This window comes from Podarcis cretensis (genome assembly GCF_951804945.1).
Source record: "Podarcis cretensis genome assembly, chromosome: 13".
NCBI classification, from domain to species: domain Eukaryota; kingdom Metazoa; phylum Chordata; class Lepidosauria; order Squamata; family Lacertidae; genus Podarcis; species Podarcis cretensis.
In genome coordinates this window covers 16,138,662-16,648,055 of record NC_137182.1, presented here as the reverse complement: position 1 = coordinate 16,648,055, position 509,394 = coordinate 16,138,662, and the positions used below count along the sequence as shown (strand labels likewise).

General features: G+C 45.3%; 7 protein-coding genes and 4 long non-coding RNA genes across 19 annotated transcripts; 5 read left to right on the top strand and 6 right to left on the bottom strand.

Annotated features, from left to right (window-relative positions):
* The first annotated feature begins 4,991 nt into the window (after positions 1-4,991).
* PSMD11 (proteasome 26S subunit, non-ATPase 11) lies at positions 4,992-25,441 on the top strand. Its single transcript, XM_079949836.1, has 14 exons — positions 4,992-5,153; positions 8,550-8,651; positions 9,334-9,458; positions 10,053-10,124; positions 11,078-11,135; positions 12,865-13,059; positions 14,417-14,561; positions 15,100-15,160; positions 15,899-15,961; positions 17,183-17,308; positions 18,905-18,940; positions 21,114-21,165; positions 23,012-23,154; positions 23,262-25,441. The coding sequence occupies exons 1-13, from the start codon at positions 5,063-5,065 to the stop codon at positions 23,152-23,154; spliced, it is 1,269 nt and encodes a 422-aa protein (XP_079805962.1). The 5' UTR covers positions 4,992-5,062; the 3' UTR covers positions 23,262-25,441.
* On the bottom strand, positions 18,950-21,107 carry LOC307201152. The gene is made up of 3 exons (XR_013832591.1): positions 20,968-21,107; positions 20,236-20,709; positions 18,950-19,866 (listed from the first exon to the last, which is right to left on the bottom strand). It is a non-coding gene; the product is annotated as an uncharacterized lncRNA (long non-coding RNA).
* A 10,640-nt stretch (positions 25,442-36,081) lies between the features above and the next one.
* Positions 36,082-149,244, top strand: FMNL1 (formin like 1). Its single transcript, XM_079950199.1, has 27 exons — positions 36,082-37,560; positions 79,587-79,670; positions 87,277-87,360; positions 88,646-88,719; positions 94,260-94,343; positions 97,961-98,098; positions 102,165-102,293; positions 103,452-103,560; positions 104,639-104,715; positions 106,391-106,484; positions 118,827-118,901; positions 121,420-121,530; positions 123,680-123,829; positions 124,506-124,631; positions 126,201-126,426; positions 126,935-127,258; positions 129,594-129,718; positions 129,808-130,013; positions 132,356-132,590; positions 134,646-134,714; positions 135,092-135,172; positions 135,759-135,888; positions 136,587-136,750; positions 137,644-137,745; positions 139,675-139,773; positions 142,176-142,299; positions 146,557-149,244. The coding sequence occupies exons 1-27, from the start codon at positions 37,405-37,407 to the stop codon at positions 146,658-146,660; spliced, it is 3,480 nt and encodes a 1,159-aa protein (XP_079806325.1). The 5' UTR covers positions 36,082-37,404; the 3' UTR covers positions 146,661-149,244.
* Positions 149,245-150,234: 990 nt separating this feature from the next.
* On the bottom strand, positions 150,235-187,785 carry MAP3K14 (mitogen-activated protein kinase kinase kinase 14). Its single transcript, XM_079949416.1, has 16 exons — positions 187,321-187,785; positions 177,587-177,859; positions 176,739-176,808; positions 175,261-175,474; positions 174,026-174,622; positions 170,409-170,546; positions 167,105-167,234; positions 166,027-166,158; positions 164,740-164,844; positions 162,786-162,949; positions 161,377-161,527; positions 159,455-159,763; positions 157,416-157,522; positions 156,370-156,514; positions 155,441-155,541; positions 150,235-153,856 (listed from the first exon to the last, which is right to left on the bottom strand). Exons 2-16 carry the CDS (start codon positions 177,837-177,839, stop codon positions 153,692-153,694), a joined length of 2,781 nt encoding a protein of 926 aa, XP_079805542.1. The 5' UTR covers positions 177,840-177,859; positions 187,321-187,785; the 3' UTR covers positions 150,235-153,691.
* Positions 187,786-193,222: 5,437 nt separating this feature from the next.
* On the top strand, positions 193,223-220,642 carry LOC307201080. Of its 6 annotated transcripts, XR_013832507.1 has the most exons (7): positions 196,459-197,698; positions 198,161-198,725; positions 199,303-200,240; positions 201,793-202,075; positions 215,431-215,541; positions 220,018-220,185; positions 220,361-220,642. It is a non-coding gene; the product is annotated as an uncharacterized lncRNA (long non-coding RNA). The 6 variants fall into 6 exon arrangements; XR_013832504.1 differs by lacking the exons at positions 196,459-197,698; positions 198,161-198,725 and adding an exon at positions 193,223-193,275 and having other exon boundaries at positions 199,745-200,240; XR_013832505.1 differs by lacking the exons at positions 196,459-197,698; positions 198,161-198,725 and adding an exon at positions 194,989-195,537 and having other exon boundaries at positions 199,745-200,240.
* A 3,416-nt stretch (positions 220,643-224,058) lies between these two features.
* On the top strand, positions 224,059-400,907 carry MYO1D (myosin ID). 3 transcript variants are annotated; one of them, XR_013832410.1, is made up of 23 exons: positions 224,067-224,347; positions 258,055-258,263; positions 259,333-259,426; positions 260,713-260,878; positions 263,145-263,198; positions 266,431-266,526; positions 268,074-268,190; positions 273,825-274,028; positions 274,718-274,863; positions 274,952-275,066; positions 276,205-276,375; positions 283,069-283,139; positions 284,869-284,943; positions 285,635-285,767; positions 292,174-292,340; positions 295,402-295,609; positions 313,571-313,794; positions 314,231-314,375; positions 316,332-316,436; positions 327,972-328,085; positions 339,415-339,569; positions 386,930-387,029; positions 398,266-398,378. XR_013832410.1 is itself a non-coding variant. In XM_079949362.1 (22 exons), exons 1-22 carry the CDS (start codon positions 224,253-224,255, stop codon positions 354,041-354,043), a joined length of 2,982 nt encoding a protein of 993 aa, XP_079805488.1. In that variant the 5' UTR covers positions 224,059-224,252; the 3' UTR covers positions 354,044-354,058. The 3 variants fall into 3 exon arrangements, 2 of the variants coding, with proteins under 2 accessions (XP_079805488.1, XP_079805487.1); XM_079949362.1 differs by lacking the exons at positions 386,930-387,029; positions 398,266-398,378 and adding an exon at positions 353,926-354,058 and having other exon boundaries at positions 224,059-224,347; XM_079949361.1 differs by lacking the exon at positions 386,930-387,029 and having other exon boundaries at positions 224,074-224,347; positions 398,266-400,907.
* LOC307201143 lies at positions 394,851-398,630 on the bottom strand. The gene is made up of 3 exons (XR_013832582.1): positions 398,493-398,630; positions 397,388-398,427; positions 394,851-396,941 (listed from the first exon to the last, which is right to left on the bottom strand). It is a non-coding gene; the product is annotated as an uncharacterized lncRNA (long non-coding RNA).
* A 4,157-nt stretch (positions 400,908-405,064) lies between the features above and the next one.
* CDK5R1 (cyclin dependent kinase 5 regulatory subunit 1) lies at positions 405,065-410,962 on the bottom strand. The gene is made up of 2 exons (XM_079949972.1): positions 410,805-410,962; positions 405,065-409,777 (listed from the first exon to the last, which is right to left on the bottom strand). Exon 2 carries the CDS (start codon positions 409,629-409,631, stop codon positions 408,720-408,722), a length of 912 nt encoding a protein of 303 aa, XP_079806098.1. The 5' UTR covers positions 409,632-409,777; positions 410,805-410,962; the 3' UTR covers positions 405,065-408,719.
* A 43,539-nt stretch (positions 410,963-454,501) lies between these two features.
* On the bottom strand, positions 454,502-456,991 carry HEXIM1 (HEXIM P-TEFb complex subunit 1). Of its 2 annotated transcripts, none has more exons than XM_079949926.1 (2): positions 456,725-456,991; positions 454,502-456,545 (listed from the first exon to the last, which is right to left on the bottom strand). In XM_079949926.1, the coding sequence occupies exon 2, from the start codon at positions 456,141-456,143 to the stop codon at positions 455,073-455,075; it is 1,071 nt and encodes a 356-aa protein (XP_079806052.1). In that variant the 5' UTR covers positions 456,144-456,545; positions 456,725-456,991; the 3' UTR covers positions 454,502-455,072. The 2 variants fall into 2 exon arrangements, with proteins under 2 accessions (XP_079806052.1, XP_079806053.1); XM_079949927.1 differs by having other exon boundaries at positions 454,502-456,072.
* A 199-nt stretch (positions 456,992-457,190) lies between these two features.
* On the top strand, positions 457,191-462,946 carry LOC307201087. Its single transcript, XR_013832516.1, has 2 exons — positions 457,191-462,470; positions 462,519-462,946. It is a non-coding gene; the product is annotated as an uncharacterized lncRNA (long non-coding RNA).
* Positions 462,947-463,506: 560 nt separating this feature from the next.
* On the bottom strand, positions 463,507-491,392 carry ACBD4 (acyl-CoA binding domain containing 4). Its single transcript, XM_079949067.1, has 11 exons — positions 491,269-491,392; positions 488,017-488,154; positions 486,081-486,201; positions 481,921-482,005; positions 481,142-481,262; positions 477,299-477,394; positions 474,206-474,300; positions 473,012-473,123; positions 467,191-467,333; positions 464,977-465,030; positions 463,507-464,526 (listed from the first exon to the last, which is right to left on the bottom strand). Exons 2-11 carry the CDS (start codon positions 488,096-488,098, stop codon positions 464,416-464,418), a joined length of 1,020 nt encoding a protein of 339 aa, XP_079805193.1. The 5' UTR covers positions 488,099-488,154; positions 491,269-491,392; the 3' UTR covers positions 463,507-464,415.
* Between the last annotated feature and the right edge of the window lie 18,002 nt (positions 491,393-509,394).

Genomic DNA, 509,394 nt, shown 5'->3' with positions numbered 1-509,394 from the left:
CCTCATCCTCATCCACTGGTCTTCCAGGACCAGGAGAGGTATGAAGTGAGAGGAGCAAAGGGAGGCGCAGACCCTCAAAGTGTTCCTAGTCCCACTGGGCTAGTCACTATCTACCTCACAAGATTGTTGTGAAAATAAAATGGCAGGAGGAGAACCATGTACACTGCCTTCAACTACCACCATAGATTTAATAAAATAAATGATTATTATAAAATACACTGCATAGGTACTATGGAAACAACAAAATATCTATCCTTCACAAACTGTTCTGTCGATCAAAGAGCTTTGATCAAGGTCTGTGTAGTCATTATCTTAGTTTATTATCATGCCTGATTTGTATAAGGGCTCCATTTGCACTATTAATCTATTTTTTTATTAATATATTTATTTGTTTTTACAGAAAAAGAAGACACATAAAAAAAATACAAAACAACAAAAACAATCACCAGTATACATCAAAAAAGAAAAAACAAATTAGAAATAAAAACTCCAATTTTTAAATTCATATTTACAAAACTTTCTTTCTTGACTTCCTCACGCCTCCCTTTTTTGTGTTCCTCTTTGTCCAATCAGATGCAGCAAATCCTTACCCTCTTTCAAAACTTATTTCTAATTATTGTAATCACTTCTATTATGTCTCCAATCTTTCCTCCTTATAATTAAACACCTTTAACATATTGTTTACTTTTGACATAATATAACCTTGTTCTTTCACCCTTTTTCTATTACATTTTTGCGTACTTTTTTAACACTGTATCGCTAATGCCATATTGTTTTTCTATCCAACATCATTTTAACATTCATAAACTTTGCAGTGTTTCTGCAAATAGTTCTTAAACTTCTTCAATCCTCTTCCAACGCTTCTTCTCCCAGGTCTCGGATTCTGCCAGTCATTTCTGCCAATTCCATGTAGTCTATTACTTGCATCTGCCATTCTTCCAAGGTGGGCAAATCTTGTGTCTTCCAGTACTTTGCAATGAGTATTCTTGCTGCTGTTGTCGCATACATAAAAAACGTTCTATCTTTCTTTAACACCAATTGGCCGACTATGCCCAAGAGAAAGGCCTCTGGTTTCTTAGGGAAGGTATATTTAAATACCTTTTTCAGTTCATTATATATCATCTCCCAGAAAGCCTTAATCTTCGGGCACGTCCACCAAAGGTGAAAGAATGTACCCTCAGTTTCTTTGCATTTCCAACATTTATTAGCAGGCAGGTGATAAATTTTAGCAAGCTTGACTGGGGTCATGTACCACCTATAAATCATTTTCATAATATTCTCTCTTAGGGCATTACATGCCGTAAATTTCATACCGGTGGTCCACAACTTTTCCCAGTCCGCAAACAAAATGTTATGACCTATGTCCTGTGCCCATTTAATCATAGCTGATTTAACTGTTTCATCCTGAGTATTCCATTTCAACAGCAAGTTATACATTCTTGAGAGAATCTTAGTTTTAGGTTCTAACAATTCTGTTTCCAATTTCGATTTTTCCACCTGGAAGCCCAATTTTTTGTCCATATTATAGGCCTCTCTTATTTGATAATAATGAAGCCAATCTCGCACTTTGTCTTTTAGTTTCTCAAAACTCTGCAATTTCAATTTATCTCCTTCTTGTTCTAATATCTCCCAATATTTCGGCCATTTGGCCTCCATATTGAGTCTTTTTAGAGCCTTTGCTTCCATGGGTGACAACCACCTTGGGGTCTTATTTTCCAGTGAATCTTTGTACCTTATCCAGACATTAAATAATGCTTTCCTGACAATATGGTGTTTGAAAGCTTTGTGCGCTTTAACCTTGTCGTACCACAAATATGCATGCCATCCAAAAACATTGTTGTTTTAACATTTGCACTATTAATCTAAAGCAGTATTGCACAACTTTAAACAGCCACGGCTCCCCTCAAAACATCCTGGGAACGGCAGTTTGTTAAGGGTGCTGAAGGGGTGCTAGGAAACCTTTTTTTGCCCTTCCAGAACTACATTTCCCAGAGTTATCTAGAGAAAGGGATTGGTTGTTAATAAACCACTCTGAAAATTGTTAGCTTTGCGTAGGGAATAGGGGGTGTTATGTACTGGGTTGAATAGGATCCAAACTGCAGCAGTCTGATTGGCCCTAGAACAATAGGATCCAAAAGGCAGCAGCCTGATTGGTCCTAGAACAATAGGATTCAGAATGCAGCAGTCTGATTGGTCCTAGAACAATGCAGCAGTATGATTGGTTGGCAGGAACTACCCAATCATGCTCCAGATAGAAGTGAATCCACAACCTGATTGGCTTACAGTAGAATTCCGGAATTAGCCAATCATGTGCAGCCCATTGTGTAAATAATGTATATAAAGCAGATACCTTGAGGGGACTTTCATTCATTCCTCCTCACCACTATGAGCTGAATAAAGAGCATGAAATCACTTTGCGACTCTGAGTATATTTCAGGGGGTCTCCTCCTAACAGCTACATCCTTAACAAAGCTCCCAGAATTCTTTAGAGGAAGTCATGACTGTTTAAAGTGGCATAATAATGCTTTAAATGTACGGCGCAGATGAAGCCGAGAAATGAAAAACCCAAGTCTCTTCCCTCAGGCTCGCAATCTCACAATTATTATAGCAGTCTGTTTTCCAGCCGTAACCACTCTTGGAAGTCCGCAGAGGAGGGTGTGAAGGTCAAGGCTTGGTTAGATTGATGACACTAATAATTCTGTGTTCTCTTCCTGTGCTTGATATTAAAGAGTCGGTTTACTGCAGTCTGCAGTGGTCATACTGCAGTATTTGGGATGCTGCTATGAGGCAGCTTGAAAGGGAACTGCTGCATTGTACAGGAAAAAAAAATATTGTTTGTGTACTGAATACGTGTTTGTGTGTTTTAAGGAGCCTATTTGCACAGATCTCTCTTTTTGAGAACAGCTGTGTTTCCCAAGGTCATATGTTCTAAACAAAAAAAATACCGAGAAAGCGGAGCAGTTTTGCAATGTCGTTTAAAGAATGTTCTGGATAATATTAGGCTTTACCGTGGAAGAAAGGGGAAGCATCACCATGGAAACCAGAATTCTAACAGAAGCTGCAAATTCTGCAGTCTCCCCCTGTGGTGTGTCACTTTTAATATGTCATTGTTGGAAATGCAAACTTGGAATAGGCACTAGTATGTATGCCGGGGATTCCAGTAGTTGTAATTGGACTCCCAAGTCCCATCAGCCCCAGCCAGCCTGGCCAATGGGCAGAGATGAAAGGAAGCATATAGGTTGTTTGAATCCCTGCTATATGCTGTGGAATACAATACAGTTCTGTCACTGATAAGTAGTGTGTAACCTAGGAAGAGCTTGGTTCATGGCTCACTGAATAAATCAGCCTAATCAAACCTGGTGCCCTTTAGATGTTATTGACAACTCCCATCATCCCTGACCATTGGTCCTGTTAGCTAGGGATGGTGAGCGATCTAATAGTAATAATAATAATAATAATAATAATAATAATAATGTTATTAGTGTTTATACCCCACTCATGTGGCTAAGCTTCCCCAGCCACTCTTACAACACATTAAAAAATGTAAAACATTAGACATGAAAAACTTCCCTAAACAGCTGCCTTCAGATGTCTTCTTAAAGTAAGACAGTTGTTTATTTCCTTGACATCTGATGGGAGGGCGTTCCAAAGGGTGGGCACCACTACCGAGAAGGCCTTTGCATGGTTCCCTGTAACCTCACTTCTCGCAGTGAGGGAACCACCAGAAGGCCCTCGGAGCTGGACCTCAGTGGAGGACATCAGATTAGGGATGATGTTTGAAACTCATTTAGGTGGTTTAATTCTTAACCCGTGGGTTAATAATATTGACCTACTTACCACCACACTGCTGTAATTACTGAGATAATGCACGGGAAGCGTTTTTTATTATATCTCCTTGCCTCTGTGGGCTGAAGCTTGGATTTACTTTTACGCTGCTAAAAAGGGAATCACAGAATCATAGGATTGTAGAGCTGAAAGGGGTCATGCGGGTCATCTAGCCTAACCCTCAGGAATTCAGGAATCTTTTGCCGAATGTGGGCCCATGAACCTGAGATTAAGAGCCTTGTGCTCTTTCAACTGAGTTATCCAACCACTTTCAGTGAAGCGGAAGAGGAGCGGTCTGTGGGCTGTGGCGTGTCTCACACCACAGCTATGAGCCCACCGACTTTTAAAGCAGGTATCAATCAGTACTTTATTGCAGCCCAAAGACCCACAAAACAATTTGAAAAATAGATACAGTTAAAACATCCAGACAGAAAGATGAAAGAAACCAAGGCAGTCATTTTGTTTTATCTAGGGCATAACGATCTTTGTTTTTTATAGCCTTGGAAAGAAACTTTGCCACCACAGTGTAATATCATTTGACCTGTCTTCCCAAAGATATTTAATATGGGACGCTTCGGAGTTTCCCGGGAAATTTCCCAGTAAGGGTTTGATCAATTGATCCCTTGCTCTTTAAAGCAGGTATGTTTCCATTGAAATGGACAGGATTCCGATTTCATTGCTGAAAAGAGAGCGGCTGGGGCTCAGGTTATACAGTATATTCATGTGATATATACGGGCTGAGGGGGGGGGAGAGGAAGCTGCACTTTGTGCATGCTCAGAGACATTTTTTGCACTTGCTTTGACATTTTTCACCAGGGCTTTATAACAAAAAAAGCCCCCAACATAATCGGAAAAATACATTTTTTACACAATGTTGGACTACAACTCCCATCATTCCTAGTGAGCAGGACGAGCGGTCAGGGATGATGGGAGGTGTAGTCAAACAACGACTGGACCCATTTGGATGAGTAAGCAGCAACCTGCCGCACTCTGCCTCCTCCGGTCTCCTAGCAACCCCGCACTATCGAGTACTACATTTCCCAGCAAGCATCGCTCCGCCGCGGACGCCGCGACCATAGAGCTAGGAAGGATAAAAGAAAGCACTTTCGTATCTCTATGGTTTCGCGGCACGGAAAAGCCCAAGAGAAGGAAGCGGGGCGAGCGGCTTCCGGCGGAAGTGAGGCCCTGTGGTTCCGGCCGGCGTGAGTGAGCGAGTTTGGGCATTTTTTTTTCCAAGATGGCGGCTGCGGCGGGCTTGGAGTTCCAGCGCGCCCAGTCCTTGCTGAGCACCGACCGGGAGGCCTCCATTGGCATCCTGCACTCCATAGGTGAGGAGCCGGAGGGAAGGGAGTGCCGGCCGTCCTCCGCCGGCTGCCGGGGGCTCCGGCGGGCGCGGGAGGCCGGCGGCAGGGGCGGCTGGCGGCCGGAGCCGCTGCTGACTCACCGTGAGCGGCTCTGAAGGGGGAGAAGGCAGCCGGGGCGGGGAGGGGAGTTGGGGAGCGGGGAGGTTTTCGGGGGGAAGGAGGCTTGGCTTTGTGGGAATGGGGGAGTCCGGGCCGCCTCGGAAACCGGCCGAGGGGTCGGCATCGGAAGGGCCTAGGCAAGCGGAGTGGGGAGGACTCCCCTGGCAGGCTCCCCCTTCCCCAGCCCCTCTCCCATCCCCAGCCTCTTCTTTGTCGTGGGAGGCGAGAACACCGGACTCGGGTTATCCTGAGCTGCCAGGTCTCCCTAATCTTTCCCAGCTGCTCGTCAGGTGCATCCCAGATCTCAGCCTAGGGACAAGGCAGCCATCAAACCCTATCCCGCCCCTCCGAAATCTGATTTAAATCAGAGAGGTAGGAATAAGTTGTTGGGAGGAGAGGCGGGGGGGGGGGGGAGAGAGAGAGAGAGAGAGAAGACTGGCACAGACTTCTGAAAGTGGTTTGTCTCGGTGGGTGCTGCCAGTGGAGAGAAGGAACAACAAAATGGAAGTTGGAGAGGGTGGCAACTTGATGGCATGAGATTCCTGGCTGAAGTAAAGGTAGGAGAGGGAGTTTTGGGGTGGGGGGAGTTGGCCCAACAATAAGCTTCCTAGTGGTTTTTACATGGATCCCGTTTCCCATGCTTTTAGCAGCAACAGGATGTGTAGATGCGAACAAGGGAGTGCTTTGTGATGCCGGTTCTAGGAGATCACAGTTCTCCTCCTAGGAGGAGGTCCGGCTAGGTTCCCTTCCCCTCCCCTGCTCAGTCAGACAATCTCCCTGACAGATGTTATTATTTACTAAAAAAAAATTTTTTTTAAAAGAAAGTGGTGAGTTTTGAGGAAGACGTGATGGAGGTTTGCTGTGGAGTAAGAGGTAGGAGAAGAGGGTAGGTCTGAACAAAGGCTGGGGAGATAACTGGGAGCGATGAATCTGAAGAGGGGTTAGTGGTGAAGAGATTTCATGGGAAAGCAGCATGGGTTGTGTAGTGAGGGTGTTGCCAAATCACCTCAGGAGCATGCCTAACCTCTTTCTTCTCGTGAGAGGGTTAATGCTTGATATTTGCTATAAAAGATAGCATTTTGTGTACACACACCCCATATCTGTTTTAGTAGGGGAAGGAGAACAATTTATGTGCAAGTCATCTCTTACCCAGTAACTAGATTTGAAGGTACAGATAGGTAGCCGTGTTGGTCTGCCATAGTCAAAACAAAATAAAAAAATTCCTTCCAGTAGCACCTTAAAGACCAACTAAGTTAGTTCTTGGTATGAGCTTGTGTGCATGCACAGTTCTTCAGATACACTGTATCTTCAGAGTGTATCTGAAGAAGTGTGCATGCACACGAAAGCTCATACCAAGAACTAACTTAGTTGGTCTTTAAGGTGCTACTGGAAGGAATTTTTTTATTTTGTTTAGATTTGAAGGGTGGGAGTGAGGTACAGGGACACAAAATGTGATGGTTTCTGGGTGGCTTTAAAATGGTATTGCTAAAATTTGTGATGGGTAGGTCATTGTAGCTACTAGCCGTAAGGACTACAGTGGTAACTCGGGTTAGAAACGCTTCAGGTTACAGACTCCTCTAACCCAGAAATAATACCTCGGGTTAAGAACTTTGCTTCAGGATGAGAACAGAAATCACGCTTCGACGGCGTGACAGCAGCAAGAGGCCCCATTAGCTAAAGTGGTGCTTCAGGTTAAGAACGGACCTCTGGAACGAATTAAGTACTTAACCCGAGGTACCACTGTATATGCAATTTTTCTAGGTTCAGAGGCAATGTGCCACTGAGTACCAAATGCTGAGATTGACAACAGGAGATTGCTGTTGCCGTCCTGCCTGCTTGTGGGCTTCTCAGAGTCATCTGGGTAGCCACTGAAAGAAACGATGCTAGGCTATGTGGACAATGTTCATATCTAGGAGGGATTTTCTTATGATGTTCTACAATTTGGACTTTGTTCAAATAAGTAATATGGCTTGGGATTTCTAAAGGCATAACTAGGAAGGTGGGTTTTGGGATCAGGAAGTAGTAATCCATTTTACCTACTGTCAGAACAACTGAAGTTCTCATACAGGTTTGCAGTTTGCATGTGTTGATAGCAGCTGAGAGTGGATCATCTTCCTTCAGTGCACTTCACACAAAGAGCAGAGTAGGGAATCAGGGTGAAACAAAGAAGGCTAGCTGCAATACACCCTTTGAAACAAAGCTTCAACTATAAAAAGTTTAGGAAATGGAATGCCCTTAAAATGTGGGTGTTGTGCCAGGGAACATGAGGACCTCTCTGTTTTGGCCTGCCCCTTGCAAACTCTCCTTTCCTCCTTCCCATATTTTAAAATATATTCTTTTCCTTTCTTAGTTCAAGACTTGAGCTACATTTCTGTAGATCATATTAAATGAAAAAAGCCACCAGACACCATTTCTCTTCCTTCCCCAGACAAAATTAGCCTGAGAACAGCACCTGCTTAGAGGAGCTTTACTTGTCTTAAGATTGACAGTAGGAGCAGAACGTGTGTACAGCGAAGGAAAACTTGATATTGCCCCATGCAAATGCACAAAATTATCTAGTCCTGTAGGTTTTGGTGGAATTCACTCTTGGCTGATGGGAACCATTTGTTCCTTGTGGATTGGGAAGAATTAAACTATGAGAGATGCCTCTTTGCCTAGAAATGTAAGTTTTGGCAAGAAGAAAAGTATTTATATGGCTACCTACTAATGGGGGGATTCCTAAGTAGTTCCATTATAATAGTGTGAAGTAGTTCTTCTGTATTGTTGAAGCCAATATTCTATGCTTAAAAGGCGGTTTGTAGTTTTTCATTCCTTAGTTTATATTTTACATATTGGCAGCTGTATACCGCAGGAAATGGTACTGTGCTGGTTTCTCTGAATACCACTATTTTTTGTGCATGTTCTTTCATGCAAGTGCACTAAAACTAGTGATATAACTACTCTTCTTGGTGTGAAGAGACTTGTTTACAGTATCTGGTGACACGCTAGAGAGCGATGAAGATGCTTTTTCACAGCTGTAGCTGTGTCCACATCGCTGCTGTGATTACATTATGCCAAATATGCTGGATGACACAAAACCGAGCTGCCTCATGTTACTGAATTTCTCTACTCTGTGTCACAAACTCCTAATCGTAATCTGAGAGGCAGGTGCTATGGGATCACAAAAAGCTACCTGATGATTGAGCCAAATTATGCCTGAACAATCCTTGATTAGGTACAGAGGCTTGTCTTAACTTCCAAAAACCTTTTCTTTTTTTCCAGTGAAGCGTGATGTCCAGGAGAACGATGAAGAGGCCGTACAAGTCAAAGAGCAGAGCATCCTGGAACTGGGGAGTCTCTTGGCCAAGACGGGGCAGGCGGAAGGTAAATTCTGTTTTAAAGCAGCTGAATAACACCTAACCGTTTTAATCTGTTTTTAATACTGGGTTTTAATGCCCAGCCTTAGGGTGAAAGGTGGTGAATAACGAATAAGAAAAGGAATAAAAGAATATAATGTCACCTTAGAAAAGTTACTGCTCTCTGAACAGTTACTGCTCTAATGTCACATTTGTGAGGTCTGGAAAAGTATCTCAACAAGAGAAGAATGCTAATTTTGGATTTGGTCACTGTAGACCAAACTAGACATGTAGTCATAAGATGGGTCAGTGTACGCTTGTTTTTCTTTACTAAAAAGTAGCTGCTGGGGGTGGGGAAAGGACCTATGGGGAAAGCATTTAAACTCTCCCCCCCCCCCATGGTTGTTATTTAATAAAAGAAACATACCCACACAAATGCTTATCATGCAGTTAGCACCATAGAGAAGATGGAAAACTGTCCTGAAAAAATGCTACAAGGGAGCATACAGGTAATCCACACCCCCAAAAATAATAATACCAAAGAATTGGAGCCAGTTTGTGTGAATGTTCCTCTTCTGTCTGGAATAATTGGCACTAGATTTTAAACTGTGTGGTCATTGCCACTTCAGGAATGAGCCATTATGCTTCTGTTGTGTTATTGTACAGCTTCAGAACCTGAACTGTGCTTCATAACGTTGTTTTTAATGCAGAACTTGGAGGACTTCTGAAGTATGTGCGCCCTTTCTTAAACTCCATCAGCAAGGCGAAGGCAGCTCGCCTGGTTCGGTCTCTGCTAGATCTTTTCCTAGACATGGAGGCAGCAACAGGACAAGAGGTGAGAATTAAAATTCAAGCAAAACTGTAAACGTGGTGTTTGCAGTCGCTTTCAGGTGTTCTGTTATAGCTGATCCTATTCAGAGGAAGGCACACAGAACTTCATACAAAAGACAATCTCTAGACGGTGGCGGTTGTGCTGGAGCAAGTACTGTAAATGTTCTTGTGACATTTGTAAAATGAGGCTAATGAAATAAACAATATTCACCCTATCATGAAAAAGTGGAAATGGGTTTTTTAAAGTATAGAAGATGACAGAAAATATGCTATCTGAACGATAAACTTGGTCATTTGATTGTCCTTTTTACCCATTGTTGTCTTTTTAATTGTATATATTGCTTGTTTTATGTTGCTATGGCCGTTGGCTAATGCAAATAAAGTTTATTTGTCTAAAAAAAGTGGAAATAGGTTTTTTAAAGTATAGAAGATAACAGAAAATATGCTTAAAATCAATACCAAAGGCATATCTAAGGCAGAGAACTATGCATCGGTCAGGAAAAGCTTGTCAAAACAAAAATCTCTTCCGTTGTTTCTAGAAAGTATAGAGCGCCAGAAAAAAGCAATTTGAATGTGGTTTCTTTCTTTTTCTTTTAAGGTTGACCTGTGTCTTGAATGCATTGAATGGGCCAAATCCGAGAAGAGGACATTCCTGCGCCAAGCTCTGGAGGTAAGGTATGCTGTATATCCATGTGAATTGGTACAGCTAAGTTGTGCACACTGGTCTCTCGTTTATTCCCCGGATTTGGAAACCTGCCATACTACCTGACAGGGCACTGAACCCAGACAACTGTTATCTATTCACGTTCCGCTGCGTTGCTTCGCCGGGTTATTGCTGACGCGTTACCAGGTTTCTCAAATGGTGGTTTTGGGTGTGATAGTTCTGTGCCACCTTTATGCAGATTTGCATCTCGGGGAGTTTTCCTCCCCTGTCTGTGATGCAAACAGTCGACATGTGTTCCCCCTTAACACCCACGGTTGTGCTTGCTATATAGGACTGGTAAAAAAGCAGGTATTTTCCCAGCCTTTCAACGCCGTCTGCATTCATTGATTGATTGATTGATTGATTGATTTTATTTTATTTTATTTGGATTTGGGGATGGAAGATGATCTGGATTAGCCACTGCAGAGAAGTTTGTATTTGACTGCAGATACATTTGTAGTTGTGGATTTCTGCTTCTCGGTCTTTCTGCTCTGTGTGGCTTGGAAATAAGCTTCAGTTATATCCTTTGCTCCTTGGCTCATGTTTCTCCCCCGTTGTGCCTCTTCCTATGTTGGGAACAACTTCCCCTTCAAACTTATTACCGCACGACCATGCATTCTCTGCTGTCCGACTTTACTCTGCATTGCCGTGCAATTCCTCTCAGCAAAGGCCTTGCCTCTTCCGTGGTTCACATATATTGCTTTCCGAGTCAGGAATGAGCAGTCTGTGGCACTCCAACTATTGCCACACTCCAGTTCCCATAACCACTAACCACTGGTCATACGGGCTTGGGCTGATGGGAGTTAAATTCCAACAAGTTCTGGAGGGCGGAAAGTTCCTCATACCTGTCTGAAATAAGTATTTCACATTCATAGAGTTAATTTTCATTGAAACGCATCATTTACCTTTCTCTCTCCTAGGCAAGGCTGGTTTCTTTGTACTTTGACACTAAACGGTATCAAGAAGCATTGCAGTTAGGTAAGTAGATTACCAGCTGGGCACTTCTTTGACCCTATTTTGATTTCATACTGGCTAGAAGGAATAGAGCTCCTTAATACAGTCGTACCTCGTTTTGCGGCCAGGATCCGTTTTGGAGCCCCGGCTGCTAGCCGAAAAGGACGCAGGGCAAAGCGCTGCATCTGAGCACGCTCGCAGAGCGGTTTGCGCATGTGCAAAGTGTGATTTTTGCGCTTCTGCGCATGCGTGAGCTGCAAACCCGGAAGTAACACATTCCGGTAATTCTGGGTTTGTTCACCGGAATGACACTAGACAAGGCGGACGTTCGTGGAAGTATTACTGTATTCACTTGCGTCTTATTCTAAACCTGCTTCATAGAAGTGTGTTCATCGCTTTAGCATCATGTATTGACCAGAATGCTTCAGGGAATTCAGTCTTTGGATTCCAATAAAAACTGTCTGGAACCATATATTTTAATATAAAGTTATAAATATAAATACATGTTTAAAGTTAAACATTTCTGTAGCTTAAGAAACTCAAAGATAAATGCAGAAAACAAATAAATTCATGGAGCATATAGCACAGCGGGCAAAACCAAAGAGTCCTCCTGGATCAGGACAAAGGCCAAAATTACTCACCCTAAATGTTATGTGTTCAGTTCACAGTATCAGCTGTTGGATAAATGGCGATACTTTATTTGGCAACTCCTCAAACTACCTTCCCCATCAAGCTTCGATTCACCTGCTTCTTGTTAAAAGTAAAAATTATGAAGGCGCTCCGTTTTCATTTGACATACCCTTGGCCTTGCATACTTTCCTGGAGGCAGCGTTCAAAACTCTTAATGCAAACAATCGCATTTTGCAAGAAGGAATATCCTTACCGCGTTTAGGAGGCCTCATCGCAGTGACCGTGTCTGCCTGGCGGGACTTCAAAGAGTTAGGCCCTCCTCACCTTGATCCGATCCTTTCATTCTGCTTCCCCATCCATGCTTTCGATTCAGTTTTAAAAGCAAGTGAGGTTCTGCCTCTTCTCTCAGTGTCATAGTGACCCTGAGTTATTCTGATTAACTGACTGAGATCTGAACTCTCCACATGCCCAGAGTTGCGTCACTTAACTCTCTTATTAATGGTGGTATGCATATATACTTAATTACAGTGGCTGATTTTCTATGACCTGATTAGGCAGGTAGGGCAGTGTTGTCTCACGTTAGTTGTCAAAGAACACAGGATTCATTTTCATGCTTAATATGTTAGCTTTGTATGTACCTAACTTTTATCTCCTAATAGCGTTATGTTACTTAATCCTATGAGACAGAACGCCCAGTTTGCTTCATAGTGGAACTGGGGATAGAACCTGCCTTCTCCCATCAAAACTGGACACCGTGGGTGGTATTTTACTCACAGTAGACCCACTGAAATGAGTCAGGTCCATTAATTTCAGTGGGTCTACTCTTGAGTCAAACATAGTTGAATATCACCCTGGCTTTCCACAGACCAGTCTCAGTTCAGCTGACCTGATGTGCTAGCAGAAGCTAACGGGGCTTTTGTTCCTCCTGATCAGCTCTTGTATTTTGTCTGGCGAACAGAAAATCTTGCATTGATCAGGAGAACACAGTGCTGAATTCCTTTCCTTGATATCACAAGTTCTGTTGAGTAGCAAAGATAAATTTTAAGTATTTGAGAGTTCAGAGAGGGGGGCTCCAGAAAGGGATTCTCTGAGACATCCGGCTCCACTGTATGACTTTTGTTAGGCTCACAGCTTTTGCGGGAGTTGAAAAAGATGGACGACAAGGCCCTCCTAGTGGAAGTGCAGCTGTTGGAGAGCAAGACCTACCATGCCTTGAGCAACCTGCCAAAAGCAAGAGCAGCGTTAACCTCTGCCCGAACCACAGCCAATGCAATCTATTGCCCACCCAAGCTGCAGGCGGCGCTGGACATGCAGTCAGGTAAGTCATGCAGGCAGCAGTTGTGTCATACATGCTTGCTGTGTTTGGGATTATTATCCTTTGCCTCGTGCAATAAACACTAGCCGTGGTGTGTTGTGCGAAAATGAGATGCTGCCGCTGTGCTCGTTTGATCATGAGTTTGTAGTCTGTCATAGGACAGGCAGTAGAAGGAAAGAAGATAAATGTGGTTAAATAGATCCTACATTGGAACAATCCACCCAGGGAGCTTTAGAGAATCTTCCCCCTAGGAGGTTTTTAAAAGAAGCTTGGTTAGGTTCTTAGGCCATGTGGCTGAGCTAGGTAATCTGCAGGATCGCTTTCAACTCTCACTCTAGAGATTCCATAGTGAAACCCAAAATACAGGCGTGGGGAAGTCTAGCAAAACAAAAACAGATGAGCTCTTGTCTTAATTGCTGTCTTAACTGATGCACATCATGCAAGATGAAGGCAAAACTGGCCAGAGCTTGGTAGATTTTGGAAAAGCCCCTCAGTTCTCCTTTTGTCAGAGTTAAGCTGAAGTAATTAAATGCAGAAGCAATCAGAGCTGTTAGGACCCCACCCCTTTACAAATGTAGCTTCTTTTGATGTACATTCTTAGATGGTCTCTTTTCCCCAGTGCCTGTGTTAGTCCTTTTTTAAAAAAAAATAATCGTTTTTTCAATACAAACAACAACCGCAAAAGACACATACAACAAAAACCGTAATAAATCCATAATAACAATAACACAATATGACAATTCAGATTTGAATACACTGATATACCTATGATTACACCTTTTTAAACAATATTTTCCCACCTCTCTCTCCTCCCCCTACTTCCCTCCACTATCCACCTTATCACTTAAATATTCGTTCCAGATTTCTTCATATTTATCCATTCTTATTTTGCGTCAACATGCAATTCATTCGTATGTAGCTAGTCTGTCCATATTATCAATCCATGTGCTCAATGGAATCTTTTTGCCGCTCTTCCAATTCATCAAAACAAGTTTTTTTGCTTCTAATACTATTTTATATTAGGTGCCTGTGTTAGTCCTTTAATTTTTCATGGCTGTGCCTCTCCCCTCTTACCTTTGGGCAACCGCTAAAACCAGTTCAGTTGCAACCCTTGAAATTATGCATTGGGGAACTGATGCCAATTAGCTTGCATTAGTGCAGAATTTGAGGACTGGCTGAACTGATGCAGCCCTCTTGATAACATTGATTTTCTTTTGTCAGAAAGGGAGGGGCAGGGGAGAAATGACCCTTCGAGACAGTCTCTCCCTATAAGGACCGATAAGTAGGACTTTGCTTCCATCCTTCCCGGCGAAACTGGATGCTCTAACCTGGTCCTTGTGTTTACCTTCCCTTCTAACAGGCATCATTCATGCAGCGGAAGAAAAGGACTGGAAGACGGCATATTCCTATTTTTACGAGGCATTTGAGGGTTACGATTCCATCGACAGCCCCAAAGCTATCACGGCGTTGAAATACATGCTGCTGTGCAAGATCATGCTGAACTTGTATGTGGCCAATTATATCGCAAAAGGAATGCAAATAGCCCCTTGTGTCCCCCCCTTTTTTTCAGCAGTCATTTGGGTCAAGACACATGCTCTGGTATTAGATGAAGCACCGGGATCCTTAACTGGCATAATTCATGAGTGTCAAAGCTTGCAGAAGGGAGACAAGAATGCAGGGGGCAGTGGAAAGAAAGAAAGAAAGAAGGATTAAGGGTCGTAGGAAGGGGTAGAGATAACCAGCATACTAGTCATTGTCTCTCTCAGCTGTAAATCTTGTTCAGGCCTCTTTGGTACATGGAAATGGCACTGCCACAAGAAGGCAGCCTGGATTTCTTAAACCTTCTGTCTTTATGGAGGCCAGGCAGTGCTTCCCTTCATTTGAAGGAAGAAGATCCTTGGGAGGGTGAAAAGGCCACTAGATTCTGAGTTCCCAGTTTTTCTAACTGAATGGATGTATAAGTGCCTTGCTTATAATGAGCTCTGCTAACAGCCAGGGACATGATGAATCAACATCTCTCATTTTATATTCTGTCCTTTTCAGGCCTGAAGATGTGCAGGCCTTGGTGAGCGGGAAGCTTGCATTGCGGTATGCAGGCAGACAGGTACAGAAACGCCGATCTACCTTTTTTGTCCTTGAGTCTTTTGATCCCATCTCCCACCGTTAATATTTCAGTGAATTGGGCTGCCTTGCAGATGGGTCTCTGAAGTAGGGAGCGTTTGGAAGACTTGAGGTGCTGCGCAATTGCATCTTGAGGGTCTCTGCTTCCCAAGCTAGGGTTCTTCTGTCTCGGTCGCTTGTTCTTTACAGCTGTATACAGTGGTGCCCCGCAAGACGAATGCCTCGCAAGACGGAAAACCCGCTAGACGAAAGGGTTTTCCGTTTTGGAGGCGCTTCGCAAAACGAATTTCCCTATGGGCTTGCTTCGCAAGACGAAAATGTCTTGCGAGTTCCTGCGGGTTCCCCCCTTTTTTCTAAGCCGCTAAGCCGCTTATCAGTTGATCCGATAAGCCGCTAAAAGCCGCTAATAGCGCTAATCCGCTAAGCCGTCAATGGGCTTGCTTCACAAGACGAAAAACTGCTAGACGAAGAGAATCGCGGAACGGATTCTTTTCGTCTTGCGAGGCACCACTGTAGTCTGTTTCTTCTGTGATATAGCAGCTGTTTTGCTTTGAGTGAGGATGGAATTAGAACAGATACTTAGCATTCTAGTTGATGTCCTTTCCTGAATTTCCCCCTGACTCCTGGGAAGTATTTTTCTCAAGTGCGAGTGCTGCAAACGCAACCTGCTGTTCACGTGGCCCAGAAAATGCTAACAGTGGCTCCTCTCTCTCCCTCACAGACAGAAGCTCTAAAATGTGTGGCACAGGCTAGTAAGAATAGATCACTGGATGACTTCAAAAAGGTGAGTAGGCACAATGGGGAATAGGCTAATTATTCTTCGACTAGGTGGTTGATTAATAGGCTTAAAAACTGAACTTTCACATGGAGGGGCAGTAGATCTCTGCATACTTGGGGAGAATGAGGGGAAGGGCATTTTCACATCTGACTGGCCACTGTTGGACAAAGAGAGGCTGTGGCCTCATCCAGTCCTGTTCACTCAGCTGTTCCACTGAGTTCAGTTAGTGCCTACTCTCAGGAAAGTGGATGTAGAGTGTTGCAACCTTTCCTGCTTTGTTTCTTGGTTCTTAAAAATAGGAAGAGTGGAAATATCCGGAGTAGTGGTGTTTGTGATGGATTGGATCTTAACATGAGTGGAAATTAGGTTTATTATTATTTAACTAAATTTGTATACAGTGGTACCTCAGTTTTCGAACGTAATGCAGAGGGCAGTCTGCAAATTTCATTGAGAAACACTCAGCAGAAGCTGTTTGACTTCCGAGGCATGCTCAAAAACGGAAGCATTTACTTCTGGGTTTACGGCGTTTGAAAACCGAAACGTTTGGTAACAGAGACATCCGAAAACCGAGGTACCACTATACCACCCTATACCCGTAGATCTCAGGGCGGTTCACAACAGAAAATCACAATATAAAAAACAGAAAATACATAATAAAAACAACCCAATAATCCCTCCTTCCACAACACACTTTAAAAGGGTAACAGATGTAAATCAACTGAAGTCCTAGGAAAATTTTTGCTTGGTGAAAACACTTCTTTTGTGTTAAGAGTTCCAGAGTGGCAACTGCTCCCCGACGTTTCCAGTAACTGGGCTAAGGATGGGTAAAAACATGGGGGGGGGGGGGATGAAGAGCAAGCCGTGTGTTTATTTTATTTCGTTTTAGTCCAAGTTAGATGTGAAGAAACTTGCACAGAGGGTGAATGGTATTCCCAGAGGTCAAGGACTGGAGTTTCAGGCCTCTGCATAGCTTCCACTCTCACCTAAGATTAGTAGACATTTTTTTAAAAAATTGTACATTGCCGAAGCACCTGCAAATATGCACAATTCTTCTTTTCTTGGAACAGGTGCCTTGATTCTATTAAATGCAGCATAAACACAACCCTGTATAATATTAGACACAAATAGTCTCAGAATGATTCCAGGGAGCCTTCACTCCCTTGGCCCTAAGAATGGTTGCAGCCTCGCCCTCTGTGCTCATTGCTGAATTATTCCAATCTTTCACAGGCTCTGAAAGATTATAAAGTGGAACTCAGGGATGACCCCATCATCAACACGCATTTGGGCAAACTCTATGATAACTTATTGGAACAAAACCTGATCCGGGTCATTGAGCCTTTCTCCAGAGTTCAGGTAAGAAGCACTGGAAGAGGTTCCTTTCTCATCTTTTCAGCCTCCATGAGGTTGGCGGTCATCTACTTGGATTTCACAGTTAAATTTTCAAAACAACCATTACCATGCCCAATGCCAAAAGTATTGGCAGAAACAGCAGGCTGTTTTCAAAACCCTGTGTGCAGATCTTTCCTTTGCATTTCTCGAGAGTGTGGTAAAACATTCTCTTACACTATTGGTTAGGCTCTGGAGTAGTATAACTGGAATTGCAGGGGAGAAAAAGAGAGATGGGGGAGCTCTAAGTGGTTTGAGTCATTGATTGACAGTTCCAGGGGTCCTGGATTTCTTCTGCTGCTTCCAAATTCTGCAGTGACATTTGTTATTAAAGGTAATGGTTAAAAGTTGCAGATCCCTACATTTTAAGAATTGATTACTCTGACTAAGCCTGTTTGTATGACTTGTGTAAGATGGTTTGCTGATAAACAGGTTGGGTATCGTATTTTTCGCTCCATAAGACACACTTTTTCCCTCCTAAAAAGTAAGGGGAAATGTGTGCGCGTCTTACGGAGCGAATGCAGGCGGGAGGCTCTGCTCAGCTCTCTCTTTAAAGAGCCGCGTGGAGCATGTGTGCGGCTCTTGGGGGCTTTTCCCTGAGAAGGGAGAAGGGCAGCCCATCGGTCCCTTCTCCCACTTTGCGGAAAAGCCCCCAAGAGCCACACACACGCTCTGTGCGGCTCTTGGGGGCTTTTTCCTGAGGAGGGAGAAGGGGCTGATGTGCTCCTCCGCCTGCAGCCTCCCGTCTGCATTCGCATCTGAGATACATACAGGCTCTGCTCAGCGCTCCCTTTAAAGAGCTGCGCGGAGTGTGTGTGTGGCTCTTGGGGGCTTTTCTGTGAGGTGGGGGAAGGGACTGACGGGCTGCCCTCTGTCCTGTCCCCCACCTCCCGGAAAAGCCAGCAAGAGCCGCTGCCATGCTCTGCTCAGCGTTCCCTTGTAAGGGCTCCCTTTCGTCCCTCATCCCGCTTTGCTGGGAAGCCAGCAGAAGAGGCGCTGCGTAGCTATCGCTCTTGCTCTGCTGGCTTCTCAGCGAAGCGGGGGGAAGGACGGAAGGGTTTAAAGCAAGAAAAGCGAGAGCCGCTTACATGCTCTGTGCAGAATATTTTTTTTCTTGCTTTCCCCCTCTAAAAACTAGGTGAGTCTTATGGAGCGAAAAATACGGTAATTTGAGGGCCATAGAATGGGTTGGAGACCTTGACTGACATTTCTTCATGTTAAGAACTAAATTTTTAATTTTTTAGAAAAGCACTTACTGTGGATGACTGCTGGTCTTTGTACTGGACTTTAGGTTATATCTAGTATTGCATTTTAGAGAAAGTAATGCAGATTTAATCAAGAGGTTACTGGAAATAAATGGATAATGCGAGCGACTTGAACTGTGTGTTAAGTTAAAATGAGTGGAATTGGCTGCTGGCATGAGACTGTCCTAAAAGGTGTCAGAATCTACACAGCTGTTGCATACTGACTGCCTCTTCAGCTAAGTGTAGCAAATGAAAACCATAACACGTGTATTTGTTACTTTCGAATCGTGTTGGCACTCGTTCTCAATTTCTTTTGCAGATTGAACACATATCTAGCCTTATCAAGCTGTCAAAGGTAAGAGCATGGATGCAACAGACTACGTAAGCTTGCATGTACATGAACAGCTCTGAATGTTCCTGTTAGTAGTTAGGAGTTGCTAAAAAGAAGGGGCCTACCTGCTGCCATAAAGTTCAGGGAAGAGAGAGCAGAGCAGGCATTAAACTGCATTTAAACTTTTGTTAAACTTCTGTAATTGGTTGTTTGTGAAACTGACAAAAAATGACAGTATGATGCTATGATCTTCATGTATAATTTCATAGGGAGGAAATAATCCCAAGAGTCTTAAATTTAATAAAGCAAATTTATTCAATCAGTGCTGAGAATGAGACATTTATAAGAAAGTCCTGTCATCTGAGGGTGTCATAAGTTCAACCTATTCTATATATTGTGATGTTCCAGTTGCCAGATTATAATAGATTTATGGCATAATAAGCACCATAATAAAATGGTCATTATTTAACACTTGATAAATTGTCAAACTGCCTGGAAGCCAATAAGCCCCCCTAACACCAGTATTTTCAGCTAAATTGTACAAATACAGTACAGAATCTTAAGAGGAAGTAGAATTAAAATTGAATTGATGGAGAAATAATTTCACAAAGGAAAAGTAAACATCTGTTATCGTATATATGAAGACAATAAAGAAATAAGTGGGGGGAAAGATTAGAAATGTGACAGGCAAAAAAGTGAAAAGAAATATTTATGACAAATTCAGCTTTATTACCATGTGTGTGTTACGCAACTGGTATTTAACCATGCTTAACAAAAATATACCCATAAATTAGTGGAACATGAAGAAAATGTGGGAGAAAGTCACAGATTATGTTGTTGTTTTATGGACATGCAAAAAGATTTGAATGTTTTTTGGAGGGAGATAGTGTATGCAAGAAATAATTGGGTACCTCATACCAAGGAACCCTTGAATAAGATTTTTGGCACATCTTGAAGAACATGTGGGGACCGTGGGTGGCGCTGTGGGATAAACCACAGTGCCTAGGACTTGCTGATCGAAAGGTCGGCGGTTCGAATCCCTGCGCAACAGGGTGAGCTCCCGCCGTTCGGTCCCAGCTCCGGCCCACTTAGTTCGAAAGCACCCCTAAGTGCAAGTAGATAAATAGGGACCGCTTTCTAGTGGGAAGGTAAACGGCGTTTCCGTGTGCTGCGCTGGTGCTGGCTTGCCAGATGCAGCGTCATCACACTGGCCACGTGACCCGGAAGTGTCTTCGGACAGCGCCGGCTCCCAGCCTCTTGAGCGAGATGAGCGCGCAACCCTAGAGTCGGTCACGACTGGCCCTGACGGGCAGGGGTACCTTGAAGAACATGTGAGGTCAGAGCATCATAATTTTAGTCAAAAAAATTAAACTGTTGCCAAACAGTCATAGTGCTAACAGAATGAGAATGGTTTAATAAAATTTGATACCTTGCCACAATGACAGCATTAATTGAAATGGCACATTTAAGGGAAGGAATACAAACAATTTGATAATCTCTCTCCCCCCCCCCCTTCCCTTTATAAAACACATGGAAGAACAACATAAACTTGAATTGTTTAAAACCTTTTTTAATTTCTGTTATAATCAGCAGCTTATATAGAGAGCTTTAAGCCTCAGAAAATATATTTACACATAAATTAACAGTTTTACTATATGGTTTAGATGCATGTCATAAATGTTGTGTATATTAGAATGAAATATGTAATGTCTTTTGCGTCCGTTGTTCAGTTCAGTGCTAAGAGTGTGAGAGAGACTTGGGAGTTTTTTTGTGTGGAGAAAAGAGCAGGAACTCTTGCTGTCACTAGAAGAAGAAGAAGAGTTTGGATTTGATATCCCGCCTTTCACTCCCTTTAAGGAGTCTCAAAGCGGCTAACATTCTCCTTTCCCTTCCTCCCCCACAACAAACACTCTGTGAGGTGAGTGGGGCTGAGAGACTTCAGAAAAGTGTGACTAGCCCAAGGTCACCCAGCAGCTGCATGTGGAGGAGCGGAGACACGAACCTGGTTCCCCAGGATTACGAGACTAACGCTCTTAACCACTACACCACACTGGCACCACACTAGAGCATATGTGAGGCACCTCTAGGTGGTTTATTTCAAGATTACTATCCCAGGAACAGCAAAACTTCAGGCTGGCAAAACCAGCTGGTCCATCGTTGGCTCTAAGAAGCTGATCGTCTCCTGGTTCTCTTTCAGGCCGATGTGGAAAGGAAACTCTCTCAGATGATCCTGGACAAGAAATTCCATGGTAAATCCCCTTCCCTTTGGCAAATGTGAAAGAGTTATGCCCACCACAGTCTTGGGTTGCTTGTCCTGCCTTGCTTCCCCACCTCCAAGAACGTGATGTGTATGAACAAGAGCTTAGATGTGCCAGAGGACAAATGAAAGAGGGGTTGTATTTAGGGTTGAGGGACGCAGGTGGCGCTGTGGGTTAAACCACAGAGCCTAGCACTTGCCGGTCAAGGTTGGCGGTTCGGAAACCCGCGACGGGGTGAGCTCCTGTTGTTCGGTCCCTGCTCCTGCCAACCTAGCAGTTCGAAAACACGTCAGAGTGCAAGTAGATAAATAGGTACCGCTCCGGCAGGAAGGTAAATGGCGTTTCCATGCACTGCTCTGGTTCGCCCGAAACGGCATAGTCATGCTGGCAACATGACCTGGAAGCTGTACACTGGCTCCCTTGGCCAAGAAAGCGAGATGAGCGCCGCAACCCCAGAATCAGTCATGACTAGACCTAATGGTCAGGGTTCCCTTTACCTTTACCTATTTATGGTTACCTGATCTTCCTGGGGACAGTCCCTGGGTTTGCAAATCTGTCCCTGACAAATTCCGTCCCCAGAATGTCCCCAGATTAGCAAATCTGTCCCCGGGAAACGTGGCAGCGGCAGCCTCAGCAGCCCAGAGTCAGCCTGGTAGCACAGTTGGCTCTGGCTGGCTTCAGGAGCTGCTCGCTGCCGCCGCCACTGCCGAGGGGGAACCAGGGACGTCCAGTGGTACAGATCTCCTGCCCCCTTCTTCCTTTGTTTTGACAGATCGGGGGAGGCTCAGGAACCGCAGGCGGGCGGCCGTTGCCCAGGAGGGGCGCAAGGCGCACAGTTTCTCTGCCTGGCAAGGTGCAAAGCCCTTTCACACCCTGTGAAACATAAATGTGCAGAGTTTTTTAAAAACTGGGAAACAGCCGCCCACCTGCGACTCCCAAGCCTCCCCTGATCAGTCAAAACAAAGCGGAAAGGGGGCCAGGAGATCAGGGAAGGCTCGGGAGTCACAGGCGGGCAGTGCGCCATTGCCCAGTTTTTTTAAAACTGCGCATTTATGTTTCACAGGGTGCGAAAGAAGGGCTTTGCACCTTTATACAATATGCATGTGTGCTTGGGCCCAGGGTCTTTTGCCTCACCATCCCCACTACTGACTCCCTGTTGCTACTCAGCTTCAAAAAAAAAAAAAAGTGTCTCCGGATTCATTGAAAAAAATCTGGTAACCATAGTTCTATTAGACCTGAGGAGCTTCACACCTTTGGGGGTTCTTCATTATCCATATCTTAACATGTGCTGGTTGAGGCTGGCACCTTTCGTATCTGGCTTACTGTACTTTTCTGTGTATAAGACAATGTTTTTTTCTGCTGTAAAATGTAAAAAATGGGGGGGGGGGTCGTCTTACATATGGATAGTACAAGGAGGGACGGGCAATTGGTTGCAGCCGCAAGCAGGAGCTTTTATGCAGCAATTTGGTGGCTTAGGATCGGCTGCTGCTGTGGCAATTGTGCGTGCGATTGCTTGCTGCTGGCGGCGTGAGGGCAGTTTTGATTGTCAGCGTATTTCAGTCGTGTGAGTGATTTTCAGCACCCCCCCCCCCAAAATAAGCTCAACAGCTCTGGACAGTCCTCCCCCCCAAAAAAGCTCAACAACTCTTTGCCATCTCCTCCCATTTTCTTAAATTGGAGACCCCAAAAATCGGGGTAGTCTTATACACGGGGGCTTGTTATACACGGAAAAATAAGGCATTTGTGCTGTTTTGTTGGGGAAACGGTCACTTGAGGGGTAGATCAGTTTGCGCCCCGTTACTCGAGAGGCCTAACGGGAGCTTTTCTCTTTTGCCAGGGATCCTCGACCAAGGCGAAGGCGTCCTGATTATTTTTGATGAACCGCCTGTAGACAAAACGTACGAAGCTGCTCTGGAGACCATTCAGAATATGAGTAAAGTAGTGGATTCGTTATACAACAAAGCCAAAAAGCTAACATAGGTGAGGGGCTCTTTACAGTGTGAGCTGTGACAGATTTTGCATCCCCCCGAGAGGGTCGTTCAGTTGAATGACGTGGCTCCATCTATCTTTCTTTCTTTTTCTTGCAGAGTTGGGAACTGTTGGCTGTTGCTTTGGAGAGTTGGTGCGTGAAACCTTTTGGGGGGGTGGGACAAAAGGCTAGAAGACTGGTGGGGTGTTTTTTGTTCCCCACCCCCCCTTTTGCTCTTACTTCTCACTCGGAAAGTTTTAAGACTTCCTCATCTGATCCATCTTGTCTATACGATTGTGTGTTCCAGTTTCCATGTAACCTTTTACCTGCTGAACTTTGTACTGGGATGGGGAAATAATAATGTTTAAAATAATAAAAAAGGAGAGTTTCTTGGGGGTGGGGGGGAAGGGAGCAGCGGCAGTATCCTAAATAAAAGGAGAGAGGCTTATGCTACCTTTAAAAAAAAACAAAAAAACTGCTTCCCATTTTCTTGAGGGCGGCAGAAGGGTGGGCCAAGTCTTTTGACACTGGTAGGAACCCAGCCGCCAAAAGCACCTCCATACATCCACAAAATTCCTACACAGAAGGCATTTTCCATGTACACTGTAGCATAACATGACTGTACACATGTGTACATGCCCTGGGAAGCTGTGGCTGATTGCAGCTTCTCAGCATGCGCATGCACAGCAAAAAAAGAAAAAGCTATCTGTGAGTTTGTGTGTGTGTTTCTCCCACAAACTCTCTTTGTAGTCTTGCATTCCATGTAGGAATTTTGTCATCTGTGAAGTGGCCAGTTAGAAAGCGGGAGTTCCCTTAACCTTGTGTCCCGAATACAGAGATTTCAGGCAGCCAAAGCGAGACCAGTTTGCTAATCCACAACAACAACAACCACAACTGCTGAAATGTCAGCGAAAAGAATTTTAGGCCTCCAGCCACCTTAAAAACTCCCTCTTGAATTCTTAGGCCTTAACAGATAGGAGCCCGCTTGAATACGTTTTCCCACGGTCATAAAAAGAGCGAGAGATGGCCCAAGTCACTTTTGAACGGTGGCTCCGAAGGTTTCCTGGCTCTGTACTGCATGCCGTTTGTCCTTTATTATTGTTGTTTTTTTAAAAAGGCTAGAAATTTACTTGCCTTTTAACTTCACAACAAGATATGCTGTTGGAAAGAACTGAACTTCTGTACGATATTAATATTTTTTTTTAAAAAAACCAACAACTGCAGATTGGTCTTATTTTCAGCTGGCCGTCTTTAGGCCACCCAGAGGCTTTTAAAACTGTTTTCCACCCCTTGAACATCCAAAATGAGACGGATGAGCCGTTCTAGGCAGAGGGCAGGGCTGCACATGACACCAGCCGCGGGGATGCCACCAAAAGCGGCATATTACCCTAGCAGCTCTCCTGCATCCATATATTGAGATCTAGGAGGATTTGCCGCAAGACTCAAGTGTGGTTACTTTGGGTTTCCCCACCACTGCACTCAGTGGTGTGGACTGGGGAAGGGGAGATTGCAATGTGTTGAGCACTCTTAAAACTAGATCAGCAATTGTGGTGGTCCCAGGGCCAAAAGCCTCCTGAAACTTGCCAGCCTGGAAGTAGGGTGTGTGTGTAGAGGAAGCAGTGTCTGTGGCAGTCCACCGTGGGGAATAATTAAAAGAAAGAGATCCTGGCTTGCCACTCTTTATCATCATCTCAAAGTAATCTTCCAGGAAAGCTAGTTACTGACCCTAGACCAGGATCCTTGCCCCTTCAGCATCACTTAACTGACATTTTTGCGGCAGGTCTAAACAGTGTAGTGCCAACGCCACAATTTTGTTCAAGCCCAGGGGAACATGAGGGTGGTGTTCTTGTGTGGAAGAGGCAGGGGGCTATTAACCCTGGCGTTATGTCATTGAACGATGAAGTATATTTAAGGTGTTAACCGGCATCTGAGTAGCGCAACCTTCTGCATCGCCATTTCCTTTCTGTGCTTTCTCACACTTTTTTTCCCTTCCCATTTTGCAAAACTCCCATGCCACAAAATATTTTTTGCATTCGCATGAAATCTCTCTCAACTGGCTGAACCTTCCTCCCCCTCTCCCCCCAATGTTCTCCCTTTATTTTGTCCTTCCTGCACTCTATAATCTTCCTCTCCGTCTCAGCCAGTCCAGATGTTCTGGGGAAGAGATTTTTTTTTTTTTGGTCTTGGGGAGGGTTTTGGCACCATGAATTCAAATGTACAAATGGTTCACGCTAACACACACCAGGTATATCTGATGTTCAGATGGCATACAAATAAAAAAAAAACCTTTTTCAAAAAGACTCGTCTCTTGTCTTCAGCCGCAGAGGAGCAACATAAGACCAACGTCCACAGCATGATGTGACTTTGTTGGCTATCCCCTGTAGCTGGTCTTCCTTACACAGCAGGAAGTCCTCCTTACAACAGTATTCCTTAGTGACAACCTTCTTGCAGTCAGCCGTCATCTCTGTCAAGCTGCTATTGACTCTCGTCCCATGTTCAGACAATGGCCCATAGGGAACTGTTTAGTGGCTGCCTGGGAACAGCAGAGTGGTCTTCTGCATGCACTTTTTTTATCCGGCTCTGCAGTTGAAGCAGCATTAACAGGCAATAGTGCTGGTATAGCAGCTGAGAACATGGTAGGAAGATTCTACTCCTAATCTCATCTGTGCCATAAGCTCACTGTGGGAGCTTTTGGGAACCCCCTGTGCCTCAGCCTTGCACCCCATCAGAATAATAGGGTGGGTATCTTCTTAAGGGTTGGAAAGATGATTGACAGCACGTCTGAAACACTTTACAGTGGAACCTCGGGTTGCGAATGTGATCCGTGCAGGAGGCACGTTTGCAACCCACAGCATTTGCAACCCGCAGCGCTGCGTCTGTGCGGGTTGCGATTCGGCGCTTATGCGCAAAGCGTGATTTAGTGCTTCTGCGCATGTGCAAGCGCCAAAACCCAGAAGTAACCCGTTCCGGTACTTCCTGCTTCGCCGTGGTGCGCAACCCGAAAACGCATAACCCGAGACACCACTGTATATGCTCAAAATGATACCGTACTGAGTGTTTAAAGTGTACACTCCTCTGAAGTCCCAGCTTTCCCTGTTCTTTAAAACACCGATAACAAATCTGCCTTTTCAAATATAAATGCAGAGATGAAGAACATACGGCAGGTTAAACTGTACTGCCGTCATCTTTGCAATTTCTCACACATTTTGATACAGGACAAAATGTCAGTAGGCTTAGCTACCAAGCATCATTCTGTCTTGTTAGTCAGTGGTTGGAATGAAATTCTTTACCTCGTCCAGTTTGCCATTGATTTGACCTTGAACACATGTGGACACGCAGGAGCCCAGTTGGTAGCCATCAGCGCTTTTCCCTCTGCTGTTAAGAATTCTTGGCTATTGGGAGCAAGCCACCGCTGTCCCTTCTGGGTGGCAAATATCGTACAACCCCACACCCCTCTTCCTAACTGCTGCTTACTGGGATTTCTGCACATTGTGATTAAGTAGCAATTTGTTTCTCAGCAGCCAGCATTTGGCAGGGGATTCAAAGATGGTTGCAAAAGTCCATTAAATGCATGCATTGTTTGCATTTCTGTTTCTGTTGTAAATGCAGGAACTAATGGCAAGAATGAAGTATGCATTAGAAGCAAAAGCGGGGGGGGGGGGCGGAACGGCAGGTCTGGTTTCAAGTGTAAGCTCCCTACTCTAACTTTCCTATCCAACATTCTCATGTGCCCTGCTTTTGATCATCAACCATGTCGTAGTGAGTGGGCTTGCATGTTCCTGTGATCCTTGTGAGCAAAGCTGTTGGGAATCTTGTACTCCCAGCAGGGTCACCCAAGGGGGTAAGGTCAAAGGGAAGGAGCTAGACAAAGAATGATCCAAGAAGTCCTCAATGGCAGAACAGGAGGATGATAAGAAGCGGTATGTTACAACGGCTGTGAAGGCAGATGAAGGCTGCAGCAGATAGAAATCTACCGGTTTGTTGTGACAACTGATGCCATCAGAACAGAGCCCTACTGCAAAGACTGTGTTGGTCATTATTCACTGAGCTACACACATAAAACAAATTCACGCACAGGCGTCTTCCAAACCCACTGTGGAAGGACGTGTGGTTCCAGAATTGGCCTCCATAGTCACTTGCGGACTCATTTGATTAATGGGCTAATACTAAAATGAGGCTGCATTTTAACCCATATTTTAATTAACTCTTTTTTTCTTCTTCCTATTGCGTTTTATTGTAATTTTATTGGTGTTACCCACCCTGAGCCTGATTCTGGCCAGGGAGGGCAGGGTATAAATAAAAATGTATTATTATATTTCTTATTGTTAAAACTGTGTTTATGGAAGACAATCTTACTCAGCTACAAGTGATCACAGAAGAAGAAGAAGAATTTGATTCCTTTTCCTGTGATTTTTGGACTCCCCTGCCCGGCTGCTACTGCCTCCGCGCCACCCCACCCCCCAAATTTTGCAACTTAGTTGTGGCACAGATCTGTATCCCAGATTGCATATTCTGCACGAATGCAGGGAAAGTACCAAACATGGCAATGTGTATATATAGGCGAGACTCTATTTACGCAGGGGTTACGATGCGGGGATTGTGCATCAAACCAAAATTGTGTAGTCGAAACACATTGACTGGCAACCAAACACATTGAGGGCAGCCAAATTGGTCAAAGGCCTGGAAACGATGCCTTATGAGGAACGGCTAAGGGAACTAGGCATGTTTAGCCTGGAGAAGAGGAGGTTAAGGGGTGATATGATAGCCATGTTCAAATATATAAAAGGATGTCACATAGAGGAGGGAGAAAGGTTGTTTTCTGCTGCTCCAGAGAAGCGGACACGGAGCAATGGTTCCAAACTACAAGAAAGAAGATTCCACCTAAACATTAGGAAGAACTTCCTGACAGTAAGAGCTGTTTGACAGTGGAATTTGCTGCCAAGGAGTGTGGTGGAGTCTCCTTCTTTGGAGGTCTTTAAGCAGAGGCTTGACAACCATATGTCAGGAGTGCTCTGATGGTGTTTCCTGCTTGGCAGGGGGTTGGACTCGATGGCCCTTGTGGTCTCTTCCAACTCTATGATTCTATGACTGCAATGGTGGGTGGGATTGCCGAAGTTTCTCCCCTTGGGTGCCCGCCCTCTTTCTGCTCCCTTTAAAAAAAAATTAACAATTATTTTACCAAGTGCATAAAGCTGAATGCACACAAGTTAAATGCGCACAAGTTGCAAGTTGCCTGTAATTTATCTTCCTGAAAATCCCTGCTTTAATAAGAAAGTGCTTGAGAGCGCTGCAAGCCATGCTATGAGTGCTAAAGATCAGAGAGCTCCTTAGATAGATAATACTTTATTCGGCTATAAGCCCACAAGGTAAAACAAATCAATAGATAAAAATAGCATTTTACAATCTAAAATATCAACTAAAATATTTCAACGCATAATCTCCATCACACTATTCAGATGTACCGTATTATGGCCTTGAAGATAAAGATGGTGCATAGAGTTTACTAGATTTTTAGTAGTCATGCAGCATTCCATGAAGTCTTTTATATGAAAGAACTGAAATCAGGAATCTGGCAACCTGTAATGTTCTATAAGAGTCAGTGTCCTGGAGTAGATAAGCTAGATGTAATTCAGGTGGTTTAGCAACAATTTCCAGAATGATTGAACTCAGAATCCTTGATCGGGGAACAATGTATAAGGGGCAATTAAACAAGATATGATAAAGGGATTCTATTGATTTGTTGTCACATGCGCATAAAACAGAGGTTTTACCGTTAGAAAATCTATTGCTCAGCACATTTGAGGGGAACACATTAAATCTGGCTCTAACAAATGCGAATCTATGCGACGCAGCCGATAAGGTAGACAGATATCGAGGTATCTGGGACATAGATGTAATGCCCTGATTTATTGGGGAACATGTACCTCCGCCTGTAGTAAGATTTTGTTGCAAATCAACCTCCTCCAATCTTTGTTTGATGACCTTTTTAGCTGTAATTAGATCTAAATTAAGTATATCGGAAGGAGAGATTCCATAAGACAACAGTTTGGAATGGATTTTTGTTGCCCATGGGCTGGTGAATTCGTCTCTCCAAAGGCACTGAATAAGATGGTAATTTGGCAATTTATGCCAGAGGGACAGCCAATAATTAAAGGCATGTCTCCACATCAGAATCTCTAAGGAGGGGGTCTTAAGTTCTAAGCGAATGGCAGAGTTGCTTACACAGGAGGGTAGTTTCAAAAGGCGTCTTAGAAAAAGATTTTGCAATGTCACCAGAGGCATGAGATTTACAAAGGCGCCCCATAAAGGGACCCCATAGGCCATAGTTGCAACCACTTTTGCACTGTAAACTTTTAAGGCGGATGGAACATGCATAGCCCCCTCAGTGAAGAAGCAGCATAATAGAGCGTTGATAAGGGCTTTAACCTTATTTTGTAAATATGTGATATGCGCTTTCCATCCCATATTATACTAGAGAGCTCCTTAGTTTACGGAGGCTCTAGGAGCACTGAAACAGCAAAACGACTAGAGAAAAACTGAAAACGAGTATGATTAAGCGTAGCTTAGGGCCCATTTTGTGTCTAGTCTGTGGTGGCGAAAGAGGGAATGAAAGCTTGCCTTTCCGGCAACATTAAATCTGCTTGGTGCCATCCTTTGGAGCTTTTCCATGTTGTGAAGGATCTGTTCCAGCTTGGCCCTTGGCAATGGAGTCTTTGGAAGTCCGCTGCGACCAATTTGTGACACACTTTGTGTTGGTTTCTGCTCTCTTCACTGTGCAGCGAAGTGCTTGTCACGAGACAGGTGTTTACATTCCACAGTCTGTGCTGTTGGGTTTTCCCACGGGAAAGGAGATTGGATGTGACGTACACTGGTTTCCTGTTTTTCACTGTTCTCACAGTGTTCTCTTCGTGCTTTAGAGGAGAGAGGTTGCTTTCTCTGCTCCGGCAGAGGCAAGATGTTTTTCTGTAATCTACCAGCTTTGAAGTGTAAATAAAGTAATATAGAGTATGTGGCACGTACTCCTCATCATTCCGCTGTGCTTGGGACACTGCAATTTCAACACTTTGCATATAATCACCCTGACTTGGACTCTGGGTTATTTGGTGGCAGTAATGGAAAACAATATGGAGTCTTCTAATCAGATTTTATGGGATATTTTCCAGCCTGATGGCATGGACTGAATTCTTGGAGAAGTGCAAAGGCGTAACTTTCTGTTTGTCCCTCGCCTGTCTTGACTTGTGAAATTGGCTCAGTTGGGCTTAAACGTTAGTGAAGTGGGAAGTGCTTATCCTACGGAGGGTATTGTTCCTACACCCCATCATTGGGGTGGGTTGTAGAATAACTGGATCCCTCTGATTTGAACAACTGTCACCCGGCGCCATGTATCAAATATTTTGTTTTTGGGCAAGGGAAGTGAGCAGGTGGGAGTGAAGATTCTGGATAGAAAACCTTTAGATCCATTCCAGTCTGGGTTCAGGAAACTTTCTTGGTTGCCCTACTACAGGGGTGGCCAAATCCCAAGAGATTGCGATCTACTCACAGAGTTAAAAGCTGGCAGCTTTTTTTGGGGAGAAGGAGCGCAGGGCTTTTTTTAGGGGAGCCAAAGTTGTTTAACTTCTACCTGTTGGATGTGCCTGCCCTAATAGATGTCTTGTACCAGGAGACAAAAAGGGACGCAGGTGGCGCTGTGGGTAAAACCTCAGTGCCTAGGACTTGCCGATTGCATGGTCGGCGGTTCGAATCCCCGCGGCAGGGTGAGCTCCCGTCTTTCGGTCCCAGCTCCTGCCCACCTAGCAGTTCGAAAGCACCCCTAAGTGCAAGTAGATAAATAGGTACCGCGTTATAGCGGGAAGGTAAACGGCGTTTCCGTGTGCTGCGCTGGTGCTGGCTCGCCAGAGCAGCTTTGTCACGCTGGCCACATGACCCGGAAGTGTCTCCGGACAGCACTGGCCCCCGGCCTCTTAAGTGAGATGGGCGCACAACCATAGAGACGGACACGACTGGCCCGTACGGGCAAGGGTACCTTTACCTTTTTACCAGGAGACAGGGACACAGGTGGCGCTGTGGGTTAAACCACAGAGCCTAGGACTTGCTGATCAGAAGGTCGGCGGTTCAAATCCCCATGATGGGGTGAGCTCCTGTTGCTCGGACCCTGCTCCTGCCAACCTAGCAGTTCGAAAGCACATCAAAGTACAAGTAGATAAATAGGTACCGCTCCAGCGGGAAGGTAAACGGTGTTTCCGTGTGCTGCTCTGGTTCGCCAAAAGCGGCTTAGTCATGCTGGCCACATGACCCGGAAGCTGTACACCGGCTCCCTCGGCCAATAAAGCGAGATGAGCGCCGTAACCCCAGAGTTGGCCAAGACAGGACCTAATGGTCAGGGGTCCCTTTACCTTTACATTACCAGGAGACAGTGTGGGAAGTTGGGAATCTCTGTGGGTTGTGCAGGATTTCATCTTGCCCTCTATGCTGATAACAACATCTTAACAAAACTATTCAGAGTTTTGGGCTGCAGAGTCATCCATATGTGGGAGACATGCCACTCTGCTCTCTCTCCTTTATATCTGATCCTTCGACGACAGTGGAAAAACCCTGAACTGCTTTGTGTGTACACACACACACCCCTCACCGCCACCATATCCCAAGGAAAAATTGTAATTGTGGTGTTCTCACTCTGCAGCTTGACTAGTACTATACAAGACAAAACAGTAGAATTATTTTGTAACAAGGGTTTGGCCCTGGAAGCCACAGTTGTGAGAGCCAAAGCCATTCTTCTCTTTTAGCAGCTATAGAAATGCCATCAGTTACGGAATTGCATGTTGCACGGTGATGGGCGAAAAGCATCTTTAATTACCTGGTGTTTCGTTGTTCCAGAAACATACCAAGGAATGAATGTATTTACACTAAAAAAATGAAAATAAACATGTATTGACATCACCTTGCCATCAAAGGTCCGTATAGTTAAAGCTATAAAGAAGGCTGATCGCCGAAGAATTGATGCCTTTGGATTTTGGTGCTGGAGGAGACTCTTGAGAGTCCCATGGACTGCAAGAAGATCCAACCTCTCCATTCTGAAGGAAATCAGCCCTGAGTGCTCACTGGAAGGACAGATCGTGAAGCTGAGGCTCCAATACTTTGGCCTCCTCATGAGAAGAGAAGACTCCCTGGAAAAGACCCTGGTGTTGGGAAAGATGGAGGGCACAAGGAGAAGGGGACGACAGAGGACGAGATGGATGGACAGTGTTCTCGAAGCTACCAGCATGAGTTTGACCAAACTGCGGGAGGCAGTGGAAGACAGGAGTGCCTGGCGTGCTCTGGTCCATGGGGTGACGAAGAGTCGGACACGACTAAACAACTAAACAACAACAAGGTAGCCTGCAATTTTATATCAAATATTGGATTCTTCTACCTGTACAGATTATGCCAATGCACACAGTTCCCATAATTTGCAATTATATTTGCCACAATTCTAGTCCTTGCCCCCCATTTCTCCTGATCAAAGAGCTTCATATAATATTGAAGCCTTATTCTTCTACCTTCCTAACATCAGAAAGTTTTCAGAAGGCATTAAGCTGCTTTCACTTTGGCTCTGTTTCTTAATCATTCCCCAGGGAAGCAACAAACAATGTGTGCTGCTCTAAGTTCCTTTGTGAGATAAAGTGAAATCCCAAGCATTGTCAGTCATCGCTGCTATAAAGGCTAGAAATTTATTAAGTGGGAGCTGCAGTGAAATATTGCCGTGCATTTCTATACTGTACTCTTCTTAAGGGGATCTAGTTAACCTTGAAAAGGAGTCATGGGGTGCTGTTCAGGCTTCACCCATTCCCCATTATACATGCCCCTTCAATACATTTGTTTTTTTTAAAATAATATTCAAATTTTAAAGGTTACAAAGGGAAAAAATAAAAAAGAAAAAAAGAAAAAAAAACAGAAAAATACAAACAATTAAAAAAAACCCAAATCAAACCTTCCCATAACTTATCTTTCATTTGCTTGTTTCCTTGACCTCCTCACACCTCCCTTTTCTGTATTCTAGTTCAGTTAGATACTTCAGCAAATCCTTTCCGTCTTTGCTTTTATCCTAATAGTTTATCTTAATATACTGTAATTTTACATTCTCTTCTTTCACCAATTAACAATCCATTTTTACTTAGTCTTTTATAACATTTCTGCTAAAATCACATAACTTCATTCCAGCATCCTTCTAACATTCCTTAATTTTACAGTGTTTCTGTAACTTTAAATTTCTTCCAATCTTCTTCCACCGACTCTTCTCCCTGGTCTCGGATTCCGCCAGTCATTTCCGCCAGTTCCATGTAGTCCATCACCTTCAATACATTTGGCACCAGCTTGGCTGCAGGAGTACAAGGCGCTATCCAACCGTCTTAGGGACTCCAGTCCGGATTTGTGTGGGGTTTACTCCTTTTCTCCTGAAGATATCCTGCAAGGCAGCGGAGGTTTAGGATCAGAGTCTTCCTTCTCCTAGATGGGCTACCTTCCTGGGTCGATGAGCCCCATCTGCCCCTCACTTTCCTCTGCAAAACATGTGCAGAAACCACCTTCTTGACCGCTGGACCCACAACTGGTCCATTCAATCTGCTGCAGCCTGTCTTTGCATGCAGGGCAAGTATCTTAACTCACTGAGGGTTTTGAGACCCACTGGCTACCCAGTTTAGCCATCCTGCTGAAGCTGTTTTTCTGGGGTGTGGCTGCTGTCGCATGCTGAGTGTAAGGTGGGGACCAAAGGTGGGCAAACTACCCCAAAAGGAGCATGGCGTGTCTCCCACCAGAAGTACTACCCGTCCCCTTACAATCCAGGATTCATCAGAACAGGATCTATCAAAGTACAGTGGACACTCGGGTTGCGAACGTGATCTGCACGGGAAGCACATTCGCAACCCGCAGCGCCGCACCTGCGCGGGTCGCGATTCAGTGCTTCTGCACATGTGCAAAACGTGATTTAGCGCTTCTGCGCATGCACAAGCACTGAAACCCGGAAGTAACCAGTTCCCGTACTTATGGGTTTGGTGTGGTGCGCAACTCGAAATCGCGCAACCCGAGGTATGACTGTAAAATAAACAGGGTTTATTTAATCGTGGCTGGGGAATTTGCAGCTCCCCATGTGGACTCCAGCTCCCATCAGTATCAGAGGCATGGCCTATGTTGATGGGAGTTGTAGTCCGAAAGCAACTGGAGGGCCAGCAAGACTCTGAGCGACCAAACAACCCCTCTCCTCTTGGGGCTTTTGTTCTCTGGGGAACAAGCATTAGTGCAGGGGTTCCAGCTGTTTTTAGACTACAACTCCCATCATCCCTAGCTAGCAAGACCAGTGGTCAAGGATGATGGGAACTGTAGTCCAAGAACAGCTGGAGACCCAAGTTTGGCAGACCACGCGTTAGCATAACAAAGGCAAACTTTAGTGCTTGGAAATTTGTAAGGCTGAGTTGGAAGGGGCACCAAGGGTCATCTAGCCCAACCCCCTGCGATGCAGGAATCTCAGCTCAAGCAACCATGACAGATGGCCATCTAAACTGCTTAAAAACCTCCAAGGAAGGAGAGTCCACAACCTCCGATCTTTTGTTGAACAGAAAGTTTTTTTTCCTGATGCTTAGTCGAAATCTCTTTTCAGAAGAAGACTCCTGTGTGACTCAGTGGTTAAGAGCGGTAGTCTCGTAATCTGGTGAACCGGGTTCGCTTCCCCGCTCCTCCACATGCAGCTGCTGGGTGACCTTGGGCCAGTCACACTTCTTTGAAGTATCTCAGCCCCACTCACCTCACAGAGTGTTTGTTGTGGGGGAGGAAGGGAAAGGAGAATGTTAGCCGCTTTGAGACTCCTTAAAGGGAGTGAAAGGCGGGATATCAAATCCAAACTCTTCTTCTTCAGAAGCTTGTTTCCAGTTTGGTTAAAAAGAGAGAGATCTCTCCCAGCAGCCACGAGAGGGAGCTCGGCTCGCCTGGTGGACTTCAGCAGATGCGCCGGCTGCTCCCGATGCAAATCGGTTTGGCAACACCTCTTAACGTCGCTTCTTCTCCCTTTTCCTGGAAATCAGCCTCCGATCTCGATTCCGTGCCTCTCCCGAGTTCAGGATGGGTGAGGAGGAGCCGGTCAAACGAGGGAGCCTCGTGGTGCATGACCTGGACCCTGAAGGAGTGGGGTGACGATTTGGGGCGGGAAGGGGGTCGCAGGACCAAGGAAGCGACCGCGCATCCTCCACACGTCGGTGCGGCTCTCTATTCCATTCATTGAGAGGTTTTGGGCGACATGCGGCCCTCTCTTCCCCTAAATCCCACGCGATTCCCCACGCACCCACCCACCCGGAAAGAGAACGATTAGAGCTGAAAATTGCATTGCTGCGCCTTCCTCGTTCCCCCCCACCACCACCACCAGGGCTCGATCCTGGCAGAACCCGATTCCGGATCCCTCCCTGTGCCAAACTGTAATATCTAAGTGCTCCTAAGCAACCTAGAAAATCACATCTTGTTGCTGTTTAGTCGTGTCCGACTCTTCGTGACCCCATGGACCAGAGCACCCCAGGCACTCCTGTCTTCCACTGCCTCCCGCACTTTGGTTACACTCATGTTAGTTTCGAGAACACTGTCCAACCATCTCGTCCTCTGTCGTCCCCTTCTCCTTGTGCCCTCCATCTTTCCCAACATCAGGGTCTTTTCCAGGGAGTCTTCTCTTCTCATGAGGTGGCCAAAGTATTGGAGCCCCTCAGCTTCAGGATTTGTCCTTCCAGTGAGCACTCAGGGCTGATTTCCTTCAGAATGGATAGATTTGATCTTCTTGCAGTCCATGGGACTCTCAAGAGTCTCCTCCAGCACCAGAATTCAAAAGCATCCATTCTTGGGCGATCAGCCTTCTTTATGGTCCAGCTCTCACTTCCACACATCACTACTGGGAAAACCATAGCTTTAACTACACCGACCTTTGTTGGCAAGGTGATGACTCCTAGAGTTAGAAGGGGCACCAAGGGTCATCTAGTCCAACCCCCTGCAGTGCAGGAATCTCAGCCCCAGCATCCATGACAGATGACCGCCCATAGATCTAGAAATCGTTTGGGAAATCGAGCCCCCTTTTTTCCCGATGAAGTAGCCATGGCAGCGCGAAACCGAAAGCCGGGGGCTTTGAGACCCAGAAAGCGCTCGCTCCGCCGGCCTGGTGCTCCCAATCCTAAGCCGCCGCCGCTCCTCATTTCTCCAGCAAGCAGGTGACTCTGCTATTTCCTTCGCCTCCCGCGTCGCCCTCCTCGCCTCTTTCCCTCAGGCCATGGCTACTGCAATTGGGCATGGGCGAGCCGCTGCGTTTTCCTCTCCTCCTGCCGCCTCCGCCTCCTCTTTCCGCCCAGCTTTGGCGATCTACTCATCTTCGCTGCCTTTGCAAAAACCGTGCGGTTCTCCTCCTCCTCCTGCAGCTGCTGCTGCTGCCGCTGCCGCCGCCTTTTGCTGGTGCTGCTCTTCGCCAAATTGAGAGAGAGAGAGAGAGAGCTTGCATGCTGGCAGGAGAGCAAGAGGGATTGCACCTCCTGGGTTGCAAAATCCCCCCTCCAAAAAAACCAACGCGCTGCAGCAAAAGTTCCGCCTCGACCTGTGCTCGCGTTCTTGCATTCAAAGGCACCTGCAGCCCGATTTCCTGTGCAGAGAGAGCAACCGCCGCTGCTTTCGGTTCTTCCTCTTTTTCTTTTCTTTTTTTGGGTGGAGGAGAGGGGGAAGTTTAGCAGCAGCGGCGGCGGACTTCTCTGAAGAGCACGCGTGGCAATCGGAGACAAGATGGGGATGCCCTTTTAGGAAACGGGGCTCGCTGCAAATGCACTAGAGGCGAGCTGGGTACCAGCCAGGCGAAGCTGCTTGCCCATCATGGTGGTGGCCCCGGCCCCAGAGGACAGGCGTTGAAAAGTCACCTTGTGCTGGCGACCCCTCCATCACTTCCAGCTGCTTGCTGGAATTAGGCCGCGGCAGGAGCAAAAAAAGAAAAGGGGGGAAAAAGAGAAGCATGGACAACTGACTGTGTTGACCTGATGCATCGGAAGAATCGCACATTCACACGTGTTGGGAGTTCCTGGAGCAAGTCCTCCTCCTCCCCTTTGCCTTCCTCCTCCGATTTGGCAGACGTGGGGAAAGTTGCTGGGGTATTTTTTTGTTTTTTATTCCCCCTGACATTTTTCTCCTCTTCCCCCGGGAGGAAAAAAAATATCCTGGATATTTTAATTTTGTAGTGCTTTAGATTTGTGTGTGTGTGTGTGTAAGAGTACAGTCTGAGGATGGGCAATGCAGCTAGCAGCATGGAGATGTCTCCGGCGAAGGAGATTAAAAGCCAGCCCACGGCCTCGTCACCCCTGCCCCCCAAGCAGCCAGCGCCCCCCAAGCAACCTATGCCCAGCTCTGGGGAACTGGAAGAACGATTCACCCACGTACTGGTAAGTGTCTGTCTGGTCTTCCTCCTCCTCCTCCTCTTCTCTCCCCCCCTCCCATAAACCCATCATGCCTTCATTTCACCCTAAAGACGTTCTCTTAACACACCCCAAAATGGAAAACTAATCTAGCAAGGGGTGCAGTCATACTTGCAATCTGTGTGGTTAAAGAGAGGTTCAAAGATAAATTTCCCCACTCTCTTCAGTGCCTATTGCTGTGAAATGGGAAGGTTTTTCCTCTTCCTTTTCTGTTTTAAAGGGCTGGTATTACTTGGTAAGGAGCCGATAATTCCTGCTCCACCATTATTACTATTACTATTACTATTATTTATTTCCTTTTGCTGAATACTTTGGGGTGCCACGGTTTCTCTGAAGGAAGCAACCTCAGCCTGCAAATTGGAAGTACAAAAGCATTGGTAGAAGGGTCAAAATGAGCACAGCTGGAAATGATTTTAAGTAGATTCACACCTGCCTTGATGGTGGGGATGAATCTCACCCAAGTTAGAGGCATGTGAGGGTGGAGACTGCTTCGGATTCATTCATCTGCAGGTGTCCTTGTGTAGCCCCTCCCAGTCTCCCCAGTGAGTTCAAGTGGTCTTTTCCAGTATTTCCCGAGGCTAGTCTGCAGTCTACAACAGACACCCTAAGGGGGATAAAAAAACTAGGTTCTGCAAACAGCTGGTGCTAAACTGATGTGAAGTAGCCAGAACAGCCTCGGATGTTCCCCCAAACCAATTCCCTCCTCCTCGAAAGCCACTGATGGTTGCAGTGCCCTTAGGGCCTTGCTCTGAGTTGGCTGATTGCAGATTTTTTGGCTCATATAGGATGTTCTCAGACGCCCCTTCCGATGGGACAGAACCACAGGGTTTCAGCAACCGTAGCTGCATCTGTACCTGCAGTTAAGAAACTAGTTTGTGTTTTGTGCATCCTTTCAGGAGCTATGCAGCTATAGGGAGGACGGAGGGTGTGAGATCTGTAAATCTTAGCTTTGGGGACATGTTTGGGAGTTACGCCTCTAGCTGGCCTCCCGCTTTTGCATGCACACTTGTGAAGGCTGACTTCTTTGGGGAGAAGTGGAGCTCGTGTGCCCCGGTGGAATATTTCCTTGCGGGAAGAGGGAGCTGGGTTGTGTGTTAATTCTGGGGTTTCATCCAACCCTCTGAGTTGAGAAACATGTGCACATGGTTGCTTAAAGTTGATTAGTTCCATCTCACCGTTGCCTTGACTGTCTCCTCTCCTCAAAGAGCTCTTACTGTTGCCAAAAGGGTTGGTCTTCTCTCTCTCTCTTGTGCACACACAGAGAGTCAGCAGAGCAGGAGACTCATAATCTTAGGGTTGTGGGTTCAAGCCCCAAGCTGGGCAAAAGATTCCTGCATTTCAGGGGGGTTGGGCTGGATGACCCTCGGGGTCCCACCGACTCTACAGTTCTACGATTCCGTTCTGTGGTTTATAACGCTTTAAGCACATTGGCGGCTGTTACTGTGGAATTGAAGGCAGTGCTGAAAGTCGTTGATTAGCCAAGGGTGTGATCTTGTGTGTGTGTGTTTGAGAACAGGCAGTTTACTGTATATAAAATGTCTTAATAATTTGCACTTTGTAGATAATATTAAATAGTACGGAGGCACTTTGGAAAGATCTGGGGCAGTCAGTGGCCCCCAGAACCTGCCTTTGCAAACAAAGGAGGGGTGTGAGGAGCATAGTTGGGTTGTTTCCAAGCCAGGCACACGCTAGAGACTCGGCATCTATTATTCAACTGCAAGAGGAAGGTCTTTGCAGAGGAAACCCACCAATGTATATCTTCAGTAACCGTCTCCATCTTAGGACCTCCATAGACATAGTTTTGTAACCAAAGATGTTACCGTGGTACCTCGTGTTACAGACACTTCAGGTTAGAGACGCTTCAGGTTACAGACTCCACTAACTCAAAAATAGTACCTCGGGTTAAGAACTTTGCTTCAGGATGAGAACAAAAATTGTGTAGTGGTGGCGGCACAGTGGCAGTGCGAGGCCCCATTAGCTAAAGTGGTGCTTCAGGTTAAGAACAGTTTCAGGTTAAGAACGGGCCTCTGGAACGAATTAAGTTCTTAACCCGAGGTACCACTGTACTCAGTTCTCTTGGTTGGGAATAAGAAGATCTAGACAATAAGTAGCACAAAACCAGGAGGGGGTGGTTTTGAATTGAATCACTCTCTCTTTCTTTGGGTTTAGGGGCAGGGATCAGCAGTGGGTGTCCCTTGAAGCAAATCTAGCTCCCTTGTACAGTGGTACCTTGGTTGTCAAATTTAATCCGTTCCAGGAGTCCATTTGATTCCTGGAACTGTTTAAAACCAAAGCGTGGCTTCCGATTGGCTGCAGGAGCTTCCTGCAGCCAATCGGAAGCCGCGTCGGACGTTCGGCTTCTGAAAAGCGTTCGCAAACCAGAACACTCGCTTCCGGGTTTGAGGCGTTTGGGAGCCGATTTGTTTTGAAGCTAAGACGTTCGGGAATCAAGGTACCACTGGTGTTGACTTTAAGCTGCCAATTCACCAGCAAGGGAATCAGTCATATGACAACTGACCAAAGGACTTGCCAGCATCTTGCTTTTGGGGGGTAGGTGTGTGGAATGGCTTGCCACCCCCCATTCCCTCCTTAAGGCAGCCTTCTCCCAAAACTAAGAGCTGAAGAAAGAGTTCGCAAGCACTGGAGTTTGTAGGAAGATTTCTGCAGCATTCGTGGTGCCTTGCCGACAAAAGCTAGGTGGCATCTCAAGAGCTTGTGGTCAAGAGCATTTGTTTCCAATGCTAATGTTCAGCCCGGATCCTGTGAAGTGATAAGCAAGAGCCTCTTCCACCTGGCACCATCCTGACCACTCCCCAAACATATGGAATTATAGGGGGAAGAGCTTCCAGATCCAAAAGTTGTGACTCCAGGTGGTCTTCTTCAGCTCAGAGCCCCATCAGAACTGCTACAGAATGGACATCTCGTAAGGCTGCAGTCCTAACCCCATTCAGCTGGCAGCAAGCCCCATTGAATTGGAGAGTAATAATAATAATAATTTATTATTCATACCCCGCCCATCTGGCTGGGTTTCCCCAGCCACTCTGGGCGGCTTCTAACAAAGATTAAAAATACATTAAAATGTCACACATTAAAAACTTCCCTAAACAGGGCTGCCTTCAGATGTCTTCTAAAAGTCTGGTAGTTGTTTTTCTCTTTGACATCTGGTGGGAGGGTGTTCCACAGGGAGGGCGCCACTACCGAGAAGGCCCTCTGCCTGGTTCCCTGTAACTTGGCTTCTCGCAGGGAGGGAACCGCCAGAAGGCCCTCAGAGCTGGACCTCAGTGTCCGGGCAGAACGATGGGGGTGGAGACGCTCCTTCAGGTATACTGGACCGAGGCCTTTTAGGGCTTTAAAGGTCAGCACCAACACTTTGAATTGTGCTCGGAAACGTACTGGGAGCCAGTGTAGGTCTTTCAAGGCTACTCCCAGTCACCAGTCTAGCTGCCACATTCTGGATTAGTTGTAGTTTCCGGGTCACATTCAAAGGTAGCCCCACGTAGAGCACATTGCAGTAGTCCAAGCGAGAGATAACTAGAGCATGCACCACTCTGGCGAGACAGTCCACGGGCAGGTAGGGTCTCAGCCTGTGTACCAGATAAACAGCTGCCCTGGACACAGAATTGACCTGCGCCTCCATGGACAGCTGTGAGTCCAAAATGACTGCCAGGCTCCGCACCTGGTTCTTCAGGGGCACAGTTACCCCATTCAGGACCAGGGAGTCCTCCACACCCACCTGCCTTCTGTCCCCCAAAAACAGTACTTCTGTCTTGTCAGGATTCAACCTTCTGTTAGCTGTCATCCATCCGGACTTGCTTCTGAGTAGACATGGGTAGGATTGTGCTGTAAGCAAGGAAGTTATGGAGTTCCTACACGGTCCTGGTTTCCCCTCTGTTTCAGCAGCTTCTTGGTGCCCAGGAGGTACTGTACTGTGTCAACTCAAGCTGTGTTTGGAAAGAGGTCATCTGAGCTACTGTGGCTAACAGTGGCTGGTCTTGCATTTAATTTATGCAGTTCTTTCCCTAAAAACTGTCTGGGTGATAGGACTGCCTTGCAGGGTTGTCCGTCGAACGACTGAGATAATTTATGGGATGCACTTTCAGCATTTGAGGAACAAAAGTCTGCATAAGCGTTGTTGTTGAAATAAGCAGAAAGTGGGGATCATTTTCTGTCCCTCCTACACTCACTTGACATTTCTTATGCCAGGGATGGAAAACATGTGGCCAACAAGATGTTATTGCACTCTTAACTCCCATGAGTCCCACCTGTGGCCAGGGATTCTGGGAAATGTAGTCCAGGGCTGCAGGTTTTGCACCCCTGTCTTATGCCGTGGGTAGCAGAAGAGGCTGAGAATGAACTGCTTCCCCGGCCTTCTGTCCTGTTTGTCTCTGTCCAAGGAGGGATGAGTGAATTGATGTCCTAAGCCGACCCTGACACCTATGTTGGCTTACTCTCCTTTTCCATCAGGGCATTGACGTTTCTGAAAGCCCTGTCTTCCGCTATCAGAGTTTGTGTGAGACAGAAATGAGTCAAACCAATAGATTTTAAAGCTTGAGGCAGGAAATCCCAATAGATTCCTCCCAGTAGACTGTGTAAGCTAATCATCAATTTACTGCCATTTAATGGTACCTTCCCCACCCAAAAAAACCCCAGCAACCCAACTGAGGATGAAATGTGGTGTTTGGTTGGTGTGGCCACACACCCAATTTTCTCTTGACTGTTCTACGGCCCCGAAGTTCGGCCAAGAGAAAATGTGGGCTTGAGTCCATGAAGGGTTCCTCACCATCGATGATCGGGGTGGACCAGAGATAGCCAAGGTTTTTAGGGTTTCGTTTGTTTGCTATCCTTTTGTTGTTGTTTAGTCGTTTAGTTGTGTCCGACTCTTCGTGACCCCATGGACCACAGCACGCCAGGCACTCCTGTCTTCCACTGCCTCCCGCAGTTTGGTCAAACTCATGCTGGTAGCTTCGAGAACACTGTCCAACCATCTCGTCCTCTGTCGTCCCCTTCTCCTTGTGCCCTCCATCTTTCCCAACATCAGGGTCTTTTCCAGGGAGTCTTCTCTTCTCATGAGGTGGCCAAAGTATTGGAGCCTCAGCTTCGGGATCTGTCCTTCCAGTGAGCACTCAGGGCTGATTTCCTTCAGAATGGATCGGTTTTATCTTCTTGCAGTCCATGAGACTCTCAAGAGTCTCCTCCAGTACCATAATTCAAAAGCATCAATTCTTCAGTGATCAGCCTTCTTTATGGTCCAGCTCTCACTTCCATACATCACTACTGGGAAAACCATAGCTTTAACTATACGGACCTTTGTTGGCAAGGTGATGTCTCTGCTTTTTAAGATGCTATCCTACGTGCATTAAAATGCTCCCCCCCTCCTGTCCCCCACATCTTACTGCAGGCATCCCCAAACTTGGCCCTCCAGATGTTTTGGGACTACAATTCCCATCATCCCTGACCACTGGTCATGTTAGGGGTGATGGGAGTTGTTGTCGCAAAACATCTGGAGGGCCGAGTTTGGGGATGCCTGTCTTGCTGTGTAGCAGAATAGGAATTCCCTTCTGTAATTTTCATGACTGTCCCTTCCTCCCCTTTGCTAGGCACAGGGGACTGGTGGGGGCTCAGAATGCCCTTGCCCCATAGAACACACAGGAAGCCCTTGGCCCAGGAGCTACATGGAAATGATTTACATTTTTAAATATATATCAGGAGACTTGGTTTGGTCAGAATCAAGTATACACTTTCACAGTTAACGCTAAATTATTAATATTATTATTAGCCCGTCCATCTGGCTGGGTTTCTCCAGCCACTCTGGGAAGCTCCCAGCAGAATATTAAAAACACAATAAAACATCAAACATTAAAAACTTCCCTAAACAGGGCTGCCTTCAGATGTCTTCTAAAAGTCAGATAGTTGTTTATTTCCTTGACGTCTGATGGGAGGGCGTTCCACAGGACAGGCGCCACTACCAAGAAGGCCCTCTGCCTGGTTCCCTGTAACTTCATTGAGCTGGACCTCAATGTCCGGGCTGAACTATGGGGGTGGAGACGCTCCTTCAGGTATACTGGGCTGAGGTCATTTAAATATACTGCTTCTGGTAAATGAGCCACCATAGCTGTTAGAAGGCCATGAAAATTTGTGCCCTGGGCTTTTTATACTTATCTACCCATGTACTAGATAAGTACTAGATATCTACCCATGTACTGGGACGCGAGTGGTGCTGTGGGTTAAACCACAGAGCCTAGGACTCGCCGATCAGAAGGTCGGCGGTTCGAATCCCTGCGACGGGGTGAGCTCCCGTTGCTCGGTCCCTGCTCCTGCCAACCTAGCTGTTCGAAAGCATGTCAAAGTGCAAGTAGAAAAATAGGTACCGCTCCAGCGGGAAGGTAAACAGCGTTTCCGTGTGCTGCTCTGGTTCGCCAGAAGCGGCTTAGTCATGCTGGCCACATGACCTGGAAGCTGTATGCCGGCTCCCTCAGCCAATAAAGCGAGATGCGCGCCGCAACCCCAGAGTTGGTGGTCAGGGGTCCCTTTACCCATGTACTATCTGAAACCAAAGGGGGACATGGGTTGCCAGATGTGAAATATATTTGCATTATTCTCAGCTCTCCTATCCCACTATTAATCTTGGGTGTGGGGACTTGCTTGGCTTTCAGTTGTCGAGACTCGGCTGCTGAGACCACTATTATTGTACCTTAGCCTCAGGTGTAGAGGAAGATCTTAAATCAATACGTAAGAAAGATAGATAGATAGGTCTTCAGCATTCTCCAAGATCTGCTGCAATTGTTAAGCTGCTGAGGCCTCCTTGAGGTTTTTTATATAAAAAAACTGACAACCCAAAGACTTTGTTGGATCACATGGCTGCTGAGCATGTTCCAAACAACCCAATACTTGTCTGCAATCCAAGTCCTTTTGGGAGAGAAATGCAAAAAGATGAGTCTCACCTCGTTTTCTTCTTCCTTTTTGGCACGTGCTGAGATGAAAAAGCCCTTTTCTCTCTCTGTCTTGGCTGGCTCCAGTGGCTGGGAATCCCAGTCTTGAAGGTCTTGTTTAGAGTTGCCAGCTTCCTTGCTGATCGGAGCCCCATTGTCGCTGCCAAAACTCATCCCGTCTATGCGAGAGAGAAGTGAGCTAGCCAAGTTTAGCCTTTTTTTGTTTTGTGTGCCCATTCATTCTCAGCAAGGCAAGCCACTGATCTTTGTGGCTGCCTGTTGCCCTTCGATTGCGAGTCGTATTACAGTGGTACCTTGGTTTTCGAACGTCTCTGTTGATGAATGTTTTGGTTTTTGGATGCCGTAAATCCGGAAGTAAATGCTTTGGTTTTCGAACGCACCTTGGAAGTTGAACATGCAGCTTCTGCTGAGTGCAGGATCCTGAAGCCTACAGCTAGATGCCAGCTGTTGAGTTTTTGGTTTCCTATATGCAACAGTGGCAGAAAGAATCTTAGTAGCCAAAATTGGGAAAGGAGACTCTGTCCCGACCAAAGTGGACTGGCAGGCATAATTATTAGAATTTTCAGAATTAGCAAAGATAACAGGAAGAATTAGGGATAATAAAGACCAAACGTTTATTAGAGAGTGGGGCATCTACAGAAAATAACTTAAAGAGCATTGTAAAAATGTGAATTCTCTGGCAGGCTTAGAAGGACCCCTGTAGAAACCTAGAAAATCTTATAAAATTAATGATACGGGATATGATTGGAGCGATAACGAAAAGTGTGTTGCATAAAGTAACCCAGGACTCTTGAGGGGGCGACTGGAAGTCATAACAGAAGTCGTGCTCTAACAAATCTATTTACTTTTTGTAATTTATATTATCTTTTGGTTTTTCGTTTGTTGGATGTTTAAAGCAATTTTTAAAAGAAAGAAGAGAGTTTTCGGTTTTCGAATGTTTCAGAGCTCGAATCGTCTTCTGGAATGGATTACGTTCGAAAATGTACTTTGAAACATACTTTGAAAACGTCCCACCGTACTTATATTCTGCTTTATAGCCATGCAAGGCTCCCTCGCCAAAGTTGCCTATGAAATATTTGTGTGGTGCAATTTCGCTCAGGTGTGCTATCGGGAACAGGCGTTGCAAATGGGTACCCAGGATTATTCAGGCGGCATTCCCTGCCTTCATCTTTGGGACTCTTAATTTCAGGGTCATGTGTTGAAGCCCCATGTTGGGTAAAAAGATTCCTCCCAACTCTACAATTCTGTTGTTCTCTGGTAGCACAGCCCCGCTGAGAATCTCTTGAGGCGAGCGAGTGGGACTAAGCATCTGAAACTCAGTTAATGCATGATGAAGTTGAGTCTTCCCTCGCTGATCATATTTATCTCCTGGTGGTGTGCTGTCCTGCTGTTGCTGCCACCAGGTGTTCCTTGTATATATAATTTTTGTTAAATTTTCTGTTTTACAATTTCAAATACTCATTTTACATCCTTAAGATATCAACGGCTTCCCTTCTTTTCTTTCCATGGCTCATTTCACATAAATCCCTGCATATTTTACAAAAACAAAACCATTCAGTATTCCATTATTACATCCATCAAAATTTATTTACACTGTTGAATTTATCTTAATGGTGCCAGGGTTTTCAGCTGCTCTTAATTCCCACAATCCCTGATCATTTGGCTGGGCTGGCTAGGAGTCTAGCAACACTTGGAGGGACACAGGTGCCCCATCTTTGGGCTGTGGCGATGAGCACTCATGGCGTCACAAGAGCTGACCTTCTAAGAGTGAACTTAATTCCTTAATTTCGCTTTCTGGGGAGTCTACTGATGATAACTATGCTATGTTTTTACTCATTGCAGTTTCTGAAAAGCTTTAGGGAAGTCTTGAGCAACTCCAAATATTTGGCAGGTGGGGGAGCAAATTTTGAAGTACGATAATAAACAGTGCGATTTCTTACAAAACACATGCGGATTAAGTGTGTCTTAATCCAGCTCCAAGGGCCTTTTGGCGATTGCTTCACTGTGAGAAGTGAAGCTGTAGGGAACCAGGCAGAGGGCCTTCTCGGTGGTGGCACCAGCCCTGTGGAACATCCATCAGATGTCAAGGAGATGAGTAACTATTTAACCTTTAGAAGACATCTGAAGGCAGCCCTGTATAGGGAAGCCTTTTAATGTGTAATGTTCTGTTATGTTTTTATTTATGTTGGAAGCTTCCCAGAGTGGCTGGGGCAACGCAGTCAGATGGGCAGGGTACAAAAATATTACTATTATTATGATTAGCACTACTACTAGGACTTGCCAATCAGAAGGTTGGCGGTTCGAATCCCCACGACTGGGTGAGCTCCCGTTGCTCGGTCCCTGCTCCTGCCAACCTAGCAGTTCGAAAGCACGTCAAGTGCAAGTAGATAGATAGGTACCGCTCCAGCGGGAAGGTAAACGGCGTTTCCGTGCGCTGCTCTGGTTCGCCAGAAGCAGCTTAGGCTGGCCACATGACCCGGAAGCTGTATGCCGGCTCCCTCGGCCAATAAAGCGAGATGAGTGCTGCAACCCCAGAGTCGGCCACGACTGGACCTAATGGTCAGGGGTCCCTTTACCTTACTACCCCTCTCCTTATGCTAGTTGTAAGAGAGGGGCAAATGAATGGCAGGACACAAGAGCAGTGTTATCCACATTTTCCTCTGCTCTTTCTAGGCACGGTCCACGAATTACAGCTCTGTTTCCGATCACCTTTTCTTTCGCCCCGGAGCTTTTCCTGCAAAAAACCAACTGTTCAAAGCTCGATTGGCGCAAACGTCAATTCACAGAAATCGCAAAGTGACATTTGATGTGATTTAAAGAGCAGCTTCTCATGGGGACAGCTAGGGGCAATGTTCAAGACACAGAGCGTTTCAGCGCAGAGCTCTGCTGCAAAGTTGTGGGGCAGAAAGTGTGGATAAGCCCAGTATTCCCACACATGGATTTGTATCATGTAGGCTCTTTCCCCTAGTTGTCCTGTGGGACCCAACGCCAGGTTTGCTGAAATGGAGCCATCTCTGGTTGCGGAGCTTCCTTGGGGACTTTCCCCGCATGGAGGATAAACCTGGCTTCCATCCATCTTTATCTTTCTTGTGCTGCAACTTAAAAGTTTCCCTCCTTCTTGTAGAGAAATGAAACTGTGACTCAGTCAAGGGCAAAGCCAACAGGAGGCTGGGCTGCGGTAGCCTTAGCCTGCCCATCCCAAAATAGCTTTATATTATTTTTGCTGAGCTTGCATCAGATTATTGTGCAGCCTCTCTCCATTCAGAAAAGAGGAGGGGAATGGTTTGGGTGGAAATGCAGTGCTACCCACAAGATACTAAAAGTGGGGAGGCTCAGAGCCTTGGCGGTCATAAATCTCAGAAGTCTTTAACAGTGCAATATGTGCATGTTTCATTGGAGACAAGTCCTGCTCTGCTCTGTGGTAATTTCTCTCAGGTAAGGGTGGCAGCCCAAACGCTTTATGAAAAGACACTTGTATGCCACTTTTTTTTTGTGAAAAATATCCATGTGATGTACACAACGTTAAAATCGTATGAAAAACATACATTGATAAGATTTCTGTAGCTCCCTTTGGTGGAGTTTGGGGGGCAGTTTACAAAAACAAGGCGAACCTAAGAGATAATAAATCTTATAGAACTGTAGAATTATAGAGTTGGAAAGGGATCCTGATGGACTGTCTAGTCCCTTGGTTCCCAACATGGGGCACATACCCCACAGGGAGGTAATTTGATTTTTAAGGGGGGGGGCAATTTGAGAATGAGTTATTAACAGTTAATGGCCTTTTAGGCTTCCTCCATGTGAAAAGGAGTTCACTTTTTGAATAATAAGAATCATATGTCACATCAGGATTTTAGAGATGCTTAGGTAGCCAAAAAAAGATTGGGAACCGCTGGTCTAGTCCAACTCCCTGCAATGCATGTTAAAATGAGGTGAGGAAAGTTAAAATTAAATTAAAAGCCTAGGAGATTTAAAAAGAAAACAATGTGGACACTAGGTAGGCCTTCTTGGGGACAGTATCCCAGAGACAGGGCGCCTCACCAGAAAAGTTGTGTCTGTGTGTCTGTGTGTGTTTATCTCTGGTTGCTGTTTGTAAACCTAAGCACCAGAAAGCCAGTACAGTGGTACCTCGGGTTACAGACGCTTCAGGTTACAGACTCCACTAACCCAGAAGAACTTTGCTTCAGGATGAGAACAGAAATTGTGCTCCGGTGGCGCGGCAGCAGCAGGAGGCCCCATTAGCTAAAGTGGCGCTTCAGGTTAAGAACAGTTTCAGGTTAAGAACGGACCTCCAGAACGAATTAAGTTCTGGGTTCAGAGGTACCACTGTATAGTTCTTTCAGTGTTGACAAAGCATATTTCCGCTAACTGGCCCCGGCTGACAGCCTGGTAGTTGTATTTTGAACTAAACACAGTTTCTGAGGGGTCTCCAACGACAGCACCACACGCAACACACTACAGCAGTCAATCCTAAAGGTTAGCGGGGCCTAGATAACAGCAGTCAGGCTGCAACTGGTACACTAGTCTAAGAAAGTCACTTCTTGGCACAGAAGCTACCTGGGTCTCCAGCGACAAACGTGGATCTAGGAACCCAACCCTCCAGATGTTTTGGGACTACAACTCCCATTGTCTCTAATTAACAGGACCAGTGGTCAGGAATGATGGGAGTTGTAGTTCCAAAATATCTGGAGGGCCGAGTTTCCCTATGCCTGATCTAGCAGTACAAACTTTGCTTTTTTTTTAGGACAATCCCTTCCAGGACTGGCTGAACATATTTTTCAGTCGATGTTTAACCATGGGGCAGGGAGAGAGATTTCTGCTCACCTCCCCGGCCAAGATTGCAGAGTTAGTAGAGAATGTTAGTAGCCTCGTGTCCCAAAGGAAGAAACTCTTGCACCTCCCATCTCTCTTACATAATCCAAACTCCAGTGGGTCACAAGCACAAGAGAACTGGGGAAAAAGTGACTGCAAAGAACAAACATCTGTGTCACACATGCTTAGGGAAGGTGGAAAAAAGCCAGACTGCCAACTGATCAAAGACTTTTCAGGTATTAATCGTCTGCTCTGAGCCAATTTAGTAACTGATTAAATTTAGATACATAAGGTCGGCGGTTCAAATCCCCGTGACGGGGTGAGCTCCCATTGCTCGGTCCTAGCTCCTGCCAACCTAGCAGTTCAAAAGCACATCAAAGTGCAAGTAGATAAATAGGTACTGCTCCGGCGGGAAGGTAAACAGCGTTTCCATGCGCTGCTCTGGTTCGCCAGAAGCGGCTTAGTCATGCTGGCCACATGACCCGGAAGCTGTACACCGGCTCCCTCGGCCAATAAAACAAGATGAGTGCCGCAACCCCAGAGTCGGCCACGACTGGACCTAACGGTCAGGGGTCCTTTATCCATGTGATCAGAAATGAACACACACACACAGACCCTAGTTTTGGGGAAAATGTGAAAGAACTCACAATTCAATGAACAATCTCTACCTGCTGACCCTCTCTAATGCTGGGTTTTCCAAACTTGGGTCTCTACCATTTTTTTGGACTACAACTCCCATCATCCCTGACCACTGGTCCTGCCAGCTAGGGATGATGGGAGTTGTAGTCCAAAACCAGCTGGCGACTCCACAGTTTGGGAAACCCTGCTCTGGTGCCATTTTCAGAAGTTCAGTTGCTTGTGTTAACCTGCACACACGACACAGTACACAGATGAGCCTGCACAGGAAATGAGCTCGCGCAAGTAGCTTCCGCCTTTCGATAGCTCAGCTCGGCTCTTGCAAAAGCTTGCCCTATTTGCCAAGAATAGCCTTGTTGAAGGAAACGTGGGGGAAGAAATCAGCACTTGAAACTGATCGCTGCCAAAGCAAACTTCAGCATGCTAGAGATTATCCAAATAGTTGTAGCGATTTCTGTTCTCATCCTGAAGCAAAGTTCTTAACCTGAAGCACTATTTCTGGGTTAGCGGAGTATGTAACCTGAAGAGTATGTAACCTGAAGCGTATGTAACCCGAGGTACCACTGTACCAGAGTTTTAGACTTCTAAAATCTAGTAGTTGTTGTTCTCTTTGACATCTGATGGGAGGGCGTTCCACAGGGTGGGTGCCACTACAGAGAAGGCCCTCTGCCCGGTTCCCTGTAACTTGGCTTCTCGCAGTGAGGGAACTGCCAGAAGGCCCTCGGCGCTGGACCTCAGTGTCTGGGCAGAACGATGGAGGTGGAGACGCTCCTTCTCTAAGAAGTAACACCGACCGCACAATAAAGATGGGCCTAGTTCAATACTTCCAAACCAACATCTAGCCACTGAATAATTTACCCACACTTGTAGGCATTTGTTCCAGGATTGTTGAATTCCAGATCCATCCCAGCAAGTCTTTTGTACCTTTAGGAATTGGAAGAGAAGGGGGAATTTCAACAGGGAATTTTCTCATCATCATGGTGATTTAATAATAGCAATAATAATTTATATACATGGGCGGGAGAAACAACCCTGTGGACTTTGCAACCCTGCCTGTTCATCCTGTTACACAAACACCACTATTGTGTATACGATGACTATCCGGCCCCAATAATGATTCCCCAATGCTGGAATTAAAAAAGCAAAATAAGGTGCCTGTCTATGATACCATGGGAGATGGAAAATGTAAATCCTTACCTAACACCGGCTATAGAACTCTTACCTGTTCTTAGTGTTCCCCAAAACTGCTTTCCTCTATGTACCCTCTTATGGAATACATTGGTTCCTATTATAATCAAGCTGCTTCATATATATATATGCCTAGCCACTTTACTATTCTTGGAGTCCGGAAATAAAAAATTGATGTGCTGAATGTTCTCCTCTTAAAACAATATGGGCTCTCATACTGAGGGCTGTGTATTTTGGACTGACAATGGCCTTCTGGCAACCTTATGGCTAGAATTATCCTGTCCCTCTGGGAAAATGTATTGGTTTGAAACCATTTTAACTCTTCTGTCTGTCCTGGAGAGTTTACCAGGGATGCTTTTAAAATGACCCTTTAAATAAAATGTGGGGAACTTCAGGCCTGGGCGGGGTGTGAATGTAGCCATCCAGGTCTCTGGCCCCCTTTACACTGTACCTTAAAAGTGGTATTGTGCCATTTTAAACCGTTGTGGCTCCCCCCCAAATAATTCTGGGAACTGTAGTTTGCCAGCGATGCTGTGAATTGTTAGGAGGCTCCTGTTCCCCTCACAGAACTACGGTTCCCAGCATTCCCCGGGAAGAGGAGTTGGCTCTTAAACCACTCTGGGAATTGTAGCTCTGCAAGGGGAATAGGCGTCTCCGAACAACTACCGGCACTGTTAGACAAACTACACTTCCCAGAATTCCTTGAGGGAAGCCATTGATGGTTTATACAGTGGTACCTTGGGTTACATACGCTTCAGGTTACATACCCTTCAGGTTACACACTCTGCTAACCCAGAAATAGTGCTTCAGGTTAAGAACTTTGCTTCAGGATAAGAATAGAAATCAGGCTCTGGCAGCGCGGCGGCAGCAGGAAGCCCCACTAGCTAAAGTGGTGCTTCAGGTTAAGAACAGTTTCAGGTTAAGAACAGACCTCCAGAACAAATTAAGTTCTTAACCCGAGGTACCACTGTAGTGGTATGATACTGCTTTAAATGTGTAGTGCAGATGGGACATCCCTGTCCGGCTCTCACGACTGTCTTGGTACCACATACTTGCTTACAATCTTCCTCAAGTTTGTTTTCTGGCTGGAATATGTTCCAGCTTGGGATAATGCTTCTTGCTTTCCAGGATAGACGATAGACAGGTGGGTGGGTGTGGAATGAATCTACTGTACAGAGCTAATCTATTGTTACCCTGCACACCCCAATTCCTGCTGAGCTGTGCACGGGATTCCTGGGATCTTGGTGCTCAGCCAGGGTCCGTCCTCCTTTGGAGAATTGAGGACACAGCAGAGACCGCTGTAGCCTTAAGAAACATGATTTATTCACGTATTAACATCTGAGTTTGGATGGAGTCCTGATCTTGTTGTTTAGTCGTTTAGTCATGTCCGACTCTTCGTGACCCCATGGACCAGAGCACGCCAGGCACTCCTGTCTTCCACTTTCTCCTGCAGTTTGGTCAAACTCATGCTGGTAGCTTCGAGAACACTGTCCAACCATCTTGTCCTCTGTCATCCCCTTCTCCTTGTGCCCTCAATCTTTCCCCACATCAGGATCTTTTCCAGGGAGTTTTCTCTTCTCATGAGGTGGCCAAAGTATTGGAGCCTCAGCTTCAGGATCTGTCCTTCCAATGAGCACTCAGGGCTGATTTCCTTCAGAGTGCATAGGTTTGATCTTCTTGTAGTCCATGGGACTCTCAAGAGTCTCATCCAGCACCATAAGCATCAATTCTTCGGCGATCAGCCTTCTTTATGGTCCAGCTCTCACTTCCATACTTCACTACTGGGAAAACCATAGCTTTAACTATAGGTTTAACCATAGCTTTAACTCAGATTAACATCTGAGTTTGGATGGAGTCCTGATCTTACAGCACTGCTAACTCAAGAGGGGCTTGTTCCCCGCATCAGTGCATTACTGGGGTCCAAGGCATCTCTCCCAGCCAGCCAGCCTGCTCTCTGTCTTCGTTCCCCCCCATCCTCTTCCCAGGACACCCACTTTTCCTGTCACCTCACACCCAGTTACCCTGGCCACCTTCCACATCCCCAGCCTCTGTCCACACCTCAGGGCAGGGGTAAGGACAGCTCCCTTGCATTGCCAGTTTCCCTCACTGGCCTATATGGTTTTTTAATGGCCATAGCTAGGCCAGGTCATTTTGCATGGGCTTTGCTGAGGAATTCCTCTGCAGCTTGTATGTTCCCTTCACATCCCAAATAATCAGAATCCTACCATTATTCGAAGAGTCCCTTGAGAGTCCCATGGACTGCAGGGGTGCTGAGTGCTCACTGGAAGGACAGATCCTGAAGCTGAGGCTCCAATACTTTGGCCACCTCATGAGAAGAGAAGACTCCCTGGAAAAGACCCTGATGTTCGGAAAGATGGAGGGCACAAGGAGAAGGGGACGACAGAGGACGAGATGGTTGGACAGTGTTCTCGAAGATACCAGCATGAGTTTGACCAAACTGCAGGAGGCAGTGGAAGACAGGAGTGCCTGGCGTGCTCTGGTCCACGGGGTCACGAAGAGTAGAATGCAACTAAAAAACTAAACAACAAACGTTGCTGTTGTATTGATTTATTGACTGAATGAATTTATATACCGCCCTGTAGCCGGAGGTCTCAGGGCCGTTTGCAGAACAAACTCAAAATATATCACAACATTCAATGGTACCTCGGTTCTTGAGCATCTCAGAAGCCAAGCATTTCGGTTTTTGAACCCCGAAAACCCAGAAGTCTGCTTCCGTTTTCAAACGTGCCTCAGAATTTGAATGGCTTCTGCTGCATTTTTTTTCAATTTTTCCACTTGAACTTACAACCAGCCCTTTGCGCTTCGGTTTTTGAATGTTTCGGAAGTCGAACAGATTACGTTCGAGAACCGAGGTACCACTGTATATAATTCATTAATTCATTTATTAATTTCTAGCGTTTAGGGTGCTCCCCCCAAAAAAACCCCTCTATAAGTATAGAGATATATAGCAATCTATCGCTCCACGCGCTTTCGCCTCTGGACGCTGGAAAGTTGTCCAGAAGGGAATTCGGCCCTCGGCATGAAAAGACTTCCTTGCCCCACGTTAAGCCTTGCTTCCTCAGACGATTGAGCGTGAGGAGGCCAGACCAGTTAGGCTTGCTTAAATTTTGTTGCGTAGATATGTTTTGCGCCCCAGATAAGTCCCTGGAGGGGTAAGCTCAGAAGTGAGCATGCCCACTTATTTTTTAAAAGCAACGAAACTGCGGCTCCCTCTTTCAAAACGTTGCTCGTTTCCTGTTGACGTCTCCTGGCGGTGCAGCCACTTGACATGTACACACCCAAGCTTGTTCTCTTATTTCACTTCTGGGCAGTTTGGAAAGGAAGCGACTTCTCTTTTTGTTGGGTAGGGAGGTGCCAGCGAGGCCCCTCTCTCTGTGGGATGAGTTTCCTCCCTAACCGCTTTGTTTGTTGAGGCTCTTAGATTGCAAATGGCAGCATGAATAATCTCGACAAAGTTCAGAGCTGCCACTGAAGGCTTGCGATCTGCACTGGGCATTGGCAGAGGGGCCAAGTCTTTGGCTGTGCCAACAGCTCTGACCACTGTACCATGCTGCTCCCCCTCGACTCCCTCTTCTTTCCCTTCCATTTAAAATGGAGTTCCTGAAGGGAACGTTCTTTCACATAATAATAATAAATTTTTATTTATACCCCGCCCTTCCTGGTTCAGAAAACCGGGCTCAGGGCAGTTAACAACAAATTTAAAACACTTAACTGATGCAACAAAAACAGCATAAAATACAGTATAAAACGTGAATAACAATAAATTCAGGATTCAAAAATCAATTTGGGGGGGAAATCCATCCAATATACATTTAAAGTACGTTTCCAGCATCGAGTCCCCCGAGCGTCGCTTGTTTGCTTGCCATATTCCCTATTTTCTGGTAGCCGGGTTTTTGCCTCTGAGGGTTGTCTTTGATTTTTAAAAAAACTTTGTTAGCCTGACCTGGTAAATCTGCCGGCTGCCTTCGGGATTTAGCATCCTCCCCTCGGTCTCTAGAAGCAGATGTGTTTTATCTCTCGTTTGTATCCGTGTGTGTGTACAGACACGTCAGGCGTCGTGTGGCGCGCGGCCTTTGCATGTCACACTCTGGCGAGGCTTATTTTGATAACATATTGTTGGACAATTACACCGCCCCCCGGCAAGTAAACCTTTCATCTAAAGAGCAAACGTGCTTGGTTTTTAAATGGGGTTTGGGACAGACTTGTGTGCGGTGGACAAATATAGCTGATGTGCTGGACCACAACATCAGTTTAGGATGGGTTGGAGCAGACTGAGGCAATGGGATAGAACAGTGGTCAGCAAACTTTTTCAGCAGGGGGCCGGTCCACTGTCCCTCAGAACTTGTGGGGGACTGGACTTTATTTTGCTTCAGAGCTTGCACAATATGTACTGTTGACATTGCCTCCTGACACCTCTCGGTTCCCCACTTTTTGTTCTGTAATGGCTCAGCTGCCTTGGTCTTTAGCTTCTCGTTTCATTTATCCTCTCAGGCTGTTATGATACCTAAAAAAACCCCGTCAAAGACTTTGATCTCTAAAGATGCAAAGATTCCTTCCCCACTTTTCTTCCTCCTGATATATTGTGTTTCTGACTCATCCGAATAAATGCCTATTTTACCTTTTGATGTGTGTGTTTTTTAAATAAAAAACAGCAACATTGACAGCTCTGTAGAACGTGTTGCATGGAATACTGTTCCACTATTGAACATTTTGAGGAGGAAAACCAAAAACTTGAATGCTGGAGGTCTTTGTATGAGGTTTTGCATCATTGTAAACTGCTTTGAGGGTGGGTTTGTTTGTTTTTTACAATCAAGCAGTGTGTAAATTTTAATAAATAAAAAACTGTTAACCTCCCTAATAATAATTTTTATTAGTTTTCATTTACAATCCAATAATAGCCTCCTTATAACAATATCAATTTATAATACAATTATTAATACCAAGCGTTCAAATACCGAATTATATAATTTGGATAAAATGGCCCCCTCCGTGCTAGATTTGACGAATTGGTGATTTGCTTTATTTCTGCGTTCCAAAATCTTGCTAATTTCAATTACATTTCAGTCATAATAATAATCCCTTCTACTGCAATATCAATAACTTCTATTCGTGTTGACACATTAAATGATTTATAAAACTACAAGCGAGGGACTCAAACTATATCCTTGTTCAGGGGTCAGCAAACTTTTTCAGCAGGGGGCCGGTCCACTGTCCCTCAGACCTTGTGGGGGGCCGGACTATATTTTGAAGGGGGGGAAATGAACGAATTCCTATGCCCCACAAATAATTCAGAGATGCATTTTAAATTAAAGGACACATTCTACTCATGTAAAAACACAATGATTCCTGGACCGTCTGTAGGTTGGATTTAGAAGGCAATTGGGCCGGATCCGGCCCCCGGGCCTTAGTTTGCCTGCCCATGTCCTTGTTCTTCCTATGTGTGGCAGTTATTCTGTCCATGGTGTTTCTTCCTGTCATTGCAAGATGTTATGTCTTTCCCCCCATTGTTGCTGTTATCCATCATGCCTTGGGCGGAGTTGATATCCCATTCTTGTACCGCAATTTCCCCCATTGCTCCTTCTGCTTTGTCGTTCTGCAACTTTAGCAACAGATGCAAATTTTAATAAATGCGTAACTGTTAAGCAGGATCCCCAATGTTGCAATGGTGGTCCATTTGGGGCCCTACAGCGATATATTGCCTGCCCCCTCCCCTACAAAACCCCACAGGTTATCCAAAAAATGGCCCTGCATGAAGCATGAGGATAACATCAGTTGTTTCCCATAAGTTTTGCAGACAGTTCATAATGACAGAAGAGCAGCCTTTCAGAAGCTTGACAAAATCCTATTTAGTCCAGTAGCCTGTTTTCAACAGGGCTGGGGGGCGGCGGGGAGAAAAAAAATTGATTGGAAAAAATGGGAACCCAGATCACTCCTTACTTAGACTCAAACAGTAACAAACAAAAAAAGATGGTGAGAGACATAGTTGAAATTGCAGCTCTTGGGTACACAGGAAAAGGAGGGAAAAAGCGGAAGTAGAGATTCTGTCCAGGACATGATCAGAACAGGAAGACTGTAGAAAAAATGGAGAAAACAAACCTCTCTCACAGGAAATTTATAGGATACAGAACTCCTTTTGCAGAAATAAAATTTATTAAATGTTTGGATATGAATGGAAGGCAAGAACTCTGTAGCTGGTGATATGGGATTAAGATCAGGACTCAATGTAACTGGATGAATTAAGACATCGGAAGCAGGAAGAAATAAAAACTTTACACCTTGAAACCCAGCGCATTGGAAGTCATGCAGCATGTACATTTGGCTTTCTAATTGATATATACCGTATTTTTCGCTCTATAAGACTCACCAGACCACAAGATGCACCTAGTTTTTGGAGGAGGAAAACAAGAAAAAAAATATTCTGAATCTCAGAAGCCAGAACAGCAAGAGGGATCGTTGCGCAGTGAAAGCAGCAATCCCTCTTACTGTTCTGGCTTCTGGGATGGCTGCACAGCCTGCATTCACTCCATAAGACGCACACACATTTCCCCTTACTATTTAGGAAGGAAAAAGTGAGTCTTATAGAGCAAAAAATACGGTAATTCAATGTGAATTGTAATTTGACACTGATAAAATGTGGATGCCATTGGAATTTAGTAACTTAAAATTAACAAAAAATATTTACAAAAGAATAAAAAGAAAAAATGGGAACCCCCACCCCCCAGATTTGAAAATAAATAAACTGGAGACCTCCCCACCCTACCGGATTTCAGTTGGAAATATAAATTCAAGGTCTTGCTGGGCTAATATTTAGTGATGCGGATGTAAATATTGTATTTGCACACTAGCCTGGTAGCCAAAGACGGCCAGCGATTTAGTGCAGGTGAGTGTGTAAGCTGGCAGAGAAGGGATAGGATTCTTCAGCCATCCTTTGCACCCAGCACAGAGATGCAATTCTCCATCCCTCCTCTGGCGGCACCCAGAATGGCTAGTAACTGTTTTTACTTGTTTATTTTAATTGCCGGCTAATTACCTTCGTGGGCTTATTTGCAAGACTGCCTTAGCCCTCCCGTTAATCTCTAAACGGAATCTGTGTCTTCTCTGCCAGGCATGCTGAGTTAACGGAGGTTGTTCTTAGTAAATGTCGAAGCTGTTTGATCGTTTCCCAGATACGAATATTTACGCTCCTCCTGCCCAGCATGGGTGTTGTAAGCAATGCTCATCCTTTTCAGAGCAGGCCCACTGAATGAGCCCAGCTAAATCAGGGCCATAAATTTCAGTGCCCCTGCTCTGGATATGACTTTTCCTCTTCACCTTTGAAAATAAACTGTAATCAGCATTTCTTTGACATCATTCCAGGCCCTTAATTTCTGTTTGCTGATTTCTGTGGGGGTGTCTCTCTGTGTGTGGAGCTGAACTTAGCAAAGCATAGCAAAGGTGAAAGCTGCAACACTGAAAAGAAGGATGGAAGGTGATAACGTTCTTAGATGACCGTTCTTAGACGAGAGCCCTCTATCCTTGGGAGAAAGACCCACTGAAGTGGACTTTCTTCTTCTTCTTCTTCTTCTTCTTCTTTCTGCAGGTCTCAGGCCAGTTCATGTTAAGTTGTGGGTTCACATGATAAAATCACAATGCAAAAACACAAAATACATAAGCAAAATACAGTGGTACCTTGGTAGTCGAACGGCTTGGCTCCCAAACAAATCGGCTCCCAAACGCAGCAAACCTGGAAGTGAGTGTTCCGGTTTGCGAACTTTTTTTGGAAGCCGAACATCTGATGCGGCTTCCGATTGAGTGCAGGAAGCTCCTGTAGCCAATTGGAAGCCGCACCTTGGTTTTCAAACCATTTCAGGAGTGGAGCATGTTAAGTTGTGGGTGAACATATCAAACGACAGCGATTCTTCAAACAGCTCTTGTTTATTCACAGGCCAAAACTGAACTGAACTGAAGGGTTCAGTCAGCCTGCTTATATAGAGCTCCAGTACAACGTAACTGTAACAATTTTCTAAAACTATCCAATCACTGAACATCACTTTCGTTCCCTTATTTGCATAACTATCTACAGTATCCCCCTGCTGGCCCAGGGTGAGAACTTCAGTACATAACAGAACGGTCTAAATTTGAGAACCAAGGTACCACTGTGAAAATAAAAACAACCCAATAACCCCAACCCAATAACCTCAATAAGAACCCAGTATGTACAGGATTGTGACATTACGCTTTACAAAGAGTCATGGGCGCCGGTCTTAAGAAAGATGCCGTAAGGGGGATATTTTAAAGATGCTGCCCCAATGGATTTCCCCCTGAAAAGCATGCAAAGTATCTGCAGTGTATATGATTATGTGATGTGAGGCCTGATTATAAGAATGAATCAGAAGTGCATGGAGTACTCTGTGTAGTTGTGAATTATTAATTAGTGGGCAGATTCGCACCCGCCGTTTGAGAAAGTATGGAGAAGCGTCAGTGGGAAACTTGGTGTTAAATCAATGAATCAAATGGGCACTTTTTCTGCCTTTTGATTTGCAGTAATGAGTTGCATCCATCCGCCCTGGGTTTCTACAGGAAGCCCTTAAGCTGCACATGAGAGCAATAGACCTCTCCCATCATTGGTTCACAGCAGCTGATGTTCAGAGGTGCCCAGCGTCTCATCCTGATAAGCTCAGCCTCCATTAATTTGTTTAATTTCATTAATTAATTTCTCCCTTTTGGAAGCTGGTAGCTATCTCTGCATCTTGTGAGATGCTTCGATGCAGAAGTTCTTTGCGAGGACGCTGCTCTGGGTGCAGGCAAGGGTTGTTTCCTGGTCGCTGAGGGAATCAAAATGTCCTTGGAATCAAAATGTCAGCCTGTATTTCCCCCTACATTTAATCCAGGCTTGCCCTTTTCACAGAAAATCTGACAAGTTAAAAGATAAAAACTGAAACACCCTGTTGCCAGTGTTTCAGTTACGATTATCTGAACATCCCATTTGTAATGTTAAGCCTCTGTCTGGAAACCTCCTCCTCCTCCTTTGGCGATCCCTCATAACCAGGTAAGATTGTCTTCCATGAACACAGTTTTAACAGTGAGTCCGTAAGTGACTGTGGAGGCGAACGTCCTTCCACAGTGGGGACATAGGTTTCCAGGCAGGAGTGAGGGTTTGCCAAGCGTGCCTTCCTCTTAGCGCATTTCTCCCTTTTGTCCTGAGTTCGAGCGTCTTCAAAGCCCATTACACCTTTGGTAAAGGCTGATCTCCAATTGGAGCGCTCGCAGGCCAGTGTTTCCCAGTTGTCGGTGTTTATACTACATTTTTTGAACCACTTTTGTTGACCACCGGCATGACGCTTTCCATTTTTAAGTTTGGAATAGAGTAGTTGCTTTGGAAGATAGTAATCAGGCATCCGCACAACATGACCACTCCAACGAAGTTGATGTTGAAGTATCATTTCTGATCTTTGCTTCTTCCAGTAAACTGGCATTCGTTTGCCTATCTTCCCAAGTGATGCGTAAAATTTTTCAGAGATACCGTTGATGGAATCTTTTGAGGAGTTGGAGATGGTGTTTATAAGTGGCCCATGTTTCACAAGCATACAGTAAGGTTGGAAGTACAATAGGCATTGAACAACCCATTTGTAATATTAAGCCTCTGTCTGGAAGGCTCCATAGTAGCAAACACCATAGTTTTAACTATGGGCTTTGTGAAGTAACACTACCTTCAGTGCATCCCAAGTCTCCTGTTGCTCAACTTCCTTGCGTTGTCCCGTGTTCTAGCACTACTTACAAGGAGGCACAAAAGCTGCTCTATCTGTGAGTCTTACTTTGCCGGTTAGCTGTGGCACAACTCTTAGTAGGGCTTATGGCTTGAATTTAGAGCTTTATATTTCATTTCAACATCCCCCCTCCTGCCACACTTGTGCTGCTGGAAGTGAACTAAGCCTTAATCTTATGTCCAGACTTGGACTCGTGGTTTGTCTCTCCCCCGCCCCTCAAAAAACCATGAGCAGTAAGCCTGGAATAAACCAAGTGTGGTGTGTTTAAAAAGGTAAAGGGACCCCTGACCATTAGGTCCAGTCGTGGCTGACTCTGGGGTTGCGGCGCTTATCTTGCTTTATTGGCCGAGGGAGCCGGTGTACAGCTTCCGGGTCATGTGGCCAGCGTGACTAAGCCGCTTCTGGTGAACCAGAGCAGCGCACGGAAACACCGTTTACCTTCCCACCGGAGCGGTACCTATTTATCTACTTGCACTTTGACGTGCTTTCGAACTGCTAGGTTGGCAGGAGCAGGGACCGAGCAACGGGAGCTCACCCCGTCGCGGGGATTTGAGCCGCGACCTTCTGATAGGCAAGTCCTAGGCTCAGTGGTTTAACCCACAGCGCCACCCGCGTCCCATGTGGTGTGTTTAGACTGAGACAAATCCCAAGTCCCAAGGTTGGAGATAACCCAGTGGCAAACGTTTCCAAGCACAATTCAAAGTGTTGGTGCTGACCTTTAAAGCCCTAAACGGCCTCAGCCCAATATACCTGAAGGAGCGTCTCCACCCCCATCATTCAGCCCGGACACTTGAGATCCAGCTCTAAGGGCCTTGTGGCACTTCCATCACTGCGAGAAGTGAGGTTACAGGGAACCAGGCAGAGGGCATTCTCAGTAGTGGCGCTCTCCTTGTGGAACGCCCTCCCATCAGATGTCATGGAAACAAATAACTGTCTGATGTTTGGAAGACATCTGAAGGCAGCCCTGTTTAGGGAAGTTTTTAACGTCTGATGTTTTAGTATCTTGGCTGTCAGTGGCACAGCAGCAGAAGTTGGGGTTTAGAGAAGCAGCCATGATTTTACCACTGGGCCCCAGTATGTTTGCTTTTTGCATCGTTTGACCATTCAGTATATCCTTTCTAGAGAGTTTCGGTTCCTGGTTTTAAGTTCCACTGATAAATATACTCTCTAGGAAATGTTGTTACTGCAGGTTGGGCAAGGTGACTCCTGACTTCTGTGATAATGGCGAGATTCCCTAAATATCCTCTCTGCAGAGATGCAGTGCTGCTTGTGATTTCTTGCGATAGCAGGATAAGGGCGTATCAGCAGAGGAAAAGTACTTTGTTGCTGCAGGGAGCAGAAAGGAGACGAAAGCCAGGAGGTGGAAAGATAATGTTTTCTATGGCTGGTTAACTTTAGGCTGGTGATGCCACTGCAACATCTAGATTGCTGACGCCATCAGTAATTCGGGTTGGCTGAAATCTGGGATGGTAGCCAAGAAAATGTCACTTGCAGTTCATCTGAGATCCTGCAGGACTTTGGACATCAGGGCGGGCAAAATCTGGAGGAGGAATTGAGATTCCTTTCAGCTACAGCTCATCAGCCCTGAGCAGTGGGATACCTCCGAGAATTGGTAGGCCAGCACTAATGTTGGAGGCAAGGGATGTGTTAAAACATAAAAAAATAAAAACCCCTGAGGAATTGCACTAGTGAAGCTCTTTTTATCATCCCTTTTCTCACACATTTTCCTGGCGCAGGAAACTCTGGATTTGCTTTAGAATAGATGAAGGCGAGGAATAGGGCTGGGTGAGATTTTCCAAAACTGGTTTGAAGTCCATATCGTGATACCGGTTTCATAATCTTTCACCTGGCAATATATCGCGAATTGTGATGTGTGTAAAGGTTGGGCGCTGTATCGTCCAAAAGAGGTTTCACGTCCCTATCACGATGCTGGTTTCAGAATTTTTTGACCTGGCAATATATCACAAATCATGATGTGTGCCTCTGCATAGCTCCATCCTTATTTTTGACATTGTGATCTAACAGCAGTTTGCTGCATCCTTTACCATTATCCATCTGTTAAGTATCCATAATTATCATTTTAAAAATCTGCATTACAAGTGTCATTGCATCCCTGCCAGTGATCGTTTACAGTGGTCTTTTAAATGAATTACAAATTTCCTCCAGAAATAAACTCAATATTAGTACTCTTATCAGGCCGCTGTGCACACAAACGCCACCGTTGGGGTTTCCTAGTCGCCAGGTTTGATCTGAAGTTGCAGCAGTTTAGCTTGGAATGAGGGGCCCTAATGAAGGGGAAAGCTTTTTCTTTTTTAAAAAATTATTATTATTATTATTATTATTATTATTATTATTTTGCTTTGCTTGATGAGACCTCTTAATAGCTGTTCTGCTGCCCCTCCCCTGTCAATCTATCTCCAATCCCAGGATGCCAGAAACAGTCATGTTCCTCCACTGATCAGCCAGGCGCCATCATGTGCTCCCATCATATTCTGTTAGATTTTGTATCCCTCCAGGGATTCTGTCAGGGATGGCTGGTTCGGAGTCCACTTCCCCTGTGTGGTGTACCTTTGAACTGCGGGCTGTAGCTTCCTGTCCCAGCAAGGCCCTCTTTGAGTTCTTGTGGTGTTCCTGAGCTCCAGCTTATACAGTCACACCTCACGTTACGTCCGCTTCATGTTACGTTCTTTCAGGTTATGTCCCGTGGCAACCCGGAAGTACCAGAAAGGGTTACTTCCCGGTTTTGCCGCAAAATGACGTCACGCGCATGCGCAGAAGCGGCGAATCGCAACCCACGCGTGCGCAGACGCGCCGCTGCGGGTTGCGTTCTTTTCATGTTGCGAACGGGCCTCCGGAACGGATCCCGTTTGCAACCAGAGGTACCACTGTATTTGTGGTTGATCTTTGATCCTGACTTCTGGCTTGCCCTCAAGCCTACCTCCTGGTTTGCCCAGTGGGTCTAACGGACTCCTCTTTGCTGACAGGATGGTCCCATGGGCCCCACTTAGACTGCCGTCTCGTGGCCCAGCCTTGGCAGAGATCTGGCAGCCCTACTGAGAGTAGCTGGGCCCCAGCCCTGGGCCCCTGGATGGTTAAGTCCAGTCTAAGGCGACTATGGGGTTGTGGCGCTCATCTCGCTTTCAGGCCGAGGAAGCTGGCGTTTGTCCACAGGCAGTTTTCTGGATTGTGGGGCCAGCAGGCTAAACAGCTTCTGGCACAACGGGACACCGTGACGGAAACCAGAACGCCTGGAAACGCTGTTTATCTTCCGGCTGCAGTGGTACCTATTTATCTTTTTTTAAAAAAAATAATTTTTTATTAAGTTTTACACAAATATCTCCAATTAACAATACCCAATTAACATATTTTTCTCTTTTGGACTTCCCTCAGCTTCTCTGACAATCATCCGTATTTGAATTTATTATCTACGCATTCCCAAAATTAATATCGCCTTTTAAGATACCTTTACAAACATATTTGCCTTCTTGCAATATTCCTTATTCTTTCACAAAGCTTCCTTAAAACCCACTAGCATTGTTTGCTCATCACATACACTTTTCAAATACTCAGAAAATTTTCCCCAATCGTCAATGAACTTGTGATCTCGTTGATATCTTATTTTTCCAGTTAGTTTATCCAGTTCTGCATAGTCCGTTAACTTCATTCTCCATTCTTCAAGCGTCGCTAGTTCTTCCTGCTTCCATTTTTGGGCCATCAATATTCTCGCTGCAGTAGTTGCATACTGAAAGAGCTTATGATCCTTTCTATTTATTTCATTTCTTGTCATTCCTAAAAGAAAGGCTTCTGGTTTCTTTACAAAATTATATTTCAACATCTTCTTTAACTCACTATATATCATCTCCCAAAACACCCTTACTTTCTTGCATTCCCACCACATGTGAAAAAATGTTCCTTCTTTCTCCTTACATTTCCAACACTTATTACAAGTTTTAAACATTTTTGCTAATTTAACATTTTCCTTTAAGGTGGTGCATGCTGTAAACTTCAGGTTATCATTCCATACTTTAGCCCAGTCTTCAAAATATATATTGTAACCAAAATCTCTGGCCCAGTGAATCATTACCGACTTAACTTCCTCGTCCATCATATACCATTCCAATAACATTTTATACATTTTAGAGATTATCTTACAATCGTTATTCACAATTTCTGTTTGAAATTTTGAGTCTTTTTCTATATGACCCTTCTCTTTCAACTCTTTTTTAAACATATCATTTATCTGATAGTAGTGCAACCAGTCAAATACATATTCTTTTACTTGTTCATATGGCTTCATTTTCCATTTCTTTCCCTCTTTAACCACCAATTCTCCATAAGTGATCCAGTTCCCTCTCATATTAGTTCTCTTAACACTCATAACCTCTAGTGGGGACAACCAGTGTGGAATTCCTGATTCCAATAAATTTTAAAATCTATCCCATAGTTCAATTAACGATCTTCGGAAGATGTGGTTTTCAAAAGCTCTATGACTCTTCTTTTTCTCCAACCATAAGTACGCATGCCACCCAAATCCGGGTCACGTGGCCAGCGTGACGAAGCTGCTCTGGCAAGCCAGCACCAGCACAGCACACGGAAACGCTGTTTACCTTCCCGCTATAACGCGGTACCTATTTATGTACTTGCACTTAGGGGTGCTTTCGAACTGCTAGGTGGGCAGGAGCTGGGACCGAGCAACGGGAGCTCACCCCATCGCGGGGATTCAAACCGCCGACCTTCTGATCAGCAAGCCCAAGAACCTCAGTGGTTAGACCACAATGCCACCCAGCCCTGGACCCTGACGTTCCCAGTTGAAGTCGCAAAGCCCATGACTCACAGATAATTGGGTTTCTCTAGGGCAGCCTTCTCCAACCTTCCAGATGTTTTGGACTACAACTCCCATCATCCCTGACCATTGCTGTGCTGCCTGTGGCTGATGGGATTTGTAGTGCAACAACATCTGGGTGACACCAGGTTGAGGAAGGCTGGTCTAGGGGGTTGTATGAGCTCCCCAAATAGACCAGGCTCATTTATCCCAAGATGGAAGAGATCTTGCCAGGGCTTTCGGGCTCTCGCTGTTAACTAGCTTCAGCCTCCTGTTTCATTTCACCTTGAGCATGTAAACAAACAAGAGATTGAAGCAGGTGAACATCTGAAGGGTTTGCTAAACCAGTGCTGTCTGAGCAAGCCCCTTTCGTTTTGCAATGTTTCTTTATTTTAAGAAACCAGAGATCTCCCCACTCCTGTGATTTCTAAGTGTAGTTTCAAGAGGAGGTAAACAAGTCCGACAGTAGGGAACTGAAGGTCGACAGGGAGAGGCTCAGTCCATTAAGCTCATTGTAAAAACACTTAACAGAAGACTTCAAGTTGGCGAGTGACTTAAATAAGTACCTTTCTGGGGAGAAGGCAGTAGGGGTACTAAAGAGGTTCTTAATGGAGGTGGAGAGAGGCCCAGGGACATTTCAAACAGTAATGTGCAAGGTGTTTTAAATGCAAACCATCGGGGTCAAAACAATAAAAGCAAAAAAAAAAAAAAAAGGTACTTGTGTTCCCTTGCTGCATCAGTTTATTGCAAACCAGCTTTTCAAAATCTGTCAGATCGTCTTGCAACACACGACCCCCACAACTTTTCTGCAGGGAGTTTGGGATTAGGGTGGCTCTGCTGAAAGGGGTCTGTTAACCAGGGCTGCTATTCCATCCAGAAAATCTGTAAAATGGGGATATTGGTGGCAGAATCCAGCCTCCTATGAATATTGCCTGCTGCTGGTGTTGCTTTTTAAAAATTGCAAGTTACTAGTCCTGAAAGATATATTTGAAAGTGTGGAAGGCGATCAAATCTCCTTAGCCAAAAGAGTTTGACTTTCTAGTGGCTGGGGGGAGGGAAAGGACTTTTGGGCTAGCTATATACCTACTTTGAATCTCATTGGCCTTGACAACCCATTCTCTCTCAGGCTCTCCATCTGCAATATAGGGTATAATTATATTTACAAGGTTGTTGTGGTAAGGGCTATGACTAGATAATGCATGTGAAATGCTTTTTGAACACTTGAAAGTGCTATGCAGAGCAGATGCAAGCAGCTTTTATTGCCTTGCTGTTCCACCACGCACAAAGCTCGTTCCAAGCTCTTCCTGCTTGCTGTGCAACAACATGCTATTCTCCCTCCCCCCCCCCCGATTATACCGTATTTTTCGATCTATAGGACGCACTTTTCCCCCTCCAAAAATGAAGGGGAAATGTGTGTGCGTCCTGTGGAGCGAATGCAGGCTTTCGCTGAAGCCTGGAGAGCGAGAGGGGTCGGTGCGCACCGACTCCTCTCACTCTCCAGGCTTCAGGCAGCTATCCGCAAGCCTTCTGAGCGTGGCAGGAGTTCCCGCCGGGCTCCCAAGGCTTGCAGATAGCAGCCTGAAGCCTCCCGCTGTCCTCCCCGGGCTTCAGGCTGCTATCCGCAAGCGTTCGGGCTCCGAAGGCTTGCGGATAGCAGCCTGTTCTGGGGGCTGGGGTCAGGGGAAGCTCGGGCTTCCCCCATCCAGAGCCCCGCAAGCTCTGGGAGCAGCGGCGAGGTTGTGCGCAATCTTGCTGCCACTCCTGGACTTGTTCTGGGGGCTGGGGGCGGGAATAATTTTTTTTCTTTATTTCCCCCCCTAAAAACTAGGTGCGCCCTATTATCCGGTGTGCCCTATGGAGCGAAAAATACGGTATTTGATTAAGTTTCAACATTTTAAAAATACACATTCAGAACACAATTTCGTCCTTTCTCCTGTTTTTGTTGACTTCCCACCCCCTTTTGGCATGGAGTTCTTGTTGTTCCTCCCCTTCTGCCGCACCCCTATCTTGGCATGATATTCCCTTTGCAAGAATGAAAGTCCATTAGCCACAACTCAGGCTGAGACACATGGAGGAGAAGGAAGCCCCAAGGCTGCCTGCAAAACGTTTTCTTTGCAAGAGGGAGAAAGTAAAAAACGAGTGAGGACCCTCCAAAGGCACCAGTTAGCAGCTGCCCCTCACATACTATGTATGGGGGGGGGGGAATGTATTAAAGTTGTTGGGTGCATGGGGAACACTATGCAAGGAACTTTTGACAGCCCACCTGTCAAACATGTAGCATCGTAATGATGTCAAGTGTTGGGTGTTTGGGTTGCCCTGCCCAGCCCACCTGCCAGAGTTGGCCTACAGGGGTGAGGACAGACACAGGTGGCACTGTGGTCTAAACCACTGAGCCTCTTGGGCTTGCTGATCAGAAGGTCGGCGTTTTGAATCCCTGTGACGGGGTGCTCTGTCCCAGCTCCTGCCAACCTAGCAGTTTGAAAGCACACCAGTGCAAGTAGACGAATAGGTACCGCTGCGGCAGGAAGGTAAATGGTTTTCTGTGTGCTCTGGTTTCCGTCACGGTGTCCCGTTGTGCCAGAAGCAGTTTAGCCCTGCTGGCCACATGACCCGGAAAGCTGTCTGTGGACAAATGCCTGCTCCCTCAGCCTGAAAGCGAGATGAGCGCCACAACCCCATAGTCGCCTTTGACTGGACTTCACCATCCAGGGGTCCTTTACCTTTTTAGATAAGGATGTGGCCTGCCGGGCCAAAATGGGTACCTCACTGCTGTCTTACTGTTTGATACCTTCCGAATGCTCTGCTCTTCCATTTGTGTCCCACATTCCCAACCAGCGTATTTTTTTTTGCTAGCTACTGCTAAAGACTTTGTGGAGGTGGCCAGCGGCTGACGGTGGTGATTTTGGCATTCCTGGACTCAAATAGGTTCAAGAAGCCTGAAAGAGCAGAGGTTACACATGTCCTCCTCCTAACTTTCTACTTGCAGTTATGTAAAACATACATAAGGGTTGACTTCAAACAGATATAAGCCTGCGTGGTCCATTCTGCACAAAGTGCCTGGCCTGGCTGTTCCCAGGAAGTGTAATGGTATTAGTAGGTAATATTGTTATATTTATAGTACTGAAAATTGTCTCTTGTGACAGATGGATGACAGCAGCAAACTGAAATGTGGAGTGTCCCCCCACCACATGTTGTTTTATTTGTCATTAGGTTGCTGTTTATTATGTTGCAATGAAATTGTCCATGCGATGGTTGATTGTGAGACGTACTCCTTTTTCCTCTGTTGCAAGCTGCTTTGAGCTTGGTTCTTTTCGTGGAAAGGTAGCGTAGAAATAAAACGACGACGATAGGCTTAAAGTGTGCTGTGGTAACATCTGGGTGATATGTGACATCATCTCTAAACCTCAGGTTACAGACGCTTCAGGTTACAGACTCCACTAACCCAGTAATAGTACCTCGGGTTAAGAACTTTGCTTCAGGATGAGAACAGAAATCGTGCGGCAGCGGGAGGCCCCATTAGCTAAAGTGGTGCTTCAGGTTAAGAACAGTTTCAGGTTAAGAACAGACCTCCAGAACAAATTAAGTTCTTAACCTGAGTTACCACTGTAGTTATGAAAGGACATGAGTGGATTGAGCTTGCTAAACATGACAACGGCTGACCAAATCTTACCTGAGAGAACTGAGTATTTCAGGTGCAACAGGTATTGTGGTGTTGCCATTCGAGGCCGTAGTGGTGTCCCCTCTTATCTTAAGAAGCAGTGGGAAGTGGGGAGGACTGCTATAAAATCCTGAGATCTGGAACACAGGCTTCTGGAGAGAAGAAACCAGATTGCCTCCTCCTCACATATAAACACACTAAATTTGGATCTATTGGAGACTGGGGTGCTCTTTTCCTTTTGACAGAATTTCTGTGGCTGCAGACCACTTGGTTCCTACCCAGGTGCCTCGCCTCCAGGATGGCTCCTCCAGGCAGTGTGGGAACAACATACATTAACTAATGCTAAGGAGGTAGAGGCTGGTCCGTTGGGGCAAGTGGGGCACTGCCCCACCGATCTCAGTCTGCTTCAGCCAGCTTCTGCCCATCCACCTTCTCATTTATAGCCAATCCACCTGTATGTGGGCTTCACCTGTTGTTGGCTCTGACTCCATCTACAGTTTGGCCTCTTTGCCTTCCAGCCTACCTGATCTCAACCAGATGCTGGTGGCGCTGTGGTCTAAACCACTGAGTCTCTTGGGCTTGCCGATCAGAAGTTCAGCAGTTCAAATCCCCACAACGGGGTGAGCTCCCATTTCTCTGTCCCAGCTCCTGCCAACCTAGAAGTTCGAAAGCATGCCTGTGCAAGTAGATAAATAGGTACCACTGTGGCGGGAAGGTAAACGGCATTTTCATGCGCTCTGGTTTCCATCATGGTGTCCTGAAAAGCTATCTGTGGACAAGCGCCGGCTCCCTCGGCCTGAAAGCCAGATGAGCGCTGCAACCCCAGAGTCGACTTTGACCAAACTTAACCTTCCAGGGGTCCTTTTACCTTATCTGGTGTCAAGGGGGACTAGCTGCGAAGGGACCAAAGATGCATCAGAGCATAGCTGTCAACTTTCAGATTTGAAAATAAGGGATCAGCAGCCTCACCTGTCCCAGGGACAGTCTACGGGATATCTAACAATCTGGGATAGCAGCGGAAAGCAGCAGGAAACGGCGCTGGAATAAGGGAATTTCCCGCAAAAAAAGGGAAGGTTGACAGCTATGCATCAGAGAGGTGTTTCAGGTATTATTCTAAAGGTCTACGCCAGTGTTTTCCCAAACATAGGTATCTGGCAGTTTTTGAACTACAATTCCCGTCACCCCTGACTTAGCTAGGGATGATGGGAGTTGTAGTCCAAAAACCCAAGCTTGGGAAACACTGGTTTGCCTCAAAGAGACCCCTGATGGAGTGGGCAATAGATCCTGGGTTGTTTTTTTAAGCTCAGTAGATGTGAGCTGTGTACATGCAGCATTCATCAGGAGGTAATATGAAGAAGTAATACAAACCGATGAAAGCCTGTGTAGCGTTGATGGAGAACTATTGTTAAAGAAAGACAATGAAGGGGAAACCCCTAAAGGGTAATAACATCTCGGTAAGAGATGGCTTCCGGACAGAATTATTGGGAAAAAAGAAACTGTTTCTGAACACACTTCATTTGCCGCTGGTGGATTTGTTTAATAAGGTTCCGCCGGGGCGGGGGATCATGATTTCACCTTCCTGGAAGGAGGCAAATATCAGGGCAGTGATAATACTCCTGCGGAACCATATAACATTTATCCCTTTTTGAAAAAAGAAAACAGGCTGCAAAGAAATTTTCACTCTCCTCGTTAGTTGTCTAAATAAGTTAAGGCACACTACTAAGTCTCCCCAAAGTGGTTTTTTGTTTGGTCTCACAGTGGCCTATTGTGGAAAACCTCTGAAGGATGCTGAGTGGAATCCATGATTGTAGACAAAGGCAGGTGTTCGCTTATTAACACTGCTGTCACTCGATGCTGCAGCAGCTTTTGATCACCTGGAGACAACCATATTCTGAGGAATAATGAATTTTGGCATGGCTGCCCTTCAGGCGATTTATGATGCCCCTTCCACTGACACATCACCCCTTCCACTGACACATCAAACCTAACAACTTAAGATGCAATTGCTTTTGCATAAGCCAAGGGATGAGGCGGGGGCTGTGTCCCATCTCTCCCCCCCCCCTCAGCGCTAACTGTTTTATTGATTGAGCCATTTGTGGGGTCCAAGTGGACTCAGAAGAGCAGAAAACCCCACCTCTCTGTGAATGGCACGGTCCAGTACTGTGCTGCTGTCTGTTGTTCAGGAGATAGCTAGAGTATACGGGGCAGTCTCTCTGGGTTCAGAGCCAATTACAGCAAATCTTTGATGATATCTGTTCCAAGCTCAGTGCTGGAGGTGCTCTCGGACCTCACTGGGTTATAATTATGTCTCATTGGTTAACCCTCAAAATGGGGTGTTCTGAACTCTCCCAAGATTCGAGTCCAAATGATCCACTTCTTTCACAATAAGATGAAAAGAGTGGCCGGAAATTTTGGATAATATTTGTTGGAGTGGGCAAAAGGGCACAGACCGTTCAGTAGACGATCAAGAAAAGAGTCACTGGATTTGCTCTTATACAGTGGTGCCTCGCAAGACGAAATTAATCCGTTCCGCGAGTCTCTTCGTCTAGCGGTTTTTTCGTCTTGCGAAGCAAGCCCATTGACGGCTTAGCGGATTAGCGCTCTTAGCGGCTTAGCGGCTTTTAGCGGCTTAGCGGGTCAGCTGATAAGCGGCTTAGCGGCTTAGAAAAAGGGGGGGAGGGAAAAACCCCCGCAGGAACTCGCAAGACATTTTCGTCTTGCGAAGCAAGCCCATAGGGAAATTCGTTTTGCGAAGCGCCTCCAAAATGGAAAACCCTTTCGTCTAGCGGGTTTTTCGTCTTGCGAGGCGTTCGTCTTGCGGGGCACCACTGTAAGTTCCAATGAGGGGGAAGGGTGTGTCTTGTTCCTCGCCCTCCCCACCCCCTTGTCATACCACTTGGATGAATTTTTGGACAGATCTTCTCTGACAGATACATTTTGGAAGGGGCAGTGTGGCAAGATGGACCGCAGAGACTATCTTCTGTTCCACATACAGTGGTACCTTGGTTCTCAAACTTAATCTGTTCCGGAAGCCCGTTCCAAAACCAAAGTGTTCCAAAAGCAAGGCACGCTTTCCCACAGAAAGTAATACAAAATGGATTCATCCGTTCCAGACTTTTAAAAACAACCCCTCAAACACCAATTTAACATGAATTTTACTATCTAATGACACCATTGATCCATAAAATGAAAGAAATAAACAATGTACTGTACTATAAAATAAATAAGACGGTATTGTAGATGATAAAAATTGAAATTATTTTTTTTTCTTACCTGCACTGATGATAGTCAGTATTTTGATGGGGGGCTTTTATCCATTTCCGCACTCAGACAATCAGTCAATCAATCAATCAATCAATCAGTGGCTGAAGTGGGTTTCACACAGTCAAATTAACTGAAAAAGCATTAAAAACAAAAGCACAAAATAAAGAGAAAAAACAAAAGCACCAAACGTAAACTGTTCCGGAAGTTTGTTTGCCTTCCGAAATGTTTGAAAACCAAGGCGCAGCTTCTGATTGGTGCAGGTGCCCCAGAAACAATAGCTGACGGCTGCATCGGACATTCGGCTTCTGAAAAACGTTCGAAAAATGGAACACTTACTTCCGGGTTCTGGGCGTTTGAGAACCAAGGTGTTTGAAAACCAAGGTACCACTGTATCCCTTTCTTGCTTTTGACCTCAGATTGAGGGGCGGGAAAGAGGCTGAACTCCCATTTTTCATGTCTTGGCTCAATAAGATCTAAGGGAGCCTTGTGCTAGATAATCCTCAATCACAAATTAAAGGAAATAAGAACCTGAAATATGTTGACATCTTTCTGCAAAAGCAGCTTCCACTTCCTAATTTTGTTGATTCAACATGGACCTCATACACTTGGCCACAGTGGGTGAAATCCATCTTTAATCTGAGGATCATATAGGAAAGGAAGAGGTTGTAAAATGGCTCCTATGTTGATTCCTTTATTTTCACCCCATACTTCTCACCTGGTTTCTTGCCCGCCCTGCCGCCGCCCCCCAGTATTTTGCAAAGTATACCTGCTAAACATTTTAATTTAGATACTACGAAACGTCTTCTTTGCTTGCTGCACAAAATGAAAAACATTCTGAAAATTAAATTGTCCCCCACGCCACCCCCAAAAACCACATTCTCTATCTTCGGCTCCTCCTCATTCTTTGCAAGCAATTTTTCATTGACTTTTTCGGTAGCTGGGCTTTCAGACTAGAAGTCGTACAGTTGAAGAAGAAGCAGGTGGTATTTAAAGGGAGCAAGGGAGAGAGAATAGGGCTAGGCACTTTATTATTGTTGTTGTTGTTTCCATTCTTTATAATCACACTTTCATCCAGGGACATCAAATAACTTACAGAAACATCATTCAGTCAAAAATCTAACAATAACATACATCAAAATCACCCTCCTGTTCATTATGCATAACAGTATATACTTTTGTCCCTACTCATTTATCCTAATTTCCCCCTCTTCCTCCCTCCCCTTTAACCCCCCCCCCAAATTGTTCTCTCTTCAAATCTTTAACTATGTGCACAGATTATTCATTCTAATTTGGATGCTTGGGTTGGCTTCCCCCCTGCTATCCAATTCCTATAACTTGTCCATTTATTCAAAATCTTTTGACATTTGTTATTTGTGGAAAGGGTTATGTGCCCCTTCCTTCAGCCCGCTGATTCTCCCCTATAAACGTCCTCTGATCCCACATTCCTGTAACTCTAGCTAATGAAGGTTTGGCAGTGTGTTTTCCAATACCACTTGGTTCTACCTATAAAGGTACAGGACTCCTCTTAAGGATTTGGACTTGTTCCAAGCCTAAATCACTGTTAAAAAACAAAACAAAAACACTACAGAAAGATCGGGGTGAGGCTGCACAACATATTTTTAAGCCCTGAGATTTGAATGACTTTTCCCAGGCGAGCATCAGGAGTCTTCCTGTTGCAACCAGCTAGATAGACAACCTTGTGAAGCTGGTAATAACATGGGCAGCTCTTCTGGTTGCAAGGTAACCTTGAACGCCAGCAGCCCCTTTCAATATGGCAGCTCTTCTGGTTGCCATAGTAACAGGTACGCCAGACGAGGCTCCTGCAGGCTCTCAAAATCTCAAGGCCCCAACAGCCAAGGCCGCTTTTAAATGCTAAAAGGTTAGAAAGAGTTGTTCAAAAGGCTCCACTGCAATAAAAGAGATGTCGTAGGGTCTGCCCGGCAGATTTTAAATTCTTCCTTCAGTTTGGTTGCTTCTGTTATCCATGTGCGCTTAACTGCAGTTAATAACTGCCGTATCCATTTCCTTATTGTGGCTACTGAGGTTTGGGATGAGAAACTTGCAGAACAACCTTAAGCATTTACTCAGAAGTAATCAGCCTTGAGTTCAATACGGCTTACTCTGTAGTAAGCCTGTTAAGGATTTGCAATCATCTCATTTGTCAACTACCGAGATCTGGCTGATCCAAACATAGTTATTTTTGTAATTTAGTAACTTCTTTTAATCAGACCTACAAAAAAAATTAAAGATGAGTATAAAATATACACTCAAAAATAGAATCTGTTAATGCCTATAAATAACAAATATAGATGCATTGATACATTAGATGTTAAGAAATATTGATATTTAGCATCAGCTGAACCCAGGTATTAATGCTGAATTGATTAAAACTTCAGTAGTGAAAAAAGTGTTATCTTCTACAATCATATTTTGTATTTCAGCATAGGAAACAAGAGGTTGCATTCAGCTACCTTTTACTCAGGAGTAGGCCCATTGAAATTAAAGGACATAAATTAGTTATAGTCATTAATTTCATCACGGCTGCTTTGAGTAGCAGTTGGTTGAGTACAACCCAGAATGCTGGACAAGAGGAACCTGCCTGATCCATCAAAATATTTGTGTTCATATCCTTTAATAATGTCAGATTTCACTTAGAAATGCTTCTAGCATGTGTTACCTGCCATACTTTAGATATTTACATCATTTAAAAGCTAAAACTGGGATTTATCTTGCTTAGTTTGCTGGGGAAAAGAGCAAATATCTCTAGGGATATTATTGTGAGGCCTTAGGCATGAACCACCAAGCAACTTGACTTTATCTTAATTCGTAAGCTTCTGAGAACTTGCAAAAGAGCAAAACAAAAAACGATAACTCTCTGCTTTCTGATCTTTCAGCCTAGGTTTCGCAGGAAGAACAACAAATGTCGGATCGTGCAAAGCCGTTTTGCTTTGCTCTTGATGAATCTACTTTTCCTTGAAGTCAGTGCTGTTCAGGCAATCCTAGAGAATAAAAAATAGGCCAGAATAAAAAAAAGTAAAAATGGGAGATCTCCCCTCTCAAAGCAAGTCTGTGTCGTGTGACAAAGGCGAAGGTTCAACCCCTGCGCATGGATGCCGTCACTGGCTGCTGAGTGATCGGAAAATGTTTCCCCAGCTTGGTGTTTCCTCTTTTTTTGGAGGGGGAGGAAAGAAAACTGGTGCATTACAAGTCTCCAGCGCTGTCAGTGAGCCTGTGTACAGCCTTGTCGAGAGATGAGTTCTAACCACTAACCTTTCTGTGGGAGAAGTGGGAAGGCGTTGGGTTGAGCAAGAGCGCTTGCCACTTCCATCACATGGGCGTGCAATTTCCTGGTGCAACTGACATACATACTGATTTCATCCAAACAAGTCGAGGGGCCTGGGAGTTCCCTTTTGTTCCAGTATGTTGTGGCGAAAGGGAAACATTAGCAACCCATGAGTATTTGTGTTGTTAGGGAAGCCTGGCTTTTTGTATCACCCACGTCAGGCATTTCGGTTTTGTACAATGTAGTTGATCTGGGTCATCCCAAGGGAGGGATTTGCTTGTTTTTAGTAAGGTTGCAATATTGCGTCCTGGGTATTTGTTCCCCACTGTACCTTTTTAAAAAAATATATTTTCCATTTTATACATTTCAATAATTTTACAACCATTTCAACATTTCAAAACTCGACTTCCTTCCCCCTCTTTCTGCGGTTCCTGGAATTTATTTTTTATATTTCCTGCATATTCTAAATTAACATAACTTAATCATTTATTCATCTACTTTGAATGTATACTCCTATAAAATTGCAGGTTATTACAATATCCCTGCCAATGTTCTTACCTGTTTACACTTTGTAAATATTCAATAAACCATTTCCATTCTTTTATTAAAAAGTTTGTTTTCTTGATTTCTTATATTTCCAGTAAGTTTCGCCATTTCTGCATATTTGTATCCATTCTTCTTTCATCGGGACTTCTTATTCTTTCTATTTTTGGGCAAATTACGTTCTTGCCGCTGTAGTTGCATACATGAATAAATTTCTATACACTTTGGGTAGCTCTTCCCCTATAATTCCTGAAAGGAAAGCTTCTGGGTGTTTTGTTTTGTTTTTTTACAAATGTTATTTTAACATCTTTTTCAATTCTTTATCTATCATTTCCCAGTAAGCTTTAACTATACTGCAAGACCACCACATATGATAGAAATTACCTTCTTTCTCATTGCATTTCCAATACTTATTTGATTTCGATTTACACATTTTTGCCAATTTACTTGGTGTTAGATACCATTGATATAACATTTTCATTTACAGTCGTAGCTTGGTTCGCGAACGCATTGCAAGTCAAACGTTTTGGCTCCCAAATGCCAGAAACCCGTAAGTGAATGTTCAGATTTGCAAAAGTTCTTTGGAATCCGAGCATCCTTCCGTGGCTTCCGATTGGCTCCAGAAACTTCCTGCAGCCAATCAGAAGCTGCGCCTTGGTTTCCGAATGTTTTGGAAGTCGAACGGACTTTCGGAACGGATTCCATTTGACTTCCGAGGTACCACTGTAGTTTTCTCTTAAACCATAGCATGTTGTGAATTTTATATCTGTATTTCACAATCATTCCTGTGCTTCCATATCTATATTATAAAGGTAAAGGTAAGGGTACCCCTGCCCGTACGGGCCAGTCTTGACAGACTCTGGGGTTGTGCGCCCATCTCACTTAAGAGGCGAGGGGCCAGCGCTGTCCGGAGACACTTCCGGGTCACGTGGCCAGCGTGACATCGCTGCTCTGGCCAGAGCCAGAGCCAGAGCCGCACACGGAAACGCCGTTTACCTTCCCGCTGGTAAGCGGTCCCTATTTATCTACTTGCACCCGGAGGTGCTTTCGAACTGCTAGGTGGGTAGGCGCTGGGACCGAGCAGCGGGAGCGCACCCCGCCGCAGGGATTCGAACCGCCGACCTTTCAATCGGCAAGCCCTAGGCGCTGAGGCTTTAACCCACAGCGCCACCTGCAATGTCTATTGTCTATTGTCACTGAGGATTTTACTTGCTCATCCTTTGTCTCCCATTCCAAGAATATCTTATACATATTAGACAGCACTTTTACGTTTACTTTTACATTACATTACATCCCAACAGGAATTATATCTTATACATTTTAGACAGCACTTTAGCATTTACTTTTACATTACATTCCGACAGGTCTCTCTCCAGTTTTGATGTTTGATCCCCCTGTATCTTTTAATCTGGAAGACCAAGAGATCATGCCATCTTTTTCCCATTTCCCTCCTCACCTGTCATCCTTCTCCCGCACCTGCATTCAGTGATGGCATCCTTTGCCTGCTACAAAAATGTGTCATGCAGTGGAGAATGGCGGTTGTAGTGGGAGAAGCCACAGGTTATTTGCTTTTGAGTTAGTGGTGGATTTTAAACATGCAAGGGAAATCCCTGGGCTGCAGCCTAGTAACTTTAGCATTGAGGGTCTGGTGAATGATAAAAGTAGGGTTTAGAAAAAGTTGTTAGCTGTGGAACGCCCTCCCACCAGATGTCAAAGAGAAAAATAATTACCAAACTTTTAGAAGACATCTGAAGGCAGCCCTGTTCAGGGAAGCTTTTAATGTTTAATAGGTTATTGTATTTTAGGGTTTTGGTGGAAGCCGCCCAGAGTGGCTGGGGAAACCCAGCCAGATGGGCGGGGTATAAAGAATAATTTTTTAAAAAAATTGGGCAGGAGAGAGAGGTGAAGCAGTTTACAATCTCTGGCAAATTTTGGTGTTATATAAATATCTTAAGATGCTACGAGGCCACCCTTTGGGGAAGCAATGTGGCTTTTCCCTGCAGCTTTCAATAGCTTCCCATTTAACGTCTTGTTGTCTTTTTTTCTTCTGACTTGTAGGTAACGTGTTGATTTTCCTGTTCATGCAGAAGGTCCCAAACCTTTAATAGCCATTATTTTGTTGCCTGTGTTCTTTATGGATATAGATATAGATATTTTATTGGAAGAATTTAATTTATATATAAAAAAGTGGTGAAAAGAAAAATCTGAATGAAAATAAAAGAAAAATGCTGACTTACATTTCCATATTTTAGTATAAAAATGTGTATAGTCTTATTATCCTAATACAATTTTTTTTATCAATAACAGAATATATTCTGTATAAAGCCATTCCAACTATCATTATATTTATCCAAATAAAGTCTGTATCTATAAGCAGTCTGTTCATATGTTGCTAATATTGTCATGTTGTCAAGCCATTCATTAAGGGGAATCATTTTTCTATTCTTCCAGTTCATCAGTCTCAGTTTTTTAGCCACCATTAAGGCGCATAGAATCCTTTTTTTTTTTTGCTGTTCGGTCACTTTCCATACAATAGGTATATAGTTCAAAAGAACGTTCACCTTTGAAAATCTTAACTTGTTCTGTTAGCATCTTACTTATATAGTCCTGCTCTCTTTCCCAAAACCTAATAAGTATAGGACATTATAAAAGCATGTGCTTCAAAGAAGCATTATCCATATTATGTATCCAGTGTTCTTTGTGACAATCCCATATTTTAAACTAAAATGAGTTTGTTTGTTTTTTGTTTAAAAGGGATGAGTCCCAGAAAAAATCAGTATAGAAAAGGGGGGGGGGAGGGAGTCTAAATTCTTGGGAATAGATGCATGAGCAAACAATATCCTTCTTTGAGAAAAACACCGATATTGAAGCGTTCTCTATTGCTTTAGAAAGAGGGGAGAAAAGTTAAATAAGTGCCTTGCCTTTGCTTCCATCATCAGCTCTGTTCCGAATTCTCCCTCTTCAGTTGTTATTTGCAGCTTTTATTAAACCTTCAGAGTGGTTAAAAGGTGCATCTTATATACTGACCGCATCTGTAATATAGTCATTTTTTTCTTTCCTTCTTGTCCTTTAGAATTCCATGAACCTGCCGCCAGACAAAATGAAGCTACTGAGCCAGTATGACAACGAAAAGAAATGGGAGTTGATCTGTGACCAGGTAAAAGACCAGAGTGGCCATTCTTTTCTTTTCTTTTCTTTTCTTTTCTTTTCTTTTCTTTTCTTTTCTTTTCTTTTCAAGTACCGTATTTTTCGCCCCATAGGACGCACTTTTTCCCCTCCAAAAATGAAGGGGAAATGTGTATGCATCCTATGGGGCAAATGCAGGCTTTCGCTGAAGCCTGGAGAGCGAGAGGGGTTGGTGCGCACCGACCCCTCTCGCTCTCCAGGCTTCAGGAAGCTATCCGCAAGCCTTGGGAGCCCGGCTGGAGGCTTGGGGCGGCAGCCGCGGCTGGGAGGGGGGAAATAATTTTTTTTTATTCATTCCCCCCCCCCCAAAAAAATGAGGTGCGTCCTATGGGCCGGTGCGCCCTATAGGACGAAAAATACGGTAATTCTACATGTTGCATTGTGAATCGGCCTTAAACGGCCATAGCTCTCAAAGTTGAGGAATAGGAAACGGCACATACCACCATGGTCCAGTTTGTCCCTGCTCTGCGGTTTTCATGACCACCTTAAAATTCTGGCAATAGATTTTGGTTTTTGGTTTTGAAATGATTTTCATTAAATTTTACACAAATTTTCCAACACAACATCTCCAACACAGCGTAACGAATCCTTGGCTACCATGGCCTAGGACTTCCATCAACCCTTCTAATTAATGGTTTTCTAAGTTCCTTTCTAATTATGCACTTTATTGTTTTAAATCCAATCTTACATCAGCTAATCTTAGTACTTCTCACAATAATTTGGATAGTCCTCCTTACAAAACTTCTTGCCCTACAAGCGATGTTAAGTACAGTGGTACCTCGGGTTACAGACGCTTCAGGTTACAGACTCCTCTAACCCAGAAATAGTACCTCAGGTTAAGAACTTTACCTCAGGATGAGAACAGAAATCGCACGGCGGCAGCGGGAGGCCACATTAGCTAAAGTGGCACCTCAGATTAAGAACAGTTTCAGGTTAAAAACGGACCTCCAGAACGAATTAAGTTCTTAATCTGAGGTACCACTGCAATTACAGTTGTCTTTCAAAGACAACATAAATTTCTTCCAGTACTTTAGGAAAGTCTGGTCCTGCTGGTTTCGAATTTTCCCTGTAAGTCTCACCAGCTTGGCGTAGTCCATCAGTTTTATTTGCCACTCTTCTTTTGTTGGCATTTGTTCTTGCTTCCATCTTTGGGCTAATAGTATTCTTGCTGCAGTGCTGGCAATAGATTTTGAGCTCATAATAATGTTATAGGGACTTGGGGGATCGCTGGTGGGTTTCATAAAAACATGCAGGATTTGCCGGCACCACCACAGTGCGTGCAGACGCCACTTCTTTCCAGTTTCCCATACGGTGGTACCTTGGATCTCAAACTTAATCCGTTCCGGAAGTCCGTTCCAAAACCAAAGCATTCCAAAACCAAGGCACGCTTTCCCATAGAAAGTAATGCAAAACGGATCAATCTGTTCCAGACTTTTAAAAACAATCCCTCAAACAGCAATTTAACATGATTTTTACTATCTAACGAGACCATTTATCCATAAAATGAAAGCAATAAACAATGATTGATTGTGTGACTGCAATACAATCAGTAGCTGAACTGGGTTCCGCACAGTGACAAAGGAGCTGCAAAAACAAAAGCGCAAAATAAATAGCAAAAACAGGCAGACCTCAGCGTAACACTCAAAACGGAATTGTGGCACTCAAATCAGAAGCGTAACACTCAAAACAGAGCACGTTCGGCTTCCGAAGAGAGTTTGCAAACTGGAACACTTACTTCCGGGTTTTCAGTGTTTGGGTTCTAAGTTGTTTGAGTACCAAGGCGCTTGAGAACCAAGGTACCACTGTATTAGGTGTTTTTGTTTTTATTAATTAGCACCAAATTAGTCCAGAGGCAGACATGAGTGGTGAGACGCCTGCAGAAGTGCTTACTGCACTTTCGTTCCAGATACGCAAGATTCTTGTCAGGACCAAGTTCAGGGAAAGCTCTTTCTGTCTCTGCCAGAAGCTGGCTGCAAGCAGCTCTAACTGGCATGAGGGAGAGTCAAAGTTGAGCTTTAAATCAGCATTTGATTTGGAGGCAAGTACGTCTGTCTTTTACAGTACAAAGGCAGGAAGAACCAGACTCGCTGCATTGCGGGTAAGGGGGGGTGCATGCCAACTCTTGCATTTAGTATTTTGTTACACACCTAGTTTTAGAGAGATTCTATCATTAAAAACAAAACAAAAACTTTTCATTGAGGTAAGTCAAAGCAAAACGGCAAAAATAGCAGAAGTACAAATACAAAGCAATAAGCAACACAATATATCTGGCAGAGATTTAAATTTGGTAAGTAGAGTACATTGGTACCTCGGTTTTCAAACGTCTCAGAAGTCGAACGTTTCGGTTTTCGAACACCGAAAACCCGGATGTAAATGCTTCCATTTTTGAACGCACCTTGGAAGTTGAACGGCTTCCGCTGAGTGTTTTCTTCTTCAGTTTTCTCTCTTGAATTTGCAGGCCGCCCTTTGCACCTCGGTTTTTGAACGTTTCGGAAGTTGAACGGTCTTCTAGAATGGATTACGTTCGAAAACCGAGGTACCACTGTACTTAAACTCATTAGGAAAGCCAAATTTCACATTATGCCCTGGAGACGGGAGTCTTGTGTGTATGCATTTGTTGTATATATGATAATAATCCGCCAAACAGCAGATAATTTTGGGGGGTCTCCCGAGCCTTTTGGCAACCTGTAATTTATGGGCTATTTTTTCCAGCTAAACTCCACATATTTTTATACCAGAGCAGAAGTCACAAGTCCCATAAGGTTATAGGGAGAGGGGATGTGTTTTGAGAAAGGGGCCAGTTCTCCACAAAGCGCACACACATTTATTTTCTTCCAACGTTGCCTTTGGTCAAATGGGCTTTGTAGTTTTGGGAACCATACAAAAACCTGCCGGAGCTGTTTAACCATGGACAGAAGTGGAGGTGTCTGCACCGCAAGCAGTGATTCCTTCTATCAAACTGCCTTTGCCTCTCCGGGCCAGGAGTAGGCAACCTAAGGCCTGGGGCCGGATGCGGCGCAATCGCCTTCTCAATACGGCCTGTGGACGGTCTGGGAATCAGCGTGTTTTTACATGAGTAGAATGTGTCCTTTTACAGTGGCACCTCGGGTTAAGTGCAGTGGTACCTCAGGTTACATATGCTTCAGGTTACAGACTCCGTTAACCCAGAAATAGTACCTCGGGTTAAGAACTTTGCTTCAGAATGAGAACAGAAATCGTGCTCCGGTAGCGCAGCGGCAGCAGGAGGCCCCATTAGCTAAAGTGGTGCTTCAGGTTAAGAAGGGACCTCCGGAACAAATTAAGTACTTAACCCGAGGTACCACTGTACTTAATTCATTCCGGAGGCCTGTTCTTAACCTGAAACTGTTCTTAACCTGAAGCACCACTTTAGCTAATGGGGCCTCCTGCTGCTGCCATGCCGCCAGAGCACGATTTCTGTTCTCATCCTGAGGTAAAGTTCTTAACCTGAAGCACTATTTCTGGGTTAGCGGAGTCTGTAACCTGAAGCGTATGTAACCCGAGGTACCACTGTATTTAAAATGCATCTCTCGGTTATTTGTGGGGCATAGGAATTCGTTCACAGCCCACCCAAATAAAAACATAGTCCAGCCCACCACAAGGTCTGAGGGACAGTGGATCAGCCTACGGCTGAAAAAGTTTTATGACCCCTGCTCTGGAGAGATGTGCACCCCCAAAAAAATATTCTATCTCGAGCCTAAGAGTTATCCCCTCCTTTTTCTAAAGATCCAGGAACAAGTTGTTCAAAGGCAGGGTCACTTTTCAGCAGGAGCTGCTGGCAGAGAGAGAAAATATGGCACCCGTTCATGCTGTGAAGCTATATATTTCTCGCTTAATAAAGGAACAGGCTTGTGAATGATGCCGAGAAGACAGGGAGAAAAGGGGAGAGGAGTGACTCATGTGAGCTGTGCAGATGTCTGTGTGGGATTCAGCCCTTCACAGATCTGCGAAGACAGCTCTGCCACAGGGGATGTGGCATCTGAAATAGAAACTCCTGGCAATCTCAAGGTGTTTGCTGAGTGAGTGGGCAGCGCGGAAGGAGAAGGCAGCCCTCTCCTCGACTCGCTGCTCAGCGCTCAGGCGAAAACGGGTCACAAGGCCTTGTGTCACCCTTGGGGCCATCCGCTGTGCGTTGTGATTCGCAGCATGCGCCGTTGAGTGATGGTCGAGGAGGGAAAGAGTTGGTCTCTCCGGAATCATGTAGGATGTGGCAGGGAGTGTGGGGAAACGACCAGTTTCCTCCTTGCGGCTGTTTTATTTGCTAAGAAAAAAGTGTTCAACTGTATGTGTGAGTGCGGCTGTGGAGAAACGAGGGGAAGGGAGCGCGAGGGGGCGGTGGTAGGAAATGGGGAGTGCCTGAGGAAGGCAGAAAACAGAGAAGGGGTCCTACCGTGTGGCAAGGTTAGCTTAAGCTGCCTCAGGTGCTATAAAAGTCAATGCGGAGGGAAGCACACAGATCAAATCCACAGGCACAACCTAGTATAAAAGTCAATACAGAGGGAAGCACACAGATCAGATCCACAGGCACAACCTAGTATAAAAGTCAATACAGAGGGAAGCACACAGATCAGATCCACAGGCACAACCTAGTATAAAAATCAATGCGGAGGGAAGCACACATATCAGATCCACAGGCACAACCTAGTATAAAAGTCAATGCGTAGGGAAGCACACAGATCAGATCCACAGGCACGACCTAGTATAAGAGTCAATGTGGAGGGAAGCACACAGATCAGATCCACAGGCACAACCTAGTATAAAAATCAATGCGTAGGGAAGCACACAGATCAGATCTACAGGCACGACCTAGTATAAGAGTCAATGCGTAGGGAAGCATACAGATCAGATCCACAGGAACAACCTAGTATAAAAATCAATGCGTAGGGAAGCACACAGATCAGATCCACAGGAACAACCTAGTATAAAAATCAATGCGTAGGGAAGCATACAGATCAGATCCACAGGAACAACCTAGTATAAAAATCAATGCGGAGGGAAGCACACAGATCAGATCCACAGGAACAACCTAGTATAAAAGTCAATGCGCAGGGAAGCACACAGATCAGATCCACAGGCGCAACCTAGTATAAAAGTCACTGCGGAGGGAAGCACACAGATCAGATCCACAGGCACGACCTGCTAGGATGTTATCCTGCACAAGCCCCATTGAAATGAACAGGAACGGCACAGGAGCACTACCATGTGACTTAAACCCTTCACGGCCTCAGAGTTTCAAAGCTGTCGGGGAAGAAACTGGCATCCATCTTTAATCAGTTTAATCCAACTGTCATTCTACGTTCAGTTACTATTTCCAGGGGCAAGCAAGCTCCAGGCTGCTTAAAATGGCTGCTGTCGCCTTATTAGCTACATGTGTGGAATAGCTCTCCTCCACCTGTCTTTCTGCCCCAAAATCTGTTTGAAATTTCACAAGCCAGAATATACAAAACAAATTTATACAGAGCCTCATGGATTATTTGGTTTGGAGAATACCCCCAAAAGTAAAAAAAGTTGCTTCATAAAAAAAAAATGCTTCTGGCAACTGGTCCTAAAATAATAATACTAAAACGATAATTACTAAAATAATATTTGTTATATTAACAAAAACAGCAACAACTGTCCAGGTTGGCAGCTTCCTGATTAACTGACAGATTTATCCAAGAGCGATTTGTTTGGAATAGCCCTCAGAATTTGTATCTAACAGACTATGTTACTCTGTAAAAACATGGAATGACGGGTATTTTTAGTTTCAAATTTAAAAAAATAAATAAACTTTGTATTCACTTTAAGAGATTTACATAATGCCCACATTCCAGGGCAGTTTACCAAATATATTAAAACCACATATATTAAAAGCAATGATTATTCAAAAATCACCATTAGAAAATCACCACAGTAGAAAATTAACAGAACATTTCACGAAAAGCTAGGATTGAAATCGGCTAATGTTGTGACAAGAAAAATGAGGCTTGAGCAGAGGTCGAAACACAATTAAGCTTGGTGCTTTAAAGTTTGTGCTTTGAGTTGTGGGCATTTGAAGGAATCTCTTGGACATATGGGTTGCCTCTCCAAATTTTATTTTTAATTTTCCCCACCACATGGAGACTGTTTCAGAATAAAGGCTCTGCATGAGAACCTGAGTTGGTATACTTCTCACATAGAGTTGACAGTATGGCTCATCCATACTTCCATTTGTCCTACTTCTCCCACCCCCTGCCCCATGAAGATCTGCTCTTTAGTGCTGAATCAGAACAAACAGCAATTGAGTTTTCAGTGAGTGGATTTCCGTTCGTTCTGATTTAGCGCTAGGGAAGGAGTTTTCCAGAGCAAAGCACTAGGGCAATGGCAAGTGGACTCGTGCTTTCTAGGTGCGAGACATGTGGAAGTGGGGACGAGCCCTAAGTCTCTCATGTTTGTGGGACTTTGTGGGACTTAGAGTGTGGTTAAAAAGTTTAGCCCTGTTCTAAAACTGAGGAAAAAACAAAACACAGCATTGCTTAACTCAATGGTTTAGGGAATAAACAAGGTGAGGAGATCAGCTGATAGTCACAGTACATACGCAGTCCTTCTTGTGCAACACACTGTGTCACAAGGATGGTGGTGCAACACAATTGTTGCAGGGGGAATAGCTGCTAGCGGCTTTCTGCACGGGACTAGAAGCTTTTACCAGGTTGTGGGGAGATGGGATGTGTAGAGTTGTACGTCGTTTCGCAGGAACATGGGTGGCACTGTGGTTTAAACCACTGAGTCTCTTGGGCTTGCCGATCAGAAGGTCAGCGGTTCGAATCCCCGCAACAGGGTGAGCTCCCATTGTTCTGTCCCAGCTCCTGCCAACCTAGCAGTTTGAAAGCATACCAGTGCAAGTAGATAAATAGATACCGCTGTGGCGGGAAGGTAAACGCCGTTTCCATGTGCTCTGGTTTCTGTCACAGTGTCCCATTGCACCAGAAGTGGTTTAGTCCTTCTGGCTGCATGACCTGGAAAGCTGTCTGTGGACAAACGCCTGCTCCCTCGGCCTGAAAGTGAGATGAGCACCACAACCCCATAGTCACCTTTGACTGGACTTAACCATCCAGGGTCCTTTACCTCTTACCTATGTTTGCCTAGCAACTGCAGTACAGTGGTACCTCAGGTTAAGAACTTAATTCGTTCTGGAGGTCTGTTCTTAACCTGAAACTGTTCTTAACCTGAAGCACCACTTTAGCTAATGGGGCCACCTGCTGCCGCCGCACCACTACTGCGTGATTTCTGTTCTCATCCTGAAGCAAAGTTCTTAACCCGAGGTACTATTTCTGGGTTAGTGGAGCCTGTAACCTGAAGGGTCTGTAACCCGAGATACCACTGTATGCTGATGTTTGGGCCCAGAAACTACTGCAGTGTCTCTGCAGGGGTACACCTGATGTTTTGTGTTGTCTCGTCCGCTGGCCCAAATATCTGCCATGTGAATTAGTCCCTCGTTCGTGTTCTCATAGTATGTTTGTGCCTTTAGAGGCAGCTCTGAAATGCCCATCTGCAATTCGATAAAGCCTGCCTTGTTCTCCTTTTTGTGTCTCCTTCCGCAGGAAAGGTTTCAGGTCAAGAACCCACCTTCTGCCTACATCCAGAAACTGAAGAGCTATCTGGACACTGGTGCATTCAGCGGAAAGGTGACTTCAAACTGGACGATGCAACCGTAATCGTATTCTATGCTGTCCCCTGATTTCCTTTCCAGCTTGTCCTCCTACCCAGAGCTATAATAGCCCATCTGGCCGGGTTTCCCCAGCCACTCTGGGCAGCTTCCAACAGAATATTAAAATACAATAGTCTATCAAACATTAAAAGCTCCTCTAAACAGGGCTGCCTTCAGATGTCTTCTAAAAGTCTGGTAGTTTTTCTCTTTGACATCTGGTGGGAGGGCGTTCCACAGGGCGGGCGCCACTACCAAGATGGCCCTCTGCCTGGTTCCCTGTAATTTGGCTTCTTGCACTGAGGGAACCGCCAGAAGGCCCTCAGAGCTGGCCCTCAGTGTCTGGGCAGAACGATGGGGGTGGAGATGCTCCTTCAGGTACACTGGACCGAGGCCGTTTAGGGTTTTAAAGGTCAGCACCAACACTTTGAATTGTGCTCGGAAATGTACTGGGAGCCAGTGTATAATTTCCAGAGCTCCTTGGGAAGAGGATTTGGTTGTTAAAGCACTCCAAGAATTGTAGCTCTGGGAGAGGGGAGTAAGGGTCTCTTGAACACCCTTAACAAACTGCAAGCTCGTGGGGTTCTTTGAAGAGAGAGCCATGGCTGTTTTAAAGTGGTACGATGCTGCTTTAAAGGTGGATGGGACTTGGGAGAAGAGCGAGATTGACCAGCGGATGGGAGCATGTGTGAGCTTGGAGGCCGAACCATGGAGCAGGGCAGATAGACCTCTGCAGCCAGGCCTCCGAGCATCTCTGTGCTCCCTCCTGCTTCCCAGCCTCTCTCTTGAGGGGCGGCTGGATGCAGAGAGCAGTGGGGAAGGGAAGGAATTTAGCGGCAAATCCATGGTAGCAGGAGGGCAAGAGATAGGGAAAAGTAGAGCGTGGGAGAGAGGATAGATGGATCTCTGTATTAATGGGTTGCATGTGAGAAAGGGAATGGATGAGTGGAGCTGTATCCACCACACTACTGCCATGCAACTTCTGAAGAAATTTGGCCCTTGATGGCGGAAGGAGAAGATGGGCCATCCCTTCTTTATTCTGAGGAAACCTAACTGCTTCAATGCACACCTGCCATTCAGAATTTCTTGTGCTGTGCATGTGCATTTCCCACTTAAGCTTGGGTATTTTTGAAGCCTGTTTATTTATTTTATTTTTTAAAAGCAATTTATGAATTGGCTGCATGACGCAAGTAAAAATGTTGGTAATCCACGTCGCTGGTACGGCTACCCGTTAACCTGTTTTTCATTTTGCTTTGTTCACCCAGTTTAAGAGACGGGCTCAAGAGTCCACCCAGATTCTTCGGGAGCTGGAGATATCTTTGAGGACAAACTACATAGGGTTAGTACCGACGACCAACGCTTTTGTTCGTGCAGACCCTAGCTGTGCGCAGTCGCGCCATTTATTTGTTTTGTTGCTTTTAAAATTTATGCCCTTGCTTTTTACCAACAAGGTCTCAAAGTGGCTTACCATGATAAAAAAATATATGCAGTACATACCAAAATAAAACATCAGATAAGCCTAATAAATTTAAAAGCTTGGGAATTTCAAATCAGAAATGTAAACCAAAGAAGCATTTGTGACGCCTCCTAAAACAAAACAGTTTTAACCAAGTGTCTGGAACTCAGCAGGGATGCTGTGTTCCTGACTTCTAGTGGGAAAGAGTTCCGCAGAGTTGGGCCCACAACACTGAATCCACCAGTTTTTGTTGATCAGATTGAGATGTGCAGGGTAAGAGATTCTGGACCTCTGTTATTCAGGGTGTATGTATAACTCTGTGTTCTGAAGCAAGGATTTTATAGTGTTGATTTTCTGTGCCAAAGCGGAGGTGCATTTGGGCTGGGATCGAAAGCACTTCTGATGAGTTCAGGGGCAGCTTCCCTTCTCTTTCCTGCTGACTGCATACGTACCCTCGCAGTGTGTCGGATGCAGCTGCAGGTAACCCCCCATTCGGCAGGTGCTGCTTTGTTCAAGAGGTCGGAGGGACAGCTGGAATGTCCCAGGGCATGCCTGGGAGCCCCCACATTTGGAACCTGCCTTTCCTTTACATCATTATTCTTGATTCAATCCAGCTTCTAGCCTGCCTTGGTGTAGTGGTTAAGAGCGGTGGACTCGTAATCTGGTGAACCGGGGTCGCTTCCCTGCTCCTCCACATGCAGCTGCTGGGTGACCTTGGCTAGTCACACTTCTCCGAAGTCTCTCAGCCCCACTCACCTCACAGAGTGTCTATTGTAGGGGAGGAAGAGAAAGGAGATTGTTAGCAGCTTTGAAACTCCTTACAGTAGTGATAAAGCGGGATATCAAATCCAAACTCCTCCTCCTCTTCTTCTTCTTCTTCTTCTACTACTACTACTACTACTACTAATACTAGCTCAATAAGGCAATGCACAACACAACACAAAGGTTGGTTGGTTGCTGGTTGGTTCAAGCCGACTCAGGGACAGCTGTGGGCAGGATTCCTGAACTGCAGGGGGTTGGACTAGATGACTCTCAGGGTCTATGAGCCCTTACAACCAAAGAGAGGGAAGAATTGCCAGGTCAGGTTTAAGGTTTTTGTACGCTGTGGGTTAAACCACAGAGCCTAGAACTTGCCGATCAGAAGGTCAGTGGTTCGAATCCCCGTGACGGGGTGAGCTCCCGTTGCTCGGTCCCTGCTCCTGCCAACCTAGCAGTTCGAAAGCACGTCAAAGTGCAAGTAGATAAATAGGTACTGCTCCGGTGGGAAGGTAAACGGTGTTTCCGTGTGCTGCTCTGGTTCTCCAGAAGCGGCTTAGTCATGCTGGCCACATGACCCGGAAGCTGTACGCCGGCTCCTTTGGCCAATAAAGTGAGATGAGTGCCGCAACCCCAGAGTCGGTCACGACTGGACCTCATGGTTAGGGGTCCTTTTACTTTACCAGCGCACAACACCCCAATACCTTATCCTGCAGACCCCAAACTGATCATACTGAGGAGCACTACTGGTCTCCTGTGGACAAGATGCATGACTCTATGTCAACAAAAACTCACAGATTCAGTATTGTGGGCCAAACTCTTTCCCACTAGAAGCCAGACAGGCAGCACCCCCATCTTACTGGTAGGCACACTCAAAGCTCATTCCCCACCCCCCTCAAAGAATTCTGGGCACTGTAGTTTTTAAAGCCTCTTTGTGGATCACTGCCTTGTCATGGCGAAGGGGCCTGAATCACTCCAAGAAGCTCTGAGCTATGCTGTGCAGGGCCACCCAAGATGGACAGGTCATAGCCGAGAGTTTAGACTAAATGTGATCCGCCTGAAGAAGGAACTGGCAAACCACTCCAGTATTTTGCCAAGAAAACTCCATGGAGATAAAAAAAAGGAGAAGCTTTGAGAAGAAAGTGAGAATTTCCAAGGGATGCTCTGGTTCATGGGGTCATGGAGAGTCAAAAGCAACTAAGGCTACTGAATAAACAACACGTTTTTGTTTTTATTTTTAAAAGTTTTTTTTATTCAAAATTAAAACAAAACATATTATCCAAAAACATATCATCCTTGTTTCCCCTCCATTTTTCCTCCCTCCCCCCACCCTCCCACACAAAACCCACCCACCCCCACCCCCCGACTTCCCTCAGTTCCAGTCTTTGGTTTCTCTGAGACTGCTGTTTTCTGCATGTTACAAAGTTATATAGACCCTCAAACTGTTTAGCTGATTATTGTCAATAAAAAGTTTGTGAATGTTTAGTCAAAACCTGCCAAGGAGTCAACTAAGACGACTGAACAAACAACACGTTTTTAAAGGGTGGCTAGGAATTGTAACACGGCAAGGGGTAAACTACAACGACCCTAATTTTTTGAGGGCGAGAAAGTGCTATAAAGGTACCGTGTGAACGCAGCCGCCGGTCCCCTCCATCAGGTCGAGAATCGGAAGCACATTAAGAGTTTGTTAATGAGATGCTAAACGTTTAGTTGTTCATGTGAACATAAATGTCGGAGCGGCTTAGGTTGTTTAACGGCCCTGCCTCATTTGTCAGTAACTGAGCTATGCGACCCCTCTCCCTCCAGTCCAGCACCCCCTTTAACTCGAACTACTCAAGCAACCTGGGGGGTAGCAGAGAAGGTGACCCCAGCATGTCGGAGGCAGCAGCCGACACCATTAACGACAGTGATGTATGCCGGCTAATTAACAGCTTAGATGGGGAAGCATTTATCTCTCTGGATTGATTGCCTGCCAAGCAGTCAGAAAATAAAAGGGAACAGTGGGAGCCAGCATGCACAAGTCGTGTCAGCGTTTTGTGACAAAATGTATTATTGGGCCTGATGGAGTACAAAGGAGCAAATTGTATATCAGGAAGGAGTGCCAGTAGGTGCATTGCAGGCCTGTGAAAAGGCTGCCAGGCCATTTCCACGTCTGATGGTTGCATTCATCTATTTATTTTTTGCATTTGTTGCATGTCAGTAATATTCAGGCGCTACCTACATTGGCCAAAATGTACGTCATGATTTTACCTATTTATCTTTTGTTTTCTGTCCCACGTTGAGACCATTTACAAATGACAAATACTAATCTCTTGTTGGGTATTCCTAGCTGCCCATGTGAAAATTCCTAACCCTGGAAGATCTGCGTTGAAATTCCTTCATCAGCCACTGACTTACGATTGGTTACAGTCACTGTGTTGCTGTTGTTTTTAACATGGGGGACACTTGCTGATGAAGCCATTGTCAACATATGCATTGGTACCTTGGAAGTCGAACGGAATCTGTTCCAGAAGTCTGTTCGACTTCCAAAATGCTCAGAAACCAAGCCGCAGCTTCCGATTGGCCGCAGGAAGCTTCTGCAGCCAATCAGAAGCCGTGTTGGACGTTCAGGTTCCAAAGAACGTTTGCAAACCGGAACACTCACTTCTGGGTTTGTGGCGTTCAGGAGCCAAAACGTTCGACTTGCAAGGCATTAAGGATCCAAGGTACGACTGTAATTTGAAGCTCATATGGGTGGATTTGTTTTTGAGTAATCATTTGAACACCTCCAGGTAGAAATGTTATATGTTGAACGCAGCCTTTTCAACTGCATATGCGATTTTTCTGTGGGGATCTGTTTAATTTTCACTTTTGCACGGAGGTGCTTTTGACATCCCTTAATAGAACTTATCCCCAAATCTCCAAACTTTATGTTTGTAACCACTCTAAATGTGCTCCTGTGTGGCTAAATGTCCTGGGGAGAAAATGAATTTTCAGCCACTTTCCCGTGTGCTTGTAAAAATACCAGACAGTAGTACAAAATGAAAAAGCATACCAGTCAGCATGGTCACACACACACACACACACACACACACACACACACACAAAATTATATTTGCATGCCACCATTTCATAGTTCAATCCATGCTCAAAGTGGCTTCCAACCTGGAAAAAAATCACAATTACAACATTTTTTTATGTGTTGTAAGCCACCCAGAGTGGCTAGGGAAACCCAGCCAGATGGCTGGGGTATAAATAATAAAATTCTCATCATTATCATTATCAACATGATAAGGTAAAGGGACCCCTGATTATTAGGTCCAGTCGTGACTGACTCTGGGGTTGTGGCACTCATCTCGTTCTATAGGCCGAGGGAGCCGGCATGACTAAGCTGCTTCTGGCGAACCAGAGCAGCTCACAGAAACAACGTTTACCTTCCCGCCAGAGCGGTACCTATTTATCTATTTGCACTTTGACGTGCTTTCGAACTGCTAGGTTGGCAGGAGCAGGGACCAAGCAACGGGAGGTCGCGGGGGTTTGAACCGCCGACCTTCTGATCGGCAAGCCCTAGGCTCTGTGGTTTAACCCACAGCGCCACCCGCGTCCCTTCAACGTGATAAACGTAGTCATAAATTGGGGTTGGGGTGTTGTTACTGTTGTTGGTGGTGGTTTTGTGTGCTTTTATTTTAGACAATTGTGATTTATGTGGAAATAGGTTGCATATTTTGGTGTTCTATTTATTACGCAAGCCTACTTTTGTTATGTTGCAGTTGTGTATTTTTTTTCCATGTTGTAAGCCACCTTGAGCATACTTTGAACTGTGGAAAGGTAGCGTACAAATAAAATTAAATTATGCATGTATGTATAAACAATAAATAGAGGCATTTCTTACTCACCACAGGCAGATAGCTAAGAGTGCATGCACACTCTGCTTTTAAAGCACATTTGAAGTGTGTTCTTTCCCTCAAAGAATGCTGGGCACTGTAGTTCATTCCTCGCAGAGTTACCATTCCCAGCAATTTTTAAATTGCAGTTCCCAGAATTCTCTGGTGTAATATAGTCCCTACAGAGCACAAAATGAAGGTGAGAATGTTTGGATGCTCTTCTGGCTCACAGATCACTGAAAGGGAGAGAGATTCAAGTGTCTAGATTAACATTCTCAGTGGCCCGCTAGTTAACCCATGTAAAAAAGGAGAGCTTTTGTTATGAGGGAGCAGCCAAGCATGTGAAAATCTTGGTTTTAAAGTGATACGGCCTCCGAATGACTGTAGAGTATGTTTTTCCCCCTGAATGTCTGAATTGACTCTCAGTCTTAGTTCCCATCTGGAAAATGGGATGATAATACAAACCCTATCCGGTGTCTACTCAAAAGAAAGCCTCCCTTAATTGCAACCTTAATAGCAGGATTTGAAGGATTGCAGGAATCGGTGAGAGAAGGAGCCTAGAGCACTTGAGTACATTGAAACGGGCTGTAAAAGGATTAATAATATATTAATCAGCAGTTGTTGTTTTAAAAGATAGAGACGTCTATCTCTGTCTAGAAAGAAGCAGGAGAAAATACCAGCAAGGGATTCTGGAGAAAGATGAGGCAGATCTCAAATGTTGGGGAAAGAGCAGTAGGATACTCTTCCCATGTTTTATTCTAGTGAGAAAAAATTCTGCATTTTCTTCCTCTCCCCCTCCTTTAGCTGGGTCCAGGAATTCCTGAATGAAGAAAACAAAGGACTTGATGTGTTGGTGGACTACCTCGCCTTTGCCCAGTGCTCTGTCACGTAAGTTGCTGCCACAGCTTGGTGGGGAAGTGATGGTTAAGTCAGGATCCTAGTGGGGCCTGCAACAAAACAGTGCAGTGTGGATTGTTCCCACAATTCCATTGTCCCAGAAAACTCGGCTCACTCTGCCTCCACAAATCAACCCATAGTTATATATGTGAGCATGCCCAAACCCCATTGGGATGTTTAGGGGCGTTTTCCTGCCACCCACTCCCCTATTTATTTTTCTCCACGTTTCTGCAAACGTCAATGTTCCCTCAAGCTTGTTGATCATGGGTAGGCAACCTAAGGCCTGGGGGCCAGATCCAGCCCAATCACCTTCTCAATCTGGTCCACAGACGGTCCAGGAATTAGCGTGTTTTTACATGAGTAGAATGTGTCCTTTTATTTAAAATGCATCTCTGGGTTATTTGTGGGGCATAGGAATTCGTTCATCCCCCCCCCAATATAGTCCGGCCCCCCACAAGGTCTGAGGGACAGTGGACCAGCCCTCTGCTGAAAAAGTTTGCTGACCCCTGCTGTTGATTCTTCCCTCTTGTCCATGGCTTTTGACTATATCAGTGGTTCCACTCACAACCTGATCATCGGGAATTGAGGGTGAGGCTGCTATCCCAGGTGAAGCTTCTAGCATTATTGTGAGCCCCAGTCCAGCAGAGAACACCAATCACTGATCCAATAGGGCATGTGTAGGCTGGGATGGAAATTGCTGCTTTTCTACCAAGAGGTTGCACTCATCAGAGTTATGTTTTTGTCCTGGGGCCAGCAGACACCCCCTTGACATACAGTGGGGCCCCGCAAGACGAATGCCTCGCAAGACGGAAAACCCGCTAGACGAAAGGGTTTTCTGTTTTGGAGGTGCTTCGCAAAACAAATTTCCTATGGGCTTGCTTCGCAAGACGAAAATGTCTTGCGAGTTCCTGCGGGTTTTTTCCCTCCCCCCCTTTTTCTAAGCCGCTAAGCCGCTTATTAGCTGATCCGCTAAGCGGCTTATCAGCTGATCCGCCAAGCCCCTAAGCCGCTAATAGCGCTAATCCGCTAAGCCGCTAATGGGCTTGCTTCACAAGACGAAAAAACCGCAAGACGAAGAGACTCGCGGAACGGATTCTTTTCGTCTTGCGAGGCACCACTGTATTGCAAACTGATTTGAAACTCCCCTCAGTTACCAAAGTGGTTTGCTACGTAGCTTAGTGAGACAGGCGTGCTTTTTGAAAAAGTCTTAAACTCCGCTAGGGCCTCGCCGAACTAATTTTCACAATTCTTCGGCTGTAAGCTTTACTTTATATATGGCGTTGGGTGCTAAGCTGTCCTCTTAAAGGGAAAGGAGCTCTGCTCTGTGAAATCTAACCCGTGTTTTCTTCCTTATTCTCTCCTTTCCCCGTGTCTTTGAAATAACCCCTGAGTTTTGGTCAGAGCACCAGTTACGCTTCACTCGTTGATAACTTTATTGAGGAATCATTCCTGAACTGGAAGAGATTTGACGTAACCCAGTCAATAATTCCTTCACGCTCTCCTGTCCTCAAGCGGAACGAGGGACTAACAAACAGCCCTCAGTCTAACAAGAACTCCCTTCCTGAGTCGCTTCTTCTTGGCAAATAGGCTATTCCACAGAGAGGTAGCATTCTGCTCAAATTAAGCATTTATACCTGCTTGTTTTGCATAATTAACTCTGCTTCTGCTAGTCAGGGACAGCAAGCAAACGCCACCTGCACATTTAACAAGTTTTCTGTGTTGCGTGGCTAGTTCCCGCCTCCCCCCAGAAATAAAGACACGAGACACAAGAATTCGAGTTAATGGGTCAAATTAGGCCACAACTTTATTGATTACAGGAATTGAGCAGTATTGGCTTAGGTATTGGTCCTAACAACTAACCGGCTTCAGCCTGCATGCTTGAAGGCCGGTGAGGGTTAACCACCAGTAGGGGGGAGTCCTGCTGAGGTATGTCAACTAGGACCTCCCCCTGGGGTCACTGCGCAGGGGCGTGCCATGGGCCCACACCTCCATAGGCTTAGGACAAGGCCACGCCCCCCGGAATCCTTTACCGGACTACCCTTTGATTTGGGGGAAGGCGATGGCACCTCCTCCCCCTTCATCTGCATAACAATACAACTGTACCCCCACCAATGCCTCATCGCCAATACCATGGAGTTGTGATGGTTTGCTACGAGGTAGGCGAAAACCAAGTGGCTGGTGCCAATCTGCCAATTGGAAAAATTCCTACCAGGCCCCTTGACGGCGACCAACCAAAGTCCATAGCAACGTCAGAGAGCCTAGCCTAACGGGTGGGAGGGGAGGGAAAACCTGGTCAGCTGCTGCGCGGAAAAGAGGGAGACCCTCTGCCGCGCCAGACCTAAGGAAGGTGAGGCCTCGCCCCCTGAGGATTCCCTAGTATCGCGGGGGGCTGAAGCCAGCCCCCACGAGTGTGGGGAGGGGCGTGAAGCCTGCAACCCCATCTCCTCCCTAGCTCGGAAGTGGCTTAACTGTGACTAGCAAAGCTTTCCATTTTAAGAGCGGCCAAAGTCCATGAAGGCAGTTGAATAGAAATCCCATACTCTTTGGGGGAGGGCTGTAGGCTCTGTGGCAAAGCATCCTTCTTGCAGACAAGGTTCAGTTCTCGTCATCTCCGGGTAAGGCTGGGAGATAATAGGGCCAGAAACCCCAGAGGGCAACTGACAGGCAGTTTGGACAGTACTTAGCCAAATGTGCCAATGGGTCTGACTCTGCTTAAGGCAGCTTCCAGTGTTGCTAACTACAGTGGTACCTTGGCTCTCAAACTTAATCGGTTCCAGAAGTCCGTTCCAAAACCAAGGCGCGCTTTCCCATAGAAAGTAGTGCAAAACGGATCAAGCCGTTCCAGACTTTTAAAAACAACCCCTAAAACAGTGATTTATCATGAATTTTACTATCTAACGAGACCATTGATCCATAAAATGAAAGCTGAACTGGGTCACAAAAACAAAACAAAAAAAGAGCTTCAAAAACAAAAACGCAAAATAAATTGCAAAAACAAAAGCGCCACACTTAATCCGTTTGACTTCTGAAATGTTTGAAAACCAAGGCACAGCTTCTGATTGGTGCAGGTGCCCTGGAAACAATAGCCAACAGACACATCAGACATTCAGCTTCCGACAAACGTTCGAAAACTGGAACACTTCCAGGTTTTTGGCATTTGAGAACAAAGGTACAACTGTGTAGTCATAATGGAACTGCATCAGCACCATGGAGAGCAACTTCACTTCCACTCTGTTGGATAGGAAGATAAGAGTTTGAAAGCCAATTCGTGAAACCTGCAGGAAAAGGGAACGGGGGAAGTGCGGAAATTAAATGCTTAAAACTCAGTGCTTCTCAAACGCGGGTCTTCGGCTGTTGTTAGACTACAACCCCCTTCATCCCTGACCACTGGTCCTGCTAGCTAGGGAGGATGGGAGTTGTAGTCCAACAACAGCCGGAGACCCGAGTTCAAGAGACATTGGATAGTTCTAGACCTAGTTCAGTTTGCAGTGCAGACGTGCTCCTAGCGGCAGCCCTGCTTCGATGCCTCGGTTCCAGTGTCACCAGCTTGGCAAATCTCCTTCCGCCCACCTGCTGACGCACACCCGTTTTTATATGTGTGGCTCCAGGTATGATATGGACAGCACTGACAATGGGAGCCCTGGGTCCGACAAGGGGAAGGCCCTGGACAGATCTATGGAGGACCTCAGCAGAAGCAGCAACTCCCCTACGCAGGGCTCCTCCAAAGCGAGGCACCTGACTGTCAGGTAACAGAACGGACACTGGCAAGCTCTTCTTGAACTGCTTCCCCCGTATCTTGGGACACAGATTGTGGCGCCAGGAGAAGAGGCAGTTTCACACTTATTCTCTTGCCCACCTCACTTGAAGCTACGGTTAAGTGAGACGTCTCAAAAGGGAAAGCGCACCAACCCAGCAAACACCAAGTTGGAAACTGCTCTCTCGTTTCACCAATGTGAAGTTTCTTTTTTGGAGAGCATTGTCTGCAAAATGAAAAGTTGAAGGGCGGGGGAGCTGTTTTCATTGCAGCAGCAGATCGGCTGCTCTGCATTTCTTTTCTTCAATTGATATCTCCCCTTTCTCCCATCGTGGGACCTGAGGTAGTGTACCTGCAGGTCCCAAGGTGGTCTCCAATCCAAGCACCAACCAGACCTAGAGCTGCTTAGCTCCAGCAAGGTGGTAGCCCCATGGGTCTTCAGACTATGATATGGACTTGGGCAAAACGTGGCAAAATGAAAGGACTGAGTTTTGAAGAAGGGGTACCTCAGGCAAGCCTGATGGCTTAAGGTAGAGAGGGCTTGCCTATACAAGGGTACTTCCATATTCTCAGCCAGATGTTCAGCTGACATCTGGAAATCTCCATCTAAAAATATTGGAGGTATTTAGCATCCAAATTGCTTCAATTGGGGTGGTGGTGGTGGGGAACGAAAGTTTCCTTCAGTTAAATAAGGAAATAGGGAGAAAAATGAAGAAAAGCTTGCAACTGGTGCTTCAGTTATGTTCTGTTTCCCGTTTCCGCCATAGTTTGGGCTAGTTTAGGAGTTCTTATACAGAGACCCTGGAGCATGAGATTGCAGGTTTCCACAATGTTGAAAAGCCATGTGCCTCCTCAACATGCAAGCAGTTGCGCATGGAAAGAAACCGCTGGTTTGCATGGGTGACACTCCCCACACGCCATATGTTCATGCACATATATTACCAGCCAGGGGCTGAGTTTTAATTTAGTGTCATAAACTGACCAAGCTGTGGGCCTGCAAACACACCCACACCCACCCACCCTCAATGAGCCCAGAATATTAACCCTCAATCCTACAAAGTTTCCACAACCATCAGGCAAGTTAACCGACCACCCAATTTCTAAGCTCTCCCAACCTATTACCATCTTAGAAGTAAACTACCCTAAGAGTAGTTTGATGATTATTGATGAGTAGCCTCGGATGGTTTTTGTGGCCTAACAAATGGCAGGTTCTGGTTTCCTTTTCTTGCTCTTGCATTTTCCTGTCTCTGCCTTTCCTCTTTCCCTCTTTCCCTCTTTCCCCTTGTTCTAACCCCGTGCTTCTTTTGCACGCTCCCCTTGGGACGACGGCTCACGGTAGGTACCCAGCCTAGGGACCCTCAGGGGCAGGGAGGCGGGGAGAGGGGCTCGCTCGGCTTTGCTTGTAGTCTGAGCTTTTTAAGATTGAAAAGATGGACGCCAAGAAAGGCAGGGGCCCACTGAACCATGTGTCGGGAAGGAAGACTTGCTCTGCCCCCTGCCGCCATCCTGGTGTTTTTAAAAAATGAAAAAAGAGGCAAATAATAAATTGAGGCATCAGTTACTATCTCTGCGCTAGCGGTTGTATTTCTTAGGTGTGCACTGAGGGTGCCTGAGTGTTTTCCCCCTGCGTTGGTAAAAGAAGAGGCCGTTTTATTCTACTTCCACTAAAGAGAATAAAACAAAATGGATGCTCTTTTTCTCTGGGGTCAGAAGAGGATGAGGCCTTAGGCCTCAGAGCTCCGTTTGCTAAGTGCAGCAACAAAATGCAAATAGACCTGAGTGAAAGTCAGCCCTTCTGAGTAACAGAAGTCTGTTTTCTGTGGTTTAAGGGCCTTAATGTGAAGCAACTTAGTTTGGGTGGCTCTCAGAACAGCTAGAAATGACTGGCCTAAGGGGGCTGCCGCTGCCCTGCAAGGAAAGGTTTTCCATCCTTGGGCCTGTTTGCTGCCTGACAACCCACAGAGGAAAGAGTTCCTGCCCTGTAGGAAGCAGAGGCTGGGCGGCTTTGAAAAAGGATAAGACAAATGCGTGGAGAGTATCGGTGGCTTCTAGCCACAGTGGATGTGCTCTGTCACCACAGTCAGAGGAAGTAGGCTCCCGAATACCACTTTCTGGAAACAGCAGAAGAGGAGAGTGCTCTTGCGCTCAGGTTTTGCTTGCGGGCTTCCGATAAGCATCTGATTAGCTGCCACTTGAAGAGGATGCTGGACCACATGGGCCATGGGCCTGATCCAGCAGGATCTTCTTAAGTTCCTATGGCTATTTATCGGGAAAGCTCTAGCTACAAATTTTCTACATCGGCAGCCTATTGAGTTAGAAGGCCCCTGAGGTCAAACTCTCTGGCCATAATCTGTGCCATACATTTAAAGCCCCGTTAGACTGCTTTAACAATTTCACAGAATACTGGGAGCTGTGGTTAGTTAAGGGTACGGAGAGTGTTTTAAGAGACCCCCTGTTCCCCTCGCAGAACTACATTCCCCAGAGTTCCCTGGGCAGATGGATTGTTAAACCGCTGCCTATGAATTATAGTTCTGTGGCGGGCAATAGAGAGGCATCCTAACACCTCTCAGCAGCATCCTTAGCCAACTACATTTCCCAGGATTCTTTGGGGGAAGCAATGAAGGTTAAACCGGTACAGTGGAACCCTGGTTCTTGAACGCCTCTGTTGTCGTACGTTTCGGCTCCCGAACGCCGAAAACCCAGAACTAACTGCTCCACTTTCCGGAAGCTGAACATGCAGCTTCTGTTTTGAGTTTCCCTACTGTATTGAGGCTTCTGCTTTCAGTTTTCGGTTTTTGAATGTTTCGGAAGTCGAACGGTCTTCCGGAATGGATTGCGTTCAAAAACCGAGGTTCCACTGTACAGGGTTATTCATAATGAAGTATACAGTTTCAACACACTATAAAAAAAGAATGTAATATATCTTACGTTTCCTGTAACAGAGTTGTAGGGGAATATTTAAAGTTTTTTTTAGAAACAGTCACAGATGTTCTGTGTGTGCACCCTTTGTCACACATACATGTCAAACCGGCAGTCCATTTCTGCCCAAACGTGACTCACCCTATGCGTTGATTTTCCTGGGCTTCGTTGAATGGCGGTGCAAACACTATCAACGACTTCTTCCGATACACATGGTCGTCCAGGACTTCTAAGTTTGTACAAACAGCCCATAGTTTCAATTTTTTAATGCCACTCGTAGATATATTTTCTGCTTGGAGGTGTCCCCCCCCCCCGAATCACGATCACAGTTACAGATTCCGTTTTGCTCAATTCAAGAACACAAAACGCCTTCTCCACTGCAGACGCAGCCATTTTGCCTGACAAGCCACGTGACACACACGCTATTGCCTATGTCGCTTGCCTCAGTAGCGGAACACAAACTTTATGAGTACATCTACCTCACAGTTTGCAGTTGTGGTCCTTGTCGTCGCCTGTTATTGTCTTACAGCATCTGGAAACTATACAGTGGTACCTCTGGATGCGAATGGGATCCGTTCCGGAGCCCCGTTCACATCCTGAAGTGAATGCAACCCGCGTCTGCACATCTGCATGTGTGCGGGTCGCGATTTGCCGCTTCCACGCATGCTCGTGACGTCATTTTGAGCGTCTGCGCATGCGCGAGCGGCGAAACCCGGAAGTAACATGCTTCGTTACTTCTGGGTCGCCGTGGAGCACAACCCGAAAACATTCAACCTGAAGGTACTTCAACCCGAGGTATGACTGTACTTTATTATGAATCACCCTGTATAATAGTGTTTTAAATGCCTAGTGCGGACAGGGCCTCCGATCCTAGGAAACTTCATTTTAGGAACACATCACAGGGAACAATATTCTGTTGGGCAGGTGGGCAGCGACGAGCCACAATTACTTGCTATGTTTGCTGAAACAGGTTGGTGTTTTTCCAGCCACAGCGAAGTCTTCCCCTGTGGTTCCACGAGGGCCACTTTCCCCCCTGAGGTTGGGGGGGGGTGGCAATGGGGGTGGGGGGGAAGCGTCCACCTGAAGCGTCCTATTTTTCCCTCCTGTCCTGCAGGATTGCAATCTTCCACCTCCTTCAGGTGTTGCCATTTGAACCAGCAGATCCAAACATTCTTTCAGCAAGTCCACCCAAGCATCCCCTCCTCCAGCGCCCCCGGGAGCGAGCAGGACTCTAAGCCCAGGCCTCCTCTCAACTCCTACTCACCGCGGTGAGCCTCTCCCCAAACCTAACCAGAAACGTCCCCTGCGAATGCGGCCGGAGGCCATAGGCTCGTCTAGGCCAAGGGCATGTTCTCCCCCCCCCCCTCCTAAGCTTGTGTGTTCATTTTGGCAGGCAGTCTCGGATACCGAACTTTAGGAGCCCTCGAAGCAGGGAGGCCATTTTGTAAAATCCCATTTAAAAAAAAAAAAAAAGCTCTGTAACTGGAATGCATTTTGTAAACACCTGCAGATAGTTGCATGCTTTTATTTTTGTCGGTTGCACAACCACGTTCCGGCATTGTTTGCTTTGCTGTTGTTGTTGCTGCTACTGTTGCTTTTGGCTCTAGTTTTCATTGTTGTGTGCAGGGAATTGGAGCTGTTGTACGGAAGGGGTGGGAAGGGGATGTGGAACAGAGATAGGGGAGGGACCAGGTCAGGCCTCTGAAACCCCCTTGAGACATCGCCACCGCCAGCTTTTTAAAGGTTTAATGTGTGTTTCGGCTTTATTTTCCACATTGAGGTCTAGGAACTTTGAGACTGAGAAACTCAGATCTTCAGGATCTGAAGAGCAACTGCTACTACGTTTGGCACAAGTATCATTATTGCCATTATTATTTTATTACCTGCCCTTCACTCTGAGTTCCCAGGGTGGGCTATGGCAATTTATAACGCACCGTTAAAAAATAACATAAAACAACTTAAAATAACAAAAATAGGATGGGCCCCCAAAAGTTGCCGCATTCCATATTCCGCTGCACCCATAACCATGTTAATAGCTTATCATGGAGTATTATATTTCCTTAGTATTTTAAGCATAATCTGGAGCTCACCTTCCCATGGCCTGCTGAGATCCCTGTGGCCTTTTCACTAAAGACAGTGGTGTCCTGAAAAGCAGACTAGAGAGAGTTTGTTTTTCATTGGGAGTGGCATCTCCTGTTCAGCATTTGAACTCGTGACCCGAGACCCAAAGGGTTCTCATACTGCAATCCTGCTGCCCAGCCTAATCCTCTCCCCTGCCCTCTCCTCAATTTCCTGCTCCTCGGGCCCTTGCTCCCGTGCTTCTCTTTATGCTGTTGGACTTGACTGCCGGGTGATATCCAACATCCTTTCTCATGCAGCTATTTCCTTCCCCCTTTCCTCCCTCCTTCCATTTTTCCCTACCTCAGACTCAATCTGGCACACAGCAGGAAGGCGCTGAGGAACTCGCGCATTGTCAGCCAGAAGGACGATGTCCACGTCTGCATCATGTGCCTCCGTGCCATCATGAATTACCAGGTGACCGCGGGCGATGGGACGTTGGGGAGGTTTGTGCCCACAGAAATGGGTTTTTGCAGATTCTTGAAATGATGCAAAAACCTTTGGACCGGAGATGAAAGTGGGATGAAAATATATATCTGGAGCCATGCTCCCTGCAACTCTCTGCCAAAAAATCCCCAAAGTATGGTGTCCAGCCTATTATGGTGTCCATATAATAATAATAATAATAGGGAGGCGGGTGGCGCTGTGGGTTAAACCACACAGGGCCTAGGACTTGCCGATCAGAAGGTCGGCGGTTCGAATCCCCACGACAGGGTGAGCTCCCGTTGCTCGGTCCCTGCTCCTGCCAACCTAGCAGTTTGAAAGCACGTCCAAGTGCAAGTAGATAAATAGGTACCGCTCTGGCGGGAAGGTAAATGGTGTTTCCGTGCGCTGCTCTGGTTTGCCAGAAGCGGCTTAGTCATGCTGGCCACATGACCCGGAAGCTGTAAGCCAGGTCCCTCGGCCAATAAAGCGAGATGAGCGCCGCAACCCCAGAGTCGGTCACGACTGGACCTAATGGTCAGGGGTCCCTTTACCTTTATAATAATAATAAAATTTATTATTTATACCCTGCCCATCTGCCTGGGTTTCCTCAGCCACTCTGGGCGGCTCCCAACAGAATATTAAAAACATGATAAAACTTCAAACATTAAAAACTTCTCTAAACAGGGCTGCTTTCAGATGTCTTCTAAAAGTCAAATAGTTGTCTATTTCCTTGACATCTGACTGGAGGGCGTTCCACAGGAGGGGTGCCACTACTGAGAAGGCCCTCTGCCTGGTTCCCTGTAACTTCACTTCTCTCGGAGCTGGACCTTAGTGTCCGGGCTGAATGGTGGAGACGCTCCTTCAGGTCCAAACTGAGAACATTTGGAGGTGGGGGGGAGTCACAGGCATGGCCAATGTTCATATGGCAAGGCTCCTGCTTGAGAAAGAATCCAGTCCTTGACCCTCCATGGAATGAGAGGAACCCTCTTCTCCCTCCCTTCAGTCACCATTCCCCAATTTCCTCTAGCTCAACTCGGATTGCTAACATCCTCTCTCACCTTTCCCTTAGTCCGGGTTCAGCCTTGTGATGAACCACCCAGCCTGTGTCAATGAGATCACACTGAGCCTCAACAACAAGAACCCCAGGTAAGGACTCAGAACTCTTTTTCCAGACATGTGTTTCTTCATTTCTGAAAAGAAAGATGCATAGCACTCAGGCCTATCTAGGGGTCGGAGCCTTCCAAACTGGGATGCCCTGTTCTCTAAATCCTAGGTAGGAGGTAGGATGTTTCATAGTGAAGGAATTGGACTCTCTTCACAATTGCTTCACATGTTACAGTACACTGAGTCCCACTGTTTTTTTTATGTTTGGATGCATTTAAAAGGACCCACACACAAAAAGATGGAAGGTATGCTATGGGGAGTTGAGAAAGGGTGTGGACAGCACAATTTTTTCCCATTCAAGAAGAGGATTTTTAAAAAATTGTGAATACCCTAGTACAGGGGTCAGCAAACTTTTTCAGCAGGGGGCCGGTCCACTGTCCCTCAGACCTTGTGGGAGGCCGGACTGTATTTTGAAAAATAATAATGAATGAATTCCTATGCTCCACAAATAACCCAGAGATGCATTTTAAATAAAAGGACACATTCTACTCATGTAAAAACATGCTGATTCCCGGACCGTCTGTGGGCTGGATTTAGAAGGCGATTGGGCCGGCCCCGGCCCCCGGGCCTTAGTTTGCCTACCCATGCCTTAGTATATGGCACTTGACAGTATATGCCTGACCTCAGAAAGTGTGGCCAAATACTCCTCGTTTTTATTAGCACTTATTAATGCCCAAGGGACGCGGGTGGCGCTGTGGGTAAAACCTCAGTGCCTAGGACTTGCCGATCGTATGGTCGGCAGTTCGAATCCCCGCGGCGGGGTGAGCTCCCATCGTTCGGTCCCAGCTCCTGCCCACCTAGCAGTTCGAAAGCACCCCTAAGTGCAAGTAGATAAATAGGTACCGCTTTATAGCGGGAAGGTAAACGGCGTTTCCGTGTGCTGCGCTGGTGCTGGCTCGCCAGAGCAGCTTCGTCACGCTGGCCACGTGACCTAGAAGTGTCTCCGGACAGCGCTGGCTCCCGGCCTCTTAAGTGAGATGAGCGCACAACCCTAGAGTCGGACACGACTGGCCCGTACGGGCAGGGGTACCTTTACCTCTTTATTAATGCCCAGGCTTTGCTTAATGGGGGAGATGCAGTTTGCCGTGTCTGGCTTGTCCCTTATCCCTGCTTTTCCCACCAAAGGAGCCCTGAAAGGCTCAAGAAATGCCCACAAAAAGTAGCATGAGTTCTATTCTCCTACTGTCCGTCCCGCACATTCCCAGTTGTGGTTGCGGCCTGCGGCCTTCCTTGTTCCTTTTTCTATTAACTCTCCTCCCTAGTCAGCTGTTTCTCCTAACCCCCTTGCCATTCACCACCTGCTTTTCTTTATATAGCCCAAAAACATGCCCCCAATCCCATCACTTCCCTCATGTGGATGACAGAGGGAGGGAAAGGTAGCATAGTCCGAAACCTTGTGTAGAAGGCTGGACCCACCCACCAATTTGCCGCAGAAGATGTCCCCACCAAGCAAGTTAATCCAGGAGGCTCAAGCTAGTCAGCCATGCTTCATGTTTCTGGAAATGGCAACCCTTGAACCCATCACCATCCCCACAAGCTGTCTGCCCCCACTTGGGAGTTTCTCTTGAGCCATTTGCATCCATCACACCCTTCGGCCCCTTTTCAGGCACGATGACCCACTTGGGAGTCCTTCATCTCACTGCTTTCCTCTTGGCAGGACTAAAGCTCTTGTCCTGGAGCTGTTGGCTGCTGTCTGCTTGGTCCGAGGGGGACACGACATCATCCTGGCTGCATTTGACAATTTCAAAGAGGTTTGTAAGCTCCGTAACCCTTTCGACGGTGCTGGTTTCTGGCGTGCAACAAGATTGCAAGTCAATCAAATACAGTGGTACCTTGGTTCTCAAACGCCTTGTTACTCAAACAACTTGGAACCCAAACACTGCAAACCCAGAAGTACATAAGTGTTCTGGTTTGCGAACTTTCTTTGGAAGCCAAACATGCTCCATTTTGAGTGTTACGTTTCTGATTCGAGTGCCACACTTCCATTTTGAGTGTTATGCTAGGTCTGTCTGTTTTTGCTATTTACTTTGCGTTTTGGTTTTTGCAGCTCTTTTTTGTTTTGTTTTTGTGAGGAACCCAGTTCAGCTACTGATTGATTGATTGATTGATTGATTGTGTGATGGCAGTACATTGTTTATTGCTTTCATTTTATGGATCAACGGTCTCGTTAGATAGTAAAATTCATGTTAAATTTCTGTTTTAGGGGTTGTTTTTAAAAGTCTGGAACGGATTGATCAGTTTTGCATAACTTTCTGTGGGAAAGCGCACCTTGGTTTTGGAATGCTTTGGTTTTGGAACAAACTTCTGGAACGAATTAAGTTTGAGAACCAAGGTACCACTGTAGCCCAAAGTACATACGTCCACTGGGTTTCTGCACGATTCACTGCTCAGGCTTTTGCCTCGTTCCAGTCGGCCTTTCCCACAGGATAGAAATTCCTGCATTGAGTTTTCATTCTGTGTGATTTGATCATTCAGCCGTTCCCAATGCATAAAGGCAGCCTGCCCTCAGAAGAAGTAGGCCCAGAACAGTGACTCGTGCATGAACAGTGGCGCTTGAGCTCCTCTAAAGGTTGTGGGCAGTTCTTGCTTTTGTTTCTGTAAAGGTAGACCCTTTCAGGCAGAAGTGTTAGTTGTGTTTTCATATTTTGCTCAGGAATAAAGCGTGACTCACTCAGCAGTCAGAAGCTTGGGGAACATGTACGGAATGATGTGGGGCAAACACTGTGTTGTGGGGTGGCTTATCACAGATGGAAACTGGCTCCCCCTGCCCCATTTTATTCTAGATCCCTTTGCTGCTACTGCCTGCAATTTGTACCCAGCCTTCTTCTTCTTCTTTGGCGATCACTCGTAGCCGAGTAAGATTGTCTTCCATGAACACAGTCTTAACAGTGAGTCCGTAAGTGACTGTGGAGGCCAATTCTGGATCCACACCTCCTTCCACGGTGGGGACATAGGTTTCCAGGCGGGAGTTGATCACTGTGAGGGTTTGCAAAGCATGCCTTCCTCTCAGCACGTTTCTCCCTTTCGTCCTGAGTTTGAGCATCTTCAAAGCCATGACAGCTTTGGTAAAGGCTGATCTCCAATTGGAGCGCTTGCAGGCCAGAGTTTCCCAGTTGTCGGTGTCTATACTACATTTTTTTAGATTGAGAGAGTCTTTGAACCTCTTTTGTTGACCACCAGCATTAAGCTTTCCATTCTTAAGTTCAGAATAGAGTACAGTGGTACCTCTGGTTACGTACTTAATTCGTTCCAGAGGTCCGTTCTTAACCTGAAACTGTTCTTAACCTGAAGCATCACTTTAGCTAATGGGGCCTCCTGCTGCTGCTGCGCCACCAGAGCACGATTTCTGTTCTCATCCTGAAGCAAAGTTCTTAACCCAAGGTACTATTTCTGGGTTAACGGAGTCTGTAACCTGAAGCGTATGTAACCCCAGGTACCACTGTAGTTGCTTTGGAAGACGATAATCAGGCATCCGCACAACATTTCATGACCAGCCTTACATGACCTTGAATGCTAAGCACTTGCTTTGTTATAAAGCTGAAATGGTCACATTTTCCATTATTTTTCCATAAGTAAGGAGTGTGGCTTTGAAAGAGAGAGAGTGTGTTTACAATTGCTCAAACTTTGATGGCTGAATTCTCTCACAGTGTTGTAGTCTGTTCTGTATATGCACATTAAGAACGAAAGCGCCTTCTCCTTAGGGTCAAGCTAAATGTGATGTTAAATGTGTGCCGTTTTTAAAAATGCCAACTGCATCAGCTGGGGAGGAGTGATTAATGGCAGCAGAGGAGGTATGGAGAGGGTTTTAACCCATTCTTCTTGCTGTGCCAATGCTTTTTGAAGGTGGTATTTACTTTGAGAGGAAATCCCTTCTTGGTGCCATTGGAGGAATCACAGAATTACAGAGTTGGAGGGGACCACGAGGGTCATCTAGTCCAGCCCCCTGCAGTACAGGAATGTGGGCCTCGAACCCACAACCCAGAGATTTGAGAGTCTTATGCTCTGCCAACTGAACTAATGCAAATTCCACCTTAAGAAAAGGGATTTTCTTCTTCAGGGATAGGGTTAGATCCCCTCTCCTCCATATTTGCTTTGATCCCACTAATAATCAGCAAAAACGCCCCTGCCCCGCCCCCGCGCTGATGCAATTTCCATTAAAAACAGCAAAATCTTGCACTTTAAATGCAAATACGGCGTTTCCTGTAGTTTGGCTCTTAGTGAAGTTTAGTAAAGCCTCTGTAAGTATATTTTTTATTATTACAGTTTTTATTAAATTTCTGTTTTACATTTTAGAATATTCACTTAAACAACCTTAACATATCAATGACTTCCCTTCCTCTCTTTCCATGGTTCATTTTGCACAGCATAAATCCCTGCATATTTTATATAAGCTAAGCCTTTCAGTATTCCATTATAACATCCATTAAAACTTATTTACACCGTTGAATTTATCTTAACGCTGCCCATTAAGCCTTTTGTAAGTTTAGATGAACTAAGTTAATAAGTAGGGAATAGAAGGGAAACTTGCCTCTTTGGTGCTCGTGCTGTTGCTGTAAACTGACACAGGGAGAGCTGACAAAGAGTCTGCTTAGGTTACATGGGATAAAATTTGCCCATGGTGCAGTTTGGCTTGTGCCAAAGCTTTTGGACGGGAGGAAATGGAATCCTAGGTGCCAAACAGACAGGTGCAAGCCTGATCTGTCACTCAGGCATGGTTGGACAAATTGGACCTGTATTGGTGGTTGAAACCTGGGCACAGATTCTCTTTCTGCTTGAATATGTGGGATTATCCTCCATCTCCTCTGCCCTCCTTTCCTCTCCTCTCCTGCATGGCTTAATTGTCTGTAGTTTTTCAGAAATGACTTATGCATCATTACTTCTGCAGTTTTAAGGCCACTAACTCTGATCATTTAGCATTTGGCAAGTCAATTCCACCACTAAGTTTTCTCTCCTGTGAGGTAGTGATACCTGGAGGGTGGGGAGGCGTAGATGTGTTAAGTTTGCCTTGCGGCAAAAACCTGAACGATGGCTACCAAAAATTATTATTGTGGGATAGGCCTTTGTGAGGTAGGTGGGTGGCTCTTCCCCCCGTTTTACAGACTGGAAACGGAGGCTTCGCAATAGCAGGGTGGCCAGGGTTGTGTGCATCATCTGTGGCAGAAAATACAAAATTAAATTAGTCATAAATTAAAGACCAGCTGTTTACCCACTGGATAGCGCTCTTTATGGTGTGTCTGCCCCATATCAAATAGCTCAGAAAAAAGGAGGGACACTTTTGCTTGTACAGTGGTACCTTGGGTTAAGAACTTAATTCGTTCTGGAGGTCCGTTCTTAACCTGAAACTGTTCTTAACCTGAAGCACCACTTTAGCTAATGGGGCCTCCCGCTGCTGCTGTGCGATTTATGTTCTCATCCTGAAGCAAAGTTCTTAACTTGAGGTACTATTTCTGTGTTAGCGGAGTCTGTAACCTGAAGCGTCTGTAACCCGAGGTACCACTGTATATGCAATTCTTTCTCCTTTGTTGATCACTCATAGCCGAGTAAGATTGTCTTCCATGAACACGGTTTTAAAAGTGAGTCCGTAAGTGACAGTGGAAACCAGTTCTGGATCCATACCTCCTTCCACAGTGGGAACATAGGTTTCCACGTGGGAGTTGATCATGGTGAGGGTTTGCCAAGCGTGCCTTCCTCTTAGCACGTTTCTCCCTTTCGTCCTGCGTTTGAGCATCTTCAAAGCCCATGAAACCTTTGGGAAAGGCTGATCTCCAATTGGAGCTCTCGCAGGCCAGTGTTTCCCAGTTGTCAATGTTTGTACTACATTTTTTAAGATTTGCCTTGAGAGAGTCTTTAAACCTCTTTTGTTGACCACTGCCATTACGCTTTCCATTTTTAAGTTCAGAATAGAGTAGTTCCTTTGGAAGACGATCATCAGGCATCCGCACAACATGACCAGTCCAACGAAGTTGATGTTGAAGAATCATTGCTTCGACACTGGCGATCTTTGCTTCTTCCAGTACACTGGCATTAGTTTTCCTGTCTTCCCAAGTGATGTGTAATTCTTTTCAGAGATGCAGATGTCTCTGAAATATGCAATTATGCCTGCCCTAACTTAGTGTACTCCTAAAAGGGAAATTACCCCAGCCTTTCATTGTCCTGCAGCTGTCCATTATTGGAGGGTGTATGAGTGAAATCTTAGCTACAGCTGAAGACGACATCCCCAATATTGCATAGCCAGAAATAGGAGATTGTTTACTCTGGGCTTTTATATCCCAGCACTGATTATACCAGGAGTAGAGAAACTCTGGGTGTGATGAAGTGATTAGGTCCCAACTTCCATATTAAAGACCAACATTGGCCATGCTAGATGGGTGCTGATGGAAGTTCAACCAGGTCTGGAGGGCTACAGTCCGCCACCCCCCCCCCCCCGCCCTGCCCTGATCTACAGACAGACAAATTTTGATGCCCCCCTCTCTCGCCCACACACCTTGCCCTGGCTGTCTTGAGTCCTTCACAGGTCATTGTGTCTCTCCATTCCTCCAGGGTAGAAAGCCCAGAACTCCTTTAATCTCTTTTTTAACAACCTCTGAGCTGCTTGAGCATGTAAATATAAGTAAGTGCAGAGTTGCTCTTGCAGAAGGACAGTCCGTTCAAACATGAAAGAATAGCCTGGCACAAGCTCAGAGAAAATGTGATTGCCTCCACCGCCATCGCGCCAACTTGGTACTTGCTCTCAAGGCATAACTGTTCAGTGTACTGACAATGGATGTTTTGTAAACGCATGTCTGTCAATTTATGTGAGTGCGGAGGACTCTTGAGTCTGCGTGTGTCATTTGCAAGGAAGGATCAACATGTCAAACCCCCCTCTGCTCCATTTTTCTCTGCAGATAAGCTTCATGTATTATTATTATTACGGTATTTATTGAATTTATATACCACCATATACCCGGGGAACTCAGGGCAGTTCATAGAATAAAATCAAGATATAAAACCACAAAATACATAATAAAAAGAAAAACAGCAACCCAATAGCCCACCTCCCCCCCCCAAAAAAAAGCATTTTAAAAGGGCATAGGACATAAATCAGATCAGTCAAAGGCCTAGCTAAAAAGGAACGTTTTTACCTGGTGCCTAAAGGTGTATAATGAAGGCGCCAGGCAAACTTCCCTGGGGAGAGCATTCTATAGATGGGGAGCCACTGCAGAGAAGGCCCCGTTCTCGTGTTGCCACCCTCCGGACCTCTCAAGGAGGAGGCACACGAAGGAGGGCCTCAGAAGATGATCTCAGGGTCTGGGTAGGTTCATATGGAAAGAGGCAGTACTTGAGCTATTGCGGTCCTGAGCTATTTAAGGCTTTATAGGTCAAAACCAGCACTTTGAATTGGGCCCGGAATTCATGTAGTCTCCGAGACCAACTACAGGGGGAAACACTGTTAAAATCTGCTGTAGGAGAATCAGTGGCAGGTGGGGAAAGAATAAGGCACTCTTTCTTGCCCGGTGATATCTACACACACACCCTGAAAATGCTCCCCCACTTCCATATTACAGTTATGCAGTAAACCCAGTCTGGCAACCCCTCGTTTTCATTGTAAGTTGTAGTTCTTCCTGCAGCAATCCATGCTGGAATATCAAATACCTTCTCTGCTGAGCCCTCACATTTGCTTCCCCCTAGAATAGCCTCCCCCAACCTTGGGTTTTCAGATGCTGGATGCTAGACTACAACCCACACCATCTCTAGTCCGCATGGCCAATGGTCAGAGATGATGGGAGTTCTAGTCCCACAGTATCTGGGGACTCGAGGCCGGGAAAGGCAGCCCTAGAGATGTGCAAATCTCTGAAATGGTGACCCAAGACAAATAATGCATGTTCAGGATTCTCCCGGATGTTGAGTCAGCAAGTGCCAGACTTTAAGGCCGGGCAACCCATTGCAGGAAAACCTTTGCTCAGGGCAATTGGCCTCCGAAGATGTCTTTGTACAACATGAAACCTCCTGGAATTCTGGGCAATCTGCCTGGCCCTAAAAGCCTTTGTCCCAGTTCTTCAGAGAAAAGACGTATTAGTCAGCAGAGAGAATATCAGTGCCAAGACCTACATAAACAGGCAAGGGGAACTTAAATCCTGTCAGTTTTTCAAGGAAAAAACCTTGTGTGATCTAATGGGCAGTGCTCCAACTCACTTTTCCGGCAGCCTAACATTTGAGAGGAAATCTCAGAATTCAGGTGGGTTGTCTTGGCCATCCACCAGTGGACCAGCAAAACATCTGAAGGTTTTTTTTATTGCTTTTTATCTTACCAGATGACATCAGGGTTTTTGCCACTGGCACAGTGAGATGTCTCTTTGTTCAAGCTGAATACCCTAAAAGTATCTCTTAGGAAAAAAAGGGAAGAGGGCCATAATTTTCATCACTCCCAGATAGCCTAAGTGTCCCTGCCTCCCCAACTTCATACTTTTAAGGCTTCCAGCAATTTCAGACTTGCTCCTTGGGTCTTCTTCTACATACCTGAAGCTCCAAATGTGCCATCTGATTGCTTGATGCTCTGAAGTCCAAACCCTTCTATACTTTGGTTTTCAAGTTTGACATAGCTGGAATATCTTGGTAAGCTATCTGAAATTAATCTGTTGATCTGATTAAATTCATGATGATGATGATGATAATAATAATAATAATAATAATAATAATAATAATAATAATATATTTATACCCCACCCATCTGGCTGGATTTCCCCAGCCACTCTGGGCAGCTCCTAAAATAATAATATTATTATTATTATTATTATTATTATTATTATTATTAACAACAACAACAACAACAACAACAATAATAACGTGATAAAACATCAAACATTAAAAACTTCCCTATCAGCCTTCAGATGTCTTCTGAAAGTCAGATAGTTGTTTATTTCCTTGACATCTGATGGGAGGGCGTTCCACAGAGCAGGTGCCACTACCGAAAAGGCCCTCTGCCTGGTTCCCTGCAACCCCACTTCCTGCAGGGAGGGAACCGCCAGAAGGCCCTCGGAGCTGGACCTCAGTGTCTGGGCTGAACGATGGCGGTGGAGAAGCTCATTCAGGTATACTGGGCTGAGGCCGTTTAGGGCTTTAAAGGTCAGCACCAACACTTTGAATTGTGCTCGGAAATGTACTGGGAGGCGATGTAGGTCTTTCAGGACTGGTGTTACGTGGTCTCGGCGGCCGCTCCCAGTCACCAGTCTGGCTGCCGCATTCTGGATTAGTTCTGGTTTCTGTGTCACCTTCAAAGGTAGCCCCACGTAGAGCACATTGCAGTGGTCCAAGCGGGAGATAACCAGAGCATGCCCCATTCTGGCGAGAGTGCGTGGGCGGGCAAATCTATGCCTAGTCCACGCAAGTAGCTTACGGCATTCAGGTTTGTAAACAGCGAAAAGAATGGAAACAAAGCCCCAAGCAGCCTGATTAAATTCAACAAACAGCCAAGGCCACTCCCGGGCAGAGATCAGCTGCGTTGCCCAAAGCGCCTTTCTTTTGCAAAGTTTTAAAAACGCATGTGCTTTTAAATGTTGACATTGCTTTGGGACAGTCAGGCAGCCGCCGTGTATCCAGCTTGTGCTTGTAGCAAACTCTAGTAACGCTGCAATTTTATCTTGGGTGAAACAGTCATCCCCGTTGAGGGTTCAGAGTCACAGGTGGGAAGCGAGGGAAACGGAGTCAACAGCCTCTGGGAGAAACCCTCTCCTCTTTCCCCCAGCCCTACTGCCCTCCTCTATATCAAATATCCATCCCTACTCAGAGACCACTGGCTGCATCAGCTGTAACTGGAGGAGTAACAACATCTTGGGCCAAGGGGAGAGCTTTGTATATATAAGCAGGGCTGTGTTAATGTCATACACAATGGCCTGCTTGTAGATTCCCCCCCCCCCCATTCCTCCTTGCTCCCTTACACTAATGTGTGTATCTGCCGAACAAAACCAAGACCGCCCCCCTGCCCCCTCCCCAATGTAATGCAGCCACCCTAGGTAACCGCATTTGGTTGCATTCACCCCTTCCCTGTACCTGAAGTTTCCCTCTGTTTCAGAATGTCGATGGCAAGCTCCTTTTTCTGTTACATACGCTTCAGGTTACATACGCTTCAAGTTACAGACTCCGCTAACCCAGTAATAGTGCTTCAGGTTAAGAACTTTGCTTCAGGATGAGAACAGAAATCATGCTCCGGTGGCATGGCAGCAGCAGGAGGCCCCATTAGCTAAAGTGGTGCTTCAGGTTAAGAACGGTATCAGGTTAAGAACGGACCTCCGGAACGAATTAAGTACGTAACCAGAGGTACCACTGTATTTTATTTTCATTTTTTGAGCAAGTTTTTTTATACATTCACATCCTTTTCAAATTCTGCGCTCCTGGCATAACTTAGAGCCCTCAGACTTAACCCCCACCCCCCAATTTCCAAATTTCCCCCTATTTCTTTGCATCTAAATACATTTTTTCTAGTTCATTTTGTCGCTCTCCCCTCCCCCCAACTAATATTACATTATACGTGTTACAATAATCCTTCTAACGTTTTTAAGTATACACAGTGGTCTTATATTCTGAAAACCTTTTCCACTCTTGATTGAATTTCTTATCGTCTTGGTGCCTGATCCTCACGGTCATCTTTGCCATTTCGGCATAGTCCATCATCTCAGTTATCCACTCTATGTTGGTCAGGGGACTTTTTCTTCCTTCCACTTCTGGGCAAGTGGCATTCGTGCAGTTGTTGTTGCGTACATAAGTAGTCTTTTAAATTCTTTTGGTATTTTGTCTCCTGTTTGTTGTTGTTTAGTCGTTTAGTCGTGTCTGATTCTTCTTTAGTTGTGTCCGACTCTTCATGACCCCATGGACTAGAGCATGCCAGGCACTTCTGTCTTCCACTGCCTCCCGCAGTTTGGTCAAACTCATGCTGGTAGCTTCAAGAACACTATCCAACATCTCGTCCTCTGTCATCCCCTTCTCCTTGTGCCCTCCATCTTTCCCAACATCAGGGTCTTTTCCAGGGAGTCTTCTCTTCTCATGAGGTGGCCAAAGTATTGGAGCCTCAGCTTCAGGATCTGTCCTTCCAGTGAGCACTCAGGGCTGATTTCCTTCAGAATGGATAGGTTTGATCTTCTTGCAGTCCACGGGACTCTCAAGATTCTCCTCCAGCACCATAATTCAAAAGCATCAATTCTTCGGCGATCAGCCTTCTTTATGGTCCAGCTCTCACTTCCATTGGGAATTGTCTCCTGTTAACCCTAGTAAAAAGGCTTCTGGATTTTTTCATAAAAGTTATCTTAAACACTTTTTTTCAGTTCGTTATAGGGCCACTTTCTCCCCCCCCCCCTTTCCTTTTTTTGGGTCTAATGTTCCAGTTGTCATTACGGAATACAGTGGTGCCCCGCAAGACGAACGCCTCGCAAGACGGAAAACCCGCTAGACAAAAGGGTTTTTCGTTTTGGAGGCGCTTCGCAAAACGAATTTCCCTATGGGCTTGCTTCGCAAGACAAAAATGTCTTGTGACTTCCTGCGGAGTTTTTCCCCTTTTCCCCCCCTTTCCTAAGCCCTAAGCCGCTTATCAGCTGATCCGCTGATAAGCCGCTTAACAGCTGATCGCTAAAAGCTGCTAAACCGCTAATAGCGCTAATCCGCTAAGCTGTCAATGGGCTTGCTTCGCAAGACAAAAAACCGCTATACGAAGAGAATCGCGGAATGGATTATTTTCGTCTTTCGAGGCACCACTGTACGTTCATTTAGCGGACGTTGGACTTGGGCCAGGGAGGCTTGGGTTTAAATTCCTCCACTGTGAAGCTCACAGGGTGATCTTGGGCCAGTCACAATCTCTCACCCTAGCCTACACCGCAGGACTGTTGTAAAGACAAAAAGGAATACTAACTCCACGAGTTCCTTGGATGGAATAGAAATGTCATAAAATGCACTTGGAATGAATTCCCAATTATTTTGTTGCTGGGGGCGAGCCAGAGAGATTTTTAAAATGTTCTTTGGGGATCTGGCACTCTCATCCACCATGCTAGACATGGCTTTGAGAGTCACTACTGTACCATTTGCCTATACAGTGGTACCTCTGGATGTGAACGGGATCCATTTCAGAGCCCTGTTCGCATCCTGAAGCGAACGCAACCCGCGTCTGTGTGTGTGTGGGTCGCAATTTGCCGCTTCTGCACATGCGTGTGACATCATTTTGAGCGTCTGCGCGAGCGGCGAAACTCGGAAGTAACGCACTCGGAGCGCAATCCAAAAAGGCTTAACCTGAAGTGACTTGAACCCGAGGTATGACTGTATCTTTGAATGCTATTAACGTGTGAGAGAATGCGGAAGAGAGCAGTCTTTCTGTTTAAAGCAGGTTTGTGGAATCTTCGGCACTCTTAATGGTTTCTTCAAACTACAACTCCCATCATCCCTGTCCATTGGCCGTGCTGGCTGGGGCTGGTGGGAATTGGAGTAACCTGGAAGTGGGTTGCAGCCAGCATAGGTTTCACATTTGTGCCTAAGGCCAAGGTAGATTAGAAGCAGAATAGGCATTCTGGTTATTATGTCTTGAATCGCTTTCATATATCCAGACGGTTGAAATATTTATATCCAGATTTTCCAGTCAGTCGCTCAAGGTGACTCACATTAAAACTGTTAAAACCCTTAAACGATGAAAAACAACAATAAAACCCGCATGTGTTAACTGAGGCATCCGATTTGTTTCCTCCTTCCCTAAGACAAATCACCCAGGGCTGGTTCCCAACAGCTATGCCTGTTAAACTGCCGCAGTTTCCCATCCCTCCCTCCTGAGGGAACCACAGTTAATGCGAAAGGGGGAAAGGATCTTTTACCATTCTCAGCTCCCTCATAAAACTGCTGTTCTCTTGAGGAAGCCATGACAGTGTTGGGACTGGCAGAGGTGAAGCAAGTGTTGGGAAGATAAGCTTGGCAAATACGTGAGCTGGCGAGAAGTCAGGCTGGCCGGCTGAGAAAACGAGAAGCAAATGAGGGGTTGTGCAGTGGCAGTTTTGAGTCTCACACCTGCAATTTTTGCAGGTTGAGTCAACCAGGGCAGAACAAGAGGCTTCATAGGGGCTGGTGGCTCTGTAGTAGCTGCAGCGCCCAGCCATGGGTGGCACAGTTGCCCAAGCATAGCTGAGGGCAGTCTAGAATGCCCCCTTTTCTAGCAAGCTGACCTCTTGGTACCAAGAGTGGGATGATGTTGGATTTCTGTTTATGCCACTGTGCAGTTTTTGGAGTCACAAGACTCTGTTTACATTCCAGACTGTTGGAAGTCTCACGGGAGATGGGAGACGGATGTTGTTGTTACTGGTTTCCTGTTTCTCTGTCTCAGTTGGTTCACTGACTCTCACAGAGAGAGGATGTATATTCTTTTCTGTCTGCGTAGTTAGAAAGAAAACATAGTGATGTAGCTCATATATTTCTCGTCCTTCTGCTGCTGTCTGGATACTCTGCGTAATTGGAACATGCCTGAAGCCTCATCAAAGGCTTAGGTCGTTAATCACCGTTCGGAGGACACGAGAAATAGCTCGGCCGTACGGAGTTCCGGCAGATAACTGGGTCTGGCTACCAGAGTATGTTGGACTCCCTAGGCATCCAGATTGACCAGTTGAAACTGTTATTTGTTAGCCCAAAAATGGAAAACAAGCAAGGTCCCAACCAAAGAAGAGTGGTAACTTAAGTTGACAGAATATGCACAACTTGTATGTTCTTCTTCTCTTATTTTATATGTTAAGTCTACGTTTAGAGAATATTGGAAAATGTTTATTGAATATATGGTAAATAACTGTGTACAGCTTAAAACGCTGGCAGCACGAAGATAAATTCAACAGTGTAAATAAGTTTTGATGGATGCAATAACGGAATACTGAATGGTTTAGTTTATGTAAAATATGCGGGGATTTATGATATGTGAAATGAACCATGGAAAGAGAAGAAGGGAAGTCATTGATATCTTAAGGATGTAAAAATGAAGACATTAAATTGTAAAACAGGAAATTTAATAAAAATTATATATATTTTAAAAAAGAAAGAAGCTTTGTAGTGCCAAGTAAGCCTTTGGCACCAAACCAATCTGACTGCCTTTCTTTTCTTCCCTGCAGGTCTGCGGTGAGAAGAACCGCTTTGAGAAGCTGATGGAATATTTCCGAAATGAAGACTGCAACATTGATTTCATGGTAATGCAAAAGCTGAGAGCAAAGGTCACTGTTTAGCTTCTTGCCTACCAAGGGCTCTCCCTCCCTCCTCAAACATACCATCACAAATACAAAGGCATCAGGGATCTTTGAGGCTGGCGGTGGGGGAAAGCAGCGCTTCCCCCCACCGCCAGCCCCACAAGCTCGGGGGGCAGCAAGAAGGCTTTGCCCTGTTTCCCGACCTGCTCTTGAACGCACCTTGTTTTTGAGGGGGAGAACAAGAAAAAAAAAATTCCCCCCCTCCTATGGTCTGGTGCGTCCTATGGTCCAGTGCGTCCAATAGAGTGAAAAATGCGGTAGATAGTGTTCACATACGCACACACAAACACACACACACAGAGCCTTGCTGCCTTTCGCCTGATTTGCACACATCACTGAAATGTCGATTAAAAACAAAACATTGGCTTATTTTTTTTTTTAGTTTACTTTGGTTTGCCACTCATGGTTTGTTTGGAGGAAGCAAGCCACACTCCCAGATTTGAATGCCACAACAGTGCAGACCATGATATTCCAGTCTGGTATAGGGAATAGAAATGTCCCTATGGTGACAAGATTATTCAGGCAGCATCTCCTGTCCTCAACCTTGCTCCTTCCTTGTTGCTGTCTTTTGAGCTAAAGGGAATGCGGCTGAGCAGCTGGAGCAGCCAAATAAACAGGCCAGACTCTGCCTTTTGCATTGTCCTTTGGGCCCGCTCCACGTTGTTGGCTATCATTGGCGGAGACAGAGAAACAAGGAAATTGGGACATCAGGGCATCGATAAGTTCTGTGAGATAAAACAGAGCAGGATGTGGATAAGGTTGTGTCCAGTTAAGTGCTACTAAGAGTAGACCCACTGAAGTTAATGCACCTAGGTTAGTCCTGTCCATTAATTTCAATGGATCTATTCTGAGTAGGACTATGGATCCAACCCACAGCGACTGTTTGTGGTCGTATCTCAGACATCATCCCTGTTTTGTTGTGAGATGGCAAATATAGTAGTAGTAATAATAATAATAATAATAATAATAATAATAATAATAATAAAGGTAAAAGACCCCTGACAGTTAAGTCCAGTTGCGGACGACTCTGGGGTTGCGGCGCTCATCTCGCTTTACAGGCCGAGGGAGCTGGCGTTTGTCCGCAGACAGTTTTTCTGGGTCATGTGGCCAGCATGACTAAACCGCTTCTGGCGCAATGGGACATCGTGATGGAAACACCGTTTACCTTCCCGCCGGAGCACTACCTATTTATCTGCTTGCACTGTGATGTGCTTTCGAACTGCTAAGTTGGCAGGAGCAGGGACCAAGCAACGGGAGCTCACCCTGTTGCGGGGATTTGAACTGCCGACCTTCTGATCGGCAAGCCCAAGAGGCTCAGTGGTTTAGACCACAGCGCCACCTGTGACCCCAATAATAATAATAAATAATACCCCGCTCACCTGGGTGGGTTTCCCCAGCCACTCTGGGCGGTTCCCAACAAAATTTTTAAAACACGATAAAACATCAATCTTTAAAACTTCCCTAAACAGGGCTGCCTTCAGATGTCTTCTAAAAGTCAGATAGTTGTTTATTTCCTTGACATCTGATAGGAGGGGGTTCCACAGGGCGGGCGCCACTACTGAGAAGGCCCTCTGCCTGGTTCCCTGCAACCTCTTTCCCACAGGGAGGGAACCACCAGAAGGCCCTCAGCGCTGGACCTCAGTGTCCGGGCTGAACGATGGGGGTGGAGACGCTCCTTCAGGTCTAGTGGGCCGAGGTCGTTTAGGGCTTTAAAGGTAGCACCAACACTTTGAATTGTGCTCAGAAACGTACTGGGAGCCATTGTAGGTCTTTCAGAAGAGCTACCCTTTTAAGGCTGTACTTTTGAGATGGTTTGGTTTATTGTTCAAGCTGAGAGCCAAGGGTGGCAGTGCCAAATTTGCTTGAGCATCGCTGTATCAGAGCTGAATATATAAAAAATGAAACGCAACCATGGAAAGTTGAAATCATAGCCTAATCAGCTGAATCATATCAATATAACAAGGAGCTATGAAGAAATTCCATAAAATTATAAAAGCAGGCATTATATACTAATATGCTCTCTATTTATTAAAAAAAAAATCCCAAAAGGCTAAGAGTGTATAATACAGTGGTACCTTGGAAGTCGAACGGAATCCGTTCTGGAAGTCCGTTCGACTTCCAAAACATTCGGAAACCAAGGCACAGTTTCCGATTGGCTGCAGGAAGCTCCTGCAGCCGATCAGAAGCCATGTCAGATGTTCGGGTCCAAAGAACGTTTGCGAACCAGGACACTCACTTCTGGGTTTGTGGTGTTCAGGAGCCAAGGTACGACTGTACTGTAGTTAAAACCAGTATGTATAAACAGACACAGAAATGAATGGAAATGTTACAATGAAACCCTGTTAAGCTCATCGGTGCCAGACTAGTCCTATCCATGAGAACCTAACCTGAAGAAAAGTGTAAAAAGAGGTACCCAGTTCCCAAAGGTAATGTGTTCTCCTTTCCTTCCCAAAAAATCTAGGTTGCTTGCATGCAGTTCATCAATATTGTGGTCCACTCTGTGGAGAACATGAATTTCCGGGTCTTCTTGCAATATGAGTTCACACAGTTGGGACTGGATGATTACCTAGAGGTAAGAGGGATGTAACAAAAGCCTGGTTGTGGGTGGGTGTCTATTGATGGTGATTAATTTAATGCATTTTTTCATTTGCAACCTTCTTAGTGATTCTGAGATGCCTTTCCATCTCTGCGAAGTGGGTTTTCTGAATCGCAAAAGTTTCTGTATACAGTGGTACCTTGGTTTTCGAACGTCATCTGTTCCGGAAGACCGTTGGACTTCAGAAGCTGAAGCATTTACTTACGGAAACATTTACGGAAAACTCAATACGGAAGCTGCATAGCATGTTCAACTTCCGAAAAGCATTTGAAAACTGAAACATTTACTTCCTGGTTTTCGGCGTTCGAAAACCCATTTGTTTGACTTCCAAGACATTTGAAAACCGAGGTACCACTGTACTTGCCTAAATATTTGAGATTCAATTTAACATGTTTGTTTGATTTGCTATATACAGTCAAACCTCAGTTGTCAAACGTAATCCGTTCCAGAAGCCCATTTGGCTTCCAAAATGTTTGACAACCAAGGCGTGGCTTCTGATTGGTTGCAGACGCTTCCTGCACTCAAGCGGAAGCTGTGTTGGACATTTGGCTTCCGAAAAACATTCAGAAACCAGAGCATTTACTTCCAAATTTTTGACTTTCGGGAGCTGAAACGTTCCAAAACGGAGGTGTTTGGGATATGAGGTTTGACTGTACCAAACTAAACTAATAGTAATAATAATGACATGCTAATATTAATTTTACACGCCGTGCTAATATCCCAAAAAGTTTTCTAAGAAACAGAAATAAGAAACAGAAATAGACAGCCTGAGAATGGAATGGCTTCACTTCAGATTAGACCAGGCTCAATTGAGCCTGCAGTCCATTCACCATCATTCAACAAGTTTGAATTAGTACCCTCTGGCCAACACAGTGAAAAAGTCAAAACAGCTCCCTTTTCTGGCAAGGTGTCCTTTTGGCACAGAGAATTAAGATGACTGGGTCTGGCTGCCAACGTCCTCAACTTTGGCAACCCCATCTCAATTTAAGCATTGATTGCCATTTTTATTTCAGATTGGACTGGCGTTGGATTTGTGTCATTTGCTCAATTTGACCTGTATAACTCCCTCCCCTTCGCATATTAATGCGTAGAAAGAATACCTTTCTAAAAATGGGGAGAAAGTATGTGTGACACACACTTTTATGACACATATGAACAGGATTTGGAATTTTTGTTACCTACCTTTTAACGAGGTCTACATCAACGCTATTTCATAGGAGATGTTGTGAGAATTGGAAGCTGCCTTGAAGTGTCATTGATTTAGGGTAGAAACAGATGAAATAGAAAACAACAATTGTAGGATGAGTTAGCCTCCCAAATAATTTAGCCCCAACTTGTGCCAAACCTACAGGTCCCAACTTAAAGAAGAATGGCAACTTAAGTTGACAGAATATGTGCAGCTTGCAAACTTAGCATATGGAATAAGAGAAGAAGAAGAACATACGCTTAAAGAAGATTGGAAAATGTTTATTGAATTTTGGGAAATAATTGTGTACAGTGGGAAACGCTGGCAGCGTTAAGATAAATTCAACAGTGTAAACCAGTTTTGATGGATGCAATAATAGAATACTGAATGGGACAGTTTTTGTAAAAGATGCAGGGATTTATGATACGTAAAATGAACCATGGAAAGAGAAGAAGGGAAGCCATTGATATCTTAAGGATGTAAAATGAGTATTTTAAATTGTAAAACAGAAAATGTAAGAAAAAATTATATACAGTCGTACCTTGGATCCTGAATGCCTTGGTACTCGGACGTTTTTGGCTCCAGAACACTGCAAACCCAGAAGTGATTGTTCCGTTTTGCGAATGTTCTTTGGAACCCAAATGTCCAATGGGGCTTCTGCGGGTTCTGATTGGCTACGGAGCTTCCTGCAACCAATTGGAAGCCGCACTTTGGTTTCCGAACGCTTTGGAAGTCGAACAAACCTCTGGAACAGATTCCAAGGTACGACTGTATATATTTTTAAAAGGTCTGGCTGCACCATTCAGACACACCAATTCTGGTCTTGCCTGAATTCCCTTGTGGCAGTGCTTGAAACAGGCTGCCTTCTTCCTTCTGCATTGCACAGCCAAGCCCATCCGTAGTTTTAAACGCCACACTTTCCCTCTTTCACCTCAACAGAAGCTGCGCTATTCGGAGAGCGACAAGCTGCAGGTGCAAATCCAAGCCTACCTGGACAACATATTTGATGTGGGTGCCCTGCTGGAGGACACTGAAACCAAAAACGCTGTCCTGGAGCACGTGGAGGACTTGCAGGAGGAAGTTGGACAGGTGGGGGGGCTAGCTAAGTTCTCTGGGGTTGATGTACCTAAGTTGCACTGGGGGGGGCAGTGGCGTGGCAAATGAAGAAGACCCTCCCTACTCACTAGGTCACACAAAAATGGGGAAAGGGCTCAGGGCTGCCTCGGTCCCATCCCTTTAATCTGTATGCACAAAATGGATGCGGGTGGCGCTGTGGTCTAAACCACTGAGCCTCTTGGGCTTGCCGATCAGAAGGTTGGCGGTTCGAATCCCCACGACTGAGCTCCCGTTGCTCTGTCCCAGCTCCTGCCAACCTAGCAGTTCGAAAGCACACCAGTGCAAGTAGATTAATAGGTACCACTGTGGCGGGAAGGTAAACGGCGTTTCCATGCGCTCTGGTTTCCATCACAGTGTCCTGTTTCACGAGAAGCGGTTTAGGCCTGCTGGCCACACGACCTGGACAACTGTCTGTGAACAAACGCCAGCTCCCTCGGCCTGAAAGTGAGATGAGCACCACAACCCCAGAGTCGCCTTTGACTGGACTTTTACAACAACACCCCCCGCTAACCTTTTGTTTGAACAAGGGGGACTGTTGGCTATTGGACCCCCTTCTTTAGCATGTTGCTCACTGCCAGCTCCTTCTTTTCCCTTTCACATATCCTGCCCTCCGGCAATTCACTCGCCCATGCATTGTTTCTCTTTGCAGCTGGCAGAGAAACTCCAGGATGCCGAGAATGAATCCATGGCCAAAGTCGCAGAGCTGGAGAAGCAGCTGTGCCAGTCGCGCCGCGAGGTGGAGTCCCTGAGAGCACGCACCACGGGCAATGAGCAGGTATGAGCAGTGAGCTGCAGGAGCCGTGGATTGTTGGAACCGGTTCCCCAAAAGAAATGCTTGGGGCGCCTTGCCAGTTTGAACCAAAGCTTGATCTAGTATTATTAATAATAATAATAATAATAATAATAATAATAATAATAATAATAGAATTTATATACCGCCCTATACCTGGGGATCTCAGGGCGGTTCACAGAATAAAATCAGGATATAAAACCACAAAATACATAATAAAAAGAAAAACAACCACCGCCACAAAAAACACATTTTAAAAGGGCGTAGGATGTCAATCAGATCAACCAAAGGCCTGGTTAAAAAGGAACGTTTTTGCCTGGCGCCTAAAGGTGTATGATGAAGGCGCCAGGTGAATTTCCCTAGGGAGAGCATTCCACAGACGGGGAGCCACTGCAGAGAAGGCCCCATGCTCGTGTTGCCACCCTCTGGACCTCTCAGGGAGGAGGCACATGAAGGAGGGCCTCAGAAGATGATCTCAGGGTCCGGGTAGGTTCATATGGAAAGAGGCAGTCCTTGAGGTATTGCGGTCCGGAGTACAGTATCCTGTTTCGAATAGTGGACAGCTGAAAATTCTGCCAGTCAGTGGGGGCAACACTAACTCAGTGGTGTGACTTGGTGGAAGGTAGGTTCCTATGTTCCTAATTGGAATTAGCTCTTAGGTGAGTGGCAGGCAGCAAGAATCCTATTGTACAGGTGAGGAACCTTTTTTTCTGTTGAGGGCAGCACTCCCTTGGGGGTGAGGTAATTTTGATGGATCTGCGTATTGGTGTTTGGTGAGGCCATTCTCCTTTCTTTACAGCAACCTCCTTCTCTCTCTCTCTCTCTCTCTCTCTCTCTCTCTCTCTCTCTCTTTTTCTTATGGTTGGGGGGGGGGTTTCCCCTCTTGCTTTTTTTATTTGGGGCTAGAGCGGGAGGTGTGCTTTCTCAATAAGCTTTCTAAAAGCTTTTTTAAAGCTTACTGGGAAATGATATATAATGAATTGAAAAATAACGTTTGAAAACAAACAAACCCAGAAGCTTTCCTTTTGGGAATTATAGGGACCGAACTTCCCAAACTGTATAGAAATTTATTCCTGTATGCGACTACAGTGGCAAGAATGTTACTTGCCCCAAAATGGAAAGAAGTCCCAGCGAAAGAAGGAATAGATACAAAAAATTACGGGATATGCATAAATGGCGAAACATACCAGAAATCAAGATAACAAAATGTTTATAAAAGAATGGAAACGGTTTATGGGATATTGACAAACAAACTGTGAACAGATAAGAACATTGGCAGGATTATTGTAATAACCTGCAGCTTTATAAGAGGTGAATAAATGATAAATTTAATATAAATTTATTTTTAGCATTTTCTGCATGTTCCAAATTAAGGAACCGCAGAAAGAGGGGGAAGGAAGTCAAGTTTTGAAATGTTAAAATGATTGTAAAATTTTTCAAATGTATAAAACTGAAAATCATAAATAAAATATTTTTAAAAAGAGAGAGAGAGGTGTGCTTTCTAAGTTTTCTGCCCAGACCTCATGATTTTCAATATTGTCTTTCTTGGAACAGGATAAGACAAGGAGCCCCTCTTTGCTACAAATGCCACAGCCTCAGGGGTCTCTGCAGTACCCTGCCTTAGAGCGCAAACTAGAGGAACTCGAAGACAAGGGGCTAATCCGGATTCTGCGTGGACCTGACGGTGATGTCATCGTTGGCATTGAGGTCATCCCAGTCATTGTGGAAGCCTCAGGAGCCTCTTCAGTTACCATTGATGCACCTTCGTCAACCAGCACAGGTATGTAGAGCAAACAATATGCCCATTTTGTGGCAGAAACAAAAGGTGTTGTCCGATCCCTCTTTTGCTGGGCTCTACCACATCAAATGGGACACGGGTGGCGCTGTGGGTTAAACCACAGAGCCTAGGACTTGCCGATCAGGTCGGCGGTTCGAATCCACATGACGGGGTGAGCTCCCATTGCTCTGTCCCAGCTCCTGCCAACCTAGCAGTTTGAAAGCACACCAGTGCAAGTAGATAAATAGGTACCGCTGTGGTGGGAAGGTAAATGGTGTTTCTGTGCGCTCTGATTTCCGTCACAGTGTCCCATTGTGCCAGAAATGGTTTAGTCATGCTGACCACATGACCCAGAAAGCTATCTGTGAACGAACGCTGGCTCCCTTGGCCTGAAAGCGAGATGAGCGCCACAACCCCATAGTTGCCTTTGACTGAACTTAACCGTCCAGGGGTCCGTTACCTTTTTACCTTTAGCTTAAATAAATAAAGATGTGCTTCTTTTCCTTTCCAGATTTTCCTTCGCCGTCTACATCTCCTGTTCCTCCTCCTGCTCCTGAAATCCCACCAGCCCCGCCCCTGCCTTTCTCCAAGGACAGCAGCTCCCTGGTTCCTTCATCCTGTCAAGAGGAAGTTCCTCCTCTTCCCCCTCCAGCTCCGCCCCTTCCGGGGACCAGTGTCCCTCCCCCTGCCCCGCCCCTTCCTGTAGCAGGAACTACAGCTCCTCCACCACCACCACCGCCACCCCTCCTGCCAGCGGACGGTCCAGTTCCTCCTCCTCCTCCCCCTCCACCGATGGCTGATGGTTCAAATCTCCCAGGAGTGGCAGTAACCCCAGGTGAGCTCAGTCGGTAGAGCGTGAGACCCAGGTCATGGGTTCAAGCCCTACGTTGGGGTAAAGATTCCTGAATTGCCAGGCGTTGTGCTAGATGTCCCTTGTGGTTCCTTCCAATTCTATGAATGTATTGTGAGCCAAAATCAGAAGAATCTTTATTTGCATCAGCCACAAGCCATCCCAATAAAATAAAATAAAATAAAATAAAATAAAACGTACTGAAGATAGAGGTATAAACTTAACTAGAGAAGAGACATTTGGGGGGCTTACGTCTATACTCAAATAATAGATCTTATTCTAACTGCCCCGGCTAAAAAACCTTGCAGTTTTTGTTGTCACTTGATGATCATCTTGATCTGCTAAAGGAAAGGACACAGCAGCACTGGTTGAGCGACCCAGCATGGACAATAAGAATGGGGTAATAACCTCACTCTTCAAATTTTTGTCGAGAGTGCAAGCACATGACTCAATACTGCCATCTCCACAGGGACATAACGGTTTTTCCAGTGGGATTTTTTGAAATCGACCCTCAAGTACAGCCGAAGGCAGTTTCTTCAATCTTGCGAGAGTGAAAGCATATCTCGCATTTGTGAGCCAGTCTTAAGAGGGTATTTCTAAGTGCCTAAATTACACACACATATATGCACCTTTTTGCGATACATTAAATCACTTTGCGTAATTTACAGGGTTATTTAATGCAGAACATATCCGTCAGTTGAATCGTATAAGTTTTGAACCATTAATCGATCTATTCAGTCAGTGTGTGGATAAGCTAATAATTTATTTGTGTTTTTTTATAGTCCCTGATGAACTGGGGAGGGACATGAACAGAATTGGTAGATGTAATGGCTTAAGCACTTAAGCGTAAATGCTTAAGTGTGTGTGTGAGGGTGTGTGTCCTCTATTCCTGTCACATTTTTGTTCCCTGCTGAGCCCCCTTCTGAGTTGCTTCCTCAGAAAACCGCACAGTGTTTTCATCCTTACGAATAAAGTTCGAGATTCTCAATACTTTCCTCACCAAATTTTAGTACCTCAGGAACACTTGGGTCTGGGATCTGGAAAAATCTTGGGTATCTGTAGTCTCCTCAGAACGTGCACTGTGAGTAGAGGCAGCTGTTCTGTATTCTCAGTTCCCTCAGAGCTGCATACATAGAATCACAGAACTGTAGAATTGGAAGGGATCCTGAGGGTCATCTAGTCCAGTGTTTCCCAACCTTGGGCCTCCAGCTGTTTTTGAACTACAATTCCCATCATCCCTGACCACTGGTCTTGCTAGCTAGGGATGATGGGAGTTGTAGTCCAAAAACAGCTGGAGGCCCAAGGTTGGGAAACACTGATCTAGTCCAACCCGCTACAATGGAGGGGGGGAGGGGTTGTTACCCCATTTTGCCCTGACAACAGTTCTGTGCAATGGGTGTATTTCAAGAGACTCTGACTTTCTGCAGCCACTCAAGAAGTTGCCTTGTCTTCAGAGCCCAAGTCTCGACATCAGCTCAGCCATTCTGGTGGGTTCTGTGGGAATGTTGAGGAAAGTAGGAGAGGATATATTGATTAAATATTATCCCTCCTCACTCACGCTAGTGAGCAAGCAGCAGAGCACATTCCCTTGCACATTGCGGCAAGCAAGTTGATGGATTCGTTAGAATCATTTAAATTAAGCAATCCAGTCTGGCTTGTCCAGCCTGGATTGTTCCTGGTAAGTTTCCCCTTTTATTTAAAACAATAATAACACGGCAGTCTTGTTTAAAAGTAAGAGTAAGGTTCACAGTTCACAGCAGTATTCTAAAGGCAGGCTTTATCTTGTGGTTTCAGTTACATTTGTAGAGAAAAGAAGTCTGAACTAGGCATCAGACTTTCTACCTCGTGGCTTCCATCCTCTGTAAGGATGAGCCGTGTGCTGCTGGCTAAGAGCCAGAAGAGAGGAAGATGGCAAAAGAGGAAGATGGCTGCATGGCTAGCCCTTTTATAGGGTCTGCTAGGGTCACGCCCATCTACCTGGTCACACACAGGGGGAGGATGCTTCAGAACAGGTATGACAGGAAGTCCTTCCTGTCTGGGGCAACATTCCCCTGTGTGTCCACTCTAGGAAACAGGAAATGTTGTATTTGACTGTTTCAGTGACGATACATCCCACAGGTCCGGAGGCTGAAGGGGTTCAAGGGTTGGAATTGGTGTCTGTGGTTGCTAGGCAACCACAGGATATAGGTGGACCACACCTGGGGAGTCGTCTTCTCTCTGTTTACAATCTGTCAGAAGGCCCCCAGGCCCCAAAGTAAGGCTGGAAAGGACGAGATCTCTGATTTGGTGGGCTCTGACAGTCTCTGTTGTCCTTTGAAAGCTGTCAAGATCAAGAAGCCAATACAAACAAAATTCCGAATGCCCATCTTCAACTGGGTAGCTCTGAAGCCCAACCAGATCAACGGCACGGTCTTCAACGAACTCAACGACGAGAAGGTCCTTCAGGTACGTCCCGGTTAAGTTCCCTCTTCCCTGCTTCCTGCTTGTTCCCAACCCACACTGTGCTCTCAATTTCTGACTCCCTCTTGCCGCAGGAGCTTGACATGAACGACTTTGAGGAGCAGTTCAAAACCAGAGCTCAAGGCCAGGCCCGGGAGCTTCCTGCCCTGAAGGCAAAGGCTTCCCAGAAGAAAGCCCCCAGCAAAGTGATGCTGATTGAATGTAACCGGGCCAAGAACCTGGCCATCACGCTTCGCAAGGCGGGGCTCAGCATCGACGGCATTTGCAAGGCCATCCAGGTGTGAGTAGCCTACACGCAAGGGACGGGTTGGTTTTTTCCCCTCTCCAATTCCTTTTCCCAGCAGAGTGGGCAGAGGAGGTGAGACTACATGGAGAGAGGATCGAGGCTGTTCCTGATTAAGAGCCCGCTCAGTAAGCAGGAACCCATCTCACTGATAAGGCATGCTTTTGCTGTCCCTAGTCTAGATGAAGCAGCAAGGCAACTATGTGTTCTATGTACGTTCTTAAGAGCAAGGAGAAAGGGCCACAGCAGAGTGGGAGACCATCTGCAGCACATGCAGAAAGTCCCAGCTTCAAATCCTCAGCATCTCTGGGTAGGGCTGGGGAAGACTGTCTAAAAAAACCCTCGAGAGCTGTTGCCGGTCAAGGTAGACCAGTGTTTCCCAAACTTGGGTCTTCAGCTGTTGTTGGACTACAACTCCCACCATCCCTAGCTAGCAGGACCAGGGGTCAGGGATAATGGGAATTGTAGTCAAAAAGAGTTTGGGGAAACCCTGATGTAGACAGATGTGAGCTACATGGATGCTGTGGTCTGACTCTGTATAAGGCAGCTTCCTATGTAGTATTTGCACAAGTGCCACAGAAGCTGTTCAATAGCAGGAGGAAAGGCAAGTTTGGGAAACAGGCAGAGAACTTGTGCAAGATCCGAATACCCCACAATTCGTGACCTGGAAGGGTGACCTGGAAGGGTTTATAGATGACTCCCAGGCAATTAGTTGCCCAGAATGAGAAGCAATTGGGACCAGTAGGGAAAGGTGGGCCTGTTGAATGCTCTAAACCACTGAGCCCTTTGGGCTTGCTGATTAGAAGGTCGGCGGTTCAAATCCCCACAACGGAGTGAGCTCCCATTGTTCTGTCCCAGCTCCTGCCAACCTAGCAGTTTGAAAGCACGCCAGTGCAAGTAGATAAATAGGCACGGGTGTTGCAGGAAGGTAAACGGCATTTCCGTGCGCTCTGGTTTCCGTCACGGTGTTCCGTTGTGCCAGAAGCAGTTTGTCATGCTGGCCACACGACCCGGAAAGCTGTCTGTGGACAAAGGCCAGCTCCCTCAGCCTGAAAGCGAGATGAGTCACCTTTGACTGAACTGTCCAGGGTCCTTTACCTTTACCTTTTTACCTAGGCCTTCTTGGCTGTCTATGATGTCGAAACTCAAAGGAATGAGTGTTGGCCACCAACTTGGGACAGCTTTAGAAGGCAATCAGACAAATCCAGGGAACGTAAAGCTGTCCTGGGCTAATAATAATAATAATAATAATAATAATTTATTATTTATACCCCGCCCATCTGGCTGGGCCTCCCCAGCCACTCTGGGCGGCTTCCATAGAAACCAAAAATACAGTAAAATATCACACGTTAAAAACTTCCCTGAACAGGGCTGCTTTAAGGGCTACTGTATTACCCACTGACATACTTGTGGTGTGTCAGTGGCCTTGAGCTATTTATGACCCTTTGTAAAGAGCTCCTAGCCAACTTGAAGCCGGGCAAGATTGCATCCCTCATTATCATAGTTAAACAATGGGCTTCCCTGCCACAAGATGTGGTAATGAGCAACGATTTAGATGGCTTTAATAGGAGATTAGACAAATCCACAAAGGATATCATTGGCTATTAAGCATGATGATTAGATGCAGCCTCTAGGGTCAGAGGGGTCGGTCAGCATGGCTTCTGATCTTTCCTGGCTCTGCTTTCTGAGATCCTTTTAATTGGAGATACCAGGAACTGAACCTGGGACATAAAAACGCTGGGCTCTGACATTGAACTGTGGCTTTTTCCCCAAGCACTGTAGTATTGACTGAGCAGCTAGGTTCGAATCTATCCACAAATGGCTCCCCTCACAAGGCGAGCTTTTTTTTGTGTGTGTGCTGCTGGAATCCCAGACCCAATTTTCTGTTCTGCCATCATGATAAAGTGGCTCATTTGAGTTCTGTCAATAGCCTTTGCGGTATTGCTTAAATATTAAAAGCTGCCGTTGGTTTCCTCTTTGGGGAATGGAGAACCAGGCAGCTGGTCCAACTTCGTTACCTACAATCAGAGTAAATGGCTGTAAGGAAACACTCCTCCCTTTGCCCCATGTTCTTAAGAAGGCACCGTAGTCCTCAGGGCCAGCACACCCATTGGGCAAGGTGAGGCAACTGCCTCAGGCGGCAAGATCCACAGGGGCAACAGATCTTTATTCCCTCCTTGTTCGTGATGAAGAGCTTCACTCGCCCTTTCTGCCCTGGTGGAGAGGGGAGGTGCCATTTTGTGGTTCACCTCTGGTACCGACATGTCTTGAGCTGGCCCTGGTGGTCTTCTGTTGTTACCCAGCCAATGAATCCAAGCCTTTGCTTTGCTCCCATTCAGATACGACCTGCAGTCCCTCAGCCTTGACTTTCTGGAGTTGTTGATGCGCTTCATCCCCACGGAATATGAGCTGACGGTGATTCGCAAGTACGAGAAGGAGCAGCGGCCGCTGGACGAGCTTTCGGATGAGGACCAGTTCATGATTAAATTCAGCAAGATCCCTCGCCTGGCGGAACGCATGAACATCATGACCTTCCTGGGCAACTTCGGAGACACCGTCCAGCTCCTTCTACCCGTAAGGGAGTGGAATAGGCAGCCAGGGGACAACTAGGGTGGGGGGCAACAGCAGGGACACCTTTGCAGGTGCATTCCGGACAGGTGTGCTGAAAGGACATAAAAGATGATGCAACAAATTGCCGCTTGCCTTTTTGCAACACCTTTCTTTTTGGTATGGTATAGCAAGCCTGTTTTCAAGATGAAAATACAGTTCTTGGGTTGCTTGGCTGCTTAGCTGGGGCAGAAAGCCTGTGTCGGGCTTCGGGGAATTGGCTTCCTTACCCGTGGCCGTAAATAAGCAGATCAAACGATAGGGAATTATTACCAGTTAGTTTCTTTAATAAACACTGCGAAGGACAAAAGAAAGCACCTAACCAGAATGGCAGTGCTCCCAATTAAGGTCACACACTCCTTCCATCCCTATTAATCTACGTCACTCCTACTTCTTGTAATCTGAGCTTGTACCCTCTGTGCTTTTTGTTCTGCCACTTTCTGAGCCCTCCCTGACTTTGGAGAAGGGGGGGGTGAATGCTCTCCAGAAACTGTGAATCTTTTAACCCTCTCTCTTCCAGTGTTTCTCCTTGCTGTTCCCCATCCAGTATTTCCCAGCTTCTGCCTTCTGAACTATGCCCCTCTGCAAACCACTGTTCCAAATCTATACTGTCCTCCTGCTCCTGGGAAGATTCAGGGTCAGGAGGAGGGGATGGCTCCCATTCTTCCTCAGGGCAGCCCTCCTCAGCACGGTCCCTGGCATCTGCTTAGTTGGGGCAAAAAGCCTGGCCACGTGGCTCTCGTTTCTGCTACTTGTGGACTGCGGGCACAGCAAAGCAGTCTGAGCTTGTAACTTGTAACTAGCCTTTATTGGCATGTTAAAACAGCGAAATCCTAAAACCGTACAAAGTCATCCAAATACACTGACAATCCGAACACATACAATATATAAAAGGCTAGATAACCACCAGTGAATCAAACAGGCAACTTTAGATTTAGCTTTAAAATTCTCGGCTAAGTACCCCTGAAACAATCTTGGTAATTTTGGGAGTATCGACCCTCTTAGCTATTCAACACTGCTGGGAGATGGAGGGGAAATTCGGAGGTGTGGGACACCAGAAAGCAGCAACCTAGCAGGACACACCAGTCCAGAGAATGTCTTGAATTTGAGCAGCAGTGCCTTTTTAAATGGCTCTGAAGCCATTCCTGATGCCTGTTAGTGGAGGAGTCGGTGCGTGTTGAATTGGAAGCCTCCCCACTTGTAGAAATGGCTAGTTATGGCACTGCCAGGCATCTGCCTTCTGTCTAACCTAGGCTGTGCCAGTTCTCTGTGTGGAATTCTGCCTCCGTTACTACACAGGGACGAATCTGGCTGATGAATTCTAGGAGTCTTTCAAAAGGGCAAAGGCGCCGACTGTTTGTCTTTGCCAGGGCCGGCCTTTAAAATGAAGCAAAAGGTAGCAGATGCTGGGGTCAGGGTGGGCAGAGCTGCCCTGTACCCCTTAGACTAGCTTACTGCCCTCAAGTGCCATGGAAGATGCTTCATTCAGTACGATTCAACTGCCAGACTGATTGGCTTCTTTGTTTACCTTGCGGGAAGGTGCCGTCTTCAGGTAGCAAAATGTATTGAGCCGGCCCTTACCTTTGCCAAGGCGCTTTGTGGGATCAGCCATGGGATATAACAGGATTGTTATTACCTAGGCCCTAGCAAAGTGGTAACGAACATCACATCACTCAGGGATTTGAAGTGCTCCCCCCCCCCCGGTCTTGTGTTCATAATATAAATGGTTTCTTTTGAGGATATAAAACAGGAAACACTTGTGTAGGGAGGGTGGAAATTAAACTTAAGACATTTCCCTAAGATTTGAGTTTCAGTACACCAATGCGCCTCTTCATTTACCCCCTTCCAAAATCTTAACGTTTGACTCCATAATATTGAATAAATCTGAATTTTCAGACGTTTGGCATCTTCACTTTCCACATTTTGAGTTAGCTCCACTAAAGTGGCTATAGAGCTGGTGCAGGGGAAGGTGTCAGACAAAGCAGGGGAACTGATTATGCCTTCGTTCTTCCCCATCCACAGCAACTCAATTCCATCATCGCTGCTTCGATGTCACTCAAGGCTTCTACCAAACTGCGCCAGATTTTGGAGGTGAGGTTCCTTAAAAATAAGCCCACAAGTCAAACCCAAAGCGTTAAATTGGTGACATCCTAAAATTCTGAGAGCTGAGACACATCCCCACCCTCCGATGGCAAGTATGGACACAAATTATTGGAAAAGGCTGGCTTTTAGAGTGAGGTGCCCTCACAGGAGCTCATCCAATGTGTTTCCATCTGAGTTGCTGCTATGAGAGCGCTCTGTTAATTTCGGAAGCAGGTAAGCCCAGAACAGTGAATCATGCAGATACTCAACGGACAGCCTCCTCTCACGGTGGGCAGTTCCATTTGCATGGAAATGGGATTCGTAGATCCAAACAAGTGTTCCCAGCCGTCTGCGACTGGTTTGGATTGATTGGTTGTCTCTCATAGATTGTCCTGGCGTTTGGGAACTACCTGAATAGCAGCAAGCGGGGAGCGGCCTATGGGTTCCGCTTGCAGAGCCTTGACGCGGTAAGTGACGTGGGTTGGGGAAGCATGGAAGACTTGGCACCCTCTTTGGGGAGCATGTCATTGCAGCAGGGGGTCAGCTTGAGGGCTCGCACTGGCCTTGTGCGAGATTGTAGTGGACCTCTGTGTTTGCCAGAACAGCCCAGAAAACCACTGTGGGGGTGGGATTGGGATTCAATGGCAAATCATTCTCAAACTATGGATCGGTGTTAGCCACAGGTTGGGTGCAAGAAACACTGATCCAGAATGTGGCAGCCAGACTGGTGACTGGGAGTGGCCGCCAAGACCATATAACACCGGTCCTGAAAGACCTGCATTGGCTCCCAGTATGTTTCCGAGCACAATTCAAAGTGTTGGTGCTGACCTTTAAAGCCCTAAACGGCCTCGGCCCAGTATACCTGAAGGCAGCCAATCAGAAACCGTGCTTTGGTTTCTGAACGTTTTGGAAGTCGAACGGACTTCCGGAACAGATTCCATTCGGCTTCCAAGGTACGACTGTACTAGCAAGAGAAATACCAGGTGATTTTTGTGAAATATTGGAGATTGGCTCCCTCACCCAACCCCCATCCTGACCCGTTTCTCTCTGTAGCTCCTGGATATGAAATCCACAGACCGGAAGCAGACGCTGCTTCATTACATCGTGCGGGTGATTCAGGAGAAATACTCCGACCTCACAAACTTCGCCAATGACCTGCACTTCCTGGAAAAAGCAGCAGCAGGTGCTGAGCCAGAGGGTTCTGGGCAAGGGGAGAAATTTACAGCGAAAGATGGGGTGCAGTTTGGCCATGGGAATGTGCCAGAGGGGATAATAATACCCTTAAAAATACATATAGTGGTACCTCAGGTTACATACGCTTTAGGTTACATACACTTCAGGTTACAGACTCCGCTAACCCAGAAATAGTGCTTCAGGTTAAGAACTTTGCTTCAGGATGAGAACAGAAATCGTAAGGAAGGATAACAACAGGAAGATTTAAAGAAGGAACTATTGGAAACTCAAGGCAGTAGAAACAAGATGATTAGAACCCCACTGAACTTGAAGCATGGGAAGCCCCAACAAAAAAATATAATTTTTGGACTATATGATATGTATTTGTATAATTTGGAATACTTAATGTGATTTGATTGGATTGTTAAAATGGAAAATTTAATAAAAATTATTTTTAAAAAAGGAGAGAGAGAGAATAGAAATTGTGGTCCGGCGGCGCAGCAGCAGCGGGAGGCCCCATTAGCTAAAGTGGTGCTTCAGGTTAAGAACAGTTTGAGGTTAAGAACGGACCTCCAGAACGAATTAAGTTCTTAACATGAGGTACTACTGTATTCTGAAGTTCCCCCTAGGTAGAAGTGTTAATTGGAGCCACGGCAGCTCGATTGGGCCAGCTTCACCTCATGCTTCCTTCTCTCTTGGCTCTCGCAGTATCCCTGGACAGTGTGCTCCAAGATGTGCGGGGCCTACAGAAGGGCATGGAGCTCACGCGCAAAGAGTTCATGCGCCAGGATGACAGCGCTGTGCTCAAGGACTTCCTCAAGGCAAACACAGAGGTGATGGAGAAGCTCCAGGCCGATGGCAAAACTGCACAGGTGAGGAGGAGGAGGAGGAGGAAGAGAGGCGGTGCTTAGTTCAGAAGGGGTTGTCGTGGCAACTGTCGTGGCAACTCAAAACATGGGGAGATTTGAGCCTTAAAAAAAAAAATCTCAGTTTTTGGGCAGCGGTATAGGGGTTAGAGGGATGCGGGTGGCGCTGTGGGTTAAACCACAGAGCCTAGGGCTTGCCGATCAGAAGGTCGGTGGTTCGAATCCCCGTGACGGGGTGAGCTCCTGTTGCTCGATCCCTGCTCCTGCCCACCTAGCAGTTCAAAAGCACCTCAAAGTGCAAGTAGATAAATAGGTACTGCTCCGGCGGGAAGGTAAACGGCGTTTCCATGCACTGCTCTGGTTCGCCATAAGCGGCTTAGTTATGCTGGCCGCATGACCCGGAAACTGTACGCTGACTCCCTCAGCCAATAAAGCGAGATGAGCGCCGCAACCCCAGAGTCAGTCATGACTGGACCTAATGGTCAGGGGTCCCTTTGCCTTGACCTTTAAGCTCTCATTGAATTGCCCGAGATTATATATATATATTGCGTTGGCATTTAGCTCCACCTTTTCCCCATTTCCTCTCCACGCCCGTGTGGATATTTGTCTCTGTGTGGATGCATCAAACTCCTTGAAAGCTTATTCCATTGTGTGTGCGTGCACGTTGTTTTTAAGGCGCCGCAAGGCTCTTTGCCATTTTTGCCAATAAAAATGAAGCCAACACACCTTGATGTCAAAGCTGACATCATCCATGGTTTCCCAAAGAGAAGAGGCTCATTGCACAGGGCAGCCGATAAATATAAGAAACGAATTTGAGGCAATGTGTCGCTGCTGACACAGCCGCCGCCCCGAGGTTCAGGGTTGTGACTCTGTGGGGTTTTTTCTTTCTTTCTCTATAGGAAGCCTACGAGTCGACAGTGGAGTATTTCGGGGAAAACCCCAAGACTACCCCTCCAACAATGTTCTTCCCCACCTTTGTGCGCTTCGTCAAGGCATACAAGGTAAGACTCTTGCCTTTAGCTTGGGTGCAGCCTGTTTATTGACTGTGAGCCACATTCCTTGTGTCCCATATTTATTTTCATCGGGAAGATTCTAAATACCAACCAACTTTTGTAAAGATTGCCAACATAATGCAGAGGGGGGACTTTGAATTCTTAAATCATGTTATGTGGATTCTAAGTGTTGAGGATTATTGTAGTAGTTACAGGGTCAATAAAATGTGTTGCAGTGGTAGGCCACACACATGAGGCCATTGTCTTCCAAATAGTTTAGTTTACTGAAATAGTTTAGTTCAGAGAAGTTTTTAATGTTTGATGTTTTATCGTGTTTTTAATATTCTGTTGGGAGCTGCCCAGAGTGGCTGGGGAAACCAGCCAGATGGGCGGGGTATAAATTGTTGTTGTTGTTGTTGTTAAGAATTACTGGATTGACCTAGAGTAGTCGTTCTCAAGCTTCTTTCTCTGGGCCACTCTTTCAAAATAAAAAATTGCTCAGACCACACCGATTTTTTCATTTATAAGAAAAAACAAAGAGCTCCTAGCAGTGGTAGATTTATGACGTAGAACACAACTACTTTATAAATGTAGTAGAATCATAGTATTGTAGAGTTGGAAGGGGCACCGGGGTCATCTAGTCCAACCCCCTTGCAATGCAGGAATATTTGGCCCAATGTGGGGCGAAATACAGTGGTACCTCGGGTTACAGACGCTTCAGGTTACAGATTCCGCTAACCCAGAAATAGTACCTCGGGTTAAGAACTTTACTTCAGGATAAGAACAGAAATCACACGGTGGCGGCACAGCGGTAATGGGAGGCCCCATTAGCTAAAGTGGTACCTCAGGTTAAGAACAGTTTCAGGTTAAGAACGGACCTCCAGAATGAATTAAGTTCTTAACCCGAGGTACTACTGTATGATCATGGGACATCCAGGAAGTATAGAACAATGCAGCTACATAAGAACATAAATCATTCCCAAAAATAAAATTATAAGTGAGCCTCTTGCATATGTACCTTAAGTATGCGTACAAACTCAATGAGAGTTGTGAGCTCAAAGTGTTACTTGATGCTCGCATTTTGAAAAGTTATCTTTCCGTTTTCTGTAATTAAAAATTATATTGATGCTAGACTATACTACACTGAAATGTTAAAATGTTTTATTGTCCTTGAATCTCAATCCACACCAGTGTGGCATGCATACCCTTTGAGAACCACTGAGCTGGAGAAAGGAGAACTTCTCCCTAGTTTTTATATCCCGTTTCCTAGATAGCATTTGATACGAATAACTTTAATAGAAAAAGTGACTAGCTCTTGTTGATGTTGCTACAGGGAGGCAAGGATGGGTAAGGCTCCCCTTGGGGGGAAATTCCCCCCCCCCCTACAAATGAGAACCATTGGTGGCCCCAGTGGGCAGTTGTAGGGCTGGAACGACAACGGCTGAATTAGCAAAAAGGTTTTCTACATCCCCACCTCTCCCCATCTTTATTACAGGTCATGTAATAAAGGACAAAGTTTGACTGTTTCAGATTGTGGAAGCAAAACAGGACCACCCAGAATGGTGGTTCTTGCAGAGGTGAAGGCCTCTCTTAAGTATGCAGAAAGATATCATTAGTTTGTAAACTAAGAAAGAAACAAATATTTTTTGAAAACTCAAGGATCATGGAGCCTCCAGAAACCACAAAATGTTGAGTATCTCTGCTGGGAAAAAGTGAAGCAGTTTCGCCAGCCTGAGACCCAAACAGCTTTTTGTATCCTGGCAATGAGAGCTGGGGGAATGTGTGTGATGAGCTTTAAAACTCTTTTCTCCGGAAAGGTGGACTTGCGAATCTGATAACTCTGTGATGTGACATGTTTGTGAGCCCTGTCACCATCCAGTGATGTACCTGCGATTGCTTAGTGAAGCTTATTTTTCTCTCTCCCTGCCCCGAAACAAGAAAGCGGAAGAAGATATCCAGTTGTGGAAGAAGCAGGAAGCAGCGGCCAAAGTGGAAGAGGTGAACTCCCCCAACCAGGAAGAAAAGGCAGCTCCAAAGGTAGGTGTTAACATGTTGGAACACCTTTCCAAAACCATGTCTCCCTTCATCCTGCTTTTTCTCAAAATGAAAAGAGTTCTGGAATTCCCACCAGACTGTATTCAGCCATTGGATTTTGTGTTGGGGACCAAATCTAAACTCAGCCAAAAACCCTTTCTGCTCGCAGGATTCATATAACTCGTTCTGTTGTCAGAAACAGCTTTTGGCCTTTAGAGGAGGAGAGGCAGGTAAAATATATTTTTTAAAAGAAGCATTAACTTTGCTAGTCAGAGCGCTGGGCAACAGCGGCAGACGTACAAATGTATCCGATTCCCATTTGGCTCCCAAGCTTCTCTGATACGGCATCTTGCTCTTCTGAAGTGCATCCTTGCAACCACAGGTGTGGATTGCAGGAAAAATGTCTAGCTTGTTTGTCGAAAATATGGTAGCTGAGTGACTGGTGCCCATTTGCAGGAGGGAGTCCACCAGGAGCTGGCTCCAGAGCCAACTCCTCTAGGTCTGTCCTCATCCACCTTTTCAAGATCCACAAGGGCAGCACTGAGACGGAGAAGCTGGTAGACAGTACTACTCCCTGGACTGATCGTAAAGTAAAGGTCAAGGACCCCTGGACAGTTAAGTCTAGTCAAAGGCAACTATGGGGTTGCGGCACTCATCTCGCTTTCAGGCCAAGGGAGCCAGCGCTTGTCCACAGACAGCTTTCTGGGTCATGTGGCCAGCATGACTAAACTGCTTCTGGTGCAACGGGACACTGTGATGGAAACCAGAGCCCACGGAAACGCCGTTTACCTTCCTGCCACAGCGGTACCTATTTATCTACTTGCACTGGCGTGCTTTTGAACTGCTAGATTGGCAGGAGCTGGGACAGAGCAACGGGAGCTCACCCTGTTGCGGGGATTCGAACCGCCGACCTTCTGATCGGCAAGCACAAGAGGCTCCGTGGTTTAGACCCCAGGCAGGCAGGCAAATGGGGTCTGGCTTAGGGCAGCCATGAGGTCAGAGGGGCAATACCCCTTTCAGTCCAATGGAGCAGCTTCCACTGTGTAAAGCTGAGAGTGGTGTATGGAGAGACCCACTGACAATCTGTTTTAGAGTGGAGTTATTATTATTTATTGAATTTATATGCTGCCCTTTACCTGGAGGTCTCAGGGCAGTTCACAGAATAAAATCAAGATATAAAACCACAAAATACAGAATTAAAATTTTAAAAATCAACCCGATAGCCCCACCACCACACAAAACACACACACACACACACACACATTTTAAAGGCCATAGGATGTCAATCAGATCAACCAAAGGCCTGGTTAAAAAGGATCGTTTTTGCCTGGCGCCTAAAGGTGTATAGTGAAGGCACCTTGGGGAGAGCATTCCACAGACTGCAAAGAAAGCCCGTTCTTGTGTTGCCACCCTCTGCACCTCTTGAGGAGGAGGCACACAAATAAGGGCCTCAGAAGATGATCTCGGGGTCCGGGCAGGTTCATATGGAAAGAGGCGGTCCTTGAGGTATTGCAGTCCTGAGCCATTTTAAGGGTCAAAACCAGCATTTTGAATTCCCCCCTTCCTCAAAGTGCCCCTTCAGGGAAAAAAACTAGTAAGAATTTTATATCCCATCAGATGTCAAGGGAATGAACAACTATCTGACTTTTAGAAGACATCTGAAGGCAACCCTGTATGGGGAAATTGTTAATGTCTAATGTTTTACCATTTTTTATGTGCTGTAAGCCACCGGGGGGGGGTATAAATAAAAAAATTATATTATTATTATTATTATCATCATCATCATCATTATTATTAATTTTACTGTTTAACGGAGGGTTTGATATATTTTCTGGCTCACGTTTGTTGTAGGGTTTTTTGTACTTTTTAATACCGTTTCACAATTATTTGCAGACTTGTGGCTTTTTTGTTCTCGATTCCTGTGCTACACTAGTTTGCCATGTAGCAATTGCAGTGTGCAATATTACAATAAGAGGACTGGGGGGAAACTTTATGGATGTAATGTTTCCTACAGTTTGCGATAGTATTTCTCAGCGATTTAAATGTGACCAAGCCTTCTGTACTTTGTCACATGAAGCAGGTTTTCCAGGTGACTTATTTTGGCAAGTGTCAAAGTAATAATTTATGGTGTATTGCTGTCAATATTCACTTTGAATTAAAATATATATTGCAGCAAAAATAAAAAAAAATCTGCTGCCTTAAGCCCCTGGGAACAGACTGGGTAAAAAACAATTTACAAAATCGAACAATGGATGGTATTCGGCAGTGACAAGCAGCAAACTGCCCCCCCCCCTATATCTAGTACCTTGGACAGCTGCCTGATGGGTAGGCCGGTCCTGCGAAGAGAAATATCGTCTTCTCTTGGTACTTGCGTAACCACAGCAACCGCTTCTCTCTCTTGGCAGTCTCCCACCCACAAGGCCAAGCGGCAGCAGATGGACCTCATTTCTGAGCTGAAGAAGAAGCAGCTGGTGAAGGAGCCCCTCATTTACGAGGAGAAAGATGGAGCCATTGAGGACATTATTACAGGTGAGGAGGAAGGAGGCCATTTGTTTTACCAGCGGGCTTTGAAGTCTCGGCAGATCCTCCGCGGAGGGCCAGCAATGGGCCGGGCAAAGTGGGAGATGCTTGGAATCGTAGCACCCGAGGGAAGCAACTTCCCGGGGACTTCTGAGGTGTGCAATTTGGGGTGGCTCGGTTGGTAAAGCGTGAAACTCTTAACCTCCGGGTCACTGGTTAAGAGCCCCACATTGGGCAAACAGATTCCTGCATTTGAGGGGCTTGTACTAGAGTGACCCACTCTACAATTCTACAGTGAGGGAGAAAAGTATTTGATCCCCTGCTAAATTTGCCCGTTTGCCCTCTGACAAAGAAATGACCAGTCCATAATTGTAACGGTAGGTTTATTGTAGCTATGAGAGACAGAATAACAACAGGAAAACCCCCATAAACCCAGAAGACGAAAGTCCGAGATTGATGTGCAGCATAATGCGTGAAATAAGTATTTTATCCCTTTGCAAAAGATGACTTAGTACTTGGTGGCAAAACCCTTGCTGGCAATTACAGAGGTCAGACGTTTCTTGTAGGTGGCCACCAGGTTTGTACACATCTCAGGAGGTATTTTGTCCCACTCCTCTTTGCAGATCCTCTCCAAGTCAGTAAGATTTCGAGGCTGATGTGTAGCTACTTGAACCTTCAGCTCCCTCCACAGATTTTCCATGGGATTAAGGTCTGGAGACTGGCTAGGCCACTCCAGGACCTTAATGTGCTTCTTCTTGAGCCACTTCTTTGTTGCAGTGGCTGTGTGTTTTGGGTCATTGTTATGCTGGAATACCCATCCTCAACCCATTTTCAATGCTCTGGGGCTGAGGGAAGGAGGTGCTCACCCAACATTTGACGAAACATGGTCCCGTCTATCGGCCCTTCGATGCGGTGAAGGTGTCCTGTCCCCTTAGCAGAAAACCACCCCCAAGCATAATATTTCCCCCTCCATGTTTGACGGTGGGGATGGTGTTCTTGGGGTCGTAGGCAGCATTCCTCCTCCTCCAAACACGACGAGTTGAGTTGATGCCAAAGAGCTCGATTTTGGTCTCATCTGACCACAACACTTTCACCCAGTTCTCCTCTGGGTCATTCAGGTGTGCATTGGCAAACTGCAGACATGTGCTGTCTTGAGCAAGGGGACCTTGCAGGCTTTGCAAGATCTCAGTCCTTCACAGCATAGTGTGTTACCAACTGGTTTCATGGTGACTATGGTCCCAGCTGGGGGATGCGGGTGGCGCTGTGGGTTAAACCACAGAGCCTAGGGCTTGCCGATCAGAAGGTCGGTGGTTCGAATCCCCACGACGGGGTGAGCTCACGTTGCTCAGTCCCTGCTCCTGCCAATCTAGCAGTTCGAAAGCACATCAAAGTGCAAGTAGATAAAATAGGTACCGCTCCGGCAGGAAGGTAAACAGCGTTTCCGTGTCCTGCTCTGGTTCGCCAGAAGCGGCTTAGTCATGCTGGCCACATGACCTGGAAGCTGTACGCTGGCTCCCTCGGCCAGTACAGCGAGATAAGCACCGCAACCCCAGAATCGGCCATGACTGGACCTAATGGTCAGGGGTCCCTTTACCTTTACCTATGGTCCCAGCTGCCCTGAGATCATTGACAAGTTCCCCCCGTGTAGTTCTGGGCTGCTTCATCACCATTCTCCTGATCATTACAACTCCATGAGATGAGATCTTGCATAGAGCCCCAGACCATATCTGGGTAAGGATGAGAGGCAATCACAGGCTTTACTGCGTGGTCCAAGGGCGCTCTGCTGAGCACACACACACACACACACACACCAGCCCTTATTTGGCTGAGACCACACCATGCCTTTTTTTGGAGCAAACATTTGCCAGTGTACAGTTCTAACCGGCCTGTGTGCCTGGGCTACACATTTAATTTCCATCGTTTCAGATCTGGGCTCTCTGAGCAGTCGGCCATTAGTGGGCATCCTTAATTTTTCTTCTCCCCAACCCACCTGCTTGTTAATCACATTTGTATCCCACCTTTTCTCCAGATTGCTCAAGGCGGTGGGATACACAGTTCTTTTCTCTCCCATTCCCATCCAATTCCCACAGCAAAACCCTGCGAAGTTGGTTAAGCTGAGAGACAAGCGACTTCTGAGGCTTTTCCCCATTTTGCCAATGCCCAGACACACCACACAAACACACATCACCCGCAAAACTAGGTGGAGCTGTAAGGGAGGTTTTCTGCTGCTGTTGCTGCTGCTTTTTGCCTGTTTCATGGAGTCCCACTCACCTGTTGTTATACCCTCCGTAGGCCTTTCTGCTCTTTTTGAAAACCAGCTTGTCTGCTTTTACTAATCGCTGCAGGGCCTGGCACTCTTTCTAAGCGCACTCGTGTCTTTTTTTTCCTGCCCAAAGATTCTCAAAGGGTGCATCTACACCACAGACTTAAACTGGCAGAACAGAACTGCAGGGGTGGAGAGGTTTTGTAGACAGGGCAGAGGGGTAGGGCAGGTTGTCGAACCTCCAACAGAGATTTGTTAGTGCTCTCAATGAACTTCAATTTCCAGGATTATTTAGAGAGAAGCCGTGACAGATACTAACTGCTGTGGAATGCAGAGATGCCGTTTAGAGGCTAGCTGCCTCTTTGTAGAGACCACCTTCTTGGTTGCTTTGGGACTTTTGCTTGCCTGCTTTACTTGCCCTTTGTCTCTCTTCCTCTTCTTAATCTCCTTGCCTTTTCCTCCGGTACTATTCTTTACTTAGCACTGAAGACCGTTCCTTTCACTGCTCGGACGGGCAAGCGCTCTTCTCGCCTCTTCTGCGATGCCAGTTTCAATGAAGAGAGCCCACTGTAGCTTGTGGCTCTAGGTAACGTGCTGCATCAAAGGCACAATGGTGGATTTATGTAGCCGAGGGGTGGGGATCGCGGCAGGTAAAGGTGACACCCTGAAACGACTCCTTCCAGTGCTGGGATGAGCCCTGCAATAGCTGAAGCATCTAGCCAGACATTTGAGTGAATACGTGAGGGAGTTCAAGGTGTGTGTGTGTGTGCGCATACAATTAGTGTTAGGGCTGGGTGATATATGGTTTTCAAGAATGTGATATAACCAGCTAATCACAATAGACTGATATATCACTGTGTCTGAAATGATGAAGCGATGTAGAGGCATTGGCTGGTTTCACGGTTTTTCCTGCACCGTGATTTTTGCCGGCACCTGCCCTTGCGATTCGCTGCCCCCTGCATGAGGCAGGGGATCACTGAGCCAGCAGAGTTAACAGGAGCTGCAGGAATCGAGGGAAGCATTGGCTGGCTTAATGTTTTTCCCCCACATTGTGATTTTTGCATAGCACTCACCCACACGCCGTGATTCACAATGCATTGCCAGGTCAAATTTCTGAAATGCAGTTATCACAATATGGACTTCAGGCTTCTCAGGGCAGTAAACTTTTTAGGTCTGAAAGTGAGGTGTGTCTCCAATTTTAGGTACCATATGTTTCGCTCTATAGGATGCACCCAACCATAGGATGCACCTTGTTTTAGAGGGGGATAACAAGAAAAAAAAAATTCTCCCCCTCTCTGCGCAGCGACCCTTCAGCAAAGCAGCAGGAGAAACGGAGCCCCTTCCATTTCTCCTCCCGCTTGGCTGAAGGGGCGCTGCGCCTTTGCTGAAGGAGCACCTACCCGTCAGCGAAAGGAACGTGAAGCCTCCGGAGTGAAGAGAGGAATTCTCCCTCTGTGCTTCGGAGGCTTCGCGTTGCTATCGGCGAAGCCAAGGAGCCTGCATTTGCTCCATAGGACGCATACACATTTCCCCTTAATTTTTGGTGGGGAAAAAGTGCGTCCTATAGAGCGAAAAATACGGTAAGTAAAAAAAAGGAAGATCACACTGCATACAGTGGGGTGTTTCTTTCCTTTCCCTAGTTTTTGAATGAAAAGCAGCCTTGAAGGCTGCCATCAGGAATGCTCAAATTGGGGCGGTCATTCCTGGATCTTTTTTTCCAGTCGGTGGGAAAAGCAGTTGTGGGGAGCAGGGAAGAAAGCAATTTTGAGAAGACAAATGAGAGGATGGGAAAAGAGTTAAGCAAGTTCGCTCTCCTCCTCTCAGTGGTCGCCTCCGAGGTTGTATTTCAATGTAAAAGTCAGGGGAGGGGAACACACCGCTGCACGTTCTGCATTGCAGAAGTTTTAGCGATAAACCAGCGCAGGGCAAATCGAATAGCCAAGCATGTCTGAATACATGCACCCGAAACAATTAACTAGGCATTTTGTTTTTTCTCGTGGCAGGCCTGCGCAACCAGCCGTATCGGCGAGGGGACACCGGTCGGCACAGCACCAGGAAACGGGCCGTGGGGCAGACGCTGCAGGTGACTGCCGACATCTCGCTGTGACAGCCCCGAATGAGAACAGCAAGCTAGCCAAGCCTTGGTTTGGGGGCGCAAGGCAAGGACTGAGGGGGTTCCTGGCCGACGGGCTTGGACCAAAAGCCCCTCACAACCAAGGAACGACAAAAACTCAGGGCAGGACGATCCCTTTCCTTCTCCTCCTCCGCTTTTAAAGCCATTTGTGGGCTTATGCGCACAACAACCCTGCCAATTCTCCTGCCCACGGGGATCAACGCTGCTTCGTTTTGAACTTCGTTTTCTCGGCCACGTCAGACGGCCCTAAGGTGGAACTATGGCAGGGGCTGCTCTGCCAACTAGGACAGCAGGTGGTTCTGGAAGGCGAGTCCAGCCAATGCAACACCAAGCCAAGAACGAGCACCTTCCACAGCCTGGAATGTTTGCGACTGCAGACTCCCTCTGGAGGGAGGAAGCGGAACCAACAGGGTCTCGATTCCTCCTCCCTGCTAGCTGTTGCCCTCAGCTTGCCCATGTCCCTTTCCCCCGCCTCATCCAGCTGGGCCATTTCAGTCTCCTTTAATCCTCCACTTCCTCCTCCGGCCTGGAGAAGACAGCCAGTGTTCGCAGGCCAGTTTTCTCCCATCTGACATGAACGGTGCTGTTTGATCTGAGCGAGTAGTCGTACGCTTGTAGGAAGGTTACTTGCCCAGGAATGTGTAACCTCAGGATCATTTAAGCCATTGAAGTGGTGCAACGAGGGGGTCCACAAGGACTTTGCCAGGGGGGTGGGGGGCAGCAAGCACCCTGTACAAAACAGCTCCAGCACTTTTTAAACCTCCTTGGACAGGTGCCACGACCGCCTTGGCCTTGTAGGATGCAAACGGCAGGCAGCATTTCAGAGCACTTCAGGTTTATGGTGTAGAGAGGGCGATCAGCCTGTGTAGTTTTCTCCCTTTGCAACATTTCGGCTGGCACAGGCCTGGCTGAGGATGCCTGGGATTGCAGTCTTAAGCCCCTACCAAGGCTGTCGTGGTTATAGATGACCCAGGAGTCTCTGCTGCCCTCCATATTTTCATGAGGGCAACAAGACGAGAGTTTGATCAGTGCACGTAAGCAACCAGAGTTGTCCTTCCTTCCACCAAGGCCCCTCACCACCACTTGAAGTCACTCCCCTCGTGCACGTCGTAAGATGGGAAGTGCCCAGCCGCTAAGGAGGAAAGGAGACTGGGCTCTAAGCAGGAGACGTAAATCTTCCTAAGTATAATGTTTGGTTAAAGTTATGAATATAATTTCGGCTTCTTATTCTAGCACAACGGCCATCCCTAGGAAGCAGTTGCGGTCCGTGGAACAGTCTCTCAGGATTTAAGTATTTGGCACAGGTGGCACTTTGGCATTTTTGAAAACAACACGCTCTGATGCAGAGAAGCTCAGAGGCTTCGTGACAATCAGAACGGGGGAGCGAAGTTGCTTTTCTTTTTCTTGCCACGTGGTGTCGCCATTTCTGCGGGGTTTTCCACCGGTGCTTTTCCCCCAACCTGTGCCCTGGGTTCTAGCCCCCCCCCCAAACTAAAAGTAGAGGTAATTGGGTCAATCAGGTGATACCCGCTATAATTTCCAAGAGCACAAAGGGGTGGTTCCTCTCTCCGCCCACCCCCCCAAGGAATGTAAGCAGCAAATGAATTTGTAGAGGGGGTGGGTAAGATTTCTGCCCCGAGGGTCAGGTTGTCTGAAGGACTCTGCATTGTGGAGCCACTTTGCTTAGGCAGACCAAGGGGTAAGCTCACCTTGCTTTGAAGCAAGGGGGCGATCCTAACAGACCCAGGATGTAACATCTTTCGGCAGCTCTGTTCTCTGTGGGTTCCCAGGGGACAAGGGCACTTGCAAGTTGAGCATCTGCTCTGCCCTTTGTTCTTTACAGTTCATGCCCTTTTCTTATCTGGGGGTGGGGAGGGGAGATTGTGACAACTCCAAAAGAGATATAGCCCATCCCATCCACCCCAGCACAAATCCAGGCCCCCTGGGACAGATTCTGCCTACAGAGGACGTTGGTGGGCAAAGAGCTGCATTCTTACTCTGTTCACCCCAGCATGCAAGCTTTGCAGCAATAAATGCACACAGCAGCAGGTGTCGACCTGCATACCTAACAGCCCCCCTGTTCTGTCTCAGCTGGAAAGGAACAATTTCTTTAAAAGTCATGCAAAAGTCAACACCCTACTCTTCATCTGCTCATCCGGCTTTAGCCTTCGAGCTGCACACCCGCTTAGAAACTCCCGGTTTAGACTTAGGCTAACATTTGCTTTCTCCTGTAACCTTAAAAGCAGATTAAAGAAAAGAAAAGAAAATCAATCATGGCATATACACTCAGAACAGAAAACTTGGACACTGTTTCATCACACACTTTGGGAGGGCGGGGGGGGGGGGTGAGAAGTGGGAGAAGGGGATATTAGGAAAAGAATTGAATGTGCAACCTATTGTTTTTAGAAATGCCTTGAATCATGGAGGGGAGGACCAAAACACCCCTGTATGATTGCTATTTGTATACATTATTTTTATATATGGTTATGTGAATTGCATTTAATCCAAAGCGAGTTAACCATGAGAGCAAATAATAAATGTATTCTGAAGATGCGAACGGTGCCTGTGTTCAAAGAGAGTGCTGGCAGTCTGCTGGAGGGCAAAGAACGTCATAAGGTACACTCCAATTTTTAAGTCCCCCCCCCCCCCCGGCAAGGCTGCCTCTGCTGCAAGGTCCGCTAAGAAATCAATTTGCCCACAGCAGTGGAATGCCCTTGCTTGCACCCCTTGTGATTGCAGATTCTCAGTAGTTTTATCTTGGAAGTTGAATGGCAATCGTTCCAAAGTCCGTTCAACTTCCAAAACGTTCGGAAACCAAAGCATGGCGTCTGATTGGCTGCAGGAAGCTCCTGCAGCCAATCAGAAACCGCGTCAGACGTTTGGGTTCCAAAGAATGTTTGCAAACCAGAACACTCACTTCCCAGTTTGCAGCATTCGGGAGCCAAAATGTTCAGTTTGCAGGGTGTTCGGGATCCAAGGTACAACTGTATCTCCATCCAAAATTCAGGGCAGGGAGCAGTGCAGCGGTGCCTAGATATACACAGTTGGCTGAGGGTATCCAAATTACAATATTTTCTACGGACAGTATTTCAAAAGTGAAATCTCTTTTTGTCACACTGCAACACAACACAATTATACATATACTTATTAGGTGCTAGAGAACGAACAATAGGGGGTGTCTATATCGTGCCCTGTTTTATAGTCTTTCTAATAGAAATCCAGCTAATTAATTTAGCATGCTGGATGGACTCAATGGACATTTTAATTTGGGCGGTGGGTGGGAGGGGAGGAATACACACAGACTTGCACATATATAATCTGTGACTCTGCATGGATAGGTAAGTAAGTGGCAGCAGAACAGCTGCCGTCATGTATCCCACTCCTGTTGAGAAACCTGGTGAAACAACTTGGCATGCGCTGCTTTGGGACATGGGGAATGGCTGGGACACGGGACCCACAAACCTGAAGCATTAAGACCAACCTCACTCCAAACCAAGAATTGCCCAAGATGCACAACACTGTTCAATAAAATAAAACACCACAAAAGTCAGTTGCTGCCCCAAAAGGCATAATTTTGCTTCATTTCCACAACAGCAATACATAACATTAAGTATCACGGTGCTCTGGAACATTAAGAAAAGGCAAAAGAAGGTAACAACAGATTTAGGCCACTGTTAGTATTGCATAGGTCTGGCAACTGGCAGAACTGACTTGAATCCAAAGAAAAGCGGGCATGTGCCCATCTTAAAAACTATTTTGTCCCACTGATGTCAACAATCTGTGAGTGGAACTAACATTCCCTGCACTGGAGTCCTTGGATCTACAAGAACCAGAGTCTAGAGGAGTCTGACTGTGATCATATCCCAGGACTTTCCCCACCCCTTCAAATTGAGGAACCACCCCCCTACACACAAAAAATACTTTTGTCTTTTCAAAATCAAGGGCAAAGACTGCAGAGTCTGGTTCTTGCAGAGCAAAACACAGCTATTCAGCTCGCAGTTCAAACTTCTGAAAACAAAATACAGCACAGCCAGCCAGCCAATCCTATGACAAAAGTGATCGTTTCCCAAAGCAAACTTGCAGAGCAAGTGGAAAGAGTACATATGAAATGAATGAATGAATGAATGAATGAATGCAAGGCAAAGCATCAGTGCTTTCATATTACCCACTCTAGGCTTCCATGGTGCCGACTGTATTGCTGAACTACAGCACTCAGAAGCCCCGGGGCTAGCACTGGAGGATGAAATATTTCCCAAAGTATCTAGAGGGCTGCAAGTTCCCCACCTCTGCTCCAGAAGGTCTTGCAGTAAATGGTATAGACTAGAAGGACCATCGTTGGCTGTAAAGCCACAGGGCTAGTGGAGACCACTAAGTGCACATGAGCTCCAATCTAAATGGGGAGCAAGAACATTTGCTTCTCAAAAAGCAGGTAGATAACCTGTCCTGTCTCCACTGTCTCTTTCAGCAGCTGCATGCAAGAACTGAACAAGGCTTGCAGGATGTAGGTCTAATGTGCTGCAGAGAAGAGCAATGGGACAAAGAGATTATTAAAGGAGCTAGGAGTGTAGGCCTCCCTGGCCCAGTTTCCTTTTCTAAATGGTAAATTCCCTGCCATTTAACTCGGTAGCAACCGAAAACACACTCCTTTTGCCCAGCCTTTTCCCTTCTAAGCTAACGCAGTGCCTCTTCTACACACCAGGTGGCGCCCATACGAGTTCTGTTTTCCTGTAAAAATGACGCCGTAAACCTTGGTTTGCTGATTTTACCGCAGCCTTGATGGCAATTTATGCCTTTGTGTTGGTGCCACACACACCATGACAAAGGCTGGACTGAAATGATGTTGGCCTTTAAAGTGGCTTATTGTAAAATATTTCCTCTTGGCACACGCCTACACCAAGGGAGGTTTGGGAAAAGGAAGCTCTTCTAGGGGAGCAGGTGATTTGGAAAAGGGTGAAGATGCCCTATGATGTCCTTCCTTTTTAAAAACACACCTCTTCTTTTTTTTATACCCTACTTCAGAGAGTTTAGAAAGAGGCAGCTTCCTTGCCTGACAGCAGAATCAACCCAAACGGGATAGAATAACCTTAGCTCTGAAAGAAAAGAAAAAACCAAACCATTTTATGCCACCTGAGAATGGCCAAAGCCATCCCAGAATGGCTGCCTTCCAGTCTCCAATCCCTGCAGTGCCATGGCTGTGGTTGAGATTAGCCAGCCTTCATTTTGTAGGCGGCATTAATATTCCAGACAGGAAGCTCAGCAAGGAAGTGGGTTCAGATTCATAGCGTAGTAAGCTTCAGGCAAGGCTTTGTCATAGCAGGACATCCTTGTACCCAACAAGGAAAGAGGACTCCCCTCCTAATGAAGTTCCTCATCTAGTCACTTTCATTCATTTACCCACATCACTTGGCACAGAATAAAGCCACTCCAAACTCTACAAGATCAACCGTGCCAATATGCACACAGAATTTTTTTATATTAAAAAAATCATATATCTTGTACTGATTTGCTTACTTTATTTCAAGTTTACATTTTGCCTAAAACTCTTCTGCTATAGAGTTTGGATTTCTAAGGCTGCAATCTTATGTACACAATTAGTTCGGCGTAAAGTCCCACTGACTGCAGTGGGCCTATTTCTGAGTAAGCATACATAGCCCTGGCTCTGTTAAGACACATGCAGTTCTCTCTGTTTAGGGCAGAAAAAGAAAAGAAAATGGAACCAAAACCTAAAACGTAAGGAGCTCCACTTGAAATGTCTGTGTCAGTCATCACTAATCACCAATGGGGGTTGTAGCTGAAAACATATCTATGAAGGGATGCATATCAGGCTCCACCATCTGGTGACCCACCAAGCCAAAAAAAATAAATCAAACTTCCTACTTCTTGCTGCCTGTCCAGGGGCTGCCAAAACCTACAAAGCAACTGTTTGGCTACAGTACATGTCTGCCAAGGCTATTGGGATTGGTGGGTTACAAACAATATAGGCCTGAATTATATGAACAAACTGAGACACACTTGAGAGTGATTTCCCATCCTGTCACACATTTCTCCATGAGATGGAAAGCAAGGCTGGTTGTGTTTTGACGCCAAGCACAGAAAACTCCCCTCAAACACCCCAAAAAGGGGCACTGTGGTATATCGGAGAAATTTGATGCCTGGACTTCTGCAAGAATCCCCCCCTGGAAATTTTAAGCTCACCAAAATTTGGCCAAGTAGCGATTCACCAAGCCAAACAGGGCTCAGGCATATTAAGGCCTTTGAGGTTTTTGGCCACACAAGGCAGGCAGCAAGAGCAGGTGCTCTTAGCATCAAAGCACTGGTGGGCTGCCATAGGCACTGGATGTTGCGCAAAACCAAAGCTGGCTGTCCATTGCATAGCTAGGAAAATTGCCATGCAACTGAAATTTAATACAACAAATCTTCCAACAAAGATTTCTGAGCTTTCTCAGAAGGTGCAGCATGCTACCAGTTTCGCTGAGGAAGTTCCCAAGCGAATCAGATATATGTTGCTGACTACATTCCTCCAAGCTGCTCAGGGCAACTTTTTTTGCACAGCAACAAGCGTGCCGCATCGAACGATGATGAGAAAGTGAGCTGGCCAAGGTGACCTGATGTGCTTTGTCTCCAAGGAGGTTCCCCACCTCTAAGCCCATTGCTGGGTTTGGGGAACTTTACTAAGCCCCACTGGGCAAATCAGAACTTCCCATTTTCCTTGGGATTGGTAGAAGGCGGTTGGGTTAAGAAATTGACCGCCTGCTCGCAACCCGGTAGATCACATTCTTCCTAGTTTTCTGGGTCAGTTTCATAAACGCAGACACAATAATTCAGTTTTCTTCTGCCACCCAGCCCATAAACCTGGCTGCACACAAGGGCTGGCAGAGAAGCAGAGAGGAACCAAACCTATAACCTACAACCACCAACAATATTCAGCACTCAGCTATCTGCAGATACCACATCTGGCTCCATGGGGGATATCACAGGAGTGTCGAGGGGAGAGACAATATCCCTTAAGGCTTCTTCTCTAGTTGGCCATGTTTGACCCTCCAGCTCCAGCCACAGCTGCTGTCAGGAGCAAGAGTGCACTGAAGCTCGATGCCCAAATCAGGGACCTCCATGTCGCAGCGGACGGGTTGGCCTTCCTTGGTGAAGAAGCTGAAAGCAGAGGCTGGTATCTGTGAAAGCAGAACACACACACACAAAAAGATAAAGGGGCCCGACTCCACAACAACTGGATCAAATCAACACGTCCAGGTGTCATAAGAAAGCTGCAGAGATAGTGCGCACCCCGGAAATGATCTCTCAGCTTCTGCCTTCTGGAAGAAGGTACAGGGTTATAAAGACTAGGACTAGCCACCTCAGAAACAGTTTCTATCCAAATGCAATTTTGGATTTAAACACAGTGTAAGGTAGTCTCTATGGGAGTATATTGTATTTAATTATGGGGTACCAGAGTTTTTAGGGGGCTAACCAGGCTGGGATAGCAGGCTTGTTGGTTTTTGAATGTCTGATGTAGATTTTTTCAATTTCGTTGTTCTGCATGGGACAATGACAATAAAGATTATCGTATCGTATCGTATCTGCACGTTTATTTCTAGTTGACAGAGGAAGAAACAAAGTCACATCACATGCATTTAAAGGGGGAATGGGCAAAAAATTCATTGCATGTGTATTTCTGGGCCCACAGCAGAGTTCAGTAAGAGCAAAATGGCCATGTTGATTAGTTTTCTGCCTCGAGACAATGGAGTGTGCCTCCAGGGGTGGAGCCAGACCACTGCACTAGGACCTCCCTTGGGCACAAACCCGGGCAGTGTGTATGGAGGTCCTGGGTTGCTGATGACAAGACGCCCCCTCTCAGCCTCGCTGATGAGGTCCAAAGGAAAGCAGAGCAAGATGCCTGGCACCAGCTGGGCTGCAGTTGCTGCTGGAAGGAGGCATACAAAGTGCCATCCAACCATCTTAGGGACTCCACTCTGGATTTGTGCAGGGTTTAATCCTTAGCCTTTTCTTCTCCAGAAGATATCTTGCAAGGCGGAGAAGGATTAAGGTGACATTCCCAAATACCGTGGTACCTTGGTTCTCAAATGCCTTGGTACTCAAATGCCAAAAACCCAGAAGTGTTCTGATTTTTGAACATTTTTTGGAAGCCGAACATCCGATGCAGCTTTTGGCTATTGTTTCCGGGGCACCAGCACCAATCAGAAGCTGCGCCTTGGTTTTCAAACATTTTGGAAGTCAAACGGACTTCCGGAACGGATTAAGTTTGGCGCTTTTGTTTTTCCTATTTATTTTCTGTTTTTGTGGCTTTCTCTGTTAATTTGTTTTTGTGACTGTATGGAACCCAGTTCAGCTACTGATTGACTACGGAAATGGATAAAAGCCCCCCATCCAAACAATGATTATCATCAGCGCAGGTAAGAGAAAAAAAATAATTTTAATTTTTATCACCTACAATACTGTCTTACTCATTTTATAGTGCAGTACATTGATTACTGCTTTCATTTTATGGATCAATAGTCTCGTTAGATAGTAAAATTCATGTTAAATTGCTGTTTTAGGGGTTGTTTTTAGAAGTCTGGAACGGATTAATCCGTTTTGCATTACTTTCTATGGGAAAGCGCGCCTTGGTTTTGGAACATTTTGGTTTTGGAACGGACTTCCGGAACGAATTAAGCTTGAGAACTAAGGTACCACTGTAGCCCCATTTTGCAGTACTTAGCACCTCCAAAAGGAGCGAGGTCCACCAGGGCAGAACTCACCTGGCTGCTGATTCCAATGGCTACATCTCCCACCTTGGCACCACGAAACTCTCGGATGTGGAGACTCTCCCCGCTGAGCAAGCGGATCTCAATTTTCACTCCTGGAAGGCAGAAATAGAGAGCTAAGCATTTACTTGCCACCTGAAGATAACATTCTATACATCTGACAAAGCAGTTTCTGGTCCATTAAAGATCATGCCAAATAAATCTATCAGGACGCTTCCTGGTTGTCGCTATTTTCAGGTGGGATTTGCTCACCTACTGCCAGATTGCACAACTCACTTTCCCAAAAGATCAGACTTCTTTGTGATAAGAGCAATGGCAAAATGCACTGAGAAATGCAAGGTAGCCTTTACAAAAACTTATGGAATATGCAGAAAAGGCAAAGCTTACCGGAAAAATAAGAAACCAAGGTAACAAAAAGAATGGAAATAGTTTATGGAATATTTACAAATAAACTGCAAACAGGTAATAACATTGGCAGGATTATTGTAATGACCTGCAGTTTTTTTATAAGAGTATATATTTAAAGTACATGAATAAATGAGTAAGTTAAGTTCATTTGGAATATGCAGAAAATAAAAAAATATATATTTAAGAAACCTCAGAAAGAGGGAGAAGGAACTGTCAAAATGATTGTAAAATTACTGAAAGGTATAAAATTGAAAATCATAAAAAAAGAAAAATGCAAGGCAGCCAACTACATCCTGGTATTTGATGTAAAACGAATTTTGCTCCCAATTCTAGTGATTATTAGTTTATTAAGAATGATTACACGGTCTTAATTAGCAATTAGTAATTCATGTGCCAATGAAACACACCACAAAATGGAACCGTTTAACATAATAGTGCCTTTGGCAAGCAAATGCAGAAGAAGCCATTTGGCCTCTGGCTTGCTTACTACCGTATGGAGCGAGAACAGAACCTACCATCAAAGTAGGTGGGCATATCTGTATTCCTGCTGAGATGCAGCCAGCTGTTCCAGCTGTTGCTCTGCCCATCTGTTTGGCTGCTCCACGAACCCACTCCAGAACTCATGGTTTCCTTCAGGCTCTGAGATGTTTTCAATGAGTCCTAGAGAAACAGAAAGCGATAGCAAGGTCATTCTTCCGCAGGCACACCAGTTGGCTGCCAGGTCTAGTTTCCAATGCCCCACAGTATGGGGGTCACTTCTTCACTTCAGGTACCCCCCCTCCCAGGCATGTCTAAAGGACTGGAAACCTGGACAAGACATAGAATCTGGCACTTGTCTCACTACCAGAACAGTATGAAGAGAAAAAGAGGCACCTGCTAATATCTATAGGAAGCTCACAAGCAGGACCTAGGAGCCAACAACAACAACAATAATAATAATAATTTATTTGTACCCCAGCCTCTCTGGGCGGCTTCCAACAAAGATTAAAAATACATTAAAATGTACACTAGGAGGAAGTGAAATCTCTGGCACCTGTCCCAATTTCTTTCTGGGCCACACGCTAAAGGTTTTCACAGCTCAGAGGGAGAAGATGCTTCTGGGACCAAATCAGGGAATTGGCACAATGCAAGGAAAAAGGTAAAGGTAAAAGACGGTTAAGTCCAGTCAAATGCGACTATGGGGTGCGGCTCTCATCTCACTTTCAGGCCAAGGGAGCTGGCCTTTGTCCACAGACAGCTTTCCAGGTCATGTGGCCAGCATGGCTAAACCGCTTCTGGTGCAATGGAACACTCTGACTGATACCAGAGTGCATGGAAACGCCATTTACCTTCCCGCCACAGCGGTACCTATTTATCTACTTGCACTGGTGTGCTTTCGAACTGCTAGGTTGACAGGAGCTAGGACAGAGAAACAGGAGTTCACTCCATCACGGGGATTCCAACTGCCGACCTTCTGATCGGCAAGCCCAGGAGGTTCGGTGGTTTAGACCACAGCGCCATCCGCATCCCGGCACAATACAAGCAGCCCATGGCTCCCTCCTGCTTGTCTTCATGTACTTGCCTTCTCACTGGCATCTGACGGGAGAGCACTGTCCAGGCTGAGGCACAACAACATCTGCTCCTGCTCCTCCAGAGAGAAGGGCTGAGACAGGCTGTTTCGAATCAGCTCTGTGGGAAAGGAAACAGACTACAATGAAAATGGAGGCCAAAATATCACCCTGTAACAGCCCCTGGCCCTCAGCAAGTTCCAGATCCCCCCCCCAAGTGTCAAGTGGGGTTGTGCCATGCAGCTCTGCCCCATTTTTCAGAGAACTACATTTGACTGATTTTGGAACACATTTGCCAAGTACTCAATGCAGTTTTAAACAAATCCTGTGCATATTTTTATCACCATTTAACTCCCTAACCTCCCGCTCTCTTCAGCACAGCCTTTCTCATTTCAAATGCTCCATAAAAGCTCCTCCTGCTAATCAGTATCTCGCTCTGTCAGCCCATTTGGTGTTGCCTCATTTATACAGCGCCTCACCAATAAGCTTGCATCGAAAGACCTGAGCAAGGCTCTCAATAAATAAAATCAACGTGTTATAGTGACAACTGGCAGCTCAGAACATGAGCTGCACTGAGCTAGGAATCAAAGTCCAGATATAAGGCCATCTGGAGGGGAAATGGTGGGTGGAGGAAGGGTTCAGCAACCCCTCCCCACACAGCTTCTCTGCTTAAAACTGCAGCTTCATCATGCTGCTTTTCACAGCAGCTTGGCACCACTTATGTTAGGAGACATCGGCCTACAGTCGTAACAGATACCTCAACCTTGAACCAGATGATTCTTATGTGCAATGATTGAGTCCACAAAGTTCAAATCATGGAAAAAATTGCTTGTTTTAAAACAGACCTACATTTGGGACTACAATTCCCATCATCCCTGACCACTGGGTCTTGTTAGCTAGGGATGATGGGAATTGTAGTCCCAAAACATCTGGAGGGCAGGAGTTTGCTTATGCCTGCTTTAAAACAACAGCAGCATATTCTGTTTCCTTCATGGAAGGCTATTCAGTGTTCTTTTTCATATACAGTGGTACCTCGGAAGTCGAACAGAATCCGTTCTGGAAGTCCGTTTGATTTCCAAAACATTCAGAAACCAAAACACAGCTTCTGATTGGCTGCAGGAAGCTCCTGTAGCCAATCAGAAGCCGCGTCGGAAATTTATATTCCAAAGAACATTCGCAAACCGGAACACTCACTTCCGGGTTTGCGGCGTTCGGGAGCCTAAACATTCGACTCACAAGGCGTTCGGGATCCAAGGTACAACTGTATATATTTTAAAAATCATGATAGGATTTATTCTACATGGATTTGAAAGAAGACTCAATACACTGTGAGGCTCCATAAAGGTACAGAGAAAGACAAGAGCAATGATCTCAGCAATATAACAAAGGCGCTGTGGAAATCAGCTATACCAGATGCAAATCATTCTAAACCCAAAATGGCAATGAATGAGTCACAGCAGGTTGGGCTGAACTAAATCAAGAAAGCAAGGGAAATGACATGGGGCATAAAGAGCAGCTGAAGAAGTGCAGATAACACTTCTCCTACCTGAACCATGATGGGGAAGGAACCCTATCCTTCTGAAAAACCCTCGCCCCCGCTTCAATAAAATTTAGCAATGTGCCATTGACAAGATATGGAAAGATTCCCTTTTCAATACCTGCAGTAAGTGAAAGGAGCCCAATTTATCGTTTTAACCTTGAAAATGGAGATATTCAGTGTTCTGATATGGTTTGTTCTTTTAAATCGCTATGTCCCATCTTATCCATTCTTCCTTCTATTCTGCTACAACCACCCGGGCACAAGATACATCGGCGCCGTGCATAGATGTAATTCCATCCCTCCTTTTTATCTTTTAAGCACACAACCCTTCCTTGCCTGGTCCTCCAACCAACCAATAGGAAGCAGGTAGTACTGCCCTATATGTACAACCCTTTAAGTCTGGGGCAGCTGAGCTGCACACAAAGAACTCGCTAGGCAGGAGACTTGAGAGCAAGATGACGAATAAAGGCACATTTCCAGAGAGAAAGACGAGAAGCACAGTTCGGTCATTACCAAACTCCAGCTGCTGAAGCTCAAGTTCAAAGGATGTGGTTCTCCAGTCTGTCAAACTGCCCCTCTTGGCGCTGAGAGGAGGCAGGAAGCAGAGCTGCAGGGAGTCGCACGGCTGCATTAGTTCCTTGCACGTGCTCAGAGGGATGAACTGCGCCTTCTCGGCCAGACCGTGGCGGGGAAGTGGGAGGGTGTGGCCTTCGGGAGGCTCCGGGATTGGCAGCGGTGGGTCTGAGAGACTAGGCTCTGGGGCCAAGTGTAGGCTTCGGGGTTGTCTGTATTCTCCTCTCCAAGGGCTCTTCAGGCCTCCCACTGCAAAGCGAAGGGAAAATGTTAGGTCAGAAGATAGAGAGGGGAGCACTTGCTGGAGGGGAATCACCCAGAAGGTTTCGTTTCTTTTCAGTCCCAGGTGACTGCCCTTAAGTGAAGAAAAAGGATGCATTGATGGGATGATCACTTGAAGCTTTACCCAGCGGCAGGGAGTGTGTGGTGTGTGTGTGTGTGTGTGTGTGTGTGTGTGTGTGTGTGACCTCAAGTCTGAGGGCCAAATGAGGCCCCCAGATTTCTCTGCCTGGCCCCTGGAACTCTCCCCAAGCCACATCCTTCCCTGGTCCTGTTTCACCCCAAAGTGTTTTTTTCCTAGCTGCAATTTGTCCTTGACATCTGGTGGCTCTGGCTTGTCTGGATGGAGGTGTGTGTTTGTGTGTGTGTGTGTGTGTTTAGAAGTTACCCTATGGTAGAAAGGCAAGAATTACACCCACAGCTCTTCCCACCTTTGCCTCTGGCCTCACCTGCCACACACAGTGTGTTAAAGCAAACAGGTTACAAACGCCTGGAATTCCTGTGGCTAAATTATACCTGTTGTAGCTGCCGTACCTGGCCAAAGGCAGTCTTTTTAACCTGCCTCAAAACACCAGCCTTCCCGTTCGCTACACCACCAAAAGCCCAAGTTGTAAAAGTTGCCTGTGACGCATTACGGCAGGAACAGCATTTTGAAAATAAAGGCACACTCCCTGCTGTCTGGCGGGAATGCGCGAAACAAGGGTTGAAGAATTGGGCCCAATATGCTTGACGTGCAGAATACCATCAGCTGTGGAGTCAAAATTTAAGGACAGTCAAAAACCCAAGTGTTATGTGATTGATGGGGGACACCCACCCTCACTCACAGATGATGTCAGCACTTAGGGACTACCTCTCCTGGTATGCCCCATGGAGGACCTGACGGTCTGCAAATAACAACACCCTGAAGATTCTGGGCCTCAGGGATATTAGACTGGCCTCGATCAGAGCCAGGGCCATTTCGGCCATGGACCTGGGCTGGTGGAACATTCTCTCACAAGAGACCAGGGCCCTGCGAGATTTGACCTCCTTCTGCTGGGCCTGCAAGACGGAGCTGTTCCACCAGGCCTTTGTATAAGAACAAGCAGGAAGGAGGTTTCCCAGCCCGCTCAGGGTCCTGATAATATCAGTGGAAACAGTTGGTCCTGGCGAGTATTAACTGCTTTCAATTTTAACCTGAGGATTGTCATTTGTCCAGTTTTAACTTTAATTTATTTGGGATGCTTTTTAATCGATTGATTGCTTGTTTTTATGCATATTGTATTATTTATATGCTAGCCGCTCTGAGCCCGGCTCCGGCAGGGGAGGGTGGGGTACAAATAAAAAATTATTATTATTATTATTATTATTATTATTATTATTATTATTATTATCATCATCATCATCATCATTCTAACTCACAGCACAAGAACCGGATCTGCCTAGCACCAACATCCAAGTAATCCTATTAAAGCCAACGCAGCAAGCATATGGCGGCGGCGGCAGCAAGTAAAGCACATCGTATGCCGCAAGCAGCTTTTTGTTGCCAGCGAGTTGTTGGGCTCTGGTAATCTGCCACTTGTTTAGTAGCTGTAGGAAGTCCTCACCCTTTTCAAGGGCTGCACAGGCTTTCACCCTCAGCTCCGCTGCGGAGGCCCGTTGGGCCGGATCCTTCTCAAGACCCGCCTTGATGAGATGGGCAGTGGATGGGTGGCAGGAGGGTGGGATTTCTCTCAGTGGAGGTGGCTCTTTGGCTATCTGCAATACAGAAAATGCAGGGAAACGTCAGGTGTCAGTAGCGGCAATGTCTACCAGAGGAGAAGGAGGCAGGTCTGTTAGACGGGTCAGGTTATCCACATGATCCTAAAGAGGGTTTTTTTAATAGAAGATGATGTACCATTGGTTTATTACGCCTGAGAAACTATTTGCAATGTACAAATGTATTTCAAATGTTTGCTGGAAGTGCCAAGAACACAAAGGAACATTTTGCCATGCTGTGGTAGCCATGTAAAAAGGCTAAAAAATATTGGATACAAATACATACGCTGACACAGTCAAACCTCGCTTGTCAAATGTAATCCGTTCCAGAAGCTCGTTCGGCTTCCGAAATGTTCGACAGCTGAGGCGCAGCTTCCAATTGGCTGCAGGAGCTTCCTGCACTCAAGTGGAAGCCGCGTCGTACGCTCAGCTTCAGAAAAATGTTCGTAAACCGGAACACTTACTTCCAGGTTTTTCGGGAGCCAAAACATTCCTGAACAGAGGCGTTTGGGAACCGAGGTTTGCCTGTACAGCAGATTTTAAAGGTTAATATTAACTGTAAGCCAGAACTCTTTCTTTTAGGGTTAATGGACACATCTGGAAAAGAACTATGGAAGATTACTCCAATATATTACAATGTACGCTCGGGTTGCGAACGTGATCTGTGCGGGAGGCACGTTCGCAACCCGCAGCGCCGCGTCTGCACACACGTGGGTTGCGATTCGACGCTTCTGCGCATGTGAGACCGCCGAAACCAGGAAGAAACCCGTTCCAGGACTTCCAGGTTTCAGCACACCTGTAACCCGAAAAAACGCAACCTGAAGCGCCTGTAAGCCGAGGTATGACTGTACAGTGGCAGGATTGTTATATGCCCAAAGATAGAAAGATACAGACCTACCCATTATAGAGGAACGGAGGATAAAACTACAGCATCACAGGGAGACTGCAGAGAAGTTGAAGAAACCGGTTGCCATAAGCAGCCCCAGAGGGAAGGTACAGCTGCGCCCTGGAATGCCCTCTTCCTTCCACCACTGATGGACCTGGGAGGTCCTTCAAGGAAAGGCACTGCTCACCTCTCCAAAGTGTTTTTCTTTATTATTTATCCATCAATCCCTCTTCCTCTCCACTACACCCTTTCCTGGATTAGCAGCCGTGCACACCATACCTGAAGATGGAAGGGAGATCGTCCTTCCAAATGCCAATGTGCCCCGACTAAATCAGGCCAGCCCACCTGCACGTCTGCGAAAATGCAACTTACCTTGAGGCACAGAGGGTGGTTGTAGTACTGCGTCCAGGGGTGGCAGCCGTTCAAGAGATGCAGCATCATGCAGCAGCTGCTCCAGACGTCTGCCTTGGAGTCACAGCGCTTCCCCATCACCACTTCGGGGGCCAGGTGGGTCTCTGTGCCAGGAACATAATCCCCTGGAAATGCAATGGAGGAGATCTGCTCTCTAAGGTCTTGTGCAGAAGCAGCCCATGCACAGGCGGTTCTTAAAGGGGAAAGGGTAGCAGTTTGGACCCAAACAAGAGACCTGGGGTAGTGTAGCAGACTTGAAGCTGGACTAAACTCCCTGTTTGTGGAATGCTCTCCCCAGAGAGGCTTGCCTGGTGCTTCATTATCCACCTTTAGACGCCAGGCAAAAACATTCCTCTTTAACCAGGCATCCAATGCCCTTTTAAAATGTATTGGGTTGTTTTTGTTTTGGTTATGGCTATGTGTTTTGTGCTTTTATATTGTGATTTCATCCTGTGAACCGCCCTGAGACCTGCAGGTATAGGGCGGTATATTATTATTATTATTATTATTATTATTATTATTATTATTATGTGACAACAGTGGGTGTAGGACCTGGGCGAAAATCTCTGCTCAGTTATGAAACACTGGGGGCCCTTGGCCAAATCATAATATCTTGGCCTAATCTATCTGGCAGGGATGTTGCAAGGATACAGATGTTTGTGTGTAATCAGGATTGCATGATCTCTTAGATAGATAGATATGTCACTGATATCTTAATAAAATTCTATTTTACAATTTAAAATACTCATTTTACATCTTTAAGATATTAATGACTTCCCTTCTTCTCTTTCCATGGTCCAATTTACATATCATCAATCCCTGTATATTTTACAAAAACTGTACCATTCAGTATTCCATTACTGCATCCATCAAAACATATTTACACTGTTGAATTTATCTTAATGCTGCCAGCATTTTCAGCTGTATACAATTATTTCCCATATATTCAATCAATGTTTTCCAATCTTCTTTAAACGTATGTTCTTCTTGTTCTTATTCTGTATGTTAAATCTGAAAGTTGTGCATATTCTGTCAACTTAAGTTGCCATTCTTCTTTAGTTGGGACCTCACTGGTTTTCCATTTTTGGGGCCAGGATTGCATGATCTCCACCAGCAAGACATAGCTTACTTCCCATGGTAAACACACGGCTGTCAAGAGTGCATGTCTCTCTAAGTTTGTGTTATGCAGCTGTTTTGTGACTGGCAACCCCAGCACTCTCAAAATCTGAAAAGTGCCCATTAGTCCAAAAAGGTTGGTGACCCATAATCTCCTCCGTAGGACCTAGCACTGGATCCCACCCCTACTTTATTGGTTCTCGGCTTTATAATAAGATGGGGCATGGAAGACACTTTGAACATTCAAAACAACAACAACACACAAATGCTAAGCATTATTGCTTTGTTTCATTTTAAGGAAAGCCATTATCTAGCGCTTATGTTCACATGGATATGTTTGAAAGTATACATATGACTGCTCCTGAAATCTCAGAAGCCAGAGGGATGACTGAGCAAGATCATCAGTGCTTGGGAGGTGGGCCTTCAATGCCCTTGCCCTTTTGGGGCTGGCAAAACCAAAATAAAACTCTGCAGAAAAACTCAATTTGCGTAATTTATACAAGCTACGAACCCCTAGGTTTCTTGGCACAGAATATAGACCTCCCTGGGCACAGAAGTTTATCTATTCGGCATGGATTACACAGAACCCCATTAATGCCTAAATATAATGCCAGGGGAAGTAGAGGGGGATGCAGAGGCCAGGTGGTCTCACACAGGACTGGCAGCAGGCAGAGCAGGCACACCTCCATGATTTTTATTACAAGGCAGGCTAAGGGCATTTAAATGAAAACATGCAAAGCAGCCTAAACATAGGCTCGGGGCGTATCATCGACCTTTTGCTGAACTGACCGTAACTCACCCGTCATCAAATGCTTCCCCATGCCATCCGGGTGGAGGTGAGCTGCGTGACCAAAGTCGCAGAGGACAGCGTGGCTTCTGTCGCCGGACAAGAGGATGTTGTCAGCTGGCAAGGAAAAGGTCACAATGATTTGCCTGCCATCGAGATCCAGGCACGTCCCAATAATAATAATAATAATAATAATAATAATATTTTTTATTTATACCCCACCCTCCCCAGCCAAGGCCGGGCTCAGGGCGGCTAACAAGCAATAATAAAAACAAGTTGAATGAATACAACTTAAAAACAAGATTAAAATACAATTAAAATATTGAAACATTAAAATATTAAAACGCAGCCTCATCACAGGAGGAGAAAGGAAAAAGAAAAAAGAAAGAGGGGGAGGGAATCAAGTTGGCTCCAAGCCAAAGGCCAGGCGGAACAACTCTGTCTTACAGGCCCTGTGGAAAGAAATCAGATCCTGTAGGGCCCTGGTCTCATGAGGCAGAGCATTCCACCAGGCCGGAGCCAGTGTTGAAAAGGCCCTGGCTCTGGCTGAAGCCAATCTAACTTCCTTAGGGCCCGGGACCACTAGGGTGTTGCTATTTATGGACCTTGAGGCTCTCCGTGGGGCATACCGGGAGAGGCGGTTCCGTAGGTACGAGGGTCCTAGGACGTGAAGGGCTTTAAAGGTCAAAACCAGCACCTTAAATCTGACCCTGTACTCCACCGGGAGCCAGTGCAGCTGGAAAAGCACTGGGTGAATATGCTCCCATGGCAGAGACTCGCTGCTGCATTCTGCACCCACTGGAGTTTCTGGGACAGCTTCAAGGGCAGCCCCGCGTAGAGCGAATTACAGTAATAAAGCCTGGAGGTGACCGTCGCATGGATCACTGTGGCCAGGTCGGGGCGGGAAAGCTAAGGGGCAAGAAGGATCCAAGCTTTGAGCAACAAGAAGACCCGGTTCTTTTTTCAGATGACAAACCCGTATCTCGTCCGTGCTGCTTTGGAGCAGGAGCAGAAGCTCGCAGGACTGAGTCTTCCTCCGCACGACCTTCCACAGCGGCAGAAACTAATGCTGCTGGAAGAAGGCTAAGCGAGAAATTCTTCTCCTCGACGTGTCGTTTGCGGGGCGGAGAATTCTTATCAACCATGTCAGAAATGGCAAAGCCAGACAGGTAGGCAACCTCAGCGAGAACCGTGTCAAAACCCTGCTCTCCACCTCTCAAGAGCTGCAAGAGAGCCAATCCACTGGGGGGAGGCCAGCTCTCTGCTACCCAGAAGCCACTTCACCAACAAGGTATGTACCTTTCACATCTCCATGGAGAATGCTGTGAGCATGAAGGTACTCCAGGCCTTCCAGCGCTTGGCTTAGATAATCAAGAGCTCGGTCCTCTGGCAGGTAACCGCGTTGCTTCAGGAGCTGACCAAGGGACCCACCTGCAAGGAAGAATTGCTGTTATTTTATTGATTCCCTCTGTATCCCACTTTTTCCTCTAAATAGTGGCACACTGTCGGGCTTCAGGGAATCCAATCCAATCCCCCACAGCAGGCTGGCAGTAATAGACAAGAAGCTCTTACCAAGTCTTTTATTCAATATTCACATAGTAAGGCTTAGAAATGCTCCCTCTAGGAATAATGGTGTTGCTCCGAGTGGAAACCCAGCCCCCATCTCTCTCATTATATGGTGGCTGATCTGCGCCTTCTGCCTCTGAGCTCTCTGCTCTCTGACTTTCAATGCCTTCCGGGTTCTGGGAGAAGAGGGGTCTGGAATGCTTTCTAAAGATACTGAGTCCATCAGCTGTCGCTCCCCACCCGGCTGCTGCTTCCTGCTCCTCTCACATTATTTCCCAGCTTTCCCCCTCATGTGCCTCTGAGTTATGACCTGCCGCAAACCAATGTTGTAAATCTATACTGTCCTCCTCTTCTCTGGAAGGCCAGGATGGGGAGGCAGTTCCCACCATTCCTCCTCTGTCCAGTCCCTGACACGCGCATAGTTATAGCGGAACTCGCCAGATGAAACTTAACCTTGCTTAGCCGCTCTGCTGGTCCCCCAAATTATTTCCATGCCAGGTCTCATTACAGTGGTACCTCGGGTTAAGTACTTCATTCGTTCCGGAGGTCTGTTCTTAACCTGAAACTGTTCTTAACCTGAAGCACCACTTTAGCTAATGGGGCCTCCTGCTGCCGCCGCGCTGCCAGAGCACGATTTCTGTTCTCATCCTGAAGCAAAGTTCTTAACCTGAAGCACTATTTCTGGGTTAGCGGAGTCTGTAACCTGAAGCGTATGTAACCTGAGGTACCACTGTACTTTGCCTATGCAGTAAGCTGCAAATTGCTGCTGCTGCTGCTGCTGCTCACATGGGGCTCCCTTTCTCTTACCTACCTTCCATTAGCTTCATGAAGAGAGTAATCCACAAGCCCTCCTTCACCGCTCCGTATAACGGGAGGACTTTGGCATGCACCCCTCCAGTGCACGCCATCAGCTCCTCTGCACGGAAGTTTTCGACCCGCACCTGGATTGAAGAGAGCAAGATGGCAGGAGCGTTCACTCTATGTTCAGTGGTACCTTGGTTCCAAAAGGGCTTGGTACTCGAACAGATTGGCTCCCAAACATTGCAAACCCAGAAGTGTTATGGTTTGCAAACGTTTTCAGAAGCTGAATGTCCGACGCAGCTTCTGCTTGAGATCAAGAAGCTCCTGCAGCCAGTTGGAAGCCACGCTTTGGTTTTCGAACGGTTTTGGGAGTCGAATGGACTCCTAGAATGGATTACGTTCAAGAACCAAGGTACCACTTTAATTAGAAAACAACGGTTACTACCTCTGGGGGTGGAGAGCTGGAAACAGAAGGCTTACTGAGGCCTAAAAGTGTGTATGTTGTGGGTGGAGATGGCCAACAAGCCGGTTAAGCGAGAGTCAGGTTGGCAGAAGGAAGCAGGCCGCAGGTGACATGGGCCTGAAATGCGGAACTTGAGGAAACAGCTGCCAGAGGAGACCTGGAGACAGGGAAAGGAGGAGCCGAGATGACAGAGGGGTTCATGAAAACCATAAGGCAAAGGTAAAGGTCAAGGTCAAGGTCCCGTGGATAGTTAAGTCCAGTCAAAGGTGACTATGGGGTTGTGGTGCTCATCTCGCTTTCTGGCCGAGGGAACTGGCCTTTGTCCACAGACAGCTTTCCGGGTCATATGGCCAACATGACTAAACCACTTCTAGTGCAACGGGACACCGTGACGGAAGCCAGAGCACACGGAAACGCCATTTACCTTCCCGACGCAGTGGTACCTATTTATCTACTTGCACTGCCGTGCTTTCAAAATGCTAGGTTGGCAGGAGCTGGGACCGAGCAACGGGAGCTCACCCATCGCAGGGATTTGAACTGTCAACCTTCTGATTGTCAAGCCCAAGAGGCTCAGTGGTTTAGACCACAGCACCACCCATGTCCATAAAGAGAGTCCAGGGAAAGAAAGGGCTGTGAGCATTGACCAGGAGAGCGCAGGGTGGCCGTGGCGGTGGAGCTAAAGTCCACTGACTGATGTGCCCCAGCCCACCAGACTGTTGTTGCAGGGATGTAGCAAATAATAAACTCTCCGAGCCACAAAAATGGCAAGCAAAGAGGAATCCACAGGGGAGTCTCGTGGCACATGTTGAGGCAGTATCAGGTTACTTTTTTCCCTTCAACACAAGCATTCAAAATGCAGCCTGGTTTTGTGTGTGTGTGTGTGTGTGTGTGTGTGTGTGTGTGTGTTAAGCAATTGCAGCTAAGGCCAAGAGTAGGGCTAAAGAGAAAGCAGATGGTATATCGTCTGGCCAAGCGCAGAGCTTGCTGAAGATAAGGAGGAAAATATGAGTCACTGGCGTGTTTGGCTGCTGAACGATAGCCGAAGTGGGTTTAGATCAGAACATGAGACTGCGGGGAAAAGGAGGAGGAGAAGGAGAGTTCAGAATGGGGAGGGATATATCTAGTAAGGAGGAGGCACATAATTGGAGACTTCAGCCTACTGGAAGTGCCTCCAAATATAGGCACAGCAGGGAAATACAGCTCTGTCACCCGAGCTCCCTGGCCGGGCTTCTCTGGAGATCGGTGTTAACAGCAGTGATCACGATGTGAAGATGAACGAAGCAGTTCTGTGGCTGGAGCTGAACAGCCTGGGATCTGGAGAGTATCTGCATGGGAGATCACCCGAGAAGCCCGTGCATTGTGGAAAGGACAGGAGACAAATAGGTCGGCTAAGCTACACCAGTATCATATGAGGGCCGTACAATCAAATTGCTGCGAGAATTTCCCTACAAATCGCCACCACTCCCCTCCCTGCAACCCCAATGGGTCAGTGCGTCTGGCTGCTAACCGAAAGGTTGGCAGTTCGAGCCCACCCAGGGACATCTATGGCAGGTTTCCTGCACTGCAGGAGACTGGACTAGGTGGCCCCCGGGCTCCCTTCCAACCCTACAATTCTATGATTCTGTGAACACTGTGCAGGAAAATTACAGCTTCAATCGTCAGATTAAAGAATTCTCTGTTTATATATGTGACGATAGCTGCACAGATGTTACTAGCCCAGAGATGAAAAGAAGATAAAGTCCCTATTGGAGAAGAATGGCAGACTAAGTTGATGGACTGTACCGAAATGGCAAAAATGACTGGAAAAATCAGAAATCAGGAAGACCAAAACTTTAATAAAGAATGGGGGGAACTTATAACTTACCTTGGAGAACACTGTAAACAGTTAAAATCATTAGTGAGATTGCAATAACACTTGTAATGTAATGAGAACTATGGATGGTAGTAAAGGTAAAGGTACCCCTGCCCGTACGGGCCAGTCTTGACAGACTCTGGGGTTGTGCGCCCATCTCACTTAAGAGGCCAGGGGCCAGCGCTGTCCGGAGACACTTCCGGGTCACGTGGCCAGCGTGACATCGCTGCTCTGGCCAGAGCCAGAGCCGCACACAGAAACGCCGTTTACCTTCCCGCTGGTAAGCGGTCCCTATTTATCTACTTGCACCCGGAGGTGCTTTCGAACTGCTAGGTTGGCAGGCGCTGGGACCGAGCAGCGGGAGCGCACCCCGCCGCAGGGATTCGAACCGCCGACCTTTCGATCGGCAAGCCCTAGGCGCTGAGGCTTTAACCCACAGCGCCACCTGCGTCCTTATATGGACGGTATAAAGATATAAAAATTGGGATGATTATTTAAAAAAAGATGCAGCAGAGAAGGTTCAATAATGAGACCCATGGAGGGGATGAGGGAGTCCAGGGATTCATGGGAATCCCAGTCAATGTAAGGTAAGAATGTAAATTTTAATATGCAAAACCAAAAAAGCAAACTTATTGGGGGGGAGGGAGAATTCTCTGCTGCTGCTATTTAGCACTTCTGTCATTTATAATATTGTCTCTGCCACCAGTTGCTCTCAAGAGAAATCAAGGCTATCAGTTTGGACTTTGTGCAAGAGCAACCCTCCCCACATAGCTTGCTACACCCAACACCCACGCACGGCAGGAGATTCCACCGCCCGGTGTCTCCAGGGCAACGCCTTCCGCCTTGACCTTGAGATCAGCCACAAACAAGTTGCAGCAAAGCGACTGCTCCAGCCCCAGCCCTCAGCAGCTCTGGCAGAAAGGGAAGGAGCTTTCAGTTCCCCTTTTGATTTCGCTTTCCCTTGCCTCGGGCAGAACTGGGTTCGGGGCATTTGCATACCTTTTTGGCAGCACACTGAAAGCCCGTCTGCTTGTCCTCCATTTTGTACACTTCACCAAAAGATCCTGTGCCAAGCAAGCCTGGACATTTGGTCCAGTGGACGCCTTCGCGATACTCATAATCCACGGCTTTCAGTTTCTGAGGGATGGCAAGAGCAGTATGATAAGGAACAGGGGTCAAGGAAAGGGGGAAGAACTGCCAACGGCAGTGACAGGAGTACAGGGATATAGGCCCTTCCGAGCCAGCCTGTTTAGCTAAAGTCATTTAACCCAAGAAACTGGCCACACGTCTACAGGTTTTCCCTTTTCCACCAGAAGTTCTGGAGCAGTGGTTCTCAAACTTTTTTTTCCGGGCCACACTTTCAGGATAAAAATTTTCTCGTGCCACACCAACTTTTCCATTGACAAGAAATATATTGGAAAACCAAAAGAAACAACTCCAAGCAGTGCTTGATCTACAGCACAGAACACAGCTACTTTATAATATGATAATGGGACATCTTTTATGCAGCTACCTAAGCCTATGGGTCATTCCAAAAATGTAATTATAAACAAGCCTCTTACATACAGGCTCAGTGAGAGGTTTAAGCTTGCTTTTGCTGGCTAATCTCATTTATGTTAAGTCTTATCTGAGACAAACTCTCATCTCCTCACCAACACAAATAAGCGTTTCTTTTTTTCTGATGAGATGAAAATCCCTGTTCACACCAATATGTTATGGAGAACGGTAAAATAGCCAATGCTCTCGAAGAAAGCTGTGGATACTGTTTCTGGTTGTCCCTGAATCTTCCTGCCACACCTGCCATTCTCTCCTGCCACACCAGCGTGGCGCGTCACACCCTTCTTGAGACTCACTGTCAAACACCCCCCCCCCGCAAAGTGCAATACCTTAAAATCACTCTTGAGGAGCCCTGCTTCCAAAGTATTTTGAGATGTCTGCTATCTGTCCCTAAGCTTGCCCATCGAGTGCAGGAGAAGGATTGTTCCAATGCTGTGTATTCACGCCATGTGATCACTTTGCTTCCCCCGTAGCTCAGCTGGTTGGAGCGTGGTGCTGATAATGCCAAGGTTGCAGGTTTGATCCCCATATGGGACAGCTGCATATTCCTCCCTTGCAGGGGGTTGGACTAGATGATCCTCCGCGTCCCTTCCAACTCTGTTTTTGTTGAACACTGATTTTATATGTATGAAATAAACCAGAGGAGCAAGCCCCCTTTGGGCTGGTTTGTGGAGGATAAATGCACAGAATCTACACTGCTAAAGACCAAAGACCTTCTAGCTCAATCGCTGAAGACATGCCCAGCAGAACCGTACCTTTCAGAAAGCAACACAGGTCTTAAAAAAATGAAGCAGAGACCACACCTTCAACTGGGGGAAATAAATATCCAGCTCCCTTCTAGCTACGAAAAGGATCTTGCTCAAATTGTTTGCAATGACAGATTCCTGCAGTTTATACCACCACCACCCCACACACATGGAAAGATTTCCGAACTTTTATGAGTAACTGTTCCCACTAACTTTCCTTTAAAAATTAAAAGTGTTTTAAAGCACGTAAAGAATACTGCATGACCAGCCAAGACCAAAAGGTCCATCTAGGGCATCACCCTGCCTGTTAGCAAGTGTTATTCAGGCGTACACTGTATTGTTTAAATCCTAAAATTACACAGCTGTGAATTAGACTAATTCTTTTAGAATCTATTTAACCAAGTGGCCATCTCCACATCGTGCATTAATGAATTCTAGAAGCCCACTGTGTGTTCCATGAATACTTCATTTCGTCCATCCCAAATCTAGCACCTACCAATTTCACTGAGCAACTCAGGGGTGCACTGTTATTACTGAGTGCCAAACAAAGTTCTCTCTCCACATCAGTCACAATTCCAAACTCTTGTATCACTCTCTGAATTCAGCTATCTTTTCCCCCCTTTTCTTTTTCAATCTATAAAGCCTCAAATGCTTCGATTTCCCCTCATAGGAAACATTCTCTTGTGTGGGCATACCCAAGTTAGATGGGTCACCCAAAGTGGCAGCTCTTCCCCAATCCTACATCATGTAGACTTTGTGGGTGGATGCAGGACATCAGAACACTTCTGGCCTCTGCCCATGTGATGCTATCTTGCCATGTGTGGTTGATGGTTCTTGCCTGAGTATCTCCCCTGAAGCACGGATTGGGAGAGGGGGTACATATCCAGGATTCCTCCCCAGCCCTTTTCTGCCTTACACACTTCAGTTTTTACTTAATTATCTGTGAGCAATAGGCCATTCCCCCCCCCCCGGCTGATCCCAAAAGACATCCTTCATCCCCATTGTCAAACTTCTGCAGGGGTCCTTCAAGAGTGAGCATCTCGTACTGTTCCCATTGGAGTATTTATCCACTTTTACCCCTAACAAGTAAGATAAGATCACACACATGCAATGATACCCCACAGTCCTTTCCCTCTGCTTTTCTAGACAGCAAACAGTTATTTTCTTCAGAGCTGCCAGAAGAGGCACCTACTCTGACAGCGTTCACACATGAACAAAACAGCTAAAAGGCTGGAGTACTCTTGAAAGCAAAGTCCCCGTCCTCCTCACTTAACTCCTATCTCAGTGAAGAGCTTTAAAATCACATTAAAAAGAAGTCTCGTCTACTGATATATATATATCACATACAGGCAGCCCTGTTCAGGGAAGTTTTTAATGTGTGATTTTAGTGTATTTTTGGTTTCTATGGAAGCGGCCCAGAGTGGCTGCGGAAACCCAGCCAGATGGGCGGGGTACAAATAATATATTATTATTATTATTATTATTATTATTATCAAAACCTCCCTGCGTGTGGCGATCTAGCACGTCAGGACAAAAGGCAGTAGCCTCATTTTTCCCCTCTTAGGCCTGACAGTTTGCCACGCTGGGTTTGTTTCTGTGTTGTCCCCCACACAAGGGAGCCCTCAAGCAAGCAAGCCCTCACTTGCAGCCTCGAGTGATACATTCCAAGGAGGCTGTAACACAAAATATTTCCAAACGTGTATTAGTCCTCCTCAGAGTAGGCCCAATGAAATTAATCAGCCCAAGTTAGTCATGCCCATTAACCCAAATGGGACTACTGTGAGCAGGACCAGTGCTGAATGATGATAATAATAATAATAATAATAATACTACAGTGGTGCTTCTGGTTGCGAACGGGATCCGCTCCGGAGGCCCGTTCGCAACCTGAACAGAACGCAACCCGCGTCTGCGCGTGCGCAGGTCGCCACTTCTGTGCATGATGTCATTTTGCGCATCTGCACATGTGCGAGCAGCGAAATCCGGAAGTAACCCATTCTGTTACTTCCAGGTCGCCACAGGACGCAACCTGAAAAGGCTCAACCTGAAGCAAACGTAACATGAGGTATTAGAATAAAATAATAATAATAAATAATAAATAATAATAATAATAATAATAATAATAATTTATTACTTCTACCCCGCCCATCTGGACAGACCTCCCCAGCCACCCAAATAGCACCCAAACTCTGGTTCTGAAGTTTAAACAAGGCCCCAGGTGATGGGCGGCTCTGGTCCCTTACTTCCCAGAACATGGAATCTACCCTGAGGAAGATGCCATTGTCACCCCTAGCTTCAGCTTTTGCGAAGGCTCACCTCTATAAGCAGCACCCCTTCATTTCCATCCATCCCCTTTGGACTCAATCCACCTCCTTTCCAGGTCTTGGCTAAACAAGCTAGGTTTCTTGGTTCTCCGAGGATTACACTTCCCTTCAAGGCATCCACCAGAAATTCCTCCATGGACAGCTTGTCTGAGATGCTTTCTGCAGGCTGGTGGCTACATTTGGAGAAGCTCCGCTCCAAGCTCAGGCCTGAGAGGCGTTGCTCACCATCCACACAGGAAAGGTCATCCAAGAGATGGGTCCTCAGAGGGTTGAGTTTCAAGGGAGGAAAGAGGTCACTGTAGCCACAGAAATCAAGGGGGAACTTCCGATAAGGGAAGGGGTGTGGAGTCTCTGACTGAGGGGTAAAAATGTCTTGTGTGTGGGCCTTCCAGACATGGCTCAGGCACTGAGCAGGGCTGATCAGCTTGTGTAATTCTAGCTTTCCTCGATTCTTCAGCAAGTCCAACTTGCCAGCAGGTAGGGCTTGTTTGGGTTTCTCCAAGGTGCTGAGATCGCAGCCCAAATCCTTGCATGACTTTGAAAGCCAGGAAGCACTACTGAAGAGGGTGTCGGAGGGCGAGTCATCCTCCTGGAAGAAAAGGGGGAAAGAGTCACGTCAAGCAGGGTATGATTCTCTCAGCAGGGGCCGCTCCCAAAATACAAGCCTCACTGACAGGGCCTGGGGAAGAAATTATTTCAAATGTTTAGGTGCCAGGCCAAAAATGCATTTCAAAATTCTTTGGGGCCAGATTCCGGGTTTCGGAAGGTATCGGCAAACCAGTTGCCTGGGATTTCGCTTGTTCTTACTCCCAAGAAAGTCCTATAGGTAAAGGTAAAGGGACCCCTGACCATTAGGTCCAGTCGTGACCGACTCTGGGGTTGCGGTGCTCATCTCGCTTTATTGGCCGAGAGAGCCGGCGTACAGCTTCCGGGTCATGTGGCCAGCATGACTAAGCCGCTTCTGGCGAAACCAGAGCAGCGCACGGAAACGCCGTTTACCTTCTCACTGCAGCAGTACCTAATTATCTAGTTGCACTGGTGTGCTTTCGAACTGCTAGGTTGGCAGGAGCAGAGACCGAGCAACGGGAGCTCACCCGTCGCAGGGATTCGAACCGCCGACCTTCTGATCGGCAAGCCCTAGGCTCTGTGGTTTAAGCCACAGCGCCACCTGCGTCAAGAAAGTCCTATACCTGGGCATGATTGAAGAAAACATAGAAAAGGCCTTACCTGCACTGGAATTGGCGTGCAGCTCTCCTGCTCTGGGATTCTTGGCTTGTGAGGTGAGGAGGCCGACTCCTTGTGTGTCAGAAGATGGGATCTTTTCTTTCGCCGTTTCTTACGGGACTTGCCACGATGCATGGCTTTCCTGTAGGCTGGGGCGATTTTGCCCTCAGTTGCGTACGCCACATTGTTGGGGATTTGATCGAGGCTACAAGACCGGCTGGCACAGAGAAGGGTATTGCAAAGGTATTTTAGTTTAAAAGTGGCAGCGACGGAACACGGCCTTCTCTAGCTGAATTGAAAACTAAGAAGTATAAAAGGAGAAGTTAGAAGAACCTCTAGATCCTAAGAACAATGAAGCTTCTTGGCCACAAAATGGAATTCCATTTTGCACAATGCCTGGCAATGGATTATACGAGACACTGCATTAACAAACAAACAAAAATAGTGCGACAAACACTAATTTTAATTTATGAGACCTAAGTCCATTTCTTAAAATGTATATTTTGCACGGTCAAAGTACAAAATACATCTCTCTCCTTTACAACAATGTTTTGGGGGTTAAAGGTGTTAGTCTATTGGGAGTGAGGGGGCTGCAATGCTGAAAGAATTGCCCTTATTCTGAATTGGCCTTGTTTGACCTCAGAGGTGTAGTCATGTTTACCATGTGATCTCTGATTGGCTAGGATCATTCTGGGAAGGAGAAGCAGCCCTAAAAAGCAGTGGGAAGGGGCAGTGGGAGTGAGACAGTGGCTTCACAACAGCCATCAACAACTATGGAAAAGCAAAAAAAAATTGATTTTTTGGTAGGAGACATTTTACCCTTTGTACCAATACGCAATTATTTCTTACACACACACACACACACACACACGGATGAGTGTTCAGCTCAACCCCATGTACTTTGTGCTTTTATCAGAACTCGGGTACAAAATAATACACAATAACTTGGATGTTCCCTCACTCTGCAGCTTCCCATCCTTTCTATTACTTAAAGCATTCAAAGTCATTGGCTTAAGCTTCGTTCATACCTCACACTATTCCAAACCACAGTTTAGTGTGTGATTCCCCTGCTGTGCTCAGCTAAGCCATAGCTTGGACTTGGCATGCCATCTGGGAGCAAACCTTGGTTACAGATTGTGATTAGAGAGAGCTGAGCCACAAGGCTAGGTTCAAAGGACACACTAAGCCAAGCCATGGTTAAGTTCAGCACGGTGCAGCAAAAATGACGGCAGGAGCAAAGGAGCCATGTTCTCCATGCAAGCCTGCATAAAACACACCAAGCCATTGTTTGGCTCAGCATCACATGAGAAGTAGGCCTCATATATATTAAACTCCATTGTGAATATTGGGTATTCAAAGCAAATCCTGTTCCTAGGATACAGGGTTAAGATGGAGTAGAAGATGCATTTTAGAATCAAAGTTCCCGCCCCACAATGCAATTGAGATTTGTGGCTCTTTCTGTGTTACAGGGGAGACCTTACCTGAATCGTTTGGTGTCAGCAAGAAAAGGCCTCTCAGAATATGTAGGGCTGAACTCCTGGCTGATCTCACCTGCAGGGGAAAGCAAACAAGGCCAGTACAAGCCAAGGTGAGGCAGGAAATGCCAGAGTCATACCATCTTCTGGAAATCAGCTTTGCTGTAGCGAAGGAGGATGTCAAAACTTAACTCCCAAAAGAGCCACGAGATCACCAAGAGGGACTGTGAGTATTCTGTTTGGGGAGATGTGGGGAGGAATCACAATTCTGGATGAAAAAATATGCAAGCCAGAATCCAAATAACTGAATATTTGGTATCAATGTCCATGGGAGTTTAGGATTTGTGTCTGGCGGGGAGGAACATGCTAACTGCTTCGCAAGCGGCTTCAAAATTTGGAGTGTTTCAGGAGCTGTTTACAATACAGCATAGGACGGCTCAGTGGAAAAAAGGCTCCTGGGCATGGATAAAGTAGCCCTGTTTTAACACTTCAGTTTCTCTTGTGCCTCATAATTGTTGATCTTTCCTATGGTATTCTAACTAAACCGCTTGTATTTCCCAGAATCTGAGCCCCAGAAGAGTTACATCTGTTTGGTTTCTTCTATTTACTACTGCATAAAATGTTATTCTGACATACCAGCTCCTTATACCTCAGCAGTTGGGATCCTCCTGCTATGGCTGGTGAGTGAAGCAACAGCAATCATGGGGTATGTCTGCTGAACAAGTTTCCCATTAGTTGGGCTGATGGGGTTGCAGGTCTGCTAGAGGACTTTGATGCAGAAAGCTACAGCTTCACCCCCAGCCACAATCCAATTTTAGCCCCGCCACCCACTCAGCGTTGCAGCTCCCACTTACATTCTGCCTGGGCAATGATGGAGATGGAGGCTAAGCTCCCTTTCCCACTGTCTTCCTTGGCAGTTCCTTTGGCAATCACGTCGCTCAGAATCTTCCACGGTCCCTGGAACACATTTTTCTCTGGATCCTCTACTTTGCAAACGCTGCTCTTTTTCTCAGTCACCACCTCCTTCGGTCCTTTATCCGTAGGAAGCTCCTTTGGGTGCCCAACGGTAACTGGAGCATCTTGGCAAGCTATTTCCATTACGGCCATCTCCTCCTTTTGCTAGAAGGCTAGAAGATAAATCCCACAAAAAAGAACAAGCCATTAGAACAGATGTCCTCTCTTCATAGAACCATAGTACTAAGGGGTACTTGAGAACATCTAGGGTAACCCCCTAAATGCAGGAATCTCAGCACGTGGTCCAGAATGTGGAGACCACACACTACAGTGGTACCTCAGGTTACATACGCTTCAGGTTACACACTCCGCTAACCCAGAAATAGTGCTTCAGGTTAAGAAATTTGCTTCAGGATAAGAACAGAAATCGTGCTCCAGCAGCACGGCAACCACAGGAGGCCCCATTAGCTAAAGTGGTGCTTCAGGTTAAGAACAGTTTCAGGTTAAGAATGGACCTCTGGAACAAATTAAGTACTTAACCCGAGGTACCACTGTATTGAGTTCTCCTTCCCTCTCACAAACACACTCATGATGTCTGATAACAGGGAGCATTCACTAGCGGGGGAAATATGCAAGGGACACACATGCGGACCACAGACCTCTCTCTCTCGGTAAAGGTAAAGGTACCCCTGCCCGTACGGGCCAGTCTTGACAGACTCTGGGGTTGTGCGCCCATCTCACTTAAGAGGCCAGGGGCCAGCGCTGTCCGGAGACACTTCCGGGTCACGTGGCCAGCGTGACATCGCTGCTCTGGCCAGAGCCAGAGCCAGAGCCAGAGCCGCACACGGAAACGCCGTTTACCTTCCCGCTGGTAAGCGGTCCCTATTTATCTACTTGCACCCGGAGGTGCTTTCGAACTGCTAGGTTGGCAGGCGCTGGGACCGAGCAGCGGGAGCGCACCCCGCCGCAGGGATTCGAACCGCCGACCTTTCGATCGGCAAGCCCTAGGCGCTGAGGCTTTAACCCACAGCGCCACCTGCGTCCCTTCCTCTCTCTCTCACTTGCTCATAATTCACGTGTCCCTCTCAGGCAAACCACACATACACACAGGCCACACATTCCTATCTCCCCCCCCCCCAAACACACACCAGCTATAAATACATATCTCTCCCAAGTCCATCTCTCACATATGATGGGCGCCTGCAGGAAATTGGGGGGGGAGGGGGGATCAGGGGAAGTAAAATGCAGAAAGGGTGGAATGGGCTAATTTTTCACAAAAAAATGAGAAGGATCGTGTCTGTATGTTTTGCCTCATATCTCAGGTTCTAACTACCACTACTACTATTTCATCTTTATTCATATGCCACACATCTGACTGGGTTGCCCCAGCCACTCTGGAAGGCTCCCAACAAAGTATTAAACACACAATAGAACCTCAAACATTAAAAACTTCCCTGCAAATGCTAGGCACTTGCTTAAAAACAAAATGGGGAAACTGAGGGTTATGGTACATGCTGGGGGCAGCAAAGAAGGCTTCCATGGGCACTATGGTGCCCGTGGGCACAGGATTGGCGATTCCTGTTGAACAGGATACTTTGGGCAGTGGATACAAGGCGGCTGTTCCTTCCTGTTCTGGGTGGTGAGAGGGAAGGATAGATAGACACATTCTCCCTTTCCTCCCCCCACCTCCATTTTCCTTGCTGTGTTGCATCACATTAAAATGTTCAGGTCTGGGCTGGTTGCCAGTCCTGACTGAGAGCATTATACTGCTATTTAGCGTGGGCGGGTGGGTAGGGGAAGACTCTGGGGAATAAGAAACCGGGAAAGGCATTCAGGGAAGTGGGGACAGTTCTCCTATAGCATGTGAGGAGGAGCTTTTAAAAATCTCGTGGCACATTCCTCCTCCAAACTTCGCTTTCAGGGCATGCATTTTTAGGGAGGCCAGTTGTCTCCACCCTCCCACCCCCGGTCTTCCATCTTCTCAAATGATGCCCTAATATTCCATGACTCAAATGCTCTCAACCTGACCTTCCATCTCTCTCCCCACCCCCATCCCCTTTCTGTCCTTCAACATTCACTGTTTGAACCAATTTAGACCTATCGACTAAATTGGAAAGCTCACACAGTGTGCCATATGTTTGGTTCCTTTCAGACCCCTCCAGGACCCCTCCCCACAGTGAAAACATGAGAATATAGTGGAGAAATAAAACAAGGATTTTAATGCACCTGCGACTGGGCATCAGTGATGGGTCATCTTCCCTGCAAACAAGGGGGAAAGTGAGGCTTGTCACCAAATCCTGATGGGCATTTTGAGCTATGTCTTGCGCGAAGTGTTTCAGTGCAGAGATAACATTAAGGTTTTTTTATATTCCATATTTGGTAGCTTTCAATGGCATACACCTCTGAGCTTTGGACTAAGCGAGCAGACTCTCTGTGACAGGGAAAGGAACTGTGGGGCACACTGCTCTCTTAGCCACAATCCAACACCCAGCCTCTTGACAACAGAGAATCCTATTCCTGTTTCGCAAGGCTCTTTCATGGCAGGGTGCCGGCCAGTTTTCCGCCTCTCCTTTGAGCTTCACGCTAGCAAAGGGCACTTCCCTGTGCTTCTGATGAGCCAGAAGCAGAATGGGGGAACCTCCGGACACTGCACCGAACTGGAGTGGATCTTGCAAGAGACGGTGTCCTGTCTCCAGCTTGCAAGCCTTGCCCAGGCTGGGCACCCCTGTCTCCCACCACTTCCCAGCACAGGCAGGTTTCCAGACAGGCAGAGGTGGTGTCGGCTGGCTGGGGAAGGTGTGGCAGAGGCTCAATGAAGGGCTGCACAGACACTTTCTCAGTGCTCCTTCCTCCTGACCAGATACACAGTACAGCCTTTTCTCTGTTTTTAGGAACTCTGTCCTCTTTATGCTGTTTTTTTTTTTCTTTTCTTTTAATGCACTTCTGCAAACCTGGGGTTCCCTCAAACAAGGAAGATACCTCTGTTTTTTCACTGGCCCTATTATGGCTACAAAGCTGTTATTGGGGGAGCGGTTTAGTCCCGTATTGTTTATTCTTATTTAAACAGTTTATATATCCCTTAACTCCCATGGTTAATAAATGCTTTATAAAAATGCAATGCAAAAAAAGGAGGAAGTTAAAACTATAAAATCTCTATTAAAATGCCTGATGGATGTTGGGTAGGGAGGGGGGGAGTGTCTGACTCCAACTGGAAGGGAGTTCCATGAAATTGTGCCCTCAATACTAAGCTCACAGCTCCTGGTGGATACAAGCCCTGCATCCAAGCCGTGGGGGACCACCCCAAAAAAATTGGTGATCGGGCAGGGATATAAGAGATTGGGCAGTCCTTGCAGTATCCTGAACCCAAATTGTTAAGGGCCTTGCAAATTAATACAAGCACCTTGAACCTGGCCTGGTAGCATATAGATTTTTGTTGTTGTATGTGCGGTTTTTTTTAGTCTCTATAAAATTTATTTAATTTTCAGATTTTGAAATTTACAAAAATGGTCTTGGATACCATGATGGTCTATGGGATCAAAAGCCACAGAGAAAATGAGAAGCTGAGTCAAACTCCGGCCACAATCATGCCCTTGCCTTTACCTGACCAGCAACGCTTACCCTTCCACAGACTCCTTACGATTATTGTTTCGTAGACCATTTTAAACCTGCCTTTTAACTTCAAAAAATGCCCAAGGAAGTTCACAATATAAATGAAATTAAAAATAAGAGCAGCAGTAAAATAATTTTAATTTTTTTAAAAATCCGCAGATTAGAAACAAATTCAGATTAAAATGATGGGACAAAATGCTCCACACACTGGGGAAAGTATCAAATGCTTGCCAGAAAAAGAAGTCTTCACACCTAGGCACCTTTCCACCTGTGACCAACACCCTTGGCCCTGCTGAACTTGCTGCTTCAAGGTCACAGCTCACCTTGATTGTTCTGGCTTCTTGGCTTTGCACCAAGTGACAGCCTCTGTCTGAGAGCCTGCTTCTGCTGCCATCTCTGTTCCTGTAATGAACGCCCACGGCCCATTTCCCAACACTGATAATGCACTCTGGGCAGGATCTCCTCCCGTGTTCTAGTTGCAAAGCTACCAGGTATGAATGGGGAGCCAGCTCGGCCTTTTTTCCGCTGAAGCTTGCCTCAAGTGTTTCCAAGTCCACTTCGTGCAAGGATTCCCTTCTGTGTTTTGAGAAGGGAGAAGTTAGGCCTCAAAAGTGAAACCAAGTCCTCTGATTGCCATATACAGTAGTTGCAGGGGGAAGCGGTGAGGTCCTCACAAATCACCACTTCATTTTAGTAAGGCCTCAAGCCTCATCTTCCTGAAAGAGAACAGGAAGCAAAGGCCCTCCTTGTTAAAATAATATTTAGCTTCCCTTCCTGAACCTATTCAGGAAGATACAACGAACAATAGGATGCTGTTTCGGGGATGACCTTATCTGCAGCAGGGAAGAAAAGCTGCTTCCTCTCGGCGAGATGCTTTTTACCCAAAATTGAAAGTCATTGTTCCTTGTCCCAAGGTAACCCCTGCCTACCCAAACAAAGAATCCTAAGGTGCCTGAGCTACATATTCATGTGTCAAAAGAAAGAAATGAAACACTTGTGGCACTTTAGAAGTGCTAACAGACTGATGAAGAGGTGGGCAAGCTATCGGTCCATGGTGTGGATAATCTGCCTGATGTCAGCATCCAGATAGAGACAAGGATGGGCAGAAATGCAGACAAAAGTGATCTGGATGAACACATCCAGAATCAGAGATCGGAGAGGTTTCCATTTAAAATGCTAGACAACTGCATCCACACTTCCTGAAAAAATACAGGTGGCGACCATTTTGCTTGCATTCAACTGATGCACGGGTCGTTTTGGAACTGGAAGAGGGCATAACGGGGGGGCGCATAACGGGGCAGGCTTATGCGTGCTCCACCAAATCATTTGAATGCCCAGAATGCTGCCCCTGCACAAATGGGGAGTTGCCTGTACACAAATCAAAGCACAGCCACCCTTCAGCATTTGCGCTTCTTTGAACTTGCAGTTCTCTAACTAATCCTCAGTTATTATTTTTTACAAGACTATGTGTATTAGGGGAAAGTGTGCATTGCAAGGATGCATGTTGTAAAAATGCATTATATCAAGGAAACTGCTTGCAGAAGTGTGTGTGTTTGTGTGTTAGGAGAAATGTACACCAAGATTATGGCGATTTTTTGGTGAGGAGGTTCCTTTTCCAGGTCAAAACTGATGTGCAATTGTAAAGAACAAACCTAAAACTGGAAAAATGATAAAACAGATAAACCAAAACCAACAAATTGATCTATTAACCCTAATTGGATTAAAGGTTGTCCTGTTAAGAAAGAGGTTGCTCCATTTCATTTTTACTTAAATAACAGCAACCATGGTATGTGGGAAAATGGTATGTTAGTCTTTTCTCATCACACCACAGACTCAATGAAAGCTGCCCCTCCCAGAGCTGTTCCTCATCATGGCAACTATTTGATTGCAGGAGAAAACCAAACCACACATTTAACATAGTGTATAGTTTGGCCCTGAGTCTACAAGGACCATGTGCTGCTAGCATCCCATTGCTGCATTATTAATCAAGACATGGAAGCTGAATTTGCAAACCACCAATTCTGGAATACAGTACTGTATGTGCTTCCCAGCCTGTGTTGCATTTTTAATTTTACACATCTCAGACAGAAGCAGGCAGGAAACATCTGGCAAGCAACCACAGCAGCAGCTGTCCATTCATCACCAATGAGGTATTTGAAACTTGTGTGTTGTATCCCCGCCCCCCTTAAGAGAAAATGTTTCATTCCAGAGTACTGTAATACAAACAATTTGTACCTTGTGTCTATCTTGGCAAAACTGCATCTCAAGCATCAGCAATTTAAACACTGAGGATTGCTTTAAGCCAGTCACAGGGTGTTCCAAAAAACTACAATTTCATCTTTAATACACAGTGGACTTGAACCCATGAAACCTTATGCGGCAATAAAAGTCTTTAAGGTGCTGCAAGATTTTTTTGTTGTTTTAACCCTAGGTTTGTAAACAATTGATCACCTGGGTGATCAGGAATTGTCTCCAAGCAACCAAGTGGGGAAGAGTTTGTAAACTGAAAGAGAATTAGTTTGTTTTCATCTTCAAAGAAGATATGTGTCAGCTGGTGACTTATTTACAAGACTAAACCATATTCCAAATTTCTCAAAACACATCCTGTAATGCTAAGGAGAAGCACCAAGCAGACACAGTATATGCTGGATTTTAATATACACAGGAAAGCTTAAACTGCTACTAGTAATATTTTAAGACTATTACATTTACAGTTTTGTTTTTTAAATGCAAATAAGGATTGGCATGTCTTTTCATTGCACAGCACGTTGAGACATATTTGTAGGGGGAAATGCATGGAACTGGAAGCCAAAAGAATATCAACCTGTTAGACTCAGACTGACTGGACATCACACCCACAGGAAGAAAAACAAAGTATAATAAGCCACTGAAACTTCAACCACAAGAGCATAAAAGGAGGCTTCTGGGCCATCCCATCCAGTCCAACATCCTGTTCTCACAGTGGCCAACCAGATGCCCATGGGAAACCCACATGCACAGGAGCACTCTCCCCGCTTGAGGTTTCCAGAAACTGCTATTCAGAAACATCATAACTGCCTCCAACCACAAACCACAGAAACCCTACCTAGCCCTTCTGTGGTCTCTGAAACTCTACCAGACACTATCCAGACCATATTACCACTTCAGCATTAACTTTGATAGAGTTTTGTCCACACTGAACAAAAATGCACTTCTGTCCTTATGCTACAGCAAAGTTATGAAACTCAAAGGTCCGTACATTTTTTTGCTGTCCTTGGTAGCAAAGGCAAGACCTGTTATCGTTAGGATCCATCCCTCGCCATCGGCACAATTTTCTATGCCTGCTTGACGAAAAGCCGCATTATGTTCTATGGGGCTTACACACCTAGGTACCTGTGTACAGGATTGCAGTCCTGACCTCACACTGCACCTCCATGGGATGTCAAGGACAATTCCCCTTCTGCAGCTCTAAACCTTAGGTGCTGGGGGAAGGGATTACAGTGGTACCTCAGTTTAAGAACAGTCCTGTTTAAAAATGATTCAGTTTACGAACTCCGCAAAACCGTAAGTAGTGTCCCAGTTTGAGAACTTTACCTCGATCTAAGAACGGAATCCGAATGGTGGAAGGGCACCAGCGGTGGCAGATTTCATTAGGGAAAGCGAGCCTCAGTTTAAGAATGGTTTTAGTTTAAGAACGGACTTCCAGAATGGATTAAGTTCATAAACGTACCACTGTATTATTAGTAGTAATAGTAACAGCAGTATACCACCCTGTACCTGTAGATCTCAGGGCAGTTCACAACATAAAATCACAATATGAACACAAAATACATGATAAAAATAGAAACAAAAACAACCCAATAATCCACAACACAAAGCAGCCAGTCCCAACTTTCCTCGGTAGGTTGTAGACATAAAGTAAAGCAAGCATCTTTTCTATCACTACGCTGAGCTCTCTGAAGGTCAGTGCAATTGAAGGGGTGATCTCTCTACCCACCCACCCAAGTTTCCAACCTAGAGGGGAATGTTGGGGCTCCCCTTGCCATCGCTGCCTTTGGGCAAAAACTACTGTGGCAAGAATGGCAAACAGAAATGTAAATCCTAGGGAGAGAGATGCATCTACCTCTTCCAGTGACACTCCTCCTCAAACTTACGACCTTTTTTCTTTTTGATAGGTCTTTGGCCCAATTGACAATGCCTGCCTCCCCTGTTTTAGTGGCTGTGTTAACTGCTACACTTTGCCTAATTTTCTTGAATGCATTTATTTTTAATTTTGATTTAATCTATATTAGACATTTCTAAAAGAAACTGAAAGCCAAGGTAAAATGCTTTATAACTATCAGACCTCACATTTCTGGTGTAGAGCCTGGCAGGCTACTAGCTTGCTATTTGAAAGCTACTGTAGACAAGAAGAAGCCTGTTAGTCCTGGATGAAAAGAGCTGCTAAACGAAGGCATATGGGCTATGCTGTTATGTTTGGGCTAAGTAAGTTAAACCGAATGAGGTGTGTGCAGGTATCCTGGGAAAGGGCAAGTAAAGGTTCACAGAAAATAAACTCACATGCTGCTCATCAAGGCTTATTGGGAAGCATAACTTGCTACGTGCTGGAAGGTGCATTCAAGCTTATTTTCCTTTTTCCATCCCATCCTTCCTCCAAGGTTCTCACAGTGGCACACATACACCCCTGCAAGGGAGGTTAGGCTGACAGGCACCCACATGGCCCAGGGTCATCCTTTAGGGCTCTGAAACCAGTCAACCCAAGTCTAAGCCCGCTGCAGTCATTACATATTGCAAGGATAATACCTAGTGGTTTATTTACAAAGCGCTTTGTACACTCCTCTTGAGTGCCCAATAAAGTGCTGTGCAGGGAGAAGAGACCTATCTATCTATACAAAATATGCACACGGGGGAGAGGGGGCAGCAAGTAGCAAAACAGCCTGCCAGCTTTTAATTCTGTCAGCTTCCTCCCAACTTTAATTCTGTTAACTTGGCTGACAGCTCCATCACAGAGCAGGAGACTCTTAAATCTCAGGGCCATGGGTTAGAGTTCCACACTGGGCGAAAAAACTCCTGCCTTGCAGGGGATGAGACTAGACAATCCTCGGGGGTCACTTCCAACTCTATAAATAGTCAATGGTTCTAAATTCTCAACAACACTGGGATATTAGCTCCGCCCAAGGCATGATAGAGAACACCGGGAAAAGATAGACATAATATTTTACAAGGACAGGAAGAAACATCACAGACACACAGGAAGAACAAGGATATAACTTGAATGCTTCACCTGCAGGTTTATAAAACATTTAATGTGTCCATACAAATGGAAGTTGTTAATATTGGAGTTGTTGTATAAGGGACTTCTATGTTGACTGGAGTGTAACTGAAATTAATAAGATTTTGGAATGGAGAAATAAAGTAAATCACCAAACCATCAATTCTAGCATGCAGGGGGGACACCGAAATTATATGATTTGGCATCTGAATGATTGGTACTAGTAATTGTATTCTAATTTGGCATTGCTATAATGAGGCTATTATTGGATTATTGTAACTGAAAACTAATAATTTATTTTTTTTAAAAGATTCTAAATTCTCATCCAGAGACACTTAGGAGGTGGGAACGAGAAACGGCCGCGCTAGACAAGCAATAGGTGCGGCAAATTCGGACTCCGCCCCTGGCGGGGGAATAGCTTGAGAGAGAGCTGCGGTCCTTCCTCAGAGACTACAACTCCCATCAGCCTCGGCCGCCCACCGGCGCTGCTTTCGCACAGGATGGAGGAAAATGAAGTCTGAAGGAAGTTTTGGCTGAGGAGCGCAGAACATATACACACACACATACACGAACATACCCCTCTAAGCCGCGAATAGCGGGACCGGGCTGAGGGCTGAAGAGACCAGGGGCACACCAGCGGGAGAAGAAAATAAGTTTTTTTTGGGGGGGTGAGAAGCAGCACTCCCCCCTCGCGCACACGGGAGAAGCAGCAGCTTCAGGAAGCCCAAACACACCCCTTTAAAAAGCAAGGTGCGGCACAAACCAGAAACCCACCTGTCGCAGGCTTGGGGGGAGAAGACACAAGACCCACAGCAGGCACTTCCGGCCGCCTTCCCCTCCTCAGGCACAGACTGACAGGAAGCTTAAAAGCGGACGCCTCAAGGCGCAGGGGCAGAGCCGGCCACGCCCCGCAATGCCACCTCCGCCCAATCAGACACCGCTATTTCCTCGAAGCCACGCCCACTTTCTCCCACGCTGCTTCGCGCCTTCCCCCCGTCCACCTCCCTGTCTCAGGGGAGGGGGTGTGGGACAAAATGGCTTCAGGGATAAGCCACGCCCAGGCGGCGGGCAAGGCCGGCGGTGACGTCACCCGCGCGGGCGTGTTCCTCCTCCCGCCCCTTTCAAGGCCCTCCAATAACGCTTCCTCCTTTCTTCCTGTCTCTTTCTGATTGGTTCCCGGGAGCTGCCCGTGATTTCCTATAACTACTTTGGCTGCGGGAAAACGCAGTACGGTAGTAAGAAGTGGTGCTGTTTTTCTAAAACAGTGTTTACTTTCATTTTGACTCAAGACAATCACCATTTTATAGTTCAAATCGGGAAGAATACAATAAATGGACAAAAGTATAAATATTCACAAAATGTTTAGGGGGTCTGCGTCCCCCTAGGAAAAAACCCAATAAAATAATAATGGCTTGAGAGCGTTATATCCGGCTGGATCTTTTTCAATAAATTGTTTTCTCGACGGGTGTGACTCGAATTCAGAACGGGAGTGGCAAGATGTTAGTCTTTCCCAGCACACACACACACAAATTACTATGTAAGACAGTAAATCTGTTAAACAAAAATGACAAGCAAGGACTGTATGATGACTTGCACATGTAAGCATATGGTCTCAAACTGACTTTCTCTTATATGCTGCTTTTTGCGACAATGGCGACTGTTACTACTGATCCTAAACTAAATAGTTTAGTTGCCCAGCCCTGCTTCGGATCCTCCACCAACTACCGTCCCTTCCCGAACCCACAGCTCTCAACTGCCTCACCTGCAACATTCAAAGCCTCATCCAGTCTTCACTCACCTCCCGCATTCCACCCTCACTCTTTCCCCTCCCTCCCTCCTTAACGTTCCCTTAATAATTCCAATACAATCGCCTTCGTTACCCTGTTACACTGGTTTTCAACCAGTGAGCCGTGGCACCCTGGGGTGACTTCCAGGAGCGTTCAGGTGAACCCCGAGTGGCTGTCCTTTCATTAACCTGCAGCCCAGATCTTCCTGCTTTCTCTCTCTTTCTCTCCGAGGCACATTGAGGGAGAGCCGGCAGCTTTAACTTGCAGCCCGTTATCTTCCTGCATCTCTTCCCTACCGCCCCCCCCCCGTTTATCTTCTTAAAATATCCACACACACACACACGAAAAAATCCTCCCCAGCTTCAGTAACTAACAGTTCCTCGGTTTTACAAAAAGGGCTTCAGAAATAATTAAGTAGTTTGATGGTGTGTGGGTGTGTTCTGTAAGGAGGAATTTAAAAATAACTCTGAAAGTGGGGTCTTTTATGTTTCTCCTCCTAACCCAAACATCCCTTCCCCCATTTCTTCTCTACCTACCCTGCAGGTAACCCCCATCCCCCTTAACAGTTATCCAGCTTTGTTAGGGTTGCTGTATTTCAAAAAGTAAAAACCTGGACACCCCGAAGTTGTTGAGGTTTGACTTGTCTAAGATCCAGGACAAGGCACCGCCTTTCAGAAATTCCGCCTAAACGTCAATTCCATCTGGGAAATCCCAGTAATGGCAGCCCTAATTGTGGGGACAGGCAGAATGTTGCGGTAAAGGACCATGTCTGCATGTGTGTCCTGTGCTGTGTGTTTGTTGCTTTCCTACCCTGCAGTAAGAAAGCATTTCTGCTGCTGATCTTAATCTTGTTTTGCCCTTTCCACCCCCAGATACACTCTAATTTTGGGAAAGCCTGGGGCTGCTGTATGAAGTATGTCAGCTCAGCCCTTAGCAGTGTGCTCCCACTTTACGCACATGCCCACTGGCTGTTACAAGATAATAATAATAATAATAATAATAATAATAATAATAATAATAATAATACTTTTATTTATACCCCGCCCATCTGACTAGGTTACCCCAGCCACTCTGGGCAGCTAAAGGATGAAGGGGGGCCCTAAGATGCACTATGATCTCAACCTACTACACTTTGACACCCCCCTTTATTCTTTATTATTAATACAGCTGCCTGACAACCCAGCAGCCTGGCCTCTGTTTTCCAGCTGATGTCACAATGGGCAGGTTTGCAAGCGGGCATCATATTGCCCTGAGAGAGGGATGCCTGTCATTCTGATGGTGATACACTTGCCAAGGCAAGTGCTGCCCATCAGTGATAATGAGCAGGAACTGTGAAGGTAAGAGGAGCTCAGATGCCAGGTTCTTGGGCTGGGGAGGGACCCTGTGCATTGGAAATGGAAAACCAGGAGGGTGTTGAGTGTCACAGGATTGCGCCTTGACTTCAAGGGGAATGTTGGGCAGATGGGTTTTGCTCGTGTTCAAGTGCTAAGATTGCCACACAGGTTTTCCCACATATTGGAGGACAGGAAGGGATTCCCCTGAGAACTGTGCCAGGCAAGGAATCTCTGGGCTGGCTTATGAAAACCACACCTGATTGAGCACTGATTGAGTCCATTAAGCTAAGATGTAATGAATTTAAAATAGAGGATTGAGTAATGTGATGAATATTTATGAACACAATGTTAGAGTTTTAAGGTAGCAAGAATGATATCATGCATGTGACTGAAGGAAGTCACATGGGTATTTGGGTAAATGGTGAGTTGGGTATAGGGCTTAGGGTTAGATGTGGGGAATCTGTATGTATATTATAAATGTAATATATAATGTTGAAAATGTACAGCAACTAACATGTAAAATAAATAAATAGAGGGGGGGAGAAAAAAATAAAAAGAAAACCACCCCTGTGCTTCCTAGGCACATGAGCCCAATGGAAATATGTATGAGCCCTAAAAGGACGCTGTGTACACAGTCTATGGTTTTAAGGGAAAGGCCTCTAATGGGCTTTAGCTTGCACAGGGCAGGAGCGTAGTGAGATTTATTTTGTATTATCTGTTTGCACCATCACTGTGTATGAGGCTTTACAAAGAGGCTGCTGTCCTGAGCGGCTTAAAATCTTTAATTTGGCACAGGGAAGCAACAGGGAAAGGTTGAAGGTCTAAGGTTGGCTCCCGTGTCCTGCCAGGGTCTGTGAGTTTAGACTTCTGGGTTCCCTGGCATTTCCCATATATTATCTCTTTCTTTGCTTTTATTTTCCTTTCTGTCTCCTAGGTCATAAGGCATGAAGGTCAGAGAAGCTGCTGTGGTGGCATGGACAAGCTGAGAAAGGGGAGGCCGCCATACTTCAAAGTGGCATTTCGCAGGTGACGGGCACTGTGATATTTGCAGCAGGGAGAGAGTTTTGCTGCTTGGTTCCCTTTCCGAGCTTAGCCCCATTTCACAGCCATCACCAGGAGCCACTCTGTCCCTGTGCAGCTGCCACTCAAGGTTGCTGCAAACACCTGGGTTGGGCCACTGTTTCCTTCTGATTCTCTGCATGGACGTGTTCATAGAGGGTGGGTCTGCAGCAAAGAGCCCCTTAGCAGCAGAGATGCTTTGCTTGCAAAAGATTCAACCCTATGTATGAAGCGTCAGGTAGCAGATTGTGGGAAGGTTTCTACCCAGTGGTGGCTGGTGCCCACTGTGGTTTCCCCATTCACATGTGCAAGCCTTCACTTGAAGTCGCAGTGATATATGAAGCAGCTTGCCTCATCTGAACATCAGCTGCTGTTACAAGTTGAGCGTAACTGGAGAATGGAAGTAGTAGAACCTTTCTACATGAGATCAGAAAGGAAGGGCTCTAGTTCCTTGAGAAGTTAGTCAGCCAGGCTTCTTTTGGAAGTTATGGCATGTTAATTCCATTGGATATCCAATCCCCACATATACCAGGAAGATACTATATCCTGCGTCCTTTGTGGGGCCATGCTTCCAGAGAATGGTCTCAGTCTCCAGCTCCCAAGATGATGGACAAGACAACAACCAAGCCATCCATGCAGTTCTTGGCTGCCATTTCTGGATGCCATCCTCAAAGAAAAATCTTGATCCTCGTGCCTCTTCTCCACTGCCCCTTCTCTGTGTGGGCATGGCTCCTTCTCTGACTTCTGCTGCAACCAGATCTTTGGTCCAGAAGCAGTGGCTCAACTTTTCTCTTCTGAAGACAACAGCGGGGAGCCCAGCCAGGCTAGATAGCTGACCATCTCAAGGCGGAAACATTGGCTTCTGAGTGAAACCGCCCAGGATGTAGCAGAGCCCACCCCATTTGCACAAAACTAGGGAAAGGCCCTGAGTTCAGGTAGGAGGAAATGCTTCCTTCCCATATCCTCCACCATCATGGCCCAGACTGGTGCTAGCATGGCTTGGAGCCAATGTCTCTGTTTGCTTTGCAGCAAGGGAAAGCAGCAGCCTTGCTTTGGGAACCGCTTCTGTTGTCCCATCCTCATCCTGGGAGAGACTGGAGCCCAGAAGAAGGACACCGGACTCAGAGGTACTGGGGCAGGAGGAAGGAGAGTGTCCTTATGAAACACATAAGAAGAGCCTTCTGGATCAGGCCCATGGCCCATCTGCTCCAGTATCCTCCTATCCCCGTGGCCACCCAGATCCATGGGGAAAACCTGTAAGAACCCTCTTTCCAGCCATGACTTCCAGCAACTGCTATTCAAAAGGTTGAAAGGTTGCCCTTTCTGGATCCAAGCACAGCCCTTCCATGTCTGTGAAGGAATCTGCATGGAAAAAGCTTTATGTCTGCACATCTTTCCCGCTGCCCCTTGTCCTCATGGGCATGGTGCCTTCCCATCTGTGGCACTCAGATCTTTGGTGCAGAACTTGGCCCCTGCACCCTTACCAAAAGGACAGCTCCGACGTTGGCACAAAAAAGTACTCCCTTTATAGACATAGCTGTCAACCTTCCCTTTTTTTTGTGGGAAATTCCCTTATTCCAGTGCCGTTTCCCAATGCTATCCCAGATTGTTAGTTATCCCGTAGACTGTCGACGGGACAGGTGAGGCTGCTGATCCCTTATTTTCAAATCTGAAAGTTGACAGCTATGTTTATAGAGGTGCACCGTTGAAATAATATAGGTTTGTGCATGTAATACGTGTATCAGAATGAAACATCAGGAAACCCTTTGCTCTGGAGGAAGATCTCTGTGTGTGGAGAGAAACACTCGCTTGAGTGCTCGTTTCTGGCTGGATTTCCCCTTTGTCTAGTCCTCCCCTTCATCCTATTTGCTGGATCATATTTCTGAGCAAATTTTTTCACACACACACCCTTGTCTGACCCTCCCTCCTCCCAGCTTTTTCATTTCTACTTCATTATTTTTGCATTTCTCTCCTCTCCCCACCGCCTGTCATCTGGGGAAGGGAACAGTGTATAGGGGGTAGCTGGATTCTGCCCCAATTGCCGGGAGGAGTCCACAGAGGCAACGGGGTCTGAGTTTCCCGCCCTTTTCTATTTTTTTAAAAAGGCGGGAAACACCATTTTGTTTCAACAGCTCAGCCATTTTGTGGGATGCCATTTTGTTTCAACAACTTAGCCATTTGGTTCTCCTCCCTCCTGCGTGTGAAACTGGAGGGGCTGTTCAACTGCCTGCTGGGGCGGGGGTCTTCTTATGGAGGCCCCCAATGCTGCCACCCTCTTCCAACTGCTCAATGACCTCTGAAGCTACAGTCTCGGGGAAAGTCGAGAGGCAAAAAACAACAACATGGCGACCAGCGTCATCTCTGCGCTGCTGGCCTTTGCCCAAAGCTTTCCCCATTTCAGAAACACAGTAGCTCGGCTGGAGTCGGCCTAACTCTGGCCAAATCGAAGCGAAGATGATATTATCCTCGAAGACTTGTAGTCTTGAAGGGGAAAAGGTCAGCGTTCGCAGCACAAGGCATGGGGGACCAGGACACAGATTTCTTACATAGTGGGAAGAAACCATTTAAGTGCAAAGAGTGTGGAAAGAGCTTCATACAGAAAGTCTCAGATCTGCTAATATTTTAAATTTAATCCCTGGGTCGTCCCCCCAGTTAAATTTCGATATGTCTCTTTGCTATTGTTTGAAGCAGTATAACCGGTATAGTTTGAAACAGAAATAGCATTTTCGGTGACACATTCATCTCCAGCTGAAAGATTTTCATCCTTCCCCATCAAGCTAATTCTTGTTTCACCTCGTACCATACTTCAACATAGTTATTTGGATTTAGCGATGCATTTTTATTTCTTAACCAAATACCCAAATATTTCACCTCACATACACACACACACCCCGATGCCCGTTTTGTTTTGAAGACCCTCTTTCTTTTGATGTGTCAGATTTTTTAGCCAGGAGAGAACAGGCCTTCTTTGCAGTGGCTCCCTGTCTGTGGAATGCACTCCCCAGGGATGTTTGCCTGGCACCTTCATTATACACCTTTAGGCGCCAGGCAAAAACGTTCCTTTTTAACCAGGCCTTTGGTTGATCCGATTTACATCCTATGCCCTTTTAAAATGTGTTTTTGTTGTTGTTGTTGGGGCGGCTATTGGGTTGTTTTTTATTTTTATTAGGTATTTTGTGGTTTTATATTTTATTCTGCGAACCTCCCTGAGAACCCCAAGTATAGGGTGGTATATAAATTCTAATTCTAATAATAATAATATAAATTTTATTTCTCAGTTTTTCAATTTTTGTGACATACAAACATCCAGTACAAAAAAATCCCCTTTGATTTTTCCCTTCCCACCCCTTTCGTGGTTCCTTCAGTTACACTTTTCTTATTGCATCTCAATAATCCATTTTTTTGTTTACTCCCTCTTTATTTCTTAGTCAATAGTTTTTAAGTTTTAAGGTAGTTTTTAATTTTAATATAATCCTGCAAATGAATTTAATTGTTTACAATAACTTTTCAAAGCTCGCTCCATCTTCCATGTGACAGCCCTGAGATTTTGACTCTCTCTGGTGTCACTGCATCAAACTGATAAATTTTCTTGCATTACCTAAACTAAACAGTTTTAAATGGATTTTGAATAAACGTGCAATTAATTTTTTAAAAAATAAAAAACTCAAACATTTTTTGGAATGCCATTTTCTTCCAACAATTCAGCCATTTTGTTCTAACAACTCAGCCATTTTGTGGAACGCCATTTTGTTCCAACAACTCAGCCATTTTGTGGTATGCCATTTTGTTCCAACAACTCAGCCATTTTGTGGAACGCCATTTTGTTCCAACAACTCAGCCATTTTGTGGAACGCCATTTTGTTCCAACAACTCAGCGTATCTCCGGGAGGCCCCAACAGCTCCTAGAGTGTGGTCGCTGCACGTTTTTTGGGGGGCCATGGGGGATTCTGGAGGAATCACAAACAATAGGACAATTCTTTCCTGACTAGGCCCAACAAAACTGTCACGCAAAGTCGCGAGGGAACTTTCCAAGTTCCCTGAGAGCCCCTCTCGCTCAATCTTCAGGCAGGGGCACGTGGGCAGGTGGATTCAAAAAGTGGGGGACAGGGAAAGAGCATAGCAAGACGGAAACAGCCCGAAGACTGGACTTTGGTAACCATCTTCAGGGGCCCAGGCTGCCTAGTTATAGCTTCCCTCTGCTATTCGGTTGCAAGAGGTGCAGTTGTTGTAAACAAAAATTGCCCTTTTCCCTTATAATAGGTTCCCTATTGGTAGGAGAGAATAACAGAGGCGAGCCAGAGAATATTGAGAAGCAAAGCAGCTAGTAAGCTTGATCTTTATTGATCTGTTGCAACAGGGTGCTCCCCTCGCCCGCAGGAAAGAGGAGGAACCCAGAAAAATGGCATGCAAGGCCTTATAAAGACTTTTGAAATTGCCACCCTGTAGATCAAGACCACCCCCAGAAACATCATACATACATCACAGAAGGGGTGTAACCTAAGACCACCCCTCAGATACATCACACCTTCATCACAGAAAAGGCGGTCTAAAACAGAAATTTGAATATTGTTTTTCTCCTGTTGTTTATCTCCTGTCTGGCAGGTTACTTGATTGGATTGCCTGGGGAGCCTGGCCATTCTTTTGTAGTGATAAATACTTATTTCCTGGGCCAGGTCACAGGCTCACACCCTATTCAAACACAGACATACCCCTAAGACAGGATTTGTGAAGGAAAAGACAATGGGGAGGCTTTCCCACTTTGACCTTGCAGAGAAAACATTTGCTCAGTTTAGGAATCAAAATGGCTTCAGGTCGGTCTTCCTGTGCTGATCTATGTACGTGCGGTTATGAACATTACCATATATCTAAGATCTCAAAAGTGTTGAGACTTGCTGGGACAAAAGTGACTTGCTGGGACAAAGGACCCTCCGCCAACCGCTTGCCATTGTCCCCCCACTTTGCTCTGCAATACTTTGGCACTGACTAACCACAGTCCCCTGGGCCACCTTTGCACTTCTAACAAGATGTGTGGCTATGAGACGGGTCTTTCCCTAAACCCCTTTTATTCCTGATGCCACCACAGATGATATTGATCACGATATTTCACCCTGATGTAGCCCAGTGTAAGGCATACGGATGAAATCTGTTTTTTTTTTAAAAAACAACAACAACCAAGCAATGGTTGCATTACGGCTTGGGTATGACTTGCATCTTGTTTGTTACTTTATTACATGGGTAGGCAGACTAAGGCCCGGATCCTGCCCAATCGCCTTCTCAATCCAGCCCGCAGATGGTCCGGGAATCAGCGTGTTTTTACATGAGTAGAATGTGTCCTTTTATTTAAAATGCATTTCTGGATTATTTGTGGGGCCTGCCTGGTGTTTTTACGTGGGTAGAATGTGTGCTTTTATTTAAAATGCATCTCTGGGTTATTTGTGGAGCCTGCCTGGTGTTTTTACATGAGTAGAATGTGTCCTTTTATTTAAAATGCATTTCTGGATTATTTGTGGGGCCTGCCTGGTGTTTTTACGTGGGTAGAATGTGTGCTTTTATTTAAAATGCATCTCTGGGTTATTTGTGGAGCCTGCCTGGTGTTTTTACAAGAGTAGAATGTGTGTTTTTATTTAAAATGCATCTCTGGGTTATTGTTGGGGCATAGGAATTTGTTCATTTCCACCCCCTTCAAAATATAGTCCGGCCCCCCCACAAGGTCTGAGGGATAGTGGGCTCTGCTGAAAAAAACTGCTGACCCCTGCTATTACAACTACAGCAGTGGGGATTAAACTACTGATCCTAAACCGATCCTAAGGCTGACCCTGCTTCAGATGTAACTACCACCCCCTACCGAACCAATAGCTCTCAACTGACTCCCAACTGCCTCACCGCCAACATTCAAACTCCTTTTCAACATTCAAACCCTTTTTCAAACCCAACTGCCTCATCGCCAACATTCAAACCCCTTTTCCAGTCTTCAACAACATTCCACGCTCCCTCTCCCCTCTCCCTTCCTTATTAATATTCCCTTAATAATTCTAATATAATTACCTTCCCTTTTTAATAAATTTATTTGGTTTTTCAAATTAAAGTTTTACACTCCAACATACATCATAAAAACAAGATTCCAAAGAATATCCTGGACTTGCCCTTCCTCCCCTTGGTGGACCCTATTGTTAGTCATTTCCTCCTGCATCTTTTATAATAATCCAAATCTTTTACTTCTCCATTATATCCAAAATTCACCACTGAACAACAAGTGTTATTCCAATCCTACTAATGATTTTAACTGTTTGCAGTGATTTTTTTAAGATAAATTATAAATTTCCCCCATTCCTTATTAAAATTTTGGTCTTTCTTCCTGATTTCTGATTCTTCCGTTCATTTTTGCCATTTTGGCATAATCCATCGACTTAATCTGCCATTCTTCACTGGTCTGGACTTTATCTTCTTTCTATCTCTGGGCCAATAACATCCGCATAGCCGTGGTCGCATACATAAATAATCTTTTCTGTTCCATTGCGATTTCTTTCTTTTTAAAAAATATTTTTATTGGGTTTTACAATTTTATCATCATCACAATCATTATTTCAACAAAACAAAGTAAAGTGTAGATCCCCAACTGCCCCGCCCCCCGGTGACTTCCCTCAACTTCCTTTTCTGGTTTTTTTTGGCATATTATCTCTCCCTGCTTATTTCTTATTCTTCACAGTTGTTTTTTTTTTTAAATAGTTATTGTTATTCTCTTATCATTTTAACATGGTATTTCTATTTCTATATTTGTTTTTTTGCTCCATTGCAATTTCGGCACCTCTAATGTACAGTAATTACCTTCCTTTCCATATTACATCCATGCAATATTTTACGCACCCTACTCTCTGTAATCATACTGTTAAAAGCCCTTGAGCTTCCCATTCCTGGTTCCTAGGAAACGGAGGCGAGCAAGCTGACTTAAGCTCTTGCCTCCTCCCATTGCATGTCCCTCATCTATGTTCTAAAAAGCACATATTCCACCCCACCCTACCCCCAAGAAATGATGTTAGGAACTGTAGCATGTTAGCGTTAATGGTTAAAAACTGGAGGGCGAGGTGAGAAGAGGTGGCGGAAACCCCACACCTAAATTTACCCTGGGCAGGTTAGAGAATTTCTGCTACCCTTAAAGAGAGATTAAATTTGTTTAACGTTTACTCCATGTCAATTCATTGGTTGAACTGCTGCAGTTGAACGTTTTTATATGTAAGCCCCCTTGCGTTCCATCAGGGGGAAAGGCAGGGTACCAGTAAATACTTAATAATAACTACCATTACTACCCGATTTTCCACACAAAAATACAAAGGGGGATCCTGAACATAAGCATGCAATGAAAGGGAGGTGGAACTAAAACCCTTCCTTTTACCATTCTGAGTGTGACTTGTAAGATCTTGCCTTCTCCAATCACAGGTTCCTCATCTATGTTCTAAAAAGCAGATATTCCCCCCCCCCCAAAAAAAAATGATGTTGGGAACTATAGTTTGTTATGGTTTCTGGGAATTTTAGAGGGAAGCTACAATCCCCAGGATCCTTTGGGAGAAGTCATGTGCTTAAAATGCTCATTGGAGGCACTTTAAATCATAGAATCATAGAACTGTGAAGTTTCTCTTTTTTATAATAATTTTTATTCATTTTCAATTACCATCCAAGAATAGCCTCTTTATAACAATACTAAATTATAATACAATTACTAATACTTTAGGTGGCCCCCACGGGCTAGATTTGATGGTTTGATTATTTTCTTTTTTTTCCTGCGTTCCAAAATCTAATTAATTTCAATTACATTCCAGTCAAAATAATAATCCTTTATACAACAACTGCAATATTAATAACTTTCATTCGTGTTGACACATTAAATGATTTTTAGAACTACAAGTGAGGCACTCAGACTATATCCTTGTTCTTCCTGTGTGTGGCAATTATTCTGTCCTTGATGTTTCTTCCTGTCCTTGTAACATGTTATGTTATGTAAAATGTCAGGGAAGTTTTTAATGTGTGATTTTACTGTATTTTTGGTTTCTGTGGAAGCCGCCCCGAGTGTAATGGGATAAAGGGGCTACTCGTGCATAAGCGTTTAAGCCCTCAAGGCTTTGCAATCAGTTTCTAAACTCTCCCAGTCCGCGGAGCCATGGTGCATGGCTACCTCAATCGCTGGCAGAATTCGTCAGTGGGCGCTTCCGGAATTTACGCCAACATAAGAGTTCCTTAACGGAAACTCTCCTTCTGGATTCTCTGCGTGACAGTTTCCTGCGCGGAGTAGGCGTCCCCAGCGGAGGTCCTGAGACCTCCCCGCTGTTCTCACTGGAAGTATCTTGGAGCCATCTCTCCAACTGAGTTTCTGCAGGAACTCTCCCTCTCCCCCTGCTGGTTCCTTCCTCAGCATCCGAGGGTCTCCTAGTCTCCTTGAGCCCTTCCACCACCTGACTCTCCGATGGCAGTTCCCTGACACCGAGTGGCTGGGGAAACCCAGCCAGACGGGCGGGGTACAAATAATAAATTATTATTATTATTATTATTATTATTATTATTATTATTATTATTTCTACAAAAAGTATATAAGGATTGGAGAATCTTTAAAGAATATTTAGAAAACTATGGAATAAAAGGAAACAGCTTGGCAGAATCAGACTGATCCCTGTATTGCATAAATATAAGTTTGTAGGGAGGTAAAAAGAAATTATATAAGAAATATGTAACTGTGTGGTATAGAGTAATGGATAGACAGAGTACAGTGAGATTAATTGGAAGTCAGTTTTAAATTTCTTTTCCATAAATTTTATAATTGTGTTCAATACCAGGAGTATATATGATGATAATTATATTAATCTTCTTATATCTTATAGTGTGGTAGTTTGTTTGATTTTTCTGTTATTTGTTTGTTTGATTGTATGTTTGTTTACTTGTATGTACATTTGTTTTTCATAAATGTATCTATTTTAAATTAATAAAGATATATTTTTAAAAAGTAAAATGTTATGTCTATCTCTTCCCAAGGGACATCTTTCTAGTCCGACCTCCTACAGTGCAGGAACCTCAACCAAGATCATCCTCTGCTTAAAAACCTCCAGCGAAGGAGAGTCCGCCACCTTCCGAGAGATTCCTTTCCACTGTCAAAGAGTGTAAAAGGAGAATGGGGAGCGTACCTTTCTGCATGAGATCAAGAAAGGAAGCACTCCAGCTCCTCAAGAAGTTGATCAGCCAAGCTTTCTTTGGAAGTTGTGGCCTGTTAATTCCTTTGGGAATCGATTCCTCACATGTGCCAGGAGGAGATCACATCCTGCTTCCTTCACAGGGCCATGTTTCCAGAGAATGGTCTGTGTCTCCAGCTCCCAACCTGATGGGCAAAGGGGCAACCAAGCTATCCGTATGGTTCCTGGTTGCCCTTTTTGGATCCCAGTGCAGCCTAGCAAAGAGCAAAGCTGTTAACACACCTGCGTTTGCTCGGCACACAACCCAAGCGGAAGCGGAACTCAGGGCCTTTCCCCAAAAGGTATGGTGTGTATACAATCTATAGTTTTAAGGGAAAGGCCTCTGGCGGGATTTAGCTTGCACAGGGCAGGAGCATACTGAGATTTATATTGTATTATCTGTTTGCACCATCACTGTGTGCGGCCCTGAAAAAGAGGTTCATGCCCCAAGGGGCTTACAACCTATAATTTGACACGGGGAGGCAACAGGGAAAGGTTGAGGGTCCAAGGTGGTTCCTAAGTCCTGCTGAAAGACATAAGCCAGGGTCTGTGAGTTTAGATTTCAGTGCCTGGTGTGGGTGTGACAGCTGAATGTGCTTCTGATGGGACGTTCTGTCCATGGAGTTCAGTCTGTGGTTTCCCCATTCACATGTGCAACTTCACTTGAAGTTGCAGTCATACAATATATGAAACGGCTTGCCTCATCTGAATTTTATTATTTATTCCCCGTCCATCTGGCTGGGTTTCCCCATCCACTCTGGACAGCTCCCAACAGAACACTAAAATCAGAATAAAACTTTAAACATTAAAAACTTCCCTAAACAGGGCTGCCTTCAGATGTCTTCTAAAAGTCAGATAGTTGTTTGTTTCCTTGACATCTGGTGGGAGGGCGTTCCACAGGGTGGGCACCACTACCAAGAAGGCCCTCTGCCTGGTTCCCTGTAACCTCACAATGAGGGAACCACCAGAAGGCCATTGGAGCTGGACCTCAGTGTCCGGGCTAAACGACGGGGGTGGAGACGCTCCTTCAGGTATACTGGGCCAAGGCCATTTAGGGCTTTAAAGGTCCACACCTACACTTTGAATTAACACATACAATCAGGAACCGCCCTCAGACCTGCAGGTACAAGGCAGTATATAAATTCAAGAAACAACAACAACAATTAGGATAGAAAGGAAAGGGTTAAGGGAGAAAAGCTGCTGGAGGAGGAAGAAGTGAATGTAAAAAGAACAAGTTACAGGTAGGTAACCTGTTGGTCTGCCATAGGTAAAGGTAAAGGACCCCTGACCATTAGGTCCAGTCGTGACCGACTCTGGGGTTGCGGCGCTCATCTCGCTTTATTGGCCGAGGGAGCCGGCGTACAGCTTCCGGGTCATGTGGCCAGCATGACTAAGCAGCTTCTGGCGAACCAGAGCAGTGCACGGAAACGCCGTTTACCTTCCCGTCGGAGCGGTTCCTATTTATCTACTTGCACTTTGATGTGCTTTCGAACTGCTAGGTGGGCAGGAGCAGGGACTGAGCAACAGAAGCTCACCCCATCGCGGGGATTCGAACTGCCGACCTTCTGATTGGCAAGTCCTAGGCTCTGTGGTTTAACCCACAGCGCCACCAAAAAAAATAACAAGTAAGAGGGATGAAAGATTTGCATGGCATAGGGAGGACATGGTACAAGTTGAGCAGAAAAGGAGAATGAAAGAAGAAGAACCTTTCTGCATGAGATCAGAAAGGAGGGACTCTAGTTCCTCAAGAAGCTGGTCAACCAAGCTTCCTTTGGAAGTAATGGCAAGTTAATTCCATTGGGAATCCATTCCTCACATATGCCAAGAGGATACTATATCCTGCTTCCTTCACAGGGCCACGCTTCCGGAGAATGGTCTGCGTCTCCAGCTCCCAGGCTGATGGGCAAGAGTGCAACCAAGGCATCCGTGCAGTTCCTGGTTTCCCTTTCTGGATCCCAGGTCAGCCCTACCAAGGCACTGAAGGAATCCTCATAGAAGCATCTTTGTCCTCGTGCCTCTTCGCCACTTCCCATTGTTTGCGTGGGTATGGCGCCTCCTCAGCCATTTGTTGCATGCCGGACTTTGGGCCAGAACTTGGCTGCTACATCCTTGCTAAAGGAGAGCTCCAGGATAGGAGGTAGGAGAAACTATCCATTGTGTGACCCATAGGAAAGCTTCCCTCCCATGTCCCCCCCCATCATCATGCCCCAGACTGGTGCTAGCATGGCTTGGAGCCAGGTGCCTGCTGATGTCTCTGCTTTGCAGCGAGGGAAAGCAGCAGCCTAGCTTTGGGAACTGCCTCTGTTGTCCTGTCCTCATCCCGGGAGAGACTGGAGCCAGAAGAAGGACAGATGACTGGGGCAGGAGGAAGGAGGGGTCCTTATGAAACACTGCTGGATCAGGCCCATGGCCCATCTGGTCCAGCATCCCCTTCCCTCTGGTTCTTCCCAGATGCCTGCAAGCAGGATTCAAGCACAAAAGCACTCTGCCCGCCTATGGCTTCCAACAACTACTTTGGAGAAGCATAGCTGCCTCTCACTGTGGAGGCAGAGCGCTGCCATCATGGCTAGTAGCCTTTGATAGCTCTCACCTCCACTGAATCGTCTAATCCTCTTTTAAAGCCATCTTATCTGAGATGCTCTTCCGGTACATCTGATTCTCCCATGCTTCATTGTTCCAGCAAGAAGGTGGCAGGCTATTGTGAGGTCAGCAGTGGGATCTTGCCCTCGCACCATACAAAGTTACAGCTGGTTCGTAATTGCATGCACACCATTACCAGATCCAGTGCTTTTCTTTAGAGAAAAAGTTTCCAGTACAGTACTGCGTATCCTTGAGTACCCCCAGAAAAAAGCACCAATTATATCACAACCACCGCATCATACATTGAAAGCCCTCTTCTACCACTTTCAAGGTCTTGACTTTTAAAAGTATCTTTCAAAAAAACACACACCAAAGTCCTTTTTGCTGGGGATAATTCAGACGGAAATTCCCAGGTGTCAAAAAAGGTTGTTTATGTATGCCACTACTGTGGCCTGTGTTTCGTTAGCCCAAAAATGGAAAACAAGTGAGGTCCCAACTAAAGAAGAATGACAACTTAAATTGATGGGATATGCACAGCTTGCAGACTTAACATATAGAATAAGAGAACAAGAAGAGCAAACGTTTAGAGAACATTGGAAAACGTTTATTGAATACATGGGAAATAACTGTGTACACTTAAGAACGTTGGCAGCATTAAGATAAATTCAACAGTGTAAATAAGTTTTGATGGATGTAATAATGGAATATTGAATGGTTTAGTTTTTGTAAAATATGCAGAGATTCATGAAATGCAAAGGAACAAGAGTAGAAAGATAAGCTACATTTACAGGGGCAGCGGTCACAAGGCACTCTCATGACAGCTGCAGAATGGAAGTATTAAGAATGGGAGAACAGCTCATCTGAATCGGACTAAACAGCTTTCTGAATATAAACAGAAGACTACACAGCAGCGTTATGCGTTACTTTCTTAGCCCCACCGGTGTAGGGATAGCAGCACAGGATAAAGCTACAGGACTGCTTCGGGACTCTTCCAGCCCAACCTGCAACAGGGGTACTAGACGACATTGCAGGCTTCTTGTAAAGCACTTTCTCTTTATTGCCCTAACTCCAACATCATAGCTGTCAACTTTCAGATTTGAAAATAAGGTATCAGCAGCCTCGAAAATAAGGAATCAGCAGCCTCACCTGTCCCGGGGACAGTCTACTCTACAGGATATCTAACAATCCAGGATAGCAGTGGGAAGTGGCGCTGGAATAAGGGAATTTCCCGCAAAAAAAGGGAAGGTTGACAGCTATGTCAAACATGCAATACTCAAAGTGAATTACACTGCAGAGCCGTCATACTCCCAGCCGCAACCACTTCAGACTTTCATTATGGGATAATGAACTGCATTTGTATGGAAATCTGCATTTTTTAAAACGTCTAAAAGCAAAACAAGGGTTTCCCTCCCCACACATCAAATGAGTTTCGATTAGAGGAGCACAAACTATTTGCTGCTACCATTTTGTTCGGCGGTATGCATGCCGGCATACATTTACAGGGGCATTAACATCTTGGCTTTCTGCAGATTTCTGGGGGTGGTGTGAATAAGCAAAAATAGCAAAACAGCACACGTTCAGTATAACTTAAAAAATACCGTATTTTTCGCCCCATAGGACGCACTTTTTCCCCTCCAAAAATGAAGGGGAAATGTGTGTGCGTCCTATGGGGCGAATGCAGGCTTTCGCTGAAGCCTGGAGAGCGAGAGGCATCGGTGCGCACTGACCCCTCTCGCTCTCCAGGCTTCAGGAAGCTATCCGCAAGCCTTGCGAGCCCGGCGGGAGTTCCCGCAGGCTCACAAGGCTTGCGGGCAGCAGCCTGCAGCCCCGGTGAGTGTCCGCAAGCCTCGCGCGCCCAGCGGGAGGTCCCGCCGGGCGCGCGAGGCTTAGGGCGGCAGCGTGCCGCCCCAAGCATGGGGAGCCCTCCGGAGGGCTCCCCGTGCTTCGGGCGAGTGTCTGCAAGGCTTGGGGCGGCAGCCGCGGCTGGGGGGGGGGGGAAATATATATTTTTTATTCATTCCCCCCCAAAGAACGAGGTGCGTCCTATGGGCAGGTGCGCCCTATAGGACGAAAAATACGGTAATTATTCAGTTCTCCCTATCCCGAGGATTCAGGATTCCTATTCATAGCTTTCAAAACCAATGAAGCCAATAGATAGCGCAAGTGACTTTCACAATGATGAAAAGCAAATGCATAAAATAATAACAGTAATTGCACGTCTGAAGAAGACAGTAATGTGCAAAAGCTAATGCCGCGGCAGATTTGTGTTAATCTTTTATGTCTCACTTCCAAAGATGCTGCACAGAACTCTTTTTTTATCCACTTCTGAAGAAGAGCAGAATGAGTCATTTACTATAGGGCTCAAGTATGATAGCAATTTAACTATGTGATGCTTTGACTTGTTAAGTGTTACCAGGCAATGGCTGTCCCGATACGATCCGGAAGAGCTCTTGATTTCCTTCCAGTGCTGGCGCAGTCATTTTTAATTCACATGGAACTTTAGCTGCCCTCACCTCATACTAAAAGAATGCTCAGGACCTGATTTTATGTGCCTGAAAAAAAGAGGAGGTGGAGGAAGCGGTTAGCAGCAGATAAAAGTACCAGAGAGCCTGGCATTAATGCACTAAAATAATGCTACAGTGACTGGGCAACCTTCCTCTGTTAGGGAGATTGCATTTAATAGTCTAGGATGGCAAGGGGGATTTTCCTTTAATGGATGCTAATTTGGGAGCTATTGCAGGTATCATTTGTTATGGCCGTGCAAGGGCCTAAGCTCCCATATTTCAGACACATGGTTCATACCGTGCTTTTTTCTGGGGGGGACGCATACCCCTAAACATTCTGTGGATCTAAGTTTGGCCTCATTGAGAGGCAGGATTTCAATATGAGTAGGAAAATGAGAGTACCCCTAAACATTTTTTTTAGGAAAAAGAGCACTGGGTTCATTTATTTAGATATGTGTGCATTTATGAATATTTGTTCTATAATTGAGACCTTTGAATTGTTAGAACAATGTTCACCTGATCCTGGAGGAATAGATCAAAGGAAGGCTCTTCATAAGAGCTGGATCAGGCCAGTGGCCCACCTACAGCAGCATCGTGGTCTCACTCGGTTCTGACTCCCCCTAAAATAAATCTTGGCTAGCCCATGTTCAGAAGCATTATATTATATTATATTATATTATATTATATTATATTATATTAATTATATTAATTATTGCAATAGAAGTGTTTTGTTTAGAATAGCATTTCCTAATCTGTGGGTCACACAGCCTGTGCAAGTGGATCACAGGCTTTAGAAGTAAACCCCAAGAATCAGTCCTTAACTGATATGAACGCCTCTAGTTTTGTTAGCATGATAATACTGTTTTTTTTTTTTTTTTTTGACTTTCAGCATTTTTTTTTTTTTTAATATATTTTATTAAGGGTTTTCTTGTTTTACAGTGTAAGTGTAATGCCTCGTATTTTTTTTTTTCCCCGTGTAACATTTTTACAAATCCATTTCATTTGTTGAGGCATTAGGGGGAGAAGAAAAAAGAAAAGAAAAAAAAAGAAGAAGAAGAAGAAAGGAGGGTGGAAGGAGGGGAGATGGATGGGGGTGGGGTGGGGTAGCGGTGTTTCTATTATGCTTAATGTATGTAGTTTGGTGTCAGCGTGCTTGTGTTGTTCACTTGTGTTCCTTTGGTGGTGAGAGAGGTTGGGGTTGGCCTAGGATGTGATTGTTTGTTTGTGATTGGCTGTGGTGATCTTTGTTTTCGTGTGTGAGTGAGGTGGGTGGGTGTTTTGGATCAAGTTAGCCATATTGATTTGTATGCTGTTGGTGGATTATTGTCATTGTCCTGTTGGGCTGTGTATGTGATAAAGGGGAGCCATACCGGGGTGAAGGTGTCTTCTTCTGTTTGTCCCCGTGTCAGTTTCAGTTTGTTAGTTAATTTTTCTAGTAGGGCTGTTTCCCATACTATTTGGTACCATTGGTCCATGCTTACTCCTGACAGGTCTCTCCAGTGTCTGGTTATGGTGTTTCTGGCTGCTGAAAGTAGGTGGGTTATGAGTTCTTTGTGGAGTAAATGGGCATTGTTGTCTTGGAAGATGTTTAGTAGGGCCAATTCTGGGGTGAAGTCTAATACTTGCTTTGTTATTTTACATATTTCTTGCATGGCTGTTGTCCAGAATAGTTGGATTTTGGGACACTCCCACCACATGTGGAGGTATGTGCCTGTGGAGGTGCACCCTCTCCAGCATTTTGGTGAGGTTCCTGGGTGTATTAGCGCTAGTTTCCTTGGTGTTAGGTACCACCTGTAGGTGAGTTTCAGTGTGAGTTCTTTTCTTTTCGTTGATATGGATTTAAAGGGGGGTTTAGACCACATTCTGGTCCATTGAGTGGGGTTAATCTCATAGCCTATGTCATTCTCCCATTGTTTTTTGATTGCGTCTAGGGGATTTGCGGGATTTTGGAGTAGTATTTTGTATATTGCGGATACCGTCCCTTTACCATTTCCCTTTGTTGTTAGGAGGAGGTTTTCAAAGGTTGTCAGGGGCCTAGTTGCTGCTGATTTTACTGTTGGGTTGTTTAAGAGGGCATGTAGTTGGTGTTGTGTTAACCAGGGCATTTGGGTGTCTTCTAGTTTGTCTTGTATTTCTTGTGTTGACAAGGGTTTGTTATTTTTATAAAAGTCTATTAGGCGATATAAGCCTTTGGTTCGCCAGGCTTTTATCTGGAGGTTTTGTGCTGCATGGTGGAATAATGGGTGGTACGCCAGGGGGATTAGTGGGGATGGGGTTGGGGATAGTTTGCCTATTTGTGTTTTCCATGCTTTGAGCATGGTCTGTGTGTACCTGTTAAGTGTTGTGGGAATTTTCTTTAGTTTGTTTGGGAGGAGTGGGTATGTTGTGGTGCAGGTATTTTCAATTGTGTCCCTCTCTAGGTGTACCCATTGTTTTGTCTCATCTTCTAGTATGTATGGAATTATATGACGTATTTGGTTGGCAATGTAATATGCTTCTATGTTGGGGATTCCCCATCCTCCTTCTGAGGTGGGGAGGTGCAGGTATTTGGGGCTTATTCTTGGTTTTTTATGTGAGAAGATGAAAGAGTGTAGTTTTCTCTGCCAACTGCGGAGTTGGGTTGAGGGGATCCAGATTGGGAGGGTTTGGAATAGGTAGGTTAGTTTTGGGAGTGTGATCATTTTGATCATGGCTATTTTGTCTGAGAGAGTGAAATTCGTGTTATTCCATCTCTTTAGGTCTTTGTTAATTTGCCGCCACAGGGGCTTGTAGTTGTGGAGGTACAATTTGTTGAGGTTTCTGGTTATTTGTACCCCTAGGTATCTGAACTTGGTGTGGCAGAGTTTTATTTTGGTGACCTTCGTGAGCTCTTTTTGGGTGTGAGGAGGGGTGTTGAAGCACATAGCTTCTGACTTTGTAAAATTTACCTGTAGGCCCGACACCATTGCAAATTTGTTGAGTTCTCTGATTAGGGAGGTTGCTGTGCTTATGGGGTCTGGTGTTGTCACCATTAGGTCATCTGCAAAGAGCCCTAATTTGTAGGTTCTGCCTTTTATTTCCACTCCCTTGATGTCTGTGGCTGCTCGGATGCGGATTGCTAAGGGTTCCAGAGCCAGGATAAATAAGAAGGGAGACAGTGGGCATCCTTGTTTCGTGCCTCTTTGGATAGCTATAGTATTAGAATCCATATTGTTAATTCTGCATTTTGCTGAGGCTTGGGAGTATATTTGTTTGAGGATTTGTAGGAAGTTGGGGCCAAATTTCATGTTAGTTAGTACTGCTAATATGTATTTCCACTCTAAGCAATCAAAGGCTTTGAGGATGTCTAGGGACATAATTGTCAGTGGGAGTTTCGTTGCCTTGCTGTGTTCGATCAGGTTCAGTAGTTTCCTGATGGGGTCTGTTATATTGCGGCCAGGGACAAAGCCAGTCTGGTCTGGGGCTATTAACTTGTGTAGGAAGATTTTTAGGCGGTTGGCCAAGATTGATGTGAATATCTTGTAGTCTTGGTTTATTAATGAGATTGGGCGGTATGATTCTACTTTGAGGCTGTCTTTTAGTGGTTTTGGGATGGAGACTATTTTGGAGTGGGTCCAGGTTTTGGGGATGGGGCCCCCTTTTATGATGTCGTTGAATAGGCGGGTCATGTAGGGCATCAAGGGTTCTTTGAATTTCCTATAGAATTCTGCTGTGAAGCCGTCTGGGCCTGGGGCTTTGTGTGGTTTCAGGTTTTTGAGGACCACATCTATTTCCTCTGGGGTGATAGGGCTGTCCATGAATTCCTGTTCCTCATCAGTTAGGGTAGGCATGGTCAGTCCTGCTAGAAATGTTCTGATTTCCTTCTCTGGTGGGTTATGGGAGGTGTATAGGTTGGAGTAGAATTCTGCAAATTCTGAGGTTATTTCTTCAGGGGAGGATGTTATGTTGCCGTCTTTTTTGGTGATGCAGTGTATTCTTGTTTTGAGTGCTTTTTTCCTACATCTATTTGCTAGTAATCTGGAGTTTTTCCCTCCATATTCATAGAAACGTTGTTTAGAATATAGAATGCTGATCATTGTTTTGTTAATTTCTAGGGAGTCTAGTTCTCTCCTTTTTTGTTCTATAAGTTTGAGGAGTTTTTTAGATCCTGTTTGTTTGTAGCGTGTTGAGAGGGCTGTGATGTCTTGTTCTATTTTGCTAATTTTTGAGGAGGTTTGTTTTTTAAGGAATGTTTTCTCTTTTATGCAAGCTCCTCTGGTGACCGCTTTCATTGTGTCCCATAGGAGGGGGGTTGTTATATTGTCTACATCGTTTTCCTTGAAGTAGTTTTGGAGGGTTTTTGTGAGACTCTCTCTAATTTGTTTGTTTGTAGTTAGGATGGGACTGAAGGACCATGATGGGGTGGTTTGTGTTCCTTCTCTTATTTTAACGATGACTTCTACTGGGGCGTGATCTGTGATTTTAATGTTACCGATGTTTGTTGATTCCACTGAGGGGATCAGACCCTGTGTGAGTAGAATGCTGTCCAGTCTGGACACTGTATCATGACGTCCCGATTGGAATGTATGGCTGATGTCTCCCGGGTTTTGCTCACTCCAAATGTCGTAGAGACCCCTGTTTTTTAGCATTTTTAGTAACTTGTAAGAGTTCCTAGTTGTTGGGGGTTTCCTTCGGAGGAAGGTTGCCCATGGGGTTGTAGGGTGGATATCTTTCAGGGATATACCTTTCATATTTAGATTGAGGTCCCCTCCTAGGATTGCTTCCCCTTCAGAGAAGGAGAGGAATTTGTTTAGTGTCTTCTGGAAGAATTCTAATTGTTTCGCGTTTGGGGCATATATGGAGCCAATTGTCAGTTTGATTTTACCATCTAGTGTCCCTTTAGCGAAAATGAATCTGCCTTTTTTGTCCCTGAGGACTGTTGTGGCAGTGAAGTTCAGGTCTCTACTGAGTATTATGGCTACACCGCGAGCTTTCCCTGAGCCTCGTGCAACCCACTGCTGACTGAAGCGGGGGTCGCTCAGGAGTTTGCTGCCTTTGGGTGGGTTGTGTATTTCTTGTAGGAAGGTGATGTGTGGTTTCATGGTGTTTATGTATGAGGTGATGCGTTTTCTTTTGATGGGGTTTCCCAGCCCCCTCACGTTTAATGTAATTGCTTTTAGGTTAGCCATCTTGCTTATCTATTATGTGGGGCGATTCCCTGCCAACCCGTTCGGGTTGTCTTGTGTCTCTCTCTTCGTGTTGTTTAAAGAACCAGTGGGGTTGCGCTGACCTAGGGTGTGGTGGGTGGGGGGCTAATGGGATTAGAGTAAGATTTGGGTTAAAGAGTAGGGGGTAAGTTGTAGAGAGTTTCCTATATGTAGCCATATAGGTGTTTGTTTGGGGTATTTTGGGCCATCTGGCATTTAGCCGGTTGGTCCTAGGTCTCAGCTGGTGTGGAAGGCCGTGTTCAAGGACAGGCCGTCCCCCCTGTTGTTTGCGAGAGGGGGAGATCAGTGAGACAGTGTGAAGTGACTTTGTAACGTCGCTGTCAAGTATAAGGTTCATGAGCAATGTTGCCAATGTTATGAGCAACATTGTTGGTGTGTTGGTGTGTGGGTGTGGGTGCTGGTACGCTCTGGTGCCACCATAGTGCTGGTTGGGTATCAGATTTTAGCCTGATTGTGGGTTGTGTTATTGAGGTTGGAGGAGTTGTTTTTCCTTAGTATGGAGTATGGGAATGTTGAAGGTGTGGGTGGTGGGGAATGTGGTTGAGGTCGTCTGGGCTGGTGTTGGGGTGGGGATTTCTGTGGGGGTGTGGGGCTGGGGGGATGTTGATGGTGTTAAGTAAATCTATGTTTGGGGGGGGGAGAGAGGGGGAATGGGGGGGGAATCACCAGTCCTTCAGTTTGTGGCTTCATTCAGCTGCGGTTGTTGTTGTTGTAGGGTTGTCCATCTGCGATGAATTGGTTTGGTTAATCTTGGTCTGGTTTCTTGTGTCGTATGGCCGGCGGGGTGGTTCTGAGCATGATGCTTGTCTGTATTGGTTTGCGTTGTTGTGCCGCTTCTGTTGTTTCCTTTTCTTCTTCTCTACCGTCGTCCAGTTGTTTGCTGTTGTTTCCTCGTGGTTGGGGCTGTCACTTGGTGGGTTTGTCGGTTGCCATTCCGGTGGGAGGTCCAGTTCAAGGTTCTTTAGTAGTTGTAGGGCCTCAGATATGTTGGTGGCCGTGTGTTGTGTTGTATTAGTTGTTACAATGAGGCGGAAGGGGAAGCCCCATCGGTATTTGATCCCGGCTTGTTGGAGCCGCTGGGTGAATGGGCGCAGGCTTTTCCTCCGGTTTAGGGTATCCTGGGATAGGTCCTGTAGGGCCAGAATGGGGGTTTCTCCATATCGAAGGTTGGTTGAGTTTCTGAGGTTGTTCCATACCTCTTCCTTCTTTTTGTAGCGCGTGAAGCATACAATGATGTCTCTTGGGGGGGCGCTGGGTTTTGGCATGGGTTTTAGGGCTCTGTGAGCCCTCTCCAAGTCATCTGCCTCAAGTTTCAGGCCTGGGATTGTGTTTTTCAGCCAGCGTATAATTAGGTCTGCTGGGCTTTTCTCCTCTGTTTTTTCAGGAAAGTTGCGGAAGCGGATGTTACAGCGTCTATTGCGATCTTCAAGGTCGGCTTGCTTAATTTTCATCTCTCTGTGTTCTGCTTCCATTTGGTTTACCAGTTCGTCCAGTTTCTTGTTCACACGTGCGTTCTCCTCCCGGTATTGCTCTATTATTCTTTCTTGCATTTGGTTCTTGTTCTCTAGAGCTTCCACTTTGGAGGTTAGATTGTTGATTAGTGCCTGCATGGGAGCCATTGTGGCCTTCAGTGTTTCTTCTAATCGTGCTTCTAATCTTGCTTCCATTTCCCTCAGATCTCGTTTCGTTACTGGGTGGTCGTCATCTTGAAGGGGAGTTACGGTATTGGCATTGTTTGCCATCTCCCTGGTTGGTGTCATCTCAGTCTCCCTAATGGTTTTGGTTTGAGGTTGGCTTGGCATCCTCTTGGAGTAGGGCGTGTGGTGGTTAGGAGTTGTGGCAGTGGTGATTCCTGGGTATTGTTGGGTTGCTGGGCTGATCAGGCGTTGCCGGTGGCTTTTACAGAGCGTTTGGATTAGGTGGTCATTTGTGTCACTTCTAGCCTGTGTTTTAAGAACTTGTCTAGAGTTTCTGTGGTTGCCTCAGCGATGCCGCCAAAGCGGGGGGGGGGGGGGAGGTAAGTAGAGATGGGTAGACTAACGGACAGACAGTTCATATAAGGGGGAGGGGTTAGCAGGTAGAGATGCAAGAGATTAGAGGGGTGGGGCCAGGGAAAATATGTGTTTAGGAGGGGGTTGTATATACCCAAAAAGGGTATTGGGGTCCGGTTAAGGTGGAGGTTGGGGTTGGGGGTGCGCTCAGAAACAGAGACAGACAAATAGGCTATATGTAAAGGGTGGAGGGAGAAAAAGGAAGAAGAAGAAAGAAAGAAGAAGGGGGGAGACGGGGGGGGGGAGAGGGGAGATTGGAGTAAAAGAGAAGAGAGAGAGAGAGACAAAAAGAGAGTTGAAAGAGAGAGGAGAGATAGTACAGTAATATCGGCGGTATTAGATTGCCGCAGTAGTTTTAGCTATAGTATGAGGGGGGCAAAGTAGGATATGGTGATATGAGTGTGTGTATGTGTTTCCTTTAGGGGAAGGGGGGGGATGGAGAGAGGGAGGAGGAAGAGAAAAGGAGAGGAGGAGGGGGAAGGGTGGGAAAAGGAGGGAGAAGAAAAGAGAGGGGGAGAGAAGGGAGGGGGAGGGAGGGTGAGCTGTGGCAATGGTATGGGGGGGAGGTCTTATTCTAAAAGAGGGGGTGGGGGGAAAGGGCTCCCCCCTCAAAAACAAGCTGACGAACAGGCTAAAAAGGGGGTGTTGATTTTAAAAGATAAAGGGGATAGAGAACAAAATTGGGGATGGAGAAAGGTGGGATAAAAGGAAAATAAAGGGGGTGAAGGGAGAGAGAGAGGAGAGAAAAAAGGGAGAGAAAAATAAACGGGGGGGGGGAGTATCAATAGCAATAGCAGTGATATGGAGGAAATTTTTGTTTAAAAAGAGAGTGGTGGTCATGGATGGGGGTGAGAGATCCCCCCCTCGAGAACAAGCTAACAAATAGAATAGAAATAGAAATAGAATAGAGGGGGGGGGATTGTGTTTTTTTTTTTTTTAATATATATAAAAAAAGAAACCTATTTCCCCCTAATTATTATTATTATTTTCTGTTTGAAAAAAGTAAGGGTGGCTGCTGCAGCAGTGGCCCCTCTTTTAAAAAGAAAAATGATCAAAGTAGGTATATGGGGGGGGGAATAAAAAAAAAGGGGGGACTTTTTTTTTTTAAAACAAAAAAAAAGGGAGAGGGGGAGGAAGGGGTTAAAGAAGGATATATTTAAAAAAAAAAAGGGGGGGGGAAGAGGGTAGTTTCTTCCTTTCTGCGATCTCCTTTGTCATGCGGTTTTCCTCTGTTTTCCGGAGGGGTAGGTTCCCGTCGGCTCAGCCACGTGTTTTTTCGGAGCCTGTTTTTTCGGAGCCGTGCTCACCTACCTCTCTGGGGGCAGCAGCGGTAAAGTTGGGGCTCTTTTTTCTTTCTTTCCTTTTCTCCTTCTTTCCCCCTTTTCTCTTCTTTTTCTCCCTCTCTGCGTTGGCTGCACTGTCCTCCTGGTTTTGGAGCTCCTCTTAGCTGTTGGGGGGGGGTGGTCGGGTGCCTTTCCGGGTGCCTTTCCAGCTCAATCTCAGTCCTGGGGGGGTGTTTTGGCTCCTTTGATGGATCCCCGGGCACCCCCAATTCCTCTCTGCTGGCAGTGCTGGCGGCAGCAGTCCTGGGAGTCCGGGAGTCGGCCAGACAGAGCCTTTTACTCTGGCTGGCTTCAGGAGCTCTTTTCTGCTGTTGCAGCCGCCATGCTGCCTCGCCGGAAGTCCATGATAATACTGTTTTGACGTTTGTAACTGAACATCAGAAAGACTCAAGCTCTATTATCACAGGGCTGCCATACGTCCCTGTTTCTCCAGGACATGTCCGGGAATCTGACTGTCAAAATGAAGTCCAGGCGGAATTTCACCGAATTGGAAAACCTGGACGCATGGCAACTAGGGCGATGTTCTGAAAAAAACCTCAACTACTTAAATAAATATTTTGTTTATTTGTTATGTTGGATATGTGATTGTAAAACTTTAATTTGAAAGACCAAATAAATAAATTTATATATATACAGTGGTACCTTGGTTTAAGAACAGCTTAGTTTATGAACAACTTGAATTAAGAACGCTGCAAACCCGGAAGTAGGTGTTTTGGTTTGTGAACTTTGTCTTGGAAGCAGAACATGTTCCGCTTCCTGTTGAGTGTGTTCCATTTGTAAATTGAGTCCCCCACTGCTATGGGAAAGCACACCTTGGTTTAAGAACACTTTGGTTTAAGAATGGACTTCTGGAACGGATTAAGTTTGTAAACCAAGGTACCATTGTATATATAAAAAAGAGAAACGTAACTGAATTTGACAATTGAATAAAAACGTTAAGTAAACCCTCCATCATGCATGCTGGGGTGTGCTTCTTGGTTTAATATTTACCCGTTTTAGAATCTTGTAGCTGTAGTATGAATAGCTTAGTTACTTTTTCATTCTGTTTGGAAGGATGTGAGTGAGTGTTGAGGAACAGAGTCCACCTTGCTGATAAGGAACCAATGTTTCCTTCATTGCAGCTATAAAGGAATAAGGGCACAATCACAACAGTGCTGACAAACCAAGATAAGGTTTCAAGAGGGGTTCACTGAAAGTTTAATCCTACGTGCCCTACTTAGAAACAAAATTTCTTTAAAAGCATTCAGACATTAGGAACATTTGAATACAGTCCTTCCTGTTGCCTCTGCAGCGTCATTATTATGTTTTATAATTGTATTATTATTTAGAAGAACCACAGTTTAAGATGTGAAACAAGACAAAACTCCAAAAACAAAGTTCCTAAGCACTAAACTGGGAACCAGCATCTCACAAGTCTATACACATTCCATGTTAGGCACCATCTAGTGGCCTATTTCCATACAAAACTCATGAAACTGCCCTCCTGGCTTATCTAATGCTATTTATGTGAGCGTCCGTCTGATACTGGGGAGTGGGTGGAAGCAGCAGCAACATTTGTAATCTCTGTCTGCATGTATGAAAAAAGCCACAAAGCTTGATTTTGCTCGGGTTTTTCACCCCTAGCAAGCTACAAGTAGTTCATACCACAAACATATATGTCTGCTCAGAAGGAAATTCCATTGGGTTAAATGGAGTTTGCACCCAGATAAACGTTCTAGGTCGGATTATACCCTCAGTCTATAGGATTATAGCACTGAGGTTACACACCGTTAAACTAAGCCCTTACAGGTGTTCCATTAACTTATATTTTATCTTCATCAATTCTCAGGTGATCATGCTTATTTCTGTGCTGCAAAAAGCTTACTGCCTACAGCCCAAGTAACAACTGAAATGACCCAAGGACCCAGAGGTGGCTGAAGAGCTGGAAACCCAGATTAAGGTAGCATTTAAAGCATTCTTGTAAACTTTGGGTCTGTCAAGGAAACTAGACTACAATTCATGCCTAAAGAAGGGGAAATGAGGAAGAACACTGTTGCACTAAAGAAAACACGAAGTACAAGGAAGTTGGGCTATATAGCCTAAAAATGTGGACGAGTAAACCTATAGCTGGGAACTCAGGTGGCGCTGTGGGTTAAACCACAGAGCCTAGGACTTGCTGATCAGAAGGTTGGCGGTTCGAATCCCTGTGATGGGGTGAGCTCCCGTTGCTTGGTCCCTGCTCCTGCCAACCTAGCAGTTTGAAAGCACATCAAAGTGCAAGTAGATAAATAGGTACCGCTCCGGCGGGAAGGTAAACAGCGTTTCTGTGCGCTGCTCTGGTTCGCCAGAAGCGGCTTAGTCATGCTGGCCACATGACCCGAAAGCTGTACGCCGGCTCCCTCGGCCAATAAAGCGAGATGAGTACCGCAACCCCAGAGTCGGCCACGACTGGACCTAATGGTCAGGGGTCCCTTTACCTTTACCTTAAACCTATAGCTAAGGCTTAGCACAGTATTTAATAGAACAAGCTGTCTCCCCCCAACCTTTTCTTTGTAGTGGCTTTGCTTTTTAGCTGTCCAGTATGCAGCGATTTAAGAAATTAAAGCTTCTTCTTTTAGGAAAGCAAGTGGCAAAGTGTCATTAGCTGAGTTTCTAGCATCCTATCAGTTCCAGGTGCAACAAATATAATTCTCACCTCGTTGGTTTAAATTTAAATTTGTAATACGCCATTTGTGGTCCCAATCTACCTGAGCTGATATGAGGATGCTTAATCCGGATCAGCAGTTCTCATTTTCTGCTTCTGAGGGGCAGTTTCCACATTGAGCTTTCCGCTGAACAAACCCTGGGAGTTTGCCATGGAATTGAACGTGCTGAAAAGGATTCAGAGAAATGTTTTAGATAATACAGTGGTACCTCGGGTTAAGTAAGTTCTTAACCTGAAGCACCACTTTAGCTAATGCGGCCTCCTGCTGCCACTGCACCGCCGGACACAATTTCTGTTCTCATCCTGAAGCAAAGTTCTTAACCCGAAGTACTATTTCTGGGTTAGTGGAGTCTGTAACCTGAAGCGTATGTAACCTGAAGCGTATGTAACCCGAGGTACCACTGTATATTAGAACAGCACCACCACTGGATTCAGCCAAAAGGTCATGGGCATAGCCAGGATTTTAGTTGGGGGGGGGGAGAACCTCAATTCACTATGTATTTTTATTGATTATGGGGGGGGGCAGATGCCCTTCCCTGCCCCCTGGCTACGCCCATGCCAAAGGCCCAGTTAATCCACTGTCCTGTTCTCACAGTAGCCAACAAAAACCCTATGAGAAGCCTCTGAAGCAGGAACTGATCTCAACAGAACTCTTCCCAACCATACTCCCCAGCAGCTGACATTCAGGGGCACAATTCAAAGTGCTGGTCATTAGCTATAAAGCCCTAATGCAGCTTAGGCGCAAGCTATCCAAAAGACTGCATTTCTGAAACCTGCCTGGGTTTTGTGATCTTCAGGGGACGGCCCTTCTCCCGGTCCTGCCACCCTTGCAGGGACACTTGGTGGGGACGCGGGAGGGCCTTCTTGGTGATGGCTGCTCCAAGACAAGGGTGGCACTGTGGTCTAAATCACTGAGCTTCTTGAGCTTGCCGATCAGGTCAGCGGTTTGAATCCCTGCGTGGAGTGAGCTCCTGTTGCTCTGCCCCAGCTCCTGCCAACCTGGCAGTTCGAAAGCATGCCAGTGCGGCGGGAAAGTAGATGGCGTTTCCGTGCGCTCTGGTTTCCATCGCGGTGTCCCATTGTGCCAGAAGTGGTTTAGTCATGCTGGCCACATGACCTGGAAAGCTGTCTGCGGACAAACGCCGACTCCCTTGGCCTGAAAGCGAGATGAGCACCACACCCCAGAGTCAATGTTTTAGCTTTTTTTGCTCCAAAACAACTTGGGAACTCCTTCCCTAGAGAAGCTGAACTGGTTCCTGCCCCCCTTGTTGTCTTTCCACAGGCTTTTAAGAACTGACTGTTTTTAACAAAAGTGCTGGTGCCCTGCTGTTTTAGGTGCGATTGTCTGTATGTTTTTAATAGATCTTTCCTACAGAGAGAGAGTTTTAATTCTATTAATGTTTGATTGTTTTTAATTATAGGTGCCCCCATGTTTTTAGCTATTCTTACATTATCTGAAAACCACCTTGAGTCCCTGTCGGGGGGGAAAGGTAGGGTATAATAATAATAATAATAATAATAATAATAATAATAGTACATTGGTTTACTGTCTTTGTGTCAGAGAGCAGAAACTCTGTAAGGAGACATGTGCAGTGCAATAGCTAGGATTAGCATCCAACAACGAGACTGGTGCATCTCACAGCATGTTCTTTTTATGACAGCTATGGGAAGCTGCATTGCATGTTTTCGTTAAGTCCACTTTACTAGTGCATTCTCGTTTATTGTTGTCCCCTTTATTGGGGAAGGTCTCTACTTAACTTGTGCTACTCCTCTCATAACAGAACAATAAAGCAGAACTTTCCAAACTTTGCGTTGTGACACATTAGCATCTTCAACACAGTGTGTAGGCTGGAAAGGGGATAGTTTCACCTCTGCTTTGCTAGTAAAATGGAATTACCGTGTCGCGAAATGTTGCATGTCTAAAAAGCGCGCCACCAGCATGAAAAGTTTGGAAAACTCTGCAATAAAAATTCTTTTTTCTTTTTTAAAAATGCAATTAAATTGCAAATCAAGGGTCCGCCTAGGCTGACATCCTGTCTCATCCTCCATATCCATCCTCAATAGCAAAACCAAAGTAGCTGCTTGAAATATCCCAAAGGCATTGCATTTTTAAAAAAGAAAGAAAAAAGGTTGGAGCATTAGCCTCTCCAACCTGGACTCACTCATGAAACCCATTGAGGAATATGGATAGAAAATTTACAGCATTAAAATTATATGAAAATGATACATCAATGGTACTGTTATAAGAATTCTATGGTCCCAAGTATAAAATAAACGTTCCTAAATGTACAAGGGAAACACATACATAAGTATATAAACCACGTGTCTGAAATAGTACAGGAGAGCAATCCTGAAGTCATTGACTCTCCCAAACCATTCTGACCCTCCCAAATTGACCTCAAATATTTCTTGGCAAGGAGGAAGAAAATGGAAAAGCCTCTTCATTGTCTTTTGCTTACCTGTCTTAAGGACATATTTGTGTATGAATAGGGTGAGCCTGTGGCCTGGATTCAGGAATTAAAGTATTTACCATCACAGAAGAATGGCAGGGCTGCCCAGGTAAAGCAATCAGTGACCACTGTCAGGTATCCTGGCAGACAGGATTTCTGCTGTAGACAGCCTCCTGTGATGTATTTCTGCCATAGCTGTCAACTTACAGCCTTGAAAATAAGGGACCTGCAGCCTCACCTGTTCTAGGCACTCCAGTCTTCCTGTCCTCCTGCAGTCTGGTCAAACTCATGCTGGTAGCTTCGAAAACACTGTCCAATCAACTTTGTAACCAGAGGTTCAACTGAATAGAATCTGAATCACATGCACCACAAGGCCTATGCAGCCTCAACTTAAGATGGCTCCCCGGCCTTGCTTTGCACTGCAAAGTTTGCAGCAGCATGTGCAACAAAATGGCATTCAGCATTCAAAAACCCTCTCAGCTTGCATTAACTAGCCACACACAAGGCATGCAAGCTCCACCCCCCAGTCGTTCTTAGACTTCTTATTGGGTGAACAACACAGCCAAGCAACACAGTTGAAGCCTCCCTCCTCCCTGGCCGGGAGGGAGAGGAGCTGCTTCCTTTGAAATTTAAGGGTACATCATTTAAGGAACATTTAAGGGACATCCATCAATAAGGGACAGCAGCGGGACATGGCGCTGGAATAAGGGACTGTCCCTTCAAATAAGGGACACTTGACAGCTATGATTTCTGCTGTAGACCTGCCTCCTTCTGTGATGTATGTACTGTATGATTTTTTGGGAGTAGTCTTGAGCTACAGAGTTGGCAATTTTAAAAGTCTATATAAGGGCTTGTGCACCATTGTTCTGGGATCCTCCTCTCTCCTGCGTGTGGTGAGTGAGGACCCTGTTGCAACAGTTTAATAAAGATCAGGGTTACCAGCTGCTTTGCTTCTCAATATTCTCTGGTTGGCCTGTTATTTTCTCCTACCGACAGGGAACCCACTTAAGGACTCTATACGGGCTCTTGGATACCCCATAAGGGAAAGGAGCAGTTTTTCTTATAACAGTACCTACCACCAAGTAAACTGGCAAAAATGTATAACTCTAAATCAAATAAGTGTTGGAAATGTAAAGAGAAAGAAGGTGCTTTTTATCATATGTGGTGGTCTTGTAGAAAGGATAAAGCTTACTGGGAATTGATATATAATTAATTGAAAAAGATGTTTAAAACAACGTTTGTAAAAAACAACAACCAGAAACTTTGCTTTTGGGAATTATAGGGACAGAACTATCCAAACTGTACAGAAATTTATTCATGGATGCGACTACAGTGGCTAGAATGTTACTTGCCCTAAAATGAAAAGAAGTCCCAGCGAAAGAATAATGGATTCAAAAACTTTTGGAATATGCAGAAACTGCAAAACTTACCAGAAAAATTAGAAATCAAGGTAACAAACTTTTTATAAGCTTTTTATAAAGTTGGAGTTGTAAAAATGAGATAGGATCTTACTACCATATGTGGTGGACTTGTATGGTTATAAGCGAGTTTTGGAATAACATATGATGAATTTAAGAAATTATTTAAATTTACTTTTAAAAAAAGACTGGATATTTTCCTTCTAGGAATACTGCCAACAGAAATAAAGCAAAATACAAGACCACTGCTTATGTACTCAATTACAGCTGCAAGAATACTGGTAGCAAGAAGCTGGAAATGCGAAACCACACCAAAAGACAGGATGCTATAACTGATATTCTTTTCTTATTGTTAATTGTCTTTTGTTCTTTTTATTTTTATTCTCTTTATTTTTTCTCTTTTTATCTTCGTGTTTAATTTTGTTGTAACCATTTGTAATACATTTGTAAGATGATATTTTAAATCAATAAAGATTATTTTTTTAAAAAGGGATATGCGGAAACTGCAAAACTTACCAGAAAAATTAGAAATCAAGGTAACAAACTTTTTATAAAAGAATGGAAATGGTTTACTGAATATTTACAAACTAAACAGATAAGAACATTGGCAGGATTATTGTAGTAACCTGCAGTTTCATAGGAGTAAATATTTAAAGCAGATTAATAAATGAACAAATTAATTTGGATATGCAGAAAACATGAAAAATAAATTTAAGGAAGTGCAGAAAGAGGGGGAAGGCAGTCAAGCTTTGAAATGTTGTATTATGAAGCCGCAGCCTTTTGCTGGCTAAAAGACTGGCTACTTCTCGAAGACACTGACGTATTGGATTTGGAAGGGTTTAACAATGCTTTTGGTTGGCATGCATATCTATGGTACGATAAGGTTAAGATCAATAAGGTCTTCAAGAACCATATTGTCAGGAAAGCAGTTTTTAATGTCTGGACAAAATACAAAGACTTACTGGAAAACAAAACTCCGAGGTGGCTTTCACCTCTGGAAGCTAAGGCCCGAAAAAGACTCAATATGGAGGCCAAATGGCCAAAATATTGGGAAATATTAGAAAAAGATGGAGACAATTGGAAATTGCAGAGTTTGGAGAAAATGAAGGATAAAGTGCGAGACTGGTTACACTACGCTCAGATTAAAGAAGTTTTTAAAAATGACAAAAAGCTAGGGTTCCAGGTGGAAAAATCGAAGTTGGAAACAGAACTGTTAGAGCCTAAGACTAAGGTACTATCAAGAATGTATAACTTGCTGCTGAAATGGAATACACAAGACGAAATGGTTAAATCGGTTATGATAAAGTGGGCTCAGGATATTGGGCATAATATCATGTTCGAGGACTGGGAAAGGTTGTGGACCACTGGGCTGAACTTCACTGCATGTAATGCTCTGAAGGAAAATGTAATGAAAATGATATATAGATGGTACATGACCCCAGTTAAACTTGCCAAAATATACCATTTGTCTGATAATAAATGTTGGAAATGTAAAGAACATGAAGGAACATTCTTTCACCTCTGGTGGACTTGCCCTAGAGTGAAGGCCTTTTGGGAAATGATATATAATGAGTTGAAAAAGGTATTTAAGTATACCTTCACTAAGAAACCAGAGGCCTTCCTTCTGGGCATTGTCGGCCAGAAGGTGTTAAAGAAGGACCGAACATTTTTTATGTATGCAACAACGGCAGCAAGGATACTCATCGCCAAGAGCTGGAAAACTCAAGATTTACCCACACTGGAAGAGTGGCAGATGCAACTGATGGACTATATGCAATTGGCCGAGATGACTGGCAGAATCCGAGACCTGGGAGAAGAGAGGGTTGAAGAAGATTGGAAGAAATTCAAGATTTATCTACAAAAGTATTGTAATTTGGTTGAAGGCTAAGAAGGATGCTAGATCATAAATAATTGCCTACCATTGAATTAGATTTGAAATTGACGAAAAGTGAGATTGAGGGAAATACAAAATTTGTGGAGAATAGATCAAACTAATTGAACAAAATTTAAGAATATAAACAAGATGATAAATTGCTGGGAAAAATTTATAACGATGTAAGTGGGAGTGGGAGACGTGAGGGAGTCCAAAGAAGTTCTGGAAAATGTGTTATGATTCATGTTATATTGTTTATTATTTTTGCATTTTGTATTTTAAAAAATCTTAATAAATATTTATAAAAAAAAAAAAGAAATGTTCAAATGACTGTAAAATTATGGAAATGTATCAAACTGAAAATCAATTTTTAAAAAAGAAACCCATTGAAGCCACTCTCTGTGGGTTTAGCCTACCTCACAAGATGGTTGTGGAGATAAAAGAGGAAAAGGAAAGAAAAACCACACACCTCGCCTGGAGCGCCTTGAGAGGAAAGGTGGGCTACAAGCGTTCTAAGCTACCCACACCTGGAAGAAGCGGACCATTTGGATCCCTTCCAGTCAGGATTCAGGCCTCATTGTGGGACTGAAACTGCCTTGGTCGCACTGGTCAATGATCTCCAGCGGGCTAGGGACAAAGGTGAGAGCTGTTTCCTAGTTCTGCTGGATCTCTCAGCGGCTTTTGACACCATTGACCATAACGTCCTTCTGGACCGTCTAAAGGGGCTGGGAGCTGGGGGCAATGTCATACAGTGGTTCCCCTCCTTCCTCCTGGGCCATGTTCAGAAAGTGGTGGGGGTGATGAGAGTTCAGACCCCTGGGCTCTCACTTGTGGGGTGCCTCAGGGTTCTGTCCTCTCCCCCATGCTTTTCAACATCTACATGCAGCTGCTGGGAGAGATCATCAGGGGGTTTGGGCTGGGTGTTCATCAGTATGCGGATGATACCCAGCTCTTCCTCTTTTTCAAATCAGAACCAGTGAAGGCGGTGAAGGTCCTGTGTGAGTGTCTGGAGGCAGTTGGAGGTTGGATGGCGGCTAACAGATTGAGGTTGAATCCTGACAGGACAGAAGTACTGTTTTGGGGGGACAGGAGGCGGGCAGGTGTGGAAGACTCCCTGGTCCTGAATGGGGTAACTGTGCCCCTGAGGAACCAGGTGCGCAGCCTGGGAGTCATTCTGGACTCACAGCTGTCCATGGAGACGCAGGTCAATTCTGTGTCCAGGGCAGCTGTTTATCAACTCCATCTGGTACGCAGGCTGAGACCCTACCCGTCTGCGGACTGTCTCGCCAGAGTGGTGCATGCTCTGGTTATCTCCCGCTTGGACTACTGCAATGTGCTCTATGTGGGGCTACCTTTGAAGGTGACCTGGAAACTACAATTAATCCAGAATGCGGCAGCTGGACTGGTGACTGGGAGCAGCTGCCGATACCATATAACACCGGTCTTGAAAGACCTACACTGGCTCCCAGTACGTTTCTGAGCACAATTCAAAGTGTTTGTGCTGACCTTTAAAGCCCTAAACAGCCTCAGTCCAGTATACCTGAAGGAGCGTCTCCACCTCCATCGTTCTGCCCGGACACTGAGGTCCAGCGCCGAGGCCAAGTTACAGGGAACCAGGCAGAGGGCCTTCTCAGTAGTGGCGCCTGCCCTGTGGAACGCCTTCCCACCAGATGTCAAAGAGAAAAATAACTACCAAACTTTTAGAAGACATCTAAAGGCAGCCCTGTTTAGGGAAGTTTTTAATGTTTAATAGGTTATTGTATTTTAGTGTTCTGCTGGAAGCCGCCCAGAGTGGCTGGGGGGACCCAGCCAGATGGGCGGGGTATAAATAATAAATAATAATTATTATTACATCGAGACACGACGTTTGAATGTCACGTCGTATGCAAGCGCGCCCTTCGGAGCGAGCCGCCAGGTGGCCCTGCAAGTAAAGCTTTCATAGAGCGAGAGGAGAGAGGAGCGGCAGGCATCCAAGAGTGGGCGTGGCTTCTCCCCTCCCGCAGCCCCGCCCAACTCGGGCGTGACGCGCGCGCCTCTAGTCTCGAGTGGCCTCTCAGGTGAAGGGGGCGTGGCCTCCTCGAGTCGACTCCCTCGGCCGGTCGGCTACGCTTTTCTGCCCGGCTCCGGCGCGCCCGCCCGCCCGCCCGTCCTTCTTCCTTTCGCCTTCGCCCGCCGTGTGGGCTCTGCCGCTCCGTCCGCCGGGTCCCTTCGCCCCTTCGCAGCGCCATGGCAGAGCAGGAGAGCCTCGAGTTCGGCAAGGCGGACTTCGTGCTGCTCGACGCCGTCTCCATGCCCGAGTTCATGGCCAACCTTCGGCTGAGGTAAAAAGAAAGGAGTGGGGGGAGTGGGCGGGGCGTCGCGGGTCCCTCTCTCTCTCCCGGCGCCCCTCCCCATCGAATTTCCGAGGGAGGGGGGGCAGGAGCAGAGCTCTCTCTGATTGGTGGGTTGAGACGGGAGCGGGGAAACAGGCAGGTGCTAAGGGTCGCGGTTTTTGCGCGGGATTCGAACTCGGCGCTCTCGAGCGGTCCATTAGCAACGAGCGTTTCTCTCGCGCGCGCGTACCTGGAGCTCTTTTTTTACATCCTTGCGAGCCCTCGCTGCCCCGGAAAACCGCCCGGGCGTTGCTGCGGCTCCCCGGTGCGCGTGGGGTGGCTAAAGACCGAGAGCGAAAGAGAGGGCGGGTTGCCTCTGGGCCGAGCTCGTGGGAAGAGGCAAGATTCCGAGCGGATTATTTCCTGGTTGGTTGGCAACTCCGTTTTCCTGGTCGCTGCCTGAAGTGCACCTGGTTGCAAAAGTTTCCTTCTCTGGATAGGCTCTTTTAATCTTATCCTGATAATGATTCTGTGGTTTTTGTTTTTTTAAAATCCAGTCACTTAAATAGGAGCTCCGCAGCATCTTATTGCCAGTTGTGGTCATAAGGAGGGTGTTAGTTTTCATAGAATCATACATCAATGGTTTTGTTAGGTGGATGAGTCGGAGACCATATTCTTTTGGGGGAAGGTAGCTGTGGACCACCTACCTGTGATGGGGTGTGTGGGGAGGTCTGAAGCAAAAAGTGGGTGGAAGAGCTTGTCTGCCTGCCTCTCTTCCCTTAATTTGTTCACCCATGCATTCATTCTCTCCCTTTCCACACTCATTCATTCATTCATTCATTCTCTCTCACACCTGTTCACAGTACCCTTCTCTCACTTTTATTCTTTCCATTCATTACAGTGGTGCCTTGGGGTACATACGCTTCAGTTTACATACGCTTCAGGTTACAGACTCCGCTAACCCAGAAATATTACCTCGGGTTAAGAACTTTGCTTCAGGATGAGAAGAGAAATCGTGCTCTGGCGACGCAGCGGCACCAGGAGGCCCCATTAGCTAAAGTGGTGCTTCAGGTTAAGAACGGACCCCTGGAACGAATTAAGTACTTAACCCGAGGTACCACTGTATTTAGGGCTTGGTAGACCACACTGAAAGTGGTGGAGGACCCTAGGTGACCCTTGAGCTGTAGGTTGCCCCCTTATGCTTTGTATTGTACATGTGTGGTCCTGTTAGGTCAAATCAATGGTCTACCTCGGCTGACATCCTGCCTCATGCCCAATATCCACCCTCAACAGCAAAACCAAAGAAACTGCTTGAAATATCCCAAAGCCATTTCATTTCATTTATCTAAGTATTTTGAACTTTCCCTGACTTTCAGGGTAGATCCCCTCCCAAAGGAGAGCATAGAGAGATTATTATCACCACTATTTCAACGTTCATCAGTAAGCACTGTGATTTGAATGGCATGTTTGTAGTGTTAATCATAGCATTGGTAAGGTGTTGTTAGTCAGGGATCCTGCCATCATCACCGTGCCCACATTCCTAACCCTATGAAATCCAGACCACAAAATGTTTCATAATCAGAGAACAGGTAAATTGCAGAAAAGCTGCTCTTAGGTCAGGCATCCCCAACCTTCGGCCCTCCAGATATTTATGACTACAATTCCCATCACCCCTGACCACTAGTCCTGTTAGCTAGGGATCATGGGAGTTGTAAGCCAAAACAGCTGGAGGGCCGCAGGTTGGGAATGCCTGTATTAGGTATCCCTCTGTCCCCATATTACCCAACCAGGATTGCATAGCAGCCTGTGAAAATAAAACAAAATACCAGCCATTGTTTTGGCAGCTCCAGCAAGTGAACAGAGAGGGAGAGACTGAGTATCTCTTTCTGATCTGTGTTGCTCACAGCAGTTGTGGCCAAAGTCTGAGAGTATTTTGCCATCCTGTCCAGAATCTTCATCCAGCGAAAATGGTAGCTGAGTTGGGTTACCTGGCACATCTTGCTTTTCAGTAATGTAAAATATATGTTTAAAAACTGAACTATAATTGCTTCTTAGAAAAAGCAGAATTGAATACAATAGTTAATTGCTAATTCCCTCCAGGGCTGCCATGTGTTGGCAATATGATCATGAAACACCTGCCCTGCGGCTATTTCATAATCACTATGCCCGGGCAAACAGCTCTTTCAAGGAACAGAATAATGGCTGAAATTCTTGAAGGCAGAACAGGGAAAATAATTTGAAAGGGGGCGGGGGAGAGAATAAGGTAAATTTTTCAGTCTTCTCTCCCCTCACCATCATTCAGAAAGTAGCATTTATGTTTATGATCTTGAGAGTGCTTGTTTGAACCCTTCCATTTATTTGAATGGGACTTATTTTCAAATAAGTATGCTTAGGCTTGCTAAGTGGAGTATCAAAACTTTTTGCAAATATTCTCTTCCTTCATTACAAATAAGTTGCATCTAGCTTTCTTGCAGTGAAACAGGCATCCCCTCTTCTAGATGTTTAGCTCAGTTGCAGCAGCTGGTCAGTGCCTATTTTTGTTGGTTTCGTGGCAAAATGGTATTCCATTTCTCTGGGTGGGTGTGTGGTCTGTGGCTGTAGACACGTCACTATATTTAAACACATTTGGCACATATGAGCATTTCTGGGTTGGCGAAGTTTATATTTCATGAAAACAGACATGCTGATCCTGGACATATCTTTATGGAACTTTGTTCAATTGGTTTCAGTTCAGTTTATTTTTAAGTAAATACGCTTAGCACGTTAGCATAAGCCCTAATTCATCTAGGGATAAATTGTGCAGTTTGGATTGAAAGACATAGCTGATGAACAGGATTTATGGTCTCCTACTGAAGTCTCTCTCCCCTTGTGCGATCTAACATTCTTTCTCCTATACACTGGATTAGTTGTCCTCCTTGTGTTCCAAATCTCTCTTGAAAATCCACTGCTTCCAGAAGTGTTTTCAGGATCACAAGAGTAGTCCTGCCTGTTCTTCCAGAAGCAAGAGAACTATCTAGAGTTGCCTAATGGAAGTTCCTTGAAAATCTGGGCTAGGTCAGTTCCTGGATGGAATAATTTTTGGAAGTCATCATAGACCTAGAAGGAGCCATATAGGAACCTCTCGTTGCCTCAATTAATGGCTCTCCAGACTCTGCTTGAAGATCTTCAGCAAAGGAGAACCCCACCCCAAGTCTTTAATTCCGTTGTCAAAATTGATATTATCGTTAAGGAGATTTTCCTAATGTTGAATCAAAATCTACCCTCCTGTAACTTAAACCCATTAGATCTAGTCCTGCCCTTTGAAGCAGCACGGAGCAAGTCTTTGTTCTTTTCTTTAGTGACAGCTGTTTAGGTAATTGAAGTGTGCTCTCATCTCCCACATCCTACCCCATACATGGCCAAGATAAGCATACCCACTTCTTTTAGTCCAGGATTGGGGAACTTAAAGTATTGCAGATATTTCTGGATCCCATATCCCATCACCCCTGGCCATTGGTCATGCTGACTGAGGTTGATGGGAGTTGGAATTCAACGATATCTAGAGGACCACAGGTTCCTCATTCATAGAATCATAGAACTGTAGAGTTGGAAGGGACCCTGAGGATCATCTAGTCCAACCCCCTGCAATGCAGAAATATGCAGCTGTTCCATACGGGGATTGAACCTTTAACCTTGGCATTATCAGCACCACACTGTAACCAACTGTCCTGCTTTAACTTTTCCTCATAGGGCTTGTTTTCTCTTGCCTTCCTCTGAACCAATACCGGACTATCTATTTCCTCTTTTAAGTGCAACAGCCCAGAACATGGCACAGTACTCTGATGAAGTAAGACTTATGCATAAAATTGAACTATTGCTTTTTGAGTTGAAGTGTATGACTCTCCTGCAGCCTAAAATTTCCCTAGCCTTGTTTGCAGCTGCCTCACACTGTTGACTCATTGGTATCTTGTGATTAGCTACAATCCTGAGATCATTTTCACATGTACTGCTGCCAAGTTGAGCATCTCCCATCCTATATCTGTGCACACACGCCCCTTCCCAGATGCAGAGTTTTGTATCCCACTCAGTTCTTTGTCCTTGCCAAACTAGATAAGGATCCCTTCTGCTCCTTCATCTAAGTCATTAATGAAAATGTTGTTGAAGTATATGGGGCTCGGAGCAAAGCCCTGCTCCACTCTTGAGTACAGTTTTTCAATTAGCTGTTAATCCAGCTGACAGTGTTATTGCCTAGCCTGCATTTAACCAATTTGCTAACCAAAATATGATTAAGGACTTTGTCAGATGATTTGATGAAATCTAGATAAATTACATCCACAGAATTCCCACAATTCACCAAGCTCTACAATTAGAATAAAGAAGAAATGGGAGTTGTCTGATAGAGTGTTCTTCAGTAGAAGCCAGCATAAGATTCTCCCAGCTTCTATTAATGACTACATTGTTATCAAGAATCTTACAAATGGACTCCTTTAAAATCTGTTCTAGGATCTAACTGTGTCAAAGTTAGATTGGACCGTAGTGCATCCAGTCCAACATTCTGCTTCCTGTAGTGGCCGGTCAGATTCATCTGAGAAGCCCATAAGTAAGACATGGTCAATAGCTCTTCCCTATCACTTGCTGGCAACTAGTGGCCTCTCAAACTGGAGGTAGTATATAGTTGTCATGGCTAGCAGCTATTGATAGACTTATTCTCCATGAATTCCTCCAACCTTTTAAAATCCACCTCAGCTAGTGACCTTCTGTGATGGTGAGTTCCATAAATTATACACTCTGTGAAGGAATACTTCCCCCCCATCCTCTCACCTGAATTTCCTGCTGGTCAGCTTCATTGGATGACCTGAGTTCTGGTGGTTTAAGAGAAGTGTGGGGAATCATATCCATTTTCCCCAAAACATGGGTTTAGAGTGTCATCTTGGAGCGCCTTAGATTTCAACATTCTACTTAGCAACAATTTTTTTTGTCTCTAGCCCTATACAACTACATTCCCCCTCCACAATGTAGGACATCCCAGTTTACTCTGTTCATCATCTCTTGATCCTATTCTATAATCAAGTGGTTTTCAAATCTGAAGTTCCTGGAGCAATGACGAGAGGAGCACAAAATTCCAGGGTGGAAGAAGCACTTGAAGCAGGCAGTATCTTCCTTTCCTCTATCCAAGATCTGGGTGAATTGTATGCCCCTTGGCAGAAGCCCCTCATTTCTTCGGGGTAACTGCTGGTTTATTTGTTATTTATTTATTACATTTATATACCACCATTCTCTGCCAAGGATCTCAAGGTGGTCACATGCTTCTCCTCCCCATTTCACCCTCACAACAACCCTGTGAGGTAGGTTAGACTAAGAGATGGTGACTGGTCCAAGGTCACTCAGTGAGTTTCATGGGTGAGTGAGGATTTGAACCCTGCCTTCAGTGCCTTCAGTGAAGAGAGCTGCTGCTTTATTTATTTTTTGAACATATTTTTTGGTTTTTCAATTGATTTACAGCCATCCTTTTCATACACGTCAACACATACAATAAACATTTGAGATCAATCAACATTACACCATCGAACATGTATGCGTAAACAAGAAAAGGAAAATAAAAACTATGTTACTTATCTACTCATTGTGTTTTCACATTGTTTGCACCGGACTTCCTTCCACCTCTTACTTGGGTCCATAGAATTCTATGTTGTATGCCTTCCCAGTTGTATCTAATCTTCTGTTTACCATCTTTTCCACAGTTTCTACTAGTTATCTTTACAAGAGTTATTCTCGCCCAGTCAAGATTTTTAAATCAACGCAGTAATCTTTCAGATTTTTTTTTTAATTACTCCAATTGTTGTTAAATTTTTGGTACTCTTGGTCTCTTAATTGCCCTGTCAGCTTGTCCATCTCTGCGAATTCCACCAGCTTCACTTGCCACTCCCTCTTCGTTGGAATTTGGTCTCGTTTCCAGTTTTGTGCTATCAATACTCTCGCTGCCGTGGTGGCGAACATGAATAATTTCTTCAAATCTTTGGGGATCTCATCCCCAATGATTCCTAAAAGGAAAGCTTCTGGCTTAGAGAGCTGCCGCTTTAGGCTTACATTTTGCTGAGCATGGTTTTAGGGATCTTATACTTTTCCCTAAGTGTTGAGCTTAGTATCCCAATCTAAAGGCCCTTGCAAGATATTTACTCATCTTCATTAAGCACAACCAACCATTCTGGAAATCTTAAATTCTTTAAAGAAGTGCTCGTTTCTTTGGGTTTAGATTCCTACCTTAGGGCTGGTTCACACTTATACGTTCATCACAATAGCTGCAATGTCAAGTGATGACTTGGAGTCACAAGTAGAATTCTCACCTAACTTTTTCTCATCAGTCACAATTTGTCCATGGATGTCAATTTAAATGTTCAATACTATGACTGCAGCATTTGGGGAAACAGAAAATGGTAACCAGGAGCTGCCATGAGTGGCTCTGCTGCTGCCACTGGTTCAATGGAAGCAAAATGTTTTTAAAACAACAGTTGAAAAGTTATTTTTTAAGAACATGTCACTCAGCGTTAATTTCTACCAGAATACTGATTCCCCATGGGCTTCTGGGACAATGTGTTTAAGAACTCTAAATATACCCTGGTAAAGCATATGTGCAATCAAATTAATACTAAAGCAAAAACAAATATTTGGAACTGAATGTTTAAAATTTAAGATTTGGCTATAAATTGTGCTGCAATCACTTCTTTATAAAGGGCACAGAGCATGGGAGTCTAAAACTGCACACTCTAGTGCTTTTATTTTTCTCCATAACTTATTGTAGATGAAAATATTTTCCTTCTGTTTGCATCTAAAAACATTTAGGAAGTAAATGCTAATTTTGATGACCAGCTATATTACTAGTGAGAAAATATATGTGGTGCTGATATCCTTTTAACTTGCCCTTGGAGTGGTAGATGTTAAGCTTTCTGAATGCTGCTTTGTGCTGGTGACGGGAGAGATTTCTGTAGCAGGAAGGGAATTCACATTATTATTATTATTGCCAATGAAAAACCAAACTCACCACAAGAATGTCCCTATATCCCCTTGTAATTCCAAACATATTACTCCTTTTGCAAAAGCATGAGCAAATAAGGCAGGGAGACTTCCTAAAATTGGCCTTCTGGTTAGACAAACAATTTGTGGACTATATGCTAGAAAAAGAAGAGTGTGAAAGCAGGTCTCATTTTACAGGGTAAACCAAACAGACTCGTTTGCGAGTGTGCTGTGCTTACGTTTGTCTCATAACTTCCTGTAACAACCCTGAATAGGAATCTGATCGAAAGGAGGTGGTGTGGAGATCAAAAAGCCCTAGCTTAATTTAGCCACAAATCTTCTATAAACCCCTGTGAAAAAATAATGCCCATTTCCTAGGCTAGTAGTATATCCACTAGACCAATGGTTCCCAATTAGCGAAGTAGATCAGACTCCCTGTTTTTCAAAAGCCAAGCCATGGACCCCCTACTTTTGAAAACTTTGATCTGTATGGTAGTTTTTGTTATGTAAATGGTGCTGTGGACCCTCTGGGGTCCAGGGACCACGACATTAGACCATATGATTGTAACAATAGCTAGTAATGGTTCCTCTACACACCTTGACTGAAATAAAACGCTGCATTTTCCTATCAAAATGAACTTTCTGCATGCACTTGTCATGTATATCCACATTTGCATGTTGGTCAGCTTAGAATTAATGCTACATGATGAGCATTGAAATCAGTAATCAGATGAATGAGCACAAACAATCTAAAGTTGTATCTAGACAAAGATTTGCTGTTTGGGGCCACGATTCTCTGTCAGAATAGATGCAGAGTTTGGGAGTCCTGTCCAACCCTGCTTTTTTTTATAAGCAGGTTCCTGTTGTGTTCGGCAGTGTGATTTATCAGCTTCTGTTCCTTTAGAGACGAGGGGTCTTGCCACATTGACTTCTGCATTTTAAATCTTTGGAATTTACTATATCACTCTATGTGGGCCTATTCTTGAAGGCAACATAGAAACTTCAGAAAATGCCAAATGCCACTGTGAGTTTCCTTATGCTGGTGCTAATCTTTAGAGGCTTTCAGAGGGCCTTTTGGGTAGTGGCGCCCATTCTGTGGAATGTCCTTCCATCAGATGTTAAGGAGATGAGTAATTATATAACATTTAGGAAACATCTGAAGGCAGCCCTGTGTAGGGAAGCTTTTAAAGTTTTTGTGTTTTACTATGTTTTTATATGTGCTGGAAGCTGCCCAGAGTGGCTGGGGCAGCCCAGTCAGATGGGTGGGTTATACCTCTGCAACCAACTCTTCCTCTATCAACCCTATGACAACTTTGGTCATCTAGTTGTATAGCAGCAAAGTAAAACACTGAAAAAGGGGAGCAGGCTAAGTTCTCTCTTGCACAAAAAGAAGAAAATGGTGTGTTTGTATGTTTCCCCTCATATCTTGGATTCTACAAATTCTAGAACCTACTCTTTTTTTAAAGAAATGAAAGCTTAGGTGGGGCGATCCCTCCCTTGCTCTCCTTGTCTGGTGCCGTGAGGTAAGAACTGTTTCAGATAGAAAGAGGGCCTTTACATCAGCTCTCCAACCCCTCATATCTGCAGCACACTATTGGCTTTTAGAAAGTGTTTCAAGTGGTATGTTTTGTTTGGCCTCTCGCATGGTTGGCTAATCTGAATCTCTTCCACATTTTCATATTGCGTTTTAATCTGCTTTCATAACTGTTATAGGCAGTGTTGAGCTTCAGTAAAGCATCTCTCTCCTCCACTCCTTCCCTTTCCCTCAAATTCACTGGCCAAATCTTGACTCCAGTCAAGTAGCGGAGGTTAGACAATCAAATTATTCCTACAGTATCAGAAGCCTATAGTGTTCTGGCATCTATGAGGAGACAGCTCATACTGGGAATTACGTTGACATGACCATTGTGCTTGGGGGCAGAAAATTTACTTCTCTCCCTACCCCGCCAATGATGCCCTGTTTATTATTTACAGGCAGTGACCGTTTTAGGTGCTTCTGATATGTGCGCAAACTTCTCACACATGCACCACGCCAAACCCGGAAGTGATCTGAAAACGTCGCAAAAAGGGGCAAGGACGGAATGGGGTGTTTGCAGCCACAACTCTTTCATACTCTTCTCTCTCTCCCCCCCCCCCAATTTATTTATCATATTGTGGTGGGGTTTGTGGTGCTGCAGAGGAGAATTGACACCTGTCATGTGTCCCCCCCCTCCCTCAATTAATTCCAGGGTTTTAAAGAAGAGTAATAAATTGATGTAGGATCCCCCCCAGCTGATGACAAGCTAAGACGACTACAATAAATAGCAGCCTTGTTTCCAGATAACTTAAGAAATGCCTAACAGGTATTTTAGAATCTATCTAACATGAATGCCTTTTTGAATTATGGTGCTGGAGGAGACTCTTGAGAGTCCCATGGACTGCAAGAAGATCAAACCTCTCCATTCTGAAGGAAATCAGCCCTGAGTGCTCACTGGAAGGACAGATTGTGAAGCTGAGGCTCCAGTACTTTGGCCACCTCATGAGAAGAGAAGACTCCCTGGAGAAGACCCTGATGTTGGGAAAGATGGAGGGCACAAGGAGAAGGGGGCGACAGAGGACGAGATGGTTGGATAGTGTTTTCGAGGTTACCAGCATGAGTCTGACCAAGCTGCGGGGGGCAGTGGAGGACAGGAGTGCCTGGCGTTCTCTGGTCCATGGGGTCACGAAGAGTCGGACACGACTAAACGACTAAACAACAACAACAACATGAATGCCTTGCATGTGAAACTATTTGACTCGCATTCATGTTAGGGATATATTACAAGGCATCCATAGTAACTGTGCCTCATTGGATACCATTATGTTGAGTCATGGATGATTCTCTTCTAGGGGATTTTCTTCCTATCCGAAAGGTAGCATCATCCTTCACTGAGAGGCTTTTTGTGATTGTGACATCCTTGGCATGTAGCAGTATTTGATTGCTGTATGTGTGAAACTGTAGCACTGTATACATTCTCTGTTAATGTACTTCTGCATGCAACCCCTTTGCTCACATTGGTTCCACTATGAAGAAGTGTGCATGCACACGAAAGCTTATACTGTACACAGAACAAATTTAGTTGGTCTTTACGGTGCTACTGGACAATTTTTTAATTTTTTAATTTATTCCGACTGCACCAGACCAACACAGCTACCTACCTGAATCTATGAAATTCTTAAAACAAAAAAATTCCTTCCAGTAGCACCTTAAAGACCAACTAAGTCAGTTCTTGGTATGAGCTTTCGTGTGCATGCACACTTCTTCAGATACCACTTCAGATAACACTTCTTCAGATACTTTGGTATCTGAAGAAGTGTGCATGCACACGAAAGCTCATACCAAGAACTGACTTAGTTGGTCTTTAAGGTGCTACTGGAAGGAATTTTTTTGTTTTGACTATGGCAGACCAACACGGCTACCTATCTGTAACTATGAAATTCTTGTTATGCATGAATCAGAGTCGAAGCTTGTGGAGCTCTGAGCAAAGTTAATGAAGCTGAGATGCAAAAGAAAGAGTTAATGGCACAGAGACTTCCATTCTGCTGGTATGCCGGGTTCACGCCCTTGCTTTGTTTGTCTAGTCTCCCTTGATAACCAATTAGGAGTTTCACACATTCAGGTTACCTTGGATCACTGCCTTGTAAACCTCTCAACAAGAGCATTGATATTCCTGAAACTAAGCCTTGCCTTAAATTTGTGTTGTTTAAACATGTAGGATTTCTATAATGGGCCCCATAATTGGGCACATAGAATAAATGCATTGCTTTATTATTACTGTATAACTTGTTGGCCCCTATGACACTTCAGCTAAGGAGTTTTAAGATAGTAACACAATATAAAAAGAGCCCTGGTTGGGTCAGATCAAGGATTCATTCTGTTTCTAGCAGTTGTCTGCCAAATGACAATGAGAATCTTGTAAGAGGGCATTAAGACAGTAACCATCTCCCATCATAGTTTTACAGTTCTTATTTGTCTTTAGTATAGCCCTAAACTTAGAACATTGTTTCCTTTTTTACAGATTGGGCCCTGAAAGGGACAAAGGAGGACTGGCCGAAAGCCACCCCTGCTAATTCATGGCTATTTCAGTTGCTTTCAGCCTTGAAAAACAGACTACCAATTTCTTTACATGTGCCCCTGGGGTGCCTGCTAATAGAGCCCCATATCCAAAGGGATTTGCTGCTCTTTCTTCCTCAAATCCCAAAGAGACCCACTTACTCTCTTAGTGTATGGAATCAAGTCTGCAACTATACAAGGCAAAGCAGCTAGGTGTTGCTGTCTTCCAAGTTCTTCATACATATCTTGCTTATCTCCTGGCTTTTGCTACTCCTGAGTTAAAATACCTGTGTCATCAAGGAATTATGCATATATAGCTGTAGGAGGGAACTTTTTTTATGAAACCCAGCATGCAGAAAAATGATTTCCCTTCAGTTGTATTGTTGTGTGGAGGGTTCAGAAGTGGCCACGTGAGCAGCTTGTACATCTGAATGGTGACATGGCCAAATCTGAGATAGCTCTTTGCTTACATTTAAACCAGAGGTGGGAAACTTGGGACCTGTGGACTACAGCTCCCATAATCCCTGACCACAGGCCATTCTCACTAATGGAAGATTCAAGCCATCAGGAGGGCCGCAAGTTTCCAGTCCCTCATTTTAAGTCATTCTGTTGATTGAACTGATGAATTAAATAATGACATTTAGTCTAAAATGCTATCCAGTCCCTGTTTCACTGCTACCATAACCTAGAGAGGAAAACTAAACAAGGATGGAATCTATACACATATAAAAAACGCTGTGAAAATGCTTTGTTAGAAAACGTTTTGAAAAATATATTGAATTCGCCATAGCTCACCATCGCCATCTAGTGTCACATTTGTATATTGCACTTTACAACACATTTAAAAAGTTGTATTTACAGCTGTATAGCTGAGTACAAGGTAAAGAAAAACATTTGTTGCTTAATAGTAGGACCTGTTCCTGGTTCCAAAAGAGGTGATGCTTGTCATCCTTATTATCTAACTAATTAATCTGCTTCCTTGACTTCTAATGCTGCTGTTGAACCTTTTACGAGTGGCCTTTGTAAGAGCATGAGTAGTGAAGCATATTGAGTTGGTTGCTACATAACCATAGCATGCAGTTGCTTGCCATGTCACTTTAGACAGATCCTTGTAATAAAGAGTAATAATTAACCTTTGGAGAAGTTAAACAACTTTGAATGGCAATAAATCCTTGTTACAAGTGCATGCATCTTGGGGAAGGTGCTCCTTGGAGCTCATTCAATGGGAGCAGCAAGCTATGGCCCTTTGTTGTTCTTTAAAAGGTCCTGCTATGGCGTGATAGTCCTAAGTATCAGTCTGAAAATTAAATTCCATCCAGGAAATGGCTTTTTAAATGTGTCTGGTTCCCATGAGGTGGGACAAACCGTTGCTACTGGAAGAAGGCTTAGAGGCAGAGTCCATTATTCACCCCACCCACGTATAGCATGAAGATAGTAGAATAAGCTGTTTTTGCATGCTGTGTGCCAATTGTCAGTGCTGGCAGTTGCTGCAGCAACCCCTTGTTTGGATTTTTGTAACTTATTCCTTCCTCCTTTTTACTCCTGGATGTGTCCATTCTCTCTTTGTACAGTACATTTTCTCTAGGGCAGCCTAACTGGTGTTGCCTATGCTCTGATAACCTCTAGGTTAGATTACTGCAATACATTATACATAGGGCTGCTTTTGAGGTTTGGAAACCTCAACTTGTGCAGAATTTGGTGGCTAGATTGCTCACCCGGGCAAGATATTACAATGTTCTGCAGTGGCTGTTGATTAGTTTGTGGACCTAATTCAGACTGCTGGTTCTGACCTATTGTACCTTAAATGACTCAAGATCGCAATACCTCAAGGACCGCCTCTCCATATGAACCTACCCAGACCCTGTGATCATCCTCTGAGGCCCTTCTTTGTGTACCACCTCCATGAGAGGTCAGGAGGGTAGCAACACGAGAACGGGCCTTTTCGGCAGTAGTTCTCCATTTGTGGAATTCTTTCCCTAGGGAGGTTCAGCTGGAAAAAGAGAGCCAGTGTGGTGTAGTGGTTAAGAGCGGTAGACTCATAATCTGGTGAACCGGGTTTGATTCCCTGCTCCTCCACATTCAGCTGCTGGGTGACCTTGGGCCAGTCATACTTCTCTGAAGTCTCTCAGCCTCACTCACCACACAGAGTGTTTGTTGTGGGGGAGGAAGGGAAAGGAGATTGTTAGCCGCTTTGAGACTCCTTCGGGTAGTGATAAAGTGGGATATCAAATCCAAACTCTTACTTGCTCTGCAACTTTTACTAACATTTAGAGGGTATGCTTCTAGGTAGGAGGACATATTTCACCCAATCTACTCTGTGTTTTGGAAAGTGGTTCGTCTGTCCATTTGCTTGTTTGTCCTCTGTGGTTTGGACGCCTCTCAAGATTATCATTGCCAAACTCTGCATGAGGGTTCCTAAGTGGAGGGGGGGGGGCTTTGTTAATGTTTAATGCCATTTGAATCAAAATGCTGGACCAAAATGTGACTTTGGCATAAGTTCATCTGATTTTTCGCATGATGGGTCCAAACTCAAACTACACTATCCATTTATTTAAGAAACCAGAGTAGTCATGATGTCCAGTACCACACTACTGTGACACATTTGCAGTCATATCTTTTGATGTCTGTAAGCATTCTTCTGTTGTCTATTCATATGTATGCAGGACAGGTGGTATAAATAGATTTTTTTAAAGTACATCACATCTGGTTGGCTTTAGCTTCAACATTTGTCTTACATTTCGGTCATGAGCCTAAATGGATGATCGACACTGTCCTTACCATTAAGCCAAACAAGCACAACTCTTGTTTATGCTGGCAAAGAGAACCACAGGCTAAATATGACTTGTTTCACTGGGCAGCATGAAACCCTGTTCTGCCGCATCTGTTAAATAGGAAAACAGGTAGCTCCTGATAAATGATAGGCAAGATAAATATGCATTAAGCGAATTTGTATCTGTAGGGAACTGGTTTCTGATTGAGGTGTGTTCTTTGCAACTTATGTGCAACAGAATAACGTTTGGTATGCAAACACTGAATTCAGCAATGTGCAAAATTTAGCTTTAGCTTGGCACACTTTCTCCTATTACAGGAGTAAATGGGCAGCAATGGGAAAGTATGATCACGAGGGAGGTGTTTGTCAATGATAAAATGTTTGAATTGGTCACAATTGTGACTTTCAGAAATATGCAAATATCCCTGCAGTGCTCACTGAAGTTCAGCTGGGAGTTTTTCCTTACTTTATTTTTTTTTAAAAAAAATCTGGGTTAGTGCCCAAAAATCACTGAAATCGGTTGGCTAGAGAGCTCCAAGTTTGCAGCTATTTTTACTGCTTGCTGTTGGCTGCTTGTTTCCTCCAGAGAACTACAAAGACGATTTGTTCTTTTCAAGTCCTTCTTTATTATGATTATGAATTGTCCAGTGCCAACTGTGAAGGAGGAAATACCGAATAACCCACTGTAGCACTGCAAATGTGCTGTCTGGAACAAAGACTATCCAGCAAATATTTATTGCTGTTTCAGGCTTTGCTGCATGATGATGTGACCTTAATGTTGGTGTTTTCTAGATAAATAAATGTGATTTTTGTTTGTTCGTTAAATCCCTTCTCTAGCAATGGAATGGAAAAAACTCAATGCTTCTCTAATGTTTTTTCTGCCATACCTCGTGGACCACCTCCCCCCATATTAACTGATCCAACCCACACCCGGAGATCATAATCTGAGGCCTTTCTTCATGTGCCTCCTCCATGAGAGGTCTAGAGGGTGGCAACATGAGAACCGGCCTTTTCTGTGATGACTCCCCATTTGTGGAATGCTTTCCCCAGGGACCATTACCTGGCATCTGCGTTGCATGTCTTCAGGCACCAAGCAAAAACATTCCTCTTCTCCAGGCCTTTGGCTAAATCAACAATCTGTGGCCTTTTAAACTATGTGTGGGGGTGTTTACTGTTTTGTTTGCTGTTACGTTATGTATTTTTGTGTTTTCATTCTGTAAACCGTCCTGAGATCCTCAGATGAAGGGCGCTATATACATTTAATATAAAGAATAATATAAAAAATAAGACTATAAGACTATTCTCTCAGTATTCTCATAGTGGAATAATCTCCTGAACTGCAGCTACCTGAAATCCAGGCTGCAAGGCCTGCAAGCTTAGATTCCAGGGAACTATGGTTCATGTAGGATTATGTAGACAGTGGAACTGATGAACCATGGAACTACCTACAGAACATTATTGGCATGGGTAGCTTATTGCAGACAGACATTGTGCCGTTTCCATATACTATGTAAGAATCTGCTTATTACATCATTATTTCTGTTCTTCTTGCCATTCTATCATGTTGGCTGCAAAGGGCATGCTTGGTCTGTGTGTGGAGTATGAAGAAATGAGCAGGGCAAGCATTGCTATATGGATTTGGATTTCTAAACTGTACCTGTTTAGGCAAAATAAGACAGAATCCTTTATCATCAGTCTGAATTTATTGCAACTTGATTTTTTAAGGCAATAGCCACTGCATGCATAAAACTGTAGTGATCTGCAACCAGTATTAAAATTGTTTGCATGTTCTTTTTAGACAGGGTCAGCTGCTGAATCCCGGTAATCCCTAGTGCAAATTAAAGTCACTGGCTTGCAGCTTAAATAAAATATGTGCCCCTGCTTATGAAAGTTGTGAGTGTTCACCATTTCATCAGATCCTGAAAATTACATCAAATGTTCTCCAGTTTAATACTCTTCTTAAAATCTTGAAGCCACTGCCTGAACACTGTAGCACAAGTAAACAAACACCAGTGACCAACAGTGTACAGAAAACCAATTTCTGGTCTGTATGTTTATATACCTGGGGCCTGAGGCACGAGAAAGTAACTTGGCTGAAAGGAAGTGCAAGGGGCGAGGGAGGGGTTGACATGCCCACTCTAAAAATGTCTGGTTTTACCACTACTCAAGTCTTTGGAATGTTTATGAATAAGTCTGTGAGTGAATGGGATTACAAGGCAGAAAGGACACCCTTTTAAGGCCTTTACAAGCTTTGCTTGAACTTCATAATCATATGTATAGTGTAGATGTTTAACACTGTTGTCTACTTAATAAACTAATACCTCTCCTTTTCCCTAGCACAGTTGACGCTCCTGATACTATCCTTGATTTCATGAACATTATTGGTTTATGATCTGTTTCGGTTGCTGTGGCCTGCACGGTTGGCAGGGAATGCAAATTATTGTGGGATTCTGTGCTTATTCGTGCTAAAAGTTTTTTTACATTGTGTGCTTCAAATTTGATTTTATCATTTCAGATCTGGGTTTTTCTTGACCACTTGGGCAATACAATGCCAACATCTCCCATTTTTAAAATCTTTATTCTGCCAGCAAAGGTACTGCATCTAAACATAATATAGAAACTGGCAAACCCTGGACCAGGTCCTGCTCTTTGGGAAGTTTCACTTCACTCCTGCTTTTGCCTTCCAGGAGGCAACTCCCATGGTGTCATCAGAGCTTGTCAGCAGTCCACCTTGAAAAATGGGGAGGAGTTTTGCCTTCCATCCCTACCTCCTCTTTGTGGCCATCTTAATGCCAATTGCTTACTGGAGTCTGTAAACAGGAGTAGATTACTCTACATAATGGTACCAGCTTTCTTAGTTTGGGGGTGATTGAGGAGAAGATTAGCTTTTGCTTGTAAGGTTTGGGACAGGCTGTTGTTGCTGTACTGATTTCAGAGCATTATGGTTGTGTTCACACAACTGCTAAAGAGTCTGGGGGTTGGGAACCTTAGGCTTTCAAGATGTTGTTGGACTAAAGTTTTCATCGTCCACTGTTGGTCATGCTGGCTGGGGCTGATTGGAGTTGGGAGTCCGTTTTGGCTCCCGAACAATCAAAAACTGGAAGTGTTCCGGTTTTTGAACGATTTTTGGAAGCTGAATATCTGGCATGGCTTCTGCAGCTTCTGATTGGCTCCAGGACATTCCTGCAGCCAATCTGAAGCCACACCTTGGTTTTTGAATGGTTCCGGGACGGAACGCATTCTGTTCGAGAATCAATGTACAACTGTATCTAGAGAGCCACACAGTGTTAGAAACTGGGATAGAAAAGCTAGGAGCCAAATGGCTTCTGGGACCTGGGTTGTGCATGCCAAAACAGAATGTATAGTCACCCCGAGGGGTGGGGTGGGGTGGCAGCAACACTTTTTATTCTTTTGATAAGCATGAATTAATACACAATTCACATAAGTGACACATTGTTAATATCACATTTTTAGCAGAAATTGTTAATACATGTTTAATTTTGTGTTTGCAATAAGAATAATGGTACCATACTTGAGTTTTCAAAACACTCTACTCTTTATTGTTCAACTCCTTAACATATTGTCTATCCTTAACATTTACTTCGAGGCTTCAAAACACAATACATTTCAGTAATCCTTGAGTGTCAGCCAGGCGCAAAAAAGGGGCACCCAGACCACAAATGAAGAACTTTTAGGCACGAAATGTGCCTGGCGCCCTGCTAATTTCGAACCCTGGGGCCACCAGTTCCCCATCCCTGCAAGAGAGACTGCTTGCTGTGAGGCAACAAATGTCTGCTATTTCTGGCTATTGACTTTTAAGTCCCACCTGTGGGGAAATGGAAGTACTACCACTCTCTTGCTACATTGGGGAGTTCTGTTTTAAGAACATATAGCTGCTGAAAATAGCATATGGCAAGCAATATTGCCAGGCAGCAGCTCTGTGAACACTGTGGCACTTTTTCTTCTGGATACTGACATCATGAAGCCAATTTGTAGCTAAATATATGAGATTGTTTTCCTTATGTCACAGGGGCCACCTGTAGGCAAGTGCATTGCCCCAAATAGCCATGTGCCATCTTCATGAGGCAAATTTAGCTGCTTTTCCACTGTATATAGTTCAGAGTTGATTACAAGTGTATTTATTTATGTACCAATTATCTTTATCATCATCCTTAAGTCTCTTGAGTGCAAATTAGCCACTTTTAAGTCTGTTTGAAGGATTCTGGGTATTTCAGAAGCTTGAACTCTACTAATAAATTTTTGTAAGGAAGATGACTGCCTTGCCTGTTTTTTTGATCACTGTTCCTGCCATTGTTTCCATCTCCTTTTGTATCTTAAAAAAAGTGTACGATTATGATGGGCCACTTCACCTATTAGTTGTTGACAAGTAATGGTGACTTGTCGGAACTTGCAAGCTAATGTCTCATACCTCTGTGTTTTTCCAGCTGGAGTTGCATCAGTTTTGTTTTGTCATGGAACATACTGTTTTTTCCTGGATATTACCATGGAGGGCTTGTTTTCAGTCAGGGCTTAATCAGAATTTAGCCCTTGCGTGTAGAGTGAGGGCCTCTCAGCATGAGCAGAATATACTCCCTTCAGGTTGAGTAGCAGCAACCAACCCCTTCCCAATCCTGGGTCAGAGGGTTAAGTTCTAAGAAAGCTCGAGTTCCTCCTGTTAGTAATAGAGTACTGTTATGTAGCGTGTAGTGTTTAGTACAATGATTTTTAGCGGTAGGAAGATGAGAGGTTGGACAGTTGTTCCAATATCTTGTTGACATAGGCATGCAAATTACCTTAGACATGCCATCTTACACTTTTCCTGGAATGGAAATAATAACCAAAGATCAAATATAAATTTGCATTGCATCTTTCAAGGTCAAAAATGCTTTGTCCATATGCAGAGAAAGTTACTGTGGTTGTCACAGCTCTTATTAAAATGTATCTTGGTAAAAGGCTAAGTTGCCTTGACTTCCTAATGTGTTTAAGATGGTTATTGGAAAGCATAGATACTCCTTGACTATCGGAAATGGGTCTGGAGAATGGTTTTTCTAGGCCAGAGGGTTTCAGACTTTTTCACCTAAAAGGAAGCCTTTTCACTTTTGTGCTTAAGGACACTTACCATATTTTTCGCTCTATAAGACGCACCAGACCACAAGACGCACCTAGTTTTTGGAGGAGGAAAACAATAAAAAAAATATTCTGAATCTCAGAAGCCAGAAAAGCAAGAGGGATCGCTGCACCGTGAAAGCAGCAATCCTTCTTGCTGTTCTGGCTTCTGTGATAGCTATGCAGCCTGCATTCGCTCCACAAGACTCACACACATCTCCCCTTACTTTTTAGGAGGGAAAAAGTGAGTCTTATAGAGCAGGGGTGTCAAACTCAAATTCATCGGTGGCTGCATCAGCAGTTTGGTCACCCTCAAAGGGTCAGTTGTATCTGTAGGACTATGTGTCCACTCTTTATTATCATAAATTATTGTCACAGCATTCAATTATTACTGTTTTTTGTAATAATGTAAGTAATAACTAGCTCTGAAAGCAGAAACATAGTCAGAATAATGGCAAGTAGATATTCATACATCATATGTACTTACAGTACAGGAGAGAAGAGTTCAGGCAGCCGTTGGATCTGTCACATCACAGGATGGCATGCGCTCAATATAAAAACAAGTGGAGGTTTCCTGAATGCATGTAAAGTGGAGGTTTCCTGTGTAGAACGGCCGGCGTTTGACACCCGTGTTATAGAGCAAAAAATATGGTACTTGTTGCCACAAACCTCCTGCTCAGTGCAGAGCATTCTTTGACATGTTCTTGAACAGCCTTCCTCAATACGTTGCCTTCCAAATGTTAGACTACACTAACCATACTGTCTGGCGTTCCTAGGACTTGCTCATGGCCAATGGTGCTGGTTCTTCAGATCATCTGGAGGGCTCTTAAGCTGAGGAAGGCTGCTCTATGGCACATCATCATACATGCAGGTCACTAGACATTAGACTGCACACACCCATGTGAACTGTGTGTGTGAGCAAACACCCTCCCTATAGCTGTGTGGTGACAGCGATGATGATAAAATATCCATTGATATGCCTCCAATGAATTTAGGGGTTCTCCAGTTTGAAAATGATGGTCGTAGTGCCTTAATATTTTTCCTTGGCTGGGTCCAATATATCAACAGCCATTTATGTCAGTATTGCTCTAACCTTACATCCTCTCAAGTCCCCCAACCTGCTTGCAACCATATCTTTAGCAAGCAAATGTACAGAGTCCTCACACACAGCTGCACATCTCTAGTTCACTGCTTGTAAGGCTTTGTTGACTGGAGTGCTAATCCAACACTGGCATTCGAAGAGGAATAGGATAAGGCATTTCAGACTCCCTCTTAAACTAGCCAGTCAGTGAAGGAAGGCAGGAGGAGGGAGAGCTGCGCCCACATCTTTCCTGAGCTTTTCATACTTAGCATAGCACATTTGGGTGGCTGCTATGCTAAACTGCTGCTAGAAATTTGCCTTTGGCTTCGCTTCCTATGGGACGCAGGTGGCGCTGTGGGTTAAAGCCTCAGCGCCTAGGGCTTGCCGATCGAAAGGTCGGCGGTTCGAATCCCTGCGGCGGGGTGCGCTCCCGCTGCTCGGTCCCAGCGCCTGCCAACCTAGCAGTTCGAAAGCACCTCCGGGTGCAAGTAGATAAATAGGGACCGCTTACCAGCGGGAAGGTAAACGGCGTTTCCGTGTGCGGCTCTGGCTCGCCAGAGCAGCGATGTCACGCTGGCCACGTGACCCGGAAGTGTCTCCGGACAGCGCTGGCCCCTGGCCTCTTAAGTGAGATGGGCACACAACCCCAGAGTCTGTCAAGACTGGCCCGTACGGGCAGGGGTACCTTTACCTTTTTACCTCGCTTCCTATAGGATTCTCTTCTTCCATGGATGTTTGCCTCATCTTCATTGAGGTTTTATATTGCATCTCTTAGCAAGTACTTCTGGGTTTCTCTTGATCAGTGGCTTTCAGAGCTTCAGAGGGAGCTGATTTGCCGCTACCAATCTTCTACATCGTGTGTATAGTATTGGGTGTGTTCTGGATGCCTTCTCCAGGTGATTGCTAGGTGATTGCTAGGACCAAAGGGCCTGGCTGGCACCCTGTACAAGCCCCTAGTTCTCACAAGCAGCAGGTGAGGTGATAATCCTGTGTCTAGACTTGATCACTTCAGACCGAAGGTGAGGTGTTGCATGACTGAATGCCTTTCCATACCAAATAATAATAAATTCCTGCAGAGAGCTAGGTGTCAAGGAGAAGGGTTCTAGCCAAGTTTTCTCCTTGACACGTATATAGTTGTTAAATGGAGCAGCAGTCAGTCAAGTGGGCCCCTCCTGCAGTCTGAAGAGGTCTGTGCGCAGGATTGCCATCTCAAGTGTTATTTGGGAAGGCTGAGTACATGTCCAGGAATATGCCCCAGAACCCTCTATGTACAACATTATGCATATCTTTCATGCTTAGATGTACTGTACAGGAGTTGTCAGCAAGATGAATAGATTTGCATATGAGAGTAGGAAATTAGGAAATTGCTATGAAATGTGTTTCCACAAGGATTCTTTAGGGGATTTCATGCACCCCATAAGTGTATTGGATCACCCGTGTCCACCTGAACTGGTGGTCAGAACATTCATTATAATGTTGGAGGGCAATGCCAAGACTGGTGCCTAACCATTCTTGTGCCTGCTGAGACTTATTGGGTTGGCACCAGAGCACTTTCTCTGTTATGTATTTGTTGTTGCATTTTCTGTGGTGCAGAAATGAAGCACCAGTTCTAGGGAGTTCAGGATGCTTCCATGACAAGCTGCTTACAATAATGTGTTAACATGGAAAATACACTGTAGCGTTGCATTAACATGCAAGGCATGAAATAACTCGCCAACAAAAGAGCAATAATAATGTGCTCAGTCTCTGTTGGGTTACATATTATCTTGCCTTAGAAAGTTTAATTTAATATTTCCCCATTAGTTTGCTACTGGTGATAATAAATGGTCTGTTTAAACCAAAAAATGGGAAGAGGAAACAAAAGGCAATATAGTATACTGTTTTGGTTACACTGGCATCTTCTTGTCCTGAATCAGCTTATGGGACACATCTAGTTCAATTATTTCTGTGCGTTTTATGTTCTTCGGAGAAGGCCTGCTGCCTTTCCTGACTATTTCTAGGACTGGTGAACTAAATCGGTACATTCAAAAGCCCAGGCTCAAACACAATGTTCTATTCAGAAGTTCCCAGTGTTCACAGAGCAGTACCGAGTGCGAGTTTGACAAATGTAGAATATTTTTAAGAGAACAATGAAGCATCTGATGCTGCATTAGCAGCTTGTGGCTAGCTGATGGCAAGAAACAGCTCGGGATATCTATAAGAAATATTGTGTTTCCACTCCTATACTTCAATAGTAGGAAGCAGAGGGGCTAAATTGCGGCAAGACTCAGTGTAAATTAAAGGGGGGGGGGAGGTTTGCAGCTGGGATTAATTGTCACAAAGTATGTCCCTTGTGTGTAATCTTCCATCTCCTATATGGTAGCAATCTAGGCCTGTCCTCTGTGACTCTGGTGGTACCCACTAGTGGTATGTACCATATTTTTCGCTCTATAAGATGCACTTTTTCCCTCCTAAAAAGTAAGGGGAAATGTGTGTGCATCTTATAATAATAATAATAATAATAATAATAATAATTTATTATTTATACCCCGCCCATCTGGCTGGGTTTCCCCAGCCACTCTGGGCGGCTTCCAACAGAGATGAAAAATACACTAAAATATCACATATTAAAAACTTCCCTGAACAGGGCTGCCTTCAGATGTTTTCTGAATGTCAGGTAGTTGTCCATCGCCTTGACATCCGATGGGAGGGCATTCCACAGGGCGGGCGCCACCACCGAGAAGGCCCTCTGCCTGGTTCCCTGCAACTTGGCCTCTCGCAGTGAGGGAACCGCCAGAAGGCCCTTGGAGCTGGACCTCAGTGTCCGGGCAGACCGATGGGGGAGGAGACGCTCCTTCAGATATACTGGACCGAGGCCATTTAGGGCTTTAAAGGTCAGCACCAACACTTTGAATTGTGCTCGGAAACGTACTGGGAGCCAATGTAGGTCTTTCAAGACCGGTGTTATATGGTCTCGGCGGCCGCTCCCAGTCACCAGTCTAGCTGCCGCATTCTGGATTAGTTGTAGTTTCCGGGTCACCTTCAAAGGTAGCCCCACGTAGAGCGCATTGCAGTAGTCCAAGCGGGAGATAACCAGAGCATGTACCACTCTGGCGAGACAGTCTGCAGGCAGATAGGGTCTCAGCCTACGTACCAGATGGAGCTGGTAAACAGCTGCCCTGGATACAGATTTGACTTGTGCCTCCATGGACAGCTGTGAGTCCAAAATGACTCCCAGGCTGCGCACCTGGTCCTTCAGGGGCACAGTTACCCCATTCAGGACCAGGGAATCCTCCACACCTGCCCGCCTCCTGTCCCCCAAAAACAGTACTTCTGTCTTGTCAGGATTCAACTTCAATCTGTTAGCCGCCATCCATCCTCCAACCGCTTCCAGACACTCACACAGGACCTTTACCGCCTTCACTGGTTCTGATTTAAAAGAGAGGTAGAGCTGGGTATCATCTGCATACTGATGAACACCCAGCCCAAACCTCCTGATGATCCCTCCCAGCGGCTGCATGTAGATGTTGAAAAGCATGGGGGAGAGGACAGAACCCTGAGGCACCCCACAAGTGAGAGCCCAGGGGTCTGAACACTCATCCCCCACCACCACTTTCTGAACACGGCCCAGGAGGAAGGAGCGGAACCACTGTATGACAGTGCCCCCAGCTCCCAGCCCCTCAAGACGGTCCAGAAGGATGTCATGGTCGATGGTATCAAACGCCGCTGAGAGATCCAGCAGGACTAGGAAACAGCTCTCACCTTTGTCCCTAGCCCGCTGGAGATCATCAACCAGTGCGACCAAGGCAGTTTCAGTCCCATGATGAGGCCTGAATCCCGACTGGAAGGGATCCAAATGGTCCGCTTCTTCCAGGCGTGCCTGGAGTTGTTCAGCAACCACTCGCTCAATCACCTTGCCCAAGAATGGAAGGTTTGAGACTGGGCGATAATTGGCCATCGTGGCCGCATCTAGAGATGGTTTTTTAAGAAGCGGTTTAATAACCGCCTCTTTCAGCGGGTCTGGGAAGGCTCCCTCACGGAGGGAAGCATTCACCACCCCACGAAGCCCATCGCCCAGTCCTTCCCGGCTAGCTTTTATAAGCCAGGATGGGCAAGGATCCAGGAGACAGGTGGTTGGCTTCACTCGTCCAAGCAGCCTGTCCACATCCTCGGAGGTAACAGATTGGAATTGATCCCACACAACTTGACCAGACAGGACTAGCACTCTCCCGCCCCGGCCCTGCTCCCACGGTGGAGTCTACTTCTTCCCGAATCTGAGCGATTTTATCTGCAAAAAAATTTGCAAAATCATTGCAGGAGAACATGTGGCCCGTACTGGGCCCCGATGTTACAGGTGGTTCCGCTAAATTGTGAACCACCTGAAAGAGTCTCCTGCTGCTGTTTTCTGCAGATGCAATAGAGGCGGTGAAGAAAGTCTTCTTCGCCGTCGCTATCGCCACTTGGTAGGCTCGACGTTGAGCTCTAACCTGTGTCCGGTCAGATTCAGAATGGGTTATCCGCCACCGGCGCTCTAGCCGTCTCAACGATTGTTTCATTGCCCTCAGATCCGTGGAAAACCACGGGGCTCTCCGGGCTCCATGCAATCGGAGAGGGCGCTTCGGAGCCAAACAGTCAATAGCCCTGGTTAACTCCACATTCCAGCGGGCCACCAGGGAATCGGCTGAAAGGCCATCAACATGGGATAAAGCATCCCCTACCACTCTCTGGAAACCATTTGGATCCATTAAGTGGCGGGGGCGGACCATCCGAATCGGTCCCACCTCCCTGCAGAGGGGATGGGTCGCAGAGAAGTCCAGTTGCACCAGGAAGTGGTCTGACCATGGCACTTCTTTCGTTTCACTTTTACTTAGTGTCAGATCACCAACATCCGTAGAGGTAAACACCAGGTCCAAGGCATGTCCGCGGCTATGGGTTGGGCCAGACTTATTCAGGGACAGCCCCATGGAGGCCATGCTTTCCACGAAGTCCCGAGCGGCCCCTTGTAAGGTCGTGTCGGCATGGATGTTAAAATCCCCTAGGACGACCAAGCTAGGTGTCTCCAGGAGAACATCCGCCACGACCTGAAGCAGCTCGGGCAGGGAATCCTTGGTGCAGCGGGGAGGTCAGTACACCAAAAGGAATCCTGTACTGCCCCTATTGCCCAACTTCCAGAACATGCACTCAGAAAACTGGGTCTTCCCAATAGGACGCCTGGTGCAAACTAATGACTTCCTAAAAATCACTGCAACCCCCCCTCCCCGCCCACATGACCTGGGTTGCTGTGCGTAAGAGAAACCTGGTGGACAAGCAGCAGCAAGGACAGGCCCATCTGCTTCATCCAACCAAGTCTTTGTTACACATGCCAGGTCAAGTCCTCCATCCATGATCAAGTCATGGATGGCAGTGGTCTTATGAATCATTGACCTGGCATTGCACAGCAACACTTTCAGGTCATGTGGGTATCCCTTGCTGATTCTAGTATTCATCTGGTCAGGGCCAGACCCGGAGGCAGGGATAGTCCTCAGACAACGACTAAACCTGCCTCCTCTGTAATGACATGGTCTGGTCTTAGCGTAACTCCTCCTCCTACCCGTGATCACTGAGATCGGTTGTCCCAGTGCATTCCCCCCTGTGAAACATATCCCAGCCATTTTGTGGGCTGGGGCCCATTCCCCGGCAGCCCTGACCCCTCCCATTAAGAACAAAATAACCCCTTTAAAAAACAACAAAAAAACAACAACACAAATAAAACAATACAAACAAAAAACAATAAAAATTACAAAAATTACAAAAACATAAAATCAAACACATTCCCAGGCCCAATAAACATCCACCCCACCCCCCACCCCCACATACAAAAAATTCAAAATAAAAATTTTAAAACATTTTAAAAGCACTCTGCACCCCTCCAGCAGTAACAGCAACTGTCCTAGTGAGGCCCGTCAGGCCCTGCCCTGGGCCAGGTGGTAAGTGGCAGGAAGGAGCAGGGCCCCATACACTCACACAGGAGAGTCCTCCTGGGCAGCGGAGTCCAGCAGTCCTTATGAGGCTTCAGGCCCCGCCCCAGGCCAGATGGTGAGTGGCAGGAAGGAGCAGGGCCCTCAGACACTCACATACAGGAGAGTCCTCCTGGGCAGCGGAGTCCAGCAGTCCTTATGAGGCTTCAGGCCCCGCCCCAGGCCAGATGGTGAGTGGCAGGAAGGAGCAGGGCCCTCAGACACTCACATACAGGAGAGTCCTCCTGGGCAGCCGAGTCCAGCAGTCCTTATGAGGCTTCAGGCCCCGCCCCAGGCCAGATGGTGAGTGGCAGGAAGGAGCAGGGCCCTCAGACACTCACATACAGGAGAGTCCTCCTGGGCAGCCGAGTCCAGCAGTCCTTATGAGGCTTCAGGCCCCGCCCCAGGCCAGATGGTGAGTGGCAGGAAGGAGCAGGGCCCTCAGACACTCACATACAGGAGAGTCCTCCTGGGCAGCCGAGTCCAGCAGTCCTTATGAGGCTTCAGGCCCCGCCCCAGGCCAGATGGTGAGTGGCAGGAAGGAGCAGGGCCCTCAGACACTCACATACAGGAGAGTCCTCCTGGGCAGCCGAGTCCAGCAGTCCTTATGAGGCTTCAGGCCCCGCCCCAGGCCAGATGGTGAGTGGCAGGAAGGAGCAGGGCCCTCAGACACTCACATACAGGAGAGTCCTCCTGGGCAGCGGAGTCCAGCAGTCCTTATGAGGCTTCAGGCCCCGCCCCAGGCCAGATGGTGAGTGGCAGGAAGGAGCAGGGCCCTCAGACACTCACATACAGGAGCGAATGCAGGCTGCGTGGCTATCCCAGAAGCCAGAACAGCAAGAGGGATTGCTGTGCAGCGATCCCTCTTGCTGTTCTGGCTTCTGGGATTCAGAATATTTTTTTTCTTGTTTTCCTCCTCCAAAAACTAGGTGCGTCTTATAGAGCGAAAAATGCGGTAGTTCATACACTGCTGTGGTTGCTACAAGTTTAGCTCTTGGTTCATTCATAGTGCAGTGTGAAAGATTCTTGGCTTCACATGCCCTCCATAGTGATGTCTCCAGATAAAAGGGATCACTAAACTGTTACCCTTGTACAACACTTGTTTGTTTCATTAGAACTTAAGCTAAAGAAATTCATGAATGTGCCCAAGGTGAGAGATTTTAGTTGCTTTACCAGGAAGCATTTCTTCAGTACATGGAAATTGGCCAAAGGAGCACATTCCAAATCCCACAGGTAAAATAGTAAGGAAATCAAAACACTTCTCCCCACCCCCTTTGTATTATGTCTAGATTCCTGTCATGAATGAGGATTGGTTTATGACCTTATAATGTAATGTCCTTGTTGTGAAGCTTTTCACCCCACACCTGTTGTTTGGAGTAAAAAGGGTGATTATTTGGGGTTGGAGGCAACTAAAAGAAAAAGTTGGGGAGAAAAGAGGTGAATGAGGTAGTGGTGAAAGAGTTATGTTTCTGCCATATTGGAGGTAAGTAGGGGAAACCAGGCAAATGCTAAGAAATGAGAATGGACAACAACCCAATGAATGTCTACTTGGAAGAAAATCCCATTGAAATCAATGAGACCTACCCCTACATCTACATGAGAGCAAAACTTGTACCTCAGGAGTTGTTTTTTAAAGAATGCAATGCTAATTGGTTAAAGTGCCATTATTCTGAGTCCTAAGATGTTCAGTTTTGATGATAGCCTAATGCACAGCTGCAGGGTTTGGCATAATATGTCAAATTTCCTCAATGCCAATACCACGTCATTAATGTTGACTTTGCTGAAAATTAGTGAAAACACCCCCAACATTCCCAGAAGCATAATCTTTTAGGCACCTTAAAGAACTTCTGCAGCTCAAGCAAGAGCCTGCATTATATGGGGCCTAACTTACTCTTTCCCCCAATTATTAACAAGCTCAGATGTTTGCTAAATAGTGTGGTATTCAGGTGCAGTGTTTCAGAAGGGGCTAAATACTGCAGGTGCATCACCAAATCTTCTTTTACTTGACACTCCTTTGGTTCCTCCTTCTGTAAAGCTGTTACCAATATTTTCATGTGTGTATTTTGTGTGTATGTAACACTTCTGCTTGGATCACATTCTCTGTTAATTTTAGTGAAATGGAATTTGAAGCACGTGTGCTTAGCATTACCCTTTGTTTTGCATTATCCTAAAGGCAAAAAAACTTGTAACTCTTCTTTTCTTTTCTTTTGTCAGGGAGGTCCTTCCAGGTGCCTCCTATTCTATTCTTTTCTCTCTCTGTGTGTGTTCTTTCTTTCTCTGTGTATAGTATAATTACTTGGAGTTAGCTAGTTGGTTGGTTAAAACAAATTAGGCAGGTGGCAATGGTAACAATTTTTTTTTCTTGATTTATTGGCAAAAGGCACCATTGCTGCAGCCTCTGTCTGTTCCAGGAAACCAATCAGTTATCCCTCTGCTGCCTTTTTATTTTCCTTTCTGCCATAATATCTGCAGATAAAACAGGCATCCCAAGCCTGGCTTGCACTCCGCAGCCCTCAAATGTGGAGGAGGAATGCCTCACAGTACCCACTGACGCAAGCAGAAAGAAAAGTGTTCTTACACTCCTGCGTTTAGTGGTTTGGCTTTTATTTGCTTCTCTCCAAGGTCTTTTGCTCCGTAATATGCCGAAATTGCACTATGCAGAAAACAGTTTCCCCTCACAAACTCCATATTCTTGCAGTTTGCCTTTCCCTAAATAGTGGCATGCCCCATTTTTTCTTCTGTATTTCCCAAATCCTTCCACTTTCTTCTTAAACTACTGCAATAACCTTTCAACATGCCTGATTTAGAGAAACAAGTTATTGAGCTCTGTGTGTGTGTGTTCTGGCAGGAGGGCAGGAGGATGAATTTCTGGTCGGGCCAGTAAAAGTCTGACCTTTTGGCAACCCTAGAATTACAAGCCCATCCTGCTCCCCTTCCAGACTTCCTTCAAAGGAGAGCTTGCCCTGTTTAAGAGTTGTGTGTGAGTAAATTGCTTATCCTTGCCCTGCCCTTGCTTCTCAGTCCCATTCAGGAAAGGAGGGGCTCAAAATGCACGCTGAATGGCATTTCCTACTCTGGAATTGGCAGCCCTTAATGCTGAGTTGAAAAGGGCGTAGGACTCTTTGGTTTTCACTTGTAAATCTATTAACATTTATTGCAGGTGTGCATACTTCATAAGCAAGAGCGAAAACGAGATCAATGTCTAGGGAGGATGTATCAAAATGCTTCTGGGATTGTAAAACTCCATTGAAACCTGAACTCTCTGGGCTATAACTAACTAAATGCTTCTCAGAGCAGATCCATTAAAATAAGTGGCCTTAAGTTAGTCAGATCCATCAATTAATTGGGTCTGCTCTGAGTAAGACTTAGTTGGCTACACTCCTTGGTCTTTGGAAGCAAGTCAGTAATGCTGAACTTTCCCACTACTTACAAAGGAAATGCTTTCAGTAAGAAAACATTCCACACTAAATGAAATTTGGGATTCCGCCTCCCTTTACCTGTGTGTTCAGTGGGAAAAGAATTCAAATAGGTTGAGAATTTGTGAAACGGTTAAGGAATATCTCGTGTGAGATTAGCAGAAGGTGCTTGACTGCTGGGATTTATTTATTTTTTTTGCAGCATCTTTATAGCAATCTGGATGTTATGCAGTAGCATGGGCGTAGCCAGGATTTTTGTTGGAGGGTCATGTATTTTATTGGGGGGGGGGCAGAACCTCAGCTATATATTTTTATTGATTTTGTTGACTGCCCCTCCCTGCCCCCCTCCCGGCTACACCCATGTGCAGTAGCACATGAAACTTAAAATACTGTATTTGGAAACCCTGAGCTCATGTAGAAGCCTCTGCTGAGTGGCTGTTTTACGGTACTTTAGAAAACATAGGCAACTCCATATAGCACTGGTATACATCAGCAGCTGAGAAGGGAGCAACCTGTGGTCTTCACTGCACACTTGGTTTGGTCTTCTTTTCTCAAATGGAGCAATGGAAAAGGATTTGTCATATCCTGCTGTGTGTTTTAAGGGCATGGCACTGTGCTTGGGCCAGGATTGTGGTTCAGTCAGCTATCGTCTTTTAGAGTGAGTTAGGAAGTATACTGATCCCACCTAGTGGTGAAGGATCAGTAACAGGCTGCAGAAGATGGGGAGGTGTTGTGTGTGTTTTTTTGAAAGAAAATGTGGGCAGGGAAGAGATGTGAAATATACTCAGAGTCGCAAAGTGATTTCATGCTCTTTATTCAGCTCATGGTGGTGAGGAGGAATGAATGAAAGTCCTCTCAAAGTATCTGCTTTATATACATTATTTACACAATGGGCTGCACATGATTGGCTAATTCCGGAATTCTACTGTAAGCCAATCAGGTTGTGGATTCACTTCTATCTGGAGCATGATTGGGTGGTTCCTGCCAACCAATCATACTGCTGCATTGTTCTAGGACCAATCAGACTGCTGCATTCTGAATCCTATTGTTCTAGGACCAGTCAGACTGCTGCAGTTCGGATCCTATTCGACTCAGTACATAACAAGGTGGCTGCACAGTAAACAATCTGTTAGGTCAGGGGTAGGCAACCTAAGGCCCGAGGGGCCGGATGCGGCCCAATCGCCTTCTCAATCCGGCCCGCGGACAGTCGGGAATCAGCGTGTTTTTACATGAGTAGAATGTGTCCTTTTATTTAAAATGCATCTCTGGGTTATTTATGGGGCCTGCCTGGTGTTTTTACATGAATAGAATGTGTGCTTTTATTTAAAATGCATCTCTGGGTTATTTGTGGGGCATAGAAATTCGTTCATTATTATTTTTTTCAAAATATAGTCCGGACCACCACATGGTCTGAGGGACCGCGGACCGGCCCACGGCTGAAAAAGTTTGCTGACCCCTGACTTAGGTCATCCATAGGGAAGACTCTCACACAGGTGTGCTAGAATCCTTTTGAACCTCAAAAGGAGATTAAAGACGCAGAAGTTTGAACTTAAGAGCCTGCCCTTTATGGTTTCTGTGAAATCACACACATGCAGTCTGGAACATTTAAGACATTTCTAGAGCTTCAGAGAGCATTTTAGTCTCTACCCTCGGGTAGGGAAACTCTGTGCCATGTGACTGACTTGAGAGTGAGAAAAACATCTCTTTTCCTCAGCTCTGGTTTGACAGTGTTGTGAACTGGAAAGAGACAGCAGAAGAAGAAGAGTGCCCTATTGTTGGACCTATTACTTATAAAGCTCAGGGGGAGCTGGCAGATGCTGACAAATGCCTCCACCGCCTACAGAGATATCCTGCTTGAGAAAGCCACAGGTTAAAGGGAAACAGTGTGCCCGAAGTGATCCTGCTCCTCCAGCTCCAGACCTGCCAAGATCACCCCGAGAACCCCAGAGCAGAGGTGGCAGCAGGCCTGAGTGGAAGCCCAGAGCCAAAGTTACAGTGCCCATCTGGCCTTATAAGCTCTCTGGGCTCTGAGCCCTGCTCTTGAGGAAGAAAACCAGAATTCCTCTTCTGCTACAGATCAGGGCCACCATGACATACCAGGAAAGGATAGAGCAGCAGAGCAGAACTTAACAGGGACTTGCCAGCTGCAAAGCAACACATTCTGCTCATTATTATCACATTAGTCCGTGACCCACTTGACCTTTCTGATAAGGCAGAATTGTTGAGTCACATACCAGGGACTGTCCACTTGGCCTTAGCATTATGTTATGAGCTTCTCTTGTGAACTTTGCTCGTTCTGCTGTTGTGTCTCTCTCACACGTTCCTTATCTTTCCTTATGATTTGTACAGTACTCTTTCATTGGTTTCCAAACACATTCCTGACATTTATTATACCTTTCTTATTTAAAAAAGAACTTTGATCACCGTGCCATATTTCGAATGCTCTTACATTTCCCCTCGTTGTTAACAAGAAATATTGTGCTATCATCTCCTTGTGTGTGGCTCACTAGACTTAAAAAAAATGTTGTTGAGCAAAGTTTCCTAGCTTGGAAGCCCACAGCCTTTTGTTCAGGAGTGTCGTATAATCGCATCCTGTCTGCACTGCTTGCACTTTACCAAGTAGGCATGCCACAATACAACCCTTTGACTTGCAGCTTATCTCTGAGAAATTCCCTTAATACCGTTGGATGAGATAGCTGCATCAGGGTCCCTGAAACTGAGAATCTGGTGAGTCACTCCCTTGAATGGATTGTAGAGTTGTGTGAACCATTTTTTTCTGTTTTAGAAAGCCTTCCACACAGCAAATATACACAGTTTAGGTAGTGTGGCTAATTGGAACATGCACTTTGCAGTAGTTTCCCCTTCCCTTCATCCCCCCCCCTTACCTGAAAATAACAAGAGAGACAAACCTGGATAAGAAGAGTTCACTAATATGCTATCTCTGCATTCATCGCTAGGATTGATAGCACTTCCTAACCCCAGGGATTGTATCAGCATGGAGTGTATCTTTGGTACTGAGTCAGTTTATGAGAAAGTTGTTTGAGCCTATGGTTACTGTGGGTTTTATGCTCTCCTTTAAAGCTGCCTTTCTTGTGGCTTTAATGTCAGCTAGGTGTGCAAGTGAGTTATGCACCCTACGCTCTGACTTGCCTTACATCAGAGCTTTCCAAACTTTTCATGTTGGTGACACATTTTTTTAGAAATGCATCATTTTGCGACCCAGTAATTCAGTTTTATTAGCAAAGAGGAGGTGAAACTAAGCCCTTTCCAGCCCCAGGAGCATTTGCGTGACACACCTACACTCTGCAGTTGACACACTAACGTGTCGCAACACAGAGTTTGGAAAGTTCTGCCTTATATTATCCATACACAATGGCAACATTATTCTATAAGCCGATATCCCTTAAATACAAAGTACCTTGGAATTTGTGTTTAGGAAGGATGTGTGTGAGATACTATTTTTTTTGTTAGGCCTACACTGGGAATTTAGACTTGCTTAAGAGTTTTTTCACACAACCTTTTACATTTGTTTTGATGCAAACTGATTTTTCCCAACTAGATTTTTTAATGTTTTTAAAGTGGTCTTGTTTAGTGCTTCAGATGTCACTTTCTGTATCGTATATTAAAGTACAGGCAACTCCCAATTTATACGGAAGTTGCGTTCCAATGCACCACACATTTAAGTGAAATTGCGTATGCAGTGGTCCCTCTGGTTGTGAACAGGATCCGTTCCGGAGGCTCATTTGCAACATGAAAAGCCCACGACCTGAAGCGCCATATCTGCGTAGGTGCGTGGCGTGATTTGGTGCTTCTGCACATGCACGAAGCGTGATTGGTGAAACCCGGAAGTAACCCTTTCCGGTACTTCCAGATTGCCACGGGATGCAACCTGAAAAAACGTAACATGAAGACACTATTGAAAAAGCTTGCAAGCACCCCGTTCTGCTCCCACCATTTCCCATTCCACCCCCTTTTGTGACTTTTTGGGTCACTTCTGGGCTTGGCGTTCGGCATGATGTGAGTGTGCACAGTCACACACATTTTGAGTGTGCATAAATTGTGGGGGGTGGGGGGCAGTTTGCTTGTACTAGCGGCATGTACAGTGCCTATAATCCTTCCTAATGTACTACATATGTTTTCCATACAAGCTTTCAAACGTTATTACCCTTCTGTTAGTCTGTGAAATACTTGGGTCAATTGACTAACGGGTATGATCAAAAGCAGCTGAGGAGATGTGCAGAAGTTCATGTATGCCCTTTGAAGTTAACTCTCTCTGTGCCCTTTGTCTTTGTCTTGCCCTGCCTAGGTTTGAAAAGGGACGGATCTACACTTTTATTGGGGAAGTGGTCGTTTCTGTAAACCCTTACAAGAACTTGAATATCTATGGACGGGACATGATCGAGCAGTACAAAGGACGGGAGCTGTATGAGCGGCCCCCTCATCTCTTTGCTATTGCGGATGCTGCGTACAAAGCCATGAAGAGGCGATCAAAGGATACCTGCATCGTAATATCAGGTGTGTTGCAGGGTACCTGCTACCTCCAACCTGAGTCACATTCTAACAGCCCATTTGAAAGTTGAAGCAAAGGAAGTGAGTCTGGCTGCAATTGTGTTGTTTCTTCTAGTGCAGGGATGCAGCAGTCACCCTGTAGTTGTTGTTGTTTTTTCCTGTTTCCTGTTGTTTCCTGTTTACATGTGCACACACACACACACACGGCACTCAAGTGGCAGCAAAAGTACAATCAGCATTCCTAATTTTGTCCCAAAGGACCCAATTGAAATAATGTCACCCACCCAACACTGCTTTTGGGATTGGTGTTAATGGTTCTAATATGGTTCCATTGGGTCAATCCATGGCAAATTAGGAATACCGCCCGGCTGTTGGCTTGCAGCTTTGCTGAGGCTTGAAGTGTCAACAAAGCTTCAAAAAACATAGGTGAAGCAATTCTACAAATTATGCTTTCAGCAGTGCGCCTTTCCTAACTTTCTCCTTCTCTAACACTCACCCCATCTCCAATATAAAACTTAGAATATAAGGAGCTGTAATCTGTTGAATCAACCTTGGCTTAGGGGCAGACAGTGCTTTTTAAAGAGCTGAACATTGCTTGAGAGCGGTTTTGCTTCCTATGGTTTTCATGTTTCATTTTTTCCACACTGGTCAAAAGGGTTTTGCAGTGCTTTGAGGCAAATCCCGCCCTAAAACCTGTTCACCAGAAGCAAAAGTGGAATGAATTTACATAACACAAGTAAGCAGTTCCTCTTTCTGTCCATCTTCTACTGCCTCGACACAGTATGCAACTTTCTAGAATGCCATACAGAGATCTTGCCCACTTCTGCAGTTGATGTTCTTCAACTAGAAATGCTACAAGTTGAATTTGGGACAGTACATGGTCAACATACGTCCTTAAATTCAGCTTGCATTAAAAACTGACAAACCAGAAATGACTTAAACAGCAAAATACTGTAGTACCGTGTAGAGTGAATGCTGAGAATAAAATGTGTCCTCTTTATAACTACTACACCGTGATGGTTTTGAACTCTTGCGAAAGCTTAGAAAACATTTTTCCCCCTGTCTGTGCCCCCAGGTGAGAGTGGAGCCGGCAAAACTGAAGCAAGCAAATACATCATGCAATACATAGCTGCCATTACTAATCCAAGCCAGAGAGCTGAGGTAGAAAGGTAAGGCGACTATGGTCCTGGGAAGAGGGAACATGTTCGGAATGTAATATGGTACATGGGGCTGTCCTTGAATAATTACCTGGAAGCTTCAACAGCATCTTGCTGCTAAATTGTGTGAAGGATGGGGTGATGCTGATAGCAAAGGACACAATTGCCCCTACCTGGCCCTGTGGTTTCTAAGCACAGCTCCATGTGCTAGTGTTAAAATGGCTTGAGTCCTACATGTCTTCAGTGCTGTTTCTTTCTGTATGTTCCATTACAATCTGTACTGTTTGGTGCTTTGTCCTGGCCTTTGACACCCAATATATGTGCATCAGGGGAGGGACACTGTCTCAGTGGTCTAAACCACTGAGCCTTTTGGGCTTGCTGATCATAAGGTTGGCAGTTTGAATCCATGTGACAGAGTGAACTCCCGTTGCTGTCCCAACTCCTGCCAACCTAGCAGTTTGAAAGCGTATCAGTGTGAGTAGATAGATAGGTATCACTCCGGTGGGAAGGTAAATGCTATTTCTTTGTGCTCTGGCACTTGTCACAGTGTTCTGTGTGCCAGAGGCAGTTTAGTCATGCTGGCCACATGACCCAGAAAAGCTGTCTGAGGACAAATGCTGGCTCCCTTGGCCTGAAAGCGGAGATGAGTGCCGCACCCCAGAGTCAAATTCTACTTGACTTAACTGTCCAGGGGTCCTTTACCTTTACCTTTACGTGCTTTAGGGCTCACCCTATTCTTGTGAGTGTAATGTGTTTTAACTGTTTTAAGTTTTAAATTTAAAATTGTTCTAACCTGCCCTGGGACTAGCTGATGAAGGGCAGGTAATAAATTTAAAAATAAGAAGTAGAATGGATCACCTTTGGGCTCCAAGGATATGTGGTTCATGCCCTAGGTTGCACATTTTCCTTCCATTGAAGGTATGCCTAGGTTCAAGAGTTGCTTTGGAAGTGCAGACTTGGGCCTGGATTTTATTGGGGAAGAGATTGAGCTTTCAATGTGCAATGTTGGAGTTGAACGGACTGGTTTTTTTTATGGGGGTGAGCTTTAGATGCAAACAAAGAATACAGTGTCCAGCAGTGCTGGATTAAGCCACATGCCGGAGGGGAGCTTTATGTTGAGACATCTTTTGGGCTACTTTGCTTGAGCCTTTCATGAGCACAGCTTTTTTAATCCCACAAAATCACTAATGTGGCCATTCCGCTGCTTGCATATAAAATATGTTGATATGCAAACTTAGAAATACATAACGTCTAGACCTGGTTTCCTGTTCCTTTTTGTGCCTGTCTGCTCTCCAAAGGGTGAAGAACATGCTGTTGAAATCCAACTGCGTCCTGGAAGCCTTTGGCAATGCCAAAACCAACCGAAACGACAATTCCAGCCGGTTTGGAAAGTATATGGATATCAACTTTGATTTCAAAGGGGACCCAATAGGTGGGCACATCAATAATTACTTGCTGGAAAAGGTAAGTTTGCCTTGCCAGTAAAAAGCCATCATGATTTTTCGTAGACTTACTTTAGAATGATGAGAAGGATTACCATATTGTATGCATCCGCTAAGGAAAGCTCATGGGATAAGAACATGCCTTACTCCCAGCAGGACAAAAATCAAAAGAGTTGGCTTTAGCATAGTGAGCTTTCCAGAAAATAAAATCACAGCAGATGTCAAATGCCATGGTTTTAAAATAGAAGATCATGCCGCAGTAACAGAACTTTCTATTACATGTTCAGTCATGGGTTGATGAAAACCTCACTTAAAAATGGACTAGATGGTGGGACTGTTTTGCTTTGCGTGACTATGAGAGCTGGCTGGCTTTCATGTGGATTTCTGTGACAGCATCTGGTGTTTTGGGTGTGTGTGGTTTTTTTTTAAGCATCTGCATTTGTTGCCCTCGAGCCTCTTTGCAGAATGAATATAGTCTCAGCCTCTCTCTCTCTCCCTCTCTCTCCATCTCCATCTCAGTCTCAGGGGTTATTCCATATTTGGTACTCATATCCCCATTTGCTCATAGTGACATACTTGGGATAATTTATTTATTACAGTTATATCCCATCTTTCCCCTCCAAGGAACTTAAAGTGGTGTGCACAGTTCTCCTCCTCCTCATTTAATCCTCACAACAACAGTATAGGTTCGGCTGAGAGGCAATGACTGGCCCAGTATCACCCAGAGAGTTTTATGGCTGAGTGGGCATTTGAACCCTGTTTTCTCAGCTCCTAGTCCAACACTCTTAACGACTACATTGCACTCAATCTCAACCATTATAGCTGTGATGGCTTGCAAGGCATTTTAGTGATTTATTTTGGGTTGTTTTTTAAAAAGTGAAGTTGGTTTCTCTCTCAAATTAAAACATGAAGGCATTTCTGCTGGTTTGGTAAGCATCCCATTTTTTAAGGAGTTGGCCCAGTTTGGTTCATTTGGAACAGGCCCTAGACAGTGGCGGAGGAAGGGGGTGCGGTCTGCCCCAGGTGTCATCACTGGGGGTGTGTGTGACAAAATGAGGGTTTTTTTAAAAAAAAAATTGGGCTCACGAAACTTTTTAGGAATGACATGGTGACTTAGGCGCCTGCAGGTTCTGCGCTGCCTGAAACGACAGCATGGGACATGCGTCTGCCTATTGCCTGTCCCTCAGCCGCCCCATAGCTGAGAGGAAGGCAGCGGAGAGGCTGCAAGCATCAGAGAGGCTTGCCCCACCCCCATAAGTGTGGATCGACCTGCCCCATAAGCGTGGATCGCCTCGCCCCCAGCTGCAGGACACAACGCCACACCAGGCACCCGAGCTACGCCGCTGGCCCTAGATACAGTACTTGAGAAGAGTTCTGAAATCTTGGATTACCTAGGAAGAATGGACTAAATTTAATGATTATTTAATTAAATATGTTAAATTAATTGGAAACAGCTTGCAGATACTTAATTGGCTTAGGATTTTATATAAGTTAAGTGATGAATTAATATGTTCAATTTCGAAATGAGAAGATTTGAGGATGTTAAATGTTAAATGTTCAAGTTAAATTTTATAAGAACTATGATTCGGAAAACCGTTAAAAGGATATGCATTGAAATTCAACCAAGGGGAAGCGAGAAAGTGACTTAACAATGTTAATAAGTGAAATTTTTAATAAGGTTATTCTTTACGTTTGTTTGTCTTAGTTTGTTTATAATTTTCTGAAAATCAATAAAAAAAATTGGGGGGAAAAAAGCAATCTTGGATTACCTAAAAATACTAATAGAAATAATACCCTATTTGTCATTGCCATGTCCTCTTTCAGCCAGCTTTTTTGTTGCTCTAAAGTGCTTAATAGTAACTTTTGGGCATTCCATCCCACCTTTAAGTGGCTCAGCAAATAGACCATAGTGGTCCTGTGCCTCTATTGTAAATCCAAAGTGTAACTGCTGCCAATGATCTTACCTAGTTGCTTGTTCAATTGCAGTACTAAAAAAACCGCCGCCACCTCGTATTTGTATTGGGCTTTACAATGTGTGTGGGGGGGGAGACATTGATGGCAACACATCATCAAAAATTTACAAACAGACTCAGTACTTCAAAACAGTATAGACATGTCACTAACTAACTAACTAATGTTATATAGGAGGTTTCCCACTCTGGTGTTCTGGCCTGAGCCCTCTAAAACTTTGCCATGACATCACTGATGCCTTAGTCAAGAGACTTAAACTATGTTGGGTAGCAAAGCCAACTCGTAATCTTTCCCTTGTTTCTCTTGTTTCTCTCTAGTCACGGGTGATTGTGCAGCAGTCAGGAGAGCGCAACTTTCACTCCTTCTACCAGGTGAGCTATAGGCTTGGTATGCTAAGGTGAAATCAGCAGCCAAGTGAGTGAGTGAGTAGAAGAAGAAGAAGAAGAGTTTGGATTTGATATCCCGCCTTTCACTCCCTTTAAGGAGTCTCAAAGCGGCTAACATTCTCCTTTCCCTTCCTCCCCCACAACAAACACTCTGTGAGGTGAGTGGGGCTGAGAGACTTCAAAGAAGTGTGACTGGCCCAAGGTCACCCAGCAGCTGCATGAGGAGGAGCGGAGACACGAACCCGGTTCCCCAGATTACGAGACTACCGCTCTTAACCACTACACCACACTGGCTCTCAAAGCAAAGCACCTCTGAATGAGTGCCTCTGAATTCCCAGGAAAGACTGCTTGATTGCTTTTTGCAGTGTCCCTCATTGTGTGTAAAATTTTCAACAGATGCCACATCCCACTTTGTTCACTAATCCATGCAGGGTATATGCTTGGCTTTGATTTGTCATTTGCTAAATACAGTAACTTACAGATCATCAGCTCCAACCCCTTGCTCTGCTCAAAGGCAGGCTCTTCAAGCCTTACTCATCCAAATCAAATCCTCATTGGGTTTTTTGTTTTTCTTTCTCTTGGAAAGGTTGGTGATGCCGGTTCTAGATACAGATGCAAGCAATTAGAGTAACTGGATTCCTGTCTTGAACTCCTCTGCAGCAGACTATTCCTTTGGGGTAGTCCTTTCCAAAAAGACAACCTAAGTAATTAGCTAGGGTTGGAAAATGCTCTTGTAAGGTTGCCTGCTATAGCTTCCTGCCTTAATGGCAGTACATTGTGTACAACTTTTTTATTGAATAATAATATAATTTATTATTTATACCCCGCCCATCTGGCTGGGTTTCCCCAGCCACTCTGGGCGGCTTTCAACAAAATATTAAAATACAGTAGTCCATCAGACATTAAAAGCTTCCCTAAACAGGGCTGCCTTCAGATGTCTTCTAAAAGTGTGGTAGATATTGTTCTCTTTGACATCTGGTGGGAGGGCGTTCCACAGGGAGGGCGCCACTACCGAGAAGGCCCTCTGCCTGGTTCCCTGTAACTTGGCTTCTCGCAGTGAGGGAACCACCAGAAGGCCCTCAGCGCTGGACCTCAGTGTCCTGGTAGAATGATGGGGGTGGAGACGCTCCTTCAGGTATACTGGACCGAGGCCGTCTAGGACTTTAAAGGTCAGCACCAACACTTTGAATTGTGCTCGGAAATGTACTGGGAGCCAATGTAGGTCTTTCAAGACCGGTGTTATGTGGTCTCAGCGGCCGCTCCCAGTCACCAGTCTAGCTGCCGCATTCTGGATTTGTTGTAGTTTCTGGGTCACCTTTAAAGGTAGTTCCACATAGAGCGCATTGCAGTAGTCCAAGCGAGAGATAACCAGAGCATGCACCACTCTGGTGAGACAGTTCACAGGCAGATAGGGTCTCAACCTGCGTACTAGATGGAGCTGATAAACAGCTGCCCTGGACACAGAATTGACCTGCGCCTCCATGGACAGCTGCAAGTCCAAAATGACTCCCAGGCTGCGCACCTGCTCCTTCAGGGGCACAGTTACCCTATTCAGGACCAGGGAGTCCTCCACCTCCTGTCCCCCCAAAACAGTACTTCTGTCTTGTCAGGATTCAGCCTCAATCTGTTAGCCACCGTCCATCCTCCAGCCGCCTCCAGACACTCTCACAGGACCTTCACCGCCTTCACTGGTTCTGATTTGAAAGAGAGGTAGAGCTGGGTAGGGTGATTCTGTCATAGTTTTGTGCCATCAGATAAAGAACTCCTCACCTTTTTGAGATCTCTTCAGTGTGTTTTGAAAACTGCAGAGAAACCCCTTCCCTCCCTTTCAAATTCCAGCAATAGCTTAGTAAAATTAATTCAGGTGGACTAAATGATCATTATTATTATTTATTAAATTTGTATATTTATTAAATATTTATTAAATTTTCTTCATCCAAAGTTCCCAGGGCAGTTCACAGCAGAAAAATACATAATAAAACAAAAACACATGGACCAAGGTGCCACATTTATAGGGGCAGGCAAGGTGACCTGAGAATGGCCAGCCCTTCTGACCCATAGGGAAATTTTTCTACTCTCAAATATGACAGTGAGCTCTTGCGTGTGAAGCAAAACCCCAGCCAGGCATCCGAGAGGAAATGTAATTGCTCCTCTAGTATTAAGACTGCCCCATCCAAAATCCCAGAGTTGCCAGGTGGAAGATCTTAAAGGGTGGAGCGAATATGTTATTGAACCATATTTACTGAAGTATACACGGCCAGGTTTATAAACCACTGGAAGGCTATACCCCCTGCCTCCCAGAAATAATTTTGTGGAAAAGGGGAGACCAACCTCTTGCCATCCATAGAGTGATTAGTGAAGGAGCAGCTGCTCCATTTCTTGCTTTCTTCTTTCTTCTTTCTTCCTCAGTCCTTGTTCCTTTTGAACCATGTCTCTTCAGATTGTGGGCCTGTGTGCAGGAGCTGTACACAGGCATGGGCAGAAGGAAGACTGGGATCTACAGGTAGTTCTCTGGGTCATTTGCAGTGAATTAACAAGGGTTTCTGACTACTAATAGCTTTAATAATAGAACCAACAAAGGTGGCTTTTCCCACATAAACTGGTATTGAAAACAAATGCCTAAGCTTAGAAGCTGAGGAACTCCTGTCCATCATTTCTAACTATATGTCTTTCGTACCTGGCTTTGGTAGGGGACGTGGATGGCGCTGTGGGTTAAACCACAGAGTCTAGAGCTTGCTGATCAGAAGGTCGGCGGTTCGAATCCCCGCGAAAGGGTGAGCTCCCGTTGCTCGGTCCCTGCTCCTGCCAACCTAGCAGTTTGAAAGCACGTCAGGTACAAGTAGATAAATAGGTACCGCTCCTGCGGGAAGGTAAACAGCGTTTCCGTGCGCTGCTCTGGTTTGCCAGAAGCAGCTTTGTCATGCTGGCCACATGAACCGGAAGCTGTACGCTGGCTCCCTCGGCCAATAAAGCGAGATGAGCACTGCAACCCTAGAGTCGTCCACGACTGGGCCTAATGGTCAGGGATCCCTTTACCTGGCTTTGGTAGGTATATCTTGGGGTTTTAGAAACAGAGAAGGTAGAATCAATGAACCTGCCCACCCCTGCTGTACAGCATTTAGAACTTTTTAAGTACTTTAATTGTGGATAATAACAATAGTATAAAAGCTGAAAAAGAAATTAATTTGGATAAATGACTCTCCGACTTTCTCTTCAGTTACTCCAAGGAGGTTCTGAGCAGCTTCTACGTTCCTTACATCTACATAAGGATTTATCTGCGTACAGCTATATTGGTTCTGGAGTGCAGTTAAAGGTGAGGGTGTTGCCTACTCATGAGGAATCTCTTTTTCTTGGTCCTTTTGAATTGTGGCATGATCAGCCATACTATGGACTCTGCGCAGCTCCAGCTGAATTTATGCATTTATGCCAATTTGGTTATCTGGTTTGGGCATAACGCTAATAGTTTAGCATTATAATGCTAATAATTTAGTATTATTAGAATAAGCCTTGAACACATGTGTTCCTCCAATCCTACTCAAGAAAGCTCACACGGAGGAATTAGAAAACTTCTGCTTTTGCTCAATTTTGGATTGACCACAAACCTGCATAAGCTGCAGTTGTTTTTACCAGTGTTGAATGGAAACAGTCCAATAGATTTAGACGAATCAAAGTGGTCACATTTCCCTCTCTTTCTTCCAATGTAGATCATGCACCAAGGCAGTTTCAGTTCCCAAACCAATCTGAAATTAATCCGGATAATCAGCTTTATTCCAAAGTGTCTATAGAGTTGTCTGACCACCACCCACTTGAGTACCTTGTCCCCAAAATGCAAATATATGAGATTGACCTAGAGTTTAACAGGGTCAAGCAATGGTTTGTTAAAATAGAGTGTCACAACTGCCTCCTTAAAACCACGGGAAGCACTCATTTAAAAGAGAGAAGGGGAGAAAAAAAATGCTGACCATCTATAGTTTGATTTTGCTTTTCTTGGATTATACCAGCATTTTGTGGCTTGAAATTCTCTACATGCCTTGTGTACATCCTTTGGTAAAATAGGCTGAAACAATTGCAATTGGTTACCCATGGCTACTAGCTATGATGGCTATGTTCTGTGTCCACTGTTGGAGGCAATATGTCTCTGGTATTCAGTGGACGCAGAACATACCAAAGGATGTAATAGGAATCACAGGTGTGGAAAATGTTTGTTGCGCTCGGGTCCTGGGCTTCCTACAGTCATCTGGCTGACCACTGTGAGAACAGAATGCTGCACTAGATGGGCCAGAAGGCTTTTTAATGTTATTAACTAAGTGGCCTTTCAGCACAGACTCCGCAGTCATTGTGGCATGTGAAATAGATTATCCGCTATAGGTTATCTACTATACAGTGGTACCTCGGGTTACATATGCTTCAGGTTACATATGCTTCAGGTTACAGACTCCACTAACTCAGAAATAGTACCTCAGGTTAAGAACTTTGCTTCAGATGAGAACAGAAATCACGCGGCAGCAGCAGCGGGAGGCCCCCTAAAGTGGTTCTTCAGGCTAAGAACAGTTTCAGGTTAAGAACAGACCTCCGGAATGAATTAAGTACGTAACCAGAGGTACCACTGTATACTGAAGACATATAGACTTCTACCTGATGATAAATTGACTCTGAGGAAGAGTCATAGCTCAAACCACACAGGACGTTTTCTGTTTTCAGAGTAAATATTGTGCAATATCTCCAGGGTTTTCTTCTTCTTTTCAACTCACCAGTGCAGAAATGTCCGCCATGATTTTTCTTGTCTAATACTGCACCATCTGTGTGCATGCAGTGGTCTTGCATCTGATTAATTTGTTGCTGCTGCTGCTTCTTTTTCAGTGTTCTATTAATGATGGTGCTGACTTCAAAGCTGTCGCTGATGCTATGAAAGTAATTGGATTTGAACCAGAGGAGGTTCAGACAGTATACAAAATTCTAGCTACCATTCTCCATTTGGTGAGTAAGGGGGCGCCATGTACACAGAGATGGATCTCTGGGCTGCTAACATGCTGAGGTGTGTGTGTTGATTTGAGGAATAATCAGGAGAGTGAGAGCGAAAGAGCACACTTTGAGTGGCATTATGACAGAGCTGCAGCTCTGGAAGAGCAGACCACTTGCTTCTCCACAAATTAAATATTTCCTGTCAGTACCAAGCAAATGTAGAGATTGCTACTCTCTCTTGTCCAAATCTCATATTGGATCTGACTGAGGTGATACCCAATGATTAAGGGATATTGCCAGACAGGAGGACATAGCCTGTGTGAAACATGGGTTGTTTCTGGGGGAGCAGATGTATCGAGCTGCTCCAGCTCGCTACCTGGCGGATATCCACTACGTGGAATACCACAGACTATTTACCGCGGCTAGGCTGAATGTTCTTGACTCGGCGGTTCTGAAGGGAAGATATGGAGGAGTCCCATATGACCAGAGATTATGCCATTGTGCGTTGGGTGAGGTAGAATCCACAGAGCACATTTTACTGACCTGTCCCTTCTACAACGATTTAAGACAGTATCTTATAACCTCATACTTACCCCAGCTCAGTCCCCGACAAAGAGGAAAGCAGACAGCATATCTGCTAAATAAGTCTTCTGGGAAAACAACTTTGTCAGTGGCTAAATTCCTTTTCCTGGCACTCAAGTGTCGGAAACGTATAACTGAATGCCTTGATGTGGGTTATCTGTGGGAGGTTTAGTACTGTGGCCCTACCTTATTTATGTATCCCTATGATGTTTTAGTTTATAATTCTGTATTGTGTTTTATTTCTAACTATCGGTCGAATAAAGGAAATTGGATCTGACTGAGGAAAGCTGTTGAATGCTTCTCAAATTTAATTGCCTGGGATGATTAGCACACTTTAGGCTTAGAATCCCTTTACTGGGGAAGGAATAGAATACTCTGTACCAGCATATACTTACTACGTGGGACTTGTCTAGCAGATAAGCCAGCAATCAAGGTTTCATTTTTAAAAGAGTTTATGACAGATGTGTCACTGTTTTGACAGAATGGCAGAAGACCTGACTCCAGCTCTGTTACTTCATACGGAGGTAGAAGTGGAGTTCCTAGAACGCTGGAGGCGAGGGCACAAATTGTTTGTTCTGCCTCCTTTGCATTTGCGTCTTGTAAATTGACTGGAATAGTAGGTTTTGGGGTTGTTGGGTTTTTTTAAGGAGATTGCAGTGGAGTGAAAGAATTGGAGCTTAAGCCTTTTCAGCAACTTGGGAGCTGATTCCTAACAAGGATCTTCATGAAGCTGCCTTTATCTGTAACAGAAAAGAGAAACCCACCAGAAAGAGAGTTAAAAGGACTTCTCATTTGGGATGGTTGAGGCGTCCAATATGCTGGGTTTGGACATCCCATTGCTCCGAAAGACAGGGAACATGTCATAAAGCTCCTCCTTCAGTTTATTCCTTGCCTTTTCAAGGACAGGCTTCTCTCTAACCTTCCCACCTTTCGTTGGATGACTTCAGGATTTCCCCTCTTATCTATCTTTGTTTTACAGTTGTTCCTAGATCTCTGTTTTTTTCTTCCATCATCTTGGTTTTTAAGGTAAAGGTAAAGGGACCCCGACCATTAGGTCCAGTCGTGGCCGACTCTGGGGTTGCGGCGCTCATCTCGCTTTATTGGCCAAGGGAGCCGGTGTACAGCTTCCGGGTCATGTGGCCAGCATGACTAAGCCGCTTCTGGCGAACCAGAGCAGCGCACGGAAACGCCGTTTACCTTCCCGCCGGAGCGGTACCTATTTATCTACTTGCACTTTGATGTGCTTTCAAACTGCTAGGTTGGCAGGAGCATGGACCGAGCAATGGGAGCTCACCCCGTCATTGGGATTCGAACCGCCAACCTTCTGATCGGCAAGTCCTAGGCTCAGTGGTTTAACCCACAGGGCCACCCGTGTCTTGGTTTTTGCTTTTGCTTTAAAAAACCCCTCCTTAAATGTGCTGTGTCTTTTGTCTTTTGCCTCTCCTTCTTTCCCCATGGCTCCGTTTAGAGAAGGCAGGCGAAACCACAAAGGAAACAGTTCAGTGTGAGAGAATAGCTAAATGTAAAAAAATCACAGGTCCCTGAGACTGAGTCTCTAGTCCAGGGGTCAGTAAACTTTTTCAGCAGGGGGCTGGTCCACTATACCTCAGATCTTGTGGGGGGCTGGACTATATTTTTTGGGGCCAGAGATCAACCAGGATCTACCAGGAACACCCCGCGATCTACCAGCTCGCGATCTACCTGTTGGACATGCCTGTATACCCTCAACACTGGGAATTTGTCAAAGCCTGCAGCTCATATCAGGCAGTTCCTTTCCCCAAAAGAAGGAATTACTGAACTCCTGGAGTCACATTCTTTTGTTTCAAATTATTTCAGTCCAGGACTTATTTCCGCATCTCTGTCTCAAGCTTTACCATAGGATGGAACTGGAGCAAGAGCTTAATGATTTAATTTAATTTAAAACAATTTTCCATTTTGTTAAATGGAAGTCACTTAAATTAGGGCCAGCATATGTCCATCCAAACATTACTGGGATTTCCCAGACATTACTGGGATTTCAAAGGTGGAATTGCCATGCAGGGGAAATTTCCCAAAAGCAGCACTTTGTTCTAGATTTAGGCAAGTCAATTGAAAAATCTTCATTTTTTGGCACAACAACTTTGGGGTTTTTCTTAAAAAAAAAAGAAAGAAGCTCGAGAAATTTGGTGTCTTCTTAACAACTTGCTCAACAACATTCGCAGTGTCCTGGTCTTTACTTTCTTTACAACAACCCTACTTGAATACAAAATAAAACAAAATGCAAATAACATTCCATGTTGGGGTGCAAAATTATAAATGTTCAATAATTTGTTTAGTACATTGTGAACTACTGTCAGTGTTTGTCGTTTTTATATCTGTTGTGCAAATATATCCATACATGGAGTCCAGATGATGAAGAACTTCCTTTGTATGCTGTTGACTTTGAAAAGTTGCTTTCTCATATGCTGCTAATGCAGATAAATTTTTTGTACTGTCGGAGGGGGAGAGTGTTCCTTTCACTATTGGAGCACCAATCTCTTTGCCACCAAAATTTGCTTTTTTAGTTCTCAAATGTCCTCAGAACCCCAGGCTTCACAGGTTGCCTGGGAGAACCCTTATGGCAGGGGTGTCCAAACTTTTTTTCAAAGAGGGCCAGATTTGATGATGTGAACATGCATGAGGGCCGACCAAAGTTGTTGACCTTTTTAGGATTTTACACCAAAGTTGTTGACCACGTGGAGGAACTGCCTGTGGCTGGATTAGGCCCCCAAAATGGACTTTGGACATACCTGCGTTATGGATGGAATTCCTTTTCATCTATTTCTGTTTCTATAGTGCAGGGTTTTCCTACCTACCCATGTGTATTTTTACGTACTGCAGCAGCTCCCTTCACCTGCCCATTCTATTCTGCAATGTTATTTTTCTGGCGTGCCACTGGGCTTGACAACCTAAAGTTGTTCTCTTTATTTCTTTTTTCTCTCTGGCTCCACTTGCAGCTGATCCAGTTTTCCTCTTGCCTTCTCTGAAGCTCTTTCCTCCTCCTGTAAGATTTTCCTTTCTTGTCCTTTTGTCTCTTTCAGCCACTGTTCCCTTTCACTTGTAAATTTCCTGGAACCTTCTTCTGACACTCCACTGTCCTGGTGCCTTTTATGGAGCCTCTGTGAGCAGCACCTGGGTAATGCTCCACACCTGCTGCTGTGCCTCCTCTGGCTCACCTGTGTCATTTTTCAAATGAGCCGGAATAATGTGGAAGGCAGCATCAGCTCCTGTGTCCTCCTGACATGCACATATAATCCAATCTCATTGCACCTTAATTAAGTCCCATAGCACTGTGATGTAACTCAATACGATCTCTGGGAGCTTTCCAGTACTGAGTTAATGTGAGTGATGGATGACCTTTGAGTAGAACAGGGGTCAGCAAACTTTTTCAGCAGGGGACCGGTCCACTGTCCCTCAGACCTTGTGGGGGGCCAGACTATATTGGGGGGGGGGGAATGAATGAATTCCTATCCCCCACAAATAACCCAGAGATGCATTTTGAACAAAAGCACACATTCGGCTCATGTAAAAACACCAGGAGGCCCCACAAATAACCCAGAGATGCATTTTAAATAAAAGGACACATTCTACTCATGTAAAAACACGCTGATTCCTGGACCGTCCACGGGCCGGATTGAGAAGGCAATTGGGCCGGATCCGGCCGCTTGGGCCTTAATTTGCCTACCGATGGAGTAGAAGAACTGAGGGCTGCATGCCTGGTATGTTTGCTGCCTTCCTGAGCAATGGGAGGTCTTAACCCAGCATATGGGGTGCCTTGTTCATCCCAAGCAGAAAGAACATTCATGGTGAGTGTCTGGTGCTTCTACCTGGTCTAAGCCACCCCAACCAGCCTACCCAATCTCAAGTCTACTCTTCCAGCGCAAGAAAGTGAAAATAGCACAAAAATGGAGGAGCCTGCCCAGCCCTCTTCCACTCCCTCCATGGAGTTGTTGTGAACAGCTTCTTAAACTGAAGTAGTGGAATTTTCAAGGATCTGATTATTGTGCGAGAGACATCTGTGAGGACAAGGAAGAAAATTAAAATTGCACATATGGGGTACGGCCCCTTGGAAAATCTAAGATGGGCTGTGTGACTTTCTAAACCAGTGTTTCCCAACTTGGGTCTCCAGCTGTTTCTGGACTACAACTCCCACCATCCCTAACTAGCAAGGCCAGAAGTCTGGGATTATGGGAATTGTAGTCCGAAAACAGCTAAATTTGGGGAAGAGAGCTAAGTTTGGGAAACACTCTTCTATTTTTATTTTTATTTTACTTATGATTTTCAGTTTTATACATTTCAATAATTTTACAATCATTTTAACATTTCAAAACCTGACTTCCCCCTCTTTCTGCGGTTCCTTAAATTTATTTTTTTATATTTTCTGCATATTCCAAATTAACTTAATTATCTCATTTATTCATCTACTTTAAATATATACTCTGCAAATATATACGTTTATAAAACTGCAGGTTGTTACAGTAATCCTGCCAATGTTCTTATCTGCTTACAGTTTATTTTTAAATATTCAATAAACCATATTCGATAAACTTATAAAAAGCTTGTTACCTTGATTTCTTATTTTTCTGGTAAGATTCGTTATTTCTGCATATTCTATAAGTTTTTGTATCCATTCTTCTTTCGTCAGGACTTAGCTGCTTCTTTCCATTTTGGGGCAAATAACATTCTTGCCACTGTAGTCGCATAAAAACAACTACTAGACTTTTAGAAGACATCTGAAGGCAGCCCTGTTTAGGGAAGCTTTTAATGTTTAATAGGTTATTGTATTTTAATATTCTGTTGGAAGTCGCCCAGAGTGGCTGGGGAAACCCAGCCAGATGGGTGGGGTATAAATACCGGTAATAAATTATTATTATTATTATTATTATTATTATTATTATTATTATTAATCAGCATAGATTGTCCTTTGTCGCGATTGGGATGCATTAAGGAAATTGCATCTGTCTGAAAGCGTTGCCTGTATCAGAAGTGGCATTTGCTGCCTAGATTCAGGGAGAATGAATGTCCTTATTTTTTCCAATCTTTCCACAGGGCAATTTGAAGTTTTCTGTGGATGGTGACATACCTGTCATTGAAAACAGCAAGTTAGTGTCTGTCATTGCTGACCTGCTATCAACCAAGGCTGACATGGTGGAGAAGGCCCTGCTTTTTCGAACTGTTGCTACTGGCCGGGACATCATTGATAAACAGCATACAGAGCAAGAAGCCACCTATGGCAGAAATGCATTTGCAAAGGTGGATTTTGATACACTCCTGCCAACTTGGAAGTTTACAGTGCTTGTCTTGTTCTGTGTCTTCATACTTTTCACCCATGCAGACATGGCCCCATAAATTGCTAGCCAGCATCTTAAGTTGTTTCCCCACACGTTTCTTTATTAGCCGTTTGCCCATTTCATCTCAAGGTGATTCTTACTTGCCATAGGGGATCAGGTGGGGTTTTTGGGAGACATCTGTTTTGAGTAGTTTTATGCGTTGGGGAGACAGGTTAGTATCCTTGGAGACTTATGGAGCCTAGAGAATGCAGAACTCTCCAGACAATATAACCAGTATACTTTGGGAAAGAGCACCAAGCAATGTCTGAGACAGAGCAACTATTTTTTCCTCAGTGGGAATTGTCCATTGGCCAGGGGTGATGGGTGAGGGGAGAACCCGTAGACTTTACCACAGATAAGAATATTGGTTTAACATGTTTAGCATCTCCAGTGTCTTGCAAATTGACATCACAGTGAAACCTAAAGCAGCTAGAGAGCAAGCTGTAGTTAACCTATGCTAGTTTCCTTAAACCTTGTTAGGATTTTGACAGCTGGTTACATATTCCCCAGTTTCCTATTAGAGTGCTACAGAAATGCATCACAAAGCTGAACACTAACGAAACCTGAGCAGCAGAAACAAAAAATGACCCTAGGTATTCTTTTGGTTTGAAGGCAATATACGAGCGCCTTTTCTGCTGGATTGTGACACACATCAATGACGTGATTGAAGTCAAGGACTACAACAGCACAGTTCATGGGAAAAACACTGTAATCGGGGTCCTTGATATCTATGGCTTTGAGATCTTTGACAATAACAGGTGAGGTGTCTTGAGAAGGTCAGGCATGTCCCTTAAATTGTTTCCAGTTGCAGAATTCATTCATTAATTCAATTTGTGTTTGCTTTAGTTTTGAACAGTTCTGTATCAATTACTGCAATGAGAAACTGCAGCAGCTCTTCATTCAGCTTGTTTTGAAGCAAGAGCAAGAGGAATATCAGCGTGAGGGAATTCCATGGAAGCATGTGAGTAGATAAGCCAGAGCGTTCCAAACTGTGTGTCACGAAACTTTAGGGTGTCAGCTGCACTGTGTAGGTGTGTCGCACAGACACTCCCCATGCTTCTCCCGAGACTGGAAATGGGTTAGTTTAACCTCCGGTTTGCTAGTAAAACTGAATTATTGTGTCATGAAACGATGCCTGTCTAAAAAGTGTGTCACCAACATGAAAAGCTTGGAAAGCTCTGAGATGAGCAGTCGGACAAAACCAACATGGATTCGAAGATGCCAGGTGTTAGCGATTCTACACCAGCAGGTAGCTATTCAAAGCTCAAAAGAGAGGGATTTAGAATGTGAAAGCCCTCCGTCGCCAGCCACGGAGAGTCGAGTACAGACCCATTCCATTCTTCAGGTTTTTAGTGGTGCTTTGAAACTGCAATAAAGCCATAGGGGAGCTGGATAAATGACCTGAAATACCAGTACAGGGGTACCTCTGGTTGTGAACGGGATCCGTTCTGGAGGCCCGTTCACAACATGAAAAGAGCGCAACCCGCAGTGGCCCATCTGTGCACACACAGGTTGTGATTCGCTGCTTCTGCGCATGTGCGTGATGTCATTTTGTGCGTCTGCGCATGTGCGAGTGGCAAAACCTGGAAGTAACCCTTTCTGGTACTTCTGCGACGCTGCGGGACGTAACCTGAAGGAATGTAACATGAAGCAAATGTGACATGAGGTATGACTGCACAGTGGTACCTTGGGTTAAGTACTTAATTTGTTCCGGAGGTCCGTACTTAACCTGAAACTGTTCTTAACCTGAAGCACCACTTTAGTTATTGGGGCTTCTTGCTGCTGCTGCGCCTCCAGAGCACGATTTCTGTTCTCATCCTGAAGCAAAGTTCTTAACCTGAGGTACTATTTCTGGCTTTAGTGGAGTCTGTAACCTGAAGCGTCTGTAACCTGAGGTACCACTGTACTGAAATTGGAAGAAATTTTGACAGAGAGCGCAACCTTTAGAGTGAAGATGCTCTGCCTTCATCTCTGGGTAAACATAAACTGGCACTTGCTCCTCTTGTTTCCCTACAATTGTGTGCTTTCAATAGAGAGAGAAAACATTCCTTCCTCAGTTGGATCGCTGTTGCAAATAACCCTGCTTGAACATTCTGCAGATTGACTACTTCAACAACCAGATCATTATTGACCTAGTGGAGCAACAGCACAAAGGAATCATTGCCATTCTGGATGATGCATGCATGAATGTCGGCAGAGTCACTGATGGGATGTTCTTGGAGGCTCTTAATACCAAACTGGGCAAACATGCTCACTTCTCCAGCAGAAAGGTACTCCTTTGTGTCTTCGCTTGACTAAATCAAGCTGGGGGGGAGGGAGTTTAAAACAAACAAACAACCTATGTCCCACTCTTTCACAGTGAGAATAATGTCCAGGTCTGAACAAAATAGCAAACCAGGTGCAGCTTGCATTGCTTCTGTTTGTCATGAAGAAAAGCAAAGAACAGTGCCTACTCCAGTGATTACACTGCTGGGTGTTGTCATGGACTGGCTGGATGCAAAGGAGATGTGGGAGGCACCAGCCAGGGAACCCCCCCCCCCCCGGGGAAGAGGGCTCAGAACCTGGGGATAGGTGGTGGAATGATGACAACTGGTCAGAGGGAGAAGGAGCAGATGGGGGGGGTCCGAAGCAGAAGAGGTAACAGGGATTAGTAAACGAGAAGAGGCTGTGGCAGAGCACAGTTCAGACTCGGAGGCAGAAACAGAATCCAGGGAGTCTTCCCCTCCTGCTGCAACCAGCTCCCTTGCTCTCTTAGAACACAAATGAAAGAAGCAAAGCAAAGTTGGGTTTTGCGCAGAGTCCTGGTGAGCCCTTCAGCTGTTTCACTGGGGCAAGACCCTCCTAGAAAGGGTTGCCTGAGACCACTAGGCCAGAGCTGTGGTTGGTTTCCTTGAATAGAGAATTAACTTCATTGGCCTCGGTTGATTTATTGGTTTGTTGCTGACCTATTCCTGCTTCCAGCCCTGACAGATGTCCACTTTATCCCCTCATATGGCATTGCCCGTGCACTTTGTAAGTCCCGTCTCAGCTCTAAGGGCCAGACACTGAGATTCTCAGAATGCAAATTCCACCTATGCAGGGTGTGCTTAGAAGAAATACACGGCACACACTGCTTAGGTAATTGACCTGTCTCTCCCCACAAGCTCTGTAGCTGACGCATAAGCATGAGAGAGCACAATTAAGGACATTCATGTGGCATAAGACCTCCAGAGAGTTCTCATCGAGGTGCTAAACCTTCAGACTTCAGATGGGAGTTCCCATAATGGAATAGTCTTTCATGTAAAAAAAAATAAAAATCTTTCCCCAAAATAAATGAAAACTAGGGTTTTGGGGGACAAGGCTAGAGCACTTTTTGGTGTAGTTTCCATTTTTATTTTAAATGGAGGAGGATGCCATTATGTAAGCCCCTCCCTGTGATCTGAAGTGGTACATTCCAGACACAGATTTCCCACCTCGGTGCTTACTGTGCCAAAGTAGCAGCAAATGGGAACTTTACTCCCAGCCAAGGGATGCAGGTGGTGCTGTGGTCTAAACCACTGAGCCTCTTGGGCTTGCCAATCGGAGGGTCGGCAGTTCGAATCCCCGTGACAGGGTGGGCGGCATTTCCATGTACGCTGGCACTCCTCACGGTCCTCCATGCACCAGAAGCGGCTTAGCCATGCTGGCCACTTGACCCAGAAAGCTGTCTGTGGACAAACGCCGGCTCCCTCGGCCTGAAAGCGAGATGAGCGCCGCAACCCCATAGTTGCCTTTGACTGCACTTAACTGCCCAGGGGTCCTTTACAGGTGTTTTTTTTTACCTTAAATGGGAACTTAAGCTAGGTTTGCTTGTTCTATTAATACAGCCATGCTTGTGTTTGTTAACAGAACAAGCAAACCTATGTCTGTATCTCCAATACCAAATTCTGTCCTGAAGACCCATTGCAGGACAGGTAACAGGTTAGGTGTATGATGCTGCTTGAGGATGAAATGTGAAGATGAATGTGACAGGCACTGACCAGACATCTGCTCATTCATCAGAGTTGCCTGTGGGGGAAGGTATAAGTCGATGCAGCAGGGCATCTTGGCCAAAAAGTTCTGCACGGCATCTGTGCGTGCCTTTCCCTTCCCTTCCCTTCAACTGTACTGGGAGGAGGAAAGGGGTGGTAGAAGCAGGTAGCAGAACAAGCTGGAGCAGTTCTGATGGTGGAAGTGATAAGGGAATTTGAGGCCATGTGGGGCCCAGGATTATGGGCATGCATGTGCAGGATGGTGGCTGTTTTAGTCGGCTTGGATGCTGTTTGTAGTTGCCTGAGGTGGACTGAAATAGGTAGAGTTGAGTTGGTGGCTTGTATGGGTACTAGATGAGGAGAGCACTTGGTGGTGGTGTTCTGTAATGGTGGTACCAACTGGAGGAGGGGACCACTTGGTATCTGCAGATCTTGGACTCGAGGGTGAGAGTAGCCTAAAAATGTAAGATCCCATGACCTGAAGTACTGCTGTGCATTGTTAAGTAAGTTTTGACATTGGAAATGTCAGTTTTGCAATGATATCCAGCAGAGGGAGCAGGAGCCTGCTCAATATTGCAGTGAAGAACTGGAGCATGAGTTTGGCAAGGCAATGATGATGTCACTCGCAGCCAATAGAGACCCGGTTTCAATTCATGTGATATTTCCTAAGCAACTAATTTCGCATGACACAGACAGCACCAGCGTTTGATTTATAGTTAAATGACTTCAAAATCCACAGGCAATGACACAAAATAGTGAGCAAGCTTTTTAATTCTCAGAACACAACAGGCTGGGTATTAAGTAAAATGGGAAGCAGGAGGGAGTGGAGAGAAAAAGCTGGCTTGATGTTGAGCCACAAAATCTGCATTTAGTCACAGTCTTAAGGTGGAGTGTAGGAGATTGCAGACTTACAGCACAGTCCTAATCATGTCTAATCAGAAGTAAGTCATTGGATTAAGCGGGGCTTACTCCCAGGTAAATGGGGTTAGGAATGCACCCTTAATTGGATTAGGCTGTGCTACTTGCTGTGGAGATTTCAGGTTGCACCTAGGGCTGATGGGACAAAGCAACAAATAATGGCAAATTCCCTCATTTTTGAAAATACAAAATGCAGCTGCTACCTAGATCTGTCTCCTGCCCTAAATGTAACATGTGGTTGGATGATAGAAAGATGACAAAACAGTGTTAACAGCTTCACCCAATTCTTGCTGGCTTCAAAATCACAGACAGCAGCCTGAATAATTTTAAGCCCAGAACAATGGTGATCCCATATTTTGGCAGTGTGCTTAAAGAAAGACAGCTCACTTGAAATGGGCCTGCAATGTGGAAAGAGAGCCTCTCACCATGCAGAGCAAATATTATTCTTAATATGCATGAATGAATACTATGCTCAAGGTAGTTAACACAATAGAACCATATTTATGTATTTGTTACTGAAATTTGTATCCTGCCCTTCCTCTCCGTAGGGTGCCCAATAAAACACTGAATTAGTTTGTACTGTAAAACACAAACTGGAAGTAAAGTAGGAGGGAGTATCTGTAGCGGTGGCTTTATGTGTTCTTTACAGAGGGTAGAATTTGCAAGATGTCAGACAGTATGGCTGCAACAGAATCAATCCCATAAAGTATAAGCAAACTATTTAGAGGAGAGGTGGTTTTCACAGATAAAAGGCTAGGTATCTGGAATTTCAGCAGAAATCGTGTTGCCGCTTAATGTTATATTCAGTACCATTAGTCTCAAGTCTTCATTAAGCTGAACCTCTTAATTCTGGCACTGCTGAAACTGAATTTCATTTGATACTTGGAGAAGGGGAGTGTGTCCAGAGCTCTCCAAATTCCAAGACAAATCGTCTGTGAAAAGAGACGGCTAGATCAGGAGACATCAGGATCAGCTAGAATCTATGATGAGTGAAACCCCTCCCCCTAACTACTGCCAAAAATTGCCTGCATGCTTTTAGAATACTTTCTGCTACGTTGAGTAATAAGATATTTTACTTTGGGGGCTTCCTTTTATTTTTACACGAAAGCTCAAGTCCTCATGACTTTGTGTGTTCCTCAACCCCTATCCACATGCTTCCTGGTGCAATCACAAACTTGCATTCATAAATGTGTTCTCCAAAACACTCTTATCGCTTCCTTAATATTTCTGGCAGTTTATTATAGTGGAAACCCAGGTTTCTCTGTATCCCGCAAATCAAAACCAATCTGGTACCTTGCTGAAAGCAGCAGCAGTGACCACAAATATTGAGGCAAGTGTTTCTGAAGAGGAAAGGACCATGTGTTTGGAAACCGTGATCTCGGAACATCACATGCTATGCTTCAGTACTCCCCGTGAAGCGTATTGGGTTTTGCGTTGGGGCAGATAAGCTCCGAGGGGCTGCTGTGCCCTACATTCTAGTGTCCTACTTTACAGACAGCAGCACACCAGATACGCAGTCAGCTTGGAGTTTTTGTTTTGTTTTGGTACGGTAAAACCCACGCAGCAGAAGAAAGCATTTTTGCTCTGCGCTAAATAGAAATCTGAGTTACATTACAGGCCTCTTCCCTCTCTTGCCCGATGAAAGGTTCCTGCTAGCTGCACAACTTTCTGCCTTTCTGGCTTGAGTTTTCTCCTTCCTCTCCTCATCCACTCTGGAGAAGATCAAGCCTGCTTCACCCATTATAATTTCCATAAATGAAGCATTTCCGCACAGAGGGACTAGAGCAGGGTTGGAGAACCTGTTGCTCTCCAGGTTTTGTAGACTACAGCTCCCACCTTTCCTGACCATTGGTTATGCTTGCTGCAGCTAATAGATGTCCAACCACATCTGGAGGGCCACAAGTTCCCCATCCCTGAAGCAGAGGGTTCTTGTGATGTGTGAGTAAGGTTGTGAACACATGTCACCCACATAGAGAGCCAGTGTGGTGTAGTGGTTAAGAGCGGTAGTCTCGTAATCTGGGGAACTGGGTTCGCGTCTCCGCTCCTCCACATGCAGCTGCTGGGTGACCTTGGGCTAGTCACACTTCTCTGAAGTCTCTCAGCCCCACTCACCTCACAGAGTGTTTGTTGTGGGGGAGGAAGGGAAAGGAGAATGTTAGCCGCTTTGAGACTCCTTAAAGGGAGTGAAAGGCGGGATATCAAATCCAAACTCCTCCTCTTCTTCTTTTTCTTTTTCTTCTTCTTCTTCTTCTTCTTCTTCTTCTTCTTCTTCTTCTTCTTCTTCTTCTACCAATCTGGTAGTTGATGCATGATAAAGCCATGCCACAGGTTGTGCTAAATGTGCCCTTTTCTGCGTGGAGTTAATCACAAGTATTTTTAAGTGGGAAAACAGCAGGCTGGAATATAAGCTCTGAGCCCTTCCTTTCACCTACTACCTTTCTCTTGAGTTCCCCCTCCCTGGGTGAGTTCTCCCCCATTTTCTGCCAGACTAACTTCTGCTCTTGGAGCTTGGCTAGAAAGAAATGCTGCCGGGAGGGAGGAGGCCGCAGGAGGAAAGTGACAGACAGGTAGAAGGTCGAGCACCCCACTGCACTTGAACTTGGTCCCACACTGTGCCCCTTTATTGCTGTCCGTTGGCGACCCAGGTCATCATCGGAATGCTCTCAGCTGCCTACATAATGTTGGCGGAATGAATCTTCAAGATCAGTTTGGATAAATCTCAGCTGCCTGCTACCATGATGAGAATGTGTCTTTTGTAGTGGGGAAGACATTGGGACACACAAGTCGCTGTCGTGAAAGCACCTAGAGGAACGAAAGAGAGAGAACCAATAGTTAGCATGCTTCTGTCAAAACCCAATCGTCAGAGCTTTCCCCTAATGTGAATGATTTACTAGATAAAGCAAAGGCCGTTTCAGTAAGACTTTTGATCTTGTAATCGCCGCCACCACGATGTGGGTTTTATTTTTGTGTTGGGAAGGCATACTATACGATCCCTTAATATATGGGAAGAGGCACACCTCATTAGATCTCAGGTTCACTCCCCTATATACCATGTTAAAGGACTGCAAGTGCCGTGTTTGGGAGATACCCAGGAGCGCAAATAAACAGTAGTGAGCTAAATGAACCAATGACTCTTAACTTTGTATATAAAACAGGGGCAAATATCCACATGCTTTATTCTTATCTAAGCAACCTTCCTGCCAACCTAGCAGTTTGAAAGCACATCAGAGTGCAAGTAGATAAATAGGTACCGCTCCGGCGGGAAGGTAAACGGCATTTCTATGCGCTGCTCTGGTTCGCCAGAAGCGGCTTAGTCATGCTGGCCACATGACCCGGCTCCCTCGGCCAATAAAACGAGCTGAGCGCCGCAACCCCAGAGTCGGTCACAACTGGACCTAATGGTCAGGGGTCCCTTTACCCTTTACCTTTAAGCAACCTCAACCTTTGGATTGGCTCTTTGGCTTTCCTCACAACTGCAGGACCATTGAAGTCACTGACGCCACTTGGCATTGACATGTGAAATGGAACAGTGTTTGATTTAGTGTGTTTTATGTTCATCTTTCTGGCATATCGCTTTGTGTTTTACAACAAGAAAGACTAAATTCTGGCCCTGTTTTCACATGAGCTAAACTACTTGGTTTTGCTTGACCATGTGAAGATTTCAGTAGCTTCACTTGGTTGCTATATCCTGTGAAAACAGACTTTTTGTAAGTTTCCTATCCGTTCACTTGGTGATGCCCTACAGTTTGCCTATGTATTTGGTTAGATCATCGCACGAAAGAGGAGTGAACAGATGGCAGTGGAGACCCACGGTTCTTCATTCTCTGCAAGTTTCTGTCGTTATAAAGGAACAGTATCACTGAGTCTATAAGAAAAGGTTGCCTTGACTTACAGATTGTCTGTCTATAAATAAATACCTTATATAACAATAGAATTCGGAAAGACATTCCATTGCTAAACCTGTATGTGAAGCAGTAGTTGAGCACACTGAGAAGCAGCTGTGCAAAGCAGTCAGATGCTTCAGCAATATTGACTTCTTAACCATTTGTTTTTAAGCTCTGTGCTATGGACAAAAACCTGGAATTTGACAGAGACTTTCGGATTAAACACTACGCTGGAGACGTTATGTAAGTGTGGTTCCTACACTTGCTTTCTTAGTATCTGTTAACACCTCCTCAGAAACACTTTTGCAGTCGCACACTGCTGCTTCTCCACTCATATCGCACTATAGCCCGAGGTAGCCTTTCTCTTCTTTTGCTTTTTGCAAAGTCTAAGGAAATGTTTGTATATGTTTTGCTTTTCGATAGTTTTTTGGCGCTGCTGCTGTGCTATGCCACTCATAGCTTCCCATGACTGGTCTGTGAGGCGGTCTTGCATTATTCCTCTGCGTAGCCACAAAACCACTATTCAACCTCCCTTGACAAGGGTGTTAAATAAATAAGTTAGTTAGTTAGTTAGGCTGTTTAATTTATCTTATTGTACTTGAACACATGTTTTCCTGGGCACCTTGTTAATTTCTTTCAAACACAAAAGCTAAATCTTTCCATAATCCCAGAAGCCATTTGTTTCACTGTTCTCCCTCAAGAATTTGCTTCTTGGCATATTTAATGTGTTGCTGCATCTGTACAATTTTAATGTAGCAACACACACATGAAAGTGTGGAATTTCTGGAGGAAATGTTAATGTAAGGGAAACATGAATAGAAATGTGGGACGAGAGGAGTGACCAGTGGTTGGGTATGATGGGAGTTAATAGCCCAACAATACTCAAAGGACCACTGGGTTAAAGTGTTTCACCGTATAACCCCAGTAATATTTACAAAAGCCCTGCAAGGCAGGTCAGTGCTATCTCTGTATTGCTGTCTTGAGAGCCCTGTTGAGCTATTTTATAAGATCTACATTTTAAAAATCATAGGCTTGGACGTGGACTGAGGTCAAGATAATGGGTGTGGGTGTGTGGGTATGTGTTTAAGGTTGTCTAGTTAAGTCCACAGCTGAGATGAGATTTGCGCCAGAGTCTTCCCACCTCACTGTTCCTGCCCTTAGGTGTCTCATTCCAATAACTCTCCACTTCAAAATGGATCTTCTTAAATAACACTGTTATGCTGGTGAAGCAAACTTGGTTTTTTCTGATTTCAGATAGGGCAGCAACTACTGTTAATAAATTGGCACGTATTTTTAAACTAGAAAATACGCACAGCTTTGGTTTGGTCTGGTTTTTATGTGTCTGTTTCAAGAAGTTCTGTTTTGTTATTTGGATTATATAGATAACATTTGATAAAAAATACGCATGGCTTTAATTGCTAGCTAAATTCGGCCAATCATATAGTGTCCTTGGTGAGAGGAGAAGAACAAATGTGAGCTTTCACAACTAGTACACCTTCTCTCCAGTAGTCAGTCATCATGTCACTTGTGTATGAAGTATATTTTGTTAGCTTCTGATTTAGCCCACTGGAAGTCTACCAGGGAAGAGAGAACCCCTAGTGCTGTTAATTTTCTGCTTGGTAAAATGTGTGGTGCCACAGTACTGATAACCATGTGTTGTTGAGACTGCTGTGACCCGTTCCAGACACTGTAACTCGTGTCTCTGCAGTAGGAGGCAGCAATCTTTCTGAACACCAAGTTACTGGAAACTGCAGGAGGAGAGGGTGCTCTTTTGCACTTGGGTCCTGTTTGTGGACTTCCCATAGCAATCTGGCTTGCCACTATGAAAACAGGACACTGAAACTACATTGGCTCAGTCCAGCAAGCTCTTCTTATGTACTAAATGCCTCTCCCTTTCAGTGGCCAATTGTTACTTTTGTCACTTGAGGTTCACTGAAATTAATTCTCTCTCTCTTTCTCTCTCATTTACCAGCTACTCAGTCACAGGATTCATAGATAAAAACAAGGATACTTTATTTCAAGATTTCAAGCGCCTGATGTACAACAGGTAAGGAGTCAAGCTTCAGACATGTAAAAGGGTAATACTGGGAAATAAATTCATAACGAATTTTTAAAAATGTTTAAAAGTACTCCCCCCCCAAAAAAAAACAGAGTCCTTTTCGTTGAGGTTAATTCAGATGGAAATTCCCGTGTGTCAAAAAAAAGGTTATTTATGTATGCCACTACTGTGGCCTGTGTTTTTGTTAGCCCCAAAATGGAAAATGAGCGAGGTCCCAACTAAAGAAGAATGGCAACTTAAACTGATGAAATATGTGCAGCTTGTGGACCTAACAGATAGAATAAGACAGCAAGAAGAACATATGTTTAGAGAAGATTGGAAAATGTTTATTGAATGTATTGGGGGGGAAATTGTGTACACTTGAAAGCGTTGGCAGCATTAAGATAAATACAACAGTGTAAACAAGTTTTGATGGATGTAATAATAATGGAATACTAAATGGTTTAGTTTATGTAAAATATGCAGGGATTTATGATATGCAAAATGAACCATGGAAAGAGAAGAAGGGAAGTCATCAACATTTTAAGGTTGCTTAAATGAATAGTTCAAATGGTAAAACAGAAAATTTAATAAAAGTTATACAAAGAAAGGAGTCAAGCTTCAGCTATTTGTATGTCTCTTCACTACAGCTGACCAAATATTACTGACCTTTCTACTCTTTTTTCCCCTGGCTTTGTAGCTCCAATCCCGTACTGAGAAAGATGTGGCCAGAAGGCAAGTTGAGCATCACAGAAGTGACCAAGCGACCACTGACCGCTGCTACCCTTTTCAAGAACTCAATGATTGCTTTAGTGGACAACCTGGCGTCAAAGGTAATAATGGGTTTCGGTTTAAGGCAGGGGTGGGGAACCTTAGACTCAGGGCTAAATGGGACCTCCAGGCACTCTCCATAGGACATACCCCCTCACCAGCCCTGTGCTGCAACTTCCTTGAGTGACTTAGCTGAAATTCTTGCACTGTCATCATGCCTGGATATTGAAACCTCATGACTTTTCGTGTGGCTGGAATGTAGCTTACTGTTCAAAAAAGAGTTACATACTTCTCCTGTGTCCGCTCTTCCCTTTGCCCCAACTCACAATTCACGAGTAGCCTTGGCAAAGTGGCTCTCATGATGGAAAAGGGTCCCAGCACCTGGTCTAATGTCAGTTTTTTTTCATCTACCCTGTTTCCCCAAAAGTAAGACAATCCCCCCAATATAAGACCTACTTCCAGTTTTGCCTCTCGCTGTAATATAAGGCCTCCCCCGAATATAAGGCCTCCCCGATAATAAGGCCACCCTGGAATATAAGGCCCCCGAAACTACCGTAAGACATTGTACAGTATACAGGTAATAAATTTCCTTTTTTTATTTTTTTAGTTCAACAATAAATGTGTACCGTATTCTTCTTCATGGAAAAATAAGACATCCCCATAAAATAAGACCTAGCGCATCTTTGGGAGCAAAAATTAATATAAGACACTGACTTATTTTTGGGGAAACAGGGTATGTAGGATTTCATTATTAAAAATACTAGGCTTCCAAACAACAGCAGCAGCACAGAATTCCTACAGCATGTTCTATGTTCAGAGGGTTAGATAGTGCTTATTGCAACCCTCCTGCCAACACTGAAGAAAGTTGATGATTTTTTTTAAAGATGAGAAAGCAGAGGTTGATAGGCTAGCTGACCCAGGACTTGAACTGGGCTCTGATGTTTTCCAGAGGTATAATTTCTAAAGATGGGTGATGGGTGCAAAGCTTGCCACGAAACCACTCTGATCTGAAAGCATGAACCTTTAGTCTAATACGTGGTAGAATTGGTTAACTGGTCAGTCTGGGGTTTGTATATGACTAGTGGTGTGCTATGATTGGTTGCAGACTTAGCTGGTATTTTTATGTTCCGTTGCTGCATGAGCAGAATGAGAAAGGCGGCAGATTTCATGAGCTCTCTGATGACATTAGTGGCAGTCAAGTGACCTGCAGCCATTCTTTTGCTATCTTAGCTTTACACCAGTAGGGGAGTCAGGACTTGCCCAGGGGTAATGTAGATAGAATCTGCAACAAGCTGGCCATTCCTTCTGATTGCCCCCTCCCTGTGCTTCTGGAGACGCCCATTTCCTCAGTCTTAGGCTGGTTTAGTTACAGCAGCATAGGATTTACATCGACAATGTTAAAGGTAAAGGTAAAGGGACCCCTGACCATTAGGTCCAGTCATGGCCGACTCTGGGGTTGCGGCGCTCATCTCACTTTCTTGGCCGAGGGAGCCGGTGTACAGCTTCCGGGTCATGTGGCCAGCATGACTAAGCCGCTTCTGGCGAACCAGAGCAGCGCACGGAAACGCCGTTTACCTTCCCGCTGGAGCGGTACCTATTTTTATACTTGCACTGTGTGCTTTCGAACTGCTAGGTTGGCAGGAGCAGGGACCGAGCAACAGGAGCTCACCCTGTCGTGGGGATTCGAACCGCCAACCTTCTGATTAGCAAGCCCTAGGCTCAGTGGTTTAGACCACAGCGCCACCCGTGTCCCACACCGACAATGTTACGATGCTGTAAATTTCCTACACGATCATAACCTGGGCTTATGTTGGCATAGAGGACTTAATAGCAATCCAGCCCTTGTCTGGTCAGCATAACTTGAGGACAGAATACTACTAGCAGCCAACTTTATCCCATGCTAGCAAAGATCTTGGCAAAGGGCTCTGTAAGCCACTTGTGCCTTGAACCCCCAGCAAGAATAGCGCCAGAGGGTTCCTCAGAAACAGACAAGCTTCAAAAACAAAGCATGTAAGGAAAAAGCTCTGCTGCTATTCATACAGGATTGGTGCCTGTATCTAAGCTCACATGAGAACGGGTCAGTGCAGCGCCTCTTGAGGTTTATTTCAGTTTATTTCTCCATCCTTTTTTTTTTTTTTACTGACTTGAACCTTCTTTTGCATTATGGGCATTAATCACATGATGGGTAGACAGTGCTCTGTGTGAGGCAAAATTATTGAAGCTTTAAAATCTTAATTTAAAAGGCGAAGCAGTAAAGAGACCCAGGGAGAAGGTACAAACAAAATGCATTAGGAGGTCCCATGGGGGTTTCTTCCTGCAGAGTGTGTAGCAAAGGTTCTGTCTTGATCATTCAAAAGTTTTATGTGCAATCTTTTCCTTAATGAAGAAGGACTGCTGAGTTCTTCAGAGCAGCAACGTGGACATTAAAGTCTGACTCTTTGGCAGCCATTAAGAGCTTTACAGCTGTCAAACCAATATGTTAAATAAATGGGTTATAATGGTTGCATTAAATTTTCTTTTATGAGGGAAGCATAATATTGTGTGCTAAACAGCTGACAAAATGTGCTGTTCAAAAACTGTCCAGTGTTGAATAGCATTAACTTCATTGTTGTCTTTATTTTATTTTTGTAAGATTACATTTGTAATGCACTATATATCTATATCTATACAGTGGTGCCCCGCAAGACGAATGCCTCGCAAGACGAAAAACTCGCTAGACGAAAGGGTTTTCAGTTTTTCGAGGTGCTTCGCAAGACAAATTTCCCTATGGGCTTGCTTCACAAGACGAAAACGTCTTGCGGATTTGCTTCCTTTTTCGTAAAACCGTTAATACCCGGGCAATCCGCGCTCCGCAAGACGAATAAATTGCAAGACGAAGCAACTCGCGGAATGAATTAATTTCGTCTTGTGAGGCACCACTGTATCTGTATCTATATCTATATCATCTATATCTCGCTTCTCCAAAAAAACTTGCTGTGGTTGCTAATATGCTGTCTATATACCAAATTAAGAATGTTGGTGCTTACCTGTAAAGACTTAAACAACTTTGGACTAGCTGAATCCTTCAATAGTATAGACCTAACTGGTCACTAAATATTCAGCCAAGGTACTCCTGGTTGTTTCACAACCAACAGTGATCCATCTTGCAACAACCCAGAGGAGGATCTTTTCTGTTGTGACACCCAGCCTATGGAACAACCCTCCAAGATAATGCAAGTGCCTGCCTGCTTGCTAAGAACTTACCAATTATCCTACTTTTATATCATTTTGCATAAAAATCTTAAAGCAATTCACAATAAAACATTAAAAGTACAACACGAATGTATTAAGGCCAGTGTATTGAGTTTATCTGGACTTGATTGCTGCTGTATTTGTTGCTTTGTTGTAGTTCTAATGTTTCCAAGCACAATTCAAAGTGTTGGTGCTGACCTTTAAAGCCTGTATACCCGAAGGAGCGTCTCCACCCCCATCATTCAGCCCAGACACTGAGATCCAGTGCCGAGGGTCTTCTGGCAGTTCCCTCATTGCGTGAAGTAAGGTTACAGGGAACCAGACAGAGGGCCTTCTCAGTAGTGGCACCCACTCTGTGGAACACCCTCCCTTCAGATGTGTAGGAAACAAGTAGCTATCTTCTCTTTAAAAGACATCTGAAGGCAACCCTGTTCAGGGAAATTTTTAATATTTAACGCTGTATTGTTTTTAATACTTGATTGGGAGCCGCCCAGAGTGGCTGGGGAAACTCAGCCAGATGGGGGGGGGATATAAATAATAATAATAATAATAATAATAATTATTATTATTATTATTATTATTATTTATTTTCTAATGTCTTATTATGAACTGCTTTGAGATTTTTATGAAAGGTGAATAAAAAGTAATTTAAATAAAGAGAAAACTGTTTAATAATAATTTAGAAGCCTGCTGATCTTGTTAATGGTCTCCTCTCGGTACCTCTGATTCTGGCCAAATATTTTTGCTTAGATTCTCCATCTGACCTTCAGACTTTCCCCTTTTCCATTCAAATCAGTGGAGCATGTAATACAGTCAAGAGTCTTCGGTCATGGAGCCATTGGCAGAGTGTCTTATTATTCAGACCATAGAAGAGTCCTGATTCACAAGCTCTTCTGTTGGGTGGGGGGATTACCACCCAGGCCAATTAGTGCTCAGAGACTTATTTAACAATTTGACTGATTACCCTGCAGTTCCTTCCTTAAACTAGAGATTGGGGATGGTGCACAAACTAAATCCCCACCTAAATTGTTGTCAACTACTCCGCGAATATTTGGCCTGTAAATTAGCCTGTTCAATTTTTGGAATAAATGCACTAAATTTTGCTCTGACTCTCCAGGTTCAGGATCTAATGTGTCAGTTATGGCATGCCAATTAACTGCCTGTATAGATCTCAGATTTTTTGTAGCACTTAACCTCAGTCCATTTGTCTGTAGGGATTTGCTTCTTGCCCTATATTCCTTTTGGGTAAGGTGGGCAAATATTCTCCTCCTTTCTAAAATGTCGTTTTGTGACTCACTAACAGTAAGAATGACGAGCCATCCCACTCAGTGGATGAAGGAATAAGACTGCATTAGAATGTTAATAACCAAGATATCAGTAGGTATGTAAAAGCATCCATTTAGGAGCATTTATTAGAAAGGATGAGGGACGCAGGTGGCGCTGTGGGTTAAAGCCTCAGCGCCTAGGGCTTGCCGATCGAAAGGTCGGCGGTTCGAATCCCTGCAGCGGGGTGCGCTCCCGCTGCTCGGTCCCAGCGCCTGCCAACCTAGCAGTTCGAAAGCACCTCCGGGTGCAAGTAGATAAATAGGGACCGCTTACCAGCGGGAAGGTAAACGGCGTTTCCGTGTGCGGCTCTGGCTCTGGCTCTGGCTCTGGCTCTGGCCAGAGCAGCGACGTCACGCTGGCCACGTGACCCGGAAGTGTCTCCGGACAGCGCTGGCCCCTGGCCTCTTAAGTGAGATGGGCGCACAACCCCAGAGTCTGTCAAGACTGGCCCGTACGGGCAGGGGTATCTTTACCTTTACCTTTATTAGAAAGGATATACCCCAAAGCCTTCACTCTACCTTTATTTATTGTTATATCAGGATCAAAAGAATATCTGGGCACCATAAAAGCTAAATGTACTCCCCCCCCCTTCCCTGTCATATTAAGGGGTTTGTATGCTCTCATTTCTTGTCAAGCAGATCTTGTAAGTCAGGAAATAAAAGACAAGAGGTGTTTCCCATGCACCTTTTTAAAAATACTATCTTTGGACTGATTTATGCTCCTGCCATGTGTAATGGAGTGTGGCTGATAAATACTAAATCCTTAGAGTTGCCTCTTGAGGCTTTGGGCTTCTTTCAAAAGATCACCAGGGGTCTTTCCTTAATGTTCCTTTCACTGACAGCTGTAGTGAGTGATGGACCATTGTGAGACTTGGTTTTTTTTAATCTCTGGGGACCCCTCTCGTTTGTTTCTTAATCTCTCATTTGCTGGCCGAACCTGCTCCCTTCTTCTTCCTCCTTGTGGTTCCATTTGTTTCCACTGCAAATGAGCTTTGTCAGTGTACTTAATTCCATCACTTAATAAACCAGGCATCTAGTTGAAATGCATCTTCTCTTAACCTCGGCCAGCATGAAATGTGTAGCATGTCGTTTGTCAAACACTTGCCATAGCAAACCTCTGAATGCTTTTTAAAAAAATAAATAAAAATTGTTGAAGCAACCCTTAATACAATCATTTCCAGGCAATGCTTACTTTTTCATTTGGATAACTTGGCCTTCCCCAAGTTAGCAACTTACAGATGCTGTTGGATTCCAGCACCCATCAGCCCAACTGGCATGGCCAGTGCTCAGGGCTGATGGGAGTTGCAGTCTAAAACACCTGGAGGACATCAGGTTGGGGTAATAATAATATTATAATAATTTTTTATTTATATCCCACCCATCTGGCTGGGTTTCCCCAGCCACTCTGGGCGGCCCCCAACAGAAAATTAAAAGCACAATAAAATGTCAAATGTTAAACATTTCCCTAAACAGATGCCTTCAGATGTCTTCTAAAAGTCTAGTAGTTGTTTTTCTCTTTGACATCTGGTGGAAGGGCGTTCCACAGGGTGGGAGCCACTACCAAGAAGGCCCTCTGCCTGATTCCCTGTAACCTCATTCTCGCAGGGAGGGAACCGCCAGAAGGCCCTCGGAGCTGGACCTCAGTGTCCGGGCTGAACGATGGGGTGGAGACGCTCCTTCAGGTATACTGGGCCGAGGTCATTTAGGGCTTTAAAGGTCAACACCAACACTTTGAATTGTGGTTAGCCCTAACCATGTTTAGGACCAACATGGAGGAAGAGGAGCATGCAATTCTCTGGCTTGTTTTCTTTGCAACGATTATCCGATTTGGAGTATTACATTTGCACTGCCCTGCCCTTGCGCCTTGGCTCTTAGCACTAAAATTGTTGTGTTCCTCACTGCCTCCCACTAGGAACCATACTATGTCCGCTGCATTAAGCCTAATGACAAAAAGTCGCCACAGCTGTTTGATGAGGAGCGTTGCAGGCATCAGGTGGAATACCTTGGACTCCTGGAAAACGTCAGGGTCCGAAGAGCAGGTTTCGCCTATCGTCAAACATATGAGAAATTCCTTCACAGGTAAGGAAAGATAAAACTGACTAGCCTTCAGATGTTTGGGGACCATCTAGAGGCTTGGCAGAAATGACTGAAATGTATCGTGTTGAGTGGTACTGGCTTTATATACCCCCTGCTTTATTTTGGAGAATAAACTAACTTGTATAGGGATTTATTTCTTTCTTTCAAAAAAATTTTACAAAGTAATAATCATAAATAAATAAGAATAAAAATGTGCACCCCACCCCGAGACCATTCCATTGTAACTATCCAACCTCCCAAAATTTCAAAACCTCTTGCGATGGTTTGACCCCTTTCCGTTTTAACAATACAAATTCTACAAACGCCTTCCATATCTCCTCAAAATCATTTCTCCTGCATATTCCCCATCTTACCTTAATAGCACATGTTAATTTATCATTAATAGCTATATCCCACACCTCTTCATACCATTCTTCCATTTTATATTCTGCTTGCCCCTTCCACTTCCTCGCTATAATAACTTGTGCAGCTGTCAATAAATCTGTGAGCAAGTCCTTCACTGCCTTCGAACCTTCCACCCCCATCGTAAATGGATAATAATGCTACCTCTGGACTTTCAGCCAGCTTTAACCCAATGATTTCTGTTATCTCCTTAAACACCCTTTGCCAAAAAAATAGCACACATTTACACATATAGGGATTTCTGTTGGCATTAATGAGAATAGTTTCACCAGGCTAGTTTTGTAGACCTTTAATAGAGGCATGGGGAACCTTTGGCCTTCCAGATGTTGCTGAACATCAACTCATCATCCCATGCCATCTGCCATGCTTGCTGGGGCTGGTGGGAGTTCTAATTCACCAGTATCTAGAGGGCCATTGGTTCCCCACCTTTAACACCTCTGCTTTAAAATATTTTGCATGTAGTTTTGTGGTCATAGCTTTGGTTTCTTAGAGAGCAGCTTGGTATCATCCCTGTAAGATAAATTCGATGTTCAGAAGTTGTGCGGTTCTCCCACTACATCTTTTCTCCCAAGAAATATTTTCCCCATCCGCGGTTAGCAAGCAGAGAGCTGGAACCGAGAGCAAGAGTTTGGCTGTCTGAATATATCAGATATTTACGCCATGGGCTCCCTGTGGCAGAGCAGGAGCTCCTCAGCAGATCTAAATGAAAATGGATGCGCATGCATGCTCCCAAGCGCACACTCCGGTGCAAAGCTATACGCCATTTTCGGCAAAGCACCTTTCTGTATGACTGAATATGTGAGTTGCAGCTTCTTTAATTCCAAAGAGATACCGAGGTCACCTTGGACACTGAATGCTGCTATTTATGCTGGTGATAAGCTGTTAAAGCTTGAGCAAAGAAATTCAGATGGGAGAGCAGGGCTGCCTTGTAGTGTGCTTCTGCTTTAACTTGGGGAGTGGCTGCCGAGACCACATAACACTGGTCCTGAAAGACCTACATTGGCTCCCAGTATGTCTCCGGGCACAATTCAAAGTGTTGGTGCTGACCTTTAAAGCCCTAAATCGTCTCGGCCCAGTATACCTGAAGGAACATCTCCACCCCCCTCATTCAGCCCAGATACTGACGTCCAATTCTGAGGGTCTTCTGGCAGTTCCCTCCCTGCGAGAAGTGAGGTTACAGGGAACCAGGCAGAGGGCCTTCTTGGTAGTGGCGCCCACCCCGTGGAACGCCCTCCCGTCAGATGTCAAGAAAATAAACAACTATCTGCCTTTTAGAAGATATCTGAAGGCAACCCTGTTTAGGGAAGTTTTTAATGGTTGATGTTATATTCTGTTTTTATTCTGTTGGGAGCCGCTCAGAGTGGCTGGGGAAACCCCGCCAGATGGGCGGGGTATAAATAAAAAAAATGATTTTTATTATAGGCAGCCCTTTCCTGTCTTTGGCTAGGATTTTGTAAAGCATTCTTGGGCCATATGGACAACTATACTCAAAGCCAGCTGTGAATTCTCTGTCTTTTGGCTCCAGGAGACAACTGCTGGAAGATATTGTTCTCGAGCAGGCAAGGGCAGAAGATTTGCCAATTGTTGAACCTCTTCTTGCTTTCTGTGCCTGAAAAGGCCTCTGACTTAAACACCAACAATGCCTGTTGACTTGCTAGGCTGGTGAAGGTCCTTGTTCAGTCCCAAGAGTCCTTGGCAGATATGAATAATTCTGCTTGATCCAGACCCCACCCTCTTATCAACTGAGTTACTCTAACCCATTGAGCGTATTTATCTGGAGTTTCATTCTGCAAAACTGGAACATCCTTCAAGCTTGGTAGTCAAATAGGCCATTCAAATGATCTGTCAAACAGTAAGATGACACTCCGTGGAACATAAACCAGTTCAAACCCAGTTCGACTGAAGCCTGCACAGGTCACTGATTCCATTATCTGCATTTGCAATTCCTTTCCATGTGAAGTGGAAAAAGATAAAGTCCCATCGCATTTGTTGAGGTCATGCTGGCGATGCCCTAGGAATAATAATAATAATAATAATAATAATAATAATAATAATAATAATTTTTATTTATACCCCGCCCTCCCCAGCCAAGACCGGGCTCAGGGCGGCTAACAAGCAATAATAAAAACAAATTGAATGAATACAACTTAAAAACAAAATTAAAATACAACATTAAAATATTGAAACCTCATCGCAGGAGGAGAAAGGAAAAGAAAGAGGGGGAGGGAATCAAATTGGCTCCAAGCCAAAGGCCAGGTGGAACAACTTACAGGCCCTGCGGAAAGAAATAAGATCCTGCAGGGCCCTGGTCTCATGAGGCAGAGCGTTCCACCAGGCCGGAGCCAGAGTTGAAAAGGCCCTGGCTCTGGTTGAAGCTAATCTAACTTCCTTAGGGCCCGGGACCACTAGGGTGTTGCTATTTATGGACCTTGAGGCTCTCCTTCAGGCATACCGGGAGAGGCGGTCCCTTGGTACGAAGGTACATACTGGCTCCCAGTATGTTTCTGGGCACAATTCAAAGTGTTGGTGCTGACCTTTAAAGTAAAGTAGCCCTTTACCATGATACTGATGAGTCTGGGAGTGAGCAGAGATGGCAAACACAACTCCCAACAGTGCTTTCTTTTAAAATTCTGGTTTGCAGGTACAAGATAATCCCTGAATTTACTTGGCCAAATCACAAGCTCCCATCGGACAAGGAGGCTGTGAAAAAACTGATTGAGCACTGTGGGTTCCAACACGACGTGGCCTACGGCAAGACCAAGATTTTCATCCGCACGCCTCGGACACTCTTTACATTGGAAGAACTACACGCCAAGATGCTTGTGTGGGTTGTTCTCTTCCTACAGAAGGTGAGAGGCAGTAGCAAAAGCTGCTCTAAAATAACCCAGCTCTAGCCACTGCGGGCTTATTAAAGGTGGCAGTATGGCCTGTGGCAGATTCCCAGTGCACTGTTAGCTTAATCTTTACGCTGAACCTGATTTGCAGGGAAAGGGTTCCAGTTCCATTTTGGAGTCGGCTGTTAATGCAAATCCATTTCCCACGATATGCATTAGAGAAGCAGTTCAAACACTAGCCTCCAAAGTTTTCCAAGGGCTACAAGTCTTGTGTCAGGTAATTACCGTATTTTTCGCTCTATAAGACGTACCAGACCACAAGACGCACCTAGTTTTTGGAGGAGGAAAACAAGAAAAAAAATAATTCTGAATCTCAGAAGCCAGAACAGGAAGAAGGATCGCTGCGCAGTGAAAGCAGCAATCCCTCTTGCTGTTCTGGCTTCTGGGATAGCTGCGCAGCCTGCATTCGCTCCATAAGACGCACACACATTTCCCCTTACTTTTTAGGAGGGAAAAAGTGAGTCTTATAGAGCAAAAAATACGGGAGTTGGTTTGTCGAATTAGCCATCAAAATCCGAATTCAGCACAGGGGAACTGGGCACTTTTAAATAAACTGGGCTAACTAAGAAGACCTGTGCAAACCTGATTTGCAGCAATAAGCAGTTAGTATGTTGTAACTTTAAAACGATTATTGACCTTTGCTTACCTTTAATCCAATTAGAAAGCTGGTTATGGTACAAGAGGAATGGACAAGGCAGGGATGGCATTTTGGAGCAAGACAGAGAGGGACGAGATTGGGCATAAAAGTTCCAGGGCATCCATCTGGGGCCGTATTTTCTAACAGAGGACACCAGAAATGAGGGCTTGAAAAGCGTGTCGTCTCAAACATAAACCGCATCCCTTGTAAATCCAACTTTGTAGCCTTTTTGTGCAAGCCACAACCAAAGATAGGAATAGTAAAAAAGCACACTTGTGATGATTGCTTTTAATAACCCTTTTACGCTGTGATTATAATAAAACACAACGTCGTAAATCTGCTCAGAATAAGGGATAAAATTAACGACATTTCTTGCAGCGGAAGGCCTAGAAACATCAGCACTGGTATGTTCTGTTTTGTGCATAGCAGTACTCACAAAGTATCAACGGTTGTTACTCCAGCTTGCATCTCTGTAGGACAAAGGCAGGACTGATTTCTGTAAATGATCCCTTTTGCTGTTGCTTGTATGACAGCTTTCCCCACTGCTAGAATGTCCCAATGGGTGAGAGAGGGAAATGGTTGCTGCTTTGCAGTAGCTTGCCCCTTTTACTGTTGCTACCAGCAGGAAGTAGGAAATGAATTTTTAATGTAATGCTAGAATATTGATTCATTACAGCGCACATTAAGTAAACAGAAAAGGGGATTTATGGAAGTGTGATGGGCCTTGTGATGCCATAGATTTCTTTGGAGGGACTTGATTTTCTAAAAAAAGAAAGAAAGAAAGAAAGAAAGAAAAGGTAATTAGAGGCCTTACCTGGCTTGAAATGCTTTGGAATTGTTATTACATAATTCCTTAAAGACCTATATAGCTTAGCCTAGTTTTTGCTCCATCATGCTTCTGCTTAGGACTGCTGCTTGTTTTCCAGCAGATGGAGCCCTTGCAGGCTTCCAGTGAAGAAATGAAGATTAAGCTTCAAATAAAAAATAAGACAAAAAAATGAGGCAGTTCAGTTTCTGTGTCACTTTTGTGTGCTTCTTCAGAATGTTTAATAGTTAGCAACTCCCCTTTTTATTTCCCGCTGAACAAGCTTTTGTTCCTCCCCCAATCTGTCTCCGTCTTGCACATTATGTGCAAAACGTGACTGTAGAAAATACTGGAAGAAACTGCTTGCAGTCCTGAGGTGCAATAATTTTTGGGAGATTGTGGAAAATGAGAGAGGGATACAGAATCTTGTTGATGGGATGAAGCACTGCTCTTGGCTCACTGGAGAGTCTGTGGAGGGTTCTGGATTTGCAGTCTTGTGTTGCTGTGGTTGTTGTAATATGCAAGAGAGATAGATGGTGATCATGGCAACCTTGCTTTCTGTCCATCCTTCTCTATCTTTCATATTTTGTGTACTTCACAATACTCTGCTGATGGGGCTAAGCACGTCATAGTTCAGCCTCCCTGCTTAATGGAACTTGGAGGGTTTATTTATTTATTTGCATCTACAGTCAAACCTCTAGGGACATGGGTGGTGCTGTGGGTTAAATCACAGAGTCTAAGCCTTGCTGATCAGAAGGTTGGCGGTTCGAATCCCCGCGGCGGGGTGAGCTCCCGTTGCTCGGTCCCAGCTCCTGCCAACCTAGCAGTTCGACAGCACGTCAAAGTGCAAGTAGATGAATAGGTACCGCTCCGGCGGGAAGGTAAACGGCGTATCTGTGCGCTGCTGTACGCCGGCTCCAATGGCCAATAAAGTGAGATGAGTGCCGCAACCCCAGAGTCGGTCACGACTGGACCTAATGGTCAGGGGTCCCTTTACCTTTACAGTCAAACCTCAGTTCTTGAATGGCTCAGTTTTCAAATGTTTCGGCTCCCGAACGCTGAAAACCCAGAAGTAAATGCTCCAGTTTTCAAACGATTTTCAGAACCCGAATGTCCGATGTGGCTTCCGTTTTGAGTTTCCCTTTTGAATTGAGGCTTCTGCTTTCAGTTTTTGGTTTCCCAAAGTCAAACGGTCTTCCGGAACGGATTACGTTCGAAAACCGAGGTTCCACTGTATAATCTTTCCGCGCCAAGTGTCCAAGGCAGCTAAGAGTAACAATATGCAAATGCAATAGAAAAGCAAATGAAGTAAAATGACAATTAAAAGAACAATAAATAAATGCAAGAGCAGGTTTAAACAGAGAAGCAAAATGAATCCCCCTCAGCGATTTTGAAGGCTTCTACTGTCCAATGAAAAGCCAGCTGAGAAGAGACTAAATAGGCCTGGTTGAGAAGTGAGTTCAAAACGCTGGTGCAGCCACTGAGAAGACCCTTTCCGGTATCCTTGCCAAATGTGTGTTGGTGTGACCCAGAAATCCATTATTTTCTGAGAACCTTAAAACTAGGCAGGTTCTTGCATGAGAAGTCATGTTCCAATGTTGAGGAGAATGCTCTCCTGATGTTTTGGACTACCCCTTTCATCAGCCTGCGCTGTCCTGGGGCGGATGGTAACTCTGGCTCAGCACATGGAGGGCACTACACTGGGGGAAGGTGGACTTAGGGCTTTGAGTATCATCTGAAGTTTCTGAACGCTGTTCTGAAGACTTCTTCACACAGTTAAACTGCGGAACTAGGTCCCACGAGAGGCAGTGATGGCTCCCTTCACAAGAGGTTTGCAGAAATTCATGAAGGATATGGCTATTAGTTTCTGCTAGCCACGATGGCTGTGCTGTGCCCCCATGGTCAGAGGCAGTCACGCTTCTGAATACTACCATATTTTTCGCTCCATAAGACACACTTTTTCCTTCCTAAAAAGCAAGGGGAAATGCCTATGCGTCTTATGGAGCGAATGCATGGTCCCTGGAGCCGAATTGCCCAGGGGTGAAAAGCAGATCATGTAATGGCGCAAAAACGTGGTTACAAAGCACGGATCCACATGGATTCTCAGGATTTTTGCATTGGGCTACCCCAAACTCACCGTCAAGTCACATGTCTGTGGCCACAGCATGAACCACAAAAATCATACAGCCACTGTTTCATTCCAAATATATTTTTTTTCTTGTTTTCCTCCTCTAAAAACTAGTTGCGTCTTATGGTCAGGTGCGCCTTATGGAGCGAAAAATACAGTAGTTGCTTGTCCTTTTATGGGTATTTGAGTTGGTTAGAGTTCAGTCCCCATATGGGACATCTGAATATTTCTGCATTGCAGGGCGTTGGACCAGGTAATCCTCAGGGTTCCTTCAAACTCTGCGCTTCTTTGACTCTATGAAACCACAGGAGGGGAGAGTGTTTTTGCGCTTATATCCTGCTTGTGAGTTAGCTACTGCAAGAACAGAATGCTGGTCTAGATGGGCCAATGACCTGGTCTAGCAGGCTCTTCTTACTATTCGGAGGCAGCCCCAGGTTGAGTGTGCATGTTGTTCTAATCCAAATGAGATGTAGCCGGGGCATTTGTCACCATGGCCAAACCGGACGTTTCAAGGAAGGGGGTACAGATGGTGCCCTGGCCTCAGTTGAGCAACAGCGTATGCTTTCTTTGCCCTTGCCATTCAAAAGTGTCATGAACAATTGGGGTGGGGAAGCTCAGAGGTGGAATTCTCCATCTGCTTCATGTTCCACCAGTTATCTATTTAATAAGTGGTTTGCTTCAAGTAGCTGTATGATACCTCTATGAAAATAAACACAAGCAGTGTTATCTCAGCGTTCCCTCTGAAAAGAGCCGGCAGGACTTAAATAGCAAATGTAATGGTGTCTCTTCAAATCAGGCTTCTAACACCTTCCTCTTCGCCCTGATCATCCTTGGGTTGACTGTTCCTGTAATGCAGACTCAAGCCATTTAGGACGCTGCCAAGCTTTGCTTCTATCAGAAACCATCACACTTAGTTCCCCCTGCCAGCACATCCTTTTATAAAGGCATTAGGTTTGGTTGCATCTGTAAGGTTGAACTGCTAGACTCCATGCAGTTGTGCAAGAAGACAGGCTTATTAATGTTTCAGCCCGGCACACAGGAATGTCCCTTTTGTTGAAAGGGCTGTGTGTCTGCCATCTTTTTCCAGTATTGTGAGCTGACAGTGTTTCCCCCCACCCTCTTCTCTCGTCTATTCCCCCCCCCCTTTGCCTTGAGGCATTTTATTTCCCTAGACATTCCTCTCAGGAGGCTTGTCAATCAAGACCCTGCAGCTGCTGTTGCCATAGCAACATGGCAGCGGTGGTGGAAATAAGTAGATGGGGGAGAAGAGATGAGAACAAAAGCTGCGGCTGACTTGTCATAATTTAATATTTTGCTTTTCTCTGTCCCAACATGCCCTTAAAGCTGTACATACTAGGAATGGGTGAGCTGCCAAAAAAAGAAAAAGAAGAATAGGAGGCTTCCACTATTAACAAAAGACTGCATTTTCATATTAGATTACAGTCCAACAGCTGTAATCAGAGAAGGGCTTCTGCACAGTGACCCACATCAGGGATGATATAAGGGGTTTGCCATTGATTTAGAAGGCATTTCCCTGTCTTGTGTGTTGGGGTTGTGGAAAGAAGTAGAAATGGGAATTGTTCTGTATCTGATTTAACATACCTGACATGCCATTACGTAGGGATCTTCAACCAAAATCCTCCAACGTTTCTGAACACCCATTGCTGCATTGCAAAGGCCATTTATTCCTGCCTTTAGCCCAGTGCTTGGGCCACACATAAACTTGGAAACCAGTATGTTTAACAGGCACCTTCATTGCACACTGAAGTCTGGATATATGAAGAACTCTAGTTTAATGAGTAAACCAAGTTGCATGTGCCCTGCCCCCCGAGTATAGTATCAATTTCACAGAACCACATTTATTCTGTGTGCAGCAATACAATATCCACTTTTCTGACTCAAACTGTGGTGTCCCTAATGCTAATTAAAAATGGAGCAGGGGAACAGGCATTGTCTCTGACTCCATAATTAGTGAGGCACAGTAGGAGAATCAATTGTATCAGTTTCCACTTTGAATATAAAAATGAACCTATTTTTGCAGAATTTTGCCCCTCTCTAAGGGCTCTTTTACCTAATTTTGGATCCCAGCAGCTTAGAGGCAGAATTTTTTTCCTGCTGCAATATCAACAGCAACCTCTGAAGAACAGATCCCATTTGCAACACTCTGGAAGCCATACAGCAAAGCTTGTGCCGGTGTGGAATTTATCTTGCTAGTTTCAGTTTTGGTGCCTGGAGGATCAGCTGTGCTTTGACAGTGTGAAATGTTGTTTGCCTAGCAGCTCAGGCGACTGTGAAGCAGGGTTGGTAGGAGAGGGCACATGTGCGTGTGCTGTAGCAAGCAAGAAAATATTTTTGCAAGGTTCGTACAACCATAACATGTCTCTGTGTTGCACTATTAGCATTTAAATTTCAGAATGAATTACTCAGTTTTGGCGTGGAATTTCTGTGTATCTGTTGGGTTGGGGTTTTAGGATCTGTTGGAGGAAATCTTCAAGGGCTAACACAAATGCTTTTTCCAGTGAAATTGGAGTTGCGAGGAACTTGCTGAGCGGAATCTAAATACAGACATCCTGCCTCTCTTTTCTGCCAATGCCCCTCTGTTGACAAGGACAGTAGATGCTAAAAGAATGTTTTTGATTTGTTTCCTCTGGCCCCATCCTATCTGGCGTTCTGTTCATAGCCAGAGCCTTGTTAATTTTTAATGTGGCTTATTGTTGATCTCTTTAAGGTGCAAATAGTCCTATCATTCTGGTTATCCACACAAAAGCCCCCTATGAGGTAGTCTCTACTAACGCCTTGCAGTGATGGGGGGGTCTAAGCAAAATAGCATAATAATGTTATAAGGGTACCCTTGTGTAATGGTTGTAAGGGGGTTACTTGTGCGTAAGTTGCCTTCAGTTTTGATTAGGTTGCCTAGCCAACCATGCCTTGGCTGACAGCCCACACTCCGTGGCCGGTCAGTCACTTGCAGAATCCGTCAGTGGGCGTATCTTGAACCTCTTCCAGCATAAGAGCTGTTTGACACCAAGTCTCCTCCTACTTTCCCTGCGCGGAACTCGTCTGCGCAAGTAAGGGGAAGGTAGAGGCGTGTCTGCGCTCTCCCCACTAGTCTCGAGTGAAGGGTCTTGGAGACCTCTCTCAGAATCCGTCAGTGGGCGTTTCTTGAACCTCTTCCAGCATAAGAGCTGTTTGATACCAAGTCTCCTCCTACTTTCCCTGCGCGGAACTCGTCTGCGCAAGTAAGGGGAAGGTAGAGGCATGTCTGCGCTCTCCCCACTGGTCTCAGGTGAAGGGTCTTGGAGACCTCTCTCCGAATGCTCCATCTCCCTCCCTTCTCTACCGATGTTACGCTGAATTCCTTCCCCCTGCTGGTCCCCTCTCCTGCATCGCTTTGGAGCCTTGCCTCCTCCCGCTCCGATGTCAGTTCCCTGACACCTTGTCCAACCCCCTTTTATGAAAGGTTCATTCACTTGATTCCCCAACAACTGTGATGGGGAAAGTTGAGGTATAGCAAGAAGTTACCTTGTTGTTGTTGTTTAGTCGTTTAGTCGTGTCTGACTCTTCGTGACCCCATGGACCAGAGCACACCAGGCACTTCTGTCTTCCACTGCCTCCCGCAGTTTAGTCAAACTCATGCTGGTAGCTTCGAGAACACTGTCCAACCATCTCATCCTCTGTTGTCCCATTCTCCTTGTGCCCTCCATCTTTCCCAACATCAGGGTCTTTTCCAGAGAGTCTTCTCTTCTCATGAGGTGGCCAAAGTATTGGAGCCTCAGTTTCAGGATCTGTCCTTCCAGTGAGCACTCGGGGCTGATTTCCTTAAGAATGGATAGGTTTGATCTTCTTGCAGTCCATGGGACTCTCAAGAGTCTCCTCCAACACCATAATTCAAAAGCATCAATTCTTCAGCAATCAGCCTTCTTTATGGTCCAGCTCTCACTTCCATACATCACTACTTGGAAAACCATAGCTTTAGCTACACGGACCTTTGTTGGCAAGGTGTTATTAGATTTATTTCCCATTGTGGATATTGAGCACTGCTGGTGGTAGTGTTATGCTGCAGCATATCTTTCTCCTGAGCCAAACCATCCAGTTTGCGAGGACTAATACAGTAGTTACTAAAAAGGGGGTGGTCTTCTTCCCTCTCCCCTTTCAAAAGTGTGGTTCGTAGGTGATGGTCTTTCAGATGTTAAGTTCTGACATCCTGCACAACACCAAAGACAGGGCATCCTAATTGAAGCACTCCTAACAGATGAACGTCCATTCTTGAAAGGCTTCAGTGAAGATGCCAGCTTTCCTAGGCAGGATCTTTCTTTTTGTTTTCGCTTGGTTTCGGAGTTTGGAAGTTCTCCTAAGTCCAACAACGTTGTTACAGGCATTGCTTACTGACTCATCTTCAGAGCAATTCTTCGAACACTTCTGTGTAGTGCAAGTCCAAGACTTCTGCTGACTTCACAGTAGCTACAGATTTTGAAGTGGGTTCAAGGTCATCATTTCATTAGCACAAGCCCATGCATATTCATTGGGAGTCCGTGACACTGAGCTCAGTGAAACAGTTCCAGGTCAATGTACGTTGGGTTGCAGCCATACTGTTGGATCATGGCATGCCTCGGAAGTTATTTTCATGAAACTCAAGCACATACCGCTTGGCTCCTCGGGGTCAAAACCATGTCGCACTAAATGCATAGTCAAAAACCATGTCAGGGAATTTTAAAAATGTAATAGGAGGCATTAAATTTTCATTGGCACCCACAGGAGCCTTTTATCTCAGGCTTCTTGTGGGTTTGATGAGTGCTTCTCATCAGGATTACAGCTTGGAAAAGGAGGTTTCATCTTCCATCTTCACATGCTGCAGTCCCAATGAAACACTCCCCACGATAAAGTATTAAAACTTTTAAAATCCCCTGACATGGTTCTTAACTCCAAATTACGATCAACGTCTAGAGCCTGATCCTTATTTGGAAGCTTTGGCCATGTACCAGTCTTGTGTGCTTTGGATCCTGTGATTTTTATTTTTTATTGTAGACTGCCTGCCTTTTCCACAGGCTTGTCAAGTTGACAGTACTGTGGGAGGGCCTGGTCCCTTTGCTTGACTCTTCACTGTCACTCCTTGCACAGCACTCATAATTTAGGCTGCAGCGGGGAGTGTTTGCTCTTCGGTTTTTATCAATCTTTTAAATAAGCTGCCTTTTTAATGATGCATTATGGTAGGTGTTAGAATGGAAGCCACTTCAGATCCTGGAAAGCATCTCACTGCTGTCGTTTCCTTGAACTTGTCTCTTTTTTTCTTACCATACTGGGTAGAGTGGAACTCTTGTACTTCTCTCCCACATGCCTCCTCCCTCCTCCCCCCGCCCCACAATTTTACCACCTTCAGAACCATATTTTGAGAAATAATGATGCATGTCACACATTGAAACAGATGGGGCTGTGCTCTTTATTTGCATATTTTAAAGTGAAATGTGTTTGTCATGAATACAGTTCATCCCCCCCCCCACCACCACACACAGAGACAATTTTGGGGAAGGGAAGGAATTGTCCTTTGACAGTCAGTAAAAGAGAAGTTAAAAACAAACGTGATTCCTAATGTGGGGAGAGTTGGTTCGGAATTCTCACCTTAGGGCTGGGGGGTTCTGAGACTCGCATCTGGAGGCCTCACCTTATAGCCCAATCAAGCCCCAAGTTTGATTCAGCAGATAGCCAAATTCTATGAGCAGACTAAATTATAAAGCCAGAATGCAAACTCTGTTAAATGAACAGTGACAGCCTGTTCAGCACCTACCGTCGTAGCAGATTTATTAAAATGTGCTACCTATGCTAAATAAGAAGCTGTGTTCTAATGGCATAGCAGTGAAGGGTCAAAGGGAATAGATTCAACAGAAAGTAGGAAATATGACCTCTGAAGGCCTTTCCAAAAAAAACCCAGTGTATATGTTGGGGATAATATCCGGGTAAATATTAAAGAAGCACTAGTACTGGACAAGAGCTAAATGTATGGTAACCATGTTCCTGTACTGGAATGGGAGGGAATAATTTCCACTACACTTTAAGTTGGGGAGGGGGAAGAGATGCAGTAGTTGTATTTCTGTGGGAGAGAGGGTCTTAAAGGTAAAGGTACCCCTGCCCGTACGGGCCAGTCTTGACAGACTCTGGGGTTGTGCGCCCATCTCACTTAAGAGGCCAGGGGCCAGCGCTGTCCGGAGACACTTCCGGGTCACGTGGCCAGCGTGACATCGCTGCTCTGGCCAGAGCCAGAGCCAGAGCCGCACATGGAAACGCCGTTTACCTTCCCGCTGGTAAGCGGTCCCTATTTATCTACTTGCACCCGGAGGTGCTTTTGAACTGCTAGGTTGGCAGGCGCTGGGACCGAGCAGCGGGAGCGCACCCCGCCGCAGGGATTCGAACCGCCGACCTTTCGATCGGCAAGTCCTAGGCGCTGAGGCTTTAACCCACAGCGCCACCTGCGTCCCATAGAGAGGGTCTTACTTGTGACTATACTGTGATTGTTCCCGCCCACCGAATCACCATGACTTATGGCATGAAAATATACATAGAACGATTATTCTCTCAAGGATCAGCATCTCTGTTTGGGGCAGAGTGAAGCAAAGCTTTTAGCTTTGCTTGCTTAACATTTTTTGTTTCTTCCATTTTAAGTTTTGACGATCCCCAAAAGGGCAAGAGGTGCTGGGTTGGGTTTGTGATCTAGGTGGGAAGTTGGCAGTCAGGAGACTCTGGCAGGCAGGAAAAGGTCAGTGGAAGCCAACTAACATAGAAGAGGTGAAGGGAGGAGATGTCAGAAAGCAGTCGCAGAGCAGCATCAAATGGGGGAAAGAGCAGGGACTCAGGCAAGAAAGTATATAAGATAAACCACCTCTGATGTATTCTGCCTTCTCTATTCTACATTGAGTTTCTGCTCCCATCTATATTGAATCTCTACTCTGTTTTGATGAATAATACTTACCTGTCTTCTTTCGCTCCCAGAATATGGCCTTTTGACCACTCAAGAGGCCTTTTATCAGGGGAAACTCTTGAAGCTTCTGCAACTTGTCTTTTGTTAAGGACTCCCTTTGTGAGTGTAGCCCGGAGGCATGCCTGAACTGGGTAATTGGCCTGGCTGGGAGTGAGGGGGCTGCTTTTTGTTGATCTTTTGACTCTTAGAGAGGTTTGGGTAGCTTTCATAATATGGGCTGAGAGTGTCTCAGATTTTTGAGAATCCCTCTGTACTCCAGATTCGGTCCAGAATGCAAAATCCACCCAGTCAAGTGAATAATTTGCTTCAGTGTTCCCCAAACGCTGAAGGGGAAAAATGGACTCTGCTTTGGGTCCCTGTACTGACTCATCTCTTCAGTGGGTTGGGGCAGGGGAATAGCAACCCTGGCTTATTTTGGAAAGCAAGAACATATCCCCCCCCCCCCCCAGCATTGACTATTATTTCTTGCTGTGCTACGTGCAGCAGCATGTGGAAGGAGGAAAGGTAGCTGTAAGGCAAGCTAAAAAAAACAAAACAAATACCCCTGCAATAATACTCAAGTGCAGTTTAGAAAATATAGCGTTAAGGGCAACAGAAAAAAATGATGCCCGTGGGGAACATGCGTGAGGCTGTAAATCTTTTTTCTTTTTTTAAAATGGGAAGCTTGACACTTGTGTATGTTGTCACATGTATGCATACATTCATCCTTCGGCAAAGCTCACTGCCCTATGCAGACAAAGAGCTACTATGAACTGAAGAGACCTTGGACGCATTCCAAATAACTGTCATGTGCAAACTTAAAGACTAGCCGATTTATTGTTTCATGTGCTTCCGTGGGCTAGAATCCACTCCATGGAAGTTTATAAATGTATTGGTCTTTAATGTGCCACAATACTCTTTGTTGTGTTTGTTCCAGCAAATACGGCTACTGCTCTGCAAGTTGTAACCCACCAAATAGCTTTGCAAGACCACCCACTGGGCAAACAGGGGTTTACACAAGTGTTGCATTACTCCTCCCGGCAAATGTGCAGAACAAGCAATCCTCAAGCCCTGACTTAGAATAATGTCAGAAGAAGGATCACTGTTTTGTGCCAAACAAACCACAAACTCAAGGTTTGTTCTTGGCTTACCAGTTGTGATTTGTTAAAGCAAAACAAAGCAAACCATCTTCCTTGGTTCAGATGTCACACTAGGCCAGGGACTATTATATTCCATTGTATTATTTATTGTTTGTATTTGATGTGTTTGCCATGCTGGGCTCATAAATTTAGTGAATACATATTTGTAGCCCACCCTTCACCAAATGGTGTCCCATAAAAGAACAATTAAAATAAAGTACAATGTAGGGAGCAGCAAAGCAGGCATGATTTGTTCATGCACAGCTAGTCATGGTTTACAGTAGCTTACCAATTTTGTGCAACTTCAAAGTATTTTACTTTAACAATGCCTGTCTCCAACACATTCTTGATTACTTTCTGTATTTTAGTAGCAATAGACGCACCCACACACACAAATCAAAGCAGGATAGATGAAAAGATGATAATGCAACTGGTAGCTTGGGGAAAAGGTTCCTAAACACTTTGGAGCGCTTGCTCAGGCAGCTCACAGCTTGTGGGCAGCTGCCAAAAAGAACTCAGTTTATCTCATAACGTAGCAGAAGAGATGAGCATGCTGAAAGGAGATACCTTTGTGGGATAGCAGCAACAATCTTATGTGGTGATGCCTACACCAATGCAATATCCTACTTTCATTCTCTTTGACCAGTTGTTGTTCCAAATAGGGACTGGAAATATGTGTGCGGGTGTAGCATTAATGCAGGGTCACTCAATAGGTTGGTTAGAAAATCTAGCATTTAGTCTGACCGCAGGTGGAAGGGTGGATTTAAACTCAGCGGAGCAGGCTTTCCCCTTGGCTCAGTTTTTGGGGTTGAAGCAAGATTGATGATTCGTTTCTACTGCAGGTAGGAAGGTATATCCTAACTGCTCTAGGTTGACAGAACTCTTTTCCCATGAAGGTTCACTAGTGCCTTAACCTGAGCGTATTTCAGGAGCAGAGTTTAAAAACTGATCTCTTTGATATGGATATGATAGCTATGGTGAATTGTTCACAAATGTTTCTTCATTTAAACTCGATACTTTGCTGTTTTTCATTAACTTATTTGGAGACCCCAAGTCTCTGGAATAGGGTAGGACAGTGGTTTTCAGCCAGTGTGCTGTGGCACCCTGGGGACCCTTGAATGATCGTCAGGGATGCCATGGGCAACCACTTGTCTCTGTCCCTCTTTCCTTCCCCCCCTCCTCCTCCTTCCAAAGGCTTGCACAGCTGTTTGTTGCAGCAGCCCTGACCACAAGCTCCACAGGCGAATGGTGCCTCTGGGGCTGGCCAGGGGTTGCTGGTTGCCAGGAGCTGAGGCAGCCTTGGAGTAGGCAAGCAGGAGGGTGAGGGAGACCGGGCAGGCTGGCAGGCAGGCAGGCAGGCACTGTGCTGGCCTTTCTTGCGCTTGCTGTGTGCAGTGCCTGCCTGGAAGCTGAGTGCCCAGCACTGAAGGGGGGAGCCTTTCCACCATGCAGGCCCAGCAGCGCCCACTGCTGCCTCCCAGTGAAAGGTTCTGGTCTCACATTCACCTTTGGTCAGTCTCCATTGGGCCTCTAAGGCTGCAGGCATCCTCTTCCTAGGTCCCTGTGGGGCAGTGTGTGGGGCGGCATCAGTGGCTGCCTGGAGGACTCCCAAGGAGTGGGGAGAGGAGAGGAGGCTTAGGGAAGACTCCACGAGGGTGTTCAAAAAGGGGTAAGACGCTGCCAACTCTGCAGGCAAGCGGTGACATAACAGGGCTCCTGAGCCCCACGGGGTGCTGCAGAAAGAATGTGGACTCCAAAAGGTTGAAAACCTCTGGGATGGGATACTATCCACAAAAACATAATGGTCTTAAAACAGTGTTACAATGATTCACACATACTGAGTAGCATTGGCTCTCGTCTTGATTTTTCTGGAGGTGGGTAGAATTAAAGGGCTGGATATGTCCCAAAATGGATTGCATGATCTTCTCCCAGTTCAGAATCAGTGAGGCTTGCTTATTAATTCATTGTTGGGACTCTGCAGCAAATATTTTCTCTCCCCATCTGTTTGTCCCTTGTTTCATCATTCCTAGCTTGACGTAATCTATAGTTTAGTGAGGCATGCAGGAAGGACCTCCACTTGACACAAGCTTCATAAAACAAATAGCTGTGGTGCTAAATTGCCTTGGGTAATTAATTAATCCTACTGTAAATGGAAGTACTGATGCACATCTGTATGGATCCATAAGATGCCAACTCAGGAGCTGAATCAATTTCCCCAGCCAGGCCCTCAGTGAATTGCGGGCCTGTCAATTCACCAGCAGGAGAAACAAAACAAAAAACCCTTTTCCATTGAACTCAAAGAGAGAAGAGTATTGCTCTAATACAGCACCAGGCAATTTGAAACAGAGTGCAACCATTGTAGAGTTCCTAGAGAACGCTTCATCTAATATGGTTGAAATGTAATACACGTTGCATGGTGAGAATTTGACATCTACATTTGCCATCTCAGCCATTTGACATCCATAGGGTGGAGGAACTGCAGTTAGGAAATTCTTCACTGTGGAATGTTCTCCCAAGCAAAGGAAATGATCTTTTCGCCAGATCATGAGAAATGACCACTGAATTTGCCAATGTGTGTTTAGTGTTGTCGTATTATTTATATTTATTGGACTCCAGAGGGTTCTCCACTCAAGCATGAGGAACTGCCCTCATCCCCTTCTGCCTCGCTGCCATCTGCAACTGAAACAATCCCTTTCAAAACATCTGCCGGTGCTGCAGCCTCTCTCCTTCAGATCCCTCTGCCAAACCCACCTTTCTCCCTTAGTAGATAAGAGGGCATTGCTAATAGGATTAGGTCCCATCCACTGACCTTTAAAGATAGGGATGAAAAAGCTGCATGCTGAAGGACATCAGCCACCCACAAATTCACACACCGTCTTCCTGCCTGAGACAGGGAGGCAAAGTTTTATTGGCACCCTTCAGGGCTTCACCCCCCCCCCCCCCAGAAAAGGTGGCAGAAGAAATATAAATTTAAAAGAGATCGTTAAGATGAATAGAAGACAGGGAGCCCCAATCCTAAATGCTTGCTTTTGGTTTGTCCCTGTCCTGCTGTTCTTTCCTCTATAAAGCAGTACAGTCAAACCTTGGTTGTCAAATGCAATCTGTTCCGGAAGCACATTTGGCTTCCAAAATGTTCGACAACCAAGGCACGGCTTCTGATTGGTTGCAGGATTTTCCTGCACTCAAGTGGAAGCTGGATCAGATGTTCGGCTTCCGAAAAATGTTCAAAAACCAGAGCATTTCCTTCTGGGTTTTCAGCATTCGGGAACCGAAACATTTCAGAACGGAGGCATTCGGGATCTGAGGTTTGACTGTAGTTAGATAGCTGTTTCTCTGGTCTATTATGACACAGAGGAGCTCTTCAGTCAGCAGCAAGGCATCCACCTTTGCTTCACCTGTTCCTTAGGAAACAGAAGCATTGCTCATGGTCACTACGACCCCTGGTGATATTCCTTCCTTTGAGTGTAGCAGTGAGGTCCACATGAAAGCAGCTCTCCCAAACACTGAGGGTGTGGAAGATGCATGGAGCAACAATGACTATTCCTCCTTCTGTCAAAGCCCCAGGTCTTCATTTTTTGCTTGGGTATTTGACATGAGAGACTCTTGTTCCCTGGGATGTACTTGTTTTACATATTCCAATTAAGAATGTTGTCCTGTCCACAAGGGGAGAATTGAGCTACCCTTCATCCTTCCTTGCAGTAACTTGAATCATAAATCTGAATAATGGCTGGGCAACCTTTATCCTGTCTAGGGCAAGGTTCCCCAAACTTGGGTCTCTGTTGGACTACAACTCCCATCATCCCTAGCTAGCAGGACCAGTGGTCAGGGATGATGAAAACTGTAGTCCAAAAACAGCTGGAGACCCAGGTTTGGGAAACCCTGATCTAGACAACATTTTGCTCAGGGGCAGTTTGCCCTGGCTTCATGCAGTGGGTGGAGCCAAGGCTCAGTGCAGGGAGGGCCACCCATTTCCCCCCCTCCTTCTTTGTCTTTTCTTCCCTGCCCAGAGGCCTACTGGGGAAGGGGCTTATTGCTGCTAACCTGAGCATGTGGAGATGACTTTTGAAATTCATCTGAGTACTACAGGTTACCCACCCTGCTATAAATAAATGTAACTGTCCTGCTGTAGGGGCCAGTGTGGTGTAGTGGTTAAGAGCGGTAGTCTCGTAATCTGGGGAACCGGGTTCGCGTCTCCGCTCCTCCACATGCAGCTGCTGGGTGACCTTGGGCCAGTCACACTTCTCTGAAGTCTCTCAGCCCCACTCACCTCACAGAGTGTTTGTTGTGGGGGAGGAAGGGAAAGGAGAATGTTAGCCGCTTTGAGACTCCTTAAAAGGGAGTGAAAGGCGGGATATCAAATCCAAACTCTTCTTCTTCTTCTTCTAACAGCGCAATAGCTATACTTAGGAGAATGGTTTCCGTTGTCCTCACTGTATTACACAATTCTCCAGTTTATATAGTTGTGTTTTTAAGCGGCAGTGTCTATAGCTCCCTTAGTCCTCATCCCTAGATCCTGTTGAGATTCCTGCATAGCAGGGGGATGAACTGGATCACCCTTGGGGATCCCTTCCAACTCTACAGTTCTATGATTCCGTGATCCCCAAACAAAATAAAGCCTGAGTCCACTTAACTCCGCTTGTCTGTTTACTCCGTCACCTTTACCCCTCCTTCCCTATTGGGATTTAGATAGAAAGATGCTTGGAGCAGTAGCCTGTCTTTTGGTACGCTACTTCATCAAGGGCCATGTCTGGCAGTGGCACAATATAAATAATGATAGAGGGAGAATTGGGTTGGCACTGATCTAACTCTGTCTCCACACAATTAATTTACTTTGCGGCGTGGCATGACAAGGGAGCACTGGCAGTAGAACTCTGTATTGTTACTATTTATTAGCTTTCTTCCCCACATTTCAGCATCGGGTCCCGGGGCAGGTGGCGGCAATGTTGAAAATGCAATATTAAATTCAGTTAAAATGATTTATCATCAGAGGAGTAGGACGGGTCCTAAGGGACTTCCAAGCGGCAGCTCTTCAATGTCCTGAAGAGCATTTTGCCCCTCTCCATGCCTAGCCGAAGCAGAATAAACTATGCAGATGCGATTGTTTTTACATAATTCACACAGCTTGTGTAAATCAGGCTTCTTGGTACAGGATCTGGACTATTTATTTAATATGAAATATACAAGGCTTCTTGCACAGTGCTTCATTTTGTGTATATATACAAGCAAAGGCTGGTGGGGTGAGTGGCAGGTCTCTCTGGCATGTATACTCAAGTATACTGTGGTACCTCGGTTTTTGAGTGTCTCAGAAGCCGAACATTTCGGTTTTCAAATGCCAAGAACCCGTAGTACAGTGGTACCTTGGTTCTTGAACTTAATCTGTTCTGGGAGTCTCTTCAACCCCTGAAATCATTCAAAAACCAAGGCACGGCTTCTGATTGGCTGCAGGAGCTTTCTGTACTCAAGCAGAAGCCACGTCGGACATTCAGCTTCCAAAAAACGTTTGCAAAATGGAACACTTATTTCCAGGTTTGCGGTGTTCGGGAACTGATTTGTTCGACAACTAAGCCGTTCGAGAACCAAGGTACCACGGTAATTCCTTCCGTTTTTGAACGTGCCTCAGAAGTCGAATGGCTTCTGCTGAGGGTTTTTTTCCATTTTCTCCACTGACTTTGCAGCCCAGCCCTTTGCGCCTCGGTTGTCGAACATTTTGGAAGTCAAACAGTCTTCCAGAACGGATTGCGTTCGACAACCAAAGTACCTCTGTATTGTGAAATGCATGCTCCATTTGCACTATTACTTCATAGTAATATATGAAATGGCGCTGTGGGTTAAAGCCTCAGCGCCTAGGACTTGCCGATCGAAAGGTCGGCGGTTCGAATCCCTGCGGCGGGGTGCGCTCCCGCTGCTCGGTCCCAGCGCCTGCCAACCTAGCAGTTCGAAAGCACCTCCGGGTGCAAGTAGATAAATAGGGACCGCTTACCAGCGGGAAGGTAAACGGCGTTTCCGTGTGCGGCTCTGGCTCGCCAGAGCAGCGATGTCACGCTGGCCACGTGACCCGGAAGTGTCTCCGGACAGCGCTGGCCCCTGGCCTCTTAAGTGAGATGGGCGCACAACCCCAGAGTCTGTCAAGACTGGCCCGTACGGGCAGGGGTACCTTTACCTTTACCTTAATATATGAAATATTGAGTAGGAAGAAGGAAACTACTCATCCCCCCCCCCATTTCTATTGTCCTAACTTTTTTGCGGGGGCTTCTATAGGTTTGGAGGGGCACACTGGCTCGCCTGCGCTACAAGAGAACCCGAGCTGCCCTCAAGATCATAAAGTGCTACCGCCGATACAAAGTGAAGTCGTATATCTGCGAGGTTGCCCGGCGATTTCACAACGTGAAGTCTATGAAAGGCTACGGCAAGCATGTGAGATGGCCCACCCCACCCAAAGTCCTGCGGCGGTTTGAAGAGGCTCTGCAGGCAATCTATCACAGGTAGGAATCGAAGGCAGTTTGTTTCTTGGGCTACGGAGCAGGAACATTACCTGATACTGCCAGGTACAGTGTAACCTCGAAAGCCAAACGCCTTGCAACCCGAAGGTTTCAGCTTCCGAACGATTGAAGCTCCTGCAACCAATTGGAAGCCGTGCCTTGATTTTCGAATGGCTCTGGGAGCTGAACGCATTCTGTTTGAAAACCAAGTTACAGCTGTATTGTATTTAAGAAAGTTGCAAGCACCATTTAAGGATGTGGCGGCCGCAGAACAAAGCCAGCCTGTGCTTCTTTTTAGATATGCCAATCAATTGGTGAGCGGGAAATGCAGAATTGTTTGTATGAAAATGCTGATAACTATTTAATCGGGCAACCGTATATTCCAATCCCTGTGCTAGTCTGATGTGCAATTGCTTCTGGTTTGTTTGATTTTTTCCAGGTGGAGGGCGCACGAACTCATCAAGAGCATTCCCCCCAAGGATGTGCCTCAGATCCGGGCAAAGGTGGCAGCAGTGGAAGTGCTGAAGGGCCACCGCAGTGATATGGGGATCCAAAGAGCCTGGCAAGGCAACTACATTGCATTGGTAAGCATAGTAGAACACACAAAATGTCAGTTACTGCGTTCTGTGATACCACAAAGATAAAAAGTAAATAACCAAGGCCCATGCTATCAATTCTTTACTCCTTGCAGAAATAGCCTTTTCCTCTTAAACTCCAATCCTTGTCCCTCTTTCCTCTAATTCAAGTCCTAATTGATTTTTTTCTTAGTCAATGAACAACAAAAAAACTATACAGAACTCTGTCAAATCTCACCCTGCAAACCAGTCCACCGTGTCCAATCTAAAATGAGGTATATTAAAAACAAAGTAGGCGAGCTAGCTGTATACAGATCTGCAGAATTTATTTTAGGGTGAAAATTGGAAGCATTTGCAAGCGGAAGGTGTGATTATTTTAAACACGTGGTTCCAGATGATTTCCTATCTTGGTTGCCTGCAGACACCAAAGCATCCTTTGAAATGCGTAGGTGGTTTTTTCAACTATGGTTATAATTAGAAGAAAGGCTTTCACTTCTCAGTCAGAGGATGGTATAAATGAATGAGCCCCAAATGAAGTTAAACTTCCGTTCAGGATACCCTTGTAAAATATGCTACCAAAGGCAGAATTAAACTGATAGGAAAATAAGCCTTGTTGAGGAAGATACAGTGTATGTAGAATGAAGTTCTGCCCCAACACACTTTTGAAATAATTCGGCATCATGCATGTAGATGGGGTGATCTCACAAAAACTTGTAATACATCTGTTAGTCTTTAACGTGCCACAAAACTACCATAGCTACCCCTCTGGAAGTTGTTACCTCACCAAAAGCTCTTGGTTGTGCAGTTGTGTTCTCATCCTGAAGCAAAGTTCTTAACCCAAGGTACTATTTCTGGGTTAGCGGAGTCTATAACCTGAAGCGTCTGTAACCTGAAGCGTCTGTAACCCAAGGTACCACTGTATACTATTAGCTGGAGAGAAATAGTGGGAGAGCGCAGTTCCCTTCCTTGGGGCTTTCCAGGAGCTTCTGTTTGCACAAATGTCCTTCTAGTCTAGAAAGACATTTGTGCTTAGTCCAGTAGTGCTGCTTTTCTGTGTTCTGTGACCATACTTGAAAAGAAGGCCCCATGTAAGCATTGGGTTCTGCAATCTATTGTATGAAAAACAAACAGAATGCAGGACAAAACAAACTTGTATGCCTCCTTAGAATGCCCACTCACTCCCATTTTTCAGGGATGTAGAAACCATGGCCAAGCCCTTTCATAAGAAAAGCATCGGATCAGACCGAAGCCTGTTGTCTTGTTCTCACAGTGGCAAGCCTATGGGAAACAAGCAGGGCCAGATTGCAACAACGAACACTCTCCCCACTTGTGATTCCCAAAAGCTGTTATTCAGGAGGACACTTTATTTCAGGCTTCCTCAACCTCGGCCCTCCAGATGTTTTTGGCCTACAACTCCCATGATCCCTAGCTAGCAGGACCAGTGGTCAGGGATGCTGGGAATTGCAGTCTAAAAACATCTAGAGCAGTGTTTCCCAACCTTGGGCCTCCAGCCGTTTTCGGACTACAACTCCCATCATCCCTAGCTAGCAAGACCAGTGGTCAGGGATGATGGGAATTGTAGTTAAAAAACAGCTGGAGGCCCAAGGTTGGGAAACACTGATCTAGAGGACCGAGGTTGAGGAAGCCTGCTTTATTTGCTGCCTTGTTCAGAAAACCTAGGAAATTCAACTCCATAATTAAAAGACTGATGACCATCTCTTACCTGAGCAGTTCTAACATATCCTGCTCTAACATAGTCTCTGTTTAAGAACTGCAACTTTTGGAATCAAGGAGGTGCTGGGCTTGGAATGCTGTCTTTGTGTTGAAAGATAGCAATTGCGGTGTTGTTACAAATGTATATTTGAGACTTCTATAGCTGGCTGACCTGAAATGGTAAGGATGCTGCCGCCCTTGCTTTAATGATGAAGACAAATTACCTGCCTGTCTTCCTGTTTGCTCCTTTAGAATCCAGATAACCCTCAGGCTGCAGGCTCATTCGTCCCCATTGCCAATGAGTTGAAACGAAAAGACAAGTTCATGAATGTTCTCTTCTCGTCTCACGTCCGCAAGGTAAGCACAGCAACTGCTGCAGAAGGACGATGAAAGCCTCTGGAAAGTAAGGGGAGGGGAGGGCTTCATCAAGAGGCTTTTACATTGCTGAAGCTCAGGTAAAGGAATTTTGAAATATTAAAAAAAATATGAAATTATTTCAAAAAGACAAAAAGAGGATAGTATTTAGAGCTAGGAAAGTGAGAAAACGGTCAGCAAAACAGGTGAGGATTTGGGGAATCAAACTTAAAATTTATTGTAAAGAAGTTCAAAACGGGTTGAACGTGAATAGAATAAAGAAGACCTACATTGGGGCGCTGAATTTGTGTGCATTTTGAGCAGATCTTCTTTTGCAATAGTCCTTCAGCTCTGCTGTGTTAAGCAGATGAGCTCAGGGAGTTACAGAGAGATCTCCTTTGAAATGCGAAGGTCAGATCCATACTAAAAAGCTTCTTCGCAGGCACCTTTCGTCCGGTGCTGGCATCATGTCCTTTGGTTCCTGGGTAACTGGCTTGGGAGAGCTGCTTGACTCCTTGGCCTTTATTCTGCAGAATTTTGCAGGATCTCATTCCTCCAGCCCTGTGCTTTTAAAACACACTAAACCTGAGAAATATGGAGTTTTGGGGTGAAACGTCATCAGTAAGGTGATGATGTATAGCTGTACCTCCCCATCTGCTTTAGGTGACATTGCCAAGGTCCTAAATAGATTCTGAATGAGATGGCTAATGACCAGTAAATCGAGGTTCAGTCCAGATAAGACCAAAGTATGGCTGATTAATGATACACTTGAGCAAGGAAATCAGATTTAACCTGTTCAACATGGGGCGGGGGGGAGTGTTTGCCCTCCCTCCCAAAGGATCATGTTCTCATCTTGGAAGTGCTTTTAAATCTGGATGATCAAGTTATCTTTTGTGGCCTCTGGCACTTCGTTCAGCAGCTTTGGCTGATTCAGCAGCTGTGACCAATCCTGGAAAAAACATGACCTGTACTCAGTTATTCATGCCCTTAAAGAATCTATATTGCATTACTGCATTGTGCTCCATGTGATGTTGCTTTTGAACACGTATCTAGAAACTACAACTGGTGTGAAATGCAAAACCTTGTTTGCCAACTGCCTCATGCCTTAGGAAACATTTCTTTACAAACTAAGCTGACTGCCAGTTAGTTTACAAGCAGAATTCAGAATTTCCATTTTGCCATTTAAAGCCTTAAATGTCTTAGAACAATAGTACCTGAAAGATCACCAGCTCCCACATAAATCTGCTCACCTCATAAGATTCTTGTCTGAGGCCCTGCTCTGTGCCCCCACATTTTGAAGCAAGATGTGCGGCAATAAGGAACAAGGCCTTTCCAGTTGTGAAGCTGCACTTCCGGGGCACAATTCATTCCTTCACAGTTCCCGCTCTATTTTAGAAAGAGATTGAAATCAGTACTGCTTCCCTCAGTTTTTATTGAGAATCAGTATTGCTGATGTTTTTACTGCATCATATTTTGTTTTAAGGTATGTGTTTTTATTGTGCTAGCTCCATTGTGAATCAGTTTTGTTTGAGAGGTGGAATATAAATAATTTAAATATATATCCCTTCACCGGGGATGGCACCAATAATAACCGGCCAGCGCAGACACAATACTGCATAATCTCCTGACTGAGGTTAGGAGATCAGTAACCCACATAAGATTTGAATATTCCTTTCCCCTCTTTTCTCTTACCATCAAGGTTGCAAATCCCCCCACTTCTCTTTTGGGAATCAACATGGTTAGCATACATGAATTAACCACGGTTAGCTGCCACTCTTAAGTTTAGAGACGTTGTTAGAACCAGATTAGCAAATTCAGGTCTGAGCTAAAAATGGTTAGGGTTAAAATCTGTTTGCATGTAACACTAACCATAGCTGGCTCCAGAAATGGAAGGGAGAAAGACTCACATGCAACAGGGGAGGGCAAATGTATAGGATACTTCTGATTTTGTAATCTTGATCAGCCAGGGTTGTGTTTGCCTTGCACTAGCCTGGCTTGTTGTCTAACCTTGGTTAAGAAGATTTCAAATGTGTTGTGAACCCATAGTTTAATTTGCTGAACAGCACCCTACCCCCCAAATGGTGTAAGGGGTTGATCTGCTTTCTTCCCTTTTAAGCAGGAGTCTGGAGAGAACACAAAATTGCCTTAACTGTGGCTTGCTCAGTGCTGATATAACACACAACCATAGCTTTACATCCCAATTTGGGGCTAATCCTTAACTGTATGTAGCATTTAATTATGGTTAAGTTCAATGTCTGTATAAGGACATTTCTTAGGTTTGGTAGTATTTCCTTCAGTTTGGGTGTATGTAGAATATAGCAGAGGGCCGTAAAATACTTCCTTGGTTTATTCAGTTGACATTTAGGAAGGGTGTGGATCGGTGCAAATGGTGCTATATAGTCATTACTCCCTCTCCCTGCAAGGTAGAAGAATGATGAGCAAAAGAGAATTCATCTGCTCTCTGTCCTTGAGTGCCTCTAAATCCCTTGCATGTACCTGCTTTAAAGGATGCTTCAATCTGAATTTGTGTTAGGACTGACAAGCCGCATCTTTGTCAGGGAGTTTTCTGGAATGTATTTTCTCTCTTTGTGTTACATAATTTTAATCTATTTAAATCTTTTCTCACATCCTTCCTGATTCAGATTTCCAAGCATAATGTAACAAAGCCCTTTACCCTTCGAGTTGCAAAAGATTTGTTTGGTTTTGATTGGTTTAAACTCTAATGAAAACATACTAGAAATAGACAAACAGAAAGCTTTTTGTGATTGGCGATATAGATCTTGATTGATAATGGGATCCCTCCACAGATGTGTGTTCACGAGATGCACATCTCCAGATTTTTCCTCAAGGAAGCAACAGTGCATTGTGCAGATCTGTAACAGCGATGCAATTTTTTCTTGCTCTGTTTGCATTCTTTCTTTTTTCAAACTGTGTTTTTGCAGCAAAGGATAAATAAAGAAGCAAATGGGATACATCAGGAAGAAATAGAAAGCCTGTGCGGGGCACAGAAAGTTTCCTCCCCGCACCCAGCCTAAAGACTAAAACATCTTTCCCCAACTTTCTTGCACCAGCAGCACTCTGAGAAATCATTGCTCTAGGCACGTGTAACATGTGAACTGTTATGTGGCCATAAAACATTACCTTTGCTTTGAAAAGAGAATTTTATTAATTAATTAAAAAATTAAATTAATTAATTTTATTAATTAAAAATCAAATGCACTGGCTGTCTGTTTGCTTCTGAATCCTAAACAGTTTGACACTAAATTACTTGGTGGACCACTGGCACCCATATGAGCCTGCTTCAAGCCCCAAGAACGGCCACAGAGGTCTTGCTCACAGACCCGCCAGTAGTATACAATCAGGCTGGTGGAAATACAAGACAGGGCCTTTATGGTGATGGCCGCTTACCTGTGGAATTCCCTCCGACAAAAGGTGCATTTGGTCTCATCCCTGTTTTCTCTTAGGCAGGCCATAAAAATGTTTATTTTCCATTAGACTTTGATTAGGTAGCTTGTGTGGGTTTTAAACTTTCTTTTAACATTATTAGTACAGTCTTACCTTGGATCCCAAACGCCTTGCGACTCGAACGCCTTAGTTCCCAAATGCCGCAAACCCGGAAGTGAGTGTTCCAGTTTGCGAACATTCTTTGGAACCCAATGTCTGATGCGGCTTCTGATTGGCTGCAGGAGCTTCCTGCAGCCAATCGGAAGCTGCACCTCGGTTTCCGAATGTTTTGGAAGTCAAACAAATTCCGTTAGATAACCAGGGTATGACTGTACTGTGGTATCTGCTGGCACAGGTTGGCTGGGTGTTATATGCTTGTTTCGTTTTTATGCTGCTCTATTCGCTTTTAGATGCTAGAAATGTATAATTGGTGTTTGGCTCTAGTGGTTGGATTGTTAATGCTGTTTTACTGCGTTTTGTCATCATTATTTGAGAGCCACTTTAAAAGGGCTTCAGTTTTTAAAAGCAACGTAAAAATCACTTAAATAAAAATAATAATCAAGAGCGGCCACAAGCAAATCTGGCCTTCAATCCCAAAATCACAAGGCTCTTTTTCACTCTAACTCTGAATTTCCATTTCAGTCTCCTTTGCTCTGCATAAGCATGTCTTCTTTCGACTGCTATTGTTCTCTTCACTCTTCCTTTTAATGCATTTGGCTATGCTGCTTCCTATGTTGATAACAGCCTGCTTTTTCACATCAGTCCCACAGCCTTTCCCTAACGGCCAAAGCCAAGTGTTTTTTGCACTGTCGCTCAGTTCCCCTTCTCCCCCCGCCCCATCCCTGTCAGGTTTTGTCCTTGCCCATTTGTCCTCCCCATTTAACAAACAATAACTTCACACTCTGCAAACATGTAAGGAGGAAAAGGCAGGCACAGATTCCTCACACTCACAGCGAGCATCTGCTGTTCTGCTGCTGATTGGGAGTTCCTGGTGTATGTCCCTGCATGTTTTTAAAGGTCGTATCTCTGCTTTTCCCATTTCCTACACTGGTATGTTGGGGAAACACTGGTGTCACTGCTTATTGCGGCTAAAAGTGTGAAGCACCACTGAAACAGCAGTGATGGTGTTAACTGCTTTGTACTAATCAGCATGCAGGGCACACTGTCAACACTAAGTAGATGCTTAGTCAAGAAGTGGCCAGGTTAGGGCAATTGCAAAGCAGAAAGCAGGCTGCTTTTCTGCTTACAAATGAGAGGGAAGAAGTGAGGGCTATAGAAAGTGGAATATTGGGTGCTTAGTATCTGATGTATGGAAGTGAGAGCTGGACCATAAAGAAGGCTGATCGCCGAAGAATGGATGCTTTTGAATTACGGTGCTGGAGGAGACTCTTGAGAGTCCCATGGGCTGCAAGAAGATCAAACCTCTCCATTCTGAAGGAAATCAGCCCTGAGTGCTCCCTGGAAGGACAGATTGTGAAGCTGAGGCTCCAATACTTTGGCCACCTCATGAGAAGAGAAGACTCCCTGGAAAAGACCCTGATGTTGGGAAAGATGGAGGGCACAAGGAGAAGGGGACGACAGAGGACGAGATGGTTGGACAGTGTTCTCGAAGCTACCAGCATGAGTTTGACCAAACTGTGTGAGGCAGTGGAAGACAGGAGTGCCTGGTGTGCTCTGTTCCATGGGGTCACGAAGAGTCGGACACGACTAAATGACTAAACAACAACAACAAGTATCTGTTGCCTTCAGGCAGAATTTGCAGTTGCTCTTTTGCTTGATGCTTTTGTGCAGGGGTCAGCAAACTCTTTCAGCAGGGGGCCAGTCCATTGTCCCTCAGACCTTGTGGGGGGCCGGACTATATTTTGAAGAAGAAAAAAATGAACGAATTCCTGTGCCCCACAAATAACCCAGAGATGCATTTTAAATAAAAGGACACATTCTACTCACGTAAAAACATGCTTATTCCTGGACCATCCGCGGGCCGGATCCAGCCCCCGGGCCTTAGCTTGCCTACCCATGCTCTTGTAGAAGTGAGAGCATGTGTTTGGCATGTGTGAGGCCTCAGGTATCTCCAGTTAAAAGGTTTTTTTAAAAAGAATAGTAAGACTGGTGAATATTATGGCATGGTCTTTAGGGCACATGATGAAGCTACTTTGCTAAAGCTAAGCAGGTTTGAGTCTATGCCCAGGTGGGAGAACCTGGAACTCCCATGCATATTGCTTTGAGTTCCGTGAAGGAAGAAGTGTGGGGCAGAAATGTAATAAAAATAATAAATAGGTAATATAAAGATGCCTACCAAAATTCAGCAGAAAGACCTAGAGCAGTGTTTTCCACCAGTGGGCCTCAGTTGGACCACTTTTGGTTTGGCCACTGCCAACAGCTGAATGAAGGTGTCCAGGGGACAGAGGAGAGAATGGATGGGAAATCTCCCTCTGAAAGGACAGGACCAGAGAGTGCACTGGAAGAAATTAGAAAGAGAAACACATGGTTAAGTTGAAGCAAATGCAATAAAAATAAATTAAGAATAGAAAAGGGAAAGCTGTTGTAGGACGATGAAGTAAATAAAAGGAGCAGCAAGAAATGATGAAACAAACCAACACTGGTGGAAGGAAAGGTACAAATTAAGTGTGAAAGGAGAAGGGGAGAAGAAATTCAGGAGATGAGTAAAAATACTCTGAGAGTATTTTCTGTAGCCCCTTGAACAACTAAGATTTAATCAAATATTCCTGAGATGATGCCCTTTTCTAGCACCCTCCTTGTTTTCCAAAACTTTCCTCCAGGTTCCTGCAAGAACCAGCTGCCCATAATTAGTAATCCATGATTTAGAAACTTTATTTTACACACTTGCTGGGGGCTTATTTTACCCAACAAACATCATGCCATCTTGCCCTTACGACTGTCAGCTGGCAACAAGAAAGACCTTCTTTGAAAGGAATGCCCTGCCTTCTTGCATGAGCTGCTTTTTCATACGGTATATGTTTAACCAAACTCTTTACCCAATACCTTCCAGATCTCTTTCTGGGCAAGTCTCCTATTGAATGTGATGCTTCTCTCTCGTCAAATTGATTAGTTGTCCCGGGTAGAGTTAAGCTATAGCAGAATTGCTGGAGGGTGTGACATTAGAGAACCAAGCTAGAACTGTCATGTTCTGTACAAAGTCGGCAAGACTGACAGGTCGAAAGAGTGAATGACATGTGCTTCTAAATGTGAGAAGAATATGGGTGAGCAAGCTTCCAGAATCTTGAAAGGTTATTGTCAAGAACATAAAGAACCACCCTTTCATTTATTTCTGATGATGAGGACAGATTTAATTTGTTGCAAAGCGGAAAGAAAAGATCAGCAACTTGGCTCACTTACTAGAGTCCATTTGCTCTGCAGTTTAGCAACTCTGCTTGTCGAGTAGTTGAGTTTGGATAGTTTGAATTTTGTTTTTTGCGGTGCTACAAACGTTGCATTAAAGTATAAACTTGGAACTTAACGGCTTTGAGATCCTTTCTTGGTCTTCTGGTCTCAAATTCTGCAGGTGTAGCATAAGTCAAGATACTGGGCAAGATACTCATTTCTGCTGTGCTCAGAATCTACATGGGGGCTCTGATGTGCATATAAAACTAGGCATGAGTTTCCCTGTTCTCTTCAGTACAAAGGACAGCTCTGTGTGTGCAAGGCAGGATGCTGACTTTAAGAGAAAGTTACTACATTCTTGCTTTCATGGCACTCTTTGTGTACGCTAGTTACTGGACTAGGGCTACAATATCTGTTGAAATGCTTGATCTAATAAATTGGTCTGCTGTTTCTGAGATGCTCTTGCAATCTACTTTGTCACCATTTCAGCACCAGTTAAATGGCCATCCGTCTGAGATTACTACTGCTCCTGTTACCATATCATAGATAACAATGGCCAGGGTAGTCCGGAGGGTGAAATTGCTGCTGGTGAAAAGCATTTCATGCTACAGAAGCCGCTTGTACCGTCAGAGATGAGACTGGATCTAACAGCACCCCCAAACTACAAACCTGACCCCTAAGCGGTTGTGCAGTTCTGCCCAGAACAGACTGAATCTTGTCTCCCTGGGTAAACAAGCCATTCACCCAAAGGATCTGTTTGCTAGTCTGGAGTTAGTTTCTGTTTACTGACCCTCTCCCAGTCCAGTACTGATCTTAGGTACTGGTTTATTCCATCAACTGCATCACCTGAATTGGCAAACAAGGGTGAAACAGAATTATGTGTCACCGGTATACAGAAAGTGCGCCTCAGTTCTCTGTTCCACTGAGAAACTAATCAGTGGTTCCATGTAGATTTACTGTAACTGCAACTTTTATACCGTAACCTATATGGCCGTATCCAATGCTAGTCATACTCTGAGTAGACGCACGGAAATTACTGAACAGGTTCATTGTTTGCCAGATTACGTTGCAGCACATTCTGTAGCAAGGAGAACTCCTCCCACTGGAACTTGCTAGGTAGGGCCTTCAGAGCCATACATTCCATAATAGCTAGCCTGTACACTTGATAAAGCATTGACTTCTTCTCCCTTCCACCCACCCACTCCACAATCATGGGACACATCCTTAAAATAATTAGTCATTTCATAGTGGCTCTTACGAAATCACCTAAGGTCAAGACACTTTTACTGTGTGTGTGTGGATGGTAGTAATCATGGTGAGATACTCAGTCTTGTGGACTAAACAGTGTAACAGACTTTGAAGATTGCTGTTGGAAGCGAAGAAGGCAATCAATCCCCTGACATGGTCAGAGCAGCTGTATGTTTATGGCAATCAATAAGCACACAAGTGTTTCGCTTGTTTGTTAGTACAGTGGTGCCTCGCAAGACGAAAAGAATCCGTTCCGCGATTCTCTTCGTCTAGCGGTTTTTTCGTCTTGCGAAGCAAGCCCATTGACGGCTTAGCGGCTTTTAGCGGCTTAGCGGATCAGCTGATAAGCAGCTTAGCGGCTTAGAAAAAGGGGGGGGGAGGGAAAAAAAGTCGGAAAAACTCGCAAGACATTTCGTCTTGCGAAGCAAGCCCATAGGGAAATTCGTTTTGCGAAGCGCCTCCAAAACGGAAAACCCTTTCGTCTAGTGGGTTTTCCGTCTTGCGAGGCGTTCGTCTTGCAGGGCACCACTGTAGTACATTTTCCACTTGGCCATAGTGGCTGAGGAAGCCCATCTTTGTGAATGCCTTGAAGCAGCAGGGACAGAGCAAATCAGGTGTTGATTATTCATAGCAATGGAAGAAGTGGTAATCAAAGAGAATCATGGCTTACCTTTGCTCTTCTTTGTCTTTCTGTGTTTCTGATTGATGCAGTGGAGCTTTCCATGTTGAAGATGGTGCTGTTACATGCATAAATATATGGCACGTGCAGTGTGTACTGGCAATTAGTACTGCTGCAGAAGACAAGACCTAGTTTCCCATCTGTCATCTCTTGGCTAGATGGTTCTTCAGAGCATTGCCTACTCTCTGTGTTTGACACCTAAACCTCTTAGCTGATTTTGAGTTACTGATACAAGTGACAAGCTACCTGGAAAGGGTGAGGTGTCCTACCTTTGCACAGATTTAAGGGATTATTTGACTCTGTTAAAGAGAGCATGCTGCTTGTCTGAAGGACTCACGTTGGTTACCAATAAAGGAGATGCTAATTGTGTAATTTGGGCTCCTGCCAAACAGTAGGATGAAGTCAGAAAGGCTTTATGCCTTGGAGAGGGCTTCCTTGTTCATCATTATCTCCACAGGCAGCTGGGTTTTGTTTTTATTTTTAAATTGTACATAACCTAGAAAACTGTAGAAATAATAATAATAATAATAATAATAATAATAATAATAATAAATAAATAAAATTATGCATTGTTGCTTGTCCTATTCTCATTAGTTAGGATCAACAATTCTTCTAAGATTTATCCTTCTTCTTTTTAGTGAAAATTATTTCTGTACATATGCATGCGCGCACACACACACACACAAATATACCCCTCTGATTTTTGGGCATGGGGAAACTTGTTCTGCATTCCAAACCATCTCTTACTGAAATCCATTGGAGTAGTCTTTTGTTCTTTCTCCTCCTGCTACATCCAGCCATGTGGAATAGATAGATAGATGATAGATATAGGCAACCCATCTTCAAGGCTATGCTTTGAACTATCATTTTAATTCCGTTTGCCCAGCTGGATGCCTGTCAATAGCAAGTTGGAAGGGAAAACTGATCTAATGGTGCATTTCTCAGCAGGGGACTCAATTGTGGTTTACTGAATCCCAGTGGCATCCTCAATTAATTTCAGATTTGGAGTCTTTAGCTGTAAAAGTAGTAACAAGTGTTTTTCCTTTCACTGATGGAAATGGTTTCAGTCCCATTTTGGAAACCGTTAGCAAACAGTATGTTTCACGTTGCTAGCATTACAAACGTAATGGTAATTTAGAAATGGTGCTGTTCTGCCCTCCCACACACTCACACACAGCAGAATACCCTGGCATTTGCTATCTTTAGAGTTGTCACAGCAAGGCATGAGTCTTCCTGTTACAAAAGGCATCCAGAGTTGACATCTTTAGGGCGTTCCCGGATAATGCTAGTTTACATAGATGCTGTACATATGTGAAGCCATGTTACTTCGCAGTGGCCATAATCAAAACAGTAAAAACTTCAATGAAATCAATCTGAAAAACCAAGTAGCCTACCATAAACCAGTTAACAGAAAAGTGGGGTTATTGCACTGCATAATAGCGGGGGCTCAGACAGCCACCCTGAAAGCCTCATGACTAGGTGACAAAACAAAATTTAGGGGGAGGCCATGCTGTGATGTTGATGCCATAATGTTATGCACTGTTCCTCTCGTTCACCAGCTGCAATTTAATTAGCTTGGGAATCTGGAGCAGTACCCCCAATACTGATTGAAGGAGAGAAGTAGCTAGGTCCCAAGCCATTAGGGCAGGCGTGGGGAATGAGTGGGGAATCTTTTTTCGGTCCAGGGTCTGCATTCTCTACTGGGGCAACCTTTCTTTTTTATTTTCCTCTTTTTTCTGAACTTGAAAGATCTTTATTGAGTTAAAATGAATACATACACACTGTACTGTCTGGGGCAACCTTTCAAGGGCCACGTTCAAGTGGTGGACAAGGCCAAAGGCAAAAATGGGCAGAGCAACAAACGTAAACGTCACCTTTTTATATAGACTAATTTCTACACACATTGGTACACCCTGCTCTTCCCTCCATCCAGGTGAGCAAGAAGCATTGTTGGAGTTCAGGGATACATTCCATCCAGGCCAAAGCACTCAGGGTGAAAAGCAGGACCAGTGAGAGGTGTTGCCTGGGAGCATCACCTGGGGAAATCTGAGGGGCAAATGGAGAGGCATTGGGGCCTCATTTGGTACCCAGGCCTGAGGCTTCCCACCCCTTTCTTAAGGCTGTAAAGGAAAGAACTAGGACTTGAATTGAGTCCAGAAATACATGGCTAGCCAATGAAGATAAGAGCACCAGAATAAAACCTGTAACAATCTGGCAGCTGCATTTTGGACTGATTTAAAGCTTCTGGATGTTTTCAAGTGCAGCCCCATGTAGAGTGCATTACAGTAGACTAGTGTAGACTTTAGCTTTCATACTCTGTCTGTGAAACTTCCTAGATAACTTCCAGTATACCAGAGAAAGTCGAAGCTCAGGTAAGACCTGTCTTTAAAGCAAAGTCCTACCCTCTTGCAATCAGCCGTGCTCTGTTTTGGGGCAGTTTATGTGGTTAGAGGGTTGGTCCCTGTCCCTCTTTAGTGAACAAATACAGGCAGCAACAGGATCATCGAGTCTGGGCTGATATCTTACCAATCAAAGTTAAGCTAACGGAAGTACTTTTCCTCTCTTTTTTAATCTCATTGTTTTCAATTACTGCTTTCTACACAATACCACCAAGTTGAACTCACCTTAAATCCGGACCATTTTTAATCCTTCTGTCAGTTAAAACCAGATGTGCACATGCCTTTTAGAACTGTGGAAGCAAAATTCAAACATCTTAAGGAGCCAATAATTCTACTATCACACTGTTCAGAGTGTGTGAAGTGTGTTTTGTTTTGTTTAAAAAAGGAAATGACTTTTAATTCCCATGGGGATTTGATTATTTGCAGATAAACCGCTTTAGCAAAGTGGAAGATCGGGCAATTTTTATCACTGACAGACACCTTTATAAGATGGATCCAACAAAACACTACAAAGTGATGAAAACCATCCCACTGTACAATGTAAGTATTGGAGCTGGAGCCAGGACTCCACAGTATGAAATTGCTAATGATCCAATTTCTCTGTTGTAAAATTGATAAGAACTCTGGTCAGAATTCTGTGAGGTGCATAGAGGTATTTTATCTGTATATCTTCCACAAGTACAGTGGTACCTCGGGTTAAGAACTTAATTCGTTCTGAAGGTCCATTCTTAACCTGAAACTGTTCTTAACCTGAGGTACCACTTTAGCTAATGGGGCCTCTCGCTGCCGCTGCGCCACCGCCGCATGATTTCTGTTCCATTCCTGAAGCAAAGTTCTTAACCCGAGGTACAATTTCTGGGTTAGCGGAGTCTGTAACCTGAAGCATCTGTAACCTGAAGCATCCGTAACCCGAGGTACCACTGTATATATATTTTAAAAACTTGCAACCCACTCTTTGTCAAAAAAAACCAGGGTGGGTTACATCAATAGTGGGAATGCAGTTCATAATTAGCATATTGTTGCTGGGAAGCTTCAGTTGGTGGTGGAACTACCAAGAGGAGATGCCCAACAGATCTCAAGTTGCAGACAGAATGGTATAAGTACCAGCTCTTAAGGTAACAGGACTCTAAGCCATTCAGGCTTTATAGGTCAGTACCAAAACCTGGACTCAGGCTCAGTAGCAAATAGGCAGTCAGTGCAGATCTTTAAGCACCAGTGTTTATGGTCTTTAGCTTTCTAAATCAAGGGTAGGCAAACTAGGGGCTGGATCTGGCCCAATTGCCTTCTAAATTACGGTCCAGGAATCAGCATGTTTTTACATGAGTACAGTGGTGCCTCACAAGACGAAATTAATTCGTTCCACAAGTTTTTTCTTCTTGCGAGTTTTTCGTCTTGCGAAGCACGGTTTCCCATAGGAATGCATTGAAAATCAATCAATGCGTTCCTATGGAGACTGTCCGGGGACAGAGGGGAAGCGCCGCGGCCTTCCCCTCTGTCCCCTCTTTTGAAGCAAGGGGCAGCAACGGGGAGAAGATTGCTTCTCCCCGTTGCCGCCCCTTGGTTCAAAAGGGGTCCGGGGACAGAGGGGAAGGCGCGCGCCTTCCCCTCTGTCCCCTCTTTTGAAGCAAGGGGCGCGCGCCTTCCCCTCTGTCCCCGGAGATTGCGGGGCTGGCAACGGGGAGAAGCGATCTTCTCCCCGCCGCCCCTTGCTTCAAAAGAGGTCCGGGGACAGCGGGGAAGACGCGCTGCGCTTCCCCGCTATCCCCGGAGCTTGCGGGGCAAGCTTCGTTTTGCGAAGCAAGCCCATAGGGAGAGCGTCTTGCGAAGCGGCTAAGAAAACGAAAAACTCCTTCGTCTAGCGAGTTTTTCGTCTTCCGAGGCGTTCGTCTTGCGGGGCACCACTGTAGAATGTGTGCTTTTATTTTAAATGCATCTCTGGGTTATTTGTGGGGCACAGGAATTCGTTCATTTATTTTCCCCCCAAAATATAGTCCAGCCCCCAACAAGGTCTGATGGACAGTGGACCGGCCCCCTGCTGAAAAAGTTTGCTGACCCCTGCCCGGTCTAAACCATATTCAAGGGCAGCTCCATGTAGAATGTTTTGCAGTAGTCTAAACAAAATGTTTCTGGAACCAGGATCACTCTGACCAGGCTATCCCATTCCTTATCACCAAAGTCATTTGGGCTCCCAATGACAAAGTATCCAGGAGCTCCTACCAACTAGAAACCTATTCCTTCAGAGGGAACGCAGCCCCATCCAGAGTAGACTGCCTCCCTAATTCCCAGACCCAGAAACCACCAATCTGCCGCACTTCTAGCATGTCAGAATTGAGCTTCGGTTTACTGGCTCTCGTTGCCTCCAGTACTGTTCAAGATACCTGCATGATGCTCTTGTCAATAAGCCTGCATGATGGCAGGAGAATGGTTTGGGGGGGGTGGTGGCTGTTGTTCTTCTTCCTTCCCTAAAGGCTTAGAGGCACAGAGGAGGTTTGGAATCTTGTTCTGTTGCCATTTCTACTTCCAGCATGTACAGAAAGTGCTAATGGCTCCTGATCTCACTCTGTAGCACAGATAGGAAGTCTCTACAGCCAGCCGAAGGGCCCAGACTAGATGGCATGGAAAATCCATGAGCAAAATTTCCTGCTGTCTTTAAAAAAAAATTTTTTTTTAAATTACTTGGAAAGCCCCATGTGGCTGCTTTGAAAATCAAGGAAGTAGGACTAGGTTGTTCTGAGCTCCTTTCCTCCTGAACAAGCAGCTGTTAGGTGTGTTTCCACACACTGAGCTATCTATGTTCTTCCCCTACCCTCAGCCCCAACCTGTGAACTAATTCTTTCCAGAGGAGTGGTGCAATTTATATCAGGGGCAAATGAAACACAGGGACGCTGGTGGCATTGTGGGTTAAACCACAGAGCCTAGGACTTGCCGATCAGAAGGTCGGCGGTTCAAATCCCTGTGACGGGGTGAGCACCCATTGCTTGGTCCCTGCTCCTGCCAACCTAGCAGTTTGAAAGCACGTCAAAGTGCAAGTAGATAAATAGGTACCTCTCTGGTGGGAAGGTAAATGGCATTTCCGTGCACTGCTCTGGTTTGCCAGAAGCGGCTTAGTCATGCTGGCCACATGACCCGGAAGCTGTACTCTGGCTCCCTCGGCCAATAAAGTGAGATGAGCGCTGCAACCCCAGAGTCGGCCACGACTGGACCTAATAGTCAGGGGTCCCTTTACCTTTACCTTAAATGAAACCCGCACATTGCTACTTTCGCAACCTTCAAAGCAACTGCATGGGCCTGCTATTTCAGTATTTTTGAAAGGGGGTAAGATCTTGATCACAGCTCTCCCTTCCCGTTGGCCACTGACTTGCAACTGTGTTTGTCTCTTGTGGGTCAGCTTGTCCCTTAAAGAATTTCTTTCAAACGTGTGATACTCAGCTGGGGGTTTGTGCCCACAAGGCCTGAAGAAGTTTAACATGCTGAAAGGCTGGCAGACTGGCTGGTGCAAAGAAAGTCGCAGCTGGGTGACCTTGGGCCTGTCCCACTCTCAGCCCCACTCACCTCACAGAGTGTTTGTTGTGGGGGAGGAAGGGAAAGGAGAATGTTAGCTGCTTTGAGACTCCTTAGGGTAGTGATAAAGCGGGATATCAAATCCAAACTCCTCCTCTTCTTCACATGAACAGTGGCTGTCATATAATGTTTGAAACACATTACTTTGCCTATGATGGCTAGTACATTAGCTTCACACATGCATTTGGCAGTATAATCAGATTTGGCCACTGAGGCACCCATGGGAACTCCCAATGAATTGCAAGCCAGCTCAGCTTGCCTTGTTTTCAGGGATCTGTTTTAACACGGTAGAAAAAAAATTAATGTAGGAAGGAATTTCAGTTAGCTCATAAAAAAACAACAACCAAATTTGTGTATGCGCGGACCAAGGAAGTGGGAAATAATGTGGTACAGAGTGGACAAAGGGCAAAAATTAAACACTCTCTATGGTGCTGGAATGTTGGAGTTTTATTTTACCATCCCTGCTTGCAAAGAAGCAAAAGGAATTGCCTAGTAATAAGTAGATAGTATGTATGCATATTGCCTTTGAAGATGATGGCCACTGGTCCCATCACCTCCTGGCAAATAGAAGGGGAAGAAATGGTGGCAGTGAGAGATTTTACTTTCTTGGGCTCCATGATCACTGCAGATGGTAACAGCAGCCACGAAATTAAAAGACGCCTGCTTTTTGGGAGGAAAGCAATGACAAACCTAGACAGCATCTTAAAAAGCAGAGACGTCACCTTGCCAACAAAGGTCTGTATAGTTAAAGTTATGGTTTTCCCAGTAGTGATGTATGGAAGTGAGAGCTGGACCATAAAGAAGGCTGATCGCCAAAGAATTGATGCTTTTGAATTCTGGTGCTGGAGGAGACTCTTGAGAGTCCCATGGACTGCAAGAAGATCAAACCTATCCATTCTTAAGGAAATCAGCCCTGAGTGCTCACTGGAAGGACAGATCCTGAAGCTGAGACTCCAATACTTGATGTTAGGAAAGATGGAGGGCACAAGGAGAAGGGGACGACAGAGGACGAGATGGTTGGACAGTGTTCTCGAAGCTACCAGCATGAGTTTGACCAAACTGTGTGAGGCAGTGGAAGACAGGAGTGCCTGGCGTGCTCTGGTCCATGGGGTCACGAAGAGTCAGACATGACTAAACGACTAAACAACAACAACAACAACAACAACAATATGCATATTGCCAATGGCCTTCCTGGAGGAACTGCTGTTTTCCATTGTCTAGTACTTCTAAAGACATCTCGCTGAAATAAATGTAAATGCGACAAATTAGCTCTTTTTTTGTGCTGGAAAATGTTTCCTGGGCTGCTATGTCTGTGGGGGTGGGTTTGAAAGGTAATAAATTTTCAAAGAGCCACCCTGATCCAAAGCTCAGTAGGTCACCAATGTGCCCATGGATCTGTGTGAGCCAGTTTTCTGCATGATGGAGGTTTCTCAAATGCTGAAGAGCACGGCCAAATTTTTGTTCATGCACACTTCCATCAATATTTGTTTGTTTATTTACTATCCCATCCTTCAATCCACAATCCTAGGGTGGGTTACATCATAAAATATATAGGTAAAGGTAAAGGGACCCCTGACCATTAGGTCCAGTCGTGGCCGACTCTGGGGTTGCGGCGCTCATCTCACTTTATTGGCCAAGGGAGCCAACGTACAAATTCCGAGTCATGTGGCCAGCATGACTAAGCCGCTTCTGGCGAATCAGAGCAGCGCACGGAAACGCCGTTTACCTTCCCGCCAGAGCGGTACCTATTTATCTACTTGCACTTTGACGTGCTTTCAAACTGCTAGGTTGGCAAGAGCAGGGACCGAGCAACGGGAGCTCACCCTGTTGCAGGGATTCGAACTGCCGACCTTCTGATCGGCAAGTCCTAGGCTCTGTGGTTTAACCCACAGCGCCACCCGCATCCCTCATAAAGTATATACAATGGTGATAATACCTTGAGGGGACTGGGGCGTGAAATCTTTCCAGCCTGCCGAAATTAACCTTATTTTCCTCGTCAGTATTTTTGACGTTTTGTTGCCCACATTATCAAACTCGGTTTGTTTTAGGAGCTGCCCATTGCCGCCGATTATTATTTTTTTTTTACACATATCCCCTCTTACTTAATACCTTTTATGTAGTGAAAGTGGGGGAGCCTCGAAATCTGCATAATCGTGGGGGGGGGTGATGGGTTTCCCCCTTGCTCTTCATAGAAAAGCTCCATTATTTGGACTGATGCTTTCACCAAGAACATGGACCATTTATATTTGAGCTTCGCTGTTTATTTCTCTGCCTCACCTGAAAAGATGTGTTTCCTTTACATCTGTAAGATGGATTGGCCCTGTTAAGGTGTACAAGGGAGCTAGCCTCCTCAAAGTGCCTCTGCATGCCAGCAGCGCTTACAATCACTGTTTGCAAAGCTGCCCTGTCAACATAGCAACATCCCTTGGGAAGGCGTTGCTATGGAGATCTCAGGCGGTCAGCTGATGCCTGGTCCTGCCGAAGCTTGTTTTCCCAGCTCAAGAAGCCATTCTGTCACTCCTAACCTTAAAAAAAAAAGCAATTCCAAATGGGGAGTAATATCCTACGGTGTGCCTTTGACTTGTGGCAGTAAAAATCCCGGTGACTTGAAACCTCTGGTGGAGTTCTTGTCCCTGGTGTTGCCATATGGCATATGCCAGGAACTGAAGGATAGCAATAAATAAATGCATTAAGATGGGAAGATATGATCCTAGGGTTGAGGAAGTCTGTAGCTGGTGTACAGATATCTAGGAAATAATAATACATTCTGGAAAACGGAGGAAATGAAGATCATTTTCTCTTATTTCACACATGCCTGTTACTGTCACTTTGCAAGCTTGTTTTGTTAAATTGAATCAGGATGCGTTCCTGCGTCCAATTGTGGCATTTTGAGAGTTTAGATTCAGTGGATTCTTTCAGAGTTTGGTACCTCACAAAGCAGTGGTACAATTGCTTCACCATGCACCTGCCTTACAGGGTAAATCACAATTGCCCACACCAAGATGCCAAAACCAGATTTAAATCAATTATTTAAACTAATCTACCCTGCTGAAGAGGCCCCCTGTAGCAGATTATTGGAGCTAAATGTGGGTTGATAGTCCGCTGCATAGCAACCATTCACTTTTTTATGTTAGAGGTAGCTCCTTATTCTAAAACTAAGTAGCAAATGTAGTAATATCCAGAAGTCACAGTAGTACAACTGACCGTTGAGTTATTGAAGGGCACCAAATTGACTTTCCCCATTCTAAAGGCGTATAGTTTTTTCAGGATTGAAACCTAGAGAACAATAACTTTGTTCCAACTGTTTGCTTGGGGACACAACAGTTGGCAGTGGCCATTCCCCCTGGAATTGGCCTGGATAGAGAGGGGAAGGAAGATCAGGAGTGGGTATTGGGTTAGCATTCTCTCCTGCCTGACCCTAGCTCATAACTCCCCATATTCGTTGGAAGAACGTACAGGCCAAACACAGCTGGGAGCTGGGGGCACTGTTATACGGTGGTTCTGCTCCTTCCTCCTGGGCCGTGTTCAGAAAGTGGTGGTGGGGGATGAGTGTTCAGACCCCTGGGCCCTCACTTGTGGGGTGCCTCAGGGTTCCGTTCTCTCCCCCATGCTTTTTAATATCTATATGAAGCTGCAGGGAGAGATCATCAGGGGGTTTGGGCTGGGTGTTCATCGGTATGCAGATGACACCCAACTCTACCTCTCCTTTAAATCAGAACCAGTGAATGCGGTGAAGGTCCTGTGTGAGTGCCTGGAGGCGGTTGGAGGATGGATGGCGGCTAACAGATTGAGATTGAATCCTGACAAGACAGAAGTACTGTTTTTTGGGGACAGGGGGCGGGCGGGTGTGGGGGACTCCCTGGTCCTGAATGGGGTAACTGTGCCCCTGAAGCACCAGATGCACAGCCTGGGAGTCATTTTGGACTCACAGCTGTCCATGGAGGCACAGGTTAATTCTGTGTCCAGGGCGGCTGTCTAGCAGCTCCACCTGGTACACTGGCTAAGACCCTACCTGCCCGCGGACTGTCTTGCCAGAGTGGTGCATGCTCTAGTTATCTCCTGCTTGGACTACTGCAATGCGCTCTACGTGGGGCTACCTTTGAAGGTGACCCGGAAACTGCAATTAATCCAGAATGTGGCAGCTATACTGGTGACTGGGACTGGTGACTGGGACTGACCACATTGGCTCCCAGTACGTTTCCGAGCACAATTCAAAGTGTTGGTGCTGACCTTTAAAGCCCTAAATGGCCTCGGTCCTGTATACCTTTAGGAGCTTCTCCACCCCCATCGTTCAGCCCGGACACTGAGATCCAGCGCTGAGGGCCTTCTGGTGGTTCCCTCATTGCGAGAAGTGAGGTTACAGGGAACCAGACAGAGGGCTTTCTCGGTAGTGGCGCCCACCCTGTGGAACACCCTCCCTTCAGATGTGAAGGAAATAAGCAGCTATCTTATCTTTAAAAGACATTTGAAGGCAGCCCTGTTCAGGGAAGTTTTTAATATTTAATGCTGTACTGTTTTTAACATTTGATTGGGAGCTGCCCAGAGTGGCTGGGGAAACTCAGCCAGATGGGCGGGGTATAAATAATAAATTATTATTATTATTAAATGTGGGGTCTCTTGATCCCTTGCAAGAGAATGCCTGGTCACAGAGCATTCAGCCTTCCACCTGTTTTCAGTCTCATCCCCTTGATTAGAATCCTAGAAATACAACTGAACACACCTAGACCCTGCTCTTGGAGTCTTTCATAACAACAATTTCTAGAAGTATGCACTGCTGTTTGGGGAATTCCTTTTTACATGAGCTTTCTGGTGCACTGAAAATTTCTTGAAGTCTTAACCTTTCTCTCCCGCAAGGGGGAAATGGCAGAGAGGTGTTGAAAGGTGTCAGAAATGAGACAGTCTCTTTTTTTCATGCTAAAACAAAGAACAGTCCTTGAAGGTTGAGTTTTTTCTTAAGTTCCCTGAAGAAACTAGCAGTCAGTCTGATCCAATTATAGCCATTCTAAATAGCTAGGAATTTTCATCTGAGTACACTTTTGTCAATGCTTGACGTTTCACTACAAAAATAAATAGCAATTATTGGGTTTGTGCCTGAAGAATTGTGCTCTCCTCTGGGATGTTTGAGTGATCAAAGCTGTATCGGCTTTTAAAATTTAAAGCTTATACCCTCTAATATACTACATTATATGTATGTGTGTGTATTATGTATGTATGTGTGTATAAATAAATAAAAAGTCTGGGGTAAAGCTCTTTCAAACCTTTGCTCAATTTAATCCCTGGTTATTAAACAAAAGCTTGTGTGTGCCAAACACAATCCAGAATATAGAAATGTATTGGCTTTTTCTACGGGTCTGACTAGCAGAAATGCACTGTAAGCAGAATCAAAGCCCCATCACCAATACTATGTCAATCAGTAACCTCTTTGTTATTATCAAGAGAGCCATTGTATGGTAGCATGCGCAGATATTTCAATCTTTGTTCTGTCTCACCTGATTTATTGCTACATTTGCACAAACCTTTTAACTCGTTAGTATTTTTTTAATAAAACACATATGCCTCTTTTAAAAAATGAATAGCGAAGGGAGGAGGATTAATTTGCACTTACTGAACCAAGACACGCACTGAAATGTAGTTATCCTTTGGAGTTGACACTTACCTAGATTTTGTAATGCGGTTCTCCAATCAAAAGAGCATAGAAAATGTCTGCATTAGTAAAAAATGTTTACAGAAATGTAAGATTTCAGGGGGAAATGCTTCAAAAATGGATACATCAGAAGAATAAAGGTAAAGGGACCCCTGACCATTAGGTCCAGTCGTGGCTGACTCTGGGGTTGTGGCACTCATCTCGCTTTATTGGCTGAGGGAGCCGGCGTACAGCTTCCGGCCAGCATGACTAAGCCGCTTCTGGCGAATCAGAACAGCACACGGAAACGCCATTTACCTTCCTGCCGGAGCGGTACCTATTTATCTTCTTGCACTTTGATGTGCTTTTGAACTGCTAGGTTGGCAGGAGCAGGGACCGAGCAATGGGAGCTCACCCTGTCGCGGGGATTCAAACCGCCGACCTTCTGATCGGCAAGTCCTAGGCTCTGTGGTTTAACCCACAACGCCACCCGCGCCCCATTCATCAGAAGAATATATGCACACAATTGTATATGAATTTTCATGTGCCAATGCAGAAACAGGATGGACTTAAGAATGGAAAATGAGAAATGGAGAGAAACCAAAATAGGCAGATTTCACCCATCCCTACCCCAAGGCTGTACAGCAGCAGTATATAGTCTGGGATGTGTGTACTGTTCTGCTACAAAAAAAGGTCTCCATACTGTGTTCAGAATATTTTGTGCCATGCAAATACATTTTCAAAAATTGTTATCAGTTGTCAATTTCTGTGTTCTGTGTGATGATCATATTTTGTGGGAAATGTGTGAGTAAGTTTGGAGATGAACTAAAAATTCATAACAACATAGTCTTGGTAGCCCAATCTGGTCCAGCAGTCTGGTCAGGCAGATGCCCACAGGAAGATTCAGTATGGGTACAGTGGCGCTCTGATCATAATCCCCAGTGCCTAGTGTTCAGAGACATGCTGCTCTGATGCAGGAGATGAAATATGGTCATCATGACAAGTAGCCATTGATAGCTTTTACGGGGAGCTAGATAATTTCATGGAGGGATAAGGCTATCTAAACTGGTAGCAAATTTAACTAAGTGTGAAGAAACACTTCCTATCATCCTCTCTGAATCTCTTGCTGTTCAGCTTCATTGAATGACTCCAGAGTCTCCTATTTTGTGTGTATCTGTGTGAGAGATACTACCTATCCAATTTCCCCACATCTTGCAAATACATCATTATCCCCTCTCCCCATATCCATCTAAAAAGCTCCAAATGTTGTAAACGTTCCTCAAAGGGGAGTTGCTCTTGCCCCTTGGTGAGTTTGGTTGCCCTTTTCTGCACCGCAGGCAGAGAGTGGGACTCCAGATACTTTTTTATAAATGGCTCAGGGCCGCAATACCTCAAGGACCGCCTCTTTCTATATGAACCTAACCGAACCCTGAGATTATCTTCTGATGCCCTTCTATGTGTGCCTCCTCCTCAAGAGGTCTGGAGGAAGACAACACGAGAACGGGGCCTTCTCTGCAGTGGCTCCCTGTCTGTGGAATGCTCTCCCTAGGGAAATTCACCTGGCGCCTTCATTATACACCTTTAGGCGCCAGGCAAAAACCTTCCTTTTTAACCAGGCCTTTGGTTGATTTGATTGACATCCGAAGTCCTTTTAAAATGTGGAGGGGTGTTTTTTTGGGGGGTGGGGGTTATTGGGTTGTTGTTGTTGTTGTTTTTTATTCTATATTTTATGGTTTTGTGTTCTGGTTTTGTTCTGTGAGCCACCCTGAGACTCCAGGTATAGGGCGGTATATACATTCAATTAGTAGTAATAATGCTAATCAGTACTTTTTTCTGGGGGGATGCAGGGATATGCATACCCCAAAACATTTTGTGAATCTATAAGTTTGGCCTCATTGAGGGGCCGTGTTTCAATATGAATAGGAAACTGAGAGTACCCTTAAATTTTTTTTAGAAAAAAACCCTGATTCTAATAATTATAAATATATCATGCAGTGCAACTGAAACAAAGCTTCCTAATATATTTCTAGTATGCTTAGCATGCTTCCTAAGTACCATATTTTTTGCTCTATAAGACTCACTTTTTCCCTCCTAAAAAGTAAGGGGAATGTGTGTGTGTCTTATGGAGCGAATGTAGGCTGTGCAGCTATCCCAGAAGCCAGAACAGCAAGAGGGATTGCTGCTTTCACTGCACAGCAATCCCTCTTGCTGTTCTGGCTTCTGAGATTCAGGATATTTTTTTTCTTACTTTCCTCCTCCAAAAACTAGGTGTGTCTTATGGTCTCGTGCGTCTTATAAAGCGAAAAATACGGTACTTGAGGTGCTACTGTGAAATTTAATATATGCGTTGCTTTTAAGGTTCTGTTCAATTGCCCAGCTGTCTGTAGGCACTTCTATATTATACAAAGTCATATTTGAAACACTAATGTCAAAACATATAGTGTGCTGCTCGTAGTAAATGTACCTGTGTCCCTGTGTTAGTTCTGCTTTGAGGTCACTCGAGAGGCAAAAGCCAGGCACTTGCCCTGTTAAAGTCTGGTTAATCGGACATGGCTGTCATTCCAGAAACAGGTGGTAGGGGGAAGGTGTCTGTATTTGTAATCTAATTTTCTATGACTACTGCAAAGCATCCACGAAGGCATGGAACTTGGTGAAGCTTAACGTTTCCCTTCTTTCTTTGCTCAGCTGACGGGATTGAGTGTCTCCAATGGAAAAGACCAGCTTGCAGTTTTCCACACAAAGGACAACAAGGACCTAATTGTGTGCCTCCTCAGCATGCATCCAGTCAATGAGAGCAAGATTGGAGAGTTGATTGGAGTCCTGGCAAATCACTTCAAAAGGTTAGTTTGAGTACGCATCATCAAGTCTTGCTTTGGGATGGCTTTTGACTCCATTTCTGTAAACATCTGGATATCTCTCTAGAGTTTGACTCCTCAGGGCTTGCACAAACCTGTATTTTGATCATGTAAGTAGCTCTTTTTGGCTACCCAACAGATGTGTCAACTGTAAGCCAAACTCTAGGTGTTGTGACACCATGCATCAGTATGTGCTTCAGGTTTGACTGTGTAGGGCCAGAATGACTGCTGATAGTTGTCCCATGTCTGGAAAGAAGCAGTATTTGGTCTCAGCTCATCTGTGCCCTTTAATTCCCAACAGCCTATTCCACTGCGCCTTCTATTTTCCACTTGCACCCACTAATTATGTATATAATTTGAAAAGCACTCAGCTTTTGTCGCAAAGTTCTTTCACACCCAGAATCATTTTGACTTGATTAATAATAGCTGCTGCTACAGCGGCTCTCCCATTTATTACTCATCCTAGCTTTCCCTTAATCAGGCATGGCCAAACTTGGCCCTCCAGCTGTTTTGGGATCACAACTCCCATCATCCCTAGCTAACAGGACCAGTGGTCAGGGATGATGGGAATTGTAGTCCCAAAACAGCTGGAGAGCCAAGTTTGACCATGCCTGCTTTAAGTGAATTCCCTTAAAAGGTTCAAGCATGAAATATGACCAGTTTTGGTCAGTAAAAGTTGGCGTCTACTACATTGTTAATGGAGTTCAATATAATATGTTGTTATGGATGGAAATCCAAAATGGTCCTCCTTTTTGCAAAATGGAGTTTGGCCTCCTACATCCTTGACATGGTTTCATAGTAATCTACTCTTTATTAAAACATACCACAGGAGCCCAGTATAACTTATGTGGAACCTTTTGCTGAACCTCGTCTCAAATTTAAATTAGTAGCAAATACTATGATATTTGTAGGGACGCGGGTGGCGCTGTGGGTTAAACCACAGAGCCTAGGACTTGCCGATCAGAAGGTCGGTGGTTCGAATCCCCACGACGGGGTGAGCTCCCGTTGCTTGGTCCCTGCTCCTGCCAACCTAGCAGTTCGAAAGCACAAAGTGCAAGTAGATAAATAGGTACCGCTCCAGCGGGAAGGTAAAGGGCGTTTCTGTGCGCTGCTCTGGTTCGCCAGAAGCGGCTTAGTCATGCTGGCCACATGACCCGGAAGCTGTACGCCGGCTCCCTCGGCCAATAAAGCGAGATGAGTGCCGCAACCCCAGAGTCGGTCACGACTGGACCTAATGGTCAGGGGTCCCTTTACCTTTACCTTTACCTTTACCTTTACTATGAGTGCCTCCTTCCAATTCACTGAGGTTTCCCCACTCCAGATTATACCATTGGGTGTGGGAGAGAATATCATGTGAAGCAAGCTTTGACACCTGTCTCAGTCCAGTGCTTGAGACTTGTGGTAGATGCTTTGTCTGTGTGATTTGTGCCTCCATAGTTGTATAGGATGTTAGGGGAGCAGGTAGTACTTCTGGTGGGGGATATGTCATGTTCCTTCTGGGGTAGTTTGTCCACCTTTGGTCACCACCCTGCACCCAGCTCTCACCAGTGGTTCCTAGAAACTGTCAGCATGTGACAGCATCCCCAACCTGGGAATGGTTTTGGCTGGCCAGCTAAACCAGGTGAGGGTAGCTGATGAGTCTCAACCCCTCAGCGAGTTAGTGACTTCCCCTGCATGCAAAGACAGGCTCCGGCAGATTAAGCAGATGTGACCAATAATGGGTCCAACAGTCAAGAAGGTGGTTTCCACACATGCTAAAGAAGGAAGTGAGGGGCTTTTCAACCGGGGAAGGTGGCACATCTAGGAGAAGGAAAACTCTGGTCCTAAACTTCTGCTGCCTTGTGGGATATTTTCGGGGGGGGAAAGACTAAGGAGTAAACCCTACACAAATCTGGAGTGGAGTCCCTACAGCGGTTGGATGGCGTCTTGTATGCCTCTTTCTGGCAAATCCTGCAGCCAGGCTGCTGCCAAATGTATTGTTCTGCTTTTCATTGGACCATATCACCAAGGCCAGAGGGGAGACTTTTCGTCTGGGCCACCCAGGACCTCCATACACACGTCCTAGGCTTGTGCCCCAGAGAGATGCTAACACAGTGGTTTGACTTCACCCCTGGAGGCGCACACCTTTGTCTCTTGAGATGATAGAGGTCAACAAGTTTGTGCTGCAGGAAATTATACAGATACCCAGTAGAGGGCGCTAGTGAGGTGGGAGAAACTGCAATGATGGGAGCTTGAGATCTGCTAGTTCCTGACTTTCTTAATTCCAGCTACCCCAGTGCCTTTAAAGTAAAGGTAAAGGTACCCCTGCCCGTACGGGCCAGTCTTGACAGACTCTGGGGTTGTGCGCCCATCTCACTTAAGAGGCCAGGGGCCAGCGCTGTCCGGAGACACTTCCGGGTCACGTGGCCAGCGTGACATCGCTGCTCTGGCGAGCCAGAGCCGCACACGGAAACGCCGTTTACCTTCCCGCTGGTAAGCGGTCCCTATTTATCTACTTGCACCCGGAGGTGCTTTCGAACTGCTAGGTTGGCAGGCGCTGGGACCGAGCAGCGGGAGCGCACCCCGCCGAAGGGATTCGAACCGCCGACCTTTCGATCGGCAAGTCCTAGGCGCTGAGGCTTTAACCCACAGCGCCACCTGCGTCCCACCCCAGTGCCTTTAGCCTTTACCTATTAATTTACTATGGCATAATTCAAGGTGTTGTTGTTGTTTAGTAGTGTCCGACTCTTCGTGACCCCACGGACCAGAGTACACCAGACACTCCTGTCTTCCACTGCCTCCGCAGTTTGGTCAAACTCATGCTGGTAGCTTCGAGAACACTGTCCAGCCATCTCGTCCTCTGTCGTCCCCTTCTCCTTGTGCCCTCAATCTTTCCCAACATCAGGGTCTTTTCCAGGGAGTCTTCTCTTCTCATGAGGTGGCCAAAGTATTGGAGCCTCAGCTTCACAATCTGTCCTTCCAATGAGCACTCAGGGCTGATTTCCTTCAGAATGGATAGGTTTGATCTTCTTGCAGTCCATGGGACTCTCAAGAGTCTCCTCCAGCACCATAATTCAGAAGCATCAATTCTTTGGCAATCAGCCTTCTTTATGGTCCAGCGCTCACTTCCATACATCACTACTGGGAAAACCATAGCTTTAACTATACAGACCTTTGTTGGCAAGGTGATGTCTCTGTTTTTTAAGATGCTGTCTAGGTTTGTCATTGCTTTCCTCCCAAGAAGCAGGCGTCTTTTAATTTCGTGACTGCTGTCACCATCTGCAGTAATCATGGAGCCCAAGAAAGTAAAATCTCTCACTGCCTCCATTTATAGGTATAGTTCAGTAAAACCATCTCTCTGGTCATCTCACACAGAACAATATTTGCTTCAGTCAATAAGCCTTAGTTGACCTAAGTCAGTGTTGGCCAACATTTATCCTCCAGACCAGACAGTGGTCCTCCTGGAACCAGGAGTTTGCAAACTGACCTCCTTACATGTGTCCATGGCCAAGCTCCATAGTTAAGTTGGTGCCATCAAGTAATAATAGCTTTGCAGTTATGAAGGCATGGCTGGAGCATGGCACAGAAACAAAGGCCTTATACTGGGTCAGACCCATCTAGCTCAGTGTGGTTGGCACTGTCTGGCAGTGGCTGTCCAGGATTTCAGACAGGAGTCTCTCCCAAGCTTAGTTGGAGATGCCAGGGTTGAACGTGGGACCTCCTGCTTGCAAGACAGATGCTCTGCCACTGAGCCCTTTCCCATAAAAACATTCCAAAAAGAAATATGACTTGAAAGCATAGATCGAATATCTTAACAATTAAAAAAGTTTAGCCAATCAATTTCCTGAAAAGAGAGTAGCATTGAAAGATATTGATTAAGGAAGCCTATGGCGATCAGAAGGTCGGCAGTTCGAATCCCCGCGACAGGGTGAGCTCCCGTTGCTCAGTCCCTGCTCCTGCCAACCTAGCAGTTCGAAAGCACAAAGTGCAAGTAGATAAATAGGTACCGCTCCAGCGGGAAGGTAAATGGCGTTTCCGTGCGCTGCTCTGGTTCACCAGAAGCGGCTTAGTCATGCTGGCCACATGACCCGGAAGCTGTCTGCGGACAAACGCCGGCTCCCTCGGCCAATAAAGCGAGATGAGCGCTGCAACCCCAGAGTCGGTCACGACTGGACCTAATGGTCAGGGGTCCCTTTACCTTTACCTATGCATATGACAGTATCAGAAGGGGAGGAAAAATAGGGACCACAATTGAAAAACAAAACAAATCTCTGATTTGATGGACCCATCTTCCAACTACCCTAATAATGTGGATTTTACTGAGCTTTGCCACACCTGTGGTGGGGGTGAGGAGATTCTTTTCACTGCAGCTGCTCTAGAAGCCCTTCAGCAGCCAAAAATATTTTCAGCAATTTGCTTAATGGAAACAGTGGAATGCAAACCTCCACTCCCTTAAAAGAAAAGGGGGGTTCATATTGCATAGCAACTCCAGACAGAAATGCTTTTTGTCCCTCTTTCTTCTACAGTCAAGTTTATTGTGCTTTTCTGAACTGGGATCCTGATGCTTAATTTTATATCTTGCAGCACTTAATTGCTATGTCCTGTTGCCTGCTTTGGGAGCGTGGAATCCCAATGTACATAAGTAATGCACAATTAAAATGCTTTAAAGATTTTGAAGTTGCCCCACCCAATCCAAGGGCTCAGGCTCATAACTGTGTCCCAGATTACTGTCCCGAAGGCTTGCAAACTTAAGAGCAAGAAATAATGAAAGTAGGGAATAGTTGGAGAGACAAAACACAAAATCTAACGGGATACATGCATTTCTACACTGATGGGGTGTGTGGAGAGGTAGGCCAGCTAGATTGAACCAAGGTATTCAGCAAACAATGAGTCCTATTCACTTCATGTGGCACCCTAGTGGATGTGGTGAGAAAGTCACTGTGTTGGTACATCATGCCAAACCATGGTTTTGTGTAATGTGAGCATCAGGCTCCTGTGCTCCCCATTTCTTCTCTTCCTACATGGTCAGGAGAAGGACTTGGGGAGCTTTTATTTTCCATTGGCCTTAAATGCATCTGTTTGTTTCATTTGAACTGATGAGCATGGTTTCGCACCATGATCAGTTTCAAAACAAGCCAACTTCAGACCATGGTTTATGGAACTGACTTGTTTCAAGAAAACCTAGTTAGTGTAACCCATGATCTCCAGTACAGATGAAATGACAAGTCACATTTATGGGAAACCAAATGTAAAAGCTGCTGAAATCCTCTTCCTGGCTATGCAGGGGGACATGTGTGTATTGGAGTGGCAGGGAATGAACAGGCCTTGAATATTGCTACAATTCATGCATCTTGCTAAAACCATGGTTTAGTGTGACATGCAAGCACAACCAATGTGTTTTGCTTTGTTTGCTTGAGCTCTACCTCCCAGCTTTCAGATTCGTGGAAGATGTCTTTAAAAATATGAAGTCAGTATCTGCTTCTGAGGGGTGGGCTGCTGTTTGTCATGAAGAGATTTGAGGTGCCAAAGCTAGATTTGCAAATTTTGTTGTTCTTGTTGTTTAGTCGTGTCCAACTCTTCGTGACCCCATGGACCAGAGCACGCCAGGCACTCCTGTCTTCCACTGCCTCCTGCAGTTTGGTCAAACTCATGCTAGTAGCTTTGAGAACACTGTCCAACCATCTCGTCCTCTGTCTTCCCCTTCTCCTTGTGCCCTCCATCTTTCCCAACATCAGGGTCTTTTCCATGGAGTCTTCTCTTCTCATGAGGTGGCCAAAGAATTGGAGCCTCAGCTCCTTGGACATTATTGTTTAGGACACGACCAAATTACATCTGATGTATAAACGTAAGAAATCAAGAGAGCCCTAAAAGAAAAGGGAAACTAAGCACCTTTTGTTGCTTTGGGAAACACAATCATATGCTGTGTAACTCACCACTACTCACAAGGATTACCCTGCTACCTTTTGTGGCGTGAAGTCCCTGGTGCATACAAATGGTTTGTGAGTGACAAGCAAACTTTTGACAACTCCTGTGTTACAGGTCAAGGTGGAGAAAGGACTGGGGAGCAGGTTACATGTTGGCACAGAATATTTGTGCCTAGCAGACGGTCCCTCTGCTGCTGGCTCACTATGCTGTGCATACAAAGATCTCCCAACTATACCAGTCAAAACAAATGAGACTTGCCAGACACTTTCATGCAGTATTTTCCTCATTTCTCCAATGCAGTGTACACATGCCTCTCCCCTTGCCTGTTTGTTTTTCCTTCTCTTTAACCTCTGTAAAATGGGGCCAGTTCACCAGACTTTTTCATAAACAAGTGACACACGGAATAACATGAGCCACCTGCACACGTCAGACTAGCTGAGTCAGCTGAAGCTGTTTCAGGTGAGCCCAGTCTTGGGTCACTAAACATCCAGTATGCAAGGAGATGAAACTGGAAGGGTTGGTGCTGAAGGTACAGGAAAAGGAAATGGGTGAAGCAATTGAGGGCAGAGGGAAGACAGAAGCAGACAGCAGCCATTTCAGAATGACTTGAAATACGAAACATTCACCAGCTGTGGATGTTGCGGCTTGTGGGTGTAGATTTCTGGGCTGCAAATGGAGATACTGCCCGGCCTAAGGACTACTCTCATTTAACATCAGATTTACACAAACATTGTGGTGATGTTTTTCATCATTCTCATCAAAAGTACTTTTAGAAATCCCACCCTCAATCCTGTGCTCCAAAAACATAGTGGAGCTTTTGTGCTCAGCAAACAAATGCTATGTTCTTGTAAACAGAGCTGGTTTTGCGTTGTGGTTAAGAGTGGCAGCCAGGATCCCTGCTTCAAATTTCACCTTAGCCGTGAGCTCGCTGCGATCTTAAGGAAGTCACTGTGTGTTAACCTCAGGCCCAGCAGCTGCAGAATGGGGAAAATAACTGGTGTGAGTTGATTGGCAGAGCTGTCAGGTCCACAAGTTCCCCAGATGTGTAGCACTTCAAGAAGGAAGGCTTTTTGTTTTATATATATATATATATATATATATATATATATATATATATATATTAAAATTTTTAAACATAATTGCAGAAATAAAAAACAATGAAACATATATCATAACATATTTTCTTAGCTTCATTGGACTCCCTCGCGTCTCCCGCTCCCACTTGCATCATTGTCAATTCTTACCCGCAATTTATCATCTTGTTTACATTCTTGTATCCCATTCATTTAAAATATAATCTAATAATTCTCCCAAAGGTTTATATTTTTTCCTCAATCTCACTTGTCATCCTAATTCCATCTAGTTTAATGGTGCTCAATTATTTATGATCTAGCATCCTTCTTAACATTCAACCAAATTACAATGCTTTTTTAAATAAATCTTAAATTTCTTCCAGTCTTCTTCAACTTTCTCTTCTCCCAGGTCTCAGATTCTGCCGGTCATCTCGGCTAGTTCCATATAGTCTATCAGCTGCATCTGCCACTCTTCCAGTGTGGGTAGATCTTGGGTTTTCCAGTGCTTAGCGATAAGTATCCTTGCTGCTGTTGTTGCATACATAAAAAATGTTCGGTCCTTCCTTAACACCTTCTGGCCGACAATACCCAAAAGGAAGGCCTCTGGTTTCTTAGTGAAGGTATACTTAAATACCTTTTTCAGCTCATTATATATCATTTCCCAGAAAGCCTTCACTCTAGGGCAAGTCCACCAGAGGTGAAAGAATGTTCCTTCATTTTCTTTACATTTCCAACATTTATTATCAGACAAATGGTATATTTTGGCAAGTTTAACTGGGGTCATGTACCATCTATATATCATTTTCATTACATTTTCCTTCAAAGCATTACATGCAGTGAAGTTCAACCCAATGGTCCACAACCTTTCCCAGTCCTCAAACATAATGTTGTGCCCAATGTCCTGTGCCCACTTTATCATAGCCAATTTAACCATTTCATCTTGTGTATTCCATTTTAACAGCAAGTTATACATTCTTGAAAGTACCTTAGTCTTAGGCTCTAACAGTTCTGTTTCCAACTTCGATTTCTCCACCTGGAACCCTAACTTTTTGTCATTTTTAAAGACTTCTTTAATCTGAGCGTAGTGTAACCAGTCTCGCACTTTATCCTTCATTTTCTCCAAACTCTGCAATTTCCAATTGTCTCCATCTTTTTCTAGTATTTCCCAATATTTTGGCCATTTGGCCTCCATATTGGGTCTTTTTCGGGCCTTAGCTTCCAGCGGTGAAAGCCACCTTGGAGTTTTATTTTCCAATAAGTCTTTATATTTTGTCCAGACATTAAACACTGCTTTTCTGACAATATGATTCTTAAAGGCCTTATTGATCTTAACCTTGTCATACCATAAGTATGCATGCCAACCAAAAGCATTGTTAAAACCTTCCAGATCCAGAACGTCAGTGTCCTCGAGAAGTAGCCAGTCTTTTAGCCAGCAGAAAGCTGCGGCCTCATAGTACAACTTTAGGTCTGGCAGGGCAAAGCCCCCTCTTTCTTTCGCATCAGTTAATATCTTAAACTTAATTCTGGGCTTTTTGCCCTGCCAGACAAACTTAGAGATGTCTCTCTGCCACTTCCGGAAGCACTCCGTCTTGTCCACAATCTGTAGTGTTTGGAACAAAAACAACATTTTTGGCAATACATTCATCTTAATAGCAGCAATTCAGCCTAACAAAGAAAGTTTCAATTTTGTCCAACTGTCTAAGTCTCTTTTAATTTCAGACCAACATTTTTCATAGTTATCCTTAAAAAGACTCAGATTTTTTGCTGTTATGTTTACCCCTAGGTACTTTACTTTTTTAACCACAGTTAGTTCTGTCTCTCTCTGAAACCGTTCTGACTCTGTATCTGTCAAATTTTTTCCCAGCACCTTAGTTTTCTGTTTGTTTAATTTAAATCCCGCCACCCGACCAAAGTCTTGAATCAATTGTAACACTCTTTTCGTACTAGATTCTGGCTCCTGCAGGGTCAAAACTAGGTCATCTGCAAAAGCTTTAAGTTTGTATTGTTTCACTCCGACCTGGATTCCTTCCACCAACCGGTCCCCTCTGATCATATTCAAGAGCACCTCCAGAACCGAAATAAATAGCAGAGGGGAAATGGGGCAGCCTTGTCGTGTTCCTTTTTCAATTTTAAACTCTTCTGTAACCACATTGTTAACTATCAATTTAGCTTTTTGTTCTGAATATATTGCATCAATCCCATTCTCAAAACCCCGTCCCACTCCCATTTCTTTTAAATTTCCCTTCATAAATTTCCAAGAGATATTGTCAAAGGCCTTCTCCGCATCTATAAAAATTAACACTGCTTTTGTATTTATGTCTGTTTGCAAAAGTTCCAAAATGTCAATGATATTCCTTGTGTTAGCAAACAGATGTCTACCTGGGAGAAAGCCTGCCTGGTCTTTATGAATTACTTCATTTAATACTTTTTTGAGTCTACTTGCCAAAACGTCTGCAAATATTTTGTAATCCACATTTAAAAGGGAGATGGGACGGTAGTTCTTAAGTTGTGTCTTTTCAGCTTCCGATTTTGGTATCAATGTGATAAAAGCTTCTTTCCACGATTCCGGCGCCTTCTTCCCCTCCATAATTTCATTGCTGACCTCCATCAGTGGTTGTATCAGATAGTCTTTTAATGTCTTGTAGTACTTGGAGGTCAGCCCATCTGGCCCTGGGGATTTGCCCAATTGCATGTTCTGAATGGCTTGTTCAATCTCTTGTCGTGTTATTTTGCAATTCAGGATTGATCTATTTTCTTTCTTTTTTTTCCCCAAATACATTTTTATTGAGGTTATACACATAACAAACATACAAACAGATACAAAAGAAAAAATTATAACAAAAAAAAAGCGTCAGGGTATACAAGCTAACTTTTTCCTCTCTCTATTGATCTATTTTCTTGTGACAATTTTGTTAGTCCATTTTTTTCCAAAAATTGTTTAATCTCAACCTCATCTTGCGGCCGTTGAGTATATAATCTTTTGAAATATCTCTGGAAGCACTTTCTGATCTCCACAGGGTTCTGAATATTTCTTCCTTCAATTTCTAAATTTGTGACTGTATTTAGTTTTTGTCTCCTCTTCAACTGCCAAGCTAGCAGTTTCCCACTTTTATTTGCCGATTCAAAAGTTTTTTGTTTCATTAATTTAATCTTCCACTCTATTTCCTGGTTTATCAATTTAGAATATTGTGCTTGATGAAGTTTGATTTCTCTCAGGGTCGGCTGTGACTTCGGATTTGATCTTAACTTCTTCTCCAATTCTTTGATTTTCTCCAATATCTTGTCTTTCCTCTCATTTTGTATCCTTTTCTTTACAGCATTCTGTTGTATCAAGAACCCCCTCATTACAGCCTTACTTGCGTCCCAGATAGTTCTTTTTTCCACCGTAGTGTTCATGTTTATCTCAAAATAGTCCTTCAAGGCTTTTTGGGCCTTCTCAACAATCTCCTGATCTCTAAACAAATTGTCATTCATCTTCCATCTAAAGGAGCCGGTTGGTAGTAGTGTCATGTCCATCTTCGTTGCATTATGGTCGGAGCAGGTCTTTGGGCAGATTTCCACCTTTCTGACCTTGGGTGCCAGACCTCTAGTTATCCATATTTGGTCGATTCTTGTCCAAGTCAGCTGGGCTTCAGAGAAAAATGTTCCCTCTCTTCCCAAGGGGTTCTTCGTTCTCCAAATGTCAATTAAGTCCATATTGTCTGTCATTTCAAAAAAAGTCTTTGGTAGTCTGCCGTCCTTTATAACATTTTGGCTTTGTGACTTATCCATGTTAGTTGATATGACCCCATTCATATCTCCCATCATAATGATGTTGTCATAGTCCAGATAATCCAGCATTGTCTCATGCAACTTCTTGTAAAATTCCGATTTCCCTTCATTTGGTGCATAAATTCCTAATAACAAAATCTTCTCTCCTTGATATTGTATCTCAATTGCTAAAATTCTTCCATGTTCATCTTTAAATAAGAATTTGGGTGACAGGCTCTCTTTTGCATATATCACCACGCCTCTCTTCTTTACTCTGTCCGAAGATATAAATTCTTGGCCAAGTCTTTTGTTTATTAACACTTTTCTGTGGAGCCTAGTCACATGTGTTTCTTGTAGGCAAATGATATCCAATTGTTCCTTTTTTAATATGTGAAAAATTTTCCTCCTTTTTTCCGGGATGTTACAGCCATTTATATTCCAACTCAAGAGTTGCAGAGACATCCTGAATTAGTCTGATTATTTTCCTGGGGGTGGTGTCTTGTTCACTGGATCTTCAGGTTCCGAGGGTGCAGGTACCGCTGGTGCTCCAGGCCCAGAGGGTAATTCAATTCCCTTTTGAAGGTCCTCTCCGTATGCAGTCAAAAATTTATCTCTGTCTTCCAATGTTCTGATTTTAACCTTCTTCCCTCTAAAAGTGAAAGATACTCCTTGGGGAAATTCCCACCTGAAGATAATTGAGTTGCTCCTCAACAATTTGACCAGTTCAAGATAGTCAGATCTAAGATCCAACAGTTGTTTAGGGATGTCCTTGTAAATTTCAATTCTTCTGTCCGAAATGTCCAGTGACTTTCCGTAGTGTAGGCCCAAAATCTTATCCCTTTCCTCCTTTGATCTCAGTGTTATCAAACAGTCTCTGGGCTTCTCTTTCTTTACAAGTCTTCCAAGCCTGAAGGCTGATACGATTTTAAAGTCCTTTTCCTCTAAATTCCAAAACTTGGAAAACTCTTTAGTCAGGAACTCAGCTAAGTTGCCTTCTTCCGCTTCTGGTATCGACCTTATCCTAAGGTTACTCTCCCGGTTCCGCAGTTCTATCATGGAAAGGTAGGTCTGGTGTTCACCTACTTGTTTGCTGAGTGGTCTTACCTCTTGTTCCAAATTTCCCAGTCTTTGGCTAGTATCCTCAGCCTATTTCCGATTTTCTGCCGTGGCCTCCGTCAGTTCTCCAATTGCTTGTACGTTCTGTGATACTTGTCCAGTTAATCTATTTAAACATTCTGTGTTTTGATCAATTTTAGCTGTTTGCTCATCAGCTTTCTTATCCAGAGATTCTACTCTCTTGTCCAAAGATTCCAGTTTTTCGTAGATTTTCTCTAAAATAGAAGCAGTTGCTCCTGAGGCCATATCTTCCAGTTGTAATTGCTCAGTTTCTCCCTCCCCTGCTTGTGGCCGAGAAGCAGCTTCTTCTTCTGAAGGCAGAGTAGGTACAGATGATCTGCGTGCCTGAGAGGCTGCGGTTAAAGTTGTTAAAGTTGTTTGTCTAGTTTTTGGTCCCTTTTTTCTTGCGCCACTCATTCCAGAGTTATCTAAAAGTCAAGGTCAAACTGAGTTGTTCCCATGAGAAAACAACAGCCCAGATGGTAACAGTCAAACAGGAGGCCGGGAAAGGAAAGTAAAATAATGTCACTGCTGTAAATCCCGAATCCTCTAGGGGGAGCTTAAAATGTCTTTAGGGAAGAGATCAATTCTGGTAAAATTGCTAAAATCAAGTTTAAAGTCCAGGAACCTTCAATAGCAGGTTTTAAGCAGAGTTAGTATTAACAGCCACATTGTTTCAAACAGTGCAAACTGGTATTTCAAATGATGCTTCAAAGTAGCAAGTCCAAACTCCCTCAGATTGTTGCAATTTTTAATTCAAAGTAACCAAATCTGCAGACTGACAGCTCAGTTACTCAGGCAGCTCCAGAACCTGGGTTTCTTACTCAAATTATATTTCCGATAGAAGAAAGGTATCACGATGCAAGTAAAGAGCATAAAATCAAGTGCTTAAAGTCCTTGTTTTGCTTACAAGAAAGTTCAGCGGTTGCTCAGATCGATTACGTTAAAAAATTCTTTCTTTGCCTCCACTCCTCCAGCTCTTTGCTTTGAAGTTCAGTGACAGCGGACGACGGACTTCCTGTTTTACGTCGCTCCGCTTTCAGCCAAATTCAATAATTTTTAGTCTCAAATTTTGTAAAGTCCTCTTTACTCACGGATTGTTGCTTTTCCGAATCAGAAGTTTCAGGAAAAGAGGTCAGCGCTCACCGGCAGCAGCAGCGCGGCTTCACTCCGTAGGTTGCGAAACGACCCACAGCGCCGCTACCCCCTCCCCGCTCCGGAGCCCCTTACGGGGTTCCTTCAACGTTTCAGGGGTTGCTTCTGGCGCCCGCCGGGTCCCGAGACCACAGGCTTTTGCTGCCTGTGGGTTTCCGACGTGAGTCTCCACTTCGCCGTAGCGGACGACCCGTTTCCCACGGAGCTTCCTCTTCACAGAAGGAAGAGGACCGCCATTGCCATTCGCGCCGCCTCCGGAAGTCCCTCAAGAAGGAAGGCTTTTTGCACTCCCTAGAAGCAGTGCTTTCGTTGTGATGGTACTCAACATTACAGAGTCCTGTCACCTCTCCCCCTCTGTCTATGGCAACCATTCTGTGCTGGAACTCACAGCGCTCTTATCAAGATATGGGTACCAGCATTTTACCAAAATAATAATAATGAAGCACTTCCTAAAAGCAAGCCAAATTCAACACAGTAGGTCTTTTCCATCTGCAAACATGCTTTGGGTTGCACTGCACATAATACAGTCATACCTTGGTTCTCGAATGGCTTAGTCGATGAACTAATTGGCTCCCGAGTGCCAAAAACCCAGAAGTAAGTGTTCTGGTTCTTGAACATTTTTTGGAAGCCAAACCATAGCTAACAACCGTCCCTTATTTGGCAGGAAAGTCCCTTATCCCAGCGCTGTGTCCCGCTGCTGTCCCTTAAATTTCCCAGGTTTCAAAGGAAGCAGCTCCTCTCCCTCCCTGCCTGCCGGCCAGGGAGGAGGGAGGCTCCAACTGTGTTGCTTGGCTGCGTTGCTCACCTAATAAAGAGTCTAAGAACGACTGGGGGGGGGTGGAGCTTGCATGCCTTGTGCCGATCAAATCGGCTGCGTTGCCTGGGGACTCGCCTTTGCTCAGTGCTTCCCAGCGGAGAGGTGACAGTGGTTTTCCTTGCTGCATCCCCTTTGCCGGGTTGCTGCGCTGTGGGAACCACTGCTTGAGGCTTCGTTTGGCTGCTGGCTGGGCTTTCTGCCTTTGGCTCAGAGGGGCTCAGAAGTTGAACATACCTGTGTTTGGAAAATCCCTTATTTTGGCTGCTGATCCCTTATTTTCAAGGCTGCTGGTCCCTTATTTTCAAATCTGTAAGTTGACAGCTATGAGCCAAACGTCCTACGTGGCTTCCGCTTGAGTGCAGGAAGCTCCTGCAGCCAATCGGAAGCCACACCTTGGTTTTCAAACGGTTTCGGGAGTTAAACAGACTTCCGGAACGGATTAAGTTCGGGAACCAAGGTTCCACTGTATCTGAATGCTGAGTATTAGTACTTCTTATTTACTCTGCTTCTTTTCATATTGGCCCAGAGCAACCTTGAGGGTGCCTTTAATGCAGGAGTGGAGATCTCAAGGCTCTCCAGATGTGATTGGATACCAACTCCCATCATCCTCAGCCAGTGTGGCCAGTGGTCAAGAATTATGGTAGCTGTAGTCAATAGTCAAACAGCAGCTGGAAGGCCACAGGTTTTACATCTCTTACTTTAGTGTGTTAGATGTCCTTGCCGCTTGGACTCCAATGAGATTCATTCATAACATCTGCTGCTCAATTTTTGGAACTGCTTTTTAAAATCTAGTTTTAATATTGTCCAACCCTTCAGCTTAAAAACCTCAAAATCTGCCTCCCTCTCTTTCTTTCTTTCTTTCTTTCTTTCTTTCTTTCTTTCTTTCTTTCTTTCTTTCTTAATTTTAAGCTTGGGTTGCTTCCTTCTCCTCCATTAAATGCTGCCTTCAAGAACAGTATGGATACCAAATGAGCTCCGACTCAAATAATTTATTTTGCAGTCTGTTAAACAAGTGCAAGCTTCAGGATTATTCCCACCCCCACCCCCAGTTCAGCAAGGTTTCCTCTCTATTTGAGAAGAAACACTGGAGATGGATAATGCCAGTGTCTCTTTCGAGACAGATATAGAGACATGGCAAGGTTTATAGTTTCCCCTTAATGTTAACGAGCAAGCATCTTCCTGAGGAAATGGCTCTCTGCAGAAGTGCAGAACACCTCCACTGGAAAGAGCCATTGAAAACTTGCTAATGTCAGATTTATCTGTCACTTAAGCATTTGTATGCTGTTGGAAAGTTGATTTCTGCTGACAAAGGATGCCGGTAAAGGAGGCAGCCAAATCCTAGCTAATGACAGGGCCTGGTCTGCAAGAGTATGTGAGGCAAAGCAACTTGCCAGAAAAGACCCTAACTACCCCTTTAAAATATACATTTCATTTTCAATTTATGTTATTTGTTAAGCAAACCATTGTTTATTAATGCAGGCAGCATCCACCTCTCCTCTCATATGCTGGCTTTGATGCTTCAATCATGGCAACCCACAATTTCCTGTTACATCTGAAATAGCAAACTGAGATGGATTAATTTTAGTTTACTAACCATTTTATAGTCCTGGCTTCATAACCTTGTTAGTAAACCAGGATTAACTGAGATCTGGTGGTATTAGGAAACCATGGTTTAACAAACCACTATAGAAACAGTCACTCCACTGTGGGAGGGCAGGAACAAAGAGGGGAGTACCCAGGCACAGTGCTTGTTCTCAGCTTAATAAACCATGGTTTTATTTCGTCGAGATTGTTAATGTCTGAACTAGTCCACTTAAATGAAATGCAAGCAGATTAGAGGATGTGAAAATATTTTGTGGGACAAACCTTTCTAAAGGCCTGCGTGATTGGCTGTAGATAAGTTTGGTTTGGAAACCTGTTCCACAATCTTGCAGTTGCTGTATACAGTGGTACCTCAGTTCTCGCACGGAATGCTTTCCGGAAGCCCATTCGGCTTTCGAAACGTTTGAAAACCTTAGGTGCGACTTCCCATTGGTTGCAAGAGCTTCGTGCACTCAGTGGAAGCTGTGTCACATGTTTGGGTTCCGAAAAACATTGAAAATGGAAGAATTTACAGTCATACCTCAGGTTAAAGTTGCTTCAGGTTGAGCATTTTCGGGTTGCGCTCTGCGGCGACCTGGAAGTAACGCAATGCGTTACTTCTGGGTTTTGCCGCTCACGCATGTGCAGACGCTCAAAATGACGTCACGCGCATGCGCAGAAGCGGCAAGTCGCGATCCGCAGACACAGGTTGCATTTGCTTCAGGATGCGAACGGGCCTCCGGAACGGATCCCGTTCTCATCCAGAGGTACCACTGTACTTCTGGGTTTTCGGCATTCGAGAAACGTACGACAGCGAAGGCATTTGCGAACCGAGGTACCACTGTATACCATATTCTGGTATTCTAGGGATCTAAGTTTCTTTAGTTCTTGAGTGTATACAGTGACTTAAAAACCCCCAAAACCTAACGGCGCATGTCCTACGGCAACTAAAATCTAAATTCTGAACGTAACGCACTTAGGACCTCAAAATAAAGCTCCATTCATGGCATGTTGCTGCCTGATAGTGGCTGTGCAATTGTCTTCTCTTGTCCCATTTTCTCTCAAGGTGCCTACCATCTATAGACCCTCCTCTTTATCTAGCAGTAGAATGCTTCTGAAGTTGTTGTAGGCTGGAGAAAACGTTCCTCTCATCCTGAGTAGATAACCATGGAATTCCAAGAGTAGCAGCAAGTTGTGGCCGTGCTCTACAAAAATGTGTGTTGAATGCAGTAAGCCGCCCGAGTCCCAAGGATCTAAAGGTGGCTGGTCTTGCTGCTAATTTTCTTAGGCTACCTGCTGCTCCAAAATCCTTTGTGCACACTCACAAACAGATGGTGGCTGATTTGGCTGCTCTAGCCAGAGTTTAAATTCACCGACAGCAGCATTATGGAGCTGTCAAAAGATCCATCTGCCCCAAGCAGCTGTCCTGGCATTTGTCTGTCTGCCTCCTTGGGAAATTCTGTGCCTCCTTGTTCTCAGGCAGACATATAACTTTGCTGCTACTGCTGTTTTATTGGGACAGGAATGGAAGCAGGACCATCTGCCTGATAGCTTTAATCAGAAAAAGGTTACTTCTCTCCCCCAGCCTCCCCACAAGCCTTTTCTTATCTTTTTAGCTGATAGTTTTCTGGCTGTGTCCAGAGGCAGTTCTGGGCTGTAGATAGCTACTTCGGGTTTCTTGGACACAGGTCATGTGCACTCATTGTGTTTGTGTGCGAGAGAGAGTGAGTCAGTGACTCTTGCCTTTGTGTGTGTTCCCAAACCCTCCAATGAGTAAGGCTGAAAGACTTTACTTAATTATTTTTTACTACATTTCTGTTTAACCGCAGATCTATGAGTGCCTTTTTTAAAATCATGACTCTTTCACATACTGGGATTTATTTTGGTCTGTTTAATTGTTCTCTGAATAGGAGAATCTTTATGAAAGCTTGAAGCTATTCAACTAGTTGACAGATGAGCCACCCTGTACTTGTAACCAAAAACTGCTGTTTGGTGTTTTTAAAAAGTAGGTTTAAAAATAAAATGCCATTCATTTGTTTCAATGCATTTATTTTTTATCTGATGCATTTTCAAATTAAAACCACTGAAGAATTACTAGGTGTTTCACAATCAATCATTCTCTTTTCTTAAAAAATAATAATAAAACCACCCAAACAATAAACTATCAATTTTAGATATCCTGTAAGCCTGCCAGCGTGGGTGGAGTATACATATAACAACAACAACAACAAATATGTCTTTAAGCAAGCAGAATAGCCCACAATCCACAATGCATCCCTATCTGCATTTTTGTAACAAGTTGTACAAAAAACCTTGTAGTTTGTGTATATTTCTTGATCAAGTAGCTGCTGATTTGCCTTGCATATATATGTTCATTCTGTGACATTAATTCTGCAGCTACCAAGCTTCCAATGCAATGAATAGGCAAGTGTGGATACTTGATTACAGTGGTACCTCGGGTTACATACACTTCAGGTTGCAGACTCCGCTAACCCAAAAATAGTACCTCGGGTTAAGAAATTTGCTTCAGGATGAGAACAGAAATCGTGCTCCAGCGGTGTGGCAGCAGCAGGAGGCCCCATTAGCTAAAGTGGTGCTTCAGGTTAAGAACAGTTTCAGGTTAAGAACGGACCTCCAGAACGAATTAAGTACTTAACCCGAGGTACCACTGTACTTATGAACAACCTCACTTTGGTGGCAGAATTATATATTAGAGTCAAGAGGGATAAAACAACTTTTACCACATATGTGTTTTTATGCTAGTTGGTGTCTGTGTCGGATCTGAATTGCTTTTTATATTGCTGCTTTTAAAAAATTGTTTTATATCTAATGTTTCTATATATGCAAATGTTTCAACTGTTTTTATATATTGTGTTATTCTGTTTTGATCGTATTGGAAAGCCCCATGAGAAGCATCTCGTAAATGAAAGTACACCTGCAACAGTGGGCATCGGAAATTACAACGTATATTCTTTGATAAATTACAATATTTCAATGGGCTTCTTTTTTAAGATGCCGTTGTGGTATTTTCAAACCTGCATAACAAGCCATTGTGAGCCTCTTGCATTTGCATAGAATTGCAGAGTTGGAAAGGTTCCGAGAGTCGAACTCACTGCAATGCAGGAATCTCAACTAAAACATCCTTGGCAGATGGCCATGAAACATCTGCTTTAAAATCTTAAATGAAAGCCTACACCATCTTCTGAAGGAGTCCATTCCACTGTCAAGCAGCTCTTACCATCAGAAAGTTCTTCCTAATGTTCACTCAGGATATTATTGCGTTGCATGCTCTCACCTGCGCATGGTCACCCATTCTTCTGCTAAAGGTGTAAAGCGCTTGGATGGTCACAGCAAACTTGCCCCCTTCTTTCCAGCTGTAATGGCTGCAGCATAAACCAGCAGACTGAGACTCTTTAATAACAAGGAATATTCTTAGTAGGTATCCTGCGATGGAGCTGTCCGTTTGTGGCAGATCAGCAATAAAAGAGTTCAAGTTTCCGTATTCAGCAAACTCCACATTCTGATCAGATATTTCTCAGCATTTCCAGTATCTCATTCTGATAGGGCACCTGCACCTGCAAATTATGATTAGAATTTCAACTCTCAATGATGCATGGTGATTTGGGGGGCCCAGTAGGCCTGGTCAGCATTCCCATGTGAACTGCATGTTTCATGGCAGATATACAGGGATTTCTTGCCAGCTGAAAAAGATCCACGGAAGATTAAAAGCTTTAAAACAGCTAGTGTATATATGTTATAATCAGGGCTAAGTATATCAATACATAGGGATGTGGGTGGCACTATGGGTTAAACCATAGTGGTTTGCCAATCAAAAGGTCGGTCGTTCCAATCCCCATGAAGGGGTGAGCTCCCATTGCACGCAGTGCAAGAAGATAAATAGGTACCGCTCCGGCGGAAAGGTAAACGGCATTTCCGTGCACTGCTCTGGTTTTGCCAGAAGCAGCTTAGTCATGCTGGCCACATGACCTGGAAAACTGGCTGCGGAAGCGGACAAACACCAGCTCCCTCAGCCTGTAAAATGAGATGAGCTCCACAAACCCAGAGTCGTTCGCAACTGGACTTAATTGTCAGGGGTCCCTTTACTGTGTGTGTGTGTGTGTGTGTGTGTGTGTGTGTGTGTGAGTGAGAGAGAGAGAGAGAGAGAGAGAGAGAGAGAGAGAGAGAGAGATGAGACAACTGGGATTGAAAAACTATCGACTGTCTCTCTGGCCGAAGGCCCTTGCTATGTCAGCTTCAAGACTGAGGTAATGACTCTGACTTGGCATAATTTGGAATCATCTGAGGTGCTTTTGAAGTGCCAAGCATTTATGAGAACAAGTTAATGAGGCTTCAGCTCCTCAAACAGTGATTCACACCTTGGGTAGAGACTCCAGATCACCTCTCCTATATGACCTCCAGCCAAAAGAAACCACACACACAACACCAGAAAAACTTAATTGTATCTCCCATTCTGCCAAATTGGTGGAGTGGCTATCTATTAATATCCTGGCTTTACAGCTACAATCAAAGCGCCCCAGTTTGGCATGCCTGTGTTTGTTTTATTTTATATTTTTTAATCCTTAAAGATGATCCACTGGCCAAGTGGTTATACCATTTTAATAGAGTGGATCTGGAATAATGAGAGCCATTATCTTGTTACAGACCATTCTATCCCTAGTACTTATGATGTCAAACAAACATTTGTATTACCATGCTTTCTGTTGTTATAAGGTAGCTATGGATACTGTTGCACATACATTCTTTGCTCAGAATTGTGTTGTATCATTGCATTTATAGTCGTACCATATCTGTAACAAAACCTATGATGCAGTGCAACTGTGGCCCAAGCGAGTTTCCAAAAATATATTTGTTTTATGGTTCTGCTGATTTTATTTTTAACTTTTGTAAACTGTCCTAAGAATGATTGTGGAAGGGCAATATAAAATTATGACCAATAAATAAATTTATTTGGAGCTTTAGCAATTTGACATATGGCAATGCGGCAATTGCACTGCAGCAGTGCACACTTTTTGAAATGCCCTTGATTCTGGAACAATGTAGTAAGCCCAAACAGTTTCACCATCTTGGTACACATAGTAAGGTTGACCATGTCTTTCAATCGCCTCTCCAGCTGCCTGCCCAGGCCCTTATCTCTTCCCCTGTTATCTCTACTGCTTCACATCTTTCCTTGATGAACCCTCCAAACCTCATTGTATTTGTGTTCCACAATCTGTTCATTTTGTAACCTAGTAAGTCAAAAGGATCTCAAGCAGGCAGGGGGGAAAAGATGCTTGTGTGTGGGTGTTTTTGGATTCCCTATTCTTTTCCGTCTCTATTCATGAGGAGTCAGGAGGATGTTTCAGAAAACTGGGTCAGGCATAACTCATCCTCTTCAAGCCCTGCTCAGGCCTTGTAGCCAAAACCTCCTTGTATGAAAAGTGACAGCAGATATTTGTCAAAGTGTTAATGGTGACATTTAAACCAGATTCCTAGCTGTCTAGCTGTTTTTCTTAGTGCTTGACCTGTCAGCTCTTTGTCAGCATTCTATGTGATGTGCCTCGCTATATTAACTTTGTTTGTTATTAGGCGTGAAATATAACATCAGTGTGGGTACTGTTTCTCTCTCTTTGCATGAAATATGGTGGATTCCCTCTGCTGGGTAAAGATTCAATTAATGAGCTTCAAGGCTGTGTTGGCCAATGCTTTGTGAAGCATCAGCCATTGGGATGAAAGCTACGCTGTTCAAATGGGGAAGCCAACTTCTCTTTGGCCTAGTTTGGATTCTGCAGGCAATTTTATCTCTGTGGATGCTTTCAAGGAATGCTGAAGTGAGATAGCAGCTGTAATGGGTCCCTGGGAGGGCCTGGGTCTACTTTGGATTACTCCTTCCACCAGTGGTTTGTGGACATACCACACTTTTGTCCTTGAGGAAGACTTGGAAGATTCAGAAGCACCCAAAAAGTAAAGTGCTTCTGGGCACACTTTGACCAACCATGCTGAAAAGCCCCAAGTAGAGTGTTGAATTTCTGTTCCATTTAGTTTTTATCAGCTGGACTCTTTCTTCTTCTTCTTCTTCTTCTTCTTCTTCTTCTTCTTCTTCTCCAATATGCCTTCTGTTTTAGATAGGAAGTATCCTTTCTTTTCTACTGCAGGGAGTATCATTTCAACTGTTTACTTGTTTGAAAAGACAGAGAGCTTATGACTAATGGATTACTGTACAGGAAATCTACTTTCTGTGTGTTTGGGAGGATTCAAGTGGGAGCAAGTTCACAGCAGCACCCTTGTGACACTGATATAGAAATCCCCGTTTCCTCATATCGCTCAATAGCTGCTTTGACTAAACAATTCAGTGCATAACCCAGGTGCCAAAGACTGACGTTCCTGAAACCCTCCTGTGCTCAGCAGGTTTTTATAAGCTGAGGTTTTGATGTATTAACAGAGCAAGTGACTGGAGCCTGCCTGCCTGCCTAGGCGGGCCTGTCTCTTCCAGCCTTCTCTTCAGTCAAGAACTGGAAATTCTGGCTTTCCTGATAGACAACTGTCTGCCAGAAACATGACCAGGTGAAAGCTGTGGAGATCTCAAAATGGCAATAGGCCATGGCTGTCCCTCCAACAGAAAAGTCAAGCAAATCATAGTCTAATTTCTGTGCCAAGGAAAGACTTGTTTTCTACAGTGGTACCTCGGGTTAAGTACTTAATTCGTTCCGGAGGTCCGTTCTTAACATGAAACTGTTCTTAACCTGAAGCACCACTTTAGCTAATGGGGCCTCCTGCTGCCGCTGCACCGCCAGAGCACGATTTCTGTTCTCTTCCTGAAGCAAAGTTCTTAACCCGAGGTAATATTTCTGTGTTAGCAGAGTCTGTAACCTGAAGTGTATGTAACCTGAAGCATATGTAACCCAAGGTACCACTGTACTTGAAATTGCAGAAACATACACAATGTTTAAACTATGCATAAAGTTTAAAGGGTGGCGCTGTGGGTAAAAGCCTCAGCGCCTAGGGCTTGCCGATCGAAAGGTCGGCGGTTCGAATCCCCGCGGCGGGGTGCGCTCCTGCTGCTCGGTCCCAACGCCTGCCAACCTAGCAGTTCGAAAGCACCCACGGGTGCAAGTAGATAAATAGGGACCGCTTACTGGCGGGAAGGTAAACGGCGTTTCCGTGTGCTGCGCTGGCTCGCCAGATGCAGCTTTGTCACGCTGGCCACGTGACCCAGAAGTGTCTCCGGACAGCGCTGGCCCCCGGCCTCTTGAGTGAGATGGGCGCACAACCCCAGAGTCTGTCAAGACTGGCCCGTATGGGCAGGGGTACCTTTACCTTTACCTTAAAGTTGTTCTATGCAGACGCTGCTTAAATGTGTTCAAATCTTTCCTCACAACCATGAAAACTAGATATTTTGAAGGTCTAAGCTGAATGCGCTTGCAGTATTTTGGGAACATTCTTGGCAGTGATAAAAATTGCCCCCCCTTCAAGATTTTTTGGCAATAATAATCACTCTATTTGTTTCCATTGCTCTCTGTTACCTTCAATGGGCTTAAATTACATTCAGTAATATAGTCAGTCAAATCTGACTATATTCTGTTATATCATTCCATCTGCAAGGTGATCCCTGGTTGTATTGGGTTTCCCATGTGACAGTGCAGGAGAAAGAAGCAAACAGCAACTTGAAGGGGGGGGGGCAACAAAATAGTGGCAGAGAGAAAGAAACAAAACAAGACTGAAAAAAAGTTTTTAAAATAAATATTTCTATACTCCTCCCACCAAACTCTATTTTTGGCCCCAAAATTCCAAACCAAATAATATCTGATGCACCTGTAGCTTTAATAATAGTGTCCATATCACTTTTAAATTAACAGAGCTTAACAACTGGGATGGTGCTTTCAGGTTTTTCTCAGTGGTTGGCCAATGATGAAATTGATGAGAGACTGATACATCCGGTCGTTAGTTCTGAAAGATCTATTATTATAGCCTTGTAGAGAAGCTCAGGCTTTGTGTATCTTGAACCACCTGCATTTGTTCCTAATTTGTTCCTGTGTTGACTTTGCTGCTCTTTGTGAGTCTTTCAAACCCAGCATTTTAAGCAAGAGTCATGGCCCTTGTTTTTACCAGCAACTTCATTCCAAGTTCTGTCTGTCTGTCTTGACTATGTCATTCTGAAATGCATTTGATTTCCCAGCATTTTTTCCCTTTATTTCCCCCCCAAAAGCAGGTCGGGGAAACCGAACCAGGTTGAGGAACAGCAGGATGGCGGCACTGCGCCTCCCTGCTGTCCCCCGAGCTTGTGGGGCTGGCCGATGTCTGCCTGGCGCGAGGGGCGCTCTGCTTCAGGGCGCCCCGCGCGCCGGGCGGCAGGCTGCTATCCGCAGCGTGGGGAGCCCTGCGGGGAACTCCCGCAGGGCTGCCTAGGCTACGGATGTGTTCCCGAAGCGCCGGGCGCTCTGCTTTCAGCGCGCCCGGCGCTCCGGGAAGCAAGCTACTATCCACAGCCTAGACAGCCCTGTGGGAACTCCCGCAGGGCTGCCTAGGCTGCGGATGTCTTCCTGAAGCCTGGAGAGCGAGAGGGGTCGGCCCTGGGGGAATGCCATAAAAAGGCCAAGATTATATCAACTGATACAAAAAGTACAACCCATGATCATTATGCTGCAAGAGACATAAAGCAAAATGTACAGGTGGATTTCTTAACTGTGCGAAATGAGCACTTAAATATATTACACCTGGATTTTTATTTTATTTTTATTTTTTTTAAGAAATGATTTGGGGTTTGCAGGGCTGAGGAAACCTCTCCTTGAGACCTTGGAGAGTCACTGCCACTTGGAGTAAGACGTTGTTGGGCCGTGAGAAGCAGTGATCTGACTCAGTATAGGGCAACATGTGCCAGGTAGGAATGCAATTTGAAAGCCGACAGGTGAGTTTGTCAACTGAGAAGCCCTAGAAAGCTGAGCAGCCCAAGCTATGCCTCATGCTGCCTTGGCATTGCACTCTGCTGATTCATAGGAGGCGGAGGCAGCACTGCGGACTGACTTCCCTGTCTTGCAGACCTCTTTGTACTGTGAGAACCAGATTGGGCGGTGGCACAACCAGGTTAATGGCACAAGCCCTGTGGGAACTGATGTCTGTTTAGAGCTTGATGATTTTCACTATATAGGCACTGTTGTTGGTGCAACATCGGGACTTCAAAGCTGGAAATGCTAGGAATGCTGCCAAAGGACGCAGTCAGCAGGCGCACACATTAGGACATAGGGATTGAGAAGGCATCCTATATATGGGAGAGAGCTGAACATTTGCCAGTGAGCTGCCCATGACTTTATCTCATTCCTTACACACTCTTCCAAAGATTTCACAACTCAGGATTCCAAAGAACTGAAGGATCCCACAGAATTGTTGCATCTCTATAGCATGGGTATCACCTGGGGGCTCTGCCGGAGCCGAGAAACAACTTGTCCCCGTATACACAATTGCTTGCCACTGGAATGGGCGTTCAGGGGGTAGAGAGATTCTCTATGCCAGTTGGCCAGGCTGTGGTGTGGTCTTCTGCATCAATGGAGGATGCCACACGTAACAACTGAGCCCAGAGTAATGCCTGGAAATCTTTATCAGCGCTGTGTGTCTGAATCCTCTCAATTTTTTATTTGTGCAGTGTCCACAAAATCTCGGGTGCCATTATTGATAAGGATTACTAAACTTCTGTCATGTATGCAAAGCCATTTCCGCATTCTGTAGCACCCTTGTTTTATCATCTTAATCCGGCAAGCGCATGTTTCAGAGCTTAGGTATCACATCAAGGCATCACGGACTTGCCTACGTACTGCAGTAGTGCTGTCTCAGTACTGTGAACTAGATTCGGGGTAGACCAGTGGAGTAGTCCCATCTGCTCAGCAAAAGATGGGAAAGGGAGCCTTGTGTTGTGAGAGGCACCAATGAACTCTGTACCCTGACTAGGGTACTGGGGACAGTGCTTTCCATTTGCATGTCCCATGGTTGTGACTTGGGCTAGAGTCATGAAATCAGGAACAGGAACTCGCTGACAGATAGCCTGGACACTGCTGCTTTCTCATAACAGCAACAAGGGAAGCATGGTTTTAAGCCTTTAGTTGGATACAGTTTGAGAATGACAGAGGTAAAAATGGCCCTTGCTTCTTTGGCCTCAGCTTACTGTTCCACGGCCAAAGGGTGCCAGCGTTACCATGGGGAACCTGGCATTCTGTGATGGGGACAGCCAGCCTGCAGCGCATAAGCCAAATGTAGTCCCTGAAGTAATTTGTGACCTGCCTAAGATTCTATTCATGTCATGGGGGGTGGGGGTTTGCTGTGGGTTAAACCACAGAGCCTAGGACTTGCCGATCAGAAGGTCGGCGGTTCGAATCCCCGCGACGGGGTGAGCTCCAATTGCTCGGTCCCTGCTCCTGCCAACCTAGCAGTTCGAAAGCATGTCAAAGTGCAAATAGATAAATAGGTACCGCTCCGGCGGGAAGGTAAACGGCATTTCCGTGCGCTGCTCTGGTTCGCCAGAAGCGGCTTAGTCATGCTGGCCACATGACCCAGAAGCTGTATGCCGGCTCCCTCAGCCAATAAAGCGAGATGAGCGCCGCAACCCCAGAGTCGGTCACGACTGGACCTAATGGTCAGGGGTCCCTTTACCTTAAAGGAGGGGGGTGCTATTTTCAAAGGAGATAATTCACAGTCTAATGCTACATATATGCTTTGGATTTTATATGCCATGCCACCCACTGAAACGATGAGTGGGGTCAAATCATTACCAAAACACACCTGCAACTCAGGAACCACTTTCTGCTGCATTAGATAACATTCCCAGAATTCTCAACTTTGCCTGTAAAGGAAGACTGAAAAAATTGTGTGTCCTTCATTTAAAAACCAAAACTTTTGATGTGACTTTTTCAGACGAAAACCTGCATAGCTGCTATCGAGGCTTTGATGCACTTATCAGAAGGGACCAGAAGCTTATGCGGCGTTATTTATTCTTTGCTACTTTGACTTCCTGCAAGCTGCAGTTTAAATTGATGCTTACAGTTTAATGTATTTATTGTAGGTGATTAATCATGGCAAGCAATTACTATATTTTTTGCTCTATAAGACTCACTTTTTCCCTCCTAAAAAGTAAGGGGAAATGTGTGTGCGTCTTATGGAGCGAATGCAGGCTGCGCAGCTATCCCAGAAGCCAGAACAGCAAGAGGGATTGCTGCTTTCACTGCACAGCGATCCCTCTTGCTGTTCTGGCTTCTGAGATTCAGAATATTTTTTTTCTTGTTTTCCTTCTCCAAAAACTAGGTGCGTCTTGTGGTCTGGTGTGTCTTATAGAGCGAAAAATATGGTATATTTGTAATTAGTTAGAAGCTAAAGTTTTTCTTAATCCACTTGATTTCTATAAGAAAATGTGAGTAGATTCAAATAGAGAGAGAGTCAGAGAGAGAGAGGAAGGGAGGAGTTTTGAACTCTAAAAGGTTGAGCAATGAAAACTGCTGAATAGCTGCTGCTGAATCTCCTTCCTTGGAACTTTTCAAAGGCAGGTTCAGCAGGGACATGCATAAATGTTTATATATTTGCCATGTTTTCACTCATAAGAGAGAGTTGCCAAATGGCCTGTGTGATTTGAACCAGGCCAAGATACACTGAGTGCATTCATATTAAAGGGAAGGGCACAGCTTTGCTTTTCATATGAAAGATCCCAAGTTGCGTTCCAGGCATTTCCAAGTAGGGGATGGTAAAGGCTTCTGCCTAAACCCCTGACAGGCATGTGTGAATCAAGGGATGGGGAGCCCATATTGCTCCAGGTGTAATTGAACTCCAACACTCATAATTCCTGATGGTTCAGTATGCTCGCTGGGGATGACAGCAATTGGGAGTCCCACATTATCTGGAGGGGTTCTGCACCCCTAGTGTAGGCAGAACTGAGCTGGTTTGTCTGGAGAAGGGCTGCCCTTCTTCCTCCTCGGGGAAAAGCCCCCAAAAGCCGCACACACGCTCCACACGCTCTTTAAAGGGAGCGTGGCTCTTGGGGGAGCCTTAGCCATGCGCAGCCTCTCCCGGGCAGGGGATGAAGGCTCCCCTTGCCCAGGAGAGGCTGTGCGAGGCTATCCCATAAGCCAGGACAGCAAGGGGAGCCAGGACAGAAAGGGGACAGCTGCTCAGCGATCCCGCTTGCTGTCCTGGCTTCTGGGATTCAGAACCCCCCCCCCCCCAATTTTCCTCTTCCAAAAACTAGGTGCGTCTTATGGTCTAGCGAAAATGCGGTATTTTAAACTTGCTCTTCCCCTCCATCCGATGCCATGATGGCTGGCTTGAGCAGTAGAGCATTGAAATGTCTACCTGAAGTTGTGGGGTTAATGGATCAGTGGTTGCTAGGCAGCTGCTGAGTGCTTTCTCCCTCCCTCCCTCCCTCCCTCCCTCCCTCCCTCCCTCCCTCCACGGATCTGATCCAGAGGTTTGAGGGGTCCTTTTAAACATGTGCCCTGGCTACATGGAAGGAGCTGCTGACGGTCCTTTAAACAGCACAACCGCGCAAGGACAGGGGCTGACCATGTGAGACTTCCCCACAGATTTGGCGTACCTGCTAGTCAGGGCTTGTACAATATGCCCTTGCTGTGTGCTGAATCACCCTAGTGGCACGACTCAGAGAAAAAGCATCTTCTGTGTGTTTAGGCTTCCTAACGAGGGGCTGAATATGCAGCTAGGTCTGCAGTCCTAGCACTTGTTTCCCAAATCTAGGTTGTTGCTTCTGGTGTTCTGCGTGCTCTTTCTCTCTCTCCTCCCCACCCCCCTTTTGTAATATCCCAGAGCATTGAAATGTATTTTTGTTGGTGAAAGTAAAAAAGTGCCTAACATTCCTTTAAACATGAACCTTCTTAACTGGGCCACAAAGTGGGGAAAGGAGCTTTGCATTCTAAGGCACAAACCTGAATGCCTGAGAGGAGGAGGAAGGGGTTCTGTACTGAGAAAGCAGAGGCAGCAGTCTTGGAAGAGACTCAGGCAACTGCCAGGGTCACCAGCAGGCCCTTTAAACACAACCAGTTTATCATGCAGGATCAGTCGGCTGCCTTCAAACACAGCCCTCACATGTTAATTAAATGCTCACATGTCCACTATAGCTGGGGGTTTTTTTTAAGCATACACATGCACCAAAGACTTTGGTATGAAGTACAGAATGTAGAACGAGGGCAACAGAGGAGCCAAACGCTGACCTAGATATTTGTTGTTGCTGTTTACTTGGCAAAGGGAGAAATGCAGAGCAAATATTGAAGTCGGCCTGGCAATAATGATCCTCCTGTTCTTTTGGAGGCTTTCCTTTCTGTGCCAGCTTTTAGGTAAGGGGAGGCAATTTCCCCAAACAATCTTCTTATACCTTGTTTCACTGAAAAGGTTATGGGGATGCCCGTACATTTACTTAGCTTGATACCGCCTTGTTGAGAGCCAGTGGGGTCAGTGGCATAGCCAGTCTTTGCGTGCAGGGAAGTCACTAACTCACCAAGGGCTTTGAGACCCATTGGCTGCCCTCGTCTGTTTCAGCCAGCCAGTTGAAGCCATTCCTGGGGTGTGGCTGCTGTCACAGGCTGACAGCTTCTAGGAGCCACAGGTGAGAGCTGAGTGCAGGGTGGGAACCAAAGGTGGACAAACTACTCAGGAAAGAGCATGACATGCCCCCCACCAAAGATTCTTCCCTTCCCCTAACACCCCATACACCCTGAGAGAGTAGTCATGCTATAATGAATACTGAAAATCATTTTGTTTCCTGGTAAATGGCAGAGGACAAATGATTTTGTTTTTCTTAATGGTTATTTTAATTTATGAATCATAACACTTGCTTAGGCTCCTGTATCACTGACATAGTCTGAGCTCTGCACAAACTCTGAAGGAAGTCGCATAGGAAACAAAAAATGTCTGCAGTGCATTTGTTTGAGGATTAAGATGCTGGTTTGCTTCTCCAGGACTCATTGCCTTCCTTTTCTCTAATGTTCTTATGCCTGTCTAATGACCACTTAATTAGTCCTGCTCTTGTATGCTGTTGATTCCTTCTGTATATTGGAATGATGTGTTATTGCTGAGACACTCTCTGTCTTTTATGGAAGATAAAAATAAAGATTAATTAAAACTTTTTTTAAAAAGATACCAGTCTATTAGTGGGACTATGTGATTATAATGAGTGGGAAGTAGCTAGCTTGGCATGTGTTTGAATTGCACCTTCTTCTGCCGTGAAATAGGATGGGGCTAAATTACCCTATGTCATCATCATTCTCTTTCCCCATGACTCTCACTTCCACTCCTTCCTACTCTCTCTTGCGCTACTAGAAAGCTTTAGAGTCTGATCCTCCCTGAATGTTGCCAGGCTGGTTTATGAAAAGTTGCCTACAGACTGACAGGAACCCCAAATCCTGACCTCGACATAGCTAGGCTCCCTTGTCCATTTAGAGCAGGGATAGGCAACTTAAGGCCCATGGGCCACAAGCGGCCCATGTGGGTTGTTTAACCGGCCCACAAGCCAGCCCCAAACTGAGCCGCCCACTTGGCAAGTCCCCGCGCGTGGTGCTAAACCAGCGCAGCATGGCATGGGGACCCGCTTCCGCAACACCAGAAATCACGTCTGTGCAGACGCAGACACCGGAAAATGAGTCTGCGCAGACGCCAGAAATCACACGCTCACGCACGTGCACGATCCAGCCCACGGAGGGATCTCCGCTGGAGTGAACTGGCCCAAGCAAGGTAAACCTTGCTGACCCCTGGTTTAGAGCTAAGGCAAGTTCTGTTGGTTATGCAAGTTGCAGTAGAAAGTGATATACAAGGGGGTTGTTTTAGAGCAGGAATAGAACTACAGTGGTACCTCGGGTTAAGTACTTAATTCATTCCGGAGTTTTGTTCTTAACCTGAAGCACCACTTTAGCTAATGGGCCTCCTGCTGCCGCCGCACCGCCAGAGCACGATATCTGTTTTCATCCTGAAGCAAAGGTCTTAACCCGAGGTACTGTTTCTGGGTTAGCGGAGTCTGTAACCTGAAGCGTATGTAACCCGAGGTACCACTGTAATTGCAGAGGGTTGGGCTTGGTCAGGATGATGAAGAAGATGGTGATAGTTATTGTTCATTGACCGTTAGCATCCATCTGTCTCAAGAGACAATGGAGTGCGCCTCCGGGAGTGAAGTCAGACCACTGCATTAGTAGCACCAAAGTTACCTCCCCAAAGCGCAAGCCTGGGCAATGAGCGTATGGAGGTCCAGGAGTGCCTCGACAACAAGACCCTTCTCTCAGCCTTGCGGATGTGGTCCAAAGGAAAGCAGAGCAGCACGTTTAACACCAGCTTGGCTGCAGGAGTTGCCAGTGGTGTCCAAGGCACCACCCAACTGTCTTAGGGACTCCACTCCAGATTTGTGTAGGGGTTTTACTCCTTAGCCTTTTCTTCTCCTGAAGATACCCCACAAGGCAGCAGAGGTTTAGGACCAGAGTCTTCCTTGTCCTAGTTGGGCTTCCCAGGTTGACAAGCTCCATCCATCCCTCATGTCCCTACAGCATGGGCAGAAGCTGCCTTCTTGACCATTGGACCCACTATTGGTCTTGTCCTCTCAGTCCACCAGAGCCTGTTTTCACATGCAGGGGAAGTCCCTAACTCAACAGAGGGTTTGAGACCCATTGGCTTCCCTCACCTGGTTTAGCCAGCCAGTCGAAGCTGTACCTTGGGTGTGGCCAGTCGGTTGAGACCAACCAGTTACCGTATTTTTCGCTCTATAAAAGGCAGGTAAAGGCACCCCTGCCCATATGGGCCAGTCTTGACAGACTCTAGGGTTGTGCGCCCATCTCACTCAAGAGGCCGGGGGCCAGCGCTGTCCGGAGACACTTCCGGGTCACATGGCCAGCGTGACAAAGCTGCATCTGGCGAGCCAGCGCAGCACACGGAAACGCCGTTTACCTTCCCACCAGTAAGTGGTCCCTATTTATCTACTTGCACCCGGGGGTGCTTTCGAACTGCTAGGTTGGCAGGCGCTGGGACCGAGCAGCGGGAGCGCACCCCACCACGGGGATTCGAACCGCCGACCTTTCGATCGGCAAGCCCTAGGCGCTGAGGCTTTTACCCACAGCGCCACCCGCGTCCCCTATAGGATGCACTTTTTTCGCTCTATAGGATGCACTTTTTCCCCTCCAAAAATTAAGGGGAAATGTGTGTGCGTCTTATGGAGCGAATGCAGGCTCCTTGGCTTCAGTGATAGCAACGCAAAGCCTCCAAAGCGCAGAGGGCGCGCTCCTAGCTTCAGCAAAAGGAACCTGGAGCCTCCGGGGCGCAGCATGAGGTCCTGCGGTGCTCCGAAGTCTTCGGGTTGCTTTCGCTGAAGCCAGGAAAGCAAGACTCTCCTGGCTTCAGCAAAGAGGGAGAGCTGCGCAGCACCCCTTCAGTGAAGTGGGAGGAGAAATAGAAGGGGCTACTTTTCTCCTGTCACTTCACTGAAGGGGCACTGAGCAGAGAGGGGGAGATTTTATTTTTTTTCTTGTTCTCCCCCTCTAAAACAGGGTGCGTCCTATAGAGCGAAAAATACAGTAGTTGAGGCCTTTGGAATCAAACACTAGTCATGCTACGCACTGCTGACAATTTTCTCTCTCTACCATATCTTGTGCTTCTCTCTATATACCTCACGAGGGCTGGAACTTTGCTTTCTGTTTAAATAAGCTTCTCGTGCCATGAGTCACGAGTAACTTCAGTTGAGACAACCAAAGATCATCCCAAGCTACAGACATATCTCAGGGCACCACTGTCTCATTGCCTACTGCTTCATGTTCACTTGATGCTGATCTTGCCAGTACAGTTTGGCATAACCTTGATTCGGGATGTGATAGCATAGCAGTGAACAAAACTTCCAGGCTGTCAGCTTTGGTTTGGAGTCTTCGGATAAATTCTGTGTGGCAGATGGAAATTAAGTTCAAGTGTGTGCATGCGCGCCTAAAAAATCCTGCAAAATGCTAATCAGGTGGGTGTCCTTTGAGAGTCTACGTGTCAGAAAATCAGGCTCTCATCAAGCACAGCCAATAACACCACCCTCATTTAATTAGTCTGCTAGCAGCACTGTTATCTGGAGGGAAAGAATTCATGTGGGAAAATGATGGGAGAAGATACAGACTTTAAGGGCTCACGCTTTTTTTAAAGCAGTTGTAAAAATGTGTTCAATCTTCTGAAACATGCATAGGAGCAAACAGCAAAATATACCCTTTGCTGCTGGCTAAAAGTGAAGCTTTCATGAGGTGTTTACCTCATAAGTACCAGTAGAAAAGGCTACCATTCTAGAGAGAGGTGGAAAGGACCTTAAAGGTCCTTTAGTCTAATCTGTACATGTGTTTGTTTTTTTATATTTGCAGTTAAAACTTCTTTATACGGTCCAGTTTAAACTGACTTATTTGGGTTGTCCGTGAGGTGGTTGTGGAAACATACCTGTTTCTTCTTGAGCTTGGCCTCAATGTGTAAGGTAAAGGTAAAGGTACCCCTGCCCATACGGGCCAGTCTTGACAGACTCTGGGGTTGTGCGCCCATCTCACTTAAGAGGCCAGGGGCCAGCGCTGTCCGGAGACACTTCCGGGTCACGTGGCCAGCGTGACATCGCTGCTCTGGCGAGCCAGAGTCGCACACGGAAACGCCGTTTACCTTCCCACTGGTAAGCGGTCCCTATTTATCTACTTGCACCCGGAGGTGCTTTCGAACTGCTAGGTTGGCAGGCGCTGGGACCGAGCAGCGGGAGCGCACCCCGCCGCAGGGATTCGAACCGCCGACCTTTCGATCGGCAAGTCCTAGGCGCTGAGGCTTTAACCCACAGCGCCACCTGCGTCCCTTATGGCCTCAATGTGTATCAGTATGCAATTTCAAAAGATTTATTTATTTGCGGAGAGAGAGAGAGAGAGAGAGAGAGAGAGAGAGAGAGAGAGAGAGAGAAAGGATGCTAATTTTTCTCTTAGGCTTTGGCCCTGTAAGTTTTCATTTTAGATTTGTGACATTGCAGTTCAGCAAACCTGCTGTATATAAGAAAATTCAGAGCACTCAAAGGAAGTACATTAAACAAATCCTTCAAGAGGAACTCTTAGTATTTTTAAAGGCATCATTAAAACTAGAGGGCAAAGACATTTAGAAAAATATTTGCTGTGCTGCCAACATTTGCAAAATCCATCTAGGAAAGGGCCGGGGGTGGGGCGGGGTATGCAGAATCAGCTAAAATATACTGACAATAAAAAGATAGTATTAATTTAGTGAGGGGAAAGCCCAAATGGGTGTTTCTTTGGCAAGCCAACCCCTGTGATGGTGCAGGATGCTACTACTCTTTGCAGGTGGGGGTAGGGGAGGATGTTTTCAGCTTGACGGTAATTACAGATCCAGTGCAGAAGGAAGATCTCTAAGCAAGAGCCCAGGTTTCCATGGCAACAACATCAGCAGCTGAATGACTTTCTGTCACACGAAGTTGGTGATTTAATGAGTTCATTACTGAATTCCAGAGGAAAACATGAAAGTCTATGTGAACCATTGCTGCTTCAGCCCCAGAGACACTGCAGTGTGTGTGTGTGTGTGTGTGTGTGTGTGCGCGCGCGCGCGCGCGCGGAAACACACACACACACACACACACACACACACACACAGAGGAATTGCATATGAATCACATTATGTCTGAAAGAAGGATTATGGTGGAAGCAGAAGGATGGGCCAGCCATCTCCCTAGTCCTTCCTGCTTGGAATGTTAATACTATAAATGTGCTCTAGCTTATTCGATGAAATAAGCTGAAAGGAAGGCAAGTTTCTCCAACCAATATGGGGTCTTGCTTTTGTTTTGGGTACCCAATTTTGAAATTGAATTTTCCAGTGCTCAGCAAGGGAAGGGAGAAACCCCTTGTTTTGTGCAGCTGCATTGAGTCATAATGTGTGGTGGTGGGCCTCTTCAGGTTAAAAAAAGAAAGAAAAGAGGAAATAATACCAATGAAGGTTGAAGCTACTCCCCCTCCCATGACACATCGGGGATATTTGTGGCAAGGCCCAGCAGTGAGTGTCAGTACCAAAAAATATACGTGGGAAGGCTTTGCGACAATAGTAATAATGGGTGGTTTTCCTCACAAAATCTCCCCTCTTTGTCAGAGCAGTCCTATTCATAGTCAACTCTCAATGATGAATCCATTAACCATTCTAGGCAAGTTGAAACATGTAGGCAGCCCATGAGTGAGAAGGGAGTGACTCTTTTTTTCTTTTGTTATTTTACTGGTTTATGATTACCGTTGTTATAAGAAAAAAACCTGCTCCTTTTCCCTTATGGGGTATCCAAGAGCCCGAATAGTAAGTAGGTCCCCTATCAGAAGGAGAAAATAATAATAATAATAATAATAATAATAATAATAATAATAATAATAATAATTAGTATTATTATTATTATTATTTATACCCCACCCATCTGGCTGGGCTTCCCCAGCCAATCTGGGCGGCTTCCAAAAAAATATTAAAATACTGTGATACATCAACAGAGGACAACCAGAGAATATTGAGAAGCAAAGCAGCTAGTAAGCCTGATCTTTATTAAATTGTTTCAACAGGGCCCCCCACTCCCCCCACACAGGGAGGGAGGAGAGGAACCCAGAACAATGGCCTTATATATTTTTGAAATTGCCTACCCTGTAGCTCAAGACCACCCCCCAAAACATCATACATACATCACAGAAAGAGGCACTCCCCAGCAGAAATACATGGGGGGGGGGCGGTCTACCATGAAATCCTGTCTGCCAGGAAACCTGACAATGGTCACTGATTGCTCTACCTGGGCAGCCTGGCCATTCCTTTGTGATGGCAAATGCTTTAATTCCTGAATCCAGGTCACAGGCTCACCCTATTCATATGCTCCTAAGGCAGGTAAGCAAAAGACAATGGAGAGGCATTCCCATTTCCTTCCTCCTTGTAGAGAAATATTTGAAGTCAATTTGGGAGAGTCAAAATGGTTTCAAGATTGGTCTCCTGTAGTATTTCAGATACGTGGTTTATATACTGCACTTATGTATGTGTTTGCCGTGTAAATTTATGAACATATGATTTATATTATATATAGGAGACCTTAGAATTCCTATAACACTGTAATAATGAGTTTTTCCATATTTTTAATACATACAATGATTTGTTTAAAAATAACATTAAAAAGGTAGTCTGGTAAGCAGTGTATAATCTGTATTCTTCGGCAAATCTGCATGATCACAAGTAGTATGTTTTGCCTTTGATCTTCCCAGCCCTGCCTGCTCTTGTTCACGTGTCTTTGGGTACTTCTCCCCTAGATACGTAGCTGAAACTGCCATCCTTCATTTTGTTTCTACAGTGGAACCTTGGTTCTTGAACTTAATCTGTTCCGGGAGTCCATTTGACTCCCGGAACCATTCAAAAACCAAGATGCGGCTTCCAATTGGCTGCAGGAGGCTCTTGCCTTCAATCAGAAGCCATGTTTGACATTCGGCTTCCGAAAAACGTTCGCAAACCAGGTTTGCAAACACACTTCTGGGTTTGTGGCGTTCGGGATTTGTTCGGGAGCCAAGCCGTTCGACAACCAAGGTACCATTGTATAAATTATTCAGGCAGTGGAGCCCATTGCAACTGAATGCTTTCTGCATTCTCTTTTCCACCCTCTTCATGAATTGTGATAGCTTTTGTAAGTTTAAAACCATTTTGCAGTGCCAGGTTATACAGCTCGGACTGCCAAAGCACAATTGACGCACCTTGTGGGAAGAGGGATCCTGTTGTTGACATGATTGGTGATGCGTACACCATTCTTTTTTAAAAAAATTACAGAAGGAAGAGGGAGCATAGCTCCAGAGACCCCTGAGCCTGCATTTTGGAGGAACTGAAAAAGGGAGGGGAAGGGAAGAAGGGAGGGAGGGAAGCCTTGAAGAAGACTCAATTTGACCACCTACCATCAGCAGGAGAAACAAAACCAGTCTCTCCTCAGCTGCTACTAGCTGAGATTCTATTTTATATATATCTATATCTATATATCTGTGTCTATATTGATATAGATATATATGGTTTTACATATTTAAAAGTATAATTACACCAGAGCATATCCACAGTTTAAAGATTCCTTCGAATCCTTGGACTTCCCACCGTCCCCTCCATGAGTTCTGTTGTTAAACCTTTTCTACTGCATTTTTTTCCAATAATTCAAAAAAAATTAACTCCCTTATACCATATTTCTCATTACAAGTGTTGTTATAGTCCGGCTAATGTTTTCAGCTGCTTACAATGGTCTTGAAGGTAAATTATAAAAAATTCCCATTCCATATTAAAGTTTTTGTCTTCCTGGTGATTCCTGAGCTTTCCAGTCAGTTTTGCCATTTTGGCATAGTCTGTCAACTTGATTTGCCATTCTTCTCTGGTAGGGACTTTATCTTCCTTCCATCTTTGGGCTAGCAACATCCCTGCACTAGCAGAGATTCTAAGATGGGGGTATGGAAAGTCGTGGCTGAAGCACTGGAATTTTGTGTGTGTGTTTGTGTAAAATTCAGGATGAAATTGCAGTTCTCTCTCTTCTTTCCCAGACCTCCAGACTGTATGGGAGGGAAAGAGGAGGAGCACGTGCTTGTTTCACAAATTATTACACAAATGCAGTTGTTCTGAGCATTAATTGGTTCGCTAACACTTTCTTTAAAAAGGAAGTGGTGGATTAAGGAAACAAAACATTAAAGGAGAGGGGAAGGAGAAAATCATTTCAGGAAAAAAATAATTAAATGACTAGTTGTAATCCTGTTAAGAGACTCAGGGGCTGCTTTAAATCCACACCAAGAGGAGACCTTACCTGATCAAAGGCTGCTAAGCACACTTTCTAGGGAGTAAGTCCAACTTAATAGACTAGGGCATACCTTTGAGGAAATACACTTAGGATCACTAAGGTTTTGCCTTCTCTGTGGAGTAGGCCTATAGGATTGTTATGGGGGTACATAGCGCTATATGAAGTTCTGTGTGGAACCACAGTTACAATTCCACATTCTGCTGATTGCAACTGAAGGGCTCTAGTGTGGGAAAGATCTGGATATTAAAAGTGTCTGGGAGTTTGTTTTTTCAGTAAGGTACAACTGGAATAACTTTATTACGTCCTTGCAAGGAAATGCAAAAAATCAAGTTTCCCACATAAGTGTTTACTAGTCTCTATGTCTAAACATCTTTATGTCAGTTTTTTTGTAGCCTATAAGAAAGAGAATTGATTTCTGTAATGCTCACCTGGAGCTATTACTTAGCTCTTCACACTTGACTAGCTATTTACAAAGCTACTTTATGCAAACTGCAAAACTCAAAGTTACTGTGAAGGGATGAATTGCAGGCAATGTTCCAACTCTGGAGTGACCATGGATGCAAAGTGATTCCTACAACTAAAAAAATTCTCCAAAGTTAAGGTCAACCCACAACTTGGGGTATGAGGTACTGGGTGACTGTGAAATCAAATAATTAGAAATAATAATAAACCATTTTTGAGGTCCTCTACTTAAAGCACGGGACGCGGGTGGCGCTGTGGGTTAAACCACTGAGCCTAGGACTTGCCAATCAGAAGGTCAGTGGTTCGAATCCCTGCGACGGGGTGAGCTCCTGTTGCTCGGTCCCTGCTCCTGCCAACCTAGCAGTTCAAAAGCACGTCAAAGTGCAAGTAGATAAATAGGTACCGCTCCGGTGGGAAGGTAAACGGCGTTTCTGTGCGCTGCTCTGGTTCACCAGAAGTGGCTTAGTCATGCTGGCCACATGACCCGGAAGCTGTACGCCAGCGCCCTCGGCCAATAAAGCCAGATGAGCGCCGCAACCCCAGAGTCGGCCACGACACAGGCTTCCAATATCCCAAAGCTAGATTCAGTTTCTGAATTACTATATTTTGAGTCGAGCTCTATTCTGCAGGAAAACTGATATTACTTCCATGTTATTGAATAAAACAGCCCTTCGGCATATACTGCATATAAAAATGCAAGCTGGAACACACCAGTAGGCATATTCACTAGTCTAGCCTAACTATGTTTAGGTTTGTTGAGATTAGAGAGTTAACTGTTCTAAGGGAGAGATAACAGTGCCAGATACAGCATATGATATGTTGCAGAGATAGCCCCTGCAGTAAAGATGTTTTCACTTGCTTGCACCTTTGCAAAGGCTCTGTGGGCGGAAATAGTTCTTTCATCCTACGTCTTGTTCAATCTTGTAGACAGAAGATGGTCATCCTGAAGCAAGGGAACTATGCTTAGTAGCCATAGCAAAGGTACATTCATTCCCTGTGTGGGTGCGTGCGTGCATGCATGCACACACAATTTTGCCTCCTCTGTTGTAAGCGCTTCCAGCTTTTCATGCAACCTTTCCGTTTTCCTTCATGCAAATGCTCATTGCTCCAAAAATATTAGCCTATCGCCTATTTGATGTCTGCATATAAAACTAACTTGATACCAAGGCTCACAAGGAGGGAAATAGGTCTTTGTTAAAGAAGCTTGAACTGCTGCTAAGGGACACACAAGTTCTTAGCTGTTGCCAGTCAGAATTTCTTGTGTATGGCTGGGCTGGGGCAAGAGGAGCATGGAATTTTAGCTGTTTGACTTGGGGGTTGCACTTTGCTAGGAGATTAAAGCTCACAGGTGATGGTCTGCTGTTCAGATAAGTTCTTTGAGGGGTGGGGGGGTTGAACAGCTTTGCCGTGAGAGCTCCCGCTTTCATTTGTCAATTTAGATATGTGTCTGAGAGCAACTGATGATCAAGCTGAGCCCCTGGCACTTGGGCAGGTTATAAAAATGTGGAAACTCTGAAACAAAAGTTCATTTGATGTTGCAACGAAGAGATGGCAACAAACCTATCACAGGAAGTTATGCATTTCCTCTTCTCATGCTTGCTTTCACTTTGCAAGTTACAGCTTGCGGCCTTGCTGTTCAGATAAGACTCACATTGCAGGTTGTACTACATCAAACAGAACCTAGATAAGTGGTATGCAACCTTCCTTACTTGCCTGTGCTAATGTCCTTGCTCAATAGAACAGCTTATTAAATAGCCTCCGTTTGAAGTATTGGAAATCACATGATCATAAACGTCAGCTGCTTTGCACACTCTGTTTGTGATTCCTATTCTCGCACTTTGCCTTTGCCCCAGTCCCCTTCAGTGAACCTTTTGGCCCACATTCATTTTCTGTTGGATAAATACCCAATCCAAGAAAGCTATCGTTTCTCCCAGAATTACACTGTATATTACTGCAAGTAGCTTCCCACCACCACCTCAAGGGACCTGCCCTTTGGCTTCCGCTTAGGGTGTGTTTGGTCTGCTTCCTTGCTTATAATATCTGTATGCCACCCTATGATCATGTTGTCAGGGTGGCCTTACAACACTGCTTCAACTTGTGAGCAGAGAGCTTTGCACAGAAGACGTCCCTATATCCTAGGATATGTCCCATGTTCACGTGATATCAAAAGGAGTGGTGACTTTCTGAAGCAGTCACAGTTTGCAATAGAGTCATACCTTGGTTTTCAAATGCCTTGGGAGCCAAACATTTTGACTCCCGAATGATCAAAAACTGGAAGTGATTGTTCCGGTTTACAAATGTTCTTTTGGAAGCTGAACGTCCAGCAGGGCTGCTGCAGCTTCCGATTGACTACAGGAGCTTCCTGCAGCCAATCGGAAGCCGCGCCTTGGTTCCTGAACATTTTGGAAGTCGAACAGACTCCCGGAACGGATTCCGTTCAACTTCCAAGGTATGTCTGTATTGTAGCTAAAACGACATACCATTGGAAAGAGTCAGTAGATCTCCCCTCCCTGCCTATTCATAAAACCAAGTGCTTCATGGTCAACACACTGGGATTGATTGCTTTCCCAACCAAGTGTGTGCAGAAAGCCCAATAAACTGCATTTATCTCAGTGGTTGAGTGCATGCATTGCTTATCGAAGGTCCTTGGTGGGGTCCCTGGCAATGCTGAGAAAAACATGCGAGACCTTACAGAGCCACTGTCAGTCAGAGAAGACTGAACTGAGAGCTAGGTGGTTGAGAAAGTGGCTCCTCATATCCTACCAGTTTGTTTTTATCAAGTTATATGAAGTCTTTATTTCTTCATTGTGTTCTCTTTGGCGCGGGTGGCGCTGTGGTCTAAACCACTGAGCCTCTTGGGCTTGCCAATCAGAAGGTCGGCAGTTCGAATCTCCGCAACGGAATGAGCTCCCATTGCTCTGTCACAGCTCCTGCCAACCTAGCAGTTTGAAAGCATGCCAGTGCAAGTAGATAAATAGGTACTTCTTCGGCGGGAAGGTAAATGACATTTCCATGCACTCTGGTTTCCGTCACGGTTTCCCGTTGCGCCAGAAGCAGTTTCATCATGCTGGCCACACGACCCGGAAAGCTGTCTGCAGACAAACGCCGGCTCCCTTTGCCTGAAAGTGAGATGAGCGCCTCAATCCCATTGTCGCCTTTGACTGGACTTAACCGTCCAGGGGTCCTTTACATTTTACCTCTCTTTGACTAAGGAGGAGGGACGCCATCTTGCCAGCCCCAGAAGATACAAATGAATAACGTTCACCTCAAAGCAAGCCTTGGAAAGGGGAAGAAGGCAATATTGCCTTTTGGAGTCCTCAGCTGTCGTGTGAGAATGGAACAACAGCAGGTGTCTTATCCCATGAAAGACCAAGACATTTAAAACACATTAACACAATACAGCAACTGTCTTTTTTTTCTTCCCCGACCTGAAAATCTCTCCCAGCTGGCAAACTGTCCATTGGAGTGGACAGAGTGGTCTAGCTAAATTGGGAAGTAGCTCTTATCTCACTGGAATCTGTGGAATGGAACTCTCCAAATGGGCTTGGTTACATCTCTTGAGGAGATGAGTTGTGTAGGCAGGAGTTGTCTGCTCCTCCATTCATCCATAGCTCTCTGGTTTTCTTCCTTATATAGGGATGCCAAGATTTTCTGACTGGGTTACAGCAGGGATCCATCTCTGTCCGCTTCTCTGTCACTCTGCAATAGCTTCTATTTGTTGATTCAGCTTATTCAGCTAAAACAGTCTTGCAGATAAGTCTACAAATATTGCTAGACACACACAAACAAACAAACAAACAAACAAACATACACACACACCCAGCCTTCTCACTCCCATAGACCTGTTTACTCATTTGTGGGTCTCAAGCTGCAATCTTACATGCACTCACTTGGGAGGACTTCAGAGTAGGCATATGTCGCACTGCAATGTAATAACGAAAGGAAATATGCCTTTACCTGGTATTTGCATGGTAATTTTTCTTCTTAAATACTATTTTATGTTCCAAAATTTGTCCCCATATTCTCCGGGGAAATATGTATAACGAGTATAAATGAGTGTCAGAAATCAACACTGGCTTGGAACACTATTTTAAATAGAAAGTAAGTAAATGATCGCAAAGGTATCAGTCAACATGCCATTAATACTGGAGGATGCAATGTTTAATTGATCCACCAAATATTTTTTTAAAAAAACTTCCAGTATCTAAAAAACGCCCCTGTTTATCATTAAATATCAATTAATATGAATGCAAGTACTTCTTAGAACTGCATTTGGTAGCCACCAATACTATTTTTCCAGGAAAAAAAGGTGACAGAACTCACCATGAACATCTCCCTTGTTCTCTTCGAATGCCAATGGCACCCACCTGACAGGTGCCAGAACTGAGTTTTGGCTGGAAAAAAGCTCCAGTAGGAAGACAGACAACCTCATTCTCTGAGGAAAAGATGTCTCTTCTAAGATTATATTTACACATTATCTAATAATAAAGTACCGTATTTTTTGCTCTATAAGACTCACTTTTTCCCTCCTAAAAAGTAAGGGGAAATGTGTGTGCGTCTTATGGAGCAAATGCAGGCTGCGCAACTATCCCAGAAGCCAGAACAGCTAGAGGGATCGCTGCTTTCGCTGTGCAGCGATCCCTCTTGCTGTTCTGGCTTCTGGGATTCAGAATATTTTTTTTCTTGCTTTCCTCCTCCAAAAACTAGGTGTGTCTTAGGGTCTTGTGTGTCTTATAGAGCGAAAAATACGGTATGTTTCTTGCTTTAGAACTATTGTGTTTAACACAAATGTAACTAAGTTTTCTTTAGCTGACGGACACATTTTATATAGGAATATAATATAACATTTTACAGATTAGCGAACTCAGACAGAGATTGGCTTTAACACTTCATATGTTAGGTTTGGATAAGTTATGCCATTAACTATTGGCAGTTCTATGCTGCTGTATTAAATCAATTTGCAAGGGAAGAACCTTTGAGGTATGAGTGGGAATCTTAAATATTTAGGTAGTTGGGACATAATTGTACTGAAGCTTATACCCATGTGCAGTGCTTTTTGACAGCTGAAGGAAATTTGGCACCCACCCTCTGGACACGGAATTGATAATGGCAATCATATGCCTTTTTAAAATTCTTTTTTTTGGGGGGGAGGTATTTTCTGTTTTGATGAGAAAGGCCAGTGTAGCCTTTCCATATGTCCACAGTCTTCTGGACACATCACATGTCATCCATGTAATGAGATTAGAGGTTAATTCGTCCTTTGTCTGCATGCAAGCATCTACCTCAAAAGGTGGAGTGTGGGTCTTTTCCATCCTTGGGGATTACTCCCAAGCCCACAGCATGTTATCTTGTCACTGCAGCAGCCCTTCACAAAATAAATAGCAATTTACAGGGAGTCTCTTGAAATGCTGCGATAGCCTCAGAACAAAGAATTCATCTGTTACCCTCCTGACAGCATTTACTCTGCAATTGGCTTTCTCAACCTTTTGGCTTGATTACCCTTTTTTTGGTGGTTTGGTTCCCTTTCAATTTTTCATAGACAGAAATATGAGAGATTGGATTCTGGTACATTCATTAGAAATCCATTGAAACGGCACAGGCGACCAGGGGGAGAACTGTTCTTCAGTTCAATGGCTAAAGTAAAATCAATTAACACTAAAAGCTTAATGCACTGCAAATTCTTGGAAATTCAGTGCTGCCCTTTTAGCAGATAATTCAGAAGTTTTCCAGTATGCGGTTGACAAAATGCAATTGATGCTTCCCTTCAGGGATCCAGTTGCCCTTTGCAAAAACCTTTGTTTGCACAGGAGACAGAGAGTGTGAGTGGATGGGAAATTCCACCTCTCCTGCTTGGCTTTCTCTTGGCCAGGTATTTCAAGGTTTGCCTGGATTTTTAATGCGTCCCTTCTCAGTGAGTCAGTTTGTGGGGTGTGGGGGAAATTGGCAAGCATTTTGTTCATACGAAAGCAGCCTAGAATGTTATATTAGAAGAGCGATCAAGGTGCAGGGGTAGGAGGGTGTTAACATACCAAAATTGCTTTGTGGCACATAGAAGATTTGGGAACAGCATCGTAGGATATGGGTCACTGTGTTTCTGCTGATAATTGGCAGCTTTTTAACAACTACCGAATCACCTTGTTAAGAGAAGGGGCGAGGCAGTTAGTTAGTAAGCTCTTTGTTCATCAGAAATAGCATTTAGCATGAACTCCTCCTCACTCCTGCAGGGATAAGATAGGAAAGGGAGGTGGGGCTGGCTCTTCTGGTGCTGAAACGGGAGCCACAAAATATGGCATGCCATATGTTAAATGCCCTTTGCTTCTTTAATTAACACAATGCTGGTGTTTCTCCTACTTTTTGAAATCTGTGGACCGGAGGATGAGTTTCTTCTGGGCTTGCTACCCTTTTCCTTTGCAAGAGATCCAGCGGACCAGATCAGGCCTTTGTTTTCATTTCCACCTCCCATTTCCAACACGCACCGTTTGATAAAGGAACAGCACTGGGAGTGGCATGGTTGCAGCTACGAGGCCAGACTGGAGGGAGGGAGGGGGCGGGGACTGGCAGCCTATGTGGGCGGAGACACGCTGGCAGGTGGAGGGCAGAATTCGAACTGAGGAGCAAAGTTACTTCTGGACCCTGATCCGAGTCCCAGAACAGCAGGGCTGGCCCACCCGTGAGGCAAGGTGAGGAGGCCGCCTCAGGAGGCAGGGTCTACAGGAGTGGCAGATCCTGATGTAGATCTTTATTCTCTCTCCCCCATCCACCCTCGTTCCTGTAGAACTTTCCTCAGCCCTTCTTCCCTGACTAGGGGAATGGGCACAATTTTGTGGTTTGTCTGGGGCACCAAAACGTCTAGGGCCGGCCCTGCTGGAACATAAACAGGGAGCTGTCTTATACCACCCGCCCTGTGGAACTCCCTCCCACCAGATGTCAAAGAAATAAACAACTGTCTGGCTTTTAGAAGACATCTGAAGGCAGCCCTGTTTAGGGAAGCTTTCAATATTAGATGAATATTGGGGAAACCCAGCCAGATGGGCGGGGTATAAATAATAAATTATTATTATTATTATTATTATTATTATTATTATTATTATTATTACTACTACAGAGGAACAGTGGTGGCACAAGGTGGTTCATTAGAGGATGAGGGCTGACCTTCAGACAGTGGGCAGACTGCCAGCCCCTAATGTACAGCACCATAAAGACATTGAGTGGCAAAATGTTCTGCTCCATGTCTCAGTTGTCTTTTTTCCTTGATCATTGCTTCATGGCGTCGTTCTGCTCCCTTGCTGTCCCCTCTGCTGGTATCTATTATATTTGTGCTGAGTTATTACTCAGTGCTGATCACAAGGAAGACTTTGCAGTAAACTCAAAGCCATCAGATTGCTGTGATAGCCATCAGCTCCCCACCTACCAGTGCCTAATGAAAACCTGCCACTAGACTGAAAAGGTCATAAAGGAGCTTGTTCCTCGCTTAGCATTTATTGTTATGGAAATCAGTCTCATGGTTAAGAACCTCCCTCAGTATAAGGGGTGCCAAGACCTGACCTCATAACATATTCAGGCCTGTTATGAGTTGCCTCTCAAACACGTGATATAAACACAAGAGTGCCTCTGAGCCATGTGCAGAGTGCTTTTACTTGGCCTTTGAGGAAAACCCTGGCACGCACCGGCATGTTTGGCATGAAAGCCTTGCGAAGAATGTTTCACAGTTCTTAAAACTTGTGAGTGTTCAGTAATAATTTGTGTATCCATGAGAAACCCCTTGACAATTCAGGTTCTCACACACACACACACACACACACACACACACACAGTGTCAAACCTCAGTTGTCGAACGTAATCTGTTCCGGAAGCCTGTTCAACTTCTGAAACATTCCACAACCAAGGCGCAGCTTCCGATTGGTTGCAAGAGCTTCCTGGACTCAATTGGAACCTGCGTTGGATGTTTGGCTTCCAAAAAACATTTGAAAACCAAAGCATTTACTTCTGGGTTTTTGGCATTCAGGAGCCGAAACGTTCGAAAACGGAGCCGTTCAGGGGCCGAGGTTTGACTGTATAAGTTTTCCCCTCATCTTACCATCTCTTCTTGTTTTAGGCATAAGAGTGATTTCCCCCCCCTCTCCCTTAAAGTTCTGCTTTAGGTGAGATTGCAGTTCAAGGCTACAAGATTTTCACACACTCGCCTATTCATTTCTGTGAATGCAACCTTCTCTTGGTAAATTGGGAAGAGCAGGAACAGAACTAGGTCACTGCTTTAAAGGAGATAGTGTCTGCTGGCAGAGTTGCCCTTTCCAGGCCTACGCAGATTCGCCGGGGAGTCCCACGATAGCAGCTGAAGCAGAAAGGGCAGGTGGTGATTCTTCACAGATTGTAGCTTTGAATTCTCTATGAGCACCGATTAAAAAGCTGACATTCATTAAATTGCAGTTGTCTCCGCGCTTTGCTCTGGATTCCAAAATGTGTAGCCTGACAAATTTTTCTGATCCAAGGTCTTTGATAAGGGCAGGTAACTATAAGCCTGACTGACTATAAGGCCTGACTATAAGCCATATTGAGAGCAATCAGAGATCTGGTGGGGGCAAAAAGCTCCCTACTCCCTTGTATGCCCCCAAAATGCATATTTTAAATACTGATGACGCCTATCTCTGTGGAGGTGAGGAGTGCACCTGTAGGAGAACCCAGTTATGCGGGTCATTTGATGCAGGTAAATGATGAATCAAATCAAGACGAATGTGCAACAAGCTGAGAGTTCTGATGAGACTCCAAAGCATGTCTGCCTATTTTTCTTGACTTATAAGGTCACGGCCAGTTTGAGGAATCTGGCCCATGTAATATATACCAGCAACAGGTAAAAAAAAATTATATAAGTGTGCTAGCCTGCACACCAACATTCATCCACTCCCTCTAGATATATCAGTAGAGTCCAAGACACAGTTTGCTACCAGGAGATAACCAGTCCATTCACACATTTCTAGGTAGACAAGCAAGTGAGCCAATCGACACAGTGTCACGGATAACACACCACTTCCTTCCAGGTCACAATAGCAAACATACGTCAGGATTTATAAACTTTTTTTTTTGGTCTTCCCCAGCAGTATGTAGGTCACTTAAAACATAATAATGGGGGCACTCCTCACGATGTAGTAGGTGCTCTCTCCACACACCCCATCCTGCAATGACATGTTTCTGCTTCTTTGCTAATTTTGCATGAGAGGATTTGAGGACAGTGTGCCTGGAAATGTCCCATCTGCTCAGTTTGGTACTGGCCTGGCAAGCACCGTGACTAATCTGGGAGAAGTGGAGAGGAGTGGAAGACAAGTTGTAGAACAGTCTCTGGAGGACCGTCTCAGATAACAGAAGGGCTGTAGCTCATTGGAGGAGCACAAGGTTAATAACAGGTTAATCACAAACGTCTCCAGGTAGGCCTTGCCTGGAACCCTGGAGGGTCAGTGCAGACAGTACTAGGCTGGATGGACCACTAGTCTGAATTCATATAAGGTATCTTCCTATCTTCCTATGTTCTTAACATGCACTGGAGAGCATCAGACAGGAGCAAGGTTAGGACTCTGCCTACTCCACACTTTTTTTAAAAAATCCCACACCAAGAAAAGTTAAATTCTGACCCGTAGAAATTACACAAGTTGGTCAAATTTGCATGACTCGCCTTATTTTGTGTCAGTTCCGTGAGGAACAGAAACTTCCTTTTTTTAAGTGCAAGCTGAGATTCTTGGGAAGATGACTTCAGTGCCTGCTGCCACATTCTGTCAAATTGCAGCGTAAGCCAGCCCTGAGCAGCCTGCAACAAACTCATGGTAAACAATGTTTTCTCCCCCCCCCCCCCTTTTTTAAAATAATATTTATTACTTTTAAAACTTACAAAAAAGAAAAAGAAGAAAAAAGACAATAAGAAAAAAAACAAGAAAGGGAAAAAACAATACAATACAATATATAAACAATGCAAAACACAACATTGACCTAAACAAAACAAAACAAAAACAATTTAAAAACATACATCATACCATTTCAGTACTCTATCTTTCATACCCTTGTTTCATCGACCTCCTCTCACCTCCCTTTTTGTATTCCACTTCTATTAATTGTTTCAGCAATTCCTTTCCATCTTTCTCTATTTTCTGTCATATAAATATCTTAACTTATTTTTACCCTTATTTTCCATTAATACTATAATGCTTATTTATGCTTAACTCCTTATAACATTTATACTAAAGCCATAAGATTTCATTCCAACATTTTTCTAATTTTACAATATTTCTATTTCTAAAAATAAACTTTAAACTTTTCCCAATCTTCTTCCACCAGGTAAACAATGTTTTCAGTTCTTCTTGCAGTTTTAAAAGGTTAAGAGCAGGCCATCTCAGTTAGTTGTGAAACTTCCTTCTTGGAAGATAAATTTGTGGTTTTCCTTTACAGGCTCTTGAGATCTGTTGGTTGGTGCCAGTCACCTAGAGTGTGAGCTGTCGCTTTGTTTTAACGTTGTCTACCTTGCCTTGCGTTCTCCCTCCAGGCACCATGAAGAGGTCAAATATAGATTTCCCTCCCCATGTTATTTACCCCTTCAGCACCCTGTGTCGTTCTGGAAGAATATCTCTGCATAAGTGCTGCCTCCTTGGCTTCAGATTTCCTATCCTCAGTGAGTCGCCTTTGGTGACTGCAGTCACTTCTTGCAAGTATTTGTGAAAGCAGGTGGCTTCCTTTATGTCCTAGTAACTCTGCCCCCTAAGGCTGACTCCTGTCGCACCTCTAAAATACGTAAAATCCAGGGTGTTAGCAAGCTACAAAGATTATGATTTTAATTGAAGTTTAGTGTCATATGTTGTTTTAATTCATTACGCTGATTTTGTATGAGCCCCATCCTGGAACAGCATGGTAAATATTTCTAATAAAATAGTTGGAAAAACCAAAACAAACTGCTTCACATTTACAGTCGTCCTTGGTTCTTGGACAAATCGGCTCCTAAACATCACAAACCTGGAAGTAAGTGTTCCGGTTTGCGAACGTTTTTTGGAAGCCGAACGTCCGTTTTGGCTGTCGGCATTGTTTCTGGGGCCAATCAGAAGCCACACCTTGGTTTGCAAACATTTTGGAAGTCAAATAGACTTCCAGAATGGATTGAGTTCGGGAACCAAGGTACTATACGGCTTATAAGAGCACACTGAAATTGCTGAACTCTTACAGCAATCCTGTATGCTAGTCTACGCATTTATTTCCTCCCTCCCCTCCCCCCCCCAAAAAAGGAAAACTGTTCCAAGGTCATGTCCTCAGTTCATAGCATAGGCAAGATTTCAGCTGGGAACTTTGCAACTTGATTGTTCAGTCTCATAGCGACTGTAACCCACAGACTGGGTTGAGCAACATTTGCCTGGGAATTTGAATACCTTTTCTAGCCATGACCTAGATCAGCCATCATTAACTGGTAGGTCACAGGAAGAAGCTGAGCTCTGCAATGAGTTACAGGCAGACTAAAGGTTTGGGAGAGGAACTGAGGGCACAAATGCCTTTTCTTCCTCTTTCACCATTATATCCTCACTACAAGACTGCATAAGAACAGCCATGCTCAGAGCGATGAGGAGGCATTTCTCTCGAGAGGGGAAACACAAGTCCTTTCCATTCTTGCACTGATTTCCCTGTACTTGGAGCCTAGCAATGTAGGTTGGGGGTGGGGAGGCAGCTGCCAAACAGTCTGGTCAGGAATGGTCCTGTCTCCAGTCTTAAAAGCTGGCGTCCACTGGCCTAGGAAAGAGAAAAAAAGAGATCTTTTGAATATTTAAAAGGGTCTTGCAAAAAGAAAAAAGGAAAAAAAGAGGAGCCCTTGTTTATATTATTTACTTAAGGCAGCCTCCCCCAACCTTGTGCCATCCAAATGTTTGGGATTTCAGCTTTCTTAAACCCTGATAGTGGGCCATGCTCGCTGGGACAGATGGAAGATGTAGTTCAAAACACCTGGAGGGGTACCAGACTGCAGCTGACTACAGTGGTACCTCGGGTTAAGTGCTTAATTTGTTCCGGAGGTCCGTACTTAACCTGAAACTGTTCTTAACCTGAAGCACCACTTTAGCTAATGGGGCCTCCTGGTGCTGCCGTGCCGCCGGAGCACAATTTCTGTTCTCATCCTGAAGCAAAATTCTTAACCTGAAGCACTATTTCTGGGTTAGCAGAGTTTGTAACTTGAAGCGTATGTAACCCAAGGTACCACTGTATTGGCTATTGTTCATCTTGTTCACTGAGATTAGAGCAAGAAGCTGTTGGTTGATGTGATAAGTGAAGATTCAAACCTACCTGGACCCTGAGATCATCTTCTGAGGCCCTCCTTCGTGTGCCTTGTCCTTGAGAGGTCCAGAGGGTGGCAACATGAGAATGGGCCTTCTCTGCAGTGGCTCCCTGTCTGCGGAATGCTATCCCCAGGGAAGTTTGTCTGGCGCCTTCTTGATATAGCGTCAGGCAAAAATGTTCCTTTTTAACCAGGCCTTTGGTTGACCTGATTGTTGACATCCTATACTCTTTTAAAATGTGGCTCTTTTTTGGGGGGTGGTGTTATTGTTCTTATTTGGATTTTATATATTGTGATCTTTTGTATATAAATAAAATAAATAAACAAACCATGATAACATAACAGACAAGTATCAAATAAAAACCACACAATCAATGATGGAAATCGGTAACATCAGTGATAGCCCAAATAGCCACAATCCGGGACAGCTTTCATGTTCCAAATGCCTGGGCAAACAGAAAAGTCTTCAGCTTACATGTAAAAATATCAGAAGTGGGGGCAGATTTGATTTTCCCCAGGAGGTGGTTCTGTAACCAGGGTATCTCCACCAAGAAAAGGTCCTGTCTCATGCCACCACCCTCCCAGCTTCTGCTGTAGATGGGGACAACAATCAGGACCTCTCCTACTGATCATAATTCCTGGGCCAGTTGGCGGTTGGAAATATATTTGGATCCCAAATAATTCAGATCTTTATAGGCTAATAGCAAAGCACTGCCACCCATAATGAGTTAGGCATTGCACCATATGTTTCTACTACATCCTGGACGTACCTGGAGGTGTGCAGGGGAACAGCTAGCTTAAGGGTTGCTAGCTCAGGCGCCGTAGTTGAACTTTTACAGAGGTGGAATGTGTCTGCCATCCTGATCAACAAAGAGAGATGCACAAGCATTCTACACCTTCCAATGCTTACCTGCTAAAACTTCAGCTTTGGGACTGCCATGGTGCCTTCTTTTTTGGGTTGGGCCTAGAGCCACTTTGCTGATGCCGCTCTTAACTAACAGCTAGTAATCATCATCATCAGATTTTATTGGTCAGCTAAATACAGGTTATAGCCAAGAACAAACAAAAACGGACACGGAAACTAATTCAGGATGGTGAGCAATAGCCATTATTTGATGTATTCCTTTTTGGTTGGTTGGTTTGTTTTTGCTCTCTTTATCCAAGATTATTTGGAGCAGGCGACTGAACTTTCCTCTAACCAGAAAAATTAAAGTTAAAGTTAAAGTTTCCATAGCTTCCCATTGCCACTGAAAGCCCTGATGAGTGTGTGTCTTTAAGAGATCCCTGGATGTTGGCAAGTTGCTCATGGAGAGAAGTCCCAAAGATGTGAAGTGGATGTTGGAGACATGAACCATGAAGACACTTTGTGACCTGTCCTCCTTGAATGGACTTACTATTCGGATGTGTTGTACACAAAATGGGCGTTCTTGTTGTAGACTTTGGGCTGATGGAAAAAAACAGTACCAGCTATGCGCTTAAGTGAACAAAACTGCTCGGTTTGGTGGTTCTGTGTTCAGGTTCCAGATCTTGCAGTGCTTCCAGAGGGAAGCTTTCTGCGAGTGTGCTGGGTCACGGCGTTCAGTCTGCCGTATGCCCTCAATCCACCCAGAGGTCACCTTGTGCCAATAGCTGCATCTCCCAACAGCTGCAAGGTTTTTGTGAGCAGCAGAGCAAAACAGAGCACAAAACCAGCAACTTGTATCCCCAAGCTCACCCTATTCTGGGTGGGGGATGGATTTCCTGTCCCACGTCCTGTTTAGCGAACATTAGATGTTGCAGGAAGAAGTCACCTGCAAGTGCGTGCGCATTTCCCGAATAAATGCTGTTGTGCTGCAGAGCTGTGCAGATGAACGAGGACTGCAAAACGCTGCTCACGTTGGCCTTCCCTAATACTAATAAGCGATCGGTTTTAAAATTGGGTCGTAAGCAGGCATCCCTAGAAGAGGCAGCAGCCTCTAGCCCCACCCCCGCCCATCCCCCAGCCAAATAAGAGCATGTATGACAGTCACATCTTCTGGTTGGCTGGCAGTGATGCTCTATGAGATTGAACGGCTAATATCCATGTTACTATGGTGACCAGGACCAAGAGAGTTGTAGTGTTTGAAAGCAGTGGTTTCTCCCTTCAGAAACCCTCCACCCCTCTGCTTTTCTCCCGCACAGACTGTTTCTCTTCTCTTGCTTCTTCCGTGGAACAGTGTGAGTAATATTCTAGCTGAAGTGATCTCTGGCTTGTCACGTTTCTTCCATTTTAAACCTTCTCTCCATGACGTTGAAGCACGCTGGGTGCAAAATGGAACGCGAGCAGCACCATTTGCCCACATGCAAGAAACTCCGAAATCCTGATGCTAGAGCAGGGATCAGCAACCTTTTTCAGCTGTGGGCCAGTCCACCGTCCCTCAGACCATGTGGTGGGCTGGACTATATTTAGGAAAAAAATATGAACGAATTCCTATGCCATGCAAATAACCCAGAGATGCATTTTAAATGAAAGCACACATTCTACTCATGTAAAAACACCAGGCAGGCCTCACAAATAACCCAGAGATTCATTTTAAATAAAAGGACACATTCTACTCAAGTAAAAACACACTGATTCCTGGACCATCCACAGGCCGGATTGAGAAGGCGATTGGACTGTATCCAGCCCCCAGGCCTTAGTTTGCCTACCTATGCCGCTTGGGTATAAAGCTTTGATGTGCTTCGTTCCTTGAAATTAAAAACCCTTTTTTTTCAAAAGCTTCAAAATATGGAAATAGTGCAAATATCAGAAATGGGTTTGTGATGGGTTTGCATCCGGTCCCCGGACCTCAGTTTGCCTATCCCTGAGCTAGACCCGCTGGTTCATTTAATAAGTAAGCCTAGCAGTATAGCTTCCTGGGTCTGTTCGCCTTTGAGGTAAAGAGGACTCTGAGATAATCTAAGGTCAGATCATCTCTGCTAGAACCTGCCTCTCATGTGTTTGGGTACCATTTTCAGTCCAGCTGTCTACCACATTCATCTCTCCAAAAACAATTTAGGCAAGAAAGCCATGTATTGCAGCTTTCTGACTCATTTTGTCTTTGGCCACCCTATCATTTTTATTATTACATTTTCTGTCTTTCAGGAAACTAAAGGATAGTGTTGTGTTTTTTAATTTAAAAATAACAGCAAGGGTGACACTGATTCGCAAAATAACATAGCTTTCAATTACCTTCTATTGTATAAATCATAAGGCAATTTGCTAGGGAGGGAGTTTCGCCCTTTGAAAGAAATGTTAAGCAGAGTTGCGCAATAGTTTTTGTGAAATGTTTTTACATTGAAGGGTGGGGGGGGTAGATTAAACAAATATGGGGCATACTCCCCTGGAAATAAGTTCCTCTGTGTTCAGCTCTCATGAACGCCAGGGGAGGTGCTCACAGGAGATGGGTTCAACAAGTTGCGCTTGTTTGGGTAGGTGCTATGACACCTGAAATATGTGCAGCAGTCTGGTAAGGTTGTCTAAGTCTTGGGCTTGGACATGAGAGAATTACCGTATTTTTTGCACCATAACACTCACTTTTTTCCTCCTAAAAAGTAAGGGGAAATGTCTGTGCGTGTTATGGAGGGAATGCCTACGGGTGGCATGCCTACGGATTTTCCTCCTCTAAAAACTATGTGCGTGTTATGGTTGGGTGCGTGTTATAGAGCGAAAAATACGGTAGGTTGACCGGTGGCAGGCAAGTGCTGGCTTGGGGAACAACACCAGAACAGACAGGTACATTCCCTTTCTTCTCTGGTGCACGCAGGCATTCAAGACACTTTGAGTTATCCACCCTGCTCCTTGCTAATGGTGAGCAGCAACAAAGGTCAGGTGCATTGTGCAACATGTACACCTAAAGATGTCTGCTGAAAAATGCAGAGCACATAATCATGTAAGAAAAGTGTTGGTAGCATAATAGTATGACTCTTATCTTACCAGTGTTTCCCAACCTTGTGCCTCCAGCTGTTTTTGAACTACAACTCCCATCATCCCTGGCTAGCAAGACCAGTGGCAAGGGATGATGGGAATTGTAGTCCAAAAACAGCTGGAGGCACAAGGTTGGGAAACACTAACAACCCATAGAGAATCCTTTTTTATTATTATTTGTTTATTTGGTTTTCAAATCTGAGTTTTATGATCACATATCCAATATATAACATAAAAACAAGATTCCAAGGAATCTTCTGGACTTCCCCCTCCTCCCCTTTGTGGATCCTATCATTTCCTTCTGCATCTTTTATGATAATCCAAATCTTTCTCATCTCCATTATGTCCAAAATTCACCATTAAACTACAAGTGCTACTCCAGTCCTACTAACAGTTTTAACTGTTTACAGTGGTTTTTAAGATAAATTATAAATTTTCCCTATTCCTTATTAAAAATTTGGTCTTCCTGATTTCTGATTCTTCCGGTCATTTTTGCCATTTCGGCATAGTCCATCAACTTGATCTATCATTCTTCTCCGATAAGGACTTTATCTTCTTTCCATCTCTGGGCTAGTAGCATCCACATAAATAGCCTTTTCTGCCCCCTTGGGATTTCGGATTTCCTGGATTTGTCTCCCATTATTTGTGAGCCGGCCTTTTGAATCTGGACTTGCCTTTTCTGTTTGGGACTGTCCCTGAAGCACCGAGCTCTTAGTTACGGTTTGGAGTCTGAAGCAGCATTTTAAAAGCCAGCTTTCAAAAGCCCTCTGTTGTTAGGGACATTGCTGCTACAGTCACTGCCTTCCCAGTCATGCTTTCGACGTGTGGACTGTGACCCCAGACACATACATGGCCCCAGTTGGCATTAAAATGTGTAGTGAGAGAGACCTGTGGCACAAACCAGAAAAGTAAATACTGCTTGTTTTTCATGGTTAGACCCTCGCTGTTTGTTTTTATTAAAAGGGGGAAAGAAAAACAGCTTCTGCTGCACACATTGGATGAATCATTTCTGCAGCCTTTCAAGAGCAGAGGTTACTGAACTGGTCTGTGGGCATGAGGCTGTCTGCAAATGACTTCCTGTGAAGTTTTGATGAAACTGGCTCTGTGCTATTTCTGCTTCTTGTTCCGATAGGCAAGTGTATTCTGCATGTGCGTGCACAGTTTTGTACTGGCAGCCAAGATTCTGAATGTGTTTATGTTTGCTTATTTTGCATATTTCTGCTTTTGTTGTTTTATTTTAAGTGCCTATCCTTGAGATGGGGAAGTTCACGCACAGCAGTGAAACTGCTAAAAGGTAAAGGTACCCCTGACCATTAGGTCCAATCGCGGACAACTCTGGGGTTGCGGCGCTCATCTCGCTCTATAGGCCGAGGGAGCCAGCATTTGTCCGCAGAGGGCTTCCGGGTCATGTGGCCAGCATGACTAAGACGCTTCTGGCGAACCAGAGCAGCGCATGGAAATGCCGTTTACCTTCCCGCCAGAGTGGTACCTATTTATCTACTTGCACTTTGACGTGTTTTCGAACTGCTAGGTTGGCAGGAGCAGGGACCGAGCAACGGGAGCTCACCCCGTCGTGGGGATTCGAACCGCCGACCTTCTGATCGGCAAGTCCTAGGCTCAGTGGTTTAGACCACAGCGCCACCCTAGTCCCCTTATTTAGACAGCTTCTTACCACCTCTGGCTCTGAAGCTTTGAAAAAGTATTGCCGACCTGCTTTCACATCTAACTTTGCAGGCATGAGGAACAGAAATTGAGTGGTGGGATGCTAACGAGAACAGGGGTGCTCATGATGCTGAATTCTGCGGCCAACCCAACTTCATGTCATCTCCCCTCTCCCCCCAGCCTTGACAGAATTATCGAATTCAGACATGTCCTCTACATGTCAGAGTAAAAACAAATAACATTGTGAACTGCCCCTGGGAAAGTGTTGTGTTTTAAGCTGATATGGAAAGTTCTTTCCTATGGTAGTCAAACTGCATGAAACGGATGCTACACCAACACACACCTTTGTGCAACTTAGCTGTGTTGGAAGACCAGTGCCCTAGCTTGCTATAACAGTATCCAAAAGTGATGGAAACCACCTTTTGATAGACTCATCCCCACCTGCCTTCTTGGGCTTGCTGATCAGAAGGTTGGCGGTTCGAATCTGCATGACGAGGTGAGCTCCCGTTGCTCTGTTGCAGCTCCTGCCAACCTAGCGGTTTGAAAGCACATGAGTGCAAGTAGATAAATAAGTATCTATCTGCAGCGGGAAGGTAAATGGCGTTTCTATGCACTCTGGTTTCCGTCATGGTGTCTTGTTGCACCAGAAGCAGTTTATTCCTGCTGGCCACATGACCCAGAAAGCTGTCTGTGGACAAATGCTGGCTCCTTCAGCCTGAAAACAAGATGAGTGCCGCAGCCCCATAGTCGCCTTGGACTGGACTTAACCGTCCAGGGCTCCTTTAGCTTTACCTATACTCCCACCATACCACAAATCTCAAGAGTCAATTAGTCGAATGTGATCAGGCGATGGGAGAGGAGCATTAACTATGAGTGAGAGGGAATGATGTTGACTATGGAACCTCTGGTGATATAACAAGAAGCAGAAGTTGTTGCCAGTGCCCTTTGTAAAAGCAATATCCAACAGCTACATTCTTGCTCAACCAAATGAACCAGATGAACTTGAGAGCATAGAGCAGGCTTTCTCAAACTTGGCCCTCCAGATGTTTTGAGACTACAGTTCCCATCATCCCTGACCACTGGTCCTGCTAGCTAGGGATCATGGGAGTTGTAGGCCAAAAACATCTGGACGGCCGAGTTTGAGGAAGCCTGGTATAGAGCATTGTTCTCTCTTACACACACACACACACACACACACTGGTGATTCACTTTGTAAATGCATCCACCTGTGATCTGCTGTGGCTTTACCATGCGTTCATCTGGGTCTGCTAAGGCACTGCAAAAATAGCAAATTAATCAGGGATTTTCAATGCAACTCACTGTGGCATTAAGTCAAGAAGTATTAAATACCTGGAAGATTTGGCCTCCTGTCCCAATGGCACCCTGACGTGACAGTGATCAGTGTTGGGCACTGTCTTTCTTGTTTGTTAGTCTTCTCCCTTTTCTTTTCTTTTCATTTCTTTTCTTTTAAAAAAGCAGACTAATTTTTAACATTAGTGGCACAGCCCTGAGCATGTTTATTCAGCAGACAGTCACATGCGGGGCTTAGTCCCATGGAAGGTGTGCATTGAAGTGTAATCTAAGCACTCCTTGATCCTTTCCCTAAAAGGGGGGGAAATTATTTTTCTGATGGAAAGCGTTGGCAGAAAACAATGAATTGGTGCAATAGTTTAGGTTTCTCAAAGAAAAAGAAAATTGGAAGTGTTTTGGGGATTCTGTTCCCATTTTTCAGTAAGTGATGCAGGACCTTTTTTAAAAAAACACAAACAGATTTCAGCATTTGGGCATGTTAATCTTGCCAGCTGCACATTCAGCTCCTGCATTTAAAATTATTGTTAGCTGTCTTTCCTGTAAGGGAAATAAAACTGCATTATTACACTCATGAAGCGGGGAAGATTCTTAAAACCCAACATGCAAATTACGCAAGTTGCTGAATGTCCTGCACCCCCGCAATGGAAATTACATTTTTTTTAAAGGCTGAATAACAACTTAAAATTAAATATTCTGTTTCTCTTTGCATTAAGTTTCTGGAAATTCTTTCCTCTAGACAGCATTGTCAAAAACACTGTGAACTCTCTTTATTTAAGCCTGACATTCAATCCAAGGGTCGTGTTTTTGTTTTGTTTTGTTTTGTTTTTTAACAGAGCTGTTTTATGGGATCTAATTTTCCACTCTGGGGTTGAATTTCTTATGTGGGGCTTTTAAGTTGGAGTGTTAGGAGAGAGCAAGCCAGTGAAGGAAGGACCCAAGTCTCACCCACATTACATGAGCAAAGGAGTTGGCCCTCTTCTTACCTCCATCAGGAATGATTTTTTAAAATACAGCAAAGTAGTCTATGGAACTCATTCCGCTGGAACAACTGTATTAGAAAGCGGTTTGCAAAAACGACTGCAGTCTTCGTGTTGCTCTGCAGGAGTCAGCAAACTTTTTCAGCAGGGGTCCGGTCCACTGTCCGTCAGACCTTGTGGGGGGCAGGACTATATTTTTGGGGGGGAAATGAACAAATTCCTATGCCCCACAAATAACCCAGAGATGCATTTTAAATAAAAGCACACATTCTACTCATGTAAAAACACCAGGCAGGCCCCACAAATAACCCAAAGATTCATTTTAAATAAAAAGACACATTCTACTCATGTAAAAACACACGGATTCCTGGACCGTCCGTGGGCCAGATTTAGAAGGCGATTGGACTGGATCTAGCCCCCAGGCCTTAGTTTGCCTACCTGTGCCTCTTGGGTATAAAGCTTTGATGTGCTTCATTCCTTGAAATTAAAAACCATTTGTTTCAAAAGCTTCGAAATATGGAAATAGTACTAATATCAGAAATGGGTTTGTGATGGAGGGAACTCCATCAGTTGCGCAGAGGGGACTCTCTATACCTAAGCCTGGATGAGTAGCTCTATCTACGCACCTTTGGCCCCATCCCAAAGAATGCACAAGTTACCCTCCCTTATGGCCTTTCCAGAACCGTGGCTGAAGGAGCCGGTGGTTCTTTTTCTTCATTTGCATGATCCGTTCTAATCTTGGCCGTTAATCACGGCCTCCCGAGCTGTTAGGAGGTGGTGGAGCTGATCTTACAGGTTCAAGGTTGCCTTTCTTCTCCCCTTCACACGCTTTAAAGTCTCTTTCTTTAATGTGTTTCCCCCCCCCTCTCTCTCTCGCCCTGCAGTGAGAAACGTCGCCTGCAAGTCAGTGTCGCCAATCCGGTCCAGTGCAGCATGCATGGTCGGAAATGCACCGTCTCCGTGGAAACCAGAATAAACCAATCAGAGCCAAACTTCACCAAGGATCGGTCAGGCTTCGTCCTGTGTGTGCCTGGAAATTAGCATTGCTTCTGCTAGGGGAGGGCTGGGGGGGGAGGGAGAGAGAGAGAGAGAGACTCCCCCTCTAAGCAGCCTTCCTTTCCTCTTGTGCCTTGAATCTTGCATGGTGGGGGGAGGAGGAGGAGGGTTGTAAAGATGTTTGTCTGTGACACACATCTAGACATCTCTAAAGCTACACTGAGCAGGAGCTTAAAATAGCCCCTCCATTGTGCTGGCTATAAATTTAGAACTGGCTCCCATGCCATGTTTTAGCAAAGTGCCTTTTATGAATGGATATATATATATATATATATATATATATATATATATATATATATCCCTCCGCTCTCCTCCTCCTATTCCTCCCCCCCCCCCCATAGCTAAGATGGTATGGGAGGGAATAGGAGAGGGGGGGAAATCCCTTTGGATTTCATGCAGGCCTTAATTTTAAAAGTGATCTGTACTTAAAAAGAGGTGGGCTTTCTGTAGCACAGGGGCAAGGGGCTGGCAGCAGCTTCCACAGAGTTTCCCCAGCCCCTTTTGTTCCAAAAAGGTCGTGCCTGAGAGAAACCGCCCCCTCCCCAGGCCAGGGGTCGCCCACTTAGAGCCCTCCAGATGTTATGGCCTCCTAGCTCCCATCATCCCTGCACATTGGCCCTACTGATTGGAGTCTCGACAACATTGGACGGCAGCACGTGGGCTGCCCTTGCCCTGGCTTCCTCAACCTCGGCCCTCCAGATGCTTTGAGACTACAATTCCCATCATCCCTGACCACTGGTCCTGCTAGCTAGGGATCATGGGAGCTGAAGGCCGAAAACATCTGGAGGGCCGAGGTTGAGGAAGCCTGATCTAGGTGGCATTAGCCATTGCGCCCTGGAAAAGGGTGTCCTCTTTTGGCATTAACTGCTTCGCTGCAGTGCTTGTGTTGCACTGGAGTCCCAGATGGGCTCTAGGTGGTTGCACCCGGACACCAACAGACAGATGTTATCTTCAGAGAGGGGGGCTCCCCTTTGTGCATGACTTGGCACAGATTTGCCTTCGCAACGCTGCTGTTAGTGCAAGCGCTGGAGCCGATCGCTCAGGCCAGCTCACAGTGTGCTTTATCCAAGCGGCTGGCGTCATTCTGGCCAGTGTAGCCTCATAGTTAGTTGCCTTTTGTCTGTCTCTCCGGCTTTCCGCTGGGTAGCGGGCACAGCCTCGTCGACGAGCTTTATTTTCTTCTCGTGCCAAAGTAGCTGTGTTTTGCTTGACCCTGAGCGCTTCCAGCATCTCGAAACATGGGCCAAGATGCACCGTTCTGGAGCACCTGACAAAGGCCCACACCAAATAAACAAAATACCAAATAAGTAAAATGAAGTAAATGGGGTGTGGAGGGACCAAGCCTGACACTGCGGGTCAGGTCAGGATTCATTGACTTTGCGATTGCTCACAACCCAGGTAGGAACATTGAATGACTTCGGCTGAATCAGGTTTTCTTAAAGCAAGGGAATGTCCTTCCAAGATTAATGGTTGGTGGAGCAAACTGGCTTGTTCCTGGGGAGCAAGTCCCCACCACCATCAGATTGATGGACAAAGTCCTTATTACACAGTTCCCAGCCATTCTGGCTGTGCTGTTTCCCCATCTTTGTGGTCCAGCTTTCCAGAGAAGGGGACCACCATTTAGGTCCCTTTCCTTGCTTGTTCTATGGCTAGCCTGGACGTGGCAAGATCTCACCCTTTTAACATTTTAAAGTACTTTTCGGTAGAGATGCCCACAGGCTGGGGTGGTCAATACCGTATGAAGTCTTTATCCGCTTATGGCATGTATGAAGTCCATTAGCCATCCCTGCGTTCGTTGCAATGAATGTCAGGCACATCTATGCTGAACGGCGTTCAGGTTGGTCCTGGCCCATCTTGTAAACCCGACCAAAAGTTTGCACTCTTCCCTGTTGCCAGTAGCGAAACGGACCTATCCCCACCCCAGTGTCTTCTTCTCCTTCTCTGTTAATTACTCAAAAGCCTTCCAGCTCTCACTTTCATAGCAGCCAAATTAGCCATGGAAACTTTTTAATTAGCACTTTCATACGGTGTCCCGGCATAATTGCTGCATTTGAATGATGACAGAAACCGGCCCTCCGATCCTCGGATGAAGGGTGGTTTAGAAATTTAAGAAATGCAAAATAAATAAACAAATCGTGTGATAAGGAAGTCTCTCCAAATCTGTAAGACTGGCTATGTCTCGTGCTATGAAGTATTTGTCTTGATTTAAATGAATATACAGTATTTGTGCCTTTTCTGTTGTGTGTATGTGCGTGAGTGAGAGAAAAGAGAGATTTTCTCGGTTTTATCTATAAATTAACTATTCCTTAATTGTATGTTTGATTTTTAAGCCTGAGGGAATAATGGAATGAACATTTTTAAATGTAGTTTATATAGAAATGTGGGCAAGCACCCTTGTTATAATTGAAATGTATTTTTGTTTACATCATTCATTGCAATAAATAAAAGAAGTATCATTTATACCCAATAATGCTCTCTCTTTGTATTTGGGAAGCACAAAGAAATAATATTATGTAGAGAAGATTGCACATGGGTGAAGGGAAGTAATGGGTATGGGGGGAGAGGGATATAGGGCAGTATTTGGGAAATTGTTAAAGTGCGCATGACTCAAGGGATCAAGAACAAGGAGTTTTGAAACAAAGAAGGCAACAAGCAGGCTGACGATTGTGGAATTGGTGAGCAATTTTGGGCAATCCCCCTCAAAAAAAAGCTCCACAATTATAGGCAATCTCCCCCTCCAAAAGCTGAACAACTCTAGGCAACCCCCTCACCCATTTTCTTATTTTTAAGTCCCCAAAAATTGGGGGCGTCTTATACACGGGGGCATGTTATACACGAAAAAAATACGGTACATAGCAAGGTCCCATGGACCTTTGGAGATTTGCTTCTATCTTTCTTGCCAACTATGCTAGGTGTTATCCCATATAGATCAGGGTTGTCCAACTGGTCGATCGGGATTGAGTAGTCGATCCCTGGGAGGTTCTGTTTGATTGCTGTCAACCACGGGCTCCTTTTCGTTAGCGGTGGCATAAGAGCATCCAGCTCTGCCCCCTTCACCCCACCCTCCACTTCTTCACTTCCCTCTCCAAAACGTCCCTCCCTTCCCAAGAATTACCAACAAAAGAAGAATGGCAGATGAAGATGATGGATTTTTCGGAGCTAGCCGACCTAACCGGAAGAGTCCGCGACCAGAAGGAGGAGGAGTATCAGGAAGAGTGGAATAAATTTAATGATTATCTAGTTAAATTTGTTAAGTTAAATTAATTGAAAATAGCTTGCAGATACTTAATTGGCTTAGGGTTTTATTTATGTTAAGTGATGAATTAATATGTTTAATTCCATAAGGTGAAGATTTAAGGATGTTAATGTTTAAGTTAAATTTCATAAGAATTGGGATTTGGAAAACTGTTAAAAGGACATGCAATGAAATTCAACCAAGGGGAAGTGCAAAAAGCTCAACAACTTTGACCTGAGCCCCCCAAATCACTGCCAGTTTTTTATTCTTTGAGTAGATCGCAGTCTCTTGGGAGTTGGACGTCCCTGATATAGATGAATTGGCATTTTCTTCTTAACCATTTGGTTTGAGACAGGGATTGTAAAGGTAAGTCCAGTCGCAAACGGCTCTGGGGTTGCGGTGCTCATCTTCCTTTACTGGCCGAGGGAGCCGACGTTTGTCCGCAGACAGTTTTTCCGGGTCATGTGGCCAGCAGGACTAAGCCGCTTCTGGCGAAACCAGAGCAGCGCACGGAAACGCCTTTTACCTTCCCGCCAGTATCTACTTGCACTTTGACGTGCTTTCGAACTGCTAGGTTGGCAGGAGCTGGGACTGAGCAATGGGAGCTCACCCCGTTGCGGGGATTCGAACTGCCGCCTTTCCGATCGGCAAGCCCAAGAGGCTCGGTGGTTTAGACCACAGTGCCACCCACGTCCCACAGGGATTGTAGATGGGCGCAATAATTAACACTCAGTACAGTAAACAAGGGAAACCCAGACTGAAATGCCCCTGAAGATGTTGGAAAATAATATCTGGGATACAGCAATGTCTGAACATCTAGCCAGACACAGGAGAGTGATTAAAGGCATAACATAAAGAGACACCTTCCAAGAAACGCGGACCCCTTTAACTATGTTAATGACACCAAATCAAGACCTTGTTAGACCAACTGCTCAATCTTCTCGGTGGAGAGGTTATGGTAAGGAAGGCATTGAATGTGTAAGGCTTATGTGTAATGTGTAAGTGTAAGTCAATGGATGTGTAAGTCAATGGAGGTTAGTGACCATGTTGAAGTGGACTGTACATATGAGGAACGGCGGGAGCCTCCCCCTCCCCATGCTCCCAATTCTGGATCCTGAGTCTTCCCAGGAGCAGGAGGACAGTATAGATTTGGAACAGTGGTTTGCAAAGGGAAATAGTTCAAGAAGACAAAAGTTGGGAAGAACTGGGTGGTGAACAGCTAGGAGATGAAGAACTGGACGAGAGAGAGCCAACGGACACACTCTCACTGGAAAGCCAACATCCGCCCAGCCCAAGGTCATGGCGAGCAGATGTGGCAGCACAGAAAGCAAAGTGGTTGCAAGATCAGGTTGCAAGACGAGGAAGTGACGAGGGTGACCTGGAAGGGAAGTGGGTGTAAACCTTAACTGGGAGCACCTTTACTCCGATAATGGACTCTTTGTTCTTTCGCTGTGATCATTAAAATCTCTTTAAATGCTAAGAGACTATTTTTGCTTTGTTCTGCTTATCCACGGCCAAAGGAAGCCGCTTCCCCAAAGCCTGACAATGAATAGAACAAACACCATTTGTTGCTGCTAAGTGTTTAATGGTTCTTGTATATTTTTTTATAAACCAATAAATGGTGGTTGTTGTTTTAAAAAACCCAAGGGTTAAGAAATAATGGATAGGATCCAGCGAAATGTGAGCAATTTTAAATCCAGTTGATCTCAATGGAAGATATTTAGGCTGCAGACTCAATGGGGCTTTTAAAGTTTACAACTCATGCTGAAATCACGGCAAGTTATTTTGGTTGGAATACACCCCACATTTCATGATACCTTTATTGTAAAAGGGTGAACATGATGCAAACGTCTCTATTTTGGATAAAAGGCTTCCTTCAAACACAGAGGGAATGCCAGTAGCAGCCTCAATGTTAACTTACTTCCAGTTTCTTGATTACCTTTTTTTTAAAACTAGCTTTCACTGTCACCTTAAGGAAGAATTAACCCCAGTCCAAAAAGGGAGCCTGTGAAGGATGTTGAAAATGGATTAGCTAGTGCTTGTGAGCTCATGAAGAAGGAAAGCACCCTCTGAGGCCAAATGTGCTTAAGAACTTTGCATTATTGTTTAGTTCTGAACCTTAAAAATAATTTTAAAAATCTCATTAGCTGGACTCTAGCAAATGAACCAGACTCACTTCCTCTTCTGAATCTCCTTGTGACTCATGCACCATGTGATACCAGGAATGCCATTCACAAAGCTTGGTTTTCTTTCTCTTCCCAGTGAGAGACTAGCTCCAAAGAAGGAATTGCCCTCCCTGTTTTCCAACCTGTTTTCCTCTTCTGTCTCCCCATCCCTCCAAGACAACGTTGCCCCTCAAAACTACAATATGGAGGGGTGACTTCAGCCGTACATGATCTACTTTCCTTTTTTAAAAATGGAATCCCGAGGGTCCGCTGATGGGTGTTCTGAATATGAAAAGCACACAAGGGCATATTTGAGGTTTCTTCATAGTGAAGCCTTCCAGGTGGACTACAACTCCCATCAACCCTGAAAAAACTTGGCTGGGGATAATGGGAGTTGGGAGAACAAGTCTGTGTTTTACAGTGCAGATCCTATGCAGGTCTGCTTACAGAAACAAGTCCCACTAGATTTAATGGGGCTGACACAGGTGGCGCTGTGGGTTAAACCACAGAGCCTAGGGCTTGCCGATCAGAAGGTTGGCGGTTCGAATCCCCGCGATGGAGTGAGCTCCCGTTGCTCAGTCCCTGCTCCTGCCCACCTAGCAGTTCAAAAGCACGTCAAAGTGCAAGTAGATAAATAGGTACCGTTCCAGCGGGAAGGTAAACAGCGTTTCTGTGCGCTGCTCTGGTTCGCCAGAAGTGGCTTAGTCATGCTGGCCACATGACCCGGAAGATGTACGCCGGCTCCCTCAGCCAGTAAAGCGAGATGAGCGCCGCAACCCCAGAGTCGGTCACGACTGGACCTAATGGTCAGGGATCCCTTTACCTTTACTACCAGGTAAGGGGACACAGGTTTGTAGTCTGAAGTGATTCTAAGTGTGTACTATTGGTGAATCAGATCAAAGTCTACCTATGCCAGCATCTTTTGTAAAAATCCTAGCAACCATCTGTCATGATGTTGTCGTCCAGCGAACTTCGTTCTGCCTACTCATTTTCTGCAGGATATTGCCTCCGTGGCAACCAGGAGAGAACCCGTGAACCATACTGACTTAACCTTGATTTAAGAGCCTCTTGCGTTAAACCGCTCTCAACAAGGCAAATCCAATTAAATTCTGATGGCTCTGTTATTTACAATTGTCTTCATTGTCTATCATCGCCTCCTGCCATCATAGAACAGCATATGTTTTTTAATATATATATATATAAAATAAAGCTCTGAAAACCATCATGTAATGGATGGTCAGTGCATTTTATTTTTAATCAGCACAGTACAAAAATAAATAAAAATAAGGGGGGGCGTTAAGTTACAGGCACACACAGCTCTGTGACAGTCTTGTCATATTTATAAACCTCACATACTTACAAACTCACTATAATACACATACATACAAAAAGGACAATTTATAAATTAATTTAAGTAATAATAAGCAATAATCATAATAATACCAATTTTGGTCAACAAATATCTACAGAAGAGATTGCACACTAAAAAAAACAAAACCCCAAAAACCTTAACATACACATACATGTAGAATTTAGCAGGTTTTCTGTTTTTTTTTTTCTCCTCTTCTCCCCTCCCCAACCCACCCCACACATAAAATGTACAGGTATGCAGAATTTCAAGTGAAAAAAATGGCACATTTTTTTCTTTCAGTTTTTTTTTTCCTTTTGAAAAAGAAAGAAGAAGTAACAACGGTTTAGAACACAGCTGAACTCTTAAGAACTGTGTACAGTTAAGATTAGAAAAGGTCTAGAAGTCTCAAGATGAAAATAGATCGATTTGAATGACCTAAGGGTAGGAGGGCCTGATTTGACAGCGGTGGGGAGGAAGGCGGGGTGTGACGTGCTTGAAATTTGTGCACAGCGATTTATTTTGCTTCTTTGTTTTTACAATCAGCTGTTCTAAGGTTTTGCCTTTTGTCAAAAGATGCTTTTGGCATGCAAAAACGTCACTGGGAAGCAATGGTGAAAGAACAAAAGAAAGAACTTTTTCCCTCCCACCCACACCCCTTTGTATTTATTAGCATAGATTTTGTTCTAAAAAGTATTCGCTTTGTATAGCAGCACGTTAAAACCCCATTCATTGCTCTTATGTACTCAAGTATATCAGTTGATCTTTTGTTTGCTGTTACAAAAATCCCAATAAATACACTAGATCCAAGACTCCAAAAAGAACAAGATAGGTTTTCGCACCAAGGGATGCACATACGCCTGTTAGCTCCCTCTGCAATGCAACCCATGGTTTGCTTACTTTGGAGTAAGCCTTGCTGTGTTCACTGGGGCTTTCTCCCAGGTAAGCATGCATAGGACTGCAGCCGCAACCTTCCAGAACCACGTTGATTAAAGAACTATAATTTCCCTTTTATAATTGAAAAGAAAAGAAGGAAAGCATTTGGAGAAGGGGGGGGGGGGTTGTTTAGGAGAATTACTTATCCAGAGACAGGCTAGAATTTAGTCTTCAAGGTGTTCCAGGTGCCAGCGAAGAAGCTGAGCAAGGAACGCCCAAGTTGATGATGATGGGGGGACTGAAATTAAATATGTGCCATCCATTTTAGAGCAGCAAAAATGGTCATGCAATGGAGATCTGTACACCCCCCGATTCCCCATTCACTGCGAAGGACCCAAAGCTCTCCCTCGCGACTCTAAGGCTCTCCTTCCCGCTATGAACCCAAAACATACGCTTAACAGTCAGTGTCTCGCTTTTGAATGGCTCAGATTTCGGCCTAGCTTTCGGAGGCGATGGCAGGACCTGCTTAGCAAACCCAGCAGCCGTTTCATATTCACAAAATCTCAGCTCCTGTCTACCTCAAAGCCTCTTAGCTCAGACCTTTTTTTTTCCTTTTGAAATTTCACAGCTTTTTTTTCCTGTTCCTCTTACATTATTTTTTTTTTTAAATTTAAATAGTGCTCTGCTGCTTTGAAGTTAATTGCAAGCTACCCTATTCAACAACCGTTAAGTACAAGACAAGCCTTCCTTCTGCCAGAATGCCAGCATCCATAACACCAGGATCAGAGATGGAGCCCAGAACGCTTTGAACTTGGCCTTTTGTCCAATAGCTACCTCAACACCCGACAGTGTTTGAGCGTCTTTGTCCTCTCTGTTGTCCCACGGGAACTTAAATACAGAGAAGATGACCTCCATTGTAAAGGAGGTTCACATCTTCAGCAGAATCCTAGACCCGGGACTATTGGCATTTAATACGGCATGTCATTAACTGAGCAAAATTCAGTGTATATTTCGGTGTTGTTGCACTCCCCCCCTCCCCAACCACCCCCACCCCCACCCCCTGCTCTTCTCTATATACATTTACCATCCCTGAAGCTTGCTGATCAGAAAGATTTTTTTAACCTCTTCCTTTTTGAGAACCAGAGGGCTAAGCAAAATAAATTAAATTCCTAAGCACCGGAATAATTTTTTTTTTAGAGGACTACATCAAATGTTTCAGTGCCAGAAATGTGGGGGGAAGGGATACTGAAAAAATATTAGGAGCTAGCATGCTTTTTTTTAGAGACTAAAAAAGCAATATAAATCTCAGAATATACTAAATGTGTGTCTATTCTGTATATGCTTCAGTTTTATATTCCCAAGCTTCTTTAGTCACAATCTCTTCCTGAAATTGTAGTGTTTGCTATGGATCTCTTTATTATTACATAGTCATCATTCTTTCCCCGCTTGGTACGTTCCCTCCCCCCACCCCTCATAAAATATTAAGGTGGTTGGCTGGCTAAATAAATAAATAAATGCCAAGGAATTTTCCATTTCAGGGTGGGGTGGGAGGAATCTGTAACAAAGAATATCGGGGTTTCAGCACCGAATCATCTGGACAACAAAGCGACTGGCAACAGCCTTACATTTTCCTGAAAGGTTTATCTTGAAAAGGGACCATTATTCCAGCTGCTCAGAAGGCCTCAACAGAATCATAGTCACTCTGATCTGAAGCAGCCAGTTTATATACTGTGCAATAAAAAATAAAACTCAAAATGTATCAAACGTCCACCTAAATAACTTGCCAGCAAAATTAATACTAGGTGAGTACCCATTCCCTGGGGCCATCTTTAATCTCAGCCACCCCTTCCATATTGGCTACCTTGACATTTTCCTCCCCTTGGGTACTGTCACAGGAAATGACCCCCCAAATCTCACCTTTGCCCTTTGGCACGGATGTAAACCAAAGGGGCTGCCTCCCCCAGGGAAAGGCGGCGAGAGGGGAGACATCCCAAAGGGCCTGCAATATGCCTGACTTTTCCTTCCCCACTTCTGCTAGGGTGTAGCCACGTGTTTCCATGCAATAAGGGTCCCTTTCCGGAGGCCAATACTGTTTTGGTGTCATTTCACTCAGGCGAGTGCGCAAGATGGTGGAAAGAAAAAGAGGAGGTGGATCCCGCCCTTCGATCCCTTTTCCAGAACGCCAGGCTCTGCAACATGCGCTGGGTTGGCTCCCGCTTTCGTCTGGAGGACAGTAAATGCTGTTTCACCACCTCTGCAATCCGTGCGGCGAGGAATTAAGAAGTACAATATGGATCTCCCCTCCCCGGCTGAGGATCTCTGAGGCAAAAGCCAAGCGGCGAAGGGACGCCGTGGTCTTGCCAGCGTTGCGCTTGGCTCCAAGCCCCACCTGCTTGCCCCCTCCTTGTTGACATTAAGGGCGAGAGGAAGCCACAGAAAACCAGACAGGCAAGGCCCGACGTAACCACTTCTCCTTTCTGAAATGTGTCTGTTTTTTGGATCCCAAAAAGCCAAGCCGAAGAACGGAGGCTCAAGTGTCTTCTCTCAGCCTTGCCCATGCCCACCTTTTGTGACCCAGTTTGTTTCGAAAACAAAAACAACATAAAAAGAAGGAAAAAATGTTCCCCCCTCATCCCAGCGGCAAGGGAGCCCGAAAGCTCACCGGTCCAGGCCGATGAGCAGCCTGTTCTTCTCTTCCTGGCTGCTCTCGTTCTTCAGGTCGGCAAAGACCTGAGTGAAATAGTGCGGGTCGGCGTTGATCTGCAACATTTTGGGACTCATGAGGTTAATAATGGAGAGGCAGCGATCCCAAAAGGCCTCCTTGCAGCTCTCCACCAGGAAGGGCTTGAGAGGGTAGGAGATCTCGTTGCCCATGTAGGAATAGGAGAGATAGAGGCAGGTGAGCAAGACGGCTTGGAGTTCATGGTCCGTGGCCACTTCGGAAGAGATGACGTCCCGGCAAAGCATGTACAGGAACACCACGTTGGCCGGGGTGATGAAGCCTTGGTCTTGCCAGCCTTGGAGGAGCAGGGACCGGTCAACGCTCCGAAGCCACAGGACCGGGTCGGTGGGCGATAGGTGCTTCAGGCGGTAGCATCGCCGGCAGAGGAACTCGCCCAGGCACCGAAGCAACTCGCTGGTCGAAGCTTGGACAATGACCCTCTTGGGGGTACCGATGGAGTTGGTGTTGGGGGTCTTCTTGACAGAGGACAGGTTGCTCTTGGAGGTGGAAATTTGGTTGTTGGGTGCCGGTGGCTGGGCACCCTGGTTCTGGGCGAAAGTGGAGAGGTTGGCACACGAGAGGGACTTCTTCAGGTTCTCGTTGTTGAGGTGCGTGACGTTGTTCTGGTAGCTGCTGTTGGGCTGGACCTTCTTGGAGTTCTTCTTCTTGGCCGACACGGCCACGATCCGCTTCCAGGGCAGCACCGAGATGATGGAGTGACGCTTGAGACTCTTGTCTTTGGCGTTCTTGCTGTTCTGCACGGCTGTGTAATGGCCCACCGTGGACGAGCCATCCTCAAAGAGGGTCGCCTTCCGGTAACTGGGGGAAAGGGACAAGACGGTACCCATGGCGCAAGTAGCAGAGGAGGGAGGGAGGCGAACGGAACAGGGGGGTTGGGCGTCAGCCTGCCACCTTTGGGGTTGCTGGCTGGGCACGGGCAGCGGTCTCTGCTTCAAGCACCCCTATGCTGCAGCCTTACAGATTCAGTTCAGACCTGCCAAAGGAAAAACGGTTCAGATAAGCAAGAGCAGAGGTCCTTTTTTCTCCCAAACACGCAGAATCTCACTCCCCACCCTCTCCCTGAGGGTTCAGAAGCCCCTTCTCATCCCCTCCCTTTCCTGGCATTATTTTCTGCTTCCAGTGCTTCCCTCTCTTTTTCTTCCCTCCCAAATCTTTAAGGCCACCTCAGATACACATTGGTTGCTAGGTCTCTCTCTCTCCCCCCCCCCTTTTTTTATTTTTACCGACATGGCCTGACACCCTGCCCTACTCCAGCAGACCCGAAGCCTGTGCACGACCCCCTGCGCAAGCTCTGCACACGCAGCCATGTGCTAAACCGTGTGCGTTCCCTAGAGGTAGCCATATTATCCCACTGCAGCAAAAAAACAAAACAAAAGCCTCTCGCCGGTGTGTTGGATGGATCACACGGCAGCACCTCCGGTGGGCCAGAGCAGAGCCCGTTTGGCCAGCAGCATGATGTCAGAGGTGCACATGCCTCTACAAAGAAACAGACTTTGCCCACTCATGGGGAAGCTCTGCCTGAGCACATTATACGGGCATCAGTCATGCATTTCATATAATTACAGACACGCAACTTGCTGCATCGCGAATACTGACCCTTTGCAAAGCAGCTGCCGAACGGTTGTGCCTTGCATGTGCCATTGAGCAGATGCATGTGTGTGTGTTTGTGTGTGTGTGTGTGTGTGTGGTTTATTCTCATTTTCTCCTGACCCACCCTGGCATCTTCAGAGGAACGGTGCTATACAAATGCAATTTAAAACGACAACAACAAACCATTCACCCTGCCTTCCCATCTTTCCCGAAGACACCTTTCCTCCTGCCAATGTTTTCCTCCGACCCATCCTGGCGTGTACACACACACACACACACACACGGGACTCCCTACCTCCGCCGCGCCCCCCCCCATGTTTTTTGCTGCATCCCCTTCAAAGGGAGGGGGGAGAAGGGATGCTCGCCATGGCGCCCTGCATCCCACCTTTCCCCTTCCCGGTGGTACCCACCGCAGTGCGCGCTCCCTCGGCCGACGGCGCGTCTTCTGTCCAAGGTCCTGCAGGGCCGGCTTGGCTCGGGGGGGGGGGCGGAGAAAGGTGGCTCTGGGGGGGGGTCTCCGTCCAGCCTCCCCCTCCCCCGGCTCCGAGGCGCGCCGGATCAGTCGTGCGGGGGCGCGCGGATGGCGCGAGGGCAGGCAGCACCCCTGGGTGGGGGGGCACCCCCTTCCCACCACCCACCCACCACCCTTCCCTCCCTCCCTCCCTCCCTCCCTGCCCGCAAGGGCGGCGGCGGCGGCGGCGCGGGGCGTCCGGACCGCCTGGCGCTCCTCCGCCACTCCCGGCCCCGGCTCTCGGCTGCTGCGCGCCCGGCTGGCTCGGCGCGTCCTGCTCGACTCCGGCCGAGACGCCGCTCGCCGCCCGGCTCCGCCTCCGCCGCGCCCCCGCCCCGCCCCGGCCGCGCCTCCCCGCCTCTCCCGCCGCAGCCGCAGCCGCCGCGCCGCCTGCCAAGCGGGGCGCCCTCCGCCGGGCGCCAGCGGGAAGGCGACGGAGCCCCGGGCGAGAGCGCCTCGGAGCGCGTGCAGAGGGAAGGCGGCGCAGGAGCTGGCGCCGCGGACGAGAGGTTTCCTGGGTGGCCATTGTCTTCCTTCTCTCTCTTTTTTTAAAAAAATATTTATTTGGTTTTTCAATCACATATCCAACATGCATTATAAGAAAGGAGATGCCAAAGAATCTCGTGGACTTCCCTCTCCTCCCCTTTGTGGGTCCTATTGTTAGTCATTTCCTCCTGCATCTTTTATAATAATCCAGATCTTTTACGTCTCCATTATATCCAAAATTCACCATTAAACTACAGGTGTTTAGTTTCTATCGTTGTCTGTTATTATTATTCTGCATTTTAAATGGCATTTTAACCTGTATTTTAAATTTGTTTTTCTCTCTTTTTTTTTCCTATTATGATTTTATTGCAGAAGACAAAAGTCAGAGATTGATGTGCATTATAATGACTTTTGTCTTCTGGGTTTCTGGGGGTTTTCCTGTTGTTATTCTGTCTCTCACAGCGACAATAACCCTACCATTAAAATTATGGACTGGTCATTTCATCGTCAGAGGATAAACGGGCAAATTTAGCAGGGGATCAAATACTTTCCCCCCCTCACTGTAGATAAATAGGTACCGCTCCGGCAGGAAGGTAAACGGCGTTTCCATGCGCTGCTCTGGTTTGCCAGAAGCGACTTAGTCATGCCGGCCACATGACCCGGAAGCTATACGCCCGCTCCCTCGGCCAATAAAGTGAGATGAGCGCCGCAACCCCAGAGTTGGCCACGACTGGACCTAATGGTCAGGGGTCCCTTTACCTTTACCTTACATTGATTATTATAGGGACGCGGGTGGCGCTGTGGGTTAAACCACAGAGCCTAGGACTTGCCGATCAGAGGGTCGGCGGGATGAGCTCCTGTTGCTCGGTCCCTGCTCCTGCCAACCTAGCAGTTCAAAAGCACATCAAAGTGCTTCCCTCCGGTGGGAAGGTAAGCGGTGTTTCCGTGCGCTGCTCTGGTTCGCCAGAAGCGGCTTAGTCCTGCTGGCCACATGACCTGGAAGCTGTACGCCAGCTCTCTTGGCCAGTAAAGCGAGATGAGCACCGCAACCCCAGAGTCAGCCACGACTGGACCTAATGGTCAGGGGTCCCTTTACATTGATTATTGCCTTCATTTTATGGATCTATGCTCTCGTAAGACAGTAAAATCCTAGTTAAAATTCTGTTTTAGGGGGTGTTTTTCATCGTCTAGAACGGATCAGTTCACTTTTCCATTACTTTCTATGGAAAAGTGTGCCTCTACTTATGTACGTTTCTAGTTATGACCGGACCTCCGGAATGGATTATGGTTGTAAGTAGAGGTTCCACTGTATTTATGTATGCGACCACAGCTGTGCGGATGTTATTGGCCTTGAGATTGAAAGAAGATAAAGTTTCCACCAGAGAATGGCAGATGAAATTGATGGCTAAAATGACCGGAAGAGTCAGAAATCAGGAAAACCAAAATTTTAATAAGGAACGGGGAAAATTTACACCTTATCTTAAAGACTACTGCAAACAGTTAAAATCATTGGTAGGATTGGACTATCACTTGTAGTTTAAGGTTGAATTCTGGAGATAATGGAATAGGTAAAGGGTTTGGATTACCATAAAAGATGTGGGAGGAACTGATTAATAATAATAGGACCCACATAGGGGAGGACAGAAGTCCAGGAGACTCCTTGGAATCCTGTTTTTATGTTTGATATATATCTGTAAAAGTTTAAGTTGAAAAATCAAATAAATACGGTAAGTGAATATGTCATGGCAGTGCTTGGCAGGAATTTCAAAGCAGGGCCAAGAGGCAGAAAGCACACCATCCATTCAAAGCACTCTCTCTTTTTCTTTTCTTGTTTTAAAACATTTTTATTAATTTTCACAATAAGCAAAATCATTACTGTACTTTAAAGAAAAATAAAAGAAGATAAAATGAAACATTTAAAACAGGCATCCCCAAACTCTGCCCTCCAGATGTTTTGGGACTACAATTCCCATCATCCCTGACCACTGGTCCTCTAAGCTAGGGATGGTGGGAGTTGTAGTCCCAAAACAGCGGGAGGGCTGAGTCTGGGGATGCCTGATTTATAACAACTGTATACATACTTAATATTAAATCCACATTATGGGATTACTTCCCTCCCCTCCCTCCTCTGGTTCCTTTGTATTATCTTCATTTATGCATGTCAATGAAGTCTTTATCTCTAATTACCTTGAAATTTAAACATTATCCATTACACTGCAAGTGTTGTTTTTTAAATCCTGCTAATGTATTCACTTCCTCACAATGCTTTTGTAAATGTGCAGTGAACATTTCCTATTCTTTTTAATATTTGTTATCGTCTAGATTTCTAAGTTTCCCTCTTAGTTTAGCCATTTCCACATATTCCATTAACTTAATTTGCCAATCTTCCATAGTGGGGACTTTTTCTCCTTCCCAGCGTTGGTCTAGCAATATTCGAGCAGCCGTTGTTGCATACATAAACACAAAGCACTCTTGTCAGGGGCTCAGGAGCAGAGGCACAGGGAAGAGAGGAGATGGAGAGCGAAGGGGAAGAATCCGAGGGGAGCGTAGGAGAAGAGGACAGTGGACCGAGGGATTCCATGAGCCTCTCCAGCGAATCGGAAGATTCACAGAAGGGGGCGCCAGTGGCCAGGGGTAGGGGGTTCCCAAGGGGAATGCCCCAGGAGCAAGGGGGCAGCAGGGACTCCCAGAGCAGTAGCTGGAAATCAGGACCAGCTTCCCCACCAGAGCAGAGTGGGGGGGAAGAGTCCCAAGGATCGGGGCCAGTGCATTACCCACCAGGGAGAGAAAATAAGGCAGAGCTGACCACGCCTCCATCAGAAAGTCGGACAACGGAGGAGAGGTCAGATCCGGCCAGTGTCCCGGAAGAGGGAAGCAGTGACCGAAGTACTGTAACGGTTAGGAGAAAGGTCACTGGGCTGGCGCGAGAGGCAAGTTCAAATGTACAGGAGCGCGGGACAGCAGAGAATGAGGATTGGGAACCGGGTCCTAAAGCCCGCCGGAGGGAGGGGGAGGAGCTAAGCGACTCAGCGTCGGAAGAGTCCAGAAAGGGCAATGCCCCAGCGGGCAGGAGGACCCAGAGGAGGAGAGAGCAGCGTAAAAGGTGGAGCAGGGCTAGGATCTTAAACTGGTGTCATAGGGGAGGAGACTCAGACGGGACTTCGCCGATCTAGGGTTTAAGACGTAGGGCTGCACGCTGTGGCTTTGAAATGGAAACTGAACTTCAATAAAGACTTTTGTACATTACTACAGCCTAGCGTTGGTCCTCTGTGAGCTGGGACCTAGAGGCAGCTCTGACAACTCTCGTGCCTCTTTAAAAGTGGAGGGGAACCCTGGGAAATGTTGATTGCGCAGGGTGCTTGGAATTGTAGCTCAGTGACGTCCGTGCCCTGGGCAAACTACAGTTCCCATGATTCTTTGGTGGAAGCCATAGCTGCAAATGTGGGCATGAGCAGATACTCCCTCCTTTAATCTGCAGGATTAAGACATTCCTGCCTAAGAAGTCCTCCGGCCTTTAGAGACTGTTCCCATAATTCTACACAATCCCTCTCTGGTTTTGTACGCTGGGAAGAATACAGAAACCGCACCAGCTTTCATCATATTTCAGATGGAGTTGCTTCAAAAGTGCTTCCGCCGCTGGCTTCCGTTTTCGCCTCTTTCAGTAAAAAATAATTTTGCTATTTTCGTAAACTGGAACAGGGAGAAAAGGTGGGGGTTTAAATTGATCAAACCAAATGCATAATAATAATCCTGTCCTGTGTTGGATGCACAAATGGCCATGAAATGTGTTACTTTGCAAAGTGTGAGGCATTACAGAAGAGTAAACTGATGAATCCCAGTTGTGAGTCACAACCCAGTCCAAACCCAGAGGTCACACAAGCAGCTGACAGTTGCTATCAGAGCTTTTAAATTTTATTTTATTTTATTTTATGTTAGAGAGAGAGAGAGAGAGAGAGAGAGAGAGAGAGAGAGAGAGAGAGATGGGTGGAGGAGAGCAAGAAACAGAGGGCAGGAGATATGAAAATGATATGTCGTTGCTATCTAACACCAAGTAAACTGGCAAAAATATATAAATCTAAATCAAATAAGTGTTGGAAATGTAAAGAGAAAGAAGGTTCCTTTTATCATATGTGGTGGTCTTGTAATAGGGTTTAAGCTTACTGGGAAATGATATATAATGAAGTAAAAAGGATGTTTAAAATAACCTTTAAAAAAACAACCTTTAAAAAAAACAGAAGCTTTTCTTTTGGGAATTATACGGACAGAACAACCTAAATTGTATCGAAATTTATTTATGTAGCAAGAATGCTACTCACCCCAAAATGGAAACAAATAGAAGTCCCAGCAAAGGAAGAATGGATAGAAAAACATGCAGAAATGGCGAAATTTACTGGAAGAATAAGAAACCAAGATAACAAACTTTTTATAAAAGAGTGGAAATGGTTTATTGAATATCTACAGATAAAAACATTGGCAGGATTATTGTAATAACCGTAAGCGTATATATTTATAGCAGATCAGCAAATTAAAAGAATCTGGATATGCAGAAATTATTTAAAAAATAAATTTAAGGAACCGCGGAAAGAGGGGGAAGGAGGTTAAGCTTTGAAATGTTAAAATGATTGCAAAATTAATGAAATGTATAAACCTGAAAAGGGATGTGGGTGGCGCTGTGGGTTAAACCACAGAGTCTAGGGCTTGCTGATCAGAAGGTCGGCGGTTCGAATCCCTGCGACGGGGTGAGCTCCCGTTGTTCAGTCCCTGCTCCTGCCAACCTAGCAGTTCGAAAGCACGTCAAAGTGCAAGTAGATAAATAGGTACTGCTCTGGCGGGAAGGTAAACAGCGTTTCTGTGCGCTGCTCTGGTTCGCCAGAAGCGGCTTAGTCATGCTGGCCACATGACCCGGAAGCTGTACGCCGGCTCCCTCGGCCAATAAAGCGAGATGAGCGCCGCAACCCCAGAGTCAGTCACGACTGGACCTAATGGTCAGGGGTCCCTTTACCCCTTTACCTTTACCTATAAACCTGAAAAGTATAAATATTTTTTTTAAAAAAAGAAAGAAAAGGGGGAGAGACAGAAACTAAAGTTATCAGGTGGAGTTTATTAGAAACAGGAGAGAGCAGTGAAAACTGGCCCATCTGACCACCAAACAGTCCAGAGGATGTCACTGCCTGTCAGCTTCCCCTCCTTCGCCTCAGGGTTGCCCTTGTAGAACTCAGCAAGGAGGATGGGGACAAAACAACTGCATAATTGGCTTGGCCTGTCCTGGGCTCTGGTGCCACCTGCTGTCAGCCTCCGTTCTTTCTGCCCTATCAGTTTCAATGAGCAGGAGGTGGGGAACGAGCTGCCACTGGGAGAAAGAAGAGCAGGGCCAGATTTAGGTTTGAGGAGGCCCTAAGCTACTGAACGCAGGTCAGTAGCCCTAAGCTACTGAACGCGGGGACGCAGGTGGCGCTGTGGGTTAAAGCCTCAGCGCCTAGGACTTGCCGATCGAAAGGTCGGCGGTTCGAATCCCTGCGGCGGGGTGCGCTCCCGCTGCTCGGTCCCAGCGCCTGCCAACCTAGCAGTTCGAAAGCACCTCCGGGTGCAAGTAGATAAATAGGGACCGCTTACCAGCGGTAAGGTAAACGGCGTTTCCGTGTGCGGCTCTGGCTCTGGCTCTGGCTCTGGCCAGAGCAGCGATGTCACGCTGGCCACGTGACCCGGAAGTGTCTCCGGACAGCGCTGGCCCCTGGCATCTTAAGTGAGATGGGCGCACAACCCCAGAGTCTGTCAAGACTGGCCCGTACGGGCAGGGGTACCTTTACCTTTCCCTTTAACTACTGAAGGTAATGGGGCCCTTTATATGTTCAGCTGCCCTTTGTCGCTGTGCAGACGGGGTCCTTGCCGCGGGATCACATTCATCCAGTGCTTTTCCAGCTGCACTGGCTCCCGGTGGAATACAGGATCAGGTTTAAGGTGCTGGTTTTGACCTTTAAAGCCCTATGCGGCCAGGACCCACGTACCTACAGGACCGCCTCTCTTGGTATGCCCCGCAGAGGACCTTAAGGTCCACAAATAACAACACTTTGGAGGTCCCAGGTCGCAAGGTGGTTAGATTGGTCTCAACTAGGGCCAGGGCCTTTTCAGTACTGGCCCTGACTTGGTGGAACGCTCTGTCACAAGAGACAGATGTCCCTGCGGGACTTGACATCTTTCCGCAGGGCCTGCAAGACAGAGCTGTTCCGCCTGGCCTTTGATTTGCACTCAGTCTGACCCTTATGTTTCCCTCCCCTTCTGGTTTTGATCTATGGGCTACTATTAAAAGGAGGCTGCATTTTAAATTGTATTTTAACCCATATTTTAATAAACTGTTTGTTTGTAAACCCCCCCCCCCCATTATGTTTTATTGTAATTTTATTGGTGTTAACCACCCTGAGCCTTATTATTGTTGTTGTTGTTGTTGACAATTTTTTACTGGTGCACTGCACGTAGGCATGCTGTTATCTGCAGGGAAAATGCATTGAACTACAAATCCCATCATCCTTAGCCAGCCTGGCCCAACGGTAATGAATGATGGGAGTTAGAATCCAGCTGCCTCTGGAGATAGCCTACAGGTTCTTCATCCCCGGGCTTGGGAGGAGATTGCGGCAGTCAGGAGAGCATGAGGTTTTTAATCTCAGGGTTGTGGGTTCAAGCCGCACGTTGTGTTGCAGTGGATTGCTCTAAAATGATCCTCATGATCCCTTCCCAATGTGCAGTTTTATGAAATGTGCTTCCTCTCTAGATAGGAAGAAAAAACACTTGTGCATATGAGTGTGTTTGTTTTAGAGAGTTTATTATTAGCCTTGGGGGGGGGGGGGAAATACACACATATTGCAAAAGAGGGCAGCTCCTGCCGCAGTAAATCTGTTTGGTTGTTAAAGCTGCAGTAAACAATGGATGAACTTTGGGGATTGGAACCGGGGAATGGGGGGGGGGGGAGAGATTTGGAATCCAAAGGCTGTAAAATTATATATTATTTCTTTCTTTTCTTTTTTCATGTTTGTTGTTTGAAAATGGGGGAATTCGTGGAAGGGAAATGGGGTCGATCTTAGGGAATTATATAAAATATAAGGAGAAATGGTTCATTAAGATAAATAAGATAAATTAATTTGGAATAAATGGGTTATTTAAAATTACAAATAAGGTTTTAAAATTTGGGGTAAGAATCTGTGGAATCAATTTAAGGGAAATGGAATACAAGAGGGGGAGGGGGGAAGTCCGGGAAAGATGCCACTGAAACCAAGTGTAAATCATATTTGTTTTTTCTTTTTTTCTTGCTATCTTTCCTTTTTATTCTGGAAAATTTTTAATAAATATTATAAAAAAAAATAAAAAAATAAAGCTGCAGATGGCGTCACCTACTGGCAAAAGGCAGCATTGCACCTCCAAAGATTAAAACAGAGCAGGGAGCTCCAGGCAGACCCTCCTTCCAAATATTGTCTGATGACAGAATAAATTTTCCCATTATGTACTGAATGTGAGGGCAGGGAGCTTTTGTTTTCAAAGCGCACTGTCTAACTGACTTATACTCAGTGCTGGCCCACTGAAAAAAATGGACTTCAGTCCATTAATTTCAACAGGTCTCCTCTTGACCAACTCAAGGGTGGCGCTGTGGGTTAAACCACAGAGCCTAGGACTTTCTGATCAGGTTGGCGGTTTGAATCCCGTGATGGGGTGAGCTTCCGTTGCTCGGTCCCTGCTCCTGCCAACCTAGCAGTTCGAAAGCACCTCAAAGTGCAAGTAGATAAATAGGTACCGCTCCGGCAAGAAGGTAAATGGCATTTCCGTGCGCTGCTCTGGTTTGCCAGAAGCAGCTTAGTCATGCTGGCCACATGACCCAGAAGCTGTACGCCGTCTCCCTCGGCCAATAAAGCGAGATGAGCACTGCAACCCCAGAGTCGGCCACGACTGGACCTAATGGTCAGGGGTCCCTTTACCTTTACCTTTTACCTCTTGACCAAAATTAGATTATCACCCAAAGAGTCTGGCATCTCAGGTTTTGTTCATTATCTTGCGCAGGTTTTTCCCACGACCTTCAAAGCAAAGCGATTCAAAATATGTGTAGAGTGCCTTTCTTTTCCGATGTGCTTTTTTAAAATCAGCATAAACATAGTGTCTTTGAGCATGTTCAGAGTGCTCCTCTCTGTCCTCTTTTCCTTTTAAAGAAAATGGATACTTTAGAAAGCAGGGAAATTAAATAATTGAAAGCACAAGTTTTTGTTGTTGTTTTTTACTGGTTTGATCCTATTTTGTTCTGGCAGCTAATTGGAGATCTCCAGTCTGTCGCTGTTTTGATGGAGAGATTCAACTGCATGCCTGCATTTTAGGTTAGCACAATGAAAGCGGATTAAATCTCCTGGTTGCTCCAGCGCTACATATCCATTTGTTTTGAAAGCAGACTTTTTGCAGTTAGGAAATTGACAGGGAAAATGCACCCAAAAGTGTAGGATGAATGAAGAACAGGAAGGTGTGTGAACCAGCAAATCAGAACAAATGCTTGACAAAAACCGGACGCAGTCAAACACCACCTGAGCTTTGGGCAAGGAAATCAGGATGAATGTTCAATGAACAGGTTATATGGAAGAGTTACGAAAGGATGAGATTCTGCTCAGGACAGGGACGTTCTAGCCAGGTTGAAACCCCCAAAAGGCAAGAACAGAATCAGCCACATGGAAATAGCTTAAGAAAGAAAAATGTGCAGGAAGGAGGGGAATGTCCAAAATATATACCGGTAAGATGATCAAAGATCCATGAGAGACATAGGCAAGGGAAAATCGAACACACATTTTACTGTGCCTTTAACATGTAACAGACAGAAATTCAACAGGAACATGTTGTTGTTGTTTAGTCGTGTCTGACTCTTTGTGACCCCATGGACCAGAGCACGCCAGGCACTTCTGTCTTCCACTGCCTCCCGCAGTTTGGTCAAACTCATGCTGGTAGCTTCGAGAACACTGCCCAACCATCTCGTCCTCTGCCGTCCCCTTCTCCTTGTGCCCTCCATCTTTCCCCACATCAGGGTCTTTTCCAGGGAGTCTTCTCTTCTCATGAGGTGGCCAAATTATTGGAGCCTCAGCTTCAGGATCTGTCCTTCCAGTGAACACTCAGGGCTGATTTCCTTCTGAATGGAGAGGTTTTATCTTCTTGCAGTCCATGGGACTCTCAAGAGTCTCCTCCAGCATCATAATTCAAAAGCATCAATTCTTCGGCGCTCAGCCTTCTTTATGGTCCAGCTCTCACTTCCATACATCACTACTGGGGAAACCATAGCTTTAACTATACGGACCTTTGTTGGCAAGGTGATGTCTCTGCTTTTTAAGATGCTGTCTAGGTTTGTCACTGCTTTTCTCCCAAGAAGCAGGCGTCTTTTAATTTCTTGACTGCTGTCACCATCTGCAGTGATCATGGGGCCCGAGAAAGTAAAATCTCTCACTGCCTCCATTTCGTCCCCTTCTATTTGCCAGGGGATGATGGGACCAGTGGCCATGATCTTCGTGGAACATACTTTCACGAAGATCATACAGGATCTTCTTTTAATTTCTTGACTGCTGTCACCATCTGCAGTGATCATGGGGCCCGAGAAAGTAAAATCTCTCACTGCCTCCATTTCATCCCCTTCTATTTGCCAGGGGATGATGGGACCAGTGGCCATGATCTTCGTGGAACATACTTTCACGAAGATCATACAGGATCTTCTTTTAATTTCTTGACTGCTGTCACCATCTGCAGTGATCATGGGGCCCGAGAAAGTAAAATCTCTCACTGCCTCCATTCCGTCCCCTTCTATTTGCCAGGGGATGATGGGACCAGTGGCCATGATCTTCGTGGAACATACTTTCACGAAGATCATACAGGATCATACAGGAACATACTTCCCCAGTATTGCATCGCTCTGCCCAAAATTACTATTACGTTTACTGACGATTGCTTCCTCCAGCCTCAACAAGTCAACTTGGATGCTCAGCAGCATTCTTTGTTTATTTTTTTAAAAAAATATGAATGTTTTGCTAAATTTAACAGATTCTCTCTCTTTTAAGACACAGCACAAGTGGGCAAACACTATGACCTGTCTGTGTCCTCCACAGGTAATCCCTGGAAAACAAATCCTTAAGTGGTTGCTTTCCAAATATGTGCTGTTGCTAAAATCTGAAGCATTTAATGGATTTTGGAGTCAGCTTTAAAGGGCCACTACATTATTGTTGCTGTCAAAATCGTAGCTCAATAATTGGAAAGCACCCTGCGATTTTGGGGTGGTACCATTCCAAATACCCCTAAGATGCAAAAATTGATAAATGAAGCGTGCTGAAGGCATTACACACATACACCCCAATCCCATCCACCAAAAGCAGCCTCAGTTTATTTTGTCGTGGAACGCACAATTTAACAACGTACAGTTGGAAAAATCGCTTTTTACGATACGTGTTACAGCACACGCACACATTTAAAGGCCACCTTCCAGGCCGAAAGCCCTCTCAAGGTTAGTTTACATAAAAATATATAAATTACATTCAATTTTATTTTATTTTTAAGCATTTAAAACACTTCAAAAGTCAGCACTACGCTTGCTTAAAATCAATTGAAACATCTAACAGGAATGATTTAAAAGCAGCTCAGAATAAAGGGGCTTTCAGGGCATACCATAAGGCCAGCATTGAAAGTGCCAAAAATATGTCCACAGATACAGTATAGGGCCAGCTCTATATACAGATTTAATAACTATGTTATCTGTTAGGGTATATGCTGCTTGGGGAATCTTCTGCAAAGCCTTAGTCTCTGCTGCCATCTAGTGGCCAAAAGGTCCAACAACAACCTACTTTCCCCCCTCTTCTTCAAAACAGGCTCCAGGACACTAAGACCAAGGTACAGTAGCCAATCCGTTGCTCTTCGGATGTTCATAGAAACATAAAATTGCAGAGTTGGAAGGGACCACGAGGGTCATCTAGTCCAACCCCCTGCAATGCCCAATGTGAGGCTTGAACCCACGACCCTGAGACGCATTCTTTTAAACTTGTTCTTGCATTTCACTTTTCAACCACAATTTACACATTTTCGCAATAAGGTGTTCATCATCTGCATACAACTGCATTTCAAAATTTTTCTTTTCTATACCAAAAAGTCTTTTTGTCCTTAAAACTCCCAGCTACTTGTCAATGAGCAAATCACTGAAGTTGAAACCTTCTTTGATTAGTTGTTCCCTTGTTTTAATTTTACAGTCCCTTTGGCTCCACTCTAATCATTCTTGATAGCTTAACCATTTCTCATTACTTACCATCTCCTTTCTGCGAAGCGCTTCTTGCATTGCAATACATAAAGGTACCTTCATATATAAACTACTGTAGGTTTGGATCTATTCCAGACTCTCAATATAGTACGTCTGACAAAATGATTTTTAAACTCCACATTTACTTTGACCTTGTTGTACCACATATATCAAAAGGGAAGCGGGTGGTGCTGTGGTCTAAACCACTGAGCTTCTTGGGCTTGCTTGCCGATCGGAAGGTTGGTGGTTCGATTCCCCGCAATGGAGTGAGCTCCTGTTGCTCTGTCCCAGCTCCTGGCAACCTAGCAGTCCGAAAGCACGCCAGTGCAAGTAGATAAATAGGTATCACTGTGGCGGGAAGGTAAACAGCATTTCCGTGCGCTCCGGTTTTCGTCATGGTGTTCTGTTGCGCCAGAAGCAGCTTAGTCCAACCCGGAAAGCTGTCTGTGGACAAATGCCGGTTCCCTTGGCCTGAGAGTGAGATGAGCGCTGCAACCCCATAGTCACCTTTGACTGGACTTAACTGTCCAGGGGTCCTTTAACTTTTTCTCTTTTTTAACCACAGATATCCATGCTATCCCAATCTTAAATCATGACCTCCCAGTTCCAAAATTCTCCTACTTCTTAACCAAAATATATTTCTCAACATGCCTTCAAGTTCAGCCAGATTTCCCGCGTTGGCCCCTTGCTCCTCTTTGAGTTTGGTCTTGGCTTTGTGGTCCTGGTCCTCTGGTTTCAATCTCCGCCTCGCAGCCGCTGCCTCCCTAAGTTCAACAAGATCCTGCCTGGCTGTTCTGGGCTTCAGAGCCTCAACAAGAGGATTTTGCATGGCTCATCTTTCAAATACATAAAAGTCCTGACCCCTAAAAGGCTGGTAAGGTAAAGGTAAAGGGACCCCTGACCATTAGGTCCAGTCGTGACTGACTCTGGGGTTGTGGCGCTCATCTTGCTTTATTGGCCGAGGGAGACGGCGTACAGCTTCCGGGTCATGTGGCCAGCATGACTAAGCTGCTTCTGGCCAACCAGAGCAGCACATGGAAACACCATTTACCTTCCCACCACAGCGGCACCTATTTATCTACTTGCACTTTGACGTGCTTATGAACTGCTAGGTTGGCAGGAGCAGGGACCGAGTAACGGGAGCTCACCCGTCGTGGGGATTCGAACCACTGACCTTCTGATCAGCAAGTCCTAGGCTCTGTGGTTTAACCCACAGTGCCACCCGTGTCCCTAAAAGGCTGGTATAACTCCCCAAATTATTACAGGTGGCAGTTGGAGGGGACCTTGTTGCGAAAACCCGTTGACATTGGAGGCCAAAATTACCAGCAGTTTTGAACTTCAGATGTGGAGTGCCTGAGCTCCTGAAGTTGCAATCGAAGCAGAACTTTCCTGCCTTCACGGACCTTATTTTTAACTGCGAAAAGGTGGGTGGGGGAAGCAGTCGAGCAACGAAAATCCTTAGCCTTCTCTGGATAACGTGTTGTTTTTGAACTGCTGGCCCTTTCACGCCAGTGCGCTCTGCTTGTTTGGATTTGATGCTCGCTTTTCCAAATCCCACAGAGCCCCTTTTCCTTTTCCCATAACTCCCCCGCATTCCAGGAGTTGGTCTCTCTGCTCAGGGGAAAGAAAATCAAATCCTGCAATGCCTTAGCAACTTTATGTCCTCTGCTCGCTTTCCAGTCCATGCTGGCTGCTTCATCCAGAATTGGCATTAGGTTTTTTTTTTAATGGAGAAATCCAGACAAGGTTCCTGCCAAACCATTGCATTCCAGTCTTTCTTCCTATCTTGGCACCCCACCTCACCCCAATTTAAGTTATAAAACTTAGATCGCAGCTACAGCGCTGATCTGAGCATCATGCGACCAGCAAAACACAACTGAGGGAATGGGCAGGAGGAATGAGGGTTTTTTTTTGGGGGGGGGGGGTTGAAAGCCCTGCCCTTTTATTTTTCTTGCTTTAAAAAATCCCTGCTTTTTAAAAAAGCATTCAGGTAGGGGGGAGTTGTCTGTGTATTTTAAGCCACTTCCTTGTTTGATCTAGTGGTGGTTGGGGAGAGATACAAGCCTCTTTTAGGAATCAACGTAAACATCTTTCTTCCTCAAAGGATATGGCCGGCTGCAAGATGCCAAGAGAAACTGCTACTAAGTTTTTCCAAAATACGACAGGGTGGTTCCCCCTCCCCGCCCCCCCAGCCACAACAACCAGGGTGCTTTGCTTTGTTTTGTTTCTGCAAAGTGAAATAGCACAGGAAATTCTGGAGGTGAAATTTTCCTAGACTCAGGCAGAAAGGCAGGGGGTTTTTTGTTTCAATTACGGAGCTCAGAAAAGAGAGTTTTTGGAAAACCTTCTGTGCATGATTGTAAGACATTTGCCCAGGTGACATTGCAGTATCTTTCAAAGAGGAGTCACAGTAGTGGGGGTAGGGTATAAATAATAAAATTATCATTATCATTATCACTTTTTGCTTAGCTTTTGACATGTTGGTTTTGCAATGCTAGCAAGTCAAACGCCTGCTCAGCTCTTCCATTAGGCTCCTTTTCCCATGCTTCAAGCATTAATCGTTTTTCAGCAAAGGGGGAGTACATTAAATGTCCTTTGGCTCGTGCTTTTTAAAATGGGAAACATTTGAACATAAGTTGGAAACTGCTCTAGGTTGCGGTTGTCAACCTTCTCACAAGAGTTTTGCACAAGCATATCAAGAAACCTTTAAAGGCTGGGGAGAACATCCCCTTTTCACAAAACGACGCCTTTTTTCCTGGAAGGCCAGTTTGAAAAGTATAATGAAAGAGGAAGCAGTCCCGACCAAAGAAAATTGGAAAACCAAGTTAATGCACTACCCTGAAATGGCAAAGTTAACAGGAAAGCTCAGAAATGAAGATGACAAGAAATTTAAAAAAGAATGGGAAATGTTTCTGATGTACAGTGGTACCTCGGTTTATAAACTTAATCTATTCCGGAAGTCCGTTCTTAAACAGAAACCGTTCTTAAACCGAGGCACACTTTCCCTAATGAGGCCTCCCGCCGCCGGTGCCCTTCCGCCGTTCGGATTCCGTTCTTAAAAAGGTAAAGGGACCCCTGACCATTAGGTCCACTCGTGGCCGACTCTGGGGTAGCGGCGTTCATCTCGCTTTATTGGCTGAGGGAGCCGGCGTACAGCTTCCGGGTCATGTGGCCAGCATGACTAAGCCGCTTCTGGCAAACCAGAGCAGCAAACGGAAACGCCATTTACCTTCCCGCCGGAGTGGTACCTATTTATCTACTTGCACTTTGACATGCTTTCGAACTGCTAGGTTGGCAGGAGCAGGGACCGAGCAACGGAAGCTCACCCCGTCGCGGGGATTCGAGCCACCGACCTTCTGATCGGCAAGTCCTAGGCTCAGTGGTTTAACCCACAGCGCCACCCAGACCAAGGTAAATTTCTCAAACCAAGACACTATTTCTGGTTTTGCAGAGTTTGTAAACCAAATTGTTCTTAAACCAGACTGTTCTTAGACCAAGGTACCACTGTACTTAGAAAAGTACTGTAAACAGGTGATCGACAATGTTGACACGGTGAAAATGACGGAAAATCAGAAACCAGGAATGGGGAAAATTCACAGCGTATTTAAGAGAACACTGTAAGCAACTAAAAACTTTGGCATGATTTGAGTAACGCTTGTAATGTACTAAAAATTAAGGTAAAAATGGATTATTTAAGAAAAATCGAGAAAATAAGTGAAGCAGTTGGAAGAGATTGAAAATGATAACCATGGAAGGGCGAGGGGAGTCAAAGGATTCAGGGAATCCTAAATGATGTTTATGTTTGATGTTTGAATTTAAATTTGCAATGTAAAACTCAATAAAAAAGTATTTGACAAAAAATAAATAAATCACCGCATACATTGAATACCACTTTAAACAGTCGCGGCTTCCCCCATAGAATTCTGGGAGCTGTAGTTTCTTCAAGCGCTGACAGTTGGTCAGGGATCACTATTGCCTTCACAGAGCTGCACTGGTTTAATTCTCAATCCCTCTCCCCCAGGGAACCCTGGGAATTGTAGTTCTGTGGGGGGATTTGTGGCCTCCTAACAATCCTCTGCACCCTTAACAAACTACAGCTCCCAGGATTCTTTGGGGGAAGCCACGACTGTTTAAAACAGTAGTATCATCATGCCATGGGCGTAGCAAATAAATAAAAATACTTACCTAACTAACGGACCAATTGCGTCACAGATAAGCCAGCCCCTCCTAACAAAAAGCCTGCCCCCTTAAAAAAATCCTGGGAATACTTTCGGGAGCTATAGGGACATAACTACTGAAACTGTATAGAAACTTATTCATGTATGCTACTACAGCAGCAAGAATGTTACTCGCCCCAAAATGGAAAGAGGCAGATGTCCCAGCAAAGGAAAAATGGGTACAAAAAATTATGGAACATGCAGAAATGGCGAAACTTACCGGAAGAATAAGAAACCAAGATAACAAACTTTTTACAAAAGAATGGAAATGGTTTATTGAATATTTACAGATAAACTGTGAACAGATAACAACATTGGCAGGATTATTGTAATAACCTGCAGTTTTACAAGAGTATATATAATTGAAGTAGATGAATAAATGAGCAGATTAAGTTAATTTGGATAGGCAGAAGATATTAAAAATAAATGTAAGGGACCGCAGAAAGAGGGGGAAGGAAGTCGAGTTTTGAAATGTTGATGATGTATAAACCTGAAAAGCATAAATAAAATAAAAATAAAATAAATCCTGGCTACGCCCATGCCTGACGCCTTGGATGTATGACATGAATGTGATCTGTGTTCCTTGCTCCCAAATCAAGAATGAGAAACTTGTGGGCCTCAAGAGGCCGTTGCTGATGGAATTTGGATTCCATCTGCACCTCTAGTCCAGTTTCCCACACTTGGGTCTCCAGCTGTTTTCAGACTACAATTCCCATCATCCGTGACCGCTGGTCTTGCCAGCTAGGGATGATGGGAGTTGTAGTCCAAACGTCCAAGTTTTGGGAAACACTGATCTAGAGTGAACTGCCCTGAGACATGTACATGTGTGTGTGTGCGGTATATAATTCAATAAATAAAAATAAAAATAGAGGGCCACAGGCTTCCCCCGCCACACGCACACACCAATTCAAACGAAGGCAGGCTGGCAGCCCCACCCCAGCCATTCCCAATTTTCCATGTTTTCATCGTGTGGGCTGCCCCATATCTCCCCACAGCAGTCGGACCTACCACTTGCATGCTGGGCTTTGGCACCGCAGCTCTAGAAAGAGACCCCAAAAGCAGAGCTTCCCAGCTCAGGGTTTTCAGCGTAGAGAACATTTGGCTGATAAATTCACTTATTGCAGAGGGCAAGGTACCTTTCACAAGGCGGCTGCTTTTGTTGCGACGAAGCAGCCTTTCCCCTGCAGCCGAGCTGCAACATGTTGTTGGGTATACCGTATTTTTCGCTCCATAAGACGCACTTTTTTCTTCCTAAAAAGTAAGGGGAAATGTCTGTGCGTCTTATGGAGCGAATGCGTGGTCTCTGGAGCCGAATTGCCCAGGGGGCAAAAAGCAGATCATGCTTCTTCTTTTTTTTGAAAGAGGGAAGTGGGTGTTGAAACAAAGCCGCTGATCGTTTGCCTATCGGGGAGAGAGATAAGGGACGCTAGAGATAAAGGAGGCTGCCTGGGATGGGGGCGGTAAAGACAGCAAACTTGCAAAGGGGGGAAACAGGAAGACTAAAACAATAAGGAGAGAAATTAGAAGAAAAGGAGGAGCAAAAAACTGTCCAGCTAAGGAAAAGACACTAAGGCAAACAAGAGGATTTTTACATTGGGTCACCCCAAATTCACCATCAGATCACATGTCTGTGGCCACAGCATGAACCACAAAAATCATACATCCACTGTTTCGTTCAGAATATTTTTTCCCCCTTGTTTTCCTCTAAAAACTAGGTGCATCTTATGGTCAGGTGTGTCTTATGGAGCGACATCGCTATTGACCTGGGTTGCCACCTTTCCCCCCACCAGCCCTGCTCCTCTGCACCTTCTGATGCCGAGAAATTTAGGAGGCGGAGGCAAAGCTTTGCCTATCAACTTCCATTTCCACGGCAGGGGAATTCTTCATGTCAGAAGTCCCATTTGTGCTTCCACGGTGCAAAACCGAGAGGCAGGCCTGGTTTTCCTTCCCTTAAAATGGAGGACACAAGTACGAAAAGGCCTTATGACACATCTGAGCATCAAGGCTGAGTCTCATCTGCCACAGGTCCCTTCCCTTCTGGCTTAAGGTAGCTTTTTAGCAGCAGGGCTTCCTCCTGCCTGTGATATTTTTTTATTTGGAGGGCGAGACAGGATTGATCCCAGCGTCTTCTTTCTACATGGGGGACAGAACACCTCCTGAGTTAAATCCCCCCCTCCTTCCATCACCATCAGTCCTGGTTATACCACTTAGGATCACGAACATGCTCTCCCATGTGCTCTATTATTATTATTGTTGTTGTTGTTGTTGTTGTTGTTATTTAATTCTGTTTTTATTATATGCATGGTTTATTTTGTGTCGTTTGCAGGCCGATCCCTCCTCCCTGAGGTTTCACTCCGACGGGTGGCAGAAGCTTAGCTACATCTGCTGCAGCATTTCACAAACCTTTACTATTATTATTATTATTATTATTATTAAAAAGAAAGAAGATACTTTGTATGTGGCTGGGATTTCCCTCCTCCTCACCCCATCTCCTCTTCAGGTCGAGCCACCTCCCGCCCAGCTTTGGCAGGGCTCCCCTTGTACCTTTCAACACAGCTGCACGACAGGCAAAAGTCCAACAGGTGCAGTTCTTTCCTTTCCCCACCCACTTTTTTTTTTTTTTTTGCAGTTTGGGAGATGTTGCAATGGGTTAAAAAAATATTCTTTTTTAAAATTCTCAACTGTTGCAAGTTCTCCGCCGTAACAGCTGCTTAAAGGGACAAGGGGGGGATTTGCAAAAGCTGCAATCTGATCGGGTGCGTGGAGAGACGGCGCAGGTATCTCAGCAAGCTACAGCCTAAGGCTTATTTGCAAAAACATCAATAAATTAAAATGCAAAAAAATGCAAAATCTGCAACCTCCAGACTTCCGATCCCTTCCCTTCCCCCCACCCCAGCACACTCGGGCGTCCAATATGGCAGACAATTATTGATCTCGTCTCCTACCCGCACCCCGTTCCCAACATGCAGCTCTCGATGAGCTCAGGAGCGTCGCACTGCATGCTGGGACTTGTAGTCTCTGAATGGGATGCGGGCTGCAAGGAGGAGAGAGGCGAATTCTCTATAAACACCGCTTACCTGGCAAGATGCACGGCGCAGGTTTTGAACGACTTCCCTGGGAAATAAAAAAATCACCAACCTCACGAAACAAGGAAAGGTGTTTTGCTGCAAAATGTTTTGCAAATGCGTCATCAAACCATCAACTCTAGCGCCTCAATGGCATCTCAGTGATTGGCATTATTAATTGTATTATAATTTGGCCTTGTTATAATGAAGCTGTTATTGGATTGTTGTAATTTAACACGAATATAATTTGGCCTTGTTATAATGAAGCTGTTAATGGATTGTTGTAATTTAACACGAATAAAAATTATTATTAAAAAAAACAACCCAAAACGTTTTGCAGATGTGTTGCAACAGCATTTTTTTTAAAAGGGTAGGAAGAAACGCCAACATGTTGCCAGAGCAGTAATTGGTTGGTTGATGATCGTTGCTGTCTATATATATATATATATATATATATATGCATATAACAATTTTGCATGCTAATTTGGGGGCTTTGCAGAGAACCAGGATTGGAGGTTGGTTTGAAGTGGAATAAATGATAGCATGTTGTCATCGTTTGTACCCGTTTGGCCTCTTGAAGATTTGATGCATCCATCCATCTGCACGAAGGGACGCGGGTGGTGCTGTGGGTTAAACCACAGAGCCTAGGACTTGCCAACCTAATGGTCAGGGGTCCCTTTACCTTTACCTTTATCCATCTGCACAATTGGAATGCCTTCCATTGAGGTTGCTGTTTTGCAGATAACTGAAGCACCCAGAGCAATAATGCTTTTTATGTTGGGGAAATGCAGTACAGTGGTACCTCGGGTTAAGTACTTAATTTGTTCCGGAGGTCCGTTCTTAACCTGAAACTGTTCTTAACCTGAAGCGCCACTTTAGCTAATGGGGCCTCCTGTTGCCGCCGCGCTGCCGGAGCACAATTTCTCTTCTCATCCTGAAGCAAAGTTCTTCACCTGAAGCACTATTTCTGGGTTAGCGGAGTCTGTAACCTGAAGCGTATGTAACCTGAAGCGTATGTAACCCGAGGTACCACTGTACTGGGGCAAGGCTGTGATTGAGGCAGCAAACCCGTGTCTGGGCTGCACCACTGAAGAGCAGGGCTTATCCCGACAGACTGCTTCTCTATGTCAACAACAAATAATTAAATCCTCTATCTCTCTCTCTATATATATCACTCATACACACACAAACTAGCTGTGAGGGAGAGAAATTCAAATCTAGGCTTACTGCCCCTGACATGCTGGCTGAGTGTGTGCGGGGATTTTTTTTTTTTGGCATGGATTATTGCTACTTATTGGACTTTCCCGGCAATAGGGTTAGTGACGATACAGCCATGGACCACTACCACCTGCAAGATGGTGTATAATGAACTCGGTGGCTCACTGCAAATCTAGTGCTTGTGTACTCATCTGTTGTCATCATTGCTATTCATTATTATGTTGTACAGTAGCAGTAGTAATAACCAGTGCTGTTTTTCTAGAAGAAGAGGAGCCGGAACTCACCATGAACACCTCCCTCATTCTCTTATGGTGGCCATGGTTCCCACCTGAGAAGAACCAGCACTGAGTTATTTATTATTATTATTTATTGAATTTATATACCGCCCTATACCTGGAGGACTCAGGGCAGTTCACAGAAAAGATCAACATAAAAACCACAATATATATAATTAAAATAAAAAACCCAACAATAATACCCCCCCAAAAGAGCCACATTTTAAAAAGGTATAGGATGTCAATCAGATCAACCAAAGGCCTGGTTAAAAAGGAACATTTTTGCCTGGTGCCTAAAGGTTTATAATGAAGACGCCAGGCAAACTTCCCTGGGGAGAGCATTCCAGACACGGAGCCACTGCAGAGAAGGCCCCATACTCGTGTTGCCACCCTCTGGACCCTTAGAGCACATGAAGAAGGGCCTCAGAAGATGATCTCAGGGTAGGTTCATATGGAAAGAGGTGGTCCTTGAGCTATTGCGGTCCTGAGCCATTCCAGCTGGGGAAAAAAGCCCTGGTACAGTGGTACTTCAGGTTAAGTACTTAATTTGTTCTGGAGGGTCATTCTTAACCTGAAACTGTTCTTAACCTGAAGCACCACTTTAGCTAATGGGGCCTCCTGCTGCCGCCGCGCTGCCGGAGCTCGATTTCTGTTCTTATCCTGAAGCAAAGTTCTTAACCTGAGGTACTATTTCTGGGTTAGCGGAGTCTGTAACCTGAAGCATATGTAACCTGAAGCGTATGTAACCCGAGGTACCACTGTAATAACAACTGTGAAACAGCAATGAGCTTAGGAAATACGGCCCAGCGATTTCTGGGAGCTTCCGATTCTGTAGCATGGTTGGACGTGAATTTGATCGACGTCTCATGGAAAACCAAAAATAGTGAGCACCATATATGCTGCCTTGAGAGATGTGTGCGTGTTAATTGATTAAGCGGCTGCAAAGTGACTTATCATTTTCTGAAACTTTCATTTTACGTGTTCCAGATCTTCTCTGTTAAAGGCCCCTTTCATTTTATTCATTCGAACGTACCCTTGTGCACACCAAGGGTGCAAACCTTATGCACACATTAGAGCTCTTCAGACAGGCACAGATACCCTGGCAGGGCTGCCGCCGCAGAGAGCCCTGTTTCCTCAAGGTCAAGCACCACAGCAGAGGCAAGAGTCTCAGCCACCAGCTGCTTTAACAAACAACAGAAAGGAGAGCTGTTTTGTCTGGTCCCTCTTCCAGGACGCCAGGGCAAAGAGCCTGCTGGCCCTGTTCACTTGCAGTCAATATTTCCCCAGAGGGAGAAATCTGAAGAATTGGTATCTGAAGAAATGTGCATGCACACAAAAGCTGATACCAATAACAAACTTAGTTGGTTTCTAAGGTGCTACTGGAAGGAACTGCCTCAGGTGGTCGAGCCAGAGGGGCGGCAGGTCCTTTCTCCAAGGAATGCCTCGCTTTCTGCTGCAACGGCTCGCTCCTCAGAGGCCAGATCTCCTGCCTCCTTGGCAGACTTCCCGCAACGCCATCTCTTCAGCAGCCTTGGTGCAAAGAGAAGGCGGTGTGAGGTCTCTTTCCTAGGGAGGAAATGGGGCTGCCCTCCTGTGCTCTGCAGCTGCCTGCTGTGATCCAGAGTAGACCCCTTTCGCCCCGAAATGGCCTTTGATTCCTGCTTCAACCTTGCTCTTCGCTCACAACTTCTCCCCTGGTAGGGAGGGGAAGCGCCATTTTGTGGTTCGCCTCAGGTGCCAAAATATTGTGGGCCGGCCCTCTCTTGAACATTCAGTCCTAAGCAAGGTTGTCTGCCGTTGTCACTGGGTGGCTATTCCTGGACCCCATCTCTTACAGAACCATGCGGGGTGTCAAAACTCTTTGCTCTCTGCTTCCCCCGGATTTTACCGCAGAAGAAAATGGGGGAAGATTGGTTGGCGGGACTCGGAAGAGGTGACTGTCTGCTGTCCGCTGTTCTGCATATAGTATTGTTATGGGGTTCGGGTGTGGCAGGGCCAGTCTAGATGATATCCTTGGATCCCTTCCAGGCCTGTGATTCTATATCCACTTGGGGTTAGAGAGAGGAAGACATGTCTTGCTCTGCGGTGGACTTTGTAGCTTCCCTGGAAGCCTAAAGGGGAAGTGAGATCTGTTGGGAGGGTCAATGTTGTGAGTCCTGCCAGCCTATGCTCAGGTCGTATATATGTGTAAGATGCTTTTGAATTCTGGTGCTGGAGGAGACTCTTGAAAGTCCCATGGACTGCAAGAAGATCAAACCTATCCATACTGAAGGAAATCAGCCCTGAGTGCTCACTGGAAGGACAGATCCTGAAGCTGAGGCTCCAATACTTTGGCCACCTCACGAGGAGAGAAGACTCCCTGGAAAAAGACCCTGATGTTGGGAAAGATGGAGGGCACAAGGAGAAGGGGACGGCAGAAGACGAGATGGTTGGACAGTGTTCTCGAAGCTACCAGCATGAGTTTGACCAAACTGGGAGGCAGTGGAAGACAGGAGTGCCTGGCGTGCTCTGGTCCATGGGGTCACGAAGAGTGGGACACGACTAAACGGCTAAACAACAACAACAAAGACATTTATCCTAAAGACCCTACAGTCTCTGTCAGGGCTGGTCCAAGACATTTTGGCACCTGAGGGCTGCCAGGGAAGAAGAAAAGTGAGTGAAAATTGACATCAGGAACTAGGGGAGGATAAAGATCTAAACTGGGAATCAGGGTAGGAGGAGACCAGCATCGCTTCCTGTTTGCCAAGAGGCCACTGTGGAGGTCTGGCCTCCAAGAAGAGTGCCATAGCTGTTGTTGCCACCTCAATAAATGCATTTCTTGGAAGCTGGATCTGCTATCCTGCCACTGTGGCAGTTGCCTCACCTTGCCTTATAGGTGGGCCGGCCCTGTTCTCCACTGACCTTCATTCCAAGGAAACCAAGCCCGGCTTAGCACAGGAACCCCTGGAGTCTCTCACCACATGGAAATTGCAGACCCTCCAACTGTCCATATTTTCCAGGGACAGTCCTGGATTTACATAAGCCGTCCTGGTTTCTGATTTGATTCTGGAATATCCTGCTTTTCCTTAAAGGTAAAAGGTAAAGGTACCCCTGCCCGTACGGGCCAGTCTTGCCAGACTCTGGGGTTGTGCGCCCATCTCACTCAAGAGGCCAGGGGCCAGCGCTGTCCGAAGACACTTCCGGGTCACGTGGCCAGTGTGACATCGCTGCTCTGGCGAGCCAGAGCCGCACACGGAAACGCCATTTACCTTCCCGCCGGTAAGCGGTCCCTATTTATCTACTTGCACCCGAGGGTGCTTTCGAACTGCTAGGTTGGCAGGCGCTGGGACTGAGCAACGGGAGCGCACCCCGCCGCGGGGATTCGAACCGCCGACCTTTCGATCGGCAAGCCCTAGGCGCTGAGGCTTTTACCCACAGCGCCACCCGCTTTTCCTTAGGATGTCCCTATTTTCATTGGAGAAATGTTGGAGGGTATGGGGTTCTGTAAGGGATGATTCTCATTCTCCATCCACCAGTAGAGCTTGTGGCAGATTCAGGGCCATCTTAAATATATCCGGCGCCATGGTGCAAAGATCCCTCCGGAGCCGGTGCCCACCCCGTTTCTCAGAGTTGCCGACCTTTTTATGGCACTGCCGGGAGCTTGGCAGGGCTGGAAGAGGCGGGCAATGGCTGGAGGGCAGCTCCTCCAGCAGGGAAGAGGCAGAGGCTCTGGGTGCGGGTTGCTTCAGCGAGGCGGGCGAGGGTGGCGAGCTGATGCCAGGAGGCACTGTGCCCAGCCTCTTCCCTGGCGCCCTCCAGAACTTGGCGCCCTGGCACCCCACGCCACTTGCCTCTATGGGCAAGATGCCCCTAGGCAGATTCTTGAGTAGCAGATTTCCCCAGTTTAATTAGTATTTTTGTGTCCCCACTCCAGCTGCTTTGTAAGAAAGCGGAGGAGGGAAAGGAAGGAAAATACAGTGGTACCTCAGGTTAAGTACTTAATTCGTTCCAGAGGTCCGTTCTTAACCTGAAACTGTTCTTAACCTGAAGCACCACTTTAGCTAATGGGGCCTCCCGCTGCCGCCACGCCGCCGGAGCACGATTTCTGTTCTCATCCTGAAGCAAAGTTCTTAACTTGAGGTACTATTTTTGGGTTAGCGGAGTCTGTAACCTGAAGCGTATGTAACCTGAAGCGTATGTAACCTGAGGTACCACTGTATTGAATAGCACTGTATGGAGAACCATGACGTCCGGGGGTTGGGCTAGATAATACAGTGGTACCTCGGGTTAAGTACTTAATTCGTTCCGGAGGTCTGTTCTTAACCTGAATCTGTTCTTAACCTGAAGCACCACTTTAGCTAATGGGGCCTCCTGCTGCCGTCACGCCGATGGAGCATGATTTCTGTTTTCATCCTGAAGCAAAGTTCTTAACCTGAGGTACTATTTCTGGGTTAGCGGAGTCTGTAACCTGAAGCGTATGTAACCTGAGGTACCACTGTATCTTGGAAGATCCCGTCCGAGATCTCCTGTTGGTCCTTCCTGCTTACTGAGCTCTCCTGAGCAAACGGAAAACACGAGAAAGTAGTTCCTGCTTCAAGAAATTCCAAAAATGCACTGGAAAGCAGAAGCAAAGCCAAAAGACTGCGGGAATCCCATAAGCCAAAATGCTTCTGACTCAATAACTTTGGCTCCATCAGCCCTCAGGAAAATCCAGCCAGCCAGTACGCAAATCCACAGGCCTGCTGTGCTGAAAAAGGAGGAAAGAATCCAAGGATCCACTCCATTCTCCTAGTTATAATACTGTATAATACTGGTTTTAATACTGTATTTTTTATTGTTAAATGCCCAGGGACCTTATGGAAAAGGACAGGCAAGAAATCCAAGAAGTAAACAAACCAAACAGATAGGTTCAATCACTGTGATAAATTGGGAGTCAGGAAAGAGGAACCTAAAATAGTAACTTGAAGGAATAAGCGAACTCTACAGTAATAAACTTTATTGCATTGTAACTGTAGCACCCTGCTTGTGGTTAACGCTTAGCTGGAATGAAATATTCAACGCAGCAATAGAGAAATTAAAATAGTAATTTATTTGTCAGACAAATAAATATGAGGCACAGTGGTATATGGTTACCAAGCTCTGGCCTGCTCTCTTGCCATTCTGGCCAGCACTTATATTTCCTTAATCCAGCCCCCTTGCTCCTCCTGTGGCTGCCTCTGTCCAATCAGCCTGGTTGAAATTCCTATTGGCTATTTGCTAGAACCAATCACAAAAGATACACCCATTTCCTCTCGCCCTTTTATGGGAATCAAAAAGCTATATATTCTTCTATCTATAAATGACAAATAAGTAGTAATATATCTTACATGTGTCTCAACAAGGAATCTTAATTACCAGCTCACCTCTTGCCCTCCTTGCCCTATTGCCTTCCAAAACAGATGATTAATCTTGAATTTTTATCTTAAACATATGTCAAGGATTTTGAGTTCACATCAACATTGAGAGATCTCCTTCATTTGAAGGTTTCTAAACAAAAGGCCTGACAACCATATATCAGGAGTGCTCGATGGCGTCTCCTGTCTGGCAGGAGGCTGGTGGCTGATGGCTGACTTAATTTCAGGATAGTTACAACTCTTACAACTATATGAAATAAGAATCTAGCATTTCTTAAATCCTTTGCATAATTATATTTAAGCTAATATATTTAATACATAAATAACCTTTTAAAAGGAAAAGAAATCTTAAAAGGATCTTAGTTTAAGAAAGAAACAGCTTTAGAAAAGACTTCCCAAAAATGTTCTGTTTCTGCCCGCCAGACCAGTTGCTTTTTCACTGCTCTTGACCTTTTTAACCTTAGGAAGAAGATATGGCTCATTTTACTACTTATCCACCCTTAATTTGTAGGGTCAGTGTAACCTTGGCTCTCAGCCTGTAATTCCCTTTTTACGACTTTGAGAATTGTTTTCTGCTATAAATCAGGGGGCCCCCTTGTCTAGGAGAAAAACATTTTGCCAAGGTTCTTAGGCAGCTGGTCTTCTGCCTGGCATGAAACATTTGAAGATCTTTAAGCTCATTTTTAAAATACAAGCCCTGATTAAACATATAAGCTTTAATAAAAATTCAGGCTTATGATTAGATGCCTCATAACCAGGGCTATAATTCCGGTAACTGTAGTTTGTTAACGAGTTTCTGGAAATTGTAGCTCTGTGAGGGATAAACTACAATACCCATAATTTATTTGAGAGCAGGAATGTGCTTTAAATGTATAGTGTGTACACGGCTGAAGAAACTCAGGCTGCATATACACAATGCATTTAAAGCACATGACTTCCCCCAAAGAATCATGGGAACTATAGTTTTCCCAGCATCCTTAAAAAAAACTACAATCCCCATGATTCTTTGGGGGAAGTCATGTGCTTTAAATGGGTCTTAAATATATGGTGTGTACACAGCTTGTCAGATTATTTAACAGCACGCAGTAATGATTATACAAACTTGCAGAATGTTGTATTCTTGCTGGTTTCAGGGTTGCCAACTTTCATAAAACAAAAAAACCCAGACCCTGTTCCTGCACAGTTAACAGCCGCCTGGCTTGGAGAAATTAAGTGGGCGATGTTTTCCTCGTCTCCATGCCAGGAAAATCTTCCTCTATTACATGTCAGTGTGCTATTTAAAAGCACGAAAACAGAGTCACTTGAGAAAGCTGGCCACAAAAGCTTTTCCCTTTCTTCCTTTTTACCGTGAAAGCTAAACTATTGTGTAAAATTTGGCAGGAATTGGGAGTGGGTGAATCTTCCCGAAGCAGAGGACAAGGCAGTTTGGAAATAAATGTTTAGAGGAAAGAAGTAAGTAGGGAGAAACCAGGGTGGGGTGGGAAACCCACCTGTTTGAAATTGGGCTCAAGTAGATCTCATGATTGTGGGATCCATTATTATTTTTTTATATACTAGAACTCCACTAACTGGTACCAGGTAAAAAAAGTGGCTTTTGGGGTACAGCCAGTTACAAAAGGGGCTGGAGTTCTGCCGCACCCTATGAGCTATAGGCTGGGATGGCGTGAAAATACAACAAACCATTGTTACAGATCAGTGAGGTTTTAACAGCCTAACTGAGTAAAAGAATTGCCAGCCCTTAGACTATGGCTACATTAACTGTGTATGTAAGAAAGAGACACATACAGTGGCGTAGCGTGGGGGGTGCAGGGGGGGCCGGCCGCACCGGGCGCAACATCTGGGGGTTAGGGTTAGGGGTAGGGTTAGGGGGCGCAAATCCACGGGTTAGGGGGCGCAAATTACTTGCCTTGCCCCGGGTGCTGACAACCCACGCTACGCCACTGGACACATAACTTGATTTCAATGGGGGCCTAGCCCCATTTCTTACGACTTGGGGGTAATTTTCCACAGCTTCCCCTATAAAAACAAACTTGTACAGAAAAGGTGAAAGGCTGGTTCACACATGCATATGTGCATCTTCATATCTCTCTTTTTAAAAAAATAATAATTATGTTTTTCAGATATATACATTTTACTGATTTTACAATCATTTTGACATTTTAAAATGTGACTTCCCCCTCTTTTTGCGGTTCCTTAAATTTATTTTTTAATATCTTCTGCATATCCAAATTCTCTTAACTTACTCATTTGTTTATCTTCTTTAAATATAGACTCTTATGTAACTGCAGTCTATTGCATTAATCCTACCAGTGTTTTTATCTGTTTACAATTCATCTGTAAATATTCAATAAACCACTTCCACTCTTTTATAAAAAGTTTGATATCTTGATTTCTTATTATTCCGGCAAGTTTCGCCATTCCTGCATAATCCATATGTTTCTGTACACATTCTTCTTTTTCTGGGACTTCTGCTTATTTCCGATTTTGGGCAAGTAACATTACTGCCGCTGTAGTCGCATACATGAATAAATTTCTATACCATTTAGGTCGTTCTGTCCCTATAATTCCCAAAAGAAAAGCTTCTGGGTTTTGTTTTGTTTTAATAAAAGTTATTTTGAGCATCTTTTTCAATTCATTATATATTGTTTCCCAATAAGCTTTAACCTTACTACAAGACCACCATGTGTGATAAAAAGAACCTTCTTTCTCTTTACATTTCCAGCAATGCATGTGTGCGTCTTGATCTCTTACCGCTTGATGACTCACAAAGGCATGAGCCAAGGGACTTCATTGATAAATATCGCCTTTGAGGTGACGTGTAACTGTTCTGTCTGTGGTTGCTAATTTACAGGTTCATCCAAGTCATTGACACTGTATCCCCCCCGAGTGACAAAGGTACTTGTGTGAACCAGCCCAGGAAGAAAGGCAGCCAAGGAGTGGAGATTATCTTTGCTGATTATCTCAGAAAGTTAATTGCTCCTGGGAGACGGCCATAGGGATGTTTTGGTAGTTCTTGCAGAGCAATAAAACTGTACCATGGATGATCGGCTCCAAAGTACGCTAGGAGACCCACCCCGGTGGGAAGACAGTTCTGACATTAGTTGTTGGCCACTAAAGGGAACCTTTAGGGCAGGGGTCAGCAAACTTTTTCAGCAGGGGGCCGGTCCACTGTCCCTCAGACCTTGTGGGGGGGCTGGACTATATATTTTTGGGGGGGGGGGAGGAAATGAACGAATTCCTATGCCCCACAAACAACCCAGAGATGCATTTTAAATAAAAGCACACATTCTACTCATCTAAAAACACGCTGATTCACAGGCCCCAAAGCACTGTGTTATGTACTGAGTTGAATAGGATCCAAAATGCAGCAGTCTGATTGGTCCTAGAACAATAGATTTCAGAATGCAGCAGCCTGATTGGTCCTAGAACAATAGGATTCAGAACGCAGCAGCCTGATTGGTCCTAGAACAATAGGCTCCAGAATGCAGCAGTCTGATTGGTCCACAGGAGCCACCCAATCCAGCTCCAGGTGGAAGTGAATCCGCGACCTGATTGGCCTACAGGAGAATCCCGGAATTAGCCAATCATGTGGGGCCCATTGTGTAGATAATGTATATAAAGCAGACATTCTGGGGGAACTTCCATTCCTCCTCATCACTATGAGCTGAATAAAGAGCATGAAATCCACTCTCGACTCTGAGTATATTTCACACTGCTACCCACCTGCTTGTCCATTCCCTCCTGCTGGGCCCAAACCATGCAAACACCCAGGTGAGCACAAAACAGGTAGAGGATGCTGCTGTTATCTCTACCTCCTTGCCAGTGTCTGCATGCTCAGAGCTGCATATTCAGAGATGACAGGAGAGCATGAGGAGGAACAGCAAACAGGCCTAGAAGCAGGCATTTCCAGCAAGCGGCAGTGGCTTCCTTGCAAGGGATGTGGACTTGGCTGCCACCCAGTGCTGCCCACACTTGTTGGCAGGTGTAAACCAATGCTAATGCTGCTCCAGGCAGCATCAACAGAAGTATAGTGTCCAGAACAAGGGAAATCACAGGACATCTGCTCTATCCTGCCTTGGTCAGACAACACCTGGAGTCCTGTGTCCAGTTCTGGGCACCACAATTTAAGAAGGAAATGGACTAGTTGGAATATGGGTGACAAGAGGGTCATTTTGGACTCACAGCTGTCCAGGGAGGCACAGGTCAATTCTGTGTCCAGGGCAGCTGTTTACCAGCTCTGTCTGGTACGCAGGCTGAGACCCTCCCTGCCTGCAGACTGTCTCGCCAGAGTGGTGCATGCTCTGGTTATTTCCTGCTTGGACTACTGCAATGCGCTCTATGTGGGGCTACCTTTGAAGGTGACCTGGAAACTACAATAGTGCAGCAGCTAGACTGGTGACTGGGACCGGCCACCAAGACCACATAACACCGGTCTTGAAAGACCTACATTGGCTCCCAGTACGTTTCCAAGCACAATTCAAAGTATTGGTGCTGACCTTTAAAGCCCTAAACAGCCTCAGTCCAGTATATCTGAAGGAGCGTCTCCACCCCCATCATTCTACCCGGACACTGAGGTCCAGCTCTGAGGGCCTTCTGGTGGTTCCCTCATTGCGAGAAGCAAAGCTACAGGGAATCAGGCAGAGGGCCTTCTCAGTAGTGGCACCCACCCTGTGGAACGCCCTCCCACCAGATGTCAAAGAGAACAACAACTACCAGACTTTTAGAAGATATCTGAAGGCAGCCCTGTTTAGGGAAGCTTTTAATGTTTGATGCATTACAGTATTTTATTATATTGTTGGAAGCCGCCCAGAGTGGCTGGGGAAGCCCAACCAGATGGGTGGGGGATAAATAATAAATTATTATTATATTATTATAATATTTATAAGGGTCCAGAAACTAAGCCTGATGAGGAACGGTTAAAGGAGTTGGGTATGTTTAGCCTGGAAAAGAGGAGACTGAGAGGAGATATGATAGCCATCTTCAAATACAGTTGTACCTTGGATCCCAAACGCCCTGGAACTCAGACGTTTGGTCTGCCAAATGCCGCAAATCAGGAAGTGATTGTTCCGGTTTGCAAACATTCTTTAGGAACCCGAACGTCCAACGGGGCTTCTGCAGCTTCTGATTGGCTTGCAGGAGCTTTCTGCAGCCAATCAGAAGCCGCGATTTGGTTTCCGAACGTTTTGGAAGTCGAACGGACTTCCAAAGCGGATTCCGTTCGACTTCCGAGGTACGACTGTATTTAAAGGGCTGTCACATGGAGCAAGCTCGTTTTCTCCTGCGTCGGAGGGTAGGACCCAACCCAACGGCTCAAGTTACAAGACAGGAGGTTCTGACAAAACATCAGGAAGACCATTTTTGACGATAAGAGCTGTTTGACAATGGAAAACACTCCCTCTAAAGGCGATGGATTCTCCTTCTTAGGTGGTTCTATTCCGCGTTGGTTGGATGTCCCTCTGTCATTGATACGTTCGTTGAGATTCCTGCATTACAAGGGATTAGACTAGATGACTCTTGGGTCCCTTTCAACTCGACTATTCTATGATAAGCAGGAATGACTATCATTTTCATGCCTTCCTTGTAAGATTCTCAGGAGGGAAATACAGTGGTACCTCGGGTTACATATGCTTCAGGTTACAGACTCCGCTAACCCAGAAATAGTGCTTCAGGTTAAGAACTTTGCTTCAGGATAAGAACAGAAATCAAGCTCCGGCAGCGCGGCGGCAGCAGGAGGCCCCATTAGCTAAAGTGGTGCTTCAGGTTAAGAACAGTTTCAGGTTAAGAACGGACCTCCGGAACGAATTAAGTACTTAACCCGAGGTACCACTGTACTGGACTGTATGGCCCTTTGACAGCTTCGTCCAAGCAGTTGCCAGATTTACACCATCATGAAACGTTTTGGTGTGATTCACATAGAAGGGAGAGGAGAGTTTTAAATCCCTGGAGTGTCTGGACTCCCCCCCCCCCCAAAAAAAAAACCCCTACCCTGTGAATTCTAGCTCTTAATGGTGAGTTCTCCATTTATCGGCACCCTAATACAACAAAACCAGAATGCATGCTTTCTGTTGCTTGTGTCATGAGGTAATCTTTTATTGACTTAGCTTGCCCAACATTTTAAAATGTATGTTACTTGAAAGGATTTCTGCCAGGTTTATAGAAGCGCTGTTGCCTGAAGAATCTAGCTCGCCCAGGTACTGCAAAACCACGGATCGGTTTGTGCAATATTTGTTTATGCTAGCTTCTGCCATTATTGACCTGTTGCCAACTTCAGAATTGTTGTAAGAGCTACTCTTGTACTGCACCACTTCAAACTGCTGGTAGGGAGCGGTAACCTTATTTTTTATACACGATATATACAATATCTTTATTGTCATTGTCCCATGCAGAACAATGAAATTGAAAAACTACATAAAAACTACATAAAACTACATAAAAACTACATAAAACATTCAAAAACCCCTAAAAACTTTGAAACCCCATTTTAAAATACACTATACTATAGAGACCCCTTATGCTGCGTTTAGAACCAGAATTGCCCCCCCCCCCTGCATGGGAAATATATATATATTGCCTGTATTTACTAAACCAGATCAGGAAGATGTTCCCTCCCTTAAGAGCTAGTTTACTACATGCAGAGAGTTCTGCATGTGGATTTTTCTAAAACATACTGGAGCTTTCGGAAATACTTTTTAATTCGCCTTTCTGCAGAATACATTCTAGACATAAGGAAGAGCTTATCGCCAACTGATAATTAAAAACAAAACAAAAAACTGAACTCTCAGCAACTCTGATAACTTATGATGATGAAGTCATTCATCAAAAGCAGGGGTCAGCAAACTTTTTCAGCAGGGGGCTGGTCTACTGTCCCTCAGACCTTGTGGGGGGCCAGACTATATTTTGGGGGGAAAAAAGAACAAATTCCTATGCCCCACAAATAACCCAGAGGTGCATTTTAAATAAAAGCACACATTCTACTCATGTAAAAACACCAGGTGGGCCCCACAAATAACCCAGAAATGCATTTTAAATAAAAGTACACATTCTGCTCATGTAAAAACACCAGGCAGGTCCCATAAATAACCTAGAGATACATTTTAAATAAAAGGGCACATTCTACTCATGTAAAAACAAGCTGATTCCTGGACCGTCCGTGGATTTAGAAGGCGATTGGGCCGGATCTGGTCCCCGGGCCTTAGTTTGCCTTTCCATGATCAAAAGCTTGGATCCTATGAAGAAGGCCAAGATATATCTACTTTTAATAACCTAGCCATTGCCAGTGTGTGGACAACTGTGGCAAGTGTTTTCTTTTCCCCCGAAGGACACAGCTGGCACCCCAGAATTTGTACAAAGACACCTGTTTGTGACAGATTGCATGTTGCCATCCATAGTCAAGGCCACAGCAGACGACTCTCCTCCAACCTCGATGCAGAATTCTACCCCCTCCTTTTGCATTGTGCGCAGAACAGCTCCATCGTACATCTCTAGAGGCATTGACCCTGTTCCTTCCCAAGCTTCGCCGAAAAAGGGATTAGGAGATAAAGTACCCCCACGCTAAATGCATCCGCTTATTAAGAGATAAAACATTGTGCACTTTGAGAAACCTTGTTTCAAGGATGTCTTTCCTCTTCCCGTTTCAGCAAAGGATTAGCTGGTTACATTAAATTTTCCCAGGAATAAGAATTTTTAAAAAATGCATAAAACCCACAAGCTGTCTTGAGTTCACATTTTCAAAGACTTTTGCAGAGCTGCAACTTTCCCCTTCTCCAAGTTTATTGCAATTTTAAGAGAGAGGTGGTAAACTGAATCCCGAGAAGGCTCTCTGTAATCTGGGATCCTTTCCAAAATAGGCCCAGATCCAATGAGCTCTGCTTCTTCCATGGCACTTCCTTACGAAATTCCTCTTTCCCCCAGGGAAACCCCATCAAGCTCCACGCTTTCAGGTGACGCAGGCAAATACTTTTTACTGCTCTCTGGATGCTAGAGCTGGCTGCGGGATGCTGCGGCCATTTCCCACAGTTAAGTTTTTACATTTATAATCAGGGTGGATAAAAATCAATGGTTTTTTTTAAAAAAAAAATCAATATTTAATCGGATTTTGGATTTTTTAACATTTAAATTGGATTTTTAAAATAAAATGCTTTTAGAGGAAAAATCTTTCTAAAGATAGTTTTTTATTTAAGTTACATTATAGTCCAAAGGCTATTCATCGGGAAATAAGGATTTGTTTTAAGTTTTTCATGTGTGCTAAAACCCAATCTAAGTTTTTGTTTTTAATTGTTTAACCACATCAGTTAACAAACATGGATGCATATGCTACAATGTCATTGTTTCAGTTAAGTAAATTGTTTTGTTATTACGGAAATGATTATTTTCCTCCTTCCAATAAAGTATAGCAGAAAAGTTGTCCAAATATAAACAGTTAACTTATTAAACCTCACGGTAATTTCATAAGTACTGTATTGGTCTATGTATTTCTAATAGTATAACCAAATCAGTAATTTTTGATATAACTGTAAAAAATACTCTGAAAATTTATTATTCCAAAAATGAAACCTTCATCTGGTTGTAAATATTAAGATTAAACTAGCAAGAATGAGTCTTTCTGTAAAAAAAGAGAGAGATTTAAATCAAGTCTTACTGACCAGTGATTTAAATCGTGATTTAAATCGATTTGATTTAAATCAAATTCATCCTGTTTATAATTAACTTTGTTTTCATCTAAAGGCTTCGTTGCAGGCAGTGAACCTTTTACCCAACATGGGACTCAAACGCACGACCCTGAGCTTAAGAGTCTCACGCTTCATTTACTTACTTTCTATACCACCCTTCATCCAGGGATCACAGGATAGTTTGCAATATAAAACCGCAAAAATGCGTAACATAGTAACCACCAAAAAGAATAACTTTGCCCCCGGTTTAAAGGGCCATGATTTGTTGACATAGTCAAAGACCTGGGAGAGGAGGAATGCTTTTGCCTGGTGCCTAAAGGTATGTAACAAAGGTGAGCCTTGCTGCGGAGAGCACTCCGGAAATGTGGAGCCACCACCGAAAAGGCCCCGCTGTCGTGTTGCCACCCTCCAGACCTCTCATGGAGGAGGCACAGAAGTAAGGGCCTCAGATGATGATCGCAGGGTCTGGTTTGGTTCATATGGGGAGAGGCGGTCCTTGAGGTATTGCGGTCCTGAGTCATTTTAAGGCTTTATAGGTCAGTTATACCAATTATGCCACAACAGCATAATGAGGAAGGTGAGAGAGCGACAACGCCATGTCCTTAGCTAGAGCTGCTCAAGATCTATTCCATCACCCTTCTTCATTTTACTGTGAGCTAATTCAGGGACAGACGAGGAAGTGGTACCTCAGGTTAAGTACTTAATTCGTTCTGGAGGTCCGTTCTTAACCTGAAACTGTTCTTAACCTGAAGCACCACTTTAGCTAATGGGGCTTCCTGCTGTCACCGCGCCACCGGAGCACGATTTCTGTTCTCATCCTGAAGCAAAGTTCTTAACCTGAAGCACTATTTCTGGGTTAGCGGAGTCTGTAACCTGAAGCGTATGTAACCTGAGGTACCACTGTACCGGGGTAAATATTAACAACTGTACCATTCGCTACATTTTTAGAAGTGGGTGTATGTTTCAATCTGTGCTTCAAAGGTATACATATACAGTGAAGGGGATGGCAGATGCTATCATTTGAGGGAGGCTGGAGGAACCTTTGGGGCATAGGTAGACTGGGTTGTCTATACCCTTCCACCCCATAAACAGCAGGGCTTTGAAGGGAGAACAGCTTGCATTCACGAAGGAAGCAAGGAACCTATTTCCTTGGGGGTGAAGAATAAAAAGCAAGAACATGCGGTTGTAGGGGGAAATAGGTGCAACTTGTTCCATTTCCCCAAGCCAGAAAGGGATGAGGAGGTTGTCTCACCAGTGTTTAACATGCCCAATTCTCCTCTTTTTCCCGCCTCCTCCCCGCCTGAGAGAAAAGTAGCACGACAAGTTAGAAACGTGAAAGCGTTCTGTGTAGCTCAAAACCTTGCGACTCCCTTCACTGCTTGTTGTTTTCCCTCGCTGCCGGCTATGAAACATTCGCTCCCTCCCCACTGCAGAAGAGGACAATGCTTTGTCTGTTTTTGTTTTTGTTTATTTTACAAAAACGTTCCCCGGCTAAAAGGCAGAGAAAACAGATCAAGGTAGACTCAAGAACCAGACACAGAGAGAGCTGCAGTCAAAGTCTTAGAAAGTGAACCCAATTTTCTGCTGGCTTGGAAACAGTATTTTGGGTGACACAGAACACTTCCATAGCTGCAGCTCAAAAACAGGCTCACACAGCCTCCATCAGAAAAAGATGGGGAGCGTATACAAGAAGGAATTAATTTGGGATTTGGACAACCCAACAGCTTCTGCTGGGGGTTTATTTCATCAGCAGGGCCAGACCGGGGGGGGGGGGGCATACTGACCACTTGGCCCGCGCCTCCGATTCCAAAGGGGGCCTCGACAAAACCACTATTATATATCTATATTTTCCATTTTGTCTTTATATGCAAATACGGTTCAAGCCTTGAAATAAAGTTATTTGTCAGCATAACCTTTGTGAAAATTATTTATATACTTACTTATTTATAAGACTTCAGTTATCCCCAGGGTAAAAAAAAAAGGGGGGGTACATTATCTACCTGGTCCGGCCCTCTGCCTGGCTCTGTTTATCAGTTTTGCCAAGGCACCATAGCTGTCAACTTTTCCCTTTTCTTGCAGGGAATCCTATTCGGAATAAGGGGATTTCCCTTTAAAAAAGAGAAAAGCTGGCAGGTTTGCTAGGCACCCGGTGAGATAAAACACCAACCACACAAGGCTTTCCTTACCGATGAGCCCCATATTCTATTGCTCTAGAAGCACAGAGGTACTCTTGGCATCTCTTTCCAGATGTATTTTTACGATGCACACAAGTGGTAGTTTAATGAACCTCTTTCCATGGCAGTCGCAGCTGCAGCACCACCCTCTTTTAGCCTTTGGTGATTTCTCTCTCTCTCTCTCTCTCTCTCTCTCTCTCTCTCTCACACACACACACACACACACACACACACACGAAGGCCTCTGCCAACTTCTATTCCACCCCACTCCAAATAATAATTTTGCCTGCTTCTTAACATACTGACACTGCAGTCCTAATACCTGTCTATTCAGAGGTTTTTCCTATGGGATGTAACACAAGCAGTAAAGTACAACACTTCTCCCGCTGCGTGTGACTAGGTAGATGGGCACGCATGACCTGTGAGACCCCATAAAAGGGCTGGTCACGCAGCCATCTTCCTTTCTTCTTTGTTTTATTCCATCTTGATGTATTTTGCTGTCTGCTGGCTCTCAGCCAGCAACACACGAGCTCAATCCCCAAATGGGATGAACTCAAACTCTATTCTGTAACTCCAAGCTATAGCCTGCCTTCAGGGAACCTCCTGTGAAGTGAATGTGAGTAAATGTCTAACTGCTTTTAAGGAAGACTGTTGTGCCTTTATTCTTTTTTAGGAGGGATAAAAGGGGAGTTTACCAGGAACAAAACCCAACCAGATTGGATTGCTTAAGTAAAGAGATTCAAATGAATCTACCAACTAGCTTCCTGTTATATACTGTACTAGGGAATCTACTCTGCTACTGACTCACTAGTGTGAGGAAGGATATTGAGTCATAGAATCATAGAGTTGGAAGAGACCACAAGGGCCATCGAGTCCAACCCCCTGCCAAGCAGGAAACACCATCAGAGCACTCCTGACATATGGTTGTCAAGCCTCTGCTTAAAGACCTCCAAAGGAGGAGACTCCACCACACTCCTTGGCAGCAAATTCCACTGTCAAACAGCTCTTACTGTCAGGAAGTTCTTCCTAATGTTTAGGTGGAATCTTCTTTCTTGTAGTTTGGATCCATTGCTCCGTGTCCGCTTCTCTGGAGCAGCAGAAAACAACCTTTCTCCCTCCTCTATGTGACATCCTTTTATATATTTGAACATGGCTATCATATCACCCCTTAACCTCCTCTTCTCCAGGCTAAACATGCCCAGCTGGCATGTTTACAGCGCTGGCCCCTGGCCTCTTAAGTGAGATGGGCGCACAACCCCAGAGTCTGTCAAGACTGGCCCGTACGGGCAGGGGTACCTTTACCTTTACCTTTACCTATCATATCACCGGACGCAGGTGGCGCTGTGGGTTAAAGCCTCAGCGCCTAGGACTTGCCGATCGAAAGGTCGGCGGTTCGAATCCCTGCGGCGGGGTGCGCTCCCGCTGCTCGGTCCCAGCGCCTGCCAACCTAGCAGTTCGAAAGCACCTCCAGGTGCAAGTAGATAAATAGGGACCGCTTACCAGCGGGAAGGTAAACGGCGTTTCCGTGTGCGGCTCTGGCTCGCCAGAGCAGCGATGTCACGCTGGCCACGTGACCCGGAAGTGTCTCCGGACAGCGCTGGCCCCTGGCCTCTTAAGTGAGATGGGCGCACAACCCCAGAGTCTGTCAAGACTGGCCCGTACGGGCAGGGGTACCTTTACCTTTACCTATCATATCACCCCTTAACCTCCTCTTCTCCAGGCTAAACATGCCCAGCTCCCTTAGCCGTTCCTCATAAGGCATCGTTTCCAGGCCTTTGACCATTTTGGTTGCCCTCCTCTGGACACGTTCCAGTTTGTCAGTGTCCTTCTTGAACTGTGGTGCCCAGAACTGGACACAGTACTCCAGGTGAGGTCTGACCAGAGCAGAATATATATAGTAAATATATCCTCTCCCACTATCCATAGCATTCCCCCAGTTCCACGGAGCTTCATGAGGCTCCCTCCTAGTTAAGCAGGGAGTTTTGCAGCCCAGGAATTGTGACCAGCTTCTAATTAGAGAAACACCTTCCTCTTCCCGTCATGATAGCCTCTTCTGCAACCTGGAATATTCCCTTCCTTTGGCAGGCAGTAAAGCAGGGGTGAAGAACCCACAACCCTCCAGATTATTATTTCTGGGGTCTCCAGTTTCCCATTTGCTTCAGCCAGCAAGAAATTAAGATGGACGGGCCTGACAGGGTTATTTAAAAACTTGTTGGGGCAACCCAGTCAGATGGGTGGCCTAATAATAATAATAACAATAATTACTGCAGCTGCTGCTATACACACTGAAGTACAGTGGTACCTCGGGTTAAGTAGATGGAGAACTTGTAGCCCTCCCGGGTTTTGATGGTTAAGTCCTCATCATGGGAGCTGGAGTCCACTGGCATTGGAGTAGAACGGAACAGTGTTGCAAAAACAAGATGCATTTTATATTGAAATAATTACTACGAAATAATCCCATTTTGGAAAAGCAGTGTTGGCATAAAATGGGAGAACTAAATACAGTGGCACCTCGGGTTAAGTATTTAATTCATTCTGGAGGTCTGTACTTTACCTGAAACTGTTCTTAACCTGAAGCACCACTTTAGCTAATGGGGCCTTCTGCTGCCACTGCCACACGATTTCTGTTCTCATCCTGAAGCAAAGTTCTTAACTTGAAGCACTATTTCTGGGTTAGCGGAGTCTGTAACCTGAAGCGTATGTAACCTGAGGTACCACTGTACTTAATTCATTCCGGAGATCCATTCTTAACCTGAAACTGTTCTTAACCTGGAGCACCACTTTAGCTAATGGGGCCTCCCGCTGCCGCCGGAGCACGATTTCTGTTCCCATCCTGAAGCAAAGTTCTTAACCCGAGGTAATATTTCTGGGTTAGCAGAGTCTGTAACCTGAAGCGTCTGTAACCCGAGGTACCACTGTATTAGAGGAGGAGAGACTGCTCCATTTATAGCAGAGATGGTCCTACAGATGTAGGTCAGCTGTTCCCAGCGCTAGAAATTAGCTTGGCGCATTTTGCGTCAGGTGTGAGTCCAATTGCGACCATGCAGAGATCTCGGGATGCCGGTTTGGCGACTGACATCTCCATCACCCCTCCGGCTTTCTTAAGCAGCCAAGCAGAAGACCTTATTGATTGCATTTATATCCCCACCTTTTTCTCCAAGGAGTGTTTGGGTTCAGCCCCCCTCCTTAATTCAACCCTACGACGACCCAGCAAGGTAGGCGAAGAGGCTGTGACTGACTCCAAGGTCCCCCAGTCCGCTTCATGGCTGAGTGGCGATTTGAACCCTGATCTCCCAGGTCCTGGTCCAACATTCTAGCTCAGGAGTAGGCAAGCGAAGGCCCGGGGGCCGGATGCGGCCCAATTGCCTTCTCAATCTGGCCCGCGGACGGTCTGGGAATCAGTGTGTTTTTACATTAGTAGAATGTATCCTTTTATTTAAAACGCATCTCTGGGTTCTTTGTGGGGCATAGGAATTCGTTGCTTTTTTCCTTCAAAATATAGTCCTGCCCACCACATTGTCTGAGGGACGGTGGACCGGCCCACAGCTGAAAAAGGTTGCTGACCCCTGCTCTAACCACTATATAATACTGCCTTCTTTGAGCCCTTCTGCTATGAGACAGCTATATAAATTAAGTTGGTAAATAAATATGGGGAAGGCAAAAGTTCACTTAGAGAAATATCTTAAATATTTTCCTCGAAGCTTGAATTTGTTTTAGTCTGGATTGTTTTATCTGCTTTTTTTAATATGTTGTAAACTGCTTTGAGATTTTTTTTCTTTAAAATGAATAAACACAGAAATATAATTAATTAAAATAACAAGAAGAAACTCCACGGGGGGTGGGGGATGTCACCTAGACATACTGTTGTGGTAATTTGTAACCCAGGTTTAAAGTGCCATTTTGAGATTAGCGTGTGTGTGTGTACTTTTCTATCCATGACCCCAAACTTTCCCCCACTATTGACCACCTGAAAATTGCCGAAGGTCTTGCTGGACCACTTAAATGATTTTTCTGTCTGTCGTGGAAATTGCAATGCACTGTGAAAGGCTCCGTATGATTTTAATCGTATTCTTATGGCTTCTTGTATTTTTTAAACGGCATTTTCTTGGACTAAAAATTAAGTTCTACGGAACTCGTGATCGCGTGCAAAGGAATAAATAAAAGAAAGGCTGAAAATGCAATTTTAAAATCAATATGAATATTCCATGTGGACCTGCCATAGAACACCTGAAAGACACTTGCAGAGCACTGAAACTTTGGCAACTCCAATGTTGGACTTGATCCTCCCTTGTCGGTTGACCACGCTAGCTAGGGCCGATGGAAATTGAGAGTTGAACTCTATCTAGAGGGCCAATTGCTTCTTACTCCTGCCCTAGATCTACTCAGCCCCTTGTCAAAAGAGGCTAAAGTGTTAACCCCTCAACTCTTCTGCTCAACTCTTTAATTAGGCAATAGCTACACACCACAGAAAAGGGACACGGGTGGCGCTGTGGTCTAAACCACAGAGCCTAGGACTTGCCGATCAGAAGGTCGGCGGTTCGAATCCCCGCAACGGGGTGAGCGCCAATGGCTCGGTCCCTGCTCCTGCCAACCTAGCAGTTCGAAAGCACATCAAAATGCAAGTAGATAAATAGGTACCGTTCCAGCGGGAAGGTAAACGGCGTTTCCATGCGCTGCTCTGGTTCACCAGAAGCGGCTTAGTCATGCTGGCCACATGACCCAGAAGCTGTCTGCGGACAAACGCCGGCTCCCTCGGCCTATAGAGCAAGATTAGTGCCGCAACCCCAGAGTCATCCGCAACTGGACCTAATGGTCAGGGGTACCTTTACACACCACAGAGGGCAGTGAGGGGCAGATGGGGCTTAACACCCTGGGAAGGTAGCCCACCTAGGAGAACTGATTCTAAACTGCTGCCTTGAGGAAAATCTTTGGGAGAAGAAAAAGGCTCAGGACCAAACCCTAAACAGATCCAGAGTGGAGTCCCTAAAGCGATTGGATGGTGTCTTGTATGTCTCCTTCTGGCATCTCCTGCAGCCAAGCTGGTGTCAAACCTATTGCTCTGTTTTCCTTTGGACCCCCATCAGCAAGGGTAAGAAGGGGGTCTTGTCATCTGGGCAGCCCAGGATTCCCATACACACTGCCCAGGCTTTCCCAGCTTCCTAAAAGCCTCGATTCTGATCTCACCAGTGCCCTTCCCAGTGTTTGTTTTTGCAAACAGATATCTGGAGTCAACAAACAGGCGCAGATGCAATCCAGAAGTATAGTTATCTTTCCAGAATCAAGGGGAGTGAAAATTCACATACAGGAAGGAAGGGCCACAATTCTGAAGAGCAGCCCAACTGTGGTTTGGAAACTCAACAGGGTTTTGTCTGTGCCAGGTTTATGTCTGCCATGCCAAGGGCCAGAACGAAGTACAGGTAGATGGAGAACCTGTAGCCCTCCCAGGTTTTGATGATTAAATCCTCATCATCCTCAACCATTTGCCAAGTTGTCTGGAGCAAATGGGATCTGGAGTCCACTGGCATTGAAGTAGAACGGAACAGTCTTGCAAAAACAAAATGCATTTTATATTGAAATAATTGCTAAGAAATAATCCCATTTTGGAAAAGCAGTGTTAGCATAAAATGGGAGAACTAAATACGATGGCACCTCGGGTTAAGTACTTAATTCATTCCGGAGATCCGTTCTTAACCTGAAGCACCACTTTAGTTAATGGGGCCTCCTGCTGCCACTGCCCCACGATTTCTGTTCTCATCCTGAAGCAAAGTTCTTAACCCGAGGTACTATCTCTGGGTTAATGGAGTCTGTAACCTGAAGCGTCTGTAACCTGAATCGTATGTAACCCGAGGTACCACTGTAATCCCGAACACCACTTCTTGACATAGTCACAACCACAGAAGGGACTTTGCATCCTCTCTGTGTTTATCAAATTCCGCCCAACTTGCACTCCCCAAGCAAGTGTGCGTACAATCACATCGGCCGCATGCAACCCTCTAGCTATGGGCGAGAGAGGAACAAACAGGACACCCGGCAATCAAGTTACTGTTCATATGCTTAACTGCACTGTGCAGCTGGCTCAAGCAAGTGAGCCAACTTACATGAGCAAGTGCGAGCAAACAACTGAGCATGCACACAAATCCTGGCCCGAGGGGGAAATCCTTTTGTGGCTGAGCATGAAAAGCAAACCAAAACACTTCTGTAATGAAATGTCTCTGACCACACCCAAATTCTCCTATGATCTCTCAGGCCTCAGAAACAGGCATGATCTTCTGCTTTTGATTTAGCCCAGAATGGGCTATTTAACCTTTTTAAAAAGGCGACAGGTCATTCCTTCCAGCTCATAATGCCATGACCACTGTTAAAATGGCAGGATGTTGGCTGTATCTCCATAAACAATATTCATAATAAACACTTCCAACATTTGATTCAATATTTGGTTCAGGCAGCCAGATCTGAGCTCCACCTCCTATCCTGGACTTCTTCTATATTGCCTTGGACAAATCACACCTCCCCTTACCCCAAACCTCTGTTCTCCAACTGTAAAAATTGGAACAATAGTAACCCAACCAAACAAGCGAGAAACGGTTTGCTTTGACAGCACATATGGTAAAGGAAAAAATTGTAAGGTACTATGGACAAGTTAAGGGTGATCTAACAACTAATGTGTCTTCTATATTAGGAAGCCAAAACAATGGCTTAAAGCGGCCTGTCCCAATTAATTTCCCATTAAAACTTTAAATAATGGCATCCAAATGTCACCTGGAAAAATGATTCACAATATTCTCCACCTAGGGAGAATATCTTGAATTATTTTTCTAGAAACCACACCAGAATCATTACGCTGACATGTCCTTCAGTTTATTAGAACTCTTAGCATGAATCTGTATATCTTTTTGTCACAATGTGACTGTGTTTTCCTTTTACAACTCCTCGCCACTTCTCCCTCCACCCACAACTAGTCTTCCCTTTAGAAGACACTCAAAATAATAGTTTTAACAAGTCAGATGCAGTTTTGCAAAAAAAGTTATCCCATGAATGCTGGATATTGTTCCGATGTTGTTGTTTTTTAAAAGAACCCCACTCAGAGACCCCTTTGATTACACATAATTTAAAGAAAGAGCACACACTACATTAGAGCTATCTTCAAAAACAGTATGAGGTTTTGAATTTATTCTGATTAAATCACCAAAAAAAAAGAAAAGAAAAGGTCCATTGTCATATATATATATATATATATATATATATATTCATAATCTATATATATATGTATATACATACACACACACACACACACACACACGCACCCACAAAATGGAAATAACTTCTTGCATTCTGATTTCGGGGGGGTTGGGGGTTTCTGTCCCATTCCACAAGTCCTTAGGGGGGGAAAAAATCTCCCCTGTTCCATCACTCTCCCAATTTGGGAAAAGCTTTCTCTTGTTGTCTGCTGAGTTCGTTCTCTTTCAAGAGTTTTTGGTTCTCAGCTCTCAACCTGCCCAGTTCCTCCTCTAGCTGACTTACCCGGGGGTCTTCCGTCGAGTCCCCCAAGAATTTCTTGTTCTCCATCCGCAGCCGGTTGTTCTCTTCCTCCATCCTGGAGAGACACTTCTCCAGCTCCAGGTACTCTGTGATCAACTCCTGCTTGCTCATGTTCTGGAGGCTTTCGACGTGGTACTTCTCGTAGGTCTCGGAGAAGTCCTTCTGGAGAAACTCGCTGCCGTCGCCTCCCATCCCGTCGCTGCCGCCGCCTTCCTCCTCCACGAAGAAGTCTTCCTCGCTGGTGTCCTCCGACTTGGCGGCTGTCTTCTTAGGGAAAAGGCCGGTCTTCAAGTCTGGCTCTTCCTGGTCGTGGTCCTCCATCAAGAACTGTGTGGTGTTGTACGGGGCGACGGGCTGCCCCTTCGCGAACATCTCTGCCCGCAGCCTGGAGGCCCGTTGGCTCTGCTTTTCGTCAAACTTCTTCTTCTCCTCCCAGCTGAGCTTGTAATAAGGTTTCCAGTGCCTCTTCTTCTTGGAAGGACGCCTCCTGTGCTTCTTCTTGACCAGCTTCTCCTCCTCCTCACCTTCAGCTTGGGGCCTGAACCTCTGGCCAACAGGCCCGGAATAGCCTTGGCACTGCAAGCGGAGCTGCTCTCCATCACATGGCTTTTGGACGTCCGCAGGTGTGCCACAGTTCTGGTCCTCAACCTCACCGCCGACGGCTCCCTCTGGGGCACCCAAACTTCTCCCAACCGGAGGAACCGCATGTTCTGCATCACGGCAGGCTTCTTCGCCTCCGCTCATGGGGCTGCCATCCTGCTGCTTGGTCTCTCTCGGCTGCCACCTACCGTCCATCGCTTCTCCTTGGAGCACTTCTCGGCTGGCGGGTGGAGACACCAAAAAGGGCCCCTCTCCACTACTGGCATCCCTGCAGGGGGAGAAGGGAGAAGTTTTGCCATTGGGTTGCTGCTGGCTGGCAGAGAGGGCAGCGTCAGCCATTGTTGGCAAGCCAAGATTTGGATTTCGGGTGCTGTTGTTCTCAGTCCAAAGGGGCTGGTTCCCTCCTCTTCCTCCTTCAAACCTGCAACTGTCTTTAACTCTTTAGGTCCTGCTGTTGTGGCGGCCAGCTTTTAAAGTTCGCAGGAAACAAAGGCCCTTAACCCTTCACGAGCTGGCCTTCATTTATAAACCTTTGCAGTCCTCTAGGGCCACTTCAGATCGGGATCTCACAAGTTGCCACTGTTAACCCTTGCAGAAGGAGATCAGCAGCAGTCTTGTCGTCCGAAGGCCTTTAGGCCTGCATTACCCTCGCAGTGTCGGCCAGGGGCTGAAGAACCAGTTCTCCCCACCAGCTAGCACCCTGTCTCTTCACATCAACAGCTGCATGGCAACTCTGCACATCTGGAAACAAAAAAGTTGGGGATGGAGAGATATATGAGCTAGGACAGGACCCAGGGCAACAAGAATAACTATGCCCCCTTGAGAGCAACTTACAAACAAAATCCTAGAGATGAAAAAGGAAACTGGGGGGTTAAGCTGCAGGCAACGAAGAGTTAAACTGTCTCAATCCAGGCACTTACGGGTTAAAGGGGATCCAGTTCCAGCACCGCAGGAGTTAAGCGCTGTCCCGATGCCAAATGTTATTCCTTCCTCTCACCAGTTCAGATCCAAATAATCAGCTGGAGGAGAAGAAGAAAATCCGGCCCAAGCTTTCAACAATTAAAAATAATATTCCAGTACAGCATCGAAAGGGTTAAAAGAGAGCTCCACCTTAGACAGCAAATTGCGAAGTCAGCCGGGAAGGGGTTAACTTCTCCACGCATACCCAACGTTCGAACACCCACCCCCTCGCAGTTGGCCCCGCCCCTCCCCAGGGCTCTTTCCTCCCTTACTCGAGCGCCTTCTGCTCTCAACTGCTACTCCCCGCTCGCCGCCTCGCCTTATATAAACGAGCCAGCCCCCACGTCGGAGTGCGCAGCCGCCTCTCAGATCCCTTGTCCCAAGGTATCTCGGGATTTGTGGTTTCCCTTTCCGATCGATTGCACAGTTCGCTCTAGCCACAACGACTACGATTCCCAGAACCGCGGCGTGACGGCGTTCGTCAGCCAATCAACCATTGGGTAGGGTTGGACGAAGAACGAGACGCTCTCTGATAGGGCTGCTAAACAACTAAGGCATGAATGGCTATACTGGACGCCTTTCATTCGTGGCTTAGCCAATTAGAGGTGGATAGTAGGAGGCGGTGGAGGAGGTGGGAAATGGAATATACCATCAGTTTACGCGGGGGTTGAAATCTCCCCCGGGGGCCGAACAGCTTCAAATGGTCCTCACGGAGCACATATTAAGAGGAATATCACCTTATAATATTTATTTTTCGTAATGGGGATGGTGGAAAAAAGATTGGTGATTCTCCCCACAGGAAAAAAAATGGTACGGCCCAAAAAGTAGTTCGAGGCTATTTTTGAAGATTAAGAGGATTCCGTAACAGCTCAGCGATTTAAGACAGCGGAATTTCAGTAACAGGTCGAGTATTTGGAAAGAGAAGAGATGTCATCGGGTGGCGAACAGGATCTGGATGAGAAAGGTTTGTAGGAAGCTCCTGCAGGCGGAAGGACACTTCATTGTTTAAAGAAACACATGCTGCGTTAACCTATGACGGTGACTGAGCCGTGTGGAAGGAGTTGTAAACAAACCGAAGTCGGAAACGAGTTCCGTCTTAAAGGGACAACGCCAGCTCTCCCGTTAGATCAAATGATGTAATAGGAGGCCTGGGAAGGCTGTGTGGACTAGTGGTTAAAGACTTGGCAGCCTGGGCTCTTCTTTATGTTGTTGCTGCTGCTGCTTGCTACTGCTGCTTCCTCTGTAGAAGATCTATGTGAGTTGCAGCAGATTAAAGTAGAGGGTATTTATTAGCCAGATCCTCCTGTTTCTGACAGCTGAGATGCAAGGGAAGGTGGGGAGGGGTTAACCTCCAGGAAGGTTCAGACCTTCAAGCCTTATTGCATGACGTGGAAGCACGCCCCTAATGTCCCAGATGTTTAGGAGCATGCAAAAGTCGGGATGGTAGTGGGAGAGGCAGCTGCACTCTGCACATGGTCAGAGGCCCCTTCACCTTCCGCGTTGCTTTGTGCATTTCCAAATCCTGCGGGCCTTCGGATTTAAGCAACAGCATTTGCAACTGAGCTAAACCTTGGAAAGCCATCAGCTCTGGCTCCGCCCAGCCCTTGCTTCCACACAAGGCACGATTGTGGTAGCAGAGTACCTGCTTTGCATGCAAAAAGGCCTGGAGTTGTTGTTTTTCCAATCGCTGGCATTTTTCAGGTAGGGCTAGGAAAGGCTGGAACCCTGGAGTGCTGCTGCCAGCTCGAGTAGACAGCACTAAGGTAGATGGACCCATATGGCCTGACTCAGAATAAAACAGCTTCCTGTGAGATCTGGACTGAGGGTTCTTCAAGAAAGGGTGTTATGGGTAGGGGCCTTCCTTTATGCACCTCGGCTGCTCAGGCAAAAATGGTATACGAATGCATAGGAAACAAAACCTTGATAAAACCAAAGTCCCATTTTGATTTAATGTTATTTTAAATGCAGTTTTAACACGCTGAGCATTCTTTAATTTCCCCCCATCATCGCAGAACAGTCCTGCGAGCCTGGGATGTTATAACCAAACCCAAATTGAGAGGCCATGCAACAGAATATCTGCTGCTGGGTTTTCCACCACAGGAACTTGCATCAGACAATAGGGATAAAGTGAGTAGGAGGTTAGATTCGGCATATTTGATCTTTTAAAAACCGAAGGCTTGCTTCTCCTCTTCAGCTTAAAAACCCAGGCTTTTTTAGAAGGCATGTTTTAATTAATTTGCAGGAAAGCTGAGAGCATGTAAAGTACTCTGGTCTGAAAGCAGCTAATACTGCTCTTGCACAAGCTTCTGCCAATTGCCCAAAAGATCCCTTGTGCAACCTTACTGAAGATCGCCAGGACAAAGGTGTAGGCAGGAAATAAAATCCCAAACCAGCTGATCAGCCTGTGAAAGTCACGCTTCCTAAACGCCTATGTTACAGACGGAGAAACTGAGGTTGGATAATTGCAGCTTGCCCGAGGCAATGGCGCCACGGCAGAAGCAATGCTTCAGTCCAGGTCAGATTTCAGCTCTCTTGTTATTGAACCACATGCGTTTTCCCACACCAGGTCCAGTCAGCCACCAGCCTTGGAGTAACTTTAAAGGAAGTATGATGTACTGACAGTGCTGTCCTAACCGTGCTTACTCAGAAATAAGTCTCGGCTAGTTCAGTGGGACTTAGTGGCTTGTCAGCATGTTCAGGACTGCAGCCTAAAACATTGTCAATGGCCTTTGACAGTTATTCTGTGTGGCTGTGGCAACCCTTCCTGGCCCAGGACATATCCCGCACAGAGACAGAGTGGTGTTTCTGGGGCTCAGTAGTTGGATTTAGATCTGGGAGAAGACTTCCCTCTGCTCTGTAGTGGGATTGCTGTGCAGCCTTGGTTATCTTTCTGTAAAATGGGAATAACAGTGCCCAGCCTCCTATGGGCCATGAGATGCAATAAAAACGTTACTGCCCTGTAAACATTTTCAGTTGAAGGCTATTAAAATCCACTGCACTGCCCCCCTCCGATTGTTCCAAATAAATTACAAAGCAAAATCAGCCCAGGTTTTTTACCCCAGAGACAGTTCCTCCTTTTCAAAACTTGCTCCTGGTCTCTGGCTTTCCAAAGGGGCCGTTCTATCAGTATATCTGACAGCAGAACAGAAAGTCTTTTCCTGATAGGCTGCTACTTTTTGGCTCCCTGAAATTTGGCCCGGCTCCTGCTTGGACAGGCCGTTCCCTCTTTGCAGGGCGAAGGAACGCCAAGCAGATGGCTGAACTCTTCTAAAGAACCATTCCCCTCCCTCCTGCCGCTTGCTTTCAGGTCTTTTGTTCCTGAAAGGGAACATGGGGTCTCCGCCTTGCTGGGCCTTCCAAAGAGCCTGTCTTTGGGTTTTTCCAGGGCACTACTAGTTTGGCATCCCATGTGCCCATCCTTTGCCAAGGATTTCTTGGTTCGTAGCAAGAGTAAAGCCAACTTGGTGTGTAGGAGCTCAGTCTAGGTCATAGCTGTCAACTTACAGATTTGAAAATAAGGGACCAGCAGCCTTGAAAATAAGGGATCAGCAGCCAAAACAAGGGATTTTAGTCAACCAGCAGCCCAACGAAGCCTCAAGCGGTGGTTCCCACAGCGCAGCAACCCGGCAAAGGGGATGCAGCAAGGGAAACCACCGTCACCTCTCCGCTGGGAAGCGCTGAGCAAAGGCGAGTCCCCAGGCAACACGGCCGATTTGATTGGCACAAAGCATGCAAGCTCCACCCCCAGTCATTCTTAGACTCCTTATTAGGTGAGCAACGCAGCCAGGCAACACAGTTGGAGCCTCCCTCCTCCCTGGCCGGCAGGCAGGGAGGGAGAGGAGCTGCTTCCTTTGAAACCCGGGAAATTTAAGGGACATCATCAATAAGGGACAGCAGCGGGACACGGCGCTGGGATAAGGGACTTTCCCGCCAAATAAGGGATGGTTGACAGCTATGGTCTAGGTAGATTCAGGCAGAGCTGACGGTGGAGAATTTAGTGTTTCACACCTGGGACCTCTGCAAACACAACTTCATCTAGGGTTACAAACTGCCCAGGGAGAACCAACAGACCGCCTAGGTGTGCCTTGAATATGTGCAGAAATCGCCTGCGAAACTTTTTCATAGCTTGGAGATAATGAGCTGTACTGGGTGCTAAGCGAGCTGCTGTTAAAAGCGCAACTACGAAGGTTGTTTCGAAAAGCTGGCAACCTTGATCTGTTAGGTTTATGCATCCATGTCCAGTGACAGCAGCCCATGTGCAGAAATGGGATTCAGCCTATGGACCTGTTGAATCAGGGGAGAGGGCGAAAAATTCCAGATCCCTTTATGGCACACAGGTTTTGGATACCTGGATCCTTCTGCTGTGCTCATGGTTCCTTGAAGCGAGGTCTCGCATGGAATGGTAAAACAGGAATAATAGATATTATTCTCCCTAATGTTTGTTGTGTGTTTCATCTTTTCCTGAAATCTCTGAAATGTGGCTCTCCTCTCTTAGCCCCTCCAAGTGTCCCCATTGTCCAGGGACATGCCAGACTTATAGATGCCATCCCGGTTTCTTATTTGATCCCGGAATATCCCGCTTTTCCTTAGGATGTCCCTATTTTCATTGGAGAAATGTTGGAGGGTATGGAGTTATGCAGTTCCTGAGCCCAGTGAGATAAGTAAATCTACAACCTTTAGAAGACATCTGAAGGCAGCCCGGTATAGGAAGTTTTTTTTAAAAAATGTTTTAATGTTTTGTTTTTATATATGTTGGAAGCCGCCCAGAGTGGCTGGGGGAACCTAGCCAGATAGATGGGGTACAAACATATTACATTATTATTATTATTATTATTATTATTATTATTATTATTAAAATAGGGACACCCCTATTTTCATTGGGACATCCCAATATTATTATTAAATAAATAGGGACACCCCTATTTTCATTGGGGAAATGTTGGAGGTCTGCCCCTCATAATTGTTCCCAGGCTGTAGCTCTCACAGGCCCAGCTATGCACCTTGACTCTTTTTGCCTGCCTTGAATATGCTATTGAACTCAGATCATGCCACCTATTTAGTAGGTTTGTTGGGGCCAATTATAATCATGACTGCTGAGGATTAAGGACTTCCTTGTCATGATAAGTTCCAGCACCTTTCCCCCCCTAGAAAAATAGCACTGGCTTTCTCCAATTTTTTTTGATATCTCACTTATTTACTTTTAAAGTTACTTTCCCATTTATATCCCAGTTTATGAACAACTGTCCTCAAAGTGGCAGGTGTGTGTGTGTGTGTATACAGTGGTAACTTGGGTTACATACGCTTCAGGTTACAGATGCTTTAGGTTACAGACTCCGCTAACCCAGAAATAGTGCTTCAGGTTAAGAACTTTGCTTCCGGATGAGAACAGAAATCGTGCTCCAGCGGCGCGGTGGCAGCAGGAGGCCCCATTAGCTAAAGTGGTGCTTCAAGTTAAGAACAGTTTCAGGTTAAGAACGGACCTCCGGAACGAATTAAGTACTTAACCCGAGGTACCATTGTATGTTTATATATTAGTGTGGTATTATGCAGTTTTTCCTCCACCCGTGCCAGGCTTGTGAGTTTTTCGCTGCCCACTCTTGGAGACAGTGCACTGGGCTCCTTGGGCCTTTGATGTGCTCCAGCAAGCTGGCTTTTTATATTTTTATGGAGGCCACACCTATTGCTCCAAAAGCATACCGGCGGGTGGTGATTCTCAGTGTGGTGTTTCTCACGCAGTGGATCAGGACCCACCAGTGGGCCTTGGGCCACTTTCAGGTGGGTCTCAGTGCCTGTTGCCCCCTCGCTTGTCTGCCCTGCCTCTTGCTTGGACCAATGCCAGCGCCAAAAATTCCTTGCATGCTGGTTAAAGGTGGCCAGGAGATGGAGATGTTCATTGAAGGGTCCAGAAGAAAGGCTTCCTTCCTCTGAGGGAAAAGGTCTGGAGGAGGTGTTAAAGGGAATTAGAAAGAGACGGAAAGTTAATATATAATAAGAATAGATACAAATTAATCGTTACTTAAAACAAACCGGGAATAGAAAGGAAGATGACGAGGAAGAAGTGAACATAAAAGGACAAGGGAGGAAAGAAACGTAGGCATTTTGCGGGGCGGGGGGGGGGGGGGCGGAGACATAATAAGGTAGAGGATGAAAGGAGAATGGGAGAAGAAATCACGGGAGATGAGGGGGGAAAAATCAACTTTGAGAGGCATAGAAGAAGCTTGGGAGGAGAAAATTAGAAAAGGTCTCCTCCATTTAGAGCCTCTGGCTCAGCAAATTCTGCTGAGTCACAATGCCCCCAGAGCAAATGTCTGTGCTTAACTTGAGGAAAGCTGAGCTGTGGAACTCCTTGCCACAGGAAAAAACGTCGCGGAAAAGAATCAGGCTCTTTTGATAGGGGGGATACCGTCGGAAAGTGAGGCCAGTTATTGCCCAACCCGGCCTCTACCTTCCACCATATTCTGACTATCTCTGCAGATAAATGTATGATATGGGTTGATTCCTCACGGTCAAAGGCCAGACTCCAGTTTCTGGAGCAGATTGTGGGAGCCTGGCAGCGATAGCCTTAAATTTTATTTCCAGGTGGCAGAACAGACATGGCATGGCCCTGACCAGTGTGTTCCTTTTTCTGATCTTACTTGGTTGAGAATGGAAGGGCACGGGGCGCAAAAGGATTTTTGGGGGGAGGAATCTTTAGTTCGCATTGGATCCCCCACGCCTTTTGAGCTGAGAAAAAGGAGAAGAGGACAGCAGTATCTTTTATTAGCATCCGACTATTTCCCGCAGCTGGGAATACTTTAGGTACCCTGAGTTCAAAAAATCCGCCCCCCTCCTCTCTAGGTAGGGGAATTGCGGCAAAAAAGGCCCACCCCTTGGATTAGTTAACACAAGCCCTCCTGTCCCCTGCCACAAACCCCACAGTTCAGAGCCTTGCGAAGTCTTGAATGATTGCGTGTCGCCTGCTCGAATTGTCAGTGCCAGCCTCAGTTTCTCCTTGCGTGCGACTAAACAAGCCCTGGGACCCTCGGTTTCTTTTTGCACAGATGACCCCCCCCCCACTTCCTTTATTTAAAGGTAAAGGTGAAGGTGAACCCTGAGCATTAGGTCCAGTTGTGACCGACTCTGGGGTTGCGGCGCTCATCTCGCTTTATCGGCCGAGGGAGCCTGCGTACAGCTTCCGGGTCACGTGGCCAGCATGACTAAGCTGCTTCTGGCGAACCAGAGCAGCGCACGGAAACACCGTTTACCTTCCCGCCGGAGCGGTACCTATTTATCTACTTGCACTTTGACGTGCTTTCGAACTGCTAGGTTGGCAGGAGCAGGGACCGAGCAACGGCCCATCGCGGGGATTCAAACGCCGACCTTCTGATCGTCAAGTCCTAGGCTCTGTGGTTTAACCCACAGCACCACCTGCGCCCCCCCCCAAAAAAAAAGCGTACTGGTTAGCACCACCCAAATTTGATTAAATATCTTCCCCCACCCACTGACCACCCACCCGCACCCCAAGATTGCAGCATTGGGGTTAGGCAAAAACCCTTCATGGCATGCCCAACCCTGTGAGGCTGGAAAAGTTGGCAAGCTTCGAATGTTCAGAGTTCAAAAGTGCCAGGGCTTCTTTTGCTTTTTCCAAGGGGGTTTGTTGTCTTTGCGCAATTCACCTCTTCTTCCTCTGAAAATACCAATGCAGCCATTGGATGATGAAAGGCCAAGCCAGCAGGAAAAACCAGGTGCGAGGAGACAGCTGTGCGGGCCAACCTGGCGGTTCCTGGGGAACGAGAATAGAGGGTGGGGGTAAAATCCTGGACTGGATTGAAGGGAAAGCACTGCGGGCGGAATGGCACCTGCTGCTGCTGCTGCTGCTTCCCAGGACGCAGCAAGGAGCCCTGCTTTCTGGCTTACATTATTCCAAGTCAGGTGAGAATGCAAGTTTGAGTTGGTTAATAAATGGGAGAAATTGACCGAAGCTTTGTTCATCGATCAGCATTTCCTTGCTGATTAACAGGTTGACGGCAAGCGGATCCAGGCAGGTGGGCTGCTATTTAGGGTGGTCAGAAAAAGCATTTTACACATGCCCAGAGGCACACTCTTCTTTGCGATTGCTTCCTGTGTTTCTGGTTTGGTTTTCTTTAATTACCGTAAGCCAACCCACTTAGATGCCTGGTTGCATCAAAGTGATAAAAGACAGGGACCGCACTTAAGAATACTTGCCACATACCTTTCCGTTGTGCAAGGAGGTTGGCCGACAAGGATTCAGCATCGACGTGTGACCCTGAATGGCAGAAAAATCGCGATGAGAATCTAGAAGCCTGTGCACTTTTCCAATCTATGATCTTTTAAAGGGGTTTTCTAAGGCCAAAAAGAGTATTATGTAAATATTTTTAAAATGAAAAATAAAAGGATCCTTGGCAGTTTTGCACAAAGTTTCATAACCCATGCTGCCTACCATTAATCTCTCCGTTCTTTCTCAGGATTATTGTCCATTTTTATTTTACCAAAATAAACAAAGTTGTGAATGGATACATTGCACTGTGAGCTTTTGTGGGGGGTTTCTGAATTGTTTTCTAATTTGCCACTAGTCTTTTCAGCTTCTTATGGAAATATTTTTCTAATGTTTCCTCTTCCTTTTCTTATACTCGTATTTCAGCAGGGTTGAAGGGGGACACACACAGGTGGCTATACAAAAGTTTGACAGGATCAGTGCTTTTTTTCTAGGGGGACACATACCCCTAAACATTTTATGAATCTAAGTTTGGCCGCATTGAGGGGCAGTACAGTATTTCAATATGAGTAGGAAAATGAGAGTACCCCTAAACATATTTTTTTTAAAGAAAAAAAGCACTGGAAAGGATCATTACAAGATTATACTGTGCAACAAGATTATACTGTGGCCCCCCCCCCATGAAAAGAGACAAGCAAAAATGCAAGGTAATCTGGGTATAACGAATAGACTCGGAATAGATTCATCAAAAAACAACAACCCCACAGCTGAACCCCTCTGGACAGTGTCACAGCTAACACTGCCCCAAAGAATTTGTGTGGAACACAGTTAAGGCCATCTTCACAAAACAGCTGCACAATGACGTTAAACAGATACAGGTCACAAACCATAAAATTCAGAATGGATAAATACAACTCTTGTTTCCTGCAACCGAAATATTTAACTCTTTTTATTGGTTCTAACTGAGTACAACTGCTATAGCACAAAACCTATATGGGTAGTAATGTGTCGCTCAGGGTTAAATAACCGCTTCCCTGAGTTACTATCTCCATAACATGGAATCTTATAGCCAGAAAACCTTTGCCTAAAGATTCTGAAACTTTTAATTGGTGGGAAAGTTTCTCCATTAATAAAAGAACCCAGATCCTCTCCACTAAGGGGGCTGTTTGAAGTTTCTAAAACTGGGCAGTCGGCTGCAAATAAGAGAGAATCATTAGCAGTTATTGATCCTACCGGCCAAAGATCATCAGCAAGGGGACAAAGGAAGGAGGTTGGAGAGCAGGGGTCAGCAAACTTTTTCAGCCATGGGCCGGTCCACCATCCCTCAGATCATGTAGTGGGCCGGACTATCCGTCTGTCTGTCTGTCTGTCTGTCTGTCTGTCTGTCTGTCTGTCTGTCTGTCTATCTATCTATCTATCTATCTATCTATCTATCTATCTATCTTTTGGGGGAGAAATGAACGAATTCCTGTGCCTCACAAATAACCCAGAGATGCATTTGAAATAAAAGGACACATCCTACTCATGTAAAAAACACACTGATTCCCGGACCATCTGTGGGCCAGATTTAGAAGGCGATGGGGCCTGATCCGGCCCCCGGGCCTTAGTTTGCCTACCCCTGTTTCAGAGTCTAGCTGCAGAAGAAGAAGAAGAGAAGAAGAGTTTGGATTTGATATCCCGCCTTTCACTACCTTTAAGGAGTCCCAAAGTGGCTAACATTCTCCTTTCCCTTCCTCCCCCACAACAAACACTCTGTGAGGTGAGTGGGGCTGAGAGACTTCAGAAAAGTGTGACTAGCCCAAGATCCCCCAGCAGCTGCATGTGGAGGAGCGGAGACGCAAACCCAGTTCCCCAGATTACGAGACTACCGCTCTTAACCACTACACCACACTGGCTCTCTGGCCACTGAGCAGGCCCTGTCTTGTGTCCTTGACAGATGCACCTCGGATGCCAGCGCAGCACAGAGGAGAATTTCTCCTAAAGATAATAATGCACAGACACCCTTGTATTGGCAAAAGTGATTTTGGTTTTAGGAAGTTCCTTGTTCCCAGATGTGTAGGAAGATGCACTGCCTGATGAGAGCTAGGGACTGTAAGTTTTTATACAATGCATCCACAATGCTTTGCAATATCACAGAAAGTTTTCCCCCCAGCTGTGCTGAAAAATTAATGCATTTATTTATAAAAGAAATGAATGTGTCTCCCAACGTGCCTGGAATGCTGCCTGGGATTCCAGGTAGCCGAGTCTCTCCATCACTTTCTTCATGTCCTCCTGCAAATCTTGAATGGCGCTCATCACGTGCAGGTCAACGTCTTCCTGGATCACGGGACCTGCACTGCTGCCGAGACCCCTCTCTGTAACATGGGACAGGGAGAAAGAGATCAGAAGAGATATGACTTAAAGGGTAAGGTAAAGCTAAAGGGACCTCTGACCATTAGGTCCAGTCGTGGCCGACTCTGGGGTTACAGCGCTCATCTCGCTTTATTGGCCAAGGGAGCCGGCGTACAGCTTCCGGGTCATGTGGCCAGCATGACTAAGCTGCTTCTGGCGAACCAGAGCAGCGAACAGAAACGGCATTTACCTTCCCACCGGAGTGGTACTTATTTATCTACTTGCACTTAGACGTGCTTTCGAACTGCTAGGTTGGCAGGAGCAGGGACCGAGTAATGGGAGCTCACTCCGTCGCGGGGATTCGAACCGCCGACCTTCTGATCGGCAAGTCCTAGGCTCTGTGGTTTAACCCACAGCGCCACCCGCGTCCCTGACTTAAAGGGGTGGAACCTTAAAAGGCAGCGGCGCTCAAATATAATCCCAGAAGCGGGAGTTGATTTCTAAAGCGAGAGCTCCCAGGCCTCAGAAGTCACACCCATTCCAGATCTACACCTGTGAGTGGGTGGTGGTGTGCGGGAACGGATTACAGTGGTGCCTCGCAAGACGAAATTAATCCGTTCCGCGAGTCTCTTCGTCTTGCGGTTTTTTCGTCTTGTGAAGCACGGCTATTAGCGGATTAGCGCTGTTAGCGGTTTAGCGGCTATTAGCAGCTTAGCGGCTTAGAAAAAGGGGGAGGGGAAAGGGAAAAAACTCGCAAGAACTCGCAAGACATTTCGTCTTGCGAAGCAAGCCCATAGGGAAATTCGTCTTGCGAAGCACCTCAAAAGACGGAAAACTCTTTCGACTAGCGAGTTTTTCGTCTTGCGAGGCATTCGTCTTGCGGGGCACCACTGTAAATCCTCTTGTGGGTCAGGAATTGCTTAAGTGCTCTGCTCGTGCTTGCAGGTTTCCCATGAGCTTCTGGAAGGCCACTTGTAAGATAGGCCACTGGCCTGATCGGCAGGCTCTCCTTATTATGTTCTTAATCAGGGGTCAGCAACCTTTTTCAGCTGTGGGCCGGTCCACCGTCCCTCAGGCCATGTGGTGGACCGGACTATATTTTGAAAGGAAAAAAAAAACGAATTCCTATGTCCCACAAATCACCCAGAGATGCATTTTAAATAAAAGCACACATTCTGCTCATGTAAAAACACCAGGCAGGCCCCACAAATAACCCAGAGATGCATTTTAAATAAAAGGGCACATTCTTCTCATGTAAAAACATGCTGATTCGCGGGCCGGATTTAGAAGGCGATTGGGCCACATCTGGCCCCTGGGCCTTTAGTTGCCTACCCCTGTTCTTAATGGTTGTGGTGTCTAGATTAGAGGAAGGAACATGAGATAACTGGGGGGCATCCACTTGATTGTAGCCTTTTTCTTTTATCAGAGTCACTCCCCTCCTCTGAAAGCCACCAGGGCTTTCCATTGCATCAGAACTGATGACAAGCAAGTCTTAGTTTCTAAAATACCAGGTGGTAGAGCTCAAGCCAACCTGGAAATGGCTCCTTGTGTTTTAAAAGACCCTTGCCCACAGTTCCAAATGTTTGGGATAAACCAAGTAATAATAATAATAACTTATTATTTATACCCCGCCCATCTGGCTGGGTTTCCCCAACAGAATATTAAAACCAGGATAAAACATCAAGCATTAAAAACTTCCCTAAACAGGGCTGCCTTCAGATGTCTTCTAAAAGTCAGATAGTTGTTTGTTTCCTTGACATCTGATGGGAAGGCGTTCCACGGGGCAGGCGCCACCACCAAGAAGGCCCTCTGCCTGCTTCCCTGTAACCTCGCTTCTCACAGGGAGGGAACCTCCAGAACGCCTTTGGAGCTGGACCTCAGTGAATGATGGGGGTGGAGATGCTCCTTCAGGTATACTGGGCCAAGGCCATTTAGGGCAGGCATAGGCAAACTCAGCCCTCCAGATGTTTTGGGATTACAACTCTCATCATCCCTAGCTAACAGGACCAGTGGTCAGGGATGATGGGAACTGTAGCCTCAAAACATCTGGAGGGTCGAGTTTGCCTATGCCTGGTTTAGGGCTTTAAAGGTCAGCACCAACACTTTGAATTGTGCATGGAAACAGTTGCATGCAGTTGCATGCCGAAGATTTCAGGTTTGGTGCTGCCGCCTCTAGTTAAAAGAATGAGAGCATCCCTGAAGAGTCACTACCAGTTAGTGCAGGAAGCAGTGTGACTCAGTGTGTGCTTAGTTTGCATATTCACTTCCTCAGAGACCACACACCAAGGTCAGGAGGTTTTCTCCATTGCCCCAGATCTCCTGGAGCGTTTCTTCATTTTTCACCAGGGGCATCAAGGATTGTCTCATCAGAGACACAACAGTGAATGGTGTCAGGCTGGCACCGCTTGCCACTCTCCCCTAATTCTTGTTTCTGTAAACAAGACAACATCTATTCTGAGCATATGCAAAGGCTGGGCAAAAAGGGCCCATGCCAGGCAGCACAAAACCCCACTGGAAAAGTTAGGCCAAACTTCAGTGAGGAACACAGAAGGAGACGAGGGATTGGGGAATCGGTGGAGGCAAGACGTATGACCCATCCATGCTATGCAGCCTTATCTTCACAGGTATGTTACTAATTAACCTCTGAGCAGATGAGAAGAATATTCCGAGATAGTAGAGTTGCTATGGAGGGGGTGGGTGGGAAAGCACACAGGATGTTTCAGCGCTCTCAGAAAAAAGATCATGAGGCGAGGCTAGAATCCATGCTGCCTGTCTTAAGTACCATTTTTTTTATTCTATAAGACTCACTTTTTCTCTCCTAAAAAGTAAGGGGAAATGTGTGTGCGTCTTATGGAGCGAATGCAGGCTGCGCAGCTATCCCAGAAGCTAGAACAGCAAGAGGGATTGCTGCTTTCACTGTACAGCGATCCCTCTTGCTGTTCTGGCTTCTGAGATTCAGAATATTTTTTTTCTTATTTTCCTCCTCAAAAAACTAGGTGCATCTTGTGGTCTGGTGCGTCTTATAGAGCGAAAAATACGGTAATTTTATCGTGGGCAGCAAACCTTGGCTCCTGGCCACCAACCTTTCTAGATCCGGCCATTTGCAACGTGGAGAAGCACCCTCAAGATGGGCCATTTAGAGAGGCATAGAAGCACTCCAAGTAAATTTCCTTCAGAGATTATTTTTTTAGGGTGGTACAGTCAAACCTCAGTTCCTGAACGGCTCCATTTTGGAACGTTTCGCCTCCCGAACGCCGAAAACCTGGAAGTAAATGCTCCGGTTTTCAAATGTTTTTCGGAAGCTGAACATCCGACATGGCTTCCGCTTGAGTGCAGGAAGCTCCTGCAACCCATTGGAAGCCGTGCCTCGGTTGTCGAACGTTTTGGAAGCCGAACGGGCTCCCGGAACTGATTACGTTCAACAACCGAGGTTTGACTGTACCACATTGTCCCAAGGTAGTAAATGGCTTGGAATAGCTCTTTCATCCCTCCATACCATGTGTATGCCTGTCACTATTTTGGAGATACTTCCTTTTGTCACTACAGGCATTTTTTATTTTCTGTTTTAAAAGGCCAGATAAATTGTCACTTTATATGGCATTAATCGTGTGAGTGGCCCTTGCGGGTTTGTTTTCCTTTACCAAGAAACAGCCAAAATGCAACACGGGAAGCGTATCAAAACATGGCAAATTTGATGCGACCCTTGTTCCCTTTTAGTAGCTAGACCTACGGTAATGAGAAAGGGATGCAGGTGGCGCTGTGGGTTAAACCACAGAGCCTAGGGCTTGCCGATCAGAAGGTCGGCGGTTCGAATCCCTGCAACGGGGTGAGCTCCCGTTGCTTGGTCCCTGCTCCTGCCAACCTAGCAGTTCGAAAGCACGTCAAAGTGCAAGTAGATAAATAGGTACCACTCCAGCGGGAAGGTAACTGGTGCTCTGGTTCGCCAGAAGCGGCTTAGTCATGCTGGCCACATGACCCGGAAGCTGTACGCCGGCTCCCTCGGCCAATAAAGCAAGATGAATGCCGCCACCCCAGAGTCGGTCATGACTGGACCTAATGGTCAGGGGTCCTCTTTACCTTTTACCTTACGGTAATGAGACTATGGCTAGGCCCCCATTGGTGTGGATATATATTCAATTGCATCTTAAGTGACTTGGGAGTGTCCATAACATTTCATTTGCTATTAAGTGGGCTCCATGTACACCCAACTCCGTAACCTGTTGCATGACTGGAATTTTCAGTTGTGTTTGTTATCGTGGTTACGTTTTTGGAATCTCAATAAAACTCTTTTTAACAAAATTGCCATGGGCGGGGGGAAGGGGCTGGGCTCCATTGGAAGCACAACACTGGGTGAGGTGGCTTTAACCCTTTGTCATAATCCAGATCAAGTCTTTCCCACCCCCGCAAAATGGTGGCTTCCCTCCTGGGCCAATAGAAGACCCAAGATGCATGTGACCAGGCTTTGTATCATGGTAGGAGACAAGTTGATTAAAGTTACCGGTAGTTAGAAAGGTTTTACAGAACCCTATAATGCTCTCCTGGTCAGAGAACGAGATGCCCTTTTCCTGCCTGCCTTTCTCTCAAAAGGTTTGTTTCTGTTATGGTGGCAATTGTACAGCCCTGACTCTCCTGGCACATCTGCCGTTTCTTCATAGCAAAAACTCCTGCTGTCTACCAGATCCGGGGCATTGCCTCACAGACTTATCTCAGGATCAAACTGAATTAATTACACTGGGGCTTGTTTGCACTCGCAGATCAGAAAATGGCCTTTCCTTTGCCAACAGTGCAAGCTGCAATGATTCTTCAACATCAACTTTGTTGGACTGGTCATGTTGTGCAGATGCCTGATTATCGTCTTCCAAAGCAACTACTCTATTCCGAACTTAAAAATGGAAAGCGTAATGCCGGTGGTCAACAGTAGTGCAGGGGTCAGCAAACTTATTCAGCAGGGGGCCAGTCCACTGTCCCTCATACCTTGTGGGGGGCCGGACTGTATTTTGAAAAATAAATAAATGAACGAATTCCTAAGCCCCACAAATAACCCAGAGATGCATTTTAAATAAAAGGACACATTCTACTCATATAAAAACACCAGGCAGGCCCCACAAATAACCCAGAGATGCATTTTAAATAAAAGCACACATTCTACTCATGTAAAAACACGCTGATTCCCGGACCATCCGCGGGCCGGATTTAGAAGGTTATTGGGCCAGATCCATAACCTGGGCCTCAGTTTGCCAACCCATGACAATAGAGGTTCGAAGACTCAAGTAAAATATTTAAAAATGTAGTATAAACACCGACAACTGGGAAACACTGGCCTGCGAGCGCTCCAGTTGGAGATCAGCCTTTACCAAAGGTGTCGTGGGCTTTGAAGACGCTCGAACTCAGGTCAAAAGGGAGAAATGCGCTAAGAGGAAGGCACGCTTGGCAAACCCTCATTGTGATCAACTCCCGCCCGGAAACCTATGTCCCCACTGTGGAAGGGAGTGTGGATCCAGAATTGACCTCCACAATCACTTACGCACTCACTGTTAAAACCGTGTTTATGGAAGACAATCTTACTCGGCTACGAGTGATCGCCAAAGAAGAAGTAGCAGTAGTAGTAGTAGAAGAAAGCTATATTAGTCAAGGACCTGCATTGGACCTGTCTCCCCCTGTGTGTTTTTAAGTCAAAACGTTAGTCTTGCGTCTATACCACCTTTGTTGGGTTTCCCTTCCCTGGCTGAAGATGCTGAAGTCTTATATCCAGTCTTCTCTCCACTCTGAATATTGTTCAGGGGGAGGTTTGGCATGGCTGATAGCCTCCTATCCTGTGGGGGAAACGAGAGAGGATTGAAATCGTATCGGCATGCCTAGACTACTTTTTTTCTTTCCTGGCTCTGTTCCATTAAGTCATGACTTCCTCCAACAGATCGTGGGACAGTGGAGGTGCTGGTTGTTCACTGTAACAGAATGATCAAGCCTTCCTTCCGCAGAACTACAATTCCCAGGGTTCCCTGGGGAGATGGAAGGATTGTGCCCCGAGGCACTGTTTCTAGTAATAGCTCTGAGCTGGATGTCATAATAGAGTTTCAGAGCTGTTGTGACTTGAATTACGGCAAGGCAAGAAGGCTCAATGGGCAGGGCTGTTCCTGTTTCCTAACAGGGTTGGCAAATGAAAGCCATTTCATTCTTCACTAGGAAAGTATACCAAAGGTCAGACGTTAAGATGATGCATTGCGTTCCATTATTTTAAGACTAATGGAAAGTATTGCATTGTCTCTTGTTCTTTGCAGATTTGACCTTCCTTAGGTGAATTAATGTATATGTGTGTGAGTTAACCCACCAAGCTATTTACACAAAGCCAGATGGGCCAGTTATATATAATAAAATTGTTGTTGCTGCTGGAGTTTCGTTTCAGTTTTATCAATATTCCCAAGTCTGCAAACTTTGCCTCAATACACATAAATCAGTATATTTTATAAAAGTTTTTTTGGGGCAGGCAAATTTTACCATAATTTTTTTAAAAAAATTAGCTACTTCCTTCAAAGCAGCTCTGGTTTGATTTAGCAGCTCAGTACATTCAGAACTCATCTTAAAACATGATTGCCCATCTCAATGAGGAGATTAAACTCAATTTCTTTTTTAGTATTTTAAGTCGTATGTTTCAAAATAGAGTTGTAAATTCTTCTTGATTTTACTGTTTTAACTTTGGTAAACTGCTTTGAGGCTGGGTTGTGGTTTTTTTTTTTTACAACCGTGCAGTGTATAATTTTTATCAAATTAATGTAATCAATTAATTAACAAGAGCATGTTCATAGCAAAAGAAAATCTAGATCAGATCTATCAAAAAGTAAGGAGAAGGCTCATAGTTAACTTCACAATTACCTCCCACCCCATTAGTCATCATCACCTCATCGGGTTCCCCGGGTTCCAGGCTGTCAAAGAAGACCTCGCTCTCCGAATCGCTGGGCACATGGATGCTCTTGCTTTCTTTGTCTGCATAGCCTAGCCAGCGAGATAAAAAGTTATGGCTCAGAAACGGAAGTACAGATAGGAGTTTGTGCAAGCCGTCATATATTGAAGTACAATGGTACCTCAGGATGCGAACAGGATCCGTTCTGGAGCCCCGTTCGCATCCTGAACATAACATAAGATGCGACGACAGCCGTATGCGTGTGCGCGGGTCGCGTTTCGCCGCTTCCGCGCATGTGCGTGGCGTCATTTTGACCATCTGCACATGTGCGAGCGGCGAAACCCAGAAGTAACGCGCTCCGTTACTTCCGGGTCGCCGCGGAGCGCAACCCGAACGCGCTCATCCTGAAGTGTATTTATCCTGAGGTATGACTGTATCCGAATGTCCAGATATTACACACACACACACACACACACACACACACACACACACACACTATTTGCATTAATCTATAAACAAATTCAGTATCTTTATAGGGGTTCTTCTGACCCCCGGAATTCCCCCCACTCCTCTCCCTGGTTTTCAATAATTATCTCTTCTCTTTTCTGTGTCTAAATACTTTTATACAATCTATTAAATCTCTTTTTTAATATCCTTTATCAAATTATATTGCAAGTGCTAATCTAATCCTGCTAACATTTTTAAGTGTTTACGTTTTTAAGTGTTTACTATAAAGTTAATCCATTCTTTTTTACATTTATTGTCCTCTTGGTGTCTAATCTTCCCGGTCAATGTCCAGATGTGAAAAAAGTGTGGCTCCGGAACCTCCATCCTTTGTTCTCAATATCTGACCCATAATAGATAAAAGGCCAAGAAAACCAGGTGTGCATATTCTGATCACATCCTCAAATGTGTGCTAAATCCAAAAGCTAGGTGCTTCGTATTTCTTTCATGCTATAGTGGGTTTCTCTCTCACACACACACACACAAAATGAACTGGGTATCTTCTGTAACACTGTCGCAAAAGGTTTTGGATCTGGGCTGCGTAGCAACTCATATTCAACATTTCATCTGATTTGCAAAAGAGAAGGACAAAGAGCTTAGCTTTGATCCCACTGCTTAGGCTATGCGCAGCTCATGAAGGCTCAAGAATCAAGCTGTCCTTCAGTGAACCAAGGAAATGGCACCAAAACTTAGATCTGGGTTTCCCAAGCTTGGGCCTCTAGCTGTTTTTGGTCTATGATGATGATGATGATGATAATTTATTATTTATTCCCTGCCCATCTGGCTGGGTTTCCCCAGCCACTCTGGGCTGCTCCCAACAGAATATTAAAAACATGATAAAACACCAAACATTAAAAACCTCCCTAAAGACGGCTGCCTTCAGATGTCTTCTAAAAGTCAGATACAGTGGTACCTTGGGTTACATATGCTTCAGGTTACACACTCCGCTAAACTAGAAATAGTGCTTCAGGTTAAGAACTTTGCTTCAGGATAAGAACAGAAATCAGGCTCCGGCAGCGTGGCAGCAGCAGAAGGCCCCATTAGCTAAAGTGGTGCTTCAGGTTAAGAACAGTTTCAGGTTAAGTACGGACCTCCGGAACGAATTAAGTACTTAACCCGAGGTACCACTGTAGTTGTTTATTTCCTTGACATCTGATGGGAGGGCGTTCCACAGAGCGGGTGCCACTACCGAAAAGGCCCTCTGCCTGGTTCCCTGCAACCTCACTTCCTGCAGGGAGGGAACCCCCAGAAGGCCCTCGGCGCTGGACCTCAGTGTCTGGGCTGAATGATGGGGGTGGAGACGCTCCTTCAGGTATACTGGGCCGAGGCCATTTAGGGCTTTAAAGCTCAGCACCAACACTTTGATTTGTGCTCAGAAACCTACTGGGAGCCAATTAAGGTCTTTCAGGACCGGTGTTCTGTAGTCTCCGCATCCACTCCAAGTCAACATCATCCCTAGCTAGAAGGTCAAGGATGTTGGTGACTGGGAGAAACCCTGACTTAGATGCTGGGTTTTGGCATATCACGTTGTGGGAGGAGGGATGGAAGGCTCCCACTGCCAAATCAACCACTTGTTGCTCAAAGTGGGAATATGAACCAGCTTGGGCTCTGTCCAAACTTGAACCCTAAACTGATTTTAAAACTGGTTTAACCGACATTGCTTCTCTAGACACCTGGGTTTGTTTTCTTTTCTTAAAGCAGAGCTACAAATTTGCACATCGAGATCCTCACCGCCACCGCAGGTTATGTCGAAATACACCCACAATAATAATAAAAAAGAGAACCGCTCCTTCCTAATTAAATTAGTTCCCAACGTTTCTGTCCCACTCTAATGTGACCAGGGAACACGATACCATTGAACCAAAAAGAGCAGGCTTAATTCTTAATGGCTGGTACCATGAATAGCAGGAAGCAGGTTAGCTCTCACCTCCAATGGTGTGCCTGAGTGCATCTTTTACAGTGGTGCCCCGCAAGACGAACGCCTCGCAAGACGGAAAACCCGCTAGACGAAAGGGTTTTCCGTTTTGGAGGCGCTTCGCAAAACGAATTTCCCTATGGGCTTGCTTAGCAAGAAGAAAATGTCTTGCGAGTTCCTGCGGGGGTTTTCCCCCTTTCCCCCCCTTTTCCTAAGCCCTAAGCCGCTTATCAGCTGATCCGCTGATAAGCCGCTTATCAGCTGATCCGCTAAAAGCCGCTAAACCGCTAATAGCGCTAATCTGCTAAGCTGTCAATGGGCTTGCTTCGCAAGACGAAAAAACCGCTATACGAAGAGCCTCACGGAACGGATTAATTTCGTCTTGCGAGGCACCACTGTATTAGCTTCCATATCCACGGATAACTTTTCCCTAGAAGAGTGGATTACAAAGTGGGGCTGCTTTGGGGACACGTGAGGTTCCTGCAAACCCTGTCTGCTGGCTCTGACGCTGCACAGCTTGGCCATCACTTACAGGGATGATGCAGTCTGCTCAGAGTTCATAAAGATGCATGGTATCTTTCAGGAATTGATGCAGGATTAAAACCCTTTCTCTGCACACATCCCACCTGTCATCATGATAGGCATTTGGCTAGAATATCTGTAAATCTTGCCTGTTTGATTGCACTCTCCGTGTTCTGGTGGGATGCTCTCAGCCGGTCCCCTTAAAGAGCCGTTGTGGAGCGGGGCAGACTCTGAGTCTGTTTTTACTACCAAGAGAAGGGAATGTCCATCAAATCCGCCCATAAGGTCTGGATTATCTCCTATGAACCTCTGCGGCTTTTTCAAGAACTTTGATGCCATCTTTTCATTGAAACACGAGAGCACCAGCACCTTAAATTTCACTGGCTACAACGCAAATAACAGCACCCCTGTTTTCTGACCTCAGAAATTCCCAAGGCCATCTCAAGATTTTAAGGTGATGACCACAACAGACCGCTTATAGAGTGTCCACCCAATGATTTCCATCAAAGTAGGGTAACCTAGGGGACGTGGGTGGCGCTGTGGGTTAAACAACAGAGCCTAGGACTTGCCGATCGGAAGGTTGGCGGTTCGAATCCCCACGACGGGGTGAGCTCCCGTTGCTCGGTCCCTGCTCCTGCCCACCTAGCAGTTCGAAAGCACGTCAAAGTGCCAGTAGATAAATAGGTACCGCTCCAGCGGGAAGGTAAACGGTGTTTCCGTGCGCTGCTCTGGTTTGCCAGAAGCGGCTTAGTCATGCTGGCCACATGACTCGGAAGCTGTACGCCGGCACCCTCGGCCAATAAAGCGAGATGAGCGCCGCAACTCCAGAGTCGGTCATGACTGGACCTAATGGTCAGGGGTCCCTTTACCTTCAGGGTCACCTAACACCAACCACAACCACCTGTCAAAATGGCCTATGGGGTAGGATGGATTAGGTTAAGGTCCAGACCCCAAGAAGCATCTGACCTCAGAGGAGATGACCTCTGCATTTCTGAATGAGTTACTCTCCAGGGTAAACCGCTTCCACTCCAACCAGGACAGGTGATGTTTGTTTGTGACTGAACGAGTCACAATACCTTGATACAGCAGACCTACCCACCCTTGAATTAAAGCCATTTACAGCAGAGGTGCAGAACCTGTAGCCCTCAAGGTGGTCTCGAACTCAACTCCCATCGGCCCCAGCCAACATGGGCAACAGTCGGGAATATCGGGAGCTGTAGTCCGGAAAGTTTTGGAGGTCCACAGGTACCCCCCCCCCGGTTTAAAGGATCAAATGTCCGGAGTAGTGAAGCATTCGGAGATATAGCAAGCAGTCTCTACTGCAGATCATTTTGAGCTCATAGGAGCCTTTGATTCTTTAAATTCGTTCATTTCCTATGGCACAACCAGCAATGACAAGCACACATAAAAGGTAAAGGGACCCCTGACCATTAGGTTCAGTCGTGGCCGACTCTGGGGTTGCAGCGTTCATCTCGCTTTATTGGCCGAGGGAGCCGGTGTACAGTTTCCAGGTCATGTGGCCAGCATGACTAAGCCGCTTCTGGCGAACCAGAGCAGCGCACGGAAACGCCATTTACCTTCCCACTGGAGCAGTACCTATTTATCTACTTGAACTTTGACATGCTTTCGAACTGCTAGGTTGGCAGGAGCAGGGACCGAGCAACAGAAGCTCGCCCCATCGCAGGGATTCGAACCGCCGACCTTCTGATCGGCAAGTCCTAGGCTCTATGGTTTAACCCACAGCGCCATATAGTTTTGGAAATATGGCCTGTTCTTTTAGCCATTGTTTGAGCTTGCCCGGCCCCTGCTGAAGTCAGGCTAGCGTACCTTTTGCACAAACAGGGGCAAGCTCTCACCAGGGATATCCCCATAAGCATTGACAAGAGAGCCAGGATAATTCCACAAAACTACTTTTCTTTCATAGTCTGTGGGTGTGGACACACACATGTTGTTTCCAAGGGCCTTCTCTAGGAGCTAACAGTGCCTTCGGTGTGGGGGTGGAACAGGAGGGCAATAAAAAAGGGAATCTGCCTGTTTCTCCCACCATCTTGATTACAGTGGACTTTGCAGTCAATGAATATGATCAACTTCCCCTAAGATAAAGGAACTGAAGTTCAATAAAAACTGGATTAGCATTCCTGGGAGGCTTGTCAACTAAACCGTAACTCAGATTTGAGGGTGTTGGCTACAAATCCGGCTAAAATATTTTATCTACCACCAAATGACAGGCTCCATATAAAAGGCCCAGGAAGAGCAAACTGGTTTTTCTGTGAGGCTAGATCAAGGTTTCCCAAACTTGGGCCTCCAACTGCTTTTGGACTACAATTCCCATCATCCCTGACCACTGGTCCTGATGATGGGAGTTGTAGTCCAAAAACAGCTGGAGACCCAAATTTGGGAAACCTAGAGCTAGATGAAACTGTTAGCTCAGATGGCCTGTCTGGGGTGCCGTGAATAGGTAGACGGTGCTGATGTTTACGGCACAGTCCATTAGGAAGTTCTCTTGCACAAGCTTTGCTGAAACAAATGGGCGTCCGTTCCAGCATCAGATACCAGAATCCCTGGGCAGCTGCAGTGGTCCCAGAGATGAGGGCGCTGATGGCTGTCTCAAGCTCCCTGTACCCGGTGGGTTTGTAAGCTGCCATTTAAATTTCCCACAATGCTCCTGCTGTAAAGTGCCACTGTGGGGCATTGTGGGAAATTTAAAACCGCGGCTTTGAACAGTCTGCTGCTCCATGCAAGCCCACAGCCAAGGGTCCACCAACATAGTAGAGGGAGCGCCGATGGGCACTTTTTGACCATGAAGCTAACCCTGTTGGCAGCGCTGTTATCTCCACCCCACCGATGACCCAGGCAGCAACAGGGCTTCTGTTTACACTGTAAGAAGAGTGATAACAGCTGGGAGGTGGGCCAGATCTTTTCGATGGGGGTGGGGAAGTCAAAAGTGCTCTACAGAAGAGTTGCGCATGCCAAGATTTTAGAATGAAACAGGCAAGGGGAGGGGAAGCTCCTGATATGCATCTCGCACAATATAGACTAAAATCCAAACCCCTTCCACTGTCCCAAGTTTCCCTGCTTTGCCCTTCCCATCTGTTATGTACTGAGTTGAATAGGACCCAAAATGCAGCAGTCTGATTGGTCCTAGAACAATAGGATCCAAAATGCAGCAGGCTGATTGGTCCTAGAACTATGCAGCAGAATGATTGGTCCGCAGGAGCCACCCAATCCAGATCCAGGTGGAAGTGAATCCACAACCTGATTGGCCTACAGGAGAATCCCGGAATTAGCCAATCACGTGCAGCCCATTGTGTAAGTAATGTATATAAAGCAGATATTTTGGGGGAACATCCGTTCCTCCTCACCACTACGAGCTGAATAAAGAGCATGAAATCCACTCTCGACTCCGAGTATATTTCACCATCTTTGAGAGGAAAAAACAAGGCCGGAAGGGAAGTTATTCAGAGAAGGAAACCCATCATGCGCTGAATCACAAGTCTTCTTTTTTCCCTCTCCCTGCCAACAAAAATCCTGCAGCAAAGTTGGGGGTGGGGGCTGTCTATGCTGCCCAAACCCTAAGCAGGTCCAAGCAGGTTCGACTGCTTCACTCCCAGCTGATGAATGCAAATTGGCACCTGAGAAATTTCAGGGAGGGACAAGGATCAGCTGAGATTAGGGATTCCTTTTCCTACAGTTGCACGGCTGGGGGATGACCTGAAAGCAGGTCATCCAGTAAAGTCTCCCTCGCTGCGAGGCTCCACTCTCAAACATGCTGAACAAGCTCTCTGCAGAAAAGACACACTTTTCGGAGGCCAGATTAGATGGAAGCACCTGCAAAGCTCGCATAGGTTGTGTCCAAGAGGAGCTGGGGAGTTCTACATTCTACATTCTACATTCCACTTCTACATTCTTATTTTAAAAAATTGTGGTCTTGAAGCACACATCATAACAGCTGGAGAACCCACGCACCCCTCTGTCACCGCTAACGGACATACCTGTTTTCTTCTTGAAGAAGGAGCCTGGGGGCCTGGGCATATCGTCTATCACTTCGTAGAGGGGTTCAAAGTATACAAACATGTCCTCCGACGACTCATCCAACGGCACGGTGTTGATGACCTGCCAAAAAGTCCTAGAGATGATCCCGCGCGGTACGAAAACATTCCCTGGGATCCAGCAACCGGTCTGGGTGAACCTAACACTGCAGCAATGTTGAAATCTGGACCTAACTTTCCCCTCGGATCATGGACCACCGAGAGTCCCACACAAGGGACCCTCAAGCAAATTTTCTTGCAGAAGTGTAAATCTAACCCCTTCTCACTTGGATTTATTTTACAACATTGCCAGTGGAGTATGCTGTTGCATTTAGATGATTCGAAAGAGAACTCAGCCAATGTCTTATCAGGAAGTCAAAACATCAGGCCTGGTGGTTTGTGCATTTTAAAACATCTCTCAGGGATCTCAGCTGTTGTTTCACTTTGAATCTCACAAACATTTGACACGTTTTAAAATGGCACAAAACTTCGGTTCTGTTCAAAAACCCGCTGGGTTCCTTCATGCTGAACTCCTTCATTTCAGAGCCGAAGGCTCTCTGAAATCCCCTACCCACAGAGATTTGTTCTAGCCCAAACCCTGAGGTGCCTTCCTTCCCATTTCTGCCGTTGAATCGCTGTTAGGGTTGAGCTGCAGCCTACTCATATCTCATTGTAAGGAGTTTCCATGGCGACCCAACCAGGCAGACCAGGCCTGAATGAGGAGGGTGTTCCCCATTTCCTACCTTCTGAGCAGCCTTCTTCATCTCGGCGATATAAGCTGCCATGGCTTCCATTTTGGTCATCTTCCCCAAGCTGTTCCATGCATCCCTGCCAAAAAGCCAAACGTAACTTCTTACCTGGGGGACAGGTGCTTAATTTTGGGAAAGAAAGATGCCAAGAGTTCACACCAGCCTGAAAGTCAGGTCCTCTGAATTAGCAGCCCTCTATTATTCTTGCGATTATTGACAAAGTCTATGCATAACTCAGAGTATTTTTACTTCTCGTTTTGATTAATTTTAAACATTCACTTTCCCATACAGTGGTACCTCGGGTTAAGAACTTAATTCGTTCTGGAGATCCGTTCTTAACCTGAAACTGTTCTTAACCTGAGGTACCACTTTAGCTAATGGGGCCTCCAGCTGCTGCCGCGCCCCCACCACACGATTTCTGTTCTCATCCTGAAGCAAAGTTCTTAACCCGAGGTACTATTTCTGGGTTAGCAGAGTCTGTAACCTGAAGCGTCTGTAACCTGAAGCATATGTAACCCAAAGTACCACTGTATGTCCCAAACAGCACACACGCACAAACTAGGCATGATAGCTCAGTTGGTAGAGCATGAGGCTCTTAATCTCAGGGTTGTGGGTTCAAAGCCCCATGTTGGGTGAAAGATTCCTGCGTTGGAGTGGGTTAGACTAGATTACCCCCAGGGTACTCTCTAGCTCTATGATTCTAAGAATTCTATGTCAGTTTGCATTTTTTAGTGCAAAAAGTATTGATCTGATGTGTAGAGATCATCCCTATTCTAATTAATTCAAGAGGGTTCTGGAAGCTTCTCTGTGTGAAAGAAGCAAGCAGAAGGTTCATGATGTTTGGGTTATTCCTTCAGAGAAGCTGAGTACAGCTGATTTAAACTGGTTCTCTTATCTCTTTCTGTCAAGGTCATGCTGACTATAAAAGTAAGTCCAGAAGGAGCCTGAGTTTCACTTTCTCTTTCTATGCCTTTTCCTTCTGGTGCGGTGTTCTGTACATAGTACAGTGGAACATAGTACAGGAGGCACATTCACAACCCACAACGTTCGCAACCCACAGCGCTGAGTCTGTGCACGTGCGTGACGCGATTCGGCACTTCTGCGCATGCGCAAAGCGTGATTTAGTGCTTCTGCGCATGCGCCAGAAGTAACCCATTTCAGTACTTCCGGGTTTGGTGCATCCGTAACCCGAAAATGCACAACCCACAGCGTTCGCAATCCGAGGTATGACTGTAAGCTTAGTGTTAAGGTTTAGACTTACTGTTTAGACTTATTTAGACTTAAGTTATTGTAAGTTTAAGTTAAATCTGCTGCAACTGGATTTCCTATGGACAGTGCCAATCCTGAATGTATTGGATTTGTGACCATTATGCTCATTTGCCTTCTGTTGCAGTAAAGCTCTGCTGGATGAAATACAATTGCCTCTGGTCTATTTTTTGGGAATCCTGCGACGTGTTTTAAGTTTTGACTCTGCTAACTATACATTGGAATCTACTCTTGATCAATACTGAGTAAAATTCAATGCCATTCTATGATTTTCACTACAGTGGTACCTCGGGTTACATATGCTTCAGGTTACACACTCCGCTAACCCAGAAATAGTGCTTCAGGTTAAGAACTTTGCTTCAGGATAGGAACAGAAATCAGGCTCCGGCAGTGTGGCAGCAGCAGAAGGCCCCATTAGTTAAAGTGGTGCTTCAGGTTAAGAACAGTTTCAGGTTAAGAACGGACCTCCGGAACAAATTGAGTACTTAACCTGAGGTACCACTGTATTTAAAAACGGCATGGTTATTTTATTAATAAATAACAACTGGCAGGTGGCCATTGTAAGAACAAGAGGCCACCAAATCAAATGATTGCTTGCAGTTCTTAAGGGAAACGGCTTGGTATTAGCTCCTGCTCAGAACAAAAGGCAGGGCATTCCAAAAGTAGGGGGCCACTGCAACGAAAGCCCTGCTTCTCATTCTTACAGTTTTAATCTCTTGCAATAAGGGCGTTTTTGTTTTGTTTTTCTTTCAAAGGCAGTACTTGATCACCCGACTGCAACTTAACACAGGCCAAATACAGGGAGACGTAAGCCTTTGTGGATCAAAGCCAGCGTCTAAAATTAAGCCCATAATTGCAACAGTGGTCCGTGCAATTGGAGCAATACTAGCTTATCCCCGTGCCCATCAGATAAGCAGCAGAACTTTGTACCAGCGTTGCAAGACTGGGTCCATTTGTTGAAAACAGGATCAGGGGCTAAGTTCAAACAAAGTCAGTGCCTCACTAGGTTCTGAAAGGAGATGTTGGTTCTTTTTTCTTTTTTTTATAAAAATTTTTATTAGGTTTTCACATTTTATACACACACACACACAACAAAAACAAAAACAAAACATATATAATTTCATACTCTTACTTTCTCTACCCTCTTTCCTTGACTTCCCCCCACCCCCTCTTCATACATCCCAATTCCAATAATTAATTTAGCAAGTTCTTATCTCTCATCTTTAACATATTATTATTATTTTTAAAACTTAACTCTTTTTACTTGTCCACATTTAACTTATCCAATTCTCTTATAAACATTAAATCTTTTTTCTAAGGTCGACCTAATTTCCCTCCCACGAATTTCTCCCTTTATATTTTAATTAATTATATGTCATAATGGCCAAATACAAAAATCATAAAATTTTGAAATTCTGTTCTCCCCTCCCTCCCTACCCCGGTTTCCATCCCTTATGTCCACAGAAACAGTTCCTAGCCCGGATTCCTCACATCCGAGGCCTTCAAGTCTCTGTCAGTCTCTCTCCGCCGATTTTGTTGGTAACCCTTTTTGTTGGTCCTCAGGTCTCGAAGGAGTTCAGTCGCAGTCACACCAAGTTTTCTTCCATCCAAAATACTTAAAAGCAATTGCTGCAAAAGGTCAGCTGATCTCCCATACTCAAAGAGGAAGTCCCAATCATATTTCTTTATTCTTTTAAATTCCAGAATTCCAGGTACTCCAGGGACTTCCTCCTTCATCTTTCTCATCTTTCGCAGATTTGTAATCCGAAGATCTTCTTCTTTATTTCCTGACAATATAGGCTTCTGATTGGTATTTTCCTTTTCCACTCCTTCTTTCCTCTCCACCTGTTCCAAAAATGTCTCTTCTGGTTCAGCTGCAGATTTCTTATTAGTCAAATCCTTTATGCATTCAGCAGAGTTGTTTGTTTTAGAATTCAAGGTCATAAGTTCTTTGTTCATAGCCGTACTCTGCTCCTGCAGGATTCCCACGAGAAAAAACATTTTTTCTATCTCTGCCAGTAATTTTCCCTCTGCAGCCATTGTAATGTCTCTAGTTCCCCCTAGGGGGATTCCAATTACTTGATAGTCCTTTTCCAACAGTCCGTTACTTATTGTTTATAGCTACGTTGTTTCCAACCACCTCAGTTCAAATACAACACTTTTAATTCAGAGAGTTTTTAAGTAACAAAGTTCTTAACTTTAACCGCCCGTTTGACAGCTCCTTTGACAGCTGTCAAACTCCTTATTCTTTTTCCTCCGGCTTACGCACAGGACACTCCCGGGTTCGGGGGGGGGGGGTTTACACAAAAGCTTCCAAAATTCCTCACTTTCTCTCCAGCACAAAGACTTCTTCTGTCAAATTCATTGAAGTATCTTTTATCTGACAGCAAAAACAATACTCTCCACCTTAGTTCTCCAATCCTTGCTTTAGATCGTTTGTAGGTAGGGGGGGTGCGGAGTTCCCTTTAGCACATCCCCCGATTGTACCAAATTCAAAGGTATAAATTTTAAAGTCCAGATTCCAATCTACTCACGGGTTGTTTATTTTCCAGTCCGAATTTTGGGAAAAAAGTCAGCGCTCTCCGGCCATGGCTCGCGGCTACGCTCCACTGAAGTAGCGGTCTACTCACAGCACCACGCCACTCCCCGTACCCTCTCCATAGCCTTTAAAAAGGCTCTTCGTGGGTCGGGGAAGGCGCTTAAAGGTGCCCGCCGAGTCACCAAGTCCGCAGGCTTCCGCGCCTGCGGTTTCTAAGGGTCCCCGCGTCGCCGGCGCGGTAAGACCCGTCCTCAGCAGAGCCGATTCCCTCCGGAGCTCGGAGGGAATCCGCCATTAATCTGATCGCGCTAACCCGGAAGTCGGAGATGTTGGTTCTTGCCTTTCTTACCATTTATATCTGCCAATAGGGTCCCAAAACCCAGGCCTGGGGATCTGGCACCGACCCACCGTGGCTTGCTTGTAGTAGCTGTAGAAGCGTAGCATTTCTTCGTAGGATGGTCGGTAGGCACCTGGGTAAAGTGGGGAAGGTCAGAATCATCCGGAAGGTGGCAACATAAGAACGGGGCCTTCTCTGCAGTGGCTCCCCATCTGTGCAATGCTCTCCCCAGGGAAGTTTGCCTGGTGCCTTCATTATACACCTTTAGGCACCAGGCAAAAACATTCCTTTTTAACCAGGCCTTTGGCTGATCCAATTTACATCCTATGCCCTTTTAAAATGTGTTTTTTTTGGGGGGGGGAGCTATTGGGTTGTTGTTTGTATTTTTATTATGTATTTTGTGGGTTTATATCTTGATTTTAGTCTGTGAACTGCCCTGAGATTGCTGGGTATAGGGCGGTATATAAATTCAATAATAATAATAATGATGATGATGATGATGATGATGATGATGATGTCTCTCCCTCTATGGCAGTGATGGCCAAACGTGGCCCTCCAGCTGTTTTGGGACTACATTTCCCATCATCCCTGACCACTGGTCCTGTTAGCTAGGGATGATGGGAGTTGTAGTCCAAAAACAGCTGGAGGGCCAAGTTTGGACATTACTGCTCTATGGCTTCTGCCTGCAGCCTGCTTCTACCCAGGTCTCTTTCACACAGACCTAAACTCTGGCTTTTGTCTTTCTAACTAACAGACAGGGGTTTTTTTTTGGGGGGGGAGAGAGACCCACCCATTTGTCTTCTGGCACAGAGCCACTCCCTTTGTTTCTCTTAATGACCCATTGCCCAAGCTCACCTACCGATTCCAGTAATTGAATCCAGGAATTAGAAGATGAACCTAACCCCCTCCCCCTAAAATAAAACTCACAACATTCTTCTTTATAAGACACATGCCAGAATAGCTTCTAAGTGGCCTACATTTACAACTATAATTTTAAAAAATCTCTGCTCACTAAAACAGTTCCATCAAAACGTTTAAAACCCCACATTTAAAACACACAATCAATCATGCCCGTTAAAAACCAAAACAGTCAAAACAATTAAATTAAATTAAAACAGATTGATCAGGAAGTTCAAATTCAGTAAATGCAACTCTCGATTTAGGTGCGTCCGAATGACGCATGATCGTGCACGGCACCAAACCCGATAGTAGCCCCAAAATGTCATGAAAAGGAATGGAGTTGGGACAGAGCAGGCTGTATTATTATTTATTAATTATTAATTAAAAGACTGAGCTTGAACTTCCTGATCTGTTTTAATTGTTCAGTTAATTATGTCTTTAATGGGCTTGGTAGTAGTGTGCATTTTAAATACAGCTTTCAAAAACATTTGGATGGAATCGTTATAGTTTGTGTGTATGGATTCTGTAATTGATTTTATAGCTGTTCTGGCATGTAAGCAGCATGCAGCAGTGTTAGTAAGTAGTAGTAATTTATTTATATGCCACCTAATAATTATAATAATAATTTATATGCCGCCAAACAACAATAATTTATATGCCACCCATCTGACAACAACAATAATTTATATGCTGCCCAACAACAACAACAATTTATATGTCACTCATATACCTAGGTTCCCCAGCCACTTTGGGCGGCTTCCAGAACATTAACATTTCAAACATAGTAAATTAGAATATAACCCATCTTGGTGAGGATAGGGAATCAGGGAGTATAACACACCAGTAAGGGTACTATGCAAGCTTCAAACTAAGAATCTAAGTTCCAGCTCTTGAGAATCCCAGATTCTTTTTGGGGTTTTCAAAAGTTGTTGTTGTTGTTGTTGTTATCTCCTTATGGCTGTACAGACAAGCTTGGAGAACTTGAAGTTAGAGGTCTGTGGAGCAGGTACAGCAAGTAACCACAGAGCATTCCCAAATGGGCTCTCACCATTTTTGGGCAAGCCTTGAATGACACGGACAGCAGCGTCAAACTGCTTTTGGTAATCGGGTTCTTCTTCCTTCATCCCCATTGCTGCCGCTGCCAATCTTGGAAGAAAAGCAGAGGTGCTGAGGAAAACCGAGGGCTCTGGAGGGAGAAAGGTAAAGAGATTCGTTTGCTGCTGTTTCTCACAGGGACAGCGCAAGAGTGATGAAACAAGCATTTGAAATTCGCCAGGTTGGCACCTGGCAATCCGCCACTTGCAACCAAGTAAAGATACCAGGGAGCCAGGATGACGCCCGATGTCTGCACCTTTTGACAGGCTGGCACACAGCAACTTTTTTTTTTCTGTGGTGCTGTGACACGAGCCTGATTTTAGCTGGAGCTTTCAGCTTTGTAATCTTGTGTGTGTGTGTATATATATCTATAGATATATCTATAGATATGTAGATATATATCCTAAACATTCTGGATGAAATGCAAATACAGTGGTACCTCAGGTTACAGACGCTTCAGGTTACATACACTTCAGGTTACAGACTCCGATAACCCAGAAATAGTACCTTGGGTTAAGAACTTTACCTCAGGATGAGAACAGCATAGCGGCAGTGGGAGGCCCCATTAGCTAAAGTGGTACCTCAGGCTAAGAACAGTTTCAGCTTAAGAACGGACCTCCGGAATGAATTAAGTTCTTAACCTGAGGTACCACTGTAGTTCTTTCAAAGCCTACCAACTCCACCGCCAGCCCCTATCTAAAGTACAAAAACAGTGCCCAAGTACAATCTTCTTAATCCCCGCCTCCACAGAGAATTACAGACTCTCCCAGCTCTCACTGGGAGTTTTCCTTTGCTCTTCCAGTTTGGAGAACTCTGGGAGAACTTCACTTTCCTGCCTCTCTCTGCCATCCCTCTGCCTCTCTCATGTGCAAGTGGTCCTTGTTCCCCAGGGGCACCCCAGAAGGGGAGACTCCAAAGGGCTAATACCCTTTGTATTATATAGGGAACCGGGTGGTGCTGTGGTCTAAACCACCAAGCCTCTTGGCCTTGCTGATCAGAAGGTCGGCAGTTCGAATCCCCACCACAGCGTGAGCTCCTGTTGCTCAGTCCCAGCTCCTGCCAATCTAGCAGTTTGAAAGCACGCCAGTGCAAGTAGATAAATAGGTACCGCTGCAGCGGGAAGGTAAATGGCGTTTCTGTGCGCTCTGATTTCCATCACAGTGTTCCATTGCACCAAAAGCGGTTTAGTCGTGCTGGCCACATTACCTGCAAAGCTGTCTGCTGACAAACGCCGGCTCCCTCGGCCTGAAAGTGAGATGAGTGCTGCAACCCCATAGTCACCTTTGACTGGACTTAACTGTCCAGGGGTCCTTTAACTTTTTTTACCTCATACATTCAAACCTCGACTACCGAACGCCTCCGTTTTGGAACGTTTCAGCTCCTGAATGCTGAAAACCCGGAAGTAAATGCTCTGGTTTTCAAACATTTTTTGGAAGCTGAACGTCTGGCTTGTGTGCAGGAAGTTCTTGCAACCAATCGGAAGCTGCACCTTGGTTGTCAAAAATTTCAGAAGCCGAACAGGATTATGTTCAACAACTGAGGTTTGACTGTACCCCGTAGTGTCTTCTCTTCAATGTGGCATTGGCCCACTTCTGGGCAGCCTGCTACCTGGAGTATAGCTCTCTCGTGCAACTGTTACACCTCCTTACCTTACTGGCACTTTTCAAACTAAGCAGCACATCCCGAAAACCTGGTTTCTGGTGCCAATGCCACGCTGATGCCGCCTGCTTGCCTTACCCATGCAAACAGCACTCTGGCGCTCTGTATCTAATACACTTTACTGCCTTCTTCTGATAAGAAACTCCTATTCTTCTGGTCCAATGTCCATGATTTCCATCAATCTACCTCAGTGTCTAATGGGCACCTTGCTTTCCTACCTTGACCAATTCATCAAATCATAGAACCATAGAATTGTAGAGTTGGAAGGATCATCTAAGTCCAATCTCCGTAATGCAGGAATATGCAGCTGTCCCAAATGGGGATCAAACTTGCACCCTCAGTGTTATCAGCACCACGCTCTAAGCCAGGGGTCAGCAACCTTTTTCAGCTGTGGGCCGGTCCACCGTCCCTCAGACCATGTGGTGGGCCGGACTATATTTTGAAAAAAAATATGAACGGACTCCTATGCCCCACAGGTAACCCAGAGATGCATTTTAAATAAAAGGACACATTCTACTCATGTAAAAACACGCTGATTCCTGGACCGTCCGTGGGCCGGATTGAGAAGGCGATTGGGCCTTAGGTTGCCTACCCCTGCTCTAAGTAACTGAGTCCTTTGAGTTGTACACCCTATACATCTAAAGCATATTCAAAACACGTCCTCCCTCCCCCCCCCAGGAAACTGTAGTTTACTCATCACAGATATACAACTAGCACACTCAAAAAACTACACTTGTCAGGATCCGTGGGGAGGAGGAAACGCGCTTTAAATATATATGATGTGTACACAGGCTAAGGCTGAGACCTGCCACAAGTGTGGCCCTCATGTGTCCTGCTTTTTGCTGCCACAATGCATGAAGCATTAACTCTCCTCTCCTGCATAGCTCAGTCAGTAGAGCACGGGGCTCTTAATCTCAGGGTTGTGGGTTTGAGCCCCACCCTGGGCAAAAGACTCCTGCACGGCTTGGGGTTGGGGGTAATGGTCCCTTTCCAACCCTACAATTCTGCCATTCTTCCCGTGCAACCCATCTTCTGCCAGCCGGAGGACAAATTGCTCCCACACTGCAATCCTTTTGCTTGTCCTTGTGGCTTGGAGCCACTCACCCCAGTACCAATCGCAGTCCACCACCACCTTGCCCACAGCCCCTTGTTCCCTGGTGCCGCTCTGCTTTTGCTTTCTGACACCTCCTCCTTCCACCTCTTGTACGATAACGTAGCTGCCCCTTACCTTTCCCTGCCCTGTCTCCCGACTGCCAACTTCCTACTTTTGATCACAAACCCAACCCAGCACCTTGTGCCCCTTTGGGGAATCACAGAACCATCAAACTGCAGAGTTGGAAAGGACCCTGAGGCTCATCTAGTCCAACCCCCTAATGCAGGAATCTTCTGCCTCTCCGCAGAACTCGAACCCACGACCCTGAGATTAACTGTCTCACGCTCCACCGACTGAGCTATCCCAGGCCTATCCGACCATTTGCCCCCAGTGCCCACCCCCCAGCACCCGTGACCCCACGCCCTTTGCACAAGAGTCCGCTTCCAGACTCACCTTGCTCCGCTCAACTTCGCTCTTTGCCCGGGCACTGCGCTTTCCCGGCGCCTGTCTTGTGTTTTTTTGCTGCTTGTTACTTTTGACCTCCTAAAGCCAGCCCACGGCTGCCCGGTTCAGGGTGAAGCGCGTCTCAGCCAACCACCGCGCTGCATCGCGTTCCACGCTTCGCGCCTCGGCCAATAGGCAGCAGCCCAGCCATCCGCCGCCCCTCGCCTTGCAGCTTGAGAAATACTGTGCTCGTGTTTTTGCTGTGATGTAGAAAAGCCTCTCCTGTTTGTACGCCAGCGCCGCCCGCAGGAGAAGGAAATGGCCTTGGCTAGCAAATATTCATGCGATATTCATTGTCTAATATCGCCATCGTCGGGCGGAAGAGAAGATAGCAAGCTGATTCCTTTATCCGTGCAATTATTCATACTGTACTTATTTATTTGCTCCAGAGTTTAAATTCTGAGACCAGAGGGATTTAAATTGTGCCAGGAAGATGCAGACCGATAGCATTAGGCTACAGTCCAAATTCCAATTTACCCCATTGCGAGGGTGCTAGACAGCATCTTAAAAAGCAGAGACATCACCTTGCCAACAAAGGTCCGTATAGTTAAAGCTATGGTTTTCCCAGTGGGGATGTATGGAAGTAAGAGCTGGACCATAAAGAAGGCTGATCGCCGAAGAATGGATGCTTTTGAATTATGGTGCTGGAGGAGACTCTTGAGAGTCCCATGGACTGCAAGAAGATCAAATCTATCCATTCTTAAGGAAATCAGCGCTGAGTGTTCACTGGAAGGACAGATCGTGAAGCTGAGGCTCCAATACTTCATGAGAAGAGAAGACTCCCTGGAAAAGACCCCGATGTTGGGGAAAATGGAGGGCATAAGGAGAAGGGGACGACAGAGGACGAGATGGTTGGATAGTGTTCTCGAAGCTACCAGTGTGAGTTTGACCAAACTGCTGGAGACAGTGGGAGACAGAAGTGCCTGGCGTGCTCTGGTCCATGGAGTCACGAAGAGTCGGACACGACTAAACGACTAAACAACAAATTCATACTGTATTTATTTGCTCCAGAGGTTAAATTCAGAGACCAGAGGGATTTAAATTATGCCAGGAAGATGCAGACCGATAGCCTTCGGCTTCAGTCCAAATTCCAATTTACTTCATTGCAGGGGTGCCAACTCGAATAAAATCTTCTTCTTCTTTGGTGATCACTCATAGCCGAGTAAGATTATTCTTCCATAAACACACGTCCTTCCACAGTGGGGACATTCCTCCAATGCAGGAATCTCAGCTAAAGCATCCATGGCAGATGGCCATCCAACCTCTGCTCAAAAACCTCCCAGAAACGAGAATCTACCACCTTCTGAGGGATTCCTTCTCACAGTCAAGCAGCTCTTCCTGTCAGAAAGTTATTCCTGAAGTTGAGTCGGAATCTCCTTTCCTGTAACTTGAAGCCACGGCTTCAGGTCCTGAGGGCCTCTGGAGCAGGAGAAAACAAGCTTCTTCCCTCCTCCTGGTGACGGCCCTTGAGATATTGACAGGGCTGCATGATGTGGCTCTCATATTCATGTCCTGAGATAGAGAGCAAAACCTTTCTCTCTCCCCTTTCTCCAATCCATGCAGAATTGCAATCCCAACTTTAATGGAGCGGCAGACAAAAATGTTTGAATACACAGAATTGGCAAAATTGACTTATTAGATTCAGAATCAAAAAGATGCAAAGGATTGGAGTAAATTTGTTGAATATATACGGAGTAATTGTAAGAATTTAAAAACTGTAGCAGGATTAATGTAAATCTGTGATGTGGGTGGAGTGTACGGTAAATAAGAAACTGCAAGAAAAGACTTGAGACATGAAAACTGTTGAAGGGATGGAAGGAAGTCTGGGTGCAATAAGGCGCAGGGTAAATAAGAGGACGCGGGTGGCGCTGTAAGGGACGCAGGTGGCGCTGTAAGGGACGCGGGTGGCGCTGTGGGTAAAAGCCTCAGTGCCTAGGACTTGCCGATCGAAAGGTTGGCGGTTCGAATCCCCGCGGCGGGGTGAGCTCCCGTCTTTCTGTCCCAGCTCCTGCCCACCTAGCAGTTCGAAAGCACCCCTAAGTTGAAGTAGATAAATAGGTACCGCTTTATAGCAGGAAGGTAAATGGCGTTTCCGTGTGCTGCCCTGGTGCTGGCTTGCCAGCTGCAGCTTCGTCACGCTGGCCACGTGACCTGGAACTGTCTGAGGACAGCGCTGGCTCCCGGCCTATAGAGTGAGATGAGCGCACAACCCTAGAGTCTAGCAAGACTGGCCTGTTTGGTCAAGGGTACCTTTACCTTTACCTTTACTATAAATTTTTGAATGTAAGAGTATTTGTTTTATTTGTTGTTGTTACAAAAAAGCAATAAAAAGTATTGGCAGAATTGCAAGGGGTCAGTGCATCTGGCTGGTAAGAAGAAGGTTGGAGTTTGGAGCCCAGTCAGGGCTGGCTGTGGGTAGGATCCTGGCATTGTCGGGGGTTGGACTAGATGACCCTTGGGATCCCTTCCAACTCTGCCATGCTATGATTCTATCCAGCAGCTAAAGGAAGGGGCAGGGGAGCAAGATGCGGAACAAGGGGAGGCACAACCACACACCACAGCAGCACACTATGGCCAGACTCACGGTGGCCTCATCCCAGCACACTTTGACCCCTCTGATTTTATTTGTATTAATTCAGCTGCCTGGCAACCCAGCTGCCTGGCCCCTGTGTGCCAGCTGATGTCACAAAGAGCTGTATTGCAAGCAAGCCTTATATGGTCCTGCAAAAGGGATGCCGGTCAGATGATGGTGAGAGACTTGGCAAGATCCTTGCCCATCACTGATCATGAATAGGAACTGTGAAGGTAGGAGGAGCACGAGGCCCAGAGGAGAGGAGTGGCATAGAAGTATTATTATTATTATTATTATTATTATTATTATTATTATTATCCTCATCATCATTATGATTATTAGCATCACCCATCACTGGTGCATGTGGCTTGGCTCCCTGGCTTGACTTGTTGGCAGCTGTAGATAGCTTGCCAGGTCCCTGCCTCTCAGAAATGCAACTCTGTGGACTTAGCCCCTTTTCATGCTGCAGGGGCCCCCAATGGATCCTTTAGTTTTAAGGGAAAGGCGTCTTGCAGGCTTCATCTTGCACGGGGCAGGAGCGTAGCGAGATTTATTTTGTGTTATTTGTTTGCACCATCACTGCGTGTGACCCTTGAGAAAGAGGTTCCTGCCCCAAGGGGCTTACAATCTTAAATTTGACACACGGTGGGAACAGGGAAAGGTGGAGGTCCAAGGTGAATCCTGAGTCCTCCTGAGAGACAGAAGTCAGGGTCTGTGAGTTTAGATTTTGGGATCCCTGGACATTTCCCATCTGTAACCTCTTCCTCTGTTTTCGCAATAGGGTAATTAAGGTGATTCTATTCGAATTCCCAGGTGTATGTCAAACAGGGAGGGAGGGGAAGAGAGAGAGTGGAATTCTGGCGGAGACGGAAGGTGGAGGAGGCTTAGAAAGGGAGAGTGAATGCTGGGGGGAGGCTGTTTAGAGTCGGTTGAGAGTGGCCGGTTCTAGAAGGGGGGCACTTGGTGGGGGACCTGAAGCTGGGCTGGGCAGCTCTTCAGGATCAGAAGTCCAGTAGTAGGATCAAGTGTGCCCATCAGTGACCATGAGAAGGAACTCTGAAGGTAGGAGGAGATCCGAGGCCCAGAGGAAATGAGTGGCATAGAATTATTATTATTATTATTATTATTATTATTATTATTGTTGTTGTTGTTGTCACTGGTGCATGTGGCTTGGCTCCCTGGCTTGACTTGTCCACAGATGTTGAAAGCTTGGCAGATCCTCAGCTGTGGTCCCCAGATTATATTTTCTGTTGTGAATATGTGGTTGCTTACAAGGTTGAACCATATGGCCTTTCCATGCCTCTACAGTGGTACCTCTGGTTACGTACTTAATTCGTGCTGGAAGTCCATTCTTAACCTGAAACTGTTCTTAACCTGAAGCACCACTTTAGCTAATGGGGCTTCCTGCTGCCGCCGCACCACCAGAGCATGATTTCTGTTCTCATTCCTGATGGGTTTGGCCTAGAGTTGGTTAATTGCTTAATTGGTGAGCTATGAAATGAAGGGGAGGGTCAGATGCCTTGTCAATCCCAGAATGCCTCGTCAACCAATCAGAGGCAGCTTTGTCAATCCCACCAGCAGGTATAAAACTGGACGACCAGGCCCACTTTGCACAATCTGGAAGAGAGTGAAAGATGGAAGGAGTGGCAAAGGAATTAACAAAAAAACAACCCAAAACCCGAGAATAGGTGTGTAGGCCTATGGCAGGAGTTGGAAGGAGTTGGAAGTTTTTTGAAAAAATCCCTAAGGCCCGGGGTCACAATTTCAGCAAAAATCTGACTTTCGGAAATCGAGTCAGATATGGTGCCGAACGCTTGCAAATACTCCCCTGAAAGCTTTGGCGATGGAAACAGAAGGCTTTTTATCAGAGGACAAGAAATCAGCCCTCCGCAACTTAACTGGCGGAAAAAGATTTTTCTGAAAAAATCCCTAAACTGCGGGGTCACAATTTCAGCAAAAATCTGACTTTTGGCAATTCACTCAAAAATGCTGCCAAACGCTTGCAAGTGCTCCCCTGAAAGGTTTGGCAGCCGAAACAGAAGGCTTTTTAACACAGGAGAAGAAAACAGCCCTCAGCAACTTAACCGGCAGAAACAGATTTTTTTCAAAAAATCCCCAAGCCCCAGGGTCACAATTTCAGCAAAAATCTGACTTGAGGCAATTCACTCAAAAATGGTGCCAACCGGTTGCAAATGCACCCCTAAAACCTTTAGTGATGGAAACAGAAGGCTTTTTATCACAGGACAAGAAATCAGCCCTCGACAACTTAACCGGCGGAAAAAGATTTTTTTGAAAAAATCCCTAAGCCGGGGTCACAATTTCAGCAAAAATCTCACTTTTGACCATTCACTCAAATATGGTGCCAAACGGTTGCAAATGCTCCTGTGAAAGGTTTGGAGATGGAAACAGAAGGCTTTTTATCACAGGACAACAAATCAGCCCTCGACAACTTAACCGGCGGAAAAAGATTTTTTTGAAAAAATCCCTAAGCCCCGGGGTCACAATTTCAGAAAAAAACTGACATTCAGCCATTCACTCGAAAATGGTGCGAAGCGCTTGCAAATGCTCCCTTGAAAGGTAAGGCAGTCCAAACAAAAGGATTTTTATCACAGGACAAGAAATCAGCCCTCAGCAACTTAACTGGTGAAAAAAATTTTTTTTTTTTAAATCCCTAAGCTCTGGGGTCAGAATTTGAGCAAAAATCTGACTTTTGGCAATTCACTCAAATATGGTGCCAAACGGTTGCAAATGCTCCCATGAAAGGTTTGGTGATGGAAACAGAAGGCTTTTTATCACAGGACAACAAATCAGCCCTCGACAACTTAACCGGTGGAAAAAGATTTTTTTGAAAAAATCCCTAAGCCCCGGGGTCATAAATTCAGCAAAAATCTAACTTTTGGGAATTCAGTCAAATATGGTGCCGAACGGCTGCAAATGCACCCTTGAAAGGTTTGGCAGTCGAAACAGAAGGCTTTTTATCACAGGACAAGAAATCAGCCCTCAGCAACATAACCGGCGGAAAAAGATTTTTTTGAAAAAATCCCTAAGCCCCAGGGTCACAATTTGAGTAAAAATCTGACTTTTGGCAATTCACTCAAAAATGGTGCCAAACGCTTGCAAATACTACCCTGAAAGATTTGGCAGTCGAAATAGAAGGCTTTTTATCAGAAGACAAGAAATCAGCCCTCAGCAACTTCACCGTCGGAAAAAGATTTTTTTGACAAAATCCCTAAGCCCCGGGGTCACAATTTCAGCTAAAATCTGACTTTCTTGAATTCAGTATAAAATGGTGCCGAACGCTTGCAAATGCTCCCCTGAAAGGTTTGGCAGCCGAAACAGAAGGCTTTTTATCACAGGACAAGAAATCAGCCCTCAGCAACATAACCGGCGGAATATTTTTTTTTGAAAAAATCCCTAAGCCACGGGGTCACAATTTCAGCAAAAATCTGACTTTTGGCAGTTCACTCAAAAATGGTGCCAACCGGTTGCAAATTTTTGATGGAATTGTGACCCCAGGGCTTAGGGATTTTTTTTTTAAAAAAAATATTCCACTGGTTATGTTGCTGAGGGCTGAATTCTTGTCCTGTGATAAAAAGCTTTCTGTTTCGATCGCCAAACCTTTTAGGGAAGCATTTGCAACCGGTTCGCACCATTTTTGAGCGAATTACCAAAAGTTATATTTTAGCTGAAATTGTGACCCTGGGGCTTAGGGATTTTGTAAAAAAAAAGTTTTCCGCCGGTTAAGTTGTCTAGGGCTGATTTCTTGTCCTGTGATAGAAAGCCTTCTGTTTCCATCACCAAAGCTTTCAGGGGAGCATTTGCAAGCGTTCGGCACCATTTTTGAGCGAATTGTCAAAAGTCAGATTTTTGCTCAAATTGTGACCCCGGGCCTTAGGGATCTTTTCAAAAAAATCTTTTTCCACCGGTGAAGTTGTCCAGGGCTGATTTCTTGTGCTGTGATTAAAAAGCCTTCTGTTTCCATCACCAAAGCTTTCAGGGGAGCATTTGCAACCTTATGGCACCATTTTTGCCCGAATTACCAAAAGTCAGATTTTAGCTGAAATTGTGACCCCAGGGCTTAGGGATTTTTTTAAAAAAATATTTTCCCCCTGGTTAAGTTGTCTAGGGCTGATTTCTTCGCCTGTGATAAAAAAGCCTTCTGTTTCCATCACCAAAGCTTTCAGCGGAGCATTTGCAACCGGCTGGCACCATTTTTGAGTGAATTGCCAAAAGTCAGATTTTTGCTGGAATTGTGACCCCGGGCCTTAGGGATTTTTTCAAAACAATCTTTTTCTGCCGGTGAAGTTGTTGAGGGCTGATTTCTTGTGGTGTGATAAAAAGACTTCTGTTTCCATCACCAAAGCTTTCAGGGGAGCATTTGCAACTGTTTGGCACCATTTTTGAGTGAATTGCCAAAAGTCAGATATTTACACAAAAAAAGGGCAAGGACAAGAAATCAGCCCTAGACAACTGAACCGGCGGAAAAATATTTTTTTGAAGAAGTCCCTTCAAAAGTCAGATTTTAGCTGAAATTGTGACCCCAGGGCTTAGGGATTTTGTAAAAAAAAAAAACTTTTTCCACCGGTTCAGTTGTCTAGGGCTGATTTCTTGTCCTGTGATAGAAAGCCTTCTGTTTCCATCACCAAAGCTTTCAGGGGAGCATTTGCAACCTTTTGGCACCATTTTTGAGCAAATTACCAAAAGTCAGATTTTGGCTGAAATTGTGACCCCGGGCCTTAGGGATTTTTTCAAAAAAACATATTCCGCCGGTTAAGTTGTCAAGGGCTGATTTCTTCGCCTGTGATAAAAAACCTTCTGTTTCCATCACCAAAGCTTTCAGCGGAGCATTTGCAACCGGCTGGCACCATTTTTGAGTGAATTGCCAAAAGTCAGATTTTTGCTGAAATTGTGACCCCGGGGCTTAGGGTTTTGTGCAAAAAAATCTTTTTCCGCCGGTGAAGTTGGCGAGGGCTAATTTCTTGTCCTGTGATAAAAAGACTTCTGTTTCCATTGCCAAAGCTTTCAGGGGAGCATTTGCAACTGTTTGGCACCATTTTTGAGTGAATTGCCAAAAGTCAGATTTTTGCTGAAATTGTAACCCCGGTTCTTAGGGATTTGTTCAAAAAAATCTTTTTCTGCCGGTTCAGTTGTCTAGGGCTGATTTCTTGTCCTCTGATAAAAAGCCTTCTGTTTTGGCTGCCAAACCTTTCATCTAAAATCTGACTTTTGGCAATTCACTCAAAAATGGTGCCAAACACTTGCAAGCGCTCCCCTGAAAGGTTTGGCGGTTGAAACAGAAGGCTGTTTATCGCAGGACAAGAAATCAGCCCTCAGCAACGTAACCGGCGGAATATTTTATTTTTTTTAAATCCCTATTACCGGCATAATTTTGTTTTTTGGAAAAAATCCATAAGCCCCGGGGTCACAATTTCAGCAAAAATCTGACTTTCGGGCATTCAGTCAAAAATGGTGCCAAAGGCTTGCAATTGCTCCCCTGAAAGGTTTAGCGGTCAAAACAGAAGGCTTTTTATCACAGTACAAGAAATCAGCCCTCGACAACTTAACCGGTGGAATAAGTTTTTTTTTAAAAATCCCTAAGCCCCGGGGTCATAATTTCAACAAAAATCGGACTTTTGACAATTCACTCAAAAATGGTGCCAACCAGTTTCAAATGCTCCCCTGAAAGCTTTGGCAATGGAAACAGAAGTCTTTTTATCACAGGACAAGAAATCAGCCTTCGACAATTTATCCAGTGGAAAAAGATTTTTTTGAAAAAATCCCTAAGCCCCGGGGTCACAATTCCAGCAAAAATATGACAACTTCAGGAAAAATCTGACTTTTGGGAATTCACTCAAAAATGGTGCCAAACGCTTGCAAATGCTCACCTGAAAGGTTTGGTAGTCGAAACAGAAGGCTTTTTATCATAGGACAAGAATTCAGCCCTAAGCAACTTAACCAGTGGAAAAAGATTTTTTTGAAAAAATCCCTAAGCCCCGGGGTCACAATTCCAGCAAAAATCTGACTTACACGAATTCAGTCAAATAGGGTGCCGAACGGTTGCAAATGCTCCCTTGAAAGGTTTGGCGGTCGAAACAGAAGGCTTTTTATCACAGGACAAGAAATCAGCCTTCAGCAACTTAACCGGCGGATTTTTTTTAAATTTTTTTTTTAAATCCCTAAGCCCCGGGGTCACAATTTCATCAAAAATCTGACCTTTGAAAATTCACTCAAAAATGGTGCCAACCGGTTGCAAATGCTCCCCTGAAAGATTTGGTGATGGAAACAGAAGGCTTTTTATCACAGGAAAAGAAATCAGCCCCCACAACTTAACTGGCGGAAATGTTTTTTTTTTGAAGGTATGCCTAAGCCCCAGGGTCACAATTTCAGCAAAAATCTGACTTTTGACAATTCACTCAAAAATGGTGCCAAACGCTTGCAAATGCTCCCCTGAAATCTTTGGCAATGGAAACGGAAGGCTTTTTATAAAAGGAAAAGAAATCAGCCCTCAGCAACTTAACAAACGAAATTTTTTTTTGAAAAAATTCCCAAGCCCCGGTGTCACAATTTCAGTAAAAATCTGACTTTTTGCAATTCACTCAAAAATGGTGCGAAATGCTTGCAAATGCTCCCCTGAAAGGTTTGGTAGTCGAAACAGAAGGCTTTTTATCACAGGACAAGAAATCAGCCCTCAGCAACTTAACTGGAGGAAAATATTTTTTTGAAAAAATCTGTTCTCATCCTGAGGTAAAGTTCTTAACCCAAGGTACTATTTCTGGGTTAGCGGAGTCTGTTACCTGAAGCGTCTGTAACCTGAACCGTTTGTAACCTGAGGTACCTCTGTATTTGGATTTCATCCAGAATGTTTAGGATATATATCTATATATCTATAGCTATATCTATAGATGATATAGATATAGATACACACACACACACACACACACACACACTCAATTACAAAGCTGAAAGCTCTAGCTAAAATCAGGCTCGTGTCATAGCACCGCAGCCAAAAAAAGTTGCTGTGTGCCAGCCTGTCAAAAGGTGCAGACATCGGGCGTTATCCTGGCTCCCCGGTATCTTCACTTGGTTGCAAGTGGCGGATTGCCAGGTGCCAACCTGGCGAATTTCAAATGCTGGTTTCATCACCCTTGCGCTGTCCCTGTGAGAAACGGCAGCAAACGAATCTCTTTACCTTTCTCCCCCCAGAGCCCTCGGTTTTCCTCAGCACCTCCGCTTTTCTTCCAAGATTGGCAGCGGCGACAATGGGGATGAAGGAAGAAGAACCCGATTAACCAGAAGCAGTTTGACGCTGTCCGGGTCATTCAAGGCTTGCCCAAAAATGGTGAGAGCCCATTTGGAGATGCTTCTGCTGCCACCGCACCACCGGAGCATGATTTCTGTTCTCATCCTGAAGCAAAGTTCTTAACCCGAGGTACTATTTCTGGGTTAGCGGAGTCTGTAACCTGAAGCATCTATAACTTGAAGCATCTGTAACCCGCAAGGCAGCGGCTCTTGTGAGATCGGCAGTGTGATCTTGTTCTCTCACCTTACGAAGTTCCACCTCGTTCGCAGTTGCATGTTTCCATCATTCCTTGACGATTACAGGAGGCCTGCAACTTTGGCGCATCTAACATGCGTGCATTTGACTTTATGTTCTTGGCCAAAAAAACAAAAGAATCACATGGGGGGTTTGGTGTGGCTGAGACAGCTGAATGTGTTTCTGAGTTGACGTTCTGTCCATAGTTTTGGTCAGTCACAGCCCATTCCCATTTGATAATAATAATATCTGCCGCTCTGGGCAGCTTCTAACACAGGGGTCTTCAACCTTTAAGACAAAAAGAGCCACTTGGACCCGTTTCCGAAGAAAAAAAACCTGGGAGCCGCAAAACTCGTCATTATAAAAATAACTTTTTTGTCACTTTTTAAAATTATTTCTCTGTTTGACCCCTCAGATTTACTCCTCATCATAGAAATAAACGTTAAATTAACAAGTTACCTTTTTGTGTGTGTGTGTTCTTCACTCCCCTTCAAAACAGTGACCGGCGTACATGCCCCCTTTCAATGCAGTGACCAGCGTACATGCCCCTTACAATGTAGCGGGTGGGCGGGCAGGAAGGTGACGTCGGGGCGGTGCGTGACTAATGCACGCACTGCCCCCATGCGACGTCACAGCCATTACAGCGCCCGCCACAGTGGGGAGTGTCAGGGCGCACAATGCGCCTCCTCCCCTCGCTAGTATCCGCCCCGGAGCCGCGGCAAAGGTGTAAAAGAGCCACATGCAGCTCGGGAGCCACGGGTTGCACACCCCTGTTCTAACAGAACACTAAAATACAATAACCTATTAAACATTAAAAGCTTCCCTAAACAGGCCTGCCTTCAGATGTCTTCTAAAAGTCTGGTAGTTGTTTTTCTCTTTGACATCTGATGGGAGGGCGTTCCACAGGGCGGGTGCCACTACCGAGATGGCCCTCTGCCTGGTTTCCCTTTAACTTGGCTTCTCACAGTGAGGGAAATGCCAGAAGGCCCTCAGCACTGGTCCTCAGTGTCCGGGCTGAACGATGGGGGTGGAGACGCTTCTTCAGGTCTAGTGGCTGTTTAGGGCTTTAAAGGTCAGCACCAACACTTTGAATTGTGTTCGGAAACGTCCTGGGAGCCAGTGTAGGTCTTTCAAGACCAGTGTTATATGGTCTCAGCGGCCACTCCCAGTCACCAGTGTAGCTGCCGCATTCTGGATTAGTTGTAGTTTCCGGGTCACCTTCAAAGGTAGCCCCACGTAGAGCACATTGCAGTAGTCCAAGAGGGAGATAACTAGAGCATGCACCACTCTGGTGAGATAGTCTGCGGGCAGGTAAGGTCTTAGCCAGTGTACCAGATGGAGCTGATAAACAGCTCCCCTGGACACAAAATATGATGTCCTTTTTTCTCCACAGGGCCACTGCCTACAGGGATGAGGCTCCAGCTCCAGCTCCTGGGATGAAGGACCAGAGGACATCCCTGTGGGTCCTGACTGCCATCCCTTGCCCCTCTTCCCCACTGCCCCTTCTCCGTGTGGGCATGGCTCCTTCCCGGCCATCTTTGGCACAGAAGCAGCAGTCAAAGTTTCTTCTCATTAAGACAGCATCTCAGTTTATTTCAGAGAGAGAGGAGATATTGGCTGCTGCTTCTGAGCTAGGCCAGCCGGGACTGTTATGTACTGAAGTTCTCACCCTGGGCCAGCAGGGGGATACTGTAGATAGTTTTCACTCAGGTCCACATATGCAAATAAGGAATTGAAAGTGACATTCAGTGATTGGATAGTTACAGAAAGATTGTTACTGTTGCCTTGTAGTGGAGCTCTATATAAGCAGGCTGGCTGAACCCTTCAGTTCAGTTCTGTTCTGGCCTGTGAAAAAACAAGAGTTGTTTGAAGAATCGCTGTGTCGTCTTAGATGTTCACCCATAACTTAACAGGGACGGAGCCAAGACGCCTGTATGGCGGCCAAGTGGGGAAAGGTTCTCAGATCAGGTAGGAGGAAATGGTAGTAGCCTTTGACCGGACTCTCTTCTGTTAAGTCGCCTAACCCTCTTTTAAAGCCATGCAGTCAGAGATGCTATTCTGCTGCATCTCATGGTCATCTGATTGTTCCTGAAAAAAGACAGTTCTTGTGAGCTCAGAAGTCCGCTCACCTTTTCCCAGTGGGTGGAATTGCAGTTGGGCAGCTGGGTCTCAACCGTATGCCATCTTAGGCGGCGGAAGGTTGCTGCCTCCTCCCTGCATCATGCCGGCCGCATTGTTGTTGCTGGGGTTCTACCCTTAGTAATAATAATAATAATAATAATAATAATAATAATAATTTATTAGAAAGGGGTTAGGTTTACTGCATGTACTGTGTTAAAAGAAAACATTATGAAAATGATGTATAGATGGTACTTAGCCCTGTTAAAATTAGCAAAGATTTATCACACGAATGATAATTTATGTTGGAAATGCAAAGAAAAAGAAGGCACCTTTTATCCTATGTGGTGGATGTGTCCCAAGGTGAAAGACTTCTGGGAAAAGATTTATAATGAGTTGGAAAAAATGTTGAAAAATACATTTGTTAAGAAACCAGAAGCCTTTTTACTTGAAATAATAGGATTGGAATTGCCCAAAAAAGATGCTAGATTATTTTTGTATGCCACTACAGAGGCAAGACTGCTATTAGCTAAAAAGTGGAAATTGCAAGAAATACTAACTGTAGAAGAATGGCAGATGAAGATGTTGGACTTTTTGGAGCTGGCCGACCTGACTGGAAGAATCCACGATCAGAAAGAAGAGGAATATCAAGAAGATTGGAAGAAATTTAAAGATTATCTAGATAAATATTGTAATATAAGATAATTAGAAGTCACTTGAAAGTACCAAATAGGCTTAGAATTAGAATAAGAATGAATTGTAAAGCATTATGGACATAGACTATTAAGAAAAGAGAAGATGATAGTGAATTGAAAGAGTTAATTTTATTAGAAAGCTGATTTTGGAGAACTGTTACAAGGTGATACAATGAAATTCAGTTGGGGGGATTTGAGGAAGTCAGATAACAATGAAAGCTAGATTGGGTTTTAGAATTAATAAGAGTTTATATTTTTGTCTTTTTTAGTATTGTTGTGTTTTCTTTTGTGTGTTTTATTTGTTATATTTGTTATAAATGTGGGGGAAGCTGCCCTTGTAAAAAGAACAGGAAAGAGGAAGGATACATTTGCATGGGGCGGGAGAACACCTTACAAGCTGAGCATAAACAGAGAATAGGAGAAGAACCTTTTGCCATGAGAGCAGAAAGGAGATGCTCTTGTCTTGAAGTGGGTGGGCCAAGCTTTCTTTGGGAGTAATGTCAGGGCAGGGGCACAGGGCATCCATTCCCCATGTCTTCCCGGAGAATACCAAGTCCTCCTTCCTTCACAGAGCCACATTCAAGAGAATGGTCTTCATCACCAGTCCCCAAGCTGATGAACAAGAGCCCAACTCTGTCATCTGTGGCGTTCCAGTCGGGCCTTTCTGGATTGTAAAGTCCTTCCACGTTGCTGAAGGAATCCATTCTACTCAGTGCCTTGCATGTCTTCTGGGATGTTCCGCTTTCTGACAAGAGAATGGTGTCACTGGCACAGTGATTGTGGAGGCCAATTCTGGATCCACCCTTTCCACAGTGGGGACATAGGTTTCTGGGAGGGAGTTGATCACGGTGAGGGTTTGCCAAACGTGCCTTCCTCTTAGCACATTTCTCCCCATGACACCTATGGCAAAGGCTGTTCCCAAATTGGAGCGCTTGCAGGCCAGTGTTTCCCAGTTGTAGGTGTTTATACTACATTTTTTAAAGATTTGCCTTGAGAGAGTCTTTAAACCTCTTTTGTTGACCACCAGCATTACGCTTTCCATTTTTAAGTTCGGAATAGAGTAGTTCCTTTGGAAGACGATCATCAGGCATCCGAACAACATGACCAGTCCAACGAAGTTGATGTTGAAGAATCATTGCTTCAACACGGCTGATCTTTGCTTTCTCCAGCAACTCTGGCAATCGTTTGCCTGTCTTCCCAAGTGATGTGTAAAATTTTTCGGACATACCGCTGATGGAATCTTTCGAGGAGTTAGAGATGGCGTTTATAAGTGGTCCATGCTTCACAAGCATACAGTAAGTAAGGTTGGTAGTACAATAGCTTTGTAAACAATCATTCTGGTTTCCCTGCGAATGTCCTGGTCCTCAAACACTCTGCACTTCAATCATGAGAAAGCTGCACTCGCAGAGCTCAGTCGATGATGGATTTCAGCATCAATGTCGGCCCTTGTGGAACGATAACTGCCCAGGTAGGAGAAGTGATTGACATTTTCCAATAGTGCACCACTGAGTTGGATAAAATATTGAATTAAATATTGGGGGTAGCAGGCAGTCCCCGCCCCAACAAATTGATCACAAGACACGATGCATGCACACCATCTGAATGGCAGTGCCCGTCAACTTTGAGGGCCCCAACCCCCTCAAATATTTTATGGGGGGGGGCAACCAACTCTCTTTAAAAAACAGCCACCACCTCCCCTGCCAGCAATACTTACAAATGACGCAGAGCAAATTCACTAATGCTTATTCCCAAAACAATAAGAGTCCTTCAGAATTTCAAGGCGTCCTTCTGCTTATTTAAGTCCACATTGCTCCCTTAGAAAACTCAGATCTACGCTGCTGACATTCTTTTCAAATAGCCAACCGACCTGTTAAGTTGTGGGTGAACATATCAGACAACACAGCGATTTTTCAAACAGCTCTTGTTTATTCACAGGCCAGAACAGAACTGAACTGAAGGGTTCAGCCAGCCTGCTTATATAGAGCTCCACTACAACACAACAGTAACAACTTTCTGTAACTATCCAATCACTGAATGTCACTTTCAATTCCTTATTTGCATATGTGGACCTGAGTGAAAACTATCTACAGTATCCCCCTGCTGGCCCAGGGTGAGAACTTCAGTACATAACACGACCAACTCTTTCTTACAGAGGTTTCATTATCTTCCTTGTACCCCATCACTAAATTATCTCCCCAGTTTTGGAAAAGAGCAGCACATCTGATGTCAGTGTGATGCTTGTAAAAAAATATGCCTTTGTTTCATCACAGAGGGACTTCTCGCACAATTCCCCAATGTTTGCTCTCATCCATGTCAGGCATGGAGACATTTAAAAATGATGAAGATGATGATTGATCCACTGCTGTCAATGCACATAGTGCTGACATGTAAAGAAAATAAAAGTCCTTTTAGTCTAAATTTGGACAGGGTGGGTGGGTGAGACAACAGAAAGGGAGAAACTAGGTAAAGAGCGGATGTGGGGGAAATCCACTTAGATGCACATTCATACTCCATAGAAGTGATTACATTAAATTGCAGTTTAATCTGAGATTAAAACCACAGAATTTTTTTTTTTTTCATGACTGATGGACTTCCATATTATAATGGAATAATTCCCTTGAAATGAAAGACGAGATAACCCATAGTGTAGAGCGAAATAGTCAGATCAGGGTATTGGGTCAAGGATTTATTTTGAACAAATGCATTTTAACACTGATTCTCTTTATAAAAACGGACTCACACATGAACCTCTATACACAGAAGTAAGTCTACACATTGGTTGAACAGTGTTCTTGCAGCTACCAGCATGAGTTTGACCAAACTGCGGGAAGCAGTGGAAGGCAGGAGTGCCTGGCGTGCTCTGGTCCATGGGGTCACAAAGAGTCGGACACGACTAAATGACATATATAATTAGATTGACTAGAACTTGGGGTTCGCTTAACACCGGAGGCAGGCTTTCAGGTTATACTAAAACTTTTCCTCAATATTAGGTTATTAGACCCGACGTCAAAGTTGCTGGAGAATCTGGCTGATGTTTACCTAGTTGCCAAGGTTTATGGGACAACCACTTTGGTCGGCATGGCGACAGCCTTGGTTGAATGCAAGCATTTCATTCTGATGTCAAGTATGATGTCACAATCAGGATAAACTCCAAGTCTTGGCTAAAGGAGAGACAAGTTAATAATCAGATCAAGGCTGGTTGAGACGGATCTTTATGCCAAGTGATGAAAAGGTTTGTTTGGGGACTATCTGGTGTTTGAGATGACACTTCCACCATCAGTTTTGCAGTAAGGTAAAGGGACCCCTGACCGTTAGGTCCAGTCGCGGACAACCAGCATGACTAAACTACTTCTGGCGAACCAGAGCAGCTCACGGAAATGCCGTTTACCTTCCTGCTGGAGTGGTACCTATTTATCTACTTGCACTTTGACATGCTTTTGAACTGCTAGGTTGGCAGGAGCAGGGACCGTGCAATGGGAGCTCACCCCGTACATACTACTACTACTACTAATATTTCTGACTGGGCACTGTTTCCGACTGCAGTATTTTTGCTATGTCTGGACGTATGGAACCCCTTCCATAGCCACAGCTTTGAATTCAATTTTAAAAATAAGCAGGTCTCTTCCTCTCAGGCTTCTGCCTGCAGCCTGCTTCTATCTCAGCTCGCTTATCACAAAGACCTTAACTTTTGTCTTTCTAACTACCACCAAGTTCAAAGATGGAGGCCAACTTATTTGCTCTCCGGCACAAAACCACTTCATTTGTTACCCTAATGACCCATACTTAAAGGTAAAGGTAACGGTAAAGGGAACCCTGACCATTAGGTCCAGTCATGGCCGACTCTGGGGTTGCGGTGCTCATCCCGCTTTATTTGCCAAGGGAGCCGGCGTACAGCTTCCGGGTCATGTGGCCAGCATGACTAAGCTGCTTCTGGCGAGCCAGAGCACTGCACAGAAACACCGTTTACCTTCCCGCCGGAGTGGTACCTATTTATCTACTTGCACTTTGACGTGCTTTCGAACTGCTAGGTTGGCAGGAGCAGGGACCGAGCAATGGGAGCTCACTCCATCGTGGGGATTCGAACCGCCGACCTTCTGATCAGCAAGTCCTAGACTTTGTGGTTTAACCCACAGCGCCACCCGCGTCCCTTGACCCATACTTAGGGGCCATTGAATTGAATCCTCCATTAGATTTGAACCCTTGCTGGATCCAGGAATTAGAAGGGATTCAGGCATATAGGTGACCCTCTCCCCAACTCACAATATTATTGTGACACAGCCATAAGGATTTTATGGAATACAGATTAAATGATTACCAGGTTTTGGCCTCAAGATGGCGTTGCTGCCTTGTACATACTGGATTAATAATTATTAATACTGGATTAATAAAACACATCTACTAAAAGTGGCGTGTTTATGTGTGTGGAAATCCGAATGTATTGCAAGACATGTCGGAGGTGTAGATTTTGGTGAATTTCCTTTGCAAAACAAGCTAAATGACTTTTGTGTCCAGATTTTTGAAGTATGGCATGATAAAACTCGCAAAACTGATGGCGCATGGACACTATAAAAACTGGTGAGGTTACGTTTTGATTGTGTCTCTAGATCTGTGTATGCTCCATACTTTTGTAATTTCCAGAATCTAGTTCTTGAAATAATTTGGCTTGTAGGGGGCAACTGAAGAGATTCATGATCTCACTAGATGCTGCTCACGTATGCTGAATCTTTATCTAACCTGTGAGATAGAGCACCATGAATGATTTAGAAGAAGAATTTGTAGAAATTGCATTTATTATCACCTGTGTGTACCTCAGGCTTCCATTTCTAAAGGGCAAGACTATATTGCTATTATTAAGAATCCTTTTGTTTTACCCCACACTTTCCCTGTCCGTAATCCTAAACCCGGTACCCCTCCCAGTTATGACTCTTGAGACAATTTCACTGACTTTTTATTTATAACCTATGCCTACTCTAAGACGTCGTGGTTCTGATGGTACCACGTAAGGTATAACTGACCTGTCTGTTATATTGGCCAGAGTGGGATGTGTTCATAGAAAAGAAAACACACAATGCTCGCAAACCTGCAGAAGGTCAATTAATTTCAAATTTTATTTGTTGCTTAGAAAAAGAAGAGCAATTATTGCATAGCACTGGGAA

Coding starts and splice junctions, on each gene's coding strand:
- MAP3K14 (XM_079949416.1), bottom strand. CDS start 177,839: ATGGCCGTAATGGAAATAGCTTGCCAAGATGCTCCAGTTACCGTTGGG. Junction 175,475..176,738: donor GCTGACACCAAACGATTCAG/GTAAGGTCTCCC, acceptor TCTCTGTGCCAG/CCGGTCTTGTAGCCTCGATC. Junction 167,235..170,408: donor TTCAGTGTGCTGCCAAAAAG/GTATGCAAATGC, acceptor TCTTCAATCCAG/GTGCGGGTCGAAAACTTCCG.
- ACBD4 (XM_079949067.1), bottom strand. CDS start 488,098: ATGGGGATGAAGGAAGAAGAACCCGATTACCAAAAGCAGTTTGACGCT. Junction 465,031..467,190: donor AATCCCAGGCAGCATTCCAG/GCACGTTGGGAG, acceptor TCTGCCATTCAG/GGTCACACGTCGATGCTGAA. Junction 464,527..464,976: donor CCTCCTTGCACAACGGAAAG/GTATGTGGCAAG, acceptor CTCGTTCCCCAG/GAACCGCCAGGTTGGCCCGC.
- FMNL1 (XM_079950199.1), top strand. CDS start 37,405: ATGGGCAATGCAGCTAGCAGCATGGAGATGTCTCCGGCGAAGGAGATT. Junction 98,099..102,164: donor GCGAGGCACCTGACTGTCAG/GTAACAGAACGG, acceptor CACCTCCTTCAG/GTGTTGCCATTTGAACCAGC. Junction 139,774..142,175: donor AAGAAAAGGCAGCTCCAAAG/GTAGGTGTTAAC, acceptor CTCTCTTGGCAG/TCTCCCACCCACAAGGCCAA.
- CDK5R1 (XM_079949972.1), bottom strand. CDS start 409,631: ATGGGTACCGTCTTGTCCCTTTCCCCCAGTTACCGGAAGGCGACCCTC.
- MYO1D (XM_079949361.1), top strand. CDS start 224,253: ATGGCAGAGCAGGAGAGCCTCGAGTTCGGCAAGGCGGACTTCGTGCTG. Junction 274,864..274,951: donor GAGATCTTTGACAATAACAG/GTGAGGTGTCTT, acceptor TGTTTGCTTTAG/TTTTGAACAGTTCTGTATCA. Junction 339,570..398,265: donor CTGGCAAATCACTTCAAAAG/GTTAGTTTGAGT, acceptor CTCGCCCTGCAG/TGAGAAACGTCGCCTGCAAG.
- PSMD11 (XM_079949836.1), top strand. CDS start 5,063: ATGGCGGCTGCGGCGGGCTTGGAGTTCCAGCGCGCCCAGTCCTTGCTG. Junction 8,652..9,333: donor CAAGACGGGGCAGGCGGAAG/GTAAATTCTGTT, acceptor TTTTTAATGCAG/AACTTGGAGGACTTCTGAAG. Junction 13,060..14,416: donor GGCGCTGGACATGCAGTCAG/GTAAGTCATGCA, acceptor CCCTTCTAACAG/GCATCATTCATGCAGCGGAA.
- HEXIM1 (XM_079949926.1), bottom strand. CDS start 456,143: ATGGCTGACGCTGCCCTCTCTGCCAGCCAGCAGCAACCCAATGGCAAA.